This window comes from Kogia breviceps, chromosome 7 (genome assembly GCF_026419965.1).
Source record: "Kogia breviceps isolate mKogBre1 chromosome 7, mKogBre1 haplotype 1, whole genome shotgun sequence".
Classification (NCBI taxonomy): Eukaryota; Metazoa; Chordata; class Mammalia; order Artiodactyla; family Physeteridae; genus Kogia; species Kogia breviceps.
This window is the reverse complement of record NC_081316.1, coordinates 29,815,523-30,392,238: the sequence shown is the minus strand read 5'-3', so window position 1 is coordinate 30,392,238 and position 576,716 is coordinate 29,815,523. Positions and strand designations below refer to the sequence as shown.

General features: G+C 37.0%; 2 protein-coding genes and 2 non-coding genes across 8 annotated transcripts; 1 reads left to right on the top strand and 3 right to left on the bottom strand.

Annotated features, from left to right (window-relative positions):
- Positions 1-110,995: 110,995 nt before the first annotated feature.
- On the bottom strand, positions 110,996-198,169 carry KIF18A (kinesin family member 18A). The gene is made up of 17 exons (XM_059068613.2): positions 197,950-198,169; positions 189,057-189,429; positions 186,558-186,715; positions 183,489-183,593; positions 182,962-183,072; positions 181,705-181,902; positions 179,016-179,192; positions 177,522-177,596; positions 177,203-177,309; positions 171,802-171,964; positions 164,897-165,061; positions 158,762-158,883; positions 144,065-144,300; positions 120,586-121,027; positions 119,744-119,851; positions 114,105-114,214; positions 110,996-111,622 (listed from the first exon to the last, which is right to left on the bottom strand). Exons 2-17 carry the CDS (start codon positions 189,379-189,381, stop codon positions 111,540-111,542), a joined length of 2,685 nt encoding a protein of 894 aa, XP_058924596.1. The 5' UTR covers positions 189,382-189,429; positions 197,950-198,169; the 3' UTR covers positions 110,996-111,539.
- Positions 160,457-160,563, bottom strand: LOC131760700 (U6 spliceosomal RNA). Its single transcript, XR_009336800.1, has one exon. It is a non-coding gene; the product is annotated as a U6 spliceosomal RNA (small nuclear RNA).
- METTL15 (methyltransferase 15, mitochondrial 12S rRNA N4-cytidine) lies at positions 198,096-571,482 on the top strand. Of its 5 annotated transcripts, none has more exons than XM_067038072.1 (7): positions 198,115-198,215; positions 203,308-203,585; positions 286,371-286,507; positions 350,612-350,803; positions 356,153-356,331; positions 460,845-460,908; positions 570,654-571,482. In XM_067038072.1, exons 2-6 carry the CDS (start codon positions 203,325-203,327, stop codon positions 460,859-460,861), a joined length of 786 nt encoding a protein of 261 aa, XP_066894173.1. In that variant the 5' UTR covers positions 198,115-198,215; positions 203,308-203,324; the 3' UTR covers positions 460,862-460,908; positions 570,654-571,482. The 5 variants fall into 5 exon arrangements, with proteins under 5 accessions (XP_058924598.1, XP_066894173.1, XP_066894172.1 ...); XM_067038071.1 differs by lacking the exons at positions 460,845-460,908; positions 570,654-571,482 and adding exons at positions 200,121-200,359; positions 392,274-395,044; XM_067038070.1 differs by lacking the exons at positions 460,845-460,908; positions 570,654-571,482 and adding exons at positions 202,371-202,419; positions 392,274-395,044 and having other exon boundaries at positions 198,181-198,215.
- On the bottom strand, positions 450,566-450,729 carry LOC131760724 (U1 spliceosomal RNA). The gene has a single exon (XR_009336821.1). It is a non-coding gene; the product is annotated as a U1 spliceosomal RNA (small nuclear RNA).
- Positions 571,483-576,716: the final 5,234 nt, after the last annotated feature.

Genomic DNA, 576,716 nt, shown 5'->3' with positions numbered 1-576,716 from the left:
GTAAGGGCATGGAAGACCACCTCTCTGCTGATGACCCAATAAAGGGAAAGGCGGTCTCCAGGCTTGTCTTTGCGAACTTTCACTCTTTGGCCTAAACTGACTGAAGACCTTTTCAGTGCAAAAGCCACTCGTTGGGTTACATGCATATCTTTAATTACCTGCTGGTCCCAGAGTGCAGCTCTTTCCCTTCCCCACTGGCCATAACCCTGAGGAGGCAAAGCCTTCAGGCTTTAGTGAGTCAGCCCTGATCTGGCCAGAGAAGAACAAAATGAGGGGAAGGCAGCTGCTCTAGGGGATCCTGGGTACCTGAAGCCAGTCAAGTTGTGGGCAGCTAGGAGGTGTGTATGTACCTCTCCTGTGGGCCTTTTGTTTGGGGAGAGGGGCTCAGAGTGAGGGCGAGAAGGGGAAGTAGAGGAAATGAAGAACACTTTCAAAAGCAACAGAAGTGATTTCTTCTTGTGTATTTATAAAGACCAGTTTTTAAAAGTGATATTTGTTTGACAGTGAGTCATCCCCAACATTTGATGGATATGATTCAGATGACCTTCCCTGACAGCATATTCTGAAAATACAGGCTAAAGTTTCCTGATTGTTCAGAAACCCTCAGAGTTCTAAAAGACAGCATCATCAGCCAGGTTTTTAATCACCTATATTTTTGGTGATGTTGTTGATAGGTTGAAAGCAAATAATAACAACGTCTGGCTCTGCTGGGAGGAATGGATGCCTTCCTAGGGCTGGCAATAATTAATTGCCATCAGATGCAGAGTATAGAAATAAGGTAGAATTCAAGACTCCTGAGTTCGAAAACTCCCTCAATAACCAGCAAGATGACCTGACTGTGAACAAGATGCTTTACCAACCTCAGATGTAACATGAGGGTAGAGTTAGACTACACAGTGTTTAGGTTCCCATCAACCTTCCCTGATAGCCCAATATTCATCAAGGTTAAGTGTCCAACTCGTGTGAAGTCAGCATCTTGTGTTTAATTCCAGTAATAACACTTCTCATAGAATATTGTCATTGCCTCTCTGGTCCATTAAGTCCTCATTAGGCTGTAGACAGAATCCCTGCCTCATTCACTGGTTTTCAAGAACTTGGAACACTGTCTGTATGTAGCACATAGTCAATAGATATTTGTTGAATGAAAGTATGGCTGATCTTAGAGTTTCCCAGTTCCAGCTTCCAGTCTCATCCTTCTGCTTTCTATTACTTCCCTTGCCTTCTCATTGGGTCTAGAATAGAAACTTTGACTCAAGCTTTGGGTGACCTCTGAGTCACTTTGGGGAATTAGCTCCAGTAGACATCTATTGGGCATTCACTCTGTTCATCATGACCATGGTTGTGACCATGGGAATGTGCCTCTCAGATGTTCACTCATGATAGTATGGTCAACCAAAGACCTAAGCTGCTGAGCTCTGAGCTCTGAAATGTATTGCCGTGTTTTCTAAGACCTCTCCTCCCAAAGGCTAATTCTAGCCAATGACTGAGTCCAGCAGAGATACTAAGGTAGACCTCTTCCTGGTAGACATGGGTCTCCCCTGATGAGCAACTTTGGCATGAGGACTCCTCAGTAGCCTTGCTGAAATCTCCTTGGAACTTCAAACATAGACTTAGAACCAGTCTAAGACACTTTCCCTCCCCTCCCTTCCTCCCTCCTTTCCTCTATCCCTCCCTCCCTCCCTTCCTTCCTTCTTTCCTTCCTTCCCTCTCCCCTTCACTTGTGATCATATTTACATCTGATGGCTCTCTCCTGGCTCCCTTACCATTCTGTCTCACAAACATTTATCTTATTTAATCTAGTCTTGGCATCTACTTTTTGCAGGACCTGGACTAACAACCATTTTCTCTGAGTTTCCTCTATACCATTGGGTGGGCCCCAAGTGTCTTCTTTGTCCTTCACCCACTTCTAGCAAAATGGGTGAGGGGTAGACTAATCACATTTTCTTTTCAATGAATTTGGAATTGGTAATAAGTTAGTCTCTGTGTATGGCTGTAAGTGAGGGTAACAAATGGTAACCACAGATAGCTATCTTCTGATCATAATGAACTTGAAGAAGCAGAAAAAGCCAGTCAGAAAAGAAAGAAAACGCAAACTCAGAGACCTAAAGATAGTATTGCCTGGGCACCTGACAACATTTCTCTCCCTTGTTTCAGACCCCCAGAGGCTTCATTGTCCTTAACTTCTGCAAGATACTTTAGTATCTATCCAACACATTTCATTCTTGGCTTAAGTTAGTTAAAATTGAATTCTCTTGCTTACAATCAGAAGAATCTAGACTGAGATTTAGTATTCATCCCTAATGAAGTTCCAGTATTGAAATAGGCCATTGTTAGCATGTAATGACAGAGGGTAACAGTCATTAACCTATGCCCTGTTGCGAGGGTGACCATATAATTTATCATCCAAACTGTGACAATTTTCAGAGTGAAAGGGGCTGCTATTCATAATTGCATTGAAACAACAGGCTTAATCCATGACTGTCCTGGACAAACTGGGGCTATTATGGTCATACTACCTCCATAAAGAGAGCCAGTTGATAAAAGAATTAATGAAGTTGGACACAGTTGTGGGGAAACAAACCCCTTATAGTATAGTTGCAATCCCAGGTGTCTCTAAAACAGGATTTTTTTTTTTTTTTTTTTTTTTTTTTTGCGGTACGCGGGCCTCTCACTGTTGTGGCCTCTCCTGTTGTGGAGCACGGGCTCCGGACGCGCAGGCTCAGCAGCCATGGCTCACGGGCCCAGCCGCTCTGTGGCACGTGGGATCTTCCCGGACCGGGGCACGAACCCGTGTCCCCTGCATTGGCAGGCGGACTCTCAACCACTGCGCCACCAGGGAAGCCCTAAAACAGGATTTTTTGAGATTACTTTTTCCACGTTCCCATTTTTCAGACAAGGAAATTGAGGTTCAGAAGGAAGTAATTAGCTCAAGTCCACTCAGCTAATAAGTAGAACAGCTAGACTCGAACCCCTGTTTCTGGTCCCCTAGCCCAGTGCTCTTTCCTCCATGCAAGAGCCCTCAGAAGGGTTGACTTACTTTCACGGTGAGTTCCGGCTCCTCTCCCTGCCTGGAACACCATGGCCACTCCAAGCACATATTCTTAATGAGAGTATATTCTTAACACATTCTTGAGAAGTGTCTTCCTTGTGCCAGTGTGACAAATTGTATTTTCCAAAGATGGTCACAGTAATATCTCGTCCTATATGCTCTTCTACAATGGATTCTTGCCACTCCTCTATCAAGAGGTAGAGTCTATTTTTCCACCACTTTGAATCTGGGTGAGCCCTATGACTGCTTTGACCAAGAGTATATGGTAGCATTAATGCTGATGTAGTGTGACTTCTTTGCAGTTTTTGCTTGGGCTGTTTAGAATGCTTACAGCCCAAGCAAAAACTTGGTTCCCTTTTGGAACTCACTACCATGCTGTGAGAAGTCTCAGCCATCTGGAAATGCTGTGGTCAACAGTCCAAGTGAGCTTCTTGCCAACAGTCAGCATCAACTCCCAGCCATGTGAATGAGCCATCTTGGACATTCACCTCTGTGGGGCCTTCAGATGACTGTAGCCCAGCCAACGTTCAAGTGCAATCTCACAAGCAACACTAAGCGAGAATCACTTAGACGAGCTAAGACAACCCATGGAATCACGAAACATGATAATAATTTTTTGCTTTAAACCACTAAGTTTTGGAGTGACTTTTTAGGTGGCAATAGATAACTAGAACATCCAGAATCCTCTCTCCAAGTCCAAGCCAGGCACAAGCTAGGAATGGACTTCCTTATTGGGGTAAAGTAATCACCTTCTAATTATAGCCACTGAGAATGATCTATTGTTTGTCAAGAGAGCTCTTTTTGGAAGACAACCCTCAGAACAGGAGAAAATATTTGCAAATGAAGCAACTGACAAAGGATTAATCTCCAAAATATACAAGCAGTTCATGCAGCTCAATGTCAAAAAAATAAGCAACCCAGTCCAAAAATGGGCAGAAGACCTAAACAGATATTTCTCCAAAGAAGACATACAGATTGCCAACAAACACATGAAAAGATGCTCAACGTCACTAATCATTAGAGAAATGCAAATCAAAACTGTCACCTCACACCAGTCAGATGGCCATCATCAAAAAATCTACAAACAATAAATGCTGGAGAGGGTGTGGAGAAAAGGGAACTCTCTTGCACTGTTTGTGGGAATGTAAATTGATACAGCCACTATGGAGAACAGTATGGAGGTTCCTTAAAAAACTAAAAACAGAACTACCATATGATCCAGCAATCCCACTACTGGGCATATACCCTGAGAAAACCATAATTCAAAAAGAGACATATACCATAATGTTCATTGCAGCACTATTTACAATAGCCAGGACATGGAAGCAACCTAAATGTCCATTGACAGATGAATGGATAAAGAATATGTGACACATATATACAATGGAATACTACTCAGCCATAAAAAGGAATGAAATTGAGTTATTTGTAGTGAGGTGGATGGACCTCGAGTCTGTCATACAGAGTGAAGTAAGTCAGAAAGAGAAAAACAAATAATGTATGCTAATGCACATATAGGAATCTAAAAAAACGGTACTGATGAACCTAGGGGCAGGGCAGGAATAAAGACACAGATGTATAGAACGGACTTGAGGACACAGAGGGGGTAGGGGAAGCTGAGACGAAGTGAGAGTAGCATGGACATATATACACTACAAAATGTAAAATAGATAGCTAGTGGGAAGCTGCTAGAGAGCACAGGGAGATCAGCTTGATGCTTTGTGAGGACGTAGTGGGGTGGGATAGGGAGGATGGGAGGGAGGCTCAGAGGGATGGGATATGGGGATATATGTGTACTTATAGCTGATTCACTTTGTTGTACAACAGAAACTAACACAACATTTTAAAATGATGATACTCCAATAAAGATATTTTTAAAAAAAGAGGGAGAGAGAGAGAGAGCTCTTTTCAGGACATGAATGGGGAAACCATTTATCTGAGTTTTTATTACCTGAGATAAGAACTGTGAGTTTCTTTGGGATTTTTCCTGGAACAAACCAAGGTAAATTCCAAGAATATTTGTCACTCCATCCATGATTTGGCCCTCCATGTACCTGCCTCATCTCCTAAACTCTCTGCTGTGATCTGACAATATCTCATGGTTTTAGTGCCTCACTGACAGTGGGCTATTTTCCTGTACCATGCTGTGCTCATGTCATGGTCTCACCCTGGAATTCCATTCTTACCTCAATTCACCTACTCCCATCTTACTCATCTTTGGTGTACTTTGAGACTGGACATTCTCCTCTCAGTGAGGTGTCCCTGAATGTTCTGCATTCATCTATCTAAGCAGGTAACACACTTTATTGGAGTTGCCTGTTAATATGCCCAACATCTCAAGGAGGATTAACCCTCTGGGTGATGGGACAGCCCCTATCTATCTGTCTATCTATCTTTTATTTACTTATTTATTTTCTACTTATGTATTTTTTATTTAATTTGGGGTCTTATTTCTTTTTGAATCCTCAGCATTAAGTCAGACACTGATCAAGAAATGTTTGATGAGGTAAAACCAAGGAGGGTCAATAAAAATAAATGGAAAGTTTTTAGAGAATTCTTTCCCTTTTAACCAGTCCTTCTCACAAACAATTACTCCTTCTACCAATAAGAATCACAATAATAGCAAAAGCAAACACTATAAAGCATTTACGATGTGCCAAGGACTCTTCTAAGTGCCGTACGTCCATAATACATACAATCTTCACAGCCTTACGAGTTGGAGTTTATTATCATTCCCATTTTAGAGATGAGAAAATTGAGTTACTCACCCCAGAACCCATGGTCTGTAAGGGGCAGAGCTGGAATCTGGATCTACAGTCTGGTTCTAAAGTGTGGGCTCTTACTTACCACTCAGCACAGCCTTCCTGGAACTGATCATCATGACTTGACCTCCCTGGGAAGGCTCAGGTTTAGGTGTCCCAGCTCTGCTCTACAGTGCTCTGTCTGGGGCAAGTTGCTAGTAACTGCTGCATTCCCACAGGGAGACGAGGTTACTGAAGGAGGAAGAAAGGCAGATAAATAATTTACTGTCTGAGCATTGAGAAGATATTTCTTGGATTAAGAGTCAGGAAATTCAAAAGACACAATTAAGACAATAAGGTAATAAATGACACAGTTATTATCCAATTGACTACAGGCTCATTCCAGCTCTGGAGGCTGCATTTCCCCTGACATGGCTCCCTGTTTCTGTCCCTCCAATATAATCCCTCCACAAACACAGGCAGATTTCCTCCCACCCACCTCTACCAAAATAAATTTGCTTTTAAAGCCTAAATTCTATTTTTTTTTTTTTAAGGAGTGAATCTCCCAAGTTATTAAGGGTGTGTGTTGAGCTATGGGACTGGGAAAGGAGTCAGAGAGAGAAAAAGAGATAAAAAGAGGGAGAAAGAACAGAAAGGCTTGATGGGGTCAGCAGAAAGAGAGCGACAGAAAGAAACAGAGACAGAAAGACAGAGACAAGGAGAGACATCACCCTGTTGTTTAATATAATCTCACACTGATCAGGGGACACCCCACCCCCCCTCAGTGGAATTCCTTGGAAATGCGGTCAAGCCAGTAATAGATCCATTGAGGAAATCAGTCAACTGACCACCCAAATTCCAAAACAGAACAGAAACTTCATTTTTTTATCTGGGTGTTGTTCTTATTTTCTCTTTGCATGGCTGTTGGGAGGCTGTATAGAGTAGTGAGTGAGAGGGTGGGTTCTGGGGCCAGATTGTCTGCCTGGGAATGCTGGCTGTACCACTCACTAGTTGTGGGAGCTGGGGCAGCCCTCTTTATCTCTTTGTGCTTCAGTTTCCTCATCTATAAGATGGGAGTCATAACAGCACCTACATTAGGATGGGAATGATGAATATGCATGTAAAACACTTAGAACAGTACCTGCCACACTGGAAGTACTGATACTTGATAAATATTAACTTAAACAGTCTTAGCAAAATATCTGAGACCCAAAGCTCATCCCTTCTCTGATGAGGGCTGTGGAGCCAAGATTCTGCAGGTTACTTCTCTCTGTGGTCAGAGGGTAAAGGCCAGAGAGAAGGGTCTCACCTGATGGGGTGGAGGCCATGGGGAAAGAAGTGTTAAGGCTAGAAAGTCTCACTTGGATCACTTCCCACCCATAGTTGTTCATTTATGAAACAAGTAGTTATTACATTCTTCTTCGGTCCTGTGCTAGAAGTTAAGGGTAGAGAAATGAGTAAGAAGGGCCTGTGCTCTTAAAATCACATTACAGGGAAGAAGACAGACAGGTGGAATTAACATGAATCCGATGGGTTTCCAAGAAGACCTGGGTTCAAATCCAATGATGGATGAGCTAAGTGACCTTAGGTTTATGTCTTCTCTGAATCTCAGATTCCTTTTCACTAAAATGCAAATAATAATAGAAACAATAACAACAATTATAATATCTAATTCAAAGGCTTTATGAAGCATAAATGAAAAAATTCACATAAGATGTTTAACACAGAGTTTAGCATATACTGCATACTCAATAATTACGGCTTTTAATAGATAAAGGAAGAGTAATAGAAACATGATAGCTTTAAAAGAAACAGTGATATGATAAAGATCTCTGAGGAGCCAGAGGAGATTGGTATTAAACATGTTGTGCAGTGAGGGAAAGTGGGCCAAGTGGGAAAGGCTGTGGAGAGAGGGGAATATTGGAACGGTTTTTTTTAATGATTAGGAGTTTACCGGGGAGAAAGGATGGGGCATTCCTGGCAGAGGAAATGACAGAAGCAAAGCACAGAGGAAAGAAAGGAGATGGCACAGAAAACAATATGAAGGTTCCTGAAAAAACTAAAAATAGAGCTACCAAATAATCCAGCAATTCCACTCTTGGGTATATATCTGGAAAAAAAAAAACACTCTAATTCAAAAAGATACAGGCACCCCAGTGTTCATAGCAGCACTATTTACAATAGCCAAGACATGGAAGCAACCCAAGTACCCATCAATAGATGAATGGCTTAAGAAGATGTGGTGTGTGTGTGTGTGTGTGTATGTGTGTGTGTGTGTGTGTGTGTGTGTGTGTGTGTGTGTGTGTGTGTGTATATATATATATAATGGAATATTACTCAGCCATAAAAAAGAATGAAATAATTCTATTTGCAGCAACATGGTTGAACCTAGAGAATATTATGCTTAGTGAAATAAGTCAGACAGAGAAAGACAAATACTATATGATATCATTTATATCTGGGATCTAAAAAATAATACATACAAAATAGAAACAGACTCACAGACATAGAAAACAAACTTATGGTTACCAAAGGGGAAAGGGAGACAGGGAGTAAGGGATTTAACAGAAACAAACTTCTATATATAAAATAGATAAGCAACAAGGATTTACTGTATAGCCCAGGGAATTATACCCAATACCTTATAATAACCTATAATGGAATATAATCTGCAAAAACATCTTGAATCACTATGCTGTACACCTGAAACTAACACAATATTGTAAATCAACTACACTTCAATTATATATATATATATATATATATATACACATACATATATATATAAAAGAAAGGGGATGGCAGTTCAAAGAAGGGAAATTCAGTGATCAGGGAAGGGAGAGAGAGGTCAGAGATGAGGTGAAAATGTAGGCCAGGTCTTAAAGGAGACCTTTCTTGACAAAATATGGAGTTTAAACTTTATCCTGTAGGCCAACATTTCTCAAGGTATGTTCTGTAAAACACTCACATTGGGAGATGTGAGCCGTCATTGCATCGACATGGTCTGCACTCCGGTGAATTTGGGAAATGTTGGCTGAAACTAAGGTGAGCTCTTTGCTCTGAGCCTCTGCAGCACCTTTTTTAAAATACATTTTTATTTTTATACAAATTTTAAGGTTACACTCCATTTACAGTTATTAAAAATTATTGGCTATATTCCCTGTGTTGTACAATATGTCCTTGAGTCTGTCTTACACCCAGTAGTGTGTACCTCCCACTCCCCCACCCCTATACGAGGTCTCCCTCTCCAAGAAGAAGACGCGCATACAGCATTTCCCAAAGAAGCTTGTCCCATACCCTGTAATGTTAGTTCTGAGAAATTTAGTTAGGCAAATCCTGTTTTGGGTATGACAGTAGAGGCTGCATCTTCAGATTGGCATTTAAGCAGGTTCATTAGACCATGGGAAGAATGGAAGTTTATAGGATGGATTGAGGGTGAGGAGATTGAAGACAGGAGATCAGTACAGAGGCAGTGAATGGAGCGTGTGACAGACGGTGAGGGTCAATGCCAGCGTGGAAGATGGGGGCCAGCTTAGAGTCGCAGTAAAGAGCATGGAGTCCCAGCTTTGGCTCTTAGTAGCTGGTGACCTTGGACCAATGATTTTGCCTCTCCATGCCTCAGTCTCCTCCTCTGTAAAATGAGAGTAATAATATGCTCATGGGGGTATTATGAGGATTGAATGCGATCATATTTACAAAGCACTTAGAATAGTGCCTGGCATATATTAACACTGCAAGAGCATTTTGTTAATTAAATGGAGAAAACAGGATAGAATTCTCAAAGGAGTTTTGTCGGAGCAAATCAGAAAAGAGAGAGTGCGCTGTCCAAAGCACGTCTCTGCTCTCCTGTCCTGTGCTGGTTCCTTTGCTCTTTCTTACAGTTCCCGTGGTTCCCTTTCTCCCTTTCTTGTTTTGTTTTCAGACCAGATCTGTCATATTGCTTGACAAAGAACAAACTGGGAATTTATCTGAGCAGTCAATGTACATGAATGCAAATAAAATGAAATAAAACAAAATTTAAAATAACAACATATTAAATTTGTATATTTATATAAAATATGTAATAAAAATGACATTCATACACAATTTAAGTGGTGCAGGCCATTCATCTTCTCATTCCACCCTCAGGGAGCTGTGACTGCTATTGGTTCAGGGGGTCCCCATCCCCGTGTGCCGCTCAGAGATGAAGTAATGTGCCAAGCTGAGGATGATTCCAGGATTTAAAGGTAGCTATTTTTTTATGACTTGTCTCTGAAATGCAAGCCATGTTGGTCTATTGCTCAACTGGAGAAACAGAGGTCTGTTTCTGGATGAAATACTGGCTGTATTAGCCTTACTCGAGGCACCATTATAAAGACTTTGCAAGGTAATCCTGATGATGTGTTATTTTTGTCTAACACACTTTAGAGCATCTCTGAAACTCTCTTGAAATGTAAAACTGAGATTATGACCTGGGTCTTCCTGACTCCAAAGTCCTTGCTTTTTCCATCACATAGACCCTTGTAGACAAGTGCTAGTGAGTCATCTGCTTGTTAATTCAACACCTCTTTACTAGGTGTCTGCGACATGCCGGGAAGTGTGTCAGATGCTTGGGGGTGGAGTGCAGAACAAATCAGACACAGTCCCTGTTCTCATGGGGCTTCCAGGCTCTGGAGAAGGTGCTGAGCAAGAAATGAACTGCTGCTGCAAGGCAGAGGAGGAGAGGCGGGGGGAGAGATTCACCCATTCACATGCGAGTACAGCACTAGCTTCACTCACTTGGTAAGCCTAACTTAAGTTAGGGTCCTCAGTGTCATGATCAAATCAAATCAAAACCAGCGTTAACTTTTGGAATGTGGGGTCTCAGAGAGTGTGGCTTAGCCCAGTTATCTTTCACCTTGGCCACCCTTTAGAATCATCTGGGAAGTATATATGCTCAGGCCTTATCCCAGATAAATGTGATAAAAATCTCTGTTTAAGTTAAAGACTAAGAACTGACCCAAAACTTGACAAGATGCTCTCTCCACATATCTGCCCACATGTGGAGAAAATGCTCTCGATCTTAGAAATATTGATAGAAAGGTATATGGAATGGCCTTAAACACATCAGCTCTGGAGATAGACCGTCAAAGGTGGAATTCTAGCTCCACAGCTTTCTAGCTATGTGGCTTATGTTATTTGACCTCATAGGGCTCCAGTTTTCAATTAAGAGGATTAAATGAGTTAGTAGATGTAAACCTCTTAAAAGAGAAAATGTATAGCAAATAGTTAGTAAATGTTGGCTCTCATTGTTTTTTTCATTATGAGAAAATCTCACAGACAAATGTGAAGCTCAGAGGAGTAGCCCTTAAGCTCTTTCCTTGGACTCTTGCTGTGTCCCTTCTTCTGTGTTCAGGTCTTTTCACATCATATGGGTCTTCTATTGTCCTGAGTTTCTAAATTACCACATTCTGTACCCCAATGTTCGTTTTATTTATTTATTTATTTATTTATTTATTTATTTTGTGGTACGCGGGCCTCTCACTGTTGTGGCCTCTCCCATTGCGGAGCGCAGGCTCCGGACGCACAGGCTCAGCGGCCATGGCTCACGGGCCCAGCCGCTCTGCGGCATGTGGGATCTTCCCGGACCGGGACACGAACCCGTGTCCCCTGCATCGGCAGGCGGATTCTCAACCACTGCGCCACCAGGGAAGCCCCCAACGTTCGTTTTAATTGATACTTTACTTATTCTTTGGCTTTGGGTATTGTGATAAATTAAAAATGGCTTCAAACTCTTTGCTACTCATCTTATTGAGACAGAGAGTCTAATTTCTATTCCCTTGAATCTGGGCTGAGCTAAGTGTTTTGCTTGATCAATAGAATGCAGTGGCAATGATGTTCTGCAATTCTGAGACCAAGTGATAAGAAGACATGGAGCTTCAGCTTGGGAGTCTTGGAGCATTCACTCTATGAAACCAATTGCCATGGAAGATGTCTAACAACTGTGAGCCTACAAGGCTAGAAAGAGTACAGGCAGAGGCCAGACAGAGTGGCCCTGAGACACAGGAGGAGAGAGATGTACTGGACAGGTCCCCACAGCCAGTCTCACCGGATGACCAAGGCTTCACATGGAGTAAGATGAGTTGTCCCTGCTGAGCCTGGCCTCAGTTGTAGATTCATGAGCATGAGAGATTAGTAAGGTTTAGGGTGGTTTAATTTGTAGTGATAGACAAGAGGAACAGAAATTTATAAACTCAGGGCATCAGTTCTTTCTCTGGGAGACTGGAGCTATGCCTATAACATGTTATGGATGTCCTGATTGAAGAAATAAAGCACATTTTGTGAAGCTGGGTGACTCTGGCCTCAGTAATTCCGAGGTCCACTTACATGTTGCTGATTTAACTAGAGTTGAATGTGAAGAGTCCTCCCATTGCTGGAAAGTTTGCTCTTATGTTCTCTACAGTTAAAAACACATTCCAGAAGAAGGGTGCTGAGGATAACTGAGAGGCAGAGCTGATTCACAAAGCTGAGGCTAAAAAAGGAAATGATTCATATGTTAAGAGTGTGAAATTCCATTCAACAAAACTTTATTGTACATCTAGGATGTGCCAGCCTAGGTACTAGAGACATACAGATAAAACCTCCATGGGTGCCTGGCCCACTGAGCTGAGGTGTCAGCACAGCCATTTCTCACTAGGCACTCTAATCTGGAGTGCCGGGTATGAGGTCTCGGCATGAAGCACCCTGTGAATAAGCATGAAGCACAAAGGAAAAGGGAAAAAAAAGCAAGCTGCAAACCCTCTGAAAAAAGTGCCTCTGCACCTCTAGCTCTTGTGGAGGTAGGGATCTTCAGTGGAGTCTCCTATTGCAGGGGGACCTCCAAGATGGAGGAGGAGTAAGACATGGAGATCACCTTCCTCCCCACAAATACATCAAAAATACATCTACATGTGGAATAACTCCTACAGAAACACCTACTGAATGCAGGCAGAAGACCTCAGAAAGGCAAGAAAATCCCCACGTACCTGGCCATGTGGCTGACAGGGTCTTGGTACTCCAGTCTGGTGTCAGGCCTGAGCCTCCAAGGTGGGAGAGCCGAGTTCAGGACATTGGACCACCAGAGACCTCCCAGCACCACATATCAATCAGCGAGAGCTCTCCCAAAGATCTCCGTCTCAGTGCTAAGACCTAGCTCCACCCAATGGACAGCAGGCTCCAGTGCTGGATGGCCCATGCCAAACAACTAGCAAGATAGGAACACAACCCTATCCATTAGCAGAGAGGCTGCCTAAAATCATACTAAGTTCACAGACATCCCAAAACACACCACCTGATGCATCCCTGCCGACCAGAAAGACAAGATCCAGCCCCACCCACTAGAACACAGGTACCAGTCCCCTCCACCAGGAAGCCTACAAAAGCCACTGAACCAACCTCACCCACTGGGGGCAGACACAAAAAACAATGGGAACTACAAACCTGCAGCCTGCAAAAAGGAGACCCCAAACACAGTAATTTAAACAAAATTAGAAGACAGAGAAATATGTAGCAGATGAAGGAGCAAGGTAAAGACCCACCAGACCAAACAAATGAAGAGGAAATAGGCAGTCTACCTGAAAAAGAATTCAAAGGAATGATAGTAAAGATGATCCAAAATCTTGGAAACAGAATGGAGAAAATACAAGAAACCTTTAACAAGAACCTAGAAGAAAGAAAAAGTAAACAAACAATGATGAACAACACAATAAATGAAATTAAAAATTCTCTAGAAGGAATCAATAGCAGAATAACTGAGGCAGAAGAACAGATAAGTGACCTGGAAGATAAAATAGTTGCAATAACAACTGCAGAGCAGAATAAAGAAAAAAGGATGAAAAGAATTGAGGACAGTCTCAGAGACTTCTGGGACAACATTAAACACACCAACATTCGAATTATAGGGGTCCCAGAAGAAGAAGAGAAAAAGAAAAGGTCTGAGAAAATATTTGAAGAGATTATACTCAGAAACTTCCTTAACATAGGAAAGAAAATAGTCAATCAAGTCCAAGAAGCGCAGAGAGTCCCACAGAGGATAAATTCAAGGAGAAACACACCAAGACACATATTAATCAAACTATCAGAAATTAAATACAAAGAAAAAATATTAAAAGCAGCAAGGGAAAAGCACCAAATAACATACAGGCAATACCCATAAGGTTAACAGCTGATCTTTCAGCAGAAACTCTGCAAGCCAGAAGGGAGTGGCAAGACATATTTAAAGTGATGAAAGGTAAAAACCTACAACCAAGATTACTCTACCCAGCAAGGATGGCATTCAGATTTGATGGATAAATTAAAACCTTTACAGACAAGCAAAAGCTAAGAGAATTCAGCACCATCAAACCATCGTTACAACAAATGCTAAAGGAACTTCTCTAGGCAGGAAACACAAGAGAAGGAAAAGATCTACAAAAACAAACCCAAAACAATTAAGAAAATGGTAATAGGAACATACATATTAATAATTACCTTAAATGTAAATGGATTAAAGGCTCCCACCAAAATACACAGACTTGCTGAATGGATATGAAAACAAGACCCATATATATGCTGTCTACAAGAGACCCACTTCAGACCCACTTCAGACACATACAGACTGAAAGTGAGAGGATGGAAAAAGATAGTCCATGCAAAAGGAAATCAAAAGAAAGCTGAAGGAGCAATTCTCATATCAGATAAAATAGACTTTAAAATAAAGACTATTACAAGAGACAAAGAAGGACACTATATAATGATCAAGGGATCAATCCAAGAAGAAGATGTAACAATTGTAAATATTTATGCACCCAACATAGCAGCACCTCAATGCATAAGGCAAATGTTAACAGCCATAAAAGGGGAAATCGACAGCAACACAATAATAGTAGGAGATTTTAACACCCCATTTTCACCAATGGATAGATCAACCAAAATGAAAATAAATAAGGAAACAGAAGCTTTAAATGACACATTAAACAAGATGGACCTAATTGATATTTGTAGGACATCCCATCCAAAAACAACAGAATACACTTTCTTCTTAAGTGCTCATGGAACATTCTCGAGGATAGATCATAACTTGGGTCACAAATCAAGTTTTGGTAAATTTAAGAGAATTGAAATCGTATCAAGTATCTTTTCTGACCACAACACTATGAGACTAAACTGTAAAAAATACAAACACATGGAGGCTAAACAACATGATATTAAATAACCAAGAGATCACTGAAGAAATCAAAGAGGAAATTAAAAAATACCTAAAAACAAATGACAATGAAAACACAATGACCCAAAACCTATGGGATGCAGCAAAAGCACTTCTAAGAGGGAAGTTTATAGTGATACAATCCGACCTCAAGAAACAAGAAAAATCTCAAATAAACAACCTAAACTTACACCTAAAGGAATTAGAGAAAGAACAAAAAAAAGAACCCAAACTTAGCCGAAGGAAAGAAATCATAAAGATCAGATCAGGAATAAATGAAAAAGAAATGAGGGAAACAATAGCAAAGATCAATAAAACTAAAAGCTGGTTCTTTGAGAAGCTACACAAAATTGATAAACCATTAGCCAGACTCATCAAGAAAAAAAGGGAAAAGACTCAAAACAACAGAATTAGACATGAAAAAGGAGAAGTAACAACTGACAGTGCAAAAATAAAAAGTATCATGAGAGATTACTACAAGCAACTATATGCCAATAAAATGGACAACCTGGAAGAAATGGACAAATTCTTAGAAAAACATAACCTTCCGAGACTGAACCAGGAAGAAATAGAAAATATAAACAGACCAATTACAAGCATCGAAATTCAAACTGTGATTAAAAATCTCCCAAGAAACAAAAGCCGAGGACCAGATGGCTTCACAGGTGAATTCTATCAAACATTTAAAGAAGAGCTAACACCTATCCTTCTCAAACTCTTCCAAAATATAGTGGAGGGAGGAACACTCCCAAACTCATTCTATGAGGCCTCATCACCCTGATGCCAAAATCAGACAAAGATGTCACAAAAAAAGAAAACTATAGGCCAGTATCACTGATGAACACAGATGCAAAAATCCTCAACAAAATACTAGCAAACAGACCAACAGTACATTAAAAAGATCATACACCATGATCAAGTGGGGTTTATCCCAGGAATGTAAGGATTCTTCAATATACACAAATCAATCAATGTGATACACCATATTAATAAATTGAAGGATAAAAATCATATGATAATCTCAATAGATGCAGAAAAATCTTTTGACAAAATTCAATACTGACTTATGATAAAAACTCCCCCAAAGTAGGCATAGAGGGAACCTACCACAACATCATAAAGGCCATATATGACAAACCCACAGCCAACATTGTTCTGAACGGTGAAAAACTGAAAGCATTTCCTCTAACATCAGGAACAAGACAAGGTTGCCCACTCTCACCACTCTCACACTATGTTGAAACTTCCAAAACACTAGTTTTGGAAGTTTTAGCCACGGCAATCAGAGAAGAAGAAGAAATAAAAGGAATCCAAATTGGAAAAGAAGAAGTAAAACTGTCACTGATTGCTGATGACATGATACTATACAAGAAGATCCTAAAGATGTTACCAGAAAACTACTAGAGCTAATCAGTGAATCTGGTAAAGTAGCAGGATACAAAATTAATGCACAGAAATCTCTTGCATTCCTATACACTAATGACAAAAAAATCTAAAGGAGAAATTAAGGAAACACTCCCACTTACCACTGCAACAAAAAAAATAAAATACCTAGGAATAAACCTACCTAAGGAGACAAAAGACCTGTATGCAGAAAACTGTAAGACACTGATGAAAGAAATTAAAGATGATACCAACAGATGGAGAGATATACCATGTTCCTGGATTGGAAGAATCAACACTGAAAATGACTATACTACCAAAAGCAATCTACAGATTCAATGCAATCCCTATCAAATTACCAATGGCATTTTTCACAGAACTAGAACAAAAAATTTCACAATGTGTATGGAAGCACAAAAGACTCCAAATAGTCAAAGCAAATCTTGAGAAAGAAAAGCGGAGTTGGAGGAATCAGGCTCCCTGTCTATACTACAAAGCTACAGTAATCAAGACAGCATGATACTAGTACAAAAACAGAAATATAGATCAATGGAACAAGATAGAAAACCCAGAGATAAACCTACGCACATATGGTCACCTTATCTTTGATAAAGGAGGCAAGAATACACAATGGAGATAAGACAGCATCTTCAATAAGTGGTGCTGGGAAAACTGGACAGCTACATGTAAAAGAATGAAATTACAACAACTTCCTAACATCATACACAAAAATAAACTAAAAATGGATTAAAGACCTAAATGTAAGGCCAGACACTATAAAACTCTTAGAGGAAAACATAGGCAGAACACTCTATGACATAAATCACAGCAAGATCCTTTTTGACCCACCTCCTAGACAAATGGAAATAAGAACAAAAATAAACAAATGGGACCTAATGATACTTAAAAGCTTTGCACAGCAAAGGAAGCCATAAACAAGATGAAAAGATAACCCTCAGAGCGGGAGAAAATATTTGCAAATGAAGCAACTGACAAAGGATTAATCTCCAAAATATACAAGCAGTTCATGAAGCTCAATATCAAAAAAATAAACAACCCTATCCAAAAATGGGCAGAAGACCTAAATAGATATTTCTCCAAAGAAGACATACAGATTGCCAACAAACAAATGAAAAGATGCTCAACATCACTAATCATTAGAGAAATGCAAATCAAAACTACAATGAGGTATCACCTCACACCAGTCAGAATGGCCATCATCAAAAAATCTACAAACAATAAAAGCTGGACAGGGTGTGGAGAAAAGGGAACCCTTCTGCACTGTTGGTGGGAATGTAAATTGATACAGCCACTATGGAGAATAGTATGGGGGTTCCTTAAAAAACTAAAAATAGAACTACCATACAACCCAGCAATCCCACTACTGGGCATATACCCTCAGAAAACCATAATTCATAACGAGTCATGTACCACAATGTTCATTGCAGCTCTCTTTACAATAGCCAGGACATGGAAGCAACCTAAGTGTCCATCGACAGATGAATGGATAAAGAAGATGTTGCACATGTATACAATGGAATACTACTCAGCCATAAAAAGAAACGAAATTGAGTTATTTATAGTGAGGTGGATGGACCTAGAGTCTGTCATACAGAGTGAAGGAAGTCAGAAAGAGAAAAACAAATACCGTTTGCTAACACATATATACGGAATCCAAAAAAAAAAATAGGTCATGAAGAACCTAGGGGCAAGATGGGAATAAAGACACAGACCTACTAGAGAATAGACTTGAGTATATGGGGAGGGGGAAGGGTAAGCTGTGACAAAGTGAGAGAGTGGCATGGACATATATACACTACCAAACATAAAATAGATAGCTAGTGGGAAGCAGTTGCACAGCACAGGGAGATCAGCTCGGTGCTTTGTGACCACCTAGAGGGGTGGGATAGGGAGGGTGGGAGGGAGATGCAAGAGGAAGGGGATATGGGGATATATGTATACATATAGCTGATTCACTTTGTTATACGGCAGAAACTAACACAATATTGTGAAGCAATTATACTCCAATAAAGATATTAAAAAAAAAAATCCCCATGCGTGCATGGGTGGGGCGTGGGACCAATCATTGTCTCCTCTTATGTTGAGAACTATCGCAGAGGTTATGTGCAGGGTTCAGTGGGGCACGAGAGGGTATGCTCAACTTTTCCCGAAGAGGTTGGGAGAGACCTCAGGGAGGAGGTGGTGCATCAGTGGAGTATTGAAGAATGAGTATGGGTTCACCAGGGAGCCATGGGAGAGGCAGCTATAGCTCAGGTGTTACATACATGCAGTCTGGAAGCAAAGTGCCTGTAGTCCATTCCTAGTTCTATCACCATAAGCTTTGTAGACTAGGATAAGTTACCTAACCTCTCTGATCCTCAGTTTCATTTTCTATAATAGGAGCAATAATTGTGGTACTCTATAGGATTGTTCTGATCGCTAAAAGAGTTAAAACACGTAAATCTCTTAAAATAGTGTCTAGTACATGGCAAGCATGCAGTAAATGTTGGCTCCAAAAGAGAAAATTGCCCCTGCAAAGGTATAAAGGCGAGAAACAGCACGGTAGAGTGGGTGAGCAGCTGGCAGTTCACAATGACTAGCACAGGGTGTTGATGGGGATGCAAGGGATGCGGTGAGCTGGCAAAGCAGTGGGAGATGAAGCCACAGATGACAGCAGGAGCCCGATCATGAAAAAGCTTGTACACAATGCATGGATTTTCTCTCCTAGGGTAGTTATTCTTCACCATGATGTGTCTCTGGAAGGAAATATCAGAATCACTGGGTAGGCAGTATATTTTGTTCAAAGCGTATTCAACATTATACATGCCCACTGTTTTGATAATGCACACTAGCAAACTCAAGGACAGGCGAACTCTTCCTGACACACAAGGCACTCTGTCTTCAGAGTGTGTGGGATCTGCCACTTCAGAGAAAGGCGAGGCAATGGGGCAGATCCAAAGCTCAGCAAGAATGAGATTTTTTTAAACTCTGGGGATGTGAGGGGCTGAGAACACTGGAGTGGGAAATAGGGAGGCACTGAAGGGTTGCAATCAGGCGAGAGTCATGATGAGCCTTGCATTTTGGAAAGAGGACTTTGGTGTCAGTCTGAAGGATGCACTGGATGGTAGAAGAAGCTGGTGAGTGCTGGAAGCAGACGAATAGAAGAATTTTGCAATGGTCCAGGCTAGCGATTATTAGGGCTTTAATTAAGGGAGTGGTCATGGAGATGGAGAGGAGGGGCACAGCCTTTATGGTGGAAGAGATGGATGAGGGATATCATAAAAGCACCCCAATAGCTGAGTGCTCTTGGATTCCTCTGCCCATGACAGGCTCCTTGGCCCTCATTGTAAGCATCTCCCTGTCTTGTCTCTCAGATAAGACTGAACAGATTCATCCTTTGAACTCAAATTTGTGAGTTCCTACACTGTGGCAGGCCCTGTGCTAGGCAATAAAAGTGAAGATGGAGACTGTTCTCTCCTGGGATTATCTCATTGTGTATAGTCAAAAGACCACAAATAATCTTGACCCAGTAACATGTGGGTTTTTTTCAGCTGAGAGCCAGAACCACAGGAAGGTCATTTCTTAAAACCCATAATCAGGCAGATTTCCTCCAGGCTGGTTTTACAACCAGGTGCAGACCTCATTTCGGAATCCTGCCTGACTCAAGAACACTGTCTTTGCTGTACAGTAGAGACGTGAGGGGAGAAGAGGGCAGCCAAAACCGTTCTGTTTTCACACCCAAATCCCTGAGGGTTAGGCTCATCATCATATGGTGACTGGGAGGCTTCTGACAGGAAAAGCCAAGACATAAATCCTGTCCCTTGTAAAACCATGTGGGAAGTAGGCCAGCCCATGTTTGAGCTCCTCGTTCACAAAATCTCTCTGATCGGCAGGAGCGTCACTCAGCATCTGAATGCCTGTGGTTTCCCACCTATAAAGCGATGGGGACAGCCTGCTGGCTGTTGCTGTCTTCTTCCCAGGGGAGGAGGGAGATAGATGCCTGTGTGGATGCTTCCACTGTCTCTATCTCTGAGCTTGTTAGCAGAGGGTGCTTCTTGGAAATGTGATGTCTTCTCGTGCAAAAACAATGTTTCTTTTCAAACTTTATTTTCACAGTGATTAGCTGACCATGTAATTAAACCTGCACACAGGCCAAAGGATGTTGGGCAAAGAATGCAAAAGGCAAAACACAGCAAAGATACTGAAACTTCCTTAGTGAAAAGGGGAGACTCAGGGTCTTGGCTCCTGGCAGGGTCTGGGAATCTGAGCTAGGCAAGGGGGTTGGAGTGAGAGGGGTGTTTCAGGGGCCAGTGGGGTCTTCATTTGCCTATTGCCTCCTTCCAATTCATGGAACAGAATGGCTGTCTAAGGAGAGACATCTTGGGGTCAAACCAAAATCCATACAATGCCAGACTGACTTTCCAAGGTCTTTTGGAAAAGAGTAGAGAAAGAGAGAGACTCTATATGGTAAGTCCTGGGACTGAGACTAAGAAACTGGTTAGGAGTTTTTAAAAAATTGACAGAGAGGATAGGAAGCCTGGATAAGCTTTCTGACCTAAATAAAGAACAAGGGGATGAAGGCTTTGAGTACGTCCAGTAAAGCAGCTATAGAAGTACTGACCTGACTCGCCAAGATACCAGGATCTGATTCTGGATGCCCCACCCACCTGGGGAATCAAGGAACTGGAGAGCAGGATTTACCTGCCCATTTTACAGATAAGGAAACTGAGGCTGAGGGAAGTGAAACAAATCACCCAAGTTTATACATCTAGTGAATAACAGAGCCAGGATTAAATCCAGGATATGTGACTCTAAATATCATACCCTTTGCATTATACAAAATGTTTTACAAATGTCTGAAGAGGGGCGAGAATTCTGGGTTCCCAAATTACAAGACAGATGTGAACCAACTGAACAAATAAGACTGACAGTGGGTGCCAATAACTGGAAATGAGCCAGGGAGGTACCGAGAATGCAGAGCGGGAGCACAGAAAGGCAGGCATCTCCAAGGCATGCAGATGATGTTGGGTCTAGAAAGGGGACTGGATTCAGAGGTGGGGTCCACCGCAGAGAGATGTCACAGGACTATCAAGACAGACACACACTTGTCTGGCAGCTGAGGGATACAGGTTGTTCTCTGAAAGACATTTACTACCTCAGCTTCTTAAGGGGAACACACAGCGATGACTACATAATTAGAGGGTCCCCGTGCAAAAGGAAAATGTGGGCCACTTGTCCAAAAAGCAGAAAAAAGGTGTTAAAGGCATTAGAATATAACACTTTTCCCTGCCTTTGGTTCTCTTTCTCAATCTGTCCTTGTATTTTTATTTGCTATTTAATGTTGCACTCCCTCAGGCATGGGAATTCTCACCAGGTGAGTGCAGCCCTCACAGGCATCTGCGGTTCCACTCTGGCTCTGCAATTTGTCAGGTGTGCAAGCAGCCCACCAGCTGCAGGGCGCCCCCTCCTGCCACCAAGCACAGTGCCCAGGCTGGGGGGCGAGGAAGTCATCCTCCCCTTCCCACAGGCCCACGGTCCCAACTCACTCACAGTGCACGGCTGATGTCCAAGGGATGGCAACCTCTGTCCCAGGATGCGCGCGGTACTGGGATGCGGGCAGTCAAGGTAATGCCAGCCCCGTCAGGAATGGCTGCCTCCATGCTGCCATGCTCACCTCGGCTTCGATCCCACTGTGCTTGCACCCGGGTCCCTGCCAGAGGCAGAGGGCAGGAGTGGGGAGGTCAAGCAGGTTGGTACTTGGGGGCAGGGGAGTGGGCTACTGAGAACCCACCCTGGGGAGGCAGGAAGGCAGCAGGAGGAAGAACGAGTGTGAGCTGAGCCTCCAAGTCCCTGGAACATACTCTATTTTCGTAAGTCAAAATATGACTTATGAAATACAGAATCAAAGATAACATTATTAAGAAAATCAAGGTGGTGACCACAGAACATTAAACCCCCAAAGCAGGGTTCTTTTAAGGGCAGGGTCCTGGTTGCACACTCATGAAACCAGACCTGAGAATATGCAAATCCCAGTAGCAATGGCTTTAAACAGAGTACCACCCAGTAATTTGAGGAATGCTAAGGTCCCCCCCCCCCCAAGCCTTCTAACTTCCTACGGCCAATGTCCAGATGGCTTCGGCTATCTCCCTGGAAGTCAGGAGAATTTCTTCTGTGGTCCCTGGTACTGTACTCCATTCTGCAACCTCTAGTGCTGCTGCAACTACTGTTGTTGCTGTCTCCCTGACCCAGACAGGTAAGAAGGTCTCTCTTCCTACAGGTGACTATGTGTCACTTATTATGTTCTAGAAGGTGTGGCCTTGCATTTCTCCTATACCCTAAATCGTAGAATTTGGAAAAAGTGTTAGCACTACTGTGACTATATAATTACCTTATCATCTGCATTGAACAGGAAAGGGGGTTAAATTAATAATTACACTAGGACAACTGGAGTAAATGGAACGGTCTCAGGCAAACCAGGACCCAAGGTCATCCCACCTGGGACTGAATAAGAAGACATTTGGTTGGTCTTATGCAGTGTCACACACTTAAAACTTCTAATACTGCCACTTCAAACCAGTTCCTTAATATGAATCCCATGCATCTCCATTCTCTCCCTCCTTACGGTAGCTTCCCAGCACTTCCAAGAGAAAGGTCAGCCCTTCCCTGCTCTAGCTCTGTTTCCCCAATAATATTCCTAATCTCAGTGTCTGTGAACCCAAACAACAGTTGTGAAGTTCCTCATACGCTTTCTCTGCTACGAAGCCTAGGTGGTCATCATTCAAATTTTTTTTGTTTTTGTTTTTGTTTTTTTTGCGGTACACGGGCCTCTCACTGTTGTGGCCTCTCCCGTTGCGGAGCACAGGCTCCAGACGCGCAGGCCCAGTGGCCATGGCTCACGGGCCCAGCCGCTCCGTGGCATGTGGGATCCCCCCAGACTGGGGCACGAACCCGTATCCCCTGCATCGGCAGGCGGACTCTCAACAACTGCGCCACCAGGGAAGTACATCATTCAAATTTGATTTTTAGTGAGTTGTCTTGGGACTCCAAGGTTTGGAGTGGGAATGGGAACAGCGATGAAGGTGTCTCTGGTATCCTTGCTGTGTCTGTAAGTGGATTGATTTTTCTTTACTTTCCAACAGCTATCGGGAAGCACTGAACACCTACCCCCGCACATCCATGTGTGCTAATGCTATTTCAAAGGTGCCAGAGGATTGGTGTCACTAGCTGAGAAATCTTAATTGGCCTTAAATAACATATTTCAGAGTTCAGAAGGGATTTTATTAATGATTTCATTCTAAAGGTAGAGTTCACTATTGTTTAACCTTTGCTATAAAGGTAATTGCTCAGCCCAAACTATTCTTCTAAGAGGGCGAAATCATTTTTACCTTTTATGAAGAGACTATCAATATAAGAGAGATTTCCTTTATCCTGCTATGAGCCCCCCCACATTTTCCCCCCTCAGATACTATACCTCTTCCCTCCATGGGAATGTGGGCACAGAAAATCAACTCACTGGGTTTCCCATTTGACATCTGAAATGATTTTTATCTTCCTATTATTTTTCTTGAACAAGAACCACCTTTTTGAAGAGTTCTATTTATGCCAGGAAACACAAGTATAACCTTTTTGGTTCCTTCTGAAAAAAAAACAACTTCAAGGGGGTATAACTTCAGTAGTGTCAGCCCTAAGCACTTGGGAAATTTATGGCTCAGCAAGGGTCTCCTCCAAATCTCCCCTTACAATAGGACAATAGTGGGAAGCCTAATCTTAGGCTCTCAAAATTCTTTTATCACTTAATAATTTTGTTTGAAAGTTACCATTCAAGCAGCTATCTCCCCACTCTTCTCTCCCTCTATACCAGTCTTCCTTACTTTATTTTTTTTTCTTTTTTAAAATTGGGCTAGGATCCACAAAGTGGACATAAATTTTTTTGATCAATCATTTTTTGAGAGTCCTGTAGTACCCCAATTCAGCCTCACCAATATTATAGTCACCATGAATTTATCACATAAAAGTATATGTTTGGCCGAATAAATGTGATAGGCTGAATTGTGTCCCCTCAAAATTCATGTCTAAGTCCTAACCTCCAGCATCTCAGAATGTGACTACATTTGGAAATAGGGCCTTTGAAGAGGTGACTAAATTAAATGAGATCATTAAGGTGGGTTCTAATCCAATATGATTTAGTGTCCTTATGAGGAGAATAGATTAGGACATAGACACACACAGAAGGAACATACTATGAAACATACTGGAAACAATCTCTTGCCTGATATATGTACTCAGATTTTTTTATCACTCTATGGCTTACCTTTTCATTTTCTTGATGGTGTTTTTTTTTTTTTTTTTTTTTTTTTGTGGTACACAGGTCTCTCACTGCTGTGGCCTCTCCCATGGCGGAGCACAGGCTCTGGACGCGCAGGCTCAGTGGCCATGGCTCATGGGCCTAGCTGCTCCACGGTATGTGGGATCTTCTCAGACCGGGGCACGAACCCGTGTGTCCTGAATTGGCAGGCAGACTCTCAACCACTGCGCCACCAGGGAAGCCCCGATGGTGTCTTTTGACAAGCAGAAGATTTTAACTTTAATGATGTCCATATTTATCCATTTTTCCTTTTAATAATTGTTAAGTTTTGTGTTCAAAGATATCCAAAAGTTACAAAAAAATTTCTCCTATATTTTCTTCTAAAAGCTTTGTAGTTTAGTTTTTACTTTTAAGTATATGATTAATTTTAAGATTTCCTTTTGTATGTATATGGTATAAGGTAAGGGTCAGTGTTGTTTTCATGTACTCATGTGGCTGTTCAATTGTCCTAGCACTGTTAGTTGTAAAGACTCTTCTTTTCCCATTGAATTACCTTGGCATCTTTGTCAACAATTTATTGACCATATTTCTGTGAGTCTATTTCTGGACTCACTATTGTCCAATTGCTCTGCATGTCTGTTCTTATGTCAATACCACATCCTCTTAATTACTGTAGCTTTATAGTAAGACTTCAGTTACAACTTTGTTCCTCTATTTCAAAATTGTTTTGGCTATTCTAGGTCCTCTACATTTCTGTATAAATTTTAGTATCAGCTTATCAATTTCTCCAGAATCTGCCAGGATTTTAATTGGGCTTGTGTTAAATCTATGGGTCAATTTCAGAAGAATGGGCATTTTAATAATGAATCTTCTTATGCATGAACATATGTTTTCTTTCCAATTTTTTAGGTCTTCAGTGTCTCAGCAATGTATTTTGGTTTCCACTGTACAGGTCTTATATGCATTTTGTTAAATTTATCCCTAAGTATTCAATATTTGTTGATGTTGGTAAATGATATTTTAAAAATGTTATTTCCTAATTGTTCCTAGTACATAGAATTACAGTTGTTTTATATATTGACATTGTTTTCTGAGGCCTTGTTAAAACCCCTACTAGTTTCAATAGTTCTATTGTAGATTCTTAGAATTTTCTATGCACACAATTATGTGTCTGTGAATAAAAATAGTTTTACTACTTCCTTTCCAATCTATATGATCTTTATTTCTTTTTATTGCCTATTGCACATGTTAGGTTTCCAGTACAGTGTTGAATAGAAATGATGAGAAGAGACTTCTTATATTTTTCTGTCCTGAGTGTAAAAGCATTCACCATTTTGACGTTAACTTTGATGTTAGCCTAAGTTTTTCCACAGATGTCCTTTACCAGGTTGAGGAATTTCCCCATCTACTCCTAGTTTGTTCATGGCTTTTACCATGAATAAGTGTTAAATTTTGTCAAGTGCTTTTTAAAAAAAAAATCTATTGGGATTATCCAATGATTTTTCCCCTTTAGTTTGCTAATGTGACCAATAAATTTGATTGATTTTCAAATGTTAAACCAAACCTGAATTTCTTAGATAAAGTCAACTCCTATTGGAAGTCCCAGCCAGCGTTGTGCTGCCTCATCAAAGGAACCAGCAACAGCTGAGTGAGCATCTTCCTCAGAAGTCTGAGCACCAGCTCTGCAGGGACTTTTCCTCTGAGACCCCGAAGTATGCAGGCCCTTCTCAGAGGCCTGAGGGCCAAGTACTCAGGGTCAATTCTCTGGGTAGCTAATTTCTAGTAATCCCACCTCCTCCTTTTCTCCTCCCAGTCCTAGGGCTCATGGTGCTTTCATAAACTCATGGTTTCTCAGAGTTGAAAATACCTTAGAGATCATTTAGTATAACCTTCCGGCCAATGCATGAATCCTTACTACAGTAGTTCTGTTAAATGGTCATCCATGCTAGGCTTGAAATCACTTGAGACATTGAACCCAGTACGTCCTGCAAATACAAAGTTAAGGAAATCAAGGTTAAGAAGAGATACTGTTATAGTTGGTGCTTTAGCTTTCCTGAGCAGTGCTAAAAGGCTACTATCCACCATTTAATGTTTCAGTGTTCTTGTTTTTGTTTGCTGGGTTCTGCAAACTCTATGGACCTACTCTCTGGATTCCATGAGTTATTCATGGAAAAACTTTTTAAAAATTTATTTCTATAGAAGTCTTAAAAAATAATATAGGTAGGATGATTTCCATGACCATAAAGAGCTTTAACAGAGTAGCCACACATTTTCAATGCCCGTGTTCACTTTGTATTTACAATCTACTTGAGAGACCATTATTAGTTAAGAACAAAGACACTGGATCAGGGGGCCTGGTTGGAATTCAAGATCAGCAACTCACTATATGTGTGACTTTGGGCAAATTATGTTGCCTATCTGTGTCTCAGCTTCCTCGTGTGTAAAATGGAGATAAACTATCTCATTGATAGGATTGTTGTGAGGATTAAATGATTTAATGTATTAGAACAATGCCTGACACATGGTAAGTGCTATATAAATGTTTGGTGGTATCACTAGACAGTATTAGCTTAATTATTGCCAGCTATTAACAGAAGACAGAATTCATATATACCTTAATCATTATGTTTAAGTGAACACTAAACATCAGAGCACATTGAACAAAGGATTCACAGTACTTGCAATATATAAAGTAGTAAGAGAATCAAGTAATTATATGGTACAATGTACTGTAAACATGCCCCACAACACAGAGAGTAGCAGTTTAGTTTCACTAAAATAATATCACATTAATGTTTGTTATATTAATGTTCATTTAAGTGTTACTGCTTTTATAGTTTGCTTATATTTAATTTTCAATTGGTTTTCTACTTTATGTCATAAAGATTAGAAACAAGTGGAGTTTATGTTTATTGTACATATTTAAATAACATGCTACTGAAGATAATTTGTCAACAGTGGAAGTCCATGAGACAATTTTTCCCTATAAAGTAGGTCCATGCATTACTCAAATTTGAGAACTACTGATATAGCAAGGCCAGTCCTAATGAAGCACTATCCCTGGTGGTAGCTGTAAGTGGAAAAGACATGAGACAGGTCATTTCTGTCCAAGGCCAGCCATGAGGGAACCAGTGGTAGCCACTCTGAAGCTCCTAAATCAGGGAGGCTCAGGCACCAGATTTAGGATCCAGGTAGGAAATTGGGAAAAGGAACACCTAGAAGAGATTAAGTACCTTTGATGGAAAAAAAAATGAAGAGCCAGAGTTGGGTTGGATGATGCAGAACCAACAAGCGTTTGAGTTCCTTTAAGTGCCAGACACTGCCTTCATAACAAGCCAGTCAGTTGAAGGCCTTATTCTCCACTTTTCAGATGAGGAGAATGAGGTTCAGGGAAGATAATAACTTGCCTACAGTCACAGAGCTAGAAAGTAGCAGAGCCGGGGCTCGCACCCAGGCTGCCTGGCTCCAAGCTGATCATCTTGCCCTATCGCTTTGTCCCTGAAAGCGACAGGCAAGGTCTGAGATGAAGACCTGTGACTGGAACCCCTGCCCAGGAATTCCAGAACACAAGCCTTACTGGAATGGCAAGACCAGAAGGGCCTCTCTGAGTACTTCTTGGCTTCTGATCCACAGAGGGATGAGGCCTGTAGGATCGGGTACTTTGATGCTTAATTTTATGTGTCAACTAGACTGGGTTATGGGATGCCCAGATAGCTAGTTACACATGATTCCTGGGTGTGTGTTTGAGGGTGTTTCCAGAAGAGATTACCATTTGAATTGGTGGGCTTTGAGTAAAGCAGATGGCTCTCCCCAATGTGCATGTGTATCATCTAACCCACAGAGAGCCTGAATAGAATAGAAAAGCAGAGGAAGGGTAAATTTTCTCTCACTGCTTGAGCTGAGACAGCCATCTTCTGCCTTCAGTGATCCTGGTTCTTGGGTTTTCAGACCCAGACTGGCCCTCGGGCCTTCTAACTACACTACTGGTTTTCCTGGGGCTCCAGCTCACAGACAACAGATCATGGGACTTAGCCTCCACAACTGTGAGAGCTAATACTGTCACCCAAAAACTGGGTTTGCCTCTTAGTGGGTGTTGAGCCAAAAGACATAACCAAACCAAAGATCTGGAGAAGGAGGGATTTATTATTACTTGCAGAAAGTAAGGAGAACACCAGGGATCCTTCCCAAAGCAGTGTCTCCCCTAACAGCAAAATTGGGGACATTTTAAGCTAAGAGTGCAGGCATATCCATCAAAGGGCTTCAGCGATTGACAGAGTCCAAGCTTTAGTTGATTCAGGTCAGGTGGGTCAGAAAAGGTGAACATCACCATCCCTTAGGTTCTGGTTCATCTGGTGGTTCAGGCTAATCTTTACTATTGAAACAGAACTGGGAGTCTTTACAACTGATTATCTTTGCTATTGTTACTTCTCTTGCCTGATAACAGTTGTTTGTTTCTGCATTATCCCCCCCACCCACAAGATCATTAATTACTGAGACCTGTTCAAGGACAAGCACTGTGGCCAGGCTTAGCTCACTAAATGGCTTAGGCCAAAAACGGCTTCTCTTATGTCAAGAAAGCCATGCCTGGTTCTCTTTCTCCAGGGACCCCCTACCCTAGCTGCTTATAATACCTCACTATAATAAATCTCTTACTAGTACTGTATATATATACATACATACATATATATATGTATATATGTCTTTTGGGTTCTGTTTCTCTAGACAACCCTGATTAATACAGTTAACACTCTCAGAGTCAGCCAGAGGGCTGGCTCTCAGCATTCTGACAGTTCTAGCTGCAGCTCAAGCTGGAGGAGCATCTCTACCAGGACCTTCTTTCTTTCCTTAACCCAACTATGTTAAGGAAGAACTACTGCCATTTATTTTCATAAGTGGGTTCATGACCTCAAATAGTTGTAGATCCAAATATGCCTGGGAATAATAGGCTTTTCCTTCCTCAGTTTACATGTCATTTTCTGCTAAGGAAGTGGAGGTGTCCATGTCTTACTGCTGGGAGAATCCTTTTCTCCCAGAATAGAGTGGGTGATGGAAGAAAGCATAAGGACCAATGCCTCCCTCTCCCTCCACCCAAGTTTTTGCATTTTACTGGTTCTTCTCCACAAGAAAGCTATACGCCAAACCTATAATCCTCAAACATTCACATGACAAGTTAGAGTTAAAACACCACTAGGGGGGACTTCCCTGGCGGTCCAGTGGTTAAGATTTTGCCTTCCAATGCAGGGGGTGCGGGTTTGATCCCTGGTCAGGGAGCTAAGATCCCACATGCCTCGCAGCCAAAAAACCAAAACATAAAACAGAAGCAGTATTGTAACAAATTCAATAAAGACTTTAAAAATGGTCCACATCAAAAAAAATCTTTAAACCACCAACAACAAAACACTCCTAGTTGCTCAATTTTCAGAAAGCCCAGTCCCCGAATACAGAGACCACTTTTGTGAAAATGCCCATTCCTTCCTCCTTCGCAGCGTTCCCTAGGGAGTCCTAGAGCCTGAGAGCCTAGTTCTATCAAGAATAGGCTCTTCCAGCTTCCGCTACAATGTAGGGTAAGGGCCACTTAATATTTCTTCCAGGGGTTTCACCATATTGTTAAGGTCAGATGTGTTTTTTGTGGAGTACAGTTAACATAAATATTTTAAAATTATTGATAGTTTTAAAAAGTTTCAGCTTTACAGCTAATTTTAGGCAATGTCCTGTAAATTCTTATAACTGTCAAATTTAGCAAAAACTTTATCAAGTTGTAAGGTTTGGAAAGAATCTTCACAGACCAGCTTCTGGCTCCATACATTCCAAACCTTGTTTCCACATATTCTCCACTCTCCACAAACTTCTGGTGCCACAGGAAATATTCATATCACAATATGACCTCTGGCCTCGAACCGTCAGGTCACAACACCAGGTAAGTCAGCACAGAAGGCCACGGGACTGATTATTCCTGGAAGTTATCTCTGCACCAGGATGGCTAGCCGTATAGGGAAGTGACCTTCATCTATGGGAATATGTACCACCAGTCCCAAGTTCATTGTGTCCCCAATTCCATTTCCCCTTAAGATCTCCAAAATGCCTATGGTCATTCCAATACTATTCGACATGCAGGAGAGTGTGAAAGAGAGGAGGGGGAGGGGGAAGGGGCCGTTTTAACTAAGTGCATTTGAGTGTAACATACTGCAAATCTTACAAGACAAATGACCACGTGAACACATTACTAGAGTTCTCCCCACAGTCCTGGAAGTCACTGATGCAAATAAGCCATAAAACTTAAACTTCATTAGCTTCCCAACCTGTCTCTGCCTTGCATTTGGGGTGTGTGAATTTCTTTTTCTTCACGGTCCATTTTTCTTTAGTGTTCATAGTGTCTTTAAAGGTGCTCATATATTTCTTGATTTTACTTTCTTTATGAGATGGACTTCCTAGATTACTGAGATAGATCATTAGTCATTTAATTGTTATTTAAATAATGAATCTCCCTGCTGTGCTTTACCTGAATGCATATTACAGAGAGTTGCCGTGGGAGAAACAGCGATTTGAAGGGCCTTGCACTTGTGACTTTCAATTTGGAACTTCAATCTAAAACTAAAGTTTGTTATCTCTGACCATGGCGTCTTAATATTTATGGTACATCTTTTCTGCTCGGTCAGTAAGTTAGACCTCAGATACCTCATTTTCAGCTACTCAAGAGGGTGATGGCCCATCTCTTTGCAGTGTCCCTCATGACTCCCAAAAGTGAATTGCATGTACAACACATTGCCTATATGAGTTTAGTGATCACAAACAGAATCTCCAAATTTGGTGAAAATCTGGACAGCTGCTGTCATGTGATTTTTATTTATTTATTTATTTATTGCCTCACCCTGTGGCTTCCCCAACCAGGGATCGAACTCTGGCCATGAAAGTGAAAGCGCCGAGTCCTAACCACTGGACCACCAGGGAATTCCCCATGTGATATATTTACGAATAAACCCAAAATACTTTTACTTGTATGGTTTCATGCTCTACATCATTCCCTAAAGGATTTGAGGCACTACATGATTATAATTTTTTTAATGCTGTTCTCTTATAAATAGAAAAAAACTAGACCCAAAAGCGAAAAATAAAACTGGGAGGAAAACGAAATGGTGTAGAATGGTCAGAGGGCAAAGTTTGTACGTAGAAATGCAAACATGATAACCACATCTGTGTTAGTGAACCCTGAACTTCTTTGTGAAAAATATAAAAAGGGAAACCTGATTAGTTATAAGATACACACAAATGAGCAGATCAAACCATCACTATTTTTCAGAAGCTCAGCTTTTCCTGGTTCTGAGATAGGGTTCAGGATATATTTCATTCACTGTTTAAATTCCAGAGCGGTGCCTGGTACTTAGTAGACACTCATTAAATATTTGTTGGGAAAATGAATAAATGGATGCATGAAATCAGTGTTTGCTTTCTCTAATAAGTTGAAAATTATTTAAAGGCCTGTCCTGTGCCTCATTCATCTTTATATTCCCCAAAATGCTTACTATGGTTCATTCTTTCATTCAGCAAGCAGTTACTGAGGGCTTACTACGTGCCAGGCGTTGTTCTAGGCTCTAGGAATGCGATAGTGAACAAAACATGCTAATGAAGAAACAAACAATAAATGAGATAATTTGTATATAGATGTATATATTTATATTTATATAGTATGTCAGATAGTGAGTGATCCTTTAATATAGTGAGCACATATTTGAATTCCGTATGAATTCCAAGAGGAGCCCCTCCCCCAGAAAACCCTGGAGGGTCTTCTAACCAAGGCCTCACAATTGTGATTTGACAACAGGATCTGGGGAATGGCTTCCCTGGAGGCCTTAGAATGGTCCCTGGATTTTGTGCCTTCTGAGAGTGTCTGGGATGTCTTTTGAAAATCCTAAATCAGAAGACTGTGGGGTGGGAGACCTTGGAGCCCAGAAGCTGTCTTGGGAAACCCCGTCCTTCTCAAATTAAGCAGAGTGGGAGCCTGAACTGAGGCCATCTTTAGAAGCAGAATTTCCTCAGGACCCAGTTATAGCTCTGAGCCATTCCACTTCCTACTAAGGGAACGCCCAGGATGGGGTCACCCCACTCAGCCAAATGCCCCCGGTCAAACACGGTCATTGGCCCCTGAAGAATGTTCCCCTCGCTTCTCCTTTGGCTCTCCTTCTGCATACAGGGACTGTTCCAGCATCCCTGTTATCTGTGGCGCCAAGAAGACTAAGAGTCCCGTGGCAGCAAGGGCTGGTAGGGCATGCTCTGGAGGCTGCCTGACAGCCAGGGCCCATTAACCTCCTTTTCCAGCTCATTGTTTTACAAGTGGTCATCGCCACCTCGCGCCCAGTCAGAAGCTAGTAGCAGCTTTATAGCCTACTTACAGAAAATGGCTCAGCACTTAGGCATTTTCTGGTGCCTCAGGGTTCAAAGTGAAATTAATTTCCATTACCTCCCATAATAAATCACCTCACCCAACACATGTATGAAATTCCATTCAGGAGACTCAAGTCATTCTGGGGCTCCACAGAAAAGCATACACCCTTCAGCTTCCACTTAATTTCTCTGCTTGGGGTAGAGTTGATGGGACCCTACAAAACAATTAGGTTCCAAGAGAGCCAATGGAATGTGAAGCAGCCCTAAAACACAGATGGGAATCTGGCCTGATGATCCTGGGTTTATGTAGAGGAGAAGGAGGAATTCTTTCTCTCCTGGAAACCTTTTTGGTCCCTGTCCTCTCGCTCTATTGTCTTTTTTTTTTTTTTGAATCACAGGCACAGATGATGCACGGAAGCTAATAAAGTGATCAGGACAATTGAAGCCTCCTCTGTCTGACATCATAATCTGGACCTGGTTGGAAACACTTTGCGGCCTTTGGGGGGATGTGTGTGGCTAGTCATTCTAATTCTCAATCTTTTGATAAAAGAAACTGCTGAATGATCACAAGACCAGGGTACAGCTAGATAATGAAAGAAAGTAAATAGCAAGGTACGGCATCACTGAGACAAATCTATGGAGGCTGAAGGGATGGGGAGCGTGACTCATACTCAGGGAATCATGTCTGGGAATTTAAGGCAGAAAGGCAAAGGGAGAGGGAAGGAGAGAGGCCCAGAATCTATGCACTGGAAGGGTTTTACAAAGCCCTGAGTCCAATCAATTAGACAGGACATTATAATAGTAACTATTGCTATTTGTTTGGGCCCCCACTGTGACTAAGGGACTAATCTGCAACGTTTGTACCAATTACACCCCACAGAAACCCTATTATCTTGGTGCTCCTTCCATAAGAATCACAGGTAGAAGAGAAGGAGATGCAGATCCCCAAAGCAAGGAGCTGGGGGCTGGACATGGTGACTAGAAGAAAGGGGAAGGGTACTGGTCAGACAAAAATAGCCCGTCTTCATGCCAGGCTCTCTCCACATAACACTCTGCATTGGTAGAACTGTCTGTAGTTCCACAAATTGAAAAATTTTGTTCTTAAAAATTAAAAGGAAAACAATAGAAAACCTACCTCATAGGGTTTCTATTTTTATCCTCATTTGCAAAGGAGAAAACAAAGACTCAGTGGAATAAGGAAAATTGCCCTAAATTATGTCACCAAGAAGTGATGGAGTCAGGTTTGGACCCCAGGTCTTCCTGAACCCAGAAATTAAGTTCTTAATATCATGCTGTTTCTCTGTAACTCAATGAGTTGGAAGCCCAACTGGGACTTAAATCTGCAGCCCAAACTAATGTTTTTCTCATAGAGATGGATGGTTGGATGGATGGTGGGTGGGTGGATGAATGAAGTGATAAGGAGGTAGGTAAGTTGACAGATGATAGATCGATCAATCAATCGATCGATAGATAGAATCTTTATATGTGCTTTCTGATGACATAAGTAACACAGTCTCACTATACATACTCAAACACTATAGATATAGGAAATGAGGGTGCCTTGTAAGCAAGCCCTCTGAAATAATTGCTACTGTTGGATAGAGAGGCCTTCAATTTTTTCCATTTATGACATAAATTATGCCAACATAATTTTTTTGAAAACAGAAGCACCTTTCCCTCAATTTTGCTGTGAACCTAAAACTGCTCTAAAAAATCAAGTCTGTTTTGTCTTTGTTTTTGTTTGCGGTATGCGGGCCTCTCACTGTTGCGGCCTCTCCCGTTGTGGAGCACAGGCTCCGGATGTGCAGGCTCAGCGGCCATGGATCACGGGCCCGGCCGCTCCGCGTTATGTGGGATCTTCCCGGACCGGGGCACGAACCCGTGTCCCCTTTATCGGCAGGCGGACTCTCAACCACTGCACCACCAGGGAAGCCCTCAAGTCTGTTTTTAAAAATGAAATCGGGGCTTCCCTGGTGGCACAGTGGTTGAGAATCCGCCTGCCGATGCAGGAGACACGGGTTCGTGCCCTGGTCCGGGAAGATCCCACATGCCGCGGAGCAACTAAGCCCGTGAGCCATGGCCGCTGAGCCTGTGCGTCCGGAGCCTGTGCTCCGCAACGGGAGAGGCCACAACAGTGAGAGGCCCACATACCGCAAAAAAAAAAAAAAAAAAATGAAATCATCTTATACATATTGTCCTGCAACTTATCACACAATTTCCTGAACTATATACATTTTTAGTTTGAAATCAAATTTTTACACAATTAATTGTTTCCTTGCAATGAACATCAGTTTTCTCAATTTATTGCTGGTGCTTTTTCCATTAACATGGTGGGTCTAAAACTTCAGCAGGCATGAGCATCACTTGGGGAGCTTATGAAAATGCATGTTCGTAAACACCAAGGCTAGAGATTCTTTTTCAAAAGATCCAGAGTAGAACTCGGGAATTTAGATTTTTTTTAATGAACACAATTTCTTCCTCCAGGGATCTATAGATGCAAGTGATTTTGAGAACATATTTTGCAAAACAAAGTTTAGTCTTCATCTTTGTATCTTGGCAGTATAGTTCTTCCATTCTGACATTCAAACTTAAGAAACACCAATTGATTGGCTAGAGTGATATAAATCTGAATATGCAAATTTGAAATAGAAATGCTGTTTGAGACCTAAATGGGCTTGCTTCTGTCTTTCTCATCCCTGCACTTTGCTCCAGTCTTTCATTATTTAAAGTATGCCGGCTCTAGGAAAGCACATGGTGCAGAGAAAAGAGTTCCCAGCTCTTCCTCTAACTTGCTGGCAACCTGGGGCAAATCACCTCAGTTCCCAGGCCTCAGGTGCATTCGTAAAGCCCAGTGATCTCTAGATCCCTTCAGGCAGCACACTTCCCCGTGCCCTATCCCCACCTAGATGAGGGAGAATTCTGGAACTAGAAAAGAGGAAACTTCCCTTGTGAGAAGCCTTTGTGCACTTCATTCATTCAGCATCTCATTTTTCAAAAGGCCTCATCTACTCAGAAGTCAGTGTTTCTCAGCCTATTAATCTGACCCCCAGTCAGGAAAATGATCACTGCCAATGTGGACGTGCACCTGCTGCAGGTAGAAACCAGGCACTCTAACAGTCTGTTAGACTGAAGCAGTCAGTGATTACTGGCCTTTCTACTTGCACAGCACTCTGTCTGTTACACACACGCGCAGTCTACCAAACAAGACAACCATTTTATGAGGGGAAAAGTTGGAGAGCACATCCCAATTTTGCAGATGAGAAAACTGAGGCACAGGGAGGTTATGTGGCTGGCACATGATCCCTAAGTCAGGCGCTGTTGGGATCCAGGTCTGCTAAGCCCTGGTCTGATGCTCTTTGCACCAGTGCTAACAAGCACATAGGGTGCACCACATTCAAATATATTTCAGATATATTATACCAGTCTTCACAATGGCCTTAAGAAAAAGGTACAGGTATTCCCACGCCCCACTTTTTGTAAGTTCACTTTACGCCGCTTCACTTTTACAAAAGACTTATATTAGTGTCTGTTTTTGCTAACTGAGAGAAATCTGTAGAGGATTTTCTGCTTTTAGGGTAAAAGGAGAAAAGCGAAAATTGTGGTCAGCACTTGTCCTGCAGCAAGCTGTTTTAGAGGCGTCACGCACCGCGCGCAGGGCGAGTGACACTGCCCAGCACCTTCCCCAGGAACCACACTCAGCATCAAGCTGACATACCTTTGAACCATGTCTGTGAGCACCTGTGCTTATTTATTTTGTGCATCCGTTAGCAAGATGTGTACTAAGGTAATTACTTCTTTGCTTTACTCCATTTCTACTTATGAAAGGTTTCATAGGAAAACTCTACTTTCAGATAGCAGGGAAACCTGTATTATCACCTATTTTACAAACAAACCCAGAGCCCTACTCGACTTAAAATTTCCCCAGGGCAGGGTTTACATCACATGTGTCTGTGAATTCACCCAAAGTTACCTAGACTGAACGTGGCAGGGTGGGGACCACAGGCAGATCATTTCTTTGTTCAGCACAGACTTACAGGAAGGCTCTACCTGTAGTGCAAAGCCAACAGCTACCTGTGCAGTGAGCTCTGGGAAGGGGAGGGGCTGCAGAGCGAGAAGCAGACAAAGACCTGGATTCACTGATCACCTCCTCTATGCAGGGGCTTTACTTCCATTACTGCACAAACTCCGTCAGAATCCACCCCCCGGAGCTCCTGAAATAATGGATTCATCCAGTTTTTATATTTTAATTTATGCATTGAGAGGACTCATACACTCCTCTTGTCAAGATCTGTGGTTAGGACAGCATATCAAGGATAACTATTGGGAAAAAGCAGCATTAACATCTCATCTGAATTTCAAGATCCAGGCTGGGTGGAAAAATTTCTTGAGACTGGCTGGAGATGGGCCTCAGTTCAGACTGAATGCCATTCAATTCAACAAGTCTCCACACTGTGCCATTCCTGTGGCAGGTGTGCATTAAGCACTGACAACCCGAAAATGAGGAAGACCGTCCTGCACGCAGTCTGACAGGGGAGATGGATGGGAAGAGATGGAGGCAACATAACCTGTGGGTTCTGGAGTCAGACAGTGTGGGTGGAATCCCTGCTCCAGCCTTTACTGTGTGACCTGGGGCAAACTTCTGAACCTCTCTGTGCCTTAGTTGTTTCACCGGTAAAGGGAGAGATATGATATTAGTCCTACCTTATGTATTATTGTTGCAAGGATCAAGTGACTTAATACATGTGAAGTGCTTAGGAGAATCCCTAGCATGAGGTCAAGTATTACCATGAAACCATTAGAAGACAGGGTGAGAAGTACAGTAACAGAGATAAATCCAAGGCATGGAGGAGGGAATGGTGATTTCTTTCCAGAGCAAAGGGGGTCAGGGATGGCATCCTAGGATTTTCCCTAAGAGATGGCAGATGGAGGGCAGGTGGTACTATTACTGCTACTAAGAAAACAACTACCATCTGTTGAGTGCTTGCTGTTTGCAGGCCCTGTGCTAGTGTGCTTGATATGAGCTATCTCATTTAATCCTCCCAATAATGATTCCATGAACTTGGCACCATATTACTATCATTGGACAGATGAGAAAATAGAGACCCAGAGAGGTTCAGTAACTCACCCAAGGCCACTCAGCTAGTGCATGACAGAAGTAAGGCTTGAACTAATGATATTTGATGTTGGAATAAACTTTTTAAACCATCAAGCTACGTTTTAGTGGTTCTCTGTCCCACCCACAATCATTGAAAGCCACTTTCCTCACTTCAGCCTTTGACCCTTTAGAACCATCCATTTATAGAGCTTGCTCATCAGTCTGTCTCTCCTGGCCCAGCCTGTCACATCGGCTGCCAGCCACCGTGCTGGGGCTGGAGGGGCCACCTACTGAAAGGGGGAGCTTTCAGAGGCCAAGACAGAGAGGAATAGAAAGGGGGCTGCCAGGGGAGCCTTCCAACTTTTCTCCCAGCCCTTGCTACAGGCATCACCCTCCCTCCACCCTTTCTCTGAATGACCCTGTGACGCCTGATGAAATTAAACCTGCCTCGACAGGAGCAAGCTACGGGTGCCTGGTTCCCTGGCACTTTTAGTCTAATTGCTGCCCAATGAATACAATAGCTCCCCAACTGTATTTTCAACAACACAGGTCTCTGAAGTCATTCAGAAAGGGCTGAATACCAATACCACTCACCCTCCTGTCCGAGGGCTGAAATCCAATACCAGCCGGGCTGTCCTAGTTTACTACTTGGTTTTCATCTCAACAAGCTCCCTCAGTCTCAGGTTTACTGTCCAGTCGCTAGACAGGAGCAATCTGTGACATCCCCCTAACCTCTCCCCTGCTTCTCACGTCCCAGGGCTGCTAAACTCAGGACAGGATCACAGGATTACTTTTCAGGTGAAGAATAGGAGTGGCAAACTCCAGCTGAAACCCATTTTGTTGAGCTGCCGCCTACTGACCTTGAAGAGACAACTGGTTCAAATTGTTCTGGGTTCGAGTTTGGAGGCCAGACAGAGCCTTGGCAAATTAGTCAGATCTGCTATTGCAGTTGGATGCAACATTGGAACATGCCTGCCTGTAGCACTTGTCTTCACCCTTGGTCAGGCATGGAGCCTAGAGAAAAACCCAGCTCCTGATAACTAAATCTTAGGTACCTCAGTGTTTTGGTTGACAGTTGCAGGGGAACAAAACAGTCGACCCCCAAACTGTGTGGCTTAAAACAACAGTTATTTCGTTATCTTTTTCATTTCTGTGGATCCACTGGGGTCAGCACCGTAGTTCATCTGCTGTCTTGCTTAGAGTCTCTACTGCAGCTGTTGGCTGAGGCTGAAGTCATCTGGAATATCTGAGATAACTCATTCCCATGTCTGTCACCTTGGCTGGGGCAGCTGGAAGATTGAGCTCCGCTGGGACCATAAGGCAGTCTCAGGGCCTCTTCCTTTCTACGTGGAGCCTCCATATGATCTCTTCAACTGGGAAGCTGGACTTCTTATGTGGTGGCCCAGAGCTCCTCAAAGTAGAAGCTGTCAGTGTTTAAAGCTTAGGCTCAGAACTGGCACAGGGCCACTTCTGCATTCACTGGTTAAAGTCACAGGGCTAACCCACATTCAGGGAGGGACTTCACAAGAGTGTGAATACTGCTCAGTGGAAGCCATCTTTGGAGAGTAGCTATTACACTCAGTTATGCATTCACTGCTCTACACAAGCATGAATCACATTCTCTTATGTAAGCATACTTTTGTCTTACAGAAGCATCACTTGTTTTGTGCTTCCCTTAGGTGAGGCACTATGGTAAACGGGTTATGTCATTGCCTTTTTTAGGCCTACAAAAATTGAGAGAGGGGCTTCCCTGGTGGCGCAGTGGTTGAGAGTCCGCCTGCCGATGCAGGGGACACGGGTTCGTGCCCCGGTCCGGGAAGATCCCACATGCCGCAGAGCGGCTGGGCCCGTGAGCCATGGCCGCTGAGCCTGCGCATCCGGAGCCTGTGCTGCACAACGGGAGAGGCCGCAACGGTGAGAGGCCCGCATACCGCAAAAAAAAAAAAAAAAAAAAAAAAAAAAAAAATGAGAGAGCTAGGTATTGGTACCACCAAATGAACAAACTAAAGTTCAGAGAGGTTGAGTAAACTTGCTTAAATCATCCAGTGATGGAGCTAGGATTAAATCTAATATCTGTGTGCCTGCAAATATCTGTTCCTTTTTACAGATATGCAGACAAAAGTCACAGCATCGTCACTTCTTGTCATTCTGGTGCATGAGAAGCTAGCCACAGTTGGCCAAGTCGGTATTTTGCCTGAGAGCCTAAGGGTGCTGAGAATCAATGTGGCTATAAACTCAGAAGCTCTTTGCTCCAGCACAGTCGGGCATCCCACCTTGGGTCCCTGCCAGTCTCTGCGGTATGCTTTAGGTAAGCTCAGGCCCTGGTCAGGAAGTCTTTGGTTCTACTCAGCTCATTCTCATTGCTGGGGACCTGGACCTAGGAACTCAGCTCCCTGGCTAGATCCTTACCACTAGTTGTCCAGCCTTCTGCCTCAGTCTTTGATCCTTTTGCCTGGATCCCTGCTACTGGCCCTCCAGGAGTCTGGGACTCTCCTGCCCAGGCCTGACCTACCTGCAGACACTACCCTTCCCTGCTTTACCTGACCTTGATCCTTACCCATCTAACCAGACAGTCCCCTGTTGCTGGTCTATTTTGATCTGTTCCTCTGTTCATTCATTCATTCATTCAGCAGGTCAATCAGTAGCTGTTTATTGAAGGCATTTCACACCTGAGGCCTTGTTCCAGGCACTGGGAATGGGACAGGGTCTGAAATTGACATGTTTCCTGCCCTCATGGACTTTCAACTGGAGGACAATTAATAAATAAGCAAGTCACCAAAGTTACCATTGCTTGTGATAAGGAAATAAACAGGAAGAGAAAGAAGTGCAAGAAGAAAATTTAGTGTGCGTAGAAAGAGGCTGCTCCAGACAGCACTGTCAGGAAGGCATTCTATGAGTAGAGGATATTGGCACACAGGCCTGGATAAGAAGGAAAAGTGGTCATTTTAGGTAGAGGGAAGAACATGTATAAAGGAAAAGAGCTTTACATGTCAGGAGCCATGTCAGTGGGTCTGTAGAGGAGTTGTGGGTGGACGGGGGAGAATGATCACATTTTGCTGGTTCCAACATGCTGACCCGTCATCCTGAATTTCATTAGGATTCAAGTAGTTCACAACAGAGAGCACTCAGGGAAAGGCGAGACCTTCTAGGCGACTTGGGGACCCTTCCTACACGATTTCATTTTCTGTGGTTCCCAACTAATTGCTTTTATAAAATTATTTACCTGTTTCCTATTTGTCTGCCTTCCTTATTAAATTGTGACTTATTTCCTCTTCATACAAAGTGTCACCATTATGTCTGTTCAGTAAATATTTGTAGATGGAAGGAAGGAAGGGAAGGAAGGAAGGATGGAAGGAAGGAAGGAAGGATGGGGAGAGGGAAGGACATATGTTTGGTAACTAACCTGTCCCAGTCCTGCCATTTGTCATCTCTGGATTTATAAATCAGTTTTCATGAAATGAACCATCTCATTTGTATGTGTCCTCAAGGTTTTTAGCAAAGCTGTCTCTCAGATGAGCTGGCAACGAGTTTCTCTACTTTGTTTTTTGCTCTTTCTACTTCTTGGGAAGGTGCTGAGATTTTGCCAGGTGATACAGTCTGAGAGTCACCATTCATTCTTCCTGAACTCCCCAATGAAGAGGACTTTCATGCAAAGTCCATGCTCTGCCCATCACTCCTGGAACCAGTCTGTGGTAGTTCCCCACTTGCTGAATAGTAGTAGATTTTAATCTTCCCTTCTGGGTCTTTCTGTCTGTATTGGGACTTCCTAACTCTTGGCAAAGGCAGAAGTTTAATGGAGAGGACAGAAGGAGAATCTGATTCTGGTCAATTTGGTTTTGGTTAACTGGATGGGTGAAGATCTAGTTCAAATAAATGATCAAAGTGAGGCTTTGTATTAGCTAAGAATTTCACATCATTGCTGTTTCTTCATAAACCCAAACCCTCAGAGATGTTTACATGAAACATAAAAGTCAACTCAACAAACACTTATTGAGCACATTTTGTCTCTGTACTGAGGATATGTTAACATGATAAACCTAACCCATACCCCAGTTAGTAGAAACGTAGTAACTATAAAGAATGGGAAAACTGCACAATACTATGGAGGGATATAGGATGGGCACGTAATCCTGTGAATCAGGGCTGCAAATTTCAGTGGCTTAAGACCACAAGTGTTTGTTTCTCACTCATGCTAGGGTTCACTGCAGGTTGGCAGGGGATCCAAGCTAATGGAGCAACCAGCAGTGACAGAGGGATTCTACTTCAGGAGGGTCTTCAACTACCTATGAAATTCTATAGCCTGGCAGTGACACATGTTACTTCTGGTCACAACTCATTAGCTAAATCCAATCACAGCTCCTCACAAACAGAAGGGATGTAGGACATTCAGTCCTCCAATTGCATAGGACAGGTTGTTTAAGGGTGAGAAGTAGAGAAGTGGAAAGTGAAGCATGACTATCTGGGCACAGTAAAGAGCAGGAATAAAAGCGTCAGGGCAAAGGAGAGAATATTATTTAGGAAGACATAAACTTGGAGAATGAAGTGTGGGGAAGAAAAAAAGAATCCTTGGTCACCACATCCCATAGACATTTCCCGTATGAAAGAAGCAGCCATTCAATTTGTGGCCACAGATGGGTCCAGAAATAAGAATAGCTACAATTCTCTCATTGTCTAACTGTAATATTCAAAATATCCAGCTAAAAGGACAAAGTTTAAAAAAAGAAAATGGCATCTTTCATTCCAGAATTGTCTCCTTTGAAGTACAAATGAAGTATTCCAATGCATGGGGGAAATATCTCTCTTTATGCTATTTAAAGTAAAAGGTAAAGTAACACAGAGATACTATTTTACCTCCATTAAATTAGCAAGAAGAAAACATCGGTGATAACATCTAGGGCTATTGAGATTGTGGGAATATGCAATACTTATAGGATATAGTAGAAAAGCAGTTTGGTAGAATCTTTGGTAAGCACTGTGACATTACATATTTTGGTAGACTGAATGACTGTTCCCTATTCTTTATGTCTCCCCTTTGCTCCTCTCTCTAGAGGTAGAGTGCATTTCCCTGACCTTGACTTTTAGGCTCAGTCATGTGAATTGTTTTGACTAATGGGGTGTTAGTAAGCATGATACAAATAGGGGTTAGAAATGTGCTGGTGTGGTTGGGTGTGCCCTCTAATGCTTTTATCACCTACAGAAGAACATGCCTAGGTTAACCTGCTGCTGTTGGGAGGAGGATGAGAGATACACAGATTCAACCTAGCTGGGCCCACCTTAGATGTGCTGATCAGCAGATCCATGAGAGTGAATATTAAATTACTGGGTTTTGGAATGTTTTTACACAGTATGTTTGAAGTACTAACCAACCAATACATATATCAAGCATCATTAACAATGTTAATATTCTTCAATCCTCCAAATACACTTTGAGAGCTTATTCAGGTGAATTCACACGTGTATCAGTCAGCATGGGCTAGGTTATTCTGATGTAACATGTGAGGCTTAACTCAACAACAATGTATTTCTCACTCATGCAAACCAAATATAGGAAAACATTAACAATGTGTATTCAGTGGTAGATGTTTTGAACCTGAGTAATGTCTATCCATAGCATACAAATGGAGCAGTGAGAGAGAAATGAAACAGCTACCTAGACAGCCAGATGAGCAGAACATCGCCAGTTATCAGAGGGCTATGAAGTTTCAAATCAATCTCATTTGACATAGCTATTTCTCTTCTGTATGTTTAGCTTTTGTAACTAATTTAACAGAATAATTTTCTTTAAACTTTGAATTAACATGCTCTTTCTAATTTTACCTGTAGTAGCAGAAGAATTAGAAACAACCTAACTGTCCAACACAGGGGGAATGGGTAAGTAAATTAAGGTAAACATAAGATCATGAAAGGTATTTACAGCATAATATTATGGAAAAAAGAGAAATAAAATTTCTAACAGTATGATTTTTAGTTATGTAAAATACTCAGGTAAATGAACAAATTTTAGAAGGAAATATAACCTACTAAAAAATGTAGAGTGGAGATTATCAGTGGGATGTTTTTTCTTTAAAGACCCTTTAACCACACTTTTATGTTGTTGTCAAAATAAAAGTTAAATGATTCATTAAATATCCTTCTGATGCTGCTTATCTGGGAAGCAACAGTTAGAAACTACATTTGCTATGGAATGCTAGCCCCCTGAAGAAATGAGATAGGGCCTATTTAAACATCTTAAGGGTATCAGATGCTAAGGTGTAGTAACTTGCAATCAATACCTGTAATTTGATGAACTGGTAACCAGATCTATCCACCTGAATCCAATCTTTTTTTTTTCTCATCATAGACAAGACTAAAAACAAATAGCAAGGCTTTAAGCTATCAATTCAGGCGAAACACAGAATTTGATCTTTAGTAAACCTTAAAACGTTATCTGCACAAAAGGGAGATAGTTTGAGGGCCCGGAAAGAGGGGTGGCCCAACTGTTGAGACAGGACACTTCCCTTGGGACACAGCCAACAAGCACAGCGGCATTCTTACACACTGAACAATGCTCAGCTCTCCTCCCCTGGGGAGCCACGGCCCCAGAGCAAGGCCTAAGTCTCTGCCTCCCAGATGTCACATCAACAAACACATTTCTGATACGGGTCAGGGTCAAATTTTGGAGACAATTTCAGAAAGACTCAGGACCTCTGGATGTTATCTGGACATAGCTCTTAAACTCCCAAAACAGTAAAAAATTCAACATACATTTTTGCGAGATGTAAATAGGTAAATTTTCAACTGTTATAGTTCCAAGAGAAATCTTGATTTCTCAGTACACTTTTTTCAAAATAAAATTTTCATTCATCATAAAGAAATCCACATTGTCTATTTCGAGCTCAAAGCAGGAGATAGGATAGGAAATAAGAAAGACAAAGGTCCTTGCCCTTGTGAAACTTACATTCTACCAGGGAAATTATAGATTAGCTCTGTTCTTCCTTCAATTCTTGGCTAGCAAAATATTAAGAGGTGAACATCCAAAGTAAAGATTCGTATTGGCTCTAAAGAATGATAATTAAACAATGTATTAGCTAAACCAAATGAACTTCCTTACTCTAGCACCCAGAAAGACCTTTATCACTTAGTCTCAAATATCCTGAGTATAGATTAATTATACCAACAGACTTTGTCTATGGGAGAGACAAAATACTAAATACTAAATCAAGTCCTAAATACTAATTCAAATACCAAAATCTTAGGATTTTTCTGAAAAACTGATTTTGTTTGGACTACAGGAAATTTTGGATCTAATATTTCCTCTTCCTAACATTTGTGCCAGGTGCCTGTGATAAATTCCTCTCCATGTACTGTTTGGTTCAGTCCTTACAACTATCCTCTCAGGTAGGTAGCTATTTTTATCCCATTGTACAGAAGAAAAACAGGAGGGCAGATGACTTTTCCAAGGAGGGAAAATCAAAATTGGTAAATTTAAAAATTCAGATTCTATTTCTTGCCAAAGGTTGTGCTCTTCCCACAGCTTGATGCTCATAGACTTCATGGTCAAAAGAAGTGAGGGAACTTATGGGATGAATGAAACAGCTGATAGGAGGTGATTATGAAAAACTTCATACCTTATAGGCATCCTTGTATTTATATGGTTGGGTTGGCTGGGCATTTTCTGATTGTGTGGTGTGATACATGGAAGAGTGAGGCTTTGAAGTCAGGCTGATCCATATCAGAATCCTAGCTCTTCAAGTTCTTAGTATTACCCGAGGCCATAGAGAAGTTACTGTATGACAGTGTCCATTTCCCTTTATCCAATGGTGATGATCATACTTAACCTCACAGGGTTTTTGTGAGGATTAAGTGAAGGAATGTTTGTAAAGCAACTATTGGAGTCCTTGCCAGATAATGTTTCCAAATAATTAATTTATTTAGCAAATATCCCCCTAATTCTCCTTTGTAAATAGTCTTTTTAAGGTATCAATAGATTAGGTCCAAATAAAAAGCCAAAAATTAAAGATTTTTTTGATGGGGCCCACAACAGCGTTTCCTGATAACAAATAGTTTATCCCATTAACATGAAGTTAACCTTCTGAGGTTTTCTGTTTATTTGATGTTTCTTTTTTTTTTTAAATCAGATTGTGATCTGGATCTCAAGTGATAACATTTCTCTGTTTATCTAAAACAATATCCCTTAGCAATGTCTTGACACCCCTGCCCCTCCAGTCTAAGAGCATGAGGGTCTCAAACGTACAAAGGGGACAAAGGCTTTCAAATCAGTACACTGGCCAGTTACTGTGCCAGACCAGCTACAGTCAGTATCTCATTTTCATCCTCTAAGTAACACAAGGAGAAAGGTTCGTTTTAAAAATTACACAGATGAGAAAACTTCCCATAGCTAATAAAGTAATACATGACAAAACTGAAAAATACAGGCTAACTCCAGACCCAAGCTCTTTACCTCAACATGCTTGGTACCACCAACTCACGTATCCCACATACCAAGTATTCTACCTTTGCCCCTGCAGAACCACTCGCTGGCCTCCACCACTCAGCTCTATGCTCAGGGAGGCTGGCTTTCATGAACTGTGTCAACAGGGTCCCCCACGCCCTAGTTTCCATTTGGGTGTGGCCAATGGGAGATGCCCACAGGAGACAATGAGAGGTAGGATAGGAGAGAGGAGAGTGAGTTGGGATGTTCATTCTCCCAGTCCCGTTCCATCACATCACTGGTTGGCAGTGGCCATGCTTCTCTACCAAAGCCATGACTTTTACCCTTTGACCCTCTCATGAAGTTATATCTTTCTCCAGGTTCCAGTAACCACCACATTTCCTGTCCCTTTGGACCTAGGGGTGGTAATGACTCCTGACCCCAGGCTGTTACTAGAAGCAAAGTGCTTCACCATCTCTTGTTGGCTTTCATTAACCCTGTCCAAACCTTTGTAATAATCCCCTCGTTAAATCCTCCTGAATTGTCCCATTCCAGGGGCCATCTGTTTTATATTGGACTCTGATTGCTACAGCCTGGGAAATGGAACCTAAGAACTAGGTAGGCAAAGTTAATTCCCCTAAAACAAAATTAATGTATGTGGCACAGACCAACCCTCAAAGGAGGCTTTCATATACTCAGTGCAGAAAAATCTCTTTAATTTTTCTCTTTTTATCTCTCCCTGAAGATAGAGTTTATGTCCCATTCTCTTCCTGAATTGCCAAGGAGACAAGGTTATTTTATTCATTCAGGGTACTTCCACTTGAAGTTTGCTATTTCTTCATCTGAAAGTTTGGAAAGTTCAATAAAGCCTGAGATCATAACAGATGTTAACACTTTAATATAACCCCTTTTGGTATTACTAATGATGCTTGATTGCTTTAAGTTTCATAGTAAAATAAAATCAGTTTGACTTTATTTTAGGATGATGAAACATATTGAAGTCACATACTATTATTTCAAAAGAGGCTACCAGAAGGAGAGAAACAGAAGTTAGTAAGATGGGATCTATTACCACTGGTCTCCCTAGTCAACTATCTTAATAATAAAAATTGGTCTATTCAGGAAGCCAATTAAAGCCTCCTATATTCTCCTTCATTGACCAGAATAATAATGGTTTTAAAAGTGGTCCAGTTGGGAAAAGGAAATGTTTCCCACAGAAATAATATACCAGCATTTCTCTGAATTACAGAGGCACAATTCAAATCCAGCATTAGTCTTTGAGATGTTTATCTGGTCTTCCCTGACTCCACCCCTCCCCACTGCCACTGCCCTAGTTCAAGAGCTTCCTAATAGGTCTCTCTGCCTCTGGTATATTCCTCTTCCATTCAACCCTCCATGCTCCAACCCTCCATGCTCCTCCAACCCTCCATGCTCCAACCAGAAAGTTCTTCCTACAAAGTGAGTCTGATCATGTTTCTTCCCTGTGTCAAACTTTTGGATGGCATCCCATGGTTTACAGAATAAAGCAAACTCCTGAGAAATGCAAACCAGCCATGGGTATCTTTCTGGTTGTCCCTACTGCCTTCCATGACCCCAGGATCTATGCTTAGATAGCTATGGTACCCCACCATTTTATTTCCTGGATGTAGCCTGCTCTGGCTCTCTTTCAGGGTCTTGCCCGTGCTGTCCCTCTGCTTAGAAGATTCATTGCCATCACCCACTGTAAGCCTCCTGAGTGTCCAGTCATGGTCAAGAGACCAAGTTAAATGTCACCGCTTGGCTAAAGCTTTCCCTAACTGCCTCCCCACAATAGCCTTCTGCCACCTTTCGTTTCCTTCTCAGAGTTTTGTTTTACTTTGTTTTGTTTTAATCTGTTAAATCTCTTTTTCTCTCTTTGTTCAAAATCATATCCTTTCAGAATAGGGAAAATTACTAAATACTAATTCTCTTTCATAATGCCATGCCTTTCTGAGTCAATGAATCTTAATGAAATATTTGGAAAGGAAATGTTTATCAAGCACCCACTGATGTACTACATGCATTTTTTACATACATAGTTTCATTTACTCCTCACAACAGCATTATATAAACACTATTATCCCATTTTGTTGATGAGGAAACTGAGTCTCAAAACAGAGAAATATTGCTCAAGGCAGTAAGCTGGTGGTGGGGAATCCAGAATTTGAGCTCATGCTCTTTCTGACTCAAAATCTATGATTTGTCCATTATATCACCATTTTCTCTTATAAAAGTTGATTCACAGACTTTTAAGACACCATCTTGTTTACATAGCCTGTTACAGATTTCAAAGTACTTTCAGAGCATTATCAGATTTGATCACCAGTAAACCTGTTAAGGCAGGGTGAGGGACCTCACTTTACAGATCGGAGAGTCAGAAAGGAGAAAGATTTGCCCAAGGTCATTAAACCAAAAACTGGAGGCATCAAGACTAGAACTCCTGTCTCCTAAGCCAGTGCTCTTTCTATACAACAATACTGTCTCCAGCACAAATATTACATTTTCCTCCTGGAAGGAAAGAAGGCTTGGATCTTCTAAACAATTTAACTGTCTGCAGAAGCTCCAAACGAACCTCCCACACATCTTGCTCTTTTGTCCTGTCTTAGTGATGGAGGACTTAAACCTCTGCCCTGACTGGTCAGATCAGCTAAGCTCTAAAATGGAGGTTCCAACGTGGCAAGCCAGCAGCCAACTTTGACCTCAGATATAAGATTTAATTTTTGTTTTTTGCCCTATACTGTATTTTTTAAAATGTAATTAGTTCCTAATTTAAAAAAATCTGGTGTCTAGCTTCTCTTGGAAAAAAGAAAGCCAATACTGCTAAAATCACAGGATGTGATGATGAGATGAGACAAGTACTCTCCATTTCCTTCTTTTATGGACTTGTTAGCTCTGTAGGCTCCTGAGTTTCCAGCCCAGGTCCCACCATGAACACTCCCTGTTGACCATGACACAATGCAAAAGGGCTTGCAGGAGCACTTGCCACAAATTTGCTTTCTTCTCTAATTTTCTTCTCAAAGTTTAGCTCAAGGCTTTGCCTTCCTGGAATGATTCCCATCTCTTAAGCATTGAAGAGCATCCTCAACCCCTTCATGCAGGAATAAAGATATCAAGCATCACCTGCTCCTGCTAGTATCCCTTTATGAAGGCTCATTCCATCTGTGCTGGTGATTACTCTTCCCTAAATGCTCCAAAGGAAAAGGGCACTGGTGAGTGGGAAAGAATTGCTCATTGCAGAGGATGAGAACTTACTTCTGTCTATTAGGCTTTTGTTCTCTGTCTAACCTTTCCTTGTTTCTGAATGACACTGCAGAGACATTACCATAATGTAAATGACAAAAACATTCCTCATTAATCACTCTGGGGCTCAGTTTCCTCATCTGTAAATGAGGGTGGTGAATCCTTTGCTCTCTAAAGGCCATTCCAGATCTAACATTCTCTGATGCTATGAGGGACCATCTTTAATATAAATCCAGTTCTTGTCTTAATAGGGTTTAACTTCCTCAACTGAAATTCAAAATGTGTGCTGATTTTCAGGTAGGAGAACAGTGTTTTAGCTTCCCACAAAGCCAGGATACTTCCTGGGTATATATGAGGCCCTATAGAATTGTTGAAAGGGCCTTGGGCTAATAACCACAAAACCTGGCTGTGCCACTTACCTACAATATGGTCTGGGCAAATCACTTTCCATTTCTGGGCCTTGGTTTCCCCATCATAAAATGTGAGCAATGGATTAAACTCAAACAATCTGTGAAAAATCTGAAAGAGAAATTAAGGAAACACTCCCATTTATCATTGCAATAAAAAGAATAAAATAACTAGGAATAAAACTACCTAAGGAGACAAAAGACTTGTATGCAGAAAACTATAAGACACTGATGAAAGAAATTAAAGATGATACAAACAGATGGAGAGATATACCATGTTCTTGGATTGGAAGAATCAACACTGTGAAAATGACTATACAACCCAAAGCAATCTACAGATTCAATGCAATCCCTATCAAACTACCAATGGCATTTTTCACTGAACTAGAACAAAAAATTTCACAATGTGTATGGCAGCACAAAGGACCCCGAACAGCCAAAGCAATTTTAAGAAATAAAAACGGAGCTGGAGGAATCAGGCTCCCTGACTTCAAACTATACTACAAAGCTACAGTAATCAAGACAGTATGGTACTGGCACAAAAACAGAAATATAGATCAGTGGAACATGATAGAAAGCCCAGAGATAAACCCACACACATATGGTCACCTTATCTTTGATAAAGGAGGCAAGAATATACAATGGGGAAAAGACAGCCTCTTCAATAAGTGTTGCTGGGAAAACTGGACAGGTACATGTAAAAGAATGAAATTAGAACACTCCTTAACACCATACACAAAAATAAACTCAAAATGGATTAAAGACCTAAAGTAAGGCCAGACACAATACAATTCTTAGAGGAAAAGATAGGCAGAACACTCTATGACATACATCACAGCAAGATCCTTTTTGACCCACCTCCTAGAGAAATGGAAATAAAAACAAAAATAAACAAATGGGACTTAGTGAAACCTAAAAGCTTTTGCACTGCAAAGGGAACCATAAACAAGATGAAAAGACAGCCTCAGAATGGGAGAAAATATTTGCAAATGAAGCAACTGAAAAAGGATTAATCTCCAAAATATACAGGCCACTCATGCAACTCAATATCAAAAAAACAAACTACCCAATCCAAAAAATGGTCAGAAGACCTAAATAGACATTTCTCCAAAGAAGATATACAGATTGCCAACAAACACATGAAAGGATGCTCAACATCACTAATCATTAGAGAAATGCAAATCAAAACTACTATGAGGTATCACCTTATATCAGTCAGAATGGCCATCATCAAAAAATCTACAAACAATAAATTCTGGAGAGGCTGTGGAGAAAAGGGCACACTCTTGCACTGTAGGTGGGAATGTAAATTGATACAGCCACTATGGAGAATAGTATGGAGGTTCCTTAAAAAACTAAAAATAGAATTACCATACAACCAGCAATCCCACTACTGGGCATATACCCTGAGAAAAGCATACTTCAAAAAGAGTCATGTAGGGCTTCCCTTGGTGGCGCAGTGGTTGAGAATCTGCCTGCGGATGCATGGGACACGGGTTCGTGCACTGGTCTGGGAAGATCCCACATTCCACAGAGCGGCTGGGCCCTGGAGCCGTGGCCACTGAGCCTGTGAGTCCAGAGCCGGTGCTCCACAATGGGAGAGGCCACAACAGTGAGCGGCCTGCGTACCACAAAAAAAAAAAAAAAAAAAAAGAGTCATGTACCACAATGTTCATTGCAGCTCTATTTACAATAGCCAGGACATGGAAGCAACCTAAGTGTCCATCAACAGATGAACGGATAAAGAAGATGTGGCACATATATGCAATGGAATATTACTCAGCTATAAAAAGAAATGAAATTGAGTTATTTGTAGTGAGGTGGATGGACCTAGAGACTGTCATACGGAGTGAAGTAAGCCAGAAAGAGAAAAGCAAATACCATATGCTAACACATATATATGGAATCTAAAAAAAAAAAAAGGTCATGAAGAACCTAGGGGCAAGACAGGAGTAAAGACACAGACCTGCTAGAGAATGGACTTGAGGGTATGGGGAGGGGGGTAAGCTGTGACAAAGTGCAAGAGTAGCATGGACATATATACAGTACCAAATGTAAAATAGATAGCTAGTGGGAAGCAGCTGCATAGCACAGGGAGATCAGCTCGGTGCTTTGTGTCCACCTAGAGGGGTGGGATAGGGAGGGTGGGAGGGAGACACAAGAGGGAGGAGTTATGGGGATATATGTTTGTGTATGACTGATTCACTTTGTTATACAGCAGAAACTAACACACCATTGTAAAGCAATTATACTCCAATAAAGATGTTAAAAAAAATCTGTGATTGTGGATGCAAGAAATACACATCCGTGAGCTTGAGTAGCAGTGGTCATGGAAAAAACACTGGGCAGAAGGTTGGGAGACCTGGGTGCTATTAATAGTTCTGCTACTCACTAGGCTTGTGACTTTGGGAAGTCACACATGGATTCTCTGGGCCTTCATCCCCATTAGCATTTGCCACTTTTGTGCTATGCGTGTTTGTGTTCATTTTAAATCTGGCCAGCATCATTCATCTTCATAATCACTTGGACCCTGTAGACATCTGAGTTTATTTCTCACCCTTTCCCCAGAAGTTTCATTCATTCAGCTAGTATCTACTGAGCATCTCTTGGAGTGCCAGGACTTTTCTGAGAGTTGGTGATATAGACAGAAGCATGTTGCCCTAGTGAAGCTGACTTTTTAGTGAAGTTTACGGCTCTATCTGGTACATAGAGCACCAGGTTTGGATGCTGATACAACTGGTTTTCTTAATCCCTCACTACCTTCCCCTCCAACATTTTATCCTCATCCTTTCCTCACTAGCACCCTCATGTCCTTCCAGTGGTGTGTGCCTTGCCCCCACTCACCCCTGTTCTTATTAATCCCACCAACTCTGCAAGCAGCCAGTGAAAGCAAGAGTGTGAGTAAATATTAAAAGTAAATGTACACTAATGGATGACCCTTCACCCCAAGGGAGTGGGAGTACACAGGGTTCTGGGCTCAAGAGAATGTGGATTTAAATGGCTGTGAAGCTACTTACTGGCTGTAGGACTTGGGTCAACTTGCTCAACTCTTTGGAGCCTCAGCTTTCTCACCTGTAAAATGGGGATAACAATAGTACCTACCCTTCGGGGGAGTTTTAAGGTTCAGTACGATAAAGTATATCAACATTCATCACAGTTCCTGGCTTGACAGTTTTTAAATGCTGAACACATGATCGCTATTATGACCAGTATGAGGCCCAGACAGGGCATTTGTGGGTAGGCTGATCTCAGAGATGTTCTGAGAGAGGAGATACCTTCCCACCACCCTCAGTCATGCTAATTAGCCTATGCAAAGGATGGCAGATACAACACCTCAGTTCAGAATCACCCTCAGAGAGATACCCCAGGGAGGGAATCAGCCACAAGATTGCAATTCGACCCTCTTGCTGCTCAGTGTAGGAAGGAAAATCTTTGCCAGTTCCAGAGACAACATAGCATTCCCCTGGCACGTGGTTTTGACTTCCAGTGCCAAAACACAAGGCTTTTTACAAAGCCCTTGTTTTTCTGCAAATGTGTTTGTCAGGGTCCTTGTTTTACAGATAATGGATTTACAAAGAGGCCTGGTCTTCCTTTCTGGCACCTTGCAAAGAAAAAATCCCTGAATGGCAAGAAGGATCAAGTGGCTGCTTTGCCTGTATGGGTGTCTCTTGCCTACAGATTGTGCCACAGTGTTAGAGGCTAGGTTTCAAAATTACACAGTGCTGACAATTACCCACAATTAGGCTAATTATATAATTACACTATGATTATCTGAAAGATAACGTTCAGTGTTCACAAAGAGGATGGATGGCCCTGAGGGGGGTTGGGGAGGGGAAATCGAAGGGCAATCAAAGGCAGTTCACTGGGATCCCAGCGCTTGCGCTAGAGGCCAGGCACCAGCTTCCAGCCTCCTACCCAGCCTTTCCTCCTCTTTGCTCTGGAACAAGTCCCTTCCACAGCCTCAGTGGGCTGGTTGCCTTTCAGGTGACCCCGAAATATTCCCTTTACCATCTCTGTCTGTTAAAACAACAAATTATAAAGGACAATTGTGTTGGAAACCGTATCTAAATTTCAGGTCAACACCTCAGCCATGCTGCTGACATTTAAAGGCAAGCTGTGGGTGCATTCTGTATTTCCACATGTCACTTATGGGCTTGTCATTCTCAGATGGCCAGGCCAGAGCAATTAAGCAAAGGTTTACACTGGCATAAAAATTACCACTCTCTGATGGAGGGCCAACTCCAGAACCTCTGGTCTGCTCTGAATACTGGCTGCCAACTTCACATTTTGATAAATGCATGTTGAGCTCTGGAGAAAAAGAAGCAGCTTCACAAATACACACAAGTAATATTTGGGGTTACTATTCCTGGTCTCTTTTCTGGACTCTCCTGGATCAGGATTCTCAATATTCATTCAACAAAGAGTTACTGAATGCCAATTATTTATTTTTTTCTTTTCCAATCTCCAAATTTGATGTTGGAAGCAGAGCAAGGACCAAAACAATCACGGTTCTTGCCCACCAGGAGTTTATAGGCTGGCCGAGGGGATGCATTCTTCTTTCAAGTGGGTTTGCCCTTGCTATGACTATGGGGGATTGCTTTATTGCTCCCAGTTGTTCACTCTTCCCTCTAGCCATGTGTTTGCCATGTGACTTGGCAGTTCCTCAACCTAGAAGATGGAGTTATTTCCCTACTCCACTTTTGGTGGGCTTGGCCATGTGACTTGCTTTGACCAATGGAATTTGGCTCAGAGTGACAGTGAGTCCACTGAAAGCTTTGTCCTCAAGAGACATCACATGTTTCCACTCATCTCTCAGGGAACCTCCAATCTCTACCATAAAAAGAAAATGCTCCATATGCCCTGATGTTCCCAGAAGAAAGAGGAACACATGCAGGAGAACTGAACTGAACTTGGAGCCAAATCTTACCGGGGGAGCAGACCTGAATCATGCTTTCTGCCTGGAGCCAAGCCCAGCAACCCACCTAACATCAGCAAAGCCACCCAGCTGATCCCCTGATGTATGAGTGAGAAATAAATACTAATGGTTGTTTGCCATTGAGACTTGGTGCCCTTTCTGTTACACAGCATTTTTATGGCAATAACAGACTGATACAAAGACTTTTTGAAGGTCCTCATAAGGATGTTGGTATATGCTGTGTTTAGTACAGGATGTGTTTCACCTAAAAAAGATGGTGAAGAAAAAATTCTGGAAGGATACAAAGCAAACCTTTACAAAGAAGTTTGGAGAAAGGGAGTCAGGGTGGAGGATGAAAAGGGACCATTTATTTTTCATTCTATATTGTTTGACTTAAAAAAACTTCAGTAACAAGCATTATTACCTTTGCAATTTTAAAAATAAGTGCATTAAAAAAAACAACAACATGTCGTTTGAAAAATCCAAAAAAGGGAAATTGAGAAGAGATGACAGACACATATCAAACTCACTGTGTTCTAGGCACTGTGTTACGACTTCTTATACATTATCTTATTTAATTTTTACAACAATCCTGCAAGGTGGGTGATACTATCCCTGTCTTAAAGACAAGGAAACTGGACAGAGAAAGTTCTGATAGCTTGACCAAAACCAAACAGCTACTACACTTGGAAGAGAATATATGAATTCAAGGCTGCTCTCAATGTTCTCTCCTTCATATTATATGATTGTTGCATGCTGTCACAGATGAATGAATGCTCAGGACCTCAGTTTCCTCATCTGGAAGAAAAACAGGTTTGGACTGTATTTTCTGTAATGTTCCTGGTAGTCTAAGATTCCATGAGTGAAAAGTCACATTACGCAATAAAGATTCTTTACTTTCAGAGGAATACAGTCAAATTTCCTTTAAGTAGAGTGCTCCCCTAGTTCATGTAAGTGTTCCTTATTTCTGGTTCATTACTGTTTGACATAGAGATTTGGCTGAGAAGCTTGAAGCTCAAGGGTGAGAGGCCTCTGCCTACTGAAGACCAGTCAAATGTGGATCTGTTACTATAATGCGAGTCTACAGGAAAATGTGATTCAATTTATAAAAATTCTATCAAATGCAGCTTTCCAGGAATTCATCTGTTAGGTACAACAAGGTACATCTGGACTATATTATCCAAATAAGTTCCACCTAGCAGGCAGATGTTGGTAAAGTTTAAGAAGGAAAAAAAAAAAGGAAAAAAAGAATGGAGTTTTTAGAAAGTACTTCCATCTCATCCCACTCTATTTTAACTTGTTCTTGTCTATCACACCCTTATTTCTAGGTAATGCAGAGAGGTTAAATTTGACCAAGCAATGGATAATGCACTTTTTTTCATTAACAGATAGATAGAAGAGGATTGGTCATGAGACAATCCTTTCCAATGTCATTCCACAGGACGGAAAATTGGGAAGGGGAAGAAATGGAGGGAAAAAAGCAAGAGCCCATTCTTTGTCCAACTGGCTTTGCTTATGATGAAATTCAAAAAATGGTTATGGATACTGTGTAATGTGAACCCCCAGAGGTTTGCTCTAGCTTCTGCTAAAAGCGAGGGTCCTAAGAATGCCAAAGGAAAACAAGCCATTAAGAAAACTTGCAATCATTTGGGGGCATTAAGAAGATCAAGGTAGGTTATTTGGATGTCTGGGAAAGTCGGACTTGATGACTACTTTCCAGGTCCATATGATTTAACACACAGGATTCTTATTATAGTCAGTATTCTGCCTTAGGTGAATGGCCCCTCTCCCCATCCCTGCTCATTTTTCCTCTGAGTCTCTGTGGCTTCACCAAAGACAATGTCATCCATTCTTACTGGGGCCTTTGTAAACTGAAATACCTCCAGACTAAGAAGTTAGCTTCAAGAGCCAGACATCTATTTCATTATAAATATCTGTCTAGACATAAAAGGGATCACTCAGCACTTCCTGCCATGATTCTGGGAGCACCACAACAAGAGCAGACCAACACAAGACAGACACCCCACCCACCCGGGCTCTGACTAACCTTAATAGATTAGACTTTCAATAGAAGGAAATAGGGAGGCTTCTCAGTTGGTAGAAGTAATCAGGCTGTGTGCAAAGACTGATTTTATCTGCTGAGTTTGTGGTTTTCCCTTCTAAAGGCAAGGGTGGTTTTCTGGTTTTCAGGGAAGTACAACAGGTTCAGCCTTACTAGCCCTTGGATTCCTTACCAAACCAAAAGGAACAAGAAGAAGATGTTGGTGGATTGGTTATTTTGTCCACAACTGGAAATCTTGTACAGAATGATTGACCTATAGTCAATAAGTGAAGTGTGGAATGCAACTTGCTTAGGAATCATGTTAACTTATACATTTCTCCCACTCACCATCCTTTCTGCAAAATGGTGATACTGAATGTAGACTACTTAGGGCTGATGAATTCACAATGGGGTTGGGGTAGGGGATCAAGTCTTTTGCATCAAGACAGAGGTTTTCCCAAGAGAATTCTCCATCTAGATTGTTATTTGAAATCTCGGAGCAACCTCTGTCTTAATGTACACATTCTCAGAAACAGCCTCCTTAAAGTATATTCTTCCCGTGTTTTCCATGAGGAGACCGAGGTGCCAATATAAGAATCCAACTAGATTTTGGATGTGATAAAACAAAACAAGACTTGGGAAGAATACAAAAATAACCAAATTAACATTGCTTCTCTCAAAATTATGTCATTAGGAGGCCACATGTTTATTCTATCAAGGCTTCTTTTGCACCGAACCTTCTATTACCTCCTTGGGAGAAGCTCTGAGTCACTTCAGGCACATGGAAAATTTAATCCAAACACCTCAGAATTATTTCTTTTTTTAACCAAAAATAATTGACATTCACTACGTTGTTCTACTCTTTTTATGCAATTCGGTACCTAAAGATTTTTAGTATTTCCAAATGTCAAATCCCCCATCAAAGGATTATTTGCAGCTATTAAGGGCATTCCAAAGAATGCAACACAGACCTTTAAGGTAATTTAAAAGTTTTAAACAATTATTTTGGATTGAGCCTTTCTAATGAGGTGGCTACTTTGAGGAATACTCTGCCTTTTGCATACATACATTCAGGTCTCCTTTTTGCACAAACTACAGAGGGTCCCAGTCTCATTGTGTTCTATGTAAATAGAACTTCTTGGGATTTGGAAACAGGAGGACTCTATGTATATCCTACACTGTTTTGGAAAACGTAATACTATAACTCAAGAGTCACTCTCCTAGTCTTCATAGCAAGCATTCTTTTCACCAGTCTGAGTCCAAATTTCAGACAATTTTTTTAAAGTATATTTTTATCCTGAGAAATCACTGGGTGATGGACCTATTTTATTGCTAAATTCTTTGTCATACTTATGAGCCTTTCAAAGCAATAGGAACTACCTTCTGGAGATGTTTAGGTTTGTATATTTTCACATCACACTGTAATTTTTATAGGACAAAAGTGGCAAAGTTAGAAACATTTCTATCTTGAAGTTAATGAGCTGTTCAGGGTTAGTCAAAAGGCTTGGAATTTAAGCCTCAGATGTGGTTGAGAACTTTACTGCTGGTATTATCTTCATTTAATCTTTTCATAAACCAAAAAACTCACATAATTAAGAGTGAGATTGGGAAGAATGATAGATACTCTTTTAAAAATCCAAGAATAGGAACTGGTCATTGGCCCCCTTTAACTGGTTAGGTCTATAGGTCACATTAATCAATATTTGGTTTCATGGCAGATGTGGAGGAAGTGAAAAGTCTGGATTCCAAAAGAACCCAAGAATACTGAAAAGTATCACATTTCACACACATGGGAAAAAATGGAGAGGGAAAAAAGATTTATGTATATCTGAAAGCAATAGGGATGAAAAAAACACAGCTCAAGTCATCAAAATCACTGTTGAGAAACCAGATTTGAATGCTACTTAGAGTTTTCTTAATTAAATTTCAACATCAGAAAGCCATGAATAACAAGTATACATCTTAGTGCACCACAGTGTGATCTGGTGTCCACCTTGTGGGGAGAACTTTAAAATCTGACATATAAATATCCACACACAAAGGCATGCAATCCATCTTTCTCTCTCTCAGTCTCCCTTACATTCAAAGTTTAGTTTCTGGAGAAACTAAACTTTTTGCAGGAGATCTTCTGTGTCTTTTGTTCATTCCACAAACATTTACTAAATTCTCTAGGAGTGCCAGTCTTTCCACCAGATATGGTGAGAAATACAAAGAAAAGTTTGGCAATGAGAGCAAAGAAAACCAAATCATGAAAATTACTAAAGTCATAGGAAGAGACTTGAAAAAAAATTGGAGCAAGATGGAATTTGGAGAAGGGGAACACTCGCTCCCTTACTGGCCTCCACTCAACCCAGGTGCACTTCTTAATTCCTACTGTGTGCTTGGTGTTTATCAGGTACTCCCTAGAACATGACCAGAGCAAGACAGAGCTTCCTGTTCTCACCAATCCTGAACACATCTTTTCAAGTTTTATGACACCCTTCTTTCCAAGCCTTCCTAAACCTAGTCTTCACTTGCATTCACCAAATCACACAGCTGGATGCTAGAAGTCATGCCTGCCCATTTCCAGCTGGGTTGACTGCGTAACACAGCTACAGATCTCCTACAAATAATTTGAATCTGTTGTTCATCAGTACAGTTATTTTAAGGCCAGTGTGTGACTGCTGCTGGCAGGTTGGTGAGCAGAGGAAAACAGGAAATCAACTAAATCATTTATTAACATTGAAAATAACAAATTGAAAGGTGTTGGGTCCTGGGGTAAATAACACTTGGCTGCTGCAAATAAGGGGGTTGGAATTTTCCAAAGAGAAGGCTTACCTGAAAGAATTTTCCAAAATTTGGTTTTGGTGTCATGGAAAAACACTCATTTCCAACCAATGTTATTGATTGCTGAATGTGTCCTCAAGAAGACACATGCTTGCTAAGAACTATAATTTGGACAGTGTCATTCAAAATCACTGCAATGATTGTGCCTTGAGTAGATCCTGAGAATAAAAGAGAAAGAATTAAAAAGGCAAGGAAATTTTTACTGTGCACCCACCATATGGCAGGCCCAGTAATAGATGTTTTCACAAGCACCATGTTATCTATGCGTCACAACAAGACTGCGAGTTAGACTCGCCAATTTACAAAAGGAAAATAATAGAGGCTTGGAGAGACTAAATAACATGACTGAGGTCACACAGTTTATAGACAGTGTGTGACTGAAACCAAGATTCATGTCCTCCCATGAAACTGCAAGGCTACCCTCATTCAAAGGACTCTCCAATGAGCGGATTTATGTTAACTTTGGGAAGAAATGCAACTTTAAAAAACAATTTCTAATTAAATAATCTTTTAAGAGATGCTAAATTCTTAAATCACAGTCTGATAAATTATGTATTAATCATATTTTTCATGAAGTATATATAAGTCTAGAGTATTGTTGAGAATAGAAAAACATTTTGCTTGGACATGACCTGCTATGCTGTCCTTTCCTTTATCCTGCGACTCTTTACTGCCTTGGAAATGAGCAATGACGCAGGAAGTCAGCACTTGGGGAGGAAGGTGGGTCTGGAGGGTGTGATTAATAGGGCCAAAGGATTTTATCATACAGAAATAATCAAGTAAGTTACAACTTATGGGTAAAGATGTTCATTGCAGTATTATTTATAGTGGCAAAATTTGGCAATGCCCAAATGTCCAACACAGGAGACTGGATAAATAAATGAAGCTCCTTTGGGCAATAAAAACTTTTTCATTGGTTAGAAATAGTGGTGTGTTGATGGGTGATTGCTATCTGGGAGTTCACTAGAGTATCTCTGTGTGTGTGTTTGAAATTTCCCATAATAAAAGATTTAAAAAATACTGATATACATGTATTGACCATAGTAGAAATACTTTTGTGATAATCTTTTTATGTGGAAAAAGCAGATTATTAAATGTAGTAGAAATTTCCATTGTTCATCTGCATCCAGTTTTCTTCCTCTTTCAAGTACACAGGAGGATTATACTTCCCTGCCCCCTTGCATTTGGACAAGGCCATATGAGTGGTCAATAGATGTAGGCAGGATTGATGTGTGTCACTTTTGGGCTGGAGCAATTATTTGCCAGTGTGTGACTCTCCAGCCCTCTTTATTCCCTACCTCTGTAACTCATGACATTTCAAGCGGTATAGAGCCTTTGACCCTGAGTGAGGACAACATTAAACAGCTCCCTGATGAAGTAGAATGGGCTTTTAGTATAAGCAAGAAATAAACCTTTGATGTCTAGAGGCACTGAGAGGTTTGCTGCCACAGCATTGCTTAGCGTAGCATGATTGGTAAAAAACCAAAACAAAACAATGTAATTTGACAAGAATACTCAGCTTGCTCCCTCATTTCTGTCAGGTCTTTGTACAAATCTCATATTCTGGGCATCTTCACTTAAGCTTATATTAAAAAAAAAAAAAAAAGCCAGAGCCCATAGGATTTGGCAGATCATCTATTCCAGTTATGAACACCAGGCCCACAGAGGTCCTAGTGATAGCCTAGAACACAAAGATTCAGGGCTAGTGCCTAACATCATGGGCTTCCTCATCTAGTGCTTTATCCACCAACAATAACTACAAAAAAACCTCCTCACTCAGTAGAGCCTCATATTTATACTAGTTTGGGTGCAGCTCTTGGGCTAGCAAGGGCCAAGAAAAACGTGACAAGTATCGTTTCTAGTATCTACCATAAAACTTAATTAAAGCTAGTATTTTTCAGGCCTAATGGTATTTAATGCTCATTAACACATTTTCAGTCAATTTACAGAGTCATAGAGTCTCATAAAGACTTTAAAGGTCAACTGGTCCAATTATACAATTTTTAGAATTCTACATGGCTTTGTGTAAGGCACAAGAATTTGAACCAATTGTTGTTGGGTCACAGAATAATAAAGTGTATTAGTTACATCATTCATTCACTCATCAAAGGCAGACGGGCGGGACAAAATAGACCCAATCCTCAAGATGCACATAGCCCAGTAAAATACCTGTGTGTCTCCTTAATTCTTTCTTCTACAGCCCTCCCCTTCCTTCTTATTGATTTGACCTGTTTGGCCATTTTAGCACTTTGTTCCTGGGTTTATTCAACAGCCTGAATTTGACTTTAGAAAGAAGTAAACTGTACTCTATAAGACATACAGAGACCCCTCTTAGCTGCCTTTCATCCACTTCAGACGGCAATTCGTCCAGTGCAGTCTGCTGGAGCCTGAGTTCTTGCTCTGTTGTCTATGTTCGCTGCAGTGACATCCCCCAGCCAGGACCAGTCATCACTGACAGGCACTGTGGAGACCCTTGAGGGGGCCTGGAAATAAATTGCCTTGGTGAAAAACACACCAGACTTTAGCCATAAATTACCCTGACAGTAGTAACTGGAGAAAATCTGGTTCAAATAAAGATCTGTTTGCTCCGTGTTGCAGTTTCACCTCTTCCTGGGGCTAAACTCCTTGAGCGAGCCCATGACCGTTGTCAAAGAACTTTTGCTTACTGAGTACCATTTCCCTCCTCAAGTACGTCCTGGCGGGAACGATGTGTACACTCCAAAGATAGAGCCAGCAGTTGTAATAAGAGTAATAAGCTCGGGCAAAACACTTTTTGGTGTACTAAGCTCTTTCTTATTTACATAGGAGAGTAGAAGATAGATTGCAGTTGAGAATGGGATATAATCAAGATTCTTCTATCTCCCTTGTATCATATATGACCAAATTCCAATTTCATAGTCCAAGTTTTGTGGGTCATTAGATGCACCAAACAGTTGTGTACGAAGCTAGCTGACCTAGAGAAATTACAGACATCTTGGGCTCTGTCTGTAGTTCTAGAGCTGTGCACAGTAGCCACTAGCCACACGAGAAATTGAACTGGGCTCGTCTGAACTGAGATTTCCTGGAGGTGTAAAATACACACAGCAGATTTTGAAGACTTCGTAGAAAAAAAGCATTTAAAATATCTCTTTACAATCTCCGTATTGATTGCATATTGAAATAATATTTTAGATATATTGAGTGGAAGAAAATATATTATTGAAATGAATTTCACCTGCTTCTCCTTACATTTGAAAATGCAGCTACTAGCCTATTTAAAGTTACACATGTGGCTCACATTATATTTCTACCAGACAGTGTTGCTCTAAAGGCCTGTCTGGGGATGAGCTAGTTTGAACCTCCTTAACCCCTCTTTGTTAAGACAGCAGGCCTCTCCCCAGTATGACAGTGTTGGGAATCAATTTAAAAGAATCCAGGAAACAGATTGGATTTGTCCAGAGAACTGTCTTACTGCTCCCTTTCCCTAACCCCAGGGCCAAATGAAGGAGGCCACAGAAGAGATTTTTAAAACTACCATGTCTTGAAACAAAGTGAAAATACGGCAGCCACATATGACCACAGGACTGAGGCCCAGTGGGCAGGGAAGGCAGCCAGCACCACAATCATCAGAATAGCCAGGAATTGCTCTCTAGTCTAATTTAGCCATCTAAGAAGCATGCAACCAGGAAAACTAAGAAAGAGACTTCCTTTCGTCACCTTCAGGCTGTGACAGCTTCTTTGGCCAGCTCAGATAAGGTCATTCACAAAGCAGTCCTTGGTACTTGACCTTGTTTGATTCCATGACTCCATGGGAAACTGGGCGTCCTACTTCTATCCTTGCCCCAACCAGAGAAGCCCTTATGAAACCTAAGTCAGGGCAAGTCATTCCTCTACTCAGAACTTTCCTGTGGCTTCCAGAGCTCCAACAGTAGCCTGTGAGACCCTCAACACCTCCCCTGACCTCATCTCCTCCTCCTTTGCCCCAGCTCACTAAACTCCTGGTGGTGCTGTGGCTCTGGCCTTTCCCTCTGATTGACGAGAGCGTTCTCTCATATATCTCCATGGCTGACTGCCTCGCCTCCTTTAAGCTTTGCTCCGATTTCACTTCTGTAGCAAGGCCTCCCTGACCACTCATTTCAGATTACAACCTGCCCTCCTGCATACCCAATCTTCCTTATGCTCCTCTATTTTTTTCTTTTTTCATAACACTTATTGTCTTCTAATACACTATAAAACTTACTTATTCATCTAATTGTTTACTGCCTGTCTCTCTCCATTGGAATATAAATATCACAAGGTAGAGTCTTTGTGTGCATGCACTTATTTTGTTTACTGATGCAAGAAACTAGAACATTGGTAGATAGATACTCATTAAGTATTTTTTTTAATAAATAAAGGAAGTTATATGATGTCTACCATCTTTTTTACTCCTTTATTTTTTAAAAAATTTTTATTGGGGTATAGTTGATTTACAATGTTATGTTAGTTTCAGGTGTACAGCAAAGTGAATCAGTTGTACATATACATATACCCACTCTTTTTTGGATTCTTTTCCCATATAGGCCATTACAGAGTACTGAGTAGAGTTCCTTGTGTTCCTTATTAGTTATCTATTTTATATATAGTAGTATGTATGTGTCAATCCCAATCTTCCAATTTATCCCTTCCCCCCTTAAACTCCAGTAACCATACATTTATTCATTACCTTTCCAGGATAATCCCATAACACCTGGTGCTGAGACGACGCCAGTAGCGAACCAGCTCATTACTCTGCCATGGTCCAGTCCAGCTGAGCCTCTTTCTACTCCTTCCTTAAGAAATCCACTAGATATTTGTCAACAGGCAAAGTCAGTAATACACAAACTTTCGGCAAATGCTGGAGTATGAAGAGTTTATGATGGGATTCTCTAACAAGTCTCTGATGTACAGCTCTTTTACTATACAATATTTAGTTTTAAAAACCTGTAGGTAAAGAGAATCATTGAAACCTTTTTAGTAAGAGAGAGGTGTGATAAAAGTGGTGCTTAACTATTCATTCTTTTCAATTCTTCACAGCAATTTTCTCAGAATCAATTCAGAGAGTCATAAAACAAGCCAGTTGGTTCACATTATCTCCTGCAGGAATGTCTTCATTGAGTTACAATTTGATTGTAAACATGAAGACCTTTTATAAAGAGCTGTGCAAGGATCATCTATCTGGACAGTCTCTCTGTGCCTTTTAGAAAGTTTCTTGTTTGGTCACCAGTGGGATAATAAAAGGCCTACATGATTGTTACTACCTTAAAGGAAGTAACAGAAAAAATAATTGTTTTTGCTTCTGCAAATGAATAATTTGGTTTTCTTTTGTCAGGGAGTGGCAACAATGAAATTTAATATATTTCTCTTCTTGCTTTAATTGTCAGAACAGCTTAATTCAGCGCCCTGTTATGATATTCAACTTAACTACCCATATCTTGTAACTTTGGGGGAGTGAGGAATTAAGCTCTACCGCCTGGAAGGAAGACTATCAAAAAATCTGTGGACATGTGTCAAAACAACACAGTAATTACTAAGTGTTTGGGAGGGAGTTCCTCTGAGGTTACCAAGCATTATTTTAACTCTAAATCAAGTCCTTCCCCACTCCAGACAGATTTTCTAAATAATAAGTGTTTTTGTACTCAGGGTTCCTCACACAGTGTATATCAGCACATATCAATCTCTGTTCACTATGCTCTACCTGGAAGATGCATTCTCTTTTATGTCATATTCCAATGGCTATACTCAGAAATTTGCCCAGACTTCTAGCTATAACTCTACTGCTTCCCCTGTGTAGTACTTTTAACTCTTGCATTCTATTTAGGTATAAGAGTTGTCATGGATGGTGGAGTCCACTAGACTTGCAACTGAATCTCACGCCTGCCAAATATAGCTATCAGATATTGGGTAAGTCACTTTATCTTTCCAAACCTTATATACTTAGCCATCAAACAGGAATGCTTAAAACTACATAGCCAGCTTGTTGTGAGGGTTAGATTAATTGATAGAGGCAAAACCACAGTAAGAGTGCCCAGCACACAGAGGAGGCCTGTTAACTGTGGTTTCCTCATCACGACCAACCACACTCATAATCACAAACCCATCTATGCTTTCATGCACCTTTTGGACCTCTTGGTTTTCACACTTTAGATTATGGAATCCTTTGGGGCCACCTGGAAAAACCTTACAGATGGATCTCCAGGTCTTTACCTCTGTGTCCTCCAGAACAATCTGCTTTGATCTATTTTATATATTAATTTTAGTATAAGATTTTAGTTTAAAAAAAGTGAGTTCCAGAACTTATTTCTCTTAAACTTACACTATAAGTTTCTTCAGGGGAGAGGAAATTTATATATATATATATATATATAAACATCCAATCAATGATGGAACTAACAGCTCCTGGAGCTCTTTGTTGTGTAGCAGAGCCTGGGGCATTTGACCACTGATTTTGGTTATCCCAAACTACACATGACCTGTCCACAGATCACCACCTGGTCTCCTTATAAAAGATCAACATTACAAATGGCTTTTCTCAGAGACTCCATAAATATGGGGCTGTTGGCATTCATTAAAATATATTATTGACTTTCTGAGTATATTCTAACTGGAAAGAAGTTGCGCTCCTGAAACTGAGGGTTTATAAAAGTTCATAAAAATTCTTACAATTCTTTGCAAAGTTGATTTGGAAGTTGTATTTCTCTCTCTCACACACACAGACACATAACGCACTCATGTACGTACACCAAGATACATCCAAAAGCAAATACAAAACTGCTAATAGTATTTATTTTTCAGTGGTGAGATTATGTGTGTTTCTTATTTTCTTCTTTATGCTTATCTTCATTTGATAATTTTCCATAAAAATTTAATAAAATACATTTTACTGAGAAAGTGTATGAGAAAGAGAAGAGAGACAGAAGCACAGAGAGAGAATTAAGAGAACTGAACATGGAAATCTGCATTCAAATTTCTTTATCTAATATATTTTGGCTACAGTCCTTGAAACGTCATTACCTGAAAATGTGCCTCGGTTTACTGGTGACAATGCCATTTGCAGCTTCTCTGTACCTCTGGTGAGCAGGCATGGTAGGTCAATGTCCATAGCATGCCTTAAGAATGACAAAAGCCATCATCCAAAGATAGTCATGTCTTTAATGAACAAGGCCTGAAAAGAAGCACACCTGAAGACTGAGGATTTTGCATATCATTTAGATGTTGCCTTTCTTTTTAAAAAATCTTTTAAGTTTTTATTGGAGTATAGTTTTTTGTTGTTGTATTTGTTTGTTTGTTTGTTTTTAAGACAGGGGAGCCATAGTACTCAAGAGCAGAGATTCAGAAAAGATAATATCTATTCCATCCCTCACCTGAGACAACTGAAGCTCAGAGAGGGGATGTGATTTGCCTGAGAAAATCCCTGCCTTCCCGTGAGAGCTCCTTCTCCACATTTTCCTGGCTTCCTTGCTTAACCATCACAGCTCTGTCTAATCAGTTTTCTCATTAGTCAGTTTTAAGAAGTTGTACTTTAACTGCATTTTCTAGGTAAATAAGAGCAAAAGCAAAAATACCTTGGAAAAGAAGCTGCATCTCATTTCTTCTGTCTACTTTGCTTAATGACCTAAATGCACCATCCCTTTGGTCAGGATATTGATTTATCAAGGAAGAAGGTGTTATTGAAAAGGAGTGAGTCAGAACATCCATGCAGGGAGATGTTGCTCTCAACACACTACCAGCGAGATATTGGGGGGTGGGGAGGGTAGAGTGGCAAACTGTGAGTTAGGGAAAAACAAAGACTTTTTTAATATTTAAGATACAGAAAGGGAAAATTACAGTCTCCAATCTGCTCACTACACCCAGACTTGAAGGTAGGCCAAAGCTAAGGGGTCCCCACTGGGCCTTGTCCTTTTAAAACAAAACCACACTCTTGACCAGTCCAGGCCAGAGATGCCAGACTTGTGCTGATTTTGATGAAGTTGAGTATCCTCCTTTCCTAAGGCTGCCTTAACAAATTACCACAAGCTCGGTAGCTTACAATAACAGAAATGTATTCTCTCATCGTTTTGGAGGCTACAAGTTCGAAATCAAGGTGTTGGCAGCGTTGGTTCCTTCTGTAGGCACTGAGGGAGAGACTGTCCCTTGCCTCTCTCCTAGCTTCTGGCTATTGTCAGCAATCCTTGGCATTCCTTGGCTTCTGGATATATCACTCTAATCTCTGCCCTTGTAGTCTCATGGAGTCCTCTCTAGGTGTCTCTGTGTCTCTTCTCCTCTTCTTATAAGGATAGCAGTCATATTGGATTAAGGGCCCATCCTACTCCATTATCACCTCATATTAATAATTACATTTGCAATGACTCTATTGCCAAATCAGTCACATTTGGAAGTACTGGGGCTTAGGACTTCCACGTATCTTCTTGGAGTACACAATTCAACCCGTGATGGGGGTAATAGCTTAATGGAGCAAAGGGCTTGCTACCTTAATAGAGGAAAGGGCAGTGTCCAGTTGGAATGATCAAATGTGGCAGTGATGGCATTGATGTATGAACCAGTGCTACCTGAAGAATGAGGACAGGGCAGTAAAGGGAACACTAAGGGGGCATTTATGAGAAAGTAAGAGTAAATCAATAGAGTCTGAGCTGCAAACTTGGGACAAAGCAAGTGGAGTGAGCAGGGGAGCCACCACTGGTTCAGAGGCACTTCAAGAAGTGTTGGAAGTCCAAGTGGGTCATGGAATGGAAGAACTTAAGTTCACCAGTGGAAATTCTGAAATGGTTGAGATCAACTGCACCCATGGTTGGTAACTCTAGTTTATGCCTGCATGTTTGCCATTCTACATCTTTTGAGTATCTTGTAGATACATTTGAAAGCCATCATGCTACCCATTTCCCATAAATCATTAGAGTGAGGGTTGCGAATGAAGAAAACTACAGGGGCCAGGAGATAAGAGAAACGAGTGAAGTGGGCTGGGTACAGAATTCTGTAAGTCCATAGATTTTCAGTTGTTTAATTGGCACTGGGCCTCAGAGCTAGGGAGGATTAAGGGAATGTGAAGGATTGTATCAACCAGAGAGGACGTTCTGCATCTGGAGGAAGAACTGCTCGGCCAGGACTGCCACGTACAACTGTGCACGAGAGTGCAGGCTATGATGGTAAGTGACTGCAATCCAGCCTGTTCTCTCCTCACCAAGCTGTGAGCCCAGCAGCCTCCATCAGCCCAGTGGGACACCTTTTCTAGTTTGTGCAAAGGTTCAGTATAGACAGGGAGCAGCCCTGGCTCCAACTTGTTGTTGCCAGGCTAGAGTGTAGGCTCAGTGTTTCCAAGTCCTTGGATTTTTGAAGAGAAGCTGGAAATCTGCATCTTTATGCATAACCTCTTAATTTTTAGATGGTGATTCCAATATTGAAAAACCCTACATAGGTTAGTGAATCCATGTCAGCAGGTTCTGTACTCACAATGTGTGAGTCTCGTGTGATGGAAATAGGGGAGGTGGTACAGCACCAAGGTACAAGCTTGCAGTAGGGGGGGTCACAGGTGAGGGCATGTATAACCCCTGCCTCCTAGACAGTTTCAGGACTAGTCACATTAGCCCAGTATCTCAGTAGAGAGGTGCTGGGCTATCACTGGCCCTACCATCAAGGCAACCCCTTTTGAATGAGTGTGAATTATTGGTGTAAATGGCTGTGAATTACAACCTATGTTACCCTGGGAAGTCATTTGATTTTTCTAGACATTTGTTTCAGCATATGAGACAGCTCTCTCAGAGGTTCTTACAACGATTAAATGAGATAAAGTTTGTGAAGTCTGTGGCACATGACTGTCACTCAGCATGTGGCAGCATCTATTAGTTTCAAGACTTGGCTGTGAGTGCATGCTGGTACCCTCTTCACAAGGAAGTGTTGTATCTTTATTCCTGTTACAATCAAATTACCCCTTTGAGAAACAATACCTAATAACTCTACACATAATCATTACAGCATACAACAGCGGGGATCAAAACCCTTCATCATCACCTGCTATTTAGAAGCACAATATAAATAATTATATTTAATCACATGAAAGGAACTTAGAGATGATTTAAGACACTACTTCAATTTCCTCATTTGTCAGGTGACAAAACAAAGGCAGAGAGAGTGGGAGTGAGAGAGAGAGAGAGAGACAGGGAGAGAGAAATATTCATCTATAGTCACATAGTAAAATATTAACAGAGCATGAAATGTAGTTTATATTTGTGTTATTGTTTTGACTTTGAGCTTGAAAAAATTTTATGCTTTTAATTGAAACTTTGAACATTGTATATATTATTTCAAACAACATTAAGTAATAAATGTGTTCTTGATTGATTTGGCAATGAAATACCAATTTTCCAGTCTGAACTAAAATGTAAAAATAAAAATACATTGCTCAAATCACCCCCCACCATTCCCCATCACATCTTTGAAGGGAATAGATTGTATCAGAAACATCTTGCACTGAGAGGCAACAAAAGCTGTATTTAATGTTTTGAAGTGTAGGGTTTGCATTGATGTCTTTGGAGGGGAGCCTGGGGAGCATGTGCTGGTACTTTCCATACAGAGATGTGAGGATGAAATGACAGTGCTTGGTGCCTCACCAGTGCTCAGTAAATGGTAACTTTTCTTTTTAAATTTAATTTAATTTTATTTTTTATATAGCAGGTTATTAGTTATCCTTTTATACATATCAGTGTGTACATGTCAATCCCAATCTCCCAGTTCATCCCATCACCACCCCACCCACCGCCTTTCCCCCTTGGTGTCCATACGTTTGTTCTCTACATCTGGGTCTCTATTTCTGCCTTGCAAACCAGTTCATTTGTACCATAGTAAATGGTAGCTTTGAGTCTCCTGCTCCTTTTCATTCCCACATACTATACCCTATGCCCCATTCCTGGCCAGAAAAGACACATGGACTCAAAGCTTCTACACTGCACTCTGAACATTTTTGGGGCCACATCAGTGTGTTTTACTTTGTAAAGAACTGGAAACTAGTACAGGACTTGTCACCATGAACATACTCAGTAAAATGTTGAATTTAACTGACATTGTGCTGCACTCAGTTGTAAGACTTTAGATTCTGCTCAGAGCACACATTCTTTTACGCATTTGCTTTTGCATGTTTATGTCTACCATATGCTAAAAAGGACTGAAGACTATTCAAGCCAATAATATAAATATTATTCCACAAAGAAACTCAAGTTGTAGTTGTTGCTTAAATAGAAGACCAGAAAAAACTGCCCTTCATTTATTGGATAACTGCCTCCTTGAATTCTGAGGACTGGTGTATTTATTTGTCTTCTCTCAGATGGCAGCACACACATTGCACAATAGTTTAAAAGAGGAAATCATGGCCTGGAATCAGTGGACTCAGGTCAACCATAAGAATGTCAAAGCTCTCTGGGTTTCCTTTGGTACAATTAGGGTGTGTGTCCACCAAATCTCTAAGGTCCTTGGAGTGGCAGAGATTTTTGTGGTCGCTTGTTTTAAATGTTGTCCCATTTTCTTCTAGATAACAGAAATTTCAGGAGCAGCCTCAGTTTGACCAGGATATATCCCTGGGCAGTCTCCACCACCCAGGGCAATGAGGATGCATTTTTGTCAATGGGGCTTTCCAGTAGAGATTCCAGAAGGCAATCTTCCCAGTGAAGCCAGGTGGAAGCATGATGATGGGCGATGCATGTCTTATGGGTGGATGCCAACAGGGACAGCTGATGACTGGGCATGGACCAGGCGCCACTTCTGATACTGTGACTCCCCATAAGCTCCCTCATAGATGCAACCACTGAACTGGCTGATTTACCCTGAATTGATGAAAAGTAAGTTTTCTGCCACAAAGTTGAAATGAAGAATGCTACATGTAGGATAAGTTCGATTATAGGAATGTTGCATTTCTGTGCTCCTGAGCTTGTGGACTGAAATTTATACTAGGTACATACATGTAGATAGGTATAACCTTATTTTTTTCTGTTTTTAAAATGATATATGCTCATTGTAAAAATGTTGCCTGCCTTCATTGTGATCATCTGTGTTTTGAAAAAAATTTACCTCACTTATATAGAACTTTATCAGTTAAAAGTTATTTTTCATGTTGAAGATCTCATTTAGTTCTCATGACAACTTTGTTAGATAGAAATCTAGTCCCATATTACAGATGAGAAAACTGAGGCTTATGAAGCAATGTAAGTTCCCTGTGATCACCAACTACAAATGGGCAGAGCCAGGAATCGAATCCCAATCTTCCAACTCCAGTGCTTCCTTCTTTTCTTTTTAATTTTTCTTTCCTTGGGCTGAGTTGTGTTCTTTACTCTAGCTTTTGTGTGTGTGTGTGTGTGTGTGTGTGTGTGTGTGTGTGTGTATGTGAAATAGCCTCTTCTCTGTTTCATAGGGCAGATTGTTTCTGTTTTAGTAAAAAATAAGACAATAGATAGGAAAGAACCTTGAAACCAGTGAAAAGAATCCCAAACATCATCTTTTTTGCACTGATACTCCCCAAATTTGAAGAATTTTTTTCTCCTCTCAAACAACTTATACCTAACAATTCTTTAAGATTTAGTTCCATAATATTATTTCCCCTTCACTTTTTACTCATTTACTTCTGACACTTTGCCCATTTCTCCTTCTCAAGAGCCCATTTACTAAGGGGTATCAGGTAATAAGAGGATTGATGAGAAGATGAAAGGCCACTTCTGGGTCAATGAGCAGAGATCAGGAGATATCATTTTTTCTAGACAGGAATTTTAAACTCATTCATGTTCCCAGTCCAAGTGGAAAAACCTCATGTTTATCACTGAGACTCAGATGACATTTCATTCATTCATTTAGTCATTCATGTATAACGTAAAATTCATCTATTGAACACTTATTTTTGCTAGGCACTGTTTTGATGTAGAGCATTTAAAGATGGATAGGGCATTAGCCCTGTCTTTACATAATTTATATTTAGTGGCAAAAAAAAAAAATCAAAAGATAATTGCATTACAGGTGCGGTAATGGAAGTTGACCATTTTCACTATGGGTCTGCGTTTGAATCTATGTCAACTATTTCCAACATTTTTGTGGTCATGAGCATCTTCAGTTTCATGAACAGAGAGTTAGTATTGACCTGAACAGATGGAAGGGTCTTCAGCAAGAAGGTACATTTGAACCAGGCCTTGAGTTTTTCAGGCAGGAGAAAGCATATTGCTTGACTTGCCTTTCTTGATGGCAAACATCAAGTGGTGACCCAGTGCTGCCTTCTTCAGAGTTTCTGTTTATGTGGTTAGTTAAGACCTGACCTCCTGCTTTTGGAAGCAATGGATGTGGAATAAGGAAGCAATGATCGAGACACCTGCAGTGGAATTTCCACTGATTGCTGAAACATTTATACAGTGAAATGGTAAATATCAAACTTGTTTTAACCTCAGGACCCTTAATATCTGGGACATAGACTGACTGGGCAAAGCTTCTCAAAACTCCTGTGCAGTCTTCTCCTTAAGAATAATCAATTCTATCTGGTTGGTTAAATGGTGGATTATATTTTTCAGGTCAGGGAACAACAATAAGCTGTAATCAGGTAAAATAAGTAGAGTGAACATCTGTGGTCATCACCCTCATCATTATTATGTCAGAGGGTACCATCTTCTGAATGCTTACCATGAGTCAAGTGCATACATAGACCCTGGTCTGTCTGTCGTCATCACCTACAGGCTTATCCCTGAGGCCGTGCCACTTTCACACACATGAAGAGCAATGGTATTACCTGTTTACAGTCACTCATAATTGACCAAGACTAATGCCTGACATTTAGCCTGTGTTTACACAGAATCAATGTTACTCCAACTCTATGGCACACCTAGTGTATAGCAGTGGAGTGCCCTGACAACTGAGACCACAGGCCATGCTTTTTAACTTTTTATAATAGACTCTTGGCCTTATCATTCTCATGGATAGGATTATAAATAGATGAGCCTTCAGTCATCCCAAATTCCAGGTCCTGGGCATGTAACAGTTTAACTTTAAATTGTCTGCAACCTAATTTCCATCAAAATCCTAGCTGAGACTCCAAAGAAGATGGCCAACAAACACATGAAAAGATGCTCAACATCACTAATTATCAGAGAAATGCAAATCAAACTGGTCAGAATGGCCATCATCAAAAAATATATAAACAATAAATGCTGGAGAGGATGTGGAGAAAAGGGCACCCTCCTACACTGTTGGTGGGAATGTAAATTGGTACAGCCACTATGGTGAACAGTATGGAGGTTTCTCAAAAAACTAAAAATAGAACTACCGTATGACGCAGCAATCCCACTCCTGGGCATATACCCGGAGAAAACCATAATTTAAAAAGATACATGCACCCCCAATGTTCATTGCAGCACTATTTATAATAGCCAGGTCATGGAAGCAACCTAAATGCCCATTGACAGACAAATGGATAAAGAAGATGTGGCACATATATATAATGGAATATTACTCAGCCATAAAAAGTAACAAAACTGAGTTATTTGTAGTGAGGTGGATGGACATGAAGTCTATCATATAGAGTGAAGTAAGTCAGAAGGAGAAAAACAAATATAGCATAATATCACTCATATGTGGAATCTAGAAAAATGATACAGATGATCTTATCTGCAAAGCGATAGAGACAAAGATGCAGAGAACAAACTTATGGATACCAAGGGAGGAAGGGGAGGTGGGATGTAGTGGGAGATTGGGATTGACATATATACACTACTATGTATGAAATAGATAACTAATGAGAACCTATAGCTGCTATAAAATGTATAGCACAGGAAACACTACTCAGTGCTCTGTGGTGACCTAAATGGGAAGGAAAACTAAAAAGAGTGTATGTATAACTGATTCATTTTGCTGTACAGCAGAAACTAACACAACATTGTAAAACAACTATACTCCAATAAAAATTAAAAAAAATCTTAGCTGAGAAAAATGATATTCATGAAAGAAGTATAAGAGGCATAGCCTACATCTAACCCTCTAGGATCCACATACAAGATGTCAAAAATAGCATTCATAAATGTGCTTATAAACGTCTTTGACAATTCAACTCCATTTTCACCTTCTAAGCTCTCCCCTGTAGTAAAGGGGTTGCAAGATTGCAAACTACATTTCTCAGAAATCTTTGCTAGCAGCTGACTAGCTTAGATTCCACCAGAGCACTAGCGTGCAAAGTTGGAAGGAGGAAGAAAAGTCAAACCTATGTTGCTGCTTCTCAGGCAGTGGCAGAGATCCGTGGGCTTTAAGACACAGGAAATATTATAGTGGCTTCCAGGCATTTTGCTGTACACTGTCCACCTTGGTACTGGAGATACTGCCAGAAATTTCCTATGATTCCTGCATCTTCCTGGATCCCTGAAAGCTAGAAGCAAACACAGGAATTAAAGCATTTGTTGTGCCGCCTTCTAGGAATGTTCTTTTCTCAGATGCCCACATAGTTCACAGGTTCACTTCTTTAGGCTCAAATGTCACTCATCAGCGAGGTCTTCTCTGACCATTCTCTATAAAAGTATACCCTTCATGTTGCTCTGTATCCCCACACCCCTCTTTATTCTTCACAGTACATATTCAATTTCTATTTGTTTTACTATGTGTTTATTTATCCATTGATATTCTATCAGAAAGTCAGCCCCAGGAGAGTAGGGACTTGGTTTCTTTTACTGTTGTATCCTCAGCACCTAGAATAGTGCCTGGTACATTAAAGACACTCAATAAATATTAGTTGAATGAATGGGTAAATGTTGAATACATGAATATATAACAAAGTAGTTAATAATAATAGTCACAATAACAATGATAGCTGTCTTAGTTTTTTGGGCATCTATAACAAAATACCACAGGTATATTATAAAACTGGGTACCTTATAAAAACAGAAACTTATTGCTCAGTTCTGGAGGCTGGAAAGGCCAAGATCAAGGTGTCAGCATGGTTGCCTTCTGGTGAGGGCCCTCTTCCTGGTTCACAGTTGGTGCTTTCTTGCTGTGTCCTCAGATAGTGGAATGGTCTAGGGATCTCATGAGAGCCTCTTTCATAAGGCAATAATCCCATTCATGAGGGTTCTACTTTCATGGCTTAAGCACCTCCCAAATGCCCAACCTACCAACCTCACCGCATAGGGCATTAGGATTTCAACATATGGGGGACACAAACATTCAGATCATAGCACTCGCTTCTGAGCCCTCAAAAGAATGACCCTTAATAGTTCATTCATGGAAATGTGTAACAGAGTAGTTAATAACAACAACAACTAACCTCGATGAGCAGTTCTATATGCCAACACTATGCTAAGTATTGACATCCCATCAAGTCCTCCCAATAACTCTGTGGTACAGGAGGCAAAATGTGTAATCTCTCAGCATCCCATTCTCCTTGAAGCAGTGTTTGATTCAAGGATAGAAGTGACAGCACCAAAGGGAAACCCAGAATCATTGTTTGATGCTGGAAGAGAGACTTCTCTCTTCTGGATAAAAGCAGGAGACATGCAGTGCAAGATATTGCAGCAGTCATTCTACTACTATAAGCAGAGTCAGCTTAAGGATAAATCCAATAGGATGGAAGGCAAAGGAGAAAGAAAGAACTTGGGCCCTTGGTGACATCACTGAGCTGCTGGACCAAACCTTACCTGAAGCTCCTCCTACTTCTTTCAGCTATATAAACTAACATATTCTCTTGATTATTTAATCCATCTTAAGGGTTTTTGTTGTTGTTCCTTGCAACTGAAAGCATCTTAACTAATCCAAGTAGATATTACCTAGTAGCTGTATGATCTTAAAGCAAGCTGTGGAACGTCTCTTTGCTTCTGTTCCTTCATCTATAGAGTGAGAATAATACTAGAACTTTGCTCTGGATTTGTTGTGGGAATAGAGAGACAATGTAGATAAAAGCACTGAGCACACTGCCTGACACTTAGCAAGATATATGTATGTTAGTATTACCTCAAGAAGCTTACAATAAAAGGAAGAATCGAGGACTGTAGTTGCTTTAGGTCAGATGTGAGGTACCTGACCATATTTGCTCCCATGGCAACTTCTAGATGCCTTTGTTACCATACATATGTACTTTAATATTTTATTTACATGTCAACCTCTCAAACTATACTGTGAGTTTCTAGAATCTAGAAGGCAAGATAATGGCTTATTATTCTTTGCACCTGTCCCAGTGCCCAGCTTTGTGCTAGGCATATGTCAGGTGTTTCATTGAAGCATATTGAACTACAGAACCAAATTATGAGAAAGGAGCCTAAAGAAGGAGGGAGATAGGGAGCCAAGTGTTAGAAAAGGTATACATGATGGAATAGGTTTCAGGAGGGGGCGGGAGAGGTGGGGGGCAGAGCACAGGTGCAGGGATTAGCCTTGGACAGGGGGAAGGTTAATAATGAGTGGGATCTGATTTCTGCTCCCAAATGACCATCATCACATTTCTTTTAGGGCTATGCACACAGCCAGGCACTACATATTTCCCAGTGATTATTACCAAGGCAAGGCCTGGAAAAACATTTGTAACAAAAGGAAATAGCACAGTGAACTTTCCTCTAAGAGGGCTGGCACCAGTATCTGTGTTTATGCTATAGATTAAACTGAATATGGAGTTTTAAAGAAAGAAGTATACTTTTTTCACACCATATTAATCTTCACTACATAATGTTGTGAGAATGCAACAGTTCCAACAGAGGAGAGAAATGAGTTGCTAAAATTCTCAAGTTATATAAATGATAATTGTAGTAGACATCTTTACACTATCTAGTAGTAGTTTTAGAAGTATTTTATTTTTTCTTGATTAAAAGTTATGTTGGGGGTAACAAAGCATGTGTTGTTACTTCCCTTTAAACATAGATTAGTCATGGATTAAATCATTTGGAGTAGACCAAATTTAACAATACCGTTGTTTATGCATTAAGAAGCAATAACAATGTTGCTCAGGGGTTGCCTTGGGGACATAGAAATAAATGAGGCATGACTTCCATCCTCATAGAAATTACATTTTCTATTACCCCAAACCCAACTAATCGGAACTTGTTTGTAGGCAACTTTAAGGAGAAAGGACGCAAATAAGATGTCATCTTGAGGATTCTACATTTTAACAGCATTGGGGCATCTGCTGGGGCTAGCGCACATTGAACCCGGTCTTCCACACAGCAACTGATATTTTCCATTCCTGTGATGGCCCAGGGTTCCCATATAACCCTCTCAGGCTACACTGGTGGGCACAGCCCCCCTCACTTTGGAGATTTGAAATGTGTGTATAAATAAAAAGCACAACGGAAACACCTGTGGATCTCCTCTAGGGGTCATGTGTGTGGAATGGCCCAGGAGTTGTCTCAGCACCCTTGTTTCTGTGCATTGGAGGATCTGTTTCTGATTTGGACCCTGCACAGGAAGTGACTTGTATTGTCAGAGGGAATTTATATGTTCTTTTCCAATTTCTTCCATAAGTGCTCTCTTCTTCCTCTCTACCCCCTCAATTGCCATTAGAGAGACAGAAAACTCCAGCGTGATGCATGGCCAGCATTTTGCAGATCAGGATGGAAGGAAGAAAGACTGACGAGGCTGTACATTAGTGGATAAAGACCTAGAAACCAAAGATGTACCTTAAGCACAAACTTTTGGCCAAATGCATCAGCAAAGCTCAAGACTCAGTGGAAAGATCCTGGAAGAAACAGGAGACATCGCAGCACATGTGACTGCAGTGCAGGATTCTGGAAGGAAAACAAAGACTGTCCCAGATAAGGGGTTGGTTACCACCAATATCCTAATTAAAGAGGGCATTTATCTAATATTGACTATGTGCCAGGTGCTATGCTAGTGCTCTACATACTCAATCCATACTTACTTACTCTAACCTGACCCAAGACAGCCCTTTAAGATCACTACTGTTATTATCTTAATTGTATTGATAAAGATAGCGAGACTCAGAGAAATAAAGTAACTGCCAGAACTCAAATGCATGTCTGTGTAACTGACTTTGCTTGTGACCACTAAGCTCCACTACTTCCTTAGCAGGGAGGAACAAGAAGCTGATAGCAGAATCCATCACCAATCCTTTATGATCTATTGTTGGAAGTATTTATAGTACACTGTATGTAGTTGCAAGTCATGCAATATGGTTTTTATTCCACACAGTGCATTCATCTACTAACAAAAAAGCCCTTTGTCCTTTCATAAACTATAACTGCAAAACGATGCCTGCAATACTCCTAGAGATAAAAGACAAACAAAAGTTTCATCCAGTAACTGGAAACCATAAAAATCAGGACATTGCTTATTTCCAAGAGTATCAGCTAGAAATGCTAGAACTGAGAAATGCAAAAATGAAAATTAAGGACCCCAAAGGTATGATTTAGCATCAATGAAAGGATGGAAGATATGGGAGAAATATGCTTAAGTATATAGGTTTAATATGCATTTAATTGGAGTCCTAGAAAGAAAGGAGAGAAAGAAAAGGCAGAGGTTATCAATTATTTCATTGATACCGAGATGCATAATTTTTTCACATTTTATCTTTTCTGAAATCAGGATGTGTTTTACTTTCACTGAAGCTGGATAGCAGCTATCAATTATCATTGCCCATGCATGTGAATATCAAAAGTGAAAACATCAAAACTTTCAGAACAGGGGTCAGTGGCTTGGAGGAAAATCCCAGAGACAATAGTGGAGCACTCTTTTCACCTACTAGGAAACAAAATAGTTATGGAGGAGGGGTGAAGGAGATTGATCAGACATGTTTAACAACATTTTCCAAGGACAAGTCAGTAGTAGGTTAGTTCGACATAATTTCAAAGCCAGATTAACAGGTCATCGCTGATCTGATGGCTTTTAGTTCCTTTATGGAATCTTTGAGGAAATGCTATACACAGACAACTACCAAAAAGTGATTTAGAAGATGTGGATTCTTCATGGGAAGAAGTTTTAGGAATATCTGGGTAGGTAATTTATTTTGTTTTTATTTTCCTTGATGGGTATTGTGATGGTTAATTATGTGTTAACTTGGCAAAACAACAATGCCCAGATATTGGCCAAATGTTATTCTGGATGTTTCTGTAAGTTGTTTTTGGACAAGATTTATATTTAAATTGGTGGACTTGGAGTAAATTAGATTGCCCTCCATAGTGTGGGTGGACAATCCACTGAAGGTCTGAATAGAACAAAAGGCTGACCTCCACTAAGCAAGAAGGAATTCTCCAACAGACTGCCTTAGGACTCTAACTGTAACTCTCCAGAGTCTCCACCTTGCCAGGCTTCGCCAGTAGATTTTGGACTCATGCAGCCTACACAAACACATGAGCAAATTCATAAAATAAATCTCTATCTATAAATATACACAGCCTATTGTTTCTGTTTCTCTGGAGAACCCTAATACAGGTATAAACAGTGATATATAACACAATTCTGTCTAATAAAAAGAACTTCTACAACAAGTATAAGATAAAGATTTTTAATGACAAGGGTATATGTCAGAGTTTATTTAATTGGGCATGGGTTTACTTTTCCTATTCTTGGTTACATAAATTAACGGTATAAGTTATAACTAATGGTGTCATGAACATGATGAAATATACTAGTTAAAGAGAACAATTAAAAATTCTCCTTGAAAATTTCCCTAGCTGATAAAATGCACAGATTCAAGATGTTCAGTGACTTCTATACAGGATTGAAAAATAAAAAAAGAAAAGGAAATGAAAAAACTACACTCACATATAGCAAAATTATAGAAAGCCAAAGATAAAGAGAAAATCTTAACAGCATTCAGAGAAGAAAAAAAAGATTATTTTTAAAAGGGCAGTAAGATTGACATTGAATTCTGAGCTAAAATTGAAACCAATGGAATGAAGTCATTAATGTACTTAAAGAAAAGACTTGGCAACCCAGGATTCTATAACTAGATAATATTCATCAAGAATAAAGTGAAATAGGGCTTCCCTGGTGGCGCAGTGGTTGAGAGTCCGTCTGCCGATGCAGGGCACACAGGTTCATGCCCTGGTCCAGGAGGATCCCACGTGCCGCGGAGCGGCTGGGCCCATGGGCCATGGCTGCTGGGCCTGCATGTCTGGAGCCTGTGCTCCGCAACGGGAGAGGCCACAGCAGTGAGAGGCCCGCGTACCGCAAAAAAAAAAAAAAAAAAAAAAAAAAAGAATAAAGTGAAATGGGTGAAGTTGATCAAAAGGTAAAAACTTCCAGTTATAAGAAAAATAAGTTCTGGAGAGATGTAAGGTACAGCATGGTGACTGTAGTTAACAATACTGTGTTGCATATTTGAAAGTTGCTAAGAGACTAGATCTTAAAAGTTCTCATCACAAGAATAAAATAATGTAACTATGGGTGGTGATGGATGTTACCTAAATGTATATATATATATATATATATTCCACTATATATATAAATAAAATCATTATGTTGTACACCTAAAATACTATAATGTTATATGTTAATTATAACTCAATTAAAAAGCAAAAGAATAAAAGTGAAATAAGGCAGTCCAGGTAAATAAAAACTCACAGAATTCACAAAAGGAACTGGTCTAAAGGGGGGGTTTTCAGCCAAAATAAAAGTCCATAGGGAGGAGTCAAGATGGTGGTGTGGGAAGACATGGAGCTACTGTCTCCCCACAACTAGGGCACCTGCTGGCCACTGGAGGCAGGGACTCTGACTCCCAAGGAGACGGGAGGAACCCCAGAGTGAACCACCACCCCACAAGGCTTGCGGGATCTTGATTCACGAACCTGGGGTCAGGCAGAAGCTCCTGCAGTGGGTGTTTCGAGTCTGAACCACTGGACTAACAGAGAGCCTCAGAGGCCAGAGAATATTCATCGGAGTGAGCTCTCACAGAGTTCTTCATCTCAACATCAAGACCCATCTCTACCCAACAGCCTACAAACTTCAGTGTTGGAAGACTCAGGCCAAACAACCAGTAAAACAGGAACACAATTCCACTCACTAAAAAGAAAAAAAAATTAGATGGAAAAAAAAAAAATGTCACAGATGAAGGAGCAAGGTAAAAACCTACAAGATCAAATAAATGAAGAGGAAATAGGCAACCTACATGAAAAATAATTCAGAGTAATGATAGTAAAGATGATCCAGAATTTTTGAAACAGAATGGAAGCACGGACTGAGAAAATACAAGAAATGTTTAACAACGATCTAGAAGAACTAAAGAACAAACAAACAGAGATGAACAACACAATAACTGAAATGAAAAATACACTAGAAGGAATCAATAACAGAATAATAGAGTCAGAAGAATGAATAAGTGAGCTGGAAGACAAACAGTGGAGATAACTGCCAAGGAGCAGAATAAAGAAAAAAGAATGAAAAGAATTTAAGACAATCTCCGAGACTGCTGGGACAACACTAAATGCACCAACATTCAAATTATAGGGGTCCCAGAAGAAGAAGAGAAAAAGAAAGGGTCTGAGAAAATATTTGAAGAGATTATAGTGGAGAACTTCCCTAACATGGGAAAGGAAGTAGTCAATCAAGTCCAGCAAGCAGAGAGAATCCCATACAGAATACATCCAAGGAGAAACACGCCAAGACACGTATTAATCAAACTAACAAAAATTAAATTCAAAGGAAAAATATTAAAAGCAGCAAGGGAAAAACAAAAAATAACATACAAAGGAATCCCCATAAGGTAACCAGCTGATTTTTCAGTGGAAACTCTGCAGGTCAGAAGGGAGTGGCAGGATATACTTAAAGTGATGAAAGCAAAAAACCTACAACCAAGATTACTTTACCCAGCAAGGATCTCATTCAGATTCGATGGAGAAGTCAAAAGCTTTTCAGACAAACAAAAGCTAAGAGAATTCAGCACCACCAAAGCAGCTTTACAACAAATGCTAAAGAAACTTCTCTAAGCGGGAAACACAAGAGAAGAAAAAGACCCACAAAAACAAAACAATGAAGAAAATGGTAATAGGAACATACATATCAGTAATAACCTTGAATGTAAATAGATTAAATGCCCCATCCAAAAGACACAGAATGGATACAAAAACAAGACCCGTATATCTGCTGTCTACAAGAGACCCACTTCAGACCTAGGGACACATACAGATTGAAAGTGAAGGGATGGAAAAGATATGCCATGCAAATGGAAATAAAAAGAAAGCTGGAGTAGATAAAATAGACTTTAAAATAAAGACTGTTACAAGAGAAAAGGAGGGACACTACATAATGATCAAAGGATCAATCCAAGAAGAAGATATAAAAATTATAAATGTTTATGCACCCAACATAGTAGCACCTCAATACATAAGGCAAATGCTAACAACCATGAAAGGAGAAATAAACAGTAACACAATAATAGTAGGGGACTTTAACACCACACTTTCAACAATGGACGGATCATCCAAACAGAAAATAAACACAAGCTTTAAATGACACAATAGATCAGATAGATCTAACTGATATTTATAGAACATTCCACCCAAAAGTAGCAGAATATACTTTCTTCTCAAGTGCACATGGAACATTCTCCAGGATAGACCATATCTTGGGTCACAAATCAAGCCTCGGTAAATTTAAGAAAATTGAAATTGTATCAGGCATCTTTTCTGACCATAACACTATGAGATTGGAAATCAATTACAGGAAGAAAAACTGTAAAAAACACAAATACATGGAGGCTAAACAGTGCACTACTAAATAACCAAGAGATCACTGAAAAAATCAAAGAAGAAATAAAAAAAATACATAAAAACAAATGACAATGAAAGCATGATGACCCAAAACCTATGGGACGTAGCAAAAGCGGTTCTAAGATGGAAGTTTATAGCAATGCAATCTCATCTCAAGAAACAAGAAAAATCTCAAATAAACAATCTAATCCTACACATAAAACAACTAGAAAAAGAAGAACAAAGAAAATCCAAAGTCAGTAGAAGGAAAGAAATCATAAAGATCAGAGCAGAAATAAATGAAATAGAAACAAAGAAAATCATAGCAAAGATCAATAAAACTAAAACCTGGTTCTTTGAGAAGATAAACAAAATTGATAAACCCTTAGCCAGACTCATCAAGCAAAAAAGGCAGAGGATGCAAATCAATAAGATTAGAAATGAAAAAGGAGAAATCACAACTGACACTGCAGAAATACAAAGGATTATAACAGACTGCTACAAACAACTAAATGCCAATAAAATGGACAACCACAAAGAAATGGACAAATTCTTGGAAAGGTACAATTTTCCAAGACTGAATCAGGAAGAATTAGAAAATATAGACAGACCTATCACAAGTAACGAAATTGAAACCATAATTAAAAATCTTCCAACAAACAAAAGTCCAGGACCAGATGGCTTTGCAGGTGAATTCTATCAAACATTTAGAGAAGAGGTAACACCTATCCTTCTCAAACTCTTCCAAAAAATTGCAGAGGGAGAAACACTCCCAAATTCATTCTATAAAGCCACCATCACCCTGATACCAAAACCAGAAAAAGATATCACAAGAAAAGAAAATTACAGACCAGTATCACTGATGAACATAGATGCAAAAATCCTGAACAAAATGCTAGCAAACAGAATCCAACAACACATTAAAAGGATCATACATCATGATCAAGTGGGATTTATCCCAGGGATGCAAGGATTCTTCAATATACGCAAATCAATCAATGTGATACACCACATAAACAAATTAAGGAATAAAAACCATATGATCATCTCAATAGATGCAGAAAAGGCTTTTGACAAAATTCAACACCGACTTATGATAAAAACTCTCCAGAAAGTGGGCCTAGAGGGAACCTACCTCAACATAATAAAGGCCATATATGACAAACCCACAGCAAGCATCATACTCAATGGTGAAAAACTGAAAGCATTTCCACTAGGATCAGGAACAAGACAAGGATGTCCACTCTCATCACTCTTATTCAACATAGTTTTGGAAGTCCTAGCCACAGCAATCACAGAAGAAAAAGAAATAAAAGGAATACAAATTGGAAAAGAAGAAGTAAAACTGTCACTATTTGCCGATGACATGATACTATACATAGAGAATCCTAAAGATGCCACCAGAAAGCTACTAGAACTAATCAATGAATTTGGTAAGGTTGCAGGACACATAATTAATGCACAGAAATCTCTGGCATTCCTATATATCAACAACGAAAAATCAGCAAGAGAAATTAAGGAAACACTCCCATTTACCATTGCAACAAAAATAATAAAATACTTAGGAATAAACCTGCCTAAGGAGGAGAAAGACTTGTACTCAGAAAATTATAAAACACTGATGAAAGAAATCAAAGATGACATAAACAGATGGAGAAATATACCATGTTCTTGGATTGGAAGAATCAATATTGTGAAAGTGACTATACTACTCAAAGCAATCTACAGATTCAATGCAATCCCTATCAAACTACAAATGACATTCTTCACAGAATTAGAACAAAAAATCTTACAATTCGTATAGAAACACAAAAGACCACGAATAGCCAAAGCAATCTTGAGAAAGAAAAATGGAGCTGGAGGAATCAGGCTTCCTGACTTCAAAGCATACCACAAAGCTACAGTAATCAAGACAGTATGGTACTGGCACAAAAACAGAAATATAGATCAATGGTACAGGATAGAATGCCCAGAGATAAACCCATGCACATATGGGCATCTAATTTATGACAAAGGAGGCAAGAACTTACAACGCAGAAAAGACAATCTCTTCAATAAGTGGTGCTGGGAAAACTGGACAGCTACATGTAAAAGAATGAAATTAGAACACTCCCTAACACCATACACAAACATAAACTCCAAATGGATTAAAGACTTAAATATAAGACCAAACACTATAAAACAAAACATAGGAAAAACACTGTCTGACATAAACCACAGCAAGATCTTTTATTGATCCACCTCCTAGAGTAGCAGAAATAAAAACAAAAATAAATAAATGGGACTTAATTAAACTTAAAAGCTTTTGCATAGCAAAGGAAACCACAAACAAGACAAAAAGACAACCCTCAGAATGGGAGAAAATCTTTGCAAATGAAACAACAGACAAAGGATTAATCTCCAAAATATACAAACAGCTCATGGAACTCAATATCAAAAAAACAAATCATCCTGTGAAAAAATGGGCAGAAGACCTAAATAGACATTTCACCAAGGAAAACATACAGATGGCCAAGAGGCCCATGAAAAGATGCTCAACATCACTAATATTAGAGAAATGCAAATCAAAACTACATTGAGGTATCACCTCACCCCGGTCAGAATGGCCATTATCTAAAAAGCTAGAAGCAATACATTCTGGCAAGGGTGTGGTGAAAAGGGAACCCTCCTACACTGTCGGTGGGAATGTAAATTGATGCAACCACTATGGAAATCAGTATGGAGGTTCCTTAAAAAACTAAAAATAGAACTACCATATGACCCAGCAATCCCACTACTGGGCATATACCCTGAGAAAACCATAATTCGAAAAGAGTCGTGTACCACAATGGTCATTGCAGCACTATTTACAATAGCCAGGACATAGAAGCAACCTAAGTGTCCATGACAGATGAATGGAATAAGAAGATGTGGTACATTTATACAATGGAATATTAGTCAGACATAAAAAGAAATGAAATTGAGTTATCTGTAGTGAGGTGGATGGACCTAGAGTCTGTCATACAGAGTGAAATAAGTCAGAAAGAGAAAAACAAATACCATATGCTAACACATACATATGGAATTTTTTTTAAAAAATAAAAGGTTCTGAAGAACCTAGGGGCTGGACAGGAATAAAGATCAGACATAGAGAATGGACTCAATGACATGGGGTGGGAGGGTGAAGCTGGGGTTAAGTGAGAGTAGCATCGACATATATACACTACCGAATGTAAAATAGTTGGCTGGTGGGAAGCAGCAGCATAGCACAGGGAGATCAGCTCCGTGCTTTGTGATGACCTAGAGGGGTGGGATAGGGAGGATGAGAGGGAGGGGATATGGGGACATGTGTATGCATACTGCTGATTCGCTTTGTTGTGCAACGGAAACTAACACGGTATTGTGAAGCAATTATACTCCAATAAAGATCTATTAAAAATAAAAAAGAAGAAGAGTCCATCAAGGGAGCAAGAAGATACAGGAGGAATAAAAATCAACCAAAATGTAAAATGATGAGAGTAAATCCAAGTAAACATTATATACAATGATAATTTTGTTTGCAAGTTAATATAGAGGACAAATTCATATATAAAGCAAAAGCATGTAAGTCAGGAGGGGCTAAAAAGAGTGTGTGATGATCTTTGTTTTGCCTGGGAGGAGGTAAAAATACCAAGATATTAGACTTTAGTAAGTCATTGATACATGCTGTAATTTCTATTGTAATCACTAAATAGTAAAATAATCCATACTTTCAAACTAACAGAGAAAAATGTAATAAATACAACCCAAAAGAAGGCAACCACGAGGGAAAAAGGAAGTATAGAACAAGCAAGACAAAGAGAAGGCAAATATTAGATTGATTCACATAAAATTGTTGGTTTGTAGGAAAAAATGGTCAAATATTGGTGATTTCATATAACTCAACCTACGTGAGATAACATATTTACACCCAAATGTATAGGAAATAATGATAACATTGCTATCAGACTTCACATTGTTAACACTGCATGAACCAGTAAAGCAATGTCTTCAAAGTTCTGGGTGTAAAGGATACTGAATATAGAATTCTATATTCAGCCAAACTAGTAATCAGTACTAAGAGCCAAGGTGAGATATTTTTAGATAAGAACTCAGAAAGTTTACTGTCCATACACCTTTTATTTAAAAATTTACTCAAGAGGATACAGTTGCAAAATAAAAAACACATCCAAATAAATAGACCAACATTAAACACTGTAAATAGACTATATAATATATAGTCTATTTACAGTATATAAAAAGAGAAGTAAAGGAAGAGCTAGAAAGAAATTAAGAGAAGCTGCTTGGAAGATTCTTTGTCAAAGGGCAGTCTTCATATAGACTATAGTTTCTCAACAGGGGAATATGTTGTTCCCTGGGAAAATTTGTCAATGTCTGGGAACATTTTTGGTTTTCACAACTGGATAGGGATGGCTACTGGCATCAAATGTGTAGAGGCCAGGAACGTTGCTCAACATCCTATCTCATACAGGACAGCCCTCTGTAACAGAAAATAATCTGGCTCCAAATGCCAATAGTGCCCCAAATGTTAATAGTGTAAACTCTGATGTCGAGTATTACATTTCCTTCAACTTGGATCAAGTCATACTTAGTTCTGTATGGATGCCATCTACATAATTATACTAATAATATTGAGACTCCTTAGGAGGATTATGTAAAAGAACAGAAAACTTATTCTATAATAATATAATTAAGAAAAATTGATGGTGGAGGAAGAAAAGATGGAAGGATGTACACATTATAAATCACCTGGGGATCTTGTTAAAATACAGATTTTGATACAGGAGGTCTGGGGTGAGGTCTGAGATTTTTGCATTTCAGACAAGCTCCCAGGTTTTTTTCTCCCTAGAAACATTTAATATTTTCTTTCTATTCTTTGTGTTTTGAGATTTCCCCAGAAAAACCTCCACAACAATAACTTAATGATCATTTATTTTATGTTTACTATTATTATTTTATTTGAAAACAACTGTTACCAAATGTGTACAATTACAGCCCCCTTTGCAAGTTTTAAATAACTAGAAAGCAAGCAAGCAATAACATTTAAACAAGTCTCACTATAGTACCTTCTTTATGGTGGCTTTCTTTTCTCTTTCAAAGAGGAGTGAGAGCTTTTTGACTGCTTTGTATTTTGATTTTATATTTATCCTCTCTCTGGTCTGAATTCCTCTAAAGTCAGAGTTTTATTCACATGGGGATGTTGATGTTAAGACTTTTACTCATGTATTAATTTCACATTTTGTGATCACTTGCTGGGCGCCCCATTCTATTAAGGGCTGCAAACAAAACTGTAAATAAGCCATACAGTCTGGTTGGAGTATTTCTGGGAAAGCTTTTGTCTTCTTGAGAAAAAGAGAGATACATCTGGGGAAAACCTTGTACTTTCCTTTTCTTCCTGCCTTGAATACAGATAATGACAAGAAAGACCTAGAGGACTTCAGGGAAAACATTCCTGAGCATTGTCAGGCTGCTGAACAAACATCAGCAATTAGTTACCTCCAGATCTGTAGTATGCGAAAAGTCAGTCGTCACTTCATAAGCTACTGTAGTTGAGCATTCTTTTCCTTGCAGCTGAAGGCATTTCTGACTCACACAACATATGCAATCACTCAGGAACTGAATGTTTCCCAGTGAAGTTGTCAAGCACTTGTGATAATGGTTAATGATACTGCACAAGATTTCAGATTAAGTATAAGTGGTAAAATGGGAGCAAAAGATACAGCTTCATTGCTTGCAAGAACAGAACTAGAACCAATAGTCCAAAGTTTCAGTGGGTCAGATTTGGATTCAACATAAATTAGAACTTTCTAATACAGCATTCCATTAATGAAGTGTGCTATCTTGCAGAGATTAATCTCCTATCCATTAAAATTTTCAGGAGGAGGCAGAAACACCATAGAATGGATTCCAGAACTGCATGGAAGGACAGATGAGAAACTACTGATATTCCCTCTTACTCCAAGGTTCTAATATCAATTTTCAACAATGAGTGTCAAAATCAAAAAGGCTTTAAATCATAAACTTTAAAAAAATGGTTAAATTTCAAATTCAAATAACCAGAGCACCCCATTCCTCAATTCTGATTGAAATTACACTGGACAGTTAGAGATAATTGTAATTTCATCTGATTCCTATTCATAAAAATGAAACATTTTATTTACATATAAAAATGTGATTTTTTTCTTTCTTCTATGAGTTAATAGACATAGGAAAATGAAACTATAGTACAGAACCTAGACTTTCAAGCATATTGAAAGGGTAAACTTACACAGGATTAATAAAACTTGTCTAATAGATGTGTAGCATGCATTTCAATTCAGCAAAAGAAAAGAATTCTTTACTTTTTCCTAAAAATACCCTGTAAACAATTACAGTTATAACTCTAGGTGATTATTTCATAATCTTGACATTACAGGAAAGCTCAACATGTTAAGATGTGATTTTTAAAAACTTCAACCAAAGTTATTATTAAACAATTCAATGTTTAGGGCTAAAATCAGAGCCTTGCCAAGAATGGCATAGCCACATGTCCCACTGCCCAGAGGGGAGAGATGGCATCCACCTCTCAAGTTGTATGACTCACTCACAACCTGAGATATATAGAACATATGACCCAGGACACTCTGGAGAAGTCAGAACATATATATATTTTTTTTTTCAGTACGTGGGCCTCTCACTGTTGTGGCCTCTCCTGTTGTGGAGCACAGGCTCCGGACGCGCAGGCTCAGCGGCCATGGCTCACGGGCCCAGCCGCTCTGCGGCATGTGGGATCTTCCTGGACCGGGGCACGAACCCGTGTCCCCTGCATCGGCAGGCAGACTCTTAACCACTGCACCACCAGGGAAGCCCAAGTCAGAACATATTTTAAAATTTAGTTGTAAGAAATAAATCACTTTACTTTTATTGCTGGTGAAAAAAAAATCACTGTGCCATTTGTACAGCATTGGACTTGTGTTCCCCTAAATTAAGCAGCTTGCTTTCCCCTGGGAAATGCCAAACACGAACCATAGTAGGGCCTCCCATTGGATTTCTTGAACACAGGAAAACATAGGATCAGGTACTGTGTTAGGTGTTCAGGTGTACGGGGGAACAAAAGTGACACGATTTCACAGGGCTTATAGTCTTGTTGCTGTGAACATCGCATGACTAACGTGATGGAATATTAAAAGCTGATTTATTCTTTTTAAGTGAAATAACTTCTTTCTTGTTTTTCACACTCTAAATAGAAACAGCTCACTCCCAAGAAGGGCAAGCTTATTTACAAATAAGCCAATGGGTTCTGCCCAACACTTATCGCTATACAAACCTATTAGACTATTGGCTCTGATTTTAGTTAACTAAAATAAACATAAATGACATTTCGGAACCTTATGTGTATAGGTTAATCTTAAAATACCAAATCTAAGGTCTCAAAGTCTAATTGCCGCATGAATATTTACAGTGGGTATTTTTCTACTCAGCTTTTTGTTTTCATCTAAAGTGTATAGAGTTTCATGTTTGCATCAGTGATTTCTTTTCATTTACTTTAACTTTTCAACCAGTTATGAATGCTTCTTACTATACACCTGTGGACATGCTGATTGGCCCTTTCACAAATAGATATGTTTGAATACAAAAGGTCCTTTTTTGCTACATGTCTGCTAATGCTACAACTGACCTCATCAATATAGTAGTCTGAAGAATTGGTTATGAGAGAGGCGAGAAGACGGCAGAAGAATAAGACGCGGAGATCACCTTCCTCCTCACAGATACATCAGAAATACATCTACACATGGAACTGCTCCTATAGAACACCCACCGAACGCTGGCAGAAGACTTCAGACCTCCCAAAAGGCAAGAAACTCCCCCACATACCTGTGTAGGGCAAAAGAAAAAAGAATAAACAGAGACAAAAGAATAGGGACGGGACCTGCACCAGTGGGAGGGAGCCGTGAAGGAGGAAAGGTTCCCACACACTAGAAGCCCCTTCGCGGGCAGAGACTGTGGGTGGCGGAGGGGGAAGCTTCAGAGCTGCGGAGGAGAGCGCAGCAACAGGGTGCGGAGGGCAAAGCGGAGAGATTCCCACACAGAGGATCGGTGCCGAACAGCACTCACCAGCCCGGGCGGGCAGGGGACGGGAGCTGAGGCTCGGGCTTCAGTCGGATCCCAGGGAAAGGTCTGGAGCTGGCAGAGTGAAAACAGCCTGAAGGGGTTAGTGCACCAAGGCTAGCCGGGAGGGAGTCCGGTTGAAGTCTGGAGCTGCCGAAGAGGTAAGAGACCTTTTCTTCCCTCTTTGCTTTCTGGTGTGCGAGGAGAGGGGTTTAAGCGCACCGCGTAAAGGAGCTCCAGAAACGGGCGTGGAGCTGCGGAAGAGACAGGAGACTTTTTCTTGCCTCTTTGCTTCCTGCGGCGCGAGGAGAGGGGATTAAGGGCACCTCGTAAAGAAGCTCCAGAAACGGGCGCGAGCCGCAGCTGTCGGCACGGACAGTAGAGACGGGTGTGGGACGCTAGGGTTGCTGCTGCCGCCACCAAGAGGCCTGTGTGCGAGCACAGGTCACTCTCCACACCGCCCCTTCCAGGGTCCCGGGATCCAGGGACAGCTTCCCCGGGAGAACGCACGGCGCGCCTCGGGCCGGTGCAGCGTCACGCCGGCCTCTGCCGCCGCGGGCTCGTCCCACATCTGTGCCCCTCCCTCCCCCGGCCTGTGCCAGAGCCCCGGAATCAGCTGCTCCTTTAACCCCGTCCTGTCTGAGCGAAGGGCAGACGCCCTCAGACGACCTACACGCAGAGGCGGGGCCAAGTCCAAAGCTGAACCCCAGGAGCTGTGCGAACAAAGAGAGGGGGAGGTCTCTCCCAGCAGCCTCAGAAGCAGCGGATTAAAGCTCCACAATCAGCTTGAAGTGCCCTGCATCTGTGGAAAACCTGAATAGATAGCGAAATATCCCAAGTTGAGGAGGTGGACTTTGGGAGCAAGATATACTATTATTTTCCCCTTTTTTCTTTTGGTGAGTGTGTATGTGTGTGCTGCTGTGTGAGATTTTGTCTATATAGCTTTGCTTGCACCATTTGTCCTAGGGTTAGACCGACCCCCTTTTTTTTTAATAGAAATTTTTCTTCTTAATAATTATTTTTTATTTTAATAACTATATTTTATCCTACTTTATTTTGTCTTCTCCCTTTCTTTCTTCCTTTCTTCCCTCCTTCCTTCCTTCCATCCTCCCTTCCTTCCTTCCTTTCTTCCTCCCTTCCATCCTCCCTTCCTTCCTCCCTTCCTTCCTTCCTTCCTTTCTTCCTCCCTTCCTTTCTCTCTTCCTTCCTCCCTTTCTTCCTCTCCTCCTTCCTTCCTTTCTTGCTTTCTTCCTTCCTTCATTTCTTCCTTCCTCCCTTCCTTTCTTCCTCCCTTCCCTCCCTCCCTCCTTCCTTCCTTCCTTTCTTTCCTTTCTATTTTTTTCTCCCTTTTATTTTGAGCCTTGTGAATTAAAGGCTCTTGGCGCTCCAGCCAGGCGTCAGGGCTGTGTCTCTGAGGTGGGAGAACCAACCTCAGGACACTGGTCCACAAGAGACCTCCCAGCTCCATGCAATATCAAATGGCAAAAATCTCCCAGAGATCTCCATCTCAACACCAAGACCCAGCTTCACTCAAGGACCAGCAGCAAACAGTGCTGGACACCTTATGCCCAACAAAGAGCAAACAGGTCTACAGCCCCACCCATTAGCAGAGAGGCTGCCTAAAATCATAGTAAGGCTACCAACATCCCCAAACACACCACCAGACGTGGACCTGCCCACCAGAAAGACAAGATCCAGCCTCATCCACCAGAACAGAGGCACTAGTCCCCCCAACCAGGAAACCTACTCAACACACTGAACAAAACATAGCCACTGGGGACAGCTACAAAAAACAACGGGAACTACGAACCTGCAGCCTGCAAAAAGGAGACCCCAAACACAGTAAGATAAACAAAATGAGAAGACAGAAAAACACACAGCAGATGAAGGAGCAAGATAAAAACACACCAGACCTAACAAATGAAGAGGAAATAGGCAGTCTACCTGAAAAAGAATTCAGAATAATGATAGTAAAGATGATTCAAAATCTTGGAAATAGAATAGACAAATTGCAAGAAACAGTTAACAAGGACCTAGAAGAAATAAAGAGGAAGCAAGCAATGATAAGCAACACAATAAATGAAATTAAAAATACTCTAGAAGGAATCAATAGCAGAATAACTGAGGCAGAAGGACGGATAAGTGACCTGGAAGATAAAATAGTGGAAATAACTACTACAGAACAGAATAAAGAAAAAAGAATGAAAAGAACTGAGGACACTCTCAAAGACCTCTGGGACAACATTAAATGCACCAACATTTGAATTATAGGGGTCCCAGAAGAAGAAGAGAAAAAGAAAGGGACTGAGAAAATATTTGAAGAGATTATAGTTGAAAACTTCCCTAATATAGGAAAGGAAATCAAGTCCAGGAAGCACAGAGAGTCCCATACAGGATAATCCCAAGGATAAACACGCCAAGACACATAATAATCAAACTGTCAAAAATTAAATACAAAGAAAACATATTAAAAGCAGCAAGGGAAAAACAACAAATAACACACAAGGGAATCCCCATAAGGTTAACATCTGATCTTTCAGCAGAAACTCTACAAGCCAGAAGGGAGTGGCAGGACATATTTAAAGTGATGAAGAAGAAAAACCTACAACCAAGATTACTCTACCCAGCAAGGATCTCATTCAGATTTGATGGAGAAATTAAAACCTTTACAGACAAGCAAAAGCTGAGAGAGTTCAGCACCACCAAACCAGCTTTACAACAAATGCTAAAGGAACTTCTCTAGGCAAGAAACACAAGGGAAGGAAAAGACCTACAAGAACAACCTGAAACAATTAAGTAAATGGTAATAGGAACATACATATCGATAATTACCTTAAATGTAAATGGATTAAATGCTCCTACCAAAAGACACAGACTGGCTGAATGGATACAAAAACAAGACCCATATATATGCTGTCTACAAGAGACCCACTTCAGACCTAGGGACACATACAGATTGAAAGTGAGGGGATGGAAAAAGATATTCCATGCAAATGGAAATCAGAAGAAAGCTGGAGTAGCAATTCTCATATCAGACAAAATAGACTTTAAAAACCCTTACAAGAGACAAAGAAGGACACTACATAATGATCAAGGGATCGATCCATGAAGAAGATATAACAATTGTAAATATTTATGCATCCAACATAGGAGCACCTCAATACATAAGGCAAATACTAACAGCCATAAAAGGAGAAATCGACAGTAACACAATCATAGTAGGGGACTTTAACACCCCACTTTCACCAATGGACAGATCATCCAAAATGAAAATAAATAAGGAAACACAAGCTTTAAATGATACATTACACAAGATGGACTTAATTGATATTTATAGGACATTCCATCCAAAAACAACAGAATACACATTTTTCTCAAGTGCTCATGGAACATTCTCCAGGACAGATCATATATTGGGTCACAAATCTAGCCTTGGCAAATTTAAGAAAATTGAAATCGTATCAAGTATCTTTTCCGACCACAACGCTATGAGACTAGATATCAATTACAGGAATAGATCTGTAAAAAATACAAACACATGGAGGCTAAACAATACACTACTTAATAACGAAGTGATCACTGAAGAAATCAAAGAGGAAATCAAAATATACTTAGAAACAAATGACAATGGAGACATGACAACCCAAAACCTATGGGATACAGCAAAAGCAGTTCTAAGAGGGAAGCTTATAGCAATACAATCATACCTTAAGAAGCAGGAAACATCTCAAATAAACAACCTAACTTTGCACCTAAAGCAATTAGAGAAAGAAGAACAAAAAAACCCCCAAATTTAGCAGAAGGAAAGAAATCATAAAGATCAGATCAGAAATAAATGAAAAAGAAATGAAGGAAATGATAGCAAAGATCAATAAAACTAAAAGCTGGTTCTTTGAGAAGATAAATAAAATTGATAAACCATTAGCCAGACTCATCAAGAAAAAAAGAGAGAAGTCTCAAATCAATAGAATTAGAAATGAAAAAGGAGATGTAATAACTGACACTGCAGAAATACAAAAGATTATTAGAGATTACTACAAGCAACTGTATGCCAATAAAATGGACAACCTGGAAGAAATGGACAAATTCTTAGAAATGCACAAGCTGCCGAGACTGAACCCGGAAGAAATAGAAAATATGAACAGACCAATCACAAGCACTGAAATTGAAACTGTGATTAAAAATCTTCCAACAAACAAAAGCCCAGGACCAGATGGCTTCACAGGTGAAGTCTATCAAACATTTAGAGAAGAGCTAACACCTATCCTTCTCAAACTCTTCCAAAAGATAGCAGAGGGAGGAATACTCCCAAACTCATTCTATGAGGCCACCAGACAACGACATCACAAAGAAAGAAAACTACAGGCCAATATCACTGATGAACATAGATGCAAAAATCCTCAACAAAATACTAGCAAACAGAATCCAACAGCACATTAAAAGGATCATACACCACGATCAAGTGGGGTTTATTCCAGGAATGCAAGGATTCTTCAATATACACAAATCAATCAACGTGATACACCATATTAACAAACTGAAGGAGAAAAACCATATGATCATCTCAATAGATGCAGAGAAAGCTTTTGACAAAATTCAACACCCATTTATAATAAAAAACCCTGCAGAAAGTAGGCATACAGGGAACTTTCCTCAACATAATAAAGGCCATATATGAAAAACTCACAGCCAGCTTTGTTCTCAATGGTGAAAAACTGAAACCATTTCCACTAAGATCAGGAACAAGACAAGGTTGCCCACTCTCACCACTCTTATTCAACCTAGTTTTGGAAGTTCTAGCCACAGCAATCAGAGAATAAAAAGAAATAAAAGGAATCCAAAAAGGAAAAGAAGAAGTAAAGCTGTCACTGTTTGCAGATGACATGATACTATACATAGAGAATCCTAAGGATGCTACCAGAAAACTACTAGAGCTAATCAATGAATTTGGTAAAGGAGCAGGATATAAAATTAATGCACAGAAATCTCTGGCATTCCTATACACTAACGATGAAAAATCTGAAAGAGAAATTAAGGAAACATTCTCATTTACCATTACAACAACAAAGACTAAAATACCTAGGAATAAACCTACCCAAGGAGACAAAAGACCTGTATGCAGAAAACTATAAGACACTGATGAGAGAAATTAAAGACGATACAAACAGATGAAGAGATATACCACGTTCTTGGACTGGAAGAATCAACACTGTGAAAATGACTCTACTACCCAAAGCAATCTACAGATTCAATGCGATCCCTATCAAATTACCACGGGCATTTTTTACAGAACTAGAACAAAAAATTTCACAATTTGTATGGAAACACAAAAGACCCCGAATGGCCAAAGTAATCTTGAGAACGAAAAATGGAGCTGGAGGAATCAGGCTCCCTGACTTCAGACTCTACTACAAGGCTACAGTAATCAAGACAGTATGGTACTGGCACAAAAACAGAAATATAGATTAATGGAAGAGGATCGAAAGCCCAGAGATAAACCCACACACATATGGTCACCTTATCTTTGATAAAGGAGGCAAGGATATACAGTGGAGATAAGACAGCCTCTTCAATAAGTGGTGCTGGGAAAACTGGACAGCTACATGTAAAAGTATGAAATTAGAACACTCCCTAACACCACACACAAAAATAAACTGAAAATGGATTAAATACCTAAATGTAAGGCCAGACACTATCAAACTCTTAGAGGAAAACATAGGCAGAACACTCTATGATATAAATCACAGCAAGATCCTTTTTGACCCATCTCCTAGAGAAATGGAAATAAAAACAAAAATAAACAAATGGCACCTAATGAAACTTAAAAGCTTTTGCACAGCAAAGGAGACCATAAACAAGACCAAAAGACAACCCTCAGAATGGGAGAAAATATTTGCAAATGAAGCAACTGACAAAGGATTAATATCCAAAATTTTAAGCAACTCATGCAGCTCAATAACAAAAAAACAACCCAATCCAAAAATGGGCAGAACTAAATAGACATTTCTCCAAAGAAGATATACAGATTGCCAACAAACACATGAAAGGATGCTCAACATCAGTAATCATTAGAGAAATGCAAATCAAAACTACAATGAGATATCATCTCACACCGGTCAGATTGGCCATCATCAAAAACTCTAGAAACAATAAATGCTGGAGAGGGTGTGGAGAAAAGGGAACCCTCTTGCACTGTTGGTGGGAATGTAAATTGATACAGCCACTATGGAGAACAGTATGGAGGTTCCTTAAAAAGTACAAATAGATCTACCATACGAACCTGCAATCCCACTACTGGGCATATACCCTGAGAAAACCATAATTCAAAAAGAGTCATGTACCAAAATGTTCATTGCAGCTCTATTTACGATAGCCAGGACATGGAAGCAACCTAAGTGTCCATCAACAGATGAATGGATAAAGAAGATATGGCACATATATACAATGGAATATTACTCAGCCATAAAAAGAAATGAAACTGAGTTATTTGTAATTAGGTGGATAGACCTGGAGTCTGTCATACAGAGTGAAGTAAGTCCGAAGGAGAAAAACAAATACTGTATGCTAACACATATATATGGAATCTAAGAAAAAAAAATGTCATGAAGAGATAAGTGATAGGATGGGAACAAAACACAGACCTACTAGAGCATGGACTTGAGGATATTGGGAGGGGGAAGGGTAAGATGTGACGAAGTGAGAGAGTGGCAGGGACATATATACACTACCAAATGTAAATTAGATAGCTAGTGGGAAGCTGCCGCATAGCACAGGGAGATCACCTCTGTGCTTTGTGACCACCTATAGGGGTGCGATAGGGAGGGTGGGAGGGAGGGTGATACAAGAGGGAAGAGATATGGGAACATATGTATATGTATAACTGATTCACTTTGTTGTAAAAGAGAAACTAACACACTATTGTAAAACAGTTATACTCCAATAAAGATGTTAAAAAAAAAAAAAGAATTGGTTATTCAGGAATAGGTTTTCTTCCTTCCCCCAACCCTAGCATTTTTCTTTCTAATGACAGTTCTAATTGAAAAATATTCTAAATCCAAGCCACTTGCATTGCTGAATCATGCTAAGTTGTGCAATATTATGTTCAATTCCATCTGGCATTAGATAATATGATAGGATCTAAAATCTTGAATTTTTATTTAAATATGTTTCAGATATAGATATGTTTCAAGGTATCATGAAATTACCTACAATTCAGGATTTATATTGCAAATGTGTTCTATACATAGCTTTTATTATGGTCACTAAAAAGTGAACAACTATAACGTTTTTCATTGTACCAAATGTGCTTTTCTTATCCAAATGTTAAAAATTATTGCCATTCATTTGAAGAACTTGTTAAGCATCTAAAATTTTGTACCAGTAAGTATCTGGAATATGCCTTGAAGCAACTTCTGTTTACAGACAAGGTCTGTAAGATATCCAAATACCACTGTGATGTGTTTACAGTTTATAGAAGAATGAAATATCAAGTCCTTTTGGGTGCATATTTCTAAATGAGCATTAAATGAATTGGGAAAAAAACTAGAACATTTTCATGTCTGGAGCATGCCAAGTGAATGATTGCATTCATCTTCCTTTTGCAGCTTGCTTTGGGTTGATGAGGAACTCTCTCTAATGGTCATTAAGGTCATTGCTGGAAATTAGTTTACTTTTGTAAATGGATTTCACCTGGAGATACCATTTCTCTGAAATCAACTGTATCATCTTGGGACTATGAGCAATGATCATGAACTACTGACAGATGGAGAATTTTGAAATGAGTTCCAAGTAATTCTGACAGCCATCACTTCCCACCACCCTTAGTTAAAAATTAACTTTCAATAGTGGGAAAGATGATGAAACTTGCCCAATACCTACAAAAGATGCTTAATATCACGAATTGTTATCCATCATTTCTTTTTTGGGGAGGGAGAATGAGTCGATCTAGGGAGTTATGATGATTACTAAATAAAACCAAAAGTTCATTACACTATATCTCCTACAAAATTAAACTTACAGTCAGTCATAAGGAAGCAGTCTCCCAGGGAAAATCATTGTTACAGGAATCAAAAAGTATTATGTTGGTCAAAAAGAAGCACTAAAATTCACCTGCATAGTTCGTCTAGTTCAATTAATTCTTAAGGCTTGTCTTTAAACTTTCCATGAAATGGAGAATAGCAACAGTACATTTCTTCAAGAGTCAAGATCATCCAAGTATTTCAAGTATTATTATTTAAGAGAATACCTTTGGCTGGCTGGTACCACAAAGAGCTAATAAGCTTGGTCACTGCTTCAAAACAGAAAAGGTAAGCAAGAGGGAGCCTTCTTTCATTACAGACTCTGAAAGCAAGAGCTAGAATCATGGACTTTGGGCCTTCAGTAGTGTAAGCACCCAACTGCTTGAATAATTTATACTCTAGTGGGAAAGTCTCAGGGTGGCTTTACCCAATTAACAGTAAAAGAAATGAGTTTGGTAGATGCATTAGCTTGGAGTTAAACACTGATTTTGGAAAAATCCACATGAAAGATGCCCAAAATGTATAGGCCTAGAATTACTGATGGATGTTCTACCTTTTCCCAGCATGCGTATCTCTTTTTGATATCTTATATCCCCCTCTGGCTTTGCTGCTCTTGTGCCAGTGATGGCCAGGCAGTGAAATGCAAGCTCTGCTGATGCTAATACTTGGCTTTTTTTCTTTTGGAAAAGATGGAAGGATGTTTATGTGGGAAAGTTAATGGAATTCTATGAGATAAATAGGTAAAGAACAGTAATGTAAAAATTGTACATTTCAGTAATGATAACAATGTAAAAAATGTGGCAGCACTGATCATTCTAATAAAGGTGAGTAAGATTGTTTGAAATGGGGATGGAAACTTGAGGATAGATGGAATTGAATAATGTAGTTATGGGTCACCTGTGTATGGGGAGTGATTTAATTCAGAAACTCAGAGGACCATGTGTGAAGTTTTAGTGTATATCTATATATATATATGTAAGGAGGAAAGAAGGGATAAGAGCGAACATGAACAGATTAGAGTTTAAGTGATCACTCTGATATAATAAAAAAGAAATTTCAGTTTAATAATGGAAAGAACTTAAATGTGGCCAAATCTTTGAGAAGTCGTATAGTACAAATAAGCATTTTATGTTGGGAGTTTGGGAAAAACTAATCCCTCACACCTCTTCTCCTCTGGGTTCAAAACCAACTGAGAAGTAGACATGAGATCCGGATGGGAGTACTAAGAGTATAGAGCTTTTCACTACTTCTCTCCAAGTTCAGATCTTGGAATTCTTATCCAGTCAACCCCATGAAGGAACATGGCTTACCCAATGCTCTATTTTTTTTTTTTTAATTTAAATTTAAATTTTAGTTTTTATTTTTTGTGGTACGCGGGCCTCTCACTGTTGTGGCCTCTGCCATTGCAGAGCACAGGCTCCGGACTCGCAGGCTCAGCGGCCATGGCTAACGGGCCCAGCTGTGGATCTTCCCGGACTGGGGCACAAACCCGCGTCCCCTGCATCGGCAGGCGGACTCTCAACCACTGAGACCCCAGGGAAGCCCCCCCAATGCTCTTTGAATGCAAATGAGGAAGAAAGAAAATGCTGAGAGGACAGTGAGGCTCTTGGCTTGTGTCCTGATCCCGGCTGTTTACTGCGTGGAACTCAAATATGAGAAAACACAGGCCACGAGAAGGCAAGAGAATGTAGCAAGAGGCCAGGCTCTACATGAAGTAGAGTAGTACCATTTTACACTTTAATCCAGCCCAGTAGAACAATGTGGAACAATGGATGTTGGGATTTTACTATCCCAGATTAGGTAGGTCCCTTCTCTTAGGGGAGAAAAAATAAGAACGTGGAGAAAGAGTTTCTCTATTTCCTCTCAGAGAGAGTAAATGTTGGATGAAGTTTCTATTTTATGGGCAAATGAAGGAATATGTAAAGACGGAGAAAAATTTTCTTCCTACTCTCTTCTGTCATTTTTCTGGTTGTATTATTCAAAACGCTTTCAGTTGCAAATGACAGAAAATCAATTAAAAGTGGCTCAACACACAAAAAACCTGTATGTGAATGTTTATAGAGGTTTTATTTGTAACAGCCCCTAAATGGAAACAACCAAAATGTTCTTCAAGAAGTAAATAGTTAAACAAATTATGGTATATTCACATCATGGGATACCAAATAAAAAAGGAATAAAAAGGAATGAATTATTGATACATGTATCAACTTGGATGAATTCAAGGACATTAAGCTGAGTGAGAAAAGCCAATCTCAAATGGTCATATACTGTATTATTCCATTTATATAACATTCTTAAAATAATAGAGATGGAGAACAGATTAGTGATTGCCAAGGGTGAGAGATGGCAGGTGGATGGGTGGTTTTGACTAGAAACAGGTAACACCAGGGAGGTCTTTGTGGTGATAGAATAGTCCTGTATCTCAGTTGCAGCAGTGGTTAGATTAAAAAGCACACATGATGAAATGGCATAGAACTGTGCACACATATTGTACCAATGCCCATTTCTTGGCTTGATATTGTGCTATAGTGATGTAAGAACAATTGGGGAAACACTGGGTGAAAAGTACACAGAATCTCTCTGTACTATTTTTGCAACTTTGTGTGAATCTATATCTCAAAATAAAGAGTAAAAAAAAAAGAAAAAGTGGTTTAAGTGAAAAAGAGAATATACTGGTTTATGGAATTGGGTAGTACAGGGGTTGAATCTACCTAGTTTTAGGCAAACCTGGATTAAGGAGCTCCAGAGATGTCATTAGGAGCTTTCTCTCTTTCTCCTTTTCTCAGCTCTGCTCACTTTTCTGTGTTGACTACATTCTGCAGACAGCTTTCTCCATGAAGCTGGGGAATTTTAAAAATTTTTATACAATTTTTAAAGGTTACAACTCTAGAGTTATTACAAAATACTGGCTATATTCCCTGTGTTGTACAAAGCATCCTTGTAGCCTATCTTAACACCCAATAGTTTGTACCTCCTACTCTCCCATCCCTTCCTCATCCCCACTGGTAACCACTAGTTTGTTCTGTTTATGAGTCTCCTTCTTTTTTGTTATATTCACTAGTTTGTTGTATTTTTTAGGTTCCACATACAAGCAATCTACAGTATTTGTCCTTCTCTGTCTGACTTACTTTACTTAGCATAATGCCCTCCAAGACCATCCATGTTGCTGGAAACGGCAAAAATTTCATTCTTTTCTATGGCTGAGTAGTATTCTATTGTATATGTATACCACATTGTCTTTATCCATTCATCTGTTGATGGATACTTAGGTTGCTTCCTTATCGTGGCAATCATAAATAATGCTGCTGTGAACATTGGAGTGCATGTATCTTTTCAAAGTAATGTTTTTTTGTTTTTCTCAGATACATACCCAGAGGTGGAATTGCTGGGTCATATGGTAGTTCTATTTTTAGTTTTTTGAGAAACCTCGATACTATTTTCCACAGTGGCTGCACCAATTTACATTCCCACCAACAGTGTATGAGGGTTCCCTTTTCTCCACATCCTCACCAACATTTGTTATTTGTGTTCTTTCTTGATGACAGCCATTCTGACAAGTGTGAGGTGATACCTCATTGTGGTTTTGATTTGCATTTCTCTGATGATTAGTGATTTTGAGCATCTTCTCATGTGCCTTTTGGCCTTCTCCATTTCCTCTTTAGAAAAATGTCTATTGAGTTCTTCTGCCCATTTTTTTTTTTTTTTTTTTTTTTTTTTTGTGGTACGCGGGCCTCTCACTGTTGTGGCCTCTCCCGTTGCGGAGCACAGGCTCCGGATGCGCAGGCTCAGCGGCCATGGCTCACGGGCCCAGCTGCTCTGCGGTATGTGGGATCTTCCTGGACCGGGGCGCGAACCCGCGTCCCCTGCATCGGCAGGCGGATTCTCAACCACTGCGCCACCAGGGAAGCCCTCTTCTGCCCATTTTTTAATCAGACTGTTTTTTTGATGTTGAGTTGTATGAGCTGTTTATATGTGTTGGATATTAATCCCTTGTTGGTTATGTCATTTGCAAATATTTTCTCCCATTCAGTAGGTTGTATTGTCCTTTCATCAATGGTTTTCCTTTATAGTGTAAAAGCTTTCAAGTTTAATTAGGTCCCATTTGTTTATTTTTGCTTTTATTTCCTTTGCTTTAGGAGATGGGTCCAAAAAATACTGCTACAATTCATGTCAAAGAGTATTCTATGTTTTCCTCTAGGAGTTTTACAGTATCTGGTCTTACATTTAGGTCTTTAATCCATTTTGAGTTTATTTTTGTATATGGTGTTAGAGAATGTTCTAATCTCATTATTTTACGTATAGCTGTCCAGTTCTCCCAGCACCACTTATCAAAGAAGACTGGGAAAACTCTGAATTTTGGATGAGATGGAACCAATTATTGTTATCAGGACTACACTGAGTGGTCATGATGGGCTGGGGGAATGTGTGTGTGTGTGTGTGTGTGTGTGTATGTGTGTGTGTGTGTGCAGAGATAGTTCCATTAGGAACTCACTGAGGAAGAGTGGTTTCCCAAAGAAAAAGTGAGATCATCTCATCAAACTCAGATTAGGTGGACCAGGCAAAACAAATGTCTGCTATATTACTAAACTGTCAGAATGACGACTCTGTGGACATGTATAAATACTTGATAATCTAACTTGCAAAACATTTGAATAATTGTATAGTATAATGAAGAGAGGTTACAGGTTTAAATTATATGTGTTTTGGGGAAGAAAAGTAAAGGCTGGTAAGAATGAACAAAAAAAATTTGGTAATTAACTAAAGACCTACAAGAAATATGGTTCCAAGATGTGTGGCAAAATGAATCTCAACAACACTGCAATGCAAGTGGATAACGAAAAGTTAGAAATTCACTTTGGTCTTTAAATCATACAGAGAACCAAATTTTATAGGTAAAATGATGATAGCTGAAATAGCTTAAGTTGAAGTTTTGGAAAAAAAATAGAGGTCCTCTGACATTGATGCCAATATTTAAAAACACACACTCAAACTTGGAAAATATCTTTTTTTACAGGCAAAACCCCCACTGTAGTTATCTATTAAGCTCAGTGGTAGCTGGGGACTTTTTTCTCAGTTGGGGGCATTTTAGGTGGTGCTCTGTAGCACAAGACAGTAAAAAGGTTGTTTCTTGGGGATGTATTTTGAGTGAGTAGATTCTCTTCAAACTGTAGGGGCTGAGCTAACTGGGGAGTCGATGGTTCAGCTGACTTGAAATTGAATGGGGAGGTGGAATGAAGGTAGATTTATTTGGAGAAAGCACAGGAAGCAGGCAGAGAGAAGAACATATAGTAAGAGCAGTCAGGTGATGATCTTTCAGGCTTAGTTCAAATAGATTAATATTTTTTATCTGATATGAAGAATTCAGGGGAGCAATTTACTTGGAACATTTTCAGGTAGCATTTTGAACTGACTGAGAATTGGGGTGGGAGTTAACTGATATTAATAATTGTTATTAGGAAGAACAGGAGGGAATAATAATTTTTAAAAAACCCACTTGATTCTGAAACAGTCACATGAAGGGAGAATGGGAAAGGAATGTGTGCAGAGGGTGGTAGTATTAAAAAGGATATCCAACATTTTATATTTGAGAGGTGGCTTGTAGAGAATAAGAATATTCTGCAGGGATGAGAAATGAGGCTGAGGACAGTATTTTTGTCCAAAGTCTTGATCATAGAACTGTTTTCCTCTCATGTCACTAATCTTCTTAATTATACCAAACATACATCTTTCACCTCCCATCTGTTTGAAGGTATGAGAATAAACTACTTTTTCATTCTTAAATTTTTTAAAAATTATGGATCCTGGCTTATTTTGTCTTACGTCTGCTTTAGATACACACACATGACAGAAATATGTCAGAACTAACCCTTCCTGACAACTCTTTGATGGACTAATCCCTACAGTGGCTTTTATGCAGTATCTGCCATTTGCAAAGTTTGAGTGGTTTCTTAAATGATGTTCACTCTGAGAGGTATGGACTATCTGTCAACTACTGCCTTTTGGGGGAAGTTACAGGAGAGGAAGAACTTAGTACTCTACATATACATTTCACAAACAATTGTCCTGTGCTGATTCCTGAAACACAAGGTTGTATTGTCTTAGTGTCCAAGTTGTGTCTTCAGACTTTCATTATAGAGCCTTAACGCAAAAACATTCAGAATATAAACCAGTGATTTTATAATATATCTTAAGTAGTTGCCAACAACTTATGAGCAAGTTGTGAATATGCTACAAGTAATACTATGTGATATTTTGATTGCAAAAGACACACATAAAATTGCCCTTGAAAAATCAATCCATAGGATTTGTGAATGCCTTCAGTGATATTAAAGACTGCTACTAATATTTTACTAATAATACTTCAAAAATTTTGATATAAACAATATGAGCTAAACATAATTTAATTATAACTATAAAATGCATTGAATAAATCTTTCTACCAAATCACAGATGACCATGGGAGGGGAATTTGTTTTCTGTGGCAGATGCTTTTTGTATAGTTATCTATCTATCTATCAAGGGGAATTTGTTTTCTGTGACAGATGCTTTTTGTATAGTTATCTATCTATCTATCTATCTATCTATCTATCTATCTATCTATCTATCTATCTACACAGAGTATTAGCCCTACTGTAGATGGAGGCAGTGTATCAACTGGGGATAACAGCAACTCTTTTGTACCAAGCTGAGTTCCAAGTCCCAACTCTGCTACTGTGATCTTTGGCAAATTAACTTTTCTAAGTGTCATCTTCTTCTTTTCTAAGTAGAAGAATAAATACATTTTGTCTATAAACCATCATGTGAAATAACTGTGGCTAGGAGATTGGAAATTCAAAATTTTTTTGTTTAAGAAAAGCAATATAATATACATGGTGTACTTATACAACAACACCTATGGGGTCTGAGGCAACACCTCATAATCAGACATTAATATTTCTGCAGTATGAACTTTCTCAGTATGAACTTTAAATGTTCATACTAGGTGGGATAAATAAAGACCATCAATAATCTCACATTAGTGGACGTAAGATTTTATGGCCCCAAATTACGAAAAGTAAAAACTTCTGATTTTCAAAATCTGTGAATTTTTAGAATTGTAAATGAGGGATTGTGAATCTGTAACATCTACTTTAAAGGCTTGTGGTGAGGAATAAATGAAAAATGCATTTAAAGCGATTATCACATGGTAAGAGCCCCAAAAAGTAAGACTATTATTAAGAGCTATTGACTGATGGCTCCTTCACAAATGATGGGACACTATATAAGGCCTGTGACTGGAAGCCTCTTTCAAGGCAAGGTTAAAATGTCTGATCTGATTCTAGAACTTGCATCTCCACTAATACCAAAGCTCTAATTGAGCAGTTATCTTAGATATCCAAGTTATTCAAATGTGAAAGAACCGAAGGACAATTTAAAATAAAATACATTTTTATGAATACTAATCCATTTTTAGATTATTAAGCAAAAATTCAATATTTATAGTTAGTTCTGCTATAACTATTTTGAAAACATGATTTTGCTCCAACACCATTTATTATATCAGGGAACAATTTGAGCATAATGTGCATTTTGCATTTGTTTATGAGAGATTTCATCCAAATGAAACATTAGGTGAACATAGAAAACTGCACACAGGTGAACCAAGCCATGGAGGAGTGCACAAAACACAAACACCTCTCAGGAACAATGTGCCACAGACATCCACATCTGGTGTTACAAATTTCTACCTGATTCAGATCACCGGCTGGCCTATCATTTCATTTTAACCCACATGCTGCAACTCTCCTACACCCGCTTCCACAAGCAAACTTCACTTCTTTTTCAAGGTAAAGTGCCATAATTAGAGTAGTATTTATGCATTTATTAAATGCTTCACATGTAAAACAGGGCTGTTTATATTAGGTTTCGGTCTTTCTTTTACTGTGCCAATGACAAAGGTTTTGAGTGCTGTGCCCCTCACCCCATTTGCCCCATAAGTCCTGTGCTTTCACTGCACAATTAGGCATAGCTCAGTGATTTTTAGGAACACATATGCCCTGTTATAGCAGAGCTGTCATTCATCATACCTGGTGTGTACTGTACCTACCTTTTGGCATGTAAACAAGGTTAATACAATATCCAGGCACATAAGAACAAGTACTCCAACTAATTTACAAAAGTAGGAAAGCATAATATAAACTTACTTTTTATTATGTTATTCTACAAAAACCAAAACTTTGTTTTACATCAGTCTTAAATTTAGTAAAAGTGAAAGATAAAGACTTGTGGAGTTAGCATTAGTGCGTGGAAAGTGGTTGCTCCAAACTGGCACATAACTCTCGAGTTAAACCCCTACCATCATAACTCTATTCTATTTTCTAATCCTGTTTTTTTTTTTAACATCTTTATTGGAGTATAATTGCTTTACAATGGTGTGTCAGTTTCTGCCTTGTAACAAAGTGAATCAGCTATATATATACAGATGTTCCCACATCTCTTCCCTCTTGCGTCTCCCTCCCACCCTTCCTATCCCACCCCTCTAGGTGGTCACAAAGCACCAAGTTGATCTCCCTGTGCTATGCAGCTGCTTCCCACCAGCTATCTATTTTACGTTTGGTAGTGTATATATGTCCATGCCACTCTCTCACTCCATCACAGCTTATCCTCCCCCCTCCCCATATCCTCAAGTCCATTCTCTAGTAGGTCTGTGTCTTCATTCCCGTCTTGCCCCTAGGTTCTTCATGACCTTTTTTTTTTTTTTTTTCTTAGATTCCATATATATGTGTTAGCATACTGTATTTGTTTTTCCTTTCTGACTTACTTCACTCTGTATGACAGACTCTAGGTCCATCCACGTCACTACAAATAACTCAATTTCATTTCTTTTTATGGCTGAGGAATATTCCATTGTATATATAGCCATTATTAATCCAGAACATTGTTCAAAGGATGTTCTTAAGGATATCACCAGGAGTGCTTTAATAAAAGGATGCATTCTTTTTTTGTATTAAATAAGAATATGGCCATATTTTCAGATTCATAAACAAGTGTACAGTGATGAAATGAAGTGTTATCTGGGGTGCTTTAAAACACTCCAGCAAAGGAAGAAAAACAAGGGAAAAAAGGGATATTCCAGACAAATGTGGAAAAATTTGGTAATTGGACTCAGTATTATGATTATGTGAGGGTTCATTGTAGTATCCTCCATTAAACTTTTTAAGAGCTCAATGTTTCAAAGGAATTTGGGAGTCACTGGGTTAAACCAAGTAAGATTCTGACTGCAAGACTTCAGGGGCTTATACTGTCAAGGTGCATGGTCTGCGTCCTGGCAGGCTGCCATCCCCACTCTTCTTTGACATGGAACCCTTTGCTTGGCAGAGAGTATCCAGGTGAGCCATGTTCTGTGGACTATACTTTGGACATCATGATGTACAAGTTCTAGTGGATACTCCAAAATGTTCTCAGAAATGGCATACAGTGTTAGTCAGAAGAGACAGCATCATCTAGGTTTTCTCTGTGATCTTTGATCTGCCTCATGAAAATTATTTGTTGTCACCTGTCATTAAGAGCAATCAATCTGTGGTAGCAGTATTTATACAGTTCACACTTAAAAATTTTACAAAGATGCCCAGGCTGCTTTCAAATGAGAATAAAAAAACAAATTGCAAACCAAATAGTATGATACTTTTTTATAAAAAACCAAGTATATAGGTTTGTATATGAATAAAATAAATGACTGGGCAGGGTACCTAAACTATTAGCAGTGGTTACAACTGGGAATGATATTGGTGGGGGGCGGGGAGGAGGAAGCACATTTTTTTTTTTTTTTTTAATTATTATTTTTTTATTTTTTATTTATTTATTTTTTTTTTAATTTTTTTGCGGTATGTGGGCCTCTCACTGCTGTGGCCTCTCCCGTTGCGGAGCACAGGCTCCGGATGCGCAGGCCTAGAGGCCATGGCTCACGGGCTTAGTTGCTCCGCGGCATGTGGGATCTTCCCGGACCAGGGAACGAACCCGTGTCTCCTGCATCGGCAGGCGGATTCTCAACCACTGCGCCACCAGGGAAGCCCAGCACATTTTTATTGTTTACAGTTCTTTTTGGAATAACATATTGTTTTTTAACAAAAATAAAGATAAATTATTTTAGTTAAAAATCAATCTATGGTGCTGGGATAGTGGTCACCCTTAGAGGGAGGTGGGATGCAAGAGAGGCTTCTAGAATTCTGATAATTCTCTATTCCTTGATCTGAGGGCTGGTTAGTGTGTTTGTTCACTTTGTGAAAATTCATTTTGCCATATATTTATGATTGGTCTATTTTCTACATAAGTTCATTTAAAAATTGCTTTCTAGTGACTTATTAAATAGCACCTTGTTTTAGTTTAAATGCATGAATTTTTTCCTTATTCATATATTCCACAGTTTTCCTTTCCCACATTCATTACTATTTATTCTCTCTAATTTCCCCTTAATGCGGTTGCATTGCAAAGGTGTTGTTAGTAACTTTTACAAAAGGTGAAATCCCTAGCTGATAAAAATGGCATATAAGAAAATCACTCACGTCTTACGGTGTGAGGTGGACCACGAGGTAGGGTCACAATCCTGCTAGCTAGCCATTCATCAGTATGTGGTAAAAAGATTTCTTTTGAAACATATAATTACCTAAAATAGATGGAAAGGAATAATAAAGACCCTAATGTAGCTGATAAATAGGCGACACAACCAAAGGCCTAATGACAAAGGGAAAAAAAATTGTCTATGGTTGTTCTCCCTACAGCAGATCCTAGGTATACTTTTATGAATATGGAATTATGAGTGTCACAGTTGGAAGGAATTTCAAAGATCATTATTCCATCTCATACTCTCTCAACTAGATTTTGATTTGAAAAACATGACTAATAATGGAAAGGTCTGAAATTTGCAGCTGGTTGTTAAATGGTTGTTTGCTTTGATGGGACAGGTCCTAGGCCATATGAAATTAGAAGTTCATTTAACCCAATACTTGTTGTATTCAGAAGATAAACAAGCCAAACAAAGCAAGTGAACAAGGGCATAAGATTAAGTTGCAGCTCCATGTACTTCCTATAGCAGAGAAAATGATTAAAACATCTTCTCATTATCATTAAGGAACCTATGGATTATTTTCAGGTTTGGTTCTAGTGCCACATATCTTGAGCTAATCTGAAATACAAATATACAAAATTAACATTTTATTAAAAAATAATAGTTTTAGGTGTGTAAGGAAGGGGTAGTCACGAGACAGAAAAGCAAGCACTATAAAATCTACATCTTTAATGTATCTAGTAGTGAGAAACAATATTAGTATTTTATTCATGAAGACTACTTAAATAATATTTACAACAACTTTATGGGCACATATACGTACATTTGTACATCAAAGTATTTTTGGAAAGAAAAGACCAAATAAATCCTGGGTCACAATTTTATCACTCCTAAATTCTCCTTATTTTAAAAAAACAGTAAAGATAATTTAAGTCTACTATTTTCTAAAATGTCCTAATCAACTTGTTGTAGCATAGTAAAACTGAGCTGCCACCATACTAACTTAGGAATTTTAAAGGGTAGCAAATATTTTAGAAACTTAAAACACACGTTTTCTGTTGAAATTTTACATTTGCTTAGAATACAAAAGAACAAGACAAAGGAATTTCATTTTCTGCTTGCTGAAGGTATTTGGGTAAACCTATCTTTTAAGATGGTCTTCTTTCAAAGATTTTTAAGAAGTTTCTGAAAGGGTACTGGCAACAAACCCTTTTGAAAGCTGACTTGTCAATTTCATTTCCCTTGATTTTGAAGAGACTTATCTTAGACTTCCTTTTGAAATACTTCTTCCAAATTTTCTAACCATGCTTGGCTTTACTTTATGGATGCTTCTTTTATATTCTAGAGAAGAAATAAAAAGATATATAAATATGGTAAAAGTATCATTCAAAACGAATTTTCACCATGCATTAAACTTCACAGCTGTTAATTAACCTGATTTAAAACAGAACACCAACAAAGAAACATTAATACCCTTGGTTTGAAAGTAGAAATTCATTTCTCCACATTGTAAACTGAAGTTTTAGTGCGCATGTACCCCAGCCCCAAAGCTATCAAGTGAAGTCAGTGAATAAACTACCACATTTACTTCTGTTCTTGAACTAAGGAAAGACTACTTCTGTGAACATTGCTCCCTTTCTTTTGTGCATCATCAATTTTTTTTTCATTCTTTGGATTATTTCCCTAGGACTTTCAAACTTCCATATTTTTCCAATTTAGAAGTATCATTTGAGTCCAGTACTTCTTAACGTGCTGATCCTGATCCCATAGCGCTTTTTCCTTTCACAGCTACCTCTAAAATGTGTTCCATCTATCTATGTCCACTCTTCTGGTTCTTCTTCAGTGTTCACAATGATTCTCTACTCAACGAAGTGTTGTTAAAAAAGGGTGCCATTGACTTCTTTATGGGTCTGTCTAATCTCTCATCCATTTTCTTGATCACATTAGGTTTTAGTTTTAGGGGTACATATTCTCTTGACACTATTTCTTATTTCTCTAAATGCTCAGTAAACAAAGTTTCCTTCTTTCCCACTGATGTTCCTTTTTTTTTTCTTTTTAATTTGTACACTGTTAGTTGGAGTCAGTTGAATACATTCTAAGGAAGGCAGCCCCAGTTCTCTTTTACTTTTCTAGTAATTCCTGATGTGTTTTTGGCCATTTTCACTTGGATATCCTAATGTACATAAACCATTATCTTCCCCTAAACTAATACCTTTTTCTAAGTGCTCCATTATCCTTAACAAGACATAATCTTTCCTCTTTGGCAAGTACTGTAGTTTAGTATTCTCTCCTACTGTTTTCTCTATAGATTATTCATCTCTCTTTACATATATTTGATGCATTTTATACTATTCTTAGAAAATAAGCATATTAGGAAACCTAAGTCTCTATTATTTGAGAATTATCATAAATTTATTATTTGGTTGCAGGATTATGACTTTCTGGAGAACTTTTTCAGAAGACCAATGGGACAGTATATATCTACAACTGCATATACACAATGTTAAACATTGGCATGTTGAATCAAACAATCATAGTAAATTCTTCTTTTCAGGACTTCATTGTTTGATTTTTAAATCTGCATGAAAGACATTTCCACTGAGCTTAAGGTAAACAACTGCCACTGGGCACCACAAGAAGTAAGGATTTATCAATGCAGCTTGGCAAAGCTATTGAGAAATTTTATATTACTCTAATGAAAAAGCACTGACAGAAAAAAATTAATAATAGTTTTCATGTTATTCTTAGACATACTCGTTATCTCATGAAACCCCTTTAAATTCCAAGTGCTATAATTATAAGTTCCTTTAGAGAAGAACCGAACTGGGTCTTAACGATCTTTATATTCATCACAGAACCTAGCACATAGTGAGTGCATAGTAAATAAATACATCCTGATTGAAGTCTTAGGATCTACAGTGTCAGAGAAACATAGATCTGGATACAAAGGCCTAGAAATTGGTGGGTACTATATACCTCTAGTTTCACTGAAGATGTTTCCTTACCATGGACTCATGTAACCTCCATATGCAATTGAGAGGATGTAATCACCACCATCAGCATTTTTTTTCAACTTGCTAATTGGAGTTAAAATATGATTGTAACTAGGTATAGACTGGAACCTCACAATAATTGCACAAATGAATCAGAGGCCAAATTACTAAAAATAAGAGGCTAAGAGAAAAATTTCAAGTGGATATAGTTTTTTTTTTTTTTTTTTTTTTTTTTTTTTTTTTTTGCGGTATGCGGGCCTCTCACTGTTGTGGCCTCTCCCGTTGCGGAGCACAGGCTCCGGACGCACAGGCCCAGCGGCCACGGCTCACGGGCTTAGTCGCTCCGCGGCATGTGGGATCCTCCCGGACCGGGGCACGAACCCGCGTCTCCCGCATCGGCAGGCGGACTCTCAACCACTGCGCCACCAGGGAAGCCCGGATATAGTTTATCTGTAAAATATACTTAATCACTAACCTATTAAATAACATAGTTAATTATTTCAATTATTAGTTAAATTATTTACCCACTCTTCTGCAATACGAGGCAGTATGGATAACAAAAAGGGTACAGAATATAGAGTTAGGAGATCCAGTTCTGGGTTCTGGCTCCATCATGAAATATCTCTGTGATCTTGGGTGAGCATGTTTTCTATTTTGTGTCTTAAGTTTTCTTATCTGTAACCGGGATAACCACACTCACCATGTACAATAATAAAGGTGATGAGTACATAAAAGGAGACTCTCATGAAAACACTGTAAAAATATGTAAAGTACTATACATATGTTAGTTAATCATGTTATTCAATATCAAAATAAGAGCTGAGACATACCCATTGTTGGTCTGTTTTCTTGGAAGTGCTTATCACTTGAATTATCTTGGTGAACACGCTTGGCAGATCCAGAATTTACCTCAGCACTTAGTGAGGTATTTGATGTAGAGCTTCAAGAGAAAATTTTTACTTTAGTAAAGTCTTTTTTTATATCTCTAAGTTCAAATACATATTCTACATTCAATAATGATTAAAGAAAAAGTGAAATACTAAAATATTAAGTTGTAAAATCCCATAGAAGTAATTGGAGATACTAAATAAATTTTTGGCCCATAGGGAAGTTTAGCAGTGTGTGATTTTAATGACGTTTATTCAAATTGGAGACTATGAGTAGAGGTGTATGTCACAATTCTTTAACAGAACATTTCAGGATGCTATGCTGGACTGCATGCAAGCTCTGTTATTCAAAGTGTAGAGATAAGGAGCACATTGTAAGAGGTGAAAAACTAATCTCAGATTACAAAATCCCTAATCTGGGGAATATGAACAGGTGAGATTGTTTGCAAACCTTGCTTTTAAATCAAAGCATGGTAACAGAATGAGAATCTCTCTCTGATTATTGCAATTATAGAAAGTGAAATGAAAAGAATGACCTATTTTCATTTGTTTTTCCTTCAAAAATTTGTATCACTCTCATGTTATTAATGGGTCAAATTTCTAACTCAATTTGACATATTACGAAACACCTATTGTGGCCTCATGTCACAGGATATACAAGTGAGTAAGGCACAAACAACCCATGTCCTGAAAACTTACATAATAGATATATGGTGGGATGGGGGAAAAATAGGACAAATACACTAAATAATACAAGGCAGAGTAAAAAAACAGCACCACAGGTTTTCAAACTACAAGAAGCCGCAGGTTCCTGAGTTTAGAAGACAAAAGAAAAATGGAAGATTTTGTGGATGAGATGAGATTGATCTGGGTCCTGAAAAATAGCAATCCAACCCTTCCCAGTCCTACAGAGGATCAAGTTTTAGCAGGCAGGGTTGGAAGTCAAAGTGGGAGATGAACACCCCTTTCCACACTGATTCAAATAAGCTAATTTTAGGAAATTTCTGGCTAGTCAAGATATTATATACCATTTTACAAGTTGATATTAATTTGATTGTCAGTTGGATTAACAATTGGAGGCTTCCCTTTATGCCAACAACTTGTTCTGGCAATCCTAAATGTGTGGTAAAGTGATGTGGGTTTATGTTTGTGGAACAGGAGAATATGGGTTATATGCTCATTGAAACTAGTCAGAAGTGGCAATTTAATATGTTAGCAAAGAAAAATGGGTATAAGCACAGTGAATGCTGGGAAAAATAAGTCAACCTATGTATCTAAATTTTCTAGAGCTTGTAAGAGAAATGATTATGGTGTTCATAATGATGATTTTCCCAGCTCTGTTCAAGAATGCAAATATCTTCCCAAAATGGTTACAGAGAAGTACCTGTGTTATGAAAGTAAACGAATTCAGTTGTAGAAATTTTCTATTCACAAATGGTGCCAAATAAACTAAGTTACTATAAATCTATTTTGGATACTAAAACACACAGTTTTGATTATATATATATATCTCAGCTGTCTAAGGCAAAAATTCTTTTTGGGTCATTTGGTGATTTTATGTCTTCAAGTGTAAAGATCAATGTCACTGGTTACTTTCGATGAGGGTTGCAATATATCTTAAGGTTTTCTTTATTATTTTATGGTATGATTCTTCACTTTGGTTAGTTCTAAGACCTTTGTTTTTACTCACAGATTGTTTTTATTTGAAAATCAGGGTTTTGAATAAGTCTATATGAATAAAACTCACATTTCTAGGAATGAAATCAAAGCCTTATCAAATAAGTTATGTATTTATATATAAGTAAAACACACTCAAACATTTTTAGGATTTAGATAACATAGTCAATTAATGAAATATTTAACATTTGTTATAAATTTATGTTAGATTTATATTAGATCACAAAATAAAAAGACCTAAAATTGGTATGGGTACAAATTCAAATTATTTTAAAGACTGTTTTGAGAAGAAACCTACAGAATCTTCTAGTTGTATGCCAAATGTATTTCCATAACTATTAATAAAAGTTAAGATTAGTCTTTTGTTCCCTTACATAGGTATAATTTTTTGCTTGATAAACATCATGCATCTCATATTCTTTCAGTGGAGATAATTTCTAGTTGGAATCATAGACATTTTTCAAAATAAACCAAAAATGTATGTAGGTGTGAGACCACTTTTGTGTGCCAAGAAAGACTGTGGAACAAACAAAAAACCAACCAACCAAACAGACACAAAGCAAACAAAACCCCAAATTAATAAATATAACTTATAAGTAAAAATTTGCATATATATTTGTGTATTTTGTAAATTGATACATTTAGTTAAAATAGTTTGTTATATAAATTGAAATTACACATCTGATATTCTCAATTTCAGTAGTTACTAAAAAATTCAGTCTGGTAGGTTTCTGGAATATCCAGTGCTTCTAGATGCTAATTTTTTTTTTTTGAGAGAGAAAAACTGATTAAAAAAAAAGTAATTATATACATGGAGCCATTCCTCATTTTTTAAAACCATAACAAAATATACATACACCTAAATATGTACATAAAGCTGTTAAGTGGAAAATACCATAGTCCATTACTTTCAAGCTCATGTAGATTTAATTGGGGGAAAGGAAGATTCTTTTAAAAAGTAATTATGTACATTTCTAGCATTAATCTCTTTTAACCTTAGTTAATGGCAGGATCTAATTATTGGTACCAGAGGGAATGTAACAGAGCAATTAATAGGCTATGAGAAATCTTACTTTCTTTAGTTGTCCTTTAATATTATTTCAGAAGCCTTTTAACTCATCTAAACCCACTCCAAATACACAATTTACATACCAGGACATTTCTTGAAAAATCATTTGGTTTTGATAATGACTATGTTTACATTTAAAAGTAATTCTTAGCTATAAACTTTGGCTACATCTTAGTTACAACAGCAGAGCATGTTACCAGTGAAGAACAAGAAAAGTCCCCAGCATTAATTAAAGAAAAGAATAACATGACTCACACAATGAACATTAGTGACAAGATGGATAAAACAGATGATGGTGGCTAGCTAGGCTAAGTGACTGATTTCCATATACGACTAACTGCACAATTGAAATTTGTGACACAGCAAAATACAAAATTGTAATTGTCATGGATAGTCAGAGACATTCAGGAAAAATCAATCCATGAATTTTAAACATAAACATTTCAAGACTCCACTGGTACTTTGGAGGGTACTTTGGACAGATGCTAAATGCAACTATGAGATGATACTCTATGTGGCACAAATAAATAGGCTGTTTGTAAATTTGTTAGCACTAGCCCGGATGATAACACGTCCACGGTGGAATATAGGAAACTTAAAAAAGAGTTATCTTAAGATCATATGCTCTTCTCTCCATAATCACGTTAAAGAAAAAGAGGTAAAGCAAGTCAGATCCATTTTACAATTTAACCATTCACTGTAACTTGTCATTGCATTCTATGTTACAGGATATAAAGACTATATAATGGGCTTCATGTCATATAACTCAATATATTTAAGATTATTTTTCCTTGTCTTTAATTTTTAGCTGTTTTACTGCTATGTACCTAGATGTGTTTCTCTTTGTATTAATGCTGCTTGCAGTTTGCATTGCTTCTCAAACCTGTGATTTGCCAACTTTGGTCAGTTTTGGAAAATTATTAGCCAGCATCTTCTCAAATACTGTTTTTTCCCATTCTTTTTCTCATTTCTTTCTGGGACTCAAAATACACATATGCTAGACATTTTTAATTGTGTTCCATATGTCTCTTTTTGCTCTTCTCTATATTTTTATCTTTTTCTACTTTTGCAATTGGTTTGAATATTTTTCTATTAACCCATTTTACAGTTCACTAAACTTTCTTCTGACATGCCTAATCTGTTAAATTGATTTGAGTTTGCAAATTCAGTATATTCTATTTTTCAGTTCTAGAATATCCATTTGATTCATTTCAATAGAATCCAGTTCTCTGGGAAATTATCTATTTTATTGAACTTAATCACAATTAAATTTTTAAAGTCCCTATCTGATAATCTCAATATCTGTATCACTGCTTCTCTAATTTGTTTTTTTCTCTTGATTTTCAGTCATTTCATCCTGTCTACTGGCATTCTTGGTAACTTTTGCTTAAGTGCTAAACACTGCATATGAAAAACTGTAGAGGCTGGAGGTGGTATATTCTTCAGAGATGATTTAATTTTCTTCTGGCAAGTAGGCAGAATAGAGATAGATCACCTTGATCCAAAAAGGGATTGAACTGGTCAAAGGTCTGTTTCAGGCTTTCAAGAGCCAGTCTATTTCCAGTTTGCCCTACTCCTACCTAAAGCATAGGCCTTCAAAGATTTCAAATAAAACCCTGGGCATTTAACAGGGCCTTTTCTCCATAATGATCCCTAAACAACAATTTTTGTGTCCTGGTCCCATGAGAAGGTCAAAACTCTGTTTATTACTTTAGCCTCTTGGCAGCCACTTTTAGTTGGTTTTGTGGCCTCTTATTCCACAGAGTTTAGAAATTGGCCAATACCTTGAGGGCAAAAGCTACACAGATTTTGTTTCCCTAGCTCAGTGAGATGCTGATAGCTATAGGATTCCATTTTCGGCTTGACCTCTATATTTGATGCCATGAACTGGCAAATGCTAAATGGAAAAAAAGAGGCAGAGAAGGTCTCGTTCTCCACAACTTGTTTTCCTTTCCTCTGGGATCTTAGACCCAAGTCCTGGCTGTGTTGGTTGTTCCTGAGTGCCTTCAAGTAGCTGTTAGTTGAATTTTATCAGCTTTTATAATTGTTCCTAATGGAAAACTTGGTCTGATACAAGCTACAGTGTCATAGCCAGAAACAGAAGTCTATTCATTCACTCATATTTTAGTCATATATCAAAATCCATTAAAATAATATAATTTTAGGACTGAAGAAATTCAGTAATGTCTGAAGGGAGAAATATCAAATGAGTAAAAATTGTTAACAGAGGAAAACTTAAAATTAAATGACCTTTTTGAAGGCCATAAGACTTTTAAATTTATTTTTAATAATCTGAAATATGGAATACTTTATACAAATATCAAGTGAAATATTTGGGCTTTATCAGGATCTCCCTTTGATAATATAAAACTAGTGCTGGGACTTCGCCGGTGGCACAGTGGTTAAGAATCCGCCTGCCAATGCAGGGGACACGGGTTTGAGCCCTGGTCGGGAAGATCCCACATGCCATGGAGCAACTAAGCCCGTGCGCCATGACTACTGAGCGCCCCAACTGCTGAAGCCTGTGCGCCTAGACCCCATGCTCCGCAGCAAGAGAAGCCACTGCAGTGAGAAGCCCGTGCACCGCTGCACCGCAAAGAAGAGCAGCATAAGCCCGCACACAGCAACAAAGACCCAGTGCAGCCAAAAATAAATAAATTAAAAATAAATAAATAAATAAATAAAACTAGTGCTGCATTCAGAGCAGTTTACTATATGTATGCTTAGATGTGAATTGACAGTCTAATTACAAGAAATAAAAAGAGCTATAGGAAACAAAGTATAAAGATGATCTTACGTAAGTATAAAGCCTGAACCAGTTTATGTTTAAATGTACCTTGTTAGTTTCCGTTTCCTTTTGGCAGCAGCAGTCATTGCCATGTAGGATGGTACTATGCTTGGTATAGGCAGAGCATGTTTAGTTGAGAATGAAGAAGGGGCAAGCCTGTATATTAAATAATGAAAAATAAAAAGAGTAATTTTGATTTGTACTATGGAGAAAAAAGGGGGCATACACTTCCATAATTAGAACATCATTTTGTCTTAATACATAAAGGAAAACATTATTCAATACTATAAACTTCACTGGATTGCCTGGGGTTTTCTTTTCTCTTTTTTAAACCATAGATTTCTGCATTCCCACAGCATAGAAAGGTGAAGGTATCATTCTTCCCATGTTTAGATTAATTGTGAATGTACATATTAAGTGAGAAGGATATGTTTTTGCTTGGATGACATGCAGTCAACCACACCTTAGACTTAGGACTATTTCAGAGTGAGCTGAGGTTTGCTAAACATCAATAGAAACTGTGGTATTTCCTTTAGTGAAGATATTAACGAATAATAATAAACAATTGGTAATCATCCACTGATGGCTTGTAACATCTTAACTCTGGAAGAACAAACTAAATATATCTTAAGGTCTCCTCTAGCCTAAGAAGGGTCAATCAACTTAAGTTTTAAAATTAAAGACTTCACAATATTGTGTTAGTGGATTAATATTTAGAGAGAAAGACAATTAAGACTTAATGAAGGTAAAAACACTGACTTTTGTAATCAAGATAGCATACTTCATCTATGAAACAGATCTTAAATACAGCTACAGAGGAAAAAGAAAGCTAATAGTTTAAAGGCTATGTAAATAAAACAAAAGAAGAATTGGCAAATAGTCCTGTGTACCTTTGTAAAATGTTATTGTTTGGTGGTGATTCTTGTTCAGGTAATTTACTTTTCAAGCTCTTGGTGTCTTCACATATAATAAATGTAGACTCCAAATCCTCCTGGCCATATTCTTTTCTCTTGTGGAGAGGGATATCTACTTCGCACAACATTTTCAGAGAATTATCACTGTTTGTATTTGAGTTGATGGCCTGAAAACTGGTAGTATGTGATGATGATTTTAATAAGGTCACTGCAGATGGATATTGAGAAGTTTTTCTACAGTCTTCTGGAGTATACACAATGGGTTGAAGTTCTCTGCTGAGGGAATCATTGAGCTGCATATTTTCAGACAGTGTAGATTTTTTGGGATGTTTTGCTTTCAAGGGAGAAGGCATTAATTTTCTTCGGGTTCTTTTTTGTGGAGGAATTTTAAGCAGATTAGATTCACTCGAAGATGTGCCTGTTCAACAAAATTAAAAGAGAAGTTCAATAATGTTGCCTAAATAGTTTTCCAATAACCTTACCAGTTAAGAGAAGGAAAAAAAAAACCCCCAATAATAAGTATATTTTCTGCCAAATTGATAAAAATTTAAAAGAAAATAATTAAGTTGGAAAGAAAAAAGTTATTGCTAATAACATTAAAGTTAATAAGCTCATTATAAAGAAATTCTACAACAGAAAATAGATACTAAGTAGCTAATATCAATATTAATTTACAGATACAGCTATCTTGAGATATTGGGCAATTATGAAAATAAACTGCATCCAGTAAATGTATACACTTCTCTAAGGATATGTACCTGACACTCATTCTATACTCTTATTTCTTTTCTTTTTCTTTTTTTCCTTTTTTAATTGAAGTACAGTTGGTTTACAACATTGTTAGTTTCTGGTGTACAGCAAATTGATTCAGTTTTATATATATATTCTTTTTTGGATTCTTTTCCATTATAGTTTATTATAAGACATTGAATATAGTTATCTGTGCTATACAGTAGGACCTTGTTCACCTATTTTACATACAGTAGTTTTTAATCTGCTAACTCCTCATTTATCCCTACCCCTCCTTTCCCCTTTGGTAACCATAAATGTGTTTTTTTATGTCTGGGAGTCTTTCTGTTTTATAAATAAGTTCATTTGTATCTTTTTTCTTATATTCAACATTTAAGTGGTATCATACGATATTTGTCTTTCTCTGACTTACTTCATTTAGTATGATAGTCTCTAGGTCCATCCATGTTGCTGCAAATGGCATTATTTCATTCTTTTTTATGGCTATACACTCTCATTTCTAATTATCCTCTTGCCACTACCTTCTCAGTCACGCGGGTCCCATGTAACTAGATTTTTACCTTTTCCTTGCATTTCCCAATCTTCACCAATCCTGCCTCTTTTACACTTACAGTTAAAACATAATTCTGATGTCATTCTCCTGATTGAAGATGTTTAGTAATCTTTAAACAGAAACATAATGTCCAGAGATTTTTAGTAGGGGAATTCTTGTTCCTTGCTCCAAAATTAAGAGACAAATTGTTTTGTTTGAACTTAAGTGTGAACTCCCACAATACTAGACATGCTTAAATATTTAAGTACATAAAGACTTCTCACTTTCTTTTAGTGTACAAAATAACGACTTGATTACATACATAACAATAATCTTGATCAGCTCCAGTGTACTTATGTTGCATTTTTAAATTAATATATTTTTTTTCTGCTTTGCCTATTTCATTCTGGCAAACTTCATGGTGCCTGACACAAAGTAACTCTGCTTGGAGTGTGCTGTCCAGGGAAGAAACTATAATGTGTATTTCTCACCATGTTTTCAAATCAGGCAGTAAAATTCCCAATTAATGTTATATTTGCTTTACAATATAATAATAACTTAAGTAACACTGAAAGCTGAATAAACTAAGTGCTATGTATTTCAATAAAGCAATTCAAACTTTCAACGAAGTTAGAAAATACACTTACAACCATCAGCAACAGTACATGCATTATTCTTATTACATTAGTTGACAATAGACTCTGCTGTGGCTAGGTTGACAATTACCCTCTAGGAAATACAATTTAAAAACAGGAAGAAAAATATGATCCCTGTTCTACTAAGGAATTTTACTTTTCTGAGAACTAGATAAATGAGATCCAGATCTTAAAATAATTTTCCACTCCCTTTAACATGACATTTGTCAAATTTTCCATTACCAGATATTTTTATACTAATGCTGCAGTGTAAAGACAGTAACTTTTCTCCACTGTGCTGCTACCACCAATTTGGTGGCTATTAATAGCTGGAAGATTAACTTCTTTTCCCAGGAGAGGGAGCAGGGGTATGTAGAAGATAGAAAACTATATCGAGGATAGAAAACTCAATTGGGAGTCAGGAGACTTGGATTCTATTTCTGGCTTCACCAACAACTCACTGAGTGACCTTGGGCAACTCACTTAAGCAGTGTGGGTATTAATACCCCCTAGAAAAAATGGGATACTATCTTTCTATGTACAGGGATTTTCTAGGATTAGATAATATCTATAAAATACTTAGGGCTCAAGGAAAGGCTCTAGAAATATAGGCTTCAACTGTTAGCATTATGACGTTCACAGGGTAAGCTGTAATTTACTTTCCAGTATTCCATCAATACCCAGCACACCATTATCACCAAAAGAATATATTTCAGACAATATATTGTTTGAATATATTTCACTTTCAGTTTATCAGATATCCAGTTTATCAAGGCTGATGATAAACTGTAATATAAACCAAAGGTATTGTTAAAGCAGGTACATCTAAGTGTTATTTGAACATGCAGGTGTCGTAACGACATTCTAAAATTTAGAACACAATGGACCATGAAATCTCAAGGGATAAGGATTATCCAGAGTAACTATTTTTCTTGTGCATGTCTACAGAGGGATAATCTCTGGAGTGGCAGTGGGCAAATTCCCATGATGGTGGACCATGTTTTCTCTATTGCTTATAAACAGCATGAAAAGCTGGGGGGGGGGGGTCTTCCATAACACACCAAAAAAAAAAATCTACCTGTTCTTTGGGATAATCTAAACATACATCCAATATCAAATTTTGACATGATCAGACTAAGTAAGAGTTCGCAGTGAAAGTAATAGTAATCTTAAAATGACATCATCTTTAGCTATAATTCTGCTCTCCTGATAGGATATGATAACTTGAAGGAGAAACATGAAGATGTGGCCGATAATGGACTCACATAGCAACCACTGTTTTACTGGACCTGAAAGGAGAGATGCTACAGACACAAAGCATGTACAAAATACAAATCCAGGGGGTTCTTTTCTTTCTATCCTCTCAATTATTTAGTACAGATAAAATAAAAAGAGAGCAGAAAATAGATGGTCAATTCAGGACTACTTAGACTGACTAGTTGCTAAGAAAGGTTCAGAAGATAATCAGAGCAAAATAAGATTTAAAGGCTTAAATAGAAATTTACTGTCAATTTACTGTAACTGTAAGGGGATAATGACTCCATTTATTCCTGAAGACTAAAAGAACACGATAAACAACATGAGATTTCATTTTGAATACGATAGCCAGAATATATAAATACAACTATATAATAAATAGTCATTCCCCTTTAGTTAGGCAAGAATACTTTAAGTGGGTACGGCAAACTGGAGGGTGCTGAATTAGGGGCTACAACAACCACTGGATATGCTAGGTCTATGTCTATAAAAGAGATCTGCTGTACTTTTCCATTAGAGGATGTGCAGTAACTTTCCAGAAAAGCAGGCTTGGGGAGTCTGTAGTTTCCCCTGATTCAGCCTGGGAAAATACTATCTAACAAGATTCTGTAAGTCTTTGGTCTACAGAGTGGAAATGACAAAGAAGGAACCTGGAGGAAGATTATAATTCCTTTAAAAAGGGCCCATAAAACGAGAAAAGGAATCATGTAGTTAAGGACTTTCAGAACAAGGGACTCTAATAGGTAATAGTAGTCAATGAAATACCTCAGCAATAGAGGTGCCACACAGGAGGTGACAGGACATTAAAAATGCATTGTTATAAGGTAGGGTCTTATAAATCGGGATGGAAAAGATTGGCAGCTGCTTGGGAGGAGAGCAAGTCTTCTCTCCAGGGTCCCTCCATCTAAAGAACCAGCCTGGGCTTCCCTGGTGGCGCAGTGGTTGAGAGTCCGCCTGCCGATGCAGGGGACACGGGCTCGTGCCCCGGTCTGGGAGGATCCCACATGCCGCAGAGTGGCTGGGCCCCTGAGCCTGCGCGTCCAGAGCCGCCTGTGCTCCGCAACGAGAGAGGCCACAACGGTGAGAGGCCCGCGTACCGCAAAAAAAAAAAAAAAAAAAAAAAAAGAACCAGCCTACTACATCATATACTAAGGATAGAAGGTAGCAGGTATCCTATGTTCCGAAAAATTTTGTTGTTCCTAGACCATGTCTTGGAACTTTAATTCTCCAACATAGTGTAGGTATACTGCATTTCTATTGCTCTGAAATGGTTATGATCCATGGTTATGTGAATATGACTTGTTGAAATTCATGTCCAAACAATAACAATAACCATACATTGAGATCTTTAGAAGAAGCTACTACTATTATTTTCAATACAGTATCAACGTTTATTTGATTAATGAAAAAAAAGGTTGTAGTCAGCTATGGAACAAGAAAAACAACCTAAGAGGACTGCATGTGCATAAAAAGATTCACTGTTCATTCATCTAGTATTAAGCACTGCCATGTTCCAGACCTTTTCTAGGTATTGAGAATATAGCAGCAAACAGAACAGTTAAGAATTTACATTTCTGAGGGGAGAAGGCAGAAAAATAAATTATCTTAATATGTTAATAATGATATATGAGTTGTAAAGACAGTAAGACAGAAAAGTGGAGTAGAGGGTGATGGGAGATAGGAGGGGTGTGATTTATGATGGCCAGGGAAGGTGATTCTAAGAATGGGATATATGATCTGAGACTTGAATGGCTATGAAGGAGTCAGGCCTACAAAGATCTGGGGAAAGAGGCAGAGGAAACAGGAAGCGCAAGACCCAGTGGCAACAATAAATTTGTTGAGCTCAAGGAAACAAGAGAAGGCTAGTGTGACTGAAGTGTAGTGAGTTAGAGGGAGAGAAGAAATGAGAAGATAGAGATATTGAAAGCAGCCAGCCTGTGTTAGGATATATGGATAAGATAAGGGCTTGGATTTATTCCAAGTGCAAAGGGATATCTGTGGAGTATTCTAAGCATGGTTATGATGTGATCTGATTTACATTTAAAAAAAAGATTGCTTTGCTTACTGGGTGGAGAAGAGAATATGAATGGGTAAGAGAGGAAACAAGGAACAAGAACAGTAACAAGACTATTGCTATAGCTCAGGCAAGAAATAACAAGAGCTTGGACTCGAGTGGTAGTAGTAGTGATAGATGTGGGAAGAGTGTGGTAATCAAATAATCAGATAAAAATTATATAAAGTAAATCCAGAATGTATGTAATAACATACATAGGTGTGATTAGGTGTCTGACAATCAGGAACAAAGATAAGGAGTTCACACAAAGGAGTAGTATATATTAATTTTATACCATTTAACAGAAATTGACAACTTTCCATAAAACCATGAACCATGTGACATGCACAATTACAGAAAAGTTCAAAAGGTCCTAAATATCATCCCTCAAATTTGGCATTCTCTTCTTACTGAAGAGAATGGGCTGCTCCCAGCCCCCACTCATCAGGCTTGAAGTCCTGTCCCCTTGAGGAGCTCTGATCCAAGTGAATTCAGGTGTCTTAGAACCTGCTTCCTTCCCTCTCTGGTCTGGATACTCATGGACTTGAGGCAGCAGGTGCTCTTTGGGGTTTGAGGATATGATTTCTTAGAGATGATGGGTGTTATTATCATGCTGGGGTAGGGAAAAGGAAGGAAGGAGAGTGAGGCTAAGTAGGAAATGGTTCTAGAACAAAGGTGGCAGACAAGAAAATTTATTGAAAATGGATTTTGGCTCCTAGGAAGTTGTACAAAAAGCAATGTGAGGGAAGATGTAAGTTAACAGAGTGATGGGAAAGGGCATCTCCTTTTAAGTCAGGCACTCTACTTTCTCATCTCTAAACACCCTCAAACATCTGAAACATTTATCTTCACTTCCAGACATAGACATACTGCGATTTCAGACACAAGCGCTGACTGCTTCACTCCCAATATCTTGTTAATTATCTTGCACATTCAATTCCTTACAAAGGAGCCAATGCATTTTAAATCCATGTTTAGTGAAGCCTTGAAAATGCAAAATCTGGTCTTGTAGTGAATGCATTAATCAAGTAATATATGATATACATGATATTAGAACCTTTTCTTTTTGGTAGGGGGCAGAAGATAGAAAGGCACTGAATACTTAAATTTCTCATTAGAAGATCCATTCCTTGGTTGGCTCCGCCTTAAATGTCTCGCCTTAGAAACACGCATAGTACAAGAAGAGCTATGAAGGTTAACTTTGTAAAAGAAAACCAGTTTTAACCAAGGCGGTAATCTGAGTAGAGGTATGTAGATCCCCTTCCAGATTCCCTTTAAAATGACCATATAATAGAAATAGGGGAAAACTTGCTCTAATGTTAGTAATAAGAGGAGAGTATCATCTGCACACCAGGACAGTAGAGGACCTTATGAGTAGCTAGAACTGGAAAAAAGGAAGGCATAGAGAGAATAACTTATAATTTCCTCACTTCATCCATCCTTCAATGCTATCCTTGGGAGTGAAGTAAAAGGCACTGGAAGAATGTCACTGAAGTTCCTTAAATGAGGAACAGGGATGAGGGAGTAGGTAGGGTAGGAGGAGAAAGGGTGAGACAACACAATGAGATATAGTGAAATGACAATATGTGAAGACGAGCAGCAGTGCTAAGAGGCCCTAAGATTCAGTCCTGGTCTAGCTGTCTCACGGTAGAAAGGACCACTGAACAGAAAGTGCCCAACCCTGTGGGCCTTGCTCCCAGCACTGGTGGCAAAGAGGCAAAGTTTCTAGCTGAGGCTACCTGAGGCTCTGGTTTCTTTTCTATACTCACTGGGCTGTGAGATCCACGAAAAGGAATGCACTTCTCCCATATTTCTGGACCTTACTATCTACTTGATTATCAGCAAGTTAAGGGCAAAACCATACTACTAATAAGCACAGAGGAAACTCACTGGACCAGTAAAAGGATAATACAGTATAAAGGAGAGGCAGAGCTGGCACACAAACTCAGGCCTTCTGATAATCCAGAAGCCATGTTCTACCTACACCAAGCTCCTACCACAGGGAGAATTTAATCAATTAGGGTAATGGCTAAATAAAACATGGGACATACATAATTACACTGTTATTTAAAGCCATATTTTACAGATTATCTGATGATTTGGGAAAATGTCCCATGAAATGAAGCAGTAAAGAAATGTAAATACAGCATGATGTCAATTTTGAAAACAAACAAAAACCCCATCAAAACCAAATCAAAGCATGTACATACAGACTCCATGAGCAAAAAGGGGGAGAAAAGTCACAGAAAACAGAGCAGAAGGAAATATGGCTCATTAGCTGAAAGACCTAACTGTGTACACAGAACACAACCAGGGTCACCAGATATATGAGAGTATGTCTTTCAACATGATAATCAAGACATATGACTACACACAGGAAAAAAATGTGAGAGGAAAAAAACGAGTATATTAGGATACATAATTAATATCTTCTGAGAAATGAGAAATTATTGCATTCATGAAGCAAAACCAAAGTGCTATAAGAAGAAACACTGAATTATAAGATAGAGTTCTTAGAAATTTAAAATGAGAGGAAAAAAAAAAAAAAAGTAAAGGTTCTAAGATAAAGTGGAAGACATCTCCTAGAAAGAAGAACAAACAAACCAAAAGAGGTAAATACTAGAAAACAGATAATAGAATTAGAGGATCAATCCAAAAGATCCAACATCAGAATAATAAGTGTTCCAAAGACAGAACAGAAAGAAGGGCAGAAACATATTATGGAGGTTTATGTATGTAAGCACGTGGAAGTGCTTGAATACATATGTGAAAATTTCTCAGAGTGAAAGGATAAAGGTTTCTAGAGCAAAAGGCCCACAAACTGTTTAGCACAATGAACTTAAAAAAGACTAACACCAAGGTATAGCAGTGGGACATTTCAGAATACCAAGGATCCCAAAATGTTCCTGGGAGAAAAAGTCCCACACAAAGTATGAAGAATAAAAATGGCATGACAGTTAATGGCAACACTGGAATTTAGGAATCAATGGAGCAATGTCTTCACAGTTCTTAGAAAAATTATTTCCAACCTAGAATTCCATACCTAGTCAATCAGAAAATAAAAATATTGCGTACATCCAAGGTCTAAAAAAATTTTACTTCCTATGCATCCATTCTCCAGAATTTATTGGAGGATGTACTTCTGTAGAATAAAGGAGAACAACAAGAAAGAGGATGGGAAAAAAAGCAAATACTACATACAGAAACCATAAAGCTGTACAAGAAAGATAATTTATATACTTCTTAGCTCAACAGAGAATGATATTTACTTGATAACTCTCTAGAGATTTATTTTTAAAAAGGTGAAAAACTGTTTTGGCAAAAAGGGGGACAGGAGGAAATGTATACACATTGTAAAGGAGTTAAATCCTTTAAAATAAAATGAAATAAAAGTAAGTAGATAATATCTAAAATTGGAAAAATATAAACAAATAAGAATTAGCAGTATAAATTTGAAATTTAGAAATTAGGAGGAAAAATCAAAAGAAATAGCTAAAAGGTGAATAAGAATTGGAAGTGGGCAGCAATAGGGCAAGGCATACTTGCACAAATATTATAGTACTGTTAGCTTTCTAAATTATGTGCAGGTATTTCTTTTATAAAAATATAAACTGAATTTTAAAAGGAGGTGGAGGTGAAGTGGGGGAAAAAAGGAGGGGGCGGGGGAGAGGGAAGAGACGGACAGACACACATACATGCAGAAGCTTTTAATGAAAAGAAAAATGGTTAAACTTTGGGGCTATAAAAGGAAAGAGCCGTCCAAAATCACATCTCTTGTTTGTCCTGGGATAGCTTTACCCCAAATCTGTGGACTCTGAGTGGGGTCAAACTAGCCAAAGCTATGAGTCTAACTGAAACATGCAAGCAGATAACATGAAATGGAATTGGCAATCAAACAGAAGGGCAAAATGAACATTCTAGGTCTAGGGAAGGTGCGAAAGATCTTTTATTTAGCCCCATTCTCCACTGGCTTACCATCTCACTCTCTCCTACTTATGTTTTCCCTAGCATGCAACAAAAGGAAAGGCAGGGCAGTTATCTACCGAGTAATTTAAAGAGGGCCAATAAAAATGTGAATCAATCAGCAAAACTAAATCATTCAATATGGTGAGAATGAGCAGATGGATTTAAAGTCATGAGTCCCAGGAATGAAGGAAAATTCCTCCTCTTCAGGGAAGAGGTAAACCACTTGTGAAATCTGAATGTTATCATGTGTAATTCTGATATGCTTTAAAGTTTATAGCACATAATAAATAGTAGAAATAAAAACAAAGCTTAGATAGCAAAAATTCTAAGAAATGAAATATATATTTTTGTATGAGGACATGGATTTAATCAGTTTGCTTTCCGATATTTTAAGTGTCCTAAAGACCTCTAGCTTTAATGATATTTCTTATACCTATCTTTATCTTTACATTTAGATTCAATAAGAAGGTAAGATATACTTTAATTTCTTCACAGGTCTGTTGAGATATTCAGATGATTAAACAGAGAGGATACCACTTTAAGGATCAAGACATTTTCTATTACTGTTTGCAAATTAACTATATACATTTAATTCTAAAGAACAGTTTGGGAACTTCCTGGAGAGAAAATGTTCATTGAAAAATAACTTTGGTATTGCTTTACTTATAAAGGTCTAACATAGTTATCTTGAAATTCAAGACGATCTCTTAAGGCTTTTTAACACCTCACATAGTTGAAGGCACATATTAATAAAATAACACTATAATGCACCCTATTGTTATTTTTACAGTTATGAAGCCTTTTTAGCAAAAAATGCATAAACAATGCTAGAGATATATTCATCAACTCCTTTGGGGAAGAGGGTAGGCAATGAAAGTTATATGATTAAATAATATAACTTTTCAAAATGACTATGTCCTACAATTTAGACCAGGATTTGAAAAGTGATCAGAGACAGATCAGAGCTAATGAAAGATACAGAAGTCTCTCTCCTAAACCCTAGGGTAAGTTTTGCTTAATGAATCCAATCCTAGTCTTTGTAATACTTAACCATTAATAGTTTAGGAAATATCTTAAAATATTTATATGGTGCTTTAAGGTATCGTATATACAGCTGAAAATGTGCATTTCAGGATAAAGTGGTTTAGTGTTCTATTTATCTGTTCCTACATTATGGCTAGAGATTCCCGCTTCAAAAAGTTTGTTTACTGTAAGTCCATAAAGAGACTTAAAAAGGAAGTCAGAAAAAAACACTTGTTGAGACTGCCAAGGTTTAGAAGCCTTTCAAAGTCTTTTAAGCATTAAAACCACTTTCAAAATTAACTAAATGCAAGTTCTAAAATTGTGGATACTGAAAAAATACAATTTTCATCAGTAGTAGTCCAAATTCTAACACAATGTTACCTAGATTACAACATAAGAAAATTAACATTTGTGTAGTCTGTGTAGCATTTTATAGAATAAAATATGCTATTAATATAAGCCACAGCTTAATATCAAAACAAAAACAGTAAAAATAGTAATAAAATTAGAATTAATTTGTCTGCTCACTGAATTATATTTGCTAAGTGGTTAAAAGAAATTATGAACAAATATTTGATGATTGGTTAAGTGGTTAATGAAGAAGTAAACACAGTTTAGATATTAATCTGCCATTTGCCATCATTCCACCAAACTTCCGAAATTTTAAGGAATATGATCAACTAATGGCAGTGCAATAAAAGCAATAAATTAGATATTTTGACTTTGTTAGTGAAATACAGGAAAGTCTCACAAAGAAGTACATGAAAAAGACATTTGAGAAATTGCCTATACCTCAAGAGAAACATGTAAAAATGTATTTACTGGCTGCATTGTTCTTTAAGCTATTTAAGTCCACTTGTAAGCATAATCTAGTTTGCTTCATTATTTCAATCTTTCAAATATTTCATTTCTCCAAGATGCTTATCCCACAGATTTGGTTTAGGATTCTAAAATGTTTCCAGTAGAAAGCAAGAAAAGACAGAGTTGTTTCATGTCTGTCTTTCTAAAAGTAGTTTTAAGAAATGTCAGTATATTTTTACTTTTAAAAGACTTTTTTACAATATTTATATTTTTGCTTATTACAAAAAATTTCCTTAACTAGGCCATAGGATCAAATGTTACATATATTAATATAGGCCACTTCTTATATGATCCTACTAATACACAAGGATATTATATAATTTAAGATAATTATATATTATATAATATGCTAGTACATTAGTAGGAAAAAAAATAAAGTGGTGGTGTAAACAAGCTAAATCTTCATCTTAGAATGAGTTGATAATACCTAAACATAGATGAATCAATAAATAGCAGTAAGCACACTGTTTAGAAATATTAGCTGAATACTAGAAATTTGTTATACATCATCCAACATGCATTTCAACAGAAAATAGAAAAAACAGACTTGTTTTATGTCTGTTTTCCTAAAAGTAGTTTTAGGAAATGTCAGTATATTTTTACTTTTAAATGAATTCTTTTAATTATTATAAGAAATGCCCTTAAATCAATGCATTATTAACAAGTCACATCTAAATAATTTTAAACCCATGCCCATTACAGAGGAAAAGGAACTTAAAACTTACACATAGTGTTTCACAGTACCAAAAAAAGAAAGGCCCAAGTAATAGAAACCCTTACTTTATGATATTCTTACATAATAAAAATCATATAGTTTAGCAATGTATATATTTTTTACTGAATTTCTACTTTAAAATGGTCATACTAATTCTTGATTAATTATAGACCACCAGGAAAATCACAGTGGGGTTCATCTCATACACAGAACCAGAATTTAGCACTATATGATCTTAATGTTCACTTAAACTTTCCTACTTTACAACTTGTTGCTCACAGAAGAAAAGTGATATGCTCATATATCAATCATATTTGTTGTTGGCAGAACTGAAGTCTCATTGATTTATCAGGGGGAAGTCAGGTAAAGAAAACAAGCAATACAAAGTAATAACATATATAAATATGATTATAATGAAGACTTTAAAATAAAAAATTTTCTTTCACAGACCCAAAAATATGAATAGAAGGCACTATACCATTTCAACCCCTCGAAACTGAGATGTCATCTACCTACTACTACTAGAAGAAAGAAAACATAAACGTGAATTAAAGAAATACCTTTATAATTTAAAGTTGGGTTACACAGAAATTAAAAACCACCATAAATAAGAGAAAAAAAATGTACCATATATGGCAAAGTGTTTAAAGCTCTTGTCTGTATATATATGTATATCTATGTATATACGTGTGTGGTCATCTATCTATCAAAGTAAATAAGGAAAATGAAAGATAATAGAAAAGTAAGACAAAGGAGATAAACAGGTAACTCAGAATTAAATACAAATGGACAAAAGCACATTAAAAAATATTCACCTTCTACCCCCCTTTATGGGGGTGGACTGTACACTTATAATAGTTCTGGAGAATAACCTGACAATGCATATCAAATGCTTTAAAAATGTACAGACCCTTTGACCTAGGGTCTTAGCCTAAGGAAATAATTAAACAAGTCACAAAATATACACACAGACGTTCAGTGGAGTGTTGCTTACAACAGCAAGAAAGGGAAAACAACTGAACGTTCATTAATAGGGGATTAGGTAAATATAACATGCAGGTAACAAAAATTACTTAAATTCATATTTGATACGAAAATGTGTGTATAACATGGGGTTCAGTGAAAAAAAGCAAAACGAGGTTAAAACATTAGTGAAAGGAGCAATAAACCTAAAAATGATGAAAAAACTGTTTTCGACTGTCAATGAAGTTATAGTTTGTTGGGGAGAGGGAAGGTAAGATACGTTAATTGCTATAACAATGGAATAAAAAATATAATGGAAATGTAAAAGAGTGTGTGCAGGCAAAGTGGGGAGGACTCATTAATGGGAAGGTTTCTAAAGAAGGCAGTATCTAAATTGGACTGTCAATGAGGATAAGGATCTTAATAGGCTAGGATGTGGGATGGAGAGGAAGTAGCACTCAAGATCGAGGGAAAAGCCTGGAAACTGTAGAGGCAAGAAAATGAAAGCATGTTTAAGAGGAGGTTGGGACACAGAGTACCATAGGGAAGTAAGTCTGCATGGGACTGGGAAAGCATTTAAAGGTTCTTCTAAGTAAGGGGTCTGCACTTTGCTAGGAAGATCATTTTAGGGTGAAGAGTAGATTGTAGAGGGGGAGAGGTGAGAAATGGAAACTACTCTAGATATCACTATAATTATTCATTTCTTACATCAAATCTTCTCAAAATGTTTTAAAATAAACTGAATTAAGAATCATCACTCTATTCTCTGTTTAAATAAATCTCTAAAACACAAGTACTAACTGGCAATTTCATGTGTTTTCTTAGGTAGGAGGGCTCTATATTTATTTTTCAGCTTGTTGAAATATTCTACAGATGGTTCCTCTAAATAGAGAGACTAGATAATTTATCACTAATGAGTTAAAAATCCCTCTCTTAAAAAATGGGCAGGCCTTCTGGGGTCATCTTTTGATGTGCCATATCATGTGTCCTGAATGATTTTACCCAAGGGAACTAATTTATCAAAAGCTTAAGACTGCAAATGTTAAAAGATTTACAGAGCTGTACGTTAGTGTAAAAAGCAGAATGCACTATTTAGCAAACATGAGTCACAGGCTGCAAAATAGGGTTCATGACAGGGAGACACTGATGAATGGGATTAGATCTAATTGAGGTTTGGTACAAAATGATGGCAAGGATTTTTCTTTTGCTAGCACTCATGTTAATATGTACGTGAGCAAGTATTTTGGGAAAGTATGCTAAATTAAAATTAGTTGGCAAAGTTCTAAAGTGAAATCAAATATTAATATATGCATTTCAATAAACACTTCTAGGCTACAAGTGATCGATACAATTACTGTACTAATCATAAATCTGGATTCTTTTTAACAGCCTTGTGACTCACGGAATTCGAAGATGCAAATGTACAGGTGAATGAATTTTAAGTATTTAAAAGATATATAACCTTAAGGTTCTAGCGAATTAACCAAACTAATAAACATTTTGTAATGTATTCATAAGACACTATTGTGGTTATTGTAGTAATTAATGCCTACAGAGATAATATCAGCTATTTACGAATATCACAAAGAGACAATACATTTTAAGAACTGTTATAGTCCTTTAAATTAATCCAGCACTCTGAGTAATAAATCAACCATAACCTTTTGAAACCTGTCTCTGTGGGAAATAGCAGATACCATGTTTTCCTCTCAGTCTCATTTTCCTAGTATTCATGCTTATGTAAGATGGGAAAAAAGAAAAAGACAATGCAAAGAACCTTTTAATTTACAGTAATATTTGCAGTTACAGGTGAATAACTGAACAATGCCTTGTGTACAAGGAGACTAAGGGCCAAACGAAATGTATTTAGGGCTTCAAAAAAGACTTTCATTGTCTACTGGCACTGATTAAATTTTGTTGTCAAATGGGAAGATATATGAAAGATTTAGTTTATAAGCATTTTGCTGCTTCATATTTATTATATGAGGAATGAGTATAGAGATCTTTTTTATAAAGTGAAACATCTTTGTTTTCAAGTAATTACAGGGGAAACAAACTTACATAAGAACCCTATATTCAATCAGAATATCTGTACTATAAGAAACTGGTTCTACTAGTATCTTTTATTGTACTCCAAGATAAAATCACTGACATGGGGTGCAAAATTTAAGAAAAGGAAAGGTTAGAGACAGAAATATTACTAAATGTGAGTTTCCAGATGGATAATGAGGAAATCTTGACTTTTCATTTAATGTCAGAAATTTTATCAGTTCCATAATTAAACCCTGCTGCCGGCATCCCCACCCTGCATGGCACTCAGTGAGTGCTTTCTCTGTTTTCCAGACCCAAAATAGGTGCATGTTTTACTCCAAGTCAACAGACATGTAGTTTGGAGGCAAAGATTTTAAGTCAAATAGATATCTATCCCAAAATTAAGTACTGACATTGGTAAAGTATTAAAATTAACAAAATTTAAAAAGTTAATTTCTTTGTGAATAAGAAGTAATATAGGCTTGTTAATATCAGAAAAATAAAATTAGTCCATATAACAAAAATATAAAAACAAATGTATAAGACATATATGAAGAAAATTCTAAAATTTTGCTGAGGAACATACAAGAGGGTATGCATATGGAGAGGCAAACTATTCTAGAGTGAGAATATTTGACAGTAGGAAAATGTGAAGACAAAATTAATTTACAAATTTTTAAAAAAGATTTTACTTCCTTGGAATCAGAAAAAAATGATTCTGACAGACATTTCTTAGTCAGGGACACTTTAAAAACAAAGAATAAAAAAAGGGGACCAGCACCGCTGTATGTCAAAAAATACTATAAACTATTAGTTTTTAAAATAATAGTTACTAGCTCTAGGATAGACAAATAGGCAAAAGAATAAGATAAAAATCCAATAAACAGAATTACCTATGACTACTTACTGTATGTAAATTAATGGTGCCATAAGGATAGACTGTCAATATATTATACAAGAATGACTAGCTCTTTGGAAAAAAATTAAGTTAGAGTTTTGCCTGTTATCTTATGTCAAAATAAATTTGGAGTAAATGGAAGCCAAAAATAAAAAACTTATGGGTGAAAAGGCCTTTTGAGGAATAATTCCAAAGGCAGGGGGAGAAAAAAAACAAATGAAGCTATTTTATTAGATAAAAGTTTAAAATTTCAGTATTAAAAAGGACATCTCAAACAAAGTTAACAGTAAATGATAAACTTGAAGAATATACTTGCAACATGTATCTTACAGGAAAGAGTTAATATCCTTTGATGATCTCATCTAGTCCTATGGCTTTAAATATCATCTAAATGTTAACAATTCTCAAATTTATCTTTCAGTTCAGACTTCTAAACTCCAGATTCTTATATCCAACTGCTTACATGATATCTCCACTTGGATGTATCTGAGACAAATTTAAAATGTTCCAAATTGAACTCCTAATCTTCTGTCACCTCTCCACTATAAACCTGCTTTATCATCTTTTTTAAGGTGACTGGATTCCTTCAGTTGTGGAGTTCAGAAATCTTAGTCAACTTTGCCCTTTCTTTCTCTCACACCCTAAATCCAATTTGTCAGGAAACCCTGCTGGCTCTACCTTCAAAATATATTAGAATCTGACCACTTCTCACCAACTCCACTGCTACCAACCTGGTCGAGCTACCACCATCTTTTACTTGGGTTATTGCAGTGGTGTCTTAAGTTTCAACCCTTGCCATATGACAATTTATTCTCAACACAGAAACCAGAGGGATCTTATAAATACATGACTAAGATATGTTACTTCTCTGCTTAGATCATGCCATAGTTCCATTTAGTTCAGAGTAAAAGCCTATGTTCTTATAATGACCTACAAGGCTCTACATGATCTGCCTTTGTACTTTGATGTATCCTTACCATCAGATAAGTGCCTAGCACACAGTAAAAGTTCAATAAATATTACTGAATGAATAAATAAATATCCATATCTTAAGCTCTTGTAAATAAGTAACAATTTTTGCTATGCCTGACTATGTGAAAAAAAAATGTTCAAATGATGGCTAGGTCATTCACAGAAAATATATCCTTAAATAGATGGAAAAAAATACACTCAAGTATACTAGCAAACAAAGGAAAAATGGAAAGAAGATAATATTTATGACTATTAAAGTGGCAAAGAATCAATAAGTAATTAGCAAAGACAAAAGAGGGAGAGAGAACCCCAGATTTAAAAGGATTTAATAGATACACCCCAACCAATGACAAAGTATGGGCCTTGTCTGGATACTGATATAAAAAATCTATAGAAAGAAATCATTTACGGGACAATGGAGGAAATTTGAACACTGATGGCATTAGTTATGAAAAGGGCACTGTGTTTTCTTTTAGAGACACTAAGATGTAAACAGAAGGAATGATATGTTGCCTGAGTTTTCCTTCAAAATAATCCAGTGTAGATATAGATGGGGTGGAGGAAAGGAGATGGGGTTCTCAAGACTAGCCATGAGATAATTCTTAAAGTTAGGTGATAGGTACAGTACATAAGGCTCATTATAGTTTTCTTTGTATTTCTATGTGTGTTTGAAAATGAATTTCTAAAAATTGAAAATATTTTAACATCAACAGCTGGTGAAGCTAAAAGGAGAAAGAAGCTAATTTTCTTTTTTTTTTTTTAAATCTTAAAAAGTATTTATTGATATCTCTCTGTAAGTGAATCAAGTGGGTGTAAAGCGGCATAAACACAGCATTGAAAATCAGCTAAACGCCATTATAAAAATAAATTACAAAAAAATAAAAAAGACAGTGAAAGAGAGAGAAATTCTTCGTTCAGGGGCTGTGATGCAACCTGAATTGACCACATCTAGACCCACACCTGGATGAGACATAAGGCTGGACACTCTTGGGGCTGAGAGGATTGGTGAGGTTGGGTGAGCAAATGCAGACCCTTTAAAGTAATACTGCATGGTACCCATTCCATGGATCCCAAATCGCCAGGTTCAGGGGAATCTTCCTACAGCTAAAACATGCATGGGAAACCGAGAGGATGGTACACTGTGTGATTGGGAAAGGTTTCTAAAATGCACCTCATTTTTCATCTCCTGGTGCTCGGGTTTGCCATTCCAGCTGCTTTACTAACAATCTCCCCACTTGGAGAATCAAGGAGCTCATTTTCTTACACTGTTCATGGGAGTTAAAATTGGTACAACCATATAGGAGAGGGAGAAGTTACTTAGCAATATATATTAGAAACTTTTAAAGAAGTGCACATTTCTTGAGCCAGAAATTGCACTTCTAGGAATGTATCATAGGGGTAATCAGGCATGAGCACCAGGATAAATATATATATTTGCTCACTACACTATTATTTATAATAATGAAAATTTATTAAACATCCTAAATTCCTAACAATAGAGTACAGATTATATCAATTACAGTTAATCTCATCAGATTTTTAAAAACACAGTGTGCGTGTTTTAAATACAAAGAATGTAGCTGATCTAGTAAATACTTTTTAAAGCACCAGAAATAAAATATTCAAACCCCACAGTATTTAGTAATTTTGAAATTTAACAACAAAACCACTTGACATTACAGGAGTATAGGAAAAAAGTCAGTGGCTCATGTATAAGCTTAAGATGATGAGACACATTTGACTCATGTTTTGCTTGAGTTGAATTTTACTTCTAAAATTTGTTAAGACTATTTATTGATAAATTTTAGCAATATGTGCTACTTGGCTATTGCTTCATGTCTTTAGAAATTCAAGCGTAAATTTCACTATTTATACTTTTTAAAATGAACTACTTCAATATTCTAAGACTAAGAAAAATAAACATTTATAAATGCACTCACTTTATACCCCTTCCCTGTTATTCATCTTTGACTCTCTTCATAATGAATATAACATACATAATTCATGGAATGAACAAGACATACTAAGCAAATAGTTAACCTATAAAATCACTTGAATATTAAAATAATAAAGTAAGAACAAAATATAATAAAAACAAAACCTGCCTTCTGATACATTTTCAGAAGAAAGTTCATGATTATAAAAGGTAACATAACCTCAATAATCTTTCCTCTTGAATATGTTGTGAAAAAGAATTCAGAACCAAATAAATGTTTTGTTTTACTGTTGACAAGTATAGTCTATGCAATTACACTGTAAGTGAAATACAGATTTTAAAATAAGGGATAATTATCATCACATAGCAGGTGGTCAGTATTTCTTTTTTTTTTTTTTTTTTTTTTTTTGCGGTATGCGGGCCTCTCACTGTTGTGGCCTCTCCCGTTGCGGAGCACAGGCTCCGGACGCACAGGCCCAGCGGCCATGGCTCACGGGCTTAGTTGCTCCGCGGCATGTGGGATCTTCCCGGACCAGGGCACGAACCCGTGTCTCCTGCATCGGCAGGCGGATTCTCAACCACTGCGCCACCAGGGAAGCCCGTCAGTATTTCTTAATCTTGGTGTTAAAACTCTATTTCCTCTCCAACATCTTGAATGCACTATAAATAAAGAATCAAGGCCCCAAAGGTATGAGAGAATCTGAAAAAAATCTTAAGTTTTCCTTCTAATGATCTCAACGAGGTCACTTCTGATGAAGATAATGCTTTACTAAGAGAAAAAGAATATACATATAACCCCAACTTGCCTGTCATATTAATGTAAAGATATAGTATAGGAAACCTAATAATAAGAGACCTAGGTAATTCAGAGCAACCTCTCTACAGAAGGCAAGTAAAAAATCTGAACAAAATATAAAAAACACAGGCTTGAAGGCAGAGGAGAACTACAAGATTGTGAAGAATTATAGGTAGGTATCAGGAGAAAGTTGAAGGCTCAGGAAAGTAATCTCTGCATTTACAGCTATTTTCCCCTCAAGGTTATTTGCTGATGCTGGAGGTGGCAGAACAGCTTAGTAACATTGTTGAGAGCTTTGTAGGACTGGGATGCAGGAACCAGAATTTAGTGCCTACTAAAGGGAGTTCTTCCTAAACCCTCCCCAATTTGAGTTGGGGCACAGTTAAACTCCACAGGGTAAACTAGGAGTAGGCAGGCCCTCACAGAAGCTGAAGTTCAGTTTCAAATTATCTCAGTCTCTAAAACTGGACTGAAATGATTTTAGACTGCTAAAGCCAAAAGGAGCCTGGAATAAGCAAATATTAATCCTCTCTGAGGAAGATATTGTTATCAGAAGCCTCAAAGGATTTCTACAAACGATTCTGCAAATACATGTGGGATGCACAAAAATTAGCATGTATTAAAGGAAATGCACATGAAAGAAATCCAGCAGAAAGAGAAAAGAAACAGACACAGTGGGTTCTAGGCTTGGGAATTCTCAGGCACAGACTTCAACCACCGTATTCAGTGAGAATTTCTGCAAAGAAATGTAAACTATAAAAAAAGAATCAAATGGAAATTCTGGAATTGAAATATAACTGAGATAGGGAACTTGATGGATTTAAGAACCGATTGACACAGCTGAAAAGAGAAACTACAGAATATGTGAAAAGAAATTTCCAGGAAGAGAAAAAACAATGAAAAGCAGAAGAGAGTAAAAGGCATAGGTAAGACAATAAGGAGGTACCATGTAATATAATTGGAGTCTCAGAAGTAGAGAAGAGAATAAAAGTGGCAGAAGCAACATTTGAAGATATAATGGTTAAGAACTTTACAAAACTGCTGAAAAATAATGCAGACACAAATTCAGAGAGTCCTGTTGAACCCAAGTAAGAGAGGTAGAAATAAAATTACATTTAGGCACAATATAGCAAAACTGCTAAGACCCAAAGACAAAGAGAAAACATTTTAGGAAGCCAGAAGTCAGATTATATTCAAAGAAGCAACACTTAGAATGAAAGCTGGCTACAAAAGCAGCAACAAAATCCAGGAGATAATGAAATGATATCTTTAAAGTGCTAAAATAAAAGAACACCAAACTGGAATTCTATACCCAGCTAAACAGTCTTCAAGAAAATAAGTAAGATACATACATCTTCAGAAGTAACTGAGGTTATGAAATTTAAGATAGAGAGCTTATTTTAGATTATCTGATGGCCTCAATCTAATCATATGAGCACTTAAAAGCAAAAACTTTCTCTAACTGTAGGCAGAAGAGATGAGGCAGAAGGGAAGGTAAGAGAGATCTGAAGCATGAGAATGACTTGACCTGCCTTTGTTGGCTAGGAGATGAAGTGATGAAGAGGGCCACATGCTAGGGAATAGGGATGACCTCTAAAAACTGAGTGCCTGCACAATGCCAGGTACTTTAGCAAGTTTGGAGTTGCTCTGAATTCAAGCTGCCTGGCCAATAGCCAACAAGAAAACAGGGACCTCAGCCCTACAGCCACACAGAACTGAATTCTGCAAACAACCAGCATGAGCTTAGAAGCACGTTCTCCCCTAGAATCTCCAGATAGGAGACCCAACTAGGTGACACCTTGATTTCAGCCTGTGATACTTGAGGCTGAGTAACCAACTGAGCCTGCTGGACTTCCAATCTACAGAACTCTGAGATAATAAATCAGTGTTATTTTAAGTTGATATGTTTGTGTTAATTTTTTAGCATTGCAATAGAAGACAGATATAAATGGAAAAATCCACAGTAAAAGATGAAGTTTTTAAAAGTTCACCTCAGTATATGATAGAACATGAATTAAAAAATAAGTCAGTAAGAACAAGATTTGAAGAACACAACCAATTTGACCTGACTTAATATATTCTTTAAAAGCATAATTGAAACATTTACACCAACTCTATGCTGGGCTTTAAAGAAGTCTCCACAAACTTCAAAGAATTAAAATCACTAAAAATAAGAGTTGTAAATTTAAAAAGAATACACATTAATTTATTGTTGCTGTTATTACTTTGGGTTAAGGTAAAGATGAGACATAAACAAATGTAAAATCTCATAAACATTTGTATAAGAAAATTTTTGGAGAGTTTGACAGATCATTTTAAGAAAAAAAAAAATTATTTGTCCTCTGACCCGGCAAATTAGTTCCTAGGCAACTGGTACACATGCAGACATGGGAATCAGTAGTCTCCCCTTATCCACGGGGGGAAACATTCCAAGACTACCAGTGGATACCTGAAACTGCAGATAGCACTGAACCATATATTTACTATTTTTTTTCTATACATATCTACCTAAGGTAAAGTGTAATTTATAAATTAGGCACAGTAAGAGATTAACAACAATAATTAATAATAAAATAGAACAATTCTAACAATATACTGTAATAAAAGTTTGTAACTGTGGACTCACTCTCTCAAAATATCTTATTGTACAAATTTAATGCCTTTTCCATCTGAACTAAGCACTTACCATGCATTGTGATCATAACTTTTGCAATTTGAGGTCCAAGAGCAAAACTAACATGAATTTCTTCTTCCTTCTTCATGACTTCATGGATAGAATATTCGTTCTTCTCATAAATTTTAGCAACCACAGCATGTGATTTATTTTTCTTTCCTTATTAAGTCTAGAATTTTCACCTTTTCACTTAAAAGGAAGCTCTTTATGGCTTCTCTATGGCAAACCCAAATTGCTAGCATCACTACTCTTGCACTTTGGAGCCATTATTAAGTAAAATAAGGGTTACTTAAACACAAGCACCACAATACTGTGACAGTTGATCTGATAACCAAGATAGCTACTAAATGACAAATGGGAAGAATATGATGGACAAAGAGATGATTCACATTCTGGGCAGGACAGAGTAGGGCAGCATGAGATTTTATCATGATACTCAGAATGGTGTGCAATTTAAAACTTATAAAGTTTTTATTTCTGAAATTTTCCATTTAACATTTTTGGACCTCAGCTTACTGCAAGTAACTGCAATGGTGGAAAGTGAAACTGCAGATACGGGAGGACTACTGTATATGGGCATGCTCTCTGACGCACTGTTCACCAACAGAACAATGGTTAAGTAAATGATGGTACATCAATTCTCACAACTATTAAAAAAATGCTAGATTCTTTATGTATGTACCCTAAAACTGTTCAAATAAACTAAACAAATAAAAACAGTTGTAGTTTAATATATATACAATATGCTAGCATTCATGTGAAATGTAACAAAAAGCTAATGAGTTAATTATCTAATATAAATATTATACACACACTGTAATGATAACCAAACTGTTAATAGGCATTTATCTCTAAGAGCACAGAAGACTGAGGTTCTGGGAAAAGTTGAAGAGGGCACTCTACTGCTATAGAATCTGAATATTTTAAAACCAAGATTATATGTTAGTTTTTAAATTCAAATGTCTCATGCACACGTTTATGAGAGCAGAGACATCAAGTGATCTGCCAACAGAAAAACAGTAAATTCTACACTGTTAGTTGATCTTAAGAACATACAAGATTGTTATGTATTACAGAATATAATATTCTTAATTATAATCTTCAGTCTTTAATAGAGGTTAAATTTTAAAGAAGGGTGGAAGTAAAATTATCTTATCAAAAAAAGGTAAAATAAAATAACTTCACTGCTAGAATTATTTAGAACATCAAGCATACTTATTCTTATACCTTTGAAAGATACTGGTTAATTTAAATGATTCTGAAGTTAATTCTCCCATTTTCACAAAATAGCAAACCTACTAAAAAATTAACTGTTCTGTTGATTGATATTATAACAGAGGCTACTCCTTAGAAATAATGTTTATTTACTTAATGAAATAAAAGCGGTACTTACAAGAAGGAGAAGACTGAACTGGTCCAAGTTGTGGAAAGGTCATAAGAATAGAAACCCCTGGTAGATCATTTTGCTTTGCATGTTCAGTAGTTTGGTCAGCCCAAACCACCACTTTCTTCCTCTCTACCAAATGTTCAATTTCTTTGAAGTCAGACTCAAAAGTAGCATTTAACAGGCCAGATTCTTTTAATGCACAATACTGTTTTCTTAGGGCTGGAAGTAAAGCATTCAATACTCTGCATACAGAATGTGACAAGAAAAGAGAGATAAATACTAAATTTTAAATACATTATTATGGATCTATGTAACATCCAAAGTAATAGCATTTGATTAAAATGGTTCCCTGTACATATTTTCCTTTAGAATATTTCAATCAAATACCTCAAATATTCTTAATACATTAAGTATAGATTGGAAAGAATGTTGGATGGGAATTACAAGCACCAGGCTGTAGTCTCAGCGAGTCTTCACTTGCTTCTATGACCTTGGATAAGGCACTACCTGAGGTTTCTCCTCTATAATGTGGGGTACAACTGGACAGCCACTACTTTCAACAGGAGATTGTTTTCAGAACTATGCAAAGCATAATGTGATTTACAAATCAAAAATAGTGTTATTGTTATTAAATAGTATGAGATTGAAATGAAATATTAATACACTGTCAAATGATGAAGCTCAACTTAGTTATATAACATTTAAAAAATAACAAATGAACAAAAGTCAAACTTTCCTTGAAGTTAGCTCTTCATGAGCTAAAGCAATAGCTTTCAAAGCCATTTAAAGGAAAAACTGTGGAAAAGTATGGTGGGTAAAGGAAAATGATGGGGCATTGGATTCTTGGCTCTGATTCAAAATCTCCCCTATTGCTGTCAATCAGAGCAGTACTAAATGCATCTTTTTATGTATTAGACCTCCATGAAGAGTGTTCACTAAAGAAATGCCAGAATTAAAAAGTTATAAGTGGTTCCTAACTTTTATATCAACGAAGACATCAAACAACATGAATAATCTTGAAATGACTTAGTCCTGGTGTTCCAGCTGACTCATAACACCCAGAAGAACAGAACCATATGAAGTAGGAATAGGGCAATGGGAAAAGAATAGGCACTAAATTTAACACTTAAGGAAATAACTGCTTTATTATCTAAGAATCTTAAATATTTAGATAGCAGTACAAATAAATAGTCTGTGACATTTTTCTTTTTGGTGCTATTGGGGAGTACACCATTTAAGCCAAGTAGGTAACAACTGTAGGGAAAAATCATTAATCAGAAAGTCAATAAAAACAATTATTTACAACTGCTTTCCTTTTGGAAAGTCTAGAATTTTGATTCACCCTGCTAGGCACAGGGCGCCTATTCAACCAGCTCCCAATAAAAATCCAGGACACTAAGTGTCAGCCTAACGAGATTCCAAAGTAGACATCATTTCACATGGGTCCATACAACTTTTTTCTGGAGAACTTAAGCACAACTGTGTGGGTCCACTGGATGAGGACAACTGAAAGCTTACAACTAACTAGTTTCCTTTGTTCTTTGCCCCATTTATCTTTGCCTTTTGCTGATTTTGTTTTGTATGCTTTCACTCTAATAAATCATAATTATGGAGTCAACTATACGATGGGTTCTGTGAGTCATCCTAGTAAATTATCAAACATGGAGGTGGTCTCAGGGGCCCAGGACATACGTTATTTATGTATGTATGTGTGCATATATGTATGTATTTATGCATTCATTCATTTATTTTTAAGTTTTTGGACCCGATATTGGCATATATTGCAAAATGATCATCACAATAAGTTTAGTTAACATCTGTCACAGAATTCTTTTTCTTCTGATGAGAACTTTTAAGATCTACTTTCTTGGCAACTTTCAAATATGCAGTACAGTATTATTAACCACAGTTGCCATGCTGTACATTACATCTCCATGATTTACTTAATAACTGGAAGTTTGTATTTTGTGACTCCCTTGACCAATTCCCCATCCCTGCCCCCAACACCCCACCACCAACCTGTATAATCTGTTCTCTTTATCTATAAACTTGGGTTTTGTTTTTGTTTTTTGTAGCAATGAACACAGGTGTGCTTTATTTTTTGTGTTAGTGTTTTCATTTTCTTTGGATAAATACCCAGAAGTGGAACTGCTGTATTATATGACAGTTATTTTTACCTGCCTATGTTTTCTACTCAGGGTTTTATGGTTTCAGATCTTACGTACAAGTTTTTAATCCATTTTGAGTTAATACAATTTTGTGTATGGTGTAAGATATTCTTTGGCTTGTTGCTGTGCACTTTTCCCAGCACCATTTATTGAAGAGACTATCCATTCCCTATTGTATATTCTTGGCACCTTTGTTGTAAATTAATTGACCATATATGCATGGGATTATTTCTGGGCTCTCTATTCTGTTCCATTGATCTATGTGTCTGCTTTTGTGACAGTACTATACTGTTTCGATTACTACTGCTTTGTAGTATAGTTTTAAATTGGGAGTGTGGTCCCTCACACTTTGTCTTTCTCAAGAATGCTTTGGTTATTTGGAGTCTTTTGTGGCTCCACACAAATTTTAGAATTGTTTGTTCTAGTTCTGTGAAAAATGCCATTGAGTATTGATAGGGATTGTTCTAAATCTGTAGATTGCTTTGGGGAGAATGGACATTGTAACAATACTAATTCTTCCAATCCATAAGCATGGAATATATTTCCATTTATTTGTGTCTTCTTCAATTTCTTTCATGAATGTCTTATAGTTTTCAGTGTACAGGTCTTTCCCCTCCTTGGTTAAATTTATTCCTAGGTATTTTATTCTTTTTGGTGCAATTGTAAATGGAATTGTTTTCTCAATTTCCTTTTGGATAGTTTGCTATTAGTGTATAGAAACACAACAGATTTCTGTATATTGATTTTTGTATGTTGCAACTTTACTGAATTTGTTTATTCTAATAATTTTTTGGTTGTGTCTTCAGAGTTTTCTGTATATAATATCATGTCATTGGCAAAAGTGACAGTTTTACTCCTTCCTTTTGAATTTAGATGCCTTTTATTTCTTTTTCTTGTCTGACTGCTGTGGCTGGGACTTCTAATACCATGTTGTTGTTTTTTTAGGATTATTTTTATTAGGGTATAGTTGATTTACAATGTTGTGTTAGTTTCTTCTGTACAGCAAAGTGAATGAGTTATACATATACATATATCCACTCTTTTTTAGATTCTTTTCCCATGTAGGTCATTACAGAATATTGAGCAGAGTTTCCTGTGATATACAGTAGGTTCTTATTACTTATCTATTTTATATATAGTAGTGTCTACATGTTGAATAAAAGTGGCAAGAGTGGGCATCTTCATCTTCTTCCTGATCTTAGAGGAAAAGCTTTTCAGCTTTTCACCACTGAGTATGATGTTAGCTGTTGGCATGTCATATATGGTCTTTATTATGTTGAGGTATGTTCCCTCTATAATCACTTTGTTGCAAGTTTAATCATAAATGGATATTAAATTTTGTCACATGCTTTTTCTGCATCTATTGAGATGATCACGTGATGCCTTATCCTTCATTTTGTTATCACACTGATTGATTTGCAGATGCTGAACCATCCTTGCATCTCTGGAATAAACCCCACTTGATTGTGGTGTATGATCCTTTTAAAGTATTGTACTGGTCAATATGGTTTGCTAATATTTTGTTGACGATTTTTGCATCTATGTTCATCAGGGATATTAGCCTGAAATTTTCTTCTCTTGTTCTATCCTTGTCTGGCTTTGGTGTCAGGGTAATGCTAGCCTATAAACGAGTTTGGAAGTGTTCCCTCCTCTTCTATTTTTTAATTGAAAGAGTTTGAGAAGAATTGGTATTAACTTTTGTTTGAATGTTTGATAGAATTAGCCAGTAAAGCCATCTGGTCCTGAACTGTTGCTTGTAGAAAGGTTTTTAAGTACTAATTCAATCTCCTTACTAGTAATTGGTCTGTTCAGATTTCTTACTTCTTCATGATTCAGTCTCGGTAGGTTGTATATTTCTAGCAATTTATCCATTTCTAGGTTGTCCAATTTGTTGCTATATAATTGTAGTAGTCTCTAAGGATACTTTGTATTTGTGTAGTATCAGTTGTAACATCTCCACTTTCACTTCTGATTTTAATTATCTGAGCCTTCTCTCTGTTTTTCTCCATGAGTCTAGACAAAGGTTTTTCAACTTTATCTTTTCAAAGAAGCAGCTCTTGGTTTCATTGATCTTTTCTATTGTATTTTAGTCTCTATTTCACTTATTTCTGCTCCAATCTGTGCTATTTCCTTCCTACTACTAACTTTGGGCTTTATTCTTATTTTTCTGTTTGTCTATTTTTTGATTTTGCTTTTGATTTCTTCTTTGATGAACTGGTTGTTCAGTAGCATGTTGTTTAATCACTTATTTGTATATTTTCCAGTTTTCTTTTTGGAATCATTTCTAGTTTTATACCACTGTGGTCAGAAAATATGCTTATTATGATTTCAATTTTCTTAGATCTGTTAAGACTTATTTTGTGGCCTAAGATATGATCTATCCTGGAGAATGTCACATGTGCAGTTTAGAAGAATGTATATTCAGTGGCTTTTGTATGGAATGTTCTGTATATATCTGTAAAGTTTGTCTAGTGTAACATGATGTTTAAGGAAGATGTTTCCTTATTGATTTTCTGTCTGGATGACCCATCCATTGTTGTGAGTGGGGTATTAAAGTCCCTTATTCTTACTGTATTGCTGTCTATTTCTCATTATGTCTGTTAATATTTGCTTTATATATTTAGGTTCTCTTATGTCGGGTGCATAAATATTTACAAATGTTAAATATCCTCTTGTTGGATTGACCTCCTTTATCATTATGTAATGCCGAACTTTGTCTCTTATTACAGTCTTTTTTTTTTTTTTTTTTCTTCCGTATGCGGGCCTCTCACTGTTGTGGCCTCTCCCGTTGCGGAGCACAGGCTCCGGACGCGCAGGCTCAGCAGCCATGGCTCACGGGCCCAGCTGCTCCGCCGCATGTGGGATCTTCCCGGACCGGGGCACGAACCCATGTCCCCTGCATCGGCAGGCAGACTCTCAACCACTGCGCCACCAGGGAAGCCCACAGTCTTTGTTTTAAAACTTATTTTGTCTGATATAAGTATAGCTACCCCAGCTTTCTTTTGGTTTCCATTGCATGGGATACGTTTTTCCATCCCTTAACTTTCAGTCTGTGAATTGTCTTTATGTCTGAAATGAGTCTCTTGTAGGCAGCATATAGATGGGGCTTGTTTTTATATCCATTCAGCCACTCTGTCTTTCGATTGGAGCATTTAGTACATTTACATGTAAAGTAATTATTAACAGGTATGTACTTACTGCCATTTTATTAATTCTTTTTTTTTTTTTTAACATCTTTATTTGAGTATAACTGTTTTACAATAGTGTGTTAGTTTCTCTTTTACAACAAAGTGAATCAGTTATACATATACATATGTTTCCATAACTCTTCCCTCTTTTGTCACCCTCCCTCCCACCCTCCCTATCCCACCCCTCTAGGTGGTCACTAAGTACAGAGGTGAACTCCCTGTGCTATGCTGTAGCTTCCCACTAGCTATCTAATTTACATTTGGTAGTGTGTATATGTCCCTGCCACTCTCTCACATCGTCACAGCTTACCCTTCCCCCTCCCCATATCCTCAAGTCCATGCTCTAGTAGGTCTGTGTTTTATTCCCTCCTACCACTAATCTCTTCATGACATTTTTTTTTTTTTTTTTTTAGATTCCATATATAAGTGTTAGCATAAGGTATTTGTTTTTGTCCTTCTGACTTACTTCACTCTGTATGACAGATTCCAGGTCTATCCACCTCATTACAAATAACTCAGTTTCATTTCTTTTTATGGCTGAGTAATATTCCATTGTATATATGTGCCACATCTTCCTTATCCATTCATCTGTTGATGGACACTTAGGTTGCTTCCATGTCCTGGCTATCGTAAATAGAGCTGCAATAAACATTTTGGTACATGACTCTTTTTGAATTATGGTTTTCTCAGGGTATATGCCCAGTAGTGGGATTGCTGGGTCATATGGTAGTTCTATTTGTAGTTTTTTAAGGAACCTCCATACTGTTCTCCATAGTGGCTGTATCATTTTACATTCCCACCAGCAGTGCAAGAGTGTTCCCTTTTCTCCACACCCTCTCCAGCATTTATTGTTTCTAGAGTTTTTGATGATGGCCAATCTGACCGGTGTGAGATGATATCTCATTGTAGTTTTGATTTGCATTTCTCTAATGATTAATGAGGTTGAGCATTCTTTCATGTGTTTGTTAGCAATCTGTATATCTTCTTTGGAGAAATGTCTATTTAGTTCTTCTGCCCATTTTTGGATTGGGTTGTTTGTTTTTTTGTTATTGAGCTGCATGAGTTGCTTATAAATTTTGGATATTAATCCTTTGTCAGTTGCTTCATTTGCAAATATTTTCTCCCATTCTGAGGGTTGTCTTTTCGTCTTGTTTATGGTATCCTTTGCTGTGCAAAAGCTTTTAAGTTTCATTAGATCCCATTTGTTTATTTTTGTTTTTATTTCCATTTCTCTAGGAGATGGGTCAAAAAGGATCTTGCTGTGATTGATGTCATAGAGTGTTCTGCCTATGTTTTCCTCTAAGAGTTTGATAGTGGCTGGCCTTACATTTAGGTCTTTAACCCATTTTGAGTTTATTTTTGTGTATGGTGTTAGGGAGTGTTCTAATTTCATACTTCTACAGGTAGCTGTCCAGTTTTCCCAGCACCACTTATTGAAGAGGCTGTCTTTTCTCCAATGTATATTCTTGCCTCCTTTATCAAAGATAAGGTGACCATATGTGTGTGGGTTTATCTCTGGGCTTTCTATCCTGTTCCATTGATCTATATTTCTGTTTTTGTGCCAGTACCATACTGTCTTGATTACTGTGGCCTTGTAGTATAGTCTGAAGTCAGGGAGCCTGATTCCTCCAGCTCCATTTTTCGTTCTCAAGATTGCTTTGGCTATTCGGGGTCTTTTGTGTTTCCATACAAATTGTGAAATTCTTTTTTCTAGTTCTGTAAAAAATGCCAGTGGCAATTTGATAGGGATTGCATTGAATCTGTATATTGCTTTGGGTAATACAGTCATTTTCACTATGTTGATTCTTCCAATCCAAGAACATGGTATATTTCTCCACCTATTTGTATCATCTTTAATTTCTTTCATCAGTGTCTTATAGTTTTCTGCATACAAGTCTTTTGTCTCCTTAGGTAGGTTTATTCCTAGATATTTTATTCTTTTTGTTGCAATGGTAAATGGGAGTGTTTTCTTAATTTCATTCTCAGATTTTTCATCATTAGTGTATAAGAATGCCAGAGATTTCTGTGCATTAACTTTGTATCCTGCTACTTTACCAAATTCATTGATTAGTTCTAGTAGTTTTCTGGTAGCATCCTTAGTATTCTCTATATATAGTATCATGTCATCTGCAAACAGTGACAGCTTTACTTCTTCTTTTCCTATTTGGATTCCTTTTATTTCTTTATTTTCTCTAATTGCTGTGGCTAGAACTTCCAAAACTAGGTTGAATAAGAGTGGTGAGAGTGGGCAACCTTGTCTTGTTCCTGATCTTAGTGGAAATGGTTTCAGTTTTTCACCATTGAGAACAATGCTGGCTGTGGGTTTGTCATATATTGCCTTTATTATATTGAGGAAAGTTCCCTCTATGCCTACTTTCTGCAGGGTTTTTATCATAAATGGGTGTTGAATTTTGTCAAAAGCTTTCTCTGCATCTATGGAGATGATCATATGGTTTTTCTCCTTCAGTTTGTTGATATGGTGTATCACGTTGATTGATTTGCGTATATTGAAGAATCCTTGCATTCCTGGAATAAACCCCACTTGATCATGGTGTATGATCCTTTTAATGTGCTGTTGGATTCTGTTTGCTAGTATTTTGTTGAGGATTTTTGCATCTATGTTCATCAGTGATATTGGCCTATAGTTTTCTTTCTTTGTGACGTCTTTGTCTGGTTTTGGTATCAGGGTGATGGTGGCCTCGTAGAGTGAGTTTGGGAGTGTTCCTACCTCTGCTATCTTTTGGAAGAGTTTCAGAAGGATAGGTGTTAGCTCTTCTCTAAATGTTTGATAGAATTCGCCTGTGAAGCCATCTGGTCCTGGGCTTTTGTTTGTTGGAAGATTTTTAATCACAGTTTCAATTTCAGTGCTTGTGATTGGTCTGTTCATGTTTTCTATTTCTTCCTGGTTCAGTCTTGGCAGGTTGTGCATTTCTAAGAATTTGTCCATTTCTTCCAGGTTGTCCATTTTATTGCCATAGAGTTGCTTGTAGTAATCTCTAATAATCTTTTGTATTTCTGCAGAGTCAGTTGTTACATCTCCTTTTTCATTTCTAATTCTATTGATTTGAGTCTTCTCCCTTTTTTTCTTGATGAGTCTGGCTAATGGTTTATCAATTTTATTTATCTTCTCAAAGAACCAGCTTTTACTTTTATTGATCTTTGCTATTGTTTCCTTCATTTCTTTTTCATTAATTTCTGATATGATCTTTATGATTTCTTTCCTTCTGCTAAATTTGGGGGTTTTTTGTTCTTCCTTCTCTAATTGCTTTAGGTGCAAAGTTAAGTTGTTTATTCGAGTTGCTTCCTGTTTCTTAAGGTATGATTGTATTGCTATAAACTTCCCTCTTAGAACTGCTTTTGCTGTATCCCATAGGTTTTGGGTCGTCGTGTCTCCATTGTCATTTGTTTCTAAGTACTTTTTGATTTCCTCTTTGATTTCTTCAGTGATCACTTCGTTATTAAGTAGTGTATTGTTTAGCCTCCATGTGCTTGTATTTTTTACAGATCTTTTCCTGTAATTGATATCTAGTCTCATAGCGTTGTGGTCAGAAAAGATACTTGATACGATTTCAATTTTCTTAAATTTGCCAAGGCTAGATTTGTGACCCAAGATATGATCTATCCTGGAGAATGTTCCATGGGCACTTGAGAAAAATGTGTATTCTGTTGTTTTTGGATGGAATGTCCTATAAATATCAAGTAAATCCATCTTGTATAATGTATCATTTAAAGCTTGTGTTTCTTTATTTATTTTCATTTTGGATGATCTGTCCATTGGTGAAAGTGGGGTGTTAAAGTCCCCTACTATGATTGTGTTACTGTCGATTTCCCCTTTTATGGCTGTTAGTATTTGCCTTATGTATTGAGGTGCGCCTATGTTGGGTGCATAAATATTTACAATTGTTATATCTTCTTCATGGATCGATCCCTTGATCATTATATAGTGTCCTTCTTTGTCTCTTGTAATAGTTTTTATTTTAAAGTCTATTTTGTCTGATATGAGAATTGCTACTCCAGCTTTCTTCTGATTTCCATTTGCATGGAATATCTTTTTCCATCCCCTCACTTTCAGCCTGTAAGTGTCCCTAGGTCTGAAGTGGGTCTCTTGTAGACAGCATATATATGGGTCTTGTTTTTGTATCCATTCAGCCAGTCTGTGTCTTTTGGTGGGAGCATTTAATCCATTTACATTTAAGGTAATTATTGATATGTGCGTTCCTATTACCATTTACTTAATTGTTTCAGGTTGTTCTTGTAGGTCTTTTCCTTCTCTTATGTTTCTTGCTTAGAGAAGTTCCTTTAGTATTTGTTGTAAAGCTGGTTTGGTGGTGCTGTACTCTCTCAGCTTTTGCTTGTCTGTAAAGGTTTTAATTTCTCCATCAAATCTGAATGAGATCCTTGCTGGGTAGAGTAGTCTTGGTTGTAGGTTTTTTTCCTTCATCACTTTAAATATGTCCTGCCACTCCCTTCTGGCTTGTAGAGTTTCTGCTGAAAGATCAGATGTTAGCCTTATGGGGATTCCCTTGTGTGTTATTTGTTGTTTTTCCCTTGCTGCTTTTAATATGTTTTCTTTGTATTTAATTTTTGACAGTTTGATTATTATGTGTCTCGGCGTGTTTATCTTTGGGTTTATCCTGTATGGGACTCTCTGTGCTTCCTGGACTTGGTTGACTATTTCCTTTCCTATATTAGGGAAGTTTTCAACTATAATCTCTTCAGATATTTTCTCAGTCCCTTTCTTTTTCTCTTCTTCTTCTGGGACCCCTATGATCCGAATGTTGGTGCGTTTAATGTTGTCCCAGAGATCTCTGAGACTGTCCTCAGTTCTTTTCATTCTTTTTTCTTTCTTCTGCTCTGCAGTAGTTATTTCCACTATTTTATCTTCCAGGTCACTTATCCGTCCTTCTGCCTCAGTTATTCTGCTACTGATCCCGTCTAGAGTATTTTTCATTTCATTTATTGTGTTGCTCATCGTTACTTGCTTCCTCTTTATTTCTTCTAGGTCCTTGTTAACTGATTCTTGCAATTTGTCTATTCTATTTCCAAGATTTTGCATCATCTTCACCATCCTTATTCTAAATTCTCTTTCAGGTAGATTGGCTATTACCTCTTCATCTGTTAGGTCTGGTGTGTTTTTATCTTGTTCCTTCATCTGCTGTGTGTTTTTCTGTCTTCTCATTTTGCTTATCTTTCTGTGTTTGGGGTCTCCCTTTTGCAGGCTGCAGGTTCGAATTTCTATCTATTTTTGGTGGCTGTCCCCAGTGGCTGAGGTTGGTTCAGTGGGTTGAGCAGGTTTCCTGGTTGGGGGGACCAGTTCCCCTGTTCTGGTGGATGAGGCTGGATCCCGTCTCCCTGGTGGGTAGGTCCACGTCTGGGGGCGTGTATGGGGATGTCGGTAGCCTTACTGTGATTCTAGGCCGCCTCTCTGCTAATGGATGGGGCTGTAGACCTGTCTCGCTCTTTGTTGGGGATAGGGTGTCCAGCACTGTTCGTTGCTGGTCCTTGAGTGAATCTGGGTCTTGGTGTTGAGATGGAGATCTCTGGGAGATTTTTGCCGTTTGATATTACGTGGAGCTGAGAGGTCTCTTGTGGACCAGTGTCCTGAGGTTAGTTCTCTCACCTCAGAGACACAGCCTTGACACCTGGCTGGAGTGCCAAGAGCCTTTAATCCACACGGCTCAAAACAAAAGGGAGAAAAAAGTAGAAAGTCAAGAAAGGAAGGAAGAAAGGAGGAAGGGAGGGAAGGAAGGAAGAAAGGAAGGGAGGGAGGAAGAAAGGAAGGGAGGAAGGAAGGAGGGAATAAAGGAAGGAAGGGAGGGAGGAAGAAAGGAAGGGAGGAAGGAAGGAGGGAATAAAGAAAGGAAGGGAGGAAGGAAGGAGGGAATAAAGGAAGGAAGGGAGGAAGGAAGGAAGAGAGGAAGGAAGGAAGGAGGGAAATAGGAAAAGGAGGGAAGAAAGGAAGAAAGAAAGGGGAGAAGACAAAATAAAGTAGGGTAAAATACAGTTATTAAAATAACAAGATAATTATTAAGAAGAAAAATTTCTATTAAAGAAAAAAAAAAAAAATGGTCGGTCTAACCCCAGGACAAATGGTGAAAACAAAGCTACACAGACAAAATCTCACACAGCAGCACCCACATACACACTCACAAAAAGAAAAAAGGGGAAAATAATAGTATATCTTGCTCCCAAAGTCCACTTCCTCAACCTGGGATATTTCGCTGTCTATTCAGGTTTTCCACAGATGCAGGGCACTTCAAGCTGACTGTGGAGCTTTAACCTGCTGTTTCTGAGGCTGCTGGGAGGGACCACCCCCTCTCTTTATTCGCACAGCTCCTGGGGCTCAGCCCTGGGCCTGGCCCCGCCTCTGTGCGCAGGTCGTCCGAGGGCGTCTGCCCTTCGCTCAGAGAGGGCGGGGTCAAAGGAGCAGCGTTAACGGAGCAGTTGATTCGGGGGCTCTGGCTCACTCAGGCGGTGGGTGGGGGGGCACGGATGTGGGGCGAGTCCGCGGCGGCAGAGGCTGGCGTGACGCTGCACCGGCCCGAGGCACGCCGCGCGTTTTCCTGGGGAAGCTGTCCCAGGATCCTGGGACCCCGGCGCTGGCGGGCTGCACAGGCTCCCGGGAGGGGCGGTGTGGAGAGTGACCTGCGCTCGCACACAGGCCTCTTGGTGGCGGCAGCAGCAACCGTAGCGCCCCACACCCGTCTCTGTTGTCCGCGCCGACAGCCGCAGCTCGCGCCCGTTTCTGGGGCTCCTTTATGTGGTGCCCTTAATTCCCTTTCCTCGCGCCCCAGGAAGCGAAGAGGCAAGAAAAAGTCTCTTGTCTCTTTGGCAGCTCCGCGCCCTTTTCTGGAGCTCCTTTAAGCGGCGCGCTCAAACCCCTCTCCTCGCGCAGCAGGAGGTAAAGAGGGAAGAAAAGGTCTCTTGCCTCTTCGGCAGCTCCAGACTTCTCCCGAACTCCCTCCCGGCCCGCCGTGGTGCGCTAACCCCTTCAGGCTGTTTTCGCTCTGCCAACTCCAGACCTTTCCCTGGGATCCGCCCGAGGCTCAGTTCCCAACCCCGCCCGCCGCGGCAGATGAGCAGACAAGCCTCTCGGGCTGGTGAGTGCTGATCGGCACCGATCCTCCGTGCGGGAATCTCTCCGCTTTGCCCTCCGCACCCTGTTGGCTGTGGTCTCCTCCGCGGCTCTGAAGCTTCCCACTCCGCCACCCGCAGTCTCCGCCCGCGAAGGGGCCTCTAGTGTGCGGGAACCTTTCCTCCCTCTCGGCTCCCTCCCACTGGTGCAGGTCCCGTCCCCATTCTTTTGTCTCTGTTTATTCTTTTTTCTTTTGCCCTAACAAGGTACGTGGGGGGGTTTCTTGCCTGAGGTCTGAGGTCTGAGGTCTTCTGCCAGCGTTCGGTGGGTGTTCTATAGGAGAAGTTCCACGTGTAGATGTATTTCTGATGTATCTGTGAGGAGGAAGAGTGATCCCCGCGTCTTACTCTTCCGCCATCTTCTCGCTCCCCCCCCTATTAATTCTTTTTTGGCTGTTTGGTAGTTAATCCGTTCCTTTTTCTCTTGTTCTCTTCCTTTGTGGTTTGATGACTGTCTTTAGTGGCATGCTTAATTCCTTTCTTATCTTTTGTGTATCTACTATAGGTTTTTGCTTGGAAGTTGCCATGAGGCTTACATATAACAACAAATTTATAACAGTCTATTTAAAGCTGGTAGCCACTTAAGTTCGAATGCATTCTGAAGGTCTACGTTTTCATTCCCCACCACATTTTACATTTTTGACATTATATTTTATATCTTTTTATCTTGTGTATGCCTTAAGGAATTATTGTAGTTAGTTATTTTTACTACTTTCTTCTTTTAACCTTCATATTAGCTTTATAAGTGACTGATGAACTCCTTTAGATCTTGCTTGTCTGGAAAACTCTTTTATTTCTTCTTCAATTCTGAATGATAACTTTGTTAGGTAGTCTTCTTGGTTGAAAATTTTTTTCTTTCAGCACTCTGAATATATACTAAATTTTTGTTTGTTTGTTTGTTTCCACTCTATAAGCTCAGACTAAGGCAGTTCATCACATCCATTATTTTTTGTTATTTAATCCTTTTAAAATTGTTATAAGGAAAGTATGATAATTTAACATATAAGAAAACTAAGGGTTAGTGAGGTAAAATAATTTATGCAAGGTTATAGTGCTCATATAAACTAGAATTCAAGACCAACTCTAAAACTCATACGTTTTCTACTATATTGTATTGCCTCTGTAATGAATGCTTTGGTTCACCAATTTTCAAAGTTAGAAATTTTTTTGCCCATTTTGTGGCAAAAATGTGTCTTAAATATATTAATCTATTTGTATGGTATATCAAATACAGTATGGTCAAAATAAATTAATGTTTCTTTGATAACTTTAACTCTTGCAGGTGGTGTGAGTACAAGTAAATGAATGTTCAATGTATGCTCTAGGTATAAATATAGAAAGTATGGGGAGAGCACGGTGAGCTTCTATCCACAGGATAATATTTCCCTAAAGTTTTTCCTTCCCTTTTTCTTCTTCTTTTAAACAATAACTATGCTAATATAATTTCCTTTAAATCAAAAGTATGGAAAAATAATTACCAGCTATTTGAGAACCCTAGAAGAACTCCAGTAGAATTTTAGATTGGCAGAAAGCCCTTAGAGAAATAAATTTCTCATTTTTACAGAGCATGAAAGTGACACCTAAGGAGTTGACTGACATATCCAAAGTAATAAAAATAAAGATCAAGTTATACTTTTTTACTATTACATTTCAAAAATTAAAAGGTGTTACTACTGAGTTAGTAGAGAGAGCATGAAAGAGCTACTATAGCATCATTTAAAACTTGGGACATGATGTTAAAAAATATACACTTTTAATAACTTCATTTTAATGATAGCAAAAAATCATTCTGGAATTATGAATGCTTAAAAACTGTCTACTTAAAAATTCAGTTGGTATTAATAGTAGTCGTTTCTTGGAGGGGACAAGGATGGCTAGAGGACAGGTAGAAGACAGACTTTTTCACTTTAGAGGCATCTTTGAAATTTTGTATTACATGACATATATTACATAAAAATAATAAATTTAAAAATGTTTTCAAAACTATAAAGCACTATAAAAAATTAGTTAGAGGAGAAGAACAACATCCTTTATACTTTCTCGGTGTTTTCTAACTCTGCATGATTTCTGATGCTGGCAGACACTTAAAAAAATATGTACCTTGTACTGGATAAAATTAAATTTTCTGGCAATGGAAAACTAAACTTCTATGCTTCAGGTTCCTTAGGTTTATAATATTAAAATTTTTAGAACAGGTAAATCCATGTACTTACGCCTCTGTCTGCCTGTGTTGCTGTTCTTGAAGACAAGCTAGATCCATCATATGTTTAATTTGTGCTTTCAAATCTTTGTTCTGGAGGTGCAAATGGTGGTAATGAAGTTCTTTATTGAGTTCCTGGGGAAAACAATACAAACTATACCTCAGATTCATTTAAAAATGTTAAAATTAAATGAATTTTAATAAAACTTGCTTTATATTGGTGTCAATAGTTTTAATTCTTAAAAACATGAAGTGGTATGTTTAGGAACAATTTGAAAAACAAGTGTTCTGGTACATGTGATCTATGACTTACAAGTTTCAAATTTCCTCAGAAACTGAACATCAGGAACTCAGAACAAATTTTACTATAGTGACAGTTTCTTGGTCTACCCAACTTGTTCATAATATTTTGAAAGTACATGAATATGGCCCATTTTTGCTTAAATGTCACTTCTTCAGGGAGGCTTTCCCTAAGCTTTACATTTAAAGATGGACATTCTCCACCCCTGATAGTTTCTGCCATAGCATTGATTAGTAACAATTCCATTTATTTATTTGTTCATAGATTCTCCATACTAGAATGTAAGGTATACCACCAGGACAGGAGCTATGCCAATACAATAAAAGTTTCATACAATAAAAATCTCTTGGGGAATTCCCTGGCAGTCCAGTGGTTAGGGTTCCATGCTTCCATAGCAGGGGGCATAGGTTTGATCCCTGGTTGGGGAGTTAAGATTCCACATGCCGCGAGGTGTGGCCAAAAAAAAAAAATAAAATTCTTACCTTCACCCAGTCTTGGTATAAGCTCCATTCTAGGCCAAAAGTGTAAAAGTTTTTGTAGGCTCCCTTATATGCATATGCCCAAATGTTCTCTAATCTACCACCTAAAATTACTTATCTTTTCTCAAATCTACTAAACCTTAAGTATGGAAAACGTCAGCTAAGTGGATACACTAAAGTATGAATGGTAATAATCCAGTAGCATTCTCAGAATCTTAAACTGGAAAAATTTTAGTTAATAAAATAAAATGGAGTGAAATATTTTGGACATTGTAAGGGGCTGAGATAAAAATCCTATAAGCAGGGGAGCTGTGCCTGGAAACTTCCTACAGAAAATTCTCAAAACCCATTTTAGGTTTCCAATACTCCTTCCCAACCTGCAGTTGGCCACTGATTCTCTGTAAGCTTAAAGTTATTTTTTTTCTTCTTCTTTTTTGTAATACTTCCTAAGCCAGTGGTGGGCACTAGGACAGGGAAACAATGTAATTCTATGTGTCTGAGATATAGTAAAGTTGGGGGTTGTTTATTCACATGATTCATAATTGTATTTCAAGAAATACAGCAAGTATTTTAGAGCAAACTTTCTTTAGGGAGTCAGGATGATACGGTTAGAGCACTGGCTTATGAATCAGGTGATTTTAGAGATGGCTCAACTATGACACAAATGCTACCTGGAGCCCAAAATATGGTCTTTATGGAGATCAGTTTACTTGACTAAAATTTAAGAGCTTGCCTAGATGATTTCTTTAGTCTTTTCCAGTCAAAAAATTCAACGACCCTAACAGTATGAACATGTTTGTCAAATATTCCACCTTTTCTCTCTCTTTTTTTTTTAACATCTTTATTGGAGTATAATTGCTTTACAATGGTGTATTAGTTTCTGCTTTACAACAAAGTGACTCAGTTATACACATACATATGTTCCCATAAAAATATGGAATGCTTCACGAATTTGCGTGTCATCCTTGCGCAGGGGCCATGCTAATCTTCTCTGCATCGTTCCAATTTTAGTATATGTGCTGCCGAAGCGAGCACAACCTTTTCTCTTTAAAAAAAAAATCCTTCTTTATTTACTCCCTCTGTTAATCTATTTTTTTTTTTTTTTTTTTTGCGGTATGCGGGCCTCTCACTGTTGTGGTCTCTCCCTTTGCAGAGCACAGGCTCCGGATGCACAGGCTCAGCGGCCATGGCTCATGGGCCCAGCTGCTCTGTGGCATGTGGGAACTTCCCGGACCGGGACACGAACCCATGTCCCCTGAATCGGCAGGCGGACTCTCGACCACTGCGCCACCAGGGAAGCCCATGTTAATCTTACTGTTTTATCTTCTTGCACCACTCTTAAAGAGACAAGCCTTGATTGTATAATTATTTTAGTCAATAATAGTTCTTGGCTAGTTTGTTGTCTTTGAAAAACCAACTTTACAATTTGAATCTTATTCTTGTTTAGATACACTAATGACTGAATCTGATTGGAAGCGCATAGCCTATTATAAGAGCTACAGGGAGGTTAACAATACCTGAAGTAAGAATATAATGAGAGGTAATATATAAAACGTGAAAGGTCTTCAGGTGCCATGCCAGACCTGGGAAATCTTAATAGAGTTTATATTAGAGAGAAAGTACTGAAGAGTGATATGATCGGAGTTACCTTTTAGAAAGCTCATTTTGCTTGCAGTAGAGAGAATGAATTGCAGTAGTATACGAATGGAAGCATAAAGGTCAAATGTAGCAGTCCAATAATGGGGGCTGGGAGTCTGAATTAGGGTAGTGGCAGGGGAGATACAGAGAAGTGGATAAATTTGAGAGGTTAAGAGGCAGATAATGCAGGAGGGTATAGAAAAAGGGGCAGCAATTTGAAAGTCGTGGTACCGGATCTCTGTCCAGAGTTGTACAACTGTGGATAAATCTTTTCACAAAGTTATGTCTCAGTTTGTTTATGTAAGAAATAATGGCTTACACGTAGATAACTGTTTCAGCTGTGAAAATATCCACAGGAAAAAAAAATTGAGAGTGGGATTAGGGTGATGGGAATGGAAACAGCTTTAATTTTAATTTTTCCAAATTATTCATAATAAAATGCATTAAAAAACAATAATTTAAAAATCAATTCCAGATTCATATTCAGCTGTGAAAAGTCCTGTTTAAAAGAGTTATAGAAGACAGATTATTAGAAAAATTAGATTTGACCATGGGGAAAGAATTTAAACTTATTGAAAATAACCTGAACAATATTAACTTTATAAATAGTCACCAAAAAAAATTAGCAATAATAATACTACTAAAAAGAATACTGTACCATTTTAAAAATTGGGAGCTTAAGATAAATATGGGAAAACAAAGTCAAACTAGTAAATATCTACAATTGATTTTTTTGCTTCTTTTAATATTAAAAAGTTCTTAAGTACTCCTCTAGTTGGAGTTATTTTAGACTGTTGATTACACAAATGTACTAGATTATAAGTATAATGTAAATTAAGCAAGGCTATTGAGAGATGAAAATAACATTTTAAAATGTATATCTATATATTAATTCTTTTTATGAATATAATGCCACTTGAACTGTACACCTAAAACTGGTAAATTTTATGTTATATTTTACCATATGACAAAAACATTTTTTAGACCCTTCATGAGAAAGTTTTTTGCTCACTAGGATGGCTAAATATTCTATGAGAACATCATGGCCGTAAGTAATAGTAAAGAAAACTAACCCAAATACTTGTTATTTTATGTCATTTTGACAATGATCATCTTGAGAATAAGACTTATTTAGATATACATAGTCTCTAACAAATTATAAGTGAAACATGACAAATATAAGTGAAACAAACCAAAAACTACTATAAACATTCAACATCTGCTACCTTTTCAAGAGAAGCAGCTCTTGCGCACCGAGTGAGAAACACTCGTTTGGCCAGGCTACCAGCTGTTTTCTCTGAAAATATATCCAGTCTGTGGCTTGGGGACCCTGACAGGTACTTTGATGGAAGCTGTTGCATTCTATGATGAGCCTCTACAGCTTTAGATTCTCAGATCAAGCATGGAATTTCAGACGTTACCATTTGAAAGCCTAGTTAATCCCTATTATAGTTTACTGATTAACCACTGTTTTTTTTTTTTTTTGCTTTTTCCTTTTAAGTCATGTAAATATGTCCATTACGTAATCTTAAAAGGAATATGGCATTTTAAAATAAGTGTGCTTTAGTTTTCTTCTAGAGCAGATATTCTTAATGTTGTATTAATGGAAACAATGACCAGAAAAGAAAAGTAAAATTGTATGAATGTGACCCCTCCCCCCAACTGCCCATCTAGGAGAAGATCTATATATAGCTCTTTAATCAGATTCTCAAAGGCATCTATGGCCCAAAAAGGTGAGAAACACTGTTCTGGAGGAGAAATAGCAAACGTATTTTATAATACAGCTAATGCTGCTGTGTTCTGTTTGTGCACACCTTTCTTTGGCTATTGATGTCTATGATGTTGTAGCTTAGAATATTAAATTATTATTTATCAACCACTCATTATGTATTAAGTGGTGCTAGGCCTTTGCATACAGCATTTTATTTAAGTTCATAATGCCTTAAATATATTTTAAAGATGAGAAGTTAAGACAGTGAAGTTAAACAACTTGCCCAAAGTTATATGGTTAGTGTTAGAGTTAGTATTCAACACAACTATCAAATAATGGAATTACCAACCACTTCAACTCCAGTGTCTATCCTCTTTCCAATATTTACATTCTCCCTATAGGGAATATTCTAAAGTGCTTTGTCAATTAAGTTAAGTTATAAAATCTCATTAAAGTATGCTTTGTACTACATTTAATTCTCAGTCTACTGAACTACCTGGCTGGCATACTTTCATCAAGATATTGTGAAGACTTCTAGGACTGCTGATTGTCGATTAAACTGTTGGTTGGCCCTCAATGAATTTCCACACTAAAGAACTATTCAGTCTCTATTTATCTTTGGCTGTCTTCTTAGGAAACAAGGTATCTGCTGCTCACTGCTCCAATTTTACTACCTTGAACTGTCATCATTCACTACTGCTAGCTTCCTCTCCCTTCAGTCTGAGCTTCAGTGTTAAAAGGATGGATGGATATTTATATAGATTTCCCTAGTCATGATGCATTGGCTAATATCTTTAAATTATAACAAAAAATTGATATCTTTGAATATTAACAATCACTAGCTGCATTCATTTGTACTGAATATTTTATACTCCATTTTACCTGTATTTATTTTCAGTTTAATGCTCTTCTAGAAATTTTAAGATTTCAGAGATGATACATAATATAGACTTTCAGAAGAGCATCATGAAATTAAAGACTTTAGATACTCTTCCTTTAAAAAAAGAGTATAAAAAAGTTGTTCTTTTAAAGTTTTAGGTATTTAGACGTCAAAATTAGTTACTTTGTAGCAGTTTGTTTGCTAGCTGCTTATTCCATATTAATTTTCCCCTTCTTTCTTATTAAGAGAACTCTAATTTTGTTCAGGATGATAATATGTCCAGCAAAACACTCACCCTTCCAGATTCCCCTGTATCTAGGGATAGCCATGTGACAATTCTAGTCAATTCAGATATGTGTTAGGGATTTCTGGAAAAGTTTTTGCTTTCCCAATACAGATATCTCTCTCCCCTTTCTTTCATTCCTCTTCTTCTGGCCTAAGGGTGAACTCAAGACTAAAGATGGAATAGTGTTATCACAACTATGAAAAGAAAAGTATAATGATGACACTGAAGACATTTGGGAGGTACTGTATTAGGAATGAACTGCATACTTCCATAGCTTACTATTGTTAAGGGAGAAAACGATCTGTAACATTGCAGCTGAACACAATTCTGATCTGATTCAGCCATTAACCATCATTACCCATCGCTACTCTTTATAAACTTTTGCCATTCTAGGTGGAATATCTTCAGTTTAGTACATAAACATAAATGCATACAGCTTTCAAATTGGCTTTCTTTAGCTATAATACAAATAATGCTGACCACATTTAAAACTATTTTTGCACAAAATATCAAGTATTAAAACAAACTTAAATTACCTACATGATGAAACCTCAAGTACAATCTGAAATAGAATTACTTCATTCTAACTTAAGAGCTCCTCATAAAAGGATGCAATCACTTAAGAATAACATTTAAAAGTAACTTTACTCTTCTGAAAGTACAAGAAAGGCAAATCTAGTAGGTAATCAGGGAGGCAGAAGGTATATTCAGTTAAAAACAGTAAAATGAGTCAAATCTCCGGGAGATGGACCAAAAGTTGTCTTATGAAAGATATTTACTCAACAACAAAGACAATGGGTTTAAGGAGCTCAGTTCTTAGAAAATAAATCTGAATATACAAACACATATGTACCTTTGGAATATGACCATTTTGACCTAAGAGTCCCATTTCAGTTTCCACACGATGGAGCCAATTAGTATTCTCATCAAATTGCTTCAGTTCCTCTTCCTTTTTCTTCTCCAGGTAGCAGCGGCGAGTTTTCAACATTGCGAGTCTATGATCTCTTTTGCAAGTGGCCTGAAAAATAATGCATTATATAGTCAACCTTTTATGATACGTGATGTATGTGATATTAGTACAGTAGTATATTTCCTTTTAAGTGTGCTATTGTTGTCTATTAAATTAGGCTATACTTTTGTACTTAAAGCTATTTCCCCTTTGAAATCTCAAAATACTACTGCTTGCAGGAAAACAGGAAGTCGAGTTGTGAGTCATTTTTATAAAATTACATGTTGAGAGTTTATGACTTTAAGAAATACAATGGCCAAATTGAAGACTATCACATTTTTTTTGCCAAAATACATTCCTTTAAATGTTGCATTTGAAAAGTTCATGTGAGGTCTGATAAATCCCATGATTTCCTTATTCAAAACAAAGCAGATACATGTCCTGCTCTTGTCTTTCCTTCAGTTTGAAAGATGTGAATAAGTAAAGTATTCTATTGTTGTGGCTTTGTCTACAAGGCCTTTAGATTGGCTGTTGCCAATGAAAGAAAATAGAGCTTATATCCAGGTGTCATAAACATCTGATCTCGCCTGATGGTTGGTTCACGACACATAATGGATAGTCCAAATATTTTTGGTTTTACCTACACATGAATTGAGATCAAAACTGGCCTTCTGGTTTTTTACCCCAAGGGTCTTGCACACTATCATGGGTACTGTGGGCCAGAACAGCTTGACCTCTTTGGACTATTTGCCAAAAGACACTAAACTCAATAATCATCAGATGTGATAGCTGGACCTGAGACAACAGATCCCCAAAGATTAGAACAAGCACTTGCAGCTGGTTTTGGAAGTAGGGATGAACAAATCCTATGAAAAAAAATGAAAAATGAAAAAAAAAAAGAAAAAAAATGAAAAAAGGAGCAGGAGCTATATTTGAACTTGATTAAAGACCTACTCTCTTTAGGAGATTAAGTTCTACTTCCTTATTATCTTTTATAAAAGGTAAATTGACATTTTGAGGAAAAGCCAGCCATTAAAGAAATTTGCAAAAATAGGTAATAACGTCACTCTTGTCACTATATCTTTTTTTTTTGCAGTATGCAGGCCTCTCACGGTTGTGGCCTCTCCCGTTGTGGAGCACAGGCTCCGGATGTGCAGGCTCAGCGGCCATGGCTCACGGGACCAGTTGCTCCGCGGCATGTGGGATCTTCCCGGACTGGGGCATGAACCCATATCCCCTGCATCTGCAGGCGGACTCTCAACCACTGCGTCACCAGGGAAGCCCTACCTTTTTTTGTTTTAGTAAATAGTTATTTTTCATTAAAGTGTTACGTTGTCACTCAATGGGTAATCGATTGTTCTTAAGTTAGCTAATACATAATGTATTTTTGTAAATTTCAGTTTAAGTTTCTAATAGAATATTGGTAGATGAAATCCACATAAACAAAACCTCTTTGGGGTCCTAAATATTTTATTTTAAAGCAGAAAGGGGTCCTGAAACTTGAAAAGTTTAGAGTCACTGTTATCCAATACAAGGCAGGACATGTGGCTTCCTGACTTTCTTCTGCTATTCAGCAGGTGTGAAAACTTAGGCAAGTCAATCTCAGTGGCTCTTTAGTCACCTCATCTGAAAAATGAACATAAAAGTATTGTACCTGCCTGAAGGAAGGCAGTTAGATCAAACTACCTTTATTTTCCTTTAATGTTTACAAATGTGGTAGGTACTCTCAGAGACCAAGGCAGGACATAATCTGCGAGTCTGATGGCAGTCAATATTTAATACCAAAAGATCCCGATTAAAAATCCCAGAGGGTACGTTTTCTGAGTTTGTACTTCTAATGTTCATCAAATGTATACTCTATGATGGTTCTCCATGGGGACATTTTCCATCAGAGTAATTCTTATTGAATTACTGTTCTGAAATAAATACCAAGTAAGTGTTTGGAAATAAATTCTAAAATATGTATGTTAAACCCTGACATTAAAAGTAAATTGTTTCCCATTAAAGTTTCAAAAAAGCTTTACATATTTTATTAACAAAATCTCCAGAATACCACAAAAGGTCTTGAGAGAGAATAAGCATGAAATTCTAAAATTTAGGTATAACTATTGCTTTGTGCAAAAGAACTGACCACTAACATGGTAAACTGATTATTTCACTGAAAATAATTTGTGTATTATCTTTGTATGGCTATAAAATTACCCCGGAACTTCACTTTAATACTACTCTCAGAGTCCATACTCAAGAACAATTTATAGCTTAATCAGTGAGATTCCTTCAGCAATTATGAGAGTAAACCTCTTCGGAGAGGGTCCAAGACAGATATAAAATTCCTTGACCTAGCAAGCAGTTTAGTAAAACTATAGTTTGACACTTCTGTGAGAACAAACTCAGCCTCTAGATGTCTTTCTATGTTTTTCAATAGTTTACAACCAATAAACTTAAGAGGTTTTATTCTCATTGCTTAGGTAAGTCTCATTAGCTATTAGACTTAGCTATTCTTAGTCTCATAAGAATAGCTATAAAAATTGGAACATGGATTGAAATGACCAAAAGTGAGATATCAGAAAAGGCAAGTGGGTTGAAAAAAGCAGAATAAAGATGAAAACAGAAAAAAACTAAAGAAACCAGCCAAAGCCTTACTCTATGTCTTAATGTTTCTAAGCACGCACATTCACAATTCAATGGGGTAAGTAAAACAGGGTAAAATAACCATGATTTAAATTAGCTTGGGATTAAATAGACCAAGCTTACTAATTGTACTAATATTCTAATGTTAAAAAAATGGCAATCTGATTCTAAGCTCTAATAATACACTACTCATTTGCTTCAAAGATTGCCTTTTGACTACACAAATACACCGTATAATTCTTGGCAACCAAAGTTTCCACAATTTGGCCTTTTATTCTATCCGGAATTGACTAATTCCCAATATGGCAAAATATGTCTTATATCACGTGCCATTTCCAATCTATTTATAGTGGTTAACTCTGGCAACTTCAGATTCAGAGACAAAGAGTGCTGTAATCAATCAATGATATCTGCTATGGGTAAAGCAGTGGGAATTGGCAGGAAGTGTTGAGTATAGTTATGTACTTCCACATACACTGACCTACAAATATACTGTGCTCTGGTCAAACTGGTGTCCTCATTTGAATACACTACTCCTTTTATTCTTTTCCCACTAATATTCTCATGCAATGTCCAGTATAAATCTCATCTCTCCACTAGGAAGCCTTTCTCCACCACAACAACTGGAAGCCACTGTTTTCTCCTTTGAATGGCTATAACAAAGTACTTATAGTATAGCAGAATGATTAAAAGTGCAGACTGACGCCAAACATCCAGAGTTTAATATGGGTTCAACCACATTAATTAGGTGTATAACTCTAGACAGCTTACTTGAAAATTCTCAGTATCTCTGTTGCTCACAAATGGTGATAACACAGGGTCTACCTCATAGGCTTGTTATAAATACTAAATGAATTAACCCATGCAAAGGACTTTGAAAAGTGTCTGGCACATAGTTAATGCTCAATAATATTAGCTGTTTTTATTATTGCACTACTCCTTACATCACAATCATATAGTGCTGTGTCATTTTTATATCATTTTATTGCTCCAACTAGCTTATAAATTACTGAAGTATATATATTGTCTTATACTTTTTTTTAACCTCTATTGTTTCTAGCACAATGCTCTGCATATAAACAAAAGTGTTCAAAACAAGCTGTTGTTAAAAGTTGAGATATTAAGTCAGTATCAGTTTTCCATGATTGAATTTCTTGCCTTTTTTCAAGAAATAAATCAGATAATTGCACTTTCAGATAATTGATATTTATTTAATGGATACCTACACAAAATTGAGAATTATTATCCCCAGTGAAAATAACTCTATAATAAGTGCAATTAATACATACAACTTTTAGAATAGGTAAATATAGCAGTATTTCAGAATTCCATTTAAAAAACATATGAAAGGATTTCACAACAACAAACTGATATATTAATTCTATGAGATATTCTGTTACTTGGAAGCCATGAAGGTCATCAAAAATACTGGCAACAATTTTGCAGTTCAAGAAAGTTAAGTACAACTACAGCAACAAATTTCAAATAAAGATATAAATTCTATTTTTGTTCTGCCTTAAAAGGATGTGAAGAATATTTTAAATGCATTTGATAAACAAAATTAAAAAGAAATTTTCAGTATTCAATCCATTATTAACTATAGGCCCTATGTTGTACAGTAGTAGATCTCTAGGATTTATTTGTCTTGCATAACTAAAACTTTGTACTCTGACTAATACTTCCTGGTTTCGCCTTCCCCACAGCCTCTGGCAACCACCATCTGATTCTACTTCTGAGTTTGACGATTTTAGATTTTTCATATAAATGGTATCATGTAAAATTTGTCTCTCTGTGTCTGGCTTATTTCACTTAGCATGTCCTCCAGGTTCATCTATGTTGCTGCAATTGGTAGAATTTTCTTCTTTTTTAAAAGCTGAATGATAGTCTATTGTTGTATACTTAAAAATGGCTAAGAGGGTAGGTCTTATGTTAAGTGTTGTTATTAATATAATACTACTACTAATAAAGAGGGTGGGAGGAAATTTTAGGAGGTAAGGAACAGGCTTATAGCATGGATTATGGTGATGGTTTCACTAGTGTATATTTATTGCCAAACCCGTCAAGTTGTCTACATTAAATATTTATGGGTTTCTTCATACATCAATCATATATCTCAATAAAGTGGTTTAAAACAAAGATAGTTTCAATAGGCATAATAAATGCATATTCAGTAAATAAATTACTAATTTTGATAATATAGCTTAATACTACTTATAAATTCATAGCCATGATGTATTTATTAATACTTTATGATTAATTTCTTAGCATATCACATCTTCCCCATTTCATAGGCTGACAAAAACCTAAAGTGTTAGTTTTTTAAAGCACTATATACTACTAAGTATAAAATAGTACTTAAAAATGCAATTAACCTTATCATCAATGAACACCAAACTGGGAGAAATCCAGTATTTTCAAAATGTTTATTTTTCTGATCTTTGGTGCTCTGAAGTTGCACACCTCCAAGTATACATTCTTTTATCCTGCTTAGAACTCATGTTCTTGAATTTACATCTTATTCACATCTTAATAGTCCTAGAAAATTCTGAGCCTGAGACTTTGCACATTATCCTTTGTTCTTTTGCACTAATGTATCTCCTTCAGAATATCTGTTAGATGAATGCATGACTTTCTAGTCTATCTTTCACATAGCGACATCTTGTTCACATCTGCTATCTTTTTATCCTGTATTTGGTGTGATTTCCTCAGATCTCCCAGTTCTTTAATTCTCTCTTTAGCTATATCTAACATGCATAAAAGGACAGGGATAAGAGCTCAGGCTCTGGAATCAGCTGGTTTGAGTTCAAATCATAGCTCAGACTGTATGAGCTGGGTAATCTTTGGCAGAATGACTTCTCTGTGCCTTGGTTTCCTCATCTTAATTATAAGGATAATAATATCACATAGCCCACAGGATTTTCTGAGAATTAAATGAGTTAATGTATGTGAAGTATTTAAAACATTGTCTAGTATTGTACCTATAAACTGAAATTTTAAGTTTCAGTAAATAAATCTTTACTTTCTGGAAGTGTCATTTGTTTTCTTCTCATATATGTATGTTCTTTTTTTCTTTGATTCCTTTATTGTTAAGTCCTTCTTTGATGACTTTATTCATTTTTATAGGTTTTATCAGATTGCTATAGTATCTGACGTTTTGGGGATTCTGTCATATTTGCTAAGTCTGCTGACTTGCTTGTGGAGGATTGTTTCACGGGTTTTGTAAGTTTGGACAGTGAGCTCTCATTAGTGGTTTGAATTGAGGATCTGTTTCACTAGGCTGATTCTGCATTGCTTCCGCTCAGTTTCCTATAGATTATCACTGCTCTGATACCATTTTCTGTGCTAATGTCTCACTTTAGGGATTTGCTAGATAAAACACATGGATTATAAAAGTATAATCTATAATGAAAATCTATAGTGAAAAGTATATCTATAATGACAGTCTTCAAATGAGACTTCTTTTTCTTACCCTAGGCTTGGTTCCTTGTTTTCCTGTGCTAGTTGGTAAAGTGTTTTCTCCTGCTGTACTTCCAATATGAAGAGTGAAGGGCTCTGAGATTCCTGGCTTTATGTGGGGACTGTCATTTCTAACTCCCTGTCTCCCTCAGGCCCCTTACCTAAGTAGTGGTGTACATCAAAGCAGGGTAGTGAAAGTGGTCTGTGTGTGTGAAGGGGAAGGGCAGTGCACTACTACATTAAATAATAAAACTGATTAAAAGTTGATCTGGCTTTTCTTTTTAGCACTGACGCAGTGGAAACTGTAACAATGTCAGTGACAAAATATTCTTCCCTGGGGAGGAAAAAAACCTCCCATTGGTCTAAGTTGTAAACTATTGCCTGCATCTGGGGTGGACTGTTCTCACTGCCCCACCTTGGTACCCAACTCTCCCTGGGTATGTTAACTACCTGTTAGTCATTCCATCATCCTCACAGAAGCAACAGTTACAACTGAGATTTTAGGGGTTTTGTTTCCTTTTTGTTTCTCACACCTAGGAATTTAATTTTTTTTCTTGTAGACTTAACTATACATTTAAAACAATGTTTTCTACATTTCCTCCAGCATTTCTAGGTATTTATAGAGAATGGGTGATTAAGCAACATCGCCTATCAAATTTCTAGACTTATAAGTCCCCATGTTTCTACATTCTCTACAATTTAATGATAAAGTTGTTAAATACCTTTTCTACTTTGTCTTCAGAACACATCATTTCTATTTGCTTATGGCACTGTTGTTGATAAAATGATTTAAGTTCATTTTCTTTAAGTAACATTTCTAACTTCAGATATTCTTGCCTGATTTCTTCTCGATTCTGGAACAAGCAGTTCAGAATTTCTTGAAATCTACCAAAAATAAAACACATAGAATCTCAGTATTTTGTGATAGATAATGCAAAGTTTACTTAAAGAAATGCATGGGAAACCATAAACAAGATGAAAAGACAATCCTCAGAATGGGAGAAAATATTTACAAATGAAGCAACTGACAAAGGATTAATCTCTAAAATACACAAGCAGCTCATGCAGCTCAGTATCAAAAAAAGAAACAACCCAATCCAAAAATGGGCAGAAGACCTAAACAGACATTTCTCCAAAGAAGATATACAGATTGCCAACAAACACATGAAAGGATGCTCAACATCACTAATCATTAGAGAAATGCAATTCAAAACTACAATGAGGTATCACCTCACACAGGTCAGAATGGCCATCATCAAAGTCTGCAAACAATAAATGCTGGAGAGAGTGTGGAAAAAAGGGAACCCTCTTGCACTGTTGGTGGGAATGTAAATTGATACAGCCACTATGGAGAACAGTATGGAGGTTCCTTAAAAAACTACAAATAGAACTACCATACGACCCAGCAATCCCACTACTGGGCATATACCCTGAGAAAACCATAATTCAAAAAGAGTTATGTACCACAATGTTCACTGCAGCACTATTTACAACAGCCAGGACATGGAAGCAACCTAAGTGTCCATCGACAGATGAATGGATAAAGAAGATGTGGCACATATATACAATGGAATATTACTCAGCCATAAAAAGAAACGAAACTGAGTTACTTGTAGTGAGGTGGATGGACCTAGAGTCTGTCATACAGAGTGCAGTAAGTCAGAAAGAGAAAAACAAATACCGTATGCTAACACATATATATGTAATCTAAGAAAAAAAACCCCACAAAAAACGGTCATGAAGAACCTAGGGGCAAGATGGGAATAAAGACACAGACCTACTAGAGAATGGACTTGAGGATACAGGGAGGGGGAAGGGTAAGCTGCGGTGAAGTGAGAGAGTGGCATGGACATATATACACTACCAAACGTAAAATAGATAGCTAGTGGGAAACAGCCGCATGGCACAGGGAGATCAGCTTGATGCTTTGTGATGACCTAGAGGGGTAGGATAGGGAGGGTGGGAGGGAGGCACAAGAGGGAGGTGATATGGGGATATATGTATACATATATTCACTTTGTTATACAGCAGAAACTAACACACCATTGTAAAGCAATTATACTCCAATAAAGATGTTAAAAAAAAAAAGAAATGCATGAACAAGAGATATACACCATTCATAGAATTAGATTCAATGATAAACAGTAAATAGGTTTCAATGACTGTTCTCCTATTAAATAACAAAAATGTCTGGAATGGGTTCTGAACTTTATTTTTACAGCACTGGGTTTCTCTCTCTCTCCTCCAAAGATCATGTTATTAAAAGATATAGGTATTTTAAGGCCTATGGTATTAGTCATACACTGTATTTTGTCTGCATAATCCAGTAGCTTACCAAAAATAAAATATTTTGTATGTAAGAAAAGGATGAAAATGTGGACGTGTACTCTCCCAATTCATAAGGCCTCAGAAGCAACACAGTATTATGTGTTCTTCTGGTGTTGGCTCGCTGTGAAGAAATAAGCAGTGGGTGGCATAATCATATGGTGCCTCTATGGCGCCCTAGGGAAAGTGAGATGGCCAGTTTTTAGCTTTAGAACTTGCTACAGTGAAAACACACCATATGGTTAGGTACCCCCTACAGCCTGGCTAAGAGTCAGCTGACAATGCCAGGACCCAAAACATCCAAGTTTACAATGTGGTAAATCTAGGAAAAGCCCCCTCCACTGTGCTTCCTCCAAAGGGCAATAGAGATATAGGGAATCAAAGTTGTGGAGTGTGACTCACATCTCCTGCAAATGCATAAAGACCTCAAGCTGAATCACTTCTATGAAAGCCCTAAAAGGAGCCTGCAATCCTGCATTCTCCAGGGTCAGCAGAATATTGGTCACAGATCAGGTTTGAGCTACAGTAACGGTATAAACAATCACACATAGGCAAACAATTTTTCTCTCAAAGAAAAATTAACTTGAAGCTTTTAAAATAAAATGGTAACAAAGTATATGCATTTAAAAATAGTTTCTTTAGCCAGAATTTTTAGATATATTTGTAAGGATATGTGGTAAAAACACTGACAATTTACGTCAGTAGTTCTTAATGAAACTATTGAGAATGAATATAAACCACAATGCATCGACCACAATTCTGCAGTTTTCTCAAACTGATAAAGGTTTCATAGGAAGTATGTATGGACATCGCAATTTCATTGTATTATATTACAGCAAGACTAAGGCCAGTAAATGATCTGATAAGTTATCTTTAGGTTACACCCAAAGATAATTTCTTAGTTTTTCTGGAACACTTCACCCAAGGACATAGTTAAATATTTGTCAATTTCAAAATTTAATGGTCCAGATTTATTTTAGTTGGTGGTGTATAGTTTAGGATGGAAGGAAGGGAATTAGTATCAAAGGTTTCTAGAGAGCTCTTTAAAAAAAACCTGTCATTTTTAAAACAGAGAGCCCTAAGGGATTGACTAATAGTAACTATTTTCTAGTCATTTCAAACATTCAAATAGCTAGAAAACAAAAGTCTTTGCCAATAATTTTGGGTGACATGATAAACTCTAGACAATTTTCTTGGTATAGTCACAAGTGAAGTTTTATAATTACTCTGTATAAAGAACAACTATACTTTCTTTTTATGATTTTTTGAATATTATCTTTCCAAATAGCTTTAATAGAGAGCAAATACTGTATATTCCTCCCTTTATCTGTTTAAACTTCATAAAAATGTTATTTTTAAAGACACTGAAAATTCATGGCATTAAAAAAATTCTATGTGAAGTATGATCGATATGATAAAAGGTATTCCATATATTTATTTAAGGAGACAGATACTTTTGTGAGAAAATGACAAAGGCTATGGGGTATATAATTTTATTATTACCTGCTTTATAAATACAAGTAAATTATTTAACCTGTTGAGTGAATTAAAACTCAAAGTTTTTATTGTTGGTTAAGTCAGGTTGAAATGCGAAAAATATCCAAATAAGTGTTTATTTCATAGCTCAGGCCATCTCCTTCTTGAATCATTTTATTATAAAGAAAGAGTCAATGACTTAAAGCCACATCAACTCCAGGAAAGTCTACCAATTTGTAAGGTTTTAATTGGTAACTAGATCTGGTTAAGCACCAGTGAGCAATTTTATGCAAGCAACGACTCCAAATTTGAGCAGTTGGTGACTGCTTTAATTTTCAAGAAACGTGCATCACCAACAAGATATCTGGTTGCATGAGGACCAATCCCACATTTGATTAACAAAATATAATAACACAACTAATAATACAGCAGGGTTAAAAGCTTTCATTGTTAAGATTAAAGGAATATGAGGAATCATTTTGCTTAAGTTATTTTTAAAAGACTGTAAAATTGGTAGAATATAACAAAAAGCATCATAAGACTATTAAATATAACTTTATCCTGTCAATGGGTTGTTAGGGGGATTAATAGAAAATAATTTAAACACTTTAGGAAATCTCTGGTATAAACAGAGCTATTGTACTATAACAATACATAGGTCAACTTTATGCTATATGAGAAATGGACTCATTATCACTGACAGAGAGAAATAACTGTTTAATTACTTCTTACGGTATTTGTAAAATAGCATAGCATAGGAGCAAAGGATTAATACTTGAAAGAGATGATATATATTTCTTGCCCTTATCTGTAAGTTAGAAAACAATACCCCACTTCAAATTTCAGAGTTGTTGTAGTGATCAGATGAAATTAATGTGGGCCTAAAAATCATCAAAATCTACAAAGCCAGCTATAAACATAAAGTGTTATTTTATTAGAAGAAGTTATCTTAGCATCTGGGGTCAACTGAGGCAGAAAAAATGATTTTTTTCAAATCAAGGATATTTTATATAAATATCAATACACAAATCCAATTTTTAAAAACTGTTGTACTTGAAACTAGGTTGAAAATCACTGCCAACTAGTCTTCCTTATGTACCCTAAGACATCTTCTACAAACTCAAGAGTTCCAAAACAGTATGAATAATCAGTGGCTTAAGATGTGGTTAGTTTCTCATACTAATGATAATAGAAAATTAGCTTTGGAGAATAATTACTCAATTTTAATCAAAGGTGAACAGATTCATTTCCTACAGGGCCTCTTAGAGCTTTTAATATGCTGATGTACTTTGGAAACCTCTTAGATTCCTTAAGTAAGGAATAATTTTCAAACTTGTTTGATCCAAGAATTCCTTACTGTCTTCTTAGAACTACTCAAGATTTACAGCTTTTGAACTATTGTCCCATCAGGACAACTTGGAAATTGTCTTAATTGCTTAGGAAAAAACTACTTGCAAGTACTGCATTACAGCTTTCTTTTTTTTAAATTTACCTGCTAAAAGCTTAGAGGGAACAGATCATATTTCTGTGTCAATTTATATCACTGAGAGATGTCCCTTCAAATAATTAATTGCTTAAACTCAATTAAGTGGATTATTAGAGTTATATAAAGTCAGGAAAGGGTAGGTACGATTTACATGAACCATGTAAATAATGATAATGCCAGATGCGATTGCTTGAATGTTTGTGTCCCCCAAAATTTATACGTTGAAACCTAACACCCAAGCTGATGGTATGGGGAAGTGGAGCCTTTGGGAGGTGATCAGGTCATGAGGGTGGAGACCCTATGGATGGGATTAGTGCCCTTATAAAAGAGCCTCCAGAGAAATCTCCCTCTCTTTTGGCAATGTGAGGATTCAAGGAGAAGTCTACAATGTGGAAGAAGGTCCTCAACTAACCATGCTGGCACCCTGATCTAGGACTTCCAGCTTCCAGAACTACAAGAAATAACTTTTTGTTTGTTTGTTTATACGCTACCCAGTTTGTGGTACTTTGTTATAGCAGCCAGAAGGGAGTAAGACACCACAGAAGAAAAATATGGAAACTACTAAAAACCAATTTCATAAGTGGCATAATTGGCTTTACTTTCTCCATCTTATACCTAAGACTTGGTTCTCATTATCTGTACAATCACAATTAAAATTACCTGAACTCCAACATGTGCAATATAAGACCAATTCAGTGACTTCCTGAATTCAGTTGAGAATATATAAAGACACAACAAATGACAATGATAACAAAATATCTGACTAAATTTTAAACTTTAAATAGCTGACTAAATATCACAAAATCCTCAAACTGAGATCTTAATGTCAATTTTACCTTTCAATTTCTTTTTCCTGAGGGTTTGAAATCATTACTTTGTTATTTGCATCAGTAAAGGCTTTCTGTTCTTCATAGGCCTTTAGTTTTTCTTTTAACATTAAAATCTAGTAGAGAGAAAAAGTAGTGAAAATACAAAACAAATTATTTGTCTCTATTATACATGGCTACAGAAAAATTTCAGCTGTGAAAAATAACTGAACAAGCAAGATTTCAATTATAAAAGAAAAGCAAATCAAAGTTTTAGACAGTAAAGACTGCAGAATCCCATAAATGAGGAATTGAGGGAGATTAGCAACAATGTAAAGAGGAGACATACCTCTTCCTTCTGTTCATTACAGATCTTTACATACTGAGTTATATGATTGTCGAGGTTAAGAACATTGCTCTTCAACTGTTAAAAAATAGAAATTATGATTGCGTATATATAGAGATAAAAATCACAGTTATATACATGAACAAAATAGCATTATAGCCTCATTAATTCAGTTCCATGAATCCAGAATTTGTGACAATTATGATCATTTGACAATCATAATCAATTATGTTCATGTTTAAAAATCTATGACAAGAGGATATGTTGAGCACATTAATACTGAATTTATAAAAGAAAATCCCTTACTATCTGAGAAAAGGTACTTTAAAGAACTTGCAAAACAGTCATTCACATAAAAATTGCCCATTTTCTTTTTCTGGTCCTTTGACTTTTAAGATATAATGAGATAATTTAACTTTCTACCCATTTGTAAGTTCAAGTAGTTTTTAATGAGTTCTTAATATATTTTATCTTTTTTATAAAAGTATGAGCCCCTTGGCAGCTATGGAATAGTGGAAAGAACATTAAACATGTAATCTAAATACTTGATTTTGAGGCCCTGCCCACTTTTCACTTAACTTAAATCTCTGACCATGTAATTCCTCAACTGTAAAGTAGAGCTAAAAATGTCTTCCTCAATGAGTTGGTGTAAGCACTGCATGAAAAACTTGTGTGAAAAAACTTTGTATACCCAATACAGTACAACCTTTCCCAATTTATTATATAAACAATATATAAATATTTCTCTAAGGAAGATAATAATCCACTTATCTTCATTCAATGGGAGTAGCAGAGGGGTAAGTCCCCCCCAAAAGCCATCATACCGGCTGAACTCTAGGCCTATTCCAACCCTGAGATCCTGTGACTTTCTTTACACATACATCATGTTTGACTTACATTTTAAAAAATTACCCCAAATTATTGGCAAAAATACCAACCTAACCAATCATTATTATATTGCTCTAGCTACACAGATTGGTTACATCAATATCATGAATGTGACAATAAATTGTTTTAAAAGAGCAATTTACTTTATAAACTGAGGCAGATATTATATCTACTTTACAGATGATGTAACTAAGGCTTGGAGAGATTAGCAAACATGTCCAAGGTTTTCAGGTAGAAAGTGTTGGTGCTGGGTTACAGAAGAGCATCAGCCTTGGCTGCAACAAATGTGTTAAAGCCTTGACCAATTACATCAGGGTGCCATCAAAATATCATGTACCATGATGTGAAAAAGGTTAGAAAGAAAGTCACTAAAACATCCTAGCTCTCCAAAAGACTAAATAATAGTATTTATTATATATGTAATCAAGATGCTTAATGGTTTAATTGTCCCAGTGAATGCTCAATTAACCAGATTAGTAAAGACATTTCTAGCCCTGATTCCTAACTCATTAGTAGAAGTACATCTCTAATTCATCTTTTGATAGAAGTATAAAAAAGAGAAAAATGCACCCAGTACTCTTACAACAAAGGCAGAGTAAACACACTTACAGAAGATTTAATGTCCTTTGCACGGTTAGCATACTTAAGAGTGTTATAGGTGTCATCGTAGAATACAGAGGAAGGACTAACAGCAGCTATCATTATAGTTTGACAGTTTCCTCCAAGAGAATCCTTTAACAAGCGAGTGAGCTTACTATTTCTGTAAGGAATATGCTGATTCTTTCTCTAAAAGAACAAAAAAAGAATTCTTATGTCATTTTCCACATTCAAATGTAAACCTGCTACCATTTCACTATAAGAATTTAAGCACTGCTCAACTTTGCCCAGACTTATGATATAATTGGTGACCGAAATGATGATAATGAATCTTATGGAACTATTCAGTGAATAAATAAAACAAATTTCCCATTAAAAGATTACATCTCTATCTGATTAAGTATGAACTTTAGTTAATCATAAAATATCAGTATTGTTTCATTAGTTGTGATAAGTGTACTGTATTAATGTGAGATGTTAACAATAGAGGAAACTGAGTGTGGGGTATATTTAATAAAAGTTTCCTGTATTATCTTACCAACTATCCTGTATCTAAAACTATTAAAAAACAAAATGGTTATTTTAAAAAATCTCCATTTTTTAAAAATAAATTAAAATACAAAAGTAATATATGCCCTAGAGAAATATACTAGAGGCATAGTAAGAATTCTGTATGGCATAGAGCTACTTCTCTCTTTCAATTACCATCTAACATGAATATAAAATTAATTATAATTATTATCTTACAGATATTTATCTGAAAGCACTACCACAGTTCTAAGAGAACTTAAGTTTTCTAGGTTTTCTTTTACTTAAAAGATACAGTTCTGATTTTAAAGTAAAAAATTTTCCAAACACTACCACTTCCATATAGAAACAGAGCAGTGTAATGTTAAGCTAAAAACAACCTTATGCTATCCAATGTAAATCTTTCATATTACAGAAGAGGAAAATGAAGCTAAGCAAAAAGTGACATGACTTGCCTCAGGTCACATGGCTGGTAATCCACAGAGTTAGAAACAGTCTCCCAACTCCCAGTAGTACTATGCTTTCCACCATAGCAGTCTTTCCCAAACAGTGTGGAATGTGCACAGCTGGTGCTACTTGAATTGATTTTGCATGTAAAAGACATGCATTAAACACTGACTAATAAATGACTCAACAGGAGTCAATTACTAAAAATTTAGTCAGTACATGGAAAAAATACTATGAATGGCTGAAGTTTAGGAAATTAGTCTCTATACCATGCTATCTGCTTACATGTTTTGAGATTTTAACTTAGAATACAAAATATATTTTGCTTCTGTAATATTCATGTGATTTCAGAAACTTGCCCTTTTAAAAAAAGACTTCCCAAATCATTTTTTTTTTTTTTTTTTTGCGGTACGCGGGCCTCTCACTGTTGTGGCTTCTCCCGTTGCGAAGCACAGGCTCCGGACGCGCAGGCTCAGCGGCCATGGCTCACGGGCCCAGCAGCTCCGCGGCACGTGGGATCCTCCCGGACCGGGGCACGAACCCGCTTCCCCTGCTTCGGCAGGCGGACTCTCAACCACTGCGCCACCAGGGAAGCCCCCAAATCATTTTAATGTACTTTATACTTTATCAAATTGCAACATTTTGAACAGTTTAACAGTAATTTTCCTAAAGCTTCTGAGCCTGGATTGAACTTAAATTATTATATTTTAACTTTGAAAAAAGGAAGTCATTTTTACAAATACAGAAGTTATCAAATATGCTGTGTTCCTGTAAACACTTCTGGCATAAAGTAGATGTAAACTTTTTTTAATGCCCCGGAAGCATCTAGCAAACATTATCCTATTAGGTAATTTAATTACACTTTAACTCCTCTTCCTCTTTAAGAAAAATCAACTCTCTTTAATATTTACACCAATTTTATAGTATATATATAAAATACTAACCAGACCAGAGTTTAGTTTTTCTAAAATGTGTTTTTTGTTTTCATGCCAATTCAATTATCATGCTTATTGTGTAGTGATCATTAAATGGTCATTAAAAAAAATCAAATTCAAAATAAATGATGAGAAGGTATAATAAAATATTAACTATCAATCTGATATTCAATACTTTTCATTCAACAAATTCTGATTATAAAGCTAGAAGTTAAAAAACAAAACAAACAGGGACTTCCCTGGTGGTGCAGTGGTGAAGAATCTGCCTGCCAACGCAGGGGATTCTATCCCTGGTCTGGGAAGATCCCACATGCCGCAGAGCAACTAAGCCCGTGTGCCACAACTACTGAGCCTGAGCTCTAGAGGCCACGAGCCACAATTACTGAGCCCATGAGCCACAGCTACTGAGCCTGTGTGCCACAACTACTGAAGCCCACACGCCTAGAGCATGTGCTCCACAACAAGAAAAGCCACTGCAGTGAGAAGCCCGCGTACTGCAACGAAGAGTAGCCCCCGCTTGCCACAACTAGAGAAAGCCTGTGCACAGCAAAGACCCAATGCAGACAAAAATAAAAAAATAAATTTATAAAAAACAAACAAAAAAAACCCCCATAGCTTTATTTGATATACTAGGTTCTCTGAGGTCTTTGCTCTTTATGTAAGCCTTATTGCTACATTCTTGAAATTTGATTTATAATAGATCTTTAATACAGTTATATTAAATAATATCTTTCTGGGAAATATACATATTTCAGTATTTCAAAATACTTAAATAAACATATAGTACCTACCTTAGTATCTGCTAAGGCATTGATAACATTCCCAAGAGCTAAAAGTGATCGATTAATATTTGTGCCTTCTATAAACCGGGTCCCTTTAGCACTGGTAGAACTGGCTCTTTCAGACCCTGCCAGGTCAATGAGTGACATCTTGGCAATTCGGACATTTTGATTGATACTTGCTGTTTTATCTTGTTGTCTCAAATAAATCTTTTTGAAATTATAGGAGAATAGGGAAAATGAGGATTAGATTTAACAAAATTAAAAGAGAAATACACTTTATTTTTAAAAGAGCATGAAATCAATTATTTTTATTTTAAAGACATACTGAACAAGGTATAACTTGACTGGCTGATATCCAAGAGTACCAGAAGTAATTACCAAAGCTGAGAAAAATTTGAAAATGAAAAGACTTCCTATATGTGCACTAGAGGGCAAATAACTCCTGGCTTGATAGAAGGTCAAAACAACTGCCACTTGTATTCTGGTAACCCTTAAAAGCAAGGTCTAAGACATTTTAGGGAAATCTCAATGTCCCCGATAAAGATTTCTCTCAAGATTACTGATAAATGAAGAGGCAGTGGTAAGAAGAGAAAAGATTAATAAAATTTTGTGGACTAGAGACTTTCTGAATGACTTGGTTTCCTCTGATTTGAATTCTTTCAACTATAACAATTTCTTTCTATTAGATGAGTTCCACAAAGCATAATCCAGAATAACGCTGTATAATCACTTGAATTTTAACAGAACTAGAAACTACAAATAATAACTACTAACTTATACTTTAGGTTTTTCTAGAATAGTATTCCTAAAAAGCACTGTATCAACTGAATCACACACTTCCTTAAGGAATGCAACTACTTACATGGTCACTATGGTGAAATCTTTTAAAAAGTGAATCAGTATCTCCCCAATTTATTGGTTCTGTAAATCTAGATCTATAAAGAGAAAGTCTGCTCTGAATATAAGACTATCTTTTGTAAAGATTAAATATTTTCACCAATTAAAGAAAAGGAAACAAAACCTCTAATACTACCACTTTATTATCATATTTCCACACAGGTAAAAATTTACATCTAACTTACATCATCTCAATTCTAAATATTCTTGATAGAATCTTCTCAAAGCTGCAAAGTAAAGGAAGTGCTGAGAAGTAGAGAAGTCCACAGATGAAGAGATATTTTCATATGTGTGAAAATTACCATTCATAAATTTGGCTTCATTTATTTTAAATTCAATTTTAAGAGCTGTAGTCTAGTGACCTGTTACCTGGAAAACAGCATGAGAACGAGAAGATGTAGCATTCATATCAGTGGGATGCTGTGTCCTGTTTTTGTTTCCATTATCCAATAACTGTAAAATTTCCTCTGAGGATTTGGGCTAAAGAAGTTGAAGTAGAAGAAAAATATACAAATTAACAATTGATCTTTAAAATTTTTAATAAGCCATCAACAAGCAAGAAGACTTTTAAAGGTAAAATAAAAAGTAAGAAAATATTTTCCATAAATTAAATCCCATTAAATATTGACCGTGTATCCTTTGCTTAGTACTTTGGTGCTATATGAAAAAAAAAGATAAAACCTAATCTCTCTGAGGAGATAAAATATAAATATATTAAGCAGAATAATATACTATATTAAATGTTCAAGTAGATTTTTAAAAGAAAAGCCCATCTGATTATTTCAAAGGAAAACAAAACAAGACTATAGACATACCCTGATTATTTTATAATAAGTAAATGGCTAAATAACCATACTTGCTATTTGAACAAGCCAAAAAGAAGTTTATAAACATACCTGATGTAAAGTTAGTCCCTGAACAACCACCCCTTTTTGGGCATCTTCCCGGACAGCAAGTGGCCCTGAATTTACTAAGAGGTCACGAATCTGTTCATTATATACCTAAAAATAAAAAGAACTCCTTTAGCATTGATGATGAAACAATAGCAATAGCATCACACAAATATGCACACATTGCTGATTTAAGGTTATATTAGAGAAGTAGCAGCTCATTTCCATTCATCTCACCCCTTCTATCACACACTGATTGCTATTACTTTCCTAACATCTGAGAAAATGGAAGAGTTTGATTACCAGCACTTGAACTTAAAATTTAAAGGTGGAGTCATTATACCCTCCTCCCATAATTCCCAATTTGATGACTACAGTGAAACAGAAATAGGATAGCTGGAATTGTCTTTTCCTATTTCCTGGAAATATATGGTCTTAGGAAACTCTAGTGAATCTGAAATGTAAGTTATATGGAAGTACCATGGTTCTTACTGGAGAAGATATTTATTGTTTCATGATGTCCAAGTAATCCAAACTTTTTAAATTTTAGAGTTTAAAAGTTAAAGAAAACCCATACTCAAAGATAAATGACATTTATTTCATTTATCCTTCAATTACATTAAGTTTAACGCATAATGATAATTCCATAATGGGACCCCACCCCCCCAATTTGAATTATGAGGAAACTGAGGCCCTAAGAGTTTAAGTGATTTGTCCAGGTTCACAGTCACAAAGATAATAGGATAGCATGAGAACAAGAAGATGTAGCATTCATATCAGAGCAGGGATCAGAGCCTGATATCCTCACTCTACTGCATGGACTGGATACACATCTGTGTTTTAAATCTCTGGCAATTTTTTTTTTTAGTAATTTCTGTAAATAACTTACAGTAATAATACAATTGACTTGATTTTATGAATTTACTAAAGATACTAAGTTTTCTACATGCCAACAAAATGACAATTACACATATATGATAAGATTAAAAAACACATATAAAATTGTCTTTAAGAATTACTTTGTGTAAGTCATATCCATGTTCTAATAAATAGCTCACAGAGATAATTCATTGCTTGTATAATTTTCTACAATGAATGATAACCATTTTTAAATGTAATAAATTCTTAGAAGTAGTAAAATGATGATATGAAGAGATAATTTTTTTGGTTCTTATTCTTCTGATAAGCAACAGTCACTTTTTAAATGATTCCCCTTATCCACTTCAATCATACAAAATATATAATTAGACAATTACTCTCAAGCTGGTCTATGCATAAAGATCACCCGGGAGTTTTTAAAATACACAGATGCCTCAGCCACAATCCAGACCTATTAAATTAAAATGTCCAGGGGGTGAGGCCTAAGCATGTCTATTTTTAAAAAGCCCCATAGCCAATTTTGGTGTACAGCCTGAGTGGAAAACCGTTAGATTAGATATTGCCTTACCATTAATAAAATGAAAGCAGATTAAAAAAAAGGAAAAACAATTAAAAACATTATAAAAATAATCAAACTTCAAAATTCTCCCAGCTATAAAAGGATCTAAGGAAGAAGTAATGAATCCTGCCATGGTCTCTTCCTGATTAAGTTCAGAACAATTCTTTTCAATACGTAACTATAGAAAATGAGTTTTACTTCTCTTTTATCACCAAGTTCTATAGACTGACAAGAAAATTTTTAGCAACATAATCTTGATCAATTTTTGAAATGTGAAGAAACTATCTCAATAGAAACCAAACAATAACATGTCAACAAGAGCAGTAAAAACTAGAAATTCACTCTCTGACATCACAAATAAATAGGCAGTAAAATCAGGGATTTACATTTCTGCACTGGTTTCTAAAACACTACCTGAACACAAAGTTAGAGTGCCAGTCACTTAGTTATGATTTGTCGAATGTCAGCTATTAAGAGGTTAGGAGGTCTCAAAGAATGATGGGGTATGTCAAAAAAACACAAGAGACAGCATGAAGGAGCCCCACCTAGCCAAATCTGGCACAATTTGAGCATACAAAAATTGCTTAGAGAAAGGGATTATAATCTACTGAATAACGTTAAGAATCCATAAGTCTACATTGATAGAGTAGAGGAAAGGGAACGCTCTTCCTTATAGCAGAAAGCCAATGAATAAATGTAGAAGAAATGATGGAATTTAAAAATCAGTATCATCTGTCATCATGATAGTAATTGATTCAGGCATGAATCATCAGTGGATGCTAAAACTAACAAATTAAAGTTTGAGGGGTCAGAGGATATTTACATTGTTTCCCTACAAGTTACTTATTAATTATAAAGTGTAAAGTAGTACCTTTACAGTGGAAAAACTTTGCAGACACCAGCATAATGAAACTGATCAGTTAACATAGCCAGTAATAGGACTAACTAATTGCATAAGCCTCTTGATATGTTTTATAAGAAGAACTCATCATCACTTCTGTGGTGTTCCTGCCAGGGCATGACCTGAATGTAATCATGACAAATCCAAACTAAAAGTTTTACAACAGCAACATAAAATACAGAGAGAAAAAAAAAATCCAGATTAAGGGGACTAAACAGATGAACTGCAAATGAATGCCATCTGCGATCTTAGCTTTTCTTTTCAATAAAGGGCATTATTAGAACAATTAGCAAAATCTCATTAAGGTCTATAGATTAGATAAAGGTGTATATCACTGTTAATTTCCTGATATTGATTACTATTCAGTGGTTATTTAAGAAATTTCCTGTTTTTACAAGTCTGTAACTTAAACAGTTAAAAAAAAATGCATACACACACAGAGAGAAAGCAAAGGTAGTAAAATGTTAACATATTGGGAATTTGGATGAAGGGTATCTGGAAGTTCTTTGTACTAATCTTGCTACTTCTGCATAAGTCAGAAGTTATGGCAAAATAAAATGCTTAACAGAAAAAGAGTAAGATCCACAACAAATACCTCAGACTAGGAATTGTAATGATTTTATACATTCATAGAAAATTTCTCCATGATAGAATAATTTGAATGGACCATGGAACTTCTTAAAAAAAGATTTCTCAATACTGTGGATTAATCTAAAGAATGATATTGCCAACTTACCTCCAGATAAGAAACTGCGGTACTACATACTTTCTCTTCTTTAATCTCATCCATGGATTTGTAAAGGTCTAACATTGTTTGATACATCACTCCAGGTTCAGCAGCTGATCCTAGCATTGTGTGGGTCTTCCCAGCTCCAGTGGCACCATATGCAAGTACTGAGTTTTTATGAAAAAGGATCAAAGCTCTTTGTTATGACGTATAACATTACTGTATCTACTGTCTAGTGAATACTTCCATCTGGATATCCTGAACAGTAACTTTAAATCCAACAGATCCAAATTAATTTATTTTTATTTTTATTTTTATTTATTTATTTATTTATTTTTGTGGTACGCAGGCCTCTCACCGTTGTGGCCTCTCCCGCTGCAGAGCACAGGCTCCGGACGCGCAGACCCAGCGGCCATGGCTCACGGGCCCAGTGGCTCCGCGGCACGTGGGATCCTCCCAGACCGGGGCACGAACCCGCGTCCCCTGCACCGGCAGGCGGACTCTCAACCACTGCGCCACCAGGGAAGCCCCCTAGTCTTATTTTTAAATCCTGGCAATTTCAGCACAAGTCTACTCTTACTTACTCCTATATTCTCTATTGATGAATGGTACCTCCACTCACCCAACCGCCCCGACATGCTCCCTTTCTTCGACAACAATCACAAATTTTAATCGATTATCAGTCTCCCTACCTATTAGTCTCAATCTTCTTTAACAAATCCCTTAGAATTTGTACAGTTGTTTTTAAGAAAACGAAATATGAATATGTTAAACCTTCTTAATTGTTCCACAGTCCCATATGAGAAAGTTCAAATCTTCACCTAGAAATATTACTAGTGACTCTAAGGGAAGATCCCTGCATATCTCTCCAGACTATTTCTTCCTTGCTGTGCTTTGGCATACTAGATTATCTGAAGTTCTCCACATGTACTGCTCCTTTTTGAGTCCATTGCCTTTGTCCTGGAGAGTTCCTCTACTTAATCCAGCTGGAAAACTTCTACCTGCACTAAATATTCAGCACAAAAGTCACTTTCCTGTGCCTTTCCTAACTGTCTTAGGCTGAAGTGGCTACTCTCTCATTTGAGCCCTCAGTGTATGCTTATATCCTTTTACTCTAGCATGTATCATACCGTATTTCTAACTGTGAGCTCCACCAAAGTGGAGGCTATGTATCCTTCCCACCTAGCAAGTGACTTGGCACAAAGCAGGTACTCAATACAAGTTTGCTGAATTCCAGATAAAAGGCCATTTATAAAATTCCTTTTAAAATTTTTGTTTTAGGCAAATTACTTTGTTTTCAAGACTCTATCCAGTATAATAGAACAGTGATGCATTTCTTCAAATGCAAAAAACAAAGGAAAAAAACCACTCTGAATTACATATTGCAAATACCCAACATAATATTCAGTTATGCAATAAGTCTTTAAGAATTATTTTTATAGGTTAAATCTCTCTGCTAAGTTCATTAACAAACTACAAAAATACTTTTCAGTAGAATGGATTAAACTGATTCATGTTTCATTTTGTTCTATTTTATATAAGCTAGTAGTACATCAAGAAGTCTTAAGATAGCTGGATAATATAAGGTAAAACCAAGAGAAAACCAAAGATTCAGTATTACTTTGGTAGAGATTTTTTCATTTGGAGTCAAGAGAAATTTTTTAACTCTCTAGAGACAATATGAAGTTTCATGAATGAGGAAAAGAATATCTGCTTAAAAATGAGAATCAAACCAGGTCTAATCAATAAACCACATTCCATTCTTGCCTGACCTAGAGGCTAAATCTTCTGTAATAAAGTGAATGAGTCAGTGAAAGACAGTAAACATGTAACAGTTTTGGGGTGTCTTAAAGAAAATGCCATAAATTATCGTAACTACGAAAATAAGATATTAATAATGGTATGCAGTGCCTGGTAAGCATTCAATTAACTGGCATTTTGGAGATCTCTTTCTAGGAAATCAACAGCCATTTTGAAAGGCAAATTATTATAGGTCTATCGAGAGCACTAAAGATGCTTTTTTGGGCTGAAGATATTTTAAAACAGCATGATACTCATGATACTCAACATGGGCTTTAAAAATTTTTACTTCAAGGTACTACAAAGAAAAAATGGTGCTATGAAGAAATTGTCAAATGTTCAGAAATGTCCCACTATTCCCCATGGATAGACAGTTGTATAGGTGAACATTGGGAATATTTATGAATACAAATTGTGAGAAATCTGGCATAAATTATCAGAAGCACATGGTTTTAAAACATAAGAAATTGAAAGGATGACCATCTATAGGAACCAAAGCAAGACCCAGGAAAAGTTTCACAAATGATATATGTTATATATGATGACTAAATTTCAAAGAAAATCTATATTTACAGTGAACTACTAAAGAATTTTTAGCAAACAAGCACATTAAAATTGATTATATTTAGAAGAAAGGGTCAAGTAGATGTCTGTTTTAATATAAAACTGAAATCAGATGGAAACATTAAATCCCAACTGAAAAATTACCTGTGCAATTATATCCATTCAAAAAACTACGAAGAATTGGCTTAGTAGTGTGTTCAAAAACTTCCAATTGAGTTGAAGTTTCGTCAAAAACAGCATCGAATACAAATTTAAGGTCCTTATTTTGTCTCTTTGTAATATCTCGATTTATAGTTTTCTTTCCATGGAAAAAACTGATTTCTTCTTGCTTGGGATCAAAAACTAGAATATGCTTATCTACAACATGGACCACTTTATGGAATCCAGATGCCTTTTCTTTTGTGTTCTCAGGACGCACACGAACAGCTACTTTCATGTGATGACACAGGTCTTCCTCAGTGACAGACATTGTTGATTATCTTGATTCCTTTGTTTATGTGAATGGTTGAATATTTATCTGAAATTAAAAAGTATCAATATTAATTCTACTTGTATGCAAAATGACTAGCATATAGTACTTATTAAATCAAGAAAGGTGTTAATTTTGTTCCACTCATCTGGTAAATGTTACTGGAAGTCCTTGGTTCAAAACCGTCCAGTGGTTATCTTATTCAGAATTGAAGTTCTGTTAATGGCCTACATTTTTCACCTCATGTCCTATTGCTTTCCTCTTTGCTCACTCTATTTCAGCTAACACACCAAGCGCCCCAATCTTGATCTTTCTGCTAGCCATTCTATCATAAAGTGCTTTCCTCAATAACTGCATGACTAACTCCTTCACTTCTTTCAAGCCCTGGCCCAAATGTTGCCCCTTCTGCCCACCCTTATTAAAATTGCCAACCCAATTCCTAATCGCCCTTATACTGTTCTACTTTTTCCCAAAGCACTCACCACCTCCTAATAGAATAGGTATTTTTTTTACTTATTTAGCATGTGTGTTGTCTACTTTCTCTCTTCTAGTTAAACTATAAGCCCTTTAAGGGCATTTAAAAAAAATCTGTTTTGTTTATCAATGCGTTCCAAGCCTAAAACAGTGCCTGGCACATGGTAGATACTATAAATACTTGATGACTAAATAAATTAGTGAATACTAAAAGGTTTTCTTTTTTTTTCTTGGTCTTAACTTTTCGATACTAGATTATTTTCTGGATATTTGAGGTTCCTAAATTGTTGATCTTTATTTTATCCTTACTTTTCTAGTTTTTATGTGAGGTAGTCATATAGTCAGACCATACTTTTTGAACCTGTTGTCACTGATGTACCTTAAACTTACATCACTATAGAGCAGGGACTAGGATCTATATTCAGAGATTAGGATCTCTGAATACACAGTTGGGGGAATATACTATCTCTGTCACCTTCATACCTGGGCTAGCTAACTGACACATCCCTGGAACTATTTTTAACCCTATGGGTCTCTGAGATACAGGCAGAGATAAGCCTGGTTGTGTCAATTTCCACTGCCAAGAGATTTGCCGCCAAGATCACTTTTATTAAAAATAGCTCATAAGTCAAAGCTCTCCCTTCATTACCTTAATATGATTCTGAGAGATCCTTTCTTGTCCATTCCTGTAATCCAAACTAAAATAGTATCAGAGTCCTTGTGAAAAATCAAAGCTAGCTTTTTGGGTAGCCTATACCTGTGGTTTTATATGGTTTAGCTACAAAGTTTGAGTTGAAGTGGAAGCCCAGGGTCTGACTAATATTTCAGAGATTTATCAAGTTTTTGTATGTGCATGTCATTTAATTTTTTGTATTGTGACATAATCTGATTACTTTCACTGCTGACATACTTTAGGAAACAGAAACTAGTGGGGCCATTGAAGTAATGTAGACAAGAGATGATGCTGTCAACTCAGAACAGGGTGGTGGTCAGATTTTGGATGTATGCTAAAGGTAAAGACAAAAGAATTTCCTGATAGATAGATGTGGGGAATGAGAGAAATGATTCAAGAATAACTCCAAAGTTCTTGGCCTGAGTGTTGGAAGAATAGAGCAGCCATCAACTGAGATGGAAATATCTGAGGGTAGAGCAGGTTTTGCGGGGAAGATCAGGAGTTCATTCTGGATATCTTGAATTTGAGAATTTTAATCAACATCCGGGTGGAGATGTCAAGGCAGCTGAAAGCTAAGTTACGAAAGTAAATGCTGTCCTCAGAGTCTTAATGCCATTTGAAGCTTTTCAAAGTTTTTAAAGCTTAACGTGGCATTAAGATTTAGGGGGAACTTTTAAATCAAGGAGAAGAGGATGATCAATTGTGCTAAATACTGCTAATAGGTTAAGTACTTACTAAGAAGTAATCAGGGGATTTGGCAACATGGAGACAAACAAGAGCAATTTTGGGGGAATGGAATGGTAGGACAAAGGCCTGAATAGATGAAGACTCAGATAGCAAATATAGGAAGTACTACTGCAAAAGTAAGCAAAGAAATGGTGTGGGTGGAGGGGGAAAGGGTTAAAAGAAGATATTTTGTTTGTTTCCTAAAGTGGAAGAAATAACAACAATGATAAAGCTAAAATATGTCGTAAAATCATAAACGTTTGGAAAGAATTCAAATAAGGCCAAAGCAATCTAAAAGCAAAAGACACTGGACACAGCACCCCCTTTTTAGGACTCTGTTTTTTCCCCAAATTGGAACACTGAAGAGGAAAGGATAGTCATTTGGATTCCAACAGTGAGGTCCCACATGAATTGCTACTACGCTCTTTCTTCATCCTTGAGCTTCTGTCTAGACAACTCCCACAGAGTACCTATACCCCACTTCTGTGACCTTGGACAACTTACTTAGCCTCACTGAGTCTCAGGTTTCTCATTTTTATAAAAGGAATAATACCTAATAGCTGTTGTGAAGGCTGAGAGAGATAACAAGTATTAAGTGTATGAAGGCATTCAATAAATGCCAGTTCTCTTCTTTATCTGCCCCCCTTCCTGTCTCTTCTTCCCAAAGATACTGGTCCATCTTTTTAGTGTTTCCCAATGAGCTTATCACTGGCACTTTGGGTAGGACAATTCTTCCTTATTCGGAACTGTCCCAGGTATTAGAGGATGTTTAGCATTTCTGATTCCTGTCTATTAAAGGCTAGTAGAGTCTCACATTCTTTGTATTACCAAAAACTAACCTCTATACACATTTCTAAAAGCTTTTAGAAATATTCAACAAATGCCTCGATTTTAATGGATACACTTTTTCCCCCAATGATAGATAAAATACACACAAATGAAATGGTTAAAAAAACATATATAAAAAACATTGGGTGATTATTTCAGATCTTAGGGGACTTCCCTGGTGATCCAGTGGTAGAATCCACCTTCCAATGCAAGGGATGCAAGTTTGATCCCTGGCTGGGGAACTAAGATCCCATATGTCATGGGGCAACTAAGCCTGTGCACCACAACTGGAGGGCCTGCGTGCTGCAACTACAGAGGCGACGCACTCTGGAGCCCGTGTGCCACAACTAGAGAGAAGTCCACGTGCTGCCACAAAGAGCCTGCGCACCACAATGAAGGTCCCTCGTGCCGCAACTAACACCCGACTCAGCCAAATAAATAAATAAATAAGTAAATAAATAAAAAACATAAAACAAACAAACAAAAAACATATCTTAGCTTGGAAGGTATCTCTTGTTAATTAATTAATCATTAATTCATAAAGTTAACTGTTAAAATCCCAGTTCTACTACTTTATTGGCTGTGACAGTGGGCAAGTTACTTAACCCCCTTGTGGTTTAGTTTCCTCATCTGTAAAGTGTGATTAACAATAATACCTACCTCATAGAGTTCTTGTGAGGATTAGCACTTAGAACAATGCCTGGCACAGAGTATGCATTACAAGTGTTTGCTAGTACTGCTATTATTGCTATTATTACATACAGCTTAGTGAGGAAACATTGATAAAATGACACAAATATGCACAGGTGTAACTGTGACAAGTGCTATCAGGTAAAGGTTAACTTTGCTACCTAAGACTATAATAGGAGATTGATATTCTTAGAAAGCTTCCTAGAGGAATGACTGGAACTGAGAGCTGAAGGATGGATATACTTGTTAACCAGGTTAAAAAAAAATTTCAGGAAAGAAAACTAGTTATGCATTCAATAAATATTATTGAGTGCCTTCTATGTGCTAGGCATTTTTCTGGGTCTTGGGATAGATAGGGTCAGAAGTGTATGTGTGGGCTCCTATTTTAGATGGGGTAGTTGTGAAAAGCTTGTCAAGTGGGATAACTTTTTACAGAGACTGAAGTGAGTGACTGAGCAAGTAAGTGGCTCTCTGGTTAAGCGTATTGCCTGCAGCAAGTCCAAAAGCCTGTGGTAGGAAACAGCTTGTGCAGAGGACATAACTGGCTCCATGGTGAATTTGCTTAAATCTCATTTTGTTTAACAGTTTAGTTTTAGATGATTGTAATTCTATCTAGAGCATCTAAAGAGATGCTCAGTTTAGCTTTGTTCAGTCCTGACTGCAGCTGGAGAGAAAAGGGAAAGGAGAGCGCTGTATTAAAAAGATTAAACTGGATAAAGGTGGGGCTGGATCTAGAAGATTTGAATGCCAGACTATAGAGCTCAGATTTGATTTTAAGTTAAGTGGGAATTACTGAATGTAAAAATTTGCTCAATTATATTCAAATATACTGACGTCTTCAGGGATTAACAAGGTTGTTCCTACATTAAAACATGATGACTGCTTTCTTTTCTAACATGGCCAGGTAAAAGAGATGGACATCCAGTTGATTCCGAATAAGGCACCCAGAAAGGATATCCTTAACCATTTTTACTAAGAAGTGGCAAAAGAAAAGCCTAAATATATTTTTACCTGTGCAATACTGTGTTGATTCAAAAATTCTTTTCAGATGACCATTCAGAAGACAGTATCACAGACTATGATCAATTTTGTCATATCTACTCTTAAGAGGTATTTGTTGATAGAATCAAAAAAGCAAGCTGGTAGGATTTCATTGGTGGGACTAAAACATTAAGGATAAACACTTCTAACATCATTTTCATTATAACAGAAAGGTATTTGTCTAGTATAGAGAGAGTACAGTATGAAAGAGAGTAGTGAAGGGCTTTAGTGGTAATCTATAAAATGAAAGGGTTAGACTATATGATATCTAAAGTCCTTTTCTAGCTCTAAATTTTGTGATTATTGCATATGATTAGAAAAGTGTACTAGAATGTGACAAAACGTAACAGCTAATAGGACTGTACACTTCTACCTTTATATCCCTCCTTATCTCTTGTACCGTGCCTGGTATATAGTAAGTTCTCAAACATTTGATTAATGAATAAATTAATTAATAAGTTATAAAAAGTAGACATGGAATTCAAGAAAGCAATATATCCATTTAGAGTAGAGGTAAACATGTAATATACTTCTCTAAGAGAACCAACATATCACAGTAGAGTACAATGGTTGGCAATAACAAGAAATTCCAATGAGGACCCCGAGGCATCAAAAAGTTAAATAACGTGCCCAATTTCTTTACAAAATTAGGAAAGTGAGATCATGTTTTATGTTAATCATTGAAGATGGGTAAAACACTATCACTTAACAAGGGTAACATTCAATTTTCTGGGAGACTGACTTACGTAGAAAAGCTCATTCTTCTGTTATGTTTAATGAAGAGGTGTTAAAACGAATTCTCTTCAATAGTTCTAAGTGAATATGAACCAAGTGGAACAGGCAAGTCAATATCTATATCTTATATCTAGCTACTGTTCTCTCTAGATAAAGTTTAAGCCAATTAAATCAAAAATTATATGAAAGTATAATAAATTTTACTTAATTCATTGATTGTATGTACTGATACCTTCTTCAGAAGCAATCAGATCATGTTATGGACCTCATCTTGTTCTCCTGCTCCAATGACTTCCCAGCATAAGAATAAAATGTCAACTCCTTACCATTTTCTGTGGGTTCTACATCTGTGGGTTCTGTGGGTTCTACCTCTCCATCCCTGTCTCCAAATGTTATCCCACCTCTCAATTATTGTTTCAGTTACACTGTCCTTAGTGTTCCTTCAACACCTCAGTCTCGTTCTGGCCTCATGGACTCTGCACCTTCTCTTCTCTTTGCCTGGAAGGCTCTGCCTTCAGATATTCACAAATCTTAAAATCTCAGTTCATCATTCAGGTCTCTGTTCATATGTCACTTCACTGAGGCTTTCCCTATAGATTCCATTCAAAACTGTATCACCGTGCCCTTGCCTGTCTAATCCCTTGCCTGCTTTATTTTTCTTCCTAGCATCTAGACTACTTGGAAAATATATTATTTGGTTACATAGTTATTGCTTATTTACCCTCTAAAATGTAAGCACTATGAGAGTGTGGACTTCATCTGCACTCCAGAACCTAGAAGAGGGCTTGTCAAATATTTAGGATTTATTACATACTTGTTGAATAACTGAATGAAATAATGTAAAGTTTCAAGATATGTGTGCAAAAAACAAGTGCAGAATAGTGGACCTGGCATTCAAACATTTGTATTTTCAAAAGATATATACTTTTTTGTACATGCATGGGCTCTCTCAGGAAGAGAACAGAGGAAATTGATAATACCAGTTGCTTGATGATGGGAAAATATGAGGGTCTGGGTGACAGGCAGGCTAACTTTCTACTTTATATCCTTTTGTATTATTTGGATTTTAAACAAATCTAGGTATTTTTATTTCAAAAACAAAGCAAAACAAAACAAGATTAAAATTTACCTTAAACACAAACTTTCATTTAGTAACAATTATGGAATACTTTCTCCTGAGCTCTTATTCTACAAACACAAACATGTTAAGCAATTTACATACTTCTCATTTAATCCCTGTAACAATCCTATGATATAGGTATTTTTATCAAACCTATTTTATATAGAGAGAAAGTGTAGTATAGATAGATTAAGTTAACTGGCTGAAGTCACACTATTGGAAGAACAAGACGTAGAATTTGAACTCAGACTGACTGAATCTAAAGCTCAAGTATTTAATCATCACTCTCCATGATGTAAATATATAACCCCCAGAAATTTTGATAGAAGTTAAAACTATTTGCCTACTTTTGATAGAAACCTCAGGGCCTAGTACTGGGGCTTCTGAATGAATGTTGAAATAAAACTGAAAATTCATGGTTTCTCTGTGCTTGATGGATAACACTCACAGTTACCTATTCTCAGAAAATATGCTATTAATTGAGAACTCTTGGATTAGGTAGACATGGTGATAACTAGTAATAATGAACAACGATGATCATTTGGCCACACTCTATATGCCAGGCATTATGGTAAACATCTGACATTCATCATCTCATTCAATCCTTAAAAAGATAAAGTAGACTCTATTATTGTCTCCATTTTACAAAAACAGAGACTTAGCTTTAGGCTAAGGAATTTTTCCAAGATGACAAGAGAGAGTAAGTGAGAAGCCAGATGTCAATCCAGGTCCAAATCCAAAGTCCATGTTCTTAACAACTCTGGTCTATTGGAATCAAAACAGAAGGCTTTCAAACAATGGAACAGAAAGGTCATATAAATTTTCTTGAATGTGTGGAGTAACACAGTTATAAATGATTTCTTAAATACAAATTCAAATCTGAATTAGATTCAGATTCAATAAACATTTGTTAGGACCAGGAACTATCCTCCACTCTATCATGTATAGTCTCTATGCAACTTAAACGTCTTATTGGAAATAACTTGAGTGTTAGAGCCACTGCTTCCATTCACTTGTAAGCATCAAGGAAGAACGAAAATTTCAAATGGAGGGAAGGGCAGCACTGACATCTGGGCTATTTTTTCCTCCTAGTTTTCAGAATTCACAGCATAAAAGTCATTTTATTGTGTACCTTAATTGATTCCAGGTATATTTATAGTGGGACAAGATACATTTTTAAAATGAAAATTTTGTGTACTTGTAAATATTTAGTAACAAAGAGGAGACAATTACTACCGTTAAAGGCAGATAATCTTTGTGTACCGAAATATACAATTCTTACAGAACAGGAGAAACTTAACATGCAGTATCTAGCCTTTGGATCTTTCATTCTCCCGCAACAAAGTTCATAAATACCTCCCAAAATCCAAGGCGGGGGGCGCTGACCGTGGTAGAATAACACTATCAACTAAAACAATGCCTAACACATTCTATCCTATAATAGTTAGTAACCTAAACTATACGTTATACAGCACAATTATTCAATTCTGGTCAAATAATCTCATAGAGTAAACAGCAGTCAGCCTTGACTTCTCTGAAACTGAGTGCCTAACGAGCACTCCTCAAGGCGAATCTCGCAGAAACTACTAACAGACGGTAGAACTGATTCTCAGTGCTTTAAGTCCCTTTTCATTTGCAGAGCACTTTGTCAACGAGAATCTCTTCCATAGCTCATCTGATCCCCAGCAATCCCGTTAGTCACTGCTGGCAGGTCTTATTTTGATGCTACATTTGGGGTCTGGGAAGGTTCCCAAGTGACCTTTGCCAGGTTAACACTGAACCTCGCTGGACAAAAAGGTTATAAGCTGTTGAAACAAGGCTCCTCTTGATAGCTAAGCCCAGAGTTACATTTACATCTGTGCCTGAAACAAAACACTGTGAATTTGGAGTCCGGAAGGAACTTTACACTGTAAGGTGCCGGACAGTTAGTGTTCTGCTAAAGTCTGGGAAAGGGGCCAAGATGCCCTTTAAAACTTCCGACTTCCTGAGAATTTCAGGCAGGAGATCCCTGACCTTCCTGCTGAGCAGTCGAGGTCTCCCGATCAGGCAGAGCCACATTCTAGTGAGTTCTCGAGTTCCTTCTTTCTTTCACTTTCTCCACTGGGACCCTAACCAGGCCCACCTCAGTCCCCACCCCCACCGCCCCACCTAACGCTTCTATTTGTCAACAAGCCCACTTGGTCCTCTATCCCTGAGGCGGCGGGACCCCTCCGCTTCCTGAGAGACGGGTCATCCGAAAAAACGTCCCCGAGACCAGAGTTTTCTTTTGCCTTTAACTCACCTCAGGCCCAGGAGAGGTTACGGAGACGCTTCACTTCAATGTCCGCCTCTCAGCGATTCAAACTCAGCCACGATATTCAAACCCAAGCCAGCTTTCTCAGCGCCTCGTTTCATTGGCTGCCGTCTTCGTGACGTCATCACGCCGGACGTGGCCGTGGCGCGCTGCAGTTTGGCGCCTGGCGTCTCAGCTGCCCTTTGCAGTGGAAGCTACCTTGCTCCGTGTCACCGTGGCAACTCGCACGGCAGTTTCCGGAGGCGTTGGCCGAGGTGGGCGGGGCTGGGCCGGAGCTGCCACCTGGGATCTTCAGGCAGCCTTCAGACCGTGGGCGCGGGCTCCGGTCCCAGGGTTCTGGGTGTGAGTGAGACGGGTGCGGGCAGGGGTTGGCGGTGCTGTCTGCTAGGGGGAGAGGCGGAGCCTGTTGGGTGTGGATTAATGGGTTCTGGGTATTTGTTTTCTCCTTTTCTGTATTGAGTAGTGAGGCCTCCAAGACACAGGTCCCATGATCTGGAAGGTATAGGGACCTGTTCGTTCCAACCACTTTCAGTTGGACTGAACTGGGGTCAATTCGCCTCAGTTAATTGAAAGTTCAGGACTTTGGTTTGAGGCCCCAGGCTTCATTTCTCAGGAACCCCAGGCCTACTCCCTTAGTGCTGACTCTGAAACTATTTGTTGTATGGCTGTTTTCGACATTTCTTTCTAATGATGGCATTATAAAATAAATTTATTTAAATTTATTGGCTTAGTTCATTATTGGATGCAATGGGCTTTTAAGCCTGGGTTGTAGGTAGTATTTTAGAATGTACACTTTAAAAAGAAAAAAATACCTGGAAAAAAATGGGAAATGGGTTCGCTAAGAGAATTCATCTTTTATTTATCAGGATATTTTTAATAGTATGATCTGAATTTTATTGTTGTTCTTTATGTTACTATTGTTGTATCCATTCATTCAGCAGTTATTGATTGTAGATTTTAAGGACACAATAGCACACAATTGAGTCAAAATCCCTGCGCTCTCAGAGCTTGTGCTCTAGTGATTCAATATCGCCATATATACAGGATGGCACAACACCAAATGCAGAGTATTATAAGTGAAACACTGTAGGGGAAACCTCATATTATAGACATTTATTTCCTATTGAAAATCAGAAGCACTATGTATTGTATATGAAGCATATTATAAGATTCTTTCTGAACACTGGATAGAGCATCAATAAAGCTACTAATTGCTGGCTGTATTACATATATCTTAGCTAATGAGATAGTGATTTGTATGGTGCTGGGTTTGGTAATAAAATTGAGAAGCCTTTTAATTTTCTTTCAAATATGCACTCACTATAGTACTTTACCTTTGATGTCCTGGACATTTATTAATTTTATATATGTTATCTTGTCACTTAATTTTTGAAACAGTCCATGAGATGTAGATACTATTCATTTTACTGAAGAGAAAACTGAAGTTTTCAGAAAATCTCTAAAGGAAAATATTTCTGTTGAAGGGTACAACCCAGCGAATTCGGAATGGAGTCATTTGTTTCTGAAATACTTTCTAGGTTAAGTGATATTAAGATGCTATCTTAATGTAGTCTGAAAATAGGCATGTATTACCAATTTCTTGTAAAGGTGCACTGATCATTGGTGAATAAGTAGAAGTGTTTAAATTTCATCGTTTTTGATACCCACATTGTATAAGGCTGACCAGTCTCACAGGTGTTTCCACACCTAATCTAAATGCTTATTTTACATTTGACTTTAAATTCTGCCTTACACTTGCCATTTAACAGTGTTCAGATTCTGAAGTCCATATTTTTAAGGAATTGTAGATTTACTATGCCAGCTGGCTTCTCTTTAGTTTGGCAAGACATTAAGGCGTACAACAGAAAGGACAAGAAACTGGCGTATTTTGTAACGAAATGAAGGGAAAAGAACCAAAACTTTCCAAACACGTAGTGCTAAGGAGACAGAAATTCCCACCTTTTGTTAGAAATTAGAGTATACTAACTGCCATGTAATTTAAAACAGAAATTTAACATAGGTTCAGAGTAAACTGAAAAGAGTGGAGAGAAGGATAAAATGGAAAGTGAGATTTGAAGTTTCATCAGACATTAAAAAAAAAAGTTAAAGTGAATTTCAACCTGGCAATGCTAGGGACTTATATCCCTCACCTCCCCCAGGAACAGCATTTGGAACCCCGAGCTCCTGGGACCCTTTGGCAGCTGGGGCCTGTAAGCAGCGGAACCAAAGGCAGACGGTCCTCTGTTGCTGCGGCGGACAAGGGCCCAATCTGTCCGTTCTCGGAAGTTTCCCCCAGGGCTGGGGCTTGTGCGGGCGGCAAATTCGGGTTCTCTGTCACCGTAGTAGTGGTCGTCGCAGGCCCGAATTAGAGGCCAACTGAGAAATCTTCGTGCCTCAGGTGAGGAGAAGGTGGCCGAGTCCCGGCAGCTCTTTTGGAGCCCCCTCCCTCACCTTTGGGGGAACTTCCAGGGGTTGCCGGATTCACCCAGCACAGAGGAAACTCGCGCCTCTGCTCTCCCGCTTCCTCTCTCAACACTCATTCGTCCTGAGTTCAGAAGTTTCTAAAGTTTCCCTTGTCAGAGTGTAATCCTTACGCAAAAGAATGGATTCTAACTTTTTCTTTAGGACCTCTTTCACTTTCCCTGTGTTCGGGTGCCAGCCTCCAGGTCGAATTTTTGGCCTTAGGAATTAAGTTTCCGAAGAGTTTTCTCTGCAGGGGGAGCTGACTGCAATGATGGTAATTGGTAGCTCCGTTGAGCAAGTAGTTTTCAAAGGTATCGCTCACCTTTGTGTTCCCACATTTAAAAGAGTAACCTGGCTAATTCCGTGGTCTCAGCAGTTTAAATTGAATTTTGCTGGCAGAGAAAAGTTAAATGGCTTGCCTAGGAAACCACGGAGTTGGCTGTAGAGTTTAGGTTTCCTGATATCCTGCTTCTTTTCTGTGAACAGAGGGAAGTTAAACTATCTTAAATCGTTTAGGGGGGCTAGTTCTTAGCGGACTGTGGAAGTGCTCTGGGTCATCTGGTGGGATATGGGGCTGCAGAAAAGGAAGGAACTCCCTTTAGAACTTGCCCCCTTCCATTTTTAGGGAGGTATTCAAAGACACAACCAAAAAGGAAGATTAATTATTAAGGCCTTTTCTCCATGTTTACCCACATTAGTAGCCAATTAGTGTAAAATCTACAGGCTTTGTACCTTGAATATATTTGAGTAAATACAAAGAAATTGAATGAAGAAGAAAATTAATTGCTGTTGAAAGAAGCATTTTTTTCTACCCTGTTTGCTTTTTCCTGTGTGGTTCTGATTCTGATATTGGAGTTGATGGGCTTTTTATTTGTTTGTTTGCTTGTTTTTTTAAAAAAATCAAAATCTGAACATACAGTATAGATTGTTTACATATATTGGATAGGCAAAAGAATCGAATAAGTTATTGGTTGTATTGTTTAAATACTCCATATTCCACTATTTAGGGCTGTACATCGTTCCTGTGTCCTCTGTTGGGTGCCCCACAGTATACTGTATTTCCGAGTGGAGTAGGACCAAGCAATAAAATATTGGCTCCTTAAAAAAAATGAATCTAATTCATGGAATACTACAAATACCTAGTCATAGTGTAATCAAAGTACCATTCAGTTACTTGAGTGTATTAAATAGAGCCAGTGGGCTGTGTTTATAGCATATAGGTTAAGAGAAAAAGTTCTGGAGATAGAATGCTGATGTTACAGTTCTAGCTTTATGGCTCTCCAGCTATGTGACTTTTCAGCAAATTACTTTTCTGTTTTCCTCATCTGCAACATGGAAATAATAATAGTACCTACCTTTAAGATTTGGGGTAAGGATTGAATGAGTTCGTACATGTAATGTGCTTAGAATAGTAAGTGGTACTTAGTAAGTGCTCAATAAATGTTAGCTTTTATTTTGAAATATGTTAGAAATGCTAAGTTAGAGCATAGTTTGCTTACTTTTGTAAACTTTCTGGAAAACATAAGGCATAATTCATAATTTGGCTAATTTGTTACTGCTGAACATCCAAAATCTTACTTAAAACACTCATTAAAAATTTTTTTTTGCCATATTTTTTCTGTGTCACATTTATAACATAATTCTGTGAATTATGTCTTTGGTATCCTCAAGATTACATCTTACTGATATTATATTGATATAATATCAAATATGTATTTTTATTTATTTTCCAGTCATTACATGTGATTGACTTTTCAACATTATTCTTCATTTTCTAATGCAAAAGGAAGGGAAGACATATTTAATCAAGATTTATGTTTCTTAAATATTTTGAGAATGTGGATTTTGGTAGGGTCAGTGAGACAAGTAAAATTTTCTAAAGCAAGGTTAATTCTATAGAATCTGGAATTTATCCATCCATTCTTTTATATTTTTATTTTTTCCAGAAAACACGTATTAAGCGCCTAGTGTGCATCTGATTTCGTGGATATAAAGGTGTGGTTCTTACTTTTAAATAACTCATAATCCATGAGGAAGGAAAAGAGTAGGGTTAAATTGTTATTTACTTTAATAATATCATAAATGTTGCTTGCATCCAAATGGGTAAAGAACATAATGTTTTCAAAAGGTATTTTGTTAATATATTTCATAAATTACTTTTTTCCTCTCCGTTTTAAAGAATTACAGATTACAGAATAAAATGGAGCAAGTAAGAGAAAGCGAAGGAATGTATCAGTTATTTACTTGCTTTTTTTGGGGCATGGGGCAGGGAGCAGATAATTAAAATGATATGAAGTGCCAAAGTGTGTTCAGTGGAGTGTTTACAAAGTTATAGTTTAAAATGATATGTATTTCACTGATATAAGCCATGGTGAGATTGATTTCGTCAGAGCATATCCATGACAAATCTGTAAGGTTTTCATAGACTGATAACCTTTTCTTTTTGGTTTTACATGCATAGTCTTTTTTCAGGGACAATTTTTCAAACAAAGTTAAATTGAAAATGAAGATTTAGCATTATGAGAAAAACAATTAGAAGAGCTTGAAATAAAAGACCATGTGAACCTAAAAGAGAATAATGTTTTTAATCCCTTTCAGGAAAATGATGACTGATTAATCAATATTCACATCTCTGATGGTTAAAACATTAATGGTCTCAGAGCTTATCAGGCCACATTGAAAATTGTATTTTCAGATAGTTTCTGGGGTTCTCTTGGGTTCCTTGCTTTGCATAAGGAGGGTAGTCACCTTCACTTGTCTGAGATGATGAGTTTTACATACTTTTCGTGTGTTAAATATTTCATACTAATTTGCTTTCCCTCAAGTATTATAACATTGTTTTGAAAAAAGCCAACAATCATGATATTTTAAATTTTTTTCTAGATTTGTTGATCTACAGAATGCTTCAATACCCATATTTTTGTAGAATCTATAAAAAATTTCTTTCGTGCTGGTTGGAATCTGGCATATTTAATTTGGGTGTCTGGCCAAAAAAAATACATGCTACAGCAGAAAGATATAATGAATATGAAGCCCAGGAGCAAACAGATCAAACGGGAGCTCAGGAGTTACAAGACAGAGATTCTGAAGTGATGACTAAATTACATATTCCAGTGATGGTGGATGAAGTTGTTCGTTGTTTGGCACCACAAAAAAGGCAGGTAAGTTGGTTAGTTTTATATTTTCTAACACTTTTTAATTGAGATATAATTCACTTAATATTCACAATTTTAAAGTGTACAATTCAGTGTTTTTAGTATAGTCATGAGCTTATGCAATTATCACCACTGTCTAATGCAGGAACATTTTTATCATCTCGGTAGGAAACCCCATACCCATTAGCATTCACTCCCCATTGACCCCCTTCTTGCCCCTGACAACCACTAATCTATTTTTTGTCTATATGGATTTGTCTAATCTGGACATTTCATATCAATGAATTCATACAATATGTGGTCTTTTCCACCTGCCTTCTTTTACTTAGCATGTTTTCAGTATTTATCCACATTTTAGCGTTTGTCGGTACTTCATTTCTTTTTATTCCTGAATCATTCCATTGTATGGATACGACTTTTTTCTTTATCCATTCATCAATTGATGAGATTTATGTTTCCACATTTGGACTACTCTGAGTAATGCTGCTATGAACATTCATGTACAAGTTTTTGTGTGGACATGTATTCAGTTCTCTTGGGCATGTACCTAGGAGTGGAATTGCTGGGTCATATGGTAACTTTTTGCCTAACTTTTTGAGAATCTGCTAAGCTGTTTTCCGGAGTTGATTAGTTTTGTCAAATAACAGTTTTAAAAGGAAAAGAACATTATTCCGGCTACGTGGTTAGGGTATGAAAACTGAATTCTAGTATAGCTTCTTGAGAATTTTCGTATCGTTTTAGGAATGACTGGAGACAAAGATGAAAATCTGAATTCCTGTCCCCTGTTTTCTTAGGCTTAGTTTTCAGCTACCTTTCTGTCTTACTGAGAGTTCTCCAGAGATGTAAGACCAACAGGATGTGTGTGTGTGTGTGTGTGTGTGTGTGTGTGTGTGTGTGTGTGTGTGTGTGTGTGGTGGGGGGTGTATGATGTATGTGTGTATAAAGAGAGAGAGTGAGAAAGAGAGATTGTTTGATTGATTTTAAGGAATTAACTCATGTGATTATAGAGGGTTGGTAAATTCAGAATCTGCACAGTAGGCTGGTAGGCCAGAGACCCAGGTAAGATTTCCAGGTTGAGTCCAAAGGCAGTTGGCTGGCAGAATTCCTCCTTGTTCCAGGGAGGTCAGTGTTTGTTCTATTAAGGCTTTCTAGTGATTAGATGAGACCCACCCATTATATGGAGGGTAATCTGCTTTACTCAGTCTAGCAACTTAAATGTTAATTCTTATCTAAAAAAATACCTTCACAGAAACATCCAGAGTAATGTATGACCAAATATCTGGGCACTGTGGCTCAGCCAAGTTGACATATAAAATAATCCATCATACTTGCCTTATTTATAGTGTTGCTAACAGGATTGTATAAGGTCTTAGGTATGAAAATCTTTAAAATCTATAAAAAGATCACAAAAGTGTTAGGTGATATAATATTCAAAAAGAAAAAAGCTAGTCTTTCTGAAAATTATCACATTTACAAAAGGAAAAGAAATCTTTATCATAGTAAATTTTCATTAAATGTCTATTTTTAACTTTATGCTGATAGTAATTAGCATACTGACGTCAGAACTATGATCTCTTATTCTAGAAGCTACTATTATTACCTAAATCAGTTATATTCATTTTTAAAGCCATTCTTTGTTTCTTTTCCCAACATATAGTGGCTTAGTAGTTAGAGCAAAGATTCTATAACAAGACTGTATGGGTTTGAACCCATTGTCTCGCACACATGTGTGTGTGAACACATACACACAGCTCTTAAAAAGCCATAAGTGATAGGACTTAGGTTGCTTTATCATAAAAAATATTCTGTTTACCTTATCCTCAGGCAGTAGATATATATAATGAAATAAACCCAGTATTCTTAAATGCGATTATGTGTTTAAAGTATCTGGCTAAATGCTGTCACATAGTAGGGACTCCAAAATATACATGAAAATGTAAGTTAAAAAATTAAATTGGATAAAACTTCCTGTTAAGTATGACTTCATCAAAATGAAATTCTCTTCATTTCCTTTAAAGATTCATAAGGCAAGGATAGTAATTAAAACTCATACCAAAGTGTGAGTTTTAAAATGTATGTATAAATATATATATTTGAGATATATATGAGAGGGGAGGGGCAGTTAGTAAAAATGTGGAGCTGGATTTGATGGCTTGAATTTGATCTCTGGAACCAGAAACCAAATTCATTGTATAAATTTGCTGAACCCTAGTAGCAAAAACGAAATGTTTATTTTGCAATAACCCATGAAGTAGAAAAACAATCAAACAAAAACAAACCTGGCTAAGTGTCCTCCTAATTCAGTACTGGATCTCCCTTTTTTCAAAAACCAAGTGGAATAAAATTAGGTGATTCTACCACTTGGCCTACCCTGCTGTTTCATTCTGTTCAAGTTCGTGACAATTGTAATGTTGGTTTATTTTGACATTTCCATTGTTCTGATTTGAGTTGGGTTTTCTAGTAACTTTTTATAGAAAGTTTAATTTTATGAATGTTATTTATGAGAACTTTAATGTGAGGTACACTTAGAGACAATGTTATTTCTTACCATTTCTGCTGTCTGGCAGACAACTTTATTCACTATTCCCTTAATCTTCAAGTAATAAAGAACTACTGACAGTCCTTGGACAGGAAAGGTCTTCATTTCTTCCCAAACCCATTATTTGCTGCTTTCCTTCCTGAGCCTTTTCTCCAAAATCATTTTCCTTTGCAAAGTATGAGTCATACATTCACCTGTATCAATCACCTACTTAATTACTGTTTTTCACATCACCTTCAATGATAAATTTACAAATGAAACTTTGATCATAACAGGAACTTTAAATGTAGTTTTGAGTGAGGCCTCGGTCATTTAATAATTATTTCCTTTTCTTTAATATTTAAAAGATGCTTGCTTAAAGAAAATAATTGATTTTGGTAATTTCTTCTGCATCATAGCCAATTCACTACATATTAACTTAGTTTTGCAAATACATGCAAAATATTTATGAGTTTTAATTAAAAGAAAAAAATTCCTCTTCTTCTTCCTTGGGAAGTACAGAAGGAATTAAATAAATTATAATTCTTCTCCTTGCCCCATTTTCATTATTTCATAGTCTGGGTGAATAGTTTTGTAAGAAAGTATTACTTGTTCTAAAGACATTTTTCTTGCTCCTGAGCATGTTTTAGTGTAGGCAACCTTGGTCAATTTTTTATTCCTTATTTCTGAAAGCTGGAGAAAATATATGATCCTGTCTAGTTGAAAATGATAACAGTTTGAAGGATATAGGAGTCTTGGTATTCTTTGCCCAGTAGTATTGCTAATGTAGCTTGGTGCCTTAGAGTTTTTATAGCAGTGATAAGTTATGAGGGACATGATGGTCATGTAAGGACTCGTACCAGTAGATGTGTAATTTCATATAAGTAACTTATCATGCCTCTGCCTCACATTTCTCATCTGTAAAATGAAGAAATACAATGTATCTCATATGGTTATTGTAAGGTTTAAATGAGTTCATTTATGTAAATCGCTTAGAATGATATCTTCTGAGTAGTATGAACTCAATAAACATTATCTGATACTATTATGGGGATTAGGAAGGTCAGCATTAGTAGCTAGATAGAATAAAATTCAGGAGAAAAATGCCCGGAGGCAGCAAAGATGGAAATAAAAGTTCCAGCAAAGGTGGAACCAACATGTTTGGAACTGAAAAAGTGCCATTTCTTTTGCCTGAACCATTCTTCAGGTCTTGAGTTAAATTTCACTTTCTTAGGGAAGCTTTTCTGGAGCCTACAGAGGAGGGCGGTCTCCTGATTAATACATTCATGGAGTCATATACTTTTCTTCCATAGCACTTATAATAATTTATAATTGTAATTTTTAAATGAGATTGTTTGTTCAGTGGACATGTCTCCTAGCAGACGCCCTCCATGAAAGTCATGGACATGTTTATCTTGTTTATCATTGTATTATTATATCTTCAGGGCCTAGCATAAGGACTGTAACATGGTGGGTAATGATTTTTAAGGGAATGAATAAAAGTCAGAGTAAACTGGAGGACAGATGTGAGGCACAGATAAAAGGAATGTCCCTCGGGTACTATGGTAGCTTCTCAGGCTCAAGACTTATATGATTACAGCCTCAGTGTGACAGGCCCAGTCTGATGAAGTAACTGGAGAAATCTGGGGAAGGAACAGATATGAGGACTGAGAAAATGAGCTGGTACCTAACTGATGCAAAATAGATTATGATAAATGTCAGGCTAAGGTTATAAGGTTGGGTTTCTAAATATTCAAAATAAGTATTTTATCTATTTTGATAGTCTAACATTTAACATTAATTTCATCATTACTTGATTTACCAAAGCTGTCATGGTACAAGATATGATAATTTTCTTTCTAAAAAAAGCCCTATGCTCTATATAATGGATTTTTCTTAACATCAATTGCAGTATTTCACTTGTTTTACTTAAATCCTTTATAATTTTTAAACAGAGAGTGAACATCAAAGAGAAAATCCTGGGACTATAGGTTTACTGTCTTTAAATATTAAAGGCTGATCGATAACAGAAAGGAGGAGTTTATTTTATTTAACCTCAAATTATTGAAAAAGTTAGCAACTTTTATATGAGACAGGACCTGTGCTATAGCACATGTAGGGAGGTGCATTTTTTTTCCTGAAGAAAGAACTATTAAATTTCAGATAGAATGGACTGTGTCAAGATGCAGTGTCCTCTCCTTTATTTTTTAACATATAGCTTTCTTGGAAGCAAATTTTTATTTTATACTTCTTTCTACCATTGTTTATTTGAAATATATTTCTGTTTTAAAGCATTGTGTAGCTAGTTAAGTGAGCTATGTATCAAAATACCTTCAGGAATGTGATATTTCCATTGTTGTACTGGTAAATATTTAATACCTGGTGTGTGGATGAGGGTCGGGTATGGATTTAAAAAAAACCAAAAACCTTGATTTATTTTGTTTGCAGATTCCCATGAAATACAAATTCCTACCATGCACATTTCAAGCTACTAACCTGGTGTCACTGAATGTAGCATTAGGAAGAAATATGTACAGTTGGCTCTCTCTAGCTAGTGTGAATAATACTGGATAGGACCCTCATGGTTGTTGCCATTAGATATCTGTAGATTATATAATGGCAAAAATTTTTGCCTGACAATTCTGAAAATTAGTACACTCTGTAAATTTTTCCCTTAGCTTATTTGACATTCCCTCGTTAAGACCTATATTTTATGTTTCTGTATCCTGGAAGGTACCATGATATAGCCATAGAATACTGTTCTCATCTACTTTTTAACAGTGGTATTCTTTTTTTCTCTCTCCAATAAACAATCCATCCCAAATCTAAAACAGGTTAAAAATGGTATTGTATAGTATGAATTTGTTTATGTAATTTACTTGTTATCAAGTCCATTATGCATTATATAACAGTGAGACATTTTGTTGAGTGCAAAAATTTTGAAATCAACATCAGTGTCTTTTTTTTCTTGCACAATTTGGATTCACACAGGTAAATAAATAATAAAAATGTAACTTTTTAAAACAGTTTTCCTGGAATCTCACCTTAATTTTTAATGAAGTAGAAGTAGTAAGAGAATTTTAATTAAATCAAAAAGGCCATTTTAGTAAAATAAATTAATTAAAGGTTCAGTACAGCAATAAGGTAAAGCAATTATAAATATTTATGCACCTAATGTCAGACCATCAAAATAAATGAAGCAAAAACTGACAGAATTGAAGGGAGAGACAGTGCTACAATAATAGTTAGAGACTTCAGTGCCTCACTCACAATAGTCTATAGAACAAGCAGACAAAATATAAATAAGGAAATAGAGGACTTAACACAATAAGTGAACTAGATCTAACATTTACAGAACACTCTACCCAACGTCAACAGCATACACATGTCTCAAGTGCACATGGGATATTTTCCAGGATAAACCATATGTTAAGCTATAAATTCAGTCTCAATAGATTTTAAAAGGCAGATATCGTTTCAAGTATCTTCTCCAGTAGCAATGGGATGAAGTTAGAAATCAATAGCAGAACAAAATCTGGAAAATTCATGAATTTGTGAAAATTAAACAACACACTCTTAAACAACCAATGGATCAAAGAAGAAATCACAAGGGAAATTAGAAAATACTTAGAGATGAATGAAAACAAAAACACAATATACCAAAACTGAAGGCACACAGTAAAAGAAGTGCTAAGGGAGAAATTTATAACTATAAATGCTTAGATTAAAAAAAACAAGAAAGTTCTCAAATCAGCAACCTAGCTTTACAACTTAAGCAACTAGGAAAAGGAGAATAATGAAACCCAAAGAAAAACAATGAAGAAAATCAATGGAACCAAATTGAAGGAACCAACAAAGCTGACAATCTTAGCTGGAAGGTCTAAGAGAAAAAGAAGACTCAAATTACTAAACTGAAAATGGGGACATAACCACCAGTTCTATAGAAATAGAAAGGATTATATGATAGTACTATGAACAGTTGTATGCCAAACAACTGGATAACCTAGATTAATTGGATAAATTCCTAGAAACAACAGAAGCTACCAAGACTAAATCATGAAGAAATAGAAAATCTGAATAGACCTATAAGTAGTAAGGAGATTGAATCAGTAATCAAAAAATCTCTTGACAAAGAAAAGCCCCAGACCTGATGGCTTCACTGGTGAATTCTACTAAACATTCAAAGAAGAATTAATATTAACCCTTCTCAGACTTTTCTAAAAAACTGAAGAGGAGGAAATACTTTCTAACTCATCCTATGAGGCCTGCATTTTCTTGATACCAAAGCCAGACAAAGACACTACAAGAAAAGAAAACTACAGACCAATATCCCTTATAAACACTGACACAAAAATCCTCAATAAATACTAGCAAACAGAATTCAGCATCACATTGATAGAATTATACACCATGACCAAGTAGGATTTATTCCTGGAATGCAAGGATGGTTCAACATACAAAAATCGATCAGTGTAATATGCCATATCAACAAAATGAAGGGAAAAAAAACATGTAATCATCTTAATCAATGCAGAAAAAACGTTTTACAAAATTTAACACCTTTTCATGATAAAAACACTCAACAAACTAGAATAGAAGGAAACTACCTCAACCTAATAAAAGCCTTATGTGGAAAAACCCACAGTAAATATCATACTCTGTGAAAGACTGAAAGTGTTTTCCCTAAGATCAGGAACAAGGCAGTGATGCCCACTTTCACCAGTTCTGTTCAACATACTACTAGAAGTTCTAGCTGGAGCAGTTAGTCAAGAAAAAGAAATAAAAGGCATCCATATTGGAAAGGAGGAATAATATTATCTGTGCAGATGATATGATCTTATATGTAGAAAACCCTATAGATCCCACACACAAACTCAAACCAAAACAAAACCTAAAGAGCTTATAAATTGAGTAAAGTAGCACACAGTAAAGGCAGCACGCAAAAATCACTATACATGAACAATCAACAATCTGAAAATTATGATATATTTCCATTTACAAAAGCATTGAAAAGAATAAAATGCTTAGGAATAAGCTTAAGCAAGGAGTTGAAAGACTTGTACAATGAAATCCACAAGACATTCTTTTTTTTTTTTTTTTTTTTTTTGTGGTACGCGGGCCTCTCACTGCTGTGGCCTCTCCCGTTGCAGAGCACAGGCTCCGGACGCGCAGGCTCAGCGGCCATGGCTCACGGGCCCAGCCGCTCCGCGGCATGTGGGATCCTCCCGGACCGGGGCACGAACCCGTGTCCCCTGCATCGGCAGGCGGATTCCCAACCACTGCGCCACCAGGGAAGCCCCACAAGACATTTCTAAAATAAATTAAAGAAGACATAAAAAAGAGAAACGCATCCTGTGTTCATGGATTTGAATACTTAATATTGTTAAAATGTCAGTATTACCCAAAGCAGTCTACAGATTCAATGAAATTTGTTCCAAAATCCCAACAATGGTTTTTGTAGAAATAGAAAAATCCATCCTAAAATTCATTTGGAATCTAAAGGGACCCTGAATAGTCTAAACAATCTTGAAAAACAACAAGCCTGGAGGAATCATGCTTCCTAATTTCAAAACTTACTACAGAAGTACAATAATCAAGAGTGTGGTACTGGCATAAAATCAGACATACAAACCAATGGAATAGAAAAGAAAACCCAGAAATAAACCCTCACATATATGGTCCAATGATTTTTGACAAGGGTGACAAGATCATTCAACGGGGAAAGGACAGTCTTTTTAACAAATGGTGCTGGGAAAACTGGATATCTACAGAGAGAAGAATGAAGTTGGGCTCTTATCTAATACTACATAAAAAATTTACTCTAAATGGATCAAAGACCTAAATATAACACCTAAAACTGTAACACTCTTAGAAGCAGACATAGAACAAAAACGTACAACATTGGATTTAGCAGTGATTTCTTGGATATAACACCAAAGGACAGATAGCAAAAGACAAAAATAGATAAATTGTACTTCATGAAAATTTTAAAAATGTGTGCATGAAAAGACACTATTCACAGAGTTAAAAAGGTGACTCGCAGAATGGGAGAAAATATTTGCAAATCATATATCTGATAAGGATTTAATATCCAGAATATATAGAGAACTTTAAAAACTCAACAACACAAAACAAACAATCTGATTCAAAAATGGACAAAGAACTTGAACAGACATTTCTCCAAAGAAGATATACAAATGGCCAATAAGCACATGAAATTGATGCTCAAGATCACTAATCATTAGGGAAATACAAATCAAAACTATAATGGGATACCACCCCACACCCATTAGAATGCCTGCTGTCAAAAAAAATCAGGGCCTTCCCTGGTGGCGCAGTGGTTGAGAGTCTGCCTGCCGATGCAGGGAACATGGATTCGTGCCCCGGTCCGGGAAGATCCCACATGCAGCAGAGTGGCTGGGCCCGTGAGCCATGGCCGCTGAGCCTGCGCGTCCGTAGCCTGTGCTGCTCCGCAGTGGGAGAGGCCACAGCAGTGAGAGGCCCGTGTACCGCAAAAAAAAAAAAAAAAAAAAAAAAAAAAATCAGAAAACAAGTGTTGGTGAGGATGTGGAGAAATTGGAACTCTTGTGCACTGCTGGTGGGAATGCAAAATGATACAGATGCTGTGAAAAGCAGTATGGCAGTTCCTCAAAAAATTTAAAATAGAATATTACCATATGATCCAGCAATTCCACTTCGGGGTATATACTCAAAAAAATTGAAAGACGGGTCTTGAAGCAGTATTTGCACACACATGTTCATAGCAGCATTATTCACAATACCTAGAACATAGAATTAACCTACGTGTTCATTGATGGGTGAAGAGAGAAGAAAAATGTGGCCTATACATAAAATAGGGTATTATTCTGCCTTAAAAAGGAAGGGAATCCTGCAGTATGCTACAGCATGGATGAACTATGAAGACATTTTTCTAAGTGAATAATCCAGTCATAAAAAGATACATACTATATGATTCCACTTACATGAGGCATTTAGTGTAGTCAGACTCATAGGCAGAAAGTAGAATGGTGGCTGCCAAGGGCTGCGGAGGAGGGGAATGGGGAGTTACTGTTTAATAGAAAAGATAAAATGAGTTATGTAAATTGATGGTAGGCATGGTTGCACAACATTATGAATGTATTTAATACCTACCACTGAAAAATACACTTAAAAATGGTTAAGATGGTGGGTTTAAGTTACGTGTATTTTAGCATAATAAAAATTTGTTTTAAAAAAGAGCAAGTTACTGCTTTGAGAAAACACTTTTTATATTAAATTATGGCTTCTAGACATAGATAGTTGTTTTATAATTATATGCCAACATTCAAGTAAAATAAATATTGTTGCTTTTTTATTTTACTGTTGCAGATTCTGTATTTCTTGCAGATTTCTTCTATGTATACTTCTAAAATATGTCTTTAATATATATTTTTAAATCCCATTAGTATTGGATTTCATGATTAGCTTTGTGTTTATTATATGCAATATTTTATTAGTACCATATTTATTTCATATGTTATCTGATATTTCAGCTATTAGTAGCATTTATATGTAGCCTGCACTACCTGGTGATGTGATGAACATTTTACATACTGTTGTTAAGGTATTTAAAATCTTTCAGGGAGTCAACAGTAATAAACACAAAACAATTAGACAATTAAATATTGAATTCTTATATCTGATCATTTAATTAAAATTTTTTATCACTCATTTTTTTTTAAACTACTGTTTATCAGCTTTAATGTGTATTAGTTAAACCCATCTTACTCAAAGTATCAAATATAGAAATTCCTCTTAGAGTTTTAGGGTGGAACATATGGGAGTATGGATCCCAATAATAAATTTAGCTTATTTTCTTTAATGGGAATGTATATATTTAATGCTATTTATAAAATGTTTGTTCATGTTATAAGAAATGTGAAAAATTGATGCAAAAATGAGTTTTTGGGTTATTTTTTCAAAATGAGCTACTCAGTCATGCCCAAAATGTTAGTTTAACAATTCTTTAGAGTTTTAGAAGTATATACATCATTTATACTAAAAGGGGAATAACTTGTTCATGCTTATTTTCCCTTAAAGATGTGGTACTATTTAAAATACTTATTTTACATTTATGTATTTTTATACACATTTATTTAAGTAAAAACTATGTATAATTACATTAGTTTTCATATTTAAATCTTTAATAATTGCAATGTATTTCTTGAATGTATATCCACCCTTTCTAGTAAGTTGAGTATCCATGAGAATATTCTTGCTTTTCTATCAGTGGCTTAATGCATTTTTATCCCTGTATATAATTATCTTCATTAGAATTTATAAGCAAATTATAAAGGACATTGGATAAATAAGACCAATAACTTAATTGATTCTTTTGTCTATCCTGACTGAGGCTTAGAGATGGAAATAGAGGGAAAGGGTGCTGTCAAGGGAAGGAAACTGTAAGAGGATGTTTTCAGGAAACAGTGTTAATACTAAAAAGGGAGACAAACTTCATGAATTTCTATCTTCTCTATATGGTTTCCCTTCTTTTTCCAGCCTCCTCGCTACCTTATGTCTCTTCTCTGTGGTTTTGATTTTACCTTCCTTTATAGCAGAAATCATGAAATAATTAAAGCAAATTCAGTCATCCATCCTTCTTCCCATTTTAGAAATGATCTTCAAAATGGTCTTATGAAGACTAACTTTTCCACTAGTACGGAATATTGTCACCAAGATGATTTCTTCTTTGAGTAATACATGTGAAACCAACATTTTTGAATAGAAAGGCTTGATTTTGCTCTAATTTAAAATGATCAAAGCAGCAAACTACCTTAACGAATGAACACGAAGCCAACTTTTCTTGCTAAGGACTACTTTAGAGCTTAAATACAAAATGAGATATTTCAGAATATTTCATATATTTCTAAGTGAGACATAGACAACTATGAGAGAGAAATGTTTTATACTGTTTTCTTGGTTTAATATTTTTGTAACATCTTGTTCATTATAGAAACTGCTGAGATTTTTCTAAAGTTACTGTTTTCCCCTGAAGAGCCAGTAGCTTAAATGCATGGTTAATAACATACAAAATAAAATATTTTATTTCAGAATTTATTCAAAGTAAGTGTTAGAAATTCTTTGAGAAACTTATATTAGGGATATTCAGTCAGTTCTTCTTAATGTGACTATACCTTCTGAAAGCCAGGGGTGAGAAGTGGTGTTAGTGTCAAATTCTCCATTTCCTGTAAAATCTATTTATGGATTGACATAATTCTGATTCAATTATGCTGAAGGATAAAGGATAAAGGTAAACAAGTATCCAACTACAACTGACATTTTTTGTAAGTTTTTTGTTTTCAGTGTGTTCTGGTCTGAATTTTTTTATTACATCCACGGTAACTGACTTGACAGATTTGGTTTTATAATTACACATGGAAAAAAATTCAAAAAGTAATTGTTTTTTTATAAATGATTAATGAATGAGTTTTATCATTCTGAAGATGTAACCATATAAATCAAAATGTTCTTTGTTCATGGCTAACTTAATAAGTATTTACTGACCACCCACTGGATATGTCTTAGTCCATTTGGGCTGCTATAAGGAAATACCACCAAGTAGGTGGTAGTTTATAAACAACAGAAATTTATTTTTCACAGTCTATAGTTGTAAGTCCAGGATCATTGTGCCAGATGTTCTTGTGAAAGCCCTCTTCCTGTTTCATAGCAAGTGTCTTCCTGCTGTGTCCTCATATGGTGGAGCCTCTTTTATAAGGCACTAATCCCATTCGTGAGGACTCCATCCTCATGATTTAGGTACCTCATAAAGACCCCCTTCCTAATACCATCATCTTTGGGGGTTAGGATTTCAGCATATGAACTTTGGGTGGATACGGACATTCAGTCTACCACAGGGTACAAATTTTTATTTCATTTTTGAAGAAACAAAGAATATGATCTGCCACCCACCAAAAATAGCTTAGAGTTCCCTGATGGAGGTAAGGGAAAGGCTGCCAGGATAAGTAACTAAACTATTAATATTGTTAACAGAACTAATAGTAAATGATAGGTCAAAGGTAATCCATTTTATGGATACTCATTTTGCTGAGAGAGAGCAAACTCTAATTGAGTTTATAATATATAATTATATCCACAAAGTAGAGAATTTTATGATATAAAAAGGCAGATATTCATTTGCATTATGATATAAAAAGCAAGATATTAATTTGCATTTTAAATAAGATTCATTACAGCATTGCTCCCTAGCTCATTATGTCAGTTTAGGATGTTAACCACAATATTGCAGGTCTCTGATACTTTTTACTTACATGATTATGGGAGACCAAGAATTAACTAGTTAAATGAGAAAACAATAAACCATTTTTAACACTTATGTTTGATTGTAAATTAGGATGATTGCATATTCCAGTTACTACTTTAAGTTCTATAAATGTTTTTGTTCATTACTTTTGTTTATATTAGTTTTTGGGTAAAATGTCTTATAAATCTTTCCAAAGTATAACCTTACTTACCTTAGAGTCTACACATCTAAATTAAACTTTAAAAAATTGACTTAAGGTTGTAATTTTGAATATCCATTCTTTTCTGTTCTATGTAACAGTGATTTTCTAAGTGCCTTAATTTCTTCCTTCCCTAAATCCCTACATGGCTATATATTTCTGGGTGCATTTTTAATCTTTTCTGCTGGTGCTCATTTCTTAGTATGCTCACTTGTAGCAAGGTCATCACTAAATTTTCCAATAGAGCTAATCTAAGCAAACTGGAGTTGCTAGGTGAAAGTAGATAGCACATCTGTTAAGTCAGAAAACCTGGAATAGTCATCCCTCAGATATCCACATGACTGGCTCCCTCACTTGTGGTCTTCATTCAAATGACACCTTTTTAGAGATATCATCCCTGGCCACCCTATTTAAAATTTCAACTACCATCCCACAATGTTTGATATCCCCTTTCCTTGCTTTTTTTCTTTATCCCTAATACTTATCAGTACCATGCTATATTTTTTCATTTTCATCTTGCTTCTTAATTGTTGCCCCTCCCTCACACCCTCCCTCCATGGCATCCTGGAATTTAAGTTCCACAAAGCTTGTTTTTTTTCTGTTTCTTTACAACTGTATCCTCAATGCTGAAGACAGTGACTGGCATCTAGAAAGTACCCTATAAATATTTGTTGAAATAATTATCAAAAGCGAGAATGAAAAGAAAGGTACTGGTAAGAGAAACATTAAGAAGGTAGATATGGCAAGTGATTGGGTGAAGTGAAGAAAGCCTTGGGAAATTGACAAAAAAGACAATGAACTGTTAGGTCTAAGTTTCTGTGTGAAAATGAGACCATTTCCTCATTTTTTCAATAAATATTGAGCTTCTATGTAACAGGTGCAGTGCTCTTGATGTTGGGGATACAATGTGGAGCAAAACTGGACATGATCTTAGCCTCTACGGAGCTTATAATTTAGTGGAGGAGGCAGGCATTTATCAAATAATTATCAAGGTGAATGTGAAATTTCCACAGCTGTGAAGGAGAATACAGTCAGCCCTCCATATCTGCAGTTACACATCCATAGATTCAACTAACTGCAGATCGAAATATTCAGAAAAAAAAATTCCAGAAAGTTCCAAAAGCAAAACTTGAATTTGCAGCTCACAGGCAACTATTAACAAAACATTTACATTGTATTTACAACTATTTACATAGTATGCACATTGTATTAGGTATTCTAAGTAATCAAGGGATGATTTAAAGTATATGAGAGCATGGGCTTAGGTTATATGAAAATACTACACCATTTCTTTTCCTTCAAGTTTTATTGAGATATAATTGACATACAGCACTATAAATTTAAGGTGTGTACTGTAATGATTTGATTTACCTATATCATGAAATGGTTACCACAGTAAGTTTAGTGACTATCCATCATCTCATATAGATACAAAATTGAAGAAATAGAAAAAATAATTTTTTTCCTTGAGATGAGAGCTCTTAGGATTTACTCTCTTAACAGCATTTATATATAACATTCAGCAGTGTTAATTATATTTATCATGCTGTACAGTACATCCCTAGTACTTATTTATCTTATAACTGGAAGTTTGTACCTTTTGATTGCCTTCTTCTAGTTCTCCCTCCCCCACCCCACCTCTGGTGACCACAAGTCCGATCTCTTTTTCTGAGTTTGTTTGTTTGTTTGTTTTTGAAGTATAATTGACCTTCAACACTATGTTAGTTCCTGTTACACAACATAGTGATTCAGTATTTCTATACATTTCAAAATATCACCACAATAAATCTAGTTACCATCTCTCACCATACAAAGATATTACATTATTATTGACTATATTCCTTTGCTGTACATTTCATCCCCATGACTCATTTATTTTGCAACTGGAAGTTTGTACCTCTTAATCTCCCTCATCTATTTCTCTCCTCCCTTGAACCCCTTCCTCTCTGGCAGCCACCTGTTTGTTCTCTGTATCTATGAGTCTGTTTTGATTATGTTTATTCATTTGTTTTGTTTTTTAGATTCCACATTTAAGTGAAATCATACAGTATTTGTTTTTCTCTGACTTATTTCACTTAGAGTAATAACCTCTAGGTCCACTCATGTTGTTGCAGGTGGGAAGATTTCATTCTTTTATGGCTGAGTATGATTCCATTGTATATATACACCACATCTTCTTTATCCATGTATCAATTGATGGGCACTTAGGTTGCTTCCATATCTTGGCTATTGTAAATAATGCTGCAATAAACATATGGGTATATATATCTTTTCCAATTAGTGTTTTCGTTTTCTTTGGATAAATACCCAGGAGTGGAATTGCTGAATCCTGTGGTAGTTCAATTTTTAATTTTTTGAGGAGTCTCCATACTGTTTTCCATAGTGGCTGCACCAATTTACATTCATTAGATACTTCAGAGAGGAGCTAAACCAGAGGACCTGTGGGGAGGGTTTTATCCCAGGAAAACCCATAGGGCCCTGCTCTGTTACAAAATCAGGGAGTATGATACCTCCAGCTTTGTTCTTCTTTCTTAAGATTGTTTTGGCCATTTGGGGTCTTCAGTGTTTCCGTATGAATTTTAGAATTCTTTGTTGTAGTTCTGTGAAAAAATGTCATTGGTATTTTGATATGGAGTGCACTGAATCATGTAGATTGCCATAGTCAATATCATCATTTTAACAAGGTTAATTCTTCCAATCATGAACATAATATATCTTTACATCTCTCTGTGTCATCTTCAGTTTATTTCCTCAGTGTCTTAGAGTTTTCTGAGTACAGTTCTTTTACCTCCTTAGTTAGATTTATTCCTAGATATTTTATTCTTTTTGATGTGATTATAAATTGGATAGTTTTCTTAAGTTCTCTTTCTGATAGTTCATTGTTAGTGTATAGAAACACAACAGATTTCTGTATATTAATTTTGTATCCTGTAATTTTACTGAATTCATTGATGAGTTCCGATAGATTTTTGGTGGTGTCTTTAGGATTTTCTATGTATAGTATCATGTCATTTGCAAATACTGACAGTTCTACTTCTTCCTTTTTAATTTGGATTCATTTTATTTTTTTCTTGTCTGATTGCTGTTGCTCACACTTCTAATACTATGTTGAAAAAAAAGTGGTGAGAGTGGGCATCCTTGTCTTGTTCCTGATATTAGAGGAAATGCTTTCAGCTCTTCATCATTGAGTATTATGTTCACTTTAGGCTTGTCATATATGGCCTGTATTATGCTGAGGTATGTTCCCTGTATATCCACTTTGTTGAGAGTTTTTGCCATAAATCGATGTTGAATTCACTTCAGAGAGAAGAGAGAACATATATAAAGGTTTTATGCTGGGTAAGAGTATGGCAAGAATGAAGGATGGTAAACAAGCCACTGAATGAGCTGAAGATGCAAAGGGGAGGTTTGAAAGATGAGGCTGGAGAGGAAGGTGGAGGTCAGAGATGATTAAGTTTTCCTTTTAAAAAGATTATTCTCTCTACATTATTGAGAATGGATTGGTCTAGACTAATCATGAGACTTTTGACCAAAGATAATGAGTGGTGATAATTGTAGATTTGGAGAGGAACGCAAGATTTGAGAGAGATATTTAGGAATTAAAAAGTACAGGATGATGCTGACATGAATTAAACACCATTTTCATGTTAGGCACTTTATTACGTACAAGGGATACAAAAAAGAAATAGCCTGCAATAGGAGAGCTCTTTGGAATAAAACATTCCATTATATATACATACATATATATATATATATATATGGTGCTTTGATATAATAGTGAGGGAAACTATTCTACCTGGGTTTTCACAAAGGAGATGAAGGCTAATATGCATCTTCAGAAATAACAAGGAGTTTTCTAAGTGGATAAGGAGAGGAAGGGAATTCTAGGTGGAGAGGAAGGGAATTCTAGGTAGAGAGAACTATTTGTGCAAAGGCAGAAAGTCATGAGAAAGCAGCATTTGCTCAGGTAAGCAAATGTTCAGAACATGAAGGAATTTATAAGGCTTGCTAATGATATGGGACTTTACCTTTTGGACATGGGGAGCCTTGATACTTTGTCTCAGAGCCCTGAGGTTTGACAAGGAATTTCTGGAGTTGAAGCTTATTTGGGAATAGAGATGGAAAGATGGATGATTGTGTTTGAAGAGGGGGTCTTTCACTTGAATGTCCAGTAACAGAAATGAGAGACTAGAGTTAGAAATTAGATATGGAGATTGAATTTACCACACAGGTGATATTTAAACCCTTGAGAATTGATATGATTGTCAAGGTAAAAAGAGGAAACCTTGGATAACACTTACATTGAATATCAAAGCTGTAAAGGAATTTGGGAGATGGTAAAAGAAGGGATAAGAGAAGTTGGTAAATAATAAAGTAGGTTGAAATATGAATGGCTGCCGCGTCTAATCTGCTTCATTACTTTGGCCCCATTGGCCTAGGAGTTTAAGGAAATTTTTGTTTTCTGGCTTTGTGAATAGATCAAATAAAAGCTAAAAGTGATTTTTTATACCTTCCATACCTAGACTGTTTTCTTACTCGTATTTAGGATAAACTCTTCCCTTGCTGTAATTAACAGTATTTCATCCAAACTCTAAAACACCCATTTGGTGGTCTACAACATATGCATTATTGTATTTCAACTAGAAATCTAAATGTTGTAAAGTGCCTTTAGTTTATTTGAAAGCTTTTCATTGCTGTTGTTTTATGTAGAATAAACATTATAACATAGATCCAACTAATCAAACTAATATTATTATTAGTACTAATCCTGACAGATTCATTTACAAAAAAGTACACTAAAGAAATTGCTCTGACAGTTCCAAGTGTGCCAGCTTGGAGAAAACCTATCTCTGGTCAATTATTTGAATTTTGCTGAATTTCTTTCCATGTGTTTATAGCTTCAATGTCTTGGGCTAATATTCAACCTGTTAGTTGGCTTATTACCTTTCAGAGACTGACCTGTGTTTGGTGTAAAAATTAAGTGACAGGGAATACCCACTTGAGTTGTGAATGTGATTTCTTAATTTTATCTTTCCTGATCTACTTGATGAATTATATATGTTCATACCTAAAAGAAAAGAGGGAAGGATCTTCTTCCATGTGAGTTTCCATTGAATGCTCTGCAGGTATTTTCTTATGGCAACTATTTTAACCAAGGCAGAAACCTTTTCTTCATATTTATGTATTGATGGTATTAAATAGATAGGGTAAAAATAATTAACCAGGAATAACAGTATAATCTCCAGATGAATTCTAGATGAATGGATTTTGCAGTTAGGTACTATATTCCACACTCAGTCTATAAGAATATTTTAAATAAAAATAGTTTAGCTTAAATCTACATAATGTTCAAAATTGAAAGTAAAGTTTGCATGATGTTTAAGAGAGGCATTCGGTGAGTATGGTTTTTGTAAATGTATTGCAATTGCTAAAAATTAACATAAAATGTGTATGCTTGCTATAAACATTTATTTTCAAGATTCTTAAGAATTGGACATACTTTGTATAGTTTTCCCTCAAATAAAATGTCAGTGATAGAGTTAGAAGCTTTTTTTTTTTTTTTTTTTTTTGGTAAGGATATTTTATATGAATCATTGTGGTTTTATTTTCTAATGTTCTGCATAATAGTTCAAATGTGAGCAGAAACTATTCATTCACTGTTATTCTCTTTGATAAATTTGGGTATATGTAATTTCCTGTAAAAGTGTGAGTGGGGAAACTAAATTCTTTGAAATGAGTTTTCTGATTATTAAGATTTTATAGGTAAAGCTTTATTATATAATTAACTTAGATGATTTGGGTATGTGTTAATCATCAACAGAATTTTGTAGACTGTAACTTGAAGTAGTTTTAATGATGTTTTAGGAGAATACAAAAACATTAAATTGTCTATACTACATCAATTAGCCTTTGATGGTTTTCTTTTTTGTTATGCTAATTTATTTTCATGACTCAGAAATGAGAGATCTTTTAGATGCTATTTGTTTACACAGCAGGTCAGTAGACTTTAGGTCAACATGTGTATGAATAGGTACATGTGGTTATTTTGAACATTTGAAATTGTTTAGATTTTCCCCCAATTTTCATAACATTTTATATATTGATTTTGCTAGATTGCAGAAGAAAGGCACACTCATATAGTTTGATATTTGTTTTTGTGGTTTTTTTCTTTCTAACATAATGACTACTGGGGAAATTTTCACATCATATCAAATTACTTTTGGTTCTTTTGTATTCTCTAAAAGAACTTTACAAAATTCAATCCAATAAGTATGTATTGAATGTGTTTTTGTTTTTGTTTTTTTAGTATTTATTTATTGTTTGGCTGCATTGGGTCTTAGTTGCTGCACATGGGATCTTTTGTTGCAGTGGGCTCTTTATTGCAGTTCACGAGCTTTTCTCCAGTTGTGGTGTGTGGGCTCCAGAGCACGTGAACTCTGTAGTTGAGGCACGCGGGCTCTCTTGTTGTGGCTCACAGCCTCAGTAGCTCCGTGGCACGAGGGATCTTAGTTCCCTGACCAGGGATCAAACTGGTGTCCCCTGCATTGCAAGATGGATTCTTAACCACTGGACTACCAGGGAAGTTCCTGAATGTTTTTTTATGTGTTTAGCTCTGTGTTAGGGGACCAAGAGGTTACCAAAATGGAGATGATCACCTGACCTGGCATCCAGTTCATGTTTTACTCCTAAGTAATGATGTGACCTTGGAAATGTCACTTGCTTATCTAAGCCTCAGTTCCTAATATGGAAAATGAAGATTTTGGAACTATATCCTCTTTAAGGTCTCTTACAAGCATAACATTATTTGTAATTGTCAGATTGGCTTTATAAAGGGCTGGATATCTTCTGTTTACCTTTCCAGAACCACTTTCTATCTTTCTCACCCTGTATGTGTCCTGGGAGGATGACCTTTACCAACTATATCATCTAGCTCCCCTGTCCTTTGGCTTCTGGTTGGATTATACCAATGGGAGATACCAGCTAGAGATCAGAGGGTGAGGGGAAAGTGAAGTCATCTTACTCCTTTGTGTTGCCTTGAATTGGCTGCTTTTCTCTCCCCAGAGCCATAGCACCTGTCAGGAGGCCCTCTAGATAATGATAATCACTTACTCCTTTTGCCCTTTAGGCTTGGGATGGTAACGTCTCTGGCTGTGTCAGATCCTCCGAAACTGTGCACTATTCCCTGTTCCCTATCCCCTAAACTCTGTCTACATCTTTATAAATATTTCCTTAATTAAACCATCATTCTCAAATTACCAAGTTTGGATGTGCCACCTTTTTTTTTTTCTTCTTCCAGAACTGACTGAATGCTTTCTATTATCTTGGAATGACTTGCTACCAATCTCTGTATCTTAAGGACTTATTACCATTAAGTGTCATTAAGAGTCTCTGTAAAATGAAAATATTCTGTGAGGGACTACATGATAAGCTCTCTGACTAATATGTTAATTTCCAGTACTTACTATTTGATTGTATGCTACTTGTTTTAGAGATGTGTGTATGTATGCATGTGTATGTGCCCCCTTTTCTTCACTTTATAATCAAGTGAGAGCTCAACAATTTTATTTAGGTCATTTTCCTGGCAGAAAATACCATTAAGCTAGTCAGATCAAGATGTGTGGAGTTTTTTCTTGTGGCAATGGGGAATCTTTGAAGAGTTTTAAGATACAGAGTGACCTGGTCAAATTTCCATTTTTTTGTAGGCTACTCAGTGGCTATATGTTGGGAGAATTTGTAGGCAAGGAGGCTGATGTTTTATATTAGATAAAAGATAATAGGTGTCTGAACAAAAGCAGCAATAATCAGTGTGTCGAAGGAAGGAGTTGAAAAGTCAGCAGTTGTGGCAGTGGATTGGATGAAGGGGAAAAAGCTTATCATCACTGTCTTTTCTGTGTGACTAACCAAATGGAGAGTGGTACTGCTCCATGATATGGAGAATAATGGAGGAGGATTAGGTTTGGGGCAAGTTGATGAATTAAATTTTGGGCTTGTGTGTTTGAGATGCCTAAAGGACATCTAGGTTTTCCTGTCCAGAAGGTAGTTGATTGACTGAATAGACTGAAGCAAGAAGGAGAAGACCAGATTAGAAAAAAATAATTTAAGGAGTCATCAGCAAGGCAGTATTGAAGCCAAAAAGAGAATGAGGTCCCTCATTTTTTTTTTTTTTTTAACAGATGGAAGTGCAGAGAAAACTAATGTATTACAAATTTGGTCGAAGAAGATGACCTAAGGAAGGAGAGAGAAGGAATGGTTAAAGAGGTTTGCAGAGGACCAGGAGACTCTGGTTGCATGTGAGCTAAAGAAATAAGAGTTTTAAGACACAAGCCATCAAGAATGGCAGGTGCACCCGAATTTCAGAAAGGTAGAGGCTAGAAAATATTTTTCAGAGCTGATAGTTAAATGATTACCTTAGGGAGAGCAGTTTCAATGGAGTAATAGTTCATTGGAAATGAGATTCCTGTATGGAAGGGACAGGAAGAGAGAGCAAGTATAAATTGATATGAAAAGATTTGGATGAGTAAAGGAGGGTAGAATATAGATAGTAGTATGTCAGGAAAGAGTTTTATGTATGTATGTATGTGTGTGTGTGTATGTATGTATGTATGTGGGTAGGTAGGAGGGCAGGTAGGTAGGTAGATATACTTCTTATTTCTGTGAGGATAGAGTAGGCCAGAGAGAAAGTTTGAAGATACCGGAGAGGGGAGGTCTGATGAAAGCTGGAGGAGAGTCTTGGTTCAAGAGCACAGGTACAAGATTGGCTTTGAGTAGAGGAGAGACTTGAAGTGAGGATGGGTGTGATTGAAGATAAATTTGTAGGTAATGGGCCAGAAAAATTGAGAGGAATCTAGTCTGAGTGCCTTTATTTTCAGGATGAGATTAAAGACAATGTTGTCTGTAAATCAGAAAGTTGTTTGAAGAGATTATTGAAGTGGGGGTTCAAGGAGGTTGTTGAAAATTTAGAATAGTCATTGAGACATAAGGCAGTGTGGTGTGGTGGTTAAGAGCCTGGCCCCTGGAACTCTTCTACTGATGAGTTGTGTGACCACAGGCAAATTATACTATTTTTCTGTGCCTCAGTTTTCATCTAAGAAAGGGGATAATTATAGTTCCTACCTCATTAGAATATTGTGAGGGTTAATAAATGTTTAAGTATAGATGTGTGTAAAGTATATCTGATACATAGTAAATACTCTATAAATTATAATTCTGATTATTACCAATATTTTTCAAGTGTTAATATATACTTGAAATGTGGGGGATGAAGTAATTGAAAGTAGTGTGGTTGGGGAAGGGAGAGACAGAAAATAAGAACACAGGTGGATGTGCCCATGTGAGAACTGGAGTAGTTGTGGTTAAAGAATAGAGTATTTGAATTTAAAATTCATTTAGAACATGATAAGCTAATGAAAAGTTCTAGCAACTGACTGTGAGAGGTCATTGGATTTGAGATGGACATTTTGTCGAAGTATAGGTTTGTACTTATAAACAGAATGACTGAATGCAAATCTGCACATGCAGACCAACAAAGGGGTGTTGTATCGACCACTTACATATGACAAGTGGCATTGCTGAACGTGACGTGATTTTCTGAAATGGAGAGCTCTTCTTGGTAAAGTTTCTCTCAATTTACACAATAGTTCCATTCCTAGAAAATTCAATGTATATTCAGTCTTTGTAAAAAGTACTGTATGAGATGTAAAACAAAATTTGGTTTCAGGCTTAGATCATTGTTCTCCTTTTCCCCCTCCCTGCACTTTGTGAACTGTGTGTCATATAGAATTTGGGTTATTTTGAAGCACCGTGCTGTGCATTGCAGGACATCCAGCATTCTTGTACCTCACCCATTAAATGCTGGTGGCGTCCTCCAATGCTTCGTAATAACCTGAACACATTTTTTCAACGCCTGCATTGAGCACCACTGGGTTAGGGGAAAGATGGCACAAAGTAGCATGTGGATTAGAACCAAGGAAAAGGGTCCTGTTTAGTACAGTGGCCTAGTATGATAGAGGTGTGAAGCAGGGAATTACCTGGCAACAAAATTTCAGTAGAATCCTGATATAAAGTTGCAGTGTTGCAAGGTAGTCGAGTTTCTTTACCATCTCAGCCTCTGTCCTTGTTAACTCCTTCCCCCAAGGCACCCCAGCTTAGATGTATCTGGTAGCCAGGTTAATTAACACTTAGTGGCCTAGTACAGTAAGAATTCTTGACTGGATTTGGTGAAGAGTAATTTCAGCATAACTTCTCTTTTAACTACCTTAGCATTTTCTTCCCTTTCTACTATACTTCCAAGCATTCCTTTTCCATATGAAGACAGGTGCACATACCTGATGTTTCCCATTAAAATGTTTATTTCTGTATTTTTTTCTTGCTGTCAGTAAATATGTTGCATAAAAATGTAATCTTTGAATTTCTATGTTTGCTTATGAACATATCCAAATGTGCACTAAAACGCGGTGGAATTATTGCAGTTTCATCTTTTGTTCAAACTGATAAACTTTTAGTAGTATCACCCTTGTCCAATGTTAATGGGTTTGTTATTTTTGGAAGAATCATTTGCAGTAGTTTACTTCTGGTGATCCTAATTAATCAGAAGTATTGCTTTTAAAAGATTAATCTTGAAAATCTAGCCAAGTTGTGCTATTTAGATATTGTGCTTATTTTAAATTAGGTGATTTTTGTAATACTGAACAATATTTTTCATTGTAAATAAAAATTTAGCATGATAAAAATGTTTGCCCAGGGAATTAAATGAGGTTTGATGAGGTTTTTAGCTTCATTTGTGAAGTAAAACCTGACAGTGAAGATGAGTAGTTCCTGAAGTATACATGCTTTGTGAAATATTTTCCTACTTTCAGTCTATTTCCTCGAGTATATGCCCATGCCATGGAAATCATTGTGATTAACATTAATTGTTAAGCTTCTTGGGTCTCCCTGCAGAGAAGCCAGAGCTGTAAAAATTGAACCCTCTTTTTTTTTTTGCCTTGTAAAGGTCATAGTAACAAGACATGGGTCTAGAAATGGAGCACTGTAATGGTCACATAGCTTATTTAAATGGCGCTATGTAATTATATCACAATTATATGCATGAGTAGCGTCTCTTTATTAAGTTACATTCTTTTATATTAAAATATATATCATTTTTATGTGAGAAAAGTTAGATATTTCATAAAATCCAATTTGTTCTTGTTCCTTAATCTTAATATGTTAGTCTATGTTTTAAACTCGTAGAAAATAATTTGTTCTTGATCTCTTTTTCTTATTTTATCATGGGCCCTTAATAATCTCAAAAATGAATCCATTAAATCAATTAACAGATTAATTTCTCCTGCTTTTAAGTTCATCCTGTGGGGTGGGGTTCCTATGAGATTTTCATAAACTATAATTGAGTCTTTATTTGCCCTAAAGTGAGTTGTCCAATCATCTGTCCTTTGAAAATTCACTTTGGTGTGTCATGTGGTACATTAGATGAGAATTATTTCTTTCTTTGACACACAATGTAGTGTTTTTGCTTGCTTGTTTTAGACAAGTTCCTGAAAAGTTTTGTGAAAATCAAATTAAAAAAACAAAACCAAAAAACCTCTTATTTCCGCACTGCACTATACTATAATTTTAGCATGTTTTATTTGAATAAAGTATTGAATTAGTACTTATTCCAAAAATCAACAAAAGTTTGATATGATTAAAGGGAAAAGTGTATTTTTTAATTTTCAATTTTCATCTCAGATTTGGAAGTTCACAGACATATTGGAATAATGATGAATAAGGAAATTAAATGCAGCTTCTAAATCTTACAAAGTTGTTAAAATATATCATGTCATAACAAAATCCTACTTAAGAGTAATCTGATTTAAGAAAAAGACAAATGGTAAATCTTAGGATATGAAATTTTGTAAGTTTTCCTTTCTTGGAATATTTAGAAAAATTGAAAAAAATGTCTCTTGGAGTAGTAGGGCTAGAAATAGTGGTTGAAAGGTAGGAAGAGGATGTTTTTGGATCATGGCAGGAAATAGGGTACCTATAGGATAGGAGTTGTGACTAAGATTAAGCACAAGACTTCCAGGTAATTTCAGGCTAACTATAGTCACTTAAGTTTAAGTCCTGGAATTTAATCATTAGGGAAGATTGAATAAAAGATCAGTTATCATACTGTCATAGCCAGTGTCTACAAAATGGCTTCCATTGAGCTTCACTTCCTGGTTTTTGTGTTCTTTCATAGTTCTTTTACATAATGAATTGGGTTGACCAGTGTAACCAATAAGATGTTGTAGAAATGATGATGCTAGTTGCTTCAAAGGGTAGGTCAGAAAAGAAATTGTGCTGTATCTTGGATTGCTTGCTCTGGGCGCCCAGTTAACATGTCATTAGGATGCTTAAGCAGCCCATGGAGAGGCCTACACAGAGTGGAATTGAGGCCTCCTGCTAACAACCAGCACCAGGTGAGTGAGCTATCTTGGAAGCAGATCTTCCAGCCTCAACAAGCCTTCAGATGAATGCAGCCCTGGCTGACACTGTTATTGCAACCTGTGAGAGACCCCAAGCCAGATATTCCTGATCCAAAGAAACTGTGAGATAATAAATGTTTATTGTTTTAAAACCCTAAATTTAGGGTAATTCATAACAGCACAGAGGAATAAAATACATAAATAAGAACAGAGTTTCAACTGTGATAATTGCCGTTAGAGAAAGGTGTGTACCTCTGTGAGTGGCAAACAGACTTCTGATTTAGTATGGGTGTTTGGGAAAGGCTTATGAGCTTAGATTTAAAGAATAGAAAGAACATTCCTGGCAGGGACAGCATGTGAAATGCTGTTATGGGAGAAACAGGGCACTTTTGAGAAACCTGAAGACCACCAGTGTGGCTAAGTATAGACAGCAAAGAAGAGATGGAAAGAGATGAAGTCTTCATCAGAAAATGTTAGGCTCAAGAACATATTAAAGATTTTGGTCTTTATTTGAAAAGCAGTGGGAATCCATTGAAAAGTTTTCAGCAGGGGGATGTGGGGTAACTAGACTAGATATGTATTTTGTAAAGAACATTCGGATAGCCTTGTGAAGAATAGATTAGAGGTAGTAGGCTGGGAATAGGTTGTGTAAGGATGGGTGAAACTCCTTTCACCAGTTAGAAAGTAATTGAATTTATCTAAAGAGATGTTGATAGTTTGGATTAGAGTGGTGGCAGTTTAGGTGGAGAGAAGTAGGCAGATTTAAGAGGTTTTGTATTAAAAATAAACAGAATGTGGTGATGAGGAGCTAGACGTGAGAGGTGAAAAAAATGTAGCTGTTAAGGTAGGTATATAGCCTTGTCATTGGATGGATGAAGACTCAAATTTTTTCTTTTTCTTTTTTTTTTTTTTTGGTGGGGGACATGTTTTTAGATGCTTTTCACATAGTCAACATGGAATATCAAGAGCTAATTGGATACATTGTTTAGGAACTCAGAGGAAAGGTCTGAGCATGAGACAAAAACTTGTCAGGTTTATTTCATATGAAGTCATGATTCATGTGATGCAGTCTTTGAGGAGTATGTGGTCAAAAGAACACAGTTCATTAAAACAAAAATTATTTCAAAATAGTGCAAGTTTTTTATGCACTTGTCAAAACTATGAATGGAACTCTTAATTCCCAGCAGTACTTTGTAATATTGTTCTTGTTCCTTTTCTCATCTTCTGTCTTCATCAAATGCAGCTGTTGTACCACCCCATTCTTCAAAACTCCTGAAGAAGCTACCCTTCTACTCCCATCCAGGCTAACTTTTATTCTAATTCATCCTTCCTCTTCTTTGCTCTTCATTATTTAAATTGATGTAACTGTGTTTTCCTGTTTTGACAACATAGGGCCTTGCTTGCGGTGGAGAGTAGGGAAAGAAACTGGGAGCTCAAAGCCAGGTATTCTTTTGATGACTTCAGGAGAAGAAAATCACAGAACACCTCTGAGAACAGTGACACATTACTGATTTTTGTCATGTCACCTAGTTTTCAGCATTAAGTAAAAATTGAAGCCATGGGCTTAGAGTATTTTTCCTTGTCTTTGAGTAAATAAATGTATCCTGATCCTTAAGTTACTCCATCATTTAATGGTTGGGGTAAGGAAGATGAGCCTAGAGAAGGACTGATTGGGATCTGTGTTAACTTCTGTCTGGAACCTCTGAGCTAACTGCTGCTTCAGGTCTCAGGTCTTGGCTTAGATAATGGTTTCTTTGGAAGGCCTTTTTAAACATTTCATTTCCTGGTTAGGCTCTTCTCCGGCAGCTACTCAGTCTTATTATTGTCCTTATCACTGCTGTAATTATTTATTTAATTGCATGTGGTTCCCAGCACTCTAACCTCTGCTATGGGAGGGTGGTAGACAAGTTCAACATTGTATCCCCACTAAGTACTATCTTATCTCTTATGTAATGGGACTCATTAAGCACTTGTTTAATTAATTCAGGCAGGTATTCTCATTAGATTCATTAGGCTTCGTATGTGTATATCAGTCACATTTCTTTTCCTGCTTACTGTTAAAATATATAGACTTGCTCTTTAGCAAACATAAAGTAGCTAGACTCCAGGTTCTTGTCTTAGATTATGACTTTGAACTCTCGGCCACCTAATACCTATAAAAAGTTTGGGGGAAATAAAATTTATGAAGGACTGCAGTGTACTTGTACCATATGGTTTTCACATTAGAATTAGTTTAATTGAATTGTGCTTCACTGTTATTCCATTGCTTATATTGAGGGATATTAAAAGTAACACAACTTTAAACTCATTGTTATATTCACTGTAGGGGTGGAAGAGAAAGTGGTTTTCTGTGAGTTCTTTATGAGGACTGATAGGAAATTTTTGTTTTCAAGGTACAATAGTAGTAAGAAATCTTATTTTGAATGACTAGGTTTGTGTGTGTGTGTGTGTGTGTGTGTGTGTGTGTGTGTGTCTGGATATGACAAATCATGTGACTGCATATGTTTCTCTCTTTGCAGTAGCTTCTAGGAAACTCATAAATTTTGTGATCTTCCTTTATCAAAGGACATAAACGTTTTATGTCCTATGTTTTGAGTAACAGTCTTACTAGTGATTTTAATTTTACCCTTTTATTTCTTCTATCTTTATTGCCATCTTCATTTCCTTCCTATCACCATGTCTTTACTTTTTTACTTCCTGTACTAACTTGTCTTTGTAAGTCATCTTAATTTTTTTTGAATCATAAAGCATTAAAAAATTACATATAGTCTTCTACAGCATAATGGATCTCTTATTGGCAATTCGTTTAGGAACTGACTTGGTATTAATCTGACCTCTCTTCTTGGATACCCTAGACTCTCTGGGATATTGAGACTGGCTGAGTCCTTTGGAGCACCCCCTCTCCTAGATTCCGGTTACTGAATAAAGGGTCTTCTTTGTTTTCCCTGCAGGGAGTAGTCTTTCATTCCTCTTTTCTCTCTCTCCCAACCCAAAACATTCCTAAACTGTTTTACAAATAGTTTACCTATATTGCAACTGTGATTTTTTATTTTTTTTTATTTTTTGCGGTACGCGGGCCTCTCACTGTTGTGGCCTCTCCCGTTGCGGAGCACAGGCTCCAGACGCGCAGGCTCAGCGGCCGTGGCTCACGGGCCCAGCTGCTCCGTGGCATGTGGGATCTTGCCGGACCTGAGCACGAACCCGTGTCCCCTGCATCGGCAGGTGGACTCTCAACCACTGCGCCACCAGGGAATCCCGCAACTGTGATTTAATAAAATGTTTGAGGTAGAGATAAAATGTTAGGTAGAGATAAATTTTATGATAAAAGCAAGGAAACGTAGTTACTTGCATTCTTTTTTATTTTTATTTTTGTAGTTATTTTGAACAACCACTTAAGGCATTTATATTAATTCTAGAAAGGTCAGTAATCTTGGATCACACTAAGGATAAACTAAATCTGAAAAAAATATAAGAAACTTTCAATGGGCTAAATGTATATGATGATTTTAGGCTTTTATTCATGTCTAAATTTTGTTTCCACTGCTTTTTTTTTTTTTTTTTTTTTTTTCGGTATGCGGGCCTCTCACTGTTGTGGCCTCTCCCGCTGCGGAGCACAGGCTCCGGACGCGCAGGCTCAGCGGCCATGGCTCACGGGCCCGGCCGCTCCGCGGCATGTGGGATCTTCCCGGACCGGGGCACGAACCCGTGTCCCCTGCCTCGGCAGGCGGACTCTCAACCACTGCGCCACCAGGGAAGCCCTCCACTGCTATTTTAAGAAGTTAGGAAATATGGGATATTTATATATGATGAATAGGTGAATTTAATTAAACACTTTAATATTGGTTTTATTACTTATATCCTCTGTATAGTTTAAAGAACAACTAGCATTCTTTATAGAGATATTTGCAGTAGCAATTTTAAAGAATATATTTTCATTGTTTTGTTAACAAATCAAACTTTTCAAGTTATTTCTGGCTATTAAACCTTTCTGGAAAGTTGTTCCATATCCTTCCGGTCATCTAAATTTATCACAGGCCTTTAACTAAGAAGGCTGGTGAACCTTCTTTCCTTTTGATCTTGCATCCTGGCGGGTGCTTGGATATTTCTTCTGTAAGGAAAGTTTTGGTGGATGAGTCAGTGCACTGAGTCATAGGCAGCATGAAGCCTCTAGTGTTCTATACTAACTAATTGGAAACAGTTTCAAAATTAATTAAGGCACAGTTGTCAGCTCACTGTTACTGATTGACATCCCACCAAAGTATTTTGTTTTTTGGCAACTTGCTTAATTGTTCTTTGGTATTTAGGTTTTTGTTTTGCTTTATGAGTTTTTTTTTTTTTTTGTCTGTTGAATAGACCTATCGTTACCATGTTGATTTTTTTTAAAGCTCTTTTATGAACCCTGTGTCATTTGTGTTTAGTTTCTCCCTTGCTTGATGATTATTTTCCCCTAAAAATTATTCAATGCAGTTCCTTCTCTTTTTAGCTTGCTAATTTATCAGTCCATGAGAGAACTCTTTTATGCTCCACAGAAACTAGTTCATACAATAATAGTATATTGATTTGTCAAATAAGAGCCCGCTCTCTGACTAAACATTATGTTGGAAGTTAAATGGCATGCTTAGCTTCCTTTACATTGCATTAATTTGACCTTAATAAACTTATTAAAAATGACATGTTTTGAAAGATTCTGTTTCTTCATTGTGCTCATATTTGTTTGAAAGTACTTTTATTTGTATAAAGGATTCTGCAAGGGGGGGGTTTATTAGGTGTTCTTCATGTTTACAGAAGATTAAACAAGAAATCAAGACCAGGAAGGTATTTTGGCTGAAGCGATCAAATATGTTCTGGCAAGATGATAAAGTGCTAGGGTGAATTACTGAGGGGGAGAAATAAAAGAAGAAGAAAGAGAAGAGAACTCACATATTAAGTGCCTACTTATTTCCTTGCACTTTCCATATATTATTTCTTTAAATCCTCCCAGCACCCCTTGGAGGTGGGAATTATTTACCCATGATCAAATGTGGAACTTGAAAAGCCCAGCTAATGAGTAACTTATTGAAAGTCTTCAACAATATCTGTATAATAAACACGTTAGGCAATTTATGGCAGCACATTAGTGTACTGTCTCATGCCAGATTTGGAAAGGAAATTTAGGAAAAGTATTTGATGTAGATATACAATAGTTAATCTATATGACAGTAAATGGATTACACATCTTTGAATCATTACTCTTAAATATTAATTTTGAAGCTATTTGAAATTGAGACACATTTTACAATTGATGACATGTCATAATTTAATTGGAAGCATCTTTCTTTCATAGTACATATTAATGCTTCATCTTATAATCAGTATGATCTTAGATTTGTTGGAATATAGTAGATGGTCCTTGTTCTTTTCACTCCTTAGAAACGTTTAAGAACAAAGGCAACCATTTGACCTTTTGGGTTTTCATTCATTTTCCCTTTCTGTTCTAATGAGATGGGCTTTAAAGAATTCTATGGTTAATTAAGTTTTAGAAACATAACATAATCTGTACTTCTCTTGGAGATTCTTATTATACACTAGCATGTAAGAATCGTAGGGGGAAAAAAAGCAAAATATTTTTAACTTTGTGTACCCACTGTACAAACTTATTTAACCAAAGCATTCCCACCACCCCACCTCTTTCTTACCTGTCTGTTTTTCAAAGAACATTGTGAATATTCTTGAAGAATTTAATCTCTGCCTATGTAATGTTGAGAAGTGCTGGATTACATACTCTTTTGCCTAAGACTATCACCAGTTAGAGTTTAACCTTTCTGAGGGGCAACAGATTTTTCTCTTTTTCTTCCAGTTTTATTGAGATATAATTGACATACAGCACTGTATAAATTTAAGATGTACAGCATAATGATTTGGTTTACATATATCATGAAATGGTTACCACAATAAGTTTAGTGAACATCCATCATCTCATATAGATACAAACTAAAGGAAAAAATATTTTTCCTTGTGATCAGAACTCCTAGGATTTACTTTCTCAACATTCATATATAACATATAGTGATGTTAATTATATTAATCATGTTGTATATTACATCTCTGGTACTTGTTCAGTTTGTAACTGGAAGTTTGTACCTTTTGACTGCCTTTATCCAGTTACCTGCCCGCACCAGCACCGCCCCCTCCCCCGGCCCTGGTAACCGCAAATCTAATCTCTTTTCCCATGAGTTATTTTGTTTGCTTTCTGATGTATAATTGACCTACAACACTATGTTAGTTACCATTACACAATATAGTAATTTGATATTTCTATACATTACAAAATAATCACCCTGATAAGTCTAGTTACCATCTATCACCATAAAATATGTTATATTATTATTGACCATATTCTCTATGCTGTACATTTCATCCCTGTGACTCATTTATTCTGTAACTGGAAGTTTGTACCTTAGTTTCCCTCACTTATTTCACTCTTCCCCAGCCCCACCTAAAGGATTTTTTTTTTCAATCTTCTTACTCAACCTCATTTTATTTTTATTTTTTTGCTCATGGCTTGGCCACACCATGTTACCAATTCCTTGTCTTTTTTTTTTTTTCCTTGAGTCATGTCTTGGTATATATTTTTTCCTCTTTTGCTAGAAAAATTGTGATATTTGAATCTTATTAACTGGGTGTTTGGAGTTTTATTAGAGATTCTGAACAGCTAGAGAATTCTTGGTAATGTATAAATTACAAAGGAAAAACTCTATATTCTGGCATTTTATGACATCTAAAGTTCAGGAGATTATGGGAGCCTAATTACCATATTTTATGCTGATCTCTTCAAAAGTATGACATTTTTCATCCTCAAGGACTCACTAAGAAGGAGTAAATCTCCATTCCCTGCTATTTTTCTTGTTTATCTCTTTATTCCCTGACTCCCCTCTTCTTCTTTCCCCACTTCCCTTTGCCCTCTCTCTAAATCTGGAGTCAGTTTACTTAGCACTGTGTGTTCTGTCAGGATTATTTAATCATGTAATATTTGGTCACACTTTTCCCAATTATGTATGTTCTTCATTTTAATAATGTTGTTTCTGGAGCCGTATTCTTAGCACTTCTGTACAAAAGAGACTGCCTAAGTCTTTGGCTTTTTATACCTAAGCTAAACTAGCTTCTTCTTACCAGTCTTCCTATTGGCCAATAGATGACTATGTTTCTAAAGTCACCAAGGCATTCAGTATACTGATTTTATTGCAGTCTTTTTCAATTTATTCCTTTCTTACTTATGGTACTTGTCAGCATTCCTGTCAGCAAGTATTCTTGAGTTTGTGTTATGTTTTTAGAACTGTAGTGGCCATTAGGGAGTTTACATACTCTGTATTTTCAAGCACCCTATGATCTCAGTGACAAAAAGGCCATTAATTCATAACTTACTGAATTTATAACATATAAAGGGGACCCAAAGCAGTATAATACTGCATTAAAGGATATGGAAGATGAGATTAGAAATGTGGACTTGTACCAGGTTGTTTAGCAATTTTACTGCCAGGCTAAGACGCTACTAGGTAAGATAGCTTTTGGGCAAGGGAGTAATATGCTTCACTTTTCCTATCCTGCTGTTTATTTAGCCTAAACCCTTGAATTTATTTCAAGTAACCCGATGCTTTGTTACCGGCACATCATCTTGGCTTCAGTCTCAGCCTTCTGATTGTTTTAGCCTTTTCTACTCTGATGAACCTATGTCAGGATTTTCTGATGATTAGACATTTTTCGTGAAGCATTTCATAAACAGTGCTTGGTACATATGGAGATGACAATAATATGATGACAAAATGTACTGGAATATGGGTGTAGCCAAGGTGTGTGTGTTAGGGGGTGGGGAGGTGGGTTGGTGAAACCACACAATCTTTTCTCATCTAGGAAGCTTAGCCAGGGCCATTCTTGTAGCTTTCATGTTTTAGACTGGAAATCAGGAGACCTGGGTTCTGGTCCCAACTCTATGTGACTTTGCAGATCATTTTCCCTTCCAGGCTACTGTGTCTATTATAGATTAAATAATTATTTTGAATTAGGTAATTATTAAAAGGTATGATTCTAGATTTAAAATATATAATTTTAGGGGGTTAGGCAAGTAGTGGATGAGGATGGCTTAAATATAATATAAGAGTAGGGCCATCTCTTATTTCACTGGAGTATTTCTGATGGGTTACCCAAACCAAACTAGTAAATGACTGTCCAGAATTCATCTGCTTCCAACAGAAAAATTATTTTAATTAGAGAAAGGACCTATACAAAAAAGCACGATAGCAAAACAGAGCTTAAAGCACATTTAAAGTACATTTGCATTTCTCATATTGAGAGTCAATAAGTAAAATTCTGAGGCAAGAAAAGTAGTTTCCACTTTCCTATAAGTGGAAACTACTCACTGAGACAACTGAGGAATTTAGAAGAAGTTGAGTAATATCTGATACTTTTATACTCTTCACACACCTAGGAGCAATGTAGCCTCTTCAGATTTTAAATATACAGATTAAAGGCTTATTATTGCTTAGGATGAATCTCTTGAGCAGGCAGTCCTAAACTCCTTGCCAGATTAGGTTTGAAATGCTTAATCAGTCCCTCTTCTCCCCACACCCACCAATCTCCTACAGTGCTCTTTTGCATCAAAATTTCAACAAAGTATTTGGACTAGAAAAATTTTAATTTTTCAATTTGGTAATTATACTACACTAGAATAGCGCTGGTCTTTCATCAGCTTGGTCCATATTTAACTATTATTGGTTCTTTTGTCTTTCCTTTCCTGTTACTGCCTCTTTCCCTCTTCTTTCTTATTCTATTTGGTTCATGGCATTGAGGTGGATTTGTGTTAGAGATATTATGGGAGCAAAAGAATTGGACTAGTATCTTCTCGCTAACACCTCTTCCACAAGCAAACACACAAATAAACCAATATCTGTTATTTTGGATATGGAGAGGTTGGAGACCGAAGGAAAATAAAAGAGAAGCTTGAGGATATTGAGTTGGGAAAGGTGCTTTAGGAATACCTCTACTGAATTTGAAGTAGGGATGATTTAAAAAAATGAAAGATTCTCTCCCTACACACCCCCTGAGAAAAAAACTAAACAAAAACTCCCTAACATTTATATAATTTCATTATAAAGGACAGGCATACATTGCTATCATTTCTAGATATCAGCAGTTTGGGAGTTCGACCCATAAGGGTTGGAATGTTGAAAGCAGAAGAGAATAATTCTGTCTATTCAGGAGAGTTGAGACTGTAGCCTTACTTTCTTTTAAGCCTTTATTTATCAAAGGTATTCTCAGAAGGTAATGATGAACCTGAAACTGTTCCAACCTGTGCTGAAATACTCCCACACTATGTTGTTGGAATAGATTTAAGCACTCTTTGTAAAACCATGCCAGAAAGTTCTTACCATTTGAAGTTTCTGCCCTCAGTTGGATTAAGAGGAAGAATTTCCCATCTGTTCAGACAGAAGAACAGTGATCAAAAAATAGGTAATAAGAAAAGATTTCCCTGTTTGAGATGTGCTTTTTGTGGATGAAAGTTTTTCATTGGAAGAAATTATTTGTTTTCATAAGACAAATATTTGGGCCTGATGTTCAAAATAAGTATTTGGAACTCAATTAAAAACAAACTTATAGCTCTAAATATTCTACTATATAATTGTTTCGTTGGTACGTGAACTCAAAACCCAGTAGGTATTCTTGATTGGATTTTCTTCACCCGTTCCCCACTTTAAAATACCACCTCAACACCTTCTTATCTCTTACCAGGATGACTGCAAGAACCTCTTAATTTATCACTTACTTTCAGTACATCTTCCACTTTGCTGTTAAATTGATTTAACTTTACATCTGATCATATTACTTTTCAGTTTAATGGACTGTAAATTCCTGGCAGATGTACAAGTTCGTTTACCACCCGGCCCATTCTACATTGTCAACCTCCTCTTCTGCCACATGCCCTACTTGCCATCCACATCAGACCTATGAGGTTCTTTTGGGTCTCTGTTACCTTGCACATGCTTCTGTCCCTTCTTTCTTCCATGGTGGCATTTATTACACTGTTCTTTCTTCCAGGGTGACATTTACTACACTTTTGTAACTGTCTGCTAACTTACCTGTTTCCTCTTTAAACTGGAGAGGTCATGCTTATTCTATATTTTCCCAGCATTTAACTCAGTGCCTCACTCAATGACTGTTTATTGAATTACTACCCCTCCTCCTGCATCTTGTAAATTTCTGTGTGTCTCCACTCAACAAGGTTTAGAATTGCAAGTAGGTTTATGGCTGTTCTTTAAGACCTGTATTTTCTGTACTCTCCCTTGAAAAGGAATCTTTAATTTCTAACTTTTACCCCTGTTATTATTGGTCCCACCCTCTTTCTTCAGATTTCAATTATCGGTATAGTTATTTGCCTCTGAAATAGGGTCAGCCCGTGGCATGAGTCTCTGCTTTATTCACATTATATAACCTTGGTTATTGTATCTGTATTTCTGCTTTTATTCCCCAGGACATTTAGAGTTTCTTTCTGTCCCCTTGGCCACACTTGCTACTTTATGTACTTTCTAGACAAGTGAATTTAGGTTTAGAGAAGCAAAATGAGTTGCCCAACTTCACAGAGCAAGGAAGTGATAGAATTAGTTTTATATGGCCTCAAAGCTTATGCATGTCTTTTTGCTGCACCACACTGCTGGTTCCCTTCCAGTTCACAAGCATTATGCCTAAGCTGCTTTCTAAAATTGTCTTGTAACCTCCCCTCTGTTGAATTCATTTCTCATTTCCAAATGGATGGCAGGAAGGAAGTGGGGTTCAGGATAAAAAATTTTTCTTTCCAATCAATTTTGATGAAAGAGATTTGTTTATATTTTTGGTGTTAGCCATATCGTGGTCATACCACATTCTTTTTGTAGTTTGACAGTTCACCCAGAGAGCAAAAGGGAAAAAAATATGTTATGAAACCTTTATTTATTTATTTATTTTTAATTTACAGCCTTTGGGGGACTTTTTTTATTCTGGAAAATAATGTTTTAAAATAAATATCCTAATGTGTGATTTATACAGTTGGACTTGGTTAAATTGGGAGAGAGAGAGAGAAGAGAGAGAGAGAGGGATGTAGATGAGCCCATGAAAATACTAGTCTATTGGTTGCTTGTGAGAGAGAATAATTAAAGAATTAGAAAATTTCATTATCCTTTTATCCCAGAGTTTTGTCTTGATGACCCAGTCTATTGAGTGGGCAAAAGAGTGTGCTCAGAACATGATGGAACTGGCATTTAGAAAATCCAACAGATAAAATATTACACCCACTGACTTGTGAAACACAAACAATTAAGGTCCCAATTTAGAATGATTCTGGACAGAGGCTCTTATTGTTAGGCTCGTTTAACAAACATCCATGTGATAGAGCTGCAAGCATGAGCTAAGTGCAGAAATTAATAGTGTTTGAGAAAGTTCTGGTTTAAAATTTGATCCTCTGTTAATCTCCATAAGTTGACTCATTTGCATTTTCATATAAATATCTAATATCAGTTGAAATAATACAGCTATTTGAAGTTTTAATCTAGGTTCTTATCTGATGTTTCTGCTATTGATTCTTTTCTGTGTAACTCATAAGAGCAAAGTTTATCTTATTTTCAAGCAGGAATTTTTATTTATTAAGTCTCCAGTAAAGGGAGCTGGAAAGGGAATTAGGAGATCCAACTTGCAATTAAAGGGAAGATTCCAGCATTGTGGTTAAGAACAAGGCTCTGGAAGCAGATTATTTGAGGACAAACCTCTGTTCCCCCTCTAACTTGTTACTTTATGATCTACACAAGCCGCTTACCTTCCCTTTGCTTCACCTTTCTCATTTATAAAATGTGCTTTGTAATAATACCTACCTTACAGGGTGGTAAGTTCACAGTAAATATTAGCAATTTGTGGTTTCTTCCCTGCTGTTAACTTGTTATGTCATCTTAGGTAGGTTACCTTAAATCCTTGGGCTTTGTTTATTTCATTTATTTTGTATGAGGGACTAAATAAGCTCCAGGTCCTCTTCAGGAATGGTATTCTGCTTGGAAAAATTTGTATGTTCCTATGTGTGTCTAATGTGTTATTACTCTTATTCTTTAGGGTCTACAGTGTACCCTAGGATAGGAAATTAGATTTGAAAGGGACCTCATAGACAGTCTCATTCATGCCTTGTACTTTATGGGAAACATGATCTTGGAACGGTACCTAGTTGAAGAAGAAAAAAGAGATGAAGACCTGAGATTTCTATTAAGGCATATACAACATGGAAACATTTTCTATCTTCAGAATAGCTAGAATGGTTAGAAACTCATTTTTCTATTCATGTCATAAATGTACTTTATGTTTATGGTTTTTAACAGATCTCAATGTATTAGGAAAGTGTATCTTCAGTACAGTATGCCATAATTCTTCGTGTCTGTGGATATTCATTACAATAGAATCTTTGAAGTCTTTAAAAATGACCTTTTCAAATAGATAAATATCTTTGCTCATAAACATTTATGTCATCACTTTCTAGATGTGTTAAGTCACTCTTATTTCTTTCTGAAATGTTAAAGATGATCAGTGCTTTATTCCCAGGGAAGGGGGAGGGAATAAAACAACCAAAAAACATTTGTACAAGATCATCTTATTCAATGATAGAAACTCTAAAAAATAATTTTTATGAGTTGTCAAACTTGTCTGTAGACAAATTTATTTCACTTCTTCTATTATAAAATTATGTATATCTACTGAAAAGCTTACAAATGGTAGTATAGACAATTATTTTTATTCTCTGGTAGCTTTAGCCAGCAAATCTGATGGCTCTACCCAGAAGATACTGGCCTTCAAACACAAATAAAAGAATAGAAAATATCCTTGTTACCAAAATTCTACAAAAACAGACACTTTAAATCGTTTCTGAAAAAACATGGTTGTTTAATAGGTGATAGATGTAAGAGAAATGATATTTAGCCCTTGTTCCTGAAATTATAAATCCCCATTTCCTCATTTCATGAAGGACATAATGATTCTTAACTACAGGTCTGTTGTTGGGAAGTAATCAAGGAGGAGATGATGGCATGATCTTTCTCTTAATATCAGGTTACTATACTATTTTCAGAATTGCTTCTGTTAAGACAGTAGGATTCTACAATTAATGGTCTGGCTTAAGTTTCAGACTTAGGATTTTTGTAGAATTTAATCTGTTTAAGAATGGTTTCCTTGATGTCTTTTATAAATAAGTCAATGGTTGTATACCGATCTGCTGAATTTATTCTTAGTGTGACCCTGGCTTCTTAAAAGTGACCCTTGTTGTTTTCTAAAAGCATTTAAAAAAATATTGGAGTTGATATACTTAATTCTGACATAGAATATGTACATATGAAATTAATATGGTGAGATTTTGCAATAATTATAAACTATAGACATATGCAAATAGTATGATAATGGTAATGATTATCATTGCCCTACTCCTTGAAAATAAAATGTACTAAATGGTCAAAATATTAAAATAAACAAACCAATAACAAACCATTCTTTCTTTTAATAAACCCAGCAAGTCAATAAAACTCCCTGATGTAGCTCTTCATTTAGTACATTGATTCTCAATTCTATCAGACCTAACATCCCCTTTTTATTTTGAATGTTTTGTATCATCCCTTCTTATTTTGAACATATAACCAAATACATATAATAAAAAAAATCAATGTAATGTACTAACTATAACTGAAAGAAATAAAAGGGAAATGAATCATAGTAAACATTAACCATTATATGTAAATGTTAGAAAACAACAATATAGTGAAAGTTTGGAGTTAAGAGATATCAGAGATTATATATCATTCCTTACAAGAAAGTAAGTTGAAAGAGTTAATGTACAAAAAGACACTAGAATAAAAATTGTGTTAGAATAAGTTATAATAGACCACATTTCTTAGTTTTAGATTTAAGTAAAAGGGTAATAACTTTAGTCAAAGTAGGAAAACATGAGAAGACAAATTATTTACTGCCAAATTGGAGAAAATGAGTTGGGCCTTATTTTAAGTGTAATATTAAAATAATTGTCTGGGTTGTAACTTAGGGTGGCATAGTAATGAAATATAACTTGTATTTTGAAATTCTTCTACAACTAGATAAAAAGCATCAGAACGATGGGGGGCTTCCCTGGGGGCTTCCCTGGTGGCGCAGTGGTTGAGAGTCCGCCTGCCGATGCAGGGGATGCGGGTTCGTGCCCCGGTCCGGGAAGATCCCACATGCCGCAGAGCGGCTGGGCCCGTGAGCCATAGCCGCTGAGCCTGCGCGACCGGAGCTTGTGCTCCGCAACGGGAGAGGCCACAGCAGGGAGAAGCTCGCGAACCGCAAAAAAAAAAAAAAATAAAATAAAATAACGATGGGATGGTGATGAGTTCAGTTTGGTGTCTATTGAGTTTGCACTGTTGGCAGGGCACTATAATGGAGCTATTCAGCAGGTAATTGAAAATGAGAATTAGAGTTCTAGAAAAAGGTTACGTCAATAAGATTTACTTTGAAGATCGTTCACAAAGTAGGAATAATTGAAGCTGTTAAGATTAGATATTACAAATAAAGAGGATAATAGTAATAATAGAAATTAACATCATCATTACTGCTAACGTTTGTTCATGTTTATTATGTGCCATCAACTGTATGTCTATTTGACATATATTTTCTCACACAACCCCTGTAAAATAGGTGTAGTACAATTATTTCCAACATCTCCTTTTTACAGATGGAACAACTAACACACAAGAGAAATTGCCTTAGTTCACATAGCTAGTAAGTGGAAGAGTTTGAATACAAACTCAGGCAATCTGGCTCAAAACCCACTTCCAACAAAGGAGATTCTTTTTTTTTAGCGGTATGCAGGCCTCTCACTGTTGTGGCCTCTCCCGTTGTGGAGCACAGGCTCAGCGGCCATGGCTCATGGGCCCAGCCGCCCCGCGACATGTGGGATCTTCCCGGACCAGGGCACGAACCTGCGTCCCCTGCATTGGCAGGCGGACTCTCAACCACTGCGCCACCAGGGAAGCCCCAAAGGGGATTCTTGAGGGGCTCATTCATTTTAAAGGCAGCAGTTAAAAGTAAGAAATAGCAGTTAATGAATAGAGTAAATTAGAGTGTACATTGTCATGGAAGGCCAAGGGCAAAAGTGTGGTAGTTAATACCACAGACTTAAGAGATTTTAGAAAAGGCTATTGGATTTGGTGATTAGCAAGTCTTGGAAAATAGTCATTTGGTAATGTTATAAAGTCCAAGAAAATTACCTGAGCATGTTTTTTTTTTTTCAGAATTTCTGGAACTTTTAAATATTCTATTTGTTTGCCCAATACCTATTCTGAACTTTAATATGCTCTATCAGATTGAATGTGAACCTTAGCAACCATGATGTATCCATTCTTATAATAAATCCTGATGTCACTCTCAAAGGAAATCTATTGGAAACAAGCAATCTAATTTTGGATTTGTTTGGGGCAATAGAATCTGTTGAAGATACCAAAAGCTATGATTAAATTAGTTGTAGATGTAAAGGCAAATATTGCAGAAAAATTTAATGTGAAAAGTGAAAACAATTTTAAGTATGATTTGTATTATGTAGTTAAGAAAAAGTAACATCATTCCTGGGTGTGATAATGAGGAAGAAATATTCATGTGGGTGTTCTGATGATTAATTAGTTGATGTGTGTAAAATGCTTGAAGAAAAAAAAAGTATGGCATAAATTCTAAACATTGTTATTTTATTCCCAGAATTCTGTCAGGCTTCATGGCTGCCTTCCCATGTGCTCATCTTTCCACACCTGTTGCCAGAACTTCTTTCCACGGCAGCACTGCTTTTGCTGTCGTTTGAAATCGGTTCCAGATTTCTCTTCTCATAACTCTCTCCACATGCTGTTACTGGGTTATCTAATTTTAATAGGATGCTTTTTTAATGTAACTGTGTATAAAACTATATACAAAGTATATATGTAACCTATACATGTCACACAATCATCATACATGTAGCATACATACAATCCAATGCATTTTCTCACCTTTAGTGACTTAGGTAAAATAATTTTGTTTATATAATTTTTTCCCAGAATCACCTGACCCAAAATGGCTTATTCTCTTGGAACTTAATTATCTTTAACTGAAATTGAATGAGCTGTTTTGTTAATTCTTCAGTGTTCATTACTTTCTGTTGTCTGGATGCCTTTTCCTTGTCCATTAAAATAAAGACCTCAATTTGAAAACTTGCCACAACTAGCATATATCCTATCTTTTATTAGAATATTTATTATTTTTAATAATTTTAATACATTTTCCAAATTATAATTTATCTCTCTTTAGGAGAGGTTTTTTTTTTAAAGAACAAAGCCAAATTTTTTTTTCTAATGGGCTTAAATTTATTTTAAAATTAAATATTAAGAGGTAATTGTAAAATCTGAATAAAACACATACATCAAAATATCATACATATAGCTCTTTAAACATAAACATTAATTACCCTTGGGGATTAATCATTGCCAAAATGAAATCACTGTATTTCCTTGGTACTTTATTTTGACATTTAATTTATTACACACACACACACACACACACACACACACACGCGCGCACACAAAGTCTCCCTATTGTATCTTTACTGATCTAAAACCAAGACAAGCATTTAAAAAGTGCTTATCTATGAACAGAAAACAATTACTTAAACCAAAAGACTCATTAGAGGGTGATGTTTTCATGACACGATCATTCTCTTGAGATCATAAAACTAGAAATACTTCACCATTGCCTTTAATCCCATAGTTTATTATTACCTTATAAACACCATTATAATTCCAGCATTGGTACTGTAGAATGTATTTACCTGGAAAGAATACGTATGTTTCTGCTTGAAAGAGAGTAACACAGTCATTGTGTCATAGTTTATAGTTGTCTCCCCAAATTTAGACATATATGATTGTCTTTTGCTTTGAAAATCTTGATTATAATCATTTCAGTGTTTTCTGAGTCTAGTGGTATACATAACTAATTCCCCATATGCATAACTTTTAAAATGTCCCTGCATTTTAGCATTACTCCTTCAAAGTCCCAGGTGCAACATGTAATTGTCTGAATGCAGGTCACTTACTGCCAGGGAATGAGAGCAGAAGGGATCATCTGGTACCTGCAGCTTACGTACGAGGAGATGGAGTACACTTCTTTCCAAAAAGCCCACACTGGGAGATTCACCCCCATAGGACATTGTTTGATGCTGGACATAAAAAAAAAAAAAAAATCAGGGCTTCCCTGGTGGCGCAGTGGTTGAGAGTCCGCCTGCCGATGCAGGAGACACGGGTTCGTGCCCTGGTCCGGGAAGATCCCACATGCCGCGGAGCGACTAGGCCCGTGAGCCATGGCCGCTGGGCCTGCGCGTCCGGAGCCTGTGCTCCGCAACGGGAGAGGCCACAGCAGTGAGAGGCCCGCATACCGCAAAAAAAAAAAAAAAAAAAAATCAAATTTATACTGTAACAACAAGTTAAAACTCTACATGTTATTTCAGTATCTTATCACCGTGATCTGCTACTTAGATTTTCTTTTATCCAATGTATGTTAATTTTTTAAATGATTTTATTTCCTCATTTTGGTCTTGAAAACTGGTTACCATCTATCTCTGAAAAGTCTTTATATTCTAGAAGATTGTAATGTGCCAATCATAATGAAAACTCAAACCTTTAATACAATTTTTGCCTACATTTGAGGAAAGATTCCTATACTCACATCAAGTTTTTTACTCTTTCTTTCTCCTTCCTTTCCTCCTTTTCCCCTTTCATCCTGTTTCTATCCTTTCTTCTCTTTGTCACATATTTATGGAGCACTTCTATGTTCAGGCATGCATGCCTTGAAAAAAAAAGACAATGATACCCTCAGCCTGACCAGAGGAGAAACTCAGGTGTGAATATAAACTGAATGCAAGTGATTACTGTAACAAGTTAGAAATGAAAAACTTCTATAAAAATAAGAAATTTTGGTTATATAGGTCATATATAGTAGGATAACTCAGAAGCATAATCTTTTTGCTTTCACTCTTTTTTTTTAGAATCAGTAATCCAAGTAATGCTTCTTTTAAAGAGAAATTCTAAAATATAGGAAAACACAAATTGTAGTACAAGTAACACCCATATTCCCATCTCCCTGAATTAACATTTTGTCTTAATTTTCTTTAGTTAATTTTTTAAAGAAATAAAACATTAATAGATACAACTAAAGTTCCCTTTAACAAACACTAACAGTTCCATCCTTAACCCCTTTCCTCCAAGGACAACTGTAGTTTGGACTTTAACCTGTAGGCAACAAGGCAATCACTAGCATTTTTTAAACAGGGAGTAACATGCTTATTAGATTTGTTTTCTTAAGAAGATATTTTAAAAGGCAAAGCAGAGATTAGACCAAAATGGGGAGAGACTGTTAGAATTAATGAAAATGCTGCTTAGGTAGTAATCTAGATGAATGATTCTGAGAATTTAACTAACGCAATCACTGTTACAATGGAGAGCGGAGAGTAGATTAACAAGTGAATTCTGAGGAGGAATTCAAAGAATTGGATAAATGGATATTAGGGTTCAAGGAAAGTCAGATGTGGCTGTCAGTTTATGTGTTTTGAAAACTTAATGGAAGAAAGATTCTCCAGATGTTTCTTTTCTTGGCTGTTCAAATCTTTGAAAGCTTCAGATTTGAAACTGATATTTATAATGTAAGGGTTTTTCCTACTTATGTTCTTCTATAATGTACATTTAAAAATTAATTTAGAAATTCAAGGCAAATGTGATATAGAAGGATACTATTATACAGCCATTAAAACATTGATGTAGGTTTGTAGATCTGAAAGGTGATATACTAAAATTACTGGCTGTAGAATCACAGGAGGTGATTTCTATTACACTAAAAAAGTTTTTTTAGTCATTTTCTTTAATAATGAACATAATTTTTTTTTTTTTTGGTTTTTTGTTTTTTGGGTTTTTTTAGAAATTCCTAGTAATTCAATTTATTTAACACTGAAGTCTTGTGAAAGTCACTTAAATTTTTTGAATCTCAGTTTCCATATCTGTGAAATGGAAGTTCCAACAAGCTCCCTGTGTGGTATGGCTGATTGGTCTGTCCTCAGCATCCATTTCTTTTTTTTTTTTAATTTTATTTATTTTTTGGCTGTGTTGGGTCTTCGTTGCATGTGGGCTTTCTCTAGTTGTGGCAAGTGGGGGCTCCTCTTCATTGCGGTGCACGGCCTTCTCATTGTGGTGGCTTCTCGTTGCAGATCATGGGCTCTAGGCACGCTGGCTTCAGTAGTTGCAGCACGCAGTCTCAGTAGTTGTGGCACATGGGCCCGAAAGCACGCGGGTTTCAGTAGTTGTGGCACATGGGCTCAGTAGTTGTGGCTCTTGGGCTCTAGAATGCAGGCTCAGTAGTCGTGGCACACAGGCTTAGTTACTCCACGGCATGTGGAATCTTCCCAGAGCAGGGATCAAACCTGTGTCCCCTGCACTGGCAGGCAGATTTTTTTTTTTTTTTTTTTTTTTGGCGGTATGCGGGCCTCTCACTGTTGTGGCCTCTCCCGTTGTGGAGCACAGGCTCTGGACCCGCAGGCTCAGCGGCCATGGCTCACGGGCCCAGCCGCTCTGCGGCATGTGGGATCCTCCCGGACTGGGGCACAAACCCGTGTCCCCTGCATTGGCAGGCGGGCTCTCAACCACTGTGCCACCAGGGGAGTCCTGAACAATGTTTTTCAAAATTAAACTTGGTCTAAATTAGTAACTAGGTTTGTGAAATCTTTTGTAATTACATTCATCATAAATCTACAACTGTTAATAATATTAATGATTTGAAGTCGATATAAGTGTTTTTTGGAAAAAGCATGATTTCCAAAATTCAGTGCACACTCCTATCAGATGAGAATAATTCTACTTGTTCTCTTACTGCTGCAGCAGAGTAGTGATTGTTTTAAATAAAGTGATTTCTGAGCATATTCCTAAAATCTGAACAGGAGCAAAATTCATGCTTGTTTGTTTACTAATGATTTTCTCCCATTCTGGTGACCCTGGGCTGTCTTTGGGTGGTTGAGTGGGGCTGCTTTGATTGTGAGGGTAAGGCATGGGGCTCACTGGGCTTCTGTAGAGTGTGACCAGTCTAAGATCTGGTTATTTTGTTGGGAGAACTCAAGTATCAGTAGCGCTGAGTCTTTTCTCTTGGGCTGGTCAGTTTTTCTAGAGAAGAATCTTCCCATCTCCCCCCTGCTCAGAGCTGAGTAGAGGAGAGTCCCTGGGGTCTCGGCACAGGATGAGGACTTGCGCTCAATTGCCTTGATTTCATTGTGCACCTTTCTCTGCCCTCTGCTGTGCCTCATGACCTGGAACCTAGGTCTGTTTGGACTGTTTCTCTAGAAAATGAATCTCCTATCTCTTGGAAAGGGTAATGGGAGGAAAGATGGGCTCTGACTGCTCCTATGCAGATTACAACTGCTTCTGCTTTCTCTATCCTGTCTCTTTTCCCACCTTCTAAGGAAGCTGGCACCTACTTCAGCTTCTTAGTCTCTGACAAGTCAGTTTCCACTTATTTGCACTGTCATTTGAACAGTTACTGACATCTCTTATCTTTGTTTTGGGGAGTTTATACCTTTTTTATTTATTAATAAAACTTCTTAAATCGAGTTTGGGGAATGTGCATTAATTTTAAAATGAGAGAAAGATAAGTACAGAATGACAGTTGAAGTACGTGAAGCACACTAAACTTGAAGTCAACTGACTTTAGTCCTGGCTCTATGTGACTTGTAGTATGACACTAGGTAGGTGTCTTGACTTCTTTCAGCCTTTGTTTCCTTATCTGCATGATAGAGAAATATTACCTACCCCTTTGTATTGTTGTGAGGCTCATAAGAGAAAATATATGTGAAATGTTTTGGCAAATGTTCTTAGATTTTTTTTTTACATAGCTGAAAAACGAGATTAAGAACTTTATCCTGACTGTAGGTAATTCTGAGATTATTTTAATCTCAGTTTTTAGTAATGAGAAAATAATATTCTAAACTATGTGGTATTTTATTAATGCATTCTTATCATTAGCAGACTAGCATCACTGGAGTGATGCTAAATATAGTGACGTAGTAGAGTTCCGAACTCAAAACCTCACTCTTTAAGGTTTCTTTCTTTAGTATTTTCATGACTGAGTATTTATATATTTTAAGAAACTTTCAAATTTTTGCTCTTTTTAAATTTACTTTGACCATAATCATAGAAATTAATATATCTGATTCAGGAAGATGCAATTTTATCTTTCATCATAAAACAAATATGGCTTTGGAAATGAAGAAACTTAAATATTCTAAGGCACTGTGTTTTGCCTGCCTGCCCTGCCTTGTCTTGCCTTTTCTTTTCTTTTTCATTATATTTTCTAGGCATATTAAGAAGTATTTACTACTAAGAAATATACGCTTTTGCCAGACTATCTGGAAAGATAGTTACCTTTGCAACATGTTACAGCATAAAATGAACTGCTTTCTTCCTTAGTGCATATTTGGGATTCTAGGTAGCATAAGAAAGTCTAAATTCCTCAGATCATAAATATAGATTAAAGCAATTAAATTTCCAAATATATTTATGTTTTTATTCAGTTTTGGTAATCTGCTTTTAATTAAAGCAATTAAATTTCCAAATATATTTATGTTTTTATTCAGTTTTGGTAATCTGCTTTTAATTAAAGGTGTGCAGCACAATTTTATCATAAAGCCCATCTAAATGAACTGGAGCTTATCTACTTTAAGAGAACATAACTAGATCAGTTCCTCTTTTCATATTGTTCTGGTAGCTTGTATTATACTGGGGATGATTAGTTTACTGAATATAATACTTTCAAAAGCATCATAGCAACTGTATCTCAGGTCCCTAATTTGATGATGAAAATTCATATGTTATTACCTTTTAACTTTTTTATTGTGTTAGAGAATACAAATTTTCTTTATTTACTCCATCACTATTTTCTACTTTCCTATCATTCCTAATAGTTTCCATTTATTATACCATGTTTCAGCATTCTACTAACTACCTTACATTCTGTTTTACATTTTATCTTCATAACAGCCCAATAGATATTAAATGCTTGTTTTAGAAATGAGGCGACTGACGCTGAGAGAGGTCTAGTTGGTTTTTCCATTGTCTCAGACACTGTTAGGTACTACCAGCCTCCTGAGGGAGTTGAGAACAGGTCTTGATTTCTGATTGTCTTCCAATATCAGACCTATATGCACTTCTGAAAGAAATAAACAGAAAATAGCAGTATTGGACTGTGAGAAAATTGTTCAGCCCAAGGAAAGAAGAGCAAATTATGAAGAAAATCTCTTTTGTTGATTGCTTTTTTCTCCCTCCTTTCAAACTTTGGTATTTTACTTTAGTTTGCTTCTTTATTATGAAACTGTGTAGAAGAAATTAATGAGTGATTGGGACAGCTGATTTGAACATGAAGAATCTTAAAGACTTCTGAACCTAGGCTTTTATAAAGAGGTTTGAAAATTTAAAGAAAATTTGTGAAGATACTGCAGGGAGTTCCCATGTAACCTGAATCCAGTTTCCCATATTATTTAGCATTATACATTAATATGGTACATTATTTATAATTAATAAACCAATATTGGTACAGTATCATTAGCTGAAGTCCATATTTTATTCAGATATTCTTAGCTTTTACCTAATGTCCATTTCCAGCTCCAGAGTCTCATACAGGATACTGCACTACATTTCGTTGTTCTCTCTTTAGGTTCCTCTTGACTGTGACAGTTTCTCATACTTTCCTTAGTTTTGAAGATCTAGTTAGTTTTGATGTCTACTAATCAGGTATTTTGTAGAATACCTCTCCATTGGAATTTGTCTAGTGTTTTTCTCATGGTTAGACTGAGCTCATGGGTTTTGGGGAGGAAGGCCACAGAGGTAAAGTGTTGTTTTTATCACATCATGTCAAGAGCAAGTACTATCAACATGGTTTAGCAATGTTGATTTAAACTTCACCTGACTGAGTTAGGATTTTTAGATTCCGCCATTATTAACTTACTCTTTTTCCTTTCTCCATGTTGTACCTTTCAGAAGGAAGTCACTACGTGCAGCTCACACTTGGGGGTGGGGGAGTTATGCTCCCTTCCTTTGGGAGTGGAATATCTGCATAAACTATTTGGAATTATTCTGCATAGAATATGTTTCTCTTTTTCCTTATTTTTTATTTATTCAGACATTTATTTATATCAGTCTGGACTCATGGATATTTATTTTATATTTGGGATATAATCCAGTATTTATTTTGTTTGAATTGTTTTAGTTGGCTGTTGGTAGCTCTTTCAGTTGGCTCCTGTATCCCTTTGACATACCTCCATTAATGAAGGTTTTTGATTTTTTGTTTTTTTATTTAGTAATTTCTTACTTTCTAGTACTAAAAATGCTCCAGGTTCATCTTGTATATGTCCTGCCTGAGTACTAGAAGCATCCATTCTTTTTTTGGAGAATGGTATTGGAAACCAATATCTGGGTGCTAGGTATGTTCATTGCTACTTGGGTGTCCTTGCCCACTCAGCTGACAGAACAAGGAGGGGAAATAAGTGTGTGTATACTAACCTGTTTATATACACATATCTATAAATATTTCTATATGTAACCATGTGTATCTATATTAAGCTAAACATGAGTTCATACTGATGTCTCTGCTGTATTTTTTATTTTTGTCTATTCTTACATATTAAAGTCCTTTGGGATTTCTTCCTAGGTTCTAGCACCTTTTCTCTTCCTATTTTATACTTCCTCTTCTCACTATCCACCTACGATACTTTTAAAAGTTTACCATTTTTAATTTAAATATTTGAATTCTCCATTAATTATAAAAAGGTAATAATTAATATCTTTGTATCTTGTATCCCCTCTTGAGACTCTTAATATATACGCAAGCAATTACAAATCTTTGTCTTTTATATATATCAGGAAGATTTGCTCTTTGTTAGTAATACAAGTTGCTAGTATATTTCCCCCCATTTGATATTTGACTTTTGACTTTGCTTAAAGAGGATTGTTTTTGTTTTATTGTTTCTAGATTTTGAGTCATAGTAAGCAAGAACTTTCCCACTTCATTTTTTTATAACCAAGTTTTATTTAATGTGGTGTGTTTTTACCTTCAAATATTGAATCTATTTGGAATTTACTGAAATATGCAATACTATTTAGAATTTAGTATAATATATACATTATGAAATATGCACTCAGATATCCATTCCTAACTTACCTCTCTTTTCAAAGCATCCATTTTTAACTCTCAAATCATATGTCTGTCTCTGTTTTGGAGATTTTCTTTAAATTTCTTGCAGGCACCTATTAAAATTTTTCCAAACAACTCTTTATTAACTTTTTCAAACTTGTACCTCCTTATGTCTCAGTGAACGGTATGGCCCACCAATTGTCCAAGTCAAAAACTTGGGTATCACCTTTGAATTCCTATCTTTCTTAATCCCAGCACCTGATAAATATTCACGAAGCTCTGTTGAATTTAAGTCTAGAATATGTCTCAAATATATTTGTTTCGACTTGGTCTGTTGGGCTTTGCCGTAATCTACGCCACTACCATCTTTTTCTTAGATCATTGTAGTAGCACCATACAGTATCTGTTCTTGATGAACAAGAACATTTCTTACCTGAAAAGAGCACACATATTGGTGAAGGAAATAGAAAATAAATGGGTAAACAAATATATGTAGGCATATATTTTTTCAGATGATGATAATATAATCAAAGTTCGTCATTTTGTTATAGGAAGGTTAATTTATTGCTAGTATGGAGTTTACAGGTGGGAAAGAAGACCGGACATGGGGAGATTAGTTAATAGATAGAAGGTAATGAAGATCAGAATAGTCATAGTGGTGGAAGGAAATCATGACTTGAAAATGTTTCTTGGACATTTCAAAAGAAATATGTATTAATTTTAGAAAATTCTAAAAATACAGAGAAGTTTAAAGGAGACCAAAACTATCCCCTGTAATTCGAGATAACCACTGTTAATCCTCTTGGCATATATCTTTCCAAACTCTTTCTGTGTTTATATGATTTTTCTTTTCTTACAGAATTGGAATCATACTATTCATATGTTTTTGTACTTTAGCAAAAAATTTAAATATCTTTTTCTATACTTTCTTCATTAAAAGCATGACTCGGGAGCCAGAGTGTCTGGGTTAGAATTCTGGCCCTACAACTTACTGTGTCCTTGGGCAAGTTACTCCACTCCTCTGTGCATCAGTTTCCTCATCTATAAAATAATAAGAGTATAATAGGGGTTAAATCAGTTAATGTTAGAAAATATTTAGAACACTGCCTGTTCTAAATAAGTCTTTGATATTACTGTTATCATCCACAATTTTTCTACAGTATAAATTGTTTTTGACTGTATAGTATTATATCATGTGATATCTAATCTTAAGAGATAGTATAGTGCCTGGTATTTGTAGCCAAGTGGACCTGGCTAGTGCTTCTAGTTATTACCATGTGACCTTGAGCCATTGACCATACCTCTGTGAGATTGTTATCTTTTATGTAAAATGGGATTATGATAGTACTGGGTGGTGTTTTTGTAAAAAATAAACTAAAGCACTTGTATAAAATGCCACCTTAGAAAACTTCCTGGCATGGAATATACACTTAATAAATCTTACCTGTTACTCTTGTCAAAGTAAAATAGCTACATGAAGGGCATCAAAAGTCTAAGTTTTTACAGAATCCAACAGCACATTAAAAGGATCATAAACCGTGATCAAGTAGGGTTTATCCCAGGAATGCAAGGATTCTTCAATGTATGCAAATCAATCAATGTGATACAGCATATTAACAACTTGAAGAATAAAAACCATATGATCATCTCAATGGATGCAGAAAAAGCTTCTGACAAAATTCAACACCCATTTATGATAAAAACTCTCCAGAAAGTGGGCATAGAGGGAACCTACCTCAACATAATAAAGACCATATATGACAAACCAACATCCAGCATCGTCCTCAATGGTGAAAAACTGAAACCATTTCCATTAAGATCAGGAACAAGACAAGGTTGCCCACTCTCACCAGTATTATTCAACATTGTTTTGTAAGTTTTAGCCACAGCAGTCAGAGATGAAAAAGAAATAAAAGGAATCCAAATCAGAAAAGAAGAAGTAAAGCTGTCACTGTTGGCAGATGACATGATACTATACATAGAGAATCCTAAAGATGCTACCAGAAAACTACTAGAACTAATCAATGAATTTGGTAAAGTAGCAGGATACAAAATTAATGCACAGAAATCTCTAGCATTCCTATACACTAATGATGAAAAATATGAAAGTGAAACTAAGGAAACACTCCCATTTACCATTGCAACAAAGACTAAAATACTTAGGAATAAACGTATCTAGGGAGACAAAAGACCTGTATACAGAAAACTGTAAGACGCTGATGAAAGAAATTAAAGATGATACAAATACATGGAGAGATATGCCATGTTCTTGGATTGGAAGAATCAACATTGTGAAAATGACTCTACTACCCAAAGCAATTTACAGATTCAATGCAATCCCTATCAAACTACCACTGACATTTTTCACAGAACTAGAACAAAACAATTTCACAATTTGTATGGAAACACAAAAGACCCCGAATAGCCAAAGCAATCTTGAGAAAGAAAAACGGAGCTGGAGGGATCAGGCTCCCTGCCTTCAGACTATCCTACAAAGCTACAGTAATCAAGACAGTATGGTAGTGGCACAAAAACAGAAATATAGATCAATGGAACAGGATAGAAAGCCCAGAGATAAACCCATGCACATACGGTCACCTTATTTTTGATAAAAGAGGCAAGAATATACAATGGAGAAAAGACAGCCTCTTCAATAAGTGGTGCTGGGAAAACTGGACAGCTCCATGTAAAAGAATGAAATTAGAACACTCCCTAACACCATACACAAAAATAAACTCAAAATGGATTAAAGACCTAAATATAAGGCCAGACACTATCAAAATCTTAGAGGAAAACGTAGGCAGAACACTCTATGACATACATCACAGCAAGATCCTTTTTGACCCACCTCCTAGAGAAATGGAAATAAACACAAAAATAAACAAATGGGACCTAATGAAACTTAAAAGCTTTTGCACAGCAAAGGAAACCATAAACAAGATGAAAAGACAACCCTCAGAATGGGAGAGAATATTTGCAGATGAAGCAACTGACAAAGGATTAATCTCCAAAATTTACAAGCAGCTCATGTAGCTCAATATCAAAAAAACAAACAGCCCAATCGAAAAATGGGCAGAAGACCTAAATAGACATTTCTCCAAAGTAGATATACAGATTGCCAGCAAACACATGAAAGAATGCTCAAATCATTAATCATTAGAGAAATGCAAATCAAAACTACAATGAGATATCATCTCACACCAGTCAGAATGGCCATCATCAAAAAATCTACAAACAGTAAATGCTGGAGAGGGTGTGGAGAAAAGGGAACACTCTTGCACTGTTGGTGGTAATGTAAATTGGTAAAGCCACTATGGAGAACAGTATGGAGGTTCCTTAAAAAAATAAAAATAGAACTACAATATGACCCAATAGTCCCACTACTAGGCATATTCCCTGAGAAAACCATAATTCAAAAAGAGACACACCACAATGTTCATTGCAGCTCTATTTACAATAGCTGGGAAATGGAAGCCACCTATTCCATTGACAGATGAATGGGTAAAGAAGATGTGGCACATATATGCAATGGAATATTACTCAGCCATAAAAAGAAAGATTTGGGGCTTCAGTGCTTCTGATTTCAAGACAAGAAATGCTTAACCCAAGTTACTTGCTTTTCACTTTCCCTAGAGGTAGAAGTAATTTGAAGCTTGACTGCCTAATTTACTTCTATTTTCCTTTGCCTGCCCAAACATCTAAGAGAAATCTTTACTATCAGTGTGGTTGCTTATTCAGGATTATGGCATTTTGAAAACTGTGACACATATACACTACTCTTAAAACAACATTTTTTATGTAGCATTGTATCATTAATATTTTTCATGTTAACAAATATGACTAAACAGTGCATTTACAGTATTCTCTTTCAAAAATATACCACACATATTTAAACAATTCACTGCTTTAGAAATTCACTGTTTCCCAGTTTTTGCTATTGTTCATGATGTTTCATGGAAAATTACTAACTGCCTTATGTAATTATTACATTGTTGTTAATTACTTGACATAGGCCAAAGGTTACGTACATTTTATGGTGTTCAGTACATGTTACCAAATTGACCTCCAGAAAATATCTACCAATTGACATTCTACCGGCAGTATTAGTGCAAATATTAATCCTTGTTTTTATCAAGAGCACATTATTTCTATTTTAACTTACATTCCCTTATTAGATCTGAAGTTGAACATTTTAATATAGTCTATATGCATTTCTTAATTTTAATGTGCCCATATAAAAAAAGTTTAGGTGTTAATCTTGTCGTTTCAGGCAAAAACTGATTATTATTGACGTGAATACTTTCAAATCATATTCACTGAAAATATTTCACCTAGTTTTAAAAATTTATTTTTACATTATCTTTATAGTTTTTTTGTGTGTATGTCTCAGAAATTTTCATTTTTATGAAACAATCTGTTTTCCATTCATTTGACTATGTTTTTTGGTCATTGTTTTCATGCTAGGATAGATCTTCCCCACTCTAGAAGTATATTGATATTCACTTATATTTTCTTTTTTTACTTTAAATGTTTCATTTTCAAAGACTTATTTTTAAACTATCTGCAATTTATTTTTACCCAGTGTATGATAAAAGAGAACATTTTTCTACTGATTTAGCTTGTGTGTGTGCACATGTGCACACGTATATGTGTATTTAAAAACCAATGTAGAAACATTTTAATTGGAACATTTAGTTCATTTGCATTTAATATAATCACTGATAATTGTGGGTTGAAATCTATAATCTTCCCCTTTTTTTCTATTTGGATGGCTTAGATATATATTATTATTACATTTATCCCTTGTTAATTTTCTGATTATATATTCTTTTTCCAATAACATTTTTTATTAAGTGAAGAGTAGCATACATGCATGAAAATACATTTTAAGTGTACAGTTCCATGAATTTTTATAAATTAATATATGCTCATAATTACTACCTAGGTGAAGATATAGAACATACCTGCACCAGAGTATCACCACTATTCTCACTTTATTACCTCCTTTTCCTAGTTTTTGAATTTCATTTAAATGAAATCATAAAGTATATACTAACTTACGGCTTTTTTTTTTGCATTCAACATGTTAGTAACAGTCATCTACATTTTGATAGGATTAGTAGTTATTTTTTTTTAAATTATCGTATACTATGCTATTCCTTGAACATCAAGCAATCTATTTGTCCATTCTCCTGTTAATGGGCTTTTGGGTAGTTACCAGTTTTGACTATTATGAATGAGGCTGATGTGGTCATTCTTATACATATCTTTGAATAGTCATATGCACTCATTTTTCTGGGGTATGTATTTAACAGTAGAGTCACTGGATCATAGTGTAAGCATATATTTAGCATTTAGTAGGTACTGCTAAACAGTATTACGAAGTGGTTTAATCTCTTTACACTTCTATCAGCAGTGTATGAGTGTTCCAGTTGCTTCACAAACTTAACACGTTTGGTATTGTCACTGTTTTTAATTTTAGCTTTTTTTGGTGTGTGTGTAGTGGTATCTCATTTCAATTTGTGTTTCTTTGATTAATAATGATGTTAAAAACTCTTGTAAACTCAAATAGTCCCAAATCAAGTCCTTATTCCATTACCTCATATCTTACACTTTTCAGCTAATGGAAGCATAATCCCACTCGGTTATTGAAATGAGGAGCTTGTGATGTCTTCTCTATGTACTATGGTAGACTATAGTGCTCTATAAGAGTACACATTAAGTCTTTATTGTTGAGTGAATAAATGAACAAATGAATCCTTGACTCTAATCATTTTTCATTTCAAATGGATGTGTTTTGATAATTGTATATCTGAAATATTTTTAAATATCTTGTTTATTCTCTGATATCACTGCTGTTAACCTGATCTTTCCATGATCCTAGATTCAGCAAAACTGACTTAAAAGTAATACGGCCAATTTTGTTGTAAACCTAAAATTGCTCTAAAAATAAAGTCTGTTAAAAAAACGTAATCTGGGGGCTTCCCTGGTGGCGCAGTGGTTGAGAGTCTGCCTGCCGATGCAGGGGATACGGGTTCGTGCCCCGGTCTGGGAAGATTCCACATGCCGCGGAGCGGCTAGGCCCATGAGCCATGGCCGCTGACCCTGTGCTCCTCAAGGGGAGAGGCCACAACAGTGAGAGGCCCGCGTACCGCAAAAACAAAAACAAAAAAACGTAATCTGAAACTATGATTCGTTTTCTGCTTTCTATTTTCTTTTTTACTGCTTTGGCTCAATCAGTAAGGTTGTTATTTAATGACTAAGAAGAGCTGAGACCTCTGACATTTAAGGATGCTAGTGTTTATTAGAGACATATTAATATAAATTATGGCAATCCTCTCTTTGTATGTCTCCTCTCTGCTAGAGAATTAGCATTCAATTTCTTAAGTTTTCTTGTTTGAGGTTGAAAAGTGAGGTAGAAACAAGATGATTTTTATAAGTGATACAAATGAAAAGAATAACGTATTTTAAACATCAGTTTCCCCAGTTCCTTTGTACTTTATTTAAATTTGGGGGCCTTTTCTTCTTCCACTTGTGGTCTCCAAGACTTGAGTAAGAAAAATGAATTCTGACAAATTGCTATTGAGTATTTGTTACCAGTTTTTCCTTAGTTATTTTTGTAAAGAAAGTAAAAGCATGAATAAATGAAATTTACACATACACACTAAATCTTTCATATTTTCACTAGGTTTTCTTTTCTTCCTCTCAACTCTGACAATAGCTACTGGAGGTAATAACATTGATTGATGTAAATTTATTTTCCCTCTTTTCTGTTTGCCCTGTGGTGCTAGAAAATGGCCAAAATGCAAGATAAGTAATAAAGAAAATATTCATGCCCACAGGCATGAATAACTAACTTGTTATATAAAGACATGGTCTCAAACTTATGTGCAGAGACACACTGGTGAGTCATAACCAATTGTAAGTAATTTGTTGCTAATAATATTTAAAGATAATACATTAAAGTACTTAGGACTATGCTTGGCTTGTAATTCTCAAATAGCATTATCTCATATTATCATTACTACCAAAATTTTGCTATATTTTACTTAAAGTTTTAAAAATTATAGCTGATTCAAGTTTATGTTATTGTAATGTGTGACTTAATAATTTGCAAATATGCCCATATACACTGTCACAGGGGAGAGACAGGGTAAATAATAAGTACTAGTTAGGAATCAAACCCACAGTCTATCTTATCTTCCCTGTAGAGTAGACTCCAAGAAGTTTGTGTAACCTGTGAAAGCTATCTTCCATCAAATGTGTCAGAGAAAAACAGACTGCTTTGTTAGGGAGTCCCTGGGTAAAGGAGATATATTGGAAGTTTGCTTTTAATGATTAGACCTACTTAATCCATATTTTACTTAATGTCTTTAATTTTAGAATAGTTATTATAAGAAAAGGGAATATTGCATTTTTAAAAAGCATAAAATAACCACTTTATATAGTCTTAAAATATTTTCTGATTTGAAATCTATCTATAATCATCTGAAATTATTTATGATAAGGTCCATAGGATCAGGGATCATATCTTTTGTCCTGCAGTGTGTTAGACATTGTAGCAGTTGACTGACATTTTTTTAATTAAATTGAATTCTATTTAAAATAAGTAAACACTAGAATTAAAAAAGAAAGGCAGCCAGAATACAGATTTCTTTTAAAAGCACTGAGAATTTTTTTCCTTGTTTTAAAATTGAAGTATAGTTGATTTACAATGTTGTGTTAGTTTCAGGCGTACAGCAAAGTGTTTCAGTTATACACATATATATACATATAAATGTGTGTATATATATATATATATATAAATTCTTTTTCAGACTTTTTCCTTTATAGGTTATTACAAAATATTGAATATAGTTCCCTGTAAAAGTATTGAGTTTTGAGTCAGACTGATTTGGGCTCAAATCCCAGCCCCATCTGTTAAAAGCTTGGGCAGGTTGCTTCATCTTGAGCCTTAGTTTCTATATCTGTCTTTATTCTTTGCATTTGGGAGGATTATAATACCTATCTTTGAGAATTGTTACTAGGATTAAATGTATATAAAGCATCTTCAAATTACTAGCACATAATAGCCATTGAACAATTAGTAGCTATCATCATTAGTATTTTTATTAGTTCAGGATCAACTTAACTGTTCTGAAACCATTTAGAAACAAAATAATCTATTAATTATTACGTGCTAATGGTTTTAGGTTTAAAACTGTTTTACACAATATTTTAAAGCCCAAGGTAAAAGCAAAGTGAAGAATCATTTTTTCTAATTCTGTATGTTATTTATTCACTTAGTAAATATTCATAGAGCTCTAGCTATGTTTCAGGTACTGTTTGTAGCCCTGAGGATATAACAGTTAACAGGAAACATCCGTGTTTTCATGGAGTTTATGATCTATTGAGGGGGACATAATTAATACACAGTCAAATAAATATATTAAAATATGCACATTTATATGTTATATATACATTAACATAAATATTTATGTATTCATACATATTTAAAAAATATAATAGAATCAAGAATTCTGTTTTGCCCATGGTAAATTTTAGGTGCATAGTAGAAATCCAAGTAGAAATGACAAATATGACATTTGGGTTTTTGAGTCTAGAGAACAATTGAAAAGTTAAGCTATAGAAGGTATTTAATACCATGGCCAGGGAAGACATATTTCGAGAACTGAATCATCCATTATGTGAAATGCTGTGGTCAAGTAAAATATGAACTGAGTTTTGCCTAGGTAGAGGTCATTGGTGATTTTGTAAGGATATGCTTCAGGAAAGTGGTTGGAATTGAAAACCTGATTGGAGTGGGTTGAAGAGAAAATGTTATAGGGACAGCAAATATAGGAAACCTACTTCACAGAATTCTGTATTACTTTCAATAATTACAAAATACAGACAATAAAAAATACATGATTTCTTAATGTTCACATGCTTAAGATTTCTTTTTCGAAAAATCGTAATAATCTTTCTTTTCAATCTATATTATTGATGGATTTTTTTTGGATGGGTAATTTTGCGAGTTTGGATTTTATATTTATAATAAAAATTGTTTTACTGGTTCCACCCTTGAAGAAAACATGTTGTTTTATAAAATTTATTTGACTTAATTATAAATAACCATAATTGTCTAGCTTTTCATTCTATACAATAATATATAGTACTTATACTATGGATGAAAATGGCATAGGTTACAGTGTCACAAAATTTTTAAATTCTCCAAGCTTGATCATATTTAGTTGGGTAATAATTCTATGTAAATTTTTTTTTTTTTTAGAAGATGTCGGGGGTAGGAGTTTTTATTAATTAATTTATTTATTTTTGCAGTATTGGGTCTTCGTTTCTGTGCGAGGGCTTTCTCTAGTTGTGGCAAGCGGGGGCTACTCTTCATCGCGGTGCGCGGGCCTGTCACTCTCGTGGCTTCTCGTTGCGGAACACAGGCTCCAGACGCGCAGGCTCAGTAGTTGGGCTCACGGGCCTGTTGCTCCGCGGCATGTAAGATCTTCCCAGAGCAGGGCTTGAGCCCATGTGCCCTGCATTAGCAGGCAGATTCTCAATCACTGCGCCACCAGGGAAGCCCGTAAAATTTTCTTTGAAATGCAGTATACTTGTTTATCTTTAGTAATTGCCTTTACTGCTTAATTTTACCCAATACCACAGTAAGATAGAGTTAAAATTTTTTTTAGGAAGACGATACTGTGGTTAAGTAAGTTTAATCCATGTATATTGTACACTTGTCAAAAGCAAGGAGATTCAGATTCCTTGGATAGAATAGAATGGTGGAACCTGTGAAGACATACTCATATTGGTTAATCTTTAAGTATGTATTTTCGGAAATAAACCACTTTACCAATCACATATTTTCATTCCAGTAATCAGATAGAATGAACATAGTGTTAATACACTTGGAAAGAAACCTCATAAAAATATAAAACAATGCTGTTCTTGATGAGCTTAAACAATATAACCTTGAATAATTTTTTTCTGGAAACTTCTTAGAAGTACATAATATAAAGCTTATGAAGTTTGTGAGATATGATAATGCTTTAGAAATAAAAATTAAGAAATATAAAAGTAACTAAGGTTTATCCACAAACCCAGAGGTTGTTCTGAACAAAAGTCGGTGAGTTTGTAAACTTTCATATTGGCCATGGCCCTCTTTGTCTAGCTAAATAAATCCTGGCTGAACTCTGAGTATATATTTTCATTTAGATTGCTGGAGATTTTAGAATGTTTTAAAATGTACTATTCAGGAAATGCATAAATAGATGGTAAGATTGTACATCGGTATACCATGCAACTCTTAGAAAGGATGAGGTAGGGCTGGTAGGAGAGGTAGGTGATAGTAATAAGTGTAACTCAGGATCATTATGAGGGTTAAAAAGGTAGAACATATCAGACAGAACTTGGAACATAGGAAGCACACAATAAATGTTAACTTTTTTTTTTAACGTGGAAGGATGTCCATCTTATTAAAATAATAAAAACATGGTTACCTCATAGTTGCAGCATTAAATATATAGTGTAATTTTATTTTTATTTATGATGCATTTAATTTATGATTTAATGTACTTTTCATTGTTATTTATCATTTGAAGTATTCCAAATAGGAAGTATTTCCTAATTTGAGAAATAATAATAGAGAAAAAGTATCTCTTCTGATATGGAAAGATCTTTAGAGATGATAGTTTCATCATTTCATACATGTGGACATATATACTTTATATATATATATTATGTGTGTGTGTGTGTACACGCACATATACTTTGGGGAATAGCTTTACTGTATTGTTTGTGTATAAGAAAGTGTAAGGTTTCAACTTACACCACACAGGTAAGTGATCAAGTTTATGGAAAAATATACCTTTGATTTGATAAAATGGGAGTTTTTGAGTATTTATAATGTAATTTAGACATGCAAGCATTGCTGTCTTGGATATTTTTCATCTTTAGCCATGTTCTCTTTTTAGGTTTCCCCAATTCTGGCCCATAGCCAGATTGAGTTAATATTCTGTTCGTTGTCTTTTGTTATACTAGTTTTCGTGGCATTTGAGAGTACAATGAATACCATATCACAAAATTGTAAATTACTTGTAACTAATTAACAACTAAAGTTGTAAACTAACTTTATAAGTGGGAAGACATTCTGGGACATATCATAGTTGACTCAGACTATTTCTGGCATTTGATTCACCAAACCACATATGAATCACATATGTTATTTGAAAATAAATTCAAATGTATCATTGGAAAGATATTTTAATATTCTGACAGAGTCTTAAACCAAGGCATGGATGGTATTTAATTCTTTGTGATTTTTAACAATGAAAATTATGAAATAACTTTGATCTTGTTTGGATTTATTTAGAGATGAAAATATCATGTAAGATATTTCACTTACTGGAATTCATTTACTATGAATTAAAAGTTAATGATGTAATGATATCAAGCAAATGTTTAAAAAATTGACTCATGCCTAAATGTTAACTTACTAGTTCATAATGTTCATTACAATAAATTGTTGAGTAGAAGCACAGAAGAAACAGAAGAATATGAAATGTCTTTTAAAAAGTGACGCATAATATTAACTGCAAAGCTTATGTAAGGACTCACCTAAGTTTACATTCAGCTACCTAGTTACAGAGCCTTGCTGCTGCCCGTATACTCTTGGTTCAGCCATACCTTTTAGAATGCCATTTGAAGCATTATATTTTCCCCAAAGTCAACATAAATGATATAATTATAGATTACTGTTACTTTCTCTTTTGTATTGGGAAATGTCATCAAAACTTCTTTTGGTGTAAAATAATAATGTTTATTTCCTAAAGGAAACTGTGGTTCATATAAATGATAGTATAAAAATATGTAAACTTGTTTCTTAGTAATCCATTCATCTTAGCTTATTTTTGATGATTACATTCATGAAATATTATTTACCATAATCTTCTCAATGTGTAATTTAAGTATATGGCTTATTTTATTGTTGTTTTATTTCCTAGAATCCATTTGAATTTGTAATAAAATATAGCATATGGGTGATATTATAAACTGAAATACTGTGCTAGTAAGTATATTGTTGAATTTTCATTTCCCTCAGAAGCCCACAAGAATTGTTAAATAATTTAGTGTGGAGTCATAATTCCAAGTTTCCTTTCTTTCTTTAAAATACTATTTTGAAATTTCGGGATATAAACCTTGCTGCGAAGTCACTAATAACTTGAACTACCAAATGAGATTTTTGTGTGTTTAATGTCATTCAGTCCTGTGTATCTTCATTTTTTATTTCCCAAAGAAAGAAACAAAGCCTACAGAATGTCATAATAGATAGAGGATTGTGTCTAAAGTCAATATCAAATATTATTTGTGCAGAAAGAGACCATCAATAAACTCCAAGGTTTTTTCCTAAAGCTTCATCTTCTAAATTCAATTCTAAAATTGTTTAGTTTTGTTTATAAACTCCTTGAAGCTATACCTTGAGCTCTTATTTTGACAAATGTAAACATGTCTGGGTCAATTTATTATAGTCTCAATTAACGATGGAGCAAGTGGTAGTAAACAGAGACCAGTAGTAAACAGAGACTAGTTTGAAAACCTCCTGACTCTATCAGTACTTCTTCAATTGGAGTGCACAAGTGGTTAACGATTATAGGAGTCAGCTTACATGAATGAATCATTTCCATTTGATGATTCCCCGTGGTGATGAGCTAGCCAGTACAGTAAACTTCACATTTTATAAAACATCACTAGGATGCCATACAAGAGTATTTTGTGATTTGTTCAAATAACACTGTAATGGAAATTTCAATAAAATGAAAGACTCCCAAATTGATCACAATCAGCTGTGTTTTCATTGCAACAGCACTTAGTTACAAAGCCATTACTACAAAGTTCTTTGAAACAGATTTTATATATATTTGCAATACTATTGATTTATAATTTTTCTTTTCAGGGCTCCTGCTAGAGCCTTGTGTAGTGCTCTATATTTTGAGTTAATGCAATTGATTTGCTCTTAAATGTCGATTATACTTTATTGACTGCTTTAATTTTTTTCCATGATCAATCATTATTCAAAAGTTGATTTAATACTGTTTATTACTGATAATTTAAAGATTACTTCTCATAAAGAAAAACCTCCTATTTCTAATTTCCCTTAATAGTTCTCTTGCCTGTGACTATAACCATTTATTTGGAGAAGGAAAATAGATGGCCTCTTTTCTCATTTATCCTAGAACATAGATAAAATCCCTTATTCACATGAACCTTTTTTCCATGACTAACAATGACAAAGATAATTCATATTTTCTTAGATGATAAAGATCAACTAATATTTTCAGAAATTATGGGAAAAAATTCATTGTTTCATTTATCAATATTTTGATACTTATTCTTTGGGTTTAAATTTACAGCTCACGTGACATGATATTAAGTTATAATAGAGTTATTTCAAGTTTACTTAACTGTCTTAAAAATGCAAAGGAATTGTCTCTTAATTTATAGTCAGATATGTTTAGATGCTATTTATTTTAGAATTACAGAATATTTGAGCTTGAAGAGATCATCTTTTTTTTTTGCGGTACACGGGCCTCTCACTGTTGTGGCCTCTCCCGTTGCGGAGCGCAGGGTCAGCGGCCATGGCTCACGGGCCTAGCTGCTCCGCTGCATGTGGGATCTTCCCGGACCGGGGCACGAACCCGTGTCCCTTGCATCGGCAGGCGGACTCTCAAGCACTGCGCCACCAGGGAAGCCTGAGATAATCTTTTTTAATCTTCTTGACTTATCATTGAAAAACTTAAGGCCTAGAGAGGTAAAGTGACTTGCCTGAAGTCATATAGACACATTTTTGTATAAAGAGCTTAGCGTGTTGCTTATATATTAAGTGTTTAATAATTATCTGTTGAATTACATGTGTTTCAAAGCCTGGATAAATGATCATGACAGAAGATGCAGAATTAATGTTTACATTAGGTAGAATTATAATGTGAATTAGTGCAAATTAAAACATTTTAACAAAATTAAGTGATTTTTTTTAAAAAACATTTTTAATGGTGGAGTAAGTCAATATTTGCTATACGTAGCTCATTTGCTTTAGTTACAACTTGTTCAACCAAAGTAATAGATGTAGACTGGCACTAATGAGAGTTATCCTAGATTGCATTTACATTATATTGTATAATGAAGTTAAAACATTGAGCCTACTAATAATAACTTTGCTTGACAGCAGAGAGTTACTATATATCTACCAGAAGGCAAGTGATGCTTCTTTCATATGATTATCATTTTAAGGTTTATATTTTAAAGTTACCCCTGAAATTATAGATTGTTTTGTAGAATTGAACTCTAGCACAAATGTCTTTACACTTGCCTGTAGAATTTAAAATTGGTGACAATGCTTTTATTTTAAATTTCATCTGAAATTTTAAAGCAAATATTTATTCTCTATATAATTTGGTGAAATTTGTGACTGTTTTCTTATAATGTCTTTGGTTTGGATATCACAGTAATTCACATTGCTTTTCTTTCTCCTTTGTGTTATAGTTTTTAGTACTTTGTGGCATATTTTTGAGAATTCAACAATTAACTAATATTGGAAGGCAGAAGAAAGCTGGAATAGAGGTTTAAAGAGGCAAGAAGATCTAAATTATTTAAACTTTATATTACCATAAAGAAATTTACCTTTCAAGGACAGTATCATTTTTGTAAAATAAATTTTTTTTTAGTAGAACAGTTAGTCAATAGTACATTTTTTTACAACTTAAAATATTTTTTATAAAAATAGTACATGGACGTAAATCTATGGTATATTTCACATTTTGTGGGTAGTATTCTAGTGTTTAATTATGAACTTCAAGTACAAAAAAGTAAGTGGTGATATAGAAGAGTTCTTTTGGCACAGAAACATTTAAAGAAGTAACAACAATTACATATCTGAAATAAGACAAACTCCTGAAAGGCAAAGTTGATTTATTTTTAAGCCTGTTGTGAAAACTAGTAGTCAGAAAATAGCTTAGCATTGTGTTCTGACAGTAAAATGTCTCAACTGATTAACAGAAAGTGCTGGTTGTTTTTGCCTAATTTTCTCCTTATACTGAGAGTAAGAAGAATTTTCTTGATCTGGTTTAATATTTTAATGTTTTATCATTTTACCTTAGCCTTTTCCTGATCTTATTTGGTATAGTCAGTGTTTGTATATTTAAAGCCTTTTTCAAATGATTAACTGGATCATCTGAGGTTATTTGGTGTATTATGTTTTACTTCAGACATAGGAAACTAAACCTCCTTCTTTGCTTATTTGTATTTTTTTTTAGGATCAGGTATTCATTCAAAGATCGTATCTTCTCTACCTTGTATCTTCTCTTAAGATTATGTCAAATAGGTTTGATACTTTGCATTATGAAGACATAAATTATATTGTCCCACAACAAATGATAACACATTCTGTAACACACAACTTGGCATAACTAAAAGATTGCCAGGCTTCAAGTGGTTATCAGCTTATTTTGGAGTAATGTTTATTGCAACATAAATCTAGAATTGAAGATAGAGAATTTAGGGTAGAAGTTTAATTTTAGGTGGGAATAATTGGAAAAATTGACTTTTCGTGTAGCTTAATAGTGTTTCCTCCTCAAATCCAGAAGGCATGACTTAAGGTGATTTAATTTAGAATGGATTGGAAATATTGGACTTTTCTGGTTGTTGTTTAATAAATAGAACTAACTGAGAAGAAGCACTTGAAAAGTGGAAGCAGATATATAGGGAAGACTAGCTTCCCTTTGTTATAGCAATTTATAGTTTTTTGTTTTGTTTTAAGAAGTTGTTGTCCTTGTATTCTAACATAATATAGTCCTGGTGCTTAAAAATATCCTTATAGTAGTTTTCATGTTACACTTATTGCGTAGAAACCTAAATGGTCTCTGCAGTAATGCTCTTATTTGGCATTTAAGTACCTTGTAACACTGAAACACTTGTATTATCCTGGGTTATTGCTTCAAGTACTCCAACCATACTTTTTGAAATTGCGGGGATCATAACTGGGGGAGGTACAGGAGGCACACAATACAGGTTTCATGAACACAGGTCCAGAACAGAGACCATGATATAGGCTTTTGAGATTCCCAATGCAGTCAAACTAAACAGGTGGTAGATCTGTTATAGTGAGACTTTCAAGCTCCCTAATTATTTTTCATAGCAATAAATAATTTTGACTGTCTGACTTAATTTTCAGGTTTTGGATCTATGGTGTTCTGAAAGTCAGTATTTCTAAACACATTTGAGATAGAATTAGATGTCATGCCATTATTGTCACCATCAAATGTTTAATAGCAAAAATAATATTTGTGTAGTGATCTACAGTGTACAAAGTATTTTCATATAAATTATCTCTTTATTTCACACAACTGTATTAGGACTCCCCTTTATTAAATGACTTTTCCAAGGTCATAGAGTGGAGACCCTTTTCTAAATGAACCCCATTTGTTAACTTCATTTTCAGTGGTCTTAAGGGCACCCATGTAGTTTTCTAGCACTGCATTAGGACTCTGTTGAAATAGTTGGGTGGAGAATTATACCTTATGCCAATACCATAGCAAAGAACACCTTAAAGAAGCCCAAATCTTAAGATTCAAACCAAATAAAATTATTAATGCTAATGCCAGCTATCTGTAGTGAATTTTGATAACCCTGTACAAATTAAACAAGATCTTTGCTTAATACCTATCCAAAGTTTATTAAAACAGCTTTTCTTAGTAGGTTAGTTAGACTGTCAGTTGTATGAAGTAAATTTTGGTCAAGGAATAGCCAAGGTAGTAATGCAGTAATAAGTTATAAATGTGCTCACTGTGCTCTAGAATGTCACGATTGGAATACAAGAAATATGTGTAAGAAAAAATACAAATATTCAATTTTTTTTTTACAACAAAGTGAATCAGTTATACATATACATATGTTCCCATATCTCTTCCCTCTTGTGTCTCCCTCTCTCCCACCCTCCCTATCCCACCCCTCTAGGTGGTCACAAACCACCTAGCTGATCTCCCTGTGCCATGCGGCTGCTTCCCACTAGCTATCCACCCTACTTTTGGTAGTGTATATATGTCCATGCCACTCTCTTACTTCGTCACAGCTTACCCTTCCTCCTCCCCATATCCTCAAGTCCATGCTCTAGTAGGTCTGTGTATTATTCCTGTCCTACCCCTAGGATCTTCATGACATTTTTTTTTCTTAGATTCCATATATATATGTGTTAGCATACGGTATTTGTTTTTCTCCTTCTGACTTACTTCACTCTGTATGACAGACTCCAGGTCTATCTACCTCACTACAAATAACTCAGTTTTATTTCTTTTTATGGCTGAGTAATATTCCATTATATATATGTGCCACATCTTCTTTTTCCATTCATCTGTTGATGGACACTTAGATTGCTTCCATGTCCTGGCTATTGTAAATAGAGCTGCAGTGAACATTTTGGTACATGACTCTTTTTGAATTATGGTTTTCTCAGGGTATATGCCCAGTAGTGGGATTGCTGGGTCGTATGGTAGTTCTATTTGTAGTTTTTAAGGAACCTCCGTACTGTTCTCCATAGTGGCTGTATCAATGTACATTCCCACCAACAGTGCAAGAGTGTTCCCTTTTCTCCACAACCTCTCCAGCATTTATTGTTTCTAGATTTTTTTTGATGATGCCCATTCTGACTGGTATGAGATGATATCTCATTGTACTTTTGATTTGCAGTTCTCTAATAATTAATGATGTTGAACATTCTTTCATGTATTTGTTGGCAATCTGTATATCTTCTTTGGAGAAATGTCCCTTTAGGTCTTCTGCCCATTTTTGGATTGGGTTGTTTGTTTTTTGTTATTGAGCTACATGAGTTGCTTATGCAATCTCTATCAAACTACCACTGGCATTTTTTACAGAACTAGATCCAAAAATTTCACAATTTGTATGGAAACACAAAAGACCCCAAATAGCCAAAGCAATCTTGAGAACAAAAGATGGACGTGGAGAAATCAGGCTCCCTGACTTCAGACTATACTACAAAGCTACAGTAACCAAGACAGTATGGTACTGGCACAAATATTCAATATTGATGGTTGAATGAGCTAAATAAATTAGACTTCTTTCAATTTAAGAAATTTGCCAGTGTTTGGATACCTTTGAACAAAAAAAAAATGGAAATAAAATTTTTATTAAGCATAAAAGAAAACAAAAAAAACAGTCTTTCTTGACCGAGAGACAGTGTTTTCTTTAAGAATTTTTTAGGTTTTCTCTCTTCCTTTTCCTTTAAGTAAGCCATCTGTTTGTTTACCTAAACTTAACACATGTTTATTACCTGTTATACTCATAGCATTGCTGGAAGTCTACATCTGGATTTTCTGTTTTGTCTTATTTTTTCAGACTTGAAGACAGTGTTTGTAATAGTCAGGGTTCTCCAGAAAAAAATGGAATCAATAAGATATATACCTATATATTAAGAGATTTATTTTCAAGAGTTGGGACACACATTTGTGGGGGTTAGCAAGTCTGAAGTCTGTCAGGCAGGTAAGCTGGCTGGAGTCTCATACAGGGGTTAAAGCTGTGAGGGTTTTTTTTTTTAACCATTGACTTACAATATTCATTTCGGATATACAATGTAATGATTTGATATTTTTATATATTACAAAATGATTGCCACTGCTGTAGTCTTTTTTTTTAATAGTACAATTACAATTTACTTCATATGGAAGAGGGTCTTTACCCCATGCCACCATTAGCAAAATATCCACTTTTATTATTTGCTGACAATTTCAAAAGCAGATGAATTTTAGAGGAAGAGTTACCATTTCTTTTTTTGCATTGAAACTTCTCACTGAATGTCAGTAGTTTGTCAGCAGAATGCAAACATGAAGACTTCTGACTTAAATCTTTCTTTCTGTTTTCTTCTTTTTTTTGAATTTTATTTTATTTATTTTTTTATACAGCAGTTTCTTATTAGGCATCCATTTTATACACATCAGTGTATACATGTCAATCCCAATCGCCCAGTTCATCACACTCCCACCCCCACCTGCCCGCCGCTTTCCCCCCTTGGTGTCCATACGTTTGTTCTCTACATCTGTGTCTCTATTTCTGCCTTGCAGACCGGTTCATCTGCACTGCTGTAGTCTTAAAGAAGTATTTCTCCTTCCACGAAGCCTTAGTTTTTGCTCTAAAGGCCTTTCAACAGATTGGATGAGATCCCATCCACATTATGGAGAGTAATTTCACTTACTTAAAGTCAACTGATTTTGGATGTTAACTACCTCTACAAAGTATCTTCACAGCAACACCTAGATTAGTGTTTGATTAAATAACTTGCTACTGTAGCCTAGACAAGTTGACACATAAACTAATCATCACAATATTGTTTATCTGAAAAGTTACTAGAATTGCACCCATCCATCTGAATATGATGAGGCTTACTCATGGAAATGTTTTTATAGATTCCTGCTAGATTAGATGTGTAAATCCTAGCTACTACTTAAAATACTTTACAGGAGGCAGGGTGATAAAGCAGGAAGCTCATGGACCCTCAGACTCAAAAAGGCCACTGTCTCACCTTGGCTTCATTACTTACTGCAGTTTGTTTTGGGAAAAGTCACTTAAACTCAGTCTGTTTCCTGGGCAAACAGGACAAAAAATATCTATCTCACAGGAGAATTAGATGAGTGTTTAGTGAGTTAATGGATGCTAAACACCTGGTAGACTTTCTGGCACACATTAGATGCTCAATAAATATTAATTCCTATTCCCTTTTCTCCTTTATCCTTTTTTTGAAAACAAAATTTGTTTAGTTACCAATATATTTGTATTCATTTATTCATGTATACATTCAACAAATATTTATTCAGCTCTATGTGACAGGTACTGTTCCAGGTATGAGAGATACAAAAGTGTATCTACTCTCTTAGAACTTATCTTCTAGTGATGGGACACAGACAATAAACACAATAAAAAAGAAGGATATGAGGTTGATTATGTTATATTAGATAAGTTCTGTGGAGAAAAAGTAAAGCAAGGAAGGGGTATAGAGAGAAATGAGTGTTGATGGTGAGAAAAATTTTAGTTTTTAGCCTTACTAAGATTATATTTAAGCAAAGACCTGAAAGAGAAGACAGAACAGATGCTCCATCCTTGAATACCTGTGCCGTGATGGGGAAGGCAGGTGGGACGTTAAGTACAAATGCTTTATAACAGGCATTGTTTGGGGAACAGTAACAAGGCTCTGCTGATGGGAATAGAGTGATCCAGAAGTAGAGGAGTAGAAGATGAAGTTAGTTAAGTTAGGTGAGGTTTGCTGGGCAAATTTTGAAGGGCTTTGTGAAATGGAAGACCATTAGAAAGTTTTGAGCAGAGGAGGAGTGACATGATCTGATATTTGTGCTACTCAAAAATAAATTATAGGAAACTATAGGAGGTTTTGTTACGAGCATAGACTCAGAGGACAGACTGCATGAGTTCAAATAACTTTGTAATTTATTAACCATTCAACCTTAGGCGAGTGCTTCTCCACATGAAATGGAAATAATAGTAGCATCTACCTCACAGAGTTGTTATGTAAAGTAGCCCTCAGCTTGGCACATGTAGAAAGAATCTAATCAGTCTTTGCTATTATTTTTAATAATAATAAGAGGGTCCATCTGTAATATGACCCATTCCCTGCTAGTGATCTTGAATTGATTCTTAACCTTTTATTGTCATTGATTTAAATGTAAAACTATATTGATAAATTAGAAGGGGTTGTGTATGAAGGAAATATGCCGCCACTTATAAATTGGTGCTTTAGATTTTGAGAGGATCATGTTGATTCCCAGAAAAACAGATTATCTCCTCTGATAATACCAGGGGTTTTTGTTTTTGTTTTTGTTTTTTTTTTGGTCAGTGCTGTCATCATTCTTTAATGCAAATAGATTTGAAACTTTTGTGACAAGTTTGACATATTTTCTGACTTTATCATTTGTATATAAACTAAGCTTTGGTTCTTATGAGTACTTCTTCATGGTAGCATTTCTTCTGTCATTTCTCCTCATATGAACCCTTCCTTTTCTACCTGTCATTATCCTAGTGCAAGTCCTATACTTCATGGGCTCTCATCTGTTCTTGTGCTTCTTGTCAGTGGAAATAGTAGGTATTATTATCATCATCATCATCATCATTATCATTATTATTATTTTTAATCACTCACTATGTGCCGGAAAGTATTCTAAGCAATTTATATACACAATTTATTTCATTCTCATTGTAATCCTGTAAGATCAGTTTCTGACTTCATTTTATAACTAAGAGAGTTGACTCAGAAAGGTTAAACAACCTTATATTCAACCTGGTCTATTTCGTTTTACAAATCCTGTATGCTATACAATAAAATCAGTTAATGATTCAAGAATAATGTTCCTTTGCCTTTGTTCAGATGTTTCCTGCCTCCTGGGACACATTCTTTCCTCTGTTAAACTTAGCTAGTTATAATTGAGGTTTGACTTGAGGCCATCTTCTTTGATGAAGGAGACTTTTCAGACCATGACTGCATAGAGTATTATTTGCTTCTGTAAAACATAGTTTACTCTTTGTTAACATTGACATGTAATTATACACTGGCACTTGGCATGTCTGGAATTTTGTTGGACAAGTGACTTCTTTGAACCTCAATTTCCTCATGTGTAAATGGAGATAAATGTACAATTTTAGTTCAAAGTAAAAAATTGGCATGTTTGGAATTTATTTAATCATTTTAGGGATACATGTTTGGTCTCTCCAAGTAGACTGAATGTCCATTAGGACACTAGGAGTATATTTTATAATTCTTTGTATCTACATGTAAAACATATACTCTAAAATTCTGTATTCTCCATACAGAATTTATACAGTAAGTGTGTAATTTTTATTTTATTATCAAGGTAATTAGATAATTGATTTTAATATGACTATTACTTCTTGTCAGTCAACTGGCCACATTGAAAGTTGTATAAAGTTTTCCTGGTCAGTTAAAAATAGAGAAATTTTGGATGCTTTGTTTCTACTAATATGTCAGAATACCAGTGTAGTTAAATTAGCCCCACTGTCCAATTCATTGTCCCTACATAGAGTTGTTTATGCACCATGTTTACGCATATGATTAGCAGTGTGATAAAAATTTTTTTAAAATATTTATTTATTTATTTGGTTGCACCGGGTCTTAGTTGCGGCCTCTGGGCTCCTTAGTTGTGGCTCGCGGGCTCCTTAGTTGTGGCATGTGAATGCTTAGTTGTGGCATGCATGGGGGACCTAGTTCCCTGGCCAGGGATGGAACCCAGGCCCCCTGCATTGGGAGCATGGAGTCTTAACCACTGCACCATGGGGAGGTCCCCATGTGATAAAATTTTAAAGGGAAATAATAAAAATCTTTAAAAGTATTACTATCTGAAAAAGAAAAGTAATAATAATATTTACATTTTAAACATTGCTTTTAAAGAGTAAGTATTTAAAAGATCGTATAGTAAGCTGTATTTTTTTTCAATTTCGGCTGAATTAAAAAACAATTCAAAAATATTTTCTTAGTTCTAAGACATAGCAAAGTCAGAGTAATTATAAAATTGTCTTATTTTAGATATATCATAGGTGATTTTTATTGCATTTAAACTCTTTGAGACTTCTCCCTCTGGAAATGTTAACATTATCGAGAGGATCCTTTTAAAGACGATCTGCCAACTGAAGGTTCTGTTAGTGTTTCTTCAAACTAAGAAGCTATGAAATGTTTTTTGTATGCTAAATTACTTTTGTATTTAGTATAGATTATTATGGAATTTAGGCTTTTTGTGAATAATTATTTTCTTAATTAAAATATTTCTTAATTAAAATACATTTTACTAATATTATGTAGTACTATACCATTTTCAAATTTTCTTCATGCATATTATCTTATTTGCATATCCTAATAAGGATGTGGTGGACTAAAGAAAGTGATGTGAACTAAAATTCTATATCTCCATTTACACATGAGGAAATTGAGGTTCAGAGAAGTAAGTAACTTGTCCAACTTTTATGTCAATTAAATAATAGATTCTGGATCAGAAATCAGATATTTTCACCTTCATTCTCTTTCTTTTACACCCTGCTGCCTCATTTAGATCTTGTTTTTCAATTCATGTAATACTTGAAAGTCACAAAAGCAGTTTGTTCTAAAAGTATGTAGGTATTTTATTGAACTTGCCTCTTCTAATTATTTTGAATTATTCTAAAGATATTTTCTTGATTATTTTTTCTCTTCCTAACTTCTGAAACTCTTTGTCACTCCTTGAATTTTACTTTCTAACATCTACTCCACACAAGGATTTAATGGTGGTGTAGTGTATCCTGAATCTGAGTCTGAAACTTGTCCAATCTTCAATCACGTGTTTAAACAAGTTAAGGAATATGGAAGTTCCTACTCACCTGCCCTTATATGCGTGCATACACATAGACACATATACACATAGTGGATTGGACACCAATACTTATATATATAGCTGTGCTTTGACTTGTATAAAATTAATGTTATTTGGAGGCCAAGTAATAGTAAATCTTACCATCATTGGTTTTATTTTAATGGTGATAAGGATTTAATATTAGAACCATGTTGAAACCATCATCAGTAAAATGACTTGTGGCCCCCACCAAAAATTTTTGGGAAGAGCATTTGCTGAACACATTGATGAAAGAGTTCAGTATTGTATTATTTTCACACTATTTTTCCAAATACTTTAAACAATCTATATACTTAATCATTCTTAGAAAAAAAATAACTCTATCATTCTCAGTAGTTGTGTGGTGTTCCTAGAAAAGTTTGTCCAGAATATGTTATCTGAATTTCTTGATGGTGTTGATTAAAAACTATTTTTCTTATTCAAAAAGATGCAGACAGATTGGCATTGTCTGGGCCTGAGACCTTTGTGAAATTAAGCTTATTGAGACCACCCAAGCCATATTATTTTTAGCTGTTTGTGTTAATTCAACCATTGTATCTGAAAACAGATCAAATGGCAGTCCATTGTACAGTGCTGGGACTTACGATTGAAATTTATTCCATGTTACAGGTAAGAGTAAAAGCTACTCCTCACCAGGAAGGATGAATACTCCAATTATTTAATATAATCAAAGAACGTACTTTACAAAGAAAAGAAAAAATGAGTTTTGTTATGACAAGTAAGATTTCTTTGGTGAATAAGATAGAATTTAAGCTACAAGATGAAATGTCTGCAGAATTTAGGCAGAATGAGTCATCATAGTAACACCAATACTCTTGATAAAATGAGAAAGAAGATAAATTTATTGCAATGCATTGATTGTTTTGTTTGTGGTATAACTTTTATGTTGTTTTGAGATTTTTTTCCTTTTACATCAGCTCGTGTAATTGTTAAAAATAAAACAAAATAAGCATGTAGCAGACGGGTACTCAACAGACCTTGACAAGACAATAATAAATCAAGGGGTTTTGTAGGAAAAATGTTTGTTCAGAATGTTAGCTGACTATGAGGTTGGTGGCCTTCTATGTTCACAGTTATATGTTCTAATTTATTTCAGGTCTCCAAATGCATCAGTGTGACAAATGTCTACCTGTCACAGATTAGACAGAAAACATAAGTAAAGCCTGAGAGAAGTCGCTGATAGTCTTGAGTGATTTAAGCACACAATGATAGAATAATAGTTTGCCTTAGCAATTATGAACATTCCAGTGACATTATAAAGCAGACTATTTCTAGTAATTTTTTGTCAGAATATCCATTATATCATATCCAAATAACTAGCTCATCTCTCTTAACATTTGTCTCACTGGTTACATCAAAGGAGCTCCCCTCTGTTGCCTTTGGGAAATGTATGCCAGGTTCACTGAATTTGGGGCACAAATTTCCAAAGGCTGCATAGTATAATTTGGATATATAATGAAAATAATTTATCTTACTCTTTTTTTACATATATCAATGTTTATGATTAGGATGAGCTTTTAAAAATACAATTAGAACAATGTTCTTTAAGCATTTTCAGGAACCAAACTTCTTGTTCCCTCTATGGATTATTGCTATTATAATTAGGCCTATTACATTTGTATGTGTTTTGTTTTATTCTCTTCAAAATCTCTGTTCAGCCATGTCCCTCACTTCACTGTTTCAAGTTTACTACAAAGAGTTATTGTATTCCTATATGAAATTCTTAAACCTCTTTGTTCTTTCTATCAGGCCGCCTGTATCTTCATATACTTTTAGTTTTCTCTCTTCTGGAGTAAGAAGTTGTTCCTTGGCCTTTCTAACACTAACTGGGAGGTGGCAGGGCATGGAGAGGCAGTGTGGAAGAGAGGGAAAAGAAATACTTATTTCTGCCTCTATCGCTAATTGTACCACCCATTCATGTTTTCCAAAGTAAATGGCTCCAACACACTCATCTGTTGTAAAGTGGAGTTATTTTACCTAACGTACAGGCCATGGTAAGAATTAAACTAGATCAAGTTTTTAAAGTGTGTGGCATAGTTAGCACTGGCATGTAATTGCATAATAAATGGTGTCTGTTATCCTCTTAGTTACCTATATAGCATGCTTTGTGATCATTTAAACAATTTTTCTTACCTCTCCACTCACCACATCTAGTTACTATTTCACCTCTATAAAAAAAGCAAAATGGGCTTCCCTGGTGGCGCAGTGGTTGAGAATCCGCCTGCCAATGCAGGGAACACGGGTTCGTGCCCCGGTCCGGGAAGATCCCATATGCCACCGAGCGGCTAGGCCCGTGAGCCATGGCCGCTGAGCCTGCGCGTCCGGAGCCTGTGCTCCGCAATGGGAGAGGCCACAACAGTGAGAGGCCCGTGTACCGCAAAAAAAAAAAAAAAAAAAAAAAGCAAAGTAATTAGTAGTACAAGTTCAGGAGAGAGAATTGTTTTTGAAATCAGGTTTCATCATTCATTAGCTGTGCCTCAGACAACTTACCTAGCCCTCTCTAAACCTCCCCTTTCTCTTCGTAAAATAGTATTATAATAATAATAGTAACTTGGCTCAGAGTGTGGTTTTGAGAATCACGTTCAATTAACCAAATGTGTATGTGAGTATATTTATGCCTGTATATAAAATGAATGAATAATACAGATAAAATGTTTAGCACCACGTTTTGCTTAAAATAAGCATGAAATAAACGTGCATACATTTGTTATCACTCTCCATTCCTATTGCCAGTTCAAGCTTTTATGTCCTCTTACCTGGGTGCTCTACACCAGGTCACCACTATATTCTCACACTGTACCATCCCTCTAGTACTATTGGCAGTTAAATTATTATTATTATTTATTATTATTATTTTTTAACATCTTTATTGGAGTATAATTGCTTTACAATGGTGTGTTAGTTTCTGCTTTATAACAAAGTGAATCAGTTATACATATACATATGTTCCCATATCTGTTCCCTCTTGCGTCTCCCTCCCTCCCACCTTCCCTATTCCACCCCTCTAGGTGGTCACAAACCACCGAGCTGATCTCCTCCCTGTGTTATGTGGCTGCTTCCCACTAGCTATCTATTTTACGTTTGGTAGTGTATATATGTCCATGCCACTCTCTCACTTTTTCACAGCTTACCCTTCCCCCTCCCCATATCCACGGGAATAAATTATTTTTTGTACATTAAAAAAGGAAGTCTTCAAAGCTGTCCAGCGTCTAGCAAATATGGTGTAAATTACTTACCCTAGCCTTTTAGGACTGCTGCAGTTTGATTTCACACTACCTTTCCTGCATGAGCTCCTAGTTTGTCTATTTTACATTGCTACTACAAGGATTAAGAGAGGGTACATACTGCAAAAATTAAAACAGTATCTGGAACATACATGAAAGTTATTCATTTTTCCATTTCTCTCTTTTCCCTTTTTATCCTTTCCACCCTCTTCTTTTAATAAATCCTGGATTCCAGTCAAACTTGCTCTCCTTATATCTGACATATCCTTTCCTATGTCTATGCCTTTTTTAAGTTCTAATTCTCCTTGTTTTTATTTATCCAGCAGATATTTATTGGTTATATTCTGAGTGTTATTTATTGTTTGGTACCAGGGACATAAATGTTTAGGGCATCTTTCAGAGGTTATTCTAGAAAGAAAGGACAGTATGTTAGAGATACTCAGCCTTCCAGGCTGAAAACTACATGAGAGCAGGACCCATGTCTATTTCGGCCTGCTGTTGTATTTCTAACTCTTGGAATAGAGCTGTGGAAATATTAGGATTCTCATAATTGTTTGGGAATAAAATTTGAGAGAGATGGAACAAGGAAAAATGGGAGAGAAGGCATGAGACAGCTTGGCATGTTTGACTATTGCACATACTTCTGTATGGTTAGAGAATATGTTGTAAAATTCATTTCTGGGAGTAGTGAGAGATAATGTTGGAAAGAAATGAGTAGTGAGAGATAATGTTGGAAAGAAATGAGGAGGCCAGAATATGAAGAATATTGTCCATTTTGCCTAGAAGTTTGGACTCAATCATGTAGTTTTGGAGAGCCTGTGAGACGGTTTAAGTAGGAATTTCACACGCTACAATTTTATTTTAGAAAGGATATCCTGTTAACAGTGTAGCAAGAAGAATTAGAAGTGAGATTAGAGGTATGGATATGAGTTGTGAGGCTACTGCAATAATAAAACAAAGAAATATGGGGGCCTGAATTGAAAAAGTGAGTAGAAAGATTTAAGATATATTTGTATGGTAAAATCAACTGGACTTGGTAACTAATTTGATTTGGAAAATATGGAGAGTGAGAAGAAAGGGTGAGCTCTGAGTTCTGCCCAACCTTCAAGGCCCAGCTGAATTGTAACCTACTTCAATTTCATTCATCTCACTACTGATTAAAATTAATATTTTTTTACTCCTTGTAAAATATTATATATACCTCTCTTATATTGTTGATTTCTTTTTACTAATAATTATTTGTGTGCATGTCTAAATTCTCTCACCAAACTGGAAGACTCTTAACTTATTATCTTTGTATTACCTTCTATGGCCTTATCTATATTGGATGTTCTGTAAATATACAGATTATTAATTAATGCCATGCATTTTAATTTAATTACCTCCTGAAAAAACTCTAGAAAGTTAAGTATATGCCTGAGACATTTCAGTATTTCAAAATGAAGCTAGTTACAAATAGGTGCTTTCAAAAGAACTTTCATTCAAAAAATTCAAAATTAGTAATTTCCAGAAAAGAAAATATTCATAGGAAGAAATTTTAAAGTGAAATAAAGACATATTGTTTCCAAATTCAGATGAGAACTTACTATTAAAAATCTTGCACAGATTGGAAATGACTAATCAACATTAGAAAAATGTAATTGGAAGATCTGCCCTCATACTGTTCATGGCCAAAAATGTTTTCCTGTCCAATTTTAGCAGTGTTGTTCCAGTGTGAAAATTTCAATGATTAGAGATCTTGTATTGGGAAAAACAAATCATTTAAATATCTAGTCTATGCAGGGTGATCTTGGGCAAATCCCTTGATTTCTGTCAGTCTCCCCACTTCAGAGAGCAGCCTTAGCTGTCTCAAAGGATATCACATTTGAGAAGTATAAAAGGGATATAGATATAATCTAGAAAGACAGAGTGGTATATAATGATGGATTTAAATTTGGATTACTTCTATAGGCCCTTCTAGCTTTAATCACCCATGAGTCTATGATTTTAGGTGTTTTAATTTTTGTTTTTAATTTCAAGATCAATTTGAAAACTGTAACCTGTCAAGAAATCAGTCTTCACCAGTTGCTATTACACATAATGGGCAGACACTTTTTTCAGGCCACATATAAAACATAATTGTCTTTGGAATTTAATTCTACAGATTTATCATCATAAAGTCTTAAAATTAAAATGGTAGAACAGTGGTTGTTTTTAACTGTGTTGGAGGCTTAAGGTGCAGAATTCCCACCTGTATATATCTTCATATTAAGAAAATGCTTTTCCAAAGAACGATTGTTTTTATTTCAGTGTGATTATATAATTTCAATGGGGCAGTATTATGAGATGAAGTGGAAAGAGCACAGGATCTGAGTTTTAGTACTAGCTTTGCCCTCAACTAGCTACCAGCTACCTTCTTTGGGCCTTGGTCTCCTCATAAGTAAAATGAGGAGGTGGAATAGTCTGTTATGTCCCTCTGAGCTCTGAAATTCTGTGTCTGTACCATGTCCATATCAGATCAACAGCTATAGCTTAACTATTCAAGTGTGACTCATCATGGTGAAAAGTAAAATCTAATCTTTTCTATGATATTTAGAAGACCATGGAATCAAATGTCAATTAGTTGTATTTGATTAAAAGAGCTAACATAAGATAAGAAATGTTCATTTTCTTATTTCAAATGTAAAGGAGACTGATCAGCAAATAAAAACATGGTGCTGTAGAGTTATATAATTACAGATCATTATTAATGTTCTGAAAACGTTCTGTTCATTATAAATCAATTGCTAATATTAGGAATACATTGACGTTAAATGACTTAAAAGTTGGGCATCTTGTGACTATTTTATGTGATCCTATCATAATGAGTCTTACATCGTGAATTCATATGTACAAATGAGTGTTGCAATCTTTATCATAGTTACATTGGGAGACTGAGCTCTTTTTTCATATCACATCATTAAATATACACTAAACACCTACTACTGTGCACTGATGCTACCGTATTGAATTGGAGGCAGTGTTGGAGAATTGTCGTGATGAATCCTCTTCCTCAAATGTTAGTTTTTATTTTCTTTAAATCACCTTCATTTTGATTTTGATCCCCAGTCTCCCTGTGCTGAGAAGCCATCAATTTCACTTATCCCCCAGACCCCACACACCATCCAGAGCTATGGAGAGACCCTGCACCTTCTTACTCACCTCATGTCACATTTAATTTCCCCTAAGATGCCTTTTGTTTTAACCTTTGTAGACCCCCTGGGACCAAAGGTTCTGCTTCTTCTGTGCCATATAGAGGCATGGAAATCTCCGGGAACATTGGGAACCCTGTGATTGAGGGTCCTTCCCCTTCAGTACATCATCTAGTCAGCTGCTCTGAGATCTTAGCACCTGTCAGTCACTTTATTGGTCCTGTGCCTTTCTGGAATTTGTTCACCTTTTCTGTCTCTCTTCTACCCAATTTCAAAGAAGTCTCTCATCTCTTTTCCTTAAAGATACCACCTACCCAGGGTAACTAGCATTCTCTCTTTCTGAACTGTGTTGTTTGTAACTAAAAGATACAAAAGTAGTTGTCTTCAAATGATAGGAAAGATAGAAAGCTTTTTCTTTCTTCCATGCAAATACCCTCAAAGAACATACATTCTAAAGCTCTAGATACTTAGGCATCTTCTTGAAACAGGAGAAGAGGGACAGAGAGAGGAAGAGGGAGAAAGAGAGAGAGAGAAAGATACAGAAAGATGGTTTTTCAAGAGCCTTAATTCCAGTAGGAATGGGTCATCTATAAAACACTAAACTTCTGTTGTATAATTTTTGTAAAGCCATCTCTGCCATGATTCTTTCTTATACCATCCCCTTATTTTTTTTCTTATTTATTGTTTCACTCCCTCCCTCCCTTCTTCTATTTTTTTTTTTTTCAGAAAAATCACAGAATTCAGAGTTGGTGAGACCTTGGTTAGAATCCTCTTTCCCTCGCTTACTATTACTATGATCTTAAGTCACATTATCTCTCTGAACCTGAGTTTTCTCTTTGTAAAAATGGGGATAATGCCACTTTTCCATACTCTGTTACAGAGTATTTGTTAGACCAAGTAGGAAAACATTAATGCTTGGAAAGTCGTATAGCAGTGTGCAGATATAGACTCTGTTGACTTAATGCAGAGTCAGTGGGAGAAAGAACACGGGTTTTAGAGCCAGGTACACCTGTATTCAATTCTTACACTTGCCATTTACTAGCTTAGTGTAATTTTAGTTTCTGTGTACGTAAAATTTACTAACACCTACTTCATTGTTTTAAGGAAGAAATAAGATAAGCTTTATAAATATCTGAGGTAAACAAGGGTACATTTTATCCCCATTTCTTAGATGAAGCAGTTGAATCTCAGAGAGTTAAAATGATTTGACCAGGGTTATAAAGGTGATGAGTGAAATTGCCAGAAAAAACTCTTGGTATCATACGGGTTCGGCTTTTTAGATAAATTTTATCAGGTAATTTCAAAGAAAGAATTCCATATATGTTTGGAGCATAAGATAAACATTTGCATATATACATAGTTGAGATTCATAAAAGGATTATTTTGAAACATTCAGGTATGTTGTTCTTGTGCATTTGTTAAAAAAAAATCATCCAGTTGCCTTATTTTATTATCAAGTTGTACAAATTTAAAAATGTGGTCTTATGTCAAGTTAGTGACCCAGGAGAATGGAAAAGCTAATTGGCTCCTTTTTCAATTGTAGTGCTGGGTGACTCATAAGGCCTAGATGTCACTTACTATATTTGATGGACAGTGTACATTAGAATTTTAAAAATGCAAGTCGATGGCTCCAATCACCTATTAACCCAGGTGTTGTTTTAAAGTTACTGTTTAAAAAGTTGAAAAATATATGTAGCCATACCTTTTGTGTTGACAGTGATAGAAGTGCAAGGTTAAGTTATACTAAAAAATTTGTTAAGAAGCAGTGCTTGTACCTTTTTTTTTTTAACCACATCTACATCTTATGTTTTACATCCCTCCTCTTCTCAATTTTGATCAGAAGATTTCCTCCATATTATTCTTTGAATAGTAGGCTAACTTTTCTGAGGACATGATCAGAGGACAGGACTCAGCATGGTAGCTTATAGCCAAAAAAATCAAAGCATAATTGTGCCTTGTCTCTGACCACTCTCCCTGAAATAAGTTGTAACATTCAGGGCAGGGAAATGTTCAAATCCATTACAGGAATTTCCTTTGTGCAATGTACACATGAACTTTTAAAAAGTTGTATGTTTAAATATTTTTAACAGTCTGACTTATAGTGTATGTTATTTGTCACAGTGTTCAGTATTATTGGAATAATTATTTTTATTTTCATCATACCAGTGAGGCTTATTCAGAGAGCACATTAAACTAAGAGCGTAACTTTGAAAGGATGTGCTGAGTGTCTTGACTTCCAAACCAACTACAATCAACTACCTTGTTTACACTTACGTTTCTTATGGTCCAGGTCTAGTTTCTTGCCCAACTTCCAGCTGGCTTTTTTTTTTTTTTTAAGTGGGCCAGCATTGTTTTTTTAAGTGCAGCCAAATAAAATAGCTAAGAAATAGATTCAGATGCAATTAACTTCATTGTGTTTCTTCAGTGATCCAAGCATTTAAACATATATACTCCCATAGCTTGTATCCTGTTATCCTGGCAAATCTTTTACTACCAAAAGTGTTTTGGTTTAGATGAGAAATTATATGTCACCTTACCAATTAGGCAGGTATTGGGGTATCTTCTTCTAGACCTTCTTTCTCTTTTTAAACTCTGGAGAAATTTTAAAACCCTGGAATTTTAAATGACTCTTCCAATGCTATGTAGCTACTTAGTGGCAAGGCTATAATTTATCCCAGGTGTTTTGACTTAAGCCCTGGGCTTTTTCAGGTCTGATTTGTTAATTAAATATTTGTCCCATGACTACAGTTAGGTATAATCTCTCTCTCTCTCTCTCTCTCTCTCTCTCTGTATTCTTGAATATTTTTATGTTTAATATAAAGCATTTAGAGAACTTGAGATAAAGTGAGCCACACCAATTGTAAGCTGTCTCCAAATGATGAGAAATTGAAATTGTTGGAAATATCATTTTTAGTCAGGTGCTTAAAAGCAAGAAAAAGCTAGCAGCACAACACTGTGGCTAGTTTGAACTTATGGGGGGAAATGCAAATTTGCCTTGAATTGGCCAGCCTGTGACAAAGATTATCATTTTGCTGTTACTCTGACAAATTCTTTTGGACTGATCACTCATAATTGATCCAGACCTCATGTATAACAAATTGAACTCTAGGCAAAAAAAAAAAAAAAAGTAATTTGTTTTTCTATTTGCTATCAGCTCTGAAAAGCATTATGTGTGTCTAGAAATAAGGTAGCTGGCAAGAGTAAATTTTGTTCATGCTAAGTGGTAACTTTCTTTTTCTGTGTTGGCTAGTTTTTTCTAGATATGACATTTGGTTCAGGAGGACACACAAGAGCCATTCTACAGAAGGAGTCAGATATTACTCTGTATGCCTTAGACAGAGACCCAACAGCTTATGCAATAGCTAAACAGCTTTCAGAATTGTACCCGTAAGTAATACACTTGTATAGTTATTTAATTTTGTTGCTAAGTTTTATGGACCTTAGTTACCATCTTGGAATTTGTTCTCCCTTGTATGATACTATACATCACTCTGCTAAGTATTTCCTCCCTTTTTATCCAAAAAGAATTGATGTAAATGATATTTTTAGAATACTTAAAATAATGATATTACTGCATTTATCCTTTGTAAGTAAGTATAAATACAAAAACTTATTTTTGGCTAAGATTTGAAAATATGTTGAAATTCATCCATGAATAGTATTTTGACGAATAACCCATACTTTAAAAACATTTTTAACGTATTTTATGAGTACAGTTTCTAAGAATTTAGTGGAGTAAATAAATATGTAAAAATTCTGTAGAAGTCTGTAGAATTCATGAAACAATAATGCAATTACTTTCTTTGAAATCCTTCTGAAATTCACAAGTAAATGTAGAGCACTCTATCCATTTCTCAGAATTAGTGAGCATTTACTAGAGAACTTTTAAAAAATACAAAGTTATTGTCTTCATGAGTTGAAAAAGCGTCTTCCTTTAGAGAAAAAATTTTGAATTAATGAGTTATGTCCATATGCTATGTTGTTTAGAAGACACCAGCCTGAAAAAGAAAAATATCTTGGAATTAAGATGGCTATCTCCAAATATGTAAATGGCTATTTTCTGTAATGGGGAATTGTTCTCCTGTGTGAAGCTCCAAAGACTGAAATCAACAAAGTAGATGAGAATTTTAGAGGTAAAGTTTGACTTGACATAAACTAGAGTTTTTACTAGTTGTAGGTATCCAACAAAGAAAAGGTCTCTTTGGGGAAGTAGCAAAAGTATGACCATAGAAAAGTTTAATCACAGACTAAAGGTAGAAAGTTGGATTACTAATCTAGAATAGTCTTTTTCAACCTCTCTCAGGTCCCAGACTCTTTGCAAATCCATCAATGTGATTAAATCTCCCAATAAAAGTATAAATAAATATACCTAGATTTTTGATTGCAAGATCACAGTGTTTATGGAGTCCCTGGAAACCCATTTGACCGTATGTTCTTTATTTCTAAGAAAAATATGAGGATGTCGTTTAGTGGCATAGTAGTTGTTTGTTTTTTTTTTTTAAATCATTCTGTCATTTTAAGCAACGTAACTTAGATGCACCTTCTTTAAGAAGGTCTTGTACTAGGGCATTCATATTTGTGAAACTTCTTAGGAGTTCACTTGATTATGACCTGCACATTTATAGAATGAGTAGAGATCTCCATTATATTTCACTATCATAGACACCTGAATTTTCTTAGATATTGTTTCTAAAGGCAGTGATTCCCAAGGTCTCTTATTCTTTCAAACACCCTAGTTTCTTAAATGGAGCTTAAAATTATCAATTTTATCAGGCGTAATTTTTTACCTAACAGGAATCTTGAGGCTCTGTGTTCTCTTCAGTTTACAGATGTGGAAACTATTAGCTACACATATTAAATGGTTTGCTAAAAGGTATACATGTCTTAATAGAGATGGGATGTATTTAACCCATCACCCAATAACCTCATTTTATTAAATTATACTATCTTGTCTCAAATCTTAATGAGATATTTTTAGTTCATAGACAAAATAATTCCTTTGCCTAACCTAATAAGTTAATTGAAGAACAATAAGATAAATCAAAATAAAGCAGGAAGAGGTAATTAATACAGATAAAAGCTGGAATCAAAGAAACTGAAAAACAAAAAAACAAAAGGAGAAAGAAATCCCAAGAGATCATTCTTTGCATTATTTGAAAATAGCAAATCCTTTTTCACACTGATTGTTAAAGGAAAAAGAGAGCGAAAATATATGCTTAAGTTTGAGAGAGAAGACCAACCACAGACACAAGGTAAATTATAAGATGATACTACTGTAATTCTGTGGCAACATGTGAAGCCTAGATAAATGAATGATGTTCTAGCAAAATATAAATTATTAAAATTGACTCAATAATTATAAAACTTTAATAGGTTATTACCATAAAAGAGATTAGAAAGGTAACTAAAATACATAGAAAAATACACAGTGATCAGATTTGCAATTGTTATCTAGCTCTTATAAAGAATAGGAAAGGGACTTCCCTGGTGGTGCAGTGCTTAAGAATCCACCTGCTAATGCAGGGGACGCGGGTTCAATCCCTGGTCTGGGAAGATCCCACATGCCGCGGAGCAACTAAACCCATATGCCACAACTACTGAGCCTGTGCTTAAGGGCCCGCGAGCCACTACTGAGCTGGCATGCCACAACTACTGAAGCCCATGTGCCTAGAGCCTGTGCTCTGCCACCACACTGGAAAGCCTGCACACTGCCATGAAGAGTAGCCCCCTCTTGCCACAACTAGAGAAAGCCCGTGCACAAAGCGAAGAAGACCCAACGCAGCCAAAAATAAATAAATAAATAGGAAAGAACGTTGCCCTTTATGCTAGTCCTGACCATGGTAAATAAAGAAAGCTCTTAAAATTCATTTTATATTGAATCCAGCATTAATACCTAATTTTGCTAGAGATAGTATAAAAGGAAAAAGAGAAAAAGTCCAACCTCACTGAAGTATATAAATGCAGAATTCAAAATGCAATACTAGCATATCTAATTCACCCTTCATTTAATTAAAAGAATAATACCTATGGCCTAATAGGGTTTAATTCAAGAATACAAGGATGGCTCCATATCAGATAGTCAATCAATGATAGGTTGATAAGCATCACAATGATCAGCTAGCTGTTCTTATTAAAATCTCTAAGTTAAATGGAAATATAAGTCAACTACTTAAACATAAAATATCCTATTAACCAAGGACAAATAGCAGTTATTTTCCCAAAAGGTGAAATACTATAACAATCTAGTCAAAAATCAGGTTGTAAATATGGATTAACTTCTATATATATTTTAATCAGTATTTTTGGAAGGTCTGGCAGATGTAATTAAAAAACTAAAGAAAGGTTAAAATAGTCTTTTTTTTAATAATGATTTGACTGAATACTTAAAAACCCAAAAGTACTTGTAAAATTAATAAGATGATACAAAATGGTTAGATTAAAAATTTTTAAATCTACTCAAGTAGTAAATACCTAGAAAGGGAAATGGGAAAAAAATATTCCATTCTTAAAAGCACCTAAAACTTTATAAAATATTTAGTTATAAATTTAACAAGAAAGACACATTTCCAAATAAAAATAAACCTATATAATTCTATTGAAGGATGTAAAAGGTCTGAATAAAAGAGAAAGCATATGTGTTTGGGGGTAAAGCAAATTACTATTATAAAAGAAAGCCAGTTCTCCCCAAATTCATATATGTATTTATTGTAATTCCAGGAAGTATATCAATTGATTTCACCTTAACTGATGTGTGTTTTTTTTTTAACTTAGATAATATAATCTTGAGTAGATATGGGGGGAAGAGTGACAAGGTCTTTTGGGAAAAAGAAAAAATTGAGAGGAAACTTGCCTTACCAGATGTCAGATCACACTATAAAGTCACTGTAGTGAAATCAGTATTATACTGGCATAAGAATAGGCAAGTAGGTTAGTGGAGCAGAGAATCCAGATATAGATTCTACTACATAAAAGAATTTAAGAGAAGATAAAGGTGTTTTAATTCATTGAGAAAATAGTGCATTATTAAATAAATGGTGTTGGTACAATGCCTATCAAACTTGAAGAAAATAAAATGGACCCCTATTTTAAATCAGATTCAAGAGTAACTTCCAGGGCTTCCCTGGTGGCGCAGTGGTTGAGAGTCCAGCTGCCGTTGCAGGAGACATGGGTTCGTGCACCGGTCCGGGAAGATCCCACATGCCACGGAGCGGCTAGGCCCGTGAGCCATGGCCGCTGAGCCTGCGCGTCCAGAGCATGTGCTCCGCAACGGGAGAGGCCACAGCAGTGAAAGGCCCACGTACTGGAAAAAAAAAAAGTAACTTCCAGATAGAGTAAAATTGTATGAAAAAATTGAAAATAAAAGTCCTGTTAGAAAATTGAGGAGATTATATATACAATCTAAAGGTAAGAAACTTAGTTGAGACTCGAAATCATAAATCTATAAAAATAAATAATAGAAATATCTATTTATATAAAAATTTTAAAAATATATGGCAAAAATCGTTTGGTAAAATTTCCAAACAACTTAGAGAAGGTATATTAGTAATATGGAGGATAGGAAAAGGATTGATATTATAGAAGAGGAAAAATATATTTTTTCTAAGTTCTCAACTGGGATCCCTGTAACAAAAGGCAGATTAATAAGAGAAAAGCATATAAATTTATTTAAATTTTACATGATTCATGAGACTTCATAAGGAAATGAAGACCCAAAGATACAGTAAAACTGGAGCATTTTTATATTAGATTTGATGAAGAGTGAAAAGTTACAGAAAAATATGATAGGACAAAGAGTATGAGCTAAGGATAGTAATGTGGGCAAAATTTAGCAAGTCCCATTTATTTAGATTCCTCTCGTCCCTTCATTTTCAGAGATAAGGAAGCTTTTTTGGGTTTAGGCAGGCATCTCTCACATGAAGAGCTTATGACCTACATGTGCCATTTCTCAAATTCCTTCAGTTTAAAAATATTCACTATGCCAAGTTGCCATATTTTGAGGTAGCTTTTCCTGAACCCCATCAATATTTATCATGTAGGAAGAGTTCTCTAAAACTTGATAAGACAACAAATTCCAATTTGAAAAGTGGGTAAAGGATAGAAGGGTCAGTCATAGAAGATCAACGTGTGAAAAGGTGCTCCACATAAGTAGCAGTGAGGAGGAAAATGAAATTAAAATAATAATGGCATAATACTTTATACTTATCAAACTGGGAAGACGTAACAATTTTGAAAGTGAGCACATGGGGGAAGTGATACTTATTTTTCATGGATATCTTTTAATGTTAAAAGAATTGTATATGCATTGTTTGTATATACAATCATGGAGAACTTGAGAAAGAAGGAATTAATTGTGGGGGGGAAGTATGGAGAAAGGGAAAACAATGGTTAAAAGAAACAAACCTATAGATTATATGATGCATCTCCGCATATGTATGCAAAGTAGAAAAAGCCAAGTAATGCTATATATTATTTATAAATATTTACATGTATAGTTATAGTATAGAAATATACATGACAAAGATAAACACAAATTTGGGCTACGGATTATTTCTGGGGATAATGGATAAATGGATGGATGGTTTGTTGGAAGGATTGACAAATTAGATAAATTGATTATCTTCTTAAAAATACATATGTTATCCTGTAATTGATATCTAGGATTACATATGTATTCTTAAGAAGATCATCAATAACATTGTTCATTATTTGTCTTTGTTTTTTATTTTAAAACTGTTTTTCATTGCATAGTAAAGTTGAACACGTGATTCAGTAATAAAAAAATACATATGTAATTACAACTTGCAGTAAAGTGTGCAAAAAGGAAACATTTTGTCATTTCAACGTGTACATCTTTTGAGAAAATATAGTAATTGCTTTCATTTATTTTTTTATTTTGTTGTTGTCAAAGAGTAGCCTATGCTTCTCCTGAAAAATCCCATGTTCTTCACTCTGTCAAAACTAAGTCAAAAATAGAAACTAACATTTTCACAGAAAACTAAGCAATTCATGGGAAAGCTGAATTTTAGGCTAACCCATTTTAGCTCTTTCAGAAAAGATGACATGTCAGGTCACCTGTTGTTTGAAAACTGAAACTTTTCCCTATTGCCTCTGAAGACTGTACAAGAGGAAACACATTAAAATTGGAGCAGTGGGGTGTTGGCTGACTTTTACCACAGTGGAAGATGGATATTGAAAGACTATTTTTTTAAACAATTTTTTGTTTTCTGAATTTAGGGATAATATGTGCTCCATACACTGAGTTTAGAGAATATAGACGTGCATAAAGAAAAAATGAAAATTATAATTGATTCCATCATTTGACTGTAGGTAAAGCAGATTATAAAAATATAATAAGCTGTTACTTTCAACAGTTTATAAAAGTAGATATTCTCATTGGGGTAAACTTATAATATAGAGAAAAGTAGATAGAAAAAAATGAAACTCACTTATCATTCCACCACCTTAATCAGTAATAATGATTTTGTGTATTTCATTCCATCTTTTTTTTTTTTAAACATCTTTATTGGAGTATGATTGCTCTACAGTGGTGTGTTAGTTTCTGCTTTATAACAAAGTGAATCAGCCATACATATACATATTTCCCCATACCTCCTCCCTCTTGCGTCTCCCTTCCACCCTCCCTATCCCATCCCTCTAGGTGGGATAAAGCAAGAGCTGATCTCCCTGTGCTATGCGGCTGCTTCCCACTAGCTATCTATTTTACATTTGATAGTGTATATATGTCCATGCCACTCTCTCACTTTGTCCCAGCTTACCCTTCTCCCTCCCCGTGTCCTCAAGTCCATTCTCTACATCTGCATGTTTATTCCTGTCCTGCCCCTAGGTTCTTCAGAATCAATTTTCTTTTTTTTAGATTCCATATATATGTGTTAGCATATGGTATTTGTTTTTCTCTTTCTGACTTACTTCACTCTGTATGACAGACTCTAGGTCCATCCACGTCACTACAAATAACTCAATTTCATTTCTTTTTATGGCTGAGTAATTTTCCATTGTATATATGTGCCACATCTCTTTATCCATTCATCTGTTCATGGACACTTAGGTTGCTTCCATGTCCTGGCTGTTGTAAATAGTGCTGCAATGACCATTGTGGTACATGAGTCATTTTGAATTATGGTTTTCTCAGGGAATATGCCCAGTAGTGGGATTGCTGGGTAATATGGTAGTTCTATTTGTAGTTTTTTAAGGAACCTCCATACTGTTCTCTGTAGTGGCTGTATCAATTTACATTCCCACCAACAGTGCAAGAGGGTTCCCCATTCCATCTTTTTAATTACCGATATTTCATTATATTGTATGTACTATTTCTTGTTTGAACTTTTTGGATATTTTTACTTTTTTATACTTCTAAAATGTTGGAATATCTTGGCCAAGTTTAAAAACCATTTTGATCAATTGTATTATATACATAACTAACTTAGAAAGAATTGATGTCTTGATATATTTTTCATTGATGATCATATATTTTTCCATTGATTACAGTATTTATGTTTCTGACTAATATTTTTTCTTAATTAAAATGATAAAGTACAGAAAGGTGCTGAGAAGAAAATTAAAATTATTCATAGTCCACCACCATCAAAATTAAGTTTTGTATACTTCTAATCTTTTTGGTTATGTATATATGTATATATATATATATATATATACACACATATATACATTAATACATATACACATATATAGTTTATAAAATTTGATTCTATTTATACATGATCAGCACATTCTTATTTCATTAAATTACCTTAAAGAATAATTTTATTGGTTGCAGAATATTTACTTTATGTAATTATAACTTAATATATTAGAATTCTAATTCTAATATAGTCTTATCCTTATCCATATTATTGCTGTTTTAAGTCTTTCTATGCTGTGTTATTTTAGATGCACTTCCTATAAACAACAAATACCAGATGTATTTACTTTGTGTAAACAAATCTTTTTTTGGTAAAGGATAATTAAATCAGGATATGCTTACTCTTTCTATGTCATCTTGTTTTATATTTTCTATTTTTGTGTTTTATTGAAATTATCTTTGGCATTTAAATTTTCTTTTGTCTATTATCCATGTATACATATTTGTTTTTGCCTTTTCTCTAGCAATTTTGATGACATTTAAAAAATTTTTTAAATTTACTACTGGCTGATGTTAGTATTTTTTAAGATTAAAAGTACTTAAATATTTTTTACTGTTAAGTATGCAGAAAGAAATATTTTTTGATTAACCACCCCATGTAAAGTGAGAACTTATTTCCTGAATTTTTATTTCCCTCTCTTTTCCTACTTCTTGGCTTTTAAAATATGATTTTGACTTTTAGACATTAATATCTACTATTATGATAATTATTAGTTAACATTTGCATTGTTTGGCAGTAATATCTAAAGTAATCATACTTAAATTGATTTAATTCATTTCAATGCACCCTACTAGCCTTTTTATAACACTGTAAGTCCCCTTTCAAGTTCTTTATGTAGGCTCATTTTTCTACCAATTGATTACATCTTAGTTTTTCAATAAATATGCAAAAGTGAAACATCTATGCCTTTGTCTACCCAACACTGTTTTTCTAATGCTTTCTTACATGGGCAACAGTTGATTTAGGATGGCACTTTGGGAATTGTATAGATATTACTTTTTTTTTCTGACATGTAGTATTGTGGAGAAGTCTGAGGTCAACCCAGTTTATTTTTTCCTTTCCTAGGTAATCTGTTTCTCACTCCTTCCTCCCACTACTACGCTGGATGCTTACTAGATATATTTCTTTGAATATTTTTGACATTCTTAAATTTCACTAAGAAATATTACTAATTAATCTCTTTTTATCAATTTTCCATGTACTCTGTGAGTAATTTTGGCCTATGGATCAGGTCTTTTCTCTACAAAGGAGTTTTTGTGTTAGTTACCCCCTACTCTTTTTTCCGTTTTTTTTAACCTATGAGCGCTTATGATTTGTTGGTTGGAGTGTTATCTGTCCCACATGTCTTTTATTTCCTTTCTTAGTGTTTTCTGCTACTTTTACTTTGCCTCAGTATTATAGGAAATCTCTTCAGACTTATTCCATGTGTTACAGATTTGGTTTTCTACAGTGTCGATTATGGTTTTAACTGCCTCTTGTTCAAATTTTAATTCAGCTATTGGAAATTTTCTTTTCTTGTAGTCTTATTTAATTTTGTTGACATGTTATTTTCTGCCAATTCCTTTTTATTTCCTCTTGTCTTATGATCTCATTTTAATGCTTTATTTCATAGTCAGCAGACCTTTCTTGAAATTTATGGAATCCAAATTATACACATTCTAAACTTTTTTTGTATATATAATAAATCCTTTTCAAAAGTATGCTTTTGCTCTGTATCTTGAGTACAGACTTCTTCTTTCCTCTTCCAGGATCTTTTCTTAGGCGCTGTCTTTGTTGTATATTGTGTGTAGACTCTCCTTTGACCTGCTAACTGTTCAGTCATGTGGGGCTGGAATCTTTACCTCAGATATGAAGCTAGAAAATTATTTGAAATATATAGTCTCTTATTGCAAAAGTTTTAGCATTGGGGACTCCTTTTCTAGGATGGTTCTACTTTCTTACCGGAGAATGCAGTTCATTAAAGCTACTGCTCCCATAATGTTTTACTTCTGTGGTTCTTCCAGAAGAACCACAAAAGTGGTTCCTTCCCATACTAGAGAGATTCTGCATATCCAGGGCACGTTTTGACAGTACTTATCCATTTCTGCCCATGCTGTTACTGCATTATATGAATTACAATCCCTAAATAGATGTAATGATAAAGATACTGGTGGCTGGATATGAAGAGGTGGTGGCGTAAAATGGCCCCAGCATCCTCAGAGTATTCCTGTCTACACACTTTAAGTGTCTCTTGTGTCTGAGGTGCTCTCGTGTTTCTGAGCCAAGGGATGTGAATGAAACATTCTTAACCTTTTAACTAACTGACTCTACTGCCTTTAATCAGGGAAGAGATATTTTTCTTATATTCTGACATCCTTGAGGAACATTAAGTTAATAATACTATTTGAACTTCCATTGTTTTGTTTGTTTTCAGAAAAAATAAGTATCAATAGCTGGCCTCCATCTTTTCTATTAAAGTTTGTTCCATGGGCATTAACTTAGGAAGTTATAAGTATGTTTACCTATATGATATGATCTATTCTAAATTACACATATGATCTGTTTCAAGTTGTGCCATCTGTTCTCTAGTACTTGAATTTTACCATTTACCTTTTCAGGCACCATTTCTTACTTTTCGTTAAATTCACACAGGAAACCCAGGCAAAGGCAAGTCTTGACCTCATGGCTTCAGGTTCACTGCTTGTGTTCTTTCTACCACACTGTTTTATATATACATATGTGTATATGTAAAATAGCAATTTAGTCACATTCTTTAGCAGAGCCAGAACTCAAACCCAGGCATTTTGTCTCCAGGACCAATGTAAAAATCATGTAAAGGAATACACATAGTCTTAAACAGCCCTATCTACCTAAAATTTAGACTCTAAGGATAAGATATGACACACAGCTCTTATTAATCTTACTAATGATAGGATGCTAGTTATGCTAATGCATAGTCAAAGTGAAAGAATTTTAATAAACACAAACAAGCATGAAAAAAAAGACAATCTGGAAAAATTAACTAAAACTTTTTGAATTATTGATGATACCCTGTCACCTTTTCACTCTTTTTGGTAATACAAATATTACTAAAACAGAATATTATATTTGCCCCACTGAATACTTTTAAATATAACTTTTGTACAAGGGATACCAATCTTGCACGGTGAAAGTGTTTGAGGAGGTGAAAGTACCTGACTCTCTGGTTTACTAAACATTTAGTTCTGATGCTTAAGAAAACATGCATTGTACTAAGTAGTTTTCAGGCAGTCTGATAGTTCTAGTGGTTCCAAGGGGATTAGGACATACAGTCCATGTCTTCACAGATTTTACGAAGAAGCAAAAATAGATAGCAAACAGATAATTTCACCATTTATGATTTAAATGCAATTGGGATTATGGCTAAGAACGAATACCTAATTCATACTTAATATGAACATACTTAATATGTTTTAAGAGCAATGTGAGCACAGTATGCTCTAAGAGCAATATGTTCTAATCTAGTCTAGAACATCTGGAAAGACTACCTGAGTATGTGAATTCAAGTCAGGATCTGAAGGACTAGTGACTGTTAGCTCAGTAAAGAGGGAGGTGGAGCGAGAAGGAGCATTTGTAGTAGTGAGAACAGAATATTTAAAGATCTTCAGCAGGAAAGAAAATGTTATATTGAAGGGACTGTAAAATGAGCAATGTGAGTGGATGATAGGAGGAGTGGCTGGAGAGGTAAGCTAGGGCCAGACCATACAGGACCTTGTTAAAGATTTTGGTCTTTATCTTAAAAGCAATGAAAAGGTACCAGTGAAGCAGGGAACTGACATGATCATGTTTTCATTAAGAGATTATTCTGCCTGCTGTATGAAGAATGGGTTGGAGGAGGGTAAAACTGGAAAGGATCCAGTAAGACCATAGAAGGCTAGGAATTAGAAGGCTAGGAATTGCCACTTTACTTGGAAACGGATGGTGATTGGGACTTGAAGATTTTCTTTTCCTGATCTTCCTATTAGAAATTTTACTTTGCTTTAATGGTCCCTAGCTTCCCATTTTACTAGCATTCTAAAAGATTAAAATAATTCATTCCAAGTAAAGTTATGTTGCATGCTTATAGGTGAAATTGATGTTAATAGTGTATCTCTAAATTTTAAAAGACCCTTCAAGTATTCCCACTTGTCTGACTTGGCCAATATAAGGAAGAGGAAAAGGGATAAGTACTTTTAGTCCTGCCATTTTCCTAATGCCTGCAGAGTATTTGCATTCTCACAGAAAACTTTCAGTAATTTTCATTCCTCCAGAATCTGCTCCACCTTTTGTCACTCTCTGGAAGAATGGCACCAGCTGGGAAACATACATTCATAATCATTTCTTGGGTGAATGAGCTCAGGCACTAGTCTTATTTAGCTATTTCCTTTCCTTTGCCCCTTATGTGTAATCAGCAGTGAGGGTCTTTTAGTTCTCCCTCAGGTCTTGGCAACTTTAATATTTGGCCTCTCTTTTTCTTCTTTACTATAAAGTTCTGCAGCCAGACTCCTTCTTTTATTGATCCCAGCTATGATTTTCTCACTGAAAAACCTTGGATAAATAACTCGACTTCTGTTTCTCAGTTTTCTCATCTTTAAAATGGGGATAATAATAGTATCTATTTCCTAGGAATGTTGTGAGGATTAGACTTAGAACACTGTTTAGCATATTCTTTTAGTGAGTCATGAAATCATTTTGGGGGGGTCTTGATCAGCATTTTATGGAATGGAATGGAATAGAGTAGGAAATATCATGTTACATAATGGAAGTTAAATTAAGTATCATTTCCAGTGAAATAAAGTATATGTGTACATATATACACACATATATATTGTATTTTTGTATATGAGATTGCAGTTAAACCATATTTCTGACTATGTATCTTGATCAAAAATTTTTGAAAACTACCTATCCTATATGGCTATATCCCACATATTTGTTCACACTGTGTACTAAATGTTCATTGAAGGCAGAAACTTTGTCTAATGTATGTTCGTATCCCTAGAACCTAGCTCTGCTTGGAATATATATGGAAGTTAACAAGTGTTTATTTATGGTTGAAACAAAACAGAAACCAGTGGTGTCAATGACAGTTATACTTTCTAGGATCCTGTTGCCTGGAAACCCCAATATGCCTAGAGAATTAGAACCCCCTGAAAACTGCCATCTCTTAAACTATACTTTGCCTGTCTTGGAATGAATGAAACAGAATATGAAATATAGATACTGACTACGAAGAAAGGACACATGGTTGGGGAGTGGAATCGAGTTTCAGAGTAAGAGATGTCTGTACTCAAAATATTTACAGTGTACACAACTGAATTGTACACTTTAAAAGGGTGAACATTATGGTAAGTGAATGGCATCTCGATTTTTTAAATTATGATTTCTTTTAGATTCAGATCTTTTACATTTAGATTTATATTAGATAAGTGATTAAAACATTTTAATCAGCTCATTAGAAAACATTCATAATGTATGAAAATTATTTAACTTTTCTCCTGATTTGGGATTATGGTAGTACCTTAGAGAAGGAATGATGAACAGGCTTAAAAATGTATCTTATCCCAGGTTTACCAAATGAACTACCTGTCTCAGTTTTCTAAGTCAACTCTTACTCTTCTGAATTCCTACCAGGTGTGCTGGATAGTCTCCATTTGTCTTTAGAACCTCTCTCCACCCTTGTCTACACCGATCCCAGGAAGATGACTTTTATGGATTTATCAACAACATTTATCTCCTGGCTTCTGCTTGGGTTCAGCAAATGGGTGACACTGGCAGGAAATCAGGACAGAGAAGATGAAGTCAGAATGTGTCTTAGCAGTGGCCACATTCCTCTTCAAAGTTCATTGTTCATAGGCCTCTCCTACTAGATGCAGCTCTGACTCTTTGGGCTTTCAGTTACCACTATTTGCCCTTGCCTCTTCACCTCTTAGCTTCAGGGTACTTCTCACATCCCTTTTGCCTCTCCTTAACCTAGTCATGTGTTTGGAAATAGTCTCTTTATTAAAGTTTTTTCAATTTCCATACTTAGATGTGCTATTTTTTTTCTTGCCGGAAACTTTGCACACTCACAAAGAACCTTCTTTGTCTCTAGCTGGATCCTTCCCCTTTGGACTCATCCAGATCTGACTTAAGACAAATATCCATACACACTGTTGGAGAAGCAGTCTAGATTTTGGAATCAAACAGTCTTGGTTTGGAGTCTTAATTCTGCCTCTTTTAGCTGTAGGATTTTAGATGTGTGACTTACCCTTTCAGAGTTTTTATTCTCATCTGTAAAATGAGTTCCTATTCATACATATCTCATGCTGTGTTAGGACTAAATTATGTAATTAAATTGTTTAGCATAAAATTAATTAATATGAGCTATAGTGGCTTTGTTATAATAATTATAAGATAATATATGATTATGCTAACTATTATCATCATAACTCTAAGTGTCTGAGAAGTTTCATTGGTGTATACCAGGATGATTGGCTTTTATTTCCTGTCTTTATCTGCTTGGTTCCTTAACATGCACATACCGGAGTCGACTTAAGATTTAAGGTGTGGAACTCTGCATCCAACTTCCTTCACGTTGCAAAGTGTTCTGGCATTTGCCTTTTATTACAGGCTCTCTTTCCCACTGTCAATTTAAATACTGAAGACTACCTCTGTCAGTGTAAATACTGAAAGCTACATCCAAGTACTACTCCAATGAACTGTATCATTGTCTTCCTCCCCCTCCCACCAGACTTACTTTTTATAAGTTTTGATTTCACCATCAACTCTTGGCTTCAGGCCACTAACATTTTTTGAATGTCATCAACCAATCAGAAAATGTTTCCTATGTGTCTCCCATTCTTTGGCTTTCTCCTTCTGTATTCATATGTTGCTGGCTTCCCGGAAGCTACTTTTTCCTCATTAAAGAAGGTTGAAGTTTTTCCATATTTAATTTTTAGCCCTTCTTGTTCTGAAACCTGAAAATTCTGGAAGGCTGATTCCTGAGTTATCTTCATTTTCTGTAGATTTAAGTTCTTCTTATTTATTATTTAGCTTATTACTGACATAAGTAGACAGAGTCTGCAAGTGTTTATTTCAGATAAACTCTTTGGTTTTTGCTTTCTCACTATACAAACTATAGACTTATGTAGACCTGTATAATTAACACCTCTACACCCATTCCCAAGTAGTGTTATAGATTTATTTCTTCAGTTAGAATATTTAATTTTCAAGTTTATAAAACTGATTCATGGAAGTCAACATGTATATTGAAATGCAAATGGTGTTTCATATTATCATAATGATGAGAAAATGAATTACCTCTTCACAAACTTAAGATAATCCATTTTTATTGCCTACGTCATTTGAACATAACCATATGGTACCAGGATAAGAATAGCAGCTTGTTCAGCACAAGAATGACTATACCTAGAAAGCCTTCATTTTATTTTATCTTGTGTAAGCAATACATATTTAGAGACGTATCTTATTACATATGAGAAATTTTTAGTAAAATCCTTTATGTTTGGGCTTCTGAGTTATTAAAAGAATGAAAACAATAGTTATATTTTCTCTAACATACTAAACTAATTAAATCAAAATACGTTTGCCATAATTACACGTATAATCCTCCTGTTCTTTACACCCCCACTTTTGCCTGATATTTAAAGTAAAACTGAAACAAACAGCTGCTGGATTGGAGTATCTACTTTAGTATTTTATTATTGTTTCCTAAGAGAATATAATCTAAATTTAATGCACAATTCAACATTCATTTTAGAGCCTGCTGTGTATAGGGAAATAGGCTGGGGATGGGGAACGCTCAGAAACCCAAGATAAGGGCTCTGTGTCTCTGTACCACAAGAGACAGCTCATTATCTAATAGATAGGTAAACCACTAACGAGATCAGGTAGATAAATCTCCTGGAAGGGAAAATATCAAATGTATTCTAAACCCAAACTTAAATTATTTTTAGAATATCTGTTCTTATTTTCACTGTAAGTATTGTTTGTTACTCACTTAGTTCATTTCAAGAAACTATTTTGGGGCAGATATTCAACTGCATTCTGAGATATAGCTGGGTAAAAAGAGCAATATAATCTCTTTCTACTTTACCAGAAATTATAGATATTAAACAAGTATTTACAATATGTAGTAATGAGTGTCAGAACTCTTAGATATTGTAGGAATAAGCTTCTATAACATGGAAGAACTGACTATGTTATTTAAATAAAATACCATTACTATAAATATTTATGAGAAGGAAGGATACCCATTATATAGGACATATTATGGACATTTCATAGGACAAGTAAAATGTTTGTAGTAATAAGATATCACTGATCAAGTTGAATGAGCTATTCAAGAAATAATTCTATACAGCAGGCTTTATTCCATGGTAAAATTCTTACAGTTTTTCAATGGTGAAACATAGCTTTCCAGATAAAGTTAAACGTTTTGGCTTACCACAGGAGGCCATTAAGGATTTGGCCTCTGTCCTTTCTCTAGATTTATTACCTATGACTCCACCCCAGTCTCCTCATACCCTCCATGAAGTATTAAACTACTTTTACATAATAAACTCATCAAGTTTTGTCCTACCACTCTCTATGTCTACATGCTGTTCATCTAAATGGAGCATTATTTACCTCACTGAGTGCCATGTTCTTTAGGAAGTCATCAGTGACTCTCCCAGTTTGATTTAATATCCTTCTTCTCTTCCCCCATCACAACCTGTGCAATCTTTATCCAAGCTCTTAACACACTATTCTGTTGGTTTACTTCCGTATACTGTATGCTCCTTCAAGTATGACTGTGTCTTACCTGACTTTGTTTCTTCAAAATTTTGTAGTAGATACTGGATTAAGATCATATGGATTAATGGATAAATGAATGGATGATAATTTTCCATTTTCTGCATCAAATGTGTAGAAGAAGAAATTCGAAGCAATTTGCTGAGTTTATCTTGCTTTCCATTTTCACAATGTAAATAGAACCCTTTTAAATCTCCAAACCACTGTTTGAAATAATGTTGTTAGTCTAGATTTAGGTTGCAGAGAGAATTAAGGGGCTAACTGCAGACTCAACTCTTCACTAAATACAGAACTTCTCATAGAAATATTAGGAGATAAACTCTGATTAGATATAGTATACCTTCCAATGAACTCAGAGCCCTTATTACCAGCTTTTACTATACAAAAACCAGGTCCCATTTGTTTATTTTTGTTTTTATTTCCATTTCTCTAGGAGGTGGGTCAAAAAGGATCTTGCTGTGATTTATGTCATAGAGTGTTCTGCCTATGTTTTCCTCTAAGAGTTTGATAGTGTCTGGCCTTACATGTAGGTCTTTAACCCATTTTGAGTTTATTTTTGTGTATGGTGTTAGGGAGTGTTCTAATTTCATACTTTTACATGTAACTGTCCAGTTTTCCCAGCACTACTTATTGAAGAGGCTGTCTTTTCTCCACTGTATATTCTTCCCTCCTTTATCAAAGATAAGGTGATCGTATGTGCAAGGGTTTATCTCTGGGCTTTCTATCCTGTTCCATTGATCTATATTTCTGTTTTTCTGCCAGTACCATACTGTCTTGATTATTGTAGCTTTGTAGTATAGTTTGAAGTCAGGGAGCCTAATTCCTCCAGCTCCATTTTTCATTCTCAAGATTGCTTTAGCTATTCGGTGTCCTTTGTGTTTCCATACAAATTGTGAAATTTTTTTGTTCTAGTTCTGTAAAAATTGCCAGTGGTAGTTTGATAGGGATTGCATTGAATCTGTAGATTGGGTAGTAGAGTCATTTTCACAATGTTGATTCTTCCAATTCAAGAACATGGTATATCTCTCCATCTATTTGTATCATCTTTAATTTCTTTCATCAGTGTCTTATAATTTTCTGCATATAAGTCTTTTGTCTCCTTAGGTAGGTTTATTCCTACATATTTTACTCTTTTTGTTGCAGTGGTAAATGGGAGTGTTTTCTTAATTTCACTCTCAGATTTTTCATCATTAGTATATAAGAATGCCAGAGATTTCTGTGTATTAACTTTGTATCCTGGTACTTTACCAAATTCATTGATTAGCTCTAGTAGTTTTCTGGTAGCATCTTTAGGATTCTCTATGTATAGTATCATGTCATCTGCCAACAGTGACAGCTTTACTTCTTCTTTTCTGATTTGGATTCCTTTTATTTCTTTTTCTTCTCTGATTGCTGTGGCTAGAACTTCCAAAACTATGTTGAATAAGAGTGGTGAGAGTGGGCAACCTTGTCTTGTTCCTGATCTTGGTGGAAATGGTTTCAGTTTTTCACCATTGAGGATGATGTTGGTTGTGGGTTTGTCATATATGGCCTTTATTATGTTGAGGTAAGTTCCCTCTGTGCCTACTTTCTGCAGTGTTTTTGTCATAAATGGGTGTTGAATTTTGTCAAAAGCTTTCTCTGCATCTATTGAGATGATCATATGGTTTTTCTCCTTGAGTTTGTTGATATGGTGTATCACGTTGATTGATTTGCGTCTATTGAAGAATCCTTGCATTCCTGGAATAAACCCCACTTGATCATGGTGTATGATCCTTTTAACGTGCTGTTGGATTCAGTTTGCTAGTATTTTGTTGAGGATTTTTGCATCTATATTCATCAGTGATATTGGCCTGTAGTTTTCTTTCTTTGTGATGTCTTTGTCTGCAATGAGATACCATCTCACACCGGTCAGAATGGCCATCATCAAAACATCTAGAAACAATAAATTCTGGAGAGGGTGTGGAGAAAAGGGAACCCTCTTGCACTGTTGGTGGGACTGTAAATTGATACAGCCACTATGGAGAACAGTATGGAGGTTCCTTAAAAAAGTACAAATAGAACTACCATACGACCCAGCAATCCCACTATTGGGCATATATCCTGAGAAAACCATAATTCAAAAAGAGTCATGTACCAAAATGTTCATTGCAGCTCTATTTACAATAGCCAGGACATGGAAGCAACCTAAGTGTCCATCAACAGATGAATGGATAAAGAAGATGTGGCACATATATGCAATAGAAGTAATCTTCCAAACATATTCCCGTTATGAAAATATCTTTAGATACTATATAAGAAACTTTATTCCATTGTCTACTAATGCTAGTCTGTTTTCCTTTTACTGAAACTGAATAATTCACATTTAAAATGTCAAACTCCTATAAATAAAAATAATCATAACTTTTAAATAAACAGAAGCTAATTATATGACATTAAATTATCATGTAATAATATCAGGATACATAGAATAATTCAGAAAATGCTTTTTGTATTAACACCCTTATTTTATATCTTGGAGAATTATTTTTCATATCAGCAAGTATATTAAAAGGAACATATTGTGTGCAATGTGTAGGCTCAGCATAGGATTTTCTGCACTAAAACTTTGCAACGATATTGGTTAATTGCTAGATTTCAGGCACCTTTCTAACCTTCTTTTTAGTGGGTGTGAAAGGGTTTATTTGTAAGAGATATTGCTACTGACAGAATTTTACCTTTTTCTCCTGGAATCTCAACAGCAATTCCCATGTTAGAGGCATCCCCAGAAAGCTCGTCAAAGGATTTCCACCCACACTCTGAATATCTAACAGGGCTTGACCCATTTTTCTCCCCTTATTAAAGTAGCAGCATAAGCATCATGAGGAAAAATAGAATAAGAGCTAGTCTAAGCTTGGAATTTCAAAGTTATCTACCTATATGGAAGAAATTCAAGTGGAAAACAAAATTAGTCTTTATTTCTTATTATACCTCTAATAATAATCTAAATTTCTCACATTAAGGAACCATATCTGATATCATGAATATAGTTTTATTTTAAGTGGTTTAAAATTTATACTTATATTATCAAATGCAATGAATGTAAATACACAAAACGGAGCACATTATAAGTGAAGAGTACTTCTTTGTACCTGATTTTATGACACAAAGTATTTTTTATAAACCACTTTATTGAGGTATGAATGACATTTAAAAAGTTGTACATATTAAATGTATACAACTTGATGAATTTGGAGATAAGTATACATCCATGAAACCATCACCACAATCTATGCCATAAACATATTCATTACCTCTAAAAGTTTACTCTCATCCTTTTTATTATAATTATTTGTGTGATAAGAATACTTAATATAAGATCTACTCTCCTAGCAAACTTTAACATATATAATACTGTATTGTTAACTGTAGAATCTATGCTGTACAGTAGATCTCTAGGATTTATTTACCTTATATAACTGACACTTTGTGCCCTTTGCCTAATACCTCCCCACTTCCCTTTCCCCGCAGCATCTGGCAACCACCATTCTATTCTGTGCTTCTGACTATTTTAGATTAGGAGACAAAGTATTTTCCTTCAGTTAAGTAATGTAGATAGTAATAATTAAAACCAGACTAAAACTTTGAATATTAATATTAGTAGAATTCTTTAAAGGCAAGCAAAATAATTATAGAGAATAAGAAAAGATATTTTAGAAATAATTTTGCTCATATAAATAATGACATCTGGATATTAAATTTCTATATCCATCTGAACCATAAGTTTTTCCCCCACTGTGGCATCCAGATACTCATATAGATTGTGGATGATTTTTTTTTTTTAACCTAAAGGTAAAAGTCTCTTTGGAAGACAAGACTACCTTCAGTTTTTTTCCTCCCATTAACTATCTGACTTTGGGAAATTTACTTTATGTGTCAGTCACCTTATCTTCATGATCATAACTGAGAAAATAATGTTTAATTATTTAAATAAATCTTAATTATTGTTACTATAGCAATTGCATCTTCTGTTTTTATTATTTTGGAGTCAGTCACCCAGCTAACATTCAAGTACAAATATGTGATTGGTGTGTTTGCTTCTCTGTTGTAGTTATTCCATCATCTGTCTAGATTCACTGTTTTGAACTCCTCCTTCCATTCTTTCTTGGATTTACCCAAGAAAAGCTTTCACCTGCTCTACCTTCCAACTCTATCAAAACTCCTCCTGTCAAAAACACCAATGATATCCACATTACCAAATTCAATGGTGAATTCTCATTTCTTATCTTACTTAAACTGTCAGCATCATGTGATGTAGTTGCCCCCTTCCTCCTCCTTCAAACTATTTTATTTGGATTCTTTAGTTTTTCTTCTCCCTGAGCTGTTAAGCTTCTTCTCAAACTCTTTTACAAGTTCCTTCTCATCTTCCCATTATATTTGTGCTTCTCTGGGAATCATTCTACAGGCCTCTTCTCTATTTATACTCACTCCCTCAGTAACCTTATTCAGTCTCAGAGCTTTAAAAACTATCTACTCATTGATGACTCTCATATTTTTATCTCTAGACATATTCATCCAGTTGCTTAGTTAACATTTCCACTTGGCTGTCTAATAGAAATCTCAAATCTAACACATCCAAACAAAGCTCTTGATCTTCCCCTTAAAACCTGGTTTTCCCTGAATCCAGCCATCTGTTAAGGGCAATTGTATTTTTCTATTTGCTCAGGCAAAATAAAATAAAATACTTTTTTAATTAAAAAAAAGTATTCTGTCTTTTTCATATGCAATACAATTTTGTCTAGAAATCCCATTAGCTGTACCTTCAAAATATACACAAAATCTGGCCCCTATTTACCACCTTAGCAATACCATCCTAGATCAAGCCACCATCATTTCTTAGATTTTCCCTTTTAACTGGTCTCCCTGCTTCTGCCATTATAATATTTTTATAGTCAGTTTCAGCACCAGGACAAGTTATCCTTTTTTAAAAACAAATGAGATCATGTCACTCTGCTCTGTGCCCACCTCCATTTTACTCCATTCTAGCCTGACTGGCCTCCCAGCCTCCTTCCTATTCTTTCATTATCCCAAGTGTGCTTGGTATGGTTAGAGAGATATGAGTGAAAAGATACCTGAGTGAGAAAGTAGATGATGGACAACCCTATTAATCTGCTGATGTGTTCCAAACTTGAAAAATAATAAAAGCCAAATGGAATTATTTAGCAAGATAATTGTCAGAAAATGAAAGATGTATTTTTAAAGAGCTTATCAGATTTTTCAAAATAGTAAAATACTCTGGAAATATTTTCTTGAAATATCATTCTATAAACATGGTCATTTATTCATTTGTTCAACATATATTTGTTGAACACCTATAATGTGCCAGGCACTTTTCTCTGTGCTTGGGCTAAATCAGTGAAAAAATTCAGACAAAGAGCCCTGCCCCCATGGAAGTTAATCCTATCAGGGCAGAACCCATAATAAATATAATAAGTAAATTGTCTATGTGAGAAATGTGATACATGCCCTGGAAAACTACCAGAACAAAACAAAGGGGATTGAGAATGTGGGGGAATGTAGACAAAGCTAGGTACGATTTTCTGTAGGGTAAAGAGTGTTCCGTTAAGAATGGGACATTTGAGCAAAGACTCAGAGGAAGTGAGAAATTAGCACAGGATAGATCTGAGAAAATGGGCACTGAGGCAGAGGAGCAGCCAGGGCAGGGCAAAGGCATGCGGGTTATGCCACACTTGCCCAATGTGTTCAAGGAAAAGCAAGAAAGTCCATGTGAGAAGTAGATAATGAGCAAATAAGAGTTAGTTAAGAGTGAGAGATGATGTCAGAAAGCTAATAGATGGGAGGGAGGGTGGTGGTGCTCAGATGACAGATCAGGCAGAGCTTTGTAGGTAGTTGAAAGAGCTTTGGCTTTTATTCTGAGTGGAATGGGAAGTCATTCCAGAATTTTGAGCCCAGGAATGAATGACATTGTCTGACATGTTTTAAAAGCATCACTCTGGCTGCTGTGTTGAGAGTACTCTCAAGGGGCAAAGGGCAGAAGCAAGGAAGCTAAAACAGGGGGGCTACTAAAATAATATCAATAAAACTCTGTTTAAAATTCCAGTCTTCACTAGAATTGTGAGAATATCAGGACCGGGTATTTGATATAAGAGCTATACCTATGTTTGCATGTTATTAGCATGCACGTGTTTGTCCATTGTTCTTAAATATTCATATTAAAATTCTTGTTACTATTTTTAGATTTATTGATTTCCTCTCATGCTTTGCACCATCTCTACTGTGGAGTGTGAGCAACTCAAAGACAGAAATGATGTCTTATTCACCTGTGTTCTCAGTGCTCAAAATTTGTTTCTTGAATTAAATTAGAACAGCTCCAATATACTGTTAATATGCAAAAATTATCCTAGAAAGAGAGGAAAAGAGCTAAAGGTCATTTCCAAATAGTAATCTTTAGTCAATGATAATTTAGTAAGCATCATTCTAGAGTATAAAAATGCTCATTTCTTCAAATGTAAGAAAAAGGATTTCATCAGGATGTAAAGTAATATGGTAGTTTCCTTTTCTGTGTTTGTCCATTATATTACTGCTTTTCACTTTCATCAGTGTCTTTACTTTTTTGGTAGATAAAACTCCAGTTTTACCTTACTTGAACTTTCTATAACTATTTAATTTCCAAATGATAAAATAAATATTAACAACTGTCTTGATGAATTAGGAAAAAAGGACCTCTAGAGTTGATCTGACTAGTGATTTTCAAAATGTTCTCTGTGAACCCTGGCGTTTCTTTGAGACTGCTGTAAAGGGGAGGGGTGTGCTAAGTTGGCAGAGAACCAAATCTCACAGATCTAGCCCAACCTTCTGTAAGAGTTGGTTACTGGCAGACACCAAATTTCTTACATTGTTTTCTAGACATCATATTGCTTTAATAATTTTGTTAACATAGGTATCTGTTATGGAGTGCTTGTTCTTCTGAAAGGAGCAATATGGGTTAAACTTTACAGCTGAGAATGATTATATGTATTTTTATAATTTCTTTACTAATAGGAGACCTTATTGAGAAAAAAAATATAATTCTGTGCCACATTGAAAGAAAAAAACCAGTGTGAAAGTAAAAATAGTATATTTTAAAACTGGCATTCTAGAGGGATTTTTGGATGATTTTGAAAATAAATGCCAAGAGGAGTTCCTAAAATGTATGGAGTCATGATGTCATCATTGGTGTGAGTAAACAGTCTCCCACCAGGTGTGCTCCAAGTGGAGTATTCAGTTAGCTATAGAAATACTGCTGTGGTTAGAATTAGTCTCATGACTTCTTTTGGTCACATTTTTTCTCTCTTAGCAATAGAAGTTTATGCAATGTCGTATTTGGTACAGTTAAAATAGTTCAAGTGGGAAAGAATATCTAAAAACATAAACCGATGTGTTTGCTTCCCTGCATTGCTGTGGTTGAAGTCCCTTTTATCTTCCTACCTGATTTAATAAAATGATATATATCATACTGTTGACATTTCAGTTACTTCTTTGAGAGGAAAACTGTTTTATTCTAGTTTCCTTCCTTTGGCCAGTGTTACAGCATTCAGATGCTTAAGCAAATATATTAGTATTAAAGTTTAATTCAAATTAAGAATAGCACTCTGGGATCTCCGGGTGGGTTATGGTAGCAATATATAAAGTAAGGGGCAAATCATCAATTTTACTAACCATTGAAAACTCATCCTAACTATGTATAGCCTAACCTAGTTGAGAACATATATTTCTGAGAAGGTTGTTTCCTCATCTGTATTCCCTAGGAAAATGTTATATCCAAAGAACAAATAGTAACTTTTTACTAAAACCTCATTTTAGTTATCTATAGGTGCATAGTAAACCATCACAAAACAAAGCAACAATCATTTTATTATATTCATAATTTTATGGATCAGAAATTTGGGCAGGACACAATGGGGGGTATTTCATCTCTGCTCTGTAAATGACTGAGGCCTCAGCTGATTGTTTAAATGGCTGGAAATGGCTAGGATAGCCAGTTCAAAACAAATTTTTTAAGAAATTCAAAAGCAGGCAACTAAATAATAATATATGATGATGTGTTCATAGATTTTTTAAAAACTATGAAGAAAAGCAAGGGAATAATTAGTGCAGAATTCAGGATCTTGGCTATATCTTGTTAGGCAAGATATCAGATTGCAGGCAGTTAAGATAATTTTCCATTTCTTTACCTGATGAGTGTATGTAAGGCTATCCATTTTATTATTGTTCTTTAATCTTAAAAGAATAGTTTCTTATAACCACTGTTATTTTCTTGTCATAAATTTTTTACTCTGTCTGAATTTTAACAATATCATTTACATAAGAGTCAATTTAATAATCATTTTGCATATACTGTGGGATTTAAGTAGTTCTAATTTCAGCTACATAAGATTATTGGGGATGATTTTTAATTTGTTTGTTTGCTTCTCCCTCCTCCCCCACAACCCCCTGCCATACAAATTCTAAGGTTCTAACTCCTATTTTTTTGTTGTTTTCACTGTGGCCCCAGAATCTGCATTTCTAAAAGCTCTTCCAGGTTATTTTGAGGTATGTCCAGATTTGAGAACTACTCTATCATTCAAATCTTATACTTACTGGAAAGAGTATTTATAAGCAAGTGTCAGAAGGACTCAGGGACAAAAGGAGACTTTCTCAGTGAATTGAACACAGTAAGTGAACATTTAAGAAGCCAAACAGGGAGGCTGTCTAGGGATTAGCAAGGCCAGTAGCCACTGCTAATCCTGGGCTGAAGGGACAAAGGTGAGGATCTAGTTCTGGAGCTCAAGAACCTAACCAGGTCACCTAACCAGGTCACCTAACCAGAGCTGAAGTTGTAGAAAAGAGGCTGAGAGGAAGTGGATATCCTGGCTTCTCTCTTCCTCCTGCATTCTGATCTATTGTCAATATCTTCGATTGCTTGACCCTAATAGAATCCTGGAGACTGCAGAATGCAGAGTTTAGCCCCCCGGAAATACAAAGCAGAGCAGGAGATAGATCTGAAGGAAAGCCGGTCTAGGACCTGAACTGATGTCCAGCTAGATGGGGGATGATATGCCTTCTTAACTGATTTGGCTTCTTATACTTTGGGCTGGAAATCAGAAATGCAGAATAGTTAAAAATTACGGATGATGGGGCTTCCCTGGTGGCGCAGTGGTTGAGAGTCCGCCTGCCGATGCAGGGGACATGGGTTCGTGCCGTGGTCTGGGAAGATCCCACATGCCGCGGAGGGGCTAGGCCCGTGAGCCATGGCCACTGGGCCTGCGCGTCCGGAGTCCGTGCTCCGCAACGGGAGAGACCACAACAGTGAGAGGCCCGGGTACCACAAAATAAATAAATAAATAAATAAATAAAAATTACGGATGACGGACTCACACAACGTCATTGTGCTCAAAACCCAGCTCCACCCTTACTCATTTTGGCTCTTTGGGAAAATTACTTGACCTCCATTCCTATTTCCCCATTTGTAAAATGGTGAGAATAATTAACTACCTCTCCACCTCTGAAACTGTACACGAAGAAGGCTAAGTGAATTCATGTGGGTACAAAAGTATATTTTACATTTTCAAGGGAAACAGTGATACTCAACACCTGTTGTATACAGCCAAGCTATTAGTTCAAGGTAGTTCATAGTTTCAACATTACATTATACATTGTTTCTTTCAACAATGTCATATCTTTGCCAAGCTTGAGTTTTAGTGGTTGTTTTGATTAAAAAAACAAGTAAGATATGAAAATCAATATGAAACAATAAGGGTGGTAGTGTTCAACCTGATGCCAAGATTTGAAAAGTTATACATTGTCTAACAGGCATATATACACCTTTAGTAAGTAATTGTGATTAAGAATAAAATAAAAATAGTATTTCTTCTTTTAATTAATGCATATTTCAAGTGGCTCTCAATTTTAAGACATAAATACTTATTAAGTTGCTTGGCCCTAACTACTTAATATGAAACTTTTAGATATTTATTTTGTTCTGGAGATGTTGTGAAAAAATTACTGAGGCACTAAGGGTGCAGTGAGCTAAGCAAGTTTAGTAACCTCTTACCTACCTCATAGCATTGTTAAAACGATTAACTGAGCTAATAAATGTCAAATGATTTTTAAAATGCCTAGCAAGTAATAAGTACTGTGTGTCACATATTATAGGCCAAAAGACATGAGCAACAGAATTACAACTCTAGTCATTGTTACTGTTACCATTAAAACCAGTGAAAACTGACCTGGGGCTTTTATGGTATCGTTATGGGACACCTTTCAGGACTTCAGGCTCATGTCTCCTACTAAGATATGTTAGTGAAGCAAATGGGTGATGTCTATGAGCGAGGATGACCATCTTTGAGAACTGCACTGTCTAATATAGTAGCCCCTAGCCACATGTGGCAGCTCATTGAGCCCTTAACATGAAGTTCCTGTGACTGAGGAAATGAGTTTTTAATTTTAATAAATTTAAATTTTTTTTAAAAATCGATACTTGATTTAATTATTGGGAGACTCTTAAGAGTAACTTCGGCATGTGAATTTACTCTTTCAACTGTAAATTTTACGAAATCTAAATACAGATCAAGCATTTCTGATGAAATTTTGGCACTTCAACTGAGATGTGCTGGAAATGTAAAATACACACTGGATTTCAAAGACTTGATATAGCGAAATAGAATATAAAAGATTCATTGATAATTTTTATATTGATTAAGTTATCCGTGATGGACATATTCTTTCATATAACTCTGTACATGACTATAATTTCTCAAGAGCAAAAATTATTGAAAATGGCATATGTGAATTTAAAAGTATGCATATTTTGAATTGTGGTAAATACTGCCACAATTGTTACAATTTATAATAGAGTTTTAATTTTATTTTGTGACTGGTTTTGTTAATTTCTTAAGACATTAAATTTGTTCAAGAAAAGGAACTTTTCCCAAAAAGTATTTTTACCTAAGTACACCTTTTAATTGGTTTATGAAGTTAGTTGATTCATACTTTGATTCCATAAATATCAGTTTAGCATCTTTTGCAATTTGACCCACTCATCAAGCCTTACATAAGGCCAGAACCTGAGAACATTTTCAGATTGATTGGTAATTCAAACAGAATTTCCTAAGGGGGAGAGAAAATACTATGCTGGAAATCTGGAACTAAAAACTCATTCTCTCCTTAGTCAGTTGCTGACGTCTTCGTCCCATAATCAACTTTTAGAGGTACGGCAGTTGGCTTAAAGGTAAAACGCGTAAACACTTAATAAGCTTTTACAAGTCGTTTTATATCACTTCTTATTTTCAAATCATTTTCTAACACGTTACCCAAGGAGTTGAAATCAACCAGAAAAATAATGAAAGGAAAACTTTTAGGTAGATTATTTTAACCAACAATAGCTGGTTAAAATAAGTTAAAATGGGGTAACTATAATATTAATTTAAAAAAATTTTAACTTGTTCAGAATAAATTTTTTTAATTTGACAAGAGCTTCTATCCAATTCTCGGGTAGTTTATATTAAGTTGAAGACAGCATGAGACTATTTGAGAGGGAGTACCATTGGTTTATTCTACAAGTTTCATAAGTTTAAAAACCTTAAGTGGTTTCTTATCTTTTAAGGATGAAATTCAAAGTCTTTTAGTCAGAGGTTGAAAGCCATTTATGAGATGGTCCCTGTCTACCGCTCCATTCTTATAGCCTATTCTTTTATTCTAGCCTGCAGTTCTTCTGTTTATTATATGTATAACACCTTTCCTGCTCCTTCACCTAAGAAACTCCTACACTGTAGCAAGCCTTCCTTGGCTTCCCAAGTCCAAATAAGGTGTCTTTTTTGTGTTCCCTTAGCATCTACTTTTAATCTCTCTCATAATTATAGAGCTTTCACCTATTTGTCTCGTCTACTACATTTGAATATCTGGACATAAGGATTTTTTTTTCAATTCTCTTTGTTTAAAACAGTGGTGTAAAAAGGATCTAATAGATGTGTGACAAGGAATAAATTGGAGAATAAGGCATTCCACAAGGGAATGGATCGACTGCAGATGGTTTTAAATTCAAAGCAGGGTGCCTTTTACCCAGAGAAACTGACTGATGTTATATAACTTTTCTAATTTTAGTTTATTTTTTTATTGTAAACATAATACACACCAATGGAAGACATTTTGAAATCAAAAAAAGAAGTACAAAAATTTCACTCAGTCATCCTAATAAGCTTTGTGATACTCTTTCCTGCCAGTTTGTGTGTGTTTGTTTTTTGTTTCTTTGTTGGATGTTGGAATCTCTGACCATAATTGTGGATTTATCTCTTTTTCTTTTTCTTGCTGTTCTGTTAGTTTTTGCTTCATGTATTTTGAAGCTCTGTTACTAGGTGAATGAAAATTAGAGTACCATTAGGTACTAAGCTAAAAATTAAAATACCCCTCTGGTACTCCACCTAATACTATAACATGTAAATATATCATTTCTTAAATTAGGTTTTATTTTCTATAAGGGATGAGTTTATGCTTAAATCTTGGTATTTCCTTGTTGCTTTGCATTTTGTAAGAGGTTCAGTAAAAGTTCATTCATTGATAAGTCTTTTCTTTACATCATTAATCACGTAATGCTCATCATTATGCACACTATTATGTTGTATAATTTAGCTTCCTTGACCTATTAAACAAATGATATTATGTGATGTTGCACTAATTTGGTACAACACTAAGGAGATATTTTAGAACTTATTTTCCATTAAAAAAATGATGTTTCTCCTACATCATTTGCTTCATTTGCTTCTTGCTCATAAAAGAGGGGCAGAGGAGCCTAAGTATGTAACTTTCTGGCCAGTATGCATGGCTGATTCAGCAGAATTATTGATTCAAAGGCCAAAGCATCCTTCTCTTAGCTGGTTTTCTTTTCTAGAAATTCACCTTCAATTCTGTTTTTCACCTGCCAGAAAAAGCATCTTCTGTCTTGTTATCAGTGACCTTTGACTTGTCAGTAGCATTCAAAACATTGTTATTTCTGCATCACTAATAAAATGTATCAGGTCAACCACCTTGTCAGTTTTAGCTCTTCACTTTCCTATCCCATTTGCATTATTTGTGGTTGGAGTGTGAGAGAGGAGTTTCAGGAATTTCTGGAGATATTTTGAAAAAAGGGTGATTCTTGAATCAAAATCACTATCAGATCTGGATTTTTCTTTTATCCTTTTAAACAAAGCCTTCCCTCAGTCACGTCTGAAATATATCTTTTTCTTTAAGGTTCTGTGACTTTCTAGCCTCCCATTTGCTTCTCAGTAGTGCATATATCTCGTATTTTTACTAACTAGAGGAGTATTTGAAGTAGATTCAAAGATGGCCAAATTACTACCTTTGCTTTTCATACCATGCTCTCACCCCACTGTATTTACTTTTCTCAAGCCAAAGAGTGAAAGAGAATGATCATTTTTTTGGCCAAGCTCTCTGTTGCTAAATTACAAATTTAATGTTCTGGCCAGAATTTTGCTTCATTCCTCACACATAACCCTCTCAGCAGTATATTTTATAATTAATAAAGCTTCTAGCTTTGAGGAGACCAAACCTCTCAACTAACTCGAAACTCATAACATTCTTCCTCAAGAAAATATTGAAGGTCAATTTTATTCTTGCTAGGTCATCAGTTTTCTTGTATAAATGAGTCATTACTCCAGGTCTTTGAGATTCCCCATGTCATTCAGAAATCATATAATGCTATAATAGACTTTCCTTGTAACAACTCACAAAGCGCTAGATGCTTCATAGATACTAGATACCGATCAAATACTCCCACTGTTTTTTACCTCCTTGGTGAACTCCAGCCTCTAGACAATGTCCAATGACTATAATTCTTTTTTATTATCCACCACCCCCTTTATGTCATTACTCATCTTTCCCTTTTCTTCCTCTGTCATATTTCCTCATATAACCCCCAAATTTCTTTAAACCCAACTTACTCCACACCTGCATCTGAACATTATTTGAGAAAAGAATATAATTGTAGTGACTGGACTAATTTCAAATTTATTACCACAAATTCATTCAATCAGTTGATATTATTGGGCACCAACTGTGTGTGAGGTGTGCTGAGGGTGTATTAGTGAAGAAAAAATACAAAAATCCTTTTCTTCTTAGGTCATACAGTCTAGTGTGAGGTAAAATATATCTTGTCAGCAAGCGCTAAGGAGAATATACAGTAGGGAAAAAGAATAGGAAGTGTTGATGATAGGAAGGGGAAGGATTGCTGTGTTAGCTAACAAAGAAGACATCACTAATTTCAAATAGACATTTGTTGCTACCAGTAAATTCCCATTCTCTAGACAACTGTTTCATACTCTGTTCTTAAATCTCTATCTCCTTTTCTCTCTCTTTCAGCCAATGACCTTGCCACCTACAGGTAAAGAGATGAAATAAAATATGAACTGTATCATATTTCTACCATCAGTTTCACCATCTTACCTGTATCTGTACCCACTCGGTGTGCCTTCCCTTTGGTTATAATGGAGAAATACCTCTTTTAAGTAAGCCTCTACACTTAAGCACTGAATCCCAGTCTCTTCTTTCTTAAGGACTTTGCGCCTGAAATTTTCCCTTTCCTGCATTATCAGTCTCTCCCTTTCCATGGAAGCATCCTCCTCAGCAAACAAAATTTTTAATATCACAATTTAAAAAAAACAACCCTGATCCTAAATTCCTTTATCTCTTTGCTTCATTTTTCTCTTCCATTTACGGCAAAACTCCTTGAAAATGTTCTCCATATTCTTCCCTTCCTCTAGTTCTTCACTTCCCATTTGCTCTTTAAACCATTGCAATTGAGCCTTTGTCCTCACTTTACTGAAGTAACCATTTCTCCTTTCTTGATATGTTGTTTCTAGGCTTCTTGACCTCAGAGTCACTGGTTTTCCTCACCAACTCCACTTCCTGGCCTCCTTCTCCTCTAACAGATTTCTAATTTTGGAGTGCCTCTAGCCTTTGTCTTTGGCCTTCCTTTCTATCTACATTCTTTCAGGGTTTGGTCCCATGGTTTCTAAGGCCATCTCTTCACTGAGGCCATATAATTTATATCTTCAGCCCTACCTTTCCCCTAAACTCAACTCAGGTTTAGTCCAATTAGCTGCTTGAAATTGCCACTTACCATGGCCAAACCCTAAAAAAGATTTCCTCCCCACCAAAATCATCTTTTATTTCTTGTCTCAGTAAATAGCACCCAGTTGCTTGGGCCAAAAAAACCAAGAAGGCATCCGTGATTGCTCTCCCTCACTAATACCTCTTGACTGCTCCAAAATAGAGTCCTAAGTCTGCCACTTCTCACCATCCCAAATGCTGTAAGTTTAGTATAACTACATCACCTCTAGCCTGGCTTACTACAGAAGGCTTCTAACTTTTCTGTCTGCCTTAACTGGGCCTTGCCTATCTATGCAACTTCACCTTTCTCTAAGCTTTTCCTTGTTCACAGTGTTCCAGCCGTACTGTCTTTTCTGTACTGAAGACATACTCAATTTCATTTCCATATCAGGTACTTAGCTCCTGCTATTCCTTTGCTTAGAACATTCTTCCCTATTGTGTGGCCGCCTCTTTCTCATCAGTCAAGCTAAACATTTCAGCCTTTAATGAAGACTTTACCTTCATCTAAAGATGAGGTAGCCCCTTTCCTCATCTCCACCAACACTGTTCTCCATTTCCCCTTTTTTATGTTGTTTATAACACTTACCAGTACCTGAAATTATCTTTTTAATTTATGTATGTAAAGACTTTTATCTTTTTCTCCCTTACTGTAACTCCTTAAGGACCTGTTGTCCTTATTTACTTCTTCTCTGTTGCCTTGGGACATGGTTGGTGATCAACAAGTTTTTGTTAACTGATTGATTCCTAGAGAAGACTAAAGACACAAAAGAACACCCCCAAACTCCCTACAGACATCTGAGGATTCCTTGAACCTTTGAAACCCTGATATTTTTATTTCCCTGCAGGAAAATTAGGATACAGTAAATCCCAACTGTCCTAGGCCTATATTTTCTTTGGCTCAAAGAAAATAGAATACCATCCAGACCAAAACAAAATTATATCAGAAGCTCCCTATTTTGTATGCCATAGCTATCTAACATACTTAAAATAGTACTTCTTTGAAGAATGTAGCTATTTTTTTTCATGAGAGCTGCTCATCTTTACCTAATCATTTAAGGGATAAATATTTCATATTACCACTCCTAACTAAGATAACTACTCCATTTTGAAGAAAGTGCATTGCCTAAAAATTTTAATATTTCTTGTAGGTCTTCTAGAGGTAGGAGTAAAAAATGTTTGACTACCATAATTAGATCTATTTATTCCATAACCTGGGCCAGTAGACCAATTTAATAATCCAGCCATTTTTCACCAGAAATGTTCTAGTTACTGGGTTTCAAGAATTGTGTCCTTGACTAAAAGCCTAGACACTATCACTGTATCATTTTATCCATTACTTTCTAGAACCCCCAGTGAATGTAGTACTTCTCTTTGGGAATAGTAATAGGTAACAAATGAGTTTTCAGAAATTAAATACCAGACCCACAAACTAAAATCCCCAAATTATAAATCTTTCATAGCTTTCAATTGAACTTTCAAGACTTGTTACATTTGTAAATAATCAGGAACAAGTTATCTCTTACTAGATCATTTTGAAATTTGATACTCTCCTTATCTGCCATTTTCCACCTCAGAGAATATGGCCTTAGTAGGATAAATGGACGAATGGATGGGTGGGTGAATGAGTGAGGGGATAGAGAGAGAGGTATATAGTATTATATATATATAATATATACATAAATATACATAAGTATAGAGGTAACTACATTGTATACCTCTGTGTTTGTGTGTGTACCTGCACATGCATTAGGAACATGTATCAATATGGCCCTTCCTAAAGACCATCACAGATTGCTTGTTAGTCATTCAGGTAGCTACCCCCTACATTAATGGGCAAGAGTATACTTTTTTTTTAACATCTTTATTGGAGTATAATTGCTTTAAAATGGTGTGTTAGTTTCTGCTTTAAAACAAAGTGAATCAGTTATACACATACACGTTTCTATATCCTTCCCTCTTGCATCTCCCTCCCTCACCTCTAGGTGGTCACAAAGCACTGAGCTGATCTCCCTGTGCTATGCGGCTGCTTCCCACTAGCTACACTAGCTATCTAGTCTACGTTTGGTAGTGTATATATGTCCATGACACTCTCTCACTTTGTCACAGCCTACCCTTCCCCTCCCCACATCCTCAAGTCCATTCTCTAGTAGGTCTGCATCTCCATTCCCGACTAACCCCTAGGTTTTTCATGACCTTTTTTTTTTAGATTCCATATATATGTGTTAGCATACGGTATTTGTTTTTCTCTTTCTGACTTACTTCACTCTGTATGACAGACTCTAGGTCCATCGAACTCACTACAAATAACAATTTCGTTTCTTTTTATGGCTGAGTAATATTCCATTGTATATATGTGCCACATCTTTATCCATTCATCCAATGATGGACACTTAGGTTGCTTCCATCTCCTGGCTATTGTAAATAGAGCTGCAATGAACATTGTGGTACATGACTCATTTTGAATTATGGTTTTCTCAGGGTATATGCCCAGTAGTGGAATTGCTGGGTCGTATGGTAGTTCTATTTGTAGTTTTTTAAGGAACCTCCATACTGTTCTCCATAGTGGCTGTATCAATTTACATTCCCACCAGCAGTGCAAGAGTGTTCCCATTTCTCCACACCCTCTCCAGCATTTATTTTTTCTAGAGTTTTTGATAATGGCCATTCTGACCTGTGTGAGATGATATTTCATTGTAGCCTTGATCTGCATTTCTCTAATGATTAATGATGTTGAACATTCGTTCATGTGTTTGTTGGCAATCAACCACTGTGCCACCAGGGAAGCCCCTCATTGTAGTTTTGATTTGCATTTCTGTAATAATTAGTGATGTTGAGTAGATTTTCATATGCCTCTTGGACATCTGTGTGCCTTCTTTGGAGAAATGTCTGTTTAGGTCTTCTGCCCATTTTTGGATTGGTTTGTTTGTTTTTTTTACTGTTGAGCTGCATGAGCTGTTTATATATTTTGGAGATTAACCCTTTATCCATTGATTCATTAGCAAATATTTTCTCCCATTCTTAGGGTTGTCTTTTCATATTGTTTATAGTTTCCTTTGCTGTCCAAAAGCTCTTAAGTTTCATTAGGTCCCATTTGTTTATTTTTGTTTTTATTTCCATTTCTCTAGGAGGTGGGTTAAAAAGGATCTTGCTGTGATTTATGTCATAGAGTGTTCTGCCTGTGTTTTCCTCTAAGAGTTTGATAGTGTCTGGCCTTACATTTAGGTCTTTAATCCATTTTGAGCTTAGTTTTGTGTATGGTGTTAGGGAGTGTTCTAATCTCATACTTTTACATGTACCTGTCCAGTTTTCCCAGGACCACTTATTGAAGAGGCTGTCTTGCCTCCACTGTATATTCTTCCCTCCTTTATCAGAGATAAGGTGACCATATGTGCGAGGGTTTATCTCTGAGCTTTCTATCCTGTTCCATTGATCTATATTTCTGTTTTTCTGCCAGTACCATACTGTCTTGATTACTTTAGCTTTGTAGTATAGTCTGAAGTCAGGGTGCCTGATTCCTCTAGCTCCATTTTTCTTTTGCAATATTCCTTTGGCTATTCGGTGTCTTTTGTGTTTCCATACAAATTGTGAAATTTTTTGTTCTAGATCCGTGAAAATTGCCAGTGGTAGTTTGATAGGGATTGCATTGAATCTGTAGATTGCTTTGGGTAGTAGAGTCATTTTCACAATGTGGATTCTTCCAATCCAAGAACATGGTATATCTCTCCATCTATTTGTATCATCTTTAATTTCTTTCATCAGTGTCTTATAATTTTCTGCATACAGGGCTTTTGTCTCCTTAAGTAGGTTTATTCCTAGATATTTTATTCTTTTTGTTGCAGTGGTAAATGGGAGTGTTTTCTTAGTTTCACTCGCAGATTTTTCATCATTAGTGTATAGGAATGCCAGAGATTTCTGTGCATTAATTTTGCATCCTGCTACTTTACCAAATTCATTGATTAGCTCTAGTAGTTTTCTGGTAGCATCTTTAGGATTCTCTATGTATAGTATCATGTCATCTGCCAACAGTGACAACTTTACTTCTTCTTTTCTGATTTGGATTCCTTTTATTTCTTTTTCTTCTCTGATTGCTTTGGCTTAAACTTCCAAACCTATGTTGAATAAGAGTGGTGAGGGTGTGCAACCTTATCTTATTCCTGATCTTGGTGGAAATGGTTTCAGTTTTTCACCATTGAGGATGATGTTGGTTGTGAGTTTGTCATATATGGCCTTATTATGTTGAGGAAAGTTCCCTCTATGCCTACTTTCTGCAGTGTTTTTATCATAAATCGGTGTTGAATTTTGTCGAAAGCTTTCTCTGAATCTATTGAGATGATCATATGGTTTTTCTCCTTCAGTTTGTTAATATGGTGTATCACGTTGATTGATTTGCTTCTATTGAAGAATCCTTGCATTCCTGGAAAAAACCCTGGTTGATCATGGTGTATGATCCTTTTAATGTGCTGCTGGATTCTGTTTGCTAGTATTTTGTTGAGGATTTTCGCATGTATGTTCATCAGTGATATTGGCCTGTAGTTTTCTTTCTTTGTGACATCTTTGTCTGGTTTTGGTATCAGGGTGATGGTGGCCTCATAGAATGAGTTTGGGAGTGTTCCTCCCTCTGCTATCTTTTGGAAGAGTTTGAGAAGGATAGGTGTCAGTTCTTCTCTAAATGTTTGATAGAATTCACCTGTGAAGCCATCTGTTCCTGGGCTTTTTTTTGTTGGAAGATTTTTAATCACAGTTTCAATTTCAATGCTTGTTATTGTTCTGTTCATATTTTCTATTTCTTCCTGATTCAGTGTTGGCAGGTTGTGCATTTCTAAGCATTTGTCCATTTCTTCCAGCTTTTCCATTTTATTGGCATAGAGTTGCTTGTAGTAATCTCATGATCTTTTGTATTTCTGCAGTGTCAGTTGTTACTTCTCCCTTTTCATTTCTAATTCTATTGGTATGAGTCTTCTCCCTTTTTTTTCTTGATGAGGCTGGCTAATGGTTTATCAATTTTGTTTATCTTCTCAAATAACCAGCTTTTAGTTTTATTGATCTTTGCTATTGTTTCCTTCACTTCTTTTTCACTTTTTTCTGATCTGATCCTTATGATTTCTTTCCGTCTGCTAACTTCAGGGTTTTTTTGTTCTTCTTTCTCTAATTGCTTTAGGTGCAAGGTTAGGTTGTTTATTCAAGATGTTTCCTGTTTCCTAAAGTAGGATTGTATTGCTATAAAATTCCCTCTTAAAACTGCTTTTGTGGCATCCCATAGGTTTTGGGTCGTTATGTCTCCATTGTCATTTGTTTCTAGGTATTTTTTGATTTCCCCTTTGATTTCTTCAGTGATCCCTTCGTTATTAAGTAGTGTATTGTTTAGCCTCCATGTGTTTGTATTTTTTACAGATCTTTTCCTACAATTGATTTCTAGTCTCATAGCTTTGTGGTTGCAAAAGATACTTATTACAATTTCAGTTTTCTTAAATTTACCAAGGATTGATTTGTGACCCAAGATATGATCTATCCTGGAGAATGTTCCATGAGCACTTGAGAAAAATGTGTATTCTGTTGTTTTTGGATAGAATGTCCTATAAATATCAATTAACTCCATCTTGTTTAATGTGTCATTTAAAGCTTGTGTTTCCTTATTTATTTTTATTTTGGATGATCTGTCCATTGGTGAAAGTGGGGTGTTGAAGTCCCCTACTATGAATGTGTTACTGTCAGTTTCCCCTATTATGGCTGTTAGTATTTGCCTTATGTATTGAGGTGCTCCTATGTTGGGTGCATAAATATTTACAATTGTTGTATTTTCTTCTTGCATCGACCCCTTGATCATTATGTAGTGTCCTTCTTTGTCTCTTGTAATAGTCTGTATTTTAAAGTCTATTTTGTCTGATATGAGAATTGCTACTCCAGCTTTCTTTTGATTTCCATTTGCATGGAATATCTTTTTCCATCCCCTAACTTTCAGTCTGTATGTGTCTCCAGGTCTGAAGTGGGTCTCTTGTAGACAGCATATATATGGGTCTTGTTTTTGTATCCATTCAGCCAGTCTGTGTCTTTTGGTGGGAGCATTTAATCCATTTACATTTAAGATAATTATCGATATGTATGTTCCTATTCCCATTTTCTTAATTGTTTTGCATTTGTTATTGTAGGTCTTTTCCTTCTCTTGTGTTTCTTGCCTAGAGAAGTTCCTTTAGCATTTGTTGTAAAGCTGGTTTGGTGGTGCTGAACTCTCTCAGCTTTTGCTTGTCTGTAAAGGTTTTAATTTCTCCATCAAATCTGAATGAGATCCTTGCTGGGTAGAGTAATCTTGGTTGTAGGTTTTTCTTCTTCATCACTTTAAATATGTCCTGCCACTCCCTTCTGGCTTGTAGAGTTTCTGCTGAAAGATCAGATGTTAACCTTATGGGGATTCCCTTGCGTGTTATTTGTTGTTTTTCCCTTGCTGCTTTTAATATGTTTTCTTTGTATTTAATTTTTGACAGTTTGATTATTATGTGTCTTGGCGTGTTTATCCTTGGGTTTATCCTGTATGGGACTCTCTGTGCTTCCTGGACTTGATTGACTATTTCCTTTCCTATATTAGGGAAGTTTTCAACTATAATCTCTTCAGATATTTTCTCAGTCCCTTTCTTTTTCTCTTCTTCTTCTGGGACCCCTATAATTCGTATGTTGGTGCATTTAATGTTGTGTCAGCAGTCTCTGAGAGTGTCCTCTGTTCTTTTCATTCTTTTTTCTTTATTCTCCTCTGCTGTAGTTATTTCCACTATTTTATCTTCTAGATCATTTATCTGTTCTTCTGCCTCAGTTATTCTGCTATTGATCCCATCTAGAGTATTTTTAATTTCATTTATTGTGTTGTTCATTGTTGCTTGTTTCCTCTTTAGTTCTTTTAGGTCCTTGTTAAGTGTTTCTTGCATTTTCTCTATTCTGTATCCAAGATTTTGGATCATCTTTACTATCATTATTCTGAATTCTTTTTCAAGTAGACTGCCTATTTCCTCTTCATTTGTTAGGTCAGATGGGTTTTTATCTTGCTCCTTCATCTTGTGTGTGTTTTTCTGTCTTCTCATTTTGCTTATCTTACTGTGTTTGGGGTCTCCTTTTTGCAGGCTGCAGGTTCATAGTTCCCATTGTTTTTGGTGTCTGTCCCCAGTGGCTAAAGTTGGTTGAGTGTGTTGTGTAGGCTTCCTGGTGGAGGGGACCTAGTGCCTGTGTTCTGGTGGATAGGGCTGGATCTTGTCTTTCTGGTGGGCAGGTCCACGTCTGGTGGTGTGTTTTGGGGTGTCTGTGGCCTTATTATGTTTTTAGGCAGCCTCTCTGCTAATGGATGGGGCTGTGTTCCTGTCTTACTAGTTTTTTGGCATAGGGTGTCCAGCACTGTAGCTTGCTGGTCATTGAGTGAAGCTGGCTGTTGGTGTTGAGATGGAGATCTCTGGGAGATTTTAATCATTTGATATTATGTGGAGCTAGGAGGTCTCTTGTGGACCAGCATCCTGAAGTTGGCTCTCCCACCTCAGAGGCACAGCACTGACTCCTGGCTGCAGCACCAAGAGCCTTTTATCCAGACGGCTCAGAAGAAAAGGGAGGAGGAGTAGTAAGAAAGAAAGGAAGAAAGAAAGAGGATAAAATAAAGTAAAGTAAGATAAAATAAAGTTATTTAAATAAAAAATAATAAGAGGGCTTCCCTGGTGGCGCAGTGGTTGAGAATCCGCCTGCCGATGCAGGAGACACGGGTTCGTGCCCTGGTCCAGGAAGATCCCACATGCCGTGGAGCAACTAAGCCCGTGAGCCATGGCCGCTAGAATCAACATTGTGAAAATGACTCTACTACCCAAAGCAATCTACAGATTCAATGCAATCCCTATCAAACTACCAATTGCATTTTTCACAGAACTAGAACAAAAAATTTCACAGTTTGTATGGAAACACAAAAGATCCCAAATAGCCAAAGCAATCTTGAGAAGGAAAAACAGAAATCAGGCTCCCTGATGTCACACTATACTACAAAGCAACAGTAATCAAAACAGTATGGTACTGGCACAAAAATAGAAATATAGATCAGTGGAACAGGATAGAAAGTCCAGAGATAAACCTACACACTTATGGTCACCTAATATAGGACAAAGGAGGCAAGAATATACAAAAGAGAAAAGACAAGTCTCTTCAATGAGTGGTGTTGGGATAACTGGACAGCTACATGTAAAAGAATGAAAAGAACACTTCCTAACACCATACACAAAAATAAACTCAAAATGGATTAAAGACCTAAATGTAAAACCAGATTCTATAAAACTCCTAGAGGAAAACATAGGCAGAACACTCTTTGACCTAAATCACAGCAATACCTTTTTGGATCCATGTCCTAGAGTTATGCAAATAAAAACAAAAATAAACAAATGGGACCTAATTAAACTTGAAATACAGTTAGTTTTATAGTCAAGGAAAGAGCTGGATAAATTAATAAAACTAGAACTTGGATAAAAGTTAAATGTACATATATTATTTAACTCCAGTTTTATTGACACCTGAATATATGTTTTGATTTATTTTTATAGATGGTAGGAAAAGAATACTTCTCTGAATTTTGAAACATAAAATTAATCACTTGTTATTGTAATTGTATTTCTTCCCATTAGAAAGGACCATCCATGTCTTTTTGTCTTTCAATCCATGGTATCCTGCCCAGTTTATGGAACTCAGTAGACATCCATTTTGTTTCATGGACTTTTCTTAAATTGATCAATCATTCAAAGGCTTATTTTTTTTTTTATTTTTTTTTTTATTTTTTTTTTATTTTTTTTTTTTTTTTGCGGTATGCGGGCCTCTCACTGTTGTGGCCTCTCCCGTTGCGGAGCACAGGCTCCGGACACGCAGGCCTAGCGGCCATGGCTCACGGGCTTAGTTGCTCCGCGGCATGTGGGATCTTCCCGGACCAGGGCACGAACCCGTGTCTCCTGCATCGGCAGGCGGATTCTCAACCACTGCGCCACCAGGGAAGCCCCAAAGGCTTATTTTTAAAAGAACTCTATCAAAGTTTATGAAAACAATAATTTTTTAAAAACCCTTCTCTCTATATATATGTGTGTTAGTTGTTTGGCCTCATTTTTGACTTTCTTTTTCCTTTATGCTTTCTCTTTTCTTTACACATAAATGTATGGTTATGTTCTGTAATATATTGTCTGTTAATGTGAACAGAACATATTATTGTCCCAGGAAGATGTTAAGTGATTTGAGGGCAAGAGTCATGTAATATGCCTTGTGTGCATCTTCCCTAGGGCTCAGGACAATGCCACACACATGGCAAATAGGTTTGTATGCTTGAATTCTCAGCTACATTTAACCATGTAGAACCTTAAAGTTAGGGCTAGAAAAGTTGTATAATTTGCCTAAGTTTCATGGCTGGTTGACCCTTACCATTGTAACCCTCATTCAAATCTTGTGTTTAACATTGTAAGAAGGAAACTCTTTTATTTTTATTTTTATTATTTTATTTTATTATTTTTGGGGAAACTTAAAAAAATATGAAATTGTTTCTCTGCGATCAGGAGCAAGACAAGAATGTTCACTCTCATCACTTTTATTCAACATAGTACTGGAAGTTCCAGCCACAGCAATCAGACAAGAAAAAGAAATAAAAGGAATCCAAATTGAAAGGAAGAAATAAAACTATTGCTGTTTGCAAATGACTACATATAGAAAATTCTAAAGATGCCACCAAAAAACTGTTAGAACGCATCAATGAATTTGATAAAGTTGCAGAATACAAAATTACACTGACAGTGAACTGTAAGAAAGAGAAATTAGGGAGGCAATCTCATTTACAGTCACATCAAAACAAACAAACAAAAAAGAAACCTAGGAATAAATCTAAGGAGGTAAAATAGTTGTACTCAGAAAACTGTAAGACACTGATGGAAGAAATTGAAGACAACTCAAACCAATGGAAAGATACACCATGCTCATGGATGAAAAGAATTAATATTGTTAAAATGTTGATACTGAGCAAGGCAGTCTACAGATTCAAAGAAATCCCTATCAAAATACCAATGGCACTTTTCACCAAACTGGAACAAAGAATTCTAAATTTGTGTGGAAACACAGAAGACTCCAAATAACCAAAATAATCTTGAGAGGTATCATGCACCTTGATTTCAAACTATACTACAAAGCTATAATAATCGAAACAGTACAGTACTGGCGCAAAAACAGACACATAGATCAATGGGACAGAGTAGAGAGCCCAAACATGAATCCACACACTAATGGTCAATTAAACTATGACAAAGAAGGCAAGACTATACAATGGGAAAAAGTCAGCCTCTACAATAAGTGGTGTTGGGAAAATCGGACAACTACATGTAAAGGAATTAAACTGGACTACTTTCTCACATTATGCACAAAAGTAAATTCAAAATGGATTAAAGACATAAATATTAGACCTGAAACCATCAAACTTCAAGAGAAAAACAGGCTGCACACTTTTTGACATTGATCTCAGCAATATTTTGTTGCATATGTCTCCTCAGGCAAGAGTAACAAAAGGAAAAATAAACAGATGGAACTACATCAAACTAAAAAGGTTTTGCATAGCAAAGAAAACTATCAACAAAATGAAAAGGCCACGTACTGAATGGGAGAAGATATTTGCAAAGGCTATACCCAATAAGCGGTTAATATACAAAATATACAAAGAACTCATACAACTCAACATCAAAAAAATGAACAAGCCAATTAACAAATTGGCAGAGAACCTGAACAGACATTTTTCCAAAGAGGACATACACATGGCCAACAGACACATGAAAAGATGCTTAACATCACTAATCATCAGGAACATGCAAATCAAAACCACAATAAGATATCACCTCACACTTGTCAGAATGGCTGTTATCCAAAAGACAGCAAGTAACAAGTGTTGACAAGGATGAGGAGAAAAGGGAACCCTCCTGCACTGTTGGTGGGATTGTAAATTGGTGCAGCCACTATGGGAAACAGTATGAAGGTTCTTGAAAAAATTAATAATAGAACTACCATAGGATCCAGCAGTTTCACTTCTGGGTATTTATCTGAAGAAAATTAAAACACTAATTTGAAAAGTTATATGCACCCCTATGGTTTTTTGAAGCATTATTTACAGTAGCCAAGATATGGAAACAACCTAAGTGTCCATCAACAGATGGGAAATGGAATATTGCTCAGCCATAAAAAAGAATGAAATCTTGCCTTTGTGACAACATAGATGAACCTAGAAGGGAATTATGCTAAGTGAAATAAGTCAGACAGAGAAAGACAAATGCTGTATGATTTCACTTATATATAGAATCTGAAAAACAAAACAAATGAGCAAACACAACAAAACAGAAACAAATTCATAGATACAGAGAACAAACAAGTGGTTGCCAGAAGGGAGGGGGATGAAGGGGATGTGGGAATGGGAAAAATAGGCGAGGGAGATTAAGAGATACAAACTTCCAATTAAAAAATAAACGAGTCACAGGTATAAAATGTACAATGTGGGGAATATAGTTAGTAATTATGTAACATCTTATTATGATGACAGACAGTAACTAGACTTAACGTGGTGAACATTTTGAAATGTAAAGAAACATGGAATCACTATATCGTGCCCCAAGAACTAACATAGCGTTGTAAGTCAGTTATACTTCAAAAACAAGTAAAACTAACAAACTCATAGAAAAAGAGTTCTGATTTGTGCTTACCAGAGGCAGGGGGTGGGGTGATGGAGAATTGGACGAAGGTAGTCAAAAGGTACAAACTTCCAGTTATAAGATAAATATGTGCTAGGCATGTAATGTACAACATGATTAACATAATTAACATGGTGTATGTTATATGTAAAAGTTGTTAAGCGACTAAATCCTAAGAGTTCTCATCACAAGGAAAACATTTTTCTCTATTTCTTTAATTTTGTATCTATTTGAGATGATGGATATTCCCTAAACTTATTGTGGTCATTTCCATGATGTACGTAAGTTAAATCATTATGCTGTACACCTTAAACTCATACAGTCCTGTATGTCAATTATATCTCAACAAAACTGGAAGAAAAAAATGTGTTTCTTTCACCCTATTTCACTAGTATAATAATAGCTATAATATTGGTCACTTAAAGTACAAGACTCTGTTATTGATGGTGATCAAGGCAATTGCAAAATATGGAATAAGCCAATCAGAGACTTGTGTGAAATGAATTCTGTTGTGTGATGGGAGTAAATACAAATTACCAAAGTTGGCTGATGCTATAAAAAACAGAGACAAAGCAAAATAGGTGTTTTATGGTCTATAAGTGTAAATTTAGATCAAGCCCTATTTAATGAATCATAGGCAGTTATGATCCATATTCCCTTCTTACTTTCCCTGTTCCTTCCCTTTGAATTCCCTAAATTTACAAGGTATGAATTATCCAACAAAATTAATAGCCTATGGAATGTGATGATGAAGTCCATACCCTGCTAAGGTAGAAGCTCACTGGCACCATCGTAGAAAGGCTAGACATAAATAACTGTGAAAAGCATGAAAGACTTGCTGAATAAATGAAAGTGTCAATCCTGTAGGCCTTCTCTTTATTATCTTTTCTTTGGAGTCTAGAAACACATGCATGAAGGCCCAAATACAGTATCTGATGAGCATCTTAATGAATATTATTATTGCAATTAATATATATACCATGTCAGTTATAATTTCATCAGTATTCCTTCTTCAGTATTAATGTTAGAGTTCCTCAGTTTTCTTCCTCTTCTCTGTGTAGATTCCCACTCTTGGTAAATCCATCGAGTTTAATGGCTTCAAATACTATCTTCATACTGATCTTCTCTCTTGAACTCAAGACTTGTATATCTAAATATCTTTTTGACATCTCCATTTATATGTAAAGAGATCTCAAATTTAATGTGACTGAAGTTGAACAACTGACATTTACCTAAAATTTGCTTTACTTATAGCCTTCTTCAACCTTCTTATTGGTTCGGCCCAAATCCTTGTTGTCATCCTTGATTTATCTCTTTCTTTCTCTCCCTATATCAGTCCATCGGATCCTATTGCCTCTAACTTCAAAATGCATTATGAATGTTTAAATGGCACCACCTCCACTGCTACAACCTCAGTCCTAATTGGATCACTCAGTAACCTCTTACCCAACCTTCTTGTCTCCTCAGTGTATTCTCAACACAGCAGCCATTAATGGATCCTTTTAAAACTTAAGCCAGGTTATGCCATTCCTTTGCTCAAAAATCTGCAGTGGTAACTATTTTATAGAAAACGAAGAACTTACAGTAGCTTACAAAGCCCTACAATGTTCAGCCTCCTCATTACTTCTCTGTCCCTTTATCACTTTGCAGTGGTCACTCGGGCTTCCTTGCTGTTTCTCAATATTATCAGGCATGCCTCTGAATTAAGACTGTTGCACTAGCTATTTCCTCTGCCTGGAAAGTTCTTCCCACTCTTTTTCCCTCCTACAAGTCTTTGCTCAAACATCACCCTCTCAGTGACCTACCTGACCACTTTATTAAAATCACAACCCTAGCACTTCTGATCTTACTCTTCTCCACTTTATTTTGTATTTTTTGTTGTCACTTATCACCTACTAAACTATGTAATTTACTTATTTAAAATGTTTATTATTAATCCCCACCCCTACTAGAATATAAACTCCGTGACGTAGAACTCTTTGTTTTGTTGGCTGATGATTTTCAGTAGCCTATAGAAGTGCTTTGAACATTGCATGTGAGAGGCAATGTTCTAGAGACTTGAATTTGTCTGCCTAAATCTCCTTCTCTTTGCCTCTCTTATACAAAGTAAGTGAAAATAAGGGAATAGAAGAAATACATATGTATGGATGGATTTATGTGTTATTGCATGGTTAAAACACATAAATGTCTAGATATGAGAATAAAATATTTTCTATCTTAATATAGAAATAATTGAGTAATACTAGAACGGAAATGTTTTCTTGCACATAAATTGCTGTCTTCATCAGTAATTTGAATATATATTGCTTGGTTTTGATAATGTTTCTGTAAATACTCTTGCTGAAATAGGAATTGTATTACCCTTTTCTACACAAATATATTCTCTATGCCATCCATAGCAAGACACTGGTATAGAAAACCATTATAATTCTGATTGTATATTCTGTTTGATGGATTCTTCAAGCCTTATAAGATCTCATTTGCACCCACTTTAAAATGAAACTGTTAATTGGCATCTTTTCATTATTAAATATAATACATAATTGGAACACATCTTTCGGGGTTTTCAACTTACAGTTTCAATTCTAGTTCTAGGGTGAGGTGGTACAGTTGCTCCATTTTGATTGTAAATTCCTATATTTGAGCAATATCTCTTCTGAAAAATGACTGATATTCCTATATGACTAACATAATAACCCTTCTTTTTTTTGCATTCTGTAGACTTACTGTTCCTTATTGCTCCATGTCCCTGGTTAGAATATTATTATTATATCTTATCAAGGGAGATTTACCAGTTCAGGAATCACTTTGTCATGTAAATATTTCTGATTTGACATGTGCTAACAGTGGGTAACTTAGTTATATACCACTTTAGGAAAAGACAAAGTAAAATATAGCATTTTTTTAACCTGAAGTTTAAGGAGCAGGGCATCCTAAACAACCAGATACTATTTTGGTATAATCTATCACCTTTGTTAACGTTTTATTGGATATAAATCATAACATATCAGGTTGCATAGCGACAATATGGTTCACCAGGCATTCTATTTTTATAACTTTATTTAAAACTGACATGTAACTTGCTGTACCTGAAACCCCAAGTGAGCCAGTTATTGGAGTGTAACAAAGTTTTGACGTCAGAGTAGCTATTTATTCTACTGGAAACCATTAGCAATGCATTACCCTTTGGCACTGCTGTTTTTTGCAGAAACATGGTTAAAATTTTATGACTGATTTTGACCAATTAGATTTCTTTCCCTCTTAGAACTAAAAAATTACATATAATACATAAATACATATATGTGTGTATATATATATATAATATGCATATGCTTTGTATTCTTAAGATATGTAATATATATTTAAACATGTTTATATATGTGTATATATATATATACGAACATTATATATATTGAGACTTTTAAAAGTTTCTTTTTAAAAGCCAAGCATCATTTTATTTTTCTTAATTTAATGACTGATTACTATTTTATGGAAGGGGATTAGTTGCATATTATTATTGTTGTTTATTACAGTGGATATGGATACTGCATAGTTCTACCATATTTGTTGGCATTATTGCTGTTGCTCTATTTCAAGAGGATTCCTTAGCACTTGTTTACTTCTAACAGTAGAGTCTTTAGAAGTGATGGGAGTGATACCATTTTGTACGAATGTAATATAATCAGTTACAGACAGGTTTTCCTCCTGCTTAGCTTTACTGCTTTTTTCCCAAAGGTACTAAAATATACTCTGTGCATTCATGCATGGAGTTAAAGTCCCTTGACTTCTGAGCCAGCCAAGTGCCAGCTTACATGCTGAGCTCTGCCAGTGCGTTTCAAATTGGATCTGAAGGGACCACCATTTGGAATTAAGAAGAGGAAAAAGATTTCAGTTTTTTATTTAGTGACCTAGCTGCTCTTAAAACCCTGTATGAAACATTGCCAGAATTGTGTGTATGGAATAACTCAGTTGTGTCAGTTAAGGAGATGCCTGCATTTAATCTGAGGAGAGAAAGTTATTCTCTCAAACTTTAGTGTCAGACCTCAGATTCAACAATCATCAGTACTATTATTATTATTATTTAATTTTTTTTTAGAAGATGTTGGGGGTAGGAGTTTTTATTAATTTATTTATTTTTGCTGTGTTGGTTCTTCATTTCTGTGCGAGGGCTTTCTCTAGTTGTGGCAAGCGTGGGCCACTCTTCATCGCGGTGCGAGGGCCTCTCACTATCGCAGCCTCTCTTGTTGCGGAGCACAGGCTCCAGACGCGCACGCTCAGTAGTTGTGGCTCACGGGCCCAGTTGCTCCGCGGCATGTAGGATCCTCCCAGACCAGGGCTTGAACCCACGTCCCCTGCACCAGCAGGCAGACTCTCAACCGCTGCGCCACCATGGAAGCCCAGTACTATTATTTTTAATGTGGTATTTACTTATTAATTCTCACATTTTAAAATTGAAATATAGTTGATTTACAATATTATGTTAGTTTCAGGTATATAGCAAAGTGATTCAGTTATATATATGTATTTGAGATTATTTTCCATTATAGATTATTATAAGATATTGAATATAGTTCCCTTTGCTCTACAGTAAGTCCTTGTTGCTTATCTGTTTTATGTATATTAGTGTGTGTCTGTTAATCACATATTGATTGTTTTTCCTTGGAGAATTCAAATGATTATATATAAATTTAGTAGGAGAGCTCTATACTGGTAACCCTTTCAGCATGTTATAATTTTTTCCAACTACATCTTTTTCTCCCGCAACCCACCAAGACTCTTTTGAGATGTAAAATGTTCCAACCCCAAATGTAGTATATTTCTTACAAAGCATCATAATAGCCCAGTGGTTAAAAATAGAAGCACTGGAAACAGAACAAACAGGATTAGAATCTCAGCCTGTCACTACCTCTGACAGTGAACAGATTATTTCAGAATTCTGAGTTAGTTTCCTGACCTGTATAATAGGTATAATAATGACTACCTCAAAGATTATTGTTTTTGTAAGGATTAAATGAAATAACAAACATAAAGCCCTTAACTCAATGTCTGGCACATAATAATAACAATAAATGGTAACTATCATTTGTGCTATTGGACTTAGTAACTCTTGTTGTCTCAGAGGCAATACAGCATGGTGCTTAATAGTACAGGCTTTAGAACTAGACTGCCTAGGTTAGAATTCCAGCTCTGCTGCTTAATTGATATGTAACCCTTCAAGATGTTTCTTAACTCTGCTGCCTCAGTTTCCTTATTTATACAGTGGGGGAATATAATAATACCTACCTCAGGTATGTTTGAAGATTATACGCTTTATGCAAAGAGAATGCTCAGAACAGTGCCTGACACATAGTAAGGGATCAATAATGTTAGCTATTGTTATACAAAAATTACTGAATATGGGCTTCCTGGTATTTGAGAGGTATTTTAAGTCCAGATCTGGCATTTTATAATGATGAAACAGGCCCAGATATAGAAATGATTTACCCAAAGACACACAGCATTTCTGGACATTTTAACATCTAGCCCAGCAGTCCTGAAAATGCCTTTCAATAAATATGTATTATAAAACTAATTTAAGCACAAGTGAAATAATCTAAGTAATTGACCCCAAAATCTGAATGAATTCATTTTAGTACTTACTGCAAAAATATATTATTTCAGATTTTATTTTTACACTTTTTAAAGTTGAGATATGTAGTTCTTCCAGGAAACCCTGTTGTGTTGGTATGAAGCTAACCTGGTTAATTCTGATTCAAGATTGATATTTGGATAGTTCCTATTCTCAAGTGCACATAAGTTTTTCATCAGGCAGATAATTTCAGTCTGATAATACTTGCCAGTGGTCTAGCCCTCCACATTGGTGACATAGATGCTACATCCTCTATAATTCCATTTCTTTACTGCCTCCTCCCCCTCAAGGGTGGATGCTAAAAGTAGAGCAATGAATAGACTTTTTCTCCTGGCATGCCATTCTACCTTTTAAAAAAAAATTTATACATAGCTCTAGAATTACTATATTAAGAAGGTGTTGAATCAGTTTCATCAGAGAGATGTGCAAACAGATGCCCTGAATCAACCTCTCAAAGCTATCTATAGTAATACTTTGACATCTTGGTCTTGGAACTAACTGACCTAAGTTTAGTACTTAGCTTTACCACTACTAGCTGTGTGACCTTGAGCAATTCACTTGTTATCAAATATTTATCAAGTACCCATTCTGTTCTCTATTACTGTGCTAAATTATCTTATAGAAAGACGTATAAGAAAAATATTCTCTAATCTCAAGTTTCAATCATCACAAAGTAAGGAGAAAAGTGTTTACATTATATAATTTATAGTTGTGATGAAGGTCAAAATGTGCTTAAGTTAAAACATTCTGTGAATCATAAAGTTGTGCACTGTTATGAACTCTTACAATAGGGACCTTAGTATCTAATGTAGTATCTGACACATAGAAGTATTCAGAAAGTGTCTGTAGCAGACTGATTTCCTTAAAAATCTCAAAAGCATCTTATCTGTGCATAAAGAATATTAACATTTCAAAATTTAAACTTAAAATAGAGATGATTTATTCTTTTGATTTGATTTTCTAACTGGATTCCACATATACTCAGAATTATGTCGAACATCCCTATGGAATTTCCTAAAATAAAAAGTAGTGTGGTCTTAAAGTAATTTTTATGTTTGCAGTGTTATCAGCAGGCTCTACTTCCTGCAATGTAATGCTGTGTTTGAATTAAGAGAAATTATAAAATTGATCAAATCTATTATGGCCAACAACTGTTATTATTTTTATGCATCTAGAGCCACAGCCTTCAGATTTTAGAATAATTTAACTTATATGTCAAATACAAATCATCAGTTCCATGTTTGAACCTAATCACGCAGTCACCCTTTTGCAAAATAATGCCACTCAAGATGTACATAAACTAAATTCATGCTTAGTTTGGGAAATTATCTCCTGCTAATGTACACTTGAATATTCTTTTAAAATGAGAAATGATATATAGTAATAACAGAAATAAAACTAAGCAACCAAAAAGTACAGAAAAACCTTTTCAGAGAGAGGTCATTGGAAAATAGTATGGCTAAAAAATTTGCTCCTGACACATATTCAGCTAATTAATTTGCATTTACAGAGGGAATGCATTTTTCTTACTCCCTCTGAACTTAAAAAAGCAATGAAAATTCACTAAAATCTCACTATCAATTTTTAGTTTTAATGATTTCTTTCAAGAGGTCAGAAAGGCCATATTTTCTTTTCCTTAAACTAAAAACCATTAGCTATTTGCCATAATCTTGTTATATTATGTAATAACCACACTGAGTTTTGAAACTAATGAGAACCACCAATAGGACAAAGGTTTGCAGGCTGTCTTTTCCTTCTCTGGATGCTTCGTTTTAATATGCATCATTTTAGAAGTTGTCAGAAGTGTTGTCAGTGAGTATTCAAGATTACAGGAAAAACATGGTATGTCTTCCTAGAGCAACAATTTGACTTGTTAAATTAAACATTGTTTTATAATTAAACATTATTTTATATGAAAATGAATATAGATATGTCATAGAGTAGATTAAAATGTGCATTTATTTAAAACTTCAAACATCAGACTGAATTTTTAGCTAATGACTGCTCTCTTCATTTGAAAAGCACTACTGACTTCCATTATGGATTTTTCCTTCATTTTAAAATACTTGGTTTTATTTAGTGATTTTTATTTCTTTATTTAAACTGAATTTAAATTTACAGTGCCATTTTAAGTCCACCCATCAAAAGATACTAGGGTAGGAACTAGTAATTTCAGACTTACACACTAGAGTTAGGACTTGTTGATGCATAAGGACAGCTTAGTGCCCTCACAGGACATTCTTGTGTCAGTGACCTCATTGCTCATCACCAGTAAGTAGAATTTCTCTCTTCTCTTTGGAAGGGGGCGACACACAACTAATATTCCCAAACCTCAGCGTTCCTAGCAGCTGCCATCCCTTGCCTTATGTAGCAATTGTTATCCTTTCCCATAACAGTAAGCATTTAATTTTTCTTACTCTTTTGCTTTATGGTTGTTGTGCATACTTAGTGTATAAAAGCTATCGTCAGCCTCAAGAATTTGCCATTCCTCTTGGTCTTGATAGACATACCTAAACCTATTTTCTTTTTGGCCATATCTAACCATTGCTCCTTAAAGAGAGCTATGAGAATAAGAACCCTTCAGGAAAATCCCCCAAATAGAGCATGTTTGTCTTGATGTTGATTTTTTAGGATGGTAATAAAACATCCATAATTTGTAAGCATTCTCCAGATGATCATGATATTCACCCTTAATTAGAGACCATTAGATTAAATCATCTGGTCCCTTCAGACCTGGGTTCAGGCAGTCATCCAAGCACCCGGCGTCATCAATGCCAAGCATTCAAAATTATTAATGTTTAAGTCATGAGAGATCTTCCTGAATAACTGATAGAATCAATGGGATATTTTGGCAGTGTATATGCATGGTGATTTTTTAGAGGTTGAATTCATCAGAACTACTTCAGAACATGTAAGTTTTGGAAAATTATGCCCCCAAAAGATGGACATTTCTTATTCCAATTATCACACGAAGCTTTATAGAAAATTGGATAAGAGGGTAATATGAAGGGAGTGGGGTTATCTAGCATAAGGAGTCAGAAATATTAGAAATCATAGAAGAAGCAGTTTAAACGTCATTTCTCAAAAACTATCTGATCATTATTATGCAGAGAAAACCAACACTCTTACATATCTCTGTAGATATGTAAAATCTCTGTACATATGAAATAAAATGCATTTTTTCTGGGACTTTTTAAAGTGCTCCAGAAGGGAAAAAAGGACACTCCAAAAAGGAATTTTATTTAAATGGTATTGTAATACCAGCCTTCAAATTAAAGCACTTCAAAGTTTCCTTCCTTATTGAATGAGTTAAATTTAACCTTAACTGAATTCCCTGGCTTTGGTTAGTATGTATGAATTGTGAATTTTATTTCCTTTGTTAATAGAACATGCTAGCATTTTTTCTTTTGAGTATATTTAAGTTCTTGCATGATAATGTAGGCCGCAAGATACCATGAACAAACTTCTTCCGTGTTAATGTAGGTGGCAAAATATCATGAACAAAAACTTAAAATACACTACGTTAGGTTGATTGACTATGGTTATAAGGTGGTTCCATAAAACACCTCATGACTCTTAAAAATGTGAAAAATAAATGCCTGAAACTTAAGCCCTTCTAACGAGTGTATTGATTTAAATTTACAGGCTACACACTGCATAACTGTTTGTCCCTCCCAGGCTGTATCAGTTTACTGTGTATCTTACATGTATTTCTTAGCAAAGTATGATGGAAAAAACATTGAGTTTTTTATTACTGAGTTCTCATCTTTGATGCCTTTAAAAAATATTAATGCCTTTAAAATCATCACCACTTTCATCATCAAAAAAACGTTAATTGTACACTTAGAATCTTTTAGGTACTGCACATACCAAAAGCTGTATAACATAGTCTATATGACCCGTAATAGGTTTAAGTTCTTGTTGCAGAGGCAGTGTGATAAAAAGATAAATAACATGACAAAGTAGCATGTACTGGAGTGCCAAATGAATCATAAGTAAGGTCTACTGCAGTCTAGAAGAAGAAATTATCACCAGTCATTGGAACAGTATAGTCCTGATGAGAGAGAGAGAGAGAATGTGGGGTATGGGGGTGGGCTGGGTGATTTAAGCACAGAGGATATAGATATTCTTATGTGAGAATTACATGGAATCAAGGATTAAGTGTTTGAATATCATTAAAAAGAGTAAAGTGAGATGCCAAGAAAATTAAGCAAGGAAGCAGTTCTTGCCAAGAAAATTTTCTTATTAGAATTCTTTCTTGTTCATTTTCTAATGTCTTTTATAATATAAAATTAAATAAACATCTGTATGAGGGGCCCAAGTGTAATGAAACCTTCTCTAGGCCATGTATTTGGGAAAATTGTATTTTTATTTGGTATTCCTTTTAGCAGTGGATATCTATTTCCCGATTATATTGGCCTGAAACTGAGACCAGAATAATTTTTCCGTTTTAAAATCCTGTTGTATGTTCATTTAATAAACATTTTCTAAATCTCTACTCTTTTAAGACAATTACAAAAGTTGTCTCTCCAGCCCTGACCTCTCTCCTTAGCTTCAGTACTATTGCATGTTCAACTGCTTCACAGACCTTGCCAAGTGGATATCAACCTAGTGATATCATCCCTTATATATGTGGCTGGATTTGATATGCTCATATTTTGTTAACTTTTGTTATTTTGCCCATGAGAAAGATTGGCCTTTAGTTTTGCTTTTTTGTAACGTACTTGTTTAATTTCATAGCGGGGTAATGCTGGCTTTGTGAATGGCTCTTTTTCTATTCTCTGGAGGGGTTTATATCAAATTGATGCTATTTTAACTGTTTGGAAGAATTCATGGTGAAGCAGTTTAGGCTTGTTGTCTTCTCTGTGGAACGTTTTATAATTGCAGATTTAGTTTCTTAATGCTTTTAAGACTATTTATATTTTACATTTCTTCATAGGACAATTTTAGTAAGTTATGATTTTTCTGGGAATTTTTTCATTTGATCTAAATTTCAAATTTATTATTGTAAAGTTCTTGATAATGTCCTATTGTATTTTTAATTCCTGTAAGATTTGTAGTGACATGTTCTTTTTTTACCCCTTATGTTAGTGATTTGTTCATTCTCTCTTCCTGATTACCCTTATAAGGGATTAATCAATTTTCTTAGTATTTTCAAAGAACAAATTTTTGTTTTTTCTTTAATTATTTCTATTCTATTTCTTCATTTTTTTGCTCTTGTATTTATAATTTTCTGCCTCTGTTTAGGATTTTAATTTGATATTGTCTTTTTCATTATTATTATTATTGAAGTAGAGTTGATTTACAATATTTTGTTAGTTTCAGGTGTACAGTAGAGTGATTTGGGTTTTTGGTTTTGCTTTTGTTTTTGGCAGATTATAGTCCATTGTAAGTTATTACAAGATATTGGGTATAATTTTGCTGTGCTATATAGTAAATCCTTATTGTTTGTCTATTTTATGTATATTACTTTGTATCTGTTAATCTCATACTCCTAATTTTTCCCTCCCCTCCTCCCTCTCTCTTTGGTAACCATAGGTTTGTTTTCCATGTCTGTAAGTCTGTTTCTGTTTTGTATATAGATTCATTTTATTACTTTTTTAGATTCCACATATAAATGATATTATATAGTATTTGTCTTTCTCTGTCGGACTTATTTCACTAAACATAATATCCTCTAGGTCAATCCATGTTGCTGCAAATGGCAATATTCCATTCTTTTATGGCTAACATTCTATTGTATATATGTATGTGTGTGTGTGTGTATGTATATATATATGTATATACATATACCACATTTTCTTAAGCTGATTGTCTGTTGATGGGCACTTGGGTTGCTTCCATGTCTTGGGGTGCATGTATCTTTTCAAATTAATTTTCATTTTTTCCATATATACACCCAGTAGTGGAATTGCTGGATCATATGGTAGTTCTGTTTTTTTGTTTTCTAAGGAACCTCCATACTGTTTTCCATAGTGGCTGCACCAATTTACATTCCCACCAACAGTGTACACGGGTTTCCTTTTCTCCACACCCTCTCCAGCATTTATTCTTTGTAGACTTTTTGATGATGGCCATTCTGACCAGTGTGAGGTGTACCTCATTGTAGTTTTGATTTGCAATTCTCTTAATTAGTGATGTTGAACATGTTGAATTTCATGTGTCTGTTAGCCATCTGTATGTCTTCTTTGGAAATATGTCTATTTAGATCTTCTGCCCATTTTTTGATTGGATTCTTTGTGTGATATTGAATTTTATAAGCTATTTGTATATTTTGGATATTAACCTCTTGTTGGTCACATCATTTGCAAATCCTTTTTTATCCTGTTCCATAGATTGTTGCTGTTATCATTTAATTTATGAAACAAGAATGCATAGATCATTGATTTTCAGCATTCTTTTATGTACATTTAATTATGTGGATTTTTCTCGACAATGATTTTAGAAGTATTCCACAAGTTTTTATATGTTGAATTTTCATTAGGTGGTAAGTTATGCTGTACTCTTTAAGTATTGTTTAGTTTAAAATATTTATTAATTTTCTTTATTTTCTGGATTATTTAGAAGCCTATTACTTAATTTCCAAACATTTATGGACTTTCTAATAGCACTTTTCCTATTATTGATTTCTACTTAAATTCCACTGTGCTTAGAAAATATACTCTGTATGATATCAGCCCTTTGAAATTTGATGAAACTAGTCTGATAGCCCCAGCAGATAGTCTGTTTTTTACAAATTCAGTGTGTCTTTAAAAATAAATACATTCATGTAGTTTTGGAGTATGGAGTTTTTTGTGTCAGTTAAATCAAACTTGATAATCGTGTGTTTCAAATTTCCTATATGTTGTTCTGCTTAGTCAATATTTACTAAGAGTGATATTTTAAAATCTACCATTATGGTTATATATTTATCCATCTGCTTTTAGTTCTGTCAATTTTTGCTACATATTTTGAAGCTTTATTATTAGGGATATAAAGATTTGTAATTTGCATGCCATTTGGTAGATTTGACCCTTTTATCATGATAAAATACCTCTTTTTATTTCTAGTACTGTTTCAATCTGCTGTATCTGATACCACCTTTCTTGTGTGTAATGTTTGCATTAACATTTTTTCCATCTTCTTATTTTTGAGTTCTCTGTGTCCTAATAGTTAATTTGTGTTTTATAAGCAGCATATCATTGGATTTTGAAAATCTTTTTAAAATTAGAGTATTTAGTCAGAATATTTAATATAATTACTGGTGTATTTGGATTCGGATCTATCTACTATCCTCCTGTTACTTTTTTATGTATCAACCTGTTCTTTTTTCCTTTTTTTTCTTTATTGCCATCTTTTTTGTTATTATCATTCTATCTTCTCTCTCTGTTTGCTCATATGTTATACTTTATTTTACTATACTTTTTAAGATTACCCTGAAGAACACAACATGTGTAATTGTCTTATGAAAGTCTAATATAAATTAGTACTTAAACCTCTTCGTGGACAATGGAATTTCAAAGACTTTATAACATAGCCTCCGAAACTGTTATTCCAGAACAGAGGAATATTACTCCATTGAATACATTTTGAAAGGGTAACTGAAAGATAGACATATAATTACATTTCATAATTTCTAAAATGTGCTTTATTCAAGTCAATATATGAGTTGTGAATAAATGACTAAATCAATTTTTAGGAAGTATTTCCTGAAGGGAAAGACAATGGTCAGTAAAGATAATGCTATCAAAGATTTTGAGCAGATTATGCAGAACAAAAACAACATCTTTTCGTTCCATTTCTACAGTGTATGAAAATATTCTTTGAGCAAGTGTATCTTTTAATAGTGTTTAAAAAGTGATCACAATTAATATGAAAATCAACATATCTTGGATCTTTATGTGGTATGATAAACATTAAAACATCAAAAAGTGAACAGTTCTCAAACTATAGCAAGATCGTGGTGAAATGGAAGGAGAAATACAGCCCAGTAGCAGCACATAAAAGAGACTGGAGAAGAATTCTTTATAGTCAGTATGGCCCTGCATTTGGTGTTCCTGGAGCAAATCCTTGCTACTGCTCCCAACTTTCAGTTGGCAGCACAGTGACCAAATCGTAAGAAGAATCTCTAAGGGAAGAAAAGCAGGTTGGAACAGAGGGAGAGGTAACATTTATTGAGGCCTTCCTTTGCCTAGGCATCTTAGTAGCTGTTCTCATGTACATTGATTAACATACTCTTCACCAAAGCTTTGTGAGTTTGGAATTGCTCTTTTGCCCACATGGTACAAATAAAGAATCTGAGTCGTAAAGGGATAATTTAAAAGTTCATAAAATCTGATTCACTCTGACTCCAGAACTTACTGAGATACTTCTACCATACCAGGCTGCCTCAAAGGGGAAAAACTTAAATACCATGAGACACAGGGAACCGAAACTGAGGGATATTAAATAACTTGTCCAATACCATAGGGTTAATACATAGCAGAGCCAATTTTTAAACATAGCCTTATGATGCAGTTTCCCCTTTCTGCTCTACCACTGCTGCTTAAAGAAGAAATAAACCATCTCCTCAGTGATTTATATACGTTTGTGTATATACCTTTCTATATTGTATGCTGTTGTTCATTTTTATATTCCTGTATCCAGTACCTGGTTGATAATCCTTATTCAGCAAATATTTGTTGAGTGCTGAATCTGCAGAATTATACCTATGAAGAGATGGCAAACATTGAAAACAATTAAAGCATTTTAATAAAAAATCAGAAAAACTAGGTAGATTTATGGACCATGACAAGGTTATAATGATGAAGCGTTAGAGGTCTGAAATGGCACTAAATAAATAGAAACCTAGGTATTACAGTGTAGTGGTTAAGAACATGACTCTGGAGCCAGACAGGACTGAGTTTGCATTCTAATTCCAGCACTTACTAGCTATATGGCTTGAGTAAGTGACTTCATTCTCTGTACTTGTTTCTTCATCTGCAAAATGTGGGTTATAATGTCACCTAGCTCATACGGTTATCATAAGGATGAAATGATTAAATAAGTATAAAGCACTTAGCACAGGGTCTAGTACATAGGAAGCATTCTACAAATGTTTGCTCTTACCATTGCTCAAATATGAGCTATGCTTTCATCCACTGCTTTGGCTCCCTCTGAATTCCTTGCTTGGGGGGTGCCTAGTGAAGTGATAAAAACAGCCAAGGCCCCTGCTCTGTGCCTACAGACCAATAAAATTTAATGACTAGAAAACAGGTAGCACACTGGGATTTCATGGATTAATGCTGGTACTAACGTGAGAAAGGCTTGGATCCACTGTAATCAGACCTTCACCCCCGCAAAAACAATTTGGATTTTGCTCTTCATATTCTCTTAGGGAATGTTATCACCTACGTATGCCCTCAAATGCACACACAAAATGAATGATTAAAGTAAATGACAAAGTGAACCCTGAAACGAACTTTAAGTATCTGAATACATTCCTGGCATCTTCTTAAGAAATGTTAGTTTTTTTCTCTTCTTTACATTGTTCTGCTTGTCACTCTGGTTCGTATGATCAGAATTCTCTGCATATCCATCTGCTAGCTCAGTGTACCCTCAGATTTCACCACAGGGTTCCTGATAACGGACTGAAGATGGCCTAGTCTGCAGCTTAGGTGACTTTACATGAGGTTGCCTTCGCTGCTGATACTGACTTGATGCCTCAGTTTTAGTGACTGAGCCAGTTCTAATAAATTATATCTCTAACTTATTCTTTCATGCCTGAATCTGTTTCCATATCCCTGTCTAAGACCTCAGTTCCTTCACAGCTGAATGATTTGTTCTTTTTAGAAAGAATCTGGATCTACTTTTATAATTTGTTGAGTAATTTATCCTTAACTGCTATCATTAGACTGTATGCAGTTAGAGGAATGATGAAGTTCCATGTTTAATCCTAAATCACATAGTGGCTACTCTTACATCACTAGTCTCAGTATGCACTAGGATCCTTTATAATAAAACAAACCCAAAACTTGTACTGCAAGTGCAGATGACTTGCCAGAGTCAAGATTAACAATACTTATCATGGTCAAAGCCTCAAAAAATGGCTTCCAGGAACTAGGGTATTACTGGCACTCTATTGCTAAGTGCCTTATTTTTCTTGGCGTTGAGTTGTAGAATCTTCTCATGTAACATGTGCTTTGAGTCACAAGCAACATTTTACTTACATCTTGGGGATCCTAGGGTAATGACAAATGATGATGACAATGATAAACAAATTCTGTATTTGTAGTTATGGCTAAATGTCCTGGTTTGGCTGTTTTTGTGACCATAATGATCCTCTCTGGCGAATTCACACTTTTCTGTTACTTGCTTTATAACACTTGTAAAATACATATGCAAAAATACTAAGAACTTAAAATATGAATAAAAGAGGAAGAAAGGAAGGAAGTAGGGAGGGAGGGAAGGAAGAGAGAGTACCTGAGGAAGGAAGGGAGAGAGGAAGGAAAGAAAAAAGAGAAGAAGAAAAAAAAAAGTGGGTGTGGAATCTGCCTACCCAGGAAAATTAGCCTCAGTATAATTGCATATGTGAAATAATGCCCCAGGGTCTGAAGTTAAGGCTACGTTTTCAACAGTTTGTTGGTATACTTTTAGATGGTTTTTTTACTATGAGAATAATCTAATTCTAGAAACATAACTGATATAGCATCAGAAGACTGCCTTAAACACATGATTTACTTTGTGGTGTTGTCTCATGTTTACTTTTTTTTCCCCATATGATATTCTCATACTTGTATATGATTATAGTGAGGATTATATTTTTGTTACTTACTCTTTGTCATGCCTAAAACTATCTGAATGTTAGTGTTAAACAGTTATGTTTGAGGGTGTCCAAGAATGCAAACATCTCCTGTAAGATATTATTTTTATTTTACAATTACATTATTAGCTTTAAGCAGGATGTAGCTCTAATGCTAAGGAATTAAGACTGGGCAATAGTGATTTGTTTGAGGCTTTTGCTGCAGTGTAAAGAAGATTTCTATGGTTCAAGATAATACCTGGATCCTAAAGGGTTGTAGAAAATGCGTAGGTTAGAGATTGTACTAGATCTACAATAATTAACAAAACAAAACTGCACAAGTACAGTGTGGAAGAAACAGGCTTAGCAGTGCTATACAATGGTATTAGATAGTATAAGTCAACAGTGTGAAACAAATTCTAAAACTATTTTGATTTTGAGCTGTATTAATACAATAACTAGAACAAAAGAGGAAAGACTTTACTTTATTCTGTGCTGATCATTATGGAATTCAGATCTAGGGACATAGGCAAACTGGGACACATTCAGAAAAGAGCATCTTACATGGTGAAAGACTTTTTGCATAGAGAATAGCAGAAGAAACAAGAGTTGTATGATTTAGAGAAATGAACACCTGAGAAGCATGATAGCTATAATAGTTATGTTTTCCATTGCAAGTGAAAAAAAAAACAACTCAAACTGGTTTTAAATAACAAAGGTAATTTATGGGCTCATATAACTCAAAAGTTCAGAGACAAGTTGAATTTTAGGTGAGGTTCAATTTAATGGCGTGGTTAATCTTTCTCTCTGCTTTGTAGAGTTTTGGCCAAATTGGCTGCTACCCTCTCCCTTCTTTGGGCCAAGATATCTGCTGGTAATGATCAGAGCTATGTGCTTTTTCATATCAAGTGAGAGTCTGAAAAAACATTTTTCTTCCCATAGCTCAATGGAAGACAGAATTTTCTTTCCCCAAGTCCCTGGGAAATGTCTCTTGTATCTTATTGGCCAGAGGTGTGACACATGCCAATATTAGAACAAATTATGGGGCCGTGGTGGTCATGTGTGCAAATTAGCTTAGCTAATCAGAAATCTACCTCTTGAGCAGAGATATTATATCCATTAGGATAGAATTCTCAGGAGAAACAGAACCAGTAGGAGATATACATACATATACACACATACACATCATATATATATATATATATATATATATATATATATATATATATATATATATATATATATATATATATATAGAGAGAGAGAGAGAGAGAGAGAGAGAGAGAGAGAGAGAGAGAGAGGGAGAGATTTATCTCAAGGAATTGACTCGCATTGTGGGGACTGGCAAGTCTGAAATGGTAGGGCAGGCCAGCAGACTGGAAACTGTGATAGAAGATGATACTATAGTCTTGAGATCGAATTTCCTTTTCCTCTGGGGAACCTCATTTTTTGCTCTTAAGGCCTTTCATCTGATCAGATGACACACACGCACATTATGGAAGGTAATATCCTTTACTTAACAGGGAACTGACTGTAATGGTAACCACATCTAAAAAACCTTCACAGCAATACCTAGATCATTGTTTGATTAAATAACTGGGTACTTTTGCCAAACCAAGTTGACATAAACAATCATGGATATGATCATTCTCTCTCAAGATACAAGGCTGAAATTTTGACGTCCTGTTGGTAAAAAGAGACTGGCAACTAAGAAGTAGCCAACAAGTATCGCTTACAATAACTAACAATAGATATGTAACAGGCTGCCACGGGTTTTTAATTGTTTTCCATGGACTGATACCTGGGACAAAAGTTATAGAAATAGTGAGGAAACAACCAGCAACTTCACTAAAAAACAACTGACTAAAAAAAAAGTTAAAAAACCAAAAACCAATAGTGCGTTTTTATTTACTGGGAATGTTCAAACACGGGCTAAATGACTGTGAGGTAAAGCCTAAAATTTAAGCCCAGTATTATGTGTTCTTGACATTTAGGGAAAGCTGGAAGAATCTCAAATGGCCTAGCTACAACTTTTCTTCCCCACTGTGCTTCCACAGAGAAGGTTCCTAGCCAAACAACACTGCTTATCAAAGGGATCAGGCATAATAAATGCTTATCCCTGGGTAGCAGGTTTCAGTTCCCTGCCAGCCCGTGGAATTATTCAAACAAGCCAACACATCCTTTCTTGGGCATACGGCACCCTACCCTATTGATACCATAAAATCTGCTTCTCACAGCCTGTTGGTCCACTCTGTTCCTGAGTGTAGCACCCATGTAGCCATGCATGGCATTTGGTGTCCTCCTCCCCTGGGCTGTGAGTGGATATGATTAATAAACTCCTGTCAATCTCATCTGTCCAGTGTCGGGTGCTGTGTGTTCACTTGACCATTTCCATAATTTTAGAATGGGAATCCCTTCCTCACCAATGGGGTGAATGAGAGATGATTAAAACAATGAGTCTCCTCCCCACCCTTCCCCCCAGCAGTGATGGTGGAAAGGGAAAAGATTCAAACATCAATTAAATAATTGGAACAAATGATTTGTGAGTTGCCTTTCCAATCCCAAGATCCTACTATTTCTGTTTCCAATGCTAGTATTAGCATTCATTTAATAATTTCCAAATACAGACATAGCAATTTGTCTGTCTCTCTACTATTAGCACCCATGAGATTGTTTTGCAAACTGTTTATTTATATACCTTTCTCTCAGCTCAAAGGTCAGAAAGCCATGATTTATTAATCTGTTTATACCTCAGAATAGCATAATGCCTGACACATAGCAGATAGTTAGTGAATATTTGGTGAGTGAATCTGAAAATCACTTTCTCCATTGGAATTTGAGAAAAAATTACCAATGAGCTGTGAAATTCTCCTTAAACAACATAACATATAAATAAATATCATAGATATGAATTCCACAGCACTGTTGAAATCCACCCTCACTCCATACACCTGTAGATGGAGGGAATGAGGTCTTGGGAGTGTTGCCCAATTTTTCTCTTCTCATTCCCCTTCCAAAATGCATGCCAGTTGCCCTAGGGCTTCTGAAGAACCCTGAAGGCAGCATCTCACTTTGTGTAGGAAGGAGAATTAATATAGCTGTAAGGTGATCCTAACTCCTTGCCTGTCTGTTAATTCTGAATGCTCCATTCACTTCAGAATCCCTGCTGAGAGCTAAAACATTGCTTCTGTAAGAAGGCGTTTATTTTAGGCATAGTTTCATTCTTCAAGTGTGCAGCTGCACAGCACCCCTATCCTGAATTATGTGAAGAATATGGAGAAAGCTAAAATGGTTGGCTTGAAGATGTTTGACATATAATAAGTAATAAAACAGAAAGAAAAAAGATATTTAAATTGGTTTACTAGTTAAAAGTTAAATTTATTTTTTTCCAGTTTTATTGAGATAATAATTGACATATAACACTGTACAAGTTTAAGGTGTCCAGCATAATGATTTGACTTACATATATTATGAAATGATTACAACAATGTTTAGTTAACAGCCATCATCTCATATAAACACAAAAGAGAAAGGGATTTTTTTTCCTTGTGATGAGAGCTCTTAGGATTTATTCTCTAAACAACTTTCATAAATACCACACAGTAATGTTAACTATAGTCATCGTGTTGTACATTACATCCCTAGTACTTATTTATTTATCTGGTAGTTTGTACCTTTTGACCGCCTTCATTCAATTCCCCTTACCTCATCCCCCGCCTCTAGTAACCACAAATCTCATCTCTTTTTTTACGAGCATGGTTCTCTCTCGCTCTCACTCTCTCTCTCTCTCTCTTTTTCAATCTCAAGGTTTCACATATAAGTGAGATCATACAGTATTTGTCTTTCTCTGTCTGACTTAGCATAATGCTTTCAAGGTCCATCCATGTTGTCACAAATGGCAAGATTTTCTTCTTTTTTATGGCTGTATAATATACATATATATATATATATATATATACATACACATCTCAAGTTCTTTATCCATTGATAGACACTTAGGTTGTTTTCATGTCTTGACTATTGTAAATAATGCTGTTATGAACATGAGTGTGCTGATATCGCTTCAACATAGTGTTTTTTCTGTTTTGTTTTGTTTTGTTGCATTGCGTTATGCGGGCCTCTCACTGTTGTGGTCTCTCCCGTTGCGGAGCACAGGCTCCGGACGCGCAGGCTCAGTGGCCATGGCTCACGGGCCCAGCTGCTCCGCGGCATGTGGGATCTTCCCAGACCGGGGCACGAACCCGTGTCCCCTTCATCAGCAGGCGGACTCTCAACCACTGAGCCACCAGGGAAGCCCCAACATAGTGTTTTTATTTCTTTTGGATATATTCCCAGAAGTGGAATTGCTAGATGATATATGGTGGTTCTATTTTTAATTTTTTGAGGAACCCCTATACTGTTTTCCGTAGTGGCTATACCAGTTTACACTCCCACCAACAGTGCACAGGTGTTTATTCTTTTGATAGAATGGCATATGTTTCTTTTCCCAGTCCAGAGATTTAAGAATTTTTTTTTTTAGAAAAAAAAATAATAAAAGGACTGGTCTGACCAGCAAATTTTTCTAATTCATAAACTTATGTACCTTCACAAGGTATAAAATAAATTGTGTTTATTAGCAAGAATAAAATTATGTTAAACCACCTCTGGGTTGAAACCAAAGATATATAGAGTTTCCATATCTGTATGTCCTTATATAGTACAAAGCATGTGGTTGGCACTTAGTAAACATATATTGGTTAAATAAGCTAATAATAGAATGTGCTCCCTTTCATTGATCCTAGACCTTAAGAAAGACTTTAATATGACATAAGTATTTTTTCCATCGCCTGGGTTTATCCCCAGTAAACAGATCCGAGCCATCCTGGGCCAGTTCAGCCAGGCAGAAGCCTTACTAATGAAAGCTGGAGTGCAGCCAGGGACTTTGGATGGAGTTCTTTTGGATCTTGGGTGTTCCTCCATGCAACTTGATGCCTCTGAAAGAGGTTTTTCCCTTCGGAAGGATGGCCCCTTGGACATGAGAATGGATGGTTGCAGGTGAGTATTGATAAAGTATTTCTCCTCATAACAAGAAATCAATTTCTCAAAAACACTCTGAATTTAATTTCCTTTTAAGACTGTAGAATTCCCATCACACGCCCACACCTAACACTATCCATACATAATAAATCAGTTTTGTTTGCTACTCATTATAGACTTTAGTCTTTCTCTAGATTAGGGATTCTAAAAGAAAAATCATTGCAGTCTTTACACAGAGTAGTGAAGAGGATAACTTTAATACTGATTTTCTTTTTTACAGATACAATGTGATCTTTTAGACTACTAACAATATTAATATGATACTGAAGCAATGGTTTCATTTTGGTGCAGGCCCAACTATGCCTTTTGTGAAAAGTAAAAGGAACTATATTTAATGCGTATTCTTTTGAATACTGCATAAAAGGCAAGATCCTAGAGGTCAGCAATTGTGTGTTTTGTCCTGTTTCTTGTAAAGTCACTTGGATTCAACCTTCTCCAGAGAAACTAAAATTTATGGTACTAAATCAGACACAGTACTATGTGTAAGACAGCTTTACACCTCCTCTTCATTCCTCACCACCTTGGAAATACATTTGTTCTCCATCATTTAATTAGGTAACATATATTAAATAACACAAAGAGGGTCACATTCTAGGAAAGTATAGAATAATTTCTTTTAAATCTAAATTAATTTTAAAAGCTTAGATTAGCACTTGTCTCTATGCCCAACACTGGCCCAGGAACTGAATAGCATCTACCTATGAAACAAAGCTTAAGCATGTTTTTCTCATTTTATGCACCCCCTGCACCAAATTATTTATCATGGCCCCTACATTTGGGAAGCTTACTTTCTAAAAGAACATTAGTCTTCTATCTAAATTTGTAAGCTATTCTGTTACTAATCTGCAATTCTAGACCTGCACAAACATTTCTACTGAAACAAATGTATTTTCCAACATTTCTTCCAATCTGTCAGAAGGACCTTTATATGAGAAATTTAATGTCCAATTTAAGTCAACAATTTAATATTGAGTTGACTTTGACTTTTTTTCCCACAAACTTCTTTGTCTCATGGTAATTATTCACATATAGCCTTTTCCCCATGTTTTGATATGACCTGTTAACTTAGAGTGTGACTCATACTTGTTGGAACCTTTTTGTTCTGAATCTTATACCTTCATTTGCCCAAATTGGAATTCATGGAATAAAGAATGTCATAAAAGAAAACAATAAAAATCCTTTAAAGACCAATGACTAATAGTAAATTTCAGATATCTTCTCATGTTTGGAGATTGAAGTTGTTGTGCAGAGGTAATAAAATGTCAAGCAAATTTCTTCTGTTCCTATGTCTTACTAAGGATGCCTTCTGAAATACAGTGAACAAAGCTTCTAGTTAATAGTAATAAATCCCCATATTGTTAATGTAGAGACATCATCAAACTGTAGTCTATGAATGAGGGTTCCTGAGGTTCTCCCCTAAGAACATGAAAATAAGCCCTTGAGAATTAAACTCAATATGTAATGGATAATAATAGTATTGAGCAAATGTATCTTGAAAAGCTGGACGGCTTCCAGGTAGATAGCATAGGCTGTAAACTAATCAGATGTTAACATATCTGAAGAAAGTTCATGGCATTCAGAAAGGAGTTGGTTCACATGAATTCATAGACAAGGGAAAGTTGGAGATGCAAATATGTTTAATGCTAATCTAAGTGGTATTATGGGAAGAGGGAGTCCAAGCCAATAAATTTGGCCAGTCAGATCCTGAAAGCTGATATTTCCCTGTGATGAAGATGGGTGCAAGAGGCTTTCTTAACCTGTTGCCATTTAACACTGGAATCTTACAGCATAGTTAATTCTGTACTACCCCAAGTTCAACAGTAGCTTTCAGATTATAATAAATTCTCATATAGCAGAAAGAAGTTCCCAGCTTGAAGGACTTGCAGGTCTAGCTCTGTTGTCAGTTGTATTCTTCACTAGAAGGTAATAGATGAATTGCCATAAATTATGGCAATATTTATGCAATAAATTATGTTAATATTTTCTTTCTCTCCTGAGTGTAGTCATTTGTAAGTTGGTGATCTCTGGAGGACTGACAAGATCACTTAACTTTTAATTTGGAGGGGCAGATTTTGTATGTTGGCTTCTTCGCTATTTGAATGCCTATTCTGAAGCCTCCTGACAGCCTATCAGTTTTCCAGAGTATTGCCCCTTTTGCCTTGTAGCCCTATGGAAACTTGGGTTGGCCAAAAAAGTTTGTTCGTTTTTTTCCGTAAGATGGCTCTAGTAGCCCTTAGTTGTCTTTCACTTCATTCAAAACAATTTTGTTAGATTGTATTGTGACAGCTGTCAAATCACCATGCATTAAAAAGCAACTTATCAAAATTGGTAAATTTTTGTGTAAGCATTTAATATTGAAGATGGAAGGAAAAAAAACATTTTCAGCATATTATGCTTTATTATTTCAAGAAAGGTAAAAACACAACTGAAATGCAAAAAAAAAGATTAGCGCAGTGTATGGAGAAGGTGCTGTGACTGATCAAACGTGTCAAAAGTGGTTTGTGAAGTTTTGTGCTGGAGATTGCTCTCTGGACAATGCTCTGTGGTCAGGTATACCAGTTGAAGATGATAACAATCAAATTGAGACATTAGTTGAGAACAATCACTGTTATACCATGCAGGAGATAGCCGACATACTCAAAATATCCACATCAAGTGTTGAAAATCATTTGCAGCATCTTGGTTATGTTAATCACTTTGATGTTTGTGTTCCACATAAGTTAGCGAAAATAAACCTTCTTGACCATATTTCTGCATGCGATTCTCTACTGAAACTAACGAAAACTTACATTTTTAAAAGAAATTGTGACAGGTGATGAAAAGTGGATACTGTACAATAATGTGGAATGGAAGAGATTGTGGGGCAAGTGAAATGAACCACCACCAACCACACCAAACGCTGGTCTTCATCCAAAGAAGGTGATATATGGTGGGATTGGAAGGGAGCCTTTATTATGAGCTCCTTCCAGAAAAGCAAACGATTAATTCCAACAAGTACTGCTCCCAATTAGACCGACTGAAAGCAGTACTTGACAAAAAGTGTCCGGAATTAGTCAACAGAAAATGCATAATCTCCCAGCAGGATATAACGCAAGACCGCATGTTTCTTTGATGACCAGGCAAAAACTATTACAGCTTGGCTGGGAAGTTCTGATTCCTCTGCTGTATTCACCAGACATTGAACCTTCGGATTTCCATTTACTTCAGTCTTTACAAAATTCTCTTAAGGGAAAAAATTTCAATTCCCTGGAAGACTGTAAAAGGCACCTGGAACAGTTTTTTGCTCAAAAAGATAAAAAAGTTTTGGGAAGATGGAATTATGAAGAAAAATGGCAGAAGGTAGTGGAACAAAACATTGAATACGTTCTTCAATAGCATTCTTGGTGAAAATGAAAAATGTCTTTTATTTTTACTTAAAAACCGAAGGAACTTTTTGGCTAACCCAATACACTGCTATTCTTTGTGAACATGAGAGTAAAATAAAATTATGCCTATTATCCACTGAACTGTATTTGAGCAAAATGCTCTTTTAATTTTCTTACTTAAAAGTAGAAAGGTATTTAAAAAATGCTGAGTACATCCATACTAATCTTAGAATTGTCCTGGTAGAACTGTACATATATTCTGAGTCTGAATTTACCATCACTAACAAGTTTCATTCTGATGCTTGATGGTTTGGGCAGTTGAATTAACAGCTAGGTAAGATCTAACAGGGATTTTTCAGTTAGGCCAAGAACGATGTTTGGCAAATCTAGGAATGGACAAGATCTAAAGGACAGTGACAGTCGCTGAGTTTCTCTGTTCCAGGCATTATACTATCTAGTTTATAATTGTGTGAACCCTTAATTCTCTCAACAATTCTGTGAGGTAAGCATTGTTACATTCATTTTACAGGTTAGAAATTGAGGCTCCAATAGGTTCAAAAGCTTACACAGTATGAGTAGCAAGGCTATGATTCTAATCGAGGTTGATCTGACTCTATAGACCAAATCTTTATCCTTAAAGCTGTTATTGAAGGAGCAAAATCTGTTGAGATGGAAATAGGCTACCTTATAGGATGTTCATTGATCTGGGAGTACCATGGCAGCCAAAAAGAAAAAAAAAAGAATCAGAGGATCTGGAAAACAAGGTTACACACAAACACACACACACACACACACACACACACACACACACACACATATGAGAGAGAGAGAAAGAGAGAGATGGAGGTCATGGTGAAATAGGGGACAAGCCAAGGACAACAACAAAATTATTTTCCTGGTGGTACTAGACATGTTAACAAGGTGCAGTGTAGTATTTTTAAGGACGGATTCAAGTATTCCTTGGCAACCCCACTCTGATTGATGGTCAGGTCTTAAAGCTACCATATCCTTGTTACTTAAAGTCATTACAGTATGGTACCAACAATCAATCCAACATATTAACTACAGGAGAGAGACCTGTACTATTAGCATGGCTATCTTTTGAATAATTAAGATCTCAGTTAGCTCATCACTTAAAATTCCTTGACTCATTTCCCTAAATTAAGGTAAATTGGAATGGCCTGACAAAGTGAATGCTATTTCCTGTTACTATAATTTATTCTATTTGACCAGAGGTTGGTATTGCTTTGTCTCCTCCACCTGAAATTACCATCTAGGCCTGTTTAATATTGTTTGTTAATTACCAGATTTTACCCCATGGTGACTTTTGTCATGGGTGTATAAGCCCATATTGTTAACAATTTGAAATAATATATGTTATTACTATTAAGGTTGTTCTAGTTTTTGTGAGGGAAACTGACCAGCAGTATCTTCTTTTTTAGACTTTCTAAATTCAATTTGTACCCTCATATAAATAGTTGGTTACTTTACAGTCTTAGATTTAGTTAAGTTCCTGAGATCTAGGCTCATTTAAATATCAGTCAGTAAGCCTTGTATCTTCTATACTGAAAAAAAAAAAATCAAGCAGTAATTTAAACTTGAACAAACTAAATCCAAAACATTTTCCATTATTTTAGTTTAGGAGAAATATTCATAAGCAATAATAATTTCTTTCTGAATTAAAGGCTAGTAAAGCATTTTAACTTTCTGCTGCCCTTGACCTTAATGAATGTCACAAACAGTCCCACTTGCCATAATCATGGGTATTTGAAATGGAAAATCTATTTCATTTGTGTAAGATTTCAGTCTGTGACTTTAAAAACCTCATAAGACCTCTTAGACTATGTGTGTATGCCCGACTTTATGTCTCAGTACTCTGAAGTTTCACCTCTCGTCAATGAAAACTGACGTCAGTGAACTAATTGGCTCTTCTTCTGCGTAGGTACCCTGACATGCCCACTGCAGCTGATGTTGTGAACGCTTTAGATCAACAGGCACTTGCATCCATCCTGAGAACATACGGGGAGGAGAAGCACGCCAAGAAAATCGCTTCAGCAATCGTTCAGGCACGCAGCATCTACCCCATCACCAGAACCCAGCAGCTTGCCAGCATCGTTGCAGGTACCCTCATTAATTCTGAACAGTGTCTGAAAGAAGAAAAAAAAAATGTGTATATATATATATATATATATATATATATATATATATATATGAATCCCCCCCAAACTCCCAGAGGGATTCATTTGTACTTGAAATCATGCAGGATAGCATCTTGCCTCTCCTTCTCCTATGCCACCTTTATTTGGATTTGCAAGCTTCCCCCCTCCAACACCTCTCCCCCACACACAATTTTTAAAAATATACTGTAGTTTGCTGATTAGTTTAATAATAGAAATTTTTTGTGCATGAGGTGATTTATCATTTGTGCCTACCAAGGTGAAACGTGGAATGACAAGAGCAGAAGAATTTCTCTATCCATTACAGTGGTTGATAAGCATCCTGTATAAGATATGACATTACCTCTCTTAGTTTCACATTTCTGCATTTTAATATTTTGGGCAAAAGGAGAATTGCATTGCCCAACTGCTAAAATAAAATCCAGTGACTCATACATCTATTCTAAACAACCAGCTAACAAAGGGTATGTGATGTATAGGTTATTCCACTTTGTGAATGCTAACTAAATCAGCCTGAGGGGCTTATTGAAACATTTCATCTTTTCTGCTGTTCACCACCATAAACCTCTTGAACCTAAGTATAGCTAGGAGGTGCTTTATTATAGCCTTTCTGTCTGAAGCCAAAGTTATTTCACAGCTGTGTTCCATGATGAAAGTTTTCCAAGGCAAAAATATAACTCCTGCAGTTATTTAACAGAATTCCAGTGGTAAATTCTTCATCTTGTTGGACCATCTGAAACTCTACATCATTTTTATTTACCAAATGTAATAAGATTTTTTTTAGTAGTTCCTATTAAGTTACTTTAAGTAGCTAAAGATGTAGAAAAAAGGTATATTTGTATGGCTTGCAAAAAGAATCTAGTATTAGTTGCCTCTATCTTAATATCATACATAGTTTAAGGAATAAAACTTAATTATAAATTCACTCAGATTGAGATTTAGAGGTCATATAGCAACTATTTTATAACAGTTTAATAAAACTATTTTCTATTTAGTTATTAAGAGTTGACCAATTTTTAAGCTGCATACCTCAAGGCCTCAAAGCCCTTCCAACTTACCACTGAGATTCCTGTAGGAAAGTACGAGTAAAATCTTGCAGATTATGTGAGCATAAAATGTTCCGTGATTTTCTTCCCCAAAACATTTATCCTAGCGGGCTGACATCACATTCACCCTGTCTTCTGTCCCTTCCTTTCTTCCTACTCCATACTCACTAACACTTCTCCACCTTATCCTTTCTGTGATTCTTTAACTAGCTATGTTCTCTGTCTCGCATTTTGGAAAGAAGAGCAGTGAGAAGTCACATTTTTTTTTTTTTTATAAGAAAATCCAGAATTTTCTGTGCTGAAAATGAGAACTCAGGGTAGAGGGCATCCTAGAGATCATCCAGTCAAAAAGCCTCATCTGATAAGTGAAGAAACTAAGGCTCAGGGAGGGTGAGCAATTTCCTCAAGAGTACAGTGGCAATGTCAATGCTAATCTAGAATTTGGAAGTTCATCAATTTGAGGCACCATTAGGAATCTGCCTTTAAGAAATGAGGCTAACTTTTCTGTCTCAGAACCCTAATCTGTAAACTTGCGGAAATAACACTGTGGTATTAGAAATTATTTGAAGATATAGAATAGGTACGTAAGTGTTTTCAGAAAGATTATGATGTGAAAAGCATATTAGGGTTATGAAAAATGATATACTAAAAATGAGAATTTTCATGTACGTGTAGATAAAACCCAATTTTTGTAAATGCCATTAAAAAATTGAGTTCTCGGGCTTCCCTGGTGGCGCAGCGGTTGAGAGTCCGCCTGCCGATGCAGGGGACGCGGGTTCGTGCCCCAGTCCGGGAAGATCCCACATGCCGCAGAGCGGCCGGGCCCGTGAGCCATGGCCGCTGAGCCCGCGCGTCCGGAGCCTGTGCTCTGCAACGGGAGAGGCCGCAGCGGTGAGAGGCCCGCGTACTGGGGGGAGGGGCGGGAATTGAGTTCTCTATAATGAATCCATTTTTAAGGCTCAAAGCAGCCCATTTTAATACAACTTTACTGATGATAATATAATTCTTTGGAGAAGGGAAAAACAGAAAAAAATGGTTTTCCATTTTGTGCTTATTTATTCAAAATATATCTTGGGAGAGGCTGCTATATACCAGGCATTTTACTAAGTACTGAAGGTAGAATGGGGAGCAAATCAGATAGAACCTTTGTGTTCATGAAACTTACAGGCTAATAAGTGATGGAATAAAAACATGGGGTAATAAACTTGTACTTATAGTAGAAACTCTTATTTATCGTAGTCTGAAGTTATGATTGTGTGGCTAATAGAAAAAGTTGCTTCAAGTAGAGAATTATAGAACTTATACATATATGTATATATACACATATACATACATATATATATGGACATGGTTGGGTCCTAACTGCAGTCCCACGAAATCCATTCTTACATAAACCACACCCATGGCATATATTCTTTTTTTTTTTAACATCTTTATTGGAGTATAATAGCTTTACGATGGTGTGTTAGTTTCTGCTTTGTAACAAAGTGAATCTGCTATACATATACATATATCCCTTTATCTCCTCCCTATCCCACCCTTCTAGGTGGTCACAAAACACCGAGTTGATCTCCCTGTGCTATGTGGCTGCTTCCCACTAGCTATCTATTTAACATTTGGTAGTGTATATATGTCCATGCCACTCTTTCACTTTGTCCCAGTTTACCCTTCCCCCTCCCCGTGTCCTCAAGTCCATTCTCTACGTCTGCATCTTTATTCTCATCCTGTGCCTAGGTTCTTCAGAACCATTTTTTTAAATTTAGATTCCATATATATGTGTTAGCATACGGTATTTGTTTTTCTCTTTCTGACTTCACTCTGTATGACCGTCTCTAGGTCCATTCACCTCACTACAAATAACTCAATTTCGTTTCTTTTTATGGCTGAGTAATATTCCATTGTATATATGTGCCACACTTTCTTTATCCATTTATCTATTGATGGACACTTAGGTTGCTTACATGTCCTGACTATTGTAAATAGAGCTACAATGAACATTGTGGTACAAGACCCTTTTTGAATTATAGTTTTCTCAGGGTATATGCCCAGTAATGGGATTGATGGGTCATATGGTAGTTCTATATTTAGTTTTTTAAGGAACCTCCATACTGTTCTCCATAGTGGCTGTATCAATTTACATTCCCACCAACAGGGCAAGAGGGTTCCCTTTTCTCCACACCCTCTCCAGCATTTATTGTTTGTAGATTTTTTGATGATTCCATGACATATATTCTATAAGCTCTAATTTTATTTTTATTAAAATGAAGTAAGAATTTAAAGATACTTACAAAGTAATCTGAATGAGCATATTTTCTAAATTTTCATTATTTTTGTCTTAATAATTACCTCACCCACCTCTAATTTGATTGCATTTTTATGTGACTCACCTTTACAAGAGAAAAGTTTCCAAAGTCTCCAACTTAGTATTCATGGAAACAGCAGCTGTCTTTCCTTTTGCATTCATATTTCACCAGTTCATGTGATATTTCATTAAACTATATATTGACTATATAAGTGCTCTGAGCTGTAAGCATACAGTTCTTTTGGTGGGAGCAGGACAATATGGAATTCTAGATAGTAGAATACAATTTGTTTAGTAGAGAAAGGGATTAATCTGTCAAGTACATTAAATAGTATTATCTTAAGAGAGCTGCTTCATAAGGAAATATGGGAAGCAATGGAGGGCCCAAGAAGGATCCTATATTAGTTTCATAGTACTGCTGTAACAAAGTACCACATACTAGGTGGCTTAAAACAACAGAAAGTTATTCTTTCACAGTTCTAGAGGCTAGAAGTCCCAAACCATGGTATCAGCAGGGCTCTGGGGGAAGAGCTTCCTTGACTATTCCTAGTTTCTGGTGGTTGCCAGCAGTCCTTGGTATCCTTGGCTTGTAGATGCATCACTAAGTCTCTGCCTCCATCGTCACATGGTGTTCTCCCTGTTCATCTGTCTTTGTGTCCACATTTCCCTTATTATAAGGACACCAGTCATGTTTGATATAGGGCCCACCCTAATCCAGTATATACTCATCTTAATTTGATTATATCTGCAAAGTTCCTATTTCTAAATAAAGTCACACTCACTGGTTTCTGGTGGACATGAACTATGGGGGACACTGTTCAACCCCATAGAGTTCCTAAGCAATATCTTTATTTAACAAACATGTATTTTAGCAGGCTATGATATGCAGTGATTATATTTGAATGTCTTTTCTGGTTCTTAATAAATTCATACTAAACATGTTCAATTATTATCAAGCACTTTGGGAAATATGCCAGTGTTCCGGACACATAGTAAAAGCCACATATGGATGAAAATATAAATCACTTCCTTTGCTTTCAAAAAGCTGATCATCTATCAGAACAAGAAAGACCACCACACTTGTGATCACAATATACTTAGTGGAATTATATAATAATTAAAGTGATTAAGCTGTATTTATAAAACCTAAAGCCTAGTGCCTTTTGCTAGTACAAATAACTACAGTTCTAGTATTCTTCCAGATCATGTGAGCTCCAGAAGACAGGTTTGGGGCTCTAGGATGGAATAGAACACTTATAACTACCATGAATTTCTTTGTAAATTACCAAGTCAGCAATTTGTAAGGTAATTCCAAAAGCAACCTGAAGGACTTCACTGATTATATGCACTATTCAGAGCTCCTAGCCAGGAATTTTCATATAAATAACACATATACAGTGTTGTATATAATGTTCCCTTCACTAAAGTTCCCTACACCTACCCTTTCCTGTGGCTAATGTCAGCTCTTCCTTTTGAGCTTAGTTGAAATGTCACTTCCTTTAGAAGTTTTTTCCAGTCCTACACAAATTAGTTGAGATTCTCTTCTTTTTGTTCCCATAGCACTGTATTAGCCTGTCACAGCATTTATGCTGTTCTTGTTGCTTGTTTACTATTTATCTTTCCTCTATACCTGTACTGTCCAGTACAATTGCCACTAGCCACATGTGTCTGTGGAGTTCTTGAAATGTGGTTTCTCTAAATTGAGAGGTGCCATATATGCAAAATACTCACCAGATTTTGAAGTTTAGTTTGAATAAAGAATTTAATATGTCTCAAAAAATTTTATGTGCATTATAAGTTGAAATGGAAACAGTGAATCTCCCATACCAAAATGGTCTAACAACATTAACACTAAAGTACTCAGGTAAATTAGAAAACACACGTTGCCCTCCCTTATAATTTTGGGATACTCTGAAGAAAAATAATACTCTGATAAAATATTTTTACTAATAAGAATCTTTAAAGATGGGAAATGGTACATATAAAAACACTCAAGCTCCTCAGGAAAGAAATGTATGCACTTAATTTTGACAAAATGGCTGTGGTTTTAGATTTTGCAGAATTAATGTATATCCGATTTGTGTAGGCTTTAAAATGGTATTGGTTCTGGATATCCCTTTGAATAACAAAGTCTGATTATTTTCCTCAATAAGCTGTTCATATTTCATTAGAGCTATTCTGTATTCCATTTCTCTTTCAATTCTATGGATACATCAAGGGAAAAAAAGTCATTTAATATTAAATTCAGTAGGTGAAATGAAAGACTTCATTTAATTGTTTATGATTTTCAAAATGATTTAGAATTCATCCTAGATCAAAATAAATGCATGTGATAAACTTGAAATAAAATAATCTTAATTATTAAATTAAATCTAGTTTAATATGAAGATCTTAGTTCAAGTCCTGGTTCTACAGCTTGTTTTCTGTGTAAACTTGAACAGTTCTAGACCTTATCTTTCTCAACTTGAAATGGAAATGAATAATATTTTTGATGATGATAATTGTTATTTAGCAAACATAACCCTACTAATTATATTTTACTTAAATGAATATTGAAATTCACTTGCAGTTTCCAATCTCATGCAAAAATCAAAGAAGTATACTGATCACTTTTCAGGTCATTGGGATTTAGATTCAAATTCACAAAATAGATAATTAATCCATTGATTATCATCAGTGGCAGAAGGCTTATACTATCTATTTTTCAATGGGAAAAAGGCGACGGGAGGAAGCTTCTTAGATATGTCTGATTCTTGTTGATTAAACATATAGACATTATTCCCTGACTAAAACATTTATGTAATCTTTCTTCTGACTCACATACTGGGTACATGGCCAGAGCTTAATGAATGCCTGTTGAACAAATAAATCAATAAAAAGATGTATACGTTCTCAGCCAAAGTAAAATAAAAATTCAGGAAAAAAGAAATTGTAAGTTGTTAGGTGTTACTGAGAATCAATTGTACTCTGCCCTTCACATTGAAGAGTGGGAGACCTAAGCATCAAAGTCCTCAGTATCAGTTAAAGCAGTGTGAGGAATAGGTGAGACTCCCCAAGACATGGAAGCAAAAATCCTGAAGTTCTGTTTCTGGTTCTGTGATTTATTTGCTTTGTGAACTTAAATAAGTCACTTATCTTCTCTAATCCTTATTTTTTTCATCTGGAAAAGAGGGATAACTACTAACTGCTGTGACCAATAAATGAGGTGATATTTGGAAAGTTCTCTGTGAATTTTAAAGTGTAAATACACTTGTAAGCATTTTATTCTCTTCTCTATCCAGAACTAGGGTGATCCAGAGATCAAATAAGTGCACTAGTTAGAACCTTGAGTGTGGTCTTCTACCCTGGAATTCCTGTCCACAGCCAAGAAGTGTGATCTGTGATAGGCTGGTTGCTTCATTCCAAGCTGTTCTTCCCTTAGAGGTTATGTGAGTTTTAGAAAGAATAATCATCTTTTTCTGCATTGGTAAATATAAGGTGTATCTCTCCACAGTAGCATTGATAGCTCATGCCTCAAGTTGTGTTTGAAATCACTATCTTTTCCCAGAAAAATTTTGTTAATTCAGGGAGAAACCTTTGAAATAAAAAATAAAGCATTCATTAAGAAATGGGCATTGCTGTCAAATTTTAGTGGAACATAAACTTTTTCCTGATGAAGCTAATCAGACTAGTTGGCCATCCCTTTTCTGTTTTAATAACCTACATGTTGCTTCCTCCATCTTCCCCAAAAAGCACTCTTTGTATTAATGTTGCCATAATTAAGGAATAAATGAAGATGTCAGAGTTCAGTTATCACTCTAGTGGAGAACAGTATGATCAAGCCTACAGCTGAATTTGGATGGCTTGCCAGTGAGCCATAGTTGTCATTGCTACTGCCTATGATAGTACACTTATTCTTCTGTCATTTTAAATTTCTTCAATTCAATCTGTTATACACTGTATGTATTGGTATGGTAACTTCATGCCAACTAAATTAGCAAATGACATTTCATAAGTAAACTTATTTCTTTTTTAAAAAAATTTATTTATTCTTTATACAGCAGGTCCTTATTATTTACCTATTTTATACATATTAGTATATATATGTCAATCCAATCTCCCAATTCATCCCAACACCACCCCACCGCCCACTTCCCCCCCTTGGTGTCCATACATTTGTTCTCTACACATATGTCTCTATTTCTGCCTTGCAAACTGGTTCATCTGTACCACTTTTCTAGATTCCACATATATGTGTTAATATACGATATTTGTTTTTCTCTTTCTGACTTACTTCACTCTGTATGACAGTCTCTAGGTCCATCCACATCTCTACAAATGACCCAGTTTCATTCCTTTTTATGGCTGAGTAATATTCCATTGTATATATGTACCACATCTTCTTTATCCATTTGACTGTCAGTGTGCATTTAGATTGCTTCCATGAGCTGGCATTATTGTAAATAGTGCTGCAGTGAACATTGGGGTGCATGTGTCTTTTTGAATTATGGTTTTTTCTGGGTATACGCCCAGTAGTGGGATTGCTGGGTCACATAGTAACTCTATTTTTAGTTTTTTATGGAACCTCCATACTGTTCTCCATCATGGCCATATCAATTTACATTCCCACCAACATGCAAGAAGGTCCCGTTTCCTCCACACCCTCTCCAGGATTTGTTGTTTGTAGATTTTCTGATGATGCCCATTCTAACTGGTATGAGGTGATACCTCATTGTAGTTTTGTTTGTTTGTTTGTTTGTTTGCGGTACGCGGGACTCTCCTGTTGTGGCCTCTCCCATTGCGGAGCACAGGCTCCGGATGCACAGGCTCAGCGGCCATGGCTCACAGGCCTAGCCACTCCGCGGCATGTGGGATCTTCCCAGACCGGGGCACGAACCCGCGTCCCCTGCGTCGGCAGGCGAACTCTCAACCACTGCGCCACCAGGGAAGCCCCTCATTGTAGTTTTGATTTGCATTTCTCTAATAATTAGTGATGTTGAGTAGATTTTCATGTGCCTCTTGGCCATCTGTGTGCCTTCTTTGGAGAAATGTCTATTTAGGTCTTCTGCCCATTTTTGGATTGGTTTGTTTGTTTTTTTTACTGTTGAGCTGCATGAGCTGTTTATATATTTTGGAGATTAACCCTTTATCCATTGATTCATTAGCAAATATTTTCTCCCATTCTTAGGGTTGTCTTTTCATATTGTTTATAGTTTCCTTTGCTGTCCAAAAGTTCTTAAGTTTCATTAGGTCCCATTTGTTTATTTTTGTTTTTATTTCCATTACTCTTGGAGGTGTATCAAAAAAGATCTTGCTCTGATTTATGTCAACGAGTGTCCTTCCTATGTTTTCCTCTAAGAGTTTTATAGTGTCTGGTCTTACCTTTAGATCTCTAATCCATTTTGAGTTTATTTTTGTGTATGGTATTAGGGAGTGTTCTAATTTCATTCTTTTACATGTAGCTGTCCAGTTTTCCCAGCACCACTTATTGAAGAGACTGTCTTTTCTCCATTGTATATCCTTGCCTCCTTTGTCATAGATTAGTTGACCATAGGTGCATGGGTCTACCTCTGGGCTTTCTATCTTGTTCCATTGATCTATGTTTCTGTTTTTGTGCCAGTACCGTATTGTCTTGATTACTGTAGCTTGTAGTATAGTCTGAAGTCAGGGAGTCTGATTTCTCCAACTCCGTTTTTTTCCCTCAAGACTGCTTTGGCTATTTGGGGTCTTTTGTGTCTCCATACAAATTTTAAGATTTTTTGTTCTAGTTCTGTAAAAAATGCCATTGGTAATTTGATTCAGATTGCATTGAGTCTGTGGATTGCTTTGGGTAGTAGAGTCATTTTCACAGTATTGATTCTTGCAATCCAAGAACATGGTATATCTCTCCATCTCTTTCTGTTATCTTTGATTCCTTTCATCAGTGTATTATAGTTTTCTGAGTACAGGTCTTTTACCTCCTTCGGTAGGTTTATTCCTAGGTATTTTATTCTTTTTGTTATAGTGGTGAATGGGATTGTTTCCTTAATTTCTCTTACAAAGTTTTCATCATTAGTGTATGGAATACAAGAGATTCCTGTGCATTAATTTTGCATCCTGCTACTTTACCAAATTCATACATTAGCTCTAGTAGTTTTCTCATGGCATCTTTAGGATTCTCTGTGTATACTATCATGTCATTTGCAAACAGTGACAGTTTTACTTCTTCTTTTCCAATTGTATTCCTTCAATTTATTTTTCTTCTCTGATTGCCATGGCTAGGACTTCCAAAACTATGTTGAATAATAGTGGCAAGAGTGGACATCTTTGTCTTGCTTCTGATCTTATAGGAGATGCTTTCAGTTTTTCACCATTCAGAATGATGTTTGCTGTGGGTCTGTCATATATGGCCTTTATTATGTTGAGGTAGGTTCCCTCTATGCCCACTTTCTGGAGAGTTTTTATCATAAATAGGTGTTGAATTTTGTCAAAAGCTTTTTCTGCATATATTGATGTGATCATATAGTTTTTATTCTTCAATTTGTTAACATGGTGTATCACATTGATTGATTTGCTTATATTGAAGAATCCTTGCATCCCTGGGATAAATCCCACCTGATCATGGTGTATGATCCTTTTAATGTTTTGTTGAATTCTATTTGCTACTATTTTGTTGAGGAATTTTTCATCTATATTCATCAATGATTTTGATCTGTCATTTTCTTTTTTTGTAGTATCTTTTTCTTGTTTTGTTATCAGGGTGATTGTGGCTTCATAGAATGAGTTTGGGAGTGTTCCTTCCTTTGCAATTTTTTGGAAGAATTTGAGAAGGATGGTTGTTAGCTCTTCTCTAAATATTTGATAGAATTCACCTGTGAAACCCATCTGGTTCTGGACTTTTGTTTGTTGGAAGATTTTTAATCACAGTTTCAATTTCATTACTTGTGATAGGTCTGTTCGTATTTTCTATTTCTTCCTGGTTCAGTCTTGGAAGGTTATACCTTTCTAAGAATTTGTCCATTTTTTCCAGGTTGTCCGTTTCATTGGCATAGAGTTGCTTGTAGTAGTCTGTTATGATGCTTTGTATTTCTGTGGTGTCCGTTGTAACTTCTTGTTTTTCATTTTTAATTCTTTTGATTTGAGTCTTCTCCCTCTTTTTCTTGATGATTGTGGCTAAAGGTTTATCAATTTTGTTTATCTTCTCAAAGAACCAGCTTTTAGTTTTATTGATCTTTGCTATTGTTTTCTTTGTTTCTATTTCATTTATTTCTGCTCTGATCTTTATGATTTCTTTCCTTCTACTAACTGGGATTTGTTTGTTCTTCTTTCTCTAGTTCCTTTAGGTGTAAGGTTAGATTGTTTATTTCAGATTTTTCTTGTTTCTTGAGGTGAGCTTGAATTGCTATAAACTTCCCTTTTAGAACTGCTTTTGCTGCCTCCCATAGGTTTTGGATTATTGTATTTTCATTTTAATTTGTTTCTAGATATTTTTCAATTTCCTCTTTGATTTCTTCTATGACCTCTTTCTTATTTAGTTATTGTCTAGCCTCCATGTGTTTGTGTTTTTTGTGGTTTTTTCCCTGTAATTTATTTCTAATCTCATAGTGTTGTAGTCACAAAGGTTGCTTGATATGATTTCAGTTTTCTTAAACTTACTAAGGCTTGATTTGTGACCCAAGATGTGACCTATCCTGGAGAATGTTCCATGTGCACTTGAGAGAAAATGTATTCTGCTGTTTTCAGATGGAATGTCCTATAAATGTCTGTTAAATCTATCTGGTCTATTTTTTCATTTAAGTTTACATTTCCTTATTAACTTTCTGTCTGTATCATCTGTCCACTGGTGTAAGTGAGGTGTTAAAGTCCCCCACTATTATTGTGTTACTGTCAATTTTCTCTTTTATAGCTGTTAGCAGTTGCCTTATATATTGAGGTGCTCCTATGTTGGGTGCATATATATTTATAATTGTTATATCTTCTTCTTGGATTGATCCATTGATCATTATGTAGTGTCCTTCCTTGTCTTTTGCAACATTCTTTCTTTTAAAGTCTGTTTTTTCTGATATTAGTATTGCTACTCTAGCTTTCTTTTGATTTCCATTTGCATGGAATATCTTTTTCCATCCCCTCACTTTCAGTCTGTATGTGTCCCTAGGTCTGAAGCGGGTCTCTTGTAGACAGCATATGTATGGGTCTTGTTTTTGTATCCATTCAGTGAGCCTGTGTGTTTTGGTTGGAGCATTAATTCATTCACATTCAAGGTAATTATCGATATATATGTTCCTATTACCATTTTCTTAATTGTTTTGGGTTTGTTTTTGTAGGTCCTTTTCTTCTCTTGTGTTTCCCACTTAGAAAAGTTCCTTTAGCATTTGTTGTAGAGCTGGTTTGGTGGTACTGAATTCTCTTAGCTTTTGCTTGTCTGTAAAGCTTTGATTTTTCTGTCGAATCTGAGTGACATCCTTACTGGGTCGAGTATTCTTGGTTGTAGGACTTCCTTTAAATCACTTTAAATATGTCATGCCACTTCTTTCTGGCTTGTAGAGTTTCTGCTGAGAAATCAGCTTTCAACCTTATGGGAGTTTCCTTGTATGTTATTTTTGTTTTTCCCTTGTTGCTTTTAACAATTTTTCTTTGTCTTTAATTTTTGCAAATTTGATTAGTATGTGTCTCAGCATATTTCTCCTTGGGTTTATTCTGCCTGGGACTCTTTGCACTTCCTGGACTTGGGTGGCTATTTCCTTTCCAATGTTAGGGAAGTTTTTGACTGTAAGCTCTTCAAATATTTTCTTGGGTCCTTTCTCTCTCTCTCTTCTCCTTCTGGGACCCCTATAATATGAATGTTGGTGCATTTAACATTGTCCCAGAGGTCTCTTAGGCTGTCTTCATTCCTTTTTATTCTTTTTTCTTTATTCTGTTCCATGGCAGTTAATTCTACCATTCTGTCTTGCAGGTCACTTACTGTTCTTCTTCCTCAGTTATTCTGTTACTGATTCCTTCTAGTGTATTTTTCATTTCAGTTATTGTATTGTTCATCTCTGTTTGTTTGTTTTTAAATTCTTCTAGTTCTTTATTAAACATTTCTTGCATCTTCTCAATCTTTGCCTCCATTCTTTTTCTGAGGTCCTGGATCATTTCACTATCATTATTCTGAATTCTTTTTCTGGAAAGTTGCTATCTCCACTTCATTTAGTTGTTTTTCTGGGATTTTATCTTGTTCCTTCATCTGGTACACGGTCCTCTGCCTTTTCATTTTGTCTGTCTTTCTGTGAATGTGGTTTTCATTCCACAGGCTGCAGGATTGTAGTTCTTCTTGCTTCTTCTGTCTGCCCTCTGGTGGATCAGGCTATCTAAGAGGCCTGTGCAAGCTTCCTGTTGTGAGGGACTGCTGGTGAGTAGAGCTGGGTGTGGCTCTGGTGGACAGAGCTCAGTAAAACTTTAATCCATTTGTCTGCTGATTAGTGGAGCTGAGTTCCCTCCCTGTTGGTTGTTTGGCCTGAGGCAACCCAGCCCTGTAGCGTACAGACCCTTTGATGGGGCTAATAGCAGACTCCAGGAGGGCTCACACCAAGGAGTATTTCCCAGAACTTTTGTTGCCAGTGTCCTTGTCCCCACGGTGAGCCACAGCCACCCCCTGCCTCTGCAGGAGACCCTCCAACACTAGCGGGTAGGTCTGGTTCAGTCTCCTATGGGGTCACTGCTCCTTCCCCTGGGTCCTGATGTGCACACTACTTTGTGTGTGCCCTCCAAGAGTGGAGTCTCTGTTTCCCCCAGACCTGTCGAAGTCCTGCAGTCAAATCCAGCTATTCTTCAACATCTGATTTTCTGGGAATTCCTCCTCCTGTTTCTGGAATCCCAGGTTGGGAAGACTGACATGGGACTCAGAACCTTCACTCCAGTGGGTGGACTTCTGTGGTATACTTGTTCTCCAGTTTGTGAGTCACCCACCCAGCTGTTATGGGATTTGATTTCATTGTGATCGCACCTCTCCTACAGTCTCATTGCAGCTTCTCCTTTGTCTTTGGATGTAAGGTGTCTTTTTTGGTGAGTTCCAGTGTCTTCCTGTTGATGACTGTTCAGCAGCTTGTTATGATTCCAGTGCCCTCACAAGAGGGAGTGAGCACATGTCTTTCTACTCTGCCCGTTAAACTTATTTCTTATTTTAATAAGTAATCTTTCCAAAAGACATACTGTACAAGAAGTCCAACTCAAAAGAGAATGAAATGAAATGTGAAAAAAAAAAAAAAAAGAAAGAATAAAACCTTAAAATCTTTCTCCTAAAAAATCTAGCTATCATCAGTTTGAAGTACCAAGTAGGGAGCAGTAAATGCCAATCCCAAGTGACTGTGGCCCAACCATAATTTAATAGTAATAATGCTAGCTCACATTTTTTTGAACAAATACTAGGTACTATCTTAAATTACTTTCCATTTTTAACTCAGTCCTCACAACTACCCATAAGGCAAGTACTGTTTTTATCCCCATTTTACAGATGAGGAACTGAAGCACAAAGAGGCTAGATAACTTGTCTCTTGTCAAGTGGAGCTGGAATTGAAAGCTAGTAATTTCACTCTAGACCCTGTGCTCTTGTTTATGACACTATTCTAAATCCCTTTCTTATGATTAAAGTATAGCATGAATTGCTGCTGGAGAATGCTGATAGCTCAGTCTTCCAGGATCTCAGACACTCATATAGGAAACAATCATATAAGCAACTCACTTTGTCACCCTGTAATAAATGCTATATATAACAGAGTCAAGAACAAAAATGTATGGAAATCCAGAGAAGGGAGCAACTGATTTTGATGTGCTGAGAAGGTTTGAGTTATTGAGGAGAGGATTTGGGTAGAAGTTATAGACAAAGAGATGTTTGAGTTGGGCCTTTTAGGGGGAATGTTGGCTGTTTATAGAAAAGACCCTGGCCCCCAGTAGAAACTTATTAATTACAGAATTTAAAAAAAATCAATGAACAAATAAATGAAGAAGCAGGTAGGATTTCAGAGGGCTGTGAGGAATAGAAGACAGGCAATTGAGGGTCCTATCCCAGGACCAAGCAAACTTCAAATCCCTGGGATTCTTCATTATCTTGGGATCTTCTTTCCTAAATGTGACCTCGAATTGGGTTAGATTCTTAATTTAGAATAACCAGGCCCTCTAGGTTTTCCTGATTATAGCTGAATTTCAAACTGTTTCTATGGGACAAGAGAAGGGAAGTGCATCCTTTTACCTCCTTACTGCATTTCTTATTATTTTATACTTTGTATGCTTCTGTAAGTGAAAATCAAAGTGATACGCTGGCATTTTAGCAGTTTTCCCATTGGTATTCATTTTGTATGGATGCATATAATTAGTCTGGCCATTTTGTCCTTCTATTAATTTAAAAAAAGAAAAAGAAAAAAGAAAAGGAAGAGGAAGAAGAAGAAATGTTATTTGTTCCTGTAACTACTTATTGAGCAGTTTTAAGAATTTGGTGGTAAATATGAGAGCTCTCTATTTGAGAATCAAGGTCAAGCAGTCTTATATATTAATTGTACTACCATTTTGTTTCTGAGATTGACATGATTCAAGTCTTGTCTAGATATAAGTATAATAACAAGTCTCTACTTCACCCCCAAAGTACTAAGAGGATCAACAGTATGCAGCACCATAAAAGTAGTAGTTTCAGATGTCAGTGATTATATGTTGGGAATATTCTTTGAAGACAAACATCTGTTTTCATTTTCAGAGTTTAAAATGTTCAAATCATCCCAAAAGAATGTCAAAGAAAGAGAACCCCAAATGTTAATAGGTTGATAGAGATCAACGATTATATTTCTAGGGCTGGGAGGAGAAATAGTGAATGAAATAGTAGTTTTGATGTCCAGACTTTAATCATAACTAAAAATTAAAAATAATACTTCAGAATTATTTTCTGTGATATCTTTTGCTTTGTGCCAACATTGAGATATTATAGAATATTTGGAAAAGGTATTCCTCGAATTGAAAATAGTAGGAATCTATACTAACTTTTCATATGGTCTTATCTTTCCCTCATCCTTTTATTTTTGTTAAGAATATTAGCAGTTTTGCCATTTTTTAAACATTTTAATTTATTTTATCCCTTTAATGTTTGTGTGGCTATATGTTGCTTCACATATTTTTTATTACTTGGAATCACTGCTACCATATTATAAACTGGAGAACAGATAATTTCCCTTTACATTTGTATGTAGTACCATCTGCATATAGCACTCAGTAAGCAATAGGAAATATTTACTGACTTCCTGTCTTATTGTAATGTAAAATTATGCATTTAATGACTTTCTTATCAGGTGGACTATTAACTCTATAAGAGCAAAGATTAGATATATCTTATTTTTTTTATTTTTTCCCCATGGTATGCGGGCCTCTCTCTTCTGTGGCCTCTCCCGTTGCGGAGCACAGCCTCCAGACACGCAGGCTCAGCAGCCATGGCTCACGGGCCCAGCCTCTACATGACATGTGGGATCTTCCCAGACCGGGGCACAAGCCCGTGTACCCTGCATCAGCAGGCAGATTCTCAACCACTGTGCCACCAGGGAAGCCCAGATATACTTTATTGCCTGATCCTCAAGACCTAGTATAGTATTTGGCTTATAATACATGTTCAGTTACTATTTCTTGAATGAATAAATTAAAATCCATCTCTTTATAGTTTTTATGATGTTTAGAAAATAGATGAGATTAGAGACAACTAATAGGAGCCTTATAACCTACTAATTTCTTCAGTATATAGGCACTTTCTATTGTTAGGTAGACTCAGACCTACAATGATAAGAGAAACTACAATAATTTTTTTTTTGACACTTGTAATATCTTTCCTGTTCTCTAAAGGGTGAATTGGGTTCAATATGCCATACAATACTGGGTCAGTCTTCTATATTTTCAATTTCTTCATTAGCAAAGCAGAGAATTTCAACTGACATTGAGATGAGACATCTGTTTCATATATATATTAATTTAATCATCAGTGTTTGTTGTGAGTCCACTTTGTGCTAGGCACTAATGAAGTCACATGAATGATTAAGACAAAGCTTTCATCTTCTAAGAATTAACCAAAAAAATGATCTTTCCTAGTTAGTAGTCTTCACAGTTAGTGCTTATTTGGATATATCAACATGTTTACTTTTTTTTTCCCCTTAGCTACAATTCCCTCTCCTTTCTGAGCAGTTTCCTTCTTACCCAAGTACATATTTTGAGATATTTCAGTGAAGATCTATGAGAGATACATTCTCATACTTTGTTTCAATCTGTCTTTATTTTGCCCTAACTTTTAAATGATAATTTAGTTGTGTATAGAATCAACTGGTTTATAGTTATTTTCACTTAATACTTTGAAGATATTATTCCATTGTCTCTTGACATCTGTTATGGTTGAGGAAAAGTCTAATTGTCATTATTTTATAGTTGATCCTTTTCTTTTTCTTGTTACCTTTCAGATTGTCCTCTCATTGATGTTTAATTGTGATGTATTTGGTTGTGACTCAATTTTTATTGGTTATTAATGAAACAGAATGAACTTCTTTAATATTTCTTCAATCCTGGAAATATCAGACGTTATTTCTTCCCATATTTACTTTCTCTCATTCTCCCAACTCCTATGCAACAGTTATTCACCATGTCACTCACATTTCCCATGTCTTTGTCTCTCTATGTTACAATCTAGGTAAGATTCTTTTCTGGTTCACTAAGTCTCTCTTAAGATATATCTAAGCTGCTGTTTAACCCATTTGTTGAATTCAGTAGTTGCTTCTTATTAAAGTTCTAATTTTTTTCTAAGTACTCTTGTTCTTATTCTTTTATTATAGCCTTTATTGATTATTTAAAATCTTAATTTATTTTAAATATATAAATATACATAGTTATATCATATTCATGCTCATTTTTTCTATTTTCTCCAGTTCTTCCTATTTTGTTTCATCTGCTGATTTTAGACACACACACACACACACACACACACACACACACACACACACACATCCCCTTTGGGAACCCTTCATGTGGTTTAATGCCTCCTTTTTCATTTCTTCCCTTCCTCTTTCCTACCCAATCACCTACCAGGCAAACAAAAAGTGTCATGTTAGTTAGTTATTTTAGGTTGCTGAAGTCAAAGACACATTTAAGCAAACTTAAGTAGTAAAGGGTTGTTATTCTAAGTTTTGCCTGATATTGGAATTGTTATAGGACTATTCATGTTAATAAGAAAGTTATCTAAGCTACATAGCCTGATCTCTGAGAGACTAGAAGATGACTCAGGAGCTGTTCAGGATACTACACAACTTCACTACTAGACTATCATGTTGTAGTCTCAACAGGAAACATCTTTGGCTCTGTGCTTTCATAAATTGTCATTATTTTGGTTTGGCTACTCTTTTATCTCCAACTTCTATGATTAACTTATTTTTTAGGGTTACTAGTTTCTGCTTACTCAGATCTTTTAATCTATTTTTACTGCCTCATGTCTTCTACATATATATGCTTCTACTGTATGTTTTAGTAAACATACACTCATTTAATAGATGCCCCCTCAGAGTCATAATTATTGAAATAATGCTTAAAAAAAAAAAGTAGCTCCTGAAAAGGTCCATAACTATTGGTAAGTTTTTTGTGGTTTTTTTTTGGGGGGGGGCCTTTAAAAAAAAGGTTTATTTGTGTCTATTTGCCTTTTAAAATAAAAACATCTATTTGGGAATTCCCTGGATGTCCAGTGGTTAGGGCTCTGCACTTCCACTGCAGGGGGCACGGGTTCAATTTCTGGTCAGGGAACTAAGATTCCACAAGCCACACTGCACAGCCAAAGAAAAAAAAAGAAAGATCTATTTGTGCCACCTATTGTAAACAAGTATTGAGAGATTCGTTGTATAACTATTGTATAACAGTTCTAGTGTGTCACCAAAGCATGATAAAATTTACAATTTCCCGGAATTTCCAGTGGCAGTGAAATTGCTTCTCTGTCCAAGACAAATGGCCTTGTTTTGAGATCCTCCCACCTACCACCAAATATAAGGCTACTTCTATTGAAACTTCTTTCCTTCTCTCTATAGTGTCAGCCTTAGCAGGTTCATCAGATAGAAAGATAGATAGATAGATACATACATACATACATACATTGATAGTTACATACACAGACACATAGATAGATACATAGACAGACAGGCATGGCTCTGGCTCAGATCACATTTCTAAACTCTACTCCCACATTTCCAGTGGCCTGCAGGACATATCTACCTGAATTTCTTGTTAGTACCCCAATGTCAAAATGGATAATAGGGCAAATTAATTATTTTCTCCAGCAAAACCTTTTTTTCCTTCCTGTTTGTTGTGCTAATGGTAGTACCTGACTTCCATTCAGTTGCTGCCAACCAGCTGGCTGACCATGAAAATCTGGCTTTTGACTCACACTACCACTGATGACTAATGAGCCTCCTATTTAGACTGTTCTTGGTTCCCAACTAACTTGATTTCTTTCACGTTCTATACCTACCTAACTATGGCTAGCCTAGTCCTGACCAGATTCTGCTTCGTCTTTTACCATTCAGGGCCCAATTTTCTTACCCTTCCATCTTTCCTTTACTAACACAGGTATCGTTCATTTGCATCTTTAACTCTTCTCATGCAATATTGTTCTTGTCCATTTCCCTGGGTATCTTGGAGTACCACCCCACCCCATGAAGGTCCAGATTTTTATCACCACCCACTGTCCAAGGCTAAATTCCCTGACTCTTAATTCCCTACTCTGCCACTAATTGACTGTTATTCAAGACAAGTCATTTTTCACTCTGGTCTCAGTTGTAAAGGGAGAGTGAATTAGACCTCCTAATGTCTAATGTTTTATGAAACTATAAAAGGCATTTTCCTAGCCTACAGCATGGAAACTTCAGAGATATCTTTGAATCATTTCTTTCTAAGCCCCCCACCCACAGTTTTCCATGTGATCAGTTTTTAAATTCTATCCTGATCCTGGCTCTTGATTTACTACAGTCTAAACTGTAGTGGGATATAGACATCTAAGCAAATAATTCTAAAATGAGGCAGAATATTTTTCCATTTCCTTTATCTCATATTTTACCATTCCCCTCTCCACCCTTGACTCCTATGATGACATATTCTCCCTCCTGCCTCTCTGCTTGTACTTTTTCAGTACTAATTTTTCTTCCTTTGCTTTTGCCTTAAATGTTATTGTTTGCTGGGAGTTCAATCCCTGGTTCTTGATTCACTGTACATATGATGTTGGGCATCTACATCCATTTCTACAGATCTGATATCATCTGTATGCCCACGTGCAACTCAAATCTTTCTTCTGAACTCTAGACCAATATTTGCCACTATTTTCTGAACATATCAACTATTTATCCCACAAGCATATAAAGCTCAGTGTTCCAAATCTCACCTTGCTTAGTGCCACTGACCCTGCCTCTTTTTCTGTTTCTAATGCACCTAACCCCATTTACCCAAAAGCCCAAATCAAAACCCTGAAATTAACCTTAATATGAAGTGAAAACGTGCATCACTAAGACATTTGAATTCTGCCTCCCTAAATCTTTGTGTCCCCCCTACCCCGATTTCCACTGTCATTGCTTTATTATAAGCTTTTATTATCTTTGCCAGAATATTTACCTTAGTCTTCTAACTGGACTCTATACCTTGTGTCTCTCCCAACCCCACCATCTCAAGCTCTACCAGAGTTATATTTATAAAATACAACCCTCCTACTATCACACCTCTCCTAAAAGTCCTTAGTAGGTTCCCTATTATCTGTAAGACAAAACCTAAATTCCTTAAGATGAAAACCAAGTCCCTTCATGATCTGGCTTTTGCCTATCTTTTTAACCTAATTTCTTCACCACCTTTTCCCCACACCACACTCCATGTCTACACCAAACTGCTTACCATTCATGGTCCCAGAACTCACTTTCTGCTTTCTTACTTCCATCCTTTTTTATGTTATCTCTCTCTGCAAGATATGTCATTCCTCACTTCTCCTCCCTCCCCTCAAAAAAAGAAAAAAAAATTGTCTACTTCTTTCAAGACTAGACATTACTTTGGAGCTTTCCTGAACTTTCCTTTTTGCCATCTTCCTGAAGTTGCTCACTTTTCCCACATGTTGTTCATTTATCTAAGGAGCATTTACTTCATTACACTCTGTCTCCCTCATAGACTGTGTGAGCTCTTCAAGTGTAGAGTAACCATATCTAACTTTACCAGAGTAGCTTCAGCACCCATTTCCTAGGGAGTGAGTTAAAAAACAAAAGACTAGGTTAGAGGAAACAAGAACTATTCAATCAGGGAGATTTGAAGTGGCTCTGTCATTTACTAGCCTTGTAAATTGGGGCATTTATTACCTTCTCTAAATCTCTGTTTCTTAATCTGAAAAATATGAATGATAACAGCTACCTCACAGGATTCTTGGATAACTAAATCAGACAATGTATTTTAAATGCCCAATAGAGACTCATCTCTAGTAGACTTTTTTTTTAATTTTGTTGAATGAACACATAAAAATAAGTGAGTGAGCAGGTTATTGAGTGAGTAAATGGATTTGAGTGAATAGAACAAATGCTGTAAAAAATTTTATAATGGATTCACCAGGAGAGATTTCCTATACAAGCAGCAGCTGTCTTGCTTTTTGAAGGGATGGTTAAGATGTCAGCAGGCAGAGATCTAGCAGTCGATGAACTAGGAACCTGAAGCTTGAGAAGCAGTGTGAGGAAGGGCCAAGACTGGGGAAGGCATCCCTTTTTTATTGAAAACATTATTTCCTGCTGTTACTTTACCTTTCTCCCCTCTCTTTTTCATCAGTTAAAGAATTCTAAAGATGGGCTGGCTGCCAACTCATTCAAGGTGAATCAAATCTCATTAACCAGGTGACAAGTTAGCCCTCACACAATCAGCTATAGGCTTGGATTTTGAAAAGAGAATGTGGGTTATTGTTAAAAATAATATAAATTATTATTGTTGAATGAAGATTTCTGTTGCCTAATTATTATTATTCAGTGAAATGTTTTAGAGACAGCATCATGGCAATGATGTTGAAGGTACTACAATTTCTTATTTAAAATAAAAAAGAATGTGAACATTTATGTAAAGTCCACTGGAAAGCTAATCTCTAGATTAAGATCTAGAGTCCTATGTGCTTCAGACCTATCTCAGAATTTGAAGCTGAGAATGATAATCTAGCAGGTAGGATTTATAAGTTGTTGACTTCATCTCTGTACTCTTTAGATGGAAAATGGACTTTGGTGACAGACTTAAATTAACAAGCCAGTATGCTGTATTGCTATATTGCTTACCTGTTTGCATTATTAGTCAGGGTTCATGTCTCTTCATTCTGTTGTGTCACTGAGTAATGGAAAAAGAAATTCATTTTGGAATTATACAAAAACTTGGATTCAAATTTTAGCCCTGCTGTTTATTAGGTGTGTGAAATTGGATAAGTTACATAATCATTCCCATCCTCTTTAAGATAAGGATAATGCTTCCTAACTTATAAGATTGCTGTGATGACTAGAAATTACATTTTAAAACTACCTACCCTTGTGCTAGGCATATGATAGAATTTGACAAAAGCTAATCAATATGAAGAATTTATCTAGTTGTTGATAGAATCTTCTTCACAAATACATGTAAAAATAATTAAAATTCATGACCATAGAAAAAATGTAAAATTTTCTTTATTATAAAAGCATTCCCATTTATGTCATACAACATTAAGAAATTCAAGTGAAAACTTTAAAAATCTGTAATACTACTCTACCACCATAGCACACATATAATTTTGCATATTCTTTTTATTTTATTTATTATTGCATTTTTTGAGTTGAAATGGTTGAAAGGATATAATTTTGGAGTTCATTCACATAGTGTTTTATCATGTTACTCATTTTTTATGTCAGTATACTAAGTATCAGTAAGAAATACCATAATTTATTTAATCATATCATCATTATTAGATATTTGACTTACCTCCTATTAGAGGCTATTATTGAAAGCTATATAATTAATAAATGCTTTTATGCATATTTAAGGGATTTTGGAGCCGAGAGGGGTATTTCCTTTATAGGCTAAATTCCCTAGGTGAGATTAATGGCATATATATATATATACACATACATACATACATATATATATATATATATATATATATATATATATATATATATATATGCCTTTAGTCCTTGAAACATTGTTTTTCAGAATGAACATACATTCTTCTAGAAACCAATAGCCACCTTCACTGGACATTATCCAAAGCACTGCTCCTAGAACAATTTAGTAGGATAGAGCAGGCAGAAAAATAAAAGATGAGTGGGGGGAGGGGTTCACTATTAGATTGGGATATGGTAGGGAGAAAAAGGAGATACTTATAATCTATGATTTAATTAAAATCCATGTGCTATAGGCCTTTGGAGAAATTGATCATCTATTCTTTAATTCAGTAAGACAGTCTATTAGTCTTTCATCAAGCCTGTTATGAGAAAAGTGAGAAAACACATAATCCCTGCCCTCTGGGAGTAACACACGATCCTGACTTCTAGAAGCTTATATTTCAGTGGGAGAAATATTTAAGTTTTAAAATTTTTAAAATAATTTCAATACAGTTGAGAAGTGTTCCATTGCAGGTTAAGTATGCTACAGGAGGGCAAACAGCTTTACCTTGGAGCATGAGGATTAATTATGTGTACGTGCTGACCTCACAAGAAAAAGAGGGCATTGTTAAATATCTTTTCCTGTTACCATCTCCCAGCTCTGGAAAGTGTGACTGGCCCAACTGAGAGTAGTACTGCATGCCTTATAGACTATTCCTAAAGGTTCAAATGAATTATCTTATTATGGGTCTTTAATATGCTGGTACCTCCTGCTTAGACTGCTTTGTGTTCACAGTATCTGGCAAATAGTCCTCAATCCTGGATTGAAGATGCAATAAGTAAATTTAATGTTGACTACCTAAATAGGTAATAGGAATCATGATTCATTTTGAGCTACCCCATCTATGCTAAGCATTTTAAGACACAGGTAGTATAGAATTAGCTTTATTGAAAAATAAGATGAGAAAAATATCAATCCTTTAATTTGATATTCTTTTAATTTAATTCTGAGCCATCTTTTTTATTTCATCTCAGTAGGTAATGTTCCTTGTTACCATTTTTGTTCAAGCCTACAACTCCTCGATGTTTTCCCTATTGTAGGAGGATTTGTAAATCTCAACCACCCAGAGTGAGATCATGTTGTCATCAGACTTAACCTGGTAGGAGTTGGGGATTAGATGAAACTCTGAAGAAGTTTCAAAAGAACCTCACTGAGTAAAGCCAGTTTTATCCAGAACCACTGAAGTTCACAGATTTTAATTAACAATTTGAAATTTGTAATATTACTTAAATTTCAGATGGGTGAGAATTTAACCCTACATTAAAGGAGCCCAGGCAAAAGGACACGAGTTGTGTCACAGAGACTTATTAAATGTGACGGAAATTCGACAGACAAGTGCTGACAAACAGGTGCAAGAGCTGAATTAATTTTTAAACCCTACCACCGAGGAGGAATTGCAGTGCATCATGTTGACAGCCACAGCACATTGCTAATTTCATTCACAAGCTTAAAAATCTCAATATATTTGAACATGTGAATGTATTAAATTTTAAAAAGTGTAAGTAGCATAAGGGTATCCCAGAACTAAAAATGATAATTTCTCTCTGGGACCTCAAGTCATTTATCTAGCCAGAAGCATGGTGTTTTTTATGAATGAAATCTATCTTACCGCTACCACATACAAATTGTGTTCTATTATTATATATAGTGCAGCCTGTTACTAAGCAAGCTTTTCTCTTTTTTTTTTTTTGATATGAAATTCCTTGTGAGTCAGAGGAAGACTGAATATTCACTGCTGTAGTTTCCAACTTCTGCTGTCATGCATAAAGGGGGTTTTTAACTAATGCTTCTGATGGTGCTAAGTGGTGATATTCCTGGAGTTAAAGAAAAATATAACAAACCAAAACTAGATAAATGCAGAGCCTTGTTTGGTGGTATTATTAAAGATGGTAAGTTGTAAGCCGAAAACTCAGTAAACTCAATGTTTTCACCAGGAATTTACCTACTTTGGAGTCCCTGGTATATTTGAGCCTTTGATAGAAGCCCTGCAGTGTCTCCACATAAATCTGCATGTATATACAAAATCTTACAAAGATTTCAGGGATTTTATGAATTTCCACATTCAGAATACCATTTATGGTACATCTTGATCTTTATCTGGGACTGGAAGAATATCTCTTATTTAGTGGATTTTCCCCTTTGCCACCTACTGTGCACCAGGCCCTACACCAGGGACTGGGGATATAAGGAAAATAAGAAAAGGTTTCTGGACTTCTTACAGCCCAGTAGGGGCTAGTAGATAAATAGTATAGAGTAGTAAATAGTTTGATGAAAATATCTATTAAAAGGTCATTGCAAAAGCTTCCTGGAGAAGATTGCACCTTAGTGAATATTAAGGATGAGTAGACATAAACTGTAAGAAGAGGGAAAAGGGCATTCTAGACTGAGAATGAGAGCAAGGAGCACTGCCTTGTCATTGGTAAAACTGTATTTACAAGAAATGCATAATAACAAATGTATGGAAAAATCTTTCAGTCTTCTTTCAACATTTTCCAAGAAGCTTTAAAGAAAAAAAATAAAAGGATCTGGGTTTAATTTCCCAAGATTTTAGCCATCTGAGCCCTTTATTCCTAATTGCACACAAGCTTGTCCCCTCATTTTGATTAGCTGGAGAATATTAAGTATTCATTTTTAGAACATAAAGAAACTGTAAAGGGCTCCCTTCCTAGCAAGTGAGTCAGGAAAAGCCCAGTATGTACTGCATTGGATGAGTCTAGATTCCTAATCCAAAACATGTAATCAGTACCTGCCCAAAAGTCTTTTTATAATGGCAGCAGAAGCAACTGTTTCTTTTTTAAACCCACTATCAAGAAAGCTGATGAAAAAGAGACAAATGCACAGTCTAATAACCTGAGCTAACAATATATTATTTTCAATGGAACGAAAAGGACAAAAGCCAAAGGTATTCATTACTGTTCCCAGGGTAAGAGATCAGGGCAGTTGCTGCCTTCACCACATGCGCAGTCCTTAGGCTTGACAATACACATCTCCCCAAGGGAAATGTGGAAAGAAAGCAAACTCTTGCAACTTGATGCAAAGTGATTTGGGTTCCATTACAACATCTCTCAGTAAAAGGCTATTCAGGCTTAGAGTAAAGATTCCACACTCATTTTCTCCCAGAAAATGAGATTGTTATATAAACACCAGACATGGAATCAGAGCTTCCTGAAATCACTCTAAACCATGTGATTTCATCTTAACTTCCTTAAATTCTAATGAGGAAAAAGGAGATGAGATAGTATAGTGAACATACAATCTTAAAATTGTTGCCTTGTTTTGGGCACACTTAAAAACTCAAGAATATCCTAAGGAAATTTTTAAAATTACAAACCTATATAATAATATAAGAGTTTGGGGGGGGGTTGTTTTTTTCTGTTTAGATGAACTAATGCTGATCTGGGCTTCCCTGAATGTGTTTCTCAGATGAACTCGCCAGAAATGTTATGCCTTTCTTCTGGGGAAGTTAGGTTCACTCAGTATTTCAAAAAAGGGGATGTTAGGGTACACTTCATGTTAAAAGGATCTGAGTTCCCATTTGAATCCTGTGAACTTGAGAAGATACATTTTACACCTTTGTTTTTGACCTTTAAATGGAAATAAGGATATTTACTTCTTACCTCTCAGGATTATTATAGGGATTTAATGATGTAATTAAGATATTTGGAAAGTGATTAACACAAAACCTATTTTCAGTATTTTCCAAAGTGTGTTACCCAGCAAACAAGTTCTATGGAATAAATAGTTGTTATTAAAAATTAAAAGTTCTGTTTCAAAAAGTTTGGACATGCTAGGTAAACAAAGTTAAACGGTTGCCTTCAGAGCTTTACCATGCTAATGGGTATTGTGAGTCTCCAAAAGAGGAGTATAGCATGTTGCGTTTCTCAGACTTACAACAGACACATTGGTGTTTGGTTAGGGGTGCAAGTGCTATAGTTTACAAGATCACTGTTCTGCAGAACAGTAGTTTGGAAAATGCTGTCTATATGAGGAGCAAAGATCCCTTCCCACTCCTCCTCCTCCTTTTCCTCCTTCCCTAAATAGTATGTACAATCCTTCTTTATAACCCTCTTCCCAATATTTATTTATTTATCATTCTCTTCTTTGGGTTTGAATTTCTTGAGGACAAGGACTATGTCTTCATAAACATTTTAATCCCCAGTGTTTACTACATTGTACATAATAAATACTGGCTAAGTGAATGATGCTGTAATTACTGATATACATCATTCAGGATGTAATTACTGGGTTTTTTGGAGCTGTGAAAACAATGGGCCTGGTTTAATATGACTCCAAATATATTTTATCCTTGTGGAACTGTGCCTAAGAAAGCAGATAACCTGTGCAGAAAAATGTTCCATGAGAACTAAAGCAAAGAAATAAAAAAAGAACAGAGAAAGAATATTATGTGCTTAGAATGCCATAATACAAGTTGTATAGTTAGGTGGCAAGAGGAATCTAGGAGTGTAATTAGGGAAAATAATCTCCTGGACAGGTGAGTGCAATCTGGAAGGTTTAGGTTAATGAAATTAGGGTTTTAATTCTTAGCATCATTTATTATAAGTCAAAGTCAAACTGGAAAAAAAATTTTTTAATGATTTTTCATTCCTATGCCATGCTAAGTCTTCATACTTTTAAGGCCTAAATACTGCTTAGTAAACTTAGAAGTATGCCATTAATTTGTACATAAGGAAAATTTTAACTTCATTCTGGATGCTGAGGTGTTTTAGTCTGATGCCTAAATCCAATAAGCACTACTCAGATGCTTCAGGCGTTTTCAGCAGCCCTCTATCCTACCTACTGTGCTATTAGTTCAAGATGAAAGTAAGATTAGTTTGGCAGAACCTCAAATTAACCTATCAAATCCCCTCATCACTTATTCCATTTTACAACTGAGAATAATAAATAAATGTGTGAATGACATTCATAAAGTGACTACTTTATGCCAAGTGTACACTAGGTGCTCCTGAATATTTTCTTTATTTGATTTTCAGAATAATCCTGTGAGAAGTGTTATCACCTCATCTTCTAGTGGGGAAGCAAACTCAGAAGTTGTGTTATTGCCCCACATCAAACAGCCATAAAAATGTAAAAGATCTTATACTGAGCCTAGTCTCTCCTTTCTAAAGTTTAGCCCTATTTCTGTTACATCATGTCATCTTAATATAATATTATCATTTCTTATGCTTTTCCATAGGGATGGTTAAAATGTGTATGCATAAACACAGTACTTACAAATAGCCTGACCATGACTTAAGTGAAGACAACTATTCAACTTTAATGAAGGGCATGTAAAATATTAATGGAAATATTGTTTCTTGGATGGATTGATATGATAATGTAAATTTTTCCAGATCAGTTTAGAAATTTACTGTAATTCCAATCAAAATGTTTATCATTGGGCTTCCCTGGTGGCGCAGTGGTTGAGAATCCGCCTGCCGATGCAGGGGACACGGGTTCGTGCCCCGGTCCGGGAAGATCCCACATGCCGCGGAGCGGTTGGGCCCGTGAGCCATGGCCGCTGAGCCTGCGCGTCCGGAGCCTGTGCTCCGCAACGGGAGAGGCCACAACAGTGAGAGGCCCGCATATCACCAAAAAAAAAAAAAAAAAAAAAAATGTTTATCATTATATACTTTATTATTTCTAAATTTAATTTGGAATAATAAATGAATGAAAATACCCAAAAAAAATTTTAAAGAAAGATAATGGCATGGGAAAGGGGAACTTACTCCACCTGATAGCAAAACATACTGGAAAATTTTTAAAAGCAGTAGTAATCTGGTATTAGCAGAAAAATAGAGAAATACATCAGTGCAACACAATTGAGAATCCAGAAGCAGATTTGTATCTAAAAATGTAGTATATGATCAAAGCAGTACTTCAAATGAGTAGGGAAATAACATGCTATTTCATTAATAGGGCAATTAGCTATGTGGTTTTTCAAAAATAAAGTTAGATCCCTATTTCATACTATACTAAAAATTAAACTTCTCGTGGATCAAATATTTAAATGTAAGAAATAAAACAAGAAATATACCAGAAAAACACAGAGTTGGTTATATCTGTAATCTTGGAGTGAGGAAAGCCTTCCTAAACTTGACAAAATCTAAAAGACATGAAAAATTTCTATATAGCAGAAAATTCTAAATTTTTATATAGCAGAAAAAAATCTACAAAGTAAAAAGTCACAATCCAGGAAAAATATTTGTAACTATATATGAGAGTAAAATGCTTTATATCTTTATTTTATAAATAGTTCTGCCAAATCAATAAAGAAAAAAGCAACATCACATTAAGGGTTTGTTCAAGCAATTCATAGCTAAAATCAAATGGTCATTAGATGTGAGAGGATGCCCACTTCTACTAATTGCCAAAGAAATGCAAATTAAAACAACTATAAGCTATCATTTGCCTACTATTAGACTAGTCAAACTTACAAAAAGTAATAGTTTCCAGTACTAGTTGAGTACGTGGGGAGGTGGACTCTCTCAAATACTATTGGTGGAAGTAAACCGGTACAATCTATTTAGACAGTAAATTTAGAAGCATTGATTCAAATTTAAATGGGCATAAGCAGCCTTTGACCTAACACTAATTCTACAGGTATACTATCACAAGTTCACATACAGTTAAAGTATTTTTCCCAGATTGTGACTTTATACTTTGTAGAGGTTTTCTGCCATGTATAGTTTTTTTAAATGTGCAGTTCACATGTTTACTGCAGCATTTTTTTGTGATAATAAAAATAGAAAACATCCCAAATATTCCTGCTGTGGTGGCAATATGAGCTCCACAAAAATAGAGACTGCCTCTATCTTAATTACCATTCCCAGTTAGCCGGTACTGTTCTTGACAGTATAAACATTTGTTAAATTAACAAACAAAATGGACTATAATGTGTACAACTGAAATTATTTTTGAAAAAGTAAGGTAATTAAACAAGCTGCAGATATTGTACAGATCATTCCCTTTTTACAAATATATATATGTATGCATGTACATACATTTATATACAAGTGTCATATATATCTATTAAGAAAAAAGAAAGTATACCTCTTGATTGCCTCTTAGGATGGAATTTAAGGAGTAGTGACAACATTTTACTGCATATACTACAGATAATATATCTTTTTGCTTTTGTTTTTGTTTTTTTAATAATGACTATGTTTATAACTTTAAAGTACAAATACAACCATTCTTTCAATCTACTAACTCTTCTTTCTGTAAAAGATTTATAACAGTTAACAAAGTCTCTGTTTTCACTGAGTGTATATTCTAGTGGAGGAAGACAGATGGTAGTAAACAAATAAATATTATCCCTGATAAGGTATTATGAAAAAAATAAAATAAAACCATGTAAGGAGACTCCAGTGACAGGGTGCTATTTTTCTTTTCTAATTCTGCAGTGTTTGAGAAGAGACCTGAGTGAGGTAAGGAGTAACCCATCCAGGTATATATAGGCAGATAGATATTCTTGGTACAGGTCAAAGGACCCAGGATGAACACACCATGAATTAGTTAAGATTACAGAGCTCAAGATCAGGAGATGAGTTCAGAGAAATGAGGGTGGTGAGAAACAGAAATTGTATATAACATAGGGACATTTGGCCAAGGTAAGAAGAACTTCAGTTCCTATTTCATGTGATAGGAAAATACTAGAGGTTTTGAACCGTGGAATAACATCCAATTTTTGTACACAAAAGATCTGTCTGATGACTGTGTGGAAAAGATGATGATGCCTTGGAGTAGGGTGAGAGCAGTGGAACTGGTGTGAAGTGGTAGGGTTCTGGATGCATTCCAGATAAAGAGTCGCCAGAATTTGCTGATATGAGAGGAAGAAAAGAATAAGGTTATGAAACTGTCAGGCATTGTAAAATACCACTGCAAACGAGCCTGATCTGGAATGTGCGAATGGAGTGCCTCTAGTGAGGCAGAACACTTCAAAAATTTTCTTGAATAGCTAGGGTCGAACTCTTATGTTATGAATTTTCCCAGCATTACTGTGAGAGAGGTAAGTGCCAATTAATGTCTTAAGGTTATACTGAAATTAGAACTTGTTATCCCATAGTGGGTTTAATGTTCATTTATTCTTAAGTATACTTTTTTTTAAGTGTACTTAACTTGAAAACAACTTGGTACTGAATGTATATTAGCTTTTAATTTCCTTTTATAGGAATTTTACTGACATAATTTTGCTATTTTAAGGTATTAGGAGGAAAACAGTTCTGCTATTTTGAAGAACTGAGAAAACTTGTTTAGGATTTCAAAGGTGTTAAGTGAAATAGTTAACCTAAAACTCCCAACAATATTAATTAATCTCCATTATAATATTAATTATAATATTAATTAATTAATGCATTAATCTTTGGGGGGAATTTGAACTTAAACCACTGAAGGTCTTGATGAATTTTTTTACTGTAAATTTCCAAATCTTACCAATACATTCTCATGTCTTATTTTATTCTGTAAAAGAAAATATGCAAAACTAAAGTTCACTTTGCACATTTGCTCATTTCAGATAATAAAGGCTTTCAAGCTTGCATGGCCTAAGGTTCAAATTATTTGCAGTTGCTCCATTGCATGTGCAAATGATTGATTCATTAAGGACATTCCCAGTCAGTATCAGGTATCATTAAATACATGCATACAGTTGTATTGAGACAATGATATTGTCAGCACATTTAAGAGTTCAGTTGTCCCGTTGAAATCATACTTTGGTACGCACAATCATATTTGGCCAAAAAGTAGGATATAAGATGGGGTTTGTTTCATGACATTATTTAAAAATTCTATTCATAATGTTTTCTCTGACTAAAAATATTATGTTCCTCATTTAGTCACTTATTGATGTAGCTGAATATTATACTCTTCATATATCCATCCAATGATGTGAATGAAACTTTGTAGTCATGGTCCTGGATCTTTATTCATTTATACATATTTTTTGTTCATTATCTTTTTAACAAACGTTTACCGAGTGTTTACTACAGTAGTTTTTAATCTTGGCTGCAAGTCAAAAGCCTCCGTAAAGCTTTTTAAAAGGACTGATTCCTGTGTAATAAACCCCTGAAACTGATTCAGTAGGTCTGGACTTCAGCCAAGCATCTTTATTTTTTCAGAAGCTCCACAGGTGACTCTGATGTGCAGTCAAGGTTAAGAATCATAAGCTTCTCTATTAAGCAGGAGGGATATAAGTTAACATGAAATAGTTCCTGTTCACAAGGAGATCAGAGTCAAGTGAGTAAGACAGGCAAGCAAACTAGTAATCACAATAGTGTGATAAGTGCTATGTGAAGAGTAAGCACACCTATTCCCACTTAGAATTAATATACATTGGCCTGGTGTGAAGTAAATCTGTTGATGGACTATAAACCAGAAAAAGGAGATTTTCTCTCAGTACCAAACCAGATGACCCAAATTGTGATTGGGTCCGTATTTTGTCTTACCTGCTCTCTGCCTTAATCAAATGAATTAGCCATACAAGACTTTGTGATTAAGCTCAGGAAATGGAAAAACAGAGAGACCAGTTTCTATTTCTGATAACAGGATTTGGGAGATGAGAAAGCAGTGAAGGATTGCAAAACAGCCAGCTACTCAGAGTCAGGGAGCATGTATCACTAATATTTTTCTTCCTTTGGCCTAAATCAGATTCCAGCTCACAGGTAGGCATTGGTTCTCGTATAGTTTTTGAATCTTTTTTCCTGATGACCTGTAGGCAAATGTTCCTACTTAGTCTATGCATAGCTAAGAGAACTCTGTGGCAAAGTTGCTCTCTGGCCAGTGACTTTCACAAGGAAATCCATTTTTGCTACCTCAGAGGCACAGGACATTTACTGATTGTCTTTAAAGTTTCCAATTCAGACAAAGAATCTTGCTTAATTCTTGATAGCAGTATTGTCTTTTCTTATATTCTTGTCTGTTTTTAACAATGCCGGTTGATGTTTTGTTTTTATTGCTTTAATTTTCATTACCATATGCTATTTTATATACTTTTGTTTCTTTATTTCATTTTACACAATCTGCATTGTCAACCTCTCTTCCCATAAATTACAGACACAAAAGTGCCAGTATAAAGGAAGGGAGGATATGTGCCTTTTATCCTCAGAGCAGCACCAAAAAGCTGCACGAAACAGGTTGCTCATTGCAGTCCCTTGTCATCTCTCTAAAAATGGGACTTGAGGAGGCTGACAAGACCACACCTAGAAATCCTTCCCAAGAAATCCAGTGGACATAGTCCATAATAGAATTCCCTAAACAAAAGTAAGGAAACACCAGAAGGAAAGCTTCATGGAATGTAGTTATCTGATTATCTTCAGGATCATCCATTCCTAAATATAAACAAAAGCTCTTATTTTCTTTCTCCATGATATCATATTGACAAGTTCTAATTAGACTTTATAAAGACAAGCTTTTCTGATCACAGTGGTGTTAATTTGTGAGCTCCAGATTCATAGATAGTGTGGATGTACTTAATGTGAACATGAATTATATAAACTTGACATTGCATAATATAAAATGTTAATAAAGTCTCACTTTATGTGAATACTTTGAACTAAAAACAGATTTATTCAATTAAAAGAAATAGTCAGGAATCATAGTTTCGTAACTAGCTGACTGAATGAATTATAAACTATAATTATAGCAGAGGAAGGTGCCATTTTAGCTGGTAAACAGAAATGCCTACCATACTTTGTCATGTCAAATGAACCAATGCTTTTGTTTATATTAGAATTTCTATGGGGATTTCAGACATTACTTTGTTATTTTAACATTTCCTATTTGTATTAGCTTTCAAAAACATTTAAAGATAATGTCAAGGAAGTGTTAATTAAGCTCTCTGCTTTTCTATCATTTCATCAATTTAGTTAACACATATCCAGGCATGGCTAATTCAGGGTGCTATGTTAAAAACCACATCCTCAAATATATATCTATGAAATGTGATAAAACGCAAAGAAAGCTAAGCAGTTACTATGTTGAGCCATGGTTTTAATTTCTACAAAATATTAGAGATGATAAGAAAAACAATTTTTTAAGCCTTAAAGCAAGAATATCCTACAGTATTTGTTGATCCATATGCTCCATGAATGTTTACCTCCTATTTTACATTAAAATCCATATACATTAAAATGTATTTTATATTACATTTCTCCTTTGAAAAAATTAGCGTTGAATTAGGCAAGGTTTGAATCATGTAAGGACTTCAGCCTTCTTGAAGCGTTCTCTAAATCAAAGCTCTAAACCATGAATAGTTGCATGTTTGTTCAGATCCTTAGAATGATTTGAAATACATTGCCCAGTAACCAAAACTCTTTCCCGGAAAATGGAGAAATTGAATAGCAAAGGGAAAGAAGTTGACCTCCCTCCTCAGCTTTGACTTTTTCATTTTGTTTCTGAGAGGCCTGGTTGTTGGAAGAGAAATTCCCTAATGTGTAACGTTTTCTAGCCTTTCAATAAAGTAGATTTTGTAGAGGGAAGAGTGAACCTATAACACTGATTTGATTAACGTCAGGCTGCCGGGTTCTTAGCTCTGTAGTACAGGTAAAATATTATTTCTCCCCTTCTCTGATCCAGTTTCCTAAGAAGATTAATCAGATGTGTCTTAATGTACTTTACTACCAGAGCTACAGATTGCTAAATGTGAACTGTTATTAAATTGTTAGATTCCCTTATATGTGCTGAATAAGAGAGGTTTGTCAGATATATATTTTATGGTTTTAGTGTTTACTGTTAGGTCCATGATCCATTTTGAATTAATTTTTGTGTATGGTGTGGATAAGGGTTGAAGTTCATTTTATTTTGTACAAATAATCACTTTCATTGAAAATCTGTTCTTTCTCCATTGAATTAACTTGACATTTTGGTCAAAACATAATTGCCTATATAAATGTGAGTCATTTTTCTGGGACATGTAAATTTTTGGAACTATGTTATTTGGTGCATATGCATTTGTAATTGTATCTTCCTGCTGTCTTGATCATTTTTCTCAATAGTAAATGTTTATTTTGGGGTCTAGCAATTCTTCTTTTTAAAAGTTTATTTTGTCTAATGGTAGTATAGTCTCTCTGGGTTTTTTTATGCTTAATCTCTACATGGTATATTTTTTCACAGCCTCTGCTTATTTTTATTTGTGTTTTTATAGTTAATGTGCTTTTCTGTAGACAATGTATAATTAGGTCTTGCTAGTTTTCAGTCAGTCTCTACATTTTTATTGGAGTGTTTAGTACCCTTACATTTAATGTGATTACTTTTATATTTGGATTTACTATCTTCCATTTTGCTATTTGTCTTCTCGTTGTCTCATTTTTATTTTCCTGTTCTTCTGCCTTCTTTTGTGTTAAACAGTATTTTGTGGATTATTTTTATTCTGTATTCACTTATTAGCTTTATTTCTTTGCATTATTTTTTGTTATTGCTCTAGGGACCACAATATGCAACTTTAACTTCCAGTAAAATATAGGAACCTTGTACTAGTGTAGTTTCATTTACACACTCTAATCCTTTGTGCTGTTGCTGTCATATACTACACATATCTATATCTATATTATAAAACCAAGAATATTATGTTATAATTTTACTTTGAGTCTTGCCTTTTAAAGAAATTAAGAATGACAGAAAGACAGTCCTGTCTTTTAAGAAATTAAGAGAATTATTTCTTATCTTCATATCATATCACTCATATTTTCATTACCCTCTCTCTATCCAAGTTATCACCTGATGTTATTTTATTTCAGCATGAAGTATTTCCTTTTGCATTTCTTAAATTTAGAGCTGTTAGCAATGAATTTTCTCATTTTAAAATTTATTTGAAAATGTCTTTGAACCTTTAATTTTGAAGAATGGTTTTAAAATAGCTTTCTTGGAAGACAGGTTTTTTTTCCTCAACAATTTGAGTGTTATTCCAGTATCTTATAGACTCCATTATCCTAATAAGAGATTAGCTGTTAATCATATTTTTGTTCTCCTATGTAATATATTGTTTTTCTTTGTTGTATTCAAGATTTTTCTTATTATCTTCAGCTTGTAGTTTGATCATGATGCATCTAGGTGCAGTTTTCTTTGTTTATTCTACTTGAGGTCCATTGAATTTTTTGTAGCTGAGAGTTAATATTTTTCATCAAAGTTAGGAAGTTTTTCATTATGATTTCTTCAAATATTTGTTCACCCTTTTCTCTTTCTCTGCTCTTGTTTGACCCCATTTACCCTTAAGAGTTCTGAAAGATGTTTCTGACAGAATAGTTTTAAACTTTGATGGAAGGCTCAGAAATAAAATGGAGAAGTATGGATGAAATGGCACAGTTTTCTAAGGAAACTTAGTTCCTTAAATATACACACAACACAACCCAGTAAATTTACAGTGGAAAATATTAATGTTACCTATTTGTCCTCTTTTCCTGTTTTTACAAAATCTGTTTGTAGGTGCATTTCCTCCCTCTGCTACTTATGCACGAAAAGACTTGCTACAACGATCTACCCATATTGCTACCAAGACTTTCCAAGCTTTTCGCATATTTGTGAACAATGAGCTCAATGAACTTTACACAGGACTGAAGACAGCTCAGAAGTTTCTGAGACCTGGTGGTCGCCTTGTTGCCCTCTCCTTCCATTCACTGGAGGATCGCATCATCAAACGATTCCTGCTTGGGATAAGCATGACAGAAAGGTTTAACCTAAGTGCTAGACAGAAGGTGATACAAAAATCACAGTTGCGTTCAGATCATGAAAACATGGAAGGAGTCTCTATAGAAAGGGCCCCTTTAATGTGGAAAGTGATGCATAAGAAGGTACTTACTCCGGAAGATCAAGATGTACAAGATAACCCCAGAGGACGCTCAGCCAAGCTTAGAGCAGCTATCAAATTATGAGAAAGTTATCATCATCTGATTCTTCAAGTTCTTCCTCACAATTTCTCGTGTAATATTCCTGAACAGCCTAATATAAGAAAGTGTGGGATATATAGAGATATGTACTATATATGTGTGGAAATAGGGGATATTTAGCATTTTTTCTCAAAAAGAAAATCTAGGAAATATTAGCATGACACAGCTCAATTCAAGATGCAGCAGTGCCTCAAAACTGGAAAAAATTGTTTATCTTAGCATTATATTTGACTTTTGAAATGCAGTCCTTTCTCTAACCAGGAAATTTTTTTAAGAAGAAGAAGAAGAAGAAGAGAAGAATATGTGTATTTACTTAACTATGTAAATTCAAGCTATCAAAAGAGAGATTATAATTATATCTGCATGCCCAAATTCTGAATTTAGATATTCAGATTTGCAACAGACTGTCTATAACTCAAATAATTGATAATCATAAAATGAATTTTAATTTTCCTACTTGGGAGTAATTAATTACTACTATAGCTTTCTCAAATATAAGTACTATGAAAATTTTAAATATTCAAGTATAATTTTAAAAATGCATTATACAGATAAATTTCATTACTGAAATTAAAGTGTTCATTGTTTTAAAGGGGTTTTTCAGTATGATATGTGCCATGTTTTCATATATTAGAAACTAAAAATGCAGCATTGCTCTAATAGTTCTCACAGAGAATGTTTCACAAAACTTATATTTAAAGTCAATTGTGTTTGTTTTAATAATAGCCCAGAATGCTTTTGTTAAATAAAAATCTCTCATCATTTGAAACCTGCAATTTTAAATTGGGCTATTCAAAATATTCAAAGTCTATATGAAATGGAAAAGTATGTTATCTCTTCCAGATACTAAAATCAATATAATGATTTTATTTACAAATAGTAACTGGAATTGTAAAATGTTTATTCAGGTGAAGTTCACGTGGCAGAGCATTCTTTAACAAATTAATGAAATTGATTCAGTATTCACATAACTTTTTATACATAAATATGCACTTCTAATTTATTCAGTTATGCAGCAAGTACTGAATTAGGCAAAGAAACAAAGGCGAGTAAAATACACATAGCCCATAGTATCAATCCTGTGGAGTTTATAGTCTAGCCGAGAGGACCAATGGTAGTTAAATAATAATAAATATTAGTATAAAATTGACAAAGCGGTAAGGGCTATAAAGAAGTAGTACAAGGTACCATAATTACATCTAGTAGGGATTTCATCTACTGAAGGAAACCAGGTCTGACAACATGGTGCTTGATTTGTGACTTGAAGGATGAATAAGAGATAATTAGTAAAAGGATACATGGACGTGTTCATTGAAGGTGCATGTAAATGATAGTTTTCTTAAGTAGTTTCCCTTGAAGTCATATTTATACTATTAATCTGCTCAGTAAACTATTCAAATACAGGAAAAATTCATCTTCTCAATTATGATTACAAACTCTAAGTTGGTGAATCCAATGAATAAAATATCAACAGAACTATATGGGCAAAAGACAATAATTAAATACTTGAATTTACCTCAGACTTACTTTATCTACCTCTGTAATATTTAGCTTTAGTTCCCAACTTTGTTTACAACTTGTAATTTACAGACTTTATTCAGATCTGAACAATTCTGCAGTGAAATCAGAATTAGAAAATATTCTAGGGAACAGTATGCTCAAATTAGAAACAAATGAAAGTACCTAGCTTAATCTCCTCAGTCCTTCCTGAAGAATTTTGTAAGTTCCTCTTTGTATGTACGTCATATTTGTGAATGAGAATGATTCCCAAAGGTAAGTGCCCATCTGAGTATCTGATCAGAATATAAAAGATCGCATCTAATATTCAACAATGATTCACCTATTTCATCAATCATTTTTGGATGCTATATAATACAGGAATCTTTTCATTAATGTTAAATGGAAATTGACTGCCCTGGGTTGGATGACATCCTTCCAAACTTCATGTCCTTTCCAAAACCTCATAATGTGACCTTATGTGGAAATATGCCTATTGCAGATGTAAATAGTTAAGAGGAGGTCATACTGGAGCAGGGCAGGCCCTTAATCCAATATGTCTGTGTCATTATAAGAAGAGGAGAAGAGAGAGACACAGGGAAGAATGCCACATGAAGGTAGAGGCAGAAATTGAAGTGATACATCTACAAGCCAAGGGACACCAAGAATTGCTGGCAACCATAAGAAGCTAGGAGAGAAGCATGGAATAGATTCTCCCTCATAGACTTTAGTAGGAACTAATAACTCTGCTGACACCTTGGTTTCAGACTTCCAACCTCCAGAACAGTGACAGAATAAATTTCTGCTATTTTATGCCAGCCAATCTGTGGTAATTTATTACAGCAGCCCTAAGGAACTAATACTCTGACCAAAAATAAAATAAAAAATCTTGAAAAATATGCATGAAGAAAAAATCGTGCTTCAACAAACACAAAATTGGTTTCAAAATGTTGTAGTGTAAAAATATATTAGCTTTTTTCTGTAATTAGGTTGTTTGCCACAATCACTCTTACCTGCCTCTTAGTCTTAGTTGTAGGATGCATAATAAAATACATGAATGAGTTTCAAATTGTTAACTCTGGAGAATGGTTTAGGGAAATTCATACAATACATATAGAAAAAAACATTATTGAAATGAATACATTTTAATACATTTTATTGGAAAAGTACATTACTTTTCCAATAAAATATAAACTATATAAAACAAGCAGTTGTTTTACATTTCAGAATCTCTGTATTGACTGCTCTCTACCAATCATTTTAATATAACATCCATCCCATTGTGTAGGACATCAGCTCTTAACAGCTTTTAAATTGCACACAATTTTTAATTGATATCCCTATTTTGTGTATTCATTTCATTTTGACAATTATATGTTAGTTATGTAATCTTTTTGAAATTCCTAGGGTAATTTTTGGGGGGTAATTTTTGGGCTATATCATACCTATATATTTTTTTCTATTTCATGTAATATGTGATATCTATATTTTTTTCTATTTCATGTAATATGTGATGCATGGTTAGTGCTTAAATTCATTTATATTGAACTATTTATTATGTTACATCCAATAGTTTATAAGAGAATACAGTATGTCTACGTTTTTTTAAATTATTGAATGTTATTTTTTTATACAGCAGGTTCTTATTAGTTATCCATTTTATACATATTAGTGTACATATGTCAATCCCAATCTCTCAGTTCATCACACCACCACCACCACCACCTGCCGCTTTCCCCCATTGGTGTCCATACGTTTGTTCTCTACATCTGTGTCTCAATTTCTGCCCTGAAAACCAGTTCATCTGTACCATTTTTCTAGGTTCCACATATATGTGTTAACATACGATATTTATTTTTCTTTGTATGACTTACTCTGTATGACAGTCTCTAGGTCCATCCACATCTCTACAAATGACCCAATTTCATTCCTTTTTATGGCTGAGTAATATTCCATTGTATATATTTACCACATCTTCTTTATCCATTCATCTGTCAATGGGCATTTAGGTTGCTTCCATGCCCTGGCTACTGTAAATAGTGCTGCAATGAACATTGGGGTGCATGTGTCTTTTTGAATTATGGTTTCCTCTGGGTATAAGCCCAGTAGTGGGATGGCTGAGTCATATGGTAATTTTATTTTTAGTTTTTTAAGGAACCTCCATACTGTTCTCCATAGTGACTGTATCAATTTACATTCCCACCAACAGTGCAAGGGGGGTTCCTTTTCTCCACACCCTCTCCAGCATTTATTGTTTGTAGATTTTCTCATGATGCCCATTCTACCTGCTGTGAGGTGATACCTCATTGTAGTTTTCATTTGCATTTCTCTAATAATTAGTGATGTTGAGCAGCTTTTCATGTGCTTCTTGGCCATCTGTATGTCTTCTTTAGAGAAATGTCTATTTAGGTCTTTTTCCCATTTTTGGATTGGGTTGTTTGTTTTTTTTAATATTGAGATGCATGAGCTGTTTATATACTATGGAGATTAATTCTTTGTCCATTGATTCATTGGCAAATATTTTCTCCCATTCTGAGGGTTCTCTTTTAGTACTGTTTGTATTTTCCTTTGCTTTGCAAAAGCTATTAAGTTTCATTAGGTCCCATTTGTTGTTGTTTTTTTGTTGTTGTTGTTGTTGTTGTTTTTGCGGTACACGGGCCTCTCACTGCTGTGGCTTCTCCTGCTGCAGAGCACAGGCTCCGGACTCGGAGGCTCAGCGGCCATGGCTCACGGGCCTAGCCGCTCCGCGGCATGTGGGATCTTCCCGGACCGGGGCATGAACCCGTGTCCCCTGCATCAGCAGGTGGACTCGCAACCACTGCGCCACCAGGGAAGCCCGGGTCCCATTTGTTTATTTTTGTTTTTATTCCCATTTCTCTAGGGGGTGGGTCAAAAAGGATCTTGTGGTGATTTACATCATAGGGTGTTCTGCCTGTGTTTTCTCTAAGAGTTTTATAGTGTCTGGTCTTACATTTACGTCTCTAATCCATTTTGAGTTTATTTTTGTGTATGGTGTGAGAGAGTGTTCTAATTTAATTCCTTTACGTGTAGCTGTCCAGTTTTCCCAGCACGACTTATTGAAGAGACTGTCTTTTCTCCATTATATATCCTTGCCTCCTTTGTCATAGATTAGTTGGCCATGGGTGCGTGGGTTTATCACTGGGCTTTCTATCCTGTTCCATTGATGTATATTTCTCTTTTTGTGCCAGTACCATATTGTCTTGATTGCTGTAGCTTTCTAGTATAGTCTGAAGTCAGGGAGTCTGATTTCTCCAGCTCCATTTTTCCCCCTCAGGACTGCTTTGGCTATACGGGGGCCTTTGTGTCTCCATACAAATTTTAAGATTTTTTGTTCTAGTTCTGTAAAAATTGCCATTGGTAATTTGATAGGGATTGCATTGAATCTGTAGATTGCTTTAGGTAGTATAGTCATTTTCACAGTATTGATTCTTCCAATTCAAGAACATGGTACATCTCTCCTTCTGTTTGTATCATCTTTAATTTCTTTCATCAGTGTCTTATAGTTTTCTGCATACAGGTCTTTTGTCTCCTTAGGTGGCTTTATTCCTCAGTACTTTAGTCTTTTTGTTGCAATCGTAAATGGGAGTGTTCCCTGAATTTCGCTTTCATATTTTTCATCATTAGTGTATAGGAATGCCAGAGATTTCTGTGCATTAATTGTGTATCCTGCAACTTTATCAAATTCATTGATTAGCTCTAGTAGTTTTCTGGTGGCATCTTTAGGATTCTGTATGCATAGTATCATGTCATCTGCAAACAGTAACAGTTTTACTTCTTCTTTTCTAATTTGTATTCCTTTTATTTCTTTTTCTTCTCTGATTGCCATGGCTAGGGCTTCCAAAACTATGTTGAATAATAGTGGTGAGAGTGGACATCCTTGTCTTGTTCCTGATCTTAGAGGAAATGCTTTCAGTTTTTCACCATTCAGAGTGATATTTGCTGTGGGCTTGTCATATATGGCCTTTATTATGTTGAGGTAGGTTCCCTCTATGCCCACTTTCTGGGGAGTTTTTATCATAAATGCATGTTGAATTTTGTCAGAAGCTTTTTCTGCATCTATTGAGATGATCATATGGTTTTTATTCTTCAGTTTGTTACTGTGGTGTATCACATTGATTGATTTGCTTATATTGAAGCATCCTTGCATCCCTGGGATAAATCCCACTTGATCATGGTGTATGATCCTTTTATTGTGTTGTTTGATTGTGTTTACTAGTGTTTTGTTGAGGATTTTTGTATCTATTCATCAGTGATATTGCTATGTAATTTTCTTTTTTTGTAGTATCTTTGTCTGGTTTTGGTATCACAGTGATGGTGGCCTCATAGAATAAGTTGGGAGTATTCCTTCCTCTGCAGTTTTTTGGAAGAGTTTGAGAAGGATGAGTGTTAGCTGTTCTCTAAATGTTTGATAGAATTCACCTGTGAAGCCATCTGGTCCTGTATTTTTGTTTGTTGGAAGATTTTTAATCACAGTTTCAATTTCATTACTTGTGATAGGTCTGTTCATATTTTCTATTTCTTCCTGGTTCAGTCTTGGAAGGTTATACCTTTTAAGAATTTGTCGATTTCTTCCAGGTTGTCCATTTTATTGGCATAGAGTTGCTTGTAGTAGTCTCTTAGCATGTTTTATATTTCTGCAGTGTTTGTTGTAACTTCTGCTTTTTCATTTCTGTTTTATTGATTTGAGTCCTCTCCCTCTTTTTCTTGATGAGTCTGGCTAATGGTTTATCAATTTGTTTATCTTCTCAAAGAACCAACTTTTAGCTTTATTGATCTTTGCTATTGTTTTCTTTGTTTCTATTTCATTTATTTCTGCTCTGATCTTTATGACTTCTGCTAACTTCTTCTGCTGACTTCTGCTAACTTTGGGTTTTGTTTGTTCTTTTTCTAGTTCCTTTAGGTGAAAGGTTAGATTGTTTATTTGAGATTTTTGTTGTTTCTTGAGGTAGGCTTGTATTGCTATAAACTTCCGTCTTAGAACTGCTTTCTCTGCATCCCGTAGGTTTTGGATCGTCGTGTTTTCATTGTCATTTGTCTCTAGGTATTTTTTTGATTTCCTTTTTGATTTCTTCAGTGATCTCTTGGTTATTTAGTAACATATTGTTTAGCCTCCATGTGTTTGTGTTTGTTACATTTTTTTCCCTATAATTGATTTCTGATCTCATAGTGTTGTGGTCAGAAAAGATGCTTGATATGATTTCAATTTTCTTAAATTTACTGAGGCTTCATTTGTGACCCAAGATGTGATCTATCCTGGAGAATGTTCTGTGCACACTTGAGAAGAAAGTGTAATCTGCTGTTTTGGGATGGAATGTCCTATAAATATCAGTTACGTCTATATGGTCTATTGTTTCATTTAAAGCTTGTGTTTCCTGATTTACTTTCATTTTGGATGATCTGTCCATTGGTGAAAGTTGGGTGTTAAAGTCCCCTACTATTATTATGCTACTGTCGATTTCCCCCTTTATGGTTGTTAGCATTTGCCTTATGTATTGAGGTGCTCCTATATTGGGTGCATATGTATTTATAATTGTTATGTCTTCTTTTTGAATTGATCCCTTGATCATTATGTAGTGTCGCTCCTTGTCTCTTGTAACATTCTTTATTTTAAAGTCTATTTTATGTGATATGAGTATCACTACTCCAGCTTTCTTTTGATTTCCATTTGCATGGAATATCTTTTTTCCATCCCCTCACTTTCAGTCTGTATGTGTCCCTAGGTCTGAAGTTGGTCTCTTGTAGATAGCATATGAATGGGTCATGTTTTTGTATCCTTTCAGCAAGCCTGTGTCTTTTGGTTGGAGCATTTAATCCATCCACATTTAAGGTAATTATTGATATGTATGTTCCTGTTACCATTTCTTAATTGTTTTGGGTTTGTTTTTGTAGGTCCTTTTCTCCTCTTGTATTTCCCACTTAGAGAAGTTCCTTTAGCATTTTTTGTAGAGCTGGTTTGGTGGTGATGAATTCTCTTAGCTTTTGCTTGTCTGTAAAGCTTTTGATTTCTCCATCCAATCTGATGGAGATCCTTGCCGGGTTGAGTAATCTTGGTTGTAGGTTCTTCCCTTTCATCACTTTAATTATGTCATGCCACTCCCTTCTGGCTTGTAGAGTTTCTGCTGAGAAATCAGCTGTTAATCTTCTGGGAGTTCCCTTATATATTATTTGTCATTTTTCCTTTGCTGCTTTCAATAATTTTTCTTTGTCTTTAATTTTTGCCACTTTGATTACTATGTGTCTTGGCGTGTTTTTCCTTGGGTTTATCCTGTATGGGACTCTCTGCGCTTCCTGGTCTTGGGTAGCTATTTCCTTTCCCATAATATGGAAGTTTTTGACTATAATCTCTTCAAATATTTTCTCGGGTCCTTTCTCTCTCTCTTCTCCTTCTGGGACCCCTATAATGAGAATGTTGTTGTGTTTAATGTTGTCCCAGAGGTCTCTTAGGCTGTCTTCCTTTCTTTTCATTCTTTTTTCTTTATTCTGTTCTGCAGCAGTGAATTCCACCATTTTATCTTCCAGGTCACTTATCTGTTCTTTTGCCTCAGTTAGTCTGCTATTTATTCCTTGTAGTGTATTTTTCATTTCAGTTATTGTAGTGTTCATCTCTGTTTGTTTGTTCTTTAATTCTTCTACGTCTTTGTTAAACATTTCTTGCATCTTCTCAATCTTTGCTTCCATTCTTTTTTCTGAAGTCCTGGATCATCTTCACTATCATTATTCTGAATTCTTTTTCTGGAAGGTTGCCTATCTCCACTTCATTCAATTCTTTTTCTGGGGTTTTATCTCTTTCCTTCATCTGGTACATATCCATCTACCTTTTCATCTTGTCTATCTTTCTGTTAGTGTGGTTTTTGTTTCACAGGCTGCAGGATTGTAGTTCTTCTTGCTTCTGCTGTCTGCCCTCTGGTGGATAAGGCTATCTAAGAGGCTTGTGCAAGTTTCCTGATGGGAGGAATTGGTGGTGGGTAGAGCTGGCTGTTGCTCTTGTGAGCAGAACTCAGTAATACTAACTTTAATCCACTTGTCTGCTAATGGATGGGGCTGTTTTCCCTCCCTGTTGGTTGTTTGGCCTGAGGCAATCCAACACTGGAGCCTACCCGGGCCCTTTGGTGGGGCTAATGTCGGACTCTGGGAGGGCTCATGCCAATGAGTACTTCCCAGAACTTCTGCTGCCAGTGTCCTTGTTCTCACAGTGAGACACAGCCACCCCCAGCCTCTGCAGGAGACCCTCCAACACTAGTGGGTAGGTCTGGTTCAGTCTCCTATGGGGTCACTGCTCCTTCTCCTGGGTCCTGATGAGCACACTACTGTGTGTGCTCTCCAAAGTGGAGTCTCTGTGTTCCCCAGTCCTGTTGAAGTCCTGCAATCAAATCCCACTAGTCAAAGTCTGATTCTCTAGGAATTCCTCCTCCCATTGCCAGACCCCCAGGTTGGGAAGCCTGACGTGGGGCTCAGCACCTTAACTCCAGTGGGTGGACTTCTGTGGTGTAAGTATTCTCCAGTTTATGATTTACCCACCCAGCAGTTACGGGATTTGATTTTATTGTGATTGCACGCCTCCTAGTGTCTCATTGTGGCTTCTCCTTTGTCTTTGGATGTGGGGTATCTTTTTTGGTGAGTTCTAGTGTCTTCTTGTCAATGATTGTTCAGCAGTTAGTTGTGATTCTGGTGCTCTTGCAAGAGGGAGTGAGAGCACATCCTTTTACTCTGCCATCTTGAACCAATCTCTCTACGTTTTTGAGGTTAACTAAAATCTCTTAAAATTCTCTTGCAAATAGTTGAAAATCATATTTTCTTTAGTCTTTGCAGAGTATTACATATCTTCAGAGGTTTATAAAATTCTTTATTCTAATTTCTGTTTTTAAATGAGAAGCTGAGATAGTAATGAATTTATACTGTAGAATTTTTGTTAATAATTTAATTTCATTTGAAATCTTATTCAAAAAGTATGAGACAGTTCTTAATGGAAAATTTAAAATGTACAACAGATACAAAATTTATAGCAGCACTTTCATTTGGTTAAAGAAGATAAATACTTGGATATATTCATTCAATAAGTATAGATTAAAGCCTGACCATTTAGGAAGAAATCAAAAACACCTCTCTCAATTCTTTCCTTCTTTTTATACTCCTTCCCTCTCTCTCTCTCTCTGTTTACATGTGAATTTCTTATGCCATTGGAGATGACATTCATTTATATTTCACGTTTACTCTAGAAAAAGAAATATTATGCAATATTAGCATGTACTCTCACAAACTAAGCCCTACGTGTTAGATTCTTAGAAGTGGGTAAGGATTAACTAAAAATTGCTTCTGGTTAAAATCTGTAATTTTTATTTTAATGTATCTATTTTTCTATTGCATTTTTTTTGAGTGCTGCAGTATTCTGATAGATTTTTTTGTGTCTAAACAACATTCCATAGTAGAAAGAGATAAGTATTAAAATGTGAAGGGAATTTTCTGAGGTTCTTGACAAATATAAATTTAGTGACAGAAATCCTGATTAGGAATAAATTTTTCTCAGAACCACAATGCCATATGTTCAATGTTGAATGAAGTATGGTTTGTAAAACTCAGTATGATATTCTAAAGAAGCTAGATTGTATAACAAGCATAACTATTTTTATATTATTTTCTCAAATTTCATCTGTTTATAGCTACTATTCCCAACTAATATTTGGTAACACACTGCATGATCTGCAGGAATACTAAGAGATAGTTTAAATATAAATATTTTTTTGTCTGTTACAGCCTAAATTTTCAAAAGCATTAAAACTTCAACAGAATTAATTAATGCAAGACGCAGTGATAATAATTCATAATACATATCATTTAGATGGACTTTAAAATTCTTCACAGAGGTTTTGGCCACCTCACTCTCTTCTCACATAATTTACCAAGATTGTTCGACATCAAAGTAAAGAAATCAAATGCAATGCTCTGTTATGCATAGAAGTTTGCCTTTTTGGTAATGTAACATCTCCTTAGCAATTCTTTACCTTAAATACAGGGTATTTAAGTACAAATTTTCTGCCATTAGCATATGCCCTATTAAGTATATCACTGCCCAGATGTTAGAATACAAAGCTGAAATCAAACAAGAGGACATGCTTCATTTCTGATTCTTGAGAAATAGTTTCTGTTCATTAAACACTATCTTTATGCTTGGCCAGTAATACTTGTCTGCCGTGCACAAGGTGAGGATCTGTATTGTTAAACAATCAAATGGTATGATTCCTCATTCTTTCACGTGGAAAAGCGTTATCATCCAACTCCTATAAGTGCTAAATTGAGGGGAAGGCTGTATAGCCTTGTAAATAAAACCATTGGTTTTGGAGTCAGAAAAACGAGCTTGAATTCAAGGTTTGAATATTATTAGCTGAATAGCTCTTTAGTATCCTGAATCCTCATTTATTTCACTTCAAAATGAGGACAGTATTGGTACTTTCTCATCAGGTTACTATGAATCAAATAGAAAATACTCAGTAAATAATTATGAGTTAACTGAAAGTCATAATTACCAAAATGTAACTCACATTTCTGGACACCGTGGTTAAGGAGGTATGTACTTTTTTCCTGGTAGTTTTTAAGTGCAGTCTCTGCATCACTAGCAGTAGTTGATTGGGTTTATAGTCAGTTTATTATTTGGGAATTTTATTCCTATTTGTTATTTATTTAACACCCCCAGTGTTTGCTATACCTTGACAAGGCCTATAAAATACACAGTCATTGCCCTTGTGGAGTTTCCATTTATAAGAAAACAAACTGGGAAGAAAAGAACCAGTTGCTCAAGTTATTTGACATTCATTTAGGTCAGAGAATGTTATTTGTCCTACATTTCCGTATCAGTAAGTGTCCAACCTAAGTGGTCCTTGTAGTAAGATTCTCCAAAATACATTTTGAGGAGGGAAAATGAGTATTTTATGATATCTGAGATGGAAGATTTCTAAAGGAGTATTTTTAAAGTTTCCTGTTTCTGCACTCTAAAGTCAATGCGGAGAGACTAAAGCACCAATAAAGTGTGTATGTTGCAGGTGTTAAGGGGAAAATAACATTAAAGGTAAATAGTTCACACTTAGAATGAACTGATGATCTTCTCTTACAGCACCACCGAAACATACATTATTAGAACTGGATCTATGTAATTCCCACCCACTTACCTTTGTCTCAGAATTTATAAATCTCTTACTTTATCTCCATTTTGTACTCTTGTTTCTCATCAGAGAGCTTATCCTGGCTCCTTTTCTTTCTGTCTTCTCTAGGACTTAGTTCAGTCAATTTTCTTGCCCTCTTCAGTCTTTAATCCATTCTCCACTGGTATCTTTCCTTCAATCTACAAACATATTCAAAAGTGAACCATGTTAAAAGCAAATCATAATGACTAAAATCTCTCCTTGACTCTGTTTTCCTTACCAAAATACCCCCCATCATTCTGTTTTCTTTCATATCTTGACCTCCTAAAGAAAGTCTCCACTACCTCCAACTCTTCATCTATATTTCACTTATCCAATTCCAGTATACTCTCTATAGAAACTATTCTCTTAAGTATTAATGGTGACCTCTTAATTACCAGGCCTGTATCCTTATCTCCCTCTTCACTTTCTTGATCTCTTCAGCATTTGATAATGTTCATCTATCCTTCCATAAAAATCTGTTCTCCATTGCATTCTCCAAAATCACTCCTGTAGCGTTTTCTCTCTAACTCTGATTCCTTGACTAAATCCTCTTTCTCTGTCCCGTAAAGCCAGACCATGTCTCCTGTGAGTTGTTCACAAGGTATAGGTAGTCCTAGGGATGTGCATTTAGTGAAGGCAGTACTGTGAAAATTACTCCGTGATCATCCATGGAGTAGATTAGAGATGAGTATCCTGCCAAGATAACAGAAAATTGAAATAACAGAGATTGGAGTCTTCCTGGAAGTTAAAATTGACATAAAATTAAGTAAGGTGTGTCCTGGACTTCGCTGGTGATGCAGTGGTTAAAAATCTGCCTGGCAATGCACGGAACATGGGTTCAAGCCCTGACCCGGGAAGGTCCCACATGCCGCTGAGCAACTAAGCCCATGCACCACAACTACTGAGCCTGCGCTCTAGAGGCTTTGAGCCACAACTACTGAGCCTGCATGTGCCACAACTACTGAAGCCCATGCACCTAGAGCCCGTGCTCCACAGCAAGAGAAGCCACCGCAATGAGAAGCCCGTGCACCACAATGAAGAGTAACCCCTGCTCACCGCAACTAGAGAAGGTCTGTGTGCAGCAACAAAGACCCCACACAGCCAAAAATAAATAAATTAAATAAATAATTTTTTTTTAAAAAGTAAGGTGTGTACTAATAACAAGGACTTCAGCTTTGGTAATGGCAAACAATAATTTGGACCAACCATACCACTCAGAACAACTAGAAAACCTAGAAAAGATTTTTTTAATAAGAATTCTCTATGAAAGCACCAGAGGGTTAATAAGGCAGTGAAAAATATCCAGGAGAAGAAGGAAACCCAAAGAGGTTAGCCCAGCATTTGTAGCTGCCAGTTGCCAATTCCAGAAGTGGCAGCTGAGAAACTAAACAGAACTTCTGATGACAGTCTTTAGGGAGTACAGGTGAACTCAAAGCCAACTGGACCTTGAAGGAACTGAAGCTCAGTTTCAAATCATCTTAGTCCTTGAATTGGATTAAATTGATCCTGGATGTTAGAGTCCCTAAATGCCTCATAAAAGCAATTTTAAGTAATCTTTGGGGAAAAACAAATTCTTACACACAAATCATTTCAGTAATATTTCATATTTAGTGTCCATCACTAAATCAGAAATTAGTCAGTCATGAAGAGACAAAGCATGATTTTTAAAAGAGAGAAAAATCCAGGTAATAAAACACACTAGGGCAGGGGGGTATTCAGACAAATGCTATAAATATGTTCAAGGAAAATAAACTGGAAACTATAAAGAATAAAACAAAAATTATAGAACTGAAAAATATAGTACCCAAGCTTATGAACTCAGTGGACTGGTTTATGAGCAGGTTATACATAGTTAAAGATAAATAGTGAACTGGAAGTTATTTCAGAAGGAAATATCCTGAATAAAGCATGGAGACAAAAAGAAAAAAAAGAGTACAAGAGACATTAGAGTTACAATGAGAAGTCTAATTCATGTGTAATTAGAATCCCAAAAGGAGAAATAAAATAGAACAGAAGCCACATTTGGATAGAGAATGGCTGAGAATGTCCCCAAACTGATGAAAGACATCAAGTTACAGTTTCAAGGATCCCCAAAACTTCCTAGGAACAGCATCTTAAAACCCACTGGAAGCCAAAATCATAGGCAATGGACATTCTCAGGGAACATGGCTCACATGAGCTTTTGAGGGGAGGGGGTACTGATGGAATCCAGCAAACCAAAATACAAAACAAAATTTCAGTTAAGGGAGAAGTCTGATAAAATATACTAGGATAAGCTTCGAATGCATGTAAATACAGAACTAAGAGTAAACAACCATGGGGATTATTGCTATGGAACAGAATGCAAACATAAGTCTTGAGAATGTAAAATTAACAGAACTCACCAAAGGTATGAGTTTAAGAGGTCTGTTTCATTGATGTGTGTTTCAGTTTTTGTGCCAGTACCATGCTGTTGTTATTACTGTAGCTTTGTAGTATAGTCTGAAGTTAGGGGATGTGATACCTCCAGCTTTGTTCTTTTTTCTCAAGATTGTTTTGGTAATTCCGGGTCTTTTGTGGTTCCATATAAATGTTATGATTATTTGTTCTAGTTCTATGAGAAATGTCATGGGTATTTTGATAGAGATTGCATTAAATCTGTAGATTGCTTTGGGTACTGTGGACACTTTAACAATATTAATTCTTCCAACCTGTTTCTTTCTATTGTTTTCAAATTGCTTCATCTCAACATCACTAATCATCAGAAAAATGCATATCAAAACCAGAATGAGATATCACCTCACACTTGTCAGAGTGGCTATCATAAAAAAGACCACAAATAACAAATGTTGGCAAGGATGTGAAAAAAAAGGGGAGGTTTATACACTGTTAGTGGAAATGTAAATTGGTGCTGCCACTGTGAAAAACAGTGTGGAGTTTTCTCAAAAAACTAAAAGTAAAACTGCCATATGATCCAACAATGTCACTGCTGGTATATATCTGAAAAAACTGAAAACAATAATTTGAAAAAATAATGTATCCCAATGTTCATGGCAGCATTATTTACAATAGCCAAGATATGGACACAACCTAAGTGTCCACCAACAGAAGAATGGATAGAGAAGATGTGAGGTGGATATATAGATGTGTGTGTGTATGTGTGTGTGTGTGTGTGTGTGTGTGTATATATATATCACACATGGAATATTACTATATATCTATATATCACACTTGGAATATTACTCAACTATGAAAAAGAAATTCTGCCATTTGCAAAAGTGTGGTTGCACCTAGAGTACTATGCTTAGTGAAATATCAGATAAAAAATACTATATGTTATCACTATATTATATGTGGAATCTTAAAAATAAATATGTATATATCAAAACAGATGCACAAGTATGGAGGACACACTAGTGATTATCATTAGGGAGAGGAAATGAGGGAGGGGCAGGATAGGGGTATGGGATTAAGAGATACAAACTACTATGTACAAAATAGATGAGCAACAAGGGTATATTGTACAGCACAGGGAAATATAGCCATTATTTTTAATAACTTTAAGTGTATCTATAAAAATATTGACTCACTATGTTGTACACCTGAAACTAATATAATATTGTAAATCAACTATACTTCAAATAAGTAAATAATAAAGATGAAAGAAAATGTACTACTGAAGGGGACTATTCAACTCATGGAACTTTCACTCAAATGATAGTAAACTTATCTTACATTTCTGCACAGTGCTGATATGGTAAGAAAAAAAGAACATGCCCTCTTCTTGGATTTACATATATTGTTTATGATTTTGCTTTTCTCTTTTTAATGGCACCATACCTACTTCTTCTGAATCTATAAATTATAGTTTTCACACAGAAACCTCTTTGATGATGATGAAAACCATGTTTAAGAGCCAGCCAGATGACTCCCATTTTCTGTTATGTACATACATATATGATTTTCATGGGGTAGGGAGGGGTTAGGGAGAAGGGGAAAAAAACTATCATGAATGTTGAACCTGTCTAGTTATTCTAGAATCTATCATTGTTCCTTTGAAGAAATTCAACATTTGCCTTACAACCAGAGAATAAACATCAGCTGCTAGAGAAAGCTATTGAATTTCAAAATCCCTTTGAAATGTCACGTTAACCTGTTTAACTTTCAGTCAGTTCTTTAAAGCACCAAACATTTCCTGATGACTCCCAGATCTAAGACTGCTTATATTTCTCTAACTTAAAAGTTTGTTTCCTTCACTTGCAAACGAACTGTGGTGAATGAATCAGCGCTGTTTAGACCTGGGAGAAGTGTATCACAGCTGCAATCTGTGTGCAATCGTTCTCCAGGTTAGTTCAATTTGTGATCATTGAACAGGGTCAAATGTAAAATCTGGTCATTTGACTAAAACTACATGGCTCTAGCCTTTTATTTAGCTCTCCATTAGATTTTAATCTTTAAAGCTGTATTTGTTTCACTTACTATCTTTTATTCTGAGATATGTAAAAATCAGACAACCATTAATTTATTATTTGACTCAGCAACATCTATTGAGTGTCTGTTTGCTAGGTGCTGCGGGTAAAAGTGATAAGACATGGTGTGCCCCTTGTTCTTGAAGAACCACATGGTATAAACTGAGACAGTTATGTAAGTTCTGAAAAGTTAGAATATAACAGGCTAAATACTATAATAAAGGTTAAAATTCTATAAGAGCACAAAGGAATGAATAAATGAATGAAGTTTTCTTCTTCCAGGCAGAACTGGATTTATAATCAGCCCTTCATATCTGTGGGTTCTGTATCTGTATATTTTCGACCAACCTTGGGTAGAAAATATTTGGGAAAAAAAATAACCAGAAAGTTGTAAACAGCAAAATTTGTATTTGCCTCATTCAGGAAACTATTTACACAGTATTCACACTGTATTAGGTATTATAAGTAATTTAGAGATTATTCGAAGTATACAGGAGAATGTACAAATACTATGCCATTTTGTATAAGGAATTTGAGCATCCATAGATTTTAGTATCCGTGGGGGTCCTGGAACCAATCGCCCATAGATACCAAGGGATGTATAACTGATGCTTTTAGTGTGAGAGCAATAGGAATTGTGTGCTGAATCATCAATAGCTTTGATTCCTGGGACATAATATCAGGTAGTCTTTCCTTGTAATGTCATTAATAGTCTTCCTGCCTTACACTTATTGTTAGTTATACTTGTTCTTTGAACTTTATGAACTTTGATTTCCATGACCTGTGAATGCACATTATTTAGAAGACTAATATTCTTAGATGGATGGCCACCTAACAGTAATTGTGGTATAACCTATCTGAATGAGCCATTTCATCCTAGAATTAGAATTCTTAATATTTTTGAAGCCATTGTCTCTTTTGAGAATCTAATTTAAGTTAGAGTCTCTCTATACGAAGAAGGACATATACATTAATTTTGTATAATATCAAGGGGTTTATAAAACACCCTCATGTCTATGATGGGCTCCAGTTCAATGACTTTTGCACTAGAGAAACATCTCGATTCAAGCCACATTTCCCAAATCTGACCCTGTGAGGGTCAAAGGATAAATGTAGACAATTTCTACCTATTAAACTCATTTGGCTCATTCATTCCTGATGCTTCAAGTTTCCTACTTTGTTTTAGAGGATCCTAATCTTGGCATCAACCAACCCGGGCAGTGTCCCAGTAAGGCTAATCTGGGCTCCTGTAGGAGTTTTGTGCTAGACACAAAGAATAGAAGGGATGACATGATTTCTGAGGGTCTGAGTAGATCAAATACTCCAGACTAGTGCTGTCTGATAGAAATATAATGCAAGCCACCAATTTGAGCCACATTGTAATTTTAAATTTTGAGAAGCCACATTGAGAAAAGTAAAAGAGAATAATTGAAATTAATTTTAATGGTATAATCTAGTTAAACTAATATATCCAATATATTTTAACATATAATCAATATAAAAATAAGATAGTTTACATTCCTTTTTTTATACTAATTCCTTAAAATCTGGTATGTGTTTTACACTCACAGCACACCTCAGTTTGGACTAGCTACATTTCAAGAATTATAGGTTCTTGAAAGCTATAGGTGTCTAGTAGCTACCATATTGGACAGCACAGTTTAAAATCTGGAATAAATGTCAATTTTTCTGTATATCTGGCTTTGTTATATCAGTGATCAGCTTTTCACCTTTCAAAAAACGCTCTCCCCCATAATAACTATCTGGTAATAAATGAATAAACAGTTTCTTCTATTGTACTGTATCACACATGGAGGAGGATATAAGCCACACCCCCTGAAGTCATGCAGTGCAGTGATCCTGACAATGAAGAAGCTACATCTTTTCATTCCTCTTCTGTAATGAGCCAGTGGATTTGGTGCAGCTACAAAACAGCTTTAAAAATAAAATAACTAAAACAGATCTTTGTACCCACATCCAAAATCAAGCAAATTCATTCTAACATCCTCTCTAAAAATTGCTTCAGCCTGACTATACCAGGGTTGCCGTTCAGATCAGCATTAAAAGTTGAGTGTGAATTCTGGGTAAATCGGTGCATTCCTGATGAGGAGCAAGTAACCACAGCATATATGAAACCAGGAATGGTGCTTATAATGAAAGATATTTAAAGTTAATGATTATTCTTTTAAAGGGGGATGGGGATTCTTCTCTCCCCCTCCCCTTCACCACACACAAAAATATTGCTATCTTATTCAGGTATCATAGAGCATGTACCTGAAGAGTCTTGAAGACTAAATGCCAAAACTGCAGTTCATATGCTGCAGCTATTTTACAGAGACATCTTTAGCATGATTCTTCAGTTAAGCTACTTCTTATATGCATTTCATTTTTAGAATAACAATTTTCTTGCCATCAAATGGAAAAAATTCCCCCCAATTTTTCCAGGCACCATTTTTTTTTAATCCAATAAAGTGCTCTGTTGTGTTTTTAAATGGCATCATTTGGAACAGACACATCATCCTTTGAGGAAAGGACATACTGTTAAGTTTGTTAAAAGCTATAATGGGCATCTTGAATCTTTTTCTCAGAGGTAAAAAAAACCCTCATGCTAGCAGTTAATAATAGTTAATAAGAATTTTTTAAAATAGTGGCTACAATATTGTAGTGTTAATTGCATTACTCACTGAAAGAAATGCAATGAGTCATATTTTATAGTTGTTACTTATGCAATTTGGAGAACTTTTTAGGCACTTGATAAAGAATGAGGGGACTCCAAACCGGGTAAAATGAGTCTAGAAAAATAATTTCCTTTCTTTAATAAGGTTTAGGAAATTTACAATTAAGAAGGCTAAAGCAACCTGAAAATGTAGCATGGATTCATAGTCTTTTCGAACTCAACAGGACCTCAACAGGATCAGTTGATTTCAATTGTTCCCAACCTTTTCAAAATCAAAGACACTTGGGACTTCCCTGGTGGCGTAGTGGTAAAGAATCGGCCTGCCAATGCATGGGACACGGGTTCGAGCCCTGGTCAGGGAAGATCCCACATGCCGCAGAGCAACTAAGCCCATGTCACAACTACTGAGCCTGCACTCTAGAGCCCGCGAGGCACAACAACTGGAGCCCACACGCCTAGAGCCTGTGCTCCACAGCAGGAGAAGCCACTGCAATGAGAAGCCCACACACCACAACAAAGAGTAGTCCCCACTCCCCGCAACTAGAGAAAACCCATGTGCAGCAACGAAGACCCAACGCAGCCAAAAATAAATAAATAAAAATATATTTTTAAAAAATCAAAGACCCTTTTGCTATTCCTCATTACCAGCTTTTCCCACAACATGAACCTAATGTTTAAGGGGAAAAAAATGTGGTTTTCTACCAAATATAAATAAAGTTTATTTCCCTATTAGTGAAAAGTATATACAATTACAAAGTAGCTTCTGCTGAGTGTAAAACAATGTGTGTTACAATGATGGATCAAAATAATTCCAGAGAAAATGAACACAGTTATGTGATATTTAAGTTAGCCTCCACAAATGGACCAGACAAAACACAGAAGACTTAACTACATTAAGAAGCCAAAGCAAGTTGGTGGGTTCTCCAGGATTAGTTGTCCATGTTTATTTACTGCAGACTGATAAGTGTGCTCACAGCTCAGCTCAAAAATTCCAGATTCCTTAGTAACTAAAAGAAAATTCATACTTCAAAAAGAACGAGATGAAGTACTAAATGCTTGAATTTAAGCTCCTTCACACCTCTCCTTGTAATAACCTTCACCTCTTCTGCCAGTTAAATCCTTTTCAACATCCAAAACTCAAATGTTCTGACCATGAGAAGGCTGCCTCCTACTACAGGGAGCATAATTGACTAAGGGTCCAAGCTGCTGCTCTCTGAAGTTCATCCCTGCATTTGCAGAGACTGTGCCTACCGTGGGCTGCTTCCCACCAATAATTGAGTGAGGTAGGAATGCAAATACAGACCCATTTCTGAGAGATGGGGAGTACTTGACAGTCAGCTTTGACTGAAGGACTCACAAATGGCTCTGCTGAAACTTCCATCCAAACTTTCTTACCTCTCCTTACACAGGGTCAGACTTGCATCACAGTCTGATGGCTCTCCCAGACTTCTTCAGCTTCCTCCTTATTTCCTTTCATACAGGCAGTTCTCTTAATAAACTCCGTGCACATTTAATTCTGGCTTGGAGTCTCCTTCTCAGAGGGCCTGGACAAATACATCAGCTCAAATGGCTCTTTCAGTTTCTCAAACTGCATGTGCTCATAGCACTGTACAAAAGAAGAGGAAGTGGCCCATCATAATTTGGTCCCACATCATCTCCCCAGCTGCCTTTACCATCTCTGTATGTTCTAGGTACACCCAGCTCACTACAGTGCTCAGCACTCTACACATTTGAAAATGTCTCCTATGCCTAAAATGACTTCCTCTCTAGTTCTATAACAACTTCATTTTATAAGACTACATGCATATCATCTCCTTTGGTAAACCTTCCCTGACATCTCCAAGCAGAATTTAGAGTGTCCTCCTCTTGCACCCATATTTTACTTACTTTAGCTTTCATCATCTTGGCATTTTTAAAGATAAGCCAGTTGTTTTTTAGAATATCTTATTTAATTTATTAACACTTATATTTTTGTTTTTTATTTGGTCAGTTAGAGTCCCTTCAATTTTACTTCCGTGTTCTTTTGATATGCCCTCATCCTTCTTTGAGCATTTCCTTACTTTCTGTTACCAAAGATGTTCCAGGCTCATCATCTTTCCCAGTTCCAGCCCTGGATTCAGTCATTTCTTCAAGAAGTCCTGTTCATTTTACTATTTGAAACCAAGATATGATCACTAGGTGCTCATTTCTCTGGGATGCCACTGTTTCCAAGCCCTTTTAGCAGATGGCTAGGAACTACACATACATTTACATTTATATTTATTTCTGTATCTATCTGTAATAACTATTTCTCACCTTGGTACATCCAATTCTAATCCAATGCCAGCTGGGTTTATTCCAGTTTTATATTTTTCCATATCTCTAACCCCGTCCCAATAGTGAGAAACTCATCATTGTTCTTGATGTATTTATTTATTTGTTTACTCTCTCTGGATGCAGCCGATCTTCTGATACTGCTAGACCCGCACCCTCTTTGCAAATGGACCTGCCCTGTGCTGAGGTTGGGCTCCTCTGCACATGCCTGCAGCTTACTTTGTCAGGCCTGACTCATGGCTATTTGACAGTAGAAGCAAGGATGCTAATAAATATTTTTTAAAGAAAATAAAGGGGAAGGGGAGAACAAGAGACATAGCTGCTAGCATTCTTTATGCTCTTTTTTTTTTTAACACTATATCTCTGTTTTGGGGGGAGGAGGGGTTATTATTTATTTATTTATTTATTTATTTATTTTAATTTTTTTTTTTTTTTTTTTTTTTGTGGTATGCGGGCCTCTCACTGTTGTGGCCTCTCCCGTTGCGGAGCACAGGCTCCGGACGCGCAGGCTCAGCGGCCATGGCTCACGGGCCCAGCCGCTCCGCGGCATGTGGGATCTTCCCGGACCGGGGCACGAACCCGCGTCCCCTGCATCGGCAGGCGGATTCTCAACCACTGCGCCACCAGGGAAGCCCTATTTATTTATTTTTTAAAAATAATCTCTTTTAAAAAGGAGAAAGCAGTCTTCAGGCTTAGAGTCTTTGGTAAGGAATCGTATCTATCTAGAATTTAATAACACTGTTAACACTGTTTAATTGTGAATGTGTTTAAAGTCACCTGTTTAAAGTTATTTCTTTCTTTAAATATATTTTTAAATGAGGAAAAAGATACATATTTTATTTTTAAAAAATAAATTTATTTATTTATTTATTTATTTCTGGCTGTGTTGGGTGTTCGTTGCTGTGCACAGGTTTTCTTTAGTTGCGGTGAGCAGGGGCTACTCTGTTGCGGTGCGCGGGTTTCTCATTGTCGTGGCTTCTCTTGTTGCAAAGCACGGGCTCTAGGAGTGCAGGCTTCAGTAGTTGTGGCATGTGAGCTCAGTAGTTGTGACATGCGGGCTCTAGAGCTCAGGCTCAGTAGTTGTGGCACACGGGCTTAGTTGTTCCACGACATGTGGGATCTTCCCAGGCCAGGGCTCGAACCCGTGTCCCTTGGATTGGCAGGCAGATTCTTAACCACTGCTCCACCAGGGAAGCCCAAAATTTACATATTTTAATCAGCACAGTTCTGTATATATACCAGATTGAGATGTAGAACATTTTCATCTCCCCAGAAGTTGTCAGTCAATCTCCACCCTCTATAGGCATCCACTCTTCTGATATATATCAGAATTGGTTTTGCTTCCTTTGTAAAAATTTTAAAGGAAAAATAAAAGTGTTAATAAAGTAAATAAGATTATAAATGATAAAGATGATGTGAGGAGTATAAAATAGCACAGAAGACATTGCATAAATGATGGGAGTTTGGCCACAGTGGTTTGTTTCATGGACGTCTTAGCCTTAGAAATGTTGCTGTTGCTGTGATGGAGATGGCCATCAACAGTATTCAAGCTATGGCCTTCCCACTCTACTCTTTCCATGTGTACTCATCCTTTAAACATCTATTATATACCTACCATGTGCTATGTGATCCAGGGGCTGTAGATAAATAAGAAACAATGCCTTACCCAAAATAGAGATGATCAGCATAACCTGATCCATGGAATTGTTTACAAATATGAGTGGCCACAAGAATTTGTGGCCACCTTATGGATGATGGTCAAAATTCACAAATCCACGGATATGCAGGAGGACAGTTTCAGAGGCACTTGAAAGAAATGAGAAAAAAAGGAAAAGCAAAGAGGGTAGAATTCCTATTTTTTAATTTGCATATGGTTTTTAAGAAATACAAATTGTTTTATTATAAAATTACATCTGGCATTAACAAAATAAAAGGGCCAACCATACTCTACAACTTAAGCATATTAAACACCATATCAATCCAAATGTGATGACACAGTTATTCCTCCCATGGTAAAATCCAGCTAGAAAGAAAATTAATTTGGATTGAAATTGTTTGGATAAGAGCTAAATGGTGACACATTCCTTCTTTTACTATTCTTGTTTTTGTCTTCGTATATTTTTATTGTCCAGCAACTGACTCAGTTTTGTACTGCAGTTAGCACATTGTGAAAGGCACAAAGATGAACACAAAGTGATGCTGTTAACCAATCAACAGGTATTCCCTGACTGTCTGGGCCATGTTCCCACAGAGAAAAAAAAATGCTCTACTTAGGGGAATAAACTACACTTAAAATTTTTAATTTTACAATACTTTTGAGAGATAGGGATTATAAACTCCCACATAAACATTTCCTACATTAACTATTAAAATGTATTCACCCTAGGTCATTGGTTACCAAGCAACTTTTATTAACAAATATCACTAAATTCCCATATCCTACATGAATTTGAGAAGCATAGCCATTCTGCAAAGTGGAATAAATTCTACTAATTTTTCTTTACAGAGAATAGGGAAATGTCAGAAGGATCGACTTTACTTGTAAAACCTAATGAAATTTGAGACAGACTACTTAAAGCTATAAATTCAGAACCAATCATTTATCAACACAAATAAATAAGCAACGTGAACATCTGGAATCTTTCTTCTAGTTCTTTGCCCTACTTCTCTATAACAATATCTCAGTATCTGCCTCACTGGGGTCAATGAGATACTGTGTGTATGTGGGTGTGTGTGTGTGAGAGAGAGAATGATAGAGAGAGAGTGTGTGTGGTTTGTAAAGCATGGCACAACTATCCAAGTGTAAAGGAGTACAATCCTCATAAGTCTGTACACTTTGCTGTACAAAAACATAGTATAACATGTGTCCCTGCATGTGAGTATCATTTAAGTGTAAACTTAAAGCAGCTTAATGTGACAGAACAGTATTCACCAGTCATGTATAATGGTGAATGAGGCATAACAGGAAATTTATAACAGCAGAATTATCATAGGCAGCCTTGAGAGGTCTTAAATATAGACAACTCATGGTTAGGAAGGCTCTAAAGCCAAAGCTTGAGAGAGAAAGTCTTGTAAGCTCTGTTGGAAGGCTCATTTGGCCTGGAGCCATGAAGGAAGTTACTTGTTCTCTTTACCTTGATTTCGCTTACATGGACATCATGGTTACAAAGGTGAAACTGGCTCTGTAGATGAACATTATGAGACAGAGGATAAGGTATAGATAGTGTAGTTCTTTATGAAGTAATTTATTATTCAATTTACATTAAATGAACTTCATTTCTTTGCAAGTTGAGCTTGGGAATCTGAATTCTTTTAGTGATGCCCCAGGACCTAACCTCCACCTCTTCACAGCACAGGTGAGAAAATGCTGCCTGATCTTTCTTTTAGGAGGAGGCAAAATGGTTAACTCATGAATCAGTCCACATGGCTCTCTTGCTTTGGTACTCCTACAGGAACACAAGGCGGGTGGAGAGAACAGAGGGAGAATGGGATATTGGAGTAGTAAAGAAGTTGGCCATGTCCCTTTTCCCACTGCTAAGTTATAGACTTCTTGGGTCATTCCATACAAGAGAAGAGAGGAGCCAAAATTGGATGAGAGTTTGGATGTTGTTTTAGATTGATTTTTAATATTTGAAAATGATGCTGTTCTATTATTATCCAGAAATGGCCAGAAAAGCTATAGAATTGGCTTGAGAGGGCAGAGAAGAAGGACCTAGTAGAATGGTTTGAGAACAGCAGTAGAAATAAAAAATAAAACTGCCTCTATGGTTTCCTTCTTACTACAGCTCATTCAACAAACAGAAGCAAGAAGGGTCAGAGCAGTAAACATTGCTACCCATTCAGTGACAAAGAGCTTGAGGGAAATCAGTGAGTGGTGCTATAACTGGGTACATTTCTTTCAATTTTAAAACTTATTTTAAAATCAGTTTTGAACTTTTAATCCCTTCACGTATGTTTTGAGTTTGCCAAATTATGCTGCCAAGAAAAAGGTGCTGAGAACCACAGTGGGAGGGAATAGGAGACATGGAATTGAGTGGAATATTGAGACTGAGCACAGATTTAAAAAATCATCAGCACAGAGGTGGTTGAGATGACCTTGTTTGTCTGTCCCTGGACCTGTTTTCAATTTCAGCTTTAGATAGATGTAGGCGTATAATTTCATGCCTAGTTCACTGTTTTAAAGGTGGCTCTCTTGAAACATTTGCAAAAATTCATACTTGTCAATAGATTCTGGAATTTTTCTGGGCCCTGTCAATCTAAAGACCTGGAAATTTCATTGAAGAATTTCATTTATGTGGCAATTTGGAACTATTTTGTAGGTTAAAGTTAGCTCTGCAAGGCCAGGCCTTCTTGGTCTTTGGAAGAAATCCATCATTCAGTTGGTTAAAATTCCTGAGCATTGGTTTCTTCATTGCTAGAAAACCCACTAATACTTAACAGGTTTGTGGGAGGATCAAAACAAAAGAATATATACCATGGGCTACAGGACCCTCCATGTTTTGGATTCTCCCTACCTGTCCAACTTTATCTCACACCATCTTTTTCCTTCACTCACTACCTTCCTGGCACACTAGCTGCCTTTCTCTTCCTCAAACACACAAGGCTATTTCCCACCCCAGGGCCTTTGCAAGTGTTCTTCTCTCTACATGTAATTTTTTATCCCTCTACCTCTTTGCTCCATATCTTTCAGGCCTCCTCTCAATATGATCTTCTCAGTGAGGTCTTTTCTTGCCTTCTATCTAAGTTGCCTCTGCTGGATATTTGGTATCTCATAAGCTTGCTTGTATCTCTCATATCATTTTTTACACTCTAATTATGTTGCCCATTTATGTATTTACTTTGTTGTTACCTGTCTTCTCCCACTGAATTTCATGATATTTTTCATTGAAGCATAATGGACATGTAACATTATATTAGTTTCAGGTGTACAATGTAATAATCTGATATTTGTATATATTGCAAAATGATCATAATAAATCTAGTTAACATCTGTCACCATACATTGTTCAAAATTGTTTTTTCTTATGATGAGAACTTTTAAGATCTAATCTCTTAACAAGTTTCAAATATGCAACACAGTATTATTAACTATAGTCATCATGCTGTACATTACATCTCCATGACTTATTTATTTAATAACTGGAAGTTTGTATCTTTTGATCCCCTTCACCCGTTTCTCTGATTCCTCCCACCCCCTCCCTCTGGCAGCCACCGATCTGTTCTCTGTATCTATGAGCTCACTTTTGTTTTTCTTTTTTAGATTCCACATGTAAGTGAGATCATACCGTATTTGTCTTTCTCTGACTTATTCCACTTAGCATAATGCCCTCAAGTCTCATCCCTATTGTAGCAAATAGTGAGATTTCATCCTTTTTATGGCTGAATAATATTCCACTGTGTATGTATGTATACACGTGTATGTGTATATATCACATTTTATTTATCCATTGATAGACACTTAGCTTGTTTCCATATCTTGACTATGGTAAATAATGCTGCAGTGCTGCAGTGAACGTGGAGGTGTATATATCTTTTCAAGTTAGTTTTTTCTGTTTTTTTTTTTTTTTAGATAAACACTCAGAAGTGAAATTACTGGATCATACAGTAGTTCAATTTTTAATTTTTGAGGAACCTCCATGTTGTTTTCCATAGTGGCTGCACCAGTTTACATTCCCACCAACAGTGCACAAGGGTTCCCTTTTCTCTACATCCTAACCAACATCTGTCATTTCTTATCTTTTGATAACAGCCACTCTTACAGGTGTGAGATGACATCTCATTGTGGTTTTGATTTGCATTTCCCTGACGATTTGGATTTCAAGATCTTTGAGATAAAAAACTTTATCTGTCTTGTTTACTGCAGTGTCCAAGATAGCTAATACAGTGCCTGGCACACTGTAGACACTCACTATGTGTTTGTGGAATGAATGACAAATGTTAGATTGCACATTTTGAAGTAATAAAAAAGTAAAGAAAAGTAGTTTATGCTCTTTCTGAGAAGAAATTGCTCAGGCATATTTATATGAAGGCATAAAAAGGAGGTAGGAGAAAGGTCTCCCTATAGGAAAGCTTCTAAAGACCAGGGTTTGTTTAGAAAGATAACCAAACCAGAAGCTCTGACTGAGGTGGACAATGGCCTAACATTCTCTGATCCCAAAGGTGGCTCCTGTCAAAGCAGTGGCATGAATTCTTATCTGGCAGAGCATTTCAGACCAGATGAACCATGCCAAACCAAAGGACTGGGAACAAAAACATCATTTTAATGATGTCATTTTGTAGAGCTATCTCGAATGATTTCACAGGTTAATACCAGCATCTCTTGGTATTTAGAGCTAACTACCTTTAAGCCATAATTTGTCATCTTCAAATTAATCAGAGACCCAGATGGCATCCTGGCTGAACCAGGATCTGCTCCTGGGAAGAAGAGGTGTTACCTGACATAGTTGTGGCTGACACAGGCCCCGGTATGCTGGCCTCAAGACTCATTTCTTGAGGAGACTGGGCACATTCAGCTCCACACTTGGGCCTGGTTCCATGGACATGTCCAGAACCATACAGTTGCTAATACCATCCTGGCTCACTCCACACAGAACATTTTTTCTCTTTTCATTTCCTGCTTCTGGTAGGCAGAACTTTTGCTTACAACTTTGGAAGGAGTATATCACTTATAGGCTGGTAGAACAGACTGAAGGACATCAGACTTTGGATTTACACATGGCTCTCTGGCTTTACCACTTGCAAATTCTACGATCTTTTCAAAGTCACTTAACCTGACTGAGATTTTCTCCTCTATAAATGCAGAAGATATCACTAAATAGAGTATTTCTGAGGATTCCATAAAATAGTGTGTATGAATGTGTTTGACACATAAATATTTCCTTTCCTTCTCCCTCTCTTTTTTCTTTCCCATGTAGTTGATGTATAATGTATCTGGATACTGGCAGAACCAGCATTAGTGGTCAGAAACTGGTTCTCAAGCCACATAGTCTTGAGTTCACATCCCAGGATTCCATGTCCACCTCTATGTTCACTGACTACACTAAGATGTAGTGGAAGGTTTGAATGAAAGTAAGCCACAAATTAGGACTAAGTGACTTGATCATCTGACCTAGTGCAAAGAAATCTTTATTTCTTTCTTTTAAATTTATTTAGTTTAATTTATTTATTTTTGGCTGCATTAGGGCTTTGTTGTTACAATGCAGGCCTTCTCTAGTTGTGGCAAGTGGGGGCTACTTTTCATCAAGGTGCACAGGCTTCTCATTGCAATGGCTTCTCTTGTTGTGGAACACGGGCTCTAGGCATGCAGGCTTCAGTAGTTGTGGTGTGTGGGCTCAGTAGCTGTGGCTCATGGGCTCTAGAGCACAGGCTCAGTAGTTGTGACACACGGGCTTAATTGCTCCATGGCACGTGGGATCTTACCAGACCAGGGATCAAACCTGTGTCCCCTGCTTTAGCAGGCAGATTCTTTACCACTGTGCCACGAGGGAAGTCCAAAATCTTTATTTCATTAGGCTTTGCCTTAAAATTTAGTACATCTTCTCTCTAAGGGCACTTCTTGTACTGTTTCCAAAGAAATCAACCAGCAAAGAGAGAGGAATAGTATACATATGTCAGGTGTAGTAGACAGAATTTTGACCCTGTGACTTTTTCTCTCTCTGGTGTTACACCCATGTATATGTTACATGGCATAAAGGAATTCACAGATGTAATGAAGGTTACTAATCAGTGGACCTTAAGATAGGGAGATTACATTATCTCTTTAAAGCAGGAGGGGAAATCTGAGATACACAAAACATGAGAATGATTCTGTGCTATTGTTGGGTTGAAGACATAAGGGACCATATGTCAAGGAAATGGGAATCTCAGTCCTACAGCCACAAGGAAATGGATTCTGCCAATAACCATAGAGCATGGAAGAGGATCCTGGACCTCAACAGGCAGAGAACCACAACCCTGGCTGACACCTTGATTTTACCCTTGTGAGACCCTAAGCACAAAATACAGTCATATCATGCTGTACTTCTGACCTACCAAAATTGTGAGATAATAAAAGGTGTTGTTTTAGGCCATTATATTTGTGGTAATTTGTTACAGAATCAATTTTTTAAAAAAATACACCAGGCTTGCAACTTTCTCCAAAGCATGATAACAATAAAAATTAATCAGGAGGGGAACTTCAAGATGGTGGAGGAGTAAGACGTGGATATAACCTTCCTCCCCACAAATATATCAAAAACACCTCTACATGTGGAACAACTCCTATAGAACACATACTGAATGCTGGCAGAAGACCTCAGACTTCCCAAAAGGCAAGAAACTCCCCAAGTACCTGGGTAGAGCAAAAGAAAAAAGGAAAAACAGAGACAAAAGAATAGGGATGGGACCTGCACCTCTGGGAGGGATCTGTGAAGCAGGAACAGTTTCCACTAGGAAGCCCCTTCACTGGTGGAGACGGGGAGTGGGAGGGTGGGAAGCTTTGGAGCCACAGAGGAGAGTGCAGCAACAGAAGTGCAGACCGGAGAGATTCCTGCACAGAGAATCAGTGCCAACCAGCACTCACCAGCCTGAGAAGCTTGTCTGTTCATCCTCAGGGACGGGTGAGGACTGGGAGCTAAGACTCGGGCTTCAGAGGTCAGAACCGAGGGAGAAGATTGTGGATGGCTGCGTGAACACAGTGTGAATGGGGCTAGTGCACCACAGCTAGCCAGGAGGGAGTCCAGGAAAAAGTCAGGAACTGCCTAAGAGGCAAGAGACAATTGTTTCGGGGTGCGTAAGGAGAGGGGATTCAAAACACTGCCTAAACCAGATCCAGAGATGGGCACAAGTCATGGCTATCAGTGCGGACACCAGAGATGGACGTGAAACACTAAGGCTGCTACTGCAGCCACCAAGAAGCCTGTGTGCAAGCACAGGTCACTATCCACACCTCCCTCCTGGGAGTCTGTGCAGCCCACCACTGCCAGGATCCCGTGATCCAGGGACAACTTCCCTGGGAGAACACAGGGCATGCCTCAGGCTGTTGTAACGTCACGCTGGCCTCTGCTGCATCAGGCTCACACCACATTCTGTACCCCTCCCTCTCCCCAGCCTGAGTGAGCCAGACCCCACTAATCAGCTGCTAATTTATCCCCATTCTGTCTGGGTGGGGAAGAGATGCCCTCAGGTGACCAAATCAAAAGCTGAACCCCAGGAGCTGTGTGAACAAAGAAGAGAAAGGGAAATCTTTCCCAGCAGTCTCAGCAGGAGCGGATTAAATCTCCACAATCAACTTGATGTACCTGCATCAGTGGAATACCTGAAAGACAACAAATCATCCCAAAATTGAGGCGGTGGACTTTGGGAGCAACTATAGACTTGAGGTTTGCTTTCTGCGTCCAATTTGTTTCTGGTTTTATGTTTATCTTAGTTTAGTATTTAGAGCTTATTTTCATTGGTAGATTTCTTTATTTTTATTTATTTATTTATTTATTTTTGCGGTACGCGGGACTCTCACTGTTGTGGCCTCTCCTATTGCAGAGCACAGGCTCTGGACGCGCAGGCTCAGTGGCCATGGGTCACGGGCATAGCCGCTCCACAGCATGTGGGATCTTCCCAGACTGGGGCACAAACCCATTTCCCCTACATTGGCTGGCAGACTCTCAACCACTGCACCACCAGGGAAGCCCGAGATTTCTTTATTGATTTGGTTGCTCTCTTCCATTAAAAAAATATATATATATTTTTTCCTCTTTCTCTTTTGGTGAGTGTGTATGTTTCTTTGTGTGATTTTGTCTGTATACATTTGCTTTTACAATTTGTCCTAGGGTTCTCTCTTTTTCCTTTCTTTTTGCTTTGGTATTTTTAGTACAGTTTTTAGCACTTGTTATCACTGGGGGATTTGTTTTTTGGTTTGGTTGCTCTCTTTTTTCTTTCTGTTTTTTATTACTTTTAAATTTTTAATAATTTTTTAATTTTTAAAATTATTTTATTTATTTTTTCTTTCTTTCTTTCTTCTTTGTTCTCCATTTTCTTCTGAGCCGTGTGCCTGACAGGGTCTTGGTGCTCTGGCCAGATGTCAAGTCTGAGCCTCTGAGGTGGGAGGGCCTAGTTCTGGACATTGCTCCATGAGAGACCACCCGGCCCTACATAATATCAAATGGCAAAGTCTCTGCCAGAGATCTCCATCTCAACACTAAGACCCAGCTCCACTCAACGACCAGCAAGCTACAGTGCTGGACACCACAGGCCAAACAACTAGCAAGACAGGAACACAACCCCACCATTAGCAGAGAGACTGCCTAAAATCATAACACCCCAAAATACAGCATCAGGCTTGGTCCGGCCAAGGATAAAATCCAATCTCATCCACCAGAACACGAACACCAGTCCCCTCCCCCAGGAAACCTACACAAACCACAGAACCACTCTTCCACATTGGGGGCAGACACCAGAAACAACAGGAGCTATGAACCTGCAGCCTGCAAAAAGGAGACACCAAAAACAGTAACTTAAGCAAAATGAGAAGACAGAGAAATATGCAGCAGATGAAGGAACAAGGTAAAAATCCACCCGACCAAACAAATGAAGAGGAAATAGGCAGTCTACCTGAAAAAGAATTCAGAGTAATGATAGTAAAGAATATCCAAAATCTTGGAAATAGAATGGAGAAAATACAAGAAACGTTTAACAAAGACCTAGAAGAACTAAAGAGCAAATAAACAATAATGAACAACACAATAAATGAAATTTAAAGTTCTCTGGAAGGAATCAATAGCAGAATAAGTGAGGCAGAGGAATGGATAAGTGACAAAGAAAATAACTACTGCAGAATAGAATAAACAAAAAAAAAATGAAAAGAATGGAGGACAGTTTCAGAGACCACCGGGACAACATTAAATGCACCAACATTTGAATTATAGGGGTAACAGAAGAAGAAGAGAAAGAAAAAGGGACTGAGAAAATATTTGAAGAGATTATAGTTGAAAACTTCCATAATATGGGAAATAAAATAAAGTCTAGGAAGTTCAGAGAGTCCCATACAGGATAAATCCAAGGAGAAACATGCCGAGACACATATTAATCAAACTAACAAACATTAAATTCAAAGAAAAAATGTTAAAAGCAGCAAAGAAAAATCAATAAATAACATACAAGGGAATCTCCAAAGGTTAACATCTGATCTTTCAGCAGAAACACTGCATGCCAGAAGGGAGTGGCAGGACACATTTAAAGTGATGAAAGGGAAAAACTTACAACCAAGATTCCTCTACACAGTAAGGATCTAATTCAGATTCGACAGAGAAATTAAAACCTTTACAGACAAACAAAACTAAGAGAATTCAACACCACCAAACGAGCTTTACAACAAATGCTAAAGGAACTTCTCAAGGAAAGAAACACAAGAGTTGGAAAAGACCTACAATAACAAGCCCAAAACAATTAAGAAAATGGTAATAGAAACATACATCTGGATAACTACCTTAAATGTAAACGGATTAAATGCTCCAACCAAAAGACATAGACTGGCTGAATGGAAACAAAAACAAAACCTGTATATATGCTGTCTACAAAACACCCACTTCGGACCTAGGGACACATACAGACTGAAAGTGAGGGGATGTAAAAATATATTCCGTGCAAATGGAAATCAAAAGAAAGCTGGAGTAGCAATACTCATATCACATAAAATAGACTTTAAAATAAAGACTATTACAAGAGACAAAGAAGGACACTACATAATGATCAAGGGATCAATCCAAGAAGAAGATATAACAATTGTAAATATTTATGCACCCAATATAGGAGCACCTCAATACATAAGGCAAATGCTAACAGCCATAAAAAGGGAAATCAACAGTAACACAATCATAGTAGGGGACTTTAACACCCCACTTTTACCAATGGACAGATCATCCAAAATGAAAATAAATAAGGAAACACAAGCTTTAAATGACACATTAAACAAGATGGACTTAATTCGTATTTATAGGACATTCCATCCCAAAACAACTGAATACACTTTCTTCTCATGTGCTCATGGCACATACTCCAGGATACATCATATCTCAGGTCACAAATCAATCCTTGGTAAATTTAAGAAAATTGAAATCGTATCAAGTATCTTTTTCAAACCACAAGGCTATGAGACTAGATATGAATTACAGGGAAAAAAATGTAAAAAATGCAAACACATGGAGGTTAAACAATACACTACTAAATAACCAAGAGATCACCAAAGAAATCAAAGAGTAAATCAAAACATACCTAGAAAAAAATGACAATGAAAACCCAATGACCCAAAACCTATGGGATGCAATAAAAGCAATTCTAAGAGAGAAGTTTATAGCAATACAATCCTACCTCAAGAAACAAGAAAAATCTTAAACAACCTAACCTTACACCTAAAGCAATTAGAAAAAGAAGAACAAAAAACCCCCCAAAGTTAGCAGGAGGAAAGAAATCATAAAGATCAGATCAGAAATAAATGAAAAAGAAATGATAGCAAAGATCAATATAACTAAAAGCTGGTTCTTTGAGAAGATAAAGAAAATTGAAAACCATTAGCCAGACTCATCAGAAAAAGAAGGGAAAAGACTCAAATCAATAGAATTAGAAATGAAAAAGGAGAAGTAACAAGTGACACTGAAGAAATACAAAGGATCATGAGAGATTACTACAAGCAACTCTATGCCAATAAAGTGGACAACCTGGAAGAAACGGACAAATTCTTAGAAAAGCACAACCTTCCGAGATGGAACAAGGAAGAAATAGAAAATATAAACAGACAAATCACAAGCACTGAAATTGAAACTGTGATTAGACATCTTCCAACAAACAAAAGCTCAGGACCAGATGAATTCACAGGTGAATTCTATCAAATATTTAGAGAAGAGCTAACACCTATCCTTATCAAACTCTTCCAAAATACAGCAGAGGGAGGAACACTCACAAATTCAATCTATGAGGCCACTATCACCCTGTTACCAACAGCAGACAAAGATGTCACAAAAAAAGAAAACTACAGGCCAATATCACTGATGAACATAGATGCAAAAATCCTCAACAGAATACTAGCAAACAGAACCCAACAGCACATTAAAAGGATCATACACCATGATCAAGTGGGATTTATCCCAAGAATGCACGGATTCTTCAATGTACACAAATCAGTCCATGTGATACACCATTTTAACAAAATGAAGGATAAAAACCATATGATAATCTCAGTAGAAGCAGAAAAAACTTTCAACAAAATTCAACACCCATTTATGATAAACACTCTCCAGAAAATAGACATAGAGAGAACTTACCTCAACATAATAAAGGGCATGTATTAAAAAAAAACCCAGCCAACATCATTCTCAATGGTGAAAAACTGGAACAATTTCCTCTAAGATCAGGAACAAGACAAGGTTGCCCACTCTTGCCACTGTATTCAACATAGTTTTGGAAGTTTTAGCCATGACAATCAGAGAAGAAGAAGAAATAAAAGGAATCCAAATCAGAAAAGAAGTAAAACTGTCACTGTTTGCAGATGACATGATACTATACATAGAGAATCCTAAAGAATCTACCAGAAAACTACTAGAGCTAGTCAATGAATTTGGTAAACTAGCAGGATACAAAATTAATTCACAGGAATCTCTTGCATTCCTATACACTAATGATGAAAACTCTGAAAGAGAAATTCAAGAAACACTCCCATTTACCTCCGCAAAAAAAAAAAGAATAAAATAGCGAGTAATAAACCCACCTAAGGAGACAAAAGACCTGTATGCAGAAAACTATAAGACACTGATGAAAAAAATTAAAGATGATGCAAACAGATGGAGAGATATACCATGTTCTTGGATTGGAAGAATCAACATTGTGAAAATGAATATAACACCCAAAGCAATCTACAGATTCAATGCAATCCCTGTCAACCACCAATGGCGTTTTTCACAAAACTAGAAGAAAAAATTTCACAATTTGTATGGAAACACAAAATACCCCATATAGCCAAAGCAATCTTGATAAAGAAAAACGGAGCTTGAGGAATTTGGTTTTTTTTATTCTATTATAAATCAGATTTTTTTTTCTAGTTCATATTTGTATTGTCTAGTGTTAGTGTAAACAATGCAGCTGATTTTTGTGTGTTGATTTTGTCTTGCAACTTTGTTGAATTCATTTACTAGTTCTACTAGTATTTTGTGGGTGGAATCTCCTGGGTTTTGTACATATATGCTCATGTCATCTGTGAACAGAGATAATTTTACTTCTTCCTTTCCAACTCAGATGTCTTATTTCTTTTTCTGGCCTAATTGCTATAGCTAGGACTTCTAGTACTATGTTGAATAGAAGTGGTAAGAGTGGGCATCTTTGCCTTGTTCCAGATCTTAAAAGAAAAGTTTTCTGTTTTTCACAATTGATATGATGTTAGCTGTGGATTTTTCATATATGGCCTCTATTATGTTGAGGTAGTTTCCTTCTATTCCTACCTTGTTGAGTATTTTCATCACGAAAGGTGTTAAATTTTGTCAAATGCTTTTTCTTCATCAATTGAGATGACTATTTGATTTTTGTCCTTCATTCCGTTAAAATGGTGTATTACATTAATTTTCATATGTTGAACCATCTTGGCATTCCAGAAATAAATTCCATTTGGTCACAGTAAATACCCTTTAAATGCTCTGTTAAATTTGGTTCACCAGTACTTTGTTGAGTCTTTTTGCATTAATATGCATCAAAAATAATGGTATGTGGTTTTCTTTTCTTGTTTTTCTTTGGTCTGGTTTGAAATAACAGTAATGCTGGGACTTCCCTGGTGGCAGAGTGGTTAAGAATCCGCCTGCCAAAGCAGCGGACATGGGTTTGATCACTGGTCCAGGAAGACCCTACATGCTGCAGAGCAACTAAGCTCGTGCACCACAACTACTGAGCCTGTGCTCTAGACCCTGTGAGCCACAACTACTGAGCCCATGCACCACAACTACTGAAGCCCACGCTCTCTAGGGCCCACGTGCCACAACTACTGAATCTGCATGCTGCAACTACTGAAGCCTGCATGCCTAGAGCCCATGCTCTGCAACAAGAGAAGCCAATGCAATGAGAAGCCCGTGCACAGCAACGAAGAGTAGCCCCCACTCGCTGCAACTAGAGAAAGCCCTTGCATAGCAATGAAGACCCAACACAGCCAAAACTTTTTACAAAGTAAAATTTAAAAAAAAAAACAGTGTAATGCTGACCTCATAAAATCAATTTAGAAGTGTTCTCTTAAATTTTTTGGAAGCATTTGAGAAGGATTGGTGTTAATTTTTTTTTCTTTAAATATGTGGTAGAATTATCCAGTAAAGCCTTCTAATTCTGAGTCTTTCTTTGTTGGGAGGTTTTCTATTACTGATTCAATCTTCTTACTAGTTATAGGTCTGTTCAGATATTTTATTTCTTCATGATTTAATTTTGGGAGGTTGTATGTTTCTAGAAATTTATCCATTTCTTCTGGGTTATCCAATTTGTTGGTGTATAATAGTTCCTAGAAGTCTTATGATCCCTTTAATTTCTGTGGTTTAGCTATAATGTTCTTCTTTCATTTTTGATGTTTGTTATTTAAGTCTTCTCTCTTTTATTCTAACTGAGGGTTGTCAGTTTTGTTGATCTTTTCAAAACAACAACTCTTAATTTTGTTGATTTTCTCCTATGTTTTTCTATTTTTTATTTTGTTGATTTCTACTTTATTATTATTTCCTTGCTTATACTAACTCTGGGTTTAGCTTGTTCTTCATTCTTATTTCCTTGAGGTATAAGGTTAGGTTTTTGATCTGAGATCTTTCTTCTTTATTAATATGTGCTTACCACCATAAACTTCCCTTTTACTACTGTTTTGTCTTCATCTCATAAGTTTTGGTATGTTGTATTTTCATTTTCATTTGTGTCAAGATGTTTCCTAATTTCCCTTGCCATTTCTTCTTTCATCCTTGGTTGTTATTTGTGAATTTTCCAGTTTTACATTTACTATTGATTTCTCGTTTTATCTCATTATGGTCAGAAAAAGATACTTGGTATGGTTTCAATCTTCTTATTGTTAAGACTTGTTTTGTGGTCTAACATGTTATCTATCCTGGAGGATGTTCTGTATGCACCTCAGAAGAGTGTCTTTTCTGCTGTTAGGTGGAGTGCTCTGTTTATATCTGTGATATTCAATTAGTCTGTAGTGCTGTTTAAATCCTGTATTTCCTTATTGATTTATGTCTGATTTTTCTATTATTGAAAGTAGGGCATTGAAATCTCTTACTATTATTGTGTTACTGTCTACTTCTCCCTTCAATTCTGTTAATGTTTGCTTCATATATTTGGGTGTTCTGATGTTAGTTGCTTATATATTTATAATTGTTATATCTTCCTGGTGAATTGATCCTTTTATCATTATACAATGTCTTTCTTTGTCTCTTGTGATGATTTGTGACTTAAAGTCTATTTTGTCTGTATTAAATATGACTACCGCTACTTTCTCTTTGCTGCCATTTGCATGGAATATCTTTTTCCATTCTTTCATTTTCAGCCTATGTGTGTCTTTATATCAAAAATGAGTCTCTTGGGCTTCCCTGGTGGCGCAGTGGTTGAGAGTCCACCTGCCGGTGCAGGGGACACAGGTTCGTGCCCCGGTCCGGGAAGATCCCACATGCTGCCGAGCGGCTGGGCCTGTGAGCCATGGCTGCTGAGCCTGCGCATCCCGAGCCTGTGCTCTGCAACGGGAGAGGCCACAACAGTGAGGGGCCTGCGTACCGCCAAAAAAAAAGAAAAAAAAATGAGTCTCTTGTAGATAGCTTACAGTTGGATCTTGTTTGCTTTTTTAAAAAAAAATCCATCCAGCCATGCTCTGTCTTTGATTGGGGTGTTTAATCCATTTAAATTTCAAGTAATTACTAATACAGAAGGAATTATTATTGACATTTTGTTCATTGTTTTCGGTATGTCTTATTTTGTCCTTCATTTCATTTCTTCCTTCCTTCCTTAGATTTTATTGATTATTTGTAGTGATGTGCTTTAATTCCATTATGTTTTCCTTTGTCTATCTTCTGTAGGTATTTTCTTTGTGGTTACTATAGGGATTATATAAAACCTCTTATAGTTACAACTGATAACAACTTAACTTCAATTATAAAAATCTCCTTTACATATCTCCCTCCAGTTTATCCATGTCATAAATGACATTTTTATATTTTGTATCCATAATATAGTCTTGTAATTATTTGTTATGCCTTTATTCTTTAAATTCTATACAAGGAATCAAATGTGATTTATACACCACCATAACAGTATTCTTTGTTTGTTTTTATATTTACCTTTATCAGAGAGCTTTATATTTTCTTAAACTTTCATGTTGCTGTCAGTGTCCTTTTGTTTTAACTCCATTTAGCACTTTTAGTAAGGCAGATCTAATGGTGGTGGTGTTCATACTGTCAGGTCTTTATATTGCCTTCATCTTTTAAGGACAGTTTTGCCTGATAGCATGTTTTTCATTTGCAGCTTTCTTTTTTCTTTCAGCACTTTGAATATATCATCAGATTCTCTTCTGACCTGTAATGTTCCTGCTGATACATCCCCTGACACTAAAGGGAGCCCTCTTGTATGTGACAAGTCACTTTCCCATTCTGTTTTCAAGATTCTCTGTCTTTGAATTTTGACAGTTTGATTTTAATATATATCAGTATAGGCCTCTTTGGATTCTTCCCAGATGGAGTTCTTTGAGCTTCTTGAATTTGGATGTCCAATTCCTTTCTCAGATTGGGAAGTTTTCAACCATTATTTCCTCAAATAAGCTCTCTGTCCCTTTCTCTCTCTCTTCTCCTTCTGGGACTTCTGTAATGCATGTATTGTTTCATTTAATGGGGTCCTGTGAATCCCTTAGGTTGTCTTCACTTTTCTAGGTTTTCAGAAATTTAAGTTTTCTTTTTTTATACTCAACTGAAATCTACTTCCGTACAGTCTCTATTCATTGTTCCTATTCTTACCCTTAGGAGAAATTAGAACCAATAGGTGTGAGTTGTTTTGTTTTAATTACATAGCACTGTTCTTTATTTAAAGTGGATATTGGCTTGGTTCTGGATGAACAACTCTAGTCCCTTTTGCCAATGGATCCAAAGCCTTCTCTCCATTCTCACACTTCCATGGATTCCAATTTGCTTTGGTACCTCCTAAAATTATTCTCCAAAGAACCCCAGAACAGAACACAGGATTCCAGATGGTGAATGACCAATGCAAACCATAGGAGAACAATTACTTCCTACTGTTACATCCTCCTGACAATGGGATCCTTCTTTAAATTGATTTTTCTTTTTTCTTAAGTAGCTAGCTCAAGTTAAACTTCTGCTTTTTATTTTTCAGTTCCCCATATATTTTTCAGATATAATGTTACCAATTCAAGTCATCGTTATTCTGTACTTGTGAAAGAAATCCCACAATTTCCATGCTCAGAATCCTAAATGAGGAATGTGATGAACATAGAAAACAACAGGTTTTATTGCTTCACTGAGACCCAACATACTCTGATATTTCATCTTCCCCATCCAGGGTTTCCTCTACTTTTTCCTTGTTTTTTTCTTAATAACACATTTGTGATTCTTTGCTCAATTATAATTTGGTGAGCCCAGTGTTTTGTGTAATTTATTTGTTTAATGCCATTTCTATTTGATTGAAGTAAAGTTCCATAAAGAAAAAAAACTTTGTTTATCTTGTTTGCTGAACTACCTGGTGTTTAGCATCTTGCTTGGTCATTGTTCATAGTGAATACATATTTACTGAATAAAAGAAAATGTTCCCTCCATTTTTCTATGAAGGCCATCTGTATTGGCTGGGTCTTGCAGGAAGTTGACATGGAGATGGAGTTAGGAATGTATGCAGTATACTGGAGCAATGTCTATGAAAGATAACAGCAAGAAGAAACAGAATTGGGCAGAGAGAGCCTCCAACAATCTTGTCCAAACCAATGAGGAGCTCTAGAGTGACGACTGCTAATTAGAGGAGTTGCGTGTTGAGAAATGATAGTCAGGCTCCAGTACCCCAACCTCTTAGGAGACAGTGGTCATCATTATTCACATGTAATAAGCTTTAAGTAAATATTTATTATATAAAATAGCAATACCATAAGACTTCATACCTTCCCACCCCCTTTCTTCTCCCTTCCCCAAAAGTAAAATTGTGCTTAAAGAAAGGATAAATTTCTGGTAGTGTATTAGTTAGAACTCCTCATAAAGAGGTAACAGAAACCAAAGCTAGTTAGTTTAAGAAAACAAAGGCAGGGAGGGTGGATAGATAGATAGATATAGATATAGATATTTTTTTAAGATCTTTATTGGAGTATAAATGCTTCACAGGTCTCACTGATTCTAGAAAGGCTCTGGAATCCATGCAGTGTTCCTTCCTCACATCATGCCTGAGCTTCTCTCTGTTGCTGATTAATTCCATTTATCTACAGACTGGGTTTCTCCACTCTCTTGTCCTCCAAGGGAAAGTGGCTATACAACATCTTCTGATACACTACAAACTAGTAAGCTGCTTCTCAGATCCAAATATCAATTAACGTGAGAAGGATTAGGATGGAGAATCCGCTTGGTTCATCTTGGATCATGTTTTTAACCCAGTTCCAATCATCCATGGCTGGGGAGTGAAGTAGAATGGAAGGTGAGTTGGTAGAATCATACAATGCAAGTATATCTGGTGAGTCCATCTCATGCTTGCATACTAGGGGAGAAGTTCTAAGGGAAGGAAGCTAGGAAGTGAAAGAAGGAATTTCTGGGTCATTTGAGATGGGCTACAAAGAGATGTTATGGTGACTGTATCCCTGGAAATCATAAAGAAGAAAAGGGTTTTCAGATGTGGTTTAGATACTCCCTTAAATGCAGAAGAGACTGCCTCTTAGTGTCTCTTTGTGCTCCATGACTCCACGGATCATGCACTCTCTCTCCTGAGGAGTGACATTTTTTAAATGTCCTTTAAGAACATCTCCATAATTAAATTTGCTTTTGGAACAAGCAGATAAATGGACACAGGCATCAAAGTGACAGAACTGAACTTCTTAGAAATCCCACAAGTGAACTGATGTTAGGGCTTGGGAGTTAACATCTATATAAATAACACATATAATTAAAGTTACTTTAGTTAGGAAGGTAAATGATTTGTTAAATTTAACAGTCATTCTTTTAATTAAGTCAGTTAATAAAAGAGCATGCTGGGTATTTTTTTATGAGTTGCAAAGCAGAACAGAGTAAGAATTTTTCACATGTGAATGTAACACTAAAATTCACTCTGTAAGCACAACAAATATTTTGACCTTTAAATAAGGCCAGTGTCAATAGTTAATTAATTCAGTGTTAATAGTTTATTAATTATCTTGCATCCATTCATTCCTTCATTTAATAAACACACCTCTAGTGCCACCAGCTATGCTATGCACTGTTCTAGGTTTGGGAGATACAAAAGTAAATCACATATTCCTTCTCTTAAGACACTAATATATTGAAGAGATGGTCACATAGATAATTATAAGATAATGAAAAGCACTACAATAAAACTGCATAAAAGAGTTGAGGGAGTCCAGAAGAGGCAGTAGCAAAGATCAAACGCCCAAAAATCTGGATCTCTGAAATTTTCGGTGGAAGTGTTGTATTGTCTACATTAGATACTAATGCACCGAAGTGCTGTTTTCAACAGGAGGCACTTCTTCCCTCTCCTGATTCTTTTTTTTTAAACATCTTTATTGGAGTATAATTGCTTTACAGTGGTGCATTAGTTTCTGCTGTACAAAAAAAGTGAATCAGCTATGAATATAAATATATCACTATATCCCCATGCTCTTGCATCTCCTTCCCACCCTCCCTATCCCACCCGTCTAGGTGGACACAAAGCACGAAGCTGATCTCCCTGTGCTATGTGGCTGCTTCCCACTAGCTATCTATTTTATATTTGGTAGTATATATATGTCAATGCCAATCTCTCACTTTGTCCTAGCTTACCCTTCCCTCTCCCCAAGACCTCAAGTCCATTCTCTACGTCTGTGTCTTTATTCCTGTCCTACCCCTAGGTTCTTCAGAAGCATTTAAAAATATATATATATTCCATATATGTGTTAGCATTCGGTATTTGTTTTTCTCTTTCTGACTTACTTCACTCTGTATGACAGACTTGAGGTCCATCCACCTCACTACAAATAACTCAATTTTGTTTCTCTCTTTTTTTTTTTTTTGTGCTGTACGTGGGCCTCTCACTGCTGTCGCCTCTCCCGTTGTGGGGCACAGGCTCCAGACGTGCAGGCTCAGTGGCCATGGCTCACGGGCCCAGCCGCTTCGCAGCATGTGGGATCTTCCCGGACCAGGGCATGAACCCGTGTCCCCTGCATTGGCAGGCGGACTCTCAACCACTGCACCACCAGGGAAGCCCAATTTCGTTTCTCTTTATGGCTGAGTAATATTCCATTGTATATATGTGCCACATCTTCTTTAACCATTCATATGATGATGGACACTAGGGTTGCTTCCATGTCCTGGCTATTGTAAATAGTGCTGCAACGAACATTGTGGTACATGACTCTTTTTGAATTATGGTTTTCTCAGAGTATATGCCCAATAGTGGGATTGCTGGGTCATATGGTACTTCTATTTTTACTTTTTTAAGGAACCTCCATACTGTTCTCCATAGTGGCTGTATCAATTTACATTCCCACCAACAGTGCAAGAGGGTTCCCTGTTCTCCACACCCTCTCCAGCATTTATTGGTTGTAGACTTTTTGATGATGGCCATTCTGACTTGTGTGAGGTGATACCTCATTGTAGTTTTGATTTGCGTTTCTCTAATGATTAGTGATGTTGAGCATCCTTTCATGTGTTTGTTGGAAATCTGTATATCTTCTTTGGAGAAATGTTGATTTAGCTCTTCTGCCCATTCATGGATTGGGTTGTTTGTTTGTTTGTTTTGTTTTTTTTGATATGGACCTGTATGAGCTGCTTGTAAATTTTGGAGATTAATCCTTTGTTAGTTGCTTCATTTGCAAATATTTTCTCCCATTCTGAGGGTTATCTTTTCATCTTGTTTATGGTTTCCTTTGCTGTGCAAAAGCTTTTAAGTTTCATTAGGTCCCATTTGTTTGTTTTTGTTTTTATTTCCATTTCTCTAGGAGGTGGATCAAAAAGGATCTTGCTTCAATTTATGTCACTGAGTGTTCTTCCTTTTTTCCTCTAAGAGTTTTATAGTGCCTGGCCTTACATCTAGGTCTTTAATCCATTTTGAGATTATTTTTGTGTATGGTGTTAGGGAGTGTTCTAATTTCATTCTTTTACATGTAGCTGTCCAGTTTTCCCAGCACCACTTATTGAAGAAGCTGTGTTTTCTCCATTGTATATTCTTGCCTCGTTTATCAAAGATAAGGTGACCATACGTGCATGGTTTTATCTCTGGGCTTCTATCATGTTCCATTGATCTATATGTCTTTTTTTGTCCCACTACCATACTGTCTTGATTATTGTAGCTTTACAATATTGTCTGAAGTCAGGGGGCCTGATTCCTCAAGCTCCGTTTTTCTTTATCAAGATTGCTTTGGCTATATGGGGTATTTTGTGTTTCCATACAAATTGTGAAACTTTTTATTCTAGTTTTGTGAAAAACGCCATTGGTGGTTGACAGGGATTGCATTGAATCTGTAGATTGCTTTGGGTGTTATATTCATTTTCACAATGTTGATTCTTCCAATCCAAGAACATGGTATATCTCTCCATCTGTTTGCATCATCTTTAATTTTTTTCATCAGTGTCTTATAGTTTTCTGCATACAGGTCTTTTGTCTCCTTAGGTGGGTTTATTACTCGCTATTTTATTCTTTTTTTTTTTTTTGCGGAGGTAAATGGGAGTGTTTCTTGAATTTCTCTTTCAGTTTTCATCATTAGTGTATAGGAATGCAAGAGATTCCTGTGAATTAATTTTGTATCCTGCTAGTTTACCAAATTCATTGACTAGCTCTAGTAGTTTTCTGGTAGATTCTTTAGGATTCTCTATGTATAGTATCATGTCATCTGCAAACAGTGACAGTTTTACTTCTTTTCTGATTTGGATTCCTTTTATTTCTTCTTCTTCTCTGATTGTCATGGCTAAAACTTCCAAAACTATGTTGAATACAGTGGCAAGAGTGGGCAACCTTGTCTTGTTCCTGATCTTAGAGGAAATTGTTCCAGTTTTTCACCATTGAGAATGATGTTGGCTGGGTTTTTTTTTAATACATGCCCTTTATTATGTTGAGGTAAGTTCTCTCTATGTCTATTTTCTGGAGAGTGTTTATCATAAATGGGTGTTGAATTTTGTTGAAAGTTTTTTCTGCTTCTACTGAGATTATCATATGGTTTTTATCCTTCATTTTGTTAAAATGGTGTATCACATGGACTGATTTGTGTACATTGAAGAATCCGTGCATTCTTGGGATAAATCCCACTTGATCATGGTGTATGATCCTTTTAATGTGCTGTTGGGTTCTGTTTGCTAGTATTCTGTTGAGGATTTTTGCATCTATGTTCATCAGTGATATTGGCCTGTAGTTTTCTTTTTTTCTGCCATCTCTGTCTGGTTTTGGTATCCGGGTGATGGTAGCCTCATAGAATGAGTTTGTGAGTGTTCCTCCCTCTGCTGTATTTTGGAGGAGTTTGAGACGGATAGGTATTAACTCTTCTCTAAATGTTTGATAGAATTCACCTGTGAAGCCATCTGGTCCTGGGCTTTTGTTTGTTGGAAGATTTTTGTCACAGTTTCAATTTCATGCTTGTGATTGGTCTGTTCATATTTTCTGTTTCTTCCTGTTTCTTCAGTCTCAGAAGGTTGTGCATTTCTACGAATTTGTCCATTTCTTCCAGGTTGTCCATTTTATTGGCATATAGTTGCTTGTAGTAATCTCTCATGATCCTTTTTATTTCTGCAGTCCCAGTTGTTACTTCTTTTTCATTTCTAATTCTATAGATTTGAGTCTTCTCCCTTTTTTTCTTGATGAGTCTGGCTAATGGCTTATCAATTTTATCTTCTCAAAGAACGAGCTTTTAGTTTTATTGATCTTTGTTATCATTTCCTTCATTTCTTTTTCATTTATTTGTGATCTGATCTTTATGATTTTTTTCCTTGCTAACTTTGGGGGTTTTTTATTCTTCTTTCTCTAATTGCTTTAAGTGTAAGGTTAGGTTGTTTATTTGAGATGTTTCTTGTTTCTTAAGATAGGATTGTATAGTTATAAACTTCCATATTAGGACTGCTTATGCTGCATCCCAAAGGTTTTGGGTCATTGTTTTTTCATTGTCATTTGTTTCTAGGTATTTTTTGATTTACTCTTTGATTTCTTCAGTGATCTCTTGGTCATTAAGTAGTGTATTGTTTAACCTCCATGTGTTTGTATTTTTTACAATTTTTTTTCCTGTAATTCATATCTAGTCTCATAGCCTTGTGGATTGAAAAAGATATTTGATACGATTTCAATTTTCTTAAATTTACCAAGGATTGATTTGTGACCCAAGATATGATCTATCTTGGAGAATGTTCCATGAGCACTTGAGAAGAAAGTGTATTCTGCTGTTTTTAGATGGAATGTCCTATAAATATCAATTAAGTCCATGTCCTTTAATGTATCATTTAAAGCTTGTGTTTCCTTATTTATTTTCTTTTTGGATGATTTCTCCATTGCTGAAAGTGGGGTGTTAAAGTCCTCTACTATGATCATGTTACTGTCGATTTCCCCTTTTATGGCTGTTAGTATTTGCCTTATCTATTGAGGTGCTCCTATGTTGGGTGCATAAATATTTACAATTGTTATATTTTCTTCTTGGATTGATCCCTTGATCATTATGTAGTGTCCTTTCTGTGTCTCTTGTAATAGTCTTTGTTTAAAAGTCTATTTTGTCTGATATGAGAATTGCTACTCCAGCTTTCTTTTGATTTCCATTTGCATGGAATATCTTTTTCCATCCCCTCACTTTCAGTCTGTATCTGTCCCTAGGTCTGAAGAGGGTCTCTTGTAGACAGCATATATCCGGGTCTTGTTTTTGTATCCATTCAGTCAGTCTATGTCTTTTGGTTGGAGTTGTTTCTGCATTCTTTTGTTCCCTTACTATCATTAATTACTGAGAGCTGTTCAAGGACAAACACTGTGGCCAGGCTTAGATCACAAAATGGCTTAGGCCAAAAAAGCCTTCTCTTATATCAAGAAAACCATGCTTGGTTGTCTTTTTCTATGCACCCCCTACCCTATCTGCTTACACTTTTTTTTTTTTTTCCAGTACGCGGGCCTCTCACTGTTGTGGCCTCTCCCGTTGCAGAGCACAGGCTCTGGACGTGCAGGCTCAGTGGCTATGGCTCACTGGCTCAGCCACTTCACAGCATGTGGGATCTTCCCAGACCGGGGCATGAACCCGTGTCCCCTGCATCAGCAGGAGGACTCTCAACCATTGCGCCACCAGGGAAGACCTACACTTCTTTTCTTAAACAGTTGTCAGTTGCTCCCCATTTGTCAGCACATACTTAAGCTTTCATGGACTTGAGAATCAGCTGAGGTGGTTATTAAAAATCCCCAGGGAGATTTTTAACTCAATGAATTCAGCTGAATCTAGTGATCCAGAGAGCCCATTCTGAGAATCTTTGTTGAGCTCAACTTTTAGTTCATTAACTCTGCATACAAAACCATTCATGACTTGGCTCTGTCTACTGCTCAAGCCACATCTTTTACTTTTTAATCCTAAAATTAACTCTCCAGTACTAGAGCTTCACTTCTAGCCCACACATTCTGAACTTTTGCTCCTTCCCTTTCTCCTTGAACACTTTCCCCTTTTCTTTTTCAGCCAGTGACTTCTGTGGCCTTCACCTGCCTAATCCTGCCCAACTGTATTAGTTATCTATTGCTGCATAACAAATTACCCCAACACTTAGTAGCTTAAAGCAATGTTAATCATTTATGATTGTTGGGGGTATCTATGGCTCCGGAATTTAGAAATGGTTTAGTTGGGCAGTTCTGCCTTGTGGGTCTTTTAGGGGTTGCAGTCAGATGTCATCTGGAGCCATTTGAAAGCTTAACTGTGCTGGGGGATTTGTTTCCAAAGTGGCACAATCATATGGTTGGCAAGTTGGGGCTGGCTGTTGGCCGGTGGCCCTTCTGTATTTATATTTTATATATGTATGTTATATATGACATATTTAAAATATATGCTTAACATGGAATGTGTACATTGTGTATGTATGCATATACATGTATACATATATATGCATACATGTTTACATATAATGTGCACATATGTTCATTTTAAATATATACATTGTGTTATAATTACCTCTTTATGTGTCTGACTTCCATCAGGCTGAATACACTGTGAGTAGGGATCATACCTTATTATTTTTGTGAGTCATGTTTTTCTCAAAGATTAATCAAGGAAGGGGGAAAGGAAGAAGACAAGGAGTTGAAGGAAGGGGCAATTCTGAACAATCAGATTTGGTTGTCACAGACCTCATGACACACAAGAATTCCAATTCTGTAAATTAGTAGATGGTTAACAAAAATATCTTCGTACAGGCAGTTGGGAAGGAGCAGGCAGAGTTAGAAAAACTTCCATCCACATCAACACAGATGTCGAGGAATGTGTGTGAACTTTGGCCTCATTCAGTCTGTACAGCTCTGATGATCATGTTCAGCCATATTTAGATCTAATTTTCTTTTCTATTCTCTTTTTGATATTTCACTGATATACCCTGGCTCACAAGCAGGGGAAGATGGAAGTTATAAAAATGAGTATGGTCTTGGAGATGGCAGAGAACAAAAGTTCTCAATACTAAAAAATTCCTAGAATGTTTCATGGATTTTTTTCAGTTCTAATTGTCCCATGCTGGGAGGTCCACATGGACTGAAGAAATTAGATTTTTTTCTTATAACATGATTCTCCCCTGAAAGAGAGTTTTATACATTAAAGATACTAAGGATGCTTCATCTTTTTATTGACACTTGCTGTTCCATACTGGACATGGCTCTTATGGTTTTTCCAACAAAATTATTACCTTGATTTCCTATAATCATTAGTTTGTGCTGGTCTTTCCCCAGGACTATGAAAGAGTCATGTGTTACTTATTTTTATGTACACATTATGGGGCCTGATACACAACAGAGACACATTAAATATAAGCAGAATGAATTAAATCATTTATTCAAAGCAATCATAGTTAAGATTTCACCCTGGAAGCCTTTTCCCCACCAAACACACAACTTATTGAAATCTGTAGAAACAGTGACCTGATCCTTATTAATCAGTCATAGTTACAGTAAAGTAAAATATAAAGAAATCCATTTAAGTGAGTTTCTGCCACATGTATATTGTATATAGAGCATTCTCTAACATAGTCTGGCAATTATCCTTTGCCCACAATGCCTGTCTGCTTCGGAAGAGGCCTGATTCTGCCTTCAGAATTTGGGGACCCAAGATTTCTTGTCTTTGGAGTTTAGTGTCAGGTGAAACACAAGCCTGACTCTGGCCTTCAGGGGAATGCCAGTCATCAAAATTTCACTGAGCATTTTCTAGGTGTCAAACACTGTGTTAAGGCACCAGGACAGCAGCAAGATACAGTAAGTCCCCTACATAAGAACGAGTTCTGTTCCAAGAGTGCATTCATAAATCCAATTTGTTTGTAAGTCCAACAAAGTTAGCCTGGGTACCCAACTAACACAATCGGCTATATAAGTACTGTACTGTAATAGGTTTATAATACTTCTCACACAAATAATACATAACAAACATAAAAAATAAAGTATTTTTAATCTTACAGTACAGTACCTTGAAAAGTACAGTAGTATAGTACAGCAGCTGGCACTTCTTAGCAGTACCAGCTATATCACCACTGCTTTTATGTTTGTTTCTGGACATCCTGGGCTTGAAATACAGATACTGAACTACTGTACCCTATACAGTACTGTACAATAAAGTACACAAAAGTACAACCACTTGTAGAGAGTGCACGCATGTGACAATGTATGCCAGACACGTAAACTAAATTATGTGATTGGACATGTGAATGCACATTGACACGTTTGAAAGTTTGCAAGTAGAAGGCTCTTATGCAGGGGACTTACTGTAATGAATACTGTGTCTGCCTTCTAGGAGAAAGTAGCTGACTTCCTCTATAACCCCTAGAGACTGAACAGAGGTTACTGTAGTGGTCATTGTAGTACCTTGGCCTGATTCCCCATCCCACCTATTTCAGGAGTGAAGCACTAACTCATCTGCTCTGTGTTGGTGACTGGTAGCTTATGGTTGAGTCCTCCCGGGAGACTGGCCTCATCTTGAAGGGAGCTGCCACACCCAAGGTTCTGTCCCAAGGTCAGTATGGAGATGCAAAAGTCTGCCCCTGGCCCTGATTTGGGACAACTCTGCAGGATCATCCTTGCTACAAAGCTCCCAGTAGGATCAATTGGGCCTTCATTGTGACTGCTTTGCAGTTTGACTTCTCCCCTACCTCATTCTGCTTCCTTTACTCCCTCATGTGTGTTGACATTGAGAGTACAGGCCAATAAATCTCGTCTGCTTTCTGGTGAATGTGCCCTATGAAAGTCATGATACTTAGGGTATTTTTATGGGATAACCCCGTGAAAGTCTGTATCAATAATATGCTTCACTTCTAGGTTTATACATATATAAACCTTTCACAGGAGGAAACTAGCTTCGGCCAAGATTTCTGAGTAACACTAATAAAACATAACCTAACTGAACAATAGAAATTTAATTTACTTGTTTTAGTGTTTATCATACTTGCCTAAAACTCAGAACTAGGACTCAGAATTGAAGGTATAATCAGTATTAGAACTCAGTACTTATGGTGTAGGTGTGGATTAGTTTCAATACATTAAGACTAAAAGAATTTTATTCTCTTTTACCTATAGCAGCTGCTTTAAGAAAGGGAAAATGAAACTCTATTTTCATCCCTCTGAAGAAAATTTCTAGATAATACAGTCATATTGTATTTGCAGAAGGTGTTATTATAAAGCAATGTATGAAAAGTTCAAGGTTTTTAAAAAATCATTTGTCTTCATAGCACATATAGTGGAATATTAGTTAGCTATGTTTTATGATATCTAATTCAATACTGTAGTAGTGACATACACACACCAAGTGGTTAATACAAAGTTACTTACTTTATTTGTTACATAGTTTTTCCCATAATACAGAACTCAATATATTAAGATATAAAATCTTCCTAATCTTTGAAAATGTCAAAATGCATCTGCTGATTGATAATAAAATGCCAAAAATAAAATAAAATAAATTTTACATATAATTTTTACAAACATTGGGGTATATAAATTCCCAGAAATCTTTTTCTAAACCTTTATTTGGTTAACATGATAGAGAGAATGACAGATTGCTATGTTTCTCAAACTATTTGTCAAGGTACCTGAAGCCATAAGCTAAATATTTATATAGAACAGTATAGACTTTGAAATTTGCATGAACTTTTAAGAGAGGACATAAAACTTCAAAGAATTTTCTACAATAAGCTAGTTTTACCTAATCATATCATTCTTTTTTCTCTGCCTCCTCACATTGTTTGCTGCACTTAAGCAGTAAAGTTTGATAAAAATTGCTACGTAGACTTGATTGTGGATCATTAATATGGCTTTTTGCTTAGAGATGGCCACAATTTATTTATGCAACCATCATTTATTGCTAACCTACTATGTGTGGCATTGTGTAAAGAAAGTTGTCTCCTCTTTTCTCTGCTGCAGTCCTATGCCGTATAAGGGAGCTTCCATTCAACCTCAGTAATCCAAGCTTTGCTTTAAGCCTATACATTTTCAAACCTTTAAGAAAGCATGACTGCACTCAAAGTAATCAAAATGGAGGGGAGCTGTGACATCCTGGACTGGCCTTCAGCTCAGAGGTGAGCCACAGTGAATGCTGAGGTTCAGCTCCTCAGATAAATAGGGAGCTGGCTTCCCCTAATTAAGCATCTCTCCAGGTGCTCTCAGGGCAAATAAATGAGACCTGATGTGGATAAGGTGAGAAATAGTTTAATAACCAACCTGAATCAGTCAATGGAGTCTGAGTTGCCTCCAGCCCCACCCCTCTTTAGGTCCAGAGGTTACATATTTTCCTGACATTTCTGCATTCAGCTTTCTTGCTCAGCAAGCTTTGTAGAACCTGAGGGATTTACATTACCCAGATGAGTGTGGGGGAAATCAAAGTTTCATCCACTGCTGTGGGTGGGCTTGGGCAAGGGAAAGAAAATGTTTGCTAAATTTAGATGGCTCGTATAATGCTCACTACACACAACAAGGTGTTTTTAGAACACTAAATTTGGAAAGACAGGAATTTCCCCCTAAACAGCTTCACTCACCATTGAATTGAACAGAATTGAAAACACTTGAGAGCAGTGAATTATGTGGTCTTTTTAACTGCAAGATTTCCATCCGACCAGGGTGACCAAAAATTAGGGTGTGTGAACAGCTGTCAAGAGGAAGTCATTTCCAATCTCTGTTTTATTTATTTATTTATTTATTATTTATTTTTTTATTTTTTAATTTTATTTATTTATTTTTTTTTTTTGCGGTACGCGGGCCCCTCACTGTTGTAGCCTCTCCCGTTGCGGAGCACAGGCTCCGGACACGCAGGCTCAGTGGCCATGGCTCACGGACCCAGCTGCTCCGCGGCATGTGGGATCCTCCCGGACCGGGGCACAAACCCGCGTCCCCTGCATCGGCAGGCGGACTCTCAACCACTGCGCCACCAGGGAAGCCCCCAATCTCTGTTTTAAAAATAGCCAACAACTTTTCATTACAGCAAACAATAGATTATTATTTGGCGAAATTGCCCCCCCCAATAAATGACATGCCCAGTGGTGTGTCTTGTCATTTTAATTTTGCCAAAAATCTACTGATTTCAAGTGGATGTGAGACTGCCATATTTGTGGTTTCAATCTAATGAAACGCCCAAGTTAGGGAATCAGTTATTTTCACAGGTATTATTATTACTTGCCTGAAAGAAGAAACGGCTGACTATGACTCTAAGAATATCTGCCTGGGGTGATCATTTGGGGGACCTTTACTTGTAGATTTCCCTTAAGAAGTAATAACCTATATTTTTAGTTAATTATCACTCAGGATTTTTAAAAATCATTTTCTTTTTTTCAAATTTAGAGAACTTCCTGATCCTCTCTCATGTTTTGTCTGATTTATACATTTTTTTCCTTTTTTTTGACCATACTGTTTTTTATCTCTGCTCTTTTATTGTGTAATCATTTTGATGACTGCTGTGTCATTTATTTAACATCTTTTTCTAACTTTTCTTTGCAATGAGGATTGTAAACAGCAACACCTGTTGAAACCCATACAAAGCAGCCAGTGCCACACTTTGGGGACAAATAGCTGAATGCTTTCATAGTGCTCTGCAGACCTGCACTTGGCCCTTCCTGACGCTCTTCTGGCTTTGATGAATATCTCAATCCTCATCTTGCCTGGCTAAGAGAGACTTAAAAAAAAAAAAAAAAAACCCTGCTCCCTTATAATCCATAAACTCTAGAGGCCAAATTACGGTAGAGGAAGATACTTCAAGGATAGCTCAGAGAAGTTACTGCTATAACAACTTAACAACTTTATCTTGTTTTCAATATGCTTCAAAGTCTCCATGAAAACAAATTATAACTTTAAACTATAAAGTAAAGCTTCATATTATTGTATTTTGATCCATTTGTTTCCTCATCAATGAACGTGAAATAAACATGTATAACTCTCACCTAAGGAAAGCATCCAGTTATTTACATGAAGCCTTCCAAAGCCTACCCAAGACTGCTTTGGTAGTTTCCATAAGTTCTACAAATGATGTCAGATTCCAGGTCAAGAGAGTAGTGAACAGACTTGTTCCCCCTCCTTTGGTTCCCATTTTAGGAAATGTCACCATTATCTAAGCCAGAGCCTGGAATATTATTCATTCTATCACTTCTCTGTCCCTCACCTGCAGCAATGAGTCCATTCAATTTATGGATTCTGCATCCTAAGTTTCTCTCCAATACATTTCCTTCTTTCAGGCTTGACTGCTGAAGCAGCCTCCTAACTGATCCCCTTGCTATCATTCAGCCTTGGCTGTCTCCTTCCTTCTCTGATCTGCAGCCAGAGAGATATGAATCTAATATAAATATTATTATGCACTTCTACCTGCCCCCTATTTGTAATCTCCAGTGCTCCTCTGATCTCAGGATAAAGTCTAAATCCTTAAATATCACCCAAGACCTTTCCAGATCTACACCCTAATTACTATCTCTCCACTGTCATTTCTCACCTTGAAATCTGGTGACAATTGCTTTGAGTTCCCCAACTATGCCTCTTGCCTTTGCACCTGCTGCTTCCTCTGACTAAAACATTTCTCTTGCTCATTGCCTGGCTACCTTCTATTCATTCTTCAAGAGACCATTTAAATGTTACCTTCTCTAGGAAGACCTAGATTGGATTAGGAGTTCTGCTTCTGTGCTCCTGAAGTTCTGGGCTTCAGTCAACAGTACTCATCACCCTGCCTCACCAAACTCCTCCCAACCCATTCTCCCACTGATAGATCATATCTTCTTCAGCTTCTGTGTCCAACACCTGGCACAGGGCCTGATACAGAGCAGCCTCGATGAATGTCTGTTGAATGGATTGATTGATTGATTAATTAATTAATTAACAAACAAACAGATGAACACTGACCCTTGATGTGCTTTGTTTCTCCTTTGGAGGCTGCTTTCAGGCACATAACCTTCAGATATAAACCATCTCTGTATCTGCTCTCTTGTAGCAACATTCACCAACAGTGTTGGAGGCCAATGGTGCATCTTGCTGTTTGAAGGTTTCCGAGATAGTGGGAATAAGGCTTTAAAGACAGCTTCAACAGGGAAGAAACAAATGGCAATCACAGTAGAGCAGGACATCTAGAAACCACAGGGGCAGCCAGTGAAATCCTCTTATTTTTAAGACACAGAAACCGAGGTCTGGAAAGGTTAACTGGCAGTCGGAGTCATAACCATGTCAACCACAAAGGATCTTGGACCTTAGGCATCCTGATTCTAGCCTGTATTTCCTGAAGTGTGCAGTGTAAGGCTTCTGTGTTGTGTTCTACTGTAGTCACTAGCCTCATGTAACTGTTGAGTACTTGATACGTAGCTGGTATGAATTGAGATGTGCTATAAGTGTAAAACACATACCAGATATAAAGGACAGTGTAAAATGTCTCATAAATAATAATAATGTCTCTTAAATAATAATAGTTTTATATTGACTATAAGTGTTGAAATAATATTTCAAATATGAATTTAAACAAAATATTAAAATTAATTTCTCCTCTTTATTTTTATTTTTTTAATATAGTTAGAAAATTTTAAATTATATATGATATGCATTATTTCTGCTGGGTAGTTTTGCTCAAGATGAATTTTAGGTAATGTGCAAACAGGGCATTAAATAAGAGTAAATCATATAGTATAAAAAAATTATTCTTGTTCATTCCCCTTTAACACTTCTGATTAGATCAAAGAGAAATCCTAGTTTAGTACTAGATTTTCTCTAATACTACATAATTTCCCTTTTTAACACCCCAATAATTAGAGCCTAAGAAAGTGGTGAAACCCAGGTAGAATTTAACAACATGGCAACATGGTTTTGTTTCATCATATTGTTTTTTTTTTTAATTTTAACTAAGAAATCTTTAATTGCTCTAAAAAAAATAACTGTCTAAAGCAAAAATAGAAATGCATTTTTACAGCACATGAAAAATAAAATGCACAAAACAAGAGCACAAAGAAAGGTGGAGGGAATTAAGAATTGTAAGGTCTTATACTATATACAAAGTAATATAATACTATTTGAAGGTAGGCTCTGATTAAAGATGTACATTGTGAACTCAAGGGTAACCACTAAATTTTTTTTAACCTCTTTATTGGAGTATAATTGCTTTACAGTGGTGTGTTAGTTTCTGCTTTATAACAAAGTGAATCAGCTATACATATACATATATCCCCATATCTCCTTCCTCTTGCGTCTCCCTCCCACCCTCCCTATCCCACCCCTCTAGGTGGTCACAAAGCACTGAGCTGATCTCCCTGAGCTATGCAGCTGCTTCCCGCTAGCTATCTATTTTACATTTGTTAGTGTATATATGTCCATGCCACTCTCTCACTTTGTCCCAGCTTACCCTTCCCCCTCCCCATGTCAAATTGCCCTCTATTTAGGTTAGATGATACTAATTTTCAATTTTTGTGATGAAATAAACTTTCATTTATTTAACTAAAAAACAATAAGTATATTTAAGTCAAAATATTACATAAATACTGGTAGAGATAGCACAGGACTGAAAGAAATCATGAAGGTATTATGTGAATGGCCAAAGTTTAGGAAACAATCTTGTACAATGTAGAGTCTATTCCTGGCCAGCCCAGGACATTCAGTCATCTACATATGATCTGTAAAACCTCTACGTATAATCTGTAAAATGTGACTGTTCAGAGTTTAACTCTAACTTTGATAGGGCCATTGCAACATAAATGCTTCCATTTCTGGCCACAAAAGACTGGATTCAGCCACAATCAGCCAGCAAGGGGTATGACTGTCAACGTCTGTCAAAGTCATCCTATGTCATGAACTGAGATGACCACACCTTTTGGGCCAGGGCAAAATGCTTGCAGTGTCTGGTAGTTTAATCTAGAAGTAATTTGCGGGCATTCTGGGTGGGAGAACTGAGGGAGAACAAACACGAGAGGATGAAAAATGAGGAGTATATGACCAAATTCCTGAATTACATCTTAGAGGCCAAACAGCATAATAAGCTCTGGAATAGTACTATTTGGCCTTGAATCCTGCTTTAGGCATCTTCTAGCTCTATGATCCAGGATAAATTACTTAACCTTCTATAGTTTAGTTTCTTTGTCTGTAAATGTGTTAATAATAGTCACTACTTTAAAGGCTTTCTGTGAGGCACATACTAAATATCAATACTAGATTAATATTAGCTATATTCATCATTGTCCACATTTTTATCATCATCACTGTCACAGAATGATGATGTTCAGAGGTGAATGGAGATATATGTGTGATTTTAATCTAGAATAGGCATTAATAAATTGAGACCTGGAGTCCAAGAGCATGCAAAAGACAGTGCATGACTGAATTAATCAGGATTAGGTTAAAAATTGCCAAATTATCCTACAGGCAGGCTTTCCCAAGAATCCTTTCCATAAAGGACCAATCACAGTGGACTATGTCATAGTCACTCCACTGACACTGGACAATCCTATAGCAATGTTTCTTTTAAAGGCTTCTAAGAACATGGTTAATAAATGGGTAAATATTGTTATCTCCGTTTTTGCCAATGATGTCACTTCTATCTGGTTAATCATTGTTTTTATAACCTAGCATTAAGACATTTTTCCTGCAGTTTTTTTTTTTCCCCATGCAGTGGTTAGGGCCTGAGGAGGCAAAGAAAAAAGGAGAAAATGCCTCTAAATAGACCTTTTGTTTTTCCTTTTTGCAATCATGCTGATTTCTATACCCCGAGATTTCTATTCCCACACATTCTGATGAAGGGTAAATTAGCAATAACTTAGATCAGTGTTTTGAACTTGAGCATTAATCTGTGCCTTGTTTTTTCCTTCATATACCTCTTCAAAAAACTTAAGAAATCTATAAGCAATAATTTTTAACTTTTTTGAGGATTGAAAATGCCATTTGAAAATTTATTGAAAGCTGTAGAGTATGTCCCCAGAAAGATATATGTTCCCACATGTCCTGCCATCTTAACTCAACCATCACCCCACCATTTCCATGTCAGAAATATATTGTATGGAAATAATCATATATGTGAATGATTATTTAATTTATTTGATAATGAAAAATTGGAAACAACAATCTCTTATAAGAAGGGGATAGATAAGTAAATTATCCTTGTAATAACATGTTGGACAGCTATCAAAGATCATAGTTTTATTTTTATTAATTTAAAAAAATTTTTAATATTTAAAATTTAATTTTTAAAAATTTAACAAAAAAAATTTTTTTTTGCCTGCATTGGGTCTTCATTGCTGCGCGTGGGCTTTCTCTAGTTGTGGCGAGCGGGAGCTACTCTTCGTTGCAGTGCACAGCCTTCTCATAGCGGTAGCTTCTCTTATTGCGGAGCATGGGCTCCAGAGCACGCAGGCTTCAGTAGTTGTGGTGTGTGAACTCAGTAGTTGTGGCTCACGGGCTCTAGAGCACAGGGTCAGTAGTTGTGGCGCACGGGCTTAGTTGCTTCACGGCATGTGGGATCTTCCCAGACCAGAGCTCGAACCCATGTGTCCTGCATTGGCAGGCGGATTCTTAACCACTGCGCCATCAGGGAAATCCCCAACAGTTTTCTATTTTTTATTGAAGTATAGTTGATTAACAGTATTGTGTTAATTTCAGGTGTACAGAATAGCGACTCAGTTATTTTTTCTGATAATATTCCATTATAGGTTATTACAAGATACAGAATATAATTCCCTGTGCTATACAGTAAATCCTTGTTGCTTATCTATTTTATGTATAGGAGTTTGTATCTGTTAATCCTATACTCCTAATTTGTCCCTCCCCCACCCCATTTCCCCTTTGGTAACTTTTTCTATGTCTGTGACTGTGCTTCTGTTTTACATATAGATTTACTTGTATTATTTTTTTTTTTTTTTTTTTTTTTTTTTTTTTTTTTTTTTTTTTTTTTCAGGGGAAAGCGCGAACGCAGTCCCCCACTACCACAAATTATGCAGTCGAGTTTCCCACATTTGGGGAAATCGCAGGGGTCAGCACATCCGGAGTGCAATGGATAAGCCTCGCCCTGGGAAAACCACCTTCGTGATCATGGTATCTCCCCTGCCAGGTAAGTATTACTTGTATTATTTTTTAAATTCCACATATAAGTGATATCATATTATATTTGTCTTTCTCTGTCTGACTTCACTAAGTATAATAATCTCTAGGTCCATCCATGTTGCTGCAAATGGCAATATTTCATTCTTTTTATGGCTGAGTAATATTCCATTGTGTGTGTGTGTGTGTGTGTATATATATATATATCTATCTATATATATGTATATATATACCACATCCTCTTAGGCCAATCATCTGTTGATGGGAACTTGGGTTGTTTACATGTGTTGGCTATTGTAAATAGTGCTTCTCTGAACATTGGGGTGCATGTATCTTTTTGAATTAGAGTTTTTGCTTTTTCTGGATATATACCCAGGAGTGGGATTGCTGGATCATATGGTAGTTCTATTTTTAGTTTTTTAAGGAACTTCCATATTGTTTTCCATAGTGGCTACACCAATTTACATTCCCACAAACAGTGTATGAGGGTTTCCTTTTCTCCACACCCTCTCCAGCATTTATTATTTGTAGACTTTTTGTTGATGGCCATTCTGACCAGTGTGAGGTGATATCTCATTGTCATTTTGATTTGCATTCCTCTAAAAATTGGCAATGTTGAGCGTTTTTCATGTGCCTGTTGGCCATCTAAAGATCACATTTTTCAAAGACCACTTAATGATATGGAAAAGCCCATGTAATGTTTTTAGTGACATATATAAGATAAAACATTATATTGGGAGCATCAATCCAATTTTGTCTTATATATGTGATTTTTTACCCAACATACACCCAGACACATATTCACCCACCCATACACACATATATGTATGCCTACATATCAAAATTTGAAGGAAATACCTTAATATGTTCAGGTATTTATCTCTGAGAAGAATAAAAACATTTTTTATACTTTTAAGTATTTTTTTAAAAAATGTACAACAAATACATTATTTTTAAAGCAATAACAAAAATACTATTAAATAATTGGTTTTCCATCTTTGGCTCAAACAGGAAAAGGACAGGTGTTCAAATATGGGCTCAGTCCTCATACATATTTCATCCAAACAAGTAGTTTTAACAAGTAGTTTTGTTTCCTTTACCTCCAAATTACTGTTCTTATTTCCTCTAATTCGGCCTTCCATGAAGCTGATAAGACTCCTTCCCTGGAATTGCTTAAGATCATTTTTTTACACACTAAGCTTTGAGAACTAAGATGTATTTACAAATTGATTTGGGAAGACTATTTATAGTTTAAAAAAGATTTATATTACTTTCTTACAGAATATGATCTTTATTGGTAATACAAAATAATATATATGCAATTCTGTACAGTGGGTTCTCCACATAGAAGCACCACTGAAATAAAAGGATGAAATGGATTTCAAACTCTAATACCCATGACTTCTAAGTTGCAGAGCATTTGTACAGCCTTTTTGCCCTTAACTATAGTTGTGATAGTTTTTATGGTAGGAAAAAGTTGATCAGATGTATTTAAAGGAATAAGAGGAAGTTTGTGAGATCATAAAAGCCGATTTTTTTTTAAATAAAGGAGAAGTTTTACTTCCTGCCAGAACAAAGCTTAATAACTTATTTAGGTAGATGATATAATCAAACTCACTATAATGGATTATCTTAAATGTTTTGCCTAAAATAAAAAATATATTAGATATATGAAGAAATAGAAAAATGTGACTAATCCTCATGAAAATAAAGCAACCACAAGAAACAGATCCCAGATGACTCAGATGTTGGAATTAGCAGATGCTGATTTTAAATTAGCTATTATAAATATACTTACAAATCTAAAAGAAAAGATGTATATAGGAAATGTACAGTGGTAAATCTCATCAGAAAAATGGAAACTATGAAAACCATGTGGAATTCTAGAACTAACAAGTATACTTATAAAATTTTTTTAATGATTGTATTGTATTAACAGCAGATTGGATAATGAAAAAAAAAGCCAGTGAACTTGAAGATAAAAAAGCAGAAATTATCCAATCTGAAGAACAGAGACAAAAAGAATTTTTTTAATGGTACTTTCTTAGTGACTCATGGGACCATATAAACTGGTCTAATGAAAGTGTAACTGGAGTCACAGAGTGGAGGGATTGAGTAAGACAGTAAAATATATCTAAAAAATTAATGACCTAAAGTTTCCCAAATTTGGTAAACAACAACAAAAACAATGAATCCACAAGCACATCATGGTCAACTGCTGAGAATCAAAAATAAAGTGAAAATGAGGCAGAACTATTCACTTAATTCAGTTCTCCAAATTTAAATATCTCTATTCTCAACACAATTCCCTATTTTTAAAATTACTTCAAGGATCCTATATGAGGGATCCTTGATAAACATGATAATTTAACCAATCAGGAAAGTAAAGAGCCTGAACTCAAATCAAAACTTGACAAACTTCAAATCCAGTACCCTTATGTACTACTATATTTTAGAAAGTAGAAAGGCCATTTTCTTTTTCCTTTTAGAATTTAAGATGATAAATTACTTAGAAAAAAAATCTAAGTGTGGATTGGCTGTTTTTTCTATGGAGTTTTTCAACTCTTGGTTGATATTGGTCCAAACACTGCCTTCACCTCCTCCAGGCCATAAGCTCCACACATGTAAGGGATATTTTTTCTTCCTTACTCAGGGATATATTTATAGGGCCTAGAGGAGTGATTGGCATATGGTAGACAATCAATGAATAAATGAAAGAACGAGATAAAAATGAAAACAAATATTTCCATGATGTTGGTTTATATCATATTTGGCATTTGTTTTGTTAACAAACCAGACATAATATTTTCAAGTGTTACCCTGAACTGTTGTAATGATCAACTTTTTTAAAAACATCTTAAAGCAGTCCATACTAGATAATAAACCTACTGGCCCAAGGTCAGAATTTTAAATAGGTCAGTAACTGTTATTATATTCACTACTCACCTAGATATTATTTCACCTGGAGGGAAAAAAAATGACCATCAAGTCTCTAGATCCCATTGATACCTCTAATTCCATTGGTCTCTTCTTGCTGGGGCAGTTTTTTCCACAATTTATATTTTACTTCCCGTAAAGTCCTGAGAAGTCTATAAGGTGACTTATTGTATCCAAGTTCATTAACATTCCTATTGGTGCACTAATAGTTATGTGCATTGTTTCAAAATTAGGTGCATTATATTATCAATCAGAGTCTAACCAGGAAAGCAGAAAACACTTTAAGATTTTTCCACAGAGTGAACTTAATTTAGGGAAATTATTACACAGGTGATGGAATTTCTAAGAAACATAGAGGGAGTGATAAGGTAAGCTAAAAGTTAAACAACAGAAGACCACTACCATATGTAGGCTAGAAAGATGAAGCATTTAGCAGTATTATTGCCTAGAGGGTCATCAGATGGAAGGTGGAACTAAATGAATCTGTCAAGCAATGGAACTGAGGAGTTGGAACAGCAGAGGAGAAGTAACTGCTGAGAAGCTGCCTCCAGCAGAGACACAGGAGGAGAAATGTCCTGGCTTTTCTCTTCCACCCCATTCAATCTCCTTCCACTGACTTCCTTTGTCAAAACTCAGCCAGAAGACAGCTGATATAGGATCCTGGGAAACAGACTGCATGGCTCAGGCTCCCCCTCTAGTAGAGAGATGAGCTGAAGAAGGACAAGGAATGGAGCCAATATGCCTAAGTGCCCAGCCACAGAACCTATAGGTACAGCGATTGTTTCCCAAACGGAAAGCACTTTCTCAAAGGTTGCATGTAGCTCCAACTATTCGATGCCATGTCTCAATGGTTCCACAATTCCAATCAGTTACTTTTTGGTGGGGGAAACTTTACAAGACTGACCATTAGAAACTAGAAAATTCTTTAAAAATAGAAATGACCTAATGCAGTTCTTGCTTATATCATCATGGATTTTTAGGTATTTAATTGAAATATGCCAACAAAATGACGTTTGATATGTTCCATTTTCCAAGTTTATGAGCCACAAAAATCTTATCTTCCTGCTAGCATAGGCGACTGCTGTAGTAGTCTCTTAATCTGAAAAATGTAATGAAAAGGAAATACATCATGTTGTGAAAGCTTTTAAACTGGCATTGCTGTAGGACTAACTCTAAAGATTCCTAAAGATTCAGAAAAACAAGAAAATCCAAGAGGAAATTAAATGCTTGAATCCTTATCTCTGATATTGTGGATCATGTCATTGGATACTCCAGAGAATGAATATGTCTTGAAGTGGATGGAGTGTGTGATTAAATCCCAGAGTAGGGTGAGTATGATATAATAATGCTTGACAAGTGTTGAAGAGTTTAAATAGCAAGCAAGGAAGAAAATGGTTTCCTCAGCATAAGGAGTCAGAACTTGAAGTACCAAAATGGGATTGGCAAATGGAAACATTTGAATGACTTTCTAGAAACATTTCCTAATGGAGTCATAAGTTAGGACAGTGGAATTGGTTTTCCAGAGGGAAGTGATTGGAGCAGAGGTTTTTGAAGTAAACAAAAGAAAGGACATCTGAGAATACACCACAGGGAATATACCCCTGGAGTCAGCTATTATTAACTCTTTTCTTTAGTTCCAGTAATGGCAATGTTACATCAGCAGAGGGCTATTCAATGGAAGTATATGTACACACACTATCTTATTCAATTCTCAGATGAGAAGCTAGGGTTCAGAGAGGTTAAAAATGGCTTGTTCAAAGTGCACACTTGGTAAGTGTTAGAGCTGTCTCCAACCCAGGCTCTCATTCAACCTTGAATACTCTTCTCTTCTATAGTAACAGAGCCTTGGGATCAGGAAGAGTCACAACAAATAGAAGAAGCTATAGTTGATACTGAAAGAAAACCATATTCTTGGACTTCATGTAGACTTATCTACAAGAAGAGGAAAATACAGGCCCTTTCTAAACATCTAGAGAAGTGTAACAACCAGGGTTCTTGGTTTTAGAGAACAAAATAAACTCTGAATAGTTTAGGCAGAAAGGGGTTTATTACAGAACGTGAAGGAGCTTACAGAATGCATCACAGCCTAGAGAACTAAGTAGTCCTTAGAATTTGTGGGATCTGGGCCAAGAGTACAAGGAGATATTCACATAACATCTCTAAATATTAACACTTAAACATAAGCTCAAACTGTTAAAATGAAATATGTGCTGTGTTCCCACCTTGAGAAATGTACCTCCAAAATGACATTGGAAGGTCAAGATTGACTAGAATTCTCAGACTCCTGTGGTTGCTCAACAAAGCATAGTGGCATGGGAAAAGCATGACCCCATCCCCCAATCCAGACTCCCAATCTTTCTCTTCCCATTTTTGTCTCCTTTCTAAGCTGCAGGGTACCCTCATCTGCATATCTGTGGACGCTATAGCACACATGTCCAAGCTCTATGTATACTCCCGGCAACAAGCCGCCCTCAGACCTAAAGGTGTCCACCCTGGCACTGTGGTCCACTCCTAGAACAGCCCCAGGGTAGAGGCCCACACAGGCCCTGGCAGAAAGCTTAGAGCTATTTGAGTAAGGAATCTGGGTCCATGTTCCTAGGCCACAATCTGGGGCTAGAAATCCAGTTAAGTATGTCCTGTTGACCCCACATACTTCTCACTCAGTATTTTTTGTTTGTTTTGTTTTTTGTTTTTTTGTGGGGGAGGGGAGGTGGCCAGAGGAGAGCCAGATAAAGAGCCTCTAAAATATTGGTCTCAACAGGAGCGCATCTTGCCCGGAACTAAGGGTGGAACCAAGAGTAGGTCCTGCTCGTTCAGGAACCTGATGAATTGCCCAACCACACTAGGGACTTGTTAAGAGAAACCTGTCTGCCATAGACACCTGCTGTTCTGTGCCTTTGATGCCAGGTCCTGGCCCCTAAAACCTTCCTCACTGCTGCCTCAGGAGAACCAAACACTTCTGCAGTAGTGTTTGCCCGAAGGTCCAGTCTCTTCATATAAGGCTTCTATCTCACATTGGTGATTTCTGCATTTCAAGTTTTGTGCAGGCATATCTGCTTAGTGGAACTTCAATCGGTGTGGAAACTTAGCTGCAAATGTAGTATGGTCTTTACAGCTTCCATTACTCAAGAAAACATATTAGAATTAGATTGAAACGAGTGACCACAGGAGACCAAACCTTTTGCAACATCATTGGAAAAATCCATTTATTGATAAAAATGATACAAATAGAAATGACTTGGATACATATTGCTTTGTCTTTTTTTTCCTTCATGGCAAAACCACCATTATGGATTTATTGGTCGTGGCCATTTGGAGCACCCTGCTGTAAAGGACTCTGAGGTTTTCTCTTGACTCAGTGAGAAAAAGCACTTCTAATTTTCGATATCTGCCATGGTTATGGGAGGGACCAGGAGTGATGCCCAGGCCAATTTTGGAGACAGGGCTGTTTTAGCTATATGTAAGTTAGCACTGAGTAAGGTTTTGTTAAATGAATGAATAAACTATAAATAAGTGTATTATTAAGGTACTAAGCTAGTGCCCTAAACAGGAATTAAAGTGATTCTGAGTTTTTTCACCCCATAATCCTAATCCATTTAATTTTTTCTGTTACCACAGTGAGTTAGAAAAGAAAACAGATATAATAAAGGAGGATCAAAGGAGGTGACATTTGTAAAAGTTAAAGAGGCAGAGAGGTTTCTCATGTAACTGAAGGAGAGAAAAATGATAAATATTGGACAGAGGGTCAAGATTCTCTTGACCTTCCTCCCAGTCTCTCCAAGGTTAGATAAGGTAATCCTACCTGCTGTAAAAAACAAATCCCTATATTTCATGGCTTAACATGATAGAAATTTATGCTTTTTCCCATAGTAATCTGATGTAGGTTCTTCTTGTCCATGGGGGATGGTGGCTTAGGCTGATGAAGTCTTTAACTTCAAACATGAGCTATAATGTTGCCTCAGGCATCAAAAAGCAGAAAGCATATGGCAGAAGGAAGTGAGAGAAAAAGGCACTTCTTTTTAACCACTTTGATTCAAGAAGTGACACGCATCACTTTTGCTCATATTTCTTTGGTGAGAACCAGTCATTTGTCCCCACCTAGATGCAAAGATGAGGTTGGAACACATAATGTCTGTTTGGACAGCTGCTTCCCAGCAATAGCTCTGTATCATTCCTACTCGAAGTATGGTCTATGGGCCAGCAACATCAGCATCACCTAGGAGTTTGTTAGAAATGTGCATTTTTTTTTAATTTAAAAATATTTTATTGCTAAAGGATGCTAACCATCATCTGAGCCTTCAAGAAGTCATAAGCTTTTTGCAGTGGTAACATCAAAGATCACTGGTCACAGATCACCATAACAAATATAATAATAATGAAAAGGTGTGACATATTGCTAGAATTACCAAAATGTTCCAAGAGACATGAAGTGAGCAAATGCTGTTGGAAAAATGATCCTGATAGACTTGTTTGAGGCAGGATTGCCACAAACGTTCAGTTTGTTAAAAACACAATATCTGCAAAGTGCAATCAAGCAAAGCACAAGATGAGATATGCCTGTTTATAAAGAAATGCACATTCTTGGGCTCCACCCAGGATTACTGAATTAGGATAGCTGAGAGTGGGGCCCAGAAAGTGTGTTTTAAGAAGCTCTCCATGACTCCCCTAGTGACGCAGTGGTTAAGAATCTGCCTGCCAATGCAGGGGACACAGGTTTGATCACTGGTCCAGGAAGATTCCACATGCTGCAGAGCAGCTAAGCCCGTGCACCACAACTACTGAGCCCGCGCGCCACAACTACTGAAGCCCGTGCACCTGAAGCCATGCTCTGCAACAAGAGAAGCCACCGCAATGAGAAGCCCACACACTGCAACGAAGAGTAGCCTCCTCTCGCTGCAACTAGAGAAAGCCCACGTGCAGCAACAAAGACCCAACACAGCCAAAAATATATTTAAAAACATTTTTTTAAGTATATTTTTTTAAAAAAGCTCTCCACAGGATTCTCGTGTATACTGAAGTTCAAAAAGCCCTGATCTTTGGTGGACCTCTTGGCACTTTTACCCTACTGCCTGTAGTGACTGCATTCCAGCACACCAGTATTTGAAACCCCTCCCTGCAGGAAGGTTATACTTCCTACTCTCTTAAAAGTCATCCAGGCAGAGGTTCTAGGGACCAACATATGTTTTAGTACTTCCTCTCCTTCCTTCTGTCACTATGAACTGCAATGACCAGATAATAGCTGTTCTGTGAGCCTAGATCCTGGAGTGAGGAAGGCAGGCAACATAGAGCAGAGCTCGAGCTGACCTGTGACATGAGAACGAAGGAGACATTTGTTGTTTTAAGCTTTGGACCTTGGGTGTTGTCCATCACTATAGCATTATCCTGACTGATATGCCCCCTTTCTCCAACCTATAACACTGACCATGACTTTTTATGAATGGTTTTGTAAAGCTTTTCTCCATGGGGTTCTTTCCTCCTTTGTGCTATGCTAAAAAATTTGGTATGCTATCCCCAAGTGGACGGTGGTTCTTGGTGTTTGTACACTTACCATTCTCCCTCTTTTATTCTTTTTTACTCTTACTTCAAGTATTGATGGTGTGTAGAAACCTTGACCATTAGTACAGCAGAATTCTTATCTCAAGTTTGATTTGGCATTGGTGACCCTGATTTTTCCATTTTTAACATTTGTGGAAAGAACCATGCAAAACATCACCTATGTAGGTTCTTGCTCCATTTTCAAGGTCCCAGTCAATCTATTGTCTTCCTCTTCCAGGTTCAAGAGTTAAGCTCAATTGGGTGACAATGATTTGATATCTTGAGATTCTGATTCAAGGGATTCAAAGACAAATTGAGTCACAAAAACTCAGACTGTTAGATTAGAAGGATGTCTTCTTACGTGGCCTGCTAAAATTGAATTTAAATTTGGTCAGCACATACACTAACATATATTGCATACGATTGGCAGCAGGCAGCGGCATAAATAACTCTGGAGTCATATATTTGGGGCTGGGGTAGCAATGTGTGCTTTTATTTGGGGAGGTGGTAGTAAATTTACCTACCTAATTTTGTTAAGTTTACGGTAGTATTAGCATAATGACATTATGTTTCCGGAGTGTGGCTCCCTGGTCACTGAGGGGCAGGAGAGGCAGGAGGAGCAGGTAGCTCGAGATTAAAATGAGGACATAACCAACATACAGTAAAATGTTAACTATCCATCTCGAACATTAAGAAAATGAGTTGTTCTGGTTACAAAGTTCATATGTATAAAAATAGGTTCATTTAAACTATTTTTGGTGAACATCTTTGAAAATGTATATATATATTTCCTGGCTTTATTAAATAGAACATTCTAATTTGATCTTGTCTTGATGACTCAATCATAAATTATTCTAGAGGGCTGTAATAGAGCCTGTTGAGTGCAGGGCTCTGTGTTGGAGCTCCGGTATCAACTTTTCAGAGGTTTTCTGTCTTCTTCATCAACTCTTGCACTGCCAGCTGTCACTTTTTGATGCTGCCCGTGTGTGTCTCCCAGGTGACCTGCTGCCTCCAGGATACCTTGGACTGGGAAACTAGATAATCACGCTCATTAAAGTTGTACCTAAAATATAAGTAAATTGACTACAAACGAGCTCAGGGACATTCCTATATGAATAAAGTGCATGAGCTGTATTATATCACTGTAGCCTAATCAGTAGCCTGACTCTCTTCCCCTTTCTCTCTCCCTTCCTTCCGTCTACCTTCCTTCTTTCCTTCCGTCTTCCTTCCTTCTTTCCTTCCTTCCTCCCTCCCTCCCTCCCTTCCTTCCTTCCTTCTTTCCTTTCTCTCTCTACTTCAGGAAAATGATTGAAGGTTTCTTTTGTTTTTTTGAAATCAGGTCGATTTTGAGCATGGATGATAGAATATTGACTACAGGCGGGATGTCATAGCTATATGAGGCTAATGAGAAACCTAGACATAATGCTTTGGATTTTTAGAACCCTTTAAATTGCTCAGAATGTTCTCCCTACTGGCATTTGCATCTGTCATTTTGGTATAATGCTAATAATGAATCACTTTTGTAGTCATAATGGCTATAAACTTGTCTTAAAATGACCTTGTTAATAAGCAAAAATGTCTTAACTTACAGAGAAGAAGTAAAAATATCTAACCTATTGCTTGTTTTATTCTTTCTAAACACTTGCCCTTTCTTTTTCTAGGCTGCATTGTCTTATGAAAAAGACCTAAAGTCATCACCTCTTGCTTAGTCTACAGGTACCTAAGGTGGGTAACTACTATAAGCCCCTCTTTCCTATTTGGTTCTAAACATAAAGATAAGATGGGGTAAAAGTGTAGAGAAGGTACATAATTATTATAAGAAAGTTGTAGGAACACAAAGAGGGGCATTAAATCAATGCAACAATTAGAATTTTGTGTACATAATTCCTTCTGAAAGGCTCTTCAAAGCTCTCTCTTTGTTGGCAGTTATAGAGCTTTATATTCTTTGACCAACTGGTTAGTTAAAATGTGTGCGATGATAAAGGAATTGACCCCTGCCAACCTTTGCTTCAAATGGGCTTGTTTAGTGCTGGGAGAAAACCATTTGGCCACACACAGAAGAAAAGATGTGCCCCTTTCAATTCTTCCACTGACAGATGTGGAAGGTATGATTTATCACATAAGGCCAAGACCTTTTACATGTTTGGGATTACAGCGAACATTCCAGACATCTTCTGTGCTTCTTTTTCTCTGTTGAGCCATAATCTGCGGGTCTACTGCAGGGATGCAGAGAGAGCAGAAAAATGTTTTCGAGGTAGCCGCGGTGGAGGGTTGTAGATGACTTGTCAGAGCCATAAAACCTGGGCATGGAGAATCAGAAACCAATGGAGGCCACCTGACTGGGATGGGGGCATGAGGGGCCATACAGAGTATGAAAGGAAACAACCATTAAATGAAAACCATTCATTATTTCTATATGATAGCATTCCTGATGGTGGACTCAGCCTCGGGGGCTGTCTTCTGGGCTCTAGGCCCCAGTAGAAGACTAAGGGGCAGGTGGGCTGCAGGAGCAATTAAACCCTACTTGGGCCTGTTTCATGGAGTGTGAAGAGCAAGAGTTTGTTTGTTTTTTCGGCCGCACCATGGCACGCAGGATCTTAGTTCCCCGATCAGGAATCTAACCCACACCCCCTGCAGTGGAAGCATGAAGCCTTAACTACTGGACTGCCAGGGAAGTCCTAAGAGTTGGTTTTCTATTAATCCATTCATCCATCCTTTCCACATAGAAGCCAGGATATTTTCCCCATCTGCACATCTGGTCATGTGACTTTCAAATCCTTTCCTGGCTTTTTCATCAGGATGAGTCCCGGGAGGTACAGCCTCCTTGGTCCTGCATAATGGGGCTCAGCCACTTCTGTGGTGACATCTCTTCTCTCTTCCTCCCATCTACTTATACACCCTACACTCCTGTCCACAAGCTTTGTTCAGTAACTTGAAAGAAATCATGCTTTCTCTTGCCTCTGGGGCTTTGATAAAGTTGTTTCTTCCCCTTTACTCTCCATCCTTTGCTTTCATGACCACTAATCTTCCATCACTTCCCTCAGGAGATCTCACTTTAGGCGAGTATTGGGTCCCAGCATCAAGTGCTCTCATAACGCCCTCTAGTCTTCCACCAGAGTCCAGGGGTAAGTGTTACTGTCTTTAATGCAGCTGTCTTCCCACTATAATCTAAGCTCCTTAAGGGCATAGATGGTACCTATAATATCTAGCATAGAATTTGCCACATAACAAGAATTTAGCAAATAGTTGTTGTACAAAAATGTATGACCAAGATTGGCAATCTCCTTTAAAGATCGGGTTTTGTTGTTAAGCTATTTGTTTCTGTATTCCAGCATCATCATTTATTAAATGCATGACTTCGGACAATTTACTACACCTACCTGGCCTTGGATTCCTTGTCATTTCTTTTTAAAGTTTTTAAAGTCATGTTTATTGAAATTGAATTTACATTCAGTAAAACTCACTCCAAAATTTGACAAATGCAATCCTCACCATAATTAAAGTGTACAACAGTTCTTCGACACCCCCCCACCCCAAAACCCTATGCAACAAACTCCTCCGTGATCCTTGGGATCCTTGCCTTTTAAATAGGAATAATAGTGTATATTTCTTAGGATTTAGTTAAATGAAGTAACACATGTCAAGCACCTAGACTAGTGCCTAGCACATAGAATACACTTAGTATAGATGGTTATAATTAAATGTCTTCTACATGCTCAGGGCTCTAGACTTAAACCGTGGTGGAATATAAAATTCCATAATCTACGAGTCACAATAGGGGCCGACTTAATCCCTCTAAACCATAAAGATGGCTCTCTAAGGTAAGCTGAATATGAACATAGACTCTGGGAGACATCTTGCCCTCAATTTGGCTTAGGGGCTCAGGACTTCAATTTCCCTTCTGATCTGGCATGATCTCCTTAACAAGCCTAACTCCTCCCCATTCGTAAGGTCAAATCACCACTAGAGCTTCTGTCTTGTTCCCTTGTGTCTTTCTTTTCCAGGACACTGGTACTTCTGAGAATGGGGCCTGTATATGTCACCAACAGACCCCTCTTCTCATAGCCTGATGACTAGAGTTCTATTCCTAAAGTCCAGGCCCCACTGGGGCCATGCTAACTCTCTGTGCTCACCCCCTATTTATATTAACTTTGTCTGGAATGCTCATCACCACGTTCTACCTGCCTGACTTTTTGGCCCCCTCTGCCTGGACTGCTACCTCTTCCCTGCATGGATTCCACCCCTTCTGGACTGTCAGAAATATAGCCAGATCTGCCTCCCATTGTTTACTTTGCCCTATTTTGTATAATAAATTCCCTCAAACTGAGACTCTCTTCTCAGTTTTATCTTGCAACACCCAAACTCCTATTTATAGAGTCCCTGCCATCAGAAAGCTATAGTATCTTAGAGGACATAATGTGTGTCCTTAAATGAAGAAGGATGAGAGTCAGAAGTGCCTTGGAACATTGTTGGAAGTATTATAAAAATACTTTAAAAGGGGGAATGAGGACACTTATGTCCAGTGAAATCTATACTGACACTCCAGGAAAGAGTCAGACTATTAGTCTGACTTGTTTTGGACAACAAACTGTTTCTCCATAGGGTGCTCATCATAGAATTCTTGACTCTCTCCCAGCCCTTGTTAGGAATGGAGAAATCCTTCCATCAGCACCAGCATATGTAACTATGGGTGTAGGAAAGACTCTACCTATCTGTTCCCAAACCTTATATGACGTGGCATCCATCTCATGGAGAATGCCGTTTTGTGCCATCCAAGGGATTACAATTGAGAAGACCAAATTCTTAGTCAAACCATATAGTCTTACATGGGCAAAATAAGTTGTTTGGATAGCAACTGAGGATGCAAAAGAATAAAGATACTGAGCTGGAAAAGAAAAACTGCCCACGCTATTTTCTCTGCTACATAGCCTTCACGGTGTTGTGGTAGTTTAATCAAAGTTGGGTGTATTTCTTTCTTTTTTAAGGAATTAAGTATAAAGACCAATAATTACTGATATAATCATTCAACTGACTGGAAATGATCATTCATGTTTATTATTCTTTTCTCTCCTTGGAAATGTATTGGAAGGGAAAAGTGTTTCTCCTTCAACATTGCCCATTGAAGGCCACTTTTCTCTTTCAGTCAGTTACCTGGCAGTTCTGTTTGTATAGTATAAGAAAATAAGAAAGGGTTGTAGTGTTAGGAAGAACTAAGTTTGAACCCCTCCACCATTTTCTAACTGAATGATCTTTCTCTCACTGAACCTCATCCATAAAAATAGAATGATATTCATCTCACAGTGTTGCTGTGAGAATTAAATTATGGAATGCATATGAAGGGTCTGGCACAGTGAATAGTACATATAGGGACATAATCAATGAATTATAGCTAATTAGGGTCAGTGCACATGGAAGCAGGTGCACCCCTGGGAAGAATGATTTACAGTATGACCATATGTGACCATGACTTGGGGAAATATTCCTTCTCAGCAGTAAACTCCCAGACCTCGTCCATTGACTCATTTTGGTGACCTGCTCTCCCTCTGTTTTTGCCTTTTACCTCCACATAAACAAAGGTCGCTCCAAATAACCTAGTTGCTTTTATATTGACGATGTCAAAAACCGATGTTCATTTAATTTCTTTCTCAAATTCCTTCCTGTTAATTTCTTCCAGGACACATGGAGGAATTACCATTTTCTTATTAGCAAATAAGGTCTAAGGTCCTCCTCTCAGTTTTTTGTCTCTGTCATTGGTGCTATCATTTCTTACTCATTTGTTCATTTATCTTTTTATTTATTCCTTTTAAAAAATTTATTCATTCAGCAAATATGTATTGTATCTACTGTTTGCCAAACCTGAGCTGGCATTGGGGAGCTAATAAGTGTCTTATAAGAGGCAGAATAAGGTAATGTTTAAGAGTAAGTACTTTGAAGTACGAGACAGACCACTGTTTGAACCCTGGCTCTACTGTGTCCTAGCTGGATGACCTTGGGCAAGTCACTTCAAGCTCCCAAGACTAGTTCCTTGTCTGTAAAATGGGGGTAATATCAGTTCCTGTTTTTCAGGTTGTTGTAAACATAAACAAGACAGTTAATGAAGTATACTGCCTGACATATAACAAACATAAGCAGTCAATAGATGTTAACTTTTGTGAGGATAATGATGTTGATTTTTAATGACCCAGTCCTTCATGGAGCTTAGACTTTGGAGGGATATCACATAAATTCCCAAAGAGCCATTGAAGGTTTTTAAGCAAATTAATTACTGGGTTGTGATCATCTTTGATGACTCATTTTTCATACTTCCCCAACCAGAGTCAGACTATAAAACTAGTCGGTTTCCCCTTTGATTATGTCTCATAGATCAATTCTTTCTTCTCTAATCCCACTAAGAAACCCCATTCATCCTGTGATTTTTATTAGAGGTATGTAATTACCAAATGTAATTAAACTAGACTTATTTCTAAGGACTGGATGGTCTCCTTGGGCATCATCCTGCATTGAAGAGACTGGGCCGTGCTGTGATAGAATAATCACATCTCTGACCATGGCTCTTTTCAGTGATTCAGACACTGACTTATTGAATTCTTGTATCAGTTGTAGTCTCTGCTACTGTTTAATCTGTTTGTAAATTTAGAGGTATCTATCTGGCTGAGATTTTATAGTATCATTATAAGATAAATCTGTTAACTAAGGATCTTTCAAATTTTCCTTAATTAAACTTCTTCAAAGGGAACTTTTAGTACTGAGATGGCAAATAGATTCCATTTTACATACTGTCTGTTTCGATTTGCTTTTACAGTGTAACATACCACTCTAAACTTAGTGTCCATTACTTCTCATGAGTCTACAAGTTGGCTGAATTGTTTTGCTGATCTGGGCCAGGCTCAGCTCATTTTGGCTAGGCTTTTTCAGGCAGGTGCAGTCAGTTGGCACGTTGACTAGGGATCATCCGATCTGCTATAGGTTCAGCTAGAACAACTTGACTCTTTTCTATGTGTCTCTCATTACCTCCAGTAGGCTAGTCCGTCCAGATACGTTCTAATGGCAGTGTCAGGAATCAAAAGAGATGCAGAAGAACTATTTCAAGTCTTTGCTGGTGTCAGATTTTATTCCCCACCGGTCTAAACAAGCCCACAGTTAGAGTGAAAAAACATGATCAAAAACCATGGATATAGGCAGGCATGGAATCCTAGGGCTCTCTAGTTCAAACAATCTACCATAGTTTGCTTTCTGGCCACAATTACCAACATGATGTCACATGCAGAAGATGTTCACTTACATTCCAAGACCCTCCTAAACTCAAGTTCTGGCATGATGCTTGAAGTCTAGGGTGTTTTGATCTACATCAGGTTCACATAAACTCTTTTTGATCCAGAAAGTTATATACTAGAAAAAGAAGTTATCTGCCCTATACATACTTACCATATAGTGATGAAATAGAATCACTATATAGAATAGAATCACCTATAAATATTCTCATTTGGAAAGGGGGAAGGATAGACTGTACATAGCAGTTACTGATGCATAGCAATTCTAAACTTTTTATGGGCAAATTTTGCCAGTTTCCCCTACTCTGGAGATGGGGAATATTCTTTGGTTAGACTTTAGTTCTGCTCCCTGGAAATGGCTCCCAGTCCATTGTTCTCCATGGCTTTTGGCTAAGACCTCTAGCATATTGTTTCTTTTTCACCCTCCTTTGTTCCTCTGAAGAGAGTATTGGACAATATTCCTGCTTCCTGCCTATAGAGAATTGGGGGCACAAAAGTCTTTCTACAATTTTAAGACATTTTTTCTACAGTCTCAATTCCTTTTAATCTATACGAACAGAACATTGCCATTTCAGCTGAATTAAAAACATTGTGGATTTCCTATGAATATGATGTAATTTTACTCCATGAGCTAAAACCCACAACTTTAATACCCTTATAAGGCTTTTAGTATAGCAGAGAAGTTCTACTAGGCCCTGCCTTAATTCTTTCACAGATCTTTATAAAGGATCTTATGGTCACATCTGTGATTTGATCTTTTGTCCCCAAGCAGTGTTTTATTTTGAGACATTTTCTGCTTCCCAGAGAGGTTAGGGATGAAAAACAGTGCTATGTACCCTGTGAGAAAATCATGAACCCTCTATATTTCTTCTGTGTTCTGCTTATAAACTAGCTAGTTTTTCTTTAGAACATCTCCTTCTTATTTATAGCAGTTTATCAAATACAGCCAATAAGAGCCAGTCCAGCATCTTGAAGGTTTTGCCTGGAAATCTCACCACTCAAGTCCAAGAGTTCATTACTACATTCTCTGTCTTCTTAGCTACAACAGGTGACATTTTTACTAATTGTTTCACTGTTATATGAAGGTGCTTAATGAATATTTTGAATTGAGTGAATAAATGGAAGAAGAAGCTTCACATATAGAGTTGCAACAGAGACTAAATCTATAGTCAGGTATTCTTCAATCTGTTCAGATGTTTCTCTCTCCATCTTTTAAACCCACCCTATAAAACGCCCATCCTGTTACACCTTTTCTCAGATATTAGATAGGCATAGATAGGCATATTTGCCTTTTCCCTGTTATTTCAGCAGATGAGTGTTCTCATATCTGCACTGCAAAATTTGCTGCAATTTATGGCTTGGCTCAGACCCTTCCTCTTTGGTCAGCTTTAGTCAGAAGTAATCTCATTCTTTTTTTTTTTTTTAATTGATTAATATATTTAGGCTGTTCTGGGTCTTAGTTGTGTCATGCGGGATCTTCGTTGAGTCATGTTTAGTTGTGGCACATGGGATCTTTAGTTGCAGTATGGGGGCTATTAGTTGCAGCACGTGGGCTTCTTAGTTGCAGCATGCAGGCTTCTTAGTTGCAGTATGTAGACTTTTAGTTGTGGCAGGCATGTGGGATCTAGTTCCCTGACCAGGGATTGAACCCGGGCCCCCTGCATTGGGAGCATGGATTCTTACCCACTGGACCACCAGGGAAGTCCCAGAAGTAATCTCATTCTTGTACTTAGTATTCATTTTATTTTGCCCAGTATGAGAATCAATCATTTTGATCTCTGACACCACAGCTAGGTTGAAAGCTGCTTGAGGCCATGGCCTATGCATAATTTTTCTAAAGCTTCTCTACGGTGTCCATCCCAGTTGTTTCCAAATAGTGTGTTTAGTAAATTTGTTAATCAAATGAATAAGTAAATAAATGAACCAAATTTTCACCACACAAGGGCAGAGTCTTTGTCTATCTTGTTTATCCTTAGTTATAATATTAGTGCCTGGTACATGGGAGGTGCTCAATAAATATTTATTGAATTTAAAATGAATAAATGAAAAATGAATTAATGAATGAATCAAAAATGAACAAACCCAGTTCATTACTCCTATTTTAAGAAGTTCCAGCCTACATTATAGTAGGAACTTCTTTTGTGATTAGTTTTCATAGTAATTTCTTAAAATGACCCAGGAACTCAATTCTGTTATTATCCCAGTTTTCCTTCTTGCTTGAAGACCTTTTCCCAGACAATGAGAATGATGAACTCTGCACTGTGCCAACCAGGAGCTTCATATTTATAGTGAAATATTTCAGGGTTTCTAACAAGACGTATAGGATGCAGAAGGACTTTTCAGGCCAAGTGAGGCTGGGCTTGTCCTTGGAGGCAGAAAGGACCAGTGCCTGTGTCCTGAGTAAGGTGGGGTAACCTGGTAGATCTCAAACGTCGTTGCTTTGGTCCCAAATATCTCCTTTCTAGCCGAAACATATTCCCTGCCTTTGAGAGGTTTAGGGTTCAAGGCATCATGGTTGTCAGACTTTATTGTCTGACTGAATACCACTTTCCATTCTCCAAATATTCTAATTTAGCTGGCCTGGCTGGAGTTGGTGCCAGGAAACGATTTTATCAACCACCCCACTCCCACGAGTCTGATGTTGACGGTGTAGACACGTACTTTTAGAAACATTAATTGTCTGTGTGTGTATGCACGTGTGTGTGTGTGTGTGTGTGTGTGTGCAGAATGCAAAAAAAAATGTCACAAGGTGCTAAGGTGTTGTGGTGGATGTCTGCGTAGGATCGAGTGGGGGCAGAAAAGAGGAAGCTGTCACCTTTTATTAGAAGTTTCTGGATCCTTGTTCAGAGTCTTGGCGGGATAAGCATATTCTTTTTTGCAATAATTTGTAACATTTTTAGGATCCGTGGAGGGAACAATTGAAGGACTAAGTCCTAAAAGGACTAAGACATGCATGAATATTTCCAATTTTGTTAAGGGTACTTCTTTCCTAGAAAATCCCAGGAGGGTGCCTATCGTATATTACATTTTTCTGAGAATCCTTCCACTAAGCTTTCTGCTAGCCAAAAAAAAAATAATAATAATAATAATAATAATAATAATGAAAGTACACTATGCTGGGCATGTATCCAGGATATCGACAGGAGAGATGGAGGGGTACATGGGGCAGATCTGCTCCATGAGATCTCAGGAAAACTCATTCTCAAGCCAAGCAGTTAATGCAGTTTAGACTAACTGAATTTTGTCTATTAGAGTAACATATCTGATTGTGTGCCTAAACTTGAACTTGGTGCAGTGCTTCACTTGGGGCTCTATATCTGTCTTCCTCCTTTATCCCTTTGTATGGCACCAGTGGGAGGCAGAGGAGAAAAGGTCTTAGTGAGTACTCAATAACACTACTAACATCACAAAGCCTTGGGTAGTTGGGGATGTGTTTTATAAGCACTGTTAAGTTTCATCTCTTTTACTCCTGCTGTAATTATCTGTTGGAATTTTATAGGACTGTGGATGTTCTGAGAGGAGGGATTCAATCATCAAGTACTTTCAGCCTAATTGGTTTTCAATTGGAAGAGAAGCCTTGGGTTTGGAAACTTGCCACATGTTAGCAGAGCATGTCAGTTCATTGCCCACCTGTGGAGTTGACAGACGTAAGAGAACCTTCTGACTTGGCAACATTTTTGGCGTTTAGTTGGCATATCTGTCTGTCTTCAGGTCTGCTCCTAAGGCTGTGTATTTGTCAACCGTGCCTAAGTTGGACAGATATGGAGGCTTTTGCCAAGTCTCTTTGATACCTGACTGTGGCAATTAGTGAGGGCTGGGATGGAGAGCTGTAGCTATATTGCTATTCTCCATGGAAAGCCACACTTGGGAATTTAATGATAATCAATCTAGTTTTCAACATCTATTTCACTGTATTTTTGCATACCCAATCAAACTGGTGAGCTAGTTATTTGTGTTGCTAAGTAGAAAAGCCCCACTTGTGAGTCAGAAACTAAAGTCCTGAGAAAGAGAAACGATTAAATAGATTGTTGGATATTCATATTATGGCTAGTTCACAATCATTACAGTCATAATTTGAATATTAATTTATAATATGAAAATTGCTCACAATGGGTTATTATTTAATAATAGCTCTAGCATTTAATTTTTTCACCAAAAAAAGTTGATAAAATAAATCCCACAAATCTTAATGTAAGTTAAGTGCAAGGATTCTGGGATGAGACTGGCCTGATTTAAAGAAGTTAGGTAACTTTTTCAAAGTAACTTAAGTGCTGAATAATTTTTTTGATGTATAGTTGATTTAGAATATTGTGTTAGTTTCAGGTGCAGAGCAAATTGATTCAGTTATATATATATATATATGTATATATATATATATATATATATATACACACACACATATATTCTCTTTCAGATTCTTTTCCATTATAGTTTATTACAAGATGTTGAATATAATTCCCTGTGCTATACAGTAGAACCTTGTTTTTTACCTATTTTATATATAGTAGTGTATATCTGTTAATCCCAGACTCCTAATTTATCCCCTCCCCCTTTCTCCATTGGTAACCATAAGTTTGTTTTCTAGGTCTGTGAGTCTGTTTCTGTTTTATAAATAAGTACATTTGTATCATTTTTTAGATTCCACATAAAAGTGATATCATATAATATTTCTCTATCTCTTTCTGACTTACTTCACTTAGTATGATAATCTCTAGGTCCATCCATGTTGCTGTAAATGCCAGTATTTCATTCTTTTATATGGCTGAGTAATATCCCATTGTATACATGTACCACATCTTCTTTACCCATTCATCTCTTGAAGGTCACTTAGGTTGCTTCCATGTCTTGGCTAAATAGCAAGTGCTGAATAATTTTGAAAAAAGTTACTTAGTCTTAAGACTTTCTTAACTCTTAAAATTGGAATAATATTCATAGTACTTACTCTACAGAGTTGTTTCAGCTAGCTACCATACTAATATATTTTAAATGCTATATTCAGTGCCTGGTATATAATAAAAACTTGATAAATGTCATTATAAGTACACACATAAATAAAAACACATATATATCACATATATGCACACAAACACACACTTTCATAAACCTTCTCACATTTTGTCTTGGTAATCAGTTTTTCCTTCCCCTACAACCTTCTGCTATTAATGCTAAGCTATGAGGAGTGGGAAGGTATCATCTAGAATTGTACTTAAATATAAATCAAGTATATGTAAATATATTTGAGATATGGCTAGCCCAAGTTGAGATGTTCTGTAAGTGTAAAATCCATGCTAAATTTTAAAGACTGTGGAAAAAAGAATGTAAAAAGTATCATAGTAACTTCTAATATTGTTTACATGCTGAAAAGCTATTTCTGATATATTGCTTAGATGTGTTATTACATAAATAAAATCTGTATAGTCTTTTGGTAAAGGCAACTCTACAGACCCTCTATGACCACACTGAATGGAATACTCTTCCCAAACTATGTTCGAAGCTGCTGTTCCACTTTCTAGTCTTGCATTTTCAATTGTATACGCCTGATGTTTCTATTTGGACCTCACTGTTGTCTTAAACTCATCATGTCCTAAACCATATTTTCATTTTCTTCATGTCTGTATCCTATTTCTGACTTTCCTGTTTTGGTTCTATTCTCACTGTCCTCACGACCTCACCACTACTTACCGTTTACAAGTCAGTAGACTTTCAACCGGGGGCTTTTCTATTACTTGTTCCCTTTCAATCTATTCTTACCAAATCCAGATTCATCTTGCTAAAGCATCACTTATTTTTAAAAAATTATATTATTCTTCTTTTCAAAAACCTTCAATGACACCCATTTGGCCATAAGATAAGACCCACACCATTTATCTTGGCATTATTCTGGTCTTCTCTCTAATTCCTTGGTTCAGCTTTCTATTCTGGAAAGTACTAATTATTTTCTATCACTCAAATGCAACTTCTGGGAGTGGTAGACATGTACTAAGGAGCTTTGTATGCAGGAATTGGAGTAAGTTTTGCAAGTTGTGAGGAGAGGAAGAGATTCCATTTTGGACATATGGAAGTTGATATGCCTTTCTGATGAATTAAAATTTCTTTCTCAACTAACTTACAAGAAGACAAGAGTCTCTTATTCTAATGAAAATTGAGATGCTGAGGATGTATAGAAAAAGAAAGTAAGTGGTCGTTTGACAATTTCTCAAGATATGAGCCTTCTCATTGTACTACAAAAATTCACTAACCATAGAAGGCGGCTGTTTCAGATTCACAGTTATTGGGACATTTGCTCTGGGCTATTTTTTTTTTTTTTTTTCGGTACGCGGTCCTCTCACTGTTGTGGCCTCTCCCGCCGCGGAGCACAGGCTCCGGACGCGCAGGCCCAGCGGCCATGGCTCACGGGCCCAACCGCTCTGTGGCATGCAGGATCCTCCCGGACCGGGGCACGAACCCGTGTCCCCTGTATCGGCAGGCGGACCCTCAACCACTGCGCCACCAGGGAAGCCCTCTGGGCTATTTTTTTCAGGAAAGAAGGAGGTTTTGAGGTCTACCTTTAAAGGGAACATCCTCTGTAAGGTTACTGAGATAAATGGAACTTCCCATAGCCTCAGATTGTATTAATATTTCCCAGGCCTTAAACTTATAAAATTCTTTATGATTTCCAAATAATTTCATAATCATTAACTCATGGAATTGCCATTTTGGACAAAATCTGGACACAGAATTTAGCTGACTTACTCAAGGACAAAAACTACATTTTGATATTAGCTTCCATTGCTTTGCATTTGTAAAATGCAAAAACCACTCATAGCCTGAACTGTCCAGTGTTGACCTGTCAAGAAGTAGATGTTTCCTGGTTTAGCTATAAGAATTAGGTTTTTACTTGCAGAGGTGAGTTTACCCTGAGAAATCCACGGCAAAGTTTTCATTATGTACACTATTCAATTATTATTTACATTGGTTTTTGGTTGAGGGAAAAATAATATCCTGCTAATTCTTACCTTTGCAATTCAAAGAAGTTTGACATATGCAGTAATCCAACCTTCGTTTCTAAATGTTTATTTTTTATTATAAAAGTAATGAATGTTCATTATAGTAATATTGGAAAATGCAGAAAGGTAAAAAATAGAATTTATTTTTATTTTTTTATTGAAGTATAATTTGCACAAAGTGAAATGCACAGATCTTAGGTGTACAGTTTGATGAGTTTTGAAAAGTGTTCATACCTGTATGATCCACACCCTAGTTAAGATGTAAAACTTTTTCATCACCCAGGAAGCTCCTTGATATCCCTTTCCTATCTATCTCCATGACCTCCCTTCCCCACCCTAGGCAACCACAATTCTAATTTCTATCAGAAAGGCAGAATTAAACAACAACAACAAACTCAAGTTCTAACACTCACTGACAAGCATTGCTTAACGTATCAGCAGCTTTTGACATCACTGATCATTTCCATTGTAATACCCCACAAATTGGCTTGACTTTTGTGGCATGGCACCCTCTCATTATTCCTCTCACCTGACTGGCTGCTACTTCTCTGTCTCCTTTGCTCAGTTTTCCTCCTCATCCTCATGTCTGATTGAACAGGGACAGTGCTTGTCTCTCTTCTACCTCTTCCCTACCTGCATATATTCCTCGTGGTCTCATGAAGTTGCATGACTTTCAGTGCCAGAATTTTTTAAATGTTATTACATTTTATAAACATAATGTTCAATGGCTACATTGTTATTCTATGGGGATGTGCAATGTGATTTACTTATCCATGCCTTTTTCATTGGACATTTAGGCTGTTATCTTAACTATTGTTAATAACGCTGCAAGGAAGATCTTGGCACACAAAGTTACCCAACCTCCATAGTTACAATACTGGATAGATGTCCGGAGGTTGCTCGGTTAAACGGTACGGGCATTTTGAGGCTGTAGCTATATGCTGTCAAGTTGTTTTTCAAAAGGAATGGACTAGTATATATTCCCACCAGTATTACGAAGAATAAAGAGAGATCTTTTCCCCTAAATGTGTTGAATTTTATTCAAAATTTTATAGGAGATATAAATGAAAGATCAATATAAAGTGGCTTATATTTATTAGAATTTAACAAAATAGCTTAGGTAAATTAGTTCAGAGTTTATTTGCTATTACTAATTTTAAGTCAGTACAGATAGTGTTACTCTGCTGTACGCCCACAGAATTGGGGTGCCATGTTGTGAAGTCATTTATTGATTTATTTAATTTTTTTGGCCGTGCTACGCGGCTTGCAGGATCTTAGTTCCCCGACCAGGGATCGAACCCAGGCCCCCAACAGTGGAAGCCTGGAGTCCTAACCATTGGACTACCAGGGAATTCCCTGTGAAGTCACTTATATGATGAGTGTGAGTCTTGGAAACATAAAGACATTGGTTTGGTTAATGGCTTAACCACTTAGTAGCCATGAATTTGGACAAATTGCTTAAGATCTTTGAGCCTCCATGTTCTCATCTATAAAATAGGGATAATAAAATTTTCCTTGCAAAAGTGTTGAGGTGGTTAAATGAGATCGTGTATGTAAATCACGTAGCATGAGGATGGCACACATAAATGTTAGTTCCTATCCTCCCTACCAAATTTAAAATCCTTTTCTAGGTTAAGATTCCCACCGTGGCATATGTGGCAATAAATCGTGAGCAAGCCATTTCTCATGTGGCTTACTGAACTCCTATAACTCTAAGAAAGATTATATTTGCCTTTTTTTTTTTTTTTTTGTAAGAATGAACAAGCCAGGAAGGACTAGAGCTTTGCTCAGGACCAGGCAGAGAGCTGTCATGTCAGGAGGTGAGCCTTGTCAGTCAGGGATTGCCACGTAGGCACCGGAACTGCGGAACTGGCCTGAGTCCTAATCCTGCAGGGACGGGGTTAGAGATGGGAAAGTATGAACTGGGGAGACAAGCTGAGGGGAGAACTGTGGCAGTCCCAGAAATTAGGACCAAAGGGGAAGCAGATGTTCAAGGTTAGCCAAGATGGATGTGATTCCTAGCGGTGAGGAACAGATGAGGAGGCAGGAATCCTGGGAGTGAAACGCCTAAGTCATGACACCAACATTAGAGCCCACTTTTAAACACTTTTTCTTTGAAATAATTTCTAATTTATAGAAAAGTTTAGACATTAGTACAAAGTACTTCTCTAGATCCTTTCTCAAATGCACCAATTTTGAACATTTTGTCATATTTGCTTTATCATCTCTGTATGTATATATTTATATCTTTATCCAGCTACTCATCTGATCTTTACTCCTTAATACTCTAGTGTCTATTTCCTAACAACAAGGATTTTCTCTTACATAATCACAGTATGTGATTCAAATCCAAGAAACTGAACATTGTTACAATACATTCCAACTTTATTTATTGGCCAAATCATGTTTTTATAGCCTTCCTCCCCCCGCCCCCCATTATGTGATCCAGTTCAGGATCACAAACTGCATTTAGTTTCCATTAATTTAGTTTCCTTTCACTTTCCTTTAGTCTCCTTTAACTAGGAACATGCCTCAGCCTTACTTTGTTTTGCATGATATTGACATTTTTGAAGATTACAAGCCAATTATCTTGTTGTATGTCTTTTGACTTGGGTTTTGTAGACCTCATGTTTTGAATTTGCTTCTGAACTACAGTTTTCTTGCTAGAGGTTTTCTATTAGACTCCTTTTCCAGTTAGGAGCTGGCTCGAGAATTGTAGGTGTAGCAGGATGTGGGGAGCATCTGTAGCCCATGGAGATGAAGTAGCCAGTGAACACAGGTGAGGCTGTTTGGGTGAGGTGTAGCTCTTGTGTCTGAGACAGGATTGTGAGTCACAGGACCAGAAGGGACCTTGAGGGGTCACTAAGTCCATCTACTTGGCCTTCAGCAGAAACACATTTCCACTCACCCAGACATGCCAGCCTATTTTTAAACTCCTCCAGGGAAAGCAATTCTGTGTGTGCTTCTTGCTAACCCATACTGGTGCCGCTTGCCCTCACTGTGCGAAATCTTCCCTGTACCTCAGCCAGATTCCTCAAGGTGCAGGTCTTAAGCTTCCTTCTCATTCTGTTTTTAGGAAGGACTCACATGTAAGTCACAAGCCCTTCATTATGTTTAGAGAACTGTATTTTATCACTTGTCCCTCAGGTATGTATTCTTTAGTCTAACCTAAGGAATAAAAAAAGGAACTTAACCTATACAAATGTAAAGTATTGTTACAATAGCAATAATGGTATAGTAACATTACCATATCAATAACTACACATTATCATAGCAATAATACATTTCATTTTATAGTTGGATTTTCCATGGACCTGACTACCAAGGGGACACTTTAGAATATCATTTCTAGTCACCTATTTTTTAAATTTAAAAATAACATATGTTTACTATAAAATACAAATTCAAACATTACAGAAGAATAAAAGAAAAGAAGTAAAATTCCTCTCTGTTTTTCCCCCCTACCTTCAATCACATTTCCAAAACTTGGCTACTATTTATAGTTTTGATGTCTGAAGTTCCAGATTTTTTCTGTACATGTACAAATATATACGCATGAATGCATTCACACACTCACCCATACACACACGTGCACACACTCCTTTTATGAAAATAAAAATGGGATCATATACATGTATATTTCAGTTTGATGATTATTTTCTCAACATAAAAATGATATATGTTCTTTGTGGAACATATAACACAATCATAAAGGAGAAAAAATTGTAAATTACCCATAATTGCACTGCTCACCTTGGGTATTGTTTGGAGATTTTCTGATTTTTTTCTATGTATATGTGTTACAGTATATCCTGCTTTTAAATATTGTTCTTTTCCTTGATCACCTTTGAGCATCTCAGGCTGTTTAATGCTTTTCTTCTTAATTTGGAGCCCAACTGGGATGTAGTTCTCTCGTGAGGTTAGGTTACAAGAGGCAGTGGAAGAAAGGTACACTCATGGAAAGGACAGCAGGCTGGCAAAGAGCAGGTGATCAGGCATGCAGAAAGAGTTCCCTCCTAAAAAGGAACACAGCATCTGTTACCCACAAACCACATGGTGAATAGGACTTCTGACAGCCTGAGACAGTGTTTTGTATATGCAAGGACAGACTCCCTTCATTCACTGTAAATTCATCACTACTGGCAGTGCTGGTAATAAAACATTGAATAAGACGAGCATAGGCCTCGACTTTTTTTTTTTTTTTTTTTTCCTAGTTGTTTGTTTGGTTGTTTTGTGTGTGTGTGTATGCCACAGAAACCAAGGACTGTATCTCATCAGCTTATGGGTGTTTCTTTTTTGTGCCGCAGAAACCAATAGTTAAATCTCATTAGCTTGTGGTCTACTTGGACTTTGAGATTTTCTTTTTTCTTCTCTAGCTTCATATTGTGTAAATTCTGATGCAAAACTTACCATGGATAATTTTTCAAATCAGTTGTTCTTGATGCATTAAAATGTTTAGAGACTGGATATTATACACTTTCTCTTTTCTTTTTTCTCTTGCGGTACGCGGGCCTCTCACTGTTGTGGCCTCTCCCGTTGCGGAGCACAGGCTCCGGATGCACAGGCTCAGTGGCCATGGCTCACGGGCCCAGCCGCTCCGCGGCACGCAGGATCCTCCCAGACCGGGGCACAAACCCGTGTCCCCTGCATCGGCAGGCGGACTCTCAACCACTGCGCCACGAGGGAAGCCCATTATATGCTTTCTTGTTAAAAAGTTACTCAGATTCAGAATATCTCGGGAGGAGAGAGACTATGGAATGTCTTGCTTTAGGGGTTAAGAAGGATTATGTCAGTCTCTGCTTTTGTCTCATACCTATGCCTGCTCATGCCTTCAAGTTGACATGGCATGGTCCCCAGTTCCTGAGTCAATTAAAAGGAAAAAGGGTGAATAGTGATGTTCTTCACATTACTCTTTTCCTTTGAATAGAGTAAATCTTGGAATTATGTCACATATCACACTTCAGATCATATGGTGTTTCCTCCACTCTGTCCCCATACCCATTCAGTTCATCAGGCTTGGAATCTGAGTGCCCAAGTGATAGATAGGGTTGCAACAGCCTTATATCTGTCTGCTTTCCTCAGTTTCAGCACAAAACAGGGGTTCTGCCTGGATCCTCTCTTTTTAGCTCAGTTGGTTGCTCTGTTTAGCACTGAGGAGACCCTCATTACACACTATCCAATGGGCAAGGACCCTGAGACTTGCCTCAATGTTGGCAGGTATCTTGGTTCCATTCTCTTATGCCATGGACAGAGTTCCTGCTGCATGAACACCTCTCCAGTAAATCCACCCACATTCAGTTAGCCTCCTGGGTCCCTTTCAGCCAATCCTCATGAACTTCATTTGTTAAAAATGGACAAACATTTATTGACTGCTCATTAGGTGCCAGGTGTTGCTCTAAATTTCTAGGATACATTACTGAGCGAAAGACCAAAATCTTGCTCCCCATGGATCTTGCATTCTAGTGGATGTTTTAAGAATGAAATATTGTGATGATGAGGCTGGGACCATTGTGCCCCATCAGAAACAAAACAGTTCTCCCAGATGCCTTCTCTGGGGTAAACATCTGTAACTTTTATTAAACCCATTGTATTTATTCTCTCCTTTGTTCTTGTATTCTAAGGTTTTAGATTTGGGTCTAAATAGACCTCAGTTATGGCAAACCTTACATTTATAAAAGGTTTTCTTCCCAAATATACTCAGCCATTACACTGAAAGTTTCAATGAGCCAAAATAATCCAAGTGCACATTTGCATTTGACAAAACTAACCAGTTCCTCTTTTTGATCAGTGAATAGATAGCAAAAGCCCTGGGTCATTGAAAATAAATGCGTAATATAAATGTTTGTGCCAGGTAGAGATTAAGATCATGACACAATAAGAAAATAATCGTGTGCCTGTGGAAATAATTTGAATTTGTGGGAGTGGGGGGTGGCTAAAACCTTTAGAAGTATAACTCCTTAAAATATAGATCCTCTAGAAACAACTGTTGAGAACAAACTAGCTCTCTTTGGGATTGTCCAAGATGCCCTGTGCTTGTTTGTGCTATTTGTATTTTCTTTCTTCTATATGGTTTCTGGGATCATTGTGCTATTTTAGCTCTTACTTAGCCATACTCCCTGTTGAGATGCTGAAATATCATGAAAGTGGCAGTGCTGAATTTTTTGCATGCCCAGGATGTGGGTAGTGCAGGATTGATTTGTAATGACACTTTACTGTAGAGTAAATTTTTAGCTGTAATGCTATTTTGGGCTGCTTGATCCCACCAGATTCGGAGAAGTTTGAATTACCTTAAATAACTAGAACACAGACACTCCTATGTTACCCCTGAGACATGCTCACTGAAGCATGGAAATTAATTCAGATATGCATCCAGGCTTCACTGAATTTTAATCTAAGTGTTTATAGGATTATTTATTGATATTTGGGAAATAAAAGTTATTCCATGATGAAAATCTGATTGAAGGTGGCAACAAGAGCAATGCCACAGTTGAATGTTTGTGAACTTTCTGTCTTGGTCAAGGAAACTGTAGAAGATTAACAGTGGCTTCCCATTCTTTGTTATCCTTCCCATCAACACATGAGATCTATTTCCCCACCTCTTAAAACATAGGCCAAACTGTGACTACGTTGACCAATAGAGTCCAGTGGAAATGATGCTCTTTCAAATCTAGACATAGCACTTAAGTGGACTGTAAGTTTTGCTTCTTCTTCTTGGAGCCCTGTGCTGCCGTGTAAGAAGTCTGACAACCCAGCTAGAGATGCAAACTAAAGAGACTCTGACACTGCATGGGGACAGAAAGGAGCCTCACTGAGACCTCTTCCAGGCAAGGACAGGCAAGTGGGTGAAGAAGTCAGCTTAGAAATGGATCTTCCACCCCCATTCACCCCACCTGATACCATTGGCTTAGAGATAAACCAGCCAGCTGAGCCCTTCCCAAATTCCTGATCCACAAAATTGAGAGCAAAACAAAATGGTTGCTTTAAGCTTCTAAGTTTTGGGCAGTAATAGATAAAGGAAACAAACTTTTTGTTGAAATTCAGGGTTCCATTCTTTACAAAGGAGGTTTTATTCATTCATCCATTTATCCACCTATCCATCAATGAAATATTTACCAAGAGTTCACTATATCTCTGATGGTACTGGGCTAAGTTCACAAGGAAGTTCTAATAGAGTTTTGGCATTGTGCTGATTTAGCCTCAAAGTATTGTCTCATTATTTAGGAAATGAGAATCCTCCTTTTACATTTTCCTTTCATTTATTTTGAATGAGCACCTGAGTGCCTACCATGTTCCAGGCACTGTATAAGTTGTTGACAAAACAATGGTGACTAAAATAATACGGGTTATAGCCTTATGAGGCTTATTTATGATGGAGAAATAAATTTTTTTCTTCCAATCTATAGAATAAGATGACAACATAGACGTCACAGAATTTTTTTGAAGATTAAGTGATATGATGAATGTAAAAGCCCTTTTAAGTAGTTATTCTTTATAAAAGTAAAAGCATTTATTGAGTCTTGATGATAGTAACAGTAGTAGAAGAGCTCAGAGACAAAGCAGATATTTAACACTCAAAGTGAAAACATGTATGTAAGTCACAACTTATAGTAGGAATTGTTACTCGGTTTTGGTGGGGGGCCCTTATTAGACCTCAGGTGATCCAAAAAACTTCTGAAACTATATGAAAGAGGTTGTGTAGATATGTATATATGCATTATTTTTGGATCAGAAACCCAATGCTTTCATTAGATTTTCAAAGGCATGAGTGATCCTGAAAGGTAAATAACCATTGATGAAGAGAATAAAGGCAACTGCAGTATGTTAAGCCCCTCTGGATGCCAACCACCTGCTCAATATTCTCACACATGCTATTTTTTTTTTACTAATACAAAGCAGTACATGTTTATTGTGGAGTAGCAGATAAGTGAATACTCCCATAACTGCATCATTTATATAGCATAACCTGAACACCCTGGAGTTACACACACTAACTTAATCTATGCAGTCTCTGTGAGGAAGAGACTCTCATTCCCATTTTACAGATTAGAAACTGAGGCTCAAAGAGGTTAAGTGACTTGTCCAAGTTTAGTAAAATGATGGGCCTGGCATTTCAATCCATCTCTGCCTGGTCCCAAAGCTATTTCCACAGATACCATGTGTATCAGTAAGAGTTCTTAGTTGCAAGCTATAGTAACCAACATGCTGGCTTAAGCAAAAAGGAAATGCACTGAGAAGATATTGGCACTGACAAATTTTCTGGGAAACATGGAGAGACAAAATCATTCCTACGATTCTGATAGGGACTTACTAGGGACACACTGTTACCCCTTCCAAAACAAATGTCTGGGATGTGAGCCCAACATGCCAATGTGTTTAATAGGTATTTAGAGAAGACCCAAATAAACAGATGCCATCCTCACTTTTTCTGATCCTCTTTCAATGAAAGATTATATACTTTTTTCAAGCACTTATAAGACTTTTTTTTTTTTTTTTTTTTGTGGTACGCAGGCCTCTCACTGTTGTGGCCTCTCCTGTTGTGGAGCACAGGCTCCGGATGCACAGGCTCAGTGGCCATGGCTCACGGATGGCTCACGGGCCCAGCTGCTCTGCGGCATGTGGGATCTTCCCGGACCGGGGCATGAACCCGTGTCCCCTGCATCGGCAGGCAGATTCTCAACCACTGCGCCACCAGGGAAGCCCAAGACATATTTTAAACACCTATAAGAAGAAATAATGACAATATTGCTTATATTATTATAATCCTCAGTACTTCATAATTTATACCGAACTTGCACACATTTTATCTATTTATAATTTGATCCACCCAAGCAGTCTGGAAGGTTGATGAGGACAAACGCTTTTACCCACATTTGATAAGCAAGGAAACTGAAGCTGGTAGATGCTACTTGATGTCCTCCAAAGCTCACATGGCTGTTAAGTGCTCTGATCCCCTACATCTGGGACTTCTTTCTACTAGATGTCCCATAGAACTCAAGTACCTCAGCTGCACACAGAGCTGAGGTAGTTAGGCCCTCACCAGGCAGGCCTCCAACACTCTGCCCTTTTTACATGCCATAAGGAGGAGCTGGTTGATTGTACATACCTACAGACCGGGCATCATTGCGTAGTGGGCAGCAGACTGGCAAGTGTGATGCTTGGTCATTAAAACATAACCTGAACAGTGAGGTGGATTGGCAGCACAATATGAATTTGTATCCAGACACGTATGTTAGTTTCAGGTGACAGTTTTTGCAAATGTATACATCAGTTATACTGGAGTTCCAGACTGGTGTTGTTGGGAATGTAAGAGCCTTGAAAAGCCCCCACTTAGCACTTCCCACAACTGGCCAGACCTCACCCTGAATGGGCAGAACATTATGGCACCTGCCTGCATCTCCCAGGGGAAAATGAGGGAGTTTTAAAGTGAAACTCCTTCAGTCCAGTATTCTTTGGTAGCCTTTGTGGAAAATGCATCCTTTGGCTTCACTGGGGTTCACTGAAACTGGTGTAGGTTTAGGTGTTATTTTTGTGAAGGCTCATCTTCAATCTTCTGTGGGAGTCTTTTAGTATCAAATGCAGAGGTGGACAAATGACCATGTTTCCTCTCTTTTTTTCACCCACATAACAGGCACAGCTACCATTAAGTATTTACTATGTAGTAGGGGGCTGTGATACATAATTTATATAATTATACTGTTTAATCTGTACCATAACTCTATGAGGTATTTATTATTCTATTCATTTAACTGAAATTTAGATATGGAAAAAACTTGCCCAATATCTTATGGCTCTCAACTATCTTTGGAGGGACCTGAACCTAATCTTTTCTCCCTCTAAAGCCTGGAGCTCTTCACACCACTGCTCAGAAAGAAGATTCTGTGTCTCTTTCAAGTCAAAATTGGAGAGTTCATGGTGTGATGTGTTCACATCTTAGAACTGTTGTTCCTTAACTGCCTAGGGCCTTGCAGCAGAGCAAAATGTGCCACCACATAGAAATCCTGGAATACTATCTCACTTGGGTCCACAAGTTGATTGCCTTTACTACTTCTTTGATTCTCTTCACAACAACAACATGTAGCCTATATCTATCCGGAGTGGTTTCCCATCCATCTGTATGACCATCTGTGGTTAGAAAAATATATTTCTCTTTACACCATTGTAGCTGCAGGACATTTTGGAGAGTTATCATTGAAGAAAGGAAGGATGTCCATTAGTGGAATGAAAAGTCAAGTGGACTGTTCAGAAATTCACTCTTTTATGCAGTCCTAGGATTCTGGACTTTTTAGCCAACCTGACGTATTTATAAAGTCCCTTCCAATGATCCAGTGTTATTAAGATGCTCCTACTTTTATTCTCTCCCTGTTCCCTTTCTGTCATGTTCTTTACCTCAGCTCTTCATCCTTAACATTCTCCTCTACTGTGTCTTTATTAAACACAGGGACAATAGTAGTGTCTTCCATTACTTTGGTATTCTCTATCTAAAATGGTAATTAAATAATTCAATTAATTTTAATTAAATAATCCATATACTTTTATACAGTGAGTATGTATTACTTTATAAGTAATTATGTGTTAAGTACTAGGCTAGGTCCTTTATAAGAGGGGTCCCCAACCCCTGGGCCATGGACTGGTACTGGTCCCTGGCCTGTTAGGAACTGGGCCGCACAGCAGGAGGCGAGCAGCAGGTGAGTAAGTGAAGCTTCATCTGTATTTACAGCCGCTCCCCATCGCTCACATTACCGCTTGAGCTCCACCTCCTGTCAGATCAGCAGCGGCATTAGATTCTCATCGGAGAGCAAACCCTACTGTGAACTTCGCATGCGAGGGATCTAGGGTGCTCGCTCCTTATGAGAATCTAATGCCTGATGATCTGAGGTGGAGCTGAGGCGGTGATACTAGCGCTGGGGAGTGGCTGCAAATACAGATGATCAGTAGCGGAGAGGCTTGACTGCACAGAGACCATCATAAATCAATGGCTTGCAGACTCATATCAAAACCCTATCGGTGAGGGGCAAGTGAAAACAAGCTCAGGGCTCCCACTGATTCTGCATTATGGTTGGTTGTATAATTATTTCATTATATATTACAATGTATATTAATAGAAATAAAGGGCACAATAAATGTAACGCACTTGAATCATGCTGAAACAATCCCCCGCCCCCCTAGTCCATGGAAAAATTGTCTTCCATGAAACCAGTCTCCGGTGCCAAAAAGGTTGGGGACCACTGCCTTATAATATCATTTTCAATATTCACAAACCTTTATGAAATGGGCTTTTGAAAATCTCAGTTTCACAGATGAGGAAGCTGATATCCACTGGGGCTAAAAATCTTGCCCACATTCCTACAGGCAGAAAGTGACAGCCAGGGAGGGACAAAGCCAGGACCAGAACCTGTGTCTCTCTAAAGCTTATGCATTTTTCACAATGCCATATTACCTTTTAATTTCAAGACCAGTAAAATAGTTAGTAGTAATTTCTTATTTCTTATCCTACTGTCATTATTGAAGTCCTAACTTCTTTTGGAATCAAGTTGCTCCTATGATCAATTTTAGGAATTGGGAAATTGTATAGGTTGAAAGATCCCTTAAATGGATGTTACCCTCTAAAGAGAAAAGCTCTTTAAAGCTGTTGGAATCTGGGCTGAAATAACCAATTTCTATCTATGCTCATGTTAGAAAGGCTTAACCTAGAATAGCTTTTTGAGTGAAGCATTGACCTCATTTTTCTTCTTCTCCTAAACAGAACCAGTTGGAGATAAGTATATGTTTATCCCTTGTCATTTATTGTTGGTGTCCTTAATGGTTTTATAGATTAGCTGCTTTATGCCTTTATGTGTGTGTAAAGAAATTTCCTTTGGTTTCTGTTGGTGTTAATTTCCAGATACCATGATTGCTAACTGTCATGGCAAAGACCAATGAAATTCTCTCTGGCACTGTGAAGCCCAGTGCTTATTTATGTGTCATTGAAGTGTTTTTCAGTGAGCCTCAGAGATGTCAAGTTTATTTTTCTGTAATAAGAAAGGTTAAATAAGCACATTTTAACCTCATTATTATTTTGTAACATGTACCAGTTTGAGGCTTCTTTCTTACAAGATTGTAAACTTTCAAAGCTGAGACTATATCTCTGTATCATGGTGCCTAGCACAGGGCGTATGATCTGTGTTATGAAACTTAACTTTTTGTTTCCTTTAACATACTGAGAAAGAAGGAGAGACTTGCATGTGTACAATTAACTGGGCATTTACTTCTCCCTCAACAACAACCCTCCATGGCTTTATTTTGGAAGTGAGTAATGATTAATTCATTCAACAAATGTTAGAATATCTATTATATTTGGGGAACTGTGATTGGTATATGCTCTCAGCTCTCAAGGAGCTCAGAGTCTGGTACAGAAAAATACATCAAATGATAAATTACACAGAACATGGAGGTGTGTTTACAGTGCCATGGGGCACAGAGTAGTGAGGGGCTAAGTCTTCGAACTGAATGAACAAAGATGGAGAGGATATTCCTGCTAGATAAAGGGGAATAAGTTTCCCAGTTAAAAGGTAGAGCAGGCTTGAAAGTATGAGTGTCAACAAAGTATTTGGATAAACTGGAAAAGTTACTGGCTTTAGAGTAGAACGGTAGAGATAGTGGGAGAGGTGGTAGTTTGGGGTAGATGGAATCATGGAGGGCCTCATGTGCTAAAGTCAGGAATTTAGAATTCCTTGTATAGGCAAAGGGGTTAAGGGAAGACGCTCAAGAAATTAAGTGAGGAAGATTATTTCCCTTTTGTTCTTCAATAATGGGGACATAAAATACCAAAGAAATATTTACTAACTCTCTGGTCAATCAGGAAGGGCAGCAGGTGAGATAGGACAGACACCATTAGATAATACAAAGAGAAAACCAATTCCATTTATTTCCCCGTAGTTTTGATTAGCATTTTGCTTCTCCGATTGAAGTTAATTCATTTGAACAATTGCAAAGTGGGGCTTTGGACCAATCTTTTCAGGAAGATAGACAGGAACCCTTGGCATTTTCTCCATTATGTTTTGTTTTTCTTGAATAATTCACTAGCCATTTACCAGGAGGAGCCCAACTGTATCCATCTCCAGAATTTCCTAAGGGATTGCATTCTTGGCCTTCATTCACAAGAGCAGCCTTATTAAGGATTTCATGGTTTTTTTCTTCTTCCACATGGTCTCAGGAGAGGAGGGAAATCCTGTTTGTTATACAATGTAACTTGTTGCATAATGGGTCATTGCAATTTCCTGAAGACAGAGGCCAAGGGAACTTGGAAGGAAACAAAAAATGGCTTCAAAATGTGATGTGTCAGTGGAAAAGAGAGAGAGAGGGAACCACAGAGGGAAGAGAACAACTATTTTTGCTTTCTACGTCTCATCAGTCATTAATTCTAAATTCTAGAAAGTGTTAATGGGATATAATTTTCAAAAGAGAAGAGGATTGGAAATTTTAAAACATATAAGCAAAAACAGTGAGAGCCATCTTTTGAAAAAAATCCCTTTGGATGTAATTCAGTTCATTCAATTCAACAAATATATGTTGAATTTTGCCTGTGTGTCCTTGAGGATTTCAGCATCTCCTGGAAGAATTGCTCATGTGAATCACTAGCTGTGCTACCATGTTGTAAGTTAGAAAGATGTATAAATTGCTATGAATACATATAAAACAGGGACACTTAATTTTGCCTTTAAAGTTGAGTAAGGTTTGAAGTAGAAATACTTCCTTTCTTACTTAAGCTAATGCTTGAAGGATGAATTGGAATTTTCCAGAAATGAAGAAAAGGTATTATGGGAAGAGGGAAAATTAAGGACAAAGCTTGAAAATGGAATGGAAGTATATAACACGCTGTGGAAACTGCTCAATTTCTTATGGTCCTGGAATCTAGTGTGTGTGAGGAGAACCTTGGGGGGATGTTGGAAGGCAGAGTATCAGTTAGAATGCTGTGTTTACAAGCAACAGAAACTGATGGAAGAACTCATGCCAAACATACACACACACATCACCACACACACACGAGACACACGCACACACAGACAATTTACTGGAAGCATACAGTGCTATTCACAGAATCGTAGGAAATGCTGAAGAGCCAGGATTCAAAATAGACAGGAACTGGGGCATCAGAAACCAGTGGTGGTCTCTTCAGGCAGCCTCATGAGGTGAATCGTTTTCAGTGAATTCCCTTAAACATCAGAGCTCAGTGAGACAGCATCTGATTTGTTACAACTTGGACACCTCTTGGCTTGAAGAGAGGAGACCCCCTTGATAGAGAGTACCATCAAGTTAATGGTACTGATGGGAGAAAGTTAAATTCCCTAATCTATTTGGTTGCTATTACCTAAATAGATGGAAATAGATACTGGCCAGAACAATGACAAATGTCCATTAAAAGTACGATAGAGCTGACTTGTGAAGGGCTTTGTATGTCAGTTGAGACTTTTGAAGCATATTTTAGACGTAGAATCAACAGGGCTTCATGGTCTATTGTCTGTTGTGGGGATGATAAGAGAGGAATCAAAGAAGACAGAAGAGTTTTGCCATAGATGAATTCATGGATAATAAAAAAGGTTATTGAGATAGGTGTTATGGGAGTGTAATAAGTCTATTTTGAGAAGCCTGCCAAATATGTAAGGTGAGGATGTGGAAAAATAATTTTAAAATACATATCAGACCTACCTAAGATAAATCTGAAAATTTCCAGAACAAGCCCATGAAGTTTTGTTAAACATATAGTAATCCATTCAAGTCTTATCCAAAAATTACTGCTTGATCACCTCTCTGATCTAGAACACCACTCAAGATAAAGAAGGAAGTGAAAAAAGACCTCTAAATCATCAAAATGGATGTCAAGGACCTGCCCATGCTACTGAAACATTTTGATCACAAGAAATTCCCTCAAGGACTTCTCTCAGAGACAATTCATTTTTACTTTAGAAATGATTATAAAGATTATAAGTATGTTCTCTATTAGTTTATAGAAAATTAGGAGCAGCAAATTATAAGTGAACATGAATGTGGGACATACTGATAACTGCTTAAAATGATAGCCTGGTATTGAAGAAAGAGAGAAAATATGAAGTTTCAAATACTGAAATGCTCTAAAGCATATGAATCTGGAACACTATGACATGGAGGAAAGCATTCTTCTGCCAATAAATAATCCATAGGTCATTACCTTAGTCCGGATAGGATAAGTTATACTGTAGTAATAAACACTACCAAAATCTCAGGAACTTAACACCTTCCTTCCACAAGGTCTACTTCTAGTCTGGGTGGCTCTCTCAGGTGACTAATCTCCATGTAGAGGCTCACTAATTTAGGCTACTGCGTACTGAACACTTGACTCTCAACACAGTATCACTGAGTGCTGTGACAGGGGGAAATTATCCTTGGAGGGCCTCCTCCCTGGCAATTAAGTGTTTTGTCTGAAAGTGACACATACACATCTACCATTGAGTAGAACTAAACATATAACCTTGTCGAAGTGCAAGGTTGGGGAAGGCAAGTGCCAAAAGGAGTGTGAAACTAGATAAGGATGAGCACTAAAGAGCTTTCCTGCAGTCATTCCTGTACTACAACCTCATGTGGTAATTTGAGTTTATAACAATGTTGGAGTCATTGCAACAAAGTTCAATCATGTTTGATTATATTTTACTTTAAAAGAAAAGAAAGACTATAAGGGATTTATTTCATTTTACTTGTGAAATGGTGCAGAAAGCCTAAGTTCATTTAACTCTGTCATCATCTGTCTGTGCAAGACCTCCTAAAGTATTTAACAAAAGATTCTACCAATAATGATGAAAATAAATAAAAAGGATTTAACCATAAGAACAGAAAGACCTCCATTACCTAGAACAGGAGTTGGCAAGCTTTTCCTGAAAAGGGCCAGAGAGTAATTATTTTTGGCTTTGTGGGTCATACGGTCTCGGCCTCTACCCAATTCTGCCGTTGTACTGTGAAAGCAGTTATAGACAGTATGTAAGCAAGTTCCGATAAAACGTGATTTACAGAAATAGCTGATAGGCCAGATTTGACCGATGGCCCATAGTTTACCATCCCCTGATCTAGAATATTTCCTTGTGGACACCTTTGTGGGAACATTTTGGGGTTCCCCAAAAGGGCTCCCCAGGGCACCTTTTGAAAATTATGAAATGTGGATCCTTTCTAAATCTATTATTCTGCTCTAGTCAGATTAGACGACTTTCTGTTCCTCAAACACTATCACATGTCTGTGCTTTTATCCGTGCTCTTTTCCCTCCTAGGAACTCCCTCTTCTTCTAAGGTCTACTCCTTCTTTGGGGGCCAGATCAAGTTCTGCTTACTCTTTGAGACTTCCCCTTGAGGACCCTATCACCAGGGAGAACTATTTCCTCTGAATTCCAAACTGTCTGGCTCAGTGTCTCACTGCCTTATTGTTTTTCTCTGTGGCTATATTGTCTATTTCCTACTGGATTTTAAGTTCCTGGAAGGCGAGAAAAATGTTTCAGATTTAATCTCATGACCCAACATAAAATATTTACCTTTTACCCTTCTTCCCAATCACAACCAAGCTTCTAGAAGATCTGGCCACACTGGCTCTATTTCCTCCTCTCGTGTTTACTCATCTTTTTAACGTCATCATACCTCCCACCTTCACCACTACCCTAACACTGCTGTTGACAACACGGCCAAGGAACTCTTTCCTGCCAATTTCCAACTGGCACTTTCTCATCAGAAATTACCTATTCGCTACTTTCTTATTCGAATCTTTCAGCAGCATCACACTAATGGCCCTCCCCTCTGAAATAGTCTCTTCATTTTACTCCCTTGGTACTATCGTCTCCTACTCCTCAATCCCCATTCCAGACACCTTTCTTAGCCTCCTTGCTGAGATCCTCTGCCCCTTCTTGCCCTTCAAATATCAGTGTTCTTTAGGGGATCCTATGCCCTTATCTCTTTGCATTTGCACATTCTTCCGGAACAGTATTCTTACACCTGTATCTTCAATTACCTTTCATATCCTGATGACTCCTAAATCTATTTTTTTTACTCAGGCCTGCCTTCTGAGCTCCACACCTACAAATTCACTGCATATGAGACATCTCCACTGGATAACTTAGAAGCCTCTCATATATAATCTCTCGAAGGCTAAACCCTTCATCTTTCCTTTCATCCTATATTTTCTCTTTGGTGAATGGTATCACCATCTACTTGTTGCCAAATCAGAAATTTGGCAAACATCCTTGATGCTTCTGCTTCCATTAAGATTCTTTTTAGATTTATATGTTTCTATCTACTCACCTGTTTCTCTCTTGGTTCGTCCCGCATAACAGCAAGATTCTCCTAACCAGGATACCCTGATCTAGACCTCCTGTCTAGTCATCTTAATCCATTCTACATATCACAAACAGAACCATCTTCTAAAATGCAAATCTAATGCTCAAACATTTGTGGCCATCTTTGCTTCAAGATTATTTTCATTCAGTTTAGCACACATATATGTGCTGGGCCCTACACAGTCTGATCTGACAGCCTCTCAGCCTTCTCTCTGGCCACCTCACTTTTGGACTCTGCCTAACTGGTTTTTTTCAACACCATGCCTGGAACCACCGTATCCCATCTTGTGCCTGGTTAATTCCTGTTTTACTATGAGCTTTCAGCTAAAATACCACTTCCTAAAAGAAGTTTCTCTGACCCTGTAATGCTAGCTTAGGTGGCCATTATCAAGGTTATTCACAAACGCTCTCATTTTTCTCCTTTTGGGCACACGGTTGGATTAAGTGCTCCCTCAACCTTGAAGTGTGTTGTGATCATGTGGCTTGCTCTGGCCAATGAAATGTAAGCAAAAATAGTGTGTACCACACCCAGGCAGGAGTCTTTAAGAGCCAGTGTATGATTTGCAGTACCCACCCCTCTTTCTCTCAAGGCAACTGCCTTACTCTAGGTGGTTGAAGGCTCTGTTAGTCTGGGTCCCTCACTGAGAAGACTGGAGCACAGCTCCAGCCATCTAGCAGAAATATGAAGTGTACCCTGTTGTTGTTATAAGCCACTAAGTTTTGGGGGTTGTTTGACTTGACTTTGCCTTGACTTAATCTAGCCTCTGTTTATTAATATATTGCTCCTTCCTGCATAATTTGATAGCACTCCATACTTCCACCTTTACTATACCTTCGTATTCTCAATTGACTATATGCTTTATGAAGATAGAGATTATGCCTGTTATTTATCTTTTTATCTCCAGTACCTAGCAAGTGTCTGGCACTGACTAGCAAGGATAATAATAGCAAACACTTCTATAATGCACTTTACACATATTCATTCCCTTATTCTGTGCAATAATTCCAAGAGGAAGGTTCTATTATTATTCCTATTTTACAGATAAGGAAGTAGAGTCACAGGGAGATTAATAACCTGCTCAAGGTTACACAGCTAGGAAGTATCAGAGCTGAGATTTGAAGCCAGGCAGATCTAGATCCAGAGTGGGTACTCTTAACCACTCTGCTATGCTTCCTTTCTCAGTAAATTTTTATGGACTGGCTGAAGCTAAATGAGTGGATAAATTGGTGCTTGAGCAACTACATGTATTTCTGTACATAGAAAACCTTTCTCCTCCTCTTCTTCTCTGTCTCATTCAACACTACACATCCTATAAAAGTCAGCTCAGTTATCAACTTCTCCAGGAAGCTTCCTTGATTTCCCCAATGTTAGATACCCTTCTACTGACCTGCATTAATCTACCATGCATACCTCTAATATTAAACTCAGTTTAATAAAGAGTTCAGAAATAGGATGAGATCATGTAATGAAGAAAATAGTCATCTTCACTTGAATATTGGCTGAAACCATCAGGAATCAGTTAATAAGAGAATCATAGAGACCGTGGCCACACTGCAGGTCAGCCCTGTTCCTCAAGATGTATGGAGTGCATTAGTGCAATTTCCAGTGTAGGCAAGAAAGCCTTAGAGGGTGATTGTCTCCAGTAACTAGGTAATTTTGTGTTCCAAAGCTAGTCCCAACCTCACTGTTTCCATCTGACTAAGGGCTCTCTCCATACATTCACAAGACACCCAATTGTCTACATATTTGCAACAACTCCAGAACCACATTCACCCTCAGCTATTTGTAAATTGTTACCCCTCTATTCTGCCACAGGTTGAGTGTATCCTTTTAAAGGCTGGTGTGGGGAAATATGCCCTTGGAGGTGGGTAAAACAGAAGTATTTGGGCTCCATAGTTTGGATACTGACGAAGCTTAGGCTTACCTCTTGGCAAGATATATGGAGTTTCAGTCTGCTGAGGAGGGGTGGTGGTGCAGAAAGCTACCACAGCAGACGTACTTTCTGCCCTTGGGACATTTTAAAAATCTTAAGTCCTTTTTGGGGAAGTGTGTATGAATTTCTTCCCTGATGGCCTGGCCTGAAACTTCCCTATCCCAGACTCTGGCAGGCTGCCTGTAAGGATTTCCCGAGATAAATTTTCTAAATGATCATTAAGCCATTTTTCTAGTTACTGCAGAGGACATTGAATGGAGAAGGCACTATGGAGAAGTGAGATATGGCCGGACTCATGTCAACCCTCTAGACTTCTTCCTCTGGTCATGGTGGGCTTATGCAGGGGTGGCAGGGCATAGGAGGGCGGGGGATGACAGATCCCAGGTAGTGGCAATGTAGAGATTTGAAAAAAGGATTTTGGTGTTTGAGAAACATTTTTGTTCTCAGCTTAAACAAAGATCAAGCTGATAACACCTCTGTAGCAACTCCTACTCTGCTGACTCAGGAAGAGCTCAGCTCCCAGGACTCCTAACTGCCCCCCAGGCCCCCCCCCACTCTGCATGAGTCTAATCCTCCTCAGCACAGCCTCTGTTGTCTAACCTTTTCTCAACTGCTCCCATTCCATTAGGTCTTTGCCCCTTTGTCCAGAAGTTCTCCTCAATGCTCTTCTTGCGTCACTCACCTACATACATCGCAGAGGGTCTGTAGCTATCTTGTCCCTCCCCTCCCATTTGCCATCTGGATTTGGCTTCACCCACTCAGGTACTGAGTGTCTTCTCTGAACCAGATGCTTTATTAGGCAACAGGCACACAGTGATGAAAAGAAAGACTACAAGAATTGTATGTTCCAATGCAGGGCGTGGCAGTGCAGGGAGAGACAATAAGCAAGTAAACTAATTTTCTGGGTGCAATATGCACTGTGAAGGAAATGTGAGAATAATATGATATAGAACCATGAGGAGTATTTTAGTGGCATGGCCAGAAAGGGATCTCTGAATGGGTGACATTTTAGCTGTGACTTGAAGGAGAAGGAGCCAACAATATGAATTTCCCTTCCAAAATATAGATACTTGTTTGTTGCACTTCACCATTATGCATAAAACAAGATCTAGGAAATAGCTCTTTTACTACTGGATGACCTAACTTGCAGACTGTGCGTGAACCTCCCCTTAAAAGATTGCACTTAACATTCTCAACATAAAACTTAAACAAGTCAGCCATTTCTTTCCAGTGCTGCTAATATCCCCATGTATCTTAACACTGTTTCACCCCAAGTGACTTTCTTTTCCATCCTACCTCTGACTCTAATTGGCTCTGGAAATTTTGGACAAGCCCTTAGTCTTTCTTCATCTTAATTCCTTAGTCTATGAAATAAGGAGATTATGTTTATCAAATAAAGATTGATATCATAATGTCTTAGCCTAGTGCATGTCATCTTAAGAGACCAAGGGGTTGTTCATAAATCTGTGAAGAAATTTTATTTCTATGCAATATAGTATTATTTAATAATATAGGCAGGTGTAAATTGCCAGAACACTCAAATTTCTCTAAGTACGTCCCTAGTGTAGGTCTCCTGGAGGGTGAGAGATCATTATGGACCTTTGCATATAATTCCTTGAGTTCCAAAGTCAGTGAAGGGAGCTTCCTTATAGGGACATTCAAACTGGCCACAGCCTTAGCACACAATTTACATATCATTCCCGGACCCTACCTCACTTACCCCTCTTAGTGTATCTTAATGTCTTTCGATCAATGAGCATTTGATCATTGGTTGAATGAAAGATTCATTCCTGGTTTAGTGAAAGATTGAACCTCAACTGGCTCTCACAGGTAGAACTCTATTTTGCATGGCAGATGCAAGGCCAATCTTAGGAAATAGATAGAAGATCAGTTTGATAATTGATTTTAATTTCTGCCACTTTATAAACATAATGCAACCTTTTCAAAAGCTCCAGGGCCTTTTAAAAGATTTTAATAGAATGATATAGTAAACATTATTTTCCAAATTTATTCAGTTCATGGGTTTAGTCATATATTTAGTCATGGATGTGTGTGTGTGTGTGTGTGTGTGTGTGTGTGTGTGTGTGATCTTGCATTTCTAGTTCTATGTGGCACACAATTCGGGCAATAATATTGTAGAGGTTATTTAGTTAGGTCAGTTTCTGATACGTGGCTTCTACCTATGAGTCACCAGTATTTAATGTAATAACCAGACTCATTTTGTCTCACTACTGATTGACCTTAATTCACCAAATTCCTGAATTGAAAATTGTTAGATTCCCTCCTCAGGAGGGAGCAGAGGGGTTCTGTTGATTTTTGAATCTTTAAAGTATTTTCCACGTTTAAAACTGTTACATATGTGCAATAAGAAAATGTATTAAAGTTGGCTTGTACAGGTTTCCTCGGTTATTTGACCAGAAAGCACATCCTCTTTTTTCTTCACTTAACATCTTTTAATACGTCATGAAAGATACTCCGGGGAACTTTGCTTCATGCAGTTATACCTTGAGAAATGTTGATTTGACTTAAGCACATTCCCAGGGACACTTTTCTTCTGTGTATTAATTTTTTTCTCTGTTCTTGACATTCCACCCAGTAAATTTGGAGGCAGAGTTATTATATATTGCTGTAAGAGTGTCTAACATATTACATATGCTTAATAAATATTTGTTAAATTATATTGATATTAAAATGAAAATAATAACATTGTTATCAGTTAGCGATATTTTCATTTACTTGTTAGTGTGTAAAATATTCTTCCAGTATGTAGGAAAATACAAAAAGAATTTTGATTGTACAAGTACTGTTTAAAAAGCATTCAGTACTTTTGATTTGGTAGAGAACAATCCACTGCCTTAGGTTGGTCACACATTTCAAGAAAGATGGTCAAAGTGTCTGTTGTCTAGACATGATATTTTCCAGTCACTGTGCTTGGTTTTTTGGACAATGGAGGGAAATGGTTTTTCTTTTATTTATTTATTTTGAAATAAATTTTTCAGTAACATATGTGCCTTGAAGATACATGACATAGACTGAACTTTTGTTAAAAAACCCCAATGTTTGTTTAACCTATTAGTACCTTATCAGATAGCAACTTTTTAGAAACATTTAAAAAATAGTCTAGGAAAAAGATAGTTGTGTTATAGCTATACAATGGAATATTGCATAGCAGTTAAAATGAAAATACTAGATCTATATACATCAATAAGGATAAATATAAAAAATTTTTCATGATGTCATGTTGCAGAATGCTACAAATGGTAACATTTATTGAAGTTAAAGCAAGGACTTGAACAAAACAGTGCCACTTAGTGTTCTTGAGGCATAGTGGCCATTTTCTATTAGTGATTTTAAAAGCACATACTCCATTCCGAGTCAGCATGCATGGATTTGAATACTGACTCTACTACTATTGGTTGTGTGATCTTGGGAAAGTTATTTCATCTCTCTGTGCTTCAGATTTCATCTGTAAACTGAAGATAATAATGCAACCTACCTTTTGTTTATCATGAGGATAAAATGAGTTAATATTTGCAGAGCATTTATAAGAATGTCTACACACAGTAAGCATTGTTTGCTCTCACTATTATTATTAGGAAAAGTATTATAATATGCATTGATACACACAAAATTCATGACGTGGGATGCATCTAGACAGGAAGAGAGGGGAATGGGACAGGGGATTTCAATTTTATCTGTAATATTTTATTTTCTAATAAAAAGAGAAAAGGTCTGTAGCCTCTATTAAAACATAACAACACTTCCTAATTTTGAATGTCAGGCTCATGAACACATTCTAACTTACTTGGTGTACATTTTTCAATTGAAAATTTATGCACAAACTTCAAAAAACTGAAAAAGCAACAAAAGAAAACAAAAATAAAATGGAATCACCCTGCAGACTGTCTTATTAGAGAAATGGCAGGTCATTACTACTAGTGATGCAACTTGTAACAGTTTTCAAGAAAGAAACAATCCCATAGTGTTTAAAAATATCTTAGAATCATAGAAATTTAAACATTTATGCAGTGAGTGATATTTTTTCTACTTAGCCCCCATTCCCTTTTCTGTTGGTAATTGCATATTTTAGAGATTGCTAGTTATCTCCCAGAAATTTTCTTGTTACATAGTAACAGAAATTTTAATTGAGCAAAAGACCATCAATAAAGTCTGCATTTCCTGACTCTCTTGCAGCTATGCACAGTCCGTTCTGGTGAATTGGATATGAGCAGAGTTTAATGTGTGATTTTTGTAACCTTCCCTTAAAGAGAAGGAACACATCCTTCCCTTCACTTTCTCCCCCTTCCTACTTGAGGGAATAGGAGCACAATGGATAGAGCTGGAGCAGCTATTTTTAAGCCAAGAGATGGAACCTATGTATTAATAATGGCAAAGCAATAAGATTAAAAAATTCTCAGTCCCTGATGCCCTCAAGAAAGAGAAGTGCTACATTGCTTGAACTTACATGGGAGAAGGAAATTAACTTAGTTTTAAGCTGTTATATAAATTTTGGGTTTCTGCTACTGAACCTGAAGTGATATCTTAGCTACCATAAGTGTCCATTTTGTTTAGGGAATTACTCCTTCTTTCCTCTTGGTTTACAGGTTTATGAAAAGTACTTGTTTCATCTTTGGCTTGAGGAGTGAGCTTATGGCCCAAGCCAGGCCAGTCTATACCAATGTTGGAGTTGTTGAGAAAGAAAAGCTCTCTTTCCACTGGGGCTTCCAAAGTTTAAGCTTCAAACATAGCACTGTTGGTAGCCATTTTGTTAACCCAAAGCAAGAGGCTGCTTGAGAGTGGAGCCAACTGAAGAGCAAAAGTGAAGGAGTGAGATCAATTTCCTACTATATCTTTGAGGACTTAGATCTAATTATGATTGGGATTTTCTGCAATTAAGATTTTCAGTTACCTGAACTAATAAATTCCCTTTTTAATTGTTTAAGTCAGTAGGTATTTGTTTCTAAGATTTTAAACTAAAAATTCCTGTATAGTGCAGGACTGATGCCATGTAACATTTGGAATCAGTAACTCTAACTTTTTAGAACATTTTCACTAATATCTACTATGGTGTAACCACATCTTGGTTCACATGTCCCAATTTTAGTGACTTACAACAACAACTTATTTTTATCACTTTTGTTTCTGCAGTCGAATGGCCTCAGCTGGTAATTTTAGCTTGGTTCTTTTTGTGTGTTGCAGTTAGATGGCACCTGGGGCTAGAGGCATCAGGAGATGTCCAACTGGGCTGAACATTCAAGATGGTGTCTTCCCTTATAGGTCAGACTTGTTACACGTGGCTTGTTCCCCCAGAGTAAGCATACCAGAGACCAAGGCAGAATCTGCAAGACTTCTTCTGATCCAGCCTCAGAAGACCTGCAGCATTTCGTGTACTATATCTTATTTATTTCAGGAAAATCAAAGTCCCAACCCAGATTCAAGAGGACAGGAATCCACAAGGGCATGGATACTGAAAGGTGTGATTCATTGTGGGACATCTTTAAACATCAGCTGCTACCAAAAAAAATTTTTTTTTTTCATTTTTATGCTCAGGAAAAGTCCAATTCCCCTTTGTGGTCTGAATCAATAGAATAACTGATCATGACTCAGTTGTGATGCAAGGTTTGAGCACAAGTGGTTGAAAGAACTTCTGGGGTTTGCATACTTCTGACTGTAGCCCTCTCTTCACGTGGGTGTTATGGCCTTTCAACTCCCCTCTCCTGCAAGATCGCTTTTTGGCTAAAGCTTTTGTCATCTCTGGAACAGAACATAACATATTCTGAATCACGGTCTGGATACAATATAAGCTGCTCTAAGGACGTGCTAGATATTTCTTTATAACCCCCACTCCTGTAGACTTCAACATCGTTGTTTTTAGAGGAAATGTTTCCAGCTGGTAGATTATAAACCTCCTGGTACAGGTGGAGAAAACTGTCCTTGATCATAGAAAAAGAACTGGCTGGATTCTATGCTAATCAGAGCAGAACTCATTCTCTGTGGGGTGGGGGGGGAGAACCTCTCAATGAAACACTTGAGGCAAAAGCTATTTGAATGATTTTTCTAAATGACGTAAGGTTGGGCTCAGGAGAGGCAGATCAAATACGGTGAAAGAGACTAAGATGTTGAAAAGGGATGAATGTCCAGCTGGGATTCCTGCTAGTCACAGGCTTGCAATAGAAACTTTGAGAAAATATTGCCTTTTTAAAATACAAGTTCTCTAGGGAAAGAAAAGCAATTTAAATTGAGACAATGAATAAAGAAATGGTTCCCATAATTAACAAATGGAGAACTTGGTAATAGATTTATTATAAGTCTTTGTTCTCTTATTTACATCAGCTATCTGGAGCTAGAGAAACTTGGCATGTTTGGGAGCTCACCATTGAGAGATATGTTTGGGGACTTAATCGCTTTTAAAGTATTTAATGAAGTAGTCATCAATCTGCTAATAAAGCTGTAATTTACCCGATTTCTGACTCTCTGTCTTACAGGGCTCAAGCATGCCATGTTGGTCTTAGATTTCCAGGGGTATGCTGGCCAAGGTATTCTATCTGAGGTTTCATGAGGTGAGGGAGGTGAGTTGGGGTACATCTAAAGCAGATTCCATGAGAGAACTCAAAAGTCAGAATCCCAGAGATATCGGAGACAAATGTCTAGTCCAATGGTGATAAGAACAGGATGAAAGCACATGTGGATTGAAATGAGGGAGAAGCAGGACAGGAAGGAGCAAGGAGACTTAGAATCAGTCCCTGAATGCAAGAAGTGCTTGTATTTCACTTCACATGCTAGCAGGTGCATAAGAAATAATAATAATAATAGTTATTATTATATTACAATAGTAGCAAAACAACAGCAGAATAACATTTAATGAGAAATTACTATGTGCTAGATACTGTTTTACATGCTTTAAATGGATTATCCCATTTAATTTTCAGAACAACTCTATGAGGAAGGTACCAGTACTATTCTTATTTTATAGATGAGGAAACTGAAGCCAAGAGGACTTAAGAAGGTTGCCTAAAGTCATACATCTTGTATGTGGGGAGCAGAGCTGGAATTTGAACTTACATCCATGTGGTCACAGAGCCCTGGCTATTAATTGCATGATTTAGACACTGATCCTCAGATGATTAGATCCACTTACAGCTTGCACATGGACTTTGAGCTATGAAAGTAGATCTTAACTTTCCTGTGACAGCCCCCTTTGAATATTCTGCACAATTGCCTCCATAAGTACCATAATACTTGCTGGAAAATGCATCTTTACTTTTGTTTTGTGTAATGGTGTCACCTTTCTCTAGGGATCCTGTTCTATGAATGACAACCCAAACCACCACATTGTTTAAGAAGACACCTGTAACTAGTATGTTGCTGCTCATTTACTTAGGGATGGGGCACATGCAGCCTTCCACTTCTCCATTATACTTACTTTTATGATGAATCTTTTGTTATTTCTGGAGCCTGAATTGACTAGTCATTGTGCTGGGTCAGTAGTTTCTAGATTTGGCCTATTACCATAATCATCTGGAAGTCTGTAAAAAGTACATATTCTTGGTTCTCCAGGCCAGGTCTCCTGAATTTTAATCTCCAGGAGAGAGTATTGCAATCTGTATTTTTAATAGTTTTCCCTCTCCAGGTAATTGTAATCTGTTTGATTTTTCTCCCCTCAAGAGCAGAATCTCACGCAAAATCTGTAAGTGTAAGAGTAAGTGTAACCTGTAAGAATGCTGTAAGTTATTGACTACATCAAGGCCTAAGGCAATATGGGAATTATCGTACAACCAGGCTGCATGGGAAAGTAGTTTGAGAACCAAGATGTCTCTGAGGATTAGTACGATTCTAACAGCAGGATTCCCTCCGCCTCTTCCCCAGACTGATGCTGTCCCATTTCATGACCCAACTTTCCTTACACATGCTCCTTCTTTTTTGATTTTTCCTCCAGATATAAACTACTTACCTCTCTCTCTCTTACATTCAAAGTTGTGAGTGAGAAGATCTGATTGGTATGTTTTGTCATTCTCATCCTCATGGCAGAACTCTTAAGTCCACCTCATAGCCTTCTAGTTGGCCTACATATTTGCTGAACATGGAAAAGCTGTCCCTCTCTGTTCCAGTCAGATGTGACCAAAGTGAAATGGTGATATAGTAATGCACGTTGCCTCCTACTTTGAAATTAATGATTCAAAACCAAACACTCAAATAAAAATGGCAACCTCAATAGGAATAGTGGGTGGGAAATCTAGAAGCTGAGCCTTTTGCTGGTATGCTGAGGCTTGATTTATCTGGTGTACACTATTCCTGCTTAGGAAATAAATTCCATGTTGATATCGCCTCAAACAAGCAGCCTCCGCCCTGATGGTCGCAACAGAAATTTGGCCTAGGGAAATAAAAGGTATGTCTGGGACCCTTGCTCTTATTAAAAATGCATGGGTCAGAGCATAATCATTGGGTCACTGGATTCTAAGCCCATTACTCAGTGTTGACAGTGGAAATTAAATTCTTGGACCACCTGGACAGTATTATGCATTTTTAACATGTTGGAGTTAATATTTCATTCTTCTTTCTTCCTTTATCTCTCTTTTTTTCATTCTTCTAAAAGACTTCAACGTTAAGAACAGGCTTTGACACAGGAGTTTTTCTCTGCCCCCAAGAAAGAAAAATGTATACATATGGAACATTCTGAATACCTTGTTGACCAGAACTTAATTCACTCCAGGCTAATTGATTGACTCTATGATGGGGCACTGATCATTTATTTTGTATAGTTCATTTCTTCATGATGAGCCAACAAAAAATGGGCTGTTTTGGAATCATTCCAGTGCTTACTGGTTCTACACTTGTGTGTTTCAGTTCCTCTGAGGAGCAGACACAAATACAGCATTAGATGAGTAAGACTTTCATTGGGAGAAAAATTGAGAAAAAACTTGGAGTCTGGTTAAACTAGCTGAACAAGATGCAGGTCTGACCCTGGGTGAAAGAGAGAGGGAAGGTAGGAAAGTGGTAGAAACATCTTAGACTGCAGTGTCATCCTAATGAAAGTTAGGCAAGGCAGTCAGGGACTTCTCAAGCCAAAGCTGACTGTCAGAGGAGTCCCTTGTCTCCTAGGAATGAGCCAGCCTTAAGGCCTCTGCCTTGCTCAGACCTCAGTCATTGGCTGCGTGTAGCCCATGGGCCTCCATGCAAATGGATTGATGGAATTTAGAGCACAACATCTGGACCACCAGTCCATTGTACTTCCTTCAGTCAGAGATCTAAGAGGTACATTCTCATGGCCATCACAAAACCCATTCTTATAGGGCAAACCAGAGACATTTGTGGGGTTTTTTTAGGAGAAGCCCAAGGGTATGGCAATCTCTGGGTCATTCCAAATAGAAAAAGTCTAAGGAAAGCAGCTCTGTTCAAGGACCATTGGTTTTAAAATACATATTTTATTGTAAGGCAGGCATGGCTAGCCCAAAAATCAGGAGATAGAGGCCATAGAAAAAATAACTTGTTATATTCACAGATCCCAAGAGGAAGGGACATGTCATGCCATGGGGTTCATATAGGGAAGCACCAGGATTGGTCGGGAGGCAGAGGGAATGAGGGAAAATGTGGGCAAGGCTTTTATTGTGGTTTCTGTGGCAATGAACGGACAAGACAGGGTAAACAGATTTAGGGTTGCCTAGTTTGAATAATTTGGGTGGTCTGTGGAGCATAGGAGCTGGGCCTAGTTTTCTGTTACCTGAATCTGGGGTGATTAGGGCAGGGGCATTGTGGCCCTGAGTGTGAGAGCTTGACAAAGGAGGTGGTTGCGGGGGAAGGGTTCTGAACTGGTTGGTTTGCATATGAAAGCTGTGCTTGCAGGCCAGTCTTTTACTGTCTCTAGGAGGTGGCTAATTCTGGGAGGGGCGATCCCTCTCCAGTCAGCAAAGCTCCAACTTGTTAAAGCATCAAATACAGAAAATAGAAAATGTGGTTATTACATCATTGCCTCCTTCTCTTTAGAGATTTGAGTTTAATCTCTAACATCTCAGGTAAAGCCTGGGATTATAATGTTGTAGACTGATCCAAATATTAAAAACATTGTACCATTCCCCATCCTGCTTACTCCTGTCCCTTGACCTCCGAGGTTTCTATCTTAGGTCAAGTTCTTGACATTTGTCTATATCAAGCCTGTGATGATAATAATAATAATAATAATAAATACCAACAACAACAATAACAATAAACCACACACAGAGAAAGTCCATTAGAGGACTAGCTGGAGAGAGTCTCAAGGAGAGATTGGATGTCATTCCAAGGGCTAAAAAGCAAAGAAAATATTGCAGAGATCTTAAAGAGGAGAGAAAACAAAAATTCTGCCAAGTGCCAACAAAATGAAATAGGTTCTCCTGTAGTTGAAAGAGGGAGAATGAGCAAGAAATCCTTGTGAAGTTATAGCTAACACGGGCCTTAGAGTGGTCTGGAGACCAGGCATTCAGTGGAATACATAATTTTTTCCTTAAGAGTCTATTTTCCTTTTAGACTTTGAGCTCCAAGGGGGTAGGCTGTAGATCTGTTTACCTGGTAGATCACAGTCCGGCACATCATAGGTTTTAAGTAAATGTGGGGAGATAAATGGATGAAGAAGCAGATGAGCTAAAAAACTGCTCCAAGATTTAAATTAAGAAGGAGAATGTAGCCTAAAATTCCTCCAGGAAAAGCATGTAGTGCTATTGGATGAGGGTGATGTGAATGACATTCACTGAGATGAGATGAGATGAGATGGTTCTCAAATGGTTGGAAGTACCCATGTCTGCATGTTACATAGACACTATTGTTCAATGTATGGGTTACCTAGGAATTTCTTTCCCTTTGGTATTTTAATAGACTTTTTGGAAGGAATATTTGTCTTGAATTTCAATTATTCCCACGAGTACCTGGAAAATGGTGATAATGCCACCAACACTCATGAAACAAATCACCTGGGAGAATGCAGTTAAAATTGCAGTATCAAAAATGCTGCCTGTTAAACCAATCCTGGATAATTAGGGCTTCCTGTTTCTAGGGTGAGCAAATTGGATGATGTTGTTTTCCTGTCCATCAGTCAAGGAATATTTATTACATGTCTAACCTGTTTCCGCTATAATGCCCAATGGTTGACAGATGTTCTGCCATACTCCACTCCAGCATCCATGGTAAACTTGGACATGATCATGATATGAGTAATCATAGCTCTTTTCCTCTTGGAACTCAAAAGAGGTCCCAGAATCCCTCTCACCATGGCATTTGGAGTAGCAACTCTGGGCCAATCAGAGTCATGACTCAGAATGTCACCCGAAAATGGAATACAGCCTTCTTCAAAAGACAGAGAATGACATTACACTTCTCTGCAATTTCACTTTTGCTTCACCAAGCTTATCTTCTTTCTTGACCTGGCCTTACCCACTCATCTAATTACAAATTATACCCTGGCAGGGTGTTTGCCTTCTATCTCTGTTTGCTTTGTGAGAACCAATGTTTTGTTCAAGACTCAACTTCTCTGCATCACCTTCTCTCAAGTTTTAATACCACACCCTTTCCTTTTCCATATTCCCAGTCCACAGTGCAGAATTGACATCTTCTCTTCAGTACCTCCACTCTAATTTTATGGAAGATTCTAGGAGCCTGTGTCACATCTTTCCATCTCTGTCCTCCCCAGTAGCAGTGAGCTCCAGGGCAGATATGGTCACATACATAGAGAGATGCACACATATACATATGTATACATCCATATACACATATGTATATATATATATATATATATATATATATATATATATATATATGTATGTATGCTTTAGTGTTTATGGAATAAACTACCATAGCATTGTGTGCTTTTCTAATTATTAGGGATAGATTTTATAAATAGTTATTTCCATTTTTCTCATCCTGTCCTACCCCCTTGTGATAAATACTAATTTAAGGTTTCCAATCATAATTCTCCTTTCTTTAATCCAAAAAATAACCAAAAACATTTTATTACATTTTATAGTTTACAAAGCATTTTTATAATGCTCCTGTTAGGCAGCAGAACAAGTATGATTCAACTATTTGGTTTATTTTAAATAATGAGTTTATGTTATTTTTTTAAGAGTTTATGAAGTTTTTTTTCTTAAACTACATGTTAGAAGCACTTCTAAGAAAAATAGCAAGAGAACTAGATGTTGCAAAGTCCTCTGTAAAACAAGTCACTAAGACTACAATTGAAAAATGTGAGCAAGCCCCCTCAAAGTATTGTAGAAATAAATAGATATTCATGAATCTGGGTATATGCATGGATGTGAGAAAGTAAGCTTCTAAAGATAGCTGAAGGTGCCCCAAGCAGCAAAATCCAGCTTTTCTGGCAGAATATTCACAAACAGCCGGACAGTCTTAAAGTAGATGGCAGGTTAGTAAGAGATGAAATTATGAGATTCCTGTTCTAGTCTGTAGGCATTCGAGGATGATGTAGCCTGATAGGTCTTGCACCAAGAGAAGAGCAGATGATGTTAAAGTTCAGGCAAGTACTACGTTTTTATGAGAAAAGTTCATATTTGGTTTGAAAATGCCATTGACTCAGAAATTCCCTGTATGGAGGATTTGGCCAGGCAGTAAAGGCTGAACTCTACATGAATATGTCGAATGAGGATAAGTGGTTTGTTGTGACAATACAAGTTTAGACTCCTATACACTGTTGGTAGTATTTGATCGCTGACCTTCCTGGGTCTCAGAATGAGTGCCTCATATCTAACACATGGAGACAAAGAAGGCAACATGACTAGCTGGAATTACAGACGACTATGGTGCAGAGCTCTTCCATCCCCTCCCTATGTCTTATTTAACAAGATTGTTTTGATAACCAGAGGTAATTGAACTGGAGCTGGGTTAGCAAGAAGTCTGCAGGTCACTTAGCAGTTGTACTTCCTTTCAGGGACTGCTGCAAGGTCCAGAGGTTCTCAAAGTAGGTGGAAACCTTAAGGCTGCCTTGACTAAAACTCTGAATTGTCTAATGAAACTTGCATGATCCTCTTAACCAACTTGGTGGTGAGAATAAGGTCACTTCTTATCCGTTCTGGCTAATCACTGGATTAATTTGAGATTTTCCTTTATGAATTGTACAAGAATTTTACTTACTCAGTCCAAGGAGTCCAGTCCTGCTTTTAAACTGCAGAAGAATAGAGACCTGGAAAAATGGTCAGTCCAGTCGCAGGACCTAGGTACTACCTAGGTTGCTTCTGTCACAAGCACATGGTTTGCTATTGAAAAATGGTCTTCATAGTCCGATGCCTCCTTGCACCCTGCTGCACTGATGCCATTGTTTGTCCAGATTCTTCTGCAGTCAGCAGTCACTCTTCAAGAGTGAATTTCTTCACTCCCTTTATTGTTAGGCTCTGTGAAGAGTGGTCTTTTTGGGGCTCCCAATGTTTCAGTTCTCTGTAGTTGATATTTTCTATACTTAAAGAATTCCTCGGGGCCAGGGAGGCTGGCTGGTCAGGAGGGAATTCCAGTCTTGACCACGTGCTTTTCCAGAACGAATTCTTCCAGGATACCCTTAGATGACTCTCTCATTGCAGCTAATAAAACTGAGCCCCACAGAACTGAAGCGATTTGCCCATTCAGTGAATGGCAGAGCAGTGGAATGTGTGAGCCTGCCTCTCAGACTAGCGACACTTGTTTCCTCCTGCTGCCATCCAGGCTGCCTGCTGTCCTCTGTGGCATGTGTACTTGTTGGGAAGCAGTGATCTTCAGCTGAACTTCGCGCAGGAGCCTTATGCTGATACCTTCTTCTGTGCTCTGTTTGCCTCGGCAGAAACAGGCTTGCTGGGGGTAGTAGACAAAGGAAAGAAAATGAATAATTTATATTTCACTTTCTCACAGAGGCTCCCCACTGGGTTGCTTTCTAGGGAAGATATTCCTGGGTTGCTGTCTCAGCGTGAGAGCATGTGCCAGGCCCAGCCCATTGTCCCCCTTTTCACCCTGAGATATTACCCAGACAGAAATATCAGGCTATGGGGTTTGACTATTGTCTTTTTATTTCGGTCCCTGGAAAAGGGAATACTTTTTATCATTCATTGGTGAAACCTCACTTTCTTAGTGTTTCGTTGCTGTCAAAATGACCTAGATGGTGGGTAAGGCAATAGCGGTGCCTCTAACGGGACCACCAGAATTCTTACCTGATATCGTATATGTTTTCCTTCAGAACTTGGCTGTGGAGTGCTTGTATTCATCTTCCTTGCATACTAACTTCCAGCTGTCAGAATTATAGACTGAGTGTTGAGACAGACCTTAGAGACTTCTTTATTCCACTTTCTTCCTGCCCACTCTACTAAATGGGTTAATCAGGATACACACTATTCTTACCTAAAAGAAACTGTGTTGTCTGCAGAGCATGTTGAGTGCCCAGCTCTGGGCTGCTGTGTTCTTTACGACACGACCTCATTCTACTCTGGACACTGCTGCCAGGATCAGATGTAAGGACCTGACCCCAATGTAGGCAAAACTTCAGCTAACTGGTGGTCTATGACATAGCTTAGTGCTGAAAACTCAACCAAACAATGATTTTTATGGGATAATTAGTTCCTTTTCTGTGCTGCACTTTACTGTGCTGTAGAACAAATCATTTTGCAAGTGGTGGGAGCATAGAGAAGGACTAGGATAGACATGAGTGAGCAAAGTTATGAGTAAGTTAAAGCTATGACAAAGTGGAGACTGTGGATAAGTAGAGAATGGTATTGAAAAGAAAGTCAGGTGGTAATAAGAGGAGATGCAAGAGACAGAGGAACAGGCAGGGAGGGTAGTTGAGAGCTTAGTCACACTAGTGACAGCCTAACTGAGACGAAAATCCCCGGACTTGTGCTTCTCAGGTCCCTAAAACTTCCACAAATACAGAAAAACTTTTTGTTCCAATTTCTTTAAGTACGGCCATGTTGCAATTTCTTTTCTTGAATATCTGGCAAATTTTTCTTTACCTTATTGCCACAGTAATCCTTACAACAAACATGAGTTAGCCTGAATGTAACTCTGTGTCTTGACACTTAAAATAATATAACAGCCTTCATTTCTCATTTCATCCAACAGAAGAATATCCTCTGTAGCATCCCTGGCAAAAATTTGTCCATTTTTTGCTTAAAAACCTATAAGACTGAGGTTGCTGTACATCATAAGAAGGCCCATACCATTGTTAAACACTTTGGAGGGTCAATCTTGAGACCATTTTCCACTAACAGTCCCTCATAAGTTTCGAGGTTCAGCTCGACCCCACACATTACCCTTGAAGTCCACTTTAAAGTACATTATTATATTTTAAGATATTCAACTCTTCTTTATGGAATTTGTTGAGGATTAACCTCAAGCTGCTCTTAGCCTTCAAATTTATTTTCCATTTTCTTTTTTTTTTTAAATATCTTTTTACATCTTTATTGGACTATAAATGCTTTACAATGTTGGGTTAGTTTCTGCTATACAACAAAGTGAATCAGCTATACGTATACATATATCCCCATATTCTCTCCCTCTTGAGCCTCCCTCCCACACTCCTTATCCCACCCCTCCAGGTGGTCACAAAGCACCGAGGTGATCTCCCTGTGCTCTGCAGCAGCTTCCCACTAGCCATCCATTTTACATATGATAGTGTATACATGTCAGTGCTACTCTCTCACTTTGTCCCAGCTTCCCCTTCCCACCCTCCCACCGTGTCCTCAAGTCCATTCTCTACATCTCCATCTTTATTCCTGCCCTGCCACTAGGTTCATCAGTACCGTTTTCTTTTTTTTTTTTTTTTAGATTCCACATGTATCCGTTAGCATATGGTATTTGTTTTTCACTTTCTGACTTACTTCACTCTGTATGACAGACTCTAAGTCCATCCATCTCATTACAACTAAGTTTCATTCCTCTTTATGGCTGAGTAATGTTCCATTGTATATATGTGCCACATTTTCTTAATCCATTTATCTGTTGATGGACATTTATGTGGCTTCCATGTCCTGGCTATTGTAAATAGTGCTGAAATGAACATTGTGGTACATGTATCTTTTGGAATTATGGTTTTCTCAGGGCATATGCCTGGTACTGGGATTGCTGGGTCATATGATAGTTCTAATTTTAACTTTTTAAGGAACCTCCATACTGTTCTCAGAGTGGCTGTAACAATTTACATTCCCACCTACAGTGCAAGAGGGTTCCCTTTTCTCCACACCCTCTCTAGCACTTAATGTTTCTAGATTTTTTTTTTTTTTTTTTTTTTGCGGTATGCAGGCCTCTCACTGTCGTGGCCTCGCCCGTTGTGGAGCACAGGCTCTGGATGCACAAGTTCAGTGGCCATGGCTCATGGGCCCAGCCACTACACAGAATGTGGGATCTTTCCGGACCGGGGCGCAAACTCATGTCCCCTGCATCGGCAGGCAGACTCTCAACCACTGCACAACCAGGGAAGCCCCTGTTTTGTTTTGTTTTTTTTCTAGATTTTTGATGATGGCCATTCTGACTTGTATGAGGTGATACCTCATTGTAGTTTTGATTTGCATTTCTCTAATGATTAGTGATGTTGAGAATCTTTTCATGTGTTTGTTAGAAATCTGTATGTCTTCTTTGGAGAAGTGTCTATTTAGGTCTTCTGCCCATTTTTGGATTGGGTTGTTTCTTTTTTTGATATGGAGCTGCATGAGCTACTTGTAAATTTTGGAGATTAATCCTTTGTCAGTTGCTTCATTTGCAAATATTTTCTCCCATTCTGAGGGGTGCCTTTTCATCTTGTTTATGGTTTCCTTTGCTGGGCAAAAGCTTTGAAGTTTCATTAGGTCCCATTTGTTTATTTATTTATTTATTTTTTCCATTTCTTTAGGTGGTGGGTCAAAAAGGATCTTGCTGTGATTTATGTCATAGAGTGTTCTGCCTATGTTTTCCTCTAAGAGTTTTATACTGTCTGGTCTTACATTTAGGTCTTTAATTCATTTTGAGTTTATTTTTGTGTATGGTGTTAAGAAGTGTTCTAATTTCATTCTTTTACATATAGCTGTCCAGTTATCCCAGTACCACTTATTGAAGAGGCTGTCTTTTCCCCATTGTATATTCTTGCCTCCTTTGTCAAAGATAAGGTGGCCATATGTGCATGGGTTTATCTCTGGGCTTTCTATCCTGTTCCATTGATCTATATTTCTGTTTTTGTGCCAGTACCATAGTGTCTTGATTACTGTAGCTTTGTAGTATAGTCTGAAGTTAGGGAGCCTGATTCCTCCAGCTCTGCTTTTCTTTCTCAAGATTGCTTTAGCTTTTCAGGGTCTTTTGTGTTTCCATACAAATTGTGAAGTTTTTTGTTCTAGTTCTGTGAAAAATGCCATTGGTAGTTTGATAGGGATTGCATTGAATCTGTAGATTGCTTTGAGTAGTAGAGTCATTTTCACAATGTTGATCTTCCAATCCAAGAACATGGTATATCTCTCCATCTGTTTGTATCATCTTTAATTTCCTTCATCACTGTCTTAAAGTTTTCTGCATACACGTCTTCTGTCTCCTTAGGTAGGTTTATCCCTAGGTATTTTATTATTTTTGTTGTAATGGTGAATGGGAATGTTTCCTTAATTTCTCTTTCAGATTTTTCATTAGTGTATAAGAATGCAAGAGATTTCTGTGCATTAATTTTGTATTCTGCTGCTTTACCAAACTCATTGATTGGCTCTAGTAGTGTTCTGGTAGCATCTTTAGGATTCTCTAGGTATAGTATCAGGTCATCTGCAAACAGTGACTGTTTTACTTGTTTACAATTTGGATTCCTTTTATTTCTTTTTCTTCTCTGATTGCTGTGGCTAAAACTTCCAAAACTATGTTGAATAATAGTGGTGAGAGTGGGCAACCTTGTCTTATTCCTGATGTTAGAGGAAATGTTTTCAGTTTTTCACCATTGAGAATATTGTTGACTGTGGGTTTGTCATATATGGCTTTTATTATGCTGAGGTAGGTTCCCTCTATGCCCACTTTCTGGAGGGTTTTTATCATAAATGGGTGTTGAATTTTGTCAAAAGATTTTTCAGCATCTATTGAGATTATCATATTTTTTTTATCCTTCAGTTTGTTAATGTGGTGTATCACATTGATTGATTTGTGTATATTGAAGAATCCTTGCATTCCTGGGATAAACCCCACTTAATCATGGTGTATGATCCTTTTAATGTGCTGTTGGATTCTGTTTGCTAGTATTTTGTTGAGGATTTTTGCATCTATGTTCATCAGTGATATTGGCCTGTAATTTTCTTTTTTTGTGACATCTTTGTCTGATTTTGGTATCTGGGTGATGGTGGCCTCGTAGAATGAGTTTGGGAGCATTCCTACCTCTGCTATATTTTGGAGGAGTTTGAGAAGGATAGGTGTTAGCTATTCTGTAAATGTTTGATAGAATTCACCTGTGAAGCCATCTGGTCCTGGGGTTTTGTTTGTTGGAAGATTTTTAATCACAGTTTCAATTTCAGTGCTTGTGATTGGTCTGTTCATATATTCTATTTCTTCCTGATCCAGTCTTGGAAAGTTGTACTTTTCTAAGAATTTGTCCATTTCTTCCAGGTTTTCCATTTTATTGGCATATAGTTATTTGTAGTAATCTCTCATGATCTTTTGTATTTTTGCAGTGTCAGTTGTTACTTCTTCTTCATTTCTAATTCTGTTGATTTGAGTCTTCTCCATTTTTTTTTCCCAATGAGTCTGGCTAATGTTTTATCAATTTTGTTTATCTTCTCAAAGAACCAGCATTTAGTTTTATTGATCTTTGCTACTGTTTCCTTCATTTCTTTTTCATTTATTTCTGATATGATCTTTACAATTTCTTTCCTTCTGCTAATTTTGGGGGGGGGGGTTGTTTTTTGGTTTTTTTTTTTATTCTTTCTCTAATTGCTTTAGGTTCAAGGTTAGGTTGTTTATTTGAGATTTTTCTTGTTCCTTGAGGTAGGATTATATTGCTATAAACTCTCCTCTTAGATCTGCTTTTTCTGCATCCCACAAGTCATTGTGTTTTCATTGTGATTTGTTTCTATGTATTTTTTTATTTCCTCTTTGATTTCTTTAGTGATCTCTTGGTTGTTTAGTAGTTTATTATTTACCCTCCATGTGTTTGGATTTTTTTACAGCTTTTTTTTCCTGTAATTGACATGTAGTCTCATAGCATTGTGGTCAGAAAAGATGCTTGATATGATTTCAATTTTCTTAAATTTACCAAGGATTGATTTGTGACCCAAATATGATCTATCCTGGAGAATGTTCCATGAGCAGTTGAGAAGAAAGGGTATTCTCTTGTTTTTGGATGGAATGTCCTATAAATATCAATTAAGTCCATCTTATTTAATGTATAATTTAAAGCTTGTGTTTCCTTAATTTTGTTTGGATGATCTGTCCACTGGTATAAGTGGGATGTTAAAGTCTACCGCTATAATTGTGTTACTGTCAATTTCCCCTTTTATGGCTGTTAGCATTTGCCTTATGTATTGAGGTGCTACTATGTTGGGTGCATAAATGTTTACAATTGTTATATCTCCTTCTTGGATTGATCCTATTATCATTACATAGTGTCCTTCCTTGTCTCTTGTAATAGTCTTTATTTTAATGTCTATTTTGTCTGATATGAGAATTGCTATTCCAGCTTCCTTTTGCTTTCCACTTGCATGCAATATCTTTTTCCATCCCCTCACTTTCATTCTGTATGTGTCCCTAGGTCTGAAGTGGGTCTCTTGTAGACAGCATATATAAAGGTCTTGTTTTTGTATTCATTCAGCAAGTCTGTGTCTTTTGGTTGGAGTATTTAATCCATTTTCATTTAAGGTAATTATTGATATGTATGTTCCTATTACCATTTTCTTAATTGTTTTTGGTTTGTTATTGCAGGTCTTTTCTTTCTTGTGTTTCCTGCATAGAGAAGTTCCTTTAGCATTTGTTTTAAAGCTGGTTTGGTGATGCTGAATTCTCTTAAATTTTGCTTGTGTGTAAAGCTTTTGATTTCTCCATCAAATCTGAATGAGATCCTTGCTGAGTAGAGTAATCTTGGCTGTAGGTTTTTCCCTTTCATTACTTTAAATATATCTTTCCACTCTCTTCTGGCATGTAGAATTTCTGCTGAAAGTTCAGCTCTTAACCTTATAGGGATTCCATTGTTGCTTTTCCCTTGCTGCTTTAATATTTTTTCTTTGTGTTTAATTTTTGTTATTTTGGTTAATATCTGTCTTAGTGTGTTTTTCCTTGGGTTTATCCTGTATGGGACTCTCTATGCTTCCTGTACTTGATTAACTATTTCCTTTCCCATATTTGGGAAGTTTTCAACTATAATCTCTTCAAATATTTTCTCAGACCCTTTTCATCTTCTCCCTCTGGGATGCCTGTAATTCGAATGTTGGTGCACTTAATGTTGTCCCAGAGGTCTCTGAGACTGTCCTCCATTCTTTTCATTCTTTTTTCTTTATTCTGCTCCCCAACAGTTATTTCTTCCATTTTCTCTTCCTGGTCACTTATCTATTCTCCTGCCTCAGTTATTCTGCTATTGATTCCTTCTAGAGTATTTTTAATTTCAGTTATTGTGTTTTTCATTTCTGTTTGTTTGCTCTTTAGTTCTTCTAGTTCCTTGTTAAATGTTTCTTGTATTTTCTCTATCCTATTTCTGAGATATTGGATTATCTTTACTATCATTACTTTGAATTCGTTTTCAGGTAGTTTGCCTATTTCCTCTTCATTTATTTGGTCTCATGGGTTTTTGTCTTTCTCTTTTGCCTGCAAGATATTTCTCTGTCTTGTCATTTTGTCTAATTTACAGTATTTGAGCTCTCCTTTCCCTAGCCTGCAGGGTTATAGTTCCTCTTGCTTCTTTTCTCTGCCCCTGGTGGTGAGCTTGGTCCAGTGTCTTGCATAGGCTTCCTGATGGGAGGGACTGGTGCCTGCGTTCTGGTGGGTAGAGCTGATTCTTTTCCCTCTGATGAGCAGGTATGTGTCAGGTGTGTTTTGGGATATCTATGAACTTAGTATGACTTTAGGTAGTCTGTTTGCTGATGGTTAGATTTGTGTTCCTGTCTTGTTTGTTGTTTGGTGTGATGCATCCAGTGCTGGGAGCTGCTGGCAGTTGGGTGGAGCTGGGTCTTGGATTCAGATAGAGGCCTCTGTGAGGGCTCTCAGCGATTAATCTTCCCGGGGACTGGGAATTCTCTAGTAATCCAGCATCCAGGACTTGATGCTCCCACCCCAGAGCCTCAGGTTTGACTTACGGTAGAGGAGCCAAGACCCTGCAGTCACGCCTCCCGGCAATAAAGGGGATTAAAAAATAAAAAAAGACTAACAAAACCCCAGACAAATGGTAAAAAGTAAAATAAAACAAATAAAAACATAAAGAAGGAAACATGCACACACAGGAAAGAAACAAAAACAGAACCAAATAAAACATAAAGCAAGAGAACAACCAGACAAACCAAAGAACCCAGGAATGAAATCCAGCAGTTAAAGAGAAACCTGACAAAAACACAAAACCAAAAAACAAAACCAAAGCAGAGTGCCAACTGAAGAGTGAAGTAGAGACAAAAATAATTTTTAAAAAAGAGTTGGGGGTTGGAGAAGACAGAACAACAGAAAAGCAACATATAAATATAAATATTTAAAAAATAGAAAATATATTAAAGAAAAGAAAAGACAAACAAAACCCCAGAGAAATGGTAAAAACAAAATCAAACAAAAACAGAAAGAAGGAAACATATACACATGCAAAAGAAATGAAAGCAGAACCAAATGAGACAAAAAAATAAGAGAACAGCCAGACAAGTAGAAGAATTCAAAAATGAAATCACACAATTAGGATCAAAACTAACAAAAACAGAAAACTTAAAAAGAAGACCAAAGCAGTGTGCCAGCTGAAGAATAAAGCAAGGAAAGAGACAAACCAATAAAAATTATTTAAAATAAAATAATAAAATAAAATAAGAAGGAAAAAAAAACCCAGGACAACAGAAAAGTAAAGTAGAAATGGAAATATTAAAAATATTAAAACTATATTAAAGAAAAAGAAGAAAAAAGTAATGGAAAAGAACACAGATCAGAAAGGTAAAGTAAAAATAGAAATATACTTTTTAAAATTTTAAATATATTAAAAAAATGAAGGGGCTTCCCTGGTGGCGTAGTGGTTGATAATCTGCCTGCCAATGCAGGGGACATGGGTTCGAGCCCTGGTCTGGGAAGATCCCACATGCCACGGAGCAACTAGGCCTGTGAGCCACAACTACTGAGCCTGCACATCTGGAGCCTGTGCTCTGCAACAATAGATGCCACGATAGTGAGAGGCCCATGCCCCACGATGAAGAGTGGCGCCCCACGATGAAGAGTGGCCCCCCACTTGCCACAACTAGAGAAAGCCATTGCACAGAAACGAAGACCCAGCACAGCCAAAAATAAATAAATTAATTAATTTTTTAAAAATGAAGAACCCAACAGACTAAATCAAAAAGATACTAAAAAACAACAAACAAAAAATAAAGAAAAAAACAAAAAAATAAAAAGCCAGAAGCAACAATAAAATGTATCAAAACACAATAAAATTAATAGTAATAACTATGTTTCCCTGGGGTCTCTGCTGTAAGTGTCCTTGCACACACAGTGAGCCACAGCCCACCTCCGTCTCCCCAAGAAGCCCTCCTCTGCCTCTGGGCTGGTCTCTGGACCTTCTGTGGGCCCTGTGGGAACCACTCAGACTCTGATGTGGCCCAGTTCCTGTGTGTGCTGGCCCCCAAAGTCCACAGCTACCAGAGCTAGACTGTTTTCATTTGTGGGAACACTCATTGTCGGCTCAGAAATTCCATAGACACAGGGTCCACTTAGCTTATCGTGGGAATTTAATCTGCAGCTTGTACAGCTGATGGAACGATTTTTGACGCTCTTCCTTAGTTGCCCTGTCCCTGGGGTTCAGCTTTGGTTTTATCCCCACCTCTGTGTGTGGTCCACCCACAGCAGCCTGGTCCTGAGGCTGCCTTAGAGCTCTTAAGAGGGTCTGCCCCAGTGAGGACCGGGCACAGAGGTGGTATGACTGCTTGGATCATGGGGGCCCCGGCGGCACCAAATGCACAGGGAAGGCGGTGGCCACAGCACAAGAGATATGGCCCTAGTGAGGGCCAGCCCTGGGGGGCTTTTTCTATTGCTCAGCAGTCAGCCATGAGCGGACTTCTTTTATTGTCCATAGGCAGGTGCTAGCCTGTGGGGAGAGAGAGGCTACAATAGTGGTTCCTTCCCCTATGGGTGACTAAGCAGTAGCTCCTGCTTCCATGGCAGTCCAGTCTTCCTCCATAGGCATTCCCTGCTGCAGATTTCCTCCCTCCCATCCCCTCAGTCTGTCTCCCCACAGCCAACAGCAGTGCTCGCTCCAGGCCTCTTCTCCAATCCCCATGCTCCAGCTCCCAGCCCCCTTGCACACCTGTGAACATACATCCCAGTCCAAGGCACATAGGGCTGTGGTACAGACCATCTGTGTATTTCTCACTCTGTCTCATCTGCCGCTTCACCCTCTTGCAACAGCCTCAAATGCTTCCCTTCTGTCCCAATTGATTTCCCATTGGAGAGGGGGTTTCCCTGTTGGAGAGGGAGTTTCCCCATTGCAGAGGGGGTTTCCCAAGGTAGGAAAACAGAACAGAGGTCTTGTGTTTGGCAAGCATTCTTATTACCTACTACAGGAATGTAAACTTGTGCTCTTTGAACTCTACCCTTTTAAACTTTTGCTTATTTCTCCTGTGTGTGCACATGTGTGAGTCTATGTTTGTTTGCTTTTGTAATATCTTTACAAAATTCCAGCCATGAGCAGTTGAGATAAGAATAAAAGAAATGGTCATGCTTCCATTTTGTTTTAAATATTGATTATTTAAATAAATATATGTTAATACTTGCTATATGTCATGGCTATGCCAGATGCTAGGGTTAACAGGATGAATTAAACAGATACAACCCCTGCCCTCACAGGATGTACAGCCCATAAATGTTCTGTAGGACAAAGAGGAGGGAAAGCCAGATTACCCAAAAAGCCAAAGCATGTAAAAGTTACAGAATCCAAAGAGGGAAGTGACATCTTAGAGGCTAAAAACAGAGGAACCTTTGTATATTCCCATTAGTTTCCTTCTCTATGAGAGTTGGCTTTCTCAAGAGCCCTCTTAGTTGGGCCCTGAGATTTTATTCAGTTATTCTTGTATAGTCTTGCATTCTGCCTGCTTTGCACACAGAAGGTTTTGTGATAATTGTAATATAGGTTCCATCCAGTTTCCCTCCAATCTCTTTTCCCTTCTCTAGGTCCATATTCACGAGCCTCTAGTAGAGATGAATGATGTGGCCTTAGAGCATTCTCTTTCTTCTTTGTAACTAGTCTTTGTGGGCAAGTTTCTCTTTCTGAAAGATGTAACCAGTGATGTGGCAGTAAATGTTTAATTACCAGCTCTACAAAAAAAGTGTGTGTGTCTGTACAAATATAGATATATACACGTTTATAAATTTATTTAAAATTTTGGGGGGGTGGTGGTTGTCGGATGAATTGGGAGATTGGGATTGACATTTATACACTAATATATATAAAATAGAGATAATTAGAACCTGCTGTATAAAAATTAAATAAAATAAAATTCAAAAAAAATTTATTAAAAATTGTACTGATACAAAGTATGGGCATTACAAATAATATAATATACAATCATCTTTATCGTAAATTCCATAGAGTGAAGTGATTCTCACAGTATTTTTGTTGATTTTTGCTGAACTCTTTTATCCTTACCCAATCTACTGTTGCAATTGAAGAATGAGTATATTTCTGACATGAATGTCACTTGGTATTTTCATTTACATTAGCAATTAAGATGAAACTGAAGAAATTAAGAAATATGTTGGAACTTTAATAATTGACTAATGATGTGTAAAGCTTATTTGCTGAATCGGGTAAAGCTTTTAGAATACAGGAAGGTTATTTTCTCAAACAGTTATAGACAACCTGCTTTAAAGTGTAATCTGCAGTATTAACATTTTCTCCATTACATTATTAAGTTGAGATAGTCAGCAAAACAATAAATCAAACCCTGACTTGTGGCCTTTGTTGATTTCCATGCCTTGACTATTCCCACCCCATGGCCAATTTTAAGTTACCAACATGATGACATGGGATGTAGAGTTGGGATGGGATGGTAGCAATACGCCATTACATAGTATTTCCACCTCACAACTGCAATAGATATAAATAACCTCAAGAACATATACAATATTGAAATGTAGTAAAATCATTCATTAGGAGTAATGGGTTTTAGGAATGTATTGAGTTTGTTTTTATTTTGCTTAGTTATAAATTTATGTAATAAAAATTTTTACAAATTTTTATATATTCAGTGAGCTGTGTTTATGAGCTCGCTGAATTCCTGAAAATTTAACAAGTTGGTTCCAGCATACCACTCAATGTAACCCTTTGATTTTAGCAGAGTATCCTCAGTCTTAATGCCCCAAAGCAAAATGAGTAAGGGTACTACAGTCAGTGGTATGTCTTTGCAATCATTATTGTTTCACATCTTCATCCCTGTTTTGAGATTTAATATTTTAGAATTCCAGTTTTCAAGCTGTGAATAAATCTAATTTGAAGGCTAGGAAGAGACTATGGATGTGCTTTCTTGTTGTAAACTTTTCACCTTGCAATAGTTTCAGAAAGAAGGAAGAGATCCTGGGTCCAGTTTGCACACTCATAACTCCCTGATGCATAGGTCTTGTTCCCTGAAGAGATTCTTGAAGCTTTGTCCCTTTAATGGGAGCAGAGTCCCCAATAATGAGTTGTGGCATATGGGGAGGACAGGACTTCCCTGGCCGAAGAGGCGAGGTTTAGGCAGGAAGAAGAGAGAGGAAGAATAAGGTTTCTTTTGCTAGTGTTTAGAATGTTTTCATAATTTCAGTCTTGAAAATGAGGGATCAAGGAATGTGCTTATGAATAGATAGTTTTGGGGAGAGAGTGTCACATTATTGATAGAATGTAATCCAGATGTCAGCTAAATTTAATACCCTTTGAACTATTTACATAATTGATTTAGGGTCCATGTGGACAATAACTCCATGATGCAAATCCATGTGGACAATAACTTCAGAAGGAAAGCAACCCTGCTGACACCTTGATTTTGGAAACCCATTTTGGCCTTCTGACTTCCAGAACTATAAGACAAGAAATATGCATTGTTGGGGCTTCCCTGGTGGCGCAGTGGTTGAGAGTCCGCCTGCCGATGCAGGAGACACGGGTTCGTGCCCTGGTCCGGGAAGATCCCACATGCCGCAGAGTGGCTGGGCCCGTGAGCCATGGCCGCTGAGCCTGCGCGTCTGGAGCCTGTGCTCCGCAATGGGAGAGGCCACAACAGTGAGAGGCCCGCGTACAGCAAAATAATAAAATAAAATAAAGTAGCAAAGAAATATGCATTGTTTAAGCCACTGAATTTGTGGTAATTTGTTGTTATAGCTCAAGAGGAAACGAATACACTTATTTTTCCATCTGTAGGGATTTCATGGAGAGATTTTCCCATGAACATAAAAGGCAGCACAGGTTTCTGCTAGGCCACTGTCCAACTGTTTCAATTGCTGGGAACACCCCAATGTCTCCACCAGACTCAAGTTGGATTTTACTCTCTGATCTCCCACGCATCAAATGAGACATCCCCCAAAGTCACTGAAGCGGCCAGGAGGATCTCCTTCCATCCTGGCCCAGAACAGCCCAAGCAAAAGCCTGGCAGTGGAGGATCTTCTTCGAAGCCTCTGCTCAGGCTGCTGTGCGGAGCCTGTGTGACAGCTCCATTAGAAGGGTGTGTCACACAGCCATTATCCAGTCACATCTTAAGTGCAGCCTGCTGGGCTCAAATACCACTTTGGGAAGCAACAAATAATTTTCTGTTATTGGCGAAGGTCGCTGCTAGTCTCCTCCTGCTCTTTGGCACTTGTTTCCACAGCCCATTGCTGTTAGGAAATGAAAACCCAGCATTAAACGTTTAATTCTGAAATATATTTTCTCAAGAGGTGTTCATTTGAGCTCCCTGGATTTTGAAAGTTTTTTTTTTTCACCCTTGTCTGCAAGCTCTCTCAGCCCTAGGCACCCCTGCTGCTGGTCATTGAAGGATGAAGGATGAAATGATTGCTTTCAAGAGTGGGTAATCACTGGTCTCAAGCACTCCATCAAATAGCATCATCAGCAGAGGGCAAGTGGGGAAGCTGTCTTCACTCCTCTGATGGCTAGAAGCTGTGGCTGCTACCTGTAGTCAGGATCCCCCACTTTCTCCTGCATACTGGATACGAGTTACTGTGTAAGCAATTTCTGGTAGAGTTAGGAGCCTAATTAGGCCTATTTGAGGGATTTTAAAGTGTGCTTTGGCGACATTCTAATCTATGTTGGAATTGTAGTCCTTTTACTACCTAGCTGTGGATCTCAGACAAGGTACCTCTCTGGAACCTCAGGGTTCTTGCTTGTTAAGTGGTGATTTTATTTCCCTTGGAAGGTTGTTATGTAGATCAGAGGTAATGTGTGGTGTAAGATGCTTGGCACAGAACTGAGTAGCTGCTCAGGAAATCCTGATTTTCATTATTAGTAAATATTAAAACAACTTCTGCATTAATCTCCTCTTCCATTGATAATTAGCTCATTAGCTCCATTTTTTAGATGAGAAACAGCCCAGGAAGTTTTAGTGACTTCTCAGGTAGTGAATAGTGTGCCACTGACCAGAGCCAGTTCCTCTGGCTCAGTGCTATGCACAGAGTGGATCAGCGTCACCTGGGGGTTTGATGGAAATGCAAGTTCTTCAGCCTTGTCTCTAAAGTCAGCATCTCTGGGCACTGAACCCAGGAAGTGATGTTTTAACATGCTCCCCAGATAATTCTTAGGCACAGTAAAATTCAAGAAGCACTGTTTGAACTTGTGATTCAGATGTCTTTCCAATATAGCACGCTGCCTTCTTAGTTCCAGCTCCAAACTGGGCCGTCATCCAGGACCATCTAATCTAAAGCTCATCACACGGTGACCAATTTGGGACTCAGCTGAGATCAGCCTCTCTCTCCTTTTTCTCTCTCTTTCTGCTCACACATAGGCATACTCAAGTGAAAGTAAAAATGCTGCTGACCAGCCCCAAACCAGGAACTGTATTAGTTGTAGAAGAAGGGGCCCAAATAGGAATTTCTTCCCATATCTTTCCAAGACTGGTGCTGCTGGAGCAATACAGTGGGCATGATGGGAACTGTGTGCCTTGAGCTTACTGTACGTGGTCTGGCGTTTGACAAGACGGTCGAAGACAGCCAGCCTATGTGGTGGGTGTCAATGCAGGGAAACGCCGCTGACTCATGGGCCTGATGTCGGATATTTATACGACTAATTGATGTTCATAGCTCCATCTGCTTATTTCATCTAGTCTCGGAGACTTCCTCTTGGCCTTTCTATGCAGACCAATAACTTTGGAGACTGTATAATAGTGGCTGAGAGCCTGAGCTTGAACTCAGGCCGACTTGGGTTTGAATCTTTTCTCTGAAGCTAGCTATGCAACCTTGCACCCAGGGTTTATTTCCGAGTCTCAGTGTCTTCATCTCTTGGGGGGAGGGGTCAGCAAACTTTTTCTGAAAATTGCTGTCTCAGCTAGTAACTGCCACCATAGCATGAACATAGCCATAGATAATATGTAAATGACTGGTGCAACTATGTTCTAATAAGACTTTGTTTGTAAAATAGGCAGTGGGCTGGATTTGGGCTGCAATTTATAGTTTCCTAAAGCCTACTCTTGAGGAGATGACAATAGTGTTTCTTTTTAGACTTATTATGAAGATTAAATGTCATAACATATGTAAATCTAGTCTCTGGTATCAAGTAGGTATATAGCAATTGGTATTTATTAAGCTGTATCAAAATGACACATTGGTACATATTTAAAATGAGAGTTCTAAACGATAGGACTGACAACAGGATAAGGGCAAGATTATAAATCTTGTTTTTAATTTAAAGATCCTAGCTCTTCCTCCCTGCTAGGATCTAGAGGGATTTATATGCATATGATGATGATGTTGATAAAATAATAATAATAATGATAATAATAATAATAGTACATATTAAGTACTTACTTTAAATCTGGAATTATTCTAAGTACTTTACTTGTACTTTATTTAATTCTCACTAACAACCCTATTAAGTCTGTAGCAGTTTTAGCCTCTTTTATATACAAAGAAATCAAAGCACAACTTGAGTAATTTGCCCAAGATAACACAGCTAGCAAACAGCAGGACTGAGATAGGAACTTAGACAGTCTGGTGTCAGAACCAACCCTCCTAACCAACAGGCAATACTGCCTCCCTAATGAAACTCAAAGGCCCACTGCCCCATGATGCGCACTGAGTTCTATGGAGAAGAAATGCCCCAGGGGATGCTCAGCCTGCTTGGCTTTCAGCTCTGAGCTCTCTGTGCAATGCTCTTGCCTGAGGTTTCCAGCTCCTTTGCTGCCTCGCCCGTCCCATTCTCCATCCAGTCTCTACTTAGCCATCCAGTCTGATGTTCCTTTTGGGGATCTATTCATGGCTCTGCATCGTGGCTCCGTTTCCCTTGGCTTCACAACATCACAGGCACTTTCATAATGACACTGACTCTCTCTGCCGGCTCCCACCAGCACACTCACTTCCTTTTTACCAGAACGCCCTGCTCTTCTTATTGGGAACTCAAGAGTTCTGAGTGGAGATATGACAGACACAGAGGTGAGACTCAACCCCAAAACATCAAGTAGGATTTCCCCAAGATACTTAGCAATGAGTTTCTACAGAGTCTGGTGTCCCGCCTCAGGGTCGGGTCTCCTGGCCACTTCCGCTTGTGGTCCTGGGTCCCAGGTTAGTGTTCCGCCTGTTCATTGGTCTTCGGTATCTCTGATGGCTTATCTATCTCTTCCAGGCAAATGGAGGGCTAAGCTGGGGCCTAGAAAGGGACTATCCTTGAATTCTTTTCAGATTTTCCTTTGCTGTGGTTCTGGGTCCCTGGTATAAAGTTTGTCCTGGTATATGATATCTTACAATCTAAAGAGAAATTCTCTCTCTCCTTCTCCCTCCCACCACTCCCCACCTCTGCACCCACACACATCAAAGGGCCATAGCTGGCACAGGCATTCTTGTTTCAGCCAGTTATTTGGAGGACAGTATAATTAACTATGCCTACTTTTACTGAATGCTAGAAAATAAAAGAAAAATAGTTTAGTTATAATGTCAGGATGCTGGGTAGTAACAATGACAATAACTACATTTACAGAGTTCACTATGTGCCAGGAACTGTTCTAAGGTACTGGAAGTCTTTTCTTACCGATGACAAATTCATTAGTCAAGATCAAGTGCGATTCAGCATTAAGAACATAAAAACCAAACGGCCAAGAAGAGGGAACATTCAGAAATTCAGACTGGTTGTTAGGATGAGGGTGGCAACATTAAGGTCAGGGGAGGAGTGAGAAGAGGTAGGGGCAGAATAAATTATATTGTTGGAAACTCCAACACATGTTGGGCAAATATCTGGGTGAGAGAGTTACAGGGAGGAGAGAGGGTAGAGAATAGGAAAGGTTTAAAGTTAACTTTATTGAACACGTAATCTATGGTATGTGTTTCCTATACAAATTTTCATTTAGTTCTCCCCTGACAACACTATCTTAGTCAGCTTGGGCTGTCATAACAAAATACCATAGACTGGGTGGCTTGCACCACAGATTTCATTTCTCACAGTTCTGGAGGCCGGGAGTCTGAGATCAGGGTGCCAGCATGGCTGGGTTCTGGTGAGGGCCCTCCTCCTGTCTTGTCGATGGCTCCCTTCTCAATGTGTCCTCACATGGCCTTTCCTCGATGCGTGTGCATGGAGAGAGATATTTCATTTTCACTCTTCATCTTCTGATAAGGCCCCCAAACCAACGGGATTAGGATCTCACTCTTATGACTCATCTTAATTACCTTCAAAAAGCCCTGTTTCCGAATACAGTCACATTGCAGGATACAGCTTCAACACATGAATTTAAGAGGGACACAACTCAATCCATAGCAAACAGTATGAGAAAAGTATGATTAGTTTTAGTTTATAGATGAGAAATGAATGCTTAGAGGAAGTGATAACTTGTCCATGGCTTCACATACATCATATGGTAAAGCAAGGTTCAAACCCAGAAGCTCTGACTCCTGAGCATTCCTACATCCCAGGCCACTTGGGGGATGGTGAGGGCAAGTTCCTGGGAGCTCTTAGTGGTCCTAGGGGCTGAGTTAGTCCTCCTGGACCTGCTCCTGTGTTAATCTTTCCCACCTGGGCTTGGCTTCTCATGTGAGGAACTTGGGAATCTTTTTTTCCTCTCTTTTCTTTTCTCTGCCCCTCTTAGATTATTGGTTCAGGCAGATGTTCTGTCACTTTGCAGAGAAATTGTCAGGCCCTGGAGATACTGACTGGACTTCTGTGAGTTTCTTCTGTCTCTGCCAACGAGAATGAGCCTTTTGCTGTTTCTCTTTCTCCCAATGCTGCTAGGATTGTTAATGAAGCCTGCACCTTTCTGGTGGCAGAGGTAGCCATCTGCCCTCTAGGCCATCTATCTGGTTGGCCGGAAGTAACATCTCATTGTCTGTGGCAATAAATCTAAGCTGGGAGCCTCTCTGACTGAAAGAACTTTTACAATCTCAGCTGTCTTCTCCATAATATATCTTCAGAGTGTCTTTTTGCCAAGCCAGAAATTTGTAGGCGATAACTTACCTTTCTCTATCCATTCAGCTTAGAAGTATGCACATGGGCATTGTTCACCTTGTCAGGAAGAATCAGCTCTTTCATGAGAAAAGGAGGATGAGTAAAGCACCCAGCTAGGTCATCCCTGGCCACATTCTTTAGTGCTAACTGTAGACAGGCTGGCATGGAAGACTATCTGCAAATAGACCTCCAAGAAGGTACACATAAAATGTGAATTAACAGAATAAATATAATGTCATTTCCCTTTATCTAACTGGCAAAGATTTTTTTAAAAACACCCAGATATCCAGTTTGGGTGAGATTACAGTGAAACACCCACTGCATCTATTTTCACAGCCCTTTTGGAGGGCATGATGTTTCAAAGGCCTTCAAAAGACACCTATCCTTTGAAACAAGTGAATCTACTTTAAAAAATGCATTCTAAGAAAATAATCATTCATCTGAACAAAGATTTTACTAGGAGATATTCATGACAGCATTTATAATATTGAAATTTGGTTTAACTAAATGCTCATATTTGTATAATTAAGCAGTTTATGGTACATTAATGCAATCAAAAGTATGTCAGGTATATATTAAATATGTGTTGACCTAGAAAGATATTTATGATATATTTTTAATTTTAAAAAAAGGCTACAAGTTAGTATACACAGTATAATCTATTGTACATAGTGTATGTGTTATATGTATTTAAAGTTAAATGCTTAAGTTGTTCAATAGTGATATATAGGTATATGATTGCAGTTTTCTTTGCCTTCCCATATTTTTATTAAAAATTTTAATACAATAAATGGGTCTCACTTTACTAACAACAACAAAAAAAGCTTATTTTAAAGTTATAGAAAGAAACAATTGCCTAGAAAGTGGATAGGACCACAGGCATAGCTATAGAATCTAGCCCTACCTAATGCCCCATCACCACCACCCACTTCTCTTTTCTCCATATTATTCTATTCCTTCCTTCACAATCTAGTTCCTTTCCTTGGCTATCTGTGGCATTGCACAGTTGTACTGCATGAAATTTTAGACATTTTTTGATGAATTGTCTACAGTTTGGAAGTAAGAAGGAAGACATTTATTAAGACAATTGGAACCACAAGAAAGGAACAACTTATCTTTATTTGTATCACGAAAAGCTAGAATTTTTAACTCCTTTGGGTACAATGGAGAATCATAACTAACATCTGAACTCTAGCTAGTATATACAATGAGGACAGGGCAAAAAGCAATTTCATAAATTATATTCTTACCTTGTCTGGTAGCCCTAACCTTATACACTTATTTATATAAGGGTTAGCAACATAGTAAATAAGCTTATTTCACCAATATTTTCTTTCTTTTTTTTTTTTTGGCCATGCCATGAGGCATGTGGGATCTTAGTTGCCCGACTAGGGATTGAACAAGTGTCCCCTGCAGTGGAAGTTCAGAGTCTTAACCACTGGACCGCTAGGGAATTCCCACACCAATATTTTCATTTCCTCTTCCAGAACAAGTCTTAAAATGTTTTGAGGTTAAAGCAAAATTACTCTTTTTTAAAATTTTAGTTTTGAGAATAGAAGTTTAAAATGAAGCACTTTCATGAGCTAACTTGTGCTTATTCAAAATATTAAGTAATTGTGATAAAACAAGTGATAGCAAATTAAATTGTCACTGACTTTTTCTATTCTTACACTTATTTAAAAATGATTTTGTGTCTCTGAAGGGTAACACAAGCCACAGTTTTCCAATAAGAGTGTTGTGTTGTTTTCTGTCACTTCTATTTTCTCACCTGGAATTAATTTAAATGAGTATCAGTTTAGCTCTCCCCAGGATCTAATCTATTTCCACCTACTGAAATTAACTGGGCTAATTTCATTAAGTCATCGTTGACACTATGATGCTTCGCCATTTGGGGAGTTGAATTCTCAGTTCTAAGATGGTCTCTGGGATGTGTAAATCTGAGGTGCCTGAGCTGTGGTTGTGCTCTGTCCAGCTTGGCTGGATTTTGTATTGTAATGGAACTGTAATTCTTATGACGTGATTTCCATCCACTCTGATTGTGGTCCTTTAAGTCAGCCAGATACACCCAGATACTTCAACTAATTCTAAATAGCTCTGACCCCACAAGACTGTATTTGTGGGCATTCCTAGACCTACTCTCCTTATTCCCTCTTTTTTCCATCTCTTGCTTCTCTACCTTAACTCTGATCTCTTGGCTTTTAGGGATTCAGTGTTTGTGTTTGGTAGTGAATCAAATGCCAAGAAGACCTTCACTAAGAGATGTTAATGTGAATAAGCCTCAGGATAACAGCTACGTGGCATGGCTGCAACCCTTCCTCCCTTTCCCTTACCCCGGGTAGACACTGCTAATCAAACACCATATTCTTTTTCCTGCTGAGCCTGGATGCAGTCTCAGATCATTCCCGATAGTGCTCCTTAAGCAGTCATTACCAATACAGTGGGTGAGATATGTGAGATAAAATCAACTTGTCATTTCTGAACTGATCCTGCTAGCTCTTCTTGCTTTGGGCAGCTGCTAGTATAATATCCTTCCTACATTTACAGCCTTTAAAACCCAGTTCCAGCACTGGCCTCTTGATTGGTGCTTCACACCCTTCCTATGCAGTGTATATCTTTGATTAATTGAACTTGTAATTTTAAAACAAGAGTGTCCAGGTCTCAAATCCTTTCCTCAAAAGCTTCCTTGGTACTTCAGAGCATAAATTGCTAAAGAAAATTGTCAGCTGTTGAAACACACACTCCTTCACTTCCAAATCCATTCAACTTTCACCTGTTATTGATTGGATATGTTCCATGCCAAATATTGTACTGGCACAATGCGGACACAAATAAACTGGATAAAGTCAGTACCTTTAGAGAGTCAAGCTCTCTAGGAGGGGGTTCAGAAATTACCACAACATGAACAGAACAGGGTGTGTGCTTGGAAAGGGAAACTGAATGTTGTGGAATCTCAGAGAGAGATATCACTTTCTACCAATGGTTGGGGATGTGGATCATGGGAGAAGTAGCAACTGAGGTGTATGTTGGCTCTGCTGATTATTAGGTGTATGACCTTGGACGTGTTATCTCACATCTCTAAGCCTCAGGTTCCTCAATTCAAAGTGAGGATAATATTGGTAACTCTACAGAGCATTGCAGCAAGGATTAGATGAAGATGAGAAAATAAAGAGAAACTCAAGCTAGGATACTGTCAGTGCTCAATAAATGTTAGCTCTCAGAATGCCCCCAGAATTAGACCAGGAGAAGAAAGAAAAGTGAACTTCTGTATACTGGTCACTCTCTGTAGTTGACCCTGCTCCTCACTTTTCCCTCTTCACTGTATGTCCCCTTTCAGAATTGCTAGCAGTTGTGCTAATGGTAGTAGTGGAAGAGGAAGAAGAAAGAGAAGGAGAGGAAAGAAGAGGAGAAAGTCAAAGTAAGCTTGCAATGGATAAGGATTGAGGAAGAAGATCAGTTTTCTTGCAAAACTGTACTTATCTTTTCAGTGATGAGTAATGAGATAAAATGTCTGAGAGAGAGGTTTTTGAAAGGGGGCTGCAATCTGGTCCATGGGAGATGTCAACTTCTTCTCTTACATGCTCACATGTCTTTGCAGGTGTGGTGGTTTTAGAATTGTACTCTTCCTAAACCCCAAGAGACCTCTCAGTGATCGTTCATCTCCACCCAGTTGTCATGATGGCTAAATGTCCTCTGTGGCCTTGGACGCTTAGGGTTACTTTTACAATAATTTCCCCCTCAAACCCATCTCTCTATAGTCCTCCCAGACCAGTTGCCCTACTGTTGGCCTCACATATTTTGCAAGGATAATGTAAACATTTAATGCCATGGAAACAATTCTGATGTCCTAATTCTGTATATCTCAATCTTGGCTGCAACTTAGAATCATTAGCAAGTCAGGGTCTCCTCCCTCCGGGATTTTGATTTAATTTATCTAAAGTGAGACCCTGACCTCAGGCATTTTAAAAGATCCCCATGTGTTTCCTAATGTGCCGTTAGGGTTGAGTGCCACTAAGTTAACTGAATAAATTTTTGAGAGGAAAACCTCAGCCATAATTTGCCTATTAATTCTAACATACAAAAAAAATTGAAGAAAATTAAAGGAGGGAAATGTCCTTATTTGTTAGAAAAATATTTGCTTTTTAAAATAGCAAGACTAAAAAAAGCAGCATTCATGATCAAGGCTATGCATAAATAGATAATTTTTGTCAAAAGCCTTGGCTTATTTGGAGCTCTGTATAAAGATAGAGATGCTCCAAGGATTTGAAACTGCTCCCAGGATTAGAAATTTGGAGGGATTTGTGTTGAATTATGAAGTTAAAACATGGTCTGTGTTTAGCAAAGGTAATTTCCCAATGAGTTATTGCTCAATATTATCTTCACACATTAAATCTTGGCCTGTCTAAAAGAGAAATTGAAAAACCTTATGGATATTTTAATACATAGGGACTGGCCTGGATATACACATAGGCAAACAGATCAGACTTGACTTAAAAGGGGCTAGGGAGACAGATCATCTATATATTTTGGCCCACTAATTTTACAGATGAGTAAACCAAGGGCCAGTGGAGGAGTTGTGTAATAATGCAAAGCTGGGGCCCAGCTTTTACCTTCTGGTCCATTTTTTCATGTTGCTGAATTAAAGATTTAATGTTTATTGAATATCTGATATGTGCCTGATTCTATCAGGGTCCCTCTTACTGAAACTGGGAGACAGGATAGGGGCTTGGATACAAAAATTAGAGAAAAAAACCTGGTAGTAACTAAGACCCTCACGCATTCATATATATTACAAAACTTATTTTGGTCACGCCAGGTGCATGGTCTGAGCAGGGCCAATAGCAAGGTCAGTGTTGTTGAGTCACCTGGGCTATTGACTCTTCTGATAAAGAGTGATAGGGTCAGAGCCTGGGTGGGTTTGAACCTGAAGGTCAAGGTTAAATGGCACCAGCAATTGTAAGGATGGAAGGACAGAGTCTGGTGGGTCATTCATATGTACAGGCAGGAGGCACCTCAATCTCATCCTTAATAAGTCAAGCCTACAGGAGAAACATCTCCAACCTTTTCCCAAAGTAAGACTCAGCCAGGCAACTCCTTTAGGAAGAAGATTGCCACATATAATAAAGGATGCCTGTTAAATTTGAATTTCAGATAGACAACAAATACTGTTTAAAGTATAAGTAGGTTTCATATTGGCCCCAAATACTTACACTAAAAAGAGTATTTGTCATACAATCAAAATCAGATTTAACTTGCACCTTCTATTTTTATTTTCTAAATCTGGAAACCCTATCTGGGAAACTCCTCTGGACCTCCTTTCCCCATAATCTGGCTTATTTTCCTTTCTTCTGTATTCACATAGGATTGAGTACATGGTACCACTATTAGCTATTAATACTTCCCCTCTCCCCTTCGTTTTGTTGTATAGAGTACAGGCTTCCAGGAGGCTGGCACAAGCTGGTGCTCAGGAAAGCTTGATTGATTGGATGGATAATGAATGGAACAAATGTGTCTGAACCCAAGAGTGTGCCGGCTCAGGGCAAACTCCTTCCTGATTTGGAAGAAGCAATTCCATGTGCAGCTGACATTGGTGTTACATGAAAATATTTCTGGGGCCAGCCTAAGTTTTGTTATTCAGAACCACCCTCTTAGTCTGGCTTTTAGAAGCCCCATGAAGCAGCTTGAGATGCCTTCCCACACTATGGTGGGTCTGGGGTTGGCTTGTTAGGCCAGCAGATTTGAGAAGCACATGTTGTGGCAGGCATTTCTCTCATTGCTCTGAAATGTCCAAAGGCTCTGTCTGCCGGCTGAACCTCAAAGCTGCAAGCCATTGAATCAGATCCCGTGCGGGGTAGTGAGTGCATAGGTTTCCTTTGACTTTGTGTTCTTGCTGTGTGACAATGTCAGAAATTGATTAATTTGAGTAAAGGGAACTGGATACCAAAGCAAACCAAAAAACAACACAAAACAAAACAGAAAACAACAACAAAAAACCCTTGAATGTTGACCCCCATTGTCATGAGCAATTCGTGATTCACTTGCACTTTGATACCTTCTGGAAAGCCTATGTCATGTCTCCATTTGTGATTTTCAGGAATCAATTCTTAGCTTTTCACTTTATGAGTACAAATACAGGGTTCATGGAGTTTACTCACATTATCTGGGGACAAAGATAAAAATGTTAGTCCCTACTGTGAGTACAGAATGCTGTGATTGAATGTATGTAAAGCACCTAGCATGGTGTCTGGTTTCAGTAATTGGTAGCTGAAGGTCAGTAAGGAATTTTTAGTTACAGTAGGTACTAGATGAGGTAGGCACACTATGAGATCGAGCAGCTCAGGTATACGTAGTTGGTATAAGGCAGAGCTAGAACTAGAACTCGGTTCTGCTGATTCTTAATCCCATAACTGTTCCTTCTCAACAGTGATGAGTCCTGAATCTCCTGAGTGATTCTGGAGTCTTTGTTGTAAACTAGGGGAATCCACTTGGAAACCATTCTTGTAAGTTCACAAGCACAGACCTTCCCTTTTGGCTGTACTAAGGACATAGACATCTCCTAGTTCTCTGCTTCCCAAATCTGGCAACTCATGCCCTTCCTCTCCTTCTCCCACCATCCAATGTGAAGGAGTGCTATGAAATCAGTCGATATTTGGACTCCCTGGTTTTTACTGTAAGCTGTTAAGTTTAGGAGTCTTGTGGACAGAATAGAGAGTGAGCCTCCCCAAGCTTAGTTTATCATATGGTCTCTGTTCATCATGTCGCATCTTAGCTTTTGGGCCCTGAAGACTAAGAATGGAGCATCAATAATTAAAGGTACAATCACAGCTGAAGCTTCCGTTAAGTTATTTTTCTCTAACCCTGACATTTTATGAGTCAACAAAGCCAAAGCCATCAATATGAAGCAGATTATTTTTAGCAGTTTCTTAACCAGTGTGCTCTAGCTTTAAATTAAACATTGACGTTGGTTATTATTAAAATTCTGAAACTTCTGGGCAGAGAGGAGCCCACGTTAGTACAGTAAACACTGGGCTTTCGTTACCTTGTTTTGAAAAACATCTACTCACTTGCTGCTCCCACCAAATACAACTGCATAAAACTAAGGGATTGTGGATTTGCTAAGGATTAGTTGTTCAAGGTCAGAGTCTGAATGTGTGGGTGTAGTTTGCAGGTTTGAATAATATTGTGGGCTTCCACCTTTTCAGATTTGCAATATACTAGCATTGGCATTATCTTATTATCATTCGAGTCTGTGAAGTTTGTCCCATTTTCTGATCAACACCAAAACTATGGTGTTACACATTTTTAAAGTAAATTTTCACTTTTGCTTTGAGAATTTTGTTACATCTTTCACAATATGAGATAACTAGGACAGTCTCTGGTAGCACGGAACTAGGGTTGGGAATCAATTTCAGTAGCATGATGTAGTGGAAAGAACACTGATCTTGGAGCCAGAAGACCTGGTTTCTGCCACTTACTACATGTGTGTCCTTGGGTGAACGTCTTAAGATCTTACATTTCTCATTGTTTAATTGAAGGGATCTGAGCTAGAGCAGTAATGCCCAAACTGAGTTCTCCATATTCACTGAGATAACTGAGATCTCTCAAAGGAGGTAACTCATGACAGGTCTTTGAGACACTCTCAGTAGTTTAGAAAGGCTGGGGCATGGGTTGTAGAAGGACAGCAAAGGATAAAGGAGGGAAAGGGAAGACTGGATCTGGATCTTCAATAGCTAAAGTCGGGCTGGTCCCTCTAAATTGTGAGTTCTCCCCTAATGTGGAAGCTGGGCTAGTGATGAGTGTCTTCACTGGCAAATCTGCCACCCCCCACCTTCCACACCATTTCTGGCTTGTCCCATCCAATCATGAGGAATTATTCTGTACATCTTCTTTGCCAAGTCAGATCCTGGAAGTTTATGTTTGCTCACATGTTTCAGTTATTCACTGAAAACTCAAGTATTTCAAATAATTTCTAGACAAATCCCTTGGAAAAAAGAGAGGGTGGGAGAAAGGCTCAAAGACCCATAGTCTTTTCTAATGACATTTAAACCCAAACAAGCTATCTTTCTGAAAGCCAAATGAGGCCCTCACACCAGAATCCCTGCTGTCTTTAGTTAGAGAAAAACTTAGGCACAATCCAGGCCTAAAGAAGAGATTATGCCAGAAAGCTCAGTGAAAAGGAAAAATACATTTAGGCATGAAAAGCTCCTTGTTGAGAAATGAGCCCAAATATAGCAATACTTTCTCTCTTTTGGACTCTGCCCTTCTTCCCTTATGGCTCACCAATTCCTCAGACATTGGCTTCTGAATGCATGGGAGGCTCCAAAGTTTTTATTAATGTTATTTAGTCATGTAGCATAATTATTGATCCTGGCATGAAGTTGACTCTCAATACTGTGCTGTAAAAATAAATGAAGAATGAGTGAGCAAAAGACCAAAGGAAACACAGGTGAATATCCCGGGGACTATCAGAGCCACCACTAAATCTATAGGCTTCTTTGGGACAATGGTTGTGACTTTCACTGACCTTTGTGGCAACCATGTGCTTTATGGGCACATGGTCGGTGCCCTGCTGGACACCTGTGGGGCTCAGCGAATATTCAGTGAACACTTCAATGTCTTGGTTTGTGTCCTTCCTGGGTTAATAGTTTCTACAGTGAAACAGCACTAAGGGAAAGCCAGTACACTCTTTGTGTAGATAATGATGTAAGCATGAAATTGAGGCTCAGTCAGTCCCCTGATACTCTAGGCTGCCTTTAACTTTGTTTCTGATTTGTGCAATTTGTACACCTCTCCCTGAAAATTCAGGTCTTTCCAAAATATGAGCCTGGTCATTAACACTGCAAGATTTATTCTAATCTTTCCTCACTCAGTTCCTCTGAACCTCCCTCTTCTCTGTCTTGACTGAGATTCCCATTTAAGTCAGTTCAAGGGAACCAGTACCAGGTACTGCCTCTGTATTTGACATTGAGCTGGGCATTGAGGGCAGTACAGGGGAAGATGAAGACTCAATCTCTGCTCTTCAGAATTTTGTAAACTAGTTTGGGGATGAATGACACAAAGTTAACAACTGGAGAACAGTTAGAAGGCACCATACTAAAAAGCTAAATTGTATTTTAGAGTTCAGAGAAAGGACAAATTGTAACAAAGTAGAGTGAAATGTTACTTTTCTTTAGCTTTCTACCCTTCAGAAAGCTTCTCCTGGTGGCTCCAATGGATGCAAATATTAGTGTTTGCCTCATGCACTAAGATTCTTAACTATAATGACATTTTGTCACACTACATAAATTCTCAGTCCCCATGGAAACTGTAATATAAGGATGTGTGTTGGGGTGAGAGGAGCTTAATTTCAATCAGTGCCAAGAAAAAGAGGGAGAATGACATTCTATACACTTTGAATGTCCTTCCACATGTCCCTTTTATAAAGAAAAATTTCATACCCTTTCTCTAAGGATATATATATGTATCTCACTGGATCATAAGCCCTTTGAGTGCAGGAACAATCATTTCTTATTAATATTTCTTTCCAATTCTCTTGCTCAAGGATCTGAAGAGGTATTCAATAGTGTTGGTTGAATTATCTATATATCCAGAAACACTGAGCAACTATCTTAGTGATTATCAAAGAAGACAATTCCTCAAATCCCTCAAATCTCCTTCCTGACTCTATTTGTCCTTTTCCTTTGTATTGACCTCACTAAAATTCACTCAATTTGTCCAGATATCTTCATAACTTGGAGATTCATTCATTTATAAAAATACTGCCTCCTTCCCAGTGTCTTTTCATTAGAGGCAATAGTTCTGGGACTAATGATCTATGAAATACCTAATATTCAATTATTGATGCATTTCAGATTCTTCATGATACAACATGGTACCCGCAAGCAAGGAACACTCATAGATGCCCAGATATTGTGCATGGCCTACATCCTGCACTGTCTTGCCTTAACAATTGTCTTACTCCATTTCTCAACTTTTTCTCATCTTGGCTACTTCTTATTCCTTCTCTTATGACTTTGTATTCCACATTCTAGGAGGTAGAGTGGATATTCAGAGTGTTGGAGAGGGCAGGGTCTGAAGTCTGTCTGCTTGGTTTTACATCTTGATTCTGCCATATAACCATGGGCAAGCTTGTCTGTTCATATGTCACAGGGTTGGTGTGAGTAGTAGGTGAGATCTGGTATATGTTATGTTGCCCCTCATATGACCTCTGGCTCCTGTGATTCCTATTCATACCTGTCCTGTGGGTCTGCTCACCTCAAGCAGGCCTATTTGATCCCACCCTGCCCTTGGACCCTTCCATAGTACAACTGACGTTCCCCCCCCACCCAGGTTTTTCTTGTCCTCTCCAGCTAGGTAAAGTGGGAAAGTTTGTGTCCAAGGTCCCAAAGGGACCTCGAGGAGTGTTTCAGATATTAAGTGACTATACACACATAGACGCAAACATGCTCACAAGATAATTGTCATTATAGCTTCTAGGTGTGGCACTTTCACCCTTTCTTTTCCCTAATAATAAAAAGGTCTTTGTAACTAACTATGGAAATGGTGTGATTTCCAACCTAAAGAAACGTTAGAAATGTTTCAGCAAAAGCTGAAAAAACTGATATATTTTTTCCTATAGTTCTCTTTACTTTCTGGATAATACTTGTCTTTCAATTCCCATGCCTAGATTTGATGCCAGTCAAAATTGTAGCTGGTCCCAGATTCTTCCCATGACCTGAATCCTGGTAATAGTTAGCACCATCATCTCTTCCCAGCTTTTTAGCACTTGGTAAGATAATTCTTAGAGTGACCACTGAATAAGTGATCAGACACCATTTTGAGTTGTGACTTCACAGTCTGGAGAAATGATGAAATAATCACAAAGAAAGATATGTTGGCAAGTTTCAGGGATTAGGAACTATAAATATAGAGGACCCTCCAGAACTTCAGTCTCTGGGTTCTTTGCATGGCTCAAGTCCGGGAACTGGGGCTAGACCTTCAAATATTATTTGGGAAAACTAAGAAGAGAGGGGAATTCGGTGAGATTCTGACAGTCTGCCAAATTGGAATCTAACTTTGCTGATGCATGTGGTATTCCGGGTAGAGCAATTGTCCTTTTAGTTAAAAGTAATAAATATATTTTTGTTTAAAGGGCAGGTGGTTGGGTTTGCTATTTTTTTTTTTTTGCCTGTGGCCAGCCCATAATATAAACCAATGTGGTCTGGATGGGAGAAAATAATCAAATACCACATGAGGTCCTAATCCCTTAGGAGAAGAGGCCCATGATATAGAAACTTAGGTGGTGGCTGTGAATGGTTACACACAGCTACTAAGTGGCAGAGCTAGGATTCAAATCCAGGGCTGTAAGACTCCAGACACTGTCTGCTTACTACTACTCTACACTGCCTCATTTTGAAATTGATTCTAGAGCTGAGAGTGACCTCAATCAGTTTCCAATCCTACCACTTTATTTTAGAGAGAGGGAGAGATGGGCTAAGAAATGCCCATTTACTTGAATGAAAATCTCACCATGTTAAATACTTACTCTACATCTGGGGGTTGAGGGTGGATCTAACAACCTTGATTAAGAGGAGGCTTGAAGGTGGTCCCTCTGCATGGCGGTAGGGTTTCCATATGTAATTTCTTATGTATTTTTCATGGATGCCTGATCTCTTCAAATGGATTTGATCCTGTGCTTATGTATTGTGAACAACATTTTTTTAATGTGCTCTTCTCTTTTGCTTTTCAGTGTATATGACTTTCTCCCCAGTAAGCCCAAGAGCTACATCTATTACATGTTTCAGCAGGAATGAAAAGAAAGATAATATTCAGCTTCTGAATATCCCCAATTAGGGTTTTTCAAAACTTCAACAATGCAGTAGTCTTTGTACCCCAGTTTGTTGAGAGAAACTAATATACTAGATATCTTATCCTCACATTCCTTCATCTTGCCTTTTAATGTATTAAGAACCTGGACTGGTAGGCTCAATTTTAAAGTTGTTTAGAGATTTATAGGCATCCTGAATATACAGGAAGAACAAGGTAGAACTACTCATATCAGCTAGAGAGATTTGGGGAAAGACAGAAGCAGCAGGTGGCCAGCCATATGTCCCATTCTCCCTCCTTCAGAATGAAATAACAGAATATTAGATGAGTAGGAGGGAATGCTGAAGGGTGAGAGATTTCTGCTCCCTTTTCTACTTAGGATGGTGGAAGGTGACTTCCTCATAGGTCGTCTCCTCCACTTGAAACTAGGCATAACAGTATGGTTAAACAGAGGGAGAGCATGAATGCAGACTTCTCAAAGCATCCTTATTTCCTATGAAGCTTGTGTAAGACTCAGAATTTCCCACATGTCCCTGGGATCATATATGGATGTTACTTGAGATTTTGTCTGGGGAGTTTGCCAGAAGGGATTCCTGGCATAAAGAAAAAGTGGTCCTGAAGTTGAGGACTGCATGGGAGTTCCATCTGGCCCTCAATGGAGTCTGCAAAATCATCTGTAGTCAAGTCAGCAGGGAAGGTACCATACCCTAACAAGCCAAAAGGAGAACAGACCATGAGTTTCACCAGTTGCAAACTTGACAGTGAATTTCACAGAACACTCAGGAATAAGACCAGTCTCATGTCAGTGGTCATTAGTCTAGGGAACAATCCATACCAACCACTCTACAGTAGATATGAGCAAGAATCCAGAGGGTACCACATGCACCGAGGACCTGGTCTCTCCCCCTCTCTTTTTACCGTGGTTACAGAGACCACAGACCCTTTAAAACCAAGATATCATCTTGGAGCGGAGTTGAATGAATAAAGAGAAATCTTAAAGACTAAGAATTCTATCCCAAAGGGACTGATCATTTACTTAAAGATAAAGTTTTTATCAGAGACTGGCAAACTTTTTCCACAAAGAGATAGATAATAAATATTTTAGACTTTGCAAACAGTATGGACTCTATTGTAACTACTCACCTCTGCTCTGTAGCCTGAAAACATCCATAAACAATATATAAATTAATGGGCATAACTGTGTTCCAATAAAACTTTATTTACACAAATAGTGGGATTACAGGTGCTAGTTTGTCAACTTTTGGTCAATATTATTAAATCAAGTTAAATTTTTGGATTCAACTGAAGGTAATTTTCTCCTACTACCCAAAAGGGTAGGAACTTTGGAGAAAAATGGAATTAAATGTAGAATTAATTGGTATTTTCTTTGCACATCTCTGTGACATGTGAATAAAATTGTAGTTCCTCTCACATTGAAAGGGGAGAGGCAGTCTTAGTGTAAAGAGGAATGATTTGTGTTTTCCCCTTCCCCAAAGCCTTGTGATCACTAGGAGTGTTGAGGGCTGTGAGATGACAGCAAGTTAAGCTCAAAGTGGGTGATGAAATAGGGAGGGAAAGAGCAGCTGACCACGAAGGACAGAGAAGAGATTCTGCATCTCCTGGTCTCTTTGCCAGGAGCCCTGGAAATAAAGGAAAGGGAGGCCTGGCAAGGGAAAACACTCTGAGTAACAGTCATAAATTATGATAATGGTAGTGATAAAAATAATAATTACCACTACAATTTCAGTCAGGATGGGCTATGTTACATTGCTGTAACAAACACCTCTGAAATCTCAATGGCTTAAAGAAAAATGTTTTATATCCCATTAATTCTCCATGTCTGTTGAGGGTCAGCTAGGAGCTCTCCTCCACATTTTCCTTGAGCTCCTTCAAGGACTTGGCATTGAATGGATCACTATCTGGAGTATCATCAGTGGTCCAGGAAGAGTGGTAATGTACAAACTGGCCATTCCTGGAAGTGACACACCTCACTTCTCCTCACATTTCATTGGCTAAAACTGGTCATATGACTAAGCCCGACTTCAATGGGGCAAAAAAATGTCTGATCATTCTCTAGGGAGGAAAAGTTATTACTAATGAAAAGTAATTTAATATCTCTCAACTACTATTACTGGGTGACAACATACTGAGCATTGTGCTAAGCACAGCCTAATTTTGTCCTTATTCAGAGACCCTGTAAGATATTGTCAGCATTTTACTGATGAAATGAGGATCTTGGGAATTAAGTAACTCATTTTGTCCAACCAATAGATGGTAAAGAGTTAAACCCAGGTAAGTCTGATTCCATAGCTTATACTCCTAAGTACTACATTATACTACCCTGCTCATTTACAGTATTAGATTAAGGATTGCAACCTCAAATGTGTTCGTGGGCTAGGCGGTTACTACAAATTTATGAAGCAGTTTGGATATACTTCAATTTCGGATTGGGCTGTGGCAAACTGGAGAGTCCATGCTGTATCTAAAGGGGGCAGTTGTAATTCATTTTAAACTGTTGCTATGTAAAAATATGCTTATTATTGTCAGATCTCCAGATTTTTTATTTTATTGTTTTTTATAAATGTATTTATTTATTTTTGGCTGCATTGGGTCTTCTTTGTGGCACACGGGCTTTTCTCTAGTTCCAGCGAGGGGGGGCTACTCTTTATCGCGATGCATGGGCTTCTCATTTTGGTGGCTTCTCTTGTTGCGAAGCGTGGGCTTCAGTTGTGGCTCATGAGCTCTAGAGCGCAGGCTCAGTAGTTGCTCCATGGCATGTGGACTCTTCCCAGACCAGGGCTTGAACCTGTGTCCCCTGCACTGGCAGGCAGATTCTTAACCACTGCACCACCAGGGAAGTCTCCAGATTCTTTAAAAAGTCCTCAGAAATCTGGATTTTTATGTGTAATTTCCTGATTTCAGAATATTAAAGACAATCCAAGATTTTTAAAAATTACAGGCTAAATAAAATAAATCTGTGAGCCAAACATGCCCCATAGGCTAATAGTGTACACTCTTAACTAGGTTTTCTGGTTGAGTCTAATTGGTTCATTGGGGAAACACAAAACTGAGGATAATGTACTCAGATTATTAGTTAGGTTAGGCCCAAGTCTATGTGTGATCTCTGGTAAGCAGCAGAGCCAGTGCAGTGTGGAAAGGCTGAATACTGAATTCAACTGATTGTCATCAAGATGCATGAATGTGTATATATGTTGGGGACATGACTGTGTACACATATTTGATTTTGAACTTATTCAAATGTTTAAATAGCCATGGAGCAATTTTCATTTGTAAGCTGCTGTTGTGTAATGTACTAATTTCCTCTTTCTCTGACTGGTGTGGAGCTGTCATCATTCACTGGGGAGCCTTCCTAAGGAGGCAGATGTTCAGTGCCCTCCAGTTCAGTTCGTGCTGCACCACCAGACTAAGCAAGCTCATAGTTTGACATGCGTTAATTACAACAGAACAAATGGAAAGGCCATTCCCAGTCTCAGGTAAAGTTGATCACATTGGCTTCTGGTGTAAACAGTCAGGACTAGGCTTGGTAGAAAGTTGGCTGGATATGGCTTTTCCTGGAAAAGTGATAGCTGGAGTTTTTGAAGGAATTAGGAAAGAGTGTAACTGGTGACTTCTTACCTGGGGATCCAGGTATATGTTTCTTGAGGGAAGATCTATCACTTTCATCAGATTCTCAAATAGGTCTTGCCACCTCCATTATTCTCACAATCAAGACTTTCAAGCTGAAAAACCATCAAGAAGGATACGGAAATACCACCCCCTGCCCCCCGCCAACCCAGACCATCTTCCTTAAAAAAGCATCTAAGGCAGGAGAGTTCACTGACCCCCAAACATAAGCTGTAGTTCCCTCATGCTTTTCTTTATATAGAATTCTCTTTCTGGCCATCTCTGTCTAGCCAATTCCCCTCCTTAAAAACAACAACAACAAAAACCCAAAAACTAATTTATAAAGCATTTCCTAATCCCCTTACAGGATGTTTTCAATCCCTCTGAGCTCTGAGAATATTTTCTTTGTAGTTTTATGATGATATTACTATTCTGCCTTTTATAATTGTGTGTGTGTGTGCATGCACACACACATGCATGTGTGCATATATATCATTTTGTAACAGAATAGTAAACTCCATGAGGGTAGCAAGGATATCTTATTCATCTGGAAATCACAGGAGGTTGCCAGTACATGTTGGATACTCAACTTAGTATTTGCCAACTTGAATTGAGTTTTGCTTTCTGGTTGGAACCATAAGTCGGTTGGTGTGGCTAATTAAATACTGTAGGTCCTTGGCCTACAAAAAGGTGACTGGCTGACTAATGACAGTGGATTGGGTGTTTGTTTACTCCTAGGGTTTCCTTGAAGAGCCATGGGAAGAAGGTGCACACCTCTGTGCCTAACCCTTTGCAAGTTCCTGGCTGCAAAGCCAAGAGATGGTGAAGGACTTGATGCTCTTTCACTCTGGTGAACCCTTCTTGCTCTGTGCATCTGCAGAAACCCTCACCTTGCTTCCTCACACTTAAGCACTTCTAACTCACAGACTCAGTCTTGCTCTTGCCTCCTCCCTGCACTGCCACTCTGAGTTTAGTAATATTAGTGGAATAAATGAATGAAAATGAGTTGTTAGTGTGTGCTCTCCTCTTGTCGCTTTAATCAAGTGACATAGGGTCTCCCTCACTGGGTGGGGGGGAGCACTCATCACCTCTATCTTATAGTTGTTTCTACTCACCGTATTGGCTCAGTTCTATTCTGACTTGGTCCCTATTCTGATATTTCCTTTAATATAATAGAATGATCACAGACTTTGAAGTTAAACAAATGATTTTGAATTTCAATGTCACCACTTACTAGCTTCATAAACTTGGTTGCTGAAATCCTCATTTAATTCCTTATAAAACAATATATATAATACCTATTTTTCAAGCTGGTCATAAAGATTAAATGAAATCATGATGTAAATGGCACAAAATAAGCACTCAATGGGTGGTAGCTATTGTTGTTAAATCTCTGCCCATGAATGCCTCTACCCATTCCCCTTTCAATACTGAAGCATGACCTGACCTGACCTGAGGTACTAGTTTAAATCTTATTTATGAAGCATCTTTCTTGGGGTTAATGTATTGCTGCATGACTTCCTAGTAGCAAACATGACCCATTACCCCTTATGCTGTGCTCAAATTGGTGAATCATGGGGTTTACTGGTCCCTGAATTACTAACCAATCTCAGCATTCTTTCCCACTGAGTTCAAACTTTACTTCACAATCTTTAAAACAGTGTTCCAGCAGCCACTACCAATCAATCAACATGTACATTTCTGACTCCCAAATCTCTGCCTTTAGACCATACCATTTCCCTGAGCTCCAGACATATATCCAGCCACCTATGTGACCTCTCCTCTTAGATTCAACATACTCCTTAAACATAATGCTTCCAATAAAGAAGTCTTGATTTCCATCTTCAAAAAATCTTCACCACTCTTTCCCATCTCTGAAATGGGGTCATTATTACTTTAGTTTTGCTTAGTTCCCAATCCTAGAAATGATCTTTGAATTACTCCTTTGCTTCATACCCAATACATCAATATGTCCTGTTGATCTTTCCTCGGAGCACTTCTTACCCCTTAAATTGCTACTTCCCAGTTCCTGATGCCATCACTTCTTCCTCAGATTATCATAAACGTTTTCATGCATTTCTCCCTCACTCCACCTGAGTTCTCCTCAGTCCATTCTTCATGAAGCAGTCAGGGTGATGTTTTTAAATGTAAATTAGATCACCTAACTCACCTCTTCAAAATCTTTTATAGCTTCCCAGCTCATTATAAAAGATCCAAAATCCTTACCATGTACCCTAAAGTGATACGTGGTCGGGTCTCTGCCCAGTCCCTCACCTCATGACCTACTACTCTTTTCCTAGCCTTCTCAATTCCAGTCATACAATTGTCTTTTGTGTGTGTTGAATAGTCCAAGCTTACTCCATCTTCAAGGCCCTGCTTCAGCCTGGACCTCTGCACTCAGAAGTCACCTTCTCAGAGAGGTCATCTAGAATTGCTTATGTCATTGCCTCCAGCTGGATCATCCTATACCACCTGATTCTGCTTTATTTTCTTCATAGCGTTGATTACCACATGAATTTTTATTTTAGTCAGTTTTTACTTTATGTCTCCTGTCAGTAGAATATAAGATCTATGAGGGACAGAACCTTGTCATGCTTACTGCTGTAGTTCTAACAACAAGAACAGAATCAATACATAGTAGCTCCCCAATAAATACTGGTTCAGTAAGTGAGTGACTGACTGCATGAATGTAACCATCAGTTATCCCTGTTTTAGAATTTATCAACACTATCACTTGTCACCACAGCTCTGTTCTTTTCCAGCTACCTACCTACCCGTCTACTCAAGGCACATTTATTAGTACCTATTTTTGCCCAGTTTAAGTCTGATTAGAGAAACAGAATCCATTACAATGTCCCATGGCAGAACCATACTTTCACTGATGTTTAGACTGATGTTTCCACATCTCTAGGGGAGATGTCCCTTATTCACTTATCTTCATGGTCATCAACAAATAGGCTCCCTCTCAACTCTTGCAAGTCCTGCTGGGTTTAAGGCTGGATAATCATCAGATTGCTCCTGGCCTTGAGGAATGCTGGCCTGAGAATGGGGTACCAAGACTTCTTTCTTTAGCAATCAGCTGGAATCCAAGGATTCTTTCTAGTCAATGAAAAGTTCAACCAGAAAGGCAAAGGGCACCATTAGAAGATAAAACCAAAGTACCTGGTCCTGCTCTAGCAAATCAAATGAATTGACATTAAGCCAAGGTGGACATGGTTCTGTGATGTTGACCTACATACACATCTTTTAAATGTTCTACATAGAGGAGTCCTTTTTCATATTACTGGATCATGCTATGTACTGGCTCAATTTCTTGGGTCCCCTTTTTTTTTTGACCAACTAGCATCCACATTTTCATTGATGATAATAACATTAAAATGCCTCACTGTACTTGTTTTGCAATTTCCACTGTTTCTCAGTATTGAAAACATCATGGATTTAAAATCAGGCTGCATCTGTTGCTTTTTAGGACTGTAAGTTTGCCATATGTTCTAAGGTCTGTGAAATAGAGAATAAATCCCTCAGAGATGGAGATTTTCAGACTCTTGGCTCTCAGTCTGAACATAAAGGTGTTCTACTTTGCGAGAACTATGAGTGGCCTAAGTGATTTGACCACATCATCTTAGATCTCCAGGAGCCAGCACAGTGCATAATACAGGGTCAATGTGTAATTGGTGATGAGATCTTGCCAACTTTTCCATAACTGGCTGGTCGCGTAACCAGTTTAAGACCAATCTGTCTTTTTCTTCTGCACTGAGTCTATCCTTTATAATTTTTAAAAATAAATTAAGATAGCAAAAACTCCAAAAGGTCTTTTGGATGGTTCCTCTATGCCCTTAAATCTCAGGGATAGAATGATAAGAAGAACGCTGGACAGGAAAGCAGGAGAGCTGTTTCAGCATGGGCCAATAACTGTGTATACTAACTGTGAAAGTTGCTTTACCTCTCTGGGCTTCTGTTTCTTTATTTGTAAAACTAGGGGCTCAAGTTAGATTTCCTAAGAGCTCTTTGATGTTTCACATTCTGTGAATCTATAGCTGAGACACCCCCCAACCTTATGGTCAAGCAGGCTAAGTGAGAGCATATTATGGGGAGCTCATTGCATTTCAGGTGTTTTCCTCCATGTTGAATTAAATCCCTCATTTGTCTTTGCCTCTTCCTCATACTTCCCACAACTTTATTTTAGGTTGTAGAATTTGCTGCCAGGTTTTTCTTTTTTCTAAATTCTATTCTCCCTGACCTAAGTAGTAAAAGGGTTACTATGACAACGGGGTAATTTTCCTGGATGGCCACATTCAATTTGCTTAAGTAGGTATTAGGATTGCAACTGTTTCATTAGCTCTGAGGACCTTGGGATGTAACACTAAAATACTGGGCAGACCAGAGCTTCAGGTTAAGCCCATTGAAACCTGGGTCTATTGACTGTGTAGAGATGACATTTTCTTTACAGGGCCTGTGTCTTAGTTGCTTAGATTTGGTAAGTACCGAAAGTAATTACTAAAGGAAATTGTAAAAAGATCTGCTACTTTAGCTAACAAAAAAAGAAATGGAAGAAAAACTTTAAGCACACTGCTGGATAGCATAAATCAGAAAGTAAATAGCCAAGATACTTAAAAGATATGTTTTGTATCTGTTTGTTTATTTTCCTGTTATATGAAAGAGGAAAATAGACCTTTATCTAAATTAAACCTTAGATTCCCAAAGGCAGAATACGAAGCAGATGGAAATTATATGCAACTAATATCCAACAGTAAGGAAATAGAATGAATTTGGTCATTTGAATAAAATGCTAATTCTCCTTTTTTTAATTGAAGTATAGTTGATTTACAATGTGTTAATTTCTGCTGAATAGCAAAATGAGTCACTTATACACATATATATATATATTCTTTTTTACATTCTTTTCCATTATGATTTATTCCAGGACATTGAATATAGTGCCCTGTGATATACAATAGGGCCTTGTTGTTTATCCATTCTATATGTAATAGTTTGCATCTACTAACCCCAAACTCCCAGTCCATCCCTTGCCCTTGGCAATGACAAGTCTGTTCTTTATGTCTGTGAGTCTGTTTCTGCTTCATAGATAGGTTCATTAGTGTCATATTTTAGATTCCACATATAAGTGATATCATATGGTATTTGTCTTTCTCTTTCTGACTTACTTCACTTAGTATGATAATCTCTAGTTGCATTCATGTTGCTGCAGATGGCATTATTTCCTTCATTTTTATGGCTGAGTAGTATTCCTTTGTATACATGCACCACATCTTCTCTGTCTATTCATCTGTTGATGGACATTTAGGTTGTTTCCATGTCTTGACTATTGTGAATAGTGCTGCTATGAACATAGGTGTGTATGTATCTTTTTGAATTATAGTTTTGTCTGGATATTTGCCCAGGAGTGGGATTGCTGGATCATATGGTAATTCTATTTTTAGCTTTCTGAGGAACCTCCATACTGTTTTCCATAGTGGCTGTACCAACTTACATTCCCACCAATAGTGTAGGAGGGTTCCCTTTTCTCCACACCTCTCCAGCATTTGTTATTTGTAGACTTTTTAATGATGACCATTCTGACTGGTGTGAGGTGGTACCTCATTGTAGTTTAGATTTGCATTTCTCTAATAATTAGCTGTGTTGAGCATCTTTTCATGTGCCTATTGGCCATCTGTATGTCTTCTTTGGAGAAATATCTATTTAGGTCTTCTGCCCATTTTTTGATTGTGTTGTTTGTTTTTTTGTTGTTGAGTTGTATGAGCTCCTTTTATATTTTAGAAATTAAGCCCTTGTCAGTGCATCATTTGCAAATAGTTTCTCCCATTCCATAGGCTGTCTTTTCATTTTGTTTATGGTTTCCTTTGCTGTGCAAAAGCTTGTAAGTTTGATTAGGTCCCATTTATATATTTTTGGTTTTATTTCTATTGCCTTGGGAGACTGACCTAAGAAAACATTGGTATGATTTATGTCAGAGAGTATTTTGTCTGTGTTCTCTTCTAGGAGCTGTATAGTGTCTTGTCTTATATTTAAGTCTCTACACCATTTTGAGTTTATTTTTGTGCATGGTGTGAGGGTGTGTTCTAACTTCATTGACTTACATGCAACTGTCCAACTTTCCCAGAACCACTTGCTGAAGAGACTGTCTTTTTTCCATTTTATATTATTGCCTCCTTTGTCGAACATTAATTGACTGTAGATGTCTGGGTTTATTTCTGGTCTATCTATTCTGTTCCATTGATCCATATGTCTGTTTTTGTGTCAATACCATGCTGTTTTGATTACTGTAGCTTTGTAATATTGTCTGAAGTCTGGGAGGATTATGCTTCCTGCTTTGTTCTTTATCTGCAGGATTGCTTTGGCAATTCTGGGTCTTTTATGGCTCCATATAATTTTAGGATTATTTGTTCTAGTTCTGTGAAATATGTCATGTGTAATTTGATGGGGAGCATATTAAAGCTGTATATTGCTTTGGGTAATATGGCTATTTTAGCTATATTAATTCTTCCAATTTAAGAGCATGGGGTATCTTTCCATTTCTTTGAATCATCTTTAATTTCCTTTATTAATGTATTTTTCATGGATGCCTGATCTCTTCAAATGGATTTGATCCTGTGCATATAAATAGTTCTATAAATAATTCTCAGCATATAAGTCTTTCACCTCCTTGGTCAGATTTATTCCTAAGTTTTTTTTTGATTGTTTGTTTGATTTTAAAAGGTATTTTTTCACATTCCCTTTCTGATATTTTATTGTTAGAGTAAAGAAATGCAACTGATTTCTGTATGTTAGTCTTGTATCCTGCTATGTTGCTGAATTTATTGATCAGATTTTGTGTGGAGTCTTTAGGGTTTTCTATATATAGTGTCATGTCATCTGCATATAATGACAATTTTACCTCTTCCCTTCCAATTTGGATACATTTTATTTCTTTTTCTTGTCTGACTGATGTGACTAGGACTCCCAATATTATGTTAAAAAGAAGTGGTGAGAGTGGACATCTTGTCTTGTTCCAGATTTTAATGGGAAGGCTTTCAGCTTTTCACCATTGATATTATATTGGCTGTGGGTTTATCATAAGTAGCTTTTATTATGTTGAGATATGTTCCCTCTATACCCACTTTGGTAAGAGTTTTAATCATGAATGGATGTTGAATTTTGTCAAATGCTTTTTCTGCATCTATCGAGATGATCATGTGATTTTTGTCTTTTCTTTTGTTGATGTGGTGTATCACATTGACTGATTTGTGTATGTTGAAACATCTTTGTGAAGCTGGGATGAATCCCACTTGGTCATGGTGTATGATCTTTTTAATGTGTTGTTGGATTTGGTTTGCTAAACTTTTGTTGAGGATTTTTTTGCATCTATATTCATCAAAAATATTGGCTTGCCTGTAATTTTCTCTTTTTTTTTAGTAGTATCTTTGTCTAGTTTGGGTATCAGGGTGATGGTGGCTTCATAGAATGTCTTTGGGAGTTTTCCCTCTTCTTCAATCTCTTGGAAGAGTTTGAGAAGGATCAGTAAAAGTTCTTTGTATGTTTGGTAGAATTTGCCTGTGAAGTTGTCTGTTCCTGGACTTTTGTTTTAGTAGGAAGTATTTTTTATCACATATTCTATTGCATTTCTAGTGATTGGTCTGTTCAAATTATCTATTTCTTCTTGATTCAATTTTGGTGGTCTGTATGTTTCTAGAAAGTTGTCCATTTAAAAAAATGCTAATTCTAATTAGTAATTTTAAGTGTAAAAGAAATAAACATCAATATTTATTATAATAGAAGTAGCAGTGAACATTTTTTGAGTGTTTTCAATACTCCATTGTGTTCATGACAACCATGTAGAATATACATTATTATTATTTCAATTATACAGATAAGAGATATGGAGGTTTAGAGGGGTTAAAAACCTGCCCAAAGTCATGGCTGTTAAGTAGGCAAACTGAGTAGCAAATGTGGGATCAACTCACTTTCACCTCTTGAGCTTAGCCCTACACAGTACTCACATACTCTGAACATACCTTGGAACTGTCCAGACCACTGAGGATGATGAAGTTAAAAACTGGAGAAGGTTTGAAGGTACCTTCTTCAGGGGCTGTGTGTGAAGTGTGTATATGCATGGGCACAACTTTGGAAATGAGTTAGGCAGGTGTCAGTACTGTGTAACAACCCCAGGATTGTATGGGATGCACTAGAGAGTTTCTGGAGGGAGGCTAGCCACGTGCCACAGACTTGTGGAGTCTTTTCACACTTAAAACCCATGCAAGCCACCTACTGTTAAGATTTTAAGAACACTGGGAAATAGAACATATGCACATGTGCACTCTCACATACATACATATACACACTTTCTATTCAATGCAAGGATTGTACTTAGACACCTAGATGATTAAAGGACCCAGAATACATTTTTTCAGGCACAGACTGTAGATTCTGTACTTATAGAAAACATTCAATGTAAGAAAGCAGAGCAGAGCCCACTGTTCAGATGGGACATCTCCTAACATTGTAGGCTGGGCTGGGGTGATAATATCTTCCAACTTTGACCTATCATTGTGTTAGGGTGAGGGATATCATGGTGGGGCATAAGAACATGAAATTGAGTCAGGTGGAGCTGTGGCTGTACCCTTGCTGTACCACTTATTAACTGCAACATCTTAGGAGGATGACTTAACTCTGATTCTCAACTCCTTCAGCAGCAAAACAGGGATGATTTCTTACTCGTAAGCCAGAAAAGCAGGATCTGGCAAGTTGGTGAAGTACAGTAGCATGGAATCTATTTCATGAGGACCTGAAGCATGCCCTGGGGGAGACTCTAGGAAAGGGACCAGATGTGTTGACTTTGACTTAGTGGGCTGGACATCGTGATCGCCTTTACAGATCTACTCCACCCCTCTCCTGTTATATGGTTAGTATGCAGATTGGGTGGGCCCTAATTAGAAAAGTCAATCAGTATTTTCTCATCCCCTTTGGAACAGCAATTGTGTCAGGGACTAGCAATGACAGGTCTAACCAAGGTCTAACCAAGGAACACATGCCATCTATCTGATCAAGTTAGTCAAGTCAGAACATGGGATTATTTTATCTATGATTGGAGAAAGAATAAAACCACTCCCTTACTTTGAATGGTGTGACATACAGTTGTAAGTCCTGGGGCTGCTGCAGTGACATAGGGAGACATTTGGACACAGCTATAATATGTAGGACAGAGATAAGTGAATTGTAAGGAAATGGAGCCATAGCCCAGATCAAACTATTCCTAAACCCCATCCTAACTTTTTTCACTTAAATGAGATAACAAATGCCCTTCTTTTTTTACATCTGGTTGATATGAATTTTGAATTTGCTATTACTTACACTGAAATCCTGGTAAGGTATACCCACTTAAAATTCTTTAGTTATCAGGGGCAGGAACAATTATGAGCTTAGAGTGAGGATGTGTCTTCAACTTATTCCTGGCAAAAGTGTCAACCACTCCATCCCTCTCCCTTCACCAACTCCCAAATCTCCCCCCACTCTCTCCAGACTTTGGACACATGTTTGATGCCTAGACTGAGATAGCTTTCTAATTAGAAGTTAAATGAGAATTTTACTACACTCCAGGGCACAACAGGTTCAAGCGGCATTGCTTTAGGGCCCTCTAATGGACATTAACACAAAAGAAGGGTCTAGACCTTTTACTTTTCCCACAGATCACCAAACAGCTTTGTCCATAGAGGACAGCAACACCTTTGTGTGTGACATATAGTGACTATATTCCTTTATCAGGTTATCTATGGCATCTTGTTACTAAGTTTAAAGAAATAATATGTATGTACAGAGTTAAGTGTAGCCAGTACAGTATTAAAATAGACGTATGGAATAAAATATATCATGTTTAACCTCATTTTGATTTGACCATATAATAGAGTGTGAGGTAGGGGTAGGATAGTAGGAAGAAAAGCATGAGAAAAAAAGTGATTCTAGGAGCCAGAATGGTTCAGAGAACAGGTGAGCAAGAGAACAAAATTTTGTGGCTTTGCCTTAAGCTCATCTTGGTGGCTTTTTAAAGTTTACTTATTTAATTCTCATTTCTTTTATTCAATACTAGGATTATATGGTAGTAAAGTCAATACTAACTTATTTAATAGGTAAGCTCCAAAATTTCAATAGCTTAACAAAGTAGAAGTTCGCTATTGTACTCATGTAATAAACCAAGACTGGTGATCCTGGTCTGTGTTGCTGCTTTCTCTCCATGTGGGATTCAGGTATTCAGGTTTCTTCCATCTCATGCTCTGCTGTCCTCTAAAGCAGGGGTTGGCAAATTATGTCATGTGGGCTGAATATGGCCCTCCACTTTTGTGTGTGTGTGTGTGGTATGCGGGCCTCTCACTGTTGTGGCCTCTCCCATTGCGGAGCACAGGCTCCGGATGCACAGGCCCAGTGGCCATGGCTCACGGGCCCAGCCGCTCTGCGGCATGTGGGATCTTCCCGGACCGGGGTACGAACCTGTATCCCCTGCATCGGCAGGCGGACTCTCAACCACTGCGCCACCAGGGAAGCCCCCTCCACTTATTTTTGTGAATAAAGCCGTATTGGAATACAGCCTTAAATGTTTGTTTATGTGTTGTCCATGGTGGTTTTTGCACTATAAAGGCAGAATGGAGTAGTTGTGACAGATCATATGGCAACAAAGCATAAAATATTTACTATCTATCCTTTTACATAGAAAGTTTGCCAGACTGCTCTAGGGCCCTTTTGTCATTTGCATTGAACCAGCAGGAATAAAAGAGCATGGAGAAGTTTTAAACACTTCTTCAAAGCCCTGAATTAGAGGAGCCATATGTTTCTTCTACTTCCATTTCATTGGTAAAAACTGGTCACGGGGCTGCAATAAATTTGGAGGGTGCTGGGAAATGTAGTCCCTGGCTAAGAAGCCTCTTCCCAGCACCAACTTAACACTGTGAAGAGTGGAGCACACATCTTGGTAGATGATTATTCATCTCTGCTACAAGGCAACTAATCATAAGCTTGAAAAGGACCATAGAAATTATACTTAATTAATTCCTACTCATCAAGCATATCCTATGTTTTAGACATTATGTTGGGTCCATGAAAAAGAGAGATGAATAAGACTCAGTCTAATAGGTGAAACCATCATTTGCAGATTCCTTTCATTCTTATTACAGGAAATTAAAATTTAAGACAGTCATTTAGAATAATTGTGGAGGGAATGATGAACTGATAGGGAACAGGATTGTGGTTTCTGTCTGGTCCTAGGTCAGTGCTGCCCTAGATACCAGCTGTTGGAGGTTACTGGGTGGTGGGGATATTGGAGAATGGTTTGTTCAGATTCAAAGGTTGGAGCAGAGACTGTCAGACTTGGAGTTCAGTGGGCACTGGGCATGTAGAGCCAGGTTACAATGGACCATGCCATGAGACTTACCAAGGAACTGTGCTAGCATGTAGGGAAGACTGAAGATGATGATGGCAGCAGCAAAGTGAGCTTCAGCTGGTGAGTTTGAGAGGCAAGACAGGCTTGCCTGTCATGTGTTTGTCATTGAAGTTCAATGTTTTTTCCCTCTAGTACTTCATACTACTCTGTCTTTCTTTGATTAAATTCAATTAAGTGTCTTCTTTTTGCTTGGCAGTGGGAATAAGGCATCATCTTTGTCCTTGAGGAACACATGATTTAGTAGCACAGATAAACACAAAAATAGTTTCAAAAAATATGGTAGTTCTCCTGAGGATGTCATGCCCAGGTGCCTAATCTCATGTGAGAGAGTGGTTTGGTGTGTTAAGAATGACTTCCTAGATGTAATGACACCTGAGTTATGTCTGGATAGATAAGTTGGATTAGGTACAGGGAAAAGAATGAGTAAGGGGAGAGGGTCGCCCAGGGAGATAGAATATCATTGGAAAACCTATAGAGGCTTAAAGTAGCACAATGATTCAGAGGAAATTAAAGTTTCTGAAATTATTGGAACATGCAGTTCAAGAGGCAAAATATTAGTGCTTGGAGCTGGAACAATAAGCAAGGATCAGATTTTAGAGGTCCCTGCAAAACATGTTAAGACCTAGGACTCTATCGTTTTGGTTATTGGGAAACATTGAAACGTTGTATCTATATCTTGCCATTTTTTTACTAATGGGACAAAATCAGGGCATTCAGAATAGATACTGCTGGCTCATCTGGATAACTATAATGTAAGGAGAAACATGGAAGATGCTGTATATTCCACTAAACAAATAAGCCAAGATCAAAAACAGAATCCCCAGTAAGTCCCTGATTAATAGCAGCATCCTTATTTTGGCCATGGCTCAGCTACGGACAGGGGAAACCAAGGGTATTCTTTTTCTTAAGACTACAAAAGGTAGGATTATATTTTAAGGAATCTTCTAGCTTCTCCTTTAGTATTATATATCCATTTTTTTACCTCAAACATGTTTCTCCCCATTGTTCTGTGCCTTGTCTTACCTACAAAGAATTAAAAGGCAACCTTTTCCTTGTAGGAGGGAGTAGAAATCCACCCTGGAGTTCTGGATGAGCCACTTGTTATCTGTTTACCTTTAAAAATAATTTTGCTTTCAGTCCAGCCTTGCTGGAATATGAAAGGTACATTGAGCTTTTAGAGGAGAAGGAACTCCTTTTCCTTTTTAGTAACTTCTCTTGTTTAGATCAATGCTTTATTCCTATATTTCACTCTGGCTTGTCACTCTTTCCATTCTCAACTGTCATTGCCATTTGCTTTGGCTATAAATAAGGAATGAAAGGCAAAACAAAACAGCCCGCCACGGTTGCTGACAATGATAAGTCTGTGAGGAAACTTTTGAGAAACCTCAGAGAATAGGCTCCAGTGGTTTCTCAGCCCACAGGTTTCAGCTGCACTGGGAACAATGGCTCTCTGCCTACCTCCAAAGGACAAGATGAGACATGGGCCTTGTTTTTTCTTTCTCTTCCAAGCTTCAAACTTGAGCAAACAATCTTTGCTTAATCCACATGGAAAACTTGCAAACACAAACACATTCCTCCTCTCCTATTAGTGCTCGGATGAAAAGCAAACTTCAAATTAGTTAATGTTCATGTAGTTGAGTAGTTCCCTATTGACTGGGAATACGTAGGCGGGGGAGCTGACTTTAGCTGTTGGGCTAAAGGCAGAATGAAAGCCCAAATCACTCAAATTGCAAGAGAAAGTGTTTTTTAAAAAGAATAAAGAACTCATATAGGTGGTACAGCACCTTGCCTATGTTGTATGCTAGTGTTCCCACTCCACATAGCACGTCTGGGTGGCATGTGGAAAATGGAGGCAGGCTTTTGGGAAAGGACCATCCTACTCTTTGTCATGTCTCTGAATATTTAGGGATCAGCCCTTTATAAGGGTGCTCGGTGCCACCACACAGTTTTATTGGTTGGCAGGTTGAAAACTAGTCCTAAGCTCATTCCTTGGTCCTTTGAAAAGAATGCCTGGGCTTTCAGCCATGAGGTGGCCACATCATGCCTGTTGGAAGACATGACCCTCATGTTCCATGGGCAGGATTGTCTATGCATCCAATCTGAGAAACAAATCAATTGGGAACTGAATAGCAGCAAGAATCTGGGAAAAGTGTCAGCTGGTTTGCTGGAGTTTAGCCATTTTATCCTCATACCTGTAGTGCAGTATTTGAGAGAAATTCAGGCTGACACTATTCCTGGTAATGAGAAAAATTAAAAAACAAACAAAACCCAAAAAGGAAGTACTAAGGACTTTGAACAAGTTTGAATTTGGGTTAGAGGTTTTAAGTTGGAGGCAACCTTTGGTTTAGTACAATATCAGCAACTAATAGAGTTTGATTTAATGCCAGAAGGGCTCCTTCTCTAATGAATCATCACATTCATCCTGAAATACCACTGTTAGGTCATGGATATCACAGGGGTTTTAACTATGGGCCCATAGAGTGTCCATGATGGACATTAAGGAGATACATAACTGGGTATTTAAGCTTGCTGTAATTCTAGACAAATTTCACATATGTGCTTCTGTGTGTGTGTGTGTGTGTGTGTGTGTGTGTGTGTGTGCGTGTTTGCAGTTTTCTCAGACAGAAGATTCATTTCTTTCATCAGATTTCAAATGGCTTTGTAAATCTTAAATATTGAGCAACACTGCTAGAGTGTTGGCATAGAAAAAGACTTCAGAAATATCTTGTCTGGTGCTTTTCAACGTGCTCAAATTTTTGTGTTCATGAGATTCACCTGAGATGCTTGTTTAAAAGAAGATTCCTGAGCCCCAGCTCTACCCAGGCTGATTTAGTAGATCTTAAGTGTGGGACCCAGAGTTCTGCTTTTTAATCAGAACTTCAGAGATCATGAGCCACAGTCACAGGCCAAAGGTAATACTTTGAATGCAAAGTGAACTTAAGAGATACAGGGTGGTGTGTTGGTTAGGTGCACAGGGTTGGTGGAAATTACCTTTTCTTCAAATCAGAGTAGCTCTGCTTTTTCTGCTTCACATATTGAGCTTCCATGTAAGACTGCATTTGAGCAAAGGCTAAAAGAAATGGCCTGGAAGTCACTGACATGATCCAACACCTTCATGTTACAGAAGAAGAAAATGAGACACAGAGAGATAAAGTGATTATGCCAAGATCACAATTGCCTTTGGTGGCAGGGTTGAAGCAAGAACCTAATCCCCCTGATTCCTTGGCCAGGTCTTTTCCATCACGGATAAATCTCCTTAAAGCCACATAGTGGAGTTAAAAAACCAAACACTTTTTAGCATATTATCTAGGAAGGAAGATAGGAAGGTTAAGCTTTCTTATCCAACCAAATAAGGAAACCTTCCTGCCTGGGAAGAGAACTGAGTTATCAGGGAGGCCTGGGTGAGGTGACCCTGGGAGCCTGATAGAAGTTATCGAATATAAAGGCAACTGGATGGAGCACATGTGACTGAAAACAGCTTCACCATTTTGCCTAGTGCCAGACTTGGCACCCAAGAGACATTGCCTCCACAATGGTCCCAAGAAAATAATTTAGTGTTAGGCCACCGTGTGAGTTCTTTTATTCATCTGTAAGTCTTTTCTTTGGTTGGAGCATTATCTGGTAACTAATGGCTTCAAAGTGATTCTTCAAACTTGACTTTAGGATTTCCAACATGGTATACAATTCCAATTCAGTGTAATGGGTGGGAGGGGGAACACTTAGCATTCTTCATGGAATTATGAATTGCATTCATTTAGGAAGGTGAATTTCAAAAGCTTTCAAAGCCCAGTCAAGGTAAATTTTGGTGGTCATATCAATTATCTAGGCTAACAGGAGTTGTAAAACCAGTCTGAAAACGTTTTCCAACCTCTTTCATGATTTCTGATGCTGCCTAATTCTGACTTGTGAGAACAGTTTCTTTTCTTTGTTTTCAGTTTCCATTTTGGGTTCTGGCCAGTATTGAGAACTAGGAATTTCAAGGCTGGTTTACAAAACTAACAAACTTTAAAAAACAAAACAAAACAAAGCAAAAAACTTCAGAAGCTGTTAATTTGGAACATGTAATGAAGTGCTATTAATCCAGGATGCAAATAATCAAACCCTAAAAAAACCAGAATAATATTTTATACTGTTTTGTGCAATGACTATTGACATTGAGAATCCTGACCTGGGACCCTGCAAAATCCTGAGGTATCTAACTCATCCAAGGAAGATTCCATTGTAATGAGTTGCTTTTTAGTGCCAAGTACATGTTTTATTGTGTCATGGAGGTCCCAGCATGGAGGTCCTAGCATGGACATGTCCAGCCAATTCTGACATGTCAGACCCTGTCCCAAGCCCTGGAGGGATGTACACACTAGTCTCTTCCTATGAGTAAATGAGAAGGTAGTTGGGAAAAGAAAAGCACTGGACCAGAAGCAGGAGGATTGCACCCTGATGTGAAAGAGCTGAGTGTACAGGTTTGTGAGGTGGATGAGGCTATGAAAGAAGACAGGCTGTTGGCTTTATCCCAGGGAACCCATATGGAGTTAGTCCCTTCTGAGGCAGTGCCAGAGCTTTAGGAAGGTGGGGCAATGTGCCAGATATCTGATGTTCGTGGCTCTTCCCAGTTGACTCTCTACTGTTTCCTGCCCTGCTCTGAACCCCAGAGCTGACCTTGAGCTCCTTTGTCCTCTGGCTTCTGGCTGGGTTTGGTTGGGGCATTAGCTGACCAGTAGGTGGGAGCAGAACGAGGTCAGGTGCTTATCACTCTGGTTCTGTCCACATCCTCGGGCTGGGTGTTTCCCTCAAGTAAGTCAAGTCAGTCATTCTTGCCCACCCCACTCACTCTGTCACTCCAGGTTCCCTCATGGCTCCCTTGTCATGCTCCTTCAGGCCTGGGGGTGGGCATTTTGATCCTCCATCACTCAGCTTGGGGTAGTGCACCACTCCATGTAGGTTCCCTGTATGTTCTCCACCATTCTGGCAAGAATCCTTTTAAGCTCACTTTAATTTTCCCAGTCTGAGTGTGTCATCTGTTTCCTGCAGGTGTGTAGTCACTAATGAGTCAGTGAAATGAATGCTGTAATGTTAACAGTCGGGTCAGACACTGAGAGCATACGAGGTAGGGAAGCTCTGAGCCTTAACATGGACCGGAGGAAGCAGTTTCTGGGGGATGTAGAGGCTCTGGCATTGACGTGAGCAGATGATTTCTCTGGGCCCCACCCATCCATTATTTGTTAGAAAGTGTTTAGGGCACTGTCACTGTCCTTCTAGCTCTAGTATCTTTAGATAAACTGGTTTGCTCAAATGAGGGCCACCTAGATAAACATATCAGGTCCCTCAGACAACAATGCTCTGTTTTCAGAACTCATTTAGACCATTTTCTACTTGCCTGCTTCACTCAGATCCCAGTTTTTCAGCTTCCTCAATCTCTTCTTCTGTCTCAGCATTTACAGTGCAGTTTTGTTCTCAGCTTACCTTTTGACTGAAGACTGTTTGGACTGATATCCTGCCTTTGACCTTAGTACCTTTCCAGGATACAGTATGGGCATGTCTCAGAGTTATTGCACATTTAGGTTCCAGACCACTGCAGTAAAGTGCATATAGTAAAGCGAGTCACTTGACATTTTTGGTTTCCCAGTGCATATGAAAATTATGTTCACACTATACTGTAGTCTATTAAGGGTTCACTAGCATTATGTCTAAAAACAATGTACATATATTAATTAAAGAATACTTTATTGCTAAAAAATGCTAACCATCATCTGAGCCTTCAACAAGTTGTAAACTTTTGCTGGTGGAGGGTCTTGCCTCAGTGTTGATGGCTGCTGATTGATCGGGGTGGTGTTGCTGAAGGTTGGGGTGGCTGCAGCAATTTCTTAAAATAAGGCAACAATGAAGTTTGCTGCATCGACTGACTCTTACTTTCATGAATGATTTCTCTGTAACAGGAAATGCTGTTTGATAACATGTTACCCACAGTAGAACTTCTTTTAGAAATAGAGTTAATCCTCTCAAAACCTGCCTCTGCTTTATAAGCTAAGTTTATGTAATATTCGAAATACATTGTTGTCATTTCAATAATCTTCAAAGTATCTTCACAGAAATAGATCCCATCTCAAGAAACCACTTTCTTTGCTCATCCATAAGAAGCAGCTCTTCATCCATTAAAGTTTTGTCATGAGACTGTAACAATTCAGTTACATTTTCTGGCTCCACATCTACTTCTAGTTCTCTTGCTGTTTCCATAACGTCTGCAGTTACTGCCTTCATTGAAGTCTTGAACCCCTCAATGTCATCCATGAGGGTTGGAATCAGCTTCTTCCAAACTACCTTTAATGTTGATGTTTTGACCTCTTCCCCTGAATCACAAATGTTCCTAATGGCATCTAGAATGATGAATCCTTTCCAGAGGTTTCCATGTGACTTTGCCAAGATCCATCAGGGGTATCACTATCTGTAGCAGCTATAGCCTTATGAAATATATTTTTTAAATAATAAGACTTGAAAGTAGAAATTACTCCTTGATCCATGGGCTGCAGAATGGATGTTGTGTTAGCAGACTTGGAAATATTAGTCTTGTACATGTCCATTAGAGCTCTTGGGTGACCAGGTACATTGTCAATGAGCAGTAGTATTTTGAAAGGAATCCTTTTTCTGAGTAGTAGGTCTCAACAGTGGACTTGAAATAGTCAGTAAACTATGTTGTAAACAGTTGTGCTATGATCCAGGCTTTATTGGTCTATTTATAGAGCACAGGCAGAGTAGATTTAGCATAATTCTTAAGGGTCCTAGGATTTTTAGAATGGTAAATGAGCATTGGTTTCATCTTAAAGTCACCAGCTGCATTAACCCCTAACAAGAGAGTCAGCTTTTCCTTTGAAGCTTTGAAGCCAGGCATTGACTTCTCCTCTCTATCTATGAAAGTTCTAGATGACATCTTCTTCCAATTGAAAGGCTGTTTTGTTTACATTGAAAATCTGTTGTTTAGTGTAGCCACTTTCATTAATTATCTCAGCTCGATCTTCTGGATAACTTGCTGTAGCTTCTATATCAGTGCTCGCTGCTTCATTTTGCACTTTTATGTCATGGAGACAGCTTCTTTCCTTAAACTTTGTGAATCACCTCTGCTAGCTTCAAACTTTTCTTTTGCAGCTTCTTCACCTCTCTCAGCCTTCATAGAATTAAAGAGAGTCAAGGCCTTGCTATGGATTAGACTTTGTCTTAAGGGAATGTTGTGACTGGTTTGATTTTCTATCCAGACCACTAAAAACTTTCTCCATGTCAGAAGTAAGGCTGTTTCACATATCATTCATGCATTCACTGGAATAGCTTGTTTAATTTTCTTCAAAAACTTTTCCTTTGCATTCACAACTTGGCTAAGCGTTTGGAGTAAGAAACCTAGTTTTCAGCATATCTCAGCTTTTGGTGTGCCTTCCTCACTAAGCTTAACCATTTCTATCTTTTGATTTAATGTGAGAGACATGTGACTCTCTTTCATTTGAACACTTAGAGGCCATTATAGGGGTATTAATTGTCCTAATTTCAATATTGTTGTATCTCAGGGAATAGGGAGACCCAAGAAGATGGAGAGAGATGAGGGAACAGAAGCAGATAGGTAGAGCAGTCAGAATATACCCATTTATCAATAAGTTCACCATCTCTTATGGGCATGGTTCCTTGTGCCCCCAAATAATTAAAATAGTAACATCAAAGTTCACAGATCCCAAATCACCATAACAAATATAATAAAAAGAAAAAGCATGAAATAGCATGAGAATTATCAAAATGTGACACAGAGACATAAAACGAACAAGTGCTGGTGGAAAAATGGTGCTGATAGGTTGGCTTGATGCAGAGTTGTCAAAATCCTACAATTTGTGATACAGAAAAACCTTAAAAAACCAAAACCCACTGCATCCGTGAAGTGCAATAAAGTGAAGTGCAATGAAACAAGGTATGCCTGTAACAGATATTACTACTTAATGTTAGATGGCAGAGGAGTAAGATGTTGAGATCACCTTCCTCCCCACAAATACATCAAAAATACATCCACATGCGGAACAACTCCTACAGAACACCTACTGAACGCTGGCAGAAGACCTCAGACTTCCCAAAAGGCAAGAAACTCCCACGAACCTGGGTAGGGTAAAAGAAAAAAGAAAAAACACACACAAAAGAATAGGGATGGGACCTGCACCTCTGGGAGGGAGCTGTGAAGGAGGAAAAGCTTCCACACACTAGGAAGCCCCTTCACTGGTGGAAATGGGGGTGGGGTGGGGGGGAAGCTTCAGAGCCACGGAGGAGAGCACAGCAACAGGGGTGCAGAGGGCAAAGTGGAGAGATTCCCGCACAGAGGATCAGTGCCAACCAACACTCACCAGCCCGAGAGGATTGTCTGCTCACCCGCCAGGGTGGGCAGGGGCTGGGAGCTGAGGCTCTGTCTTCAGAGGTCAGAACCCAGGGAGAGAACTGGGATTGGCTGTGTGAACACAGCCTGAAGGGGGCTAGTGTGCCTTGGCTACCCGGGAGGGAGTCTGGGGAAAAGTCTGGACCTGCCAAAGAGGCAAGAGACCATTGTTTTGGGTGCTCAAAGAGAGGAGATTCAGAGCACTGCCTAAACGAGCTTCTGAGACTGGCACAAGCCTTGGCTGTCAGTGCAGACACAATAGACGGACATGAAATGCTAACGTTGCTGCTGCAGCCACCAAGAATCCTGTGTGCAAGCACAGGTCACTATCCACACCTCCCCTCCCAGGAGTCTGTGCAGCCCACCACTGCCAGGGTCCCATGATCCAGAGACAACTTCCCTGGGAGAACACACGGTGCGCCTCAGGCTGCTGCAACATCATCCTGGCCCCTGCCCTCATAGGTTTGCCCCACATGCCATACCCCTCTCTCCCCCCAGCCAGAGTTAGGCAGAGACACCTAATCAGCCGCTCGTTTAACCAGCTACTGTCTGGGCAAAGAAGAGATGCCAGAGGGTGACCTACATTCAAGGATGGGGCCAAATCCAAAGCTGAACCCCAGGAGCTGTGAGAACAAAGGAGAGAAAGGGAAATTTCTCTGTGCAGCCTCAGAAGCAGTGGATTAATTCTCCATAACCAACTTGATGTACCCTGCATCTGTGGAATACCTGAATAGACAACAAATCATCCCAAAATTGAGGCGGTGGACTCTGGGAACAACTGTGGACTTGGGGTTTGCTGTATGCAACTGACAAATATCTGATTTATATGTTTATCTTAGTTTAGTTTTTAGTGCTTGTTATCATTGGTAGATTTGTTTATTGGTTTGGTTGCTCTCTTCTTTTTTTATTACTATTTTTATTTTAATATTTAAAAATTGTTTTATTTTAAAATTTTAATTTAATTTGTTTTTTTCTTTGTTTCTTTCTTTCTTTTCTCACTTTCCTTCTAAGCCATGTGGCTGAAAGGCTCTTGGTACTCAGGCCTAGTGTCAGGCCTGAGCCTCTGAGGTAGGAGAGCCGAGTTCAGGACATTGGACAACCAGAGACCTCCTGGCCCTACATAATATCAGTCAACTAGAGCTCTCCCAGAGATCTCCATCTCAATGCTAAGACCCAGCTCCACTGAACGACCAGCAAGCTCTAGTGCTGGACACCCCATGCCAAACAACTAGCAAGACAGGAACACAACCCCACCTATTAGGAGAGAGTCTGCCTAAAATCATACTAAGTTCATAGACATCCCAAAACAAACCACCGGATGTGGCACTGCCCACCAGAAAGACAAGATCCAGCCTCATCCACCAGAAAACAGGCACCAGTCCCCTCCACCAGGAAGCCTACACAACGCACTGAACCAACATTACCCACTAGGGGCAGACACCAAAAAAACAGGAACTACCAACCTGCAGCCTTCAAAAAGAAGACCCCAAACACAGTAAGTTAAGCAAAATGAGAACACAGAGAAATACACAGCAGATGAAGGAGCAAGGTAAAAACACACTTAACCAAACAAATGAGGCAGACTACCTGAAAAGGAATTCAGAGTAATGATAGTAAAGATGATCCAAAATCTGGAAATAGATGGAGAAAATAAAAGAAACATTTAATAAGGACCTAGAAGAACTAAAGAGCACACAATCAATGATGAACAACACAAGAAATGAAATGAAAAATTCTCTAGAAGGAATCAATAGCAGAATAACTGAGGCAGAAGAATGGATAAGTGACCTGTAAGATAAAATAATGGAAATAACCACCACAGAACAGAATAAAGAAAAAGAACGAAAAGAATTGAGGACAGTCTCAGAGACCTCTGGGACAACATTAAATGCACCAACATTCAAATTATAGGGGTCTCAGAAGAAGAAGAGAAAAAGAAAGGGACTGAGAAAATATTTGCAGAGATTATAATTGAAAACTTCCCTAATATGAAAAAGGAAATTGTCAATCAAGCCCAGGAAGTGCAGAGAGCCCCATACAAGATAAATCCAAGAACTAACACACCAAGACACATATTAATCAAACTATCAAAAATTAAGTACAAAGAAAAAATATTGAAAGCAGCAAGGAAAAAGCAACAAATAACATACAAGGGAATCCCCATAAGGTTAAGAGCTGATCTTTCAGCAGAAACTCTGCAAGCCAGAAGGGAGTGGCAGGACATATTTTAATTGATGAAAGGGAAAAACTTACAGCCAAGATTACTCTACCTAGCAAGGATCTCAGTCAGATTTGACAGAGGAATTAAGAGTTTTACAGCAAAAGTTAAGAGAATTCAGCACCACCAAACCAGCTTTACAACAAATGTTAAAGGAACTTCTCTAGGCAAGAAACACAAGAGAAGGAAAAGACTTACAAAAACAAACCCAAAGCAATTAAGAAAACGGTAATAGAAACATGCATATCTATAATTACTTTAAATGTAAATGCTCCAACCAAAATACATAGACAAGCTGAATGGGTACAAAAACAAGACCCACATATATGCTGTCTACAAGAGACCCACTTCAGACCTGGGGACACATACAGACTGAAAGTGAGGGGATGGAAAAAGATAGCCCATGCAAATGGAAGTCAAAAGAAAGCTGGAGTAGCAATTCTCATATCAGAGAAAATATACTAAAATAAAGACTATTACAAGAGACAAAGAAGGACAGTACAGAATGATTGAGGGATCAATCCAAGAAGAAGATATAACAATTATAAACATTTATGCACCCTAGGAGCACCTAGGAGCTCCTTAATACATAAGGCAAATGCTAACAGCCATAAAGGGAAATCGACAGTAACACAATAATAGTAGGGGACTTTAACACCCCACTTTCACCAATGGACAGATCAACAGAACAGAGAATAAATAAGGAAACACAAACTTTAAATGAAACATTAAACAAGAAGGAATTAATTGATATTTATAGGACATTCCATCCCAAAACAACTGAATACACTTTCTTATCAAGTGCTTATGGAAAATTCTTCAGGATAGATCATGTCTTGGGTCAAAAATCAAGCTTTGGTAAATTTAAGAAAATTGAAATCATATCAAGTAGCTTTTCCAACCACAATGTTATGAGACTAGATATCAATTACAGGAAAAAAAGCTGTAAAAAATAAAAACACATGGGGGCTAAACAATATGCTGCTAAATAACCAAGAGATCACTGAAGACATTTAAAAATACCGAGAAACAAATGAAAATGAAAACACAATGACCCAAAACTTATGGGATGCAGCAAAAGGAGTTCTGAAAGGGCAGTTTATAGCAATAGAATCCTACCTCAAGAAACAAGAAATACCTCAAATAAACAACCTAACCTTACACCTAAATCAATTAGAGAAAAAGAACAAAAGAACCCTAAAGTTAGCAGAAGGAAAGAAATCATAAAGATTAGATCAGAAATCAATGAAAAAGAAATGAAGGAAATGATAGCAAAGATCAATAAAACTAAAAGCTTGTTCTTTGAGAAGATAAACAAAATTGATAAACCATTAGCCAGACTCATCAAGAAAAAAAGGGAGAAGACCCAAATCAACAGAATTAGAAATGAAAAAGGAGAAGTAACAACTGACACTGCAGAAATAAAAAGAATCATAGACATTACTACAAGCAACTATATGCCAATAAAATGGACAGGCTGGAAGAAATGGAAAAATTCTTAGAAAAGCACAGTCTTCGGAGACTGAACCAGGAAGAAATAGAAAATATAAATAGGCCAATGACAAGCACTGAAATTGAAACTGTGATTAAAAATCTTCCACCAGAGGCTTCCCCGGTGGCACAGTGGTTGAGAGTCTGCCTGCCGATGCAGGGGACACGGGTTCGTGTCCCGGTCCAGGAGGATCCCACATGCCGCGGAGTGTCTGGGCCCGTGAGCCATGGCCGCTGAGCCTGCGCGTCTGGAGCCTGTGCTCTGCAACGGGAGAGGCCACAACAGTGAGAGGCCTGCGTACCACAAAAAAAAAAAAAAAAATCTTCCACCAAACAAAAGCACAGGACCAGATGGCTTCACAGGCAAATTCTATCAAACATTTAGAGAAGAGCTAACACCTATCCTTCTCAAATTCTTCCAAAATACAGCAGAGAGGGGAACACTCCCAAACTCATTCTACAAGGCCACCATCACCCTGATAACAAAACCAGACAAAGATGTCACAGAAAAAGCAAACTACAGACCAATATCACTGATGAACATAGATGCAAAAATCCTCAACAAACTAATAGCAAACAGGTCGAACAGCACATTAAAAGGATCATACACAATGATTAAGTGGGGTTTATCCCAGGATTGCAAGGATTCTTCAAAATATGCAAATCAATCAATGTGATCCACCATATTAACAAATTGAAGGATAAGAAACATATGATCATCTCAATAGATGCAGAAAAAGCTTTTGAAAAAATAAAACGCCCATTTATATTAAAACTCTCCAGAAGGTAGGCATAGAGGGAACTTACTTCAACATAATAAAGGCCATATATGACAAACCCACAGCCAACATCGTTCTCAATGGTGAAAAACTGAAGCCATTTCCACTAAGATCAGGAACAAGACAAGGTTGCCCACTCTCACCACTCTTATTCAACATAGTTTTGGAAGTGTTAGCCACAGCAATTAGAGACGAAAAAGAAATAAAAGGAATCCAAATCAGAAATGAAGAAGTAAAACTGTTACTGTTTGCCAATGACATGATACTCTACATAGAGAATCCTAAAGATGCCACCAGAAAACTACTAGAGCTAATCAATGAATTTGTTAAAGTAGCAGGATACAAAATCAATGCACAGAAATCTCTTGCATTCCTATACACTACTGATGAAAAATTTGTAAGGGAAATTAAGGAACCACTCCCATTTACCATTGCAACAAAAAGATTAAAATCCCTAGGAATAAACCTACCTAAGGAGACAAAAGACCTGTATGCAGAAAACTATAAGACACTGATGAAAGAAATTAAAGATGATACAAACAAATGGAGAGATATACCATGTTCTTGGGTTGGAAAAATCAACATTGTGAAAATGACTATACTTCCCACAGCAATCTACAGATTCAGTGCAATTCGTATCAAACAACCAATGACATTTTTCCCAGAACTAGAACAAAATATTTCACAGTTTGTATGGAAACACAAAAGACCCCGAATAGCCAAAGCAATCTTGAGAAAGAAAAACAGAGCTGGAGGAGTCAGGCTCCCTGACTTCAGACTATACTACAAAGTACAGTAATCATGACAGTATGATACTGGCACAAAAACAGAAATATAGATCAATGGAACAGGATAGAAAACCCAGAGATAAAGCCATGCCCATCTGCTTACCTTATTTTTGATAAAGGAAGCAAGAATATACAATGGAGAAAAGACAGCCTCTTCAATACGTGGTGCTGGGAAAACTGGACAGCTACATATAAAAGGATGAAATCAGAACACTTCCTAGCACCATACCTCCTCAAAACTCAAAATGGATTAAAGACCTAAATGTAAGGCCAGACACTGTAAAACTTAGAGGAAAACCTAGGTAGAACACTCTATGACATAAATCACAGCAAGATCCTCTTTGACCCACGTCCTAGAGAGATGGAAATTAAAACAAAAATAAACAAATGGGACCTACTGAAACTTAAAAGCTTTTGCACAGCAAAGGAAACCATAAACAATACAAAAAGACAATCTCAGAATGAGAGAAAATATTTGCAAATGTAGCAACTGACAAAGGATTAACTCTAAAACATACAAGCAACTCATAGAGCTCAATATGAAAAACAAACAACCCAATCCATAAATGGGCAGAACACCTAAACTGACATTTCTCCAAAGAAGATATACAGTTTGACAAAAAACACATGAAAGGATGCTCGACATCACTAATCATTAGAGAAATTCAAATCAAAACTACAATGAGGTATCACCTCATTCCAGTCAGAATGGCCATCATCAAAAAATCTACAAACAAAAAATGCTGGAAAGGATATGGAGAAAAGGGAACCCTCTTGCACTCTTGGTTGTAATGTAAATTGATATAGCCACTGTGGAGAACTCTATTGAGGTTCCTTAAAAACCTAAAAATAGAACTACCATATGACCCAGCAATCCCACTACTGGGCACATACCTTGAGGAAACCATAACGAGCTGCAATGAATATTTTGGTACATGACTCTTTTTGAATTATGGTTTTCTCAGGGTATATGCCCAGTAGTGGGATTGCTGGGGTGTATGGTAGTTCTATCTGTAGTTTTTTAAGGAACCTCCATACTGTTCTCCATAGTGGCTGTATCAATTTACATTTCCACCAGCAGTGCAAGAGTGTTCCCTTTTCTCCACACCCTCTCCAGCATTTATTGTTTCTAGATTTTTTGATGATGGCCATTCTGACCAGTGTGAGATGATATCTCATTGTAGTTTTGATTTGCATTTCTCTAATGATTAATGCCAGGACATGGAAGCAACCTAAGTGTCCACCAACAGATGAATGGATAAAGATGTGGCACATATATACAATGGAATATTACTCAGCCATAAAAAGAAATGAAGCTGAGTTATTGGTAGTGAGGTCGATGGACCTGGAGTCTGTCATACAGAGTGAAGTAAGTCAGAAGGAGAAAAACAAATACTGTATGCTAACATATATATATGGAATCTAAGAAAAAAAATGTCATGAAGAGACTAGGGGTAGGACAGGAATAAAACAAAGACCTACTAGAGCATGGACTTGAGGTTATGGGGAAGGGGAAGGGGAAGCTGTGACGAAGTGAGAGAGTGGCATGGACATATACACACTACCAAACGTATGGTGGATAGCTAGTTGGAAGCAGCCGCATGGCACAGGGAGATCAGCTAGGTGGTTTGTGACCACCTAGAGGGGTGGGATAGGGAGGGTGGGAAGGAGGGAGACGCAAGAGGGAAGAGATATGGGAACATATGTATATGTATAACTGATTCACGTTGTTGTAAAGCAGAAACTAACACACCATTATAAAGCAATTATACTCCAATAAAGATGTTAAAAAAAAAATAGTCATGTACCACAATGTTCATTGCAGCACTATTTACAAGAGCCAGGACACGGAAACAACCTAAGTGTCCATCGACAGATGAATGGATAAAGAAGATGTGGCACATATGTACAATGGTATATTACTCAGCCATAAAAAGAAATGAAATTGAGTTATTTGTAGTGAGGTGGTTGGACCTAGAGTCTGTCATACAGAGTGAAGTAAGTCAGAAAGATAAAAACGAATACTGTATGCTAATGCATATATATGGAATGTTAAAAAAAAATGGTTCTGAAGAACCTACAGGCATGACAGGAATAAAGTCTCAGACGTAGAGAGTGGACTTAAGGACACGGGGAGTGGGAAGGGTAAGCTGGGACAAAGTGAGAGAGTGGCATTGACATATATACACTACTAAATATAAAATGGATAGCTAGTGGGAAGCAGCCGCATAGGACAGGGAGATCAGCTCGGTGCTTTGTGACCACCTAGAGGGGTGGAATCGGAAGGGTAGGAGGGAAATACAAGAGGGAGGGGATGTGGGGATATAAGTATAAGTATAGCTGGTTTACTTTTTTATACAGCAGAAACTAACACAACAATGTAAAGCAATCCTACTCCAATAAAGATGTTAAAATAGAAAACTATGGAAATGAAGGAAATTATATCTCTGACATACACATTCAAAAAACAGAAACTTAATGTTAGATGCATTCTTGCTATGACCAGGCATTTTGATAAATGCTTTATATTCTTGATCTCATTTAATTTAATCTACATTGAGACCTATATTTTAACACATAAGTATTGAGTCATTCATTCGTCTATTTATTTAATTCAACACACTTTCTAAAATCTTCACTATTGGCTGGATGCTAGGAATACAAAGATGGATATAATATAGTGTTTGCCCTCAAGGGGCTTAAAACCAAGTAAAATAAATAAATTTGGGAATAGATAAGTGGAATCTAATACCTACAGTTTTAGAGACCACTTTCCATTTCAGACATGAGTGCAACTCTATGCAAACTCTTTGAAAGTAGGTATTCTTGTAAAGTATAAGGGCAATACTGTTATTTAGAGTGACCTCTGGAATCAATGTATTACAGTGTATTACACTCTACATGGGCAGTGTGTTTGACTTTACCACCAAACAGAACCAATAAGATATTGTATGATTTATTTTTTGTAATTGGCTCACATGATTATGGAGGCTGACAAGTCCAATAAATGAAGGGTGGGCGGGGCAGACTTGAGGCCCAAAGAAGACCCAAGGCTGCAGTTTAAGTCTGAAGGCCCTCTGCTACAGAATTCCCTTTTGTTTAGGTGTGGTCAGTCTTTGGTTTTATGTAGGTCTTCAACTGATTGGATGAGGCCAGCCATGTTACGGAGGGCAATCTGACCACCATAAAGTCTCCCATTTTAAATGTTAATCTCATTCAAACACAGCATCACAGAAACATCCAGAATAATGTCTGATCACATATCTTGGCACCATGGCCCAGCCAAGTTGACACATATCATTAACCATCTCAGGCAGCAGAAGGAGCCTCAGGATCCAACAGGATCAGTAAAACCTGGGCCCTGGGAACTAAAGAGCCCCTTTTCTCCTCACCATAAGGTGGAGATCAGAACCAGCTGTAAATACTCCAACTAAGCAGGGTAAGCATGAGATCATGTAATCAGGAGGGAAAGCTCTTGACTACTGCACTGAATTCTAAGTTTTGCTTCCTTCTTGCATCACCATCCTTACCGTCCCTCATTAGGATATTCTGCTGTTCTGCCAGCCATTATCTCTTGTTGACCAATGTCCAGATCTGTGTCTGGCAAAGAATAATACACTATTGTGAAGACCTACTAGACTATATTTAAATCAAGTACCATATCTATGATATTAATTCATCTATTTATTTATTCTTTTATTCATTCATTTAACAAAGCTTTATTGAGAAAGTACTAAATGCCCAGAACTTTGCTAGATCTGGAGATACAGCATCAAATAAGATGGATTAGTTCTGGTCTTTATGGAGTGTACTGCCCCTGAGACAATTTGGATACTAAACTAACAGCTGCTCAAATATTTAGTTTATTATAATTATGATGAATGACATGAAGAAAAAAAGCACAAGGTACAATGAGAGGATATAATGATGATGAGTAAAAGTAGCAGACACTGAGAGTAATCATCAAACCTATTTCCTTGTATCCCAGTCTAGCCCATAACACTCTCCTTTATATAATACTCCATGTTCTTTTGCTTATGACTTGAAACACATAAACATGGTGACTCTTGAAGCTATGTGTTAAAAGTGACAGAACCACACATTGAAAGCAGCTGGGTTTTCTAAATTCCCACATAGAAGGCTACCCACCAAATACCAGAATTGTATTTTTACATGTAAGAAATGAATTTAAATTGGGTTTTGTCACAATATACAAATGTTTGTATTCGTTTATTCTGAATCTAGAATTATTGTACAGAAACTAATTCTGCAGTTATGATTCCACATAAACTTGAAATGTGGTGCCATTTATAATAAATATTTAAAATAGGTGATATTGACCTTTCAGTAACGTGTTAGGCAGTCAAGAAACTCTGACTCTATGTTAGGCAGTCAGGAAACCTTTTTTTGAGTTTCAAAAAATGGAGGCCCATGTTATAAATTTGAACAAATATTTGGTAAACATATTGCCTGTGATAACCTGAAGGCATAACGTGGGCCTATTGAGCCTGTTGTTTCAGTTTTCAGTTGGGGGTGACTTTGTACCCCTGTGACATTTGGCAATGTCTAGAGACATTTTGTTGTAACTGGAGATGAAGATGATACTACAGGCTTGTAGTTGGTAGAGGCCAGGAATGCTCCTAAACATCTAATAATGTGTAGGATATACCCTTTCAGTACATAATTATCTGATCTAAAATGTCAGCAATGCTGTGGTTTAGAAACTCTGTTCTAGGGGATGTCATTGGAAAGACTCAGAATAATCATGTAAATTGGCTTTTACTTCCTCCTTTCATCAAGAAAAATAAAGATAAATCCTGAAATAACTGGACAGTTGTCAGACAATAAGGGAATATTGAGAATCTCAAATTTAGGTCATCTAAAAAATTCTGCTTCAAAACCCCAACTGTAATACATGAGATCTAGAGAGGTTTTGAGTGGCAGTGTCTGATTTATACACTACTCTGGAGTGAAGATCAGATTTAAGGGTGTGCGGCCTTCCCACCCAAATTTTTAATTTCATCTGGTCTCAAGATATGTACTATTAAGTTGAGATATATTGCCCTGGGAGCTCAGAAACAAAGACCCAAATCAGCCTTGTGAATTTGTTCTAGGAAAGAAGTTTGGACATAGTTATTTGAACATAGAACTGATTGGAAACTAAATTAGAACCTACCAAGTATATATTTGAGGGAAAGGTATCATGAAGGAAATTGTCTTTGGTAAAGCAGATAGTATTACATTAATAAGTAGTTACTTATAAGGAGTTCAAGAAATTGTCTTTGCAGAAATAGCATTTAAAGTGAGTCTTCAAAGATAAAATGGAACAATCAACAAGTTGAAGGAATAGAGCATTGTGTACTCCATGATGCTAGGAACTGAATGAGAGTCAGGCTAATTGAGGTATAATAAGCTAAAAGGGATATGATGATAGATAAGACTACTATGTATGGACAAGAACATAAAGGACTTCAAAATTTATGGTGAGAATTTTGGTACCTTGTATCTTTCTAGAAAACTTCCCATTTCATCTAGGTTATCTAATTTTTTGACATAGAATTGCTCATAGAATTTTCTTATAATTTAAAATTTGGGGTTTTTTAAAAAAGCAGTTTGTATGTTATTCCACTGACTTCTGGCCTTCATAGCTTCTGATGAGGAGTTAGCTGTTAATCTTATTAAGACTCCCCAGTACATGATGAGTCACTTTTCTCTTACTATTTTCAAGATTCTTTCTTTGTCTTTGACACAGACACACACAGAGGAAGGACCATGTGAAAACAACATGGAGAAGATGGCCATCTACAAACCAAGGAGAGAGGTTCAGAAAAAATAAACCATGTTGACACCTTGATCTTGGACTCCTAGCCTCCAGAACAGTGAGAAAATAAATTTCTGTTTAAGCCACCTAGTCTGTGGCATTTGTTACAGTAGCCCAAGCAAACTAGCAAATTAATACAAGCCCTAACGCAAGCTTCATGCAATTTAATTCTCTTTTCTGCATCATGATTTTCTTGTCTGTTAGATCAAGTGATCAAAACTAAACATGTATGTTATTGTTTAAAGAACAGCAAAGAAAATCAAAACCCTGTTTTTATTTATTTGATCTACTTATTTTAGGAAGTGTCTGCTCTTTACACCTAAGCAGATGCAGACTTTATAAAATACAATCCCTTTCTCCTCTTTTTAAAAAAATAAATATAAATTTTCTGAGGAGATATTTTCATTTGGTTGAATGATGTTTAACTTTACTTTGCAAATAATCATTCACCTAGAATATTGCTGATGGTCACTTGATTTATTTTACTACTGTGATGGAAAACAAATTTGGTTAGTTAGTTTATACTTGTACTGATTTGAGTCATAATGCTTTGGTTAAAATTTTTCTGATAAGACACATTGGGAAAAGAAAGTAGGACAAGGGGTTGAGTCTCACCCAACTCTGCTACTAAGTGACTGTGTTACCTTGGGTTAGCTAACTGGAGTTTTTGAGTTTATTAACTACTTTGTAATATGACATTAATCTCACAGTTGCCTTGCCTGGTTATTCATTCATAGTTCAATAAACAAATAAGCATTGAGTACCTCTTGCTTGCCTGGCACTGTACTAGAGGCTGGTGACTAATCAGAGAGCTAAACCAGTCTGTGTCCTTGGGCAGCTTATACTTTAGTGGAAAGATAGACATTTGTCGAAGAAATGCACAAATAAATGTAAAGTTGCAACTTTGCTAACTCCAACAAGGAGAGAAGCATGATGCTTTAAAAGCTTATCATGAGGGTGAGGGCAGTAGGCAGAGAGAAGGGGATTTGACCTAATCAATGTGTTTGAATGTCTCCCTGAGGAAGTGATAATTGAACTGAGATCTGAGGAAGGGAGTCGGTGCTCACTAGGTCATTGCAAGGAAAAAAAGGCAATGGATATGAGATGTGGTACTATTTTTTTTTTACTATCGTTACTGTTATTTAATAGAGACCTACTCAGCTTTTTTCATCTAGTCAGTAAAGTTATAATGCATCTTATGATAATTCCCCATCTTGAATAAATCTTTCCAAGCATGAAGTTGATTTACCCTAAAAAATTCAGACTTTTAAAGTAATTGCCAACTGTCACATTCATGAGAAGAACTAGTAAAAACCTCTGAATATGAATCATGGCCCTTTTACATTTTCCTTAATCTCGTTGCTATTTCCCATTCTCTACCTATATTAAAAAATAACTTTTATATCTGCTGTATTTCTCATGTTAAACCTGAATTAATGGAATTCTTTCTGTATCTTACCTAATGCATTGGAAAGAGAGTTAATTTTCTTCATCTTAATCCTACTTAGTTTAAAGCTCTTGTAATAAAGTATTTTATTTTTGAAGGCTTCTGACCAGTAAACTGCATACTTCAAAAAAGAACCTTCTAATCCCAATAGGCACTGTCCAACAACAAACCAGCCAATTCCCTAATACCAGGCAATTATATAACGACTATCCAAACATAATAAAACACAATTTTCCCCTCAAGGGAGGACTTAAAAAGATATTCACCTATTTCTGCTCCTTTCTTATAACATTGCTGCTTTCCTAAGTCAGCACTATGGGTTAAGCTCTTTTAACTGAGAACAAATTGATACCAAATGTGAATTGGGGAAGGGGGACCAATTTTGCTCTTGGTCTTGGCAGTGCTAAAGGGCAATTTTTTTCAAAAATTTACAGTGCCTGGCAACTTTGGGCCAGGCTATAAAGTTCAAGCTCATAAATGTTCATTAGTAATTCTCTGATCATTATTTTGACATCAATTTTCCAAACGGACACAAAACTTAAATTGTCTCATTATTTCTTCCTTTTGTAAAGTACTTATGGTATGTGTGTTTGCACTACGTAGATACTAAATATCTAGATTTCAGGTCATTCTAAACTGGCTTAACCTAGCACTTTTTAAAATAGAGAAGGAATTCAGACTTTTCATTGGTGAGCAATTCCAAGGCAGAGATGATTTGATGGGTCTTTTGATCTGCCTAATTTTGAAAGGTATGAATAAAAATGCCCCTGCAGAGAAACAGAATGGAGTGGATGAAGCAAATGTTTGACATGTTAGCATAGCTGGAATGAGATAGAATCCTTACCTCAGATCTAGTGGCTTAAATTTAACAATTACTAGGGTCTAACTGCTGGGTTCATAATGCTGGAGTGTTTGGAAAAGATGGAGACATAGGTGTATGTCTACTTTCACTGAAGAGAGAGAGATTTTAAGATCAATAAACAGCACTTAGTTGAAACCACTAATGAGCTACACAACATGTCTCAGAAATCACAAGTTTATTTTGCTTTTGTGAGAAGTTGGAATAACTTGTGTTTGAGGTTGTCAACACGCTAGACTGCAATCTTGTGGTGGCCTCTGCTTTCTCTAGTGCCTGAGAAGTGTAAAGTTCCAAGACAAGGGAAGAAGCCCTGTCATCTGAAGCATGCAGTCCATCAGCTTCATGGTAGAAAACAACTTCAGAGGTATGATCTTAAAGCACCAGGATGTAACTTTATGAAAATAAATTTCTTGACATTCTTCCACAATTCCAACACTCCCACATTTTAAGGAAAAATATACCCTCTTGTGAAGCTGGCACTTTGAAAGTGCGGAACACAGAACTTCACCCTGGTCCCTTCCCTTTTTTCTCTTTGGTGAATTAATGAATATATTTGAGAAGAATTTTTGTGTGTGTGGTGGGAGGTAACAGGTAGGGAGAGAGAAAATAAAATGGAATAAAGAAAATTTGCTTTTATTCTTCTGTTTGGTATTTAGTTAAGACTTGAGTAATTTGGGGGAGTTCTTTCATTTCTCTGACTCAGATTTCTCTTCAAATTGTCATAATTCTTAGTTCTATACTTGGAACAATATGACTGCCCTCTGGTGGACAAAACGTCGTTTTAAAGTTTTTGTGTATATGGACTGAACACCATAAGTATGGAGAAAATAAGTCCAATATTTCAAATATCTTCGTTGAACTTCTGAAATCCCTAGAAAATTAGTTCCTCATGTTTTGGTGTGGTGACAGCTAGGAAAATAGTTCGATAAAATAAAGGGATAAAAGGCAAGTGGGGGTGGTGCTCCAGATCCTATTTGCTACCAAAATAGTGTCTTGGAACTGTACATAGTTTGGATCCTTAACAGGGAACTCAAATGTCTAAGGGAAAGCTAATAACCCTACTTCTTGGCCACCAATGCAAAGATCTGAAATGCTCTCATTAAGAATGAGACACTAATGAAACAACCTGGGTACACGCAAAGCCTCTAAAGATCTACAACTGTTGGCATTTAGTGGTTAGAAAGAAAGAAAGAAAGAAAAAGAAAAAAGGAAAGAGAGAGAAAGGAAGGAAGGAAAGGAGGGAGGAAGGAGAGAGAGAGTAAAAGAAAGAATGAGAGGAGGATGAAATAAAGATCACATGGGTTGTGTAACTCATTCACATGCCAAACTAATGCAAAGGACTAAGTCAATGCAGGTCTTTAGGGCTCATAAAGCATGTTTTCTCATTGCTTATTCAGATACACTTTACCTTCTCTGTTGGAGGATGACATGTTAAAGGCTGAAGACAGACTCTCTGGTTCTTCTTTTGAATCTCCCTCAATTTTTGACTTAATACAAAGGACAGTGATCTGATTTAAGATTCACTAAACTGATAAAGCCCAAGGATTATGGGCAGTGGTACACTAGTAAATGTTTAACAACTGTTTCTCCAGAAAAGAAAGCCCAGTTTTGTAACATTTGCCAACTTCCATGGTGTAAACAATCTCATCATGGTTGATTTCAAGCTACCAACACAATATCACTAAACATGTAATTGGGAAGTGACACAAACAATTGACTTTCACAAACTGGTATTAGGCAGCTCCAACCCACCACTACCTAGAGGACTTTTAATGAATTTTCCTGTAACTTGGACACTTTGAGCCATGAAGCTATATTATTTTTGTAATAAGAAAAGAAAAACTCAAATAAAAGTTATTGGAAAAGTTGACCTCTACCGAAGAAATTATTTATAATAAAAGTGTATTTCATATTGACACATGTTCCATATGATACATCTCACAGTCTTTAATACTCTCTAAAGTGTTTCCAAATTCACTATGTCACTGGCATCTTGTAAAAAACCTGTAAATTCTGCATATTACCCCTTGACAAAGGAAGAATATGAAAATCAAGGAAGTTGCATCAATATATAGAACTGGTCTTAGAATTCTAGTTTTCTAGCTGTTAATCCAGTGATTTTTCTGGTTTACATGGATATTAAAAAGATAATTTACAACTGAAATTGGTGAATTTAACTGAATTCACAGTTTTCATTCAACAATAATGTTTACGCTATTCACTACTTTGAACAGAAAGGGTTAGCTACAGCTATCTCTTCAAGACACTTCTGACTTCACAAAACAATGTAAGCCTGGATAATGCTATGCTATCAGTGTTAGGGTCCAAAATAATTACAAAAAAACACTACCCTTCCCTAGCCTCCATAGACCCGGAAAATAAGAGTAGAGTCTGATTATATTTCCCATCCCATCTTTCCCTTTTTCTCATTCTTTTATTATTTCAACCAATGTTAATAGAGTCCTTGATAACTCATTTCTGCCAATGATCCTTACATCTCTGGGCTTAAGAAACTCAAATGCCTAGTTTGAGTATCTCCAAGGCTACCTCAAAGCACTGAGCCATGTGAAAATCAATAGCTTAGGACAGTGGAAAGAGAGCAGACCTGGGAATCAAGAACATCATCTGTTTATTATTATTATTGAAGTATAGTTGATTTACAATGCTGTGTTAGTTTCAGGGGTTAAGCAAATGATTCAGTTATCTATATCTATACTTTTTCAGATCTTTTCCATTATAGGTTATTACAAGATATTGAATATAGTCCCCTGTGCTATACAGTAGGACCTTATTGTTTATTTTTGTATATAGTAGTGTGTATCTGTTAATCCCAAGCTCTTAATTTATCCCTCCCCCGCCTTTTCCCTTTGGTAACCATAAGTTTGTTTTCTATGTCTGTGAGTCTGTTTCTGTTTTATAAATAACTTCATTTGTATATTTTTAAAAATTCCACAAATAAGTGATATATATTTTCTTCCTCTGTCTGATTTACTTTACTTAGTATGATAATCTCTAGGCTCATCCATATTGCTGCAAATGGCATTATTTTATTCTTTTTATGGCTGAGTAATATTTCATTGTATATATACCCCACATCTTCTTTAACAATTCATCTGTTGATAGACACCTAGGTTGCTTCCATATCTTGGCTATTGTAAATAGTGCTACTATGAACATTGGGGTGCATGTATATTTTTGAATTAGAGTTTTCTCCAGATGTATGCCCGTGAGTGGGATTGCTGGATGATATGGTAATTCTATTTTTCGTTTTTTAAAGAACCTCCTTGCTTGTCTCTATAGTGTCTGTACCAATTTAAAATCCCACCAACAGTGTAGGAGGGTTCCCTTTTCTCCACATCCTCTCCAGCATTTATTATTTGTAAACGTTTTTATCATGGCCATTCTGACTGGTGTGAGGTGATTCCTCATTGTAGTTTAGATTTGCATTTCTCTAATAATTAGCGATGTTGAGTGTCTTTTCATGTACATGTTGGCCATCTGTATGTCTTCTTTGGAGAAATGTCCCTTTAGGTCTTCTGCCCATTTTTTGGTTGGGTTGTTTGTGTTTTTGATATTGAGCTATATGAACTGTTTGTAAAAATATCTTCATTTAAATACTGCTACAGGGCTTCCCTGGTGGCGCAGTGGTTGAGAATCCACCTGCTGATGCAGGGGACACGGGTTCGTG

Bases quoted from the DNA above. Each gene is read 5' to 3' on its own strand.
- KIF18A (XM_059068613.2), bottom strand. From the start codon at position 189,381: ATGTCTGTCACTGAGGAAGACCTGTGTCATCACATGAAAGTAGCTGTT. The intron at 171,965-177,202 runs GTAAAATTGACA...TATTTTTGGTAG, and splicing joins CAGGAAAAAGAAATTGAAAG to ATTTCAAGAAATTCTGAACT. The intron at 165,062-171,801 runs GTATTTAACAAC...ATTATTTTTCAG, and splicing joins CTGAAGACAAAGTAGAAAAG to GCCACTTGCAAAAGAGATCA.
- METTL15 (XM_059068615.2), top strand. From the start codon at position 203,325: ATGCTTCAATACCCATATTTTTGTAGAATCTATAAAAAATTTCTTTCG. The intron at 203,586-286,370 runs GTAAGTTGGTTA...TGTGTTGGCTAG, and splicing joins TGGCACCACAAAAAAGGCAG to TTTTTTCTAGATATGACATT. The intron at 350,804-356,152 runs GTGAGTATTGAT...TCTTCTGCGTAG, and splicing joins ATGAGAATGGATGGTTGCAG to GTACCCTGACATGCCCACTG.